Raw genomic sequence first — 562,157 nt, forward strand, 5'->3', positions numbered from 1 at the left:
ATATATATATATATATATATATATATATATATAATGTGTGTATATATATATATATGTATATATACACACAGATACATATGTATGCATGTATATACATATATGTGGTCATCATCTTTAAAGAATTCTGGTTTAATCAGGGATAAGAGGATAATTTATCCCCCCCCCCAAATTTTTAATTACCAAGTATTAAAATTAAGCATTTTTCCAAGGGAGGGCCTGAGAAAAACATGTGTGACTATATGAATTATACATAAATATGCTTAAAAATTTGGATGATAACAGGAATGCCAGACTCATAAATACAAATTCTTAAATTAATACAAAGTTAAGTGTTTCATGTTATATGTAAGTGCAAACAATTTTTACTGAGTACTTAATAGCAAAAAAAAAAAAAGAAAAAGAAAAAAAATGCTACTACAAAGAACAGAAATCACAGAAAAACAGAACATGTAGTCCCTCTCACTAGTGTATAAAAACGAAACAGGATTTGAATACCTGAAAAATACATTATACCTAACTAAGCAAACTTAAGAAATACTATCTCTTTAATTAGATATATATGCTAATTATACAAAGAAGAGAGAACTCTATATAAACAAAAATAGTAATTCTATATAACCAAAAATATAGAACTCTATATAACCCAAAATACACACACATATACACACACACACTTTTCAATGAGGAAAAAAAAAATCATCTGAGAAGAGAAAAAAATGTGAAAGCAAAGCAAAGGACTGAAATGTCAAATATTACCAATATAGAACTAAAGAGAAATAGAGAAGCACCACATAAAGTAGTGTTATAATAAGAAAGGGAAAAGTGGAATTGTGAAGCCTATGAATATGTACAGAATACCACAGAAATTTGTATTCCTTTTTATTTACTGGATTATTTTGGAAAGGAACAAGAAGACCCAAGTTGGCAAAAATAAAGCAAAATTCTAAGATAATTAATGAATGATTTCACTTGAGAAGTGTGACCATGATGGGCTATATGTTAGATACACAGGATTCAGTCAGATTATGGATTCAGATTAAATGTTCAAACCAAAGCATCATGACTCCATTCTAAAATTTGTACTAGAAGAAATTCAGATTCATTTAAAATGTATGAGACAAAAAAACTAAAAAGAAAACCTGTTTTTGGAAGATGCAACATTGCTGGACTGGGTTGTTATGAAGATGACATAAGACATTTACTTGGTATCTAGTTAGTGCACAATAACTATCAGATGTAATGATCATAATAATTAGAAGATCTGCATTTTTATCCGGGCTCCACTATTAAGTCACTATGAGCATGCACAACTGTACTTCTCTGAGACTCAGTTTCCTAACATGTAAATGAGATGAACCCAAGGAATCATTTCAGGTTAAAAATTCCAATTCATGTTGATTCAGGTACCAAGGAACTTACTTATGCAATGTTTTAGTCCCAAGCCCCCCCAAAGAATAAAACTAAATCCTTTTTTAAAATAATTCAGTTGCAATGTAATTATTTTGATACAGTTTTCATTTAAATCTTATAAATTACAAAACATAAAAAATCAAAATTTCCCCAAAGTTGTTCAATACAGAACACTAGGGATTTAAGCACATAATATACGTTAAGTACATTTGACAAATCAATTACAGATTGGCAAATGCAATGGAAAAATAGAAAACCTAAAGAGGATTTGAAGAGATTAAAATACACATTTTGCAACAATAAGCCACTGCATATTATTATATCACATTATAACATATTTGAAGTGTACTTCCCCCTCTTAAAATGGCAGTGATTATACATTAGTGCAACCACAGAGCACTTGTAAAATTGTTTCTGTCCAGCAACATCCAACATCATCCGTGTTCATCATAACAAATTCTATTCTCTTAGTTCCAGGGTCTTTCTTGGGCCTGAGCTTTTTCAGTTTTCCTATTTTAACAGTTACAGTCTTTTTCCATATGTGCAGCAATCCATCCAGAACTGTCCACTGTCTAAGGATGGGGGAGCATGTGGGATACTGATGAATCTGAAGAAATCTCCTACCTTTCTAAAATAAGAAAAGTGATGGGCGAGAAGTACCAGGGTTTGAACTCAGGGGCACTTGACCACTGAACCACATCCCCAGCCCTATTTTGTATTTTATTTAAAGGCACTGTCTCAAAGAGTTGCTTAGTGCCTTGATGTAGGCTGGCTTTAAACTCATGATCCTCCTGTCTCAGCCTCCTGAGCTGCTGGGATTACAGGCATGTACCACTGTGTCCGGTAAGAAAACTGATTTGGTTCAAAGACTGGATACATGACTATATACCATAGACTGTTTATACTTATGACATTTTAGGCAAGAAACTTTGTCAAACTGAGTAAGATTCAGTAGATTGTGATTTCTTTTTCTTCGTCTCTTCCCTCACTCCCTCTTTCCTTCCCTTAATGTTAGGAAAGCAGGGTAAGAAAGGACACACATCAGAGTTGGCTAACTTCATATCAGTCTTGTTTTTAAAATACCACTGAAAGGCGGATGGTAACAAAGGATGCTTTTTACAGAGGGACCTATGCAGCTGAATTTTAACCAAATCAACTGTGATTCTTTTATTTATTTTTTAGTAGATGGACACAATACCTTAATTTTATTTATTTTTATGTGGTGCTGAGGATGGAACCCAGGACCTCACATGTGCCAGGAAAGCCCTTTACCATTGAGCTGCAACCCCAGCCCCTCAACTGTGATTCATTATAACATTCTTGAAATCCAGTGATAAATCCGTGTTGAAATGGGACATGTAACAAGGCAAATGCTCTTTTCTTTTCTCATCTTGATTCAGAGTCTGTGGCTATCAGGGGAAGTTACTAGCAAGTGTGGTGGAATGCTAACCAATGAACACAGGGCGAAGGATGGGCACTGATAGCAAGCAGCTTTGCTTGACATCCAAACATCATCTCAACTTCACATTTATTTTTTAATCCTCTTTGCAAGAAAATGTACATCCATTTCCTTCAATAGTAGGGAAGCTCAAGATGTTTTTTTCATGAATTTTTACCTCCCTTTAATTTACAATATGTATACTTTACAACAACAGAAGAGTGAATTGTTAAACTTCAACTATAAACACTGACATAACAGGTTAAAAGTATTTCTTAAGCACTACGTATATATTCTTCCATATTCCTATTATCTTCTTCAGCTCTGAGATGCTGGCTCCCTCCTGCTGGCTCCCTCTAAGCAGTCTCTTCAGTACAAACAGCATCTCAAGGGCCAAACCATCTTGCCCAAGATGAAAGTCGTCAGGGTTCCGTTCTTCTTGAGAAAACAGTGTGCTGGGTCTCCTGGGATAGCCTTGTGAGATCCGACCAGATCACTTTTAGACAAAAAGAGGAGTCAAAGAGAACTTGGGTTTCCAAAGAAAAATAAAGTGCTGCCCCCTATAAATCACAGTCTCTGTGGAGTAAGGTGTCTTCCTAAAGAGGTAGAAATAATAGGGGGTGTGTGTTGCAGATGCCCGTATTTCAATAATACTGAACACTGTATCTTTAAGGGCTTAAAATGGACTGACTCCACTCATCTCTCTGATTTTTTCATAAGTAAGCCAGAACACCAATGACCAAGGGGTCTGAAAGATTAACCAAAGAGGTTAGTGCGCATTTCAAAGCAAATTATAAATATTCTACATATATGCATATACATCTTTTTTTTGAGTGACAAAGTAATTTTGAATCCATGTAGGCCAAAACCAAATATCTTGTCTTTCATCTTTGTATATCACTTTATAATTTCAAAAGCATTTTCATGTCTTATTTATCACCTATTTCTCTAGTATATGTATAATATGAAGGAAAAGTCATGATGTCCCCATTTAACAGATGAGGACACTGAGGTTTAGCAGTCAAATGCCTACTGACATGGTGCAGAGCTAGACCACAGGCTTCTGTTTTCCACTCCCAGGGTTCTTTGAAATAACCACTTCTGGCGATAGCGCTAGAACTCAGATGCCTGAAGTCCAGGCTGGGCCCCTTTACCCGTAGTTTGTATATGCAGCATAACAACTAGACTTAAAAACTTGAAAGAAAAATAAAAGATTATTCTTTAAGAGATAATATATAAACCCCCAAACCTGATGTCTCACAACATGTATATAAACATTCACATTAACTAGGGAAAACAGCTTCTATCTCAGAAAGGTTTGACTTTAACCTGAACAAAGGACTTCTAAAAGGAGACAAGTTAGAAGAAGATATAATATACACTAGTGTGTACACATTGAACACCAAAGGAAACCTTAGATCTAATTCCTGATTGTTTGGTTCTGATCAATACTGACTGGAGAGGAACTCCATCATACTAGAAGAGAGAGAGAAACTTAGGCAATTAGAATACAAATGTATTTGGTTAGGGAGTTTGTAAAGCTGTCATGTGTACTTGTCATATGTTCAGAAATACTGAACATGTTACATTGGTAACCTGAGAATTTACTAAATAGTAAATTTAGAAGAACACATTTTAGTTAATGTATGAAGACATAAAATAAATAATGATTATAAAGCTGTAAAGATACCATATTCTTGGGACAACCGAAGTGAAGTGAACCAAAGATCTAACTGTAGTCAGATCAAGGAGGGTGTGCACTTAGTTTAAAGAATGAAACATGCAATCACTCCTAATTGCTGTGGTGATTGGATTTCTTCTTCATGTTAAAGACAACACTATATTATCAAAATCATACTCAAACAAAGTAAAAATTAACTAGGACTGAGCCCAACAAGGTCATACCACCTCTACCTAGTGGAAGGGGTTGGAGAGAGCTTAGCTGGGTTTTGTATCGAGTTTAAAGAGGGAGATTACATAGCCCAAGAATGTGGTAGGTAAAAAATGAGTGAGGTTTTCCTGAGTCTCTGCACAGGAGTGCATGCAGACACTGTTTACTTATTGATTTCCTCGATGGCATAATTATGATCACTGTAAATAATCTAAGTGTAGATGAACCTATGCTGTTTCCTCTAGTCTGCCTTTTGCACAACTACTGGAATAAAAGCAGAATGCTTTGCCATGCCTGTTATTGTGCAGCTGGACACAGAAGAGCTCTCTTGAGTTGATATTCTGAAATATTAAGTCTATAAATAGGCTCTTCCTGTGGTGATTCTGTGGTAAGCCAGCAACCTTCTAATTATAACTTGGGCCACCATATAGCCTGAATTCCAGAGGAAGCCTGCTGGCCTGAGGTCATCAACACCTGGATGACTTGCTCTATGTGTAGTGCACTGAATATTCCAGGTGCTTTGGTCTAATCACCAGTTTCAATGAGTTCAGCTAGGTGAGTCTGTATTGTCAAGACCAATTTACTTGGAAGTGTTCATGAGTCAGGCTTCTGAGCTCAGACTCATGCACTGTGGAAAATCAACATTCAATGGTACCCTGGTGATCTTTGCTGGTTAGCCATCCTTTCTTTGCTAATACCTCTCCATCACTACATATTATTTCTATTGTGTTAGAATTTCTGTAAACTAACTGCAGGGTCTTGAGCAACTCAGTTTACTGCATTAGTAAGAAGCAGGAGGTTTTGAATTGAACAGACCTGCCAGCAATGTAGCTCTGCCATGTACTAGCTGTATGAATTTCAGTAAGTTTCTTAAACATTTAGCCATGTTTTCTTATCTGAAAAATGAGGATAACACTACCTGCTTTACTGGGTTCCTAAAAATAGAGTCTAACAATAATTAATGTATGCAAAGAGCTTTGAACATATTTAATACTCTTTTGTCATCTATATTTCCTAAATCTCACATATAAAGAGAATGCATCTACATTAAATGTACTTGTAAAATCTTCCTGCCCCTCATCCTGACTGATCCTAACTTAATGTTTTGGCAATGTATCACCTGAACTAGAAACATAAAAATCCCATTTTGTTTTTTCTGCCCCTTGCCTTCCATATATAATCAGTTACAAAGTCCTATGGCATTAACCATAAGTGTCCTTAGAATGTTTTCCTTCCGTTTTGTACAGTGATTTCTTGGTTAGACCACTATCAAAACTTTCTTATGCCCCAGTTTTACATATGTCATCTCTACTATGTTCACAGTAATCTTAGTGTGTTGTTCCCATGATTACACAGGTGCTTGCTGACTGCAGGATCACCCCTAGACCACTAAGCTTGGCCTTCAAGGTCTTTTCCATCTGGGTCCTTAGGGAGATCTTCAGCCTCATCTCCTGCTACCTCCCACTGAAGACCTTGTCTCCAGACACACTGAATTGCTGACAGTTCTTCACACTCACCGGGCACACACATAACATGGTGCCCAGGTTCACATTGCTTCCTCCTATTTCTCTTGACCAATATGTACTGAGGCTTCAAAAACAGCTCTGCGTAGAGTTTTGTTAGTTTCAGATTAGGTTACAGCCATTTCTATTATATAAGCCATGTTCCCACAGGGTATTGTTCATACCACTGACAGGTACTAATGCAACCCCTGATGCTACCTCCTCCAGAATCAGGCTGCCTGGATTTGACACTGGATTTGTCAGTGGTATGAATATTAGTTAACAGCCATTTTAGCCTTGCCAAGTTATTCAGACTACATTTTTATGTCCTCCTCTATAAATGGGGAACAGGAGACCAACTTACTGCAGAAATTGTGGGGCAAATTCAATAAGTTAAGTCATAAAAATAACTAGCACAGTTTTCATCATATACCAAGTGTTTCTGTGATATGTATTTAGAAATATATATCATTACTAGGATTTTAACTACTTACTTAACTTCTAAGTTTTGTTATAAGCTCCTCTAGCACAAAGATTCTTATTCCTTAGTATATTAGCTATGCCTGTGATAATGTCTGATTAATGTAAGTCAAAACAAAACCTACTTTTTCAGTTTTGAGATAATACCAAGGTACTTCATAATCAAGACTACCAAAATAATGTTTGTGCGTTTTTTAAACTCTAGTACATTTTTTAAATTTTTAAATTTTTTTTCTAGTACATTTTGTATCAGTTATTGCTTTGAGCTATTATTTTGGTTATTAATTCCATGTTAATAAACATCTACTGTCCCTTAATAATCATTTATTCCCAGAGCTTCAATTACCATCTATATGTTGGCCGTGCCCAAATCTAAATCTTCATCCCCAATTCTCTTGTAAGGTCCAGACCTATATATTAAATTATTCATCTAGACCTTTCCACTCAAATGTGCTATGTGTATCCAAACCTCCCAGATCTAAAACTAAACTCGTTTTACTCCCAAACTGTTTTCCTTGCAAATAATCCCTGTTTGGAGATATTTTATCAACCTTGATTGCTCAGGGCCTGACTTTTCTTATCTTCTCCTCCATTCCCCTATCCTTATCCCGTTGGTCACATTTCTACTTCCTAAATTCCACTTTATAACGCATCTTCTGTCCCATTACCAACTCTCATCTAAGCCACTATTATCCTCATTGATCACTACTCTAGACTTTTCTCAGCCCAGGAAATCTAGAAGAATCTTTCTAAAAATGCAGATTTAATCAAGCCAATGGCCACCACTGCAGGGTTCAGGTGGCCCTCCTGAATCAAGCCTTTCACTCTCTGCCTGGGGGCCCTGTGCCTTGGCCTGCTGGGCTTCCTTGTACTCATCATGCTGTCTTGTCTACTCCAACTATGGCTCTCTACAGAGTGCTCCTTTCTGTCCCTTTTACCTGGCCAAGTTGTACTCATTACTCCAATATCAGTTACAAAGCCTTCTAAGAACCAGAGGGTTTTTCTTAACTTCCCAGGGTAGGCCATACTTGTTCGTTACACATTTCTATAGCACAAGAGTTCTTCTTGTAACACTCATCACTTCCAGTCTCTTATTTAAGGCTAAGCCCTTAGTACAGGGCTTTGCATGAAGTAGGTGTTCAATTAAATATGTATACACATGTACATATATATAATTATTAATTTTGACTTTCTAAATCCATAATTCGTCCATTCTTTCAAATATTTTCTAGCTTACAAAAGTCATGAGTACCTTATGTTGTATTTATATTACTTAAACAAATCTAATCCTACATCTTAATTCACTTTAAAATATAAAATATATTATAAAAATATATAAATATATATATGTATAAAAATAACATTTAAACCAAATAAGGATGACATAATGGTTTCTCATGGAGCAGAATTTTAAGGTAATCAGCAGATGTAACATTTGCCATCAAAGTAACAAATTTTGTTTGAAACTGCAAACTTCTCATAGGAAAAATCCCTACTGAAATCAGTATACTTGTCCCAATCTACTGTATTTTAGCTAAATAGACTACTAAAGGTTCTATATTACCAAAAATCTATCCACTGATTTTATAACAGATTACCAATCTATTTGTTCTAGAGGTAACTAATTTAATCTACCAAGAAAGGCAATATGGCTCTGAGGAGAGGTGAAAGAAAACTGAACAAGATTTAAAACAGAAAGGATGGATCTTCAGTTGGGAGCAGGCCATTCCACAAACCAGAAGAGAAAAGGGAAAATGTTTATAGATTTAAATATAAAGAAAAGAAAAAGGAAGGAAGAAATAAAATGTCCAACTTTACCATTCGTAGCCAAGCCGGTAAAAAGCCTTTATATAGACTCATGAATCCTTCTCCTTGAACAGCCTGAATCAGGCAATCGCTTGATGATTTATACAGAAGTCCCCTAAAAGGGAACAAAAGACCTGTTAAATTTCCTCAGTATAAACAGACACATAAATAAAATTGTCTAAAAGAATATTATAAGTTAAATATTTTCTGCTCATCTTGAACAAATAATATTTGTGGTCTTAAAGATATAGATAGCTTCATTTGAGCTTAAAGAAATTTTCAAGGCTGACTTCTGATTCATCCACCCTTGATCTTATACTTAGAATTCACTTCATCTGATTTCTTCCAGAGAGGAGGGACTATTTCATATTGACTCAAATTCTCCATGTTACCTGAAAGTGAAAGGCTTTTGAAGAAAGTGCTGTGTAAATGCTCAGCAGAGAATGCTTTCAAAAACTCTTTGAAAAACAAGTCACAATTAATTCCTTGCCTTGAAATAATGGGATTGTTAATTAGCTCATTTCCACAAATACATAGTAGTTTTTCATCAGACAAAGAGGAAGTGATTACATAAAAACAATTTCCTCTTTGACCACAAAAACACATAAATACATTTCTATCAAGAATAATTACAAGCTGGGAGCAGTGGCACATGCCTGTAATCCCAGCGGCCCAGGAGGTTGAGGCAGGAGAATCATGAATTCAAAGTCAGCCTCAGCAATGGCAAGGCACTGAGCACTCAGTGAGACCCTCTCTCTAAATAAAATACAAAACAGGGCTGGAGATGTGGCTCAGTGGTCAAGTGCCCCAAGTTCAATCCCCAGTACCTCCCCCCCAAAAAAGGATAACTACATAAAACAGGCACAGTGTCACACGCCTGTAATCCCAGTGACTCAAGAAACTGAGGAAAAGAATCACGAGTTCAAGACAAATCTCAGCAACTTAGCAAGAGAGACCCCGTCTCAAAATAAAATATATATAAAGGGCTAGGGATATAGCTTAGTGGTAGAGCACCCCTGGGTTCTATCCCCACTATTGCAAAAAAAAAAAAGGAAAATATCTTCAAAAAATTGTATTCTTATAGACAATCACACAAATATAGAAGAATTTCTCATTACCTTCCTTGTTTATCTCGTGGTTGATTCATTATTCGACTTTTGATGACATCAGCTGGTGTTCCCAGAACAGAAGCTACCAGTCCAGAACATAAACTGTAGATACAAATTAATGAAATTGAAAGATAATATGCAAGACCTCCTATATTTTAAGGAAGGGGAATTGATACTTAAAAAGAATGGAATCCTAAATATATTATTATAATATTCTTTATGATGGTGCTCTTTTAGCTTAAGATCAGTGCAAAATTGATTCAGTAAAGAAGTAGAAAGAAAAAGATAATATCAAAAAGAATTTCAGGCAAGGGGCTGGGGTTATGGCTCAGTGGTAGAGTGCTCACCTAGCACATGCTAGGCGCTGGGTTAGATCCTCAGTACCACATACAAATAAACAAATAAAATAAAGGTTTTGTATCCAACTATATATATATATATATATATATATATATATATATATAAAAGAAAAAAAATGTCAGGCAACAGATCCATACTGAGCACCTCCTGGTACCAGACATCCTTTTAGACCATTAATGAGGCAGGTAGACCCTGACCTGGAAGAGCTTACACTCTACGTGGGGAGAGGCAAAGAAGAGATGAATAATTTCAGATGTTGATAATGCTATAAAAAATAAGATGGGGTAGATTGAGAGGGAAAAACTAGGTGACAGGCAGGCAGGGAAAAGTTCTAGAGGGTGACAGCATCACTGAGTCCCCTTTGTGAAGACCTGAAGGAAGGAACAGCAAAGGACCTGAGTCCAGAGTGCTCCTGGTGTGTGTTAGTAAATATATGTATCTCTAAATATCATTGGTTTGACACTATTTTATATTCTTTGGGGGTTATCTCAATAGCCTAGAGGGATCCAGAATTTGTAAACAAGAACAGAAGCTAAATGAAATGACTCCAATGTTAAGGATAGTAGACATCTAAAAACCAATTCATTCTCATGGGTAATTTGAACTTGTGATATGGAGAGATTGAGGAAATGCCCCTGCTTGGAGTGCTTTTCTTTCTGTTCATCTCTAGAAGAGTCACATTTCTTCAAATTCTTATCTAATTCTGCCTTTGTGGTTATTGTTTCTCCCTCCTCTGAACCCTCCAGTGACCATTTTGTTTCAGCATTTACTATGCAGTGTTTTTATACTTGTCTTGTTCTCCTGTTGGTCAGCTCCCTAGGCAGAGGCTGGATGCACTGTTTGTGTGTCAACACAGGGGCCTACACAGCAACTTTAACACAAATTGACCCTGGGATGGCCCCATCAAGTTGTAAATATTTTGGGAGGTTTAATCTGAAATAGCCTTGTAATTTTATCTCTCCTCCCTATTTTAACTGCAATAAAATTTAAAAATATTACTCTTAATGAGTGTACTATCATCCTTCTCTAAGGGTGATACCACTAGATTCCTGATCGAGTGTCCCCAAGTTGGAATTTATGCCACAAAAGCCAGAAAGGGTGATAATATAAAAAGAAAAAAAAACAGGGTCATACTAAAACAATCACTTACCTGGATAAACCATGAGTAATGATATTGTCCTCAAGGGGTGTATTCAATATCAAGTAGTGCTTCACTGTATCGTAAGTGGTTAAATCTGGCAATAGAAAAAGAAGGTTTAAATATTCATTTATGCAACAGTGAATGTCTTTTGCGTAAAGAGTATACTGGCTTGTGGCAGGAATGTGTACCGGAATGAAATATAGCATTCATTCAGGCAGAGGATGGAGGAAGAGGAAAAGAGGAAGAGGTGACACTTGGATGTATCATTTGAATACCTGAATCCAGCTATGACTAACCTGAGCTCAACCCCTGGAATTTTTAGCCAATTAATAAATTCATTTTGGGGTCAAAGTTAGGTTGAGTTGAAACTCCATCATTTATAAACAAGTGGCTCCATGGATGGAGAGAAGCATTTAAATTCGCACTGTATCTATAAGAATACATTGCCTAGACTTGGTGACTATTTAGAAATAAGAAACAAATGAAAGGAAGAGCCAAAAGTCATGCCTAGGTTTCTCACTTGTATAGCAGAAGGGATTGTTTTATATTTTGATATTATAAAGAATGGAAACAAAGATGGTTTTATATAGAGCCTGATTTTGACACATTCAAAGGAATATACTTAAGATACCCAAAAAAAGATTCTGAGTAAGTAACTAGAATTTGGAAGAGAAATCTGGGCAATAATCTTAGGCAACAAATTGATAAACTACAATCAGAAAGGTTCTCTGAAAACCAAAATATCCAGTAATAATGTGATATACTAGACACAAATGGATAGAATAGCAAAACAGAAAATAGATTTACTTCCTTTAAGTGATACACTACTGGAACCCTTGAAAGTGCTCCTTATAAATTTCTTAGAATCATATAATTGGACTTAGAAAGGATTCTTTCATTGACTAATTCATCAAATGTTTAATGACTAATTCATCAAATGTTTAATGCATGAAAGATGGGGAAAATAAAGATGAATAAAAACACAGTCCTTGCCTTCAAGAGGCTTGTATCTAGTGGAACAGGCTCGTATCTAGTGGAACATACAGACATTAGAAAGCAATGAAATGAGCTACAAGCAGCAGAAATAGGCACAGGGAACTATAGAAACACACAAAAGAGCATCTAAGATAACATGCTGTGGTTAAAGGGATTGTAGAAGGTTCTGGAACAATACATTGGTGGAGAAGAATTCTTTAGACAAGAATATTACTCTTAATAGAGGAACTGTGAAGGAAAACTAAACAGAAGAACAGGGAAGAGGACAGAAAGGAGAGGGGTGAAGAAGAGCTATGCATGTGCAGGAAGTGGAACCTTTTGGCTCATGACTTGTTGCTTCACTCTTTCCAACAGGATCAATGAACCGTTCAGTTCTCTGAAAGCACAAGGCAAATCCTACAGACCATCTACATCATGCACCAAAATTCCCACTTTGTTCTGTGGGTAATGAGAAGCCAGTGCCAGGTTTTAGGGGCATCATAACATGTGCATTTCCTTGCTTTGGATGACTCACTCTGGATGCTGGGTACAAATTTGGAGGGGGAGACCAGATGGATGGCTGTGGCAGTGGTCTAGTTGAGAGGTTCTGATGGTTGGCACTGTGGAAATGGTTACTTTAAGGATAATAGGTGCATTCTGGAGAGGGGGAAACTTTTAAGAACTCAGAAGATGGTAGTGGTGAGTGTGAAGGCTGCCTTCTCATGCACAAACGTGACTGACTGCTCTCAGAGATGAAACCAAGGAGGGCAGGAATGAGGCTTTCTTTTCTGCACCTCAAATTCTGTGCTCTTGTTTTTCGAAACAGGAAAGATCAGCAGCTTCCTTTTTTCACCGTTGCTGTGACCTTTCCTATATTTACTTCCTATGAAAGTTTTGTCTTCCTTTTGCTATATGTGCATCAGCATCCATGGTTCACATCTTTCTCTATTATCAGTTAACAACTGATTATCTCAGTCTGATGATGGCTGTGCTGTTAACCTCTTCTTACAAAATATTTTAACATGTTCTATATTTTGAAGTTAAAATTGCTCTCTTAGTGGAGTCACCTATCAACCTATAATTTATTTTTTTTTCAGTAATGTTGTGTTTATTTTTTTAAAATTTGTTCTTTTAGTTATACATGATAGTAGAATGCATTTTGACATATTATACCTACATAGAGTATAACTTCTCATTCTTCTGGTTGTACATGATGTGGAATTACACTGGTTATGTATTCATATATGAACATAGGAAAGTTATGTCTGATTCATTCTACTATCTTTCCTATTCCCATTCCCCTTCCCCTCCCTTCATTCCTCTTTGTCTAATCCAAAGTACTTCCATAATTTCTTTATTTAAAAAATACTTTTTCTCTCATATTTTCTCTAATGTTCAATGTAACTAAAAACTTCACCAGTAGTATATATTACTATTTTAATAGCATGTCTTAAATAAAAATAAATTAGTATTTTTCTGAGGTTTCTTTTTAAAAAATTTAATGTTCTTCCAGCTTTATTCAGGTCTAACTGACAAATAAAAATTGTTCATATTTAAGGCATAAGAAAAGAAACTGAGAACTGAAAATGAGAAGCGAAGGGTAGAAATGAATAAGAGATTGTTTACTTTCCTGGCCTGGGTGCCAGTCTGAACAAGGTGGATTATATAGGAATAGGAGGATTGCCAGGGGTAAGGATTTGGACATTGTGGATATAATGACCATCAATCTTAAAAGGAGGTAAGGATTAGAGAGAAGATTAGAAATAGTTTGGTCTTTTCTCCTTATTTCCATAATTGGTTTTTCTTAAGAAGAAAATCCTTGTCATACATTACTGTAGAATAAGGTAAAAATATTCCAGGAAATATATTCAATTATAATAAACATAAAACATATGGATCCTGTGGCTGATATATGTTATTATAAATAATGAAATAAAAATGTTCATATCCCTGATACAAGAGCATGCAAGAATTAAGTTGTTTGAACTTCTCAGAATTCAATAAAGTTTTCATTACCTCCCATATTCACCAGTGCTGCTCTTTGTATATTGGGGACCCAGCCTGCCCACAGCCCACGTATTCCTCCTTCAGCTAAGATTTTTGCAAAAGCATGATGCACACCACGGAATCTAAGGAGAATAATAATGAAATGTGAAAAGTTGGTGTACTCTTGAGAATGGAATGCAATCCAATAAGCTTCTCCTATAACTGTTATAGAGTAAAATAACATTTACTCAGAACTGTTAGAAATTAAAGGAATTCATGTAAGTCTAATATGCAGATAAACTTATTAATCCTTTAGAACACCAACATTTGATTTAAACATTTTTTAATACAAATCATGATAAGTTGTGTCACCTTCTCAGATTATTAAAAAAGATCAAAATATCTTTCTTGACATATCATTGGTAGGCATATTAAATATAGGAGGAAACAGTGACAGTCAGAACTTCTGGATGCCTCTTACTAATGTTGCAGGGGACATGCAAATTTTTAAAATTTGTCAAACAACATTAAAAAAAACATTGATTCTTAGGGCTAAAGATGTAGCTTAACAGTAAGGCCCTTGCCTAGCATGTGCAAGACCCTGGATTAGATGTCTAACATCACAGTAAAAAATAAAAAATAAAACAAACAATAATAATAAAAAAGAAAATCACTCTCCTATAACCTCATAAAAGAAAGAATATTTATAGATCAAAAGTAGAATGCGCAATATTCTAAGAATTTTTAAAATTAAATGATTTGAGTTTTATGAAAATTTGCTATCCTATCTTTATTTTGCTCACATTTCTGTAGACAGGTGAAAAATGGTGCTGAAGCATGAATCAAATCTGGGAGCCTCTGATGTAAAAGAAAAGTCTGGGCTTGATATGGACAGAAAAAAATCTGGAGTCAAACGTCACATTTACCACTTACCAGCTGTATGGATTTTACTAAGGTATTTTACTCTTTGAATCACATCAAAAATATGACATTCTTGAGATGCATAATTGCTATTATACTACAAGGAATCACAAATGATCACTGTAGCTAAAATGTATTGTACCTTTACTAAGTAGCAGTCACTTTATACATGAGATGCATTTTAATCTTGAAAGGTTTCTGAGGTATGTGTATTATTATTCCAATTTATATGTGAGGAAACTGAGGCTAGAATGGTTAAGGAATTTGACTACTATTACAGAGCTAAACTGTAGTAAAGCTTGAGGCTGGATTGGACCCTTGGGCTGATCCCAAGGATTATGCTCTTTACTACAACATTAAGTATAGTCAAACCCAAAATTTCCAGCGTTAGGGATAAAAAAGAGGATTAAAACCCTGGGGAATCAGTTTAAAACATAGCTTTTTATTTTGGTACCGGGGATTAAACTCAGGAGCATTTGACCACTGAGCCATATCCCCAACCCTATTTTGTATTTTACTTAAAGACAGGGTCTCACTGTGTTGCTTAGCGCCTCACTTTTGCTGAGGCTGGCTTTGAACTCCCAATCCTCCTGCCTCTGCCTTCCCAACACTTTTCTCTCCAGTCAAGGCTACATCACTTTTCTCTATTCAAAGTCATTAGAAGTTGTTACAAAATGACCAAATGGGGCTCTGTAAACTCCTCGTTTAAGTCAGAGTTGTGTCTTTTCTCCTCTGCTAGGCATCTACCCATTTTCTGAAGGCTGAAGGGGGGATGGGGCAATATCAGCCCAACCTCATCCTCCAGCATCTGCTAGAGAAGAAGTGAGTACAGAGAAGTGGTCAGGGGTGGCCTCCTAAAGATGGTTCCAAACCCTCCTCCTCCACCTCTGGCTTTGCTGCAGACCTGGAGGATTTAGACTCCACTCAGGTTATCCTGCACTTCCCTCTTTCCTGGAAATGATCTATCTATATGCAAAATTTGGCCCTTTCCCAGGGGAAACTGGCTAAGTGGCTCTTCTAATAAACTGCCCTTTGAGGAAAGGCTGACTTTGCTAATATAGGCTAATGTAATGGGAAGATTTTATATCACAGAGGCATAATTTAAAAAAAAAAAAATCTTCCTTAAAGGGCCTTAGAATGTAGGGGGAATTAGATTAGAGAAGACCATGGGAACATAAGATTGATCTTGTTAATTCCCTTCTTTCTGGAAGACAGCAAGAAAAGCAATGTTATGCAGCTAGGCATGTTTACCATCACGAAAACCTTTTGAGAGAACCCCTTTTAAAGATGAAAATAGACTGGAAATGTTAAGTGAATGACACCATACAAACCACAGTGGCAAAGCTGGGGTGCATAACAGGGCAAACCTTAATAATAAAATTCTTTATATCAACCTGCAATAGGAGACAAATCTAACAATGTTGGCTGGGATAGCAGCAAAGAGTTATGAACACATGACAGAGAAGATAGACACTTTGTCATGCAAAGAAAAGATATAGCTCAGCTCTCCTCTTCATAAATATAGCTTCCAAATTAAAAAAAAAAACAGTATTAATACCTTTACCGAATACTGGATTGGAAAAAATATAAATCCATTAAATAAATATTCAAAATATGATGATATCAAAGGGAAGCAAAAGCACCAATTAACTGGAAAACTTACCTCAATGGTTTTCCTTCAAGTTTCCTTTTTCCTTCCATTTGCATCTGAACCTTCACTAGGTCAGCTGGGTTGGCTAAAAATTGGCCGATAACACCAGCCATCATCCCTCCAATGACTGACTTCCTAATTGTAAAAAGAGACATTGTTTTTAAAGTTGCCATTAATTTCACAAATTTTACAGTGAACCAGTACTAAGCTGGGACAGGCCCTGGGTAATAAATTTAAGACAAAGTGAAAAAAAAGGATATACCCAGATGAACCACAGAGAAAAAAATAGATGGTTTGGTTGTTTAGTGACAGGAGGGTAAAGGACCAAAAGGAACTAAAATTAAGATTTGCACTTTCAGATCTTACATGGCCTGAAATCCAAAGGAAAGGGTGGATGCTTCTAAGATATAAACAATAACATAAAAAAAAGTTATTGCAGAGAAAAACTTGAATCATTTAGCTGTAGTTTAATTCTGACTACCAGATGAGAAAAACAGCAGAGATGTAATCAACCTCATAGAAATGGGTACACCAAATTTTTAAAACTACTACTTTAGTAGTTTTCCAAGTGAAGGGCTTTGAAAATATTGCTCTTTGTGAAGAAACTTTTCCCATTCCTAGTCTAGTCTTTTTCCTCCCCCATCAGCCAACAGTGAGCAAAACTAGACAAAATGACTATAATCATAAATAAGGAGCTGAGTCAACAGATTGCACATGTAGAATTTTTAACCAGTAGTTTACACTACAAAAAGTATAGTCTATAATAACTTATGTTTCCCTTAACTGCATAAAGATAGTTTTAATTGATTCCCCTTAAATTAATTACTGGGGAGGTTGCGTATGTTTACATGTTTAATGAACACTTGTATTTCTTCTTTTGGAAACTATTGACAATCCTGTCCTTATTCTTCCATTGCATTCTCTATATTTTTCATTGATTTGTAGGAGGTCTATTTGTATTATATATAGTAACCTATTTTTTATGGTTTCTGTTTTATATATTCTAAGTGACAGGACATAACATTCATTATCTTATCAACTCCTAAAAATTACAAAAGCTTAATGGTAGCTATTACTTGTATAGCTGAGGAACTGAAGATTTTAAAAAAAAGTGAAGCCCAGGTAACACAGTAGAAGAGTGGAAAATGGAGTTCATCTCTGTCTGATTCTAAATCACAATGTTCTAGGATATGCACTGGGAGGACTAAAGAAGGTACTCTGCTAAAAGACCAGCATAGGTTGGTCACTGGAAGTCACTATGGTTGTTAATAAGCAATGACATGATGACAATATGAGTCTTAGAAAGATTAATGGCATGAAAAAATATGTTATTGCAGAGAAAAACTTGAATCAGAGACAGCCTAGAAGTTGAGGGTCCGAACTATATGTGCTGATTTGGAACTGAGCAGCCTGCAGCTGTGGTTGAGATTGCAGGAGTGGAAGAGCACAGCAAACAGGAGGAGAGCAGAGATCCAGTTCAGTGGACACTAGGTGAATAGAAACTGTTCCCAGCATGGTGCTCTTCCCTTTCAAAACAGTGATGACCAAGACTGGTCTTTGACTTTCAAGGAGCCACCTCAGTCTTGCCAGCAGGGAACAGCAGCAAAGAGGCAAAGAAGAAACCAGAAGAGATACTGAAAGAGTCAAAGAGTACAATATCCAGAAAGTCAAAGATGGAGGTACTTACAGGAGTGTCAGAGGAACCTACATTTAAAGGGAAATGAGGATTTGGTAAAAAGTCAATCTGATACATTCTTCATTTTTACATTCTGAGAATGAAGTATATTAGTTTATGTCTTCAAATCCCTAAATTCTTATGCATTTTCCCAAGCTTCTAAATTTGCAATCTAAACATTAGGGAATGAGAATATTCTAATGGAAAATTGTTTGCTAAAACAGGCTTGTTTAAAAAAGACAAATGCTCACAGAATGTATGTTTATTACTATGCCTTCCTTATGCTCCAAAAATAATTAAAAGAGACCAAAACAAAATTACATAGGAAACTTGCCATTCTCTGTTAATTATAAGACTGCCAAATCTACTAACAGGTATTTTTAAAGAAATTTAAAATCATTCAAAAAGGAGGCTAAGTACTGACAGAAAACAAGCAAGCATTTTGCTTAAGTTTAGAGGACTAGATTTTACTATTCTTATTTTTACTTAATGAAACTTGTACAAAATGAGAATGATGGTTTACTTCCCCTTGACACAGCCTTAAAGAAATGGATCACACACTAACATCTAATAATATAAAAGCCATACACAGTGTGTGTGTGGGCGGAAGCATGCATTAACCACAGGTCAGCTTGCTGGAGGAAGAAAAGTTATTATTTTCATCTAAAATCCAAAGGGAAGAGTGGTTACTTCATTTTTGTGTGTCTTCTTTCTAAGATATATTTTTCATTTAGAAATTTGATTCTGGGATCAGTGATGTCTGAATAAAATATGTGTATACAGGTAACTCAAATGCACTAAACAAGAAAAATTTTAAGGATTTTATCAGATACGTAAAGCCTGACACTTACCAAATCATATCATCAAAAATAGCATTATTCTCAATTTCTAATATTGAGAATTCTAATATTAGAAATTGAGAATAATGTCTTTTGAGTGTTATAACCATAAAATATACATAATCCAATGGTTTAATGTGTTATATTTATAGTCACCAAACCAAGATGATGATAATAATAATAACAGTGCTCCCTTATAATTCTTTCATTATTAAAATATTAAATATTTCTACATATGCATATTATGTCTGTTTACAATTTTCAGTAAACACTATTATTTGGATTTATATTGCAATTATTTGTTTTTTAAGCCCAAGCAATTGTAATTGTAACAAATATACAGTTTTACATAAATAGATAAACAGATAGTCTTTGAAGCTATAGCATATTATTTTCAAAACAAAACTTACCAAAGGGGATAATGCTTATCTTCACTTTTGCCAAATACAACCTCCCGGAGATGTTCATATGTGACCATCCGACCTCCAGAGTATACTGTATAAAATAGATCATTAAAAAGGCCAAATTCAGCTCTATGCTGAAAAAATAAGAGAACAATCTACCCTGACCTAGACACTCTCTCTAGTTGCATCCTTCTCTTATGTAATTTATGTTCCTGAAACAGTCTTCTTGATATTTCTCAAAATGGGGTAGGACCCTCACTGATCTTTCTAGAATAGGTTCTTCCTTCTCTGTTTTGCTAACTCCTCCTAATCTTTCAGAATTCAACTCCAATATATTTTTTCAGGAAGTGCTCTCCAATCTTTCCCCCAGTATTCTAGGCAAGCATTGCACACTCTCACATAGCAACTATCATACTCATTAGTGATCAACTTGTTCTTCTTGTTGATCCTTCCATCAGAACACAAGCTTCAGGCAGGTTCTGTTTGTTTTTCTTATTATGTCAGATGCCCTCATATGTACCTTGGCACAGAACAGGTATTTACATTCGATTAACATATATAATTCACTGAATTTGTTATATTAACATAATGTTTTCAGTAACATTTCAAACTCAAAAAATGAATCTTATTGGTAAAGCAAAGATGGTGGTAAAAAAAATACAAATGAAAAGAGGTGAAACACAAAACACTAGCACACAAAGGAGAAAATATTTTAAAAGATGGAAAGTAAAATTATTAAAATCAGCACTTGGTATTCATACAGAGAGATTTTCTTGATATTTCAGCAAGTTTTAGCCCATATTTTAAGATAATTGTGAATATATGAAGTGTGAAAACCGTAATAGTCTATGCATGCTTGTGGTTATTTCTTGAGAAATATGCTCTTTCTCATCTGAAGAATTGCATCTTTAAAAATATGATGCCAGTAAATATTCAGTCTGGGCAATTTTCTGATCAAGGGTCTATCACCATATGCTTAAGGAAACATTATACATGTAAAAGAGAAAAATACTAAAATACCACACCTATCCTGCTTCCACTAAGTTGCTGAGGTTGGCCGAAAACTTGCCATCCTCCTGCCTCAGCCTCCCAAGCCATTGGAATTACAGGTGTGTACCACTATATATAGCCAGTTGCTACTATCTCACCACCTTTATCACTAATGGCCCACAGAGCTAGTTAGGCGCCCTGGGGAAGTAAGGCAGAAGTCACCTATGTTGCCTTTTCCCTGTGGCCAGAAGTGGATGAGGCAGGGATCTCTGCTCTCTTTTAGAGCAGCCTGGTCTCTGATGTATGGGACAGAGGAGATCTGGCATTACAGTAAATATATCTAAATTTTCAAAGAACATTAAAAAAAGGTAAATTTGTGTTTGAAGTTTCTGATGTGAAAGAAAGTAACCATTGTTCATGTTTCTTTTTTCTTAAACCATCAAAAAACTTTTTATTAGGAATATTTTCAAACAGCAAAGTAAATAATATATAACTTACCATTAAAATTTATCAACTGCAAAATGTACTTCATTCTTTTTCTTAATTATTTTGAAGTACTTCCCAGATATCATGATAGTTCATCCCTAAATACTTTGGTATGCATTTCTAAAAATTTAGGATAGTAACTCCTTAGTAACAATAGATAACTTTTTCTTCCTAAGAGATTGATTATATGTTCATTTATCATCAGTAGGGGAAAAAAATTTAGCTGGCTTTTGGATACAGCTAAAAGGAAACACAGAGGAGACAAACACAAGACTCATAACAAACTTACCAGCTAGAATCAAGATAAATACCTACGTGTCTGTAAATGGCGGGCGTCACTCCTTGCCAAAGCTTTAGAAAGCCTTCTTCCTGAATGATTCCTAGGGCGGTGCGCACCATGCCCCTATAGGGGGCAGATTCTCTTGCATTGTCTCCCAACCGAGCAAGAGCAGCTTCTCCTTGCATTTGGAGTCGAGTTTTTGTAAGATCGAGGGGAAAGGTTGCTAACAAAAAACAAACAAGCGAGGGGAAAAAACCCACAACATTCAGAGAAACAAGCAAAAATTCTAAAATCATAGGACTAATGTTTTCCCAAGATTATTGGTTGTCAAATTTTAGAATTACAGATTTTCTAGTCCCATGCCCATGTACTCTAATTTGGCAGACTTACAAGGGTTTCAAATTGATTCTCAGACACTCCCAAATTTAAGAATCAGGGCACCAGAGCAAACTGGATCACCAATCAAAAGTCAAAAAGTGAAAAAACCCTTGAGTTCTTTTTATTCCAAGATTTCAATCAATAATCTACTTTAGTAACTTTAGTTTTTTCCCTCTACAATGAAAATAAATATCCATATTCTGTGGTGTCCTCCTGATTGCAACCATGATTGTTTAACATCTGTTTTAACTTTAGAACACTGTACTATGTATTCTTATGTACTATCATAAATGCAAGATAAAGCAGAATTTTATAATTTCATGGGTGATTTTTCACATGCAAACGAATCATAGCCCTGATATTTGAGATACAGAAGATTCAATGGAGTTCATAATGTCTTCTTTTATATAGAAGGGTGGCATGCTCAATATTTCTTAAATTAAGACATATTAGTTGTTTTCCAGCACTGATAAGTTTAAGCGTGGCATATTTGTAGGCTCCTTACAAGTTATCAGCTATACTTGTAAAACCTTTTTCTGTTTACATATTGAAGTAGAGATGGATCTTTTACCTTGAAACAGAGTTAAGCTACCTGATCCATATAAGGAAAATCAAGCTTATAACTTGATTTTATTCACATTAGGACAGGTTCATGAACATTACTGACATAAGATTTCAATGATCACCACCTAATACAAATCTTCAGCATGCCTTTTCTTTCTCTCTCTCTCTTCTTCTTCTTTTTTTTTTTTTTTTTTTTTTTTTTGGTCCTGGAGATTGAATCCAGGGTTTACCACTCAACTATGTCCCTGGACCCTTTGAATCCAGGGTTTACCACTCAACTATGTCCCTGGACCCTTTTATTTTTTGAGACAGGACCTACGTAAGTTGCCCAGGCAGGCCTCAAATATGCAGTTCTGTGCCACAGCACCCAATTGAGCACGCCTTTTCTAAGAGGAGACGGAGTGGGGAGAAGGAAAATAATATTAAATATTACCACTTTGGAATATCTTGCCAATAGTTTCCCTGAATCAGAATTAGCTTGTATATGGAGAATTAAGCAATGTTGTATTGACATAAGAACCTGAAGAAAAGTCACAAGAAACAGGAGCCTCTAAGTACAAATTATGCCTCTCAAAATATTTTTTTTTCTTTCTGGTTACTAGATGTTTTGGGGTCTGATCCTGAATCAATTTGTAAAACCTTGAATCAATTTGTAAAATTTGTACTCAGAATCATCCAATATTGTGAATCCCTTGCTTCCCATCTCCATTCCGCACACAGTTCTCTCCCTGAATTTTTTACAATAGCAGTCTTCCTGCACAAAAAGCCATTGAGTCATAAGGAGAAACATCAGTTAAAAAACAAACTGGAAATACATCTAATTATTCAGCAATCTCACTTTAGATTTCTTTTAAAGTTGATGAATTTTATTTCAGGAAAAACAATGAAAAATAAAATCCCTCCATCAGCTTTGAGAGGAAAGGACAGGGTAGGGGCAAAGGGCAAGTGTGAGAGTACAAAAGACAAACAACAGCATGTGCTGGCTCTGCCAGAAATGCAAAATAAACTCATGTTAGAACAGGACTAACATTCACAAATGATTAATGCATCAGAGGTATTCCTCTTTTGTGTGTGTGTGTGTGTGTTTAATGGGCAAGAAAATGTAAGGGTAATCTTGAAATACACAGTTAAAGCTTCACAGGGAACACACAGGCACTCTACTCACAAAACCCTTGGAAGAAACACCACCTGATCATGCAAGGGCATCATAATTTCCCTCTGGGTGGTCTCTCAAAGTTTGCTCTGACTCACTTAGCAGATCAAACAGTTCTTCTAGGCTCTTATGATAACCTAAAAATAGCTTCATCATAATAAGTAGCACATTGTAATTGTCTTTCTCTGCATGTCTTCCCACCAGCCTTGTAAGAAGGTCAGAACAGGAACTGTTCAACTGTATATCCTCAGGCCCTACTACTGTAGTAATTACAATGATGTCGCAATTAATAGGTGCCCTGCCTTGAATTTAGTATTTACATATCATTGACTTCTCAGGATCCTTCCTGTAAAGTAAACACAATATAGATGAGTTCAACTCAAAGAGGTCAGGTAACTGGAAGATGTTAAATCCATGCTCAACAATGAATGGTTAATAATTGAAGTCCCACAAGGTAAATCCACAACTTGGATTTAAAAGACAATGAGACTAAGTGTGTAAATCTTGTCAGAGATGATCCCAATAAGAATGAAAAATGTATTTTTTTAAAAAGGCCATCCTTACCAAAAGGAAAATGATTCATTGAGAGGAATGACAGCTTATGAAGCTTCTAAAAGTATACATTCGGACACAACAGCACATCTCTAAGGGAGATTAGACGAAATTGGACCGAAAGCACCTCAGAGACCTTCAATTCCTTCTCCCAAAGCTGGCCTTGCCTCCACCCTGCTGCTTTGGCCAGGCAGGCGTGCAAGAAGAGGGCGCAACCTCTTGGGATGCACACAGCCTGGAGCGAAGCAGCGCGCCCATCCCTCCCCCAGCGCCACGGCGCGGCGACTTGCCGAGGAGGCCCAGGTGTGGGCGGCCGGGTACCTAGCTCGGCCACGGTAGCCGCGCAGCCGGACAGTACGAACTTGCTTGCTCGGGGCCATCTCTGGGCGAGTGGCAAAAGCCTCTCCTCATCCTCCGGGTTAGACATTCAGCAGCAGGTGTGGACGACAATGCACCCCTTCTCGCCGGTGCACCCGCTGCGCTGGCCTGCCAACTTGCCACGGCGGCCCCTTCTCAACCCGCAAGCGGTCGGGTAGAGACCATTTCCCCCAGAAAGGCTCGGTGAACCCGCGCCTTTCTAGCAGCCCCAAACTAGAGTGGTCCAGCGGCCCCAGTCAAGAGCCGAAAAACAAAGCGGAGCTATGAGGCTTCTGGGAAATGTAGTCCGCCGGACTCCGCGACTTCTCTGATTGGCGGGTAGAAAGACGCCGGTTAAGCAGTTGTCCCTAGGTCTCCATGGCAGCAACTCTTGCTCCCTCCCTCCAGCCCCGCCCCGCCCCGCCCCATCTAGCCCAGCCCAGCCCTTGCCTGGTTTTGGTGGTAGCCAGGATTTGAAATAGAAGAGGAGGTGGGAGGGAGCGATGATGCAAACATCACCTAAAAATTGGGGCGGGGAAAGGAAGTTACAATTACGAAAGAGAATTAGCTGCAAAAGTTGGAGCGGAAAGATTGGGAGACTCGGAGGGTCTTCCCTAGCCCACAGGGTACGAGAAAGTGCCAGGTCAGCAGGACTTTGTCAAACTTCTTTCATTTTGGAAAATGATGGAACAAAATACAGAATTGATTTCCCCAACAGTGATTATAGCCCTGGGTTGCGTTGCTCTTTTCTTATGCCTTCAACGAAAGAATTTGCGTAGACCTCCGTGCATCAAGGGATGGATTCCTTGGATTGGAGCTGGACTGGAGCTTGGGAAAGCCCCTCTAGAATTTATAGAGAAAGCACGAATCAAGGTATGTGGCGCGCGGGCGGGTTTTTCAGAGAAGTTAACATTTTCCTTTTTATTTATTTTTTCATTAGATTTCAGGTGCAATATTAGAACACCGGGAATATACCTCCTTCCCGCAATTAAACATTGTTAATAAAGCATTTTTAATCCCTCTACTAACAATCAACAACCATGTCCTACACAAGGTTTTGCGAAGGAGACGAAATACAATGCAGCTTGCATCTGCCTTACTGGAAGTAGAGATTAACTTTTAAGTGTTAGTTACTTCATCGAAGTTAATTTCGAAGTGAATACATTTTAACTAAATGCTTGCAATAGTTGTGAAAAACAGAAGTGTAATGTGATTTAAATTTGTGAAAATGAGTGATAAATTCGTATCCAAAATGGAGCTAATACCAGGATACTGTAAAAATTGCTTGCAAAATTGATCTTTACAAATGTAAGGGGTACTGTTTTTCTTGCTGGTATTGTTATTGATGATGGGTGGTTGTAATAGATGTTTTTGTTCTTAAAGTGTCTTTCAAATGTTTGAGCATTTTAGGGAAAAAACATTTGCCAGCCTTTTAATTTCTATTCAATTTCCAGCCACCAAGATTTTGTGGTGATGCTAACCATCATCATTATTGTGTATTGTATTACAATATTTTCTGTGCTTCCTCCATATAGGTTTCTATCTGGTTAGCCCAATTTACAAAATAATTCTATATATAGTAGTAGCATTATATATACTTTTGATGGTTTACCTTAAAAATTTCTGAGATTACAATTTGGTTTAAAATCTTGGGGAATAGTGAAGAGAACTAAGATGAAAATAAGAGTAACCAAAATATCACACCAGAAATGAAACATTAAAATTTTAGAGTATATTATTTTGCCTTTTTTTCTGTGCATTTATAAACTATCGAGTAAATAACAGCGGCATAATACTGTAATTCTATTCTGTGTCCCTTTGAATTTAAAATTTAATGTGAATAATTTCTCCATGTCAGTATTTCTCTGAATCTTTTTAATGGCTATATTTCATGATATAAAGATATGATAGCATACTTAAATCTCAGTAGTTGCATGTTGAAGTTGTTGCCACCCTTTTTCTTTATCTCAAACATTGTTTCTTAGCATGTGTGTATGTGGTCTTACATTTTGCACTTATCTGATTGTTTCCTCAGAATAAGTTTCTAAAACTAGAATTGCATATGAGAAAATGCACACTTAAATTGGGTATCATATTACCCTTGTCCAAAGATGTAACAATATATACTTTTTAACTCCCTTTGAGTGTATGGATTGCATGGCTTCTTATATCCTGGATCATACTGTATACCAATATTCTTCATAATTTTTGCTAGTCCAATAGATGAAAAAAGGTATCTCCTGAAAAAACACTCCTTTGTTCCCTACAGCCTTTTGTAGGCATCTGATTCTGATAATTTTTAAGGATTTTTTAATAAGCTTGATCAGATTAAATATTTGTAAGGAATCTGTAGTTTTCTTTCTTTCTTTCTCCCCCCACCCCCTTTTCTTTCTCTTTCTTTCTTCTACAGTGCTGGAGATGGAGCCCAGGGCCTCATGCATGTTAGCCAAGCACTCCACCACTGAACCACATCTCCAGCCCTCTGTAGCTTTTCTTAAATGAAACAAGTTGTGTGAGTCAACTATAATATTATGTGACACAGTACAAATTACCTTTTTCTAGTATTAAAATATAAAAGATGACTATATTGTTTTATATTTGATACTGAAAGTTATTATGCTTCACTCTTGCCTCTTCCCCTTGTACTGGTCATCTGGGCAGGATGCTAAGAAAGGGTGGGAACTCCCATCTTTGGTGCCAGGGGAGATTTAAACTGTAAAAAACACCAACTCTTACTAGGGGATGAAATTGATCAAATTGTGTTATATTGTGTGAGTGTATGAGTATGTAGCAACAAATCTCACTATTGTGTAAAAAATAAGCAACTATAAAGAAAAACAAATTCATTAAAAGGCTATTGGGAATACAAAAATCTTGGAGGTGAATAATATATTGATTATCTTGATTGTGGCAATTTTACAGGTATGTATATATATATATTATATATAATATATATTATATATATATTATATATAATATATATATAATATATATATGCCAATTTTAGCATACTGTATACTTTAATATGCAATTTATTGTATGTCAGTTATACTTAAATAAAACTTTTTTAAAAATAACCCTCAAGCAGAAATGTTCAGATCAGCATTTCTGACTATAATTAAACCCCCCAGGGGAGATTTGCTTTCTTAAGCCATTTTCAGATCATCTTGGGAGACAAGTGGTTTTCTTCCCAGAAAAGCCCATTGTGTAAGTAATAAACCTTTCCATACACCATTCTTGTGTGGGTGACATCATCAGTCTTGACATTGGAACCAGATTTTGAGTGGAGGGTGCATTCTGCTTTTTCATGGTAGCTGCAGTAATTTCTAATTGGTAGCCTTGACAGAAAACTGCATTTAAGTGGCTACTGTAGGAAACACTAACTGCATACTGAACCACTTAAAGTCTCAGCATGAGAGATTGCCCCCTCAGCTTCTTCTGCCCCTGGAGAAGGCAGAGAAGAGAAAGCTTTAGCGACTGTAAAAATCCTCCCTTTATTTTTATTTAGTAATTGAGTAGATGATGCATCAATATAGTTCAATTTTTTTTGAAAAAAATAAAAACTACAGTGAAACATCTCTCTGACCTCTGTTTCATTGCCACTCAGTTCTTTACCCATTATTCCCAGCCTTGGTAATACTAATTCATTTCTTATATATCCTTTCATAGTTTCTTTAACTGTGTACAAACAAATACAATTATAGATTCTTATTATCCATCTTTTATACGCAAAATGCATCATACTACCCACTGTTTTTTGGTTAAAAGATACTGAAATATTTACTTATCAGTACTATCTAGAACTTTCAATGTTTTTTTTTAAGATGTATGGATATACCTAACTTTATTTAACATGTTTCCACATTGATAATCATGTGGGGTATATTTCTAAAATAATTCATAATGATCCCCACCTTTTGCAACCCATTCCAATGTATAATTACCTCCTGTGAGGTGTCAGCAGAACTTAGTAACTCCCTTCTAATGAGTAAAATATGGCATACATGATGGGATGTGACTTGTGTCCTTAAGCCTTCCTTTGGATAACAGACTCTATTTTTTTCTCAACTCACACATTTTATGGAGAGACCCATAAGATAGGAAACAGAGGGAGGCCCTGGCCCACAGCCAGTTAAGAACTAAGGATTGTGGAAAACTGAATCCTGCTGCCCACCATGACCTTGACAGCAGGTCCTACCCTAATTGAGCACTAGATGGCTGATGCTCTATTTTTAGTTAGAAGCTCACAAAAGGAAAACAAAAACAAAAACAAAAAACATGTTGAAAACCCAATATTTGAAAATTTTGAGACAGGATTTTGTTTATATTTCAAACTGAGTCTGGTTATATCAGTCTTTAATTATGATTTACAATTTTTTAAGCATAAGACTTTGATAAAATCTCTAGTATTTTGACTATGAAAGTAATTTTAAAGGTCTAATAGTATGTGTCTCAGGCTGCCCATTGACAGCTAAGGTCATCTATTTGTTGACATGATGGAAACACTATTTGCAAACAATATCCCAAAATGCATTAGGACAAGTTTGGATATTTTGTAAAAATGATAGTGAATAATTCCATAAAACTCTTGGAAAGTTGTTGACACAATTAGCATCATTATTTTTTCAGACTTGATTGAATGAAATGGTATCTTCCTCCCACCACATTTATGGTGCTGAAATCCATAAATAAGAGTACAAGATACAGCTAGCAAACCAACTTCCCCCAAACACAGTTCTCTATATTAAAATGGCTTAACTAAGGACACTATTTTCCCATTGAAGAGCTATTTGATGGCCTTACATGTAGTAATGTATCATGAGTTAAAATCAACTTTCTCTAATATTATTAGAGCTATTCCAATTTTCACGATACATCCATTTTCTATTCCTTATTTTTCTACTGTTCTGAGTCTTTAACTTGTCTCATGCGAAATACAAAATACGTTGAGCTGAATGAAGAAAAAAGTAACATCAGAGTTTATATCACTAAGTACTTATATTAGAAAAAAACAAAAACCTGAAGTTAATAATCTGAGCTTTTGCCTCAAGACTCACCCAAAGCAGCCAGATAATCCCAAAGCAACAGAGGGAAAGAAATTTTAAAAAGCAGAAAACAAGGAAATTGAAAACAGAAAAAAAGCAATGGAGAAAATCAATGAAAGAAAAAGTTGGTCTTTTTAAAAGATCAATAACATTGCCAGACCTCATGTAAGAGTGACAGAAGACAGAAGTGACCAGTATTAGTAATGAAACAGGGGATATCACTGTAGACCCTGTAGACATCAAAAGAATGATGGAATACTATGAATAACCCTGCATACATAAATTTAACAACTTAGATGAAATGGACCAGCTCCCAGAAAAACACAAACTACCACTACTATTCAATAAGAAATAGATAATTTAAATAGGCTATACTACTATGAAAATTGAATTTGTAATTTTTAAATTCCCCTAATAGAATTCTTTAGGTCCAGATTGTTTCACTGGGAGATTATACCAAATGTTTAAAGAAGTAACAATCTATTATATGCAATCTCTTCAGAAAGTAGAAGAGAAGGGAATGCTTCTTGTTCTGATGTCAAACCAAAGAAAGTGCAAATGAAAAAAAAAAGATACGTATTCTATATGAATACACAGGCAAACCTATAAAAAAATCAACAAATAAAATTTAGCAATATATGGAAGGAATTACCAAGTAGGGGTAATTACCAGGGATTCAAGATCATTTTAATATTTGAAAATCAACCAATATAAAGCACCATATCAATAGGCTACAAGAGAAAAAAGTGTATGATTATATCACTTGGTATAGAAAAAGCATTTGACAAAATTCAGTATTTATTCATGATAAAAAAAATTCAGAAAATTAGGAATAGAGAGGAAGTTTTTCAACTTGATTAAGAATGTCAACACAAATTATATAGCTAACAGGATACTAAATGATGAAAGACTAATGTTACCCCTCCATGATTGGGAACAAAGCAAAGATTTCTGATTTCACTATTCTTAATAAACACAGTATTGGAACATTTACCAGTGCAACAAAGCAAGGAAATAAATTAAAGCCATATGCTTGGAAAGGAAGAAATAACATTGTCCCAGTTTTCAGATTCTAGAATTGTGTAGAAAATACCAAATAAAAATAAATAAATAAATAAATAAACCTCTTGAGAAGTTTTGTAAGGTCTTATTCAATTTTCAGTTGTATTTCTATATACTAACAATGAATATGTGGAAACCATTATTAAAATATAATGCCATTTATAACCATTTAGAAAAAAATATGTAGATATAAATTCACCAAATATGTACATGACTTACATGCTGAAATCTATAAACACTGATTTAAAAAGTCGTAAGTGGGAGATACATTGTATTCATGGATTGAGAAAGTCATCATAGTAAAGATATCAGTTCTCCCCAAATTGAAATCCAGTTTAATGCAAATACTATCAAATTCCCAGCAAGATTTGTTGTAAATATAAGCAAGATTATTCCAAAAATTATATGGAAAGGCAAAGGAACTAGAACACCTAAAACAATTCTGAAAAAGAAAAGTAGATGAAATCATTCCACTCAGTTTTAAAACTTATTATTTATCAAGATTGTGTGATATTGGCAAAGGGATAGAGAAAATGATCACTAGAACAGACTAGAGAATTTAGAAAGAGACCCATACCAATAGCTAACTCGTCTTTTGACAAAGGTGCAAAACTAATTCAACAGAGTAAAGATAGCCTTCTCAACCAATGGCGATGAAGTAGTTTGATACTCTTAACTGTCACTGGAGGAGTTCTCAGGACAAGTGGGATTTCAACTCAGGACAAGTGGGATCTTTGGCATACATAAAGGAAAATAATTTCAGCATACACCAGTTTCAACAATTTAGGAAAAAATGATACTGATATGGTCTATTGAAAGAGACAGAGAGCAAGAGACAGCAACCCCTTGGTTTGGGACATTAATATCTATAGAGGGACAGTACTAGGGCTGGGCTGGAGGTAGAGTCAGGGCAGAGTTACAGGGTTTCACACTAGTTTTCCTAGCCTTCTCCTCATATTACGTTGGGGGCAAGGTTGCCAGCCAAGGGCAGGAGCTGGGTTGCTCAGAAGTTGCTTGTTTTGCATTCCAGTGGTTCATGGTCATTTCCTGCATCCCAGTAGGCACTTTATTTATTTATTTTGGAGATTTAGTATATCTTTCTTTTTCTGTATCCTCAAATTCCTGTCTCAATAAACAAAACAAACTGACCTCCAAACACCAAAATGTGCCCATCAACCTAAGTCTTACATCTTAAACAAAAATGCATTCAAAATAGATCATGAACTTAATGTAAAACATAAAGCTATAAAACTTTTAGGAAAAAACCATAGAGACTATAATCTTAATCTAGGTCTAGGAAATAGTCCTTAGATTTTAGCCCCTACCCATCCATGTGGCAAAAGGCCACCTTCCATGTTATGGTTTAGATCTGGACTGTCTCCTTCCAGATCTCATGTGTTCAGAGTTAGGGCTTTGGGTAGTAATTGGATCATGAGGGCTCTGACCGATCCGGTGGACTGATCCAACTATGGATGAGGACTACTGGGACATGGGACCTGTTGGAGGAAGAAGCTCATGGGGATGTGCCCTGGAAGGGTTTATCTCCCTGCCACATTATGCTCTGCTTCCTGGCCACCATGAGGTGAGCAGCTGTCAAACAATGAAAAAGACTTGTCTTCTAAGTATTGATTAGTAAATAATTGAAATAATATTGGTAATATTGAAAAGCAATGCCGATGTCTGGGTCATCACTGTGGGAGGATGGGCTTCACTTTCTAGCAATGCAGTGATTCTTGGACCCACAGTTGCCTGGTAGCACCCACAAATGTATCATAGGAGTAATCATCTGCCATCTCATTATAGGTGTAGAAATGACTGTTATTGAAGTAGCAATGAGCATAAATGATGTTCTGAGACATCTATAATAACTGTAATGGGCTGTGAAAGTGTGGTTTCTTATGATGATAGAATCATGGGTAAGAGTATGGTTTTTTGCCTACATTCATCATTAAATCAAATACTCAATTATAGTTGGAATTCACCAAAATGACATCCCTATTTCCCAGCAAGATGATGGACTCCCTGAAGTGAAACTTCATGCTAGAGTATGTTTTATAGGCTGCTAGGAGTGTCTCAAGAGAGAGAGAGAGAGAGAAATAAAATGAGGTGGGAGATAAAGGCAAAATGTAGAACAAAGAGAAAGCAAGGGAGGAGAGGTTCCATAAGACAGGGAAGGAGTTGGTGATTCACAGGAGCGGGAACTTCTGTCCGTGTTAACAGGAGGGAAAGCTGGGGGAATGGGCACAAATTTGCTTGATTAGCCAGATGCAGTGCTCAGAAGATGAGGCTGCTCTCAGTTCATTGCCTGCATCTTTTCCAGTTAGTTATAAGGCAGGATCTTTTAACAGGGTCTCAGAAGGAGAGAGTTGAGTAAGAAGTACAGGTAAAATTGCTATTTTGGAAAATAAGAAAGTGGACAGGTTAATGGACAGAAAAGTGTTTGAGTTTGCAAGACATAGTTGAGTGACCATGGATTTCCTATAAAAGCAGCTGGTAATTTTGTGTCTTGTTCTTGAGTAATGTCAAGCTATTAGTTGCTTATAATCCTATTGATATCTTGACAACAATAGTTTATATCATAATGTTGATAAATTCTCTAGTTATTATTTATAATTATTGTTTTCTAATAATTATTTTATGATGCCAGGCAATGTTAGGATTACATGCCTGTAATCCCAGCGACTTGGGAGACTGAGGCAGGAGGATCTCATGTTTGAGGCTAGCCTCGGCAACTTAGTGTGACCTTTAGCAACTTCGCAAGACCCTATCTCAGAATAATAAAACGTGAAAGGGCTGAGGATGTGGCTGAGTGGTAAAGTTGGAGAAAGAAGGCATTGATTCCCTGGGATCAATCCCCAATACCAAATAAATAAATGAATAAATAATGATAATAATAATAATTATTATTTCATACTATAAGAAAGGAAGATATGAGTTAATAATAACTATCTTATTAGACATTATTAGGACAGAATAAATTTGGATTTATATAACAACATGGTTGAAACAGTCAAAATTTATAATTAATTATCAGATATAGTCCTAATAATTTTTATCATGACCATAATTTCAGTATTGGAGTTCTTGAGGAAAATGTAATCATTCTTAGAAATGCTTATTAATATAAAATGTGTTTCTATGTTTTATTTCAGTATGGACCAATATTTACTGTCTTTGCTATGGGAAACCGAATGACATTTGTTACTGAAGAAGAGGGAATTAACGTATTTCTAAAATCCAAAGAAGTAAATTTTGAGCTAGCAGTACAAACTCCTGTCTATCGTACAGGTAAATAATACATTCAGGTAGTTCATTTGAAGTACAATGTTGGAATTCAAGAGAAGTTGAAGGCAAAAATTACATCCTTACGCTTCCATCAAGAATGATGAGGGCCCATTACTTTATTCTCCAGGTAGAACTAGAAGGAGAAAATAGCATGGGATGAACTTTTCTGGTCATTGAAGGGCAAATTATTGGCAGGCTGATACTTTTAGACTTCAGTTAGACATGTTGAAAGAGATGGGGTTACCTCACTGAGTGTTTTTAAAGAGTATTTGGAGTGTGTATCAAGTTACAGTACCCAAAATGTTGGTAAAACTGTTCTGCAGCTGTGATGACAGCTCTTGGCTTGATTACATGTTGTTGCTCCACTTTCTGTTTAGGAAGCCCTTGAATGGCTTTTCCTGACATATCCAACAGGGCTAGTAAGGTAAGCTAGGGCCTGGCTTGCCTGTTCACAAATTCCCCATCTAATTTAGAGACTGCTGGCTTGTTGTGGGGGCGTGCTTCTACTGTGGCTGTTGGCCTTCCTTTCTTCCCAGGCTGTGGATTTGTGTGCTGAAGCTATTCGTCCTTCCCCAAATGCAAAGCTGGTTCACTCTGTGCCCATTTGTTTTCTCTGCTTTCACAATGTTTGCACTTGTTTCTACCATCTACGTCTTCTTTCTTTCTTTCTTTCTTCTTCATGTACTCTCATTCATTTCTTGCTCTTAAGACAAAAAGTTTTAAATTTCTCAGTGATCAATAACATAATTGTTTTTTTTCTTCTTGCTTGCATGAAAATCACATGTTGGTTAAACACTATTTGGTGCTTAGTGATATATGGGTTGTGGAATTTCTGATCAAGAAATATAAATATTTTGAAGGCTTTTAATCTGTATGGTAACATATCCTTTTAGGAAAAAAATATACTAACTTACCTATTGAGGATTATGGAAATTATCTTTTATTTTCATCTGAGCCTCTCCTGGGGCCTTTTATGTATAAATATTTCTGTTTAATAGATGAAATATGATAATAGGAGCAGGGGTTGTGGCTCAGTGGTAGAGCCCTTGCCTAACATGTAACATGGTTCGGTTCTCAGCACCGCATGTAAATAAATAAAATAAAGGTCCATTGACAACTAAAAAATATTTTAAAAAATAAATATGATAATATTTACTCTTAAGCCAGTTTCCCATTCCTTTTTAAAATTCTCATAGAGAAGATATATGCTCAGGAAATCTAGAGCTTATTTTTAATTAACTTACAAAATATAACCTACACATAATAAGATGACGAAATGTAAAATTATATTTTTATATTTGATAAAAGATACTTCAGAGACAATACAACAAGATAAAAGAAAAATCTAAGGAGATATGTTTTTAAAATACCTTATATTTCGACTACCCCTACCTAACTGGAAGTGTATATTGTGAAAAGAACATGAATATAAAGGAAATAGTGGAGTCAGTTATTCATGGGATTTGAAAAGGCTTTTTGGTATAAGTAACATTCAAGAAGATACTAGAAGGATAAATAGAAATTAGCAAGAGAAATGTGGATCTTATCAATGTGGGTAGGTAGGTGGGGGTAGATGCTAGGGTAGTAAAACAAAGAATGTTTTGAGCATTTTGAATAGCTTCTGAAAATGCTGGGATATGTAAAATATTATGTATTTTGAATATGCATGGAATATAGATTTAGAGAAGGAAGAAGCAGAAAACCAATCCTCTCCATCCCTTAAAGTGAGTCACCCTCTAGACTGGTGCTTTTTCACAGTATGGACTGAATCTTCACCTGCATTTACTTGCCAGATGTGATTTTATGTAAGAAAAGGATTTTGGTAATCGTCCCTACTGACCAAGAATTGGCAGAGGTATACTGTTCGTATGCTTTAAAGAGTGGTTGCTTGTTTTGAAAATAGTTTTCTCTGTTTATAGCATCAATTCCAAAGAATATCTTTTTAACACTGAATGAAAAGCTATATATTATGATGAAAGGGAAAATGGGGACCTTCAACATACATCAGTTTACTGGGCAACTGACTGAAGAGTTACATGAACAATTGGAAAATTTAGGCACTCAGGGGACAATGGAACTGACCAACTTTGTAAGGTAAATAGGTAAAATAGGTAAATAAGTAAATGTGTTTGTATGATTTAATCATGCTTTTTTGGAATTAAATTTTTTTTTTTAATATGATACATTGGACTTTGGAAATTACTTGGTATAATGAAGTAATTAGAAACAAATTGATTCAATACAGTTAATGAAGTCTACCAAATGAGGCTATTAAAAATTAAAAAAAAATCTTAAATTTTAATTAGTGTGCAATTTTAGTTTAGCACTTCAATTTTGTTGTAAGCAAATAAGCCAATACAGTCATTTTGATATATTTATAGTAATTTCAATAGCGTCCTTCTAGTAATTGTGTATATGTCACATGGATGTACCTCTCACAATTATCATACAGCCACCATTCAGAGCAGTCTGTGATGATCAGACACTGAGAGGACAGGAGAGAGAAGGGAATGGTGAAGTGGATCATGAGGATCCAGGAGGTACCTGTGAGACTTCAAAAGGTAGTCCAGACAAAACCAGGGTAGGTCTCAGAACTGTTTTAAGACTGTTATCTTAGAAGGTAGGTCCCAAGAGACAGGAGAGAGCTTGGGGTCGGGGATGGATCAGCTCTGTTCTAAAGCTTTCTGGAAAAGTTTAAGGCTGGGCATGGAAGCTATGAGGGCAAATTCCCTCCACACATAAAGAGATTTAAGAGATTTGGTAGATTAGAAAACCTGAAGCTCTTTTCCACCTCAGTGGAAGTCTGGAATGCTGAAGGCAAAATCCAGCAGTTCTGACTTAAAACAGAATGATGTATAGTGGTTTCTTAGAAGTTCAGAAAGACGGGGGCGCGGGGGAAGCAAACTCAACCAACCAAACTTAAAAATTTGCTAAAGCTTGCATAGTATCTGTAATAAAACAATGCAAATCCCTGGATGTTTTTGAAACTTTGGAGAAAAGTGATCCTAAAGGGGCATAAATATCTTTGATATTAGAATATCTTTTTTTAAATTTTTTTTTAGAGAGAGAGAGAGAGAGAATTTTTTTAATATTTATTTTTTAGTTTTTGGCGGACACAACATCATTGTTTGTATGTGGTGCTGAGGATCGAACCCAGGCCGCAGTCATGCCAGGCGAGCGCGTCACCGCTTGAGCCACATCCCCAGTCCTAGAATATCTTTGAATATTGAGTATTTGGGGATATTCTTTTCTTTTTTTAAAAAATATTTTGTTTTAGTTTTAGTTGGACACAATACCTTTATTTTATCTTTATATGGTGCTGAGGATCGAACCCAGTGCCCTGCCTGTGCTAGGTGAGCGCTCTAACCGTTGAGCAACAATCCCAGCCCCAGATATTCTTTTCTTAATTATGTCACATTAATCATTTTACTCACTTACAGTAAAAAAAATATTAAAGATCAGAGTGTATTTCAATATGCACTAGTTTGAATATGTGGGATCCTGTGAGGAATTATGAAATCTGGTAACTACTCCTGCCCTTGATTCTCTGGTTACTTGAAAGGCAAGGGCTGTACCTTAGACATTGTTATTATTTTCTTGTTGAACTGCATTGAATCAATTTGCTTCTGTTTTTTATCTCATATTTGTCAGGCTTTATCTAATGTGTCTGCTTAGAAAGGATTTTAGAATCTTTAGATAAATAAGACCACAATTTCAGCTATCCCCAAATCATCTTGACCACAGTTAGCAGATATTAAAAATTTTTAAGAGTGATTTTTCCAGTGGTTCCAGAGGCTGAGGCAGGAGGATTGCAAGTTTAAACTGGCCTCAGCAAAAAAGCAAGGTGCTAAGTAACTCAGTGAGACCTCATCTCTATATAAAATAGGGCTGGGGTGTGGCTCAGTGATCAAATACCCCTGGGTTCAATCCCCAGTAATTCCCCCACCTCAAAAAAAAAAAAGAGTGATTTTCCCCAAAAGAAATTGTCACATAGTATCTACTCCTAATAAATAAGTCACCTCTTTCGTATCTTGTACCTTTCTTCTCCTGTCATTGTGTCTGCTTACTGTGTATTTCTGTCTTTGTAGGCATCTCCTTTATCCTGTCACAGTGAATATACTCTTTAATAAAGGTTTGTTTCTTACACACGAGAGGAATATGAAGGAGTTTTACCAGCATTTTCAAGCTTATGATGAGGGTTTTGAGTATGGGTCCCAGATGCCAGAATGGCTCCTGAGGTAGGTCACTGATTCTTTGTACAAGCTCCTCTCAGCAATTTATACAGTCTTCTCATTTCTATTTTTCCAAGTATATATAACAGCAATTTAAGTGGGAGAGGAGTTATTCTATGACCTGTTTGTGTTTTAGTATGTAAATGTGAATTGAGGGAGGAATGAAGAAAAGAGATGCATTTCTTTCTTTGTCTTTTTTTTTTTTTTTTTTTTGATGAGCAAAATCCCGAGGGCTATGGAGTGAGAAAGAAGGGATGAAGAATTTATTTTGAGGCCTTTTATTTCACGTATAAGTTATTATTATGACACTGATTCAGTTTGGATCTATGCTAAGGCAGTGTGACCAGTCTCAGCCCCATTCTCTCTGAAGCAAAAGTAGGTATGGCCAAATGTTATTTCTTACAGTTGGTTCAGATAAATGTTTGTAAAATGGTTCAAATGCACAATAAGTGCCTAAGTTTTTAATTTCTTGGCAGTTGCTATATGCCTTCCTCCATTTGAGCTGTTTTTAGTACCATGGACTGAGTGGCTCATAAGCAATAGAAATTTATTTCTCACAGTTCTGGAGGCTGAGAAGTTGAAGATCAGGGTTGCAGCCAGACTCGGTTCTGATGAGGGCTCTCTTCCAGCTTGAAGTCTGTCCACTTCTCACTGTGTCCTTGTGTGGTAGAGGGGTGGACAAATTCTGTCCATGATCTTTTTCAAGGAAACTAGTTCCCTACATCAGGGGATCTTCTAGAAGGTCCCACCTCCTCATCCCATCACCTTGGAGTCTAGGATCTCAACATAGGATTTTGAAGAGGACACAAACATTTAGACTGTTGCAACGTATAATGGTGACTTGTTAAAAAGATTAACACAATGATAGCCAGTTTCTTTGCAGGCATAATTTAGCAATTGGTCTCGGTGCCAGGTTTTCCTCCTTTAAAACTTAGAACAGTCATAGCGAAAGTAATCCAAGCAAGTTGTACAATCTCATTTCTTCTTCAATGCCAATCCATTAGGAATCCAGATGTTCATTTTTCAAAAGTCTAAAATGTGTTTCCCTTTGTCCTCTCAGTTGTCCTTGTGAACATATGAGGTAGACCTCACATGAAATAGACCTCATATTAAAGCCTACCCCAAAATAAAGAAGAAATTAGAAGAAATAATTATAATTCCATGGACATTCTCTGTTTTATACTATGACCCATTACTCCTAACATGCTTTCAAATTAATTTCTACACACGTATTTTTTCCTCATGCAGAAACTGGTCAAAATCCAAAAGGTGGCTCCTAGCCCTATTTGAGAAAAGTATTCCAGATATAAAAGCATATAGATCTGCAAAAGATAATTCTGTGGTAAGTATTCTTTAGCTTCTTTTGCTAAAATACATGTGATGAAGATGGTAATAAACTATGATTTGTAAAAATATTTTTACTAAATATCATGTGTTTAATTAATGCTACTTTTATGCCAAGTGGATATACTGGACATGTTGACATATGTTATTATTATATCCTCACAACACTGAGGTTATCAATCCTATTCTACACAAGAAAAAACAGAGGCTACCAATGAAATAAAATTCTAATATTCTTTATATGTCATTATATAGTTGACTGTGTCAAAGGAAAAAAAATTAATCTAGTTTAAAGATCTTAATAGACCTTATTTTGCAATTCTAGAAAATAGAATAAATATTCTGATAGGCTGAGCAGAAAAGGTTGGTTCCATAGATAGAACCAAAACAAACTAATAACAACAACAAAAAAAAAAAAAAAAAAAAAAACAGAAACAAAGAGCAAAAATATAATCATTGGTTTCAAAGTCACTTCCCATAAAGATGAAGGACAGGGAGAACCATATAATGACTACCTGGGCATGGTGGCACACATCTGTAATCCCAGTGGCTTGGGAGGCTGGGTCAGGGAGTTTTCAGGTTTGAGGCCAGCCTCAGCAACTTAGTGAGGCTCTAAGGAACTTAGTAGGAGCTAAAAAAAAAAAAAAATGCTGAGGAAGTAGGGATGTGGCTCAGTGGTTAAGCACCCGTAGGTTCAATCCCTGGCACCCAAAACAAAACAAAACGAACACACAAAATAGAATGACTGATTGGTTAATATCAGATCACTTCTGGTTACTTTTTGTAAGGATTAATGGAGTTAAGGATTAAAGCAAAGGGAACTTCATGTTGTGCCTATTGGTCTGTTTGGGAAATTTGTCTGTCAGTCATTCTCCTGATTTCTTGGAAAGTCAGAGCACAACTTTATTATGGTTTGATGATGTATAACTTTAGCCTGGGTGACTCCGTTTGATTTTTAGTCTGGTCTCTAGGGGTCCAGTGCGGGAATTTAGTCCAAAACAATAGCCTTTGATAATTTTTATTTAACAGCTATGCCAATAGTGACAGGATGGACTAATAGCAAGTTTGGACAGATAATAAAGCTCTGTAAAGTAGACCGTGATGGTGAGGCCACGACCACCAGCTGTTCTTTCTTTAGAGAAGATAGAATAGTATGATTTAAGTGCCAAGTACTAGGACCAGTGCCCTCAATGTTAGTCTATGCCTGTGGTTCTTCCCTGAATCGAAAGCTCTGGGGTAGCTGGAGCCCAGCAATTCAGTTTCACAAGCCTTTCCAGGTGTTTCTGAGGCTTTCTAGTGCATGGTTTTCACCCTGACAGTAATTAGAATCACCTCTAGGAACTTTTGATAATGATCTGATCTGTTGCATGCCCCCCGCCCCCCAAGAACCTGGGTTTCTTTTGGTCTGGGCTGCTTGGACTCAAATGTGGTCACCAGTTGTGACCACGGGCAGTATCTGAACTCTTGGCCTCAGTTTCCTCACGTATCTCATAGAGTCATTGTGGGGATTAAATGAGTTAATTTTTAAGTGCTTAAAACATAGTAAGGACTAGTTAAGAGTTCAGCACTGTAATCATTTTAAAAATCACTTCAACTCTTTTCATACTTAAAGATGACATCACTTGTCATCTTTACTTGTCTTTAGTTGTACAATAAGAGTTGTTCCAAACAACTTAACTCTGGAGAAGAATAGAGGCTTAGAAGAACGAAATATGTGAATGCTCACACGTCTCCCTCCTAAAGAAAGAAACAGAATGCTATTCTGGAATGCTTCTCATTGACAGAAATGCTCAAGAAACATGTCCTTTTTACAGATACACATAGACAAACATACATTTTTGTTTGTAATGCTTTCCAGGGGTTAGGGACAGAGAAATGTATGGAAGGTAAACCCACATCTGTAATCTATGAGCCTAGAAAATAGGATTTTAAAATCTCAAGCTAAAATTCTTTATATCTGTAGAATAAAGTTTATTTTTCTTACTGTAAAGAAACGAGGCATTTTAAATCATAAGTACTTTGGTTCCCTATTTGAATAACAACAAAATCTGAACTTTGCATAAGTTAACCCAACATTTGAGACTTTGGGGAAAAAATATCTAGCTTCAACATTCATGGACTTCATTTTTTGTTGTATTGTTTCTCTGTTTTTCTTCAGCAGTGTTCATTCTGAGCTTGTCTCCCTCCACCCACCACTATCTTTTTTTCTTTAATGTGGGCTTGGAAAAAATAAAGAATTTTTTTTTAATATTCTACTATATAAGGACTGATTTGCAGAACACTAGATAGAAATTGTATTTAAACATATATATTTAAAAAATTATACATGGTATTTTAAAATACATGTATATATTTTAAAATATATATTTAAAAATTATACATATATTTAAAAATTATACATGTATTTTATTATAAAAGAAATGCAAATTTTGATGATCTTCCATGTTATTCTATATATATATTATACTGATTTTTTTATTTAAAATCATCACACCACAGAATAACATGTAAGAAGAATGAAATACACCTATAAGATTTTCATGAGATAGAACTTATATTTGTAACAACTTACAGTACAAAGAAGTAAATGAGATTTATACTTAAACCATTTTTATTTCTGTTAATCCATTATTATAGAAGTGATAATGAGATGGAAGCTTATATGTATGCAGTACTTATTCTGTACCAGTCACAATGTTACCTTTTACAAAGTAATTTCAAATTTATTTATTTATTGGTACTGGGAACTGAACCCAGGGCCACTTTACCACTGAGCTACTTTCCCAGCCCTTTTTAGTTTTTATTTTGAGACAGAGGCTTGCCACGTTGCTTAGGGCCTTGCTAAGTTGTTGAGACTGGCTTTGAACTTGTAATCCTTCTGACTCAGCTTCCTGAGTTGCTGGGATTACAAGTGTGCACCACCACACTGTCAAGGGGAAGCTTTTAAAGATGAAAATAAGAAGGATTACATTAGATATTTTTTAGTTATTTTTTCATTTATATATGACAGCGGAATGCATTACAATTCTTATTACACATATAGAGCACAATTTTTCATATCTCTGGTTGTATACAAAGTATATTCACACCAATTTGTGTCTTCATACATGTAATTTGGATAATAATGTCCATCACATTCCACCATCATTTCTAACCCCGTGTCCTCTCCCCTCCCCTCCCACTCCTCTGCCCTATCTAGAGTTCATCTATTCCTCCCACGCTCCCTCTCCCTACCCAACTATGAATCAGCCTCCTTATATCAGAGAAAACACTCGGCGTTTGGTTTTTTGGGTTTGGCTAACTTCACTTAGCATTATCTTTTCCAACTTCATCCATTTACCTGCAAATGCCATGATTTTACTCTCTTTTATTTCTGAGTAATTTCCATTGTGTATATATGCCACATTTTTTAATCCATTCACCTATTGAAGGGCATCTAGTTTGGTTCCACAGTTTAGCTATAGTTAATTGTGCTGCTATGAACATTGATGTGGCTGTGTTCCTGTAATATGCTGTTTTTAAGTCCTTTGGGTATAGACTGAGGAGTACATTAGATATTTTAAGCAATTAATCTTTGTTCCTGGATTGCTTACATTTTCCTAAGAGCAGAAATGTATTTTTTAAAAAGGTAACATTTATCGTAATATGAACCAGGTTTTGCTCCAGGCATTTTATGGGTAACTGCATAAATTAATTTAATTCTCACAACAATCTTTGAGGTAGATGCCATATTATGTGCATTTGACAGATGAGGAAACTGAGGTACTAAGAGCTTAAATTAGCTTGTCCAAGGTCACTCACCTCTTAAATAGCAGAACCAGGATTTGAAACAAGACAGAAATGCAATTGAACTCCACTGGAGTTGCTATTCCTAATTGATATACTACCAGCAAGTACATCAATCCCTTAGCATGCCTCAAATTGAAGTCTGGAAATGACAAGGATATTTTCTTTTGTATTAAATAAAAATGCATACTTTTATGCTTATTGTTATCTCTCTTTGTCACATAGCCATGGTTTGACAGTATTTATTTATTTTAAACAGACATTAATGCAGGCTGTGCTGGAGATTCTGGAGATGGAAACAAATAAACTAAATCCAAATTATGTGTTGCTAATGCTTTGGGCTTCTCTGTCAAATACTGTTCCTGTAAGTATGTAATAAAATGTGGGCTGCATTTCTGTCTACTGGACTTTTATTGCTCTTTTTCTCTCAACCCACCCTCCTTTAGTTCTTTCACTTATGGGGAAGACTACAATGGTTTCAGTTGTGAGATAAAAAACAAAATTGAATGCCCAATGAAATATGAGTAGGTCACAAAGGAGGCAGAGCAAAGATCCAAAGTGAATCCTCTGATAGGCAATGTGTACAGGCCAAAAGGAAAGCTTGCCCTTTGTAGCCACAGTGACAACCCCTGTTTATGGAGCACTTGTTACGTGCAAGCTATCTGCTCAGTATTGATGCCACACAAGGTTTGGCCCCAGCCTTTTATGGGGGAAAGAGTAGAGGAATGGAGAGTTTCAAATAGAAATGGTTTAAATCCAGACATCCTCAGTCATAGCTCTAGAATCTTAAGGTAGAACTCAAATTCTTTGTGGCTCCATTTCCTTATTGATAAAGAAATAAAGTCCCCAAAACTCTAGTACAGTCCTAGGTCTTGGGTACTCATTTCTCTATACACTTCCCTTTCTCTAAAAAGTTGCTGTGAGGATTCAGCAAGATGATCTCAGCTGGTACCCAGTAAATGTGGGCTCTTTCTCTCCCTCCATACCTATTCTGAGCACTATCACCACTTGCAAGACTTGGCCTCTCAGTCCTGCACACTTCCCTGACAATGGGGCTCATGACATTGGAACTCAAAATACATCTGAAGAGAACAGAGGATTTCAAAAACTATTTCCTTTTAAAGCTGTCATGAGTTAGGTTAGAGCCCTGAGATTTCTCTGCTACTTCCATTAGTTTCCTGATGAGGAGGCTTTCACATTAGCCTCACTGTTCCTGATGTTACCCAGAATTACAGGTGAGACCCTTTTACATATTAGTTTCCTACCAAACAGGCACATTCAACCCATTTCTAATGATAAGTGTCATTTTCTTTCTTTTTTCTTCTAACAAATAGAAATAAAGAAGATGTTTTCAGTATTATTTATTTTCCTCCTTCTTTCTAAAGTGGGTGGCTAATAGATTTCTTAAGTCCTGATATCCCAGTTTCTCTTTGGTTGGTGTAAAATTTTTTTTTTGGGGGGGGGAATAGAGACTGTAACTCTGTTCTCTCTGATCAAATACATGTCAGCCACGAGTATATATACATTTCATCTAAATGGCTAAGTAAAAATAGTGTAATCCCTTCTCCTGCTTTACAGACCTCTCTAATGTTATTCTCTATTTTTCCTTATGATTTTCTTGGATACTGTTAAGTTGCTACAAAATTTGAAAAGCAAACATCAAAACAATTCCCAAAGCACCAACCAAACAGCCTCTCCTGTCAGAGATTTAATTTTCAAGATCTAATTAGAAGGGTCCCCCGGAAGAAAGGCTCACAAAGGGCCATTGATCTGACACAGAGGAAGTCAGTTCTTTGGAATTTGTTCCTGGCACTGATCTGAAAGGATTTAAATCGTTCATTTCAGAAAGGATGTGTCTGATTAGCAAAAGTTCCATCTTGCTGGCTTTTAATGGCACTTTTAAGAGGCAGCCTGATGTGGGAGCAGAGTCTTGGGAAGGTTGTTGGGTCAGATACAAAGCTAGTTCCCAGCTCTGGGTGAGAGTGGGCCTCTTATTTAACCCCTCCAGTCCTCAGTGTCCACATCTGTAAAATGGGATTGAGGTGTCTACCTCAAAGGATAGTTGTGTGTGTTTTACTGGAAGAAATGGAAAGTGGCTACCAGCTGGCACAACGTAGGTGGCTCAATAAATGCCAATTTTCTTCCCTTGCAAAAATCATCACCTAAGTTTTAATTGATGATTAATTTCAATTAGTAATGAATATAGATTGCCCTGGCTTCCAAAATACTTGATTTCTCAAAGGTCCAGGATGGGAGTGACTCTGATGACCTTCTGTTGCTGCCAAGAGAGCTGCTGAAGCCCTGCCAGAGATGGTGGTGGGTGTGTCCTTTCTTGGAGCCTGGATTATTTCATTATCACCTGCTCCTACTTTGTACTCTGTCTGAAGGCCTCTGGGAATCAGACCTCACATTTCAAAAGGACTTGGTACCCGTGTACTAGGAGGCTTTGTGAACTGACTGCAAAGTGAGCTTTTTTAGAACATTTCTCCAAACTAGTCGCAAAGCTGACATTTTACCTTTTTATCTGCCTCTCTGAAATTCTTTCGAAGTGCTTTCAGTAGCAATCTCCATCTGGTCCCACTCACTCCCACAGTATTTGTTGTCTGTACCACATGGTGGCACTTTCAGTGTCTTGTACATTTAGCTCCTTTCCCCCCTGTTATGTGTGTCTCATATCCCCAATTTAGAAGACAAAGTTCTTCTAATTCTAAATATGCCTTATGCATATTTGTGGACTGTGATTGGTAGAAGACTATCTGGCCTGTTATGGAGACTTTATCAATATGTGTTAAATCATTTTTGGATGGACGAGTAAAAGATGCTGGGGGACATAATTCATCTTCTCTTGACCCAGCACAGGACAAAGCTTTCCTTCTTGTCTCTTCTCACTGTCGTTGTTAACCCTCCAAAACAATGGAGGGGCATTGTGGCAGCAGCTTCTGCTGTTCAGTGGGTCAGGTGGCCTTTCTTCTTTTTGCCTAGCTCTGACCATGGAATTGACCCCTTTGGCAAAATAGCAGTTGGTACTGTTGGGAACAACAGTTTTTGACTCTTTTTCCCCAAATGCAAGTGCACAGTGACCTCAGGGTCACCTGTTCTTGCTTATTGATTCAGTATTACCTATAAACTTGTATGAATTCCTTATTCTCTTTTGTATATCTTGTCTTACATTTTAAAGTGGAAAATAACAGAGTTTTGAAAAAGAAAAATTTGTTAAGAAAAAAGAGGCCTTAAAAATGGTAACTTAACACCATTGCACAGCCATCTGTAGTTTAGCTGGATTCCTTGTGTTTGTCCTAAAAATAAATATTAACCAATCTTAGTAAACCTCCAAAAGTACTATAGGCACATAAAATCTGAACTCTCTAGTATATCTAAAAAATGGTGTATCTGTGCGCCTATCACCAGAATTCCCCTCCCAAGTGAACTCTGACTCTTCAAATACAATAAATTGGACATGGAGTTGTTATATAATTTTTAATTATTGACATTAATTATACAAATTAATGTGATTTATTGTGGGATTTTCATAATGCATGCATTTTGCATTGATCATGCCCATCCACACTTCTTATATCCTTGCTGCCCACCCACCCACCCTTTCTAGGCTAGAGTAATAACTCTTCTACTTTCAGGTAAACATTTTTAAAACATTTTGACATAGGAGAGAGAACATGTGATTCTTGTCTTTCTGTGTCTGACTTGTTTTGCTTAACATGATAACCTCCACTTCTGTCCATTTTGCTGCAAATGACAGAATTTCATTCTTTATGGCTCAGTCCATTGTACTTATATACCACATTTTTTTTAAAAAATCCATTAATCAGTTGATGAGCAACTCAGATGATCCCATATCTAAGCTATTGTGAATAATGCTACATTAAAAATGGGTATGTAGATATCTCTTTGGTCTGCTAATTTCACTTTCTTTGTCTATATTCCCCAGGAGTGGAAGAGTTGGATCACATGGTAGACCTATTTTGGGTAATTTTTGTGAACCTCCATAATGGGTATATTAATTTACATTCTTACCAACAGTGTATAAAAAGTTCATTTTTTTTCCCACATTCTCATCAGCTTTTGTTATTTTGAGGGGTTTTGTTTGCTTGGTTTTGGTAACAGCAATTATAACTGAGGTGAGATGGTCTCTTCTTGTACTTTTGATTTGGGTTTACCTGATGGCTAATAATATTGAGCTTTTCTCCATAATTTAATTGGCCATTGTATTTCTTCTTTTGAGAAATTGTCTATTCGGATCAGTTGCCCAGTTTTAAATGGGATTACTTTTTTTGTTGTTAAGTTTTTCATGCTCTTATACATTCTATAAATTAACTCCTTTTCACACGTAGAGGTGGCATATTCTCCCCTTCTGTAGATTGTCTCGTCACTCTGTTGATTATGTCCTAAACTGCACAGAAGCTTTTTAGTTTATTTTAATCTTAGTTGTTATTTTTCGTTTTCGTTTCCAGTGCTCTTGGGGGGGCTATCCAGAAAATCATTGCCTGTACCAATGAAGAACATACCCTAAATTTTCTTGTAGTTTCATGTTGTATATTAGTCTTTGATCCATTTTGAGTTGACTTTTTGTACAGGGTGAGAGAAGGGGATCAAGTTTCAAACTTCTGTATGTGGATATTCAGTTTCCCCAGGACTACTTGTTAAAGAGACTGTCCTTTGACCAATCTGTTTTTGGTACCCTTATTAAGAATAACCTGGCTGTAGATGTGCGGATTTATGTCTGGGTTCTTTGTTCTGTTCCATTGATCTGTGTCTGTTCTTAAGCCAATACCATACTATTTTGGCTACAATGACTCTGCAATATGTCTTCAAATCAGGTATTATGATACCGCTCTTTTTTGTTCCTTTTGTTCAAGATTGCTTTGGCTCTTTGGAGTCTTTTATGCTTCTATAGGAATTTGAGAGTTGTTTTTCTAGTTCTGTAAGAATGTCATTATATTTTGATGGAGATTGCATTGAATTTATAGATCACTTGGGTATTATGGATATTTTCACAACATTAATTATTCTAATTCATGAGAATGGGAGATCTTTCCTTTCCTTTTATTTGTTTTTAAAATTAATTTTTGTATCATCAATCAATGTTTTACAGTTTTCATAGTTAAAAGTCCTGAATTCCTCTGGTTTATTCCTAGTTTGTTTATTTATGTAGCTATTGCAAGTGGATTGCTGTCATGATTTTTTTTCTTGGAAAATTCATTATTGGTGTCATTATTGGTGTATAGAAAAGCCACTGACTTTTAGCCTTGATTTTGTATCCTGCTACTTTACTGAATTCATTTATCAATTCTAATAGTCATTTGGTTAGGTTTTCTGATGTGTAGAATCATATCACCTGAAGAAAGGGATAATTTGACTTCCCCCTTTTCTATTTGTATGCCTTTTTTTCCCCTTTCTCTTATCTGATTGCTTTGGTTTAAATTTCTATACTCTCTTGAATAAGAGTTTAAATTTCTATGCTCTCTTGAATTAGAGGGTGATCTTGTCTTGTTCCTGATCTTAGAGTAAATGCTTTCAACGTTTCCACATTCAGTATAATGTTGGTTGTGTGTTTGTCATACATAGGCTTTATTATGTTGAGGTGTGATTCTTCCAGAGCTAATTTGTTCAGAACTTTTATCATGAAGAGCTGTTGAATTTTACCAAATGCTTTTTATGCATCTAATGAAGTGATCATGTGAATTTTTATTCTTCTATTTATGTAACATTTATTGATTTTCATATGTTGAACCATTCTTGCATTCCTGGAGTGAAACCAAATTGGTTATGGTGTATAATCTTTGTGATTTGCTGTTGAATTTGATTTGCTAGCATTTGTGAAAGTAGAGTACATCATGGTGAGAATGTTTTTCTGATCATGTCTATTTGAGGTTCTATAAACCCTCCATTATCTGGATGTCCACCTATTTCTCCAAATCAGGGAAGTTTTCTATTGTTTCATTAAATAGACTTTCAGTGCCATTAGCCTTTGTTTTCCCCCTTTGGTTATGCCGATGATATGGGGTGTTGATCTTATTTATTTATTTGTTTTTTGGTTCCAGGGATTGAACTCATGGGCACTCAACTACCCCAGCCCTATTATGTGTTTTATTTAGAGACAGGGTCTCACTGAGTTGCTTAGAGCCTCACTTTTGATGAGGCTGGCTTTAAACTCGTGATCCTCTTGCCTCAGCCTCCGGAGTCACTGGGATCATATAGGTATGTGCTACTGCACCCAGGTATTGATCTTTTGATGGTGCCCCCAAAATCTTGAAAGCTGTGTTTATTCTTTTATATATTTTTTTTTCTTATTTCTGTCTGTATGTGATATTTCAAAAGACCTATCTTTTGCTCTACAACTTTTATGGGTTGGTCTTCTTAGTAAGTGGTTTTCTTCTGTAGATGCTTCTTGAGATAATGGTTTATTATGTAATATTGATGGGACAAGAGCTGGAGCCTCAGCTATACTTGATCTGGTCTGTAGTTGAGGCTTTCAGTTGAATTTTTATTTTTTTGTTTTTAATTGTTATTATTACTACTGTTATTTTCTAGTTCTAGGATTTGAACCCAGTGTCTTGTGCCCACTAGGCAAGAGCTGTCATTCTGAACCTTCGTACTGAACTGTACCACCAGCCAGGCTCCTGGCTATGGCACTGTACCACCAAGCTCTTACCTGAATTTATCTTTAATCTGAATTATTATTGAGCTCTTCATTTCCAAGATTTGATTCTTTCTTTTTCAAAATATCTCTCTTTGTTGAATTTATCATTCATATACCAAATTTGTCTACCTAATTCCATTTAACTATTTATCTGTATTCTCTTGGATCTCATTGGGCTTTTAAAAATCATCATTTTTAATTACTTATCAGTCATTTCATCCACTTTGATATCTTTGAAATTTGTTTCTAGACAGTTATGATCTTTAGGAAGAATCATAAACTTTGTTTTTGCATATTTTCTGTGTCCCTAAGTTGAGATTTATGCATCTAGTGAAACTTATAGCTCTACAACTTTAATGGGTTGGTCTTCTTAATAAGTGGTTTTCTTCTGTAGATGCTTCTTGAGATAATGGTTTATTATGTAATATTGAACTTGGTTATGGGTGGCCATTATAGTATAATTTCCTGGAGCTTCTTTAGCTTTGTTTGGTTAGTTTAGGCATAGTGCATACTGTACTGGAGTTAGAGAGACTTACTGTCTTTACCACTCATACAAGCATGGAGACACTCTAGCAATTCAAGCAAGCGAGATGTCAATAGCAGAGTGGGTGGGGTTTGCCTTGTGGTTCTTCCTGTAGTGGTTTGGGTGGCCCTATCAGTTGCTGAGGATTTCCTCTGGGGCTGTTGATATTGGCTGAGTTGATTAAAAGGGTCTGGAGTACTGACTGCTTCAATAATAGTGAGGGGCCTGAACACTTTTCCTCTGGTAAGACACTAATACAGATTCAAATGCTGTACAGGGTGAGGTAGGGACAGGAATCATAGCTACCCCCCTGTGATATTCACACCCAGTCTTGTGAGCAGTGTGTGATCAAACAAGAAGGCGACCAGTTCATGGGACCTACATAGGTGTTGTGACAACAAAAGTTACATTGTTCCTTTCTGATGCTACTATGGGCATTTTGCTCAGGAGTGGAACCTCGGATTTCTCCGCTGTGCATGCCTGGGGATGGAGCCTTTTCTCTCCATGCCAGTGCTTTCAGCTATGGTATCTACCAGGGATCAAGTGAGATAGGTCAAGGCTGGAGCTGGACAGAATTCCTCTCAGATGAGATGCTCACAGGCGTCAAGTAAGATTTGAACGCAGCTAATGCTAGGCAAAATTTTTCTCCAGATCCTCTATGTTGTGTACCCTGAGGATGGGACAAGAGCTGGAGCCTCAGTGGTATTGCTTGAGACTGCCCAAGCATGCCTCTGTGGGAGGGGAGCAGTGAAACCAGAGGTTTGTTAGGAAAAGAAACCACATGTGACTAGCCACATCTGCAGTCTCAGAAGGCTGGTTCCCTAATCCCTGGGTTCTTGAGGGCAGAGTTCACTTGACCATCAGTGTTGCAACACCTGCCCCCTCCAGTGTAGTACTCTCAGTAGGTTTGTTCAGAGTCATTCTGTTGAGCCTAATTTGGTTTGTGAGGCATCTACCTGTGGAGCCAGTGCAGTGGAATGTCTGTGGCACGCCAGAGATGGAAAATAGAGTGGCTCCTGACCCTGGAGGTGTCCAGATTCAGACACTAGGTCCCGTCTCTAGATGGCTCCTGGCTATGGCACTCTAAGTGTTCACTAGTAGATAAAATGAATTCCTTTTCAAAAGCCTGGCTGCCTTGCAGATTTCAGGATTCTTTTCTATTCAGGCTATAAACCCATAAGGGTTATAAAACTCTCCAGTAGCTAGGATTTTCCAGTATCACCCTGATAGAGTTTGGTAGGAACTCTCTTTCATATTTACCCTATGGAGGGGAGACTCCCCCTCCCTTGGCCGTGTAGTGGGATCAACAAGTGCTGAGATATATTTTGCTTCTTTTGCTATGCTGCTATCTCAGATATATATATTTTATAAGGTTTCTGTTTTTCAACTGTTGAATTCCAATAATCTCCTCTGGTCACTCAGCTCAGTATGCAGCTATACACCTGTTACTTTGGTTCTTCTTCTATGTGGGGGACCAGGGGTTGCAGGGTGCCTCTTATTCATCTCTTGATGATCCTCTATGAGTGCTTATTAATTAAATTCAGGAGTTCATCACTTCTAGGAGAAAAGATCTGAGTGTAGAGACAGGAAAAGAGAACTCTGAGTACCTCTTTCTTCATCTGTGAGATTGAACTAGGTAAAGCTTTCCTAATCTGAACTGTGCCCCACGAAGATTGCAAGAGCAGAGTTCTCCTGTTTACCTTGTTTATGTAAACAGTACCATGGACACACACATAAAATCACTGCACTATTAATTTAATGTCACCAAGGGGAAACAGTGGGCAGTGTTGCACTTGGCTTGTTTGAGCATTTCCTGTCAGATGGTTGCTCTTCCTCTTTTGACCACACTGGGGAGTACTGGGATGATTTCAAGTACATAATGTTCCTTACAAAAGAGAAAGAAGGTTGAATTACACATAATTTTGCCTGAGTCTCTTCAGGACTGAGTTTCCTAGATGAAACTTATTTTACAACAATTATTTTTTTTATAGAAAAACTGAAAGGAAAACCTAATCTTCTTTTATGATTTTGTACAGATTTCCTTTATTGTATAACCTAAGAATAGAAACAAAAACATCTATTGGAGTAGGAAGTTAAATTTTAAGATGAATAGCAGTGTTAATCTTGTCTTATGATTTATTGAGTAAAGATATGAAAAAATTTCCATCAGCCAATAGATAACTTGAAAATATAAAAAGTGTTCCACTGCATTCAGGTGTGAAATGATTTGATTTTTCATGTAGAGCACTATCATCATTTAGTTTATAAGATTTTAGATATGGATTCCTGGGCTTATTTTAAATTACTGTTTTGTTTGCAAAAAGTAAAATTTACTAATTTGTTTGTATTTTAGGCTCATTTAATCTTTAAAATTGTTTTTGTTTTCTATTAACATTTTTAAATGTCATGATTTGTTGCTTCTGAATATTTAATGCATGCCTATATAATATTTTGTTGCTTATTAGTAAAAAGGAATTTCACTTTTTCTATTTTTAGTGAACATATTTGAATCTATATAAACAATATATAGATTAAACCATAAGGACAGAATAAATTGGTAAGTTTGACATCTAGAAGATATATGACACCTCTTCAGTTCATAAATTCTAGTCATCTTCAATGATGCTCTTTTCTAACATGCTTTTAAGGTTAATTTAGACATTATCCTAATTTCTTTTGTTCGTAGCTTTTGTTTGCTTTCAAAGAAGTCTAATTTTGACATATGTTTTTCTTTTTCAGGTTGCGTTTTGGACGCTTGCATTTGTCCTTTCTCATCCTGATGTCCACAAGACCATTATGGAAGGCATATCTACTGTGTTTGGCACAGCAAGTACTAAACCCAAGCTCATTTTCATACTTGAGAATGCATTTAATAATTCAAAAAACACGTTATTGGTCTATAGTTTGGATCTTGACTATTCCCCTGAGGTCCATGTTTTAAGAGCTTGATCCCAAGGTAGCAGTACTGGGAGGTGGTAGAACCATTAGGATATATATTATTAAAATAATAATAATAATAATAATAATAATTAATATTAATGGAGCCTAACTGGAGGTATGTCCCTGGAGGTATGCCCTGGAAGGAGATTGTGGGATCCTGGTCTTTTCCTTTTTCTTTTTTGCATCCTATGTATAAATGAACAAAGTTCCCCACCATTGCCTTCCTGCATGCCCACCTAAGGCCCAAAGCAATGGTGTCACCCAATCTTGAACTGAACCTTCAAGACTGAGCCAAAGTAAACCTTTTAATCAATCAGATAGACTCCTATAATTTAATTACAGTCAAGCATTTTGGAAAGCATCTTGTCCAACTCCATTTTTCCCAAATGATAAAAAAGTGCTAGAGATATTGTGATATACACAATTTTCTTTTTAAAACCATATTATTCGTGTATACTAATTATACATTATAGTAATATTCTTTATGCCATATGTATACAATCATATAACAAAATTTGATCAATCTTATTCCTCTTTACCTTCTCCTTCCTTCCCTTCCTCCCTCCCTCTGATCCACTTGCTGTACTCTACTGATCTCCACTCTATTGTTATTATTTTTCTTTTTAAAATGCTTTTTTAGTGCCTTATAGTTACACATAATAGTAGGGTTCAGGCTGGGCATGGTGGCACATCCCAGGGACTCAAGAGGCTGAACCAGGATGTGCCTATATCACTGCAAGTTTGAGGCCAGCCTGGGCAACTTAGCATGACTCTATCTCAAAATAAAAAAATAAAAAGGGCTGAGGATGTGACTAAGTGATAAAGTACCCTTGTATTCAGTCCCCAGGACCAAAAAAAAAAAAAGTATTGTTAAAAAATAATAGGGTTCATTTTAACATAATCATACATGCATGGAATTTAATTTGCTCCAATTCAGTCCCCAGTGCTTCCTCTTTCCTTCTGCAATTCCTCTTCCTTAGTCTACTGATCTTCTTTCTATTTATTGTTTTTTTAATTGGTGCTTTATAGATATCCCCAACGGTAGAATTCACTGTAGTGTATTTATATATGTACATAACTTAATTTTGTCAAATTCATTCTGCATTTCCTCCCCTTTCCATTCCTTCTCTTTCCTCCTCACTCTTTTTCCTCTACCCTACTGATCTTCCCTCTATTTTCATAAGATCTGCTGCACCCACATTTTTCCCCTTAATTTGCTCCAGTTTTCGCATGAGAGAACACATTCAACCCTTGGCTTTGTGAGTCTTGCTGATTTCACTTAGCATGATGTTTCTCAGTTCCACGTATTTACTGGAAAATGTCATAATTTCATCTTCTGTATGACTGAGTAAAACTCTGTTGTGTACATATACAATATTTTCTTAATTCATTTATCTAATGAGGGATAGCTAGGCACATTCCATAACTTGGATATATTGAATGTGTTGCTATGAACGTTGATGTGCCTGTATCACTCTAATATGCTGTTTTTAGTTCATTTGGATAAGTACCAAGGAGTGGGAAAGCTGAGTCATATGGTGATTCTATTCCTAGTTTTCTAAGGAATTTCCATACTGATTTCCAGAGTGGTGGTACTAATTTGCAGACCCACTGATAATGTTTGAGTGTACTTTTTCCTTCACATCCTTGCCAATATTTATATTTGTATTCTTAATAATTACATTCTGACTACAGTGAGATAAACTCTTAATGTAGTTTTGATTTTCATTTCCCTGATTGTCAGGGATGTTGAACATTTTTTCATATATTTGTTGACGATTGGTGTTTCTTCTTCCTTGAAATGTCTCGTTAGTTCTTTTGTACATTTATTTACTGGGTGATTTATTTTTGTGGTATTAAGTTTTTTTAGAGTTCTTTATATATTCTGGATATTAATCTCCAGTTAGAGGAATAGCTGGCAAAGATTTTTCTATCCCATTCTGTAGGCTCTCTCTTCACTCTTGAAATCATTTTCTTTGCTGTGCAGAGCTTTTTAATTTGATACCATTATTGATTCTTAGTTTTATTGCTTGAGTTTGAGCTTTAGGGGTCTTGTTAAGGGAGTTGGTGACTGTGCCAGTATGTTGGAATATCAACCTATGTTTTCTTATATAAGTTGCAGGGTTTCTGGTCTAATTACTAAGTCTTTGATCCACTTTTATTACATTTTGTTCAGGGTGAGAGATAGGGCTCTAGTTTCATTCTTCTACATATGGATATCTAGTTTTCCCGGAGCCATGTTAAAAAGGCTATCTTTTTCTCTGTCATGTTTTTGGCACCTTTGTCAAATATCAGATGACTATAACCATGTGGATTTGTCTTTGTGTCTTCCATTCTCTTCCATTGGTATTCATGTCTTTTTTAATGCCAATACCATGTTATTTTTGCTACTATAAATGTGTAGTATAATTTGAGATCAGGTATTGTGATGCTTCTAACATCATTCTTCTTGCTCAGAATTGGGTCTCTAATTCTTCCAAATAAATTTTAGGACTTTTTCCAGTTCTCTGAAGAATGCCATTGATATTTTGATGGGGAATACATTGAATCTCTATAATGCTTTTGATAATATAATAATTTTAACAATATTAATTCTGCCTATCCAAGAACATGGGAGATCTTTGGCCTTTTCATCTTCTAAGGAATTAAATTTCTTTCTTCAGTTTTCTGTGTAGAGACATTTCACTTCCTTGTTTAGATTTATTCAAGTTTTTTTTTCCAAAAGATATTGAGAACAGTATAGTTTACCTTATTTCTTTCTCTACAGATTTACTATTTGAGTGTAGGAAAGCTATTTGTTTATGAATGTTGATCTTGTATCCTATACTTTGCTGAATTAGTATATCAAGCTATAGAAGTCTTCTAATGGAGATTTTTGGGTCTTCTACATATAGGATCATGTCATAAGCAAACAGAAATAAATTGACTTCTTTTCTATTTGTATCCCTTTAATTTCTTTTTCTTGCCTAGTTGCTTTGCCTGATGCTTCAAGGACTATATTGAATGGAATTAGTGAGAGTGGTCATCTTTGTCTTATTCCTGCTTTTAAAGAAAATGCTTTCAGATTTTCTTCATTCAGTATGATGTTGGCTTTGGGCATCTCGTATTTATCCTCTATAATATTGAGGTAAGTTCCTTCTCTCCCTAGTTTATCCAGTGTTTTTTTTTTTATTGGTTGTTCAAAACATTACAAAGCTCATGATATATCATCCTTCATACATTTGACTCAATTGGGTTATGAACTCCCATTTTTACCCCAAATACAAATTGCAGAATCACATCGGTTACACACTCACATTTTTACATAATGGGATATTAGTGACTGTTGTATTCTGCTACCTTTCCTATCCCCTACTATCCCCCCTCCCCTCCCCTCCCATCTTCCCTCTCTACCTCATCTGCTGTTGTTCAATTCTCTCCCTTGTTTCCCCCACCCCTTTTCCCTCACAACCTCTTCTATGTAATTTTGTGTAACATTGAGGGTCTCCTACCATTTCCATATGCTTTCCCTTCTCTCTCCCTTTCTCTCCCCCCACTCGTCTTTGTTTAATGTTCATCTTTTCCTCATGCTCTTCCTCCCTGTTGTGTTCTTAGTTGTTCTCTTTATATCAAAGAAGACATTTGGCATTTGTTTTTTAAGGATTGGCTAGCTTCGCTTAGCATAATCTGCTCTAATGCCATCCATTTCCCAGCAAATTCTATGATTTTGTCATTTTTTAGTGCTGTGTGGTACTCCATTGTGTATAGATGCCACATTTTTTTAATCCATTCATCTATTGAAGGGCATCTAGGTTGGTTCCACAGTCTAGATATTGTGAATTGTGCCGCTATGATCATTGACGTGGCAGTATCCCTATAGTACGCTCTTTTAAGATCCTCAGGGAATAGTCCGAGGAGGGCGATAGCTGGGTCAAATGGTGGATCCATTCCCAGCCTTCCCAGGTATCTCCATACTGCTTTCCAAATTGTCCTTACCAATTTGCAGTCCCATCAGCAGTGTACAAGTGTACCCTTTTCCCCACATCCTCGCCAACACTTATTGTTGTTTGACTTCATAATGGCTGCCAATCTTACTGGAGTGAGATGGTATCTTAGGGTGGTTTTGATTTGCATTTCTCTGACTGCTAGTGATGGTGAGCATTTTTTCATGTACTTGTTGATTGATTGTATGTCCTCCTCTGTGAAGTGTCTGTTCAGGTCCTTGGCCCATTTGTTGATTGGGTTATTTGTTATCTTATTGTTTAATTTGTTGAGTTCTTTGTATACTCTGGATATTAGGGCTCTATCTGAAGTGTGAGGGGTAAAAATTTGTTCCCAGGATGTAGGCTCTCTATTTACCTCTCTTATTGTTTCTCTTACTGAGAAAAAACTTTTTAGTTTAAGTAAGTCCCATTTATTTATTCTTGTTATTAACTCTTGGGCTATGGGCGTCCTATTAAGGAATTTGGAGCCCAACCCCACAGTATGTAGATCGTAGCCAACTTTTTCTTCAAAATGGATCAAGGACCTAGATATCAAATCAGAGACACTGCGTCTGATAGAAGAAAAAGTTGGCTACGATCTATCCAATGTTTTTAACATGAATGGGTGCAGGATTTTGTTAAACGCCTTTGCTTTCATATATTGAGATGATCATAGGATTCTTATCCTTAATTCTATTTATGTGGTGAATTGTATTTATTGATTTGAGTATATTGAATCAACCTTGCATTCCCTGGGATGAAAACCACTTGATCATGGTATACTATCCTCTTAAGGTGTTTTTGAATGGGTTTGCAATATTTTACTAAGGATGTTTGCATTTATATTCATCGGGGATATTGGTCTGTAGTTCTCTTTCCTTGATGAGTCTTTGTCTTGTTTTGGTGGCAGAGTTAAACTGACTGCATTGAATATATTTGGAACTATTTAATCTTCCTGTATTTTGGGAGTGTTCTGTCCCCAAATTATTCCTGGAATAATTTGAGGAAGACTGGGGTGTGTGTTTGTCTTTTATGGTCTGGTAGAAATTGGCTGAGAAACCATCTGATCCTAGGCTTTTACTTCTTGGAAAGCTTTTAATTGCTTCTTCAATTGCATTGCTTGATATTAGTCTGTATAGATCTTCTATATCCTCCTTTATTCATTTTGGGCAGGTTATATGTGTGTAGAAATTTGTCAGTGTCTTCTCAATTTTCCAGTTTATCAAAGTATGAATTTTCAAAATAGTTTCTAGTGATCTCCTGGATTATAGAAGTGTCTGTGGTGATGTCTTCTTTTTCATCTCTAATTTTGTTGATTTGGATCTTTTCTGTCTTCTGGTTAGTTTGGCTAAGGATTTATCAATTTTGTTTATCTTTTTAAAGAACCAAGTCTGTTGAATTGATACTTTGTGTTTTTAAATGTCTAAATTTCATTAATTTTAACTCTTAATTACGTCATGTTTTCTATGGAATTTAGAATTAGTTTGTTCTTTTTCTAGGGCCCTGCAACATTAGCATATTTATTTGGTATCTTTATATATTTATTTTTTTCTTGTCAGCACTTGATGCCATAAATTTTCCTCTTAGAACTGCCTTCATGCTGTCCTAGAGAATTTGATATGTTGAATCTCTGTTCTTATTTGTTTCTAAGAATTCCTTGATTTCTTTTCTCATTTCTTCCATGATTTTTTCCTCAATTTAAAAGAATATTATTTAATCTTCATGTGTTAATGTGGTTTTTATAATTTTTCTTGCTATTAATTGATAATTTTATTCCATTATAATCTTATAAGATGCACAGGATTAAATCAGTAGTTTTCTTTTTTTGTGTGTGTGCATTTGATAAGGCTTACGCTGTTATCTAAAATATGGTCTATTTAGGAAAAGTTCCCATGAGCTGCTGATCTGAAAGTGAATTTAGCTGTTTGGGGGTAAAATATTCTGTGGATGTCTGTAAAATTCATTTGATTTACAGTATTATTTAGGTTGCAAATCTCCTTATTGATTTTATGTCTGGATTACCTGTCTATTAGTGAAAGGAGTGTCTTTATATTACCTAGTATTATTGTATTGGGGTCTATCTAGGATTTAATGCCAAGAAGCACGTTTTTAATGTAATTAGGTTTACCAACATGTGGGGAATAGATATTTACTATTATTTTATTTTCTTCCTGGACTCTTTCCTTTTCTACTACATAGTGATCTTCTTTATCCCTTCTGATTAGTTTTTGCTTGAAATATGCTTTGTCAGGTATGAGGCTAGATACTCCTGATTGTTTCTGGCCTTCACTTCCATGGATTTTTTTTCCCTATCCTTTTACTTTCAACCTGTGGGAGTCTTGTCTATATGTTTCTTGCAAACATCATACAGCTGGATCTTGTTTGTTTTTTGTTTTTTTAATCCATTTTGCCTATCTATGTCATTTAGTTTGGGAATTGAGAGCATTTTCACTCAGTGTTACTATAGGTAGATGTTTGTTATTTCCTGCCATTTGGGTTTGTTTCCTATGTTTAATTCATTCTTAATTTTAATATAATTAGTTACTCTTCTAAAGCACTTCCTCCATTTGTGAACTTTGAGATTTGTTTTTGAGTTCTGTGTGTAGTATATGTTAATTTTTGTAATGGTAGCTTAGTGGTCATGAATTCTTTTGGTTTATCCTTATCATGGAAATTTTTATGTCCTTTATCATTCTAAAACATAGCTTTGCTAGATATAGCAATCTTGATTGACAAGTGTTTTCTTTTAGGGCTTGGAATATCTTCTTTGTCTCTTCTCATTAATTTTTTGAGACTGATTTGAGACATCAGAAATGAGCCTTATTGGTTTATCTCTAAATGTGAGTTGATGTTTTTCTCTTGTAGCTTTTAATATTCTTTCCTTATTTCTACTTGATTATGATTTGCCTTGGAGAGGTATTTTTTTTTAAGTTGTCTATTTTGAGGGTTGTATCTCCTCTTATATGTGAATGTCCATCTCATTTTTAAGTTTTAGAACAGTGGGCTGACATTGCTGCCCCTGCTGCCACCAACCAAGTTAGTGTGTCTCCCTTAATCTATGTGTTGAAGTATTGTTAGAGCTTGAGGAGGGCTCCTTTGCATGTGGAGTGAGGTTTGTTATTACTTGGCTGAGTTGTGAGTGTAGCTCAGCAGCAGAATATCTACCCTATGAACTTGTGAAATTGTAGTGTCCTAATCACTTCCCTGCCCCACTTAGAGAAAGGGGGAGGAAGAAAAGCAATAATAGTAGCCAACAATGCACGACCTTAAAATAAATGTCCAGTTCTTATTGTGACATCTATAACACTAGTTACCATTCGAAGAGGAATGGGTCAGCATTTAGCATCAGTACCAACAATAAACTGCTATGAATTAGATCAGACATTGAAGAGAAAATGTCAACTACATTGTCCACTATATTAATAACCACAAGAACATGAGTGTGGTAGGAATTATAAGACTAAATAGTTTTATTAGATATTGAAATTACAGTTCCTTAGATGAAGAGAAAATATGGTGGGAAGGCAAGAGGAAGTTTGCAATGTTTAAAAAGTGAATAGAGCAGAATCAGGATAGTGGTAGAAGGTAATGGCTATAAATAAGGAGGAATAAAAAATACTTAAAGTAATAAAACAGAGGAAGAGGGAACAAGAAAACTTGGCTATTAGAGGGCGAAGACAGTGAAGAAGTCATAATAAGAGGAACAAAATCAAAGGTATAAGCAAACAAAAATCAAACCAAATCAAACTCAGACAAAATTTTATCCCATTAAAGATAAAACAAGACCATATAACAACCAGGTAAAAAAAAGACAATAAAAATTTTAAAAATTATAGGAAAAGTATATGTAAGTAATATTAAATCTGTCAGCACAGCAATAACATGCATGCCTGCATACACACACACAGAAACACACACAAACACAATCACACAGAATGGAAAAGAACTTAAAGAAAAACAAAATAAAATAAGAAAGGGAGTTAAATAAGAAAAAGTTCTTTTTTTTAAATTTATTTGTTCTTTTTAGTTACACATGACAGTAGAATGTATTTTGACATATCATGGAGTATAACTTCCCATTCTTGTGATTGTACATGAGTGGGGTTACACTGGTCATGTATTCATATATGAACACTGGAAAATTATATCTGATTCATTCTATTGTCTTTTCTTTCCCCATTCTCCTCCCTTCCCTTTATTCTTCTTTGTCTAATCCAATGAACTTCTGCTTCCCCCTCCTTATTGTGTGTTAGCATCTGCATATCAGAGAGAACATTTGACCTTTGTTTTTTTGGGATTGGCTTATTTCACTTAGCATGATGGCCTCCAATTCCATCCATTTATTGGCAAATGCCATGATTTCATTCTTTATGGCTGAGTCATATTCCCTTGCGTATGTGTACCACATTTTTTTAATCCATCCATCTGTTGAAGGGCACCTAGGTTAGTTCCATAGCTTATTTATAGTGAATTGGGTTGCTCTGACCATTGATATGGACATGTCTCTATAGTATGCTGATTTTAAATCCTTTTGTTGAGAGCCACAGCCAAGTCGGGATGGCGCCTGGCATTTTGCCAGAAGGAGTGGTTGGGAGGTGACGCCAGGGAGCCATTGGGATGATGGTGATTAAGTTAAGCTGTGTATAATTATTGGGATGGTGACTGATTGCTGTAACTGGATGATGCTGGATTGGGGCAAGCTGTGTATTCAGTTGTGTATGTGGACCTCTGCTGTCTGGCAGTGGGGTGGCTCCTGCTGCCTCAGGTACCTGCTACTTTTGAGTTTTCGCGGAGTTCCCTTTGGTTCTCGCGGAGTTTCCGTGGAGTTCTGGAGAGTTCCCGTTGGGTTCTGGCAATAAAGTAGTTCCTGTTTGAACTTACAAGTGGCTCGTGACCTCCCGGTGATTTTGTGCCCAGCCAGACTGCGGCACCTTTGGGTATAAGCTGAGGAATGGGATAACTGAGTCAAATGGTGGTTCCATTCCAAGTTTTCTGAGGATTTTCCATACTGTTTTACAGAGTGGTTGTACCAGTTTTCAGTCATACCAGCAATGTATGAGTGTACCTTTTTCACCCATCCTTGCCAACAATTATTGTTACTCATATTCTTTATTTAAAGTTTGTTCTATTTAGTTATACTTAATAGTAGAATGTACTTCGGCACATCATACAGAAATGGAATATAACTTCTCATTCTTCTGACTGTACATTATGTAGAATCATTCCGATCGTGTGATCATATATGCACATAGGGTAATAATGTCTTATTCATTCTTCTATCCTTCCTGCCCCTATTCCCCTTCCCCTCCTTTCACTCCCTCTGCCTAATACAAAGTAACTCTATTCTTCACTAGTACCTCCCTTATTAAAAATTAGCATTTGCACATCAGAGAAAACATTTGGCCTTAGTTTTGGGGGGGGATTGGCTTATTTCTCTTAGCATGATATTCTCTATTTCCATCCTTTTACCAGCAAATGCCATCATTTCATTCTTCTTTAAGGCTGAGTAATATTCTCTTCTGTACATATACCACATTTTCTTTATCCTTTCATCTGTTGAAGGATACCTAGGGTGGTTCCATAGTTTAGCTATTGTGAGTTGAGCTGCTTTAAGCATTAATGTGGCTGCATCACTGTAGTGTGCCAATTGTGATTCTGACTGGAGTGAGATGAAATCTCAACATGGTTTTATAATTTGCATTTCTCTGTTAGTGATGTTGAACATTTTTTTCATATATTTGTTGACCATTTGTATCTCTTCTTCTGTGAAGTGTCTGTTCAGTTCCTTTGCCCATTGATTGATTGGATTATTTATTTATTTATTTTGGATGTTAAGTTTTTTGAGTTCAGTATATATCCTAGAGACTAATGTTCTATCTGAGATACAGGTGGCAAAGATTTTCCCCCATTCTATAGGCTCTCTCTTTATGTCCTTGATTGTTTCCTTTGCTGTGAAGAAGCTTTTCAGTTTGAATCCATCCCATTTACTGATTCTTGATTTTATTTATTGAGCTATAGGAGTCTTGTTAAGGAAGTCAGGGCCTAATGCCACATGATGAAGATTAGTGCCTACTTTTTCTTCTACTAGGCGGAGGGTCTCTGGTCTAATTCCTAGGTCCTTGATCTACTTTGACTTTTGTGCATAGTGGGAGATAGGGGCTTACTTTCATTTTGCTGCATATATATTTCCAGTTCTCCCAGCACCATTTGTTGAAGAGGATATCTTTTCTCCAATGTATGTTTTTGGTACCTTGGTCTAGTATGAGATAACTGTATTTACATGGGTTTGTCTCTGTGTCTTCTATTCTGTACTTTTGGTCTTCATATCTCTTTTGGTGCCAATATCATGCGTTTTTTTAAAACTATAGCTCTGCAGTATAATTTAAGGTTTGGTATTGTGATGCCTCCTGCTTTACTTTTTTTTGCTGAGGATTGTGTTGGCCATTCTGGGCTTCTTATTTTTTCAAATGAATTTCATGACTGCTTTTTCAATTTCTCTGAAGAATGTCATCAAGCCTTAATATAAATTGAATTTCTATAAGAAATCTATTTCTAATAGAAATTGCATTTCTATTAAGAAATCTATTTCTAATAGAAATTGCATTTCTATTAAGAAATCTATTTCTAATAGAAATTGCATTTCTATTAATTGTTTGGCCATTTGGGGGAGGTGAGGACTGGGGATTGAACTCAGGGCCACTCAGATTCTGAGTCACATCTCCAGCCCTATTTTGTATTTTATTTAGAGACAGGGTCTCACTGAGTTGCTTAGTGCCTTGCTATTGCTGAGGCTGGCTTTGAACTTGTGATCCTCTGGCCTCATCCTCCTGAGCCACTGGGATTACAAGCATGTGCCACCATGCCCATCCAGGCCATTTTGACAATATTAATTCTGCCTATCCAAGAACATGGGAGTTCTTTCCATCTTCTAAGGTCTTCTTCAATTTCTTACTTTAATGTTTTTGTTTTCATTGTAGAGGTCTTTCACCTCTTTTGTTAGATTGATTCCCAAATATTTTATAGGAAAAAAAAAGTTCTTAATGAGAAATAAAGGCCTCATTTCCATTAAAGTGGTCAAAATTGTTGGGAAGGATGGATGTATATTGCTTATGCTGTGTGTCATTCTTTGCCTTTCTTTTTGGGCTCTGTAACCCTTTGATCAAGGACTGCATGTTGTTAAATCTGACTTTTTCGTGTCTCTCATCAAGTTTTAGCCAGTGTGACCTGAAGCCAAAGCTGGTTTTAGTAGCTCTCAGCTTTCTGTCTCACAGTACAGGATAGGATAAATTGTAGAGTATTGGCAATTGATATACTCCCAGAACAGGGCTGATGCAGAGTTCTAAATGGGAAGTTCCAGTGGCTGCAATTTAATACTGGCTATATTTTGGAACTTTCTTGGAAGACATTTGATATTAGATCCATGCCCCCCTCCCAACCCCATTGCTAGACCAATGCTGACCTCTGCTGGTTATCTGGGTGTCAGAGACATCTCCCAAATTCCAAATTCTTCACTAGTCATGCATATGAATTACCCAGGATCAGACCAGGGAATGTGCCTGTCTGGCCAGTTTCTGGTATCTTCTCAGCTGCTCATTTTGGTCACCACCAACAAAGGGATCTCTCTCCCTTCAGTATCCCCAGCCAAGATCATCTTAGGCACAATCCTCTCTGCATCTCTTTCAGTCATGCTGATCTAGGCACATTCTGGACCCCATAACAGGGAACTGCTGGATCAGGCTGGCAGTGCCCTTTCTGGGCTCCTGAATGTCCACCCTCTGCTCTCTGCTGCTATGCCACTTGCAGTTGGTTTCTGTCATGACTCTCTGCTTGTTGGCCAAGTGATTCTGATCACTCTCAGATCATCAACTTGCTCCCCCCCCTCTCTGAATCATTTAAGATTAGTCTCCTTCTCTATTCGACAGTTTTCCCCAAGCTGATTTTATTCAGGTGATTTCCTCTTGTTCTATACCCCTTGCCCTTCCTTCTTGCAGTGGGCTGACGCTGCTGCCCCTGCTGCTACCAACCCAGTTAGTGTGTCTCTTAATATATTATTTTTTGTTTTACGTTCAAATCTTCTGGCTTTGTGTCTCTATGATTATTTTACTGTCCAGTGTTGAATTTCAGTGAATTCCCCAGTCACCCAACTTACTGAGTTGTGGTACTCCTTCTGCTTGCATCTAGAACAGAGGAGCAGTAGGAGAGCATGGATTCCTCTAATCTGCTATCTTCCAAACCCCCCTAAATTTCTTACTTAAAAATATATGCAGGTTTTATTTACTTTTTTTTTCTAATCCCTCAACTGAACTATAAATCCATGGTTTTAGAATGCAGAATTTTCCCGATTTTTAAAAACTAACATGGTGCATATTCCATATATTATATTACAGCGCTAATGTATGTGTGGCAGTCAAGTATGGCTTGCACCTAAGAATTATAAAAAGAAAAAAAAACTTTCCTTATGGAGCTTGCATCTACAAGCAAATAGAAATGTACATGTCTACAAATGGAAAAAGGAATACATCCTTGTTGTTCACCCTTGTTGTTCTTTATAATTTCCTTACTAAAGTCTTTTCCTGACTTAGAGATCTACCAATTCCTGATCTTTAAAAATGAAAGAAAAGGGGTGGAGCTGGTAGGGAGTCTATCTGACCCAGAAGCCACCATATAGCTGTAACAATCTAAATTTCTATCATGCTCGTATCTGGAACTCTTGAACACAGTTCTATAGGGGAAAAACAAAATCTTTTTTTTCTTTTTCTATATTCTCTCCCTCTACTTGGATAACCGCTGTACTATATCAGTACTTCCAGTCTGTAAGTCACTGTAGCAGAATTGAAAGCCATTTATAAAAAAAATATGAACTGTTTTTTGCTGTGCCTATACAGAAGCAATTCCAGTCCATTCATATAGGTTATATAGCAACAGCTCAGGAGAATTCCAGAGAAAGAGCTTTCCCCTTATTTCACTCTTTGTTCCTTCAACAAATATATGAAGAAATGTTCAACATATCTAGTAATTAGAAAAATACAAATCAAAACTACTCTAAGATTTCATCTCATGCCAGTCAGAATGGCAGCTATGAAGAATACAGACAACATTATAGCCTTTTATCAGCTTTAAGACCCAGGATGTTTTGAAGGACCTGGGAATCATCTTTGAAATGTGATCATCAAGAGAGATATATTCCCTATATGTTTCTGTGTAGGATAGAAGCTTATTTTCACTGAATATCTGACTCTAACTTGCAAAACTATCTTCTGTCATAAAATACATATTTTATATTTCTTTTAATTAAAGCCAAATAAGCTAACACAGATGGCCACCCTAATCATCAAGCAAATTAGGATTAATAAAGTATAAAAGGTCATACTGTCAAATCCTCTCACTTGAGGCCTAATTATCAGTTATTTTCAGTGTTTGTCTGTACTACATTTTATAAAAGTGTGAGATTTCTTTCTGTCTGCAATCTCTTAGTGATTACCTGTAATGCACATACCACATTCAACTTAATTACTTATGCAGTGTTCAAATTGTTTTCTTTCTCCTCTAATTTTGTGGAGTAGTTTTTGGGAATTAGGAGACTTTAAAAATGTTATATATCCTCAAAAATTCTCAACTATGGTAAACTTTCTAATTTTAGTTTTTAGGTGTGCTTTAAGTAGACCGTGAATAACAGTTTAGAAACCACATATGTAGAACAAATGGGATATATAAAACATCTGAACATGTAGGACTTTATAAAACAATATCAAGCAATTTGTTGTCTACTTCTTACTTTTTTTCATGTTTTTTGATACAAGCATAATATTTTCATTAATCTTAATATAAAATATATTTATTTAAAATGTTAATTGGGCCTCCATGAGTTAATAATGTCTTATTACATACATATTGATATTATAATTTTATTATAATGGATATATCATTTATCAATTATATAGTTAATTTGAGTCTTAAAGCACTACTATAGGATATATAAAACTAAAGTTAGATAATATATAAAGTATTATGCATAATTCTTAATATATAATAACAACCTATAAATGTTGCCTATTACTGTCATTATTTCTATCCTTGCTTGATTTTATATGCTTTTATGAGATGGTCAGTCAAGTGTGGAGATACAGGAGAGACTCAGTTATGTAGGACAGACAGAGGAATGATGGCTCTGGATTGAATACTTTGCTTGTCAAAACTATGCATCTGGTTGGACTCTGCTGTCTCCAAGAGCCCTTTTTATCTCTGAGGTTTGTCTAGACTGGGTAGGGGCAGTCTCTCAACACCAAGAAAGGTTTTTTAAGATGTCAAAACATAATATACAGGAAAAAAAATAGTTGTAATATGTGCTTTGTTGTGGTTGCTTTTTTTCCCCCCACCGTATCTACAAAAATGTTCACACTCAGATTTAAAGAGGATATTAAGACATTACTGTCCCATTTCCATTTTCCTACTTCCCTGTCTATTTCCTGAGCTCTCTACCCTCTTGCCTGACTCTAAGCCTTCTACTAATAGTATGTCAACACGGTCTGTCAAATAGAATGCTTATAGGCAACCACATTTATATAAGCATTGGTTAATGGCTGTATAAGATAGTTCAAGATTTGCATCAACTACTAAAGAGTATAATGAAAATTATCATCTTATTGGAAAATTTGGACTAAAAATAAAGATTGATTGTCATGTTTTATAAGGTTTGTGTATATTCTTATATTCTTAATTTGATTTCCCCATTCTCTTTGAATTAGAGTTAAAATGCTTATATCATAATTAGTAAAGAACTAACATGCTAAAAAAATTGTATTGTTAAAGAGTTAATTCTAGGAGATCTCAGTGAAAATAGTTGTGATGGGAAAATTTTTTACTATCTTCGGACATAAAAATAGACTGAGCTAATATGAACAAAATCAACCCCTATTTTAAATGAACCTCTACTGTTTTACAACTTGTCATTCCTCGCTTATCTTTCAAATATGCAGTCTAGTCTATAAGTAGAAATTTCTCTGCATGATTATTTGGTTGTCCCGCAAAACAGTGAGATCTGAGCCAAGTGCTGCAACACACAAGCCCTAGCTACTCTGGAAACCAAAGCAGGAGGATCTCTTGATGCCAGGAATTTGGTGGCAGTCTGGGCAGCAAAGCAGGACACCATCTCTAAAAACAAAAGTGAGATTTATTAATGCTGACACTGGATTTGTTTTTTTTTTTATTAATTTTTTATTGTGGGTTGTTCAAAACATTACAAATTTGGATTTGTTTTGTTTCTTATTAACACCCCTGTTCTTAGTCAATAGCAAGCATTTTTGTAAACATTTCTGAGCAAATAAAAAAAATATGCTTCCATAGCCCCCATACTAAAGTCTATTCTTATTTTATTCAGTAGTATCAGTAATATTAAACTGTCAATGAGTCTGCAAAATGGACACAGGATAACTTATAGAAAAGTTTTAATTTATTTGCATAAGATTTACCACATAGACAAACTATAATTGCTTTTAATGAATGTTATTATTTAAAGCAGTCTTAAGTTCATGGTAAAATTGAAAAGAATTTATAGATAATTCCTGTTAACCGTTTTACACCCCTTGTGTATCCATTATAAAACCCTTCACCATAGTGATACCTTTCTTCCAAGTGATGAACTCACATTGCTACATCATCATCACCCAAAGTTTAGAGTTACATTAGGGTTCACTCTTGGAGGTGTAGGTTCTCTGTAGCTTGATGAATGTATGATGACATGTACCTACCAGTATGATCTCACATGTTACTTCCACTGGTATGACAACTCTCTGTGCTCCACCTATTCATTCCTTTCCCCTTCTAACTACTGGGAACCACAGATCTTTTTACCGCCTACCCAGATGGACTTCTTCAGAATGTCATATGGTTGGAAACATACAGTATTTGTAATTTTCAGATTGTCTTATTTTATTTAGCAACATGCTTTTATGTTTACATCATGTCTTTTCATAGCTTGATACCTTATTATTATTTTTTTAATGCTGGTAACATTTCATTGCCTGGATGCAATACACATAGTTACCTGTTCACCTGCTGAAGGACATCTTGGTTTATGATCAAAACTGCTGTAAACAACCATATGCAGGTATGCATATCAGTTTTCTCTTCTTTTAAGTAAGAGCCAAGGAACATGACTGTTGAGTACTAATATGCAAGAATGGCAGTTTTTTTTTTTTTTTTTTCGCATCTACCAATCTGTCTTCCAATACTTTTTGCATTCCCACCACCAACAAATAAGAGTTTCTATTTCTCTACCTCCTCACCAGCTTTTGGTGTTGTCAGTGTTCTGGATTTTGGCCATTGTAACTGGTGTGTAATGGTATTTGTTGTTTTGATTGGCACTTCCCTGATGACACATGGTATGGAGCATCTTTTCATGTACTTATTTGTCTATTTCTTCTGGTGAGGTGTCTGCTAAGATCTCTGGCTCATTTTTTAACAAGTTGTTTGTATCATCTATTGTGGGGTTTTAAGATTTTTTTTTATATTTTGTACAACCCTCCTTTGTCAGATATGTCTTTTGTGAATCTTTTCTCCCGTCTGTGCCTTTTCTTTTCATCCTTTTGAAACATTTTTAGTTTTAATATAATCCTGCTAATAAATTATTATCTCTCATGGATCATAGCCCTGTTGTTCCTCCTAAAAAGTTACCACCAAACTTTAGATGATCTGAGTTTTCTCCTGTTGTACCTTGTAGGAGTCACATGGCTTTGTCTCTTACACTTAGGTCTTTGACCCATTCTAATTTTTGAGAAGAGTGTGAGTTTTGTGTCTAGGTTTTTTCTTTTGCATGTTAATGTTCAGCTGTTTCAGCATCATTTGTTCTAAACATCTTTATTCCATTGCCTTTTCCCCTTTTCCAGCAATCTCCAACTAGATTTAGGTAGATGTTTCTGAGATCTCCATTGATCTATTTGGTTATTATTTATAATTATTTATATTTATAATAATTATATTATATATATATATTATATTATTATTTATAATAATTATATTATTATAATCAATCACACAGTATTGATTATTGTTGGTTTATAGTAAATCTTAGGGTCATAGTGTCAGACCTTCAACCTTGTTCTTCTATATTCTATACTATATTTTATTGGCTGTTATATCTCTCCATATAAACTTTGGAATCAGTTTGTTAATATTGTAGACACTTAAAAACATGCTAGGATTTTAACTGTGATTACATTGAATCTGTAACCCAATTTGGGAAAAACTGACATTTTGACTATATTAAGTTTTCCTGTTCATGAACATGAAGTATCTTTTCATTTACTTAATATTTTAATTCTTTTATCACAGTTTTATAGTTTTTATATTGATTTTGTGTGTATTTTATTAAGTATATATGTTATTTCATTTTATAGTGCTAAGGTAAATAGTATTGTATTTTTAATTTCAAATTCTACTTGTTCTTTACTGTTATACAGGAAAGTGATTGACCTTTGTATATTAACCTTGTATCCTGTAACTTTGCTATAACTGATTTTTAGTTTATTCTTGTTTGTGATTCTTCTGGTTTTTCTACAAAGACAATTCTATTTCTTCCCTGCTAATCAGTACCCCTTACAATTCCTGTTCTTATTCTGTTGCATCAAGTAAGACTTTTATTGTTCTTTTCTTTGTTCTTAGTGGAAAAGCTTTGAGTTTCCCACCAGTGAGTATAATTTAGCTGTAGGATTTTGGGTAGATATTCTTTATCAACTTAAGAAAGTTCCCCTCTATTTTCAGGTTACTGTTTTTATTATGAGAAAATATTGGATATTATTAAATGCTTTTTCTACATGTACTGACATGATCATGTGCTTTTTTCTTTGGTTAGAAAATCTCATTTCCTAAGAATAGCAGAAATTGAAATTCATTTTTTGATTAGCAGTCTCACAATATTGATAATGTACATGTGCAGTTTTATGAATTCAAGATAGGGATCCACATGTTTTCTTGCTTGAAACATTTCAGAGTTACATAGAGATAAAGTAATTTTGTTTTGGTTTCCATTGTTTTTTCCTATAAGAATAGCATTTTAGTTATCTTTCATGTCAAAGAAATACATATGTGACAATATATCTCTTCAGATACTGACTGTATGTGGAAGAGGTATAATTGAAAATTAAGTTAGAGCCTATAGAACATGTGGAGACACACACACACACACACTCACACACTTAATGGAAATGTATTTGAAACCCCAGTGTTTCCTATGGTGAATTTTTGATAAGTTACCTACACATATAATCTTATGGGAGAGTGGGGCTGCTGACCTTGATAAGGGAGGAGTCCTGCAAAAGCTGGGGAAGGTCAAGAGTAGCAGTGACAGTCAGCAAGGTATCCAGCTATATGTGCCATTTCATGTAGGAGACTAGTCTTCAATTATATTAAAAAAAAAACAACAGAAATTGTTAACTTACATTATGTAATTGCAATAATAAAATTGTTACTAGGGAAGACAAGACATATGAACAACTGAATTATTTTAGTGAAATGTCAGAAATCCCATAACACATATGCACTGAAAAATTTTAAAAATATAAGGTTAAACATCTGACACTGACATTGAACTATTATACAATATAAAAATGGCAATAGTAAATTTTTTTAATTTGGGGCATGAAATTATTTAAAGCATATGTAAGATGAAGGTATTAAGTGTGCTAAAAATCAAATTCAAATATAAATTAAATTTTAAAGAGCCTCGTTCAACTATTTTAAGTGGACTAGGTTTTGTTTTTCATAAAATGGATGAAATATGAAAAGTTGAAAAGTTTAAAAATAGGTTTTATTGGGGTTCATCTTAATCTCTCTGTATTTTTTTGCATGAATAATGAAAATATGCAAATATTTTAAGATTAAAAGGCAAATCATCCCACAATTCTTTCAATAGATACTAGGAACCCATCAAAACTAGAGTGTGAAATAGGGAATAAAGTTAGGAAAGATGTAAATAACATTGCAGGGTTGTGTTTAATGAGCTTCTGTCTGTGTGCCAAAATAATTTAGGAAAAAAAGAGGATACTATGGAAACTTGACTACCGGACCCAAGGTATAAAATCTAAGATGGTCTCATCTAAGTAAGAATGACCTAAAACTGAATCTTTCATGTAGTTAATTCCACTCCTTATCTCTGCTCAAATGCCTGAGATGGAACAGGTCCTAGATATGTGCCAAGTGGCTCCAACTGTCAGGGCAAGGGACTGAAAGAGGGATCGGAACTCGGGTTGCCTCTCTTATTGTTATGGGATATCATATCCTTGACACTATTACAGAGCTGAGGATTTGCATGGACATGTGGGAAGAAAAAATTTTGAAAAATCTAGTTTACCAGAAAAAAAAAAAAGAGTTACTGGTGATAGAACTTGGTAAAGAACTCAATGCAAGCAAAAACTCTACCATATTCAGTGAGGTAGAAAAAAAATCAGTGACTAAAGGTATTGGTAGAGCCATAAAAAGCAAAAATGTTTTCTTCTTTCTTCTTGCTTAAATGGTTAAATCTAATGTATATGACATTTGTATTTGAAAAATGGTAAATCAAAAAATGAATAAATAAAAATGGTAAACTATTGCAAATTTTAAAGTCACTGGGTAAATCCTGTTGTTTATTCATTTGACCACAATGCAGTATATTCATGGAACAATCATTTGCTGACTTAATTTGAAAATATGAAACACCTACAAAGTGCTAGGTTCTTTCAGATATCACTGGCCTTGAGTGTTTTTTTTTTTTTTTTTTAAACTTGTAACTACTAAGGAAAACTGATTTGTGGAAGAGTATGCCAAATTCTTATTGAATCCTTCTTAATAACCTGGTCATTTATTTCAGATAAATATAATATGCCTTTATGAAAAGTGCCTTACTGTATTAAAAATGATAGGATTCATTTACTGAAAAAATCTCTAGTTGGAAGAAAACTAATTAAAATATTAAACATTCCTTTTATCAGTAAGTCAACATATTTCAAATAACATTTTATGCCATAATCTTTTTTCCTATATTAGATAAACAAATGTGCCAAATAATCTAAAGAATTGCAAATTTAGTATAGATATTCGAGCTATGTTATGTTGCTGTGTTTTGCTGAACATAGAAATGAGTAAGAAAAGATATTAATTATTTGAAAAAATGCTGATAAGACAACCAAAGAGTGGATACCTTCAATAAGACATTTTGTTTTCAGAAACATTGTTTCACTTCTTCTAATAACTGTAGTGGGTTTGTTAATCAACACTTATATTTTCAAAGTTATTTTATGATTAGAAAAAACGTTGCTAATATTTTACCCAAAATTTGGGCACAATTTTTCATTTGAGAGTATACTAACATTTACTGATGTTGAAATTTAATGTAATTTTATTTTCCCAATGACATTTTCCCTTTTTATTTTTTATTTTAAGGCAAGGTGTCCCTAAATTGATGAGCCTGGCCCTAAATTTGCAATCCTCCTGCATTAACCTTCTGAGTTACTGGAATTACAGGTGTGTGCCACCACACCTGGAGATTGTCCCTTATTCAAAGCTATAGAAGATATTAGATTTCTCAAGTTATTATATCTCAACCATTAATACTAAAAGTCAACCTTGTCTCAGAATTCTTAAATTACATTTTAATAAATCCTCAAACTATGACAATTCTTACTTAATATCTGAAACTACCGGAGGGGGATATTTTGCTACCAGCCTATGAAACTGCGTTTCCTGATAGTAGCAGTTATCAAATGGAAAAAAAAAAAATCAATGAATGAGTTTGGTCTTCTACAAAATGTTGTAGAAATAGCATTCAGAACTAATTTTAAATAGATACACTTTCCTTCTGAGCACCAAAGATCCACATGTAGCAGAAAGATAACTGAGCCCATGATTTGCAGTGTTTGCAAGTGGAGCCAGTGGGTATCTGTCAGGTACACTGGCTGTGGATACATAGCGAAAGCACAGGCAAAAGAGATTCTTATCACACTCATATATTCTCTTGTTTGAAATCGGGCTTAAAATTAAATTTTCTCTACTTAAACACTCACTGGAGATTTGAGCTAATCTCTCAACCTCCCAAGGAACATACTACTTTGTGTTGGGGGTTCTTTCTTCTTTTTGATCAATAAATACTTATACCCATATTCATCCTCAGCTGGTAAAGCAGGGTTTAACCCACTTTAAAAATGTAATATTAGCACAGGCTAAGCAATTGCATATTCTGCTTAGTGAGTAGGAACTAAGGCAGAATTTCTGTTTTTCCGAGGACAATAACTTCTTCATCTGCACCTGATTAAAGAAAGTTAACCAAGGAGAAAGTTCTTTGAAATCATTAGCTAGTGCCCTTTCTCAATCTTTTAAAAACTACGTTTTTTTAAGGAAACTGTGGGGGGAAATTTGCCCTAATCGTTCCATATCTAGTTCTCCATCTGTTTCACAGAGAGATTACCAAAGAAGAAATCTGGACTTAATGCTGGCAACTGGACTGGGAGGTCAGAGGGGAAACCTGGAGAGAGTAATTGACCTAGAATTTGAAGACCAGGCATTTGGGAATTGAATTCAGCTTTGTAATCATCAATCAGCTTTATAACTCGATTCACTCACTATTATGTCTCTGGTTCCTTGTTGTATCATTTATAAGTGAAAATACTAAACCTACCTTTTAGAGTTGTGTTAATTGCAAGAACTAATATATGTATAAAGATCTAAACTCATTGACCTCTTTTGACTGCATTCTTCCATGAAATCAATGAGTTTATAGATTCATTAAAAATATTTTTGTATTAGATAATGACTTAAAGGAAATGAAATCATTAGAATTTATCTACAAAATATACAGAATTCATGTTAACCAATTATTGTCCCAATATAAAAAAATGCTTTAAATGAAAACTTTTCTGACTTTTGTTGTCCTCCCTCTGAAATCCTCAGGAACCCAGATAGGTAGAATGATGGCCAGCTCCCCAAAGAGTTTGTTAAAATAAAAATAATAGTCATCATATCACTAGGCATGTATTGAATATTTGATATATGCCTATATTTTCAACTGCTGTGTACCTTTTGTCTATTTCTATGGCTGAAGAGGGTTTGAGCCTGTTAGTCTCTCTTCTTGTCCATCCCTTCCTTGAAACTCATCTTAAGGCTGGTTAAAAATTAAGAATGCTTCACAGCTATTCCTATCAGCATCAGGGATACTCATTGGGTTAGGAATTATATTCCTCAGAAAATGTTTTTATGGTCTTTTAGTAGATACTCGAGGCATGGATCTTTTTTTCTTTCTTTCTTTTTCTTTTTTTATTTAATTGATTTTATTTTTTAAAATACACAACACCAGAATGCGTTACAATTCTTATTACACATATGGGCCACAATTTTTCATATCTTTGTATATAAAGTATGTTCATGCCAATTCATGTCTTTATACGTGTACTTTTTTTTGCATTACAATTCTTATTACACATATATACCACAATTTTTATATCTGTATAATATGAAAATTAGTGATAACTTTCTTATAAGGGGGCATTTAGGGAAGGATGAACCTTATTCTGCTTTCTGCAGTGACTTCATGTTTGTATATGAAGATGAAACATGAAAAACATGAAAAATTCATGTTTGTATATAAAGTATGTTGACAACCAATTCGTGTCTTCATACATGTACTTTGGATAATGATGGATCTTGATAGTATATATATATATATATATATATATATATATATATATATTGTAAAAAGTGATAGCTTCTAATTGGCAAGGCTAGAGTGAAATGTTATTTTTTTTCCATTACATGCATTCAAATATTTGTATTTTATGTATGTGTATGTTTACTCTATTTACTTGTTCATTAATTTAACTATTTATTTAACTCTATTTGTTTATTAATTTAAATGTTTATTAATTTATTAATTTGTTTATTAATTTAGCTCATTGATAAGTAAGTTAAAAGGAAAAAGGGATACCAAGCCTGGTGGCTTTATCATTGGTGATCTTTGGGAAACTAATAATCATTACACAGTGCTTAGCTGAGGCCTGAAGCCCTGGATGATTCCCTAGTATAGGGTAAATGCTCCTTCCCACTTGGTTCAGTGGTGGCACCGATGTCAGCAGGCAGAAGCCAGGATCTAGCCATAAGAACACCATGGACTAGTATGCTAAAGAAACATGGTAGCTGCAGAAGGTGGGCAACCTGTCATGTGCAAAATTAAGTCACAGTCTCCTTTCTTTTTCTTTTAATCTTAGGCTTGTGTGAAGTCATAAATATGGGCAACAGAAAAATTTGCCTGGGCACATGGCACATGCTTGTAATGCCCTCGCTATCTGAAGGCTGAGGCAGGAGAATCACAAGTTCAGGATCAGCTTGGGCAATTTAACCAGAAATAAGTATAAAAATAAGAAATAAAATGACTGGGGACATAACTCAGTGGTTAAGTGCCCCTGGGTTCAACCCTCAGTACCACTCATACACACAAAAAAATTCACGTCTCAGTTCACTATTTAAAAAAATTAACCGTAGAGATAACATGAGAGGGAATTTCAGAACCCTAAAATGCCTATCCTCCATGAAAAGAATGAGAATACTGGCAGGAAAAAAAAGTCAAAATAAACTTTTTCAGAATTATGAAATTAATTCTTACAATAATCTGGTGACCATTTAGACAACTCAATCCTGGTAAGAACAGTAAATATAATGGTATTTTAAATTGTTTTCTTCCCATCTCCCTTTTTACAACTATAGATTTGTTGGGAAAGCCAAGATAACTCCAATTACAGTTAAATTAATTAATTTAGTAAGTAAGTAAGTAAATAAGTCACCACAGAAAGCAGAATAAGGTTTATCCTTCCCTAAATGCCCCCTTATAAGAAAATTATCACTAAGCTGTGTGGCAATTCCCTGGGAAACTTCATTGCAAGACTTGTCTTCATTTCACCTGCTTCAGAGCTCATCCAGGAAGAATAGGCCTTTCTTCAAAGGTCTTTGTTGATTAATTCATGGGCAATTATTTAATATCACAGCATCCTGAGGCAGTGATAACAATTCAGGACAAACCATAGGATGACTCACAAAACAAAACAAAACCTTCAAAGGAAAGCAATGACTACTGGAATGTTTGAAAAGATTAGACATTCTGAGATTCTAGAAGTCAACATGAATTTCTAGGGCTGTGCGCATGCATACTGTATGCACGACCATGAAAGACTGGAGAAGTCCTTACCTTTCACATCTGGCTGACCTTGAACTTCTTTTGAAGAAGCAAGAGAAGGCTAAGGCAAATGTGTAAAAGTCCTACCAGAGCATTGCTAGTGTGCCTCAGTATACTCACAGAATCTATAAGAAAAGACTGGGAGACCTGTGAGCTCCAATCTTTTAAGGAAACTTTTAAACTTATCATTACCTGATCACTAACCCAGTCAATAGAGACTCCAGTGGCCACAAAAGACAAAAAAAAAATAATACACTTTCACAGTTAACCAGAAAAATAGCTAGCAAAACAATGAACAACAACAACTACAATCAGCTACAACAGTAAATCCTGTGGAGATGAAGAGAATCTGATTTCCAAATTTGCTACATTATTTTGCCCAAAATGATATTTAACAACAAAAAAATTTAACACAAAAAATAAGAAAAATATACATAGTAACAACAAAAAATTTTTTCAAAAAATTTTCAAAGAGCTAACAGAAATCATAGTATAAACAAATTAGTTCAAACAACTAAAAAAAAAGTATGAGAAGTTGTTGAGGGCCACAGCCGAGTTGGGATGACCCATGGCATTTTTGCCAGAAGGGAGTGGTTGAGAGGTGACTCCAGGGAGCCATTGAGATGATGATGGTTATGTTAAGCTGTGTATTCAATTGTATATAGACCCCTGCTGTCCACCTGGGGCGCCCACTACTTTGGAGTTCTCCAGGGGTCCAGAGAGGAGGCACAGAGCCCGGTGGAGAGCTGGGGGAGTTCCCTGGAGTGTGCGTGGAGTGCTGGTGGAGTTTGGGCAATAAAGTTTCCTGTTTGAACATACAAGTGCTTTGTGGTGGCTCGGTGAATTTTGCCCAGCCAGACTGCAGCAAGAAGTAGAATTTACCAAATGGGAAAATATCAATATAGCTTGAAAAATAACTGCACAGAGATTTTTTTATTTGAAAACTACAAGAGAAATAAGAATTCATTATATATTTTGATAGCAGATTTGAGTTCACAAAAGAATCAGTGAACTTGAAGATAGATTCAGATTGTTTAGTTTAAGGAACACAAAGATATTATACAAAAATAACAGAATCTCAGACATATGATCAATATCAATCTTACTAACAGACTCATAATTGAAGTCCTAGAAGGAGAGGAGAGAGAGCAAGGAGTGAAAATTACTTGAAGAAATAATTGATAAAAATTTCCAATTTTTAATGAAAAACAATCTGTAGATCTAAGAAACTCTAAAGAGATTCTCAAATACACAGCAAAATCAGAACTTCAAAAGCCAAAAACAAAAAGAAAATCTCCAAAGCATTAAGTGGCAGAATATATAAGGATTCGGCAACAGATTAAACAATTAATTTCTCATTGGAAGTCATCAAGTCCAGAAGGTTTTGACATGGTATATTCAATTGCTGAAAGAAAAGATTCTTAGTCAAAAATTGTATATCCAGGAAAACTAATAGTCATAAACGAAAGGAAAAATTAAGATATTTCTGGTAAAGCAGTAACTAAGAGAATTCATTGCTGGCAGGCCAGGCCTACAAATAATACTAAAGGGCATCTTTTAGGATGAAAAGAAAGGCCAATAGATATTAACTCTTCATGAAGAAATGAAAACAGTGAATTTAACAAAACAGGTTAATAAATAAGACATTGTAAATGTATTTTTTATTTCAAAATTCATTATATTGTTCCTTTCATTCTTTAGAAGAAGAACTAGCATATATTCAAAGTGAGCATACAAAATATATTTACTTTAATATTTTATTTAAAATATAAATGTCCCCAAATATTATTATACAGTGGTTTTTTGTTTTGTTTCATTTTGTTTTTACTAATTTTCCCTAAGTTTGTGGAAGAGATTGGAAAGTCTTTTTTTTCTATAATAATTTATTCTATTTTTTTATACATGACAGCAGAATGTATTTCAATTCATAGTATAATTCATATACAGCACAGTTTTTCATGTCTCGGGATATACACAAAGTAGAGTCACACCATTCATGTCTTTACACATGTACTTAGGATAATGATGACTATCTCTTTTCCACAACCCTCATGCCCTCTCTCTTCCTCTCCCTCCCCTTTGCCCTATCAAAAGTTCCTGCATTCATTCCATGTCCACCCCCTCCCCCCATTATGGATCAGCATCCACTTATCAGAGAAAACATTTGGCCTTTTGGTTTTGGGGATTGGCTTACTTCACTTAGCATGATATTCTCCAACTACATCCATTTACCTGCAAAAGCCATGATTTTATTCTCTTTTAATGCTGAGTAATATTCCCTTGTGTATATATACCACAGTTTCTTTATCCATTCATCTGTTGAAGGGCATCTAGTTTGCTTCCACATTTTAGCTATTGTGAATCGTGCTGCTATAAATATTGATGCGACTGTGTCACTGTAATATACTGTTTTTGGAATACCATTTTTAAGTCCTTTGGGTATAAACTGAGGAGTGGGATACCTGGGTCAAATGGTGGTTCCATTCCAAGTTTTTCAAGGAATTTCCATACTGTTTTCCAGATTGGTTGCACCAATTTGCAGTCCCACCAGGAATGTATGAGTGTGCCTTTTCCCCACATCCTCATTAACACTTATCATTGTTTGTATTCTTAATACCTGCCATTCTGACTGGAGTGAGATGAAATCTTAGAGTATTTCTGGTTTGCATTTCCTTAATTGCTAGAGATATTGACCATTTTTTCATATACTTGTTAATTGATTGTATGTCATCTTCTGAGAAGTGTCTGTTCATTTTCTTGGCCCATTTATTGATTGGATTATTTGTTTTTGGACTGTTAAGTTTTTTGAGTTCTTTATATATCTTGTAGATTAGTGCTCTATCTGATGTGCATATAGTGAAAAAAATTTGCTCCCATTCTGTAGGCTCTCTCTTCACCTCGTTGATTGTTTGTTTTGCTGAGAAGAAGCTTTTCAGTTTGAATACATCCCATTTATTGATTCTTGATTTTATTTCATGTGCTATAGGAGTCTTGTTAAGGAAGTCAGGGCCTAATCCAATACGATGAAGATTTGGACCTACTTTTTCCTCTATTAGGTGCAGGGTCTCTGGTATAATTCCTAGGTCCTTGACCCCTTTGAGTTGAATTTTGTGTATGGTGAGAAATAGGGGCTTACTTTCATTTTGCTGCATATGTATTTCCAGTTCTCCCAGCACCATTTGTTGAAGAGGCTATCTTTTCTTTAATATATGCTTTTGGTGCCTTTGTTTAATATGAGATAACTGTATTTACGTGGCTTTGTCTCTGTGTCCTCTATTCTGTACCATTGGTATACAGATCTATTTTGGTGCCAATATCATGCCGTTTTTGTTACTATTGCTCTGTAGTACAGTTTAAGATCTGGTATAGTTATGCTACCTGCTTCACTCTTTTTGCTAAGCTTTGGCTATTATGGGTCTCTTATTTTTCCAGATGAATTTCATTATTGCTTTTCCTGTTTCCATGGGATTCTGATTGGAATTGCATTAAATCTGTATACTGCTTTTGGTAATATGGTCATTTTGACAATATTAATTCTGTCTATCCAAGAACAAGGGAGATCTTTGCATCTTCTCAGGTCTTCTTTAATTTCTTTCTTAAGTGTTCTGTAGTTTTCATTGTAGAGGTCTTTCACCTCTTTTGTTAAGTTGATTCCCAAGTATTTTATTTTATTTTGAGGCTAGTGTAAATGGGGTAGTTTTTCTACTTTCTCTTTCAGAGGATTTGTCATTGATGTACAGAAATGCCTTTGATTTATGGGTGTTGATTTTATATCCTGTTACTTTGCTGAATTCATGTATTAGTTCTAAAAGTTTTCTTGTGTAATTTTTTTGGATCCTCTAAGTACAAAATCATGTCATTGGCAAATAGTGATAGTTTGAGTTAACTATCCGTATCCCTTTAATTTTTTCATCTATCTAATTGCCCTGGCTAGAATTTTACGAACTACGTTAAATAGAAGTGTGAAAGAGGGCATCTTTGTCTTGTTCCAATTTTTAGAGGGAATGCTTTCAATTTTTCTCCATTTATAATGATGTTGTCTTGGGCTTAGAATAGATAGCTTTTATCATGTTGAGGTATGTTCCTGTTATCCCTAGTTTTTCTAGTGTTTTGAACATGAATGGGTGCTATATTTCATCAAATGTTTTTTCTGCATCTATTGAGATGATCATATGATTCTTATCTTTAAGTCTATTGATCTGATGAATTACATTTATTGATTTCCATAAGTTGAACATTCCATCCCTGGGATGAACCCCATTTGATTGTATATGTTTTTGTATTCAATTTGCCAGAATTTCATTGAGAATTTTTGCATCTATGTTCATTAGAGATATTGGTCTGAAGTTTTCTTTCTCTGTTATGTCTTTGTCTGGTTTTTGGATCAGGGTGATATTGGCCTCATAGAATGAGTTTGGAAGTACTCCCTCTTTTTCTATTTCATGGAATAATTTGAGGACTATTGAAATTAGTTCTTCTTTAAAGGTCTTATAGAATTCAGCTGGTATCCATCTAGTCCTGGGCTTTTCTTGGCAGGCTTCAGATGGCATCTTCTATTTCATTGCTTGAAATTGATCTTTTAAGTTGTGTATATCATCCTGATTCAATTTGGGCAAATTATATGACTCTAGAGATTTGTTGATGCCTTTGATATTTTCTATTTTATTGGAGCACAAGTTTTCAAAATAATTTCTAATTATCTTCTGTATTTCTGTAGTTTCCATCATGATATTTCTTTATTCATCATGGATGTTAGTAATTTTTTTTCCTCTCTCCTTCTCTTCATTAGCATGGCTAAGGTTTTGTCAACTTTATTTTTTCAAAGAACCAACTTTTTGTTTTGTCAATTTTTTCAATTGTTTCTTTTATTTCAATTTCATTGATTTCATCTGTGATTTTAATTATTCCCTGTCTTCTACAGATTTGGGTGTTGATTTGTTCTTCTTTTTCTAGTGTTTTGAGATGTAATGTTAGGTCATTTATTTGTTGACTTTTTCTTCTTTTAAAGAATGAACTCCATGCAATGAGCTTTCCTCTTAGTACTGCCTGTGTCCCAGAGATTTTGATATGTTGTATCAAAATCTCATTTACCTCTAAGATTTTTTAATCTCCTTTTTAATGTCTTATGTAATTCATTGTTCATTCAATATCATATTATTAAGTCTCCAGGTGTTGGAGTAGCTTCAATTTTTTTAATTTTATCATTGATTTCTAATTTCATTTCATTATGATCTGACAGAATGCAGGGTAGCATCTCTGCTTTTTTGTATTTGTTAAGAGTTGCTTTTTTACTATATGGTCTATTTTAGAGAAAGATCCATGTGCTGCTGAGAAGAAAGTGTATTCACTGTTGATGGATGAAATATTTTGTATATGTCTGTTAAGCCTAAGTTATTGATTGTAATGTTGAGTTCTGTAGTTCCTTTGTTTAATTTTTGTTTGAAAGATCTATCCAGTGGTGAAAGAGGTGTGTTAAAGTAACCCAGAATTATTGTGTTGTGGTCTATTTGACTCTTGAACTTGAGAAGAGTTTGCTTGATGAACGTAGATGCTCCATTGTTTGGGGCACACCTATTTATAATTGTTATGTCTTGTTGATACATGGTGTTGATATTACATGCTTAAGTAGTATGTAATATCATTCTTTATCCCCTTCGATTAACTTTGGCTTGAAGTCTACTGTATTTGATATGAGGACAGAAACCTCAGCTTGTTTCTTCAGTCCATGTGAGTGGCATGTTTTTTCCCCAACCTTTCACCTTCAGTCTGTGGGTGTCTTTCCCTATGAGATGGGTCTCTTGAAGGCATCATACTTTTTTTTTTAATATAATTTGCCAGTCTCTGTCTTTTGATTCGTGAGTTTATTCCATTAACATTCAAGGTTATTATTGAGACATGATTTGTATTCCAGGTCATTTTGTCTATTTTTGGTAATTTAACTTGAGTTGTTTTCTTCTTTGATTGGTTTTTCCTTTAGTGTAATACCTCCCTTTGCTGATTTTCATTGTTGTTTTTCATTTCCTCCTCATGGAATGTTTTGCTGATGATGTTCTGTAGTGCAGGCTTACTAGTTGTAAATTCTTTTAACTTTTGTTTATCACAGAAGGTTTTAATTTCATCGTCAAATCTAAAGCTTAATTTTGCCTAATATATGATTTTTTGGTTGGCATCCATTTTCTTTCAGAGCTTGATATATGTTGTTCCAGGATCTTCTAGATTTCAGGGTCTGAGTTGAAAAATCTGCAGAAATTCTTACTGGTTTCCCCCTATATGTAATTGGATTCCTTTCTCTTGTGGCTTTTAAATTTTTCTCCTTGTTCTACATGCTAGGCATTTTCGTTATAATGTGTCTTGGTGTAGATCTGTTGTGATTTTATACATTTGGTGTACTGTAAGCCTCTTATATTTGATTTTCCAATTCATTCTTCAGGTTTGGAAAATTTTCTGATACTATTTCATTGAATAGGTAGTTCATTCCTTTGGTTTAGAACTCTTTGCCTTCCATTATCCCAATAATTCTTAAATTTGGTCTTTTTAAATTATCCCATTGTTGAGAGCCACAGCCGAAGGGGCCCCAGCAAACTTCCAGCTGCCAGCAATCCAGCTGCCGGCTGATGATTGGCTCACAGCGGCCCCAGCAACATCTAGCTGATTGGCTCCTCGGCGGTGATGCTCATTGGACTGTTTCCCTGCCCTTTCAGACCACGGAGCTGCTCATTGGGGGACTTTTTGGCTCTGCCCACGTGACCCAGCCAATCGGCCTCAAGAGCAGGAGGATTGTGGGAGGTGGAGAGAAGCTTGTGGGGGGAGAGAGAGGCTTGTGAAAAGCCGATGGTGGCAGTTGGGCTCTGAGGGGTTTTTCCTGAGAGGCTGTTTGTTTGGCGTGTTTGGTTCTAAAAATAAAGTTAGTTTCTTTTGACAAGTGGCTTCTGATTGTGCCCAGCCAGACTGCGGCATCTGGTGGCTCGCACGGGGAGCGACTGAGGGTAAGTGAACTGCTCGCCCCTGAGGGCAGGGCGAGAGGATGGGTAGCCATTTTAAGATTCTTCTTTTGTTATTTTGTTTCACTTTTGTTTTAAGTTGCCTGTCCCTGGAGATGAGTGAGACGGAAGAAAAACCGCTCACATCTGAGGAAAAACTATTTACGTCTGAGGAACAGATAGGGAGAAAGGACGGATGCACATGTCAGGAGGATAGAAAGGCTATAATGACTTTTTGTTGTTCCCTTTTTATTTCATTCTGTCTCGGTTTTGTTTGGCGTCATCTTGTTGGGTTGTATTATAGTAGAAATACGGGATCAGAAATTAGTAAAAAACAAACTGAAAGAGTGTTAAGTAAATTGTTAGAGGAAGGAGGCATCCCAGTAAAATCAATAGCAGTCAGGGCATACGTTGATACAATACAAAAATGTAGCCCATGGCTTTTTAAGGAGGAGTTGTTAAATATATCACAATGGAACCATCATGGTGAAGATTTAAAAAGAATAGAAAAGAAAAGCCCAGGGACTCTGCCAGTTGGCACATTGCCATTGTGGACGTTCGTATCTTGTTTGCTTAGTCCAAAGCCTTCAGTTCAGACAATGGTAGAGGAAGGAGAAGACATAATGATTCAAGTAAAAGAGAAGGTCTCTCAAGTTAGTCAGACAGAGGAAAAGATTCAAGTAAAAAAGAAGGTCTCTCAAGTTAGTCAGACAGAGGAAAAGATTCAAGTAAAAGAGAAGGCCTCTCAAGTTAGTCAGACAGAGAAAGAAAGTGTAAAACAGAAAAAGCCATCAGGGGGAAAGTTACAACAGGAGATTGCTACTAACACCTTTCTATCACGAGAGGGTGTAAGTGTCCAACCAACAGCACCACCTCTACAGGAGACTGCTACTAACACCTTTCTATCACCAGAGGACGTAAGTGTCCAACTAACAAGGCCACCTCCATATGCTGGGAGGTCCCCAACCCCCGCAGTTGATAGTTGGGATCCTGAGACAAGATCTCAAATATTAACATGCCCTGTATTTGAGGCAGGAGGGCAGCGATTTTACCAAGTTTTAAATTTCAAAACAGTGAAGCAGCTAAAAGAGGCTGTAACAACCTATGGTCCTCAAGCACCCTTCACTGTAAGCTTGGTCGAATCCATTAACAACTTGAACATGACGCCAGCAGATTGGGCTAATATGTGTAAAGCTGTGCTAAATGGAGGACAATACCTGTTATGGAAGGTTGCCAATGAGGAATTTTGCAAGGAGACGGCTAGGCGAAATGCAGCAGCTGGTTATCCTCAGAGAAATCTAGATATGTTGTTAGGAAAGGGACCTTATGAGGATCAGCAGCAACAAATTGCATATGATCCTGGCGTATACGCACAAATTGCTGCAGATGCAATTAAGGCATGGAAGACTTTACAAGGACATGGAGGTTTACAAGGTCAATTATCTAAGGTAATACAAGGAGCTAATGAACCTTATGCTGAATTTGTAGATAGGCTTATTCAAACAGCTACCAGAGTTTTTGGGAATACAGAACAAGCAATGCCATTACTAAAACACCTGGCTTATGAGCAAGCGAATCGTTGGTGCAGAGATATCATTAGACCATGGAAACATGAAGATTTAAACACATATATTAAATTATGTAGAGACATTAATGAACAAGAGCAAGTCGTGGCAGCTGCAGTAAAACAGGCTTTAGATGCCAGAGACATTAATGAACAAGGGCAAATTGTGGCAGCTGCAGTAAAACAGGCTTTAGATGCCAGGCCAAGAACATGCTACAATTGTGAACAAACAGGACATTTTAAAAGGAATTGCCCCATTGGAGGAGGGTTTAACAAAACTAGGTATCCAAGGAGTAGAATACCAGGTATTTGCCCACGATGCCGTAGAGGGAGACATTGGGCTAATGAATGCCGTTCTCAAACCACCATAGAGGGTACTCCATTATCAAAAAATGAACAAGGACCAGGTGTTTATCCACGATATCGTGGAGAAAGGCATCAGGCTCCATTGCCAAAAAATGGACAAGGGGGCCCAATGCTCCGGGGCCCAAAACCACAAATATACGGAGCACTGGAGGAACCCAGCAACCCCATCAGGGTAGTGCCCAGGACACATTGTCCATCAGATCCCTCATCAGACAAACCAGAGGGAGCGCAGGGTTGGACATCTGCGCCTCCGCCAGAGCAGTACTAACTCCAGAGATGGGAGTTCAAATCATTCCCACAGGGGTGAAAGGACCTCTTCCCAAAGGAACAGTAGGCTTATTATTGGGACGCAGCTCTTCTACTCTAAAAGGACTTATGATAAGTCCTGGGGTAATTGATCCCGATTATGAAGGTGAAATAAAAATTATAGCCAGTTCTCCAAAGGGTATATCAGTAATTTCACCAGGAGATAGAATAGCACAGTTGTTAATAATACCCAGCCTACATGATAAATTTTCCAGTCGTACTGTAGAAAGAGGTTCCAAGGGATTAGGTTCCACAGGTGTAGATTGGGCTATGCTTTCTTTAAATTTAGATTCTCGCCCCATGCTAAAACTAAATATTTAAGGACATGAATTTAATGGGCTACTGGATACAGGTGCAGACCTTAGCATCATCTCTCGTCAAGAATGGCCAAAACATTGGCCATTACAACAAGCCACTCAAACGCTTCGAGGCCTAGGAGTGGCGACTAATCCCCATAGAAGTGCAATGGTATTAGATTGGAAGGATCCTGAAGGATGTGAAGGAACTATACAGCCATATGTATTGGATCATCTTCCCGTAAATTTATGGGGACGAGATGTCCTAGATCAATTAGGTTTGACATTAACAAATAACATCAACCAAAATGCACCCACTATTATGACTAGACAAGGTTTTAGGAAAGGAAAAAGATTAGAAAAACAAGAACAAGGTATAGCAGCACCAATACAAATAGATCAAGGAACAGACAGACATGGGTTGGATTTTCAGAAAGGGCCACTGAGACAATAAAAATTACTTGGAAATCAGAAAGACCAGTGTGGGTTCCTCAGTGGCCCCTGACTAAAGAAAAGATACAAGCAGCCCATGACCTGGTCAAACAACAATTAGCAGAAGGACATATACAACCTTCTGTATCTCCCCATAATACTCCCATTTTTGTCATCAAAAAGAAATCTGGTAAATGGAGATTATTGCAAGATTTAAGAGCCATTAATAATGAGATGGTTATTATGGGACCTGCTCAATCAGGGATTCCTCAGTTGTCTGCTTTGCCAAAAACCTGGTATGTTTTAGTTATAGATATTAAAGATTGTTTTTTTTCAATTCCAATTCATCCTGAGGATAGTCCACGTTTTGCATTTACTATCCCTGCACTGAATCATGAAGGTCCTGATCAGAGATATGAATGGAAAGTACTCCCTCAAGGGATGGCTAACAGCCCAACTATGTGTCAAATTTATGTTAACAAAGCAATCCAGCCACTTAGAAATCAAAATTCTGAACTACAAATATTTCACTATATGGATGATGTATTATTAGCACACAAAGATAAAAACACATTGCTAGAATGTTATGCCACACTTACAAACTTATTAAAAAATTATAATCTAGAGATAGCAATAGATAAAGTACAATTAAATTTTCCAATTAATTATTTAGGAGTTCTATTATCCTCAACCATGGTCCGTCCACCAAAAATTCAAATACGAGTAGATCAACTCAAATCACTTAATGACTTTCAAAAGTTATTAGGAGACATAAATTGGATAAGGCCTTATTTAGGTATACCAACAGGAGAGTTGGGACCTTTATTTGATATCCTAAAAGGTCCATCAGATCCAAATTCACCCCGAATGTTAACGCCTGAAGCAAGAAAGGCATTAAAAATCATTGAAACATATATGGAAAATATGCATTTGGATAGAATTGATATAAGTTTGCCTTTATTATTTATTGTACTACCAACAAAAAATATTCCTACAGGAGTATTTTGGCAAGAAGGTCCATTATTATGGATACATTTATCTTATTCTCCTAATACTATTCTTACTAGGTATCCTGAGGCTGTAGGACAATTAATACTCAAAGGAATAAAAGCAGCAAAGGGAGTGTTTGGAATTTCTCCCAATAAAATTATTACTCCATACACTATGAATCAAATTGATGAGTTAGCTAATGAGTTAAATACTTGGGCAATAATCATGTGCAAATCTAATGTTTCATTTGATAACCACTTACCATCTAATCCTTTATTGTCTTTTTGGTCATTGCATCCTGTAATTTTTCCAAAAATGACAAGAAAAACACCTATCATGAATGCTCCAAATATATTCACTGATGGGTCAAATAATGGTACAGCAGCAGTAGTTACCCCTGATCAAACTTTTACATTTTTAGTACCCAAACAATCAGCTCAAAAGGTAGAGCTTAATGCAGTTTTACAAGCTTTTGTGATGTTTAAAGATTCTGTATTTAATTTATTTTCTGATAGTCAGTATGTAGTTAATGCTATAGTATCTCTTGAAGATGCTGGTAGGATTTCCCCTTCTTCTACTGTTTTCTCTTTGCTTTCCACTATACAAAGTCTAATCTGGGACAGAAAAGATCCATTCTTTATAGGACATATCAGGGCACATACAGGATTGCCTGGAGCCCTTAGTTTGGGCAATGATTTAGCAGATAAAACTACACATGACATACATATTTTCTCTACACTAGAAGAAGCTATAAATTTTCATAAAATGTTCCATGTCAATGCTAATACTTTACAAAAGCGTTTTAAAATAACTAAGGAACAAGCTAGACAAATAATAAAACAATGTCAAAATTTTGTGACCTTTTTACCACAAGTTAATCTTGGAGTCAATCCTAGAGGATTGATACCTAACCATATTTGGCAGATGGACGTCACACACTTGCCAGAATTTGGAAAATTAAAATATTTGCATGTTACAGTTGATACTTCTTCTGGATTTTTGATGGGCTCCCTTCATGCCGGAGAAAAAACTAAAGATGTTATAGCTCACTGCTTACAAAATTTTGCCACTGTGGGTGTTCCAAAACAGTTAAAAACAGATAATGCCCCTGGTTATACTTCTACCTCTTTTAAACAATTTTGCTCAACATTTGGCATTACTCATATAACAGGAATCCCATACAATCCACAGGGACAAGGCATAGTTGAAAGAGCTCATCAAACTATTAAAATGTACTTATTAAAGCAAAAAGAAGGAATTGGGAAGGGGTATATATTCCCCAAAGATAAACTTAAAATAACCCTTTTTACTCTAAACTTTTTAAATTTGGATTCATCAGGACTTAGTGCTGCGGAAAGGCATATGTGTCCAAAAAATGTACATAAGCCCAAGGTACTTTGGAAGGATATTCTAACAGGACAATGGAAAGGTCCTGACCCAGTAATTGTCTGGAGTCGGGGGTCTGTTTGTGTGTTTCCACAGGGAGAACAGCAGCCGATTTGGATTCCAGAGAGATTAACCAAGGTCCTGACCCAGTGATTGTCTGGAGTCGGGGGTCTGTTTATGTGTTTCCACAGGGAGAACAGCAGCCGATTTGGATTCCAGAAAGATTAACTAAAGCGATTTCTACAGACCAAAAAGAAGATGATTTGGCTCAAATCCATAACAACTGATATCCAAAACTCCAGTTTGGCTATTCTTACATCTGCAACAGAACCAGGATGCTTTTTTCAATATCTATTTTATTATTGCCCTTTGCCATATCATGAAGTTCTATTTTGTTTTTTGAGCTCATACAGACCTAGGTTAATGTTTTGCTGATCAGTTCTATTTTTTGACTATAGAGTTTTTAAACATTGCAATGGAGATTTCACCTGTAAAAAGTTATAAGGCCTTTACTATAATGTTATGTGTTGTATGTATTATGTTATGTGTGCACACTTGTGTTTTGTGTTATATGTTTGAATGTCCATATATCATATATGATGAGCGCTCATGATAAAATGGATCCAAATATTTTTTTTTCACGTGATTTATATGGTTTAATTTATATTGGGTAAACAACTGTTGAGGATTGTTTTAATATGTAAACAAAAAAGAAGGTTAACAGATCTGTTTGTTTACTTTCACCTTTCCTTTTCATTATATTTAATAATTCTCTTAAAGATAATGTAAATTGTTAAGAAAATTGTTTTCTTTTAGTGCCTTCTGTAATGTTACATAATTTTTTCTTTAGCCATTATTGCCAGAATTCCTATCTTCATCCCAGTGCCGGTGAAGACAATGTAAATTGTTAAGAAAATTGTTTTCTTTTAGTGCCTTCTGTAATGTTACATAATTTTTTCTTTAGCCATTATTGCCAGAATTCCTATCTTCATCCCAGTGCTGGTGAAGTCAAAGATAAAACCAATCTACACCTTCTACAATAGCCATCACTGAACTGCTTGCAGAACTTGCCTGGACACATTGTGAGCTCACCTGTATGCATTTTGAACTATCTGTTGGTGCAGCGACTTGTGGTAGTGTTGGGGTATTTTTGCTGATGATGTCACCGGTGGTACAATTTTTCAAAGGAGCCCTCAATTGGCTTTATGTCATGGCATTTTGCATCCTCCTCTACTAGTGATGGTCTAAAATTTGGGGGCCAACAGAGGTGAGGCAAAGAACCTCACCCCCCCACTGGTGCAAAGGCCTATCCACAAGTATGGCTGTATGCTGGACCGGTAGTCAGTGACGGGTATGATCCAATTGCAGTGGTACCAACCTAAGACAGGAGGCTGACGCCTAGAGGTCAGTTCATCCGATGACGGGTAAGGACCATATGTTGAATTGGACTGCCTAACAGGCACGGTCCCTAAGCCACATGCTTGTTGTTTAAACAGAGAGGGGGAGATGTTGAGAGCCACAGCCGAAGGGGCCCCAGCAAACTTCCAGCTGCCAGCAATCCAGCTGCCGGCTGATGATTGGCTCACAGCGGCCCCAGCAACATCTAGCTGATTGGCTCCTCGGCGGTGATGCTCATTGGACTGTTTCCCTGCCCTTTCAGACCACGGAGCTGCTCATTGGGGGACTTTTTGGCTCTGCCCACGTGACCCAGCCAATCGGCCTCAAGAGCAGGAGGATTGTGGGAGGTGGAGAGAAGCTTGTGGGGGGAGAGAGAGGCTTGTGAAAAGCCGATGGTGGCAGTTGGGCTCTGAGGGGTTTTTCCTGAGAGGCTGTTTGTTTGGCGTGTTTGGTTCTAAAAATAAAGTTAGTTTCTTTTGACAAGTGGCTTCTGATTGTGCCCAGCCAGACTGCGGCATCCCATAATTCTTGAGTATTCCGTCATGGTTTCTTACCATCTTCACTGTGTGGTCAGCTTTATTTTCAAGATCATATATTGTGTCTTCATTATCTTAGGTTCTGTCTTCCAAGTGATCTAATCTGTTGGTGATATTTTTTTGAGTTTTAAATTTAGTTTATTGTTTCCTTCATTTCAAGAATTTCTGGTTTTTTTTTTCCCACAACCTCTATCTCCTAATTGAAGTAATCTTTTGCTTCCTGTATTTGCTTATGTAGCTTTTTATCAAAATGATCTTTTGCTGTCTATATTTGCTCTCTTATATCATCCTTTAATTCACAGAACATTTAATTATGTACATCTTGAATTCCTTCTCTGTAATTTCCTCTGCTGTGGTGGCCATGGATTCTAATAATGTAGTATCTTGTTTTTTGGCGGGGGCACTTTCTTACCTTGCTTTTTCATGTTGTTCATGTGTCTTCCCTTCTAGCACTGTGGATCCGAGATGTTAAGAATATTTACCCTATAGGCTTATTGTGTCCCTGCAGGGTTCCAATACCTCTCCTTTAGAACAATTTAAACAGATCCTAATACAAACAATATACAGCCTAAACCAAATAGCTGCCATTAACAAAAATTACTACATATTTCTGCATCAAACCCAACATTCAGTTGATACAAGGCAAAATGAGGCACCTGAACCAAGAGCATCAGCATCATCCAAGGGCTGTTGAACAGGTGAGTTGTCAGGTCACATTCTATACCTTCTAATCAGAAATTCTGGGAGAACACAATCTGTGTTTTAACAAGACTTCTAGGTGATTCTGTAGTAAACCAAAGTTTGAGAACTGCTCTTATAGGACAACTGTCCCTCTTTCTCTCTAAAACCAACACCAACTTAAGCTTTCAATTTCTTCCCTTCTTATCTCCTCAGGAACTTTTCACTATTCTTTGTCTTAGATATTGAGCCCTTCAGTCCTTCTCATTGACATTATGCATATTCAAATATCTTCTGTGCAAATCTTCATCTTAGTGGAAACATTTTTATGATTGTCATTGTCCCCAGACCCTTCATACCCTTCACTGTCAAGATAGTCTGCTCTTTTGGTGTTTCTTCTGCCTCTCTGGCTAGTTTTTCTCTCTTTTGCTGGCTCATCCTCTGCTCTGCCATTAAATGTTGGTAATTTCCTTCTCCATTTCATGCTAGCAATTGCCCTAAGATTTTCGTCTTTCATTGCTTTTAAGGTCATCCATATACAAATTTACACCCATAGTCCAGACACCTGCCCTGGTGACATCATTTCTTAAACTTCCCTAAGAGTTTCAAATTCCTAGTGTTTGCAGTTCAGTTCCTGATCCTCCACCACCAAAACTAGGAGTTCCATAGTATTCGTTTTTACTAATAAAAAAATCACCATCTTTTTCTTCTTCCTGGCTGAGTCACTCTATCCCTTTTACCTAGTTAACTCCTAGCCTCCCTTGAAATGTCAATTCAAACACCTCTTCTTTGAAAGAGCCTTCCTAAACCAGCCTAATACTTATCACATTATAATTTTACATTTATTTGTATGACAATTTAATCTAATTGTGATTTTAATCATAATCTAAAATATAATTATATAGCTATAATCAAAGCTCCATGGAAACAAAAATTGTATCTGATATGCTAAACATGATATCCCCTGCACTTGCTATATAGTTCCTTGTTCTGTAGTAGGTACTCAATAAACATATTGAATGTAAAAAAAAAGATATTTATGGTTTTGTTACAATAGACAGAAATGATGAGTTCAATAATTATCTACAATATGAAAAGTATGTTTGCAAAAGGGGCTACAGTCTCTAATGGTAAACAAAGAGAAAATGAGGGGTGGGGTGTAGGATGAGATTCTTGGTAATATATTTGCATTCCCTCCCATATACTACTAGTATTCAGAAGAGAAACACATGTTCTTAGAGTATAGAAAAAACTGAAAAAGTGGAAAAACTACCTACAGAGAAAAATTTAAATATAAATTTAAGTAGAATAAAATATATGGGAGATTGGAGATACTAAATACTTCCCTCCAAGAGAGTCAATTCTATTTTGTGAAATCCAGCTGATTTCCCTTTAACTTGGTTATACTTTTGCTGACTTGGAGGAAGAAGATTTTACTACACAAAATCATGCAGTAAATGTATGATTCTCAAATTTCTCTGACTCCCAGATCATACTTTTAACCATTTTGCTGAGAGCTTTCAATATGCCAAGGTTGACCCTAGGCACTTTATATCATCTCACTAAATCTGCACTAGCAAAGTGGATATTATTACCCTGATTTTATAAATGAGAAACACTTACAGCCACTGAGTCATATGTCCCAAGGCAATTAGGTGTTTTTCTTTTTATATAATTTTTTATAACCTTTTTAGTTTCAGTGCAAAATTGAGAGGAAGGCTCAAGATTCCCCATGCACCCCTGGCAATACATACATTATCAGTGTCCTCCACAGGAGCTATACTTTTGTTGCAAATGGTGTGCATGCACTGACATCATCAGTACCAAAAGTTCACAGTTTATGTTAGGGTTCATTCCTGGTATACAATCTATGCATTTGGATAGGCAGTTAGGTTTTTGAGGCTGGTCTTTCTGAGGTAATTGTGTGCACGCATGCCTTTGCACACGTGTGTGTATGTGCATGTGTATATATAAGAGAGAAAGAAGGGGCAGGGATGGGGGTGGGAGGGCAGGCTGGCTTAATTCTAAATTAAGAAGCCTCCTGGGACTAAAGGTGTTCCTATGATGAAATACTTTCTTGTAGCTCAGTGCTCCTCAAATTCGGTGGCAGTTTAAAAAAATTCCCGATTCTCAGTCTATACCACAGAACAAAGAAAGCAGACTCCTGAGGAGGGAACCAGGCATCAGCATTTGGGAGGTATCCTGGGTGATGTTAGTGGCAGCAAAGTGAGGCACAATGCTACAAACTCCCCTTCCACTGTGCCATCGGGTTTCTGCTCCCACTTATGCATACTTAAAAATAAAAGGGTAACCTTAACTCCAGTGACTTCAAAATAGTGGAATGATCTTTTCTGTTAAATATTTTTTAGCTGTTTTGATGGACCTTTATTTATTTATATGTGGTGCTGAGAATCAAACCCAGTGCCTCACACATTGCTAGGCAAGAGCTCTACCACTGAGCTACAACCCCAGCCCTAGAATAACTTTAGAACTAAGAACCAGTACTTTTCTCCCTACCTCAGAATGACCTGATAGAAAGCAAAATGTCTGTGAACTGATGAGAATCAATAGCTATTTAATAATACCTACGGACCAGGGCTGGGGGGTGGGTCCTAAAGAGTGCTTGAAGGGTAATTGTTGACTTAACAAGATTGAGAGAAGTAGTAATACACAAAGATGAACTTGTCTCCAAATGGCTCTGCCAACTAAACTGGATGCTACACTCAGTGCAGAGTCATTTGTTTCCCGTGGGTTTTCCCACGTTGGAAGCATAGGAGTAGATGGCTGTACCACGTCTTGGGTACAGTAGGCACTCTGGTTCAAAGTCCATCCTCTGGTTACTGTCTCCCTCTTGCCAGTGTCCTTATAATTATGAGTTCCAATATCCTCTTCTCTAGTCTTTTCCTCTCCTAAGACATTTCAGGACAACTGCCCAGTGGAACCAAGTTACACAGCCCACTGCGCCCGAGCCAAATTTGTCTTTTGTTTTTTTGTTGTTGTTGTTATTGTTGTATGTTTTTTATATATTAGACTTTATTGTTAGAGCACTTTTAAAAATTGAGCAAAAATATACAGAGCTCCCATGTTCCCCTTCTTTAGCCCCCTCCCAGTTTTCCCTATTTTAAACATTTTGCATGAAGTATGACATGGTTATATTACATAGTTTACATTAGGATTTACTCCATGTTGTGCAGAAAATATAGTACCCGCTGACACACTAGTTAACAGTTTTCCCTGTGATTCTGGAGGCTGATCACTGAAATAAGATCTCATGATTAGCTCCTTATTTAACCTCACCTGAGATTATCTTCCACAATAATCAAATGAAATATGTCTTCTTGCATTCTGCTGAGTTTGGCAATCATCAAGAGGGCCTGGGGCAGCTACCTCTCTAACATGTCCATTGTGTAACATATGAGGAACTGCACATGGGCAAACTTGTTAGTGATAAGACATAGTCCCAGGAAATACTGATCTTTATTCTTGAGATTTGCAAAACTTCAGCATCTTGTGACTAGGCAAGTAGGATCAGTGTGTCATTTAGCCACAAGACTTCACCTGTGGTGCCCAACGGTCTGCAATCACACGTTTCCTATGTAAACCTAAATCAGTCTTCTGGCACGATGGACTATGGACAAGAGTCTTCCCTCTTTGCCTTTAGCCAGCTTTTAAAATAAAGTCGACTTCCTTGCCCCAACACCTTGTGTCTCAACCTAACTGGCCTGTGGTGAGATGGGGAGCTGGAAGCCTGGGAATGATTTTTGGTGAGCTAGCCAGGAGGACTGCTGCCTCTGGGAACCAACCCTACAACAAGGAAACTTTGGCCAGTCACTAGCAATAGCCAGGATCCTTTTATTCCTGAGACTCTCCCTTGCCTTCCTGAGGTGACATAGGCTTCCCAAAAGCATTTTATTGGCACAAGGAATTGATATTTGGGTGAACTGACATTGGGAGTTCCCTTTCTTTCCTGCTTACAGCTTTTGCCATTTGAAACTTGGTACCGTTAGGCTGATGAAATACTTGTTGGATTCTGTACCCAGTTGTTGTTGTTTTTTTTTTTTTTTGTCTGTGCTTTGGGCATACAGCAGAGTGGGAAGCTTGATGTTTGATCCAAACAGTAGCTCACTTGGGTACATTCTGGAAAAATGGTCTGAGTTTGGTTACCCTCCTGGAAAAAATGGTCTGAGTTTGGTTACCCTCCTGGTCCAAAAAAGAGATGACTGATTTGCTATTATAATTCTCTATGGCCACAACATAACTTAGAATCTAGAGAAAAAAAGTCTGGGAGACAACTTTAGGCAGAATTTCATTCACACTCACTAAGGTAAATTTCCCTTGGGATTCCTAGAAACAGCTTTGGCCAAGGTGGCTGCGGCTGCTCTTTTTTAACAAGGATTTTTAACATCGACCACATGGTATCATCTTACAGCCTTCCTCTGGTTCTGTGAGCCTACTGTAATATTTTTGTTTGATTGGCATGCCTAATTTAAAAATAGTTAAAGGATTTTTGGTTCTTTATTTTCCCTTCAGCTGACTTTCTTGCCTATACTCATCTGAAAATGAGAAAAGGACAGGAGGGGGTAAAAGAAGCTTAAAAAAAAAAAATCAAGCTGTTATGGGAACTGCTTGGCCTGAGAAATTTTGGCCCACAGATTTAAACATTATTTGAATTCAACTATCTTTCTATAAACTGGTATGTTTGAAATGATAAAAATCCCCTGAGGAATTCGAATCACAGGGGGTTACAGGTTAATAAGGGCACAAATGAGTTAACTTAAATTTATTGGTAAAATAAAAATAAAGATATCTTCAGGCTTCTTAGCATACTGGTTTTCCCGGTTTCTGGTCAGCCGGGATTATATTTTTCTCTGTCGTATGTTTAAGACCCTCCAAAAATATGTAATATTTGCAGTATCTATTGTTTTCTGTTTCAAGTATAGCAACTTTCAGGGCTTTGCTTTGGCACACAAATAACTTGAAATGATGGCGATTTTCATATGCTTACCAGTTTTTGTAAGTAAACTAGGCATGACTCTTAAAGGTAAATAAGTGCTTATAATTTTACTGTAAAGAAAAAGACATCTGAGTCATTTTTAAGTGAGTTGGAAAACACAAATAGCAATTGAAAAGTATAAATTTAAGTACTCTTGGAAGGAGGATGCATATATTTATGTCCCTTAATATGTTCTCACAAATTGTTGGTATATGGAAAAATTTTCATGTGTAATTCAATATGGAAAAGACAAAAAGAGATTAAGAGAAGAGGGCTGAAACAGCAAGTTGGGTTTCACCCTCGGGCACCAGACAGGGAACCCAATTTGGTTGGGGACCCTCCTCTAGGAAAGGGCAATGACAAGGACTAGAAGGCCAAGTCTGAATTCAAACTAATCAGTTTTTAAATTGATGCTTCTGTCACCTGAATGGGCAAACAGGATCCTGGAAGAGAAAAAAAAAAAAAAAAGCCCAAATTTTACAAATACCCCTAAAGCAAGACATCGTAAAACCTAACTTAAAGCAATATCTGCTAAAACAGGAAGCACAGAAGGCATACCACCTATTTTTAAATGATTCTTGGACATGTATTCCCCCTGTAAAAAAAAAAAAAAGTAAAAATTGAATGAATGCCACCATCTGTGGGAGAAGGGGAAGAAAAATAAAATAGTTTATTTTTGATTTGGTATTATTTCTTCCTTGAGGGTTTGATACAAATCATAATGGCCTGTATGGAGCTGTAGTTTTCTTTGTGGTAATGAATTTAACTGTGAATTCAATGCCTTAGTAAGCAGACAATGCTTCAGATTACCAAAGTTCACTCATGAAGAAACAGTTTGTGAATTTTAAGAAATTTGTCCATTTCATGTAAGTGGTTGAATTTTTTTGGCATAAAGCTATTTCACTATATTTCCTGTCCTTTTGGTATCTCTGTGGTAATGACCTCTGCCTTATTTGGATATTGATAATCTGTGTTGTTTTTTTCTAAACAGTTAACCTAAAGGGTATCCTTTTTTTTTAAATTTTAATTATCTCAGAGAAAATAGCTTTTTCTTTCATGGATTTTTCCCTATTTTTCTGTTTTCTTCTGTTTTGTTTTCCATTTAATTGATCTGATCTTTATTTCCTTCTATTTATTTCAGCTTGAATTTTCTATTTTTAAAAAATGGAATCTGAGGTTCTTGATTTGAGACTTCTTTATGCATAAAGTGTGCTTTTATAGACATCATGGAGTTAGTAGTTGGTTTTTTAATGTACTCCAACGTACGTGTCTCTTGACTGGTGTATTTAGAACACTCACATTTGAAATGATTAGTGATGTAGTTAGATTTTTGCCCACTACATTATTATAACTGTGTTTTAGTCATGATGCCTGTTTGTTTTACTTTCTTCCTCCTATCTTTCTGTTTCCCATTGATTTAATTGAGCATTTTATATGATTGCATTCCATCTCTTCCTTTAGCATTTCAGCTATGTTCTCCTTAAAAATATGTAAGTGGTTATCTCCAAGTTTAGATTATACAGTTACAACTTATCTAAGTCTGTCTTTACAGGACACAGTACCACCTCATGTGTAGTACAGGCATCTCATAACACATTCACCCTGATTCCTCACTGTTCCTTATAGCTGAGTTGTCACTCGTCTCATTTATGCATATGCTGTAATTTATCAATACATTCTTATCATAGTTACTTCAAACAAGCAGTTAGCTTTTAGATCAGTTAAGAATAAGAACGTTAAAACAGTTTTACTTAATGGATTCCTCCTCCTGCATTCTTCCTGTCTGACTCTTTCAACACTTTCTTTCCCTCCAATTTCTTCTTATTTAGCATGGTAACACTGTTTCTTACCAGAGATCCTAGGTACTGGATGCATTTTTCTCCCTCTTGATACTTGCAGTATTTCCTTCAGTATCTTTAGTTTGTAAAAAATCTGAAGATAACATTTGCTTTTTTGGTGTTTATCCTGCTTCCTGCAGGTTTGGTTTCTGTCATTAATTTTGGAAAAAAATCTCAGGCATTATTATAACAAATACTTCTTATCTATTATTTCTTCTTCTGGTATTCCAGTTCCATTTGTGCTGCAGATTTTACAACTCATCATACCATATTATGTCTATTCTGTTGTATTTTTCCATTCTTTTTTCTCCTTGTACTTCAACTTGCAGAGGTTCTTATGGACCTATCTTCAGACTCTGATTATTTCATTGTGAGTGTCCACCCTATGCCTGAGTTCATCAAAGCTGTTATTTATATTAGAATATTTAAAAGTTTTAACACTTAACTCTTGGAGTTTCCATCCTTCCTATAAAACCCATATGATCTTGAACTTTTCTGCTATTTTTCCATTAGGTCTTTTATATATTAATCATAGTTGTTTGATATTCCTTGTGTCTGTTTTTTGAATCTATATGCTATAGGAGGAGAAAGTTCTGTATCTGTTTATAAATATATAAAAACCAGCAAAGTATGAATGAAATTTGGTTCCTATGGTGATATTCTAAGCAAACTCTACATTTGAGTTATTTTAATTAGGTCATCAGTTTTGCTTCATTATATTTAAACATTTTCACTTATTCTTAAGATCTTATATATGGTTTTCACTTACCCATGTACCACCTGGTAGCTTTTCTCCACTTTGATGTATCTCAGTGCCATCTTGCCAACCAATGACAACATTCTTGGAGGATGCCATCATGGCCTGTCATTGATGTGAAGTCCTTTGGCTTACTTAACAAGCTCACTCATTACCACTCTCCACCCTGCCAGGAATCAATGGCCGATAGCCAAAGTTATGTCCATGGTAAATTTTTGGTCCTCTGTGTGGCAGATTGCCCAAAATATTGAAGAGATCAAGTAACAGAGCCAAGGGCATTCGGATGGAGTTTGGACAGAGGAAAGTAATTTTATTAAAATTCTTTCCACTCCCACTTGAAGCCTGACAATATGAATCTAGTATGGAGATTTCAAGGCTATTGCATTTTATACAGGAAATTTGTCACTTAGCCTCATTTTCCTTTGCGAGCCTGGCTTTTAAGATCTTGGATTGGACCCAGGAAACAGTAAATTATGCATAAGCTTCTCACAAAGCATTTCTGAGTCTTCACCCTGAAAGACCATATCTAGATTGCCTAAGGATGTATTTCTACATGGGGGAGATTTCATCTGAAACTCTTCTTTTTTATTGTTGCTGTTTTTAGATATGTGTGACAGAAGGGTGTACTTTGACATATTATCTTATATGGAGTGCAACCCATTCCAATTTGGATGCTATTCTGTGGGTATACATGATGTGGAGTTACACTGGTTGTGTATTCATGTGTAAGCCAAGGAAAGTTTGCTCCAATTCATTCTATCTTTCCTATTCCCATTCTCCCTTCCTTCCCTTCATTCCCATTTCTCTAGTCCAGTGAACTTTAATACTTCCCTTCCCCTCCTCCCTTATAATGGTTTAGCATCCATAGATCAGAGATAACATTCAGCCTTTGTGTTTTTTTTGGAGGGGGGGAAGGGGGGGTTGGCTTATTTTGCTTAGCATGATATTCTCCAGTTCCATCCATTTACTGGCAAATGCCATAATTTTATTATTCTTCTTTATGGCTAGGTAATATTCCATTGTGTATTTATACCATATTTTCTTTATCCATTCATCTGTTGACGGTTACCTAAGTTGGTTCTATAGCTTGGCTATTGTGAATTTAGCTGCTGTAAATATTGATGTGGCTGCATCACGGTAACATGCTGATTTTCAGTCCTTTGGGTATATTCCGAGGAGTGGCATAACTGGGTCAAATGATGTTTCCATTCCAAGTTTTCTGAGGAATCTCTATATTGCTTTCCAGAATGGTTGCACCAATTTGCAGTTCCACCAGCAATGTATGAGTGAACCTTTACCCCACATCCTCACCAACATTTCTTGTTATTTGTATTCTTGATGATTACCATTCTGAATGAAGTGAGACAGAAATTGCATTTCTCTAATTGCTAGAGATGTTGAACATTTTTTCATATATTTCTTGACAATTCCTATTTCTTCTTTTGTGAAGTGTTTGTTCAGTTCCTTTGCCCATTTGTTGATTGGGTTGTTTTTTTGGGTGTTAAGATTTTTGAGTTATTTATATATCCTGGAGATTAAAGTTCTATCTGAAGTGCAGCCTGGTACCCTTTAAAATTCTATCCTTATTCTGTCTGTTAGGCATTTTCATAATAATATGCCTTGGTGTGGGTCTGTTGTAATTTTGTATATTTGGGGTCTTACAAGCCTCCTCTATTTGGTTTTCCATTTCATTCCTAAGGTTTGGGAAATTTTCTGATGTTATTTCATTGAAAAGATTGTGCATTACTTTGGTTTGTATCTCTGAGCCTTCATCTATCCCAATAAATCTTAAGTTTGGTCTTTTTATGTTATCCTATATTTTTGGATGTTGTGTTCATGGTCTCTTAACATCTTTCTCCATGGTCACCTTTATTTTCTAGATTATATATTTTGTCTTCATTGCCTGAAATTTTTGTCTTTATGGTTTTCATGATTACATTTATTTATTTATTTTTTTTTTTTTAAATTTTTTATTGTGGGTTGTTCAAAACATTACAAATTTCTTGACATATCATATTCCACACTTTGATTCAAGTGGGTTATGAACTCCCACCTTCACCCCATACACAGATTGCAGAATCACATCAGTTACACATCCATTGATTTACAAATTGCCATACTAGTGTCTGTTGTGCTCCACTGCCTTTCCCATCCTCCACCCGCCCCCCTCCCCACCTCTCCCCTCCCCTCCCCTCCTCTCTCTCTACCTCCTCCACTGTATAACCCTGAGGGTCTCCTTCCATTACCATGCAATTTTCCTTCTCTCTCCCTTTCCCTCCCACCTCTCATCCCTGTTAAATGTTAATCTTCTTCTCCTGTTCTTCGTCCCTACACTGTTCTTAGGTACTCTCCTTATATCAAAGAAGACATTTGGCATTTGTTTTTTAGGGATTGGCTAGCTTCACTTAGAATAATCTGCTCTAATGCCATCCATTTCCCTGTAAATTCTATGATTTTGTCATTTTTTAATGCAGAGTAATACTCCATTGTGTATAAATGCCACATTTTTTTTATCCATTCGTCTATTGAAGGGCATCTAGGTTGGTTCCACAGTCTTGCTATTGTGAACTGTGCTGCTATGAACATCGATGTAGCAGTGTCCCTGTAGCATGCTCTTTTTAGGTCTTTAGGGAATAGACCAAGAAGGGGAATAGCTGGGTCAAATGGTGGCTCCATTCCCAGCTTTCCAAGAAATCTCCATACTGCTTTCCAAATTGGCTGCACCAATCTGCAGTCCCACCAGCAATGTACAAGTGTACCCTTTTCCCAACATCCTCGCCAGCACTTGTTGTTGTTTGACTTCCTAATGGCTGCCAATCTTACTGGAGTGAGATGGTATCTTAGGGTGGTTTTGATTTGCATTTCTCTGACAGCTAGAGATGTTGAGCATTTTTTCATGTACTTGTTGATTGACTGTATGTCCTCCTCTGAGAAGTGTCTGTTCAGGTCCTTGGCCCATTTGTTGATTGGGTTGTTTGTTTTCTTATTGTCTAATTTTTTGAGTTCTTTGTATACTCTGGATATTAGGGCTCTATCTGAAGTGTGAGGAGTAAAGATTTGTTCCCAGGGTGTAGGCTCCCTATTTACCTCTCTTATTGTTTCTTTTGCTGAGAAAAAACTTTTTAGTTTGAGTAAGTCCCATTTGTTGATTCTAGTTATTAACTTTTGTGCTATGGGTGTCCTATTGAGGAATTTGGAGCCCGACCCCACCGACTGTAGATCGTAGCCAACTTTTTCTTCTATCAGACGGCGCGTCTCTGATTTGATATCAAGCTCCTTGATCCATTTTGAATTCACTTTTGTGCATGGCGAGAGAAAGGGATTCAGTTTCATTTTGTTGCATATGGATTTCCAGTTTTCCCAGCACCATTTGTTGAAGATGCTATCCTTCCTCCATTGCATGCTTTTAGACCCTTTATCAAATATAAGATAGTTGTAGTTTTGTGGATTGGTTTCTGTGTCCTCTATTCTGTACCATTGGTCCACCCGCCTGTTTTGGTACCAGTACCATGCTGTTTTTGTTACTATTGCTCTGTAGTATAGTTTGAAGTCTGGTATCGCTATACCGCCTGATTCACACTTCCTGCTTAGCATTGTTTTTGCTATTCTGGGTCTTTTATTTTTCCATATGAATTTCATGATTGCTTTCTCTATTTCTACAAGAAATGCCGTTGGGATTTTGATTGGCATTGCATTGAACCTATAGAGAACTTTTGGTAATATCGCCATTTTGATGATGTTAGTTCTGCCTATCCATGAACAGGGTATATTTTTCCATCTTCTAAGATCTTCTTCTATTTCTCTCTTTAGGGTTCTGTAGTTTTCATTGTATAAGTCTTTCACCTCTTTTGTTAGGTTGATTCCCAAGTATTTTATTTTTTTTGAAGATATTTTGAATGGAGTGGTTGTCCTCATTTCCATTTCAGAGGATTTGTCGCTGATATACAGGAATGCCTTTGATTTATGCGTGTTGATTTTATATCCTGCCACTTTGCTGAATTCATTTATTAGCTCTAATAGTTTCTTTGTAGAGCCTTTTGGGTCTGCTAGGTATAGAATCATATCATCTGCAAATAATGATAATTTAAGTTCTTCTTTTCCTATTTTTATGCCTTTAATTTCTTTCGTCTGTCTAATTGCTCTGGCCAGTGTTTCGAGAACTATGTTGAACAGAAGTGGAGAGAGAGGGCATCCCTGTCTAGTTCCAGATTTTAGAGGGAATGCCTTCAGTTTTTCTCCATTCAGAATGATGCTAGCCTGAGGCTTAGCATAGATTGCTTTTACAATATTGAGGTATGTTCCTGTTATCCCTAGTTTTTCTAGAGTTTTGAACATAAAGGGATGCTGTACTTTGTCAAATGCTTTTTCCGCATCTATCGAGATGATCATATGGTTCTTATTTTTAAGTCTATTGATGTGGTGAATAACATTTATTGATTTCCGTATATTGAACCAGCCTTGCATCCCTGGGATGAATCCTACTTGATCATGGTGTACAATTTTTTTGATATGTTTTTGTATCCGATTCGCCAGAATTTTATTGAGGATTTTTGCATCTAGGTTCATTAGAGATATTGGTCTGTAGTTTTCTTTCTTTGAAGTGTCTTTGTCTGGTTTAGGTATCAGGGTGATGTTGGCCTCATAGAATGAATTTGGAAGTTCTCCCTCCTTTTCTATTTCCTGAAGTAGCTTGAAAAGTATTGGTATTAGTTCTTCTTTAAAGGTTTTGTAAAATTCTGCTGTATACCCATCTGGACCTGGGCTTTTCTTAGTTGGTAGTCTTTTTATGGTTTCTTCTATTTCCTCAATTGATATTGGTCTGTTTAGGTTTTCTATATCCTCCTGACTCAATCTGGGCAGATCATATGACTTAAGAAATTTATCTATGCCTTCATTATCTTCTAATTTGTTGGAGTATAAGGATTCAAAATAGTTTTTGATTATCTTCTGTATTTCTGAAGTGACTGTTGTGATATTGCCTTTTTCATCCCGTATGCTAGTAATTTGAGTTCTCTCTCTTCTTCTCTTCGCTAGCATCGCTAAGGGTCTGTCGATTTTGTTTATTTTTTCAAACAACCAACTTTTAGTTTTGTCAATTTTTTCAATTGTTTCTTTTGTTTCGATTTCATTAATTTCAGCTCTGATTTTAATTATTTCTTGCCTTCTACTTCTTTTGCTGTTGTATTGCTCTTCTTTTTCAAGGATTTTGAGATGAAGTATGAGATCATTTATTTGTTGGTTTTTTCTTTTTTTAAGGAATGAACTCCAAGCAATGAATTTTCCTCTTAGAACTGCTTTCAATGTGTCCCATAGATTCCGATATGTTGTGTCTGTGTTTTCATTTATCTCTAAGAATTTTTTAATTTCCTTCTTGATGTCTTCTATAACCCATTGATCATTCAGTAACCTATTGTTCATTCTCCAAGTGATGTATGCTTTTTCCTTCCTTCTTTTATCGTTGATTTTCAGTTTCATTCCATTATGATCAGATGAGATGCATGGTATTATCTCTACTCCTTTATATTGTCTAAGAGTTGTCCTGTGACATAATATATGATCTATTTTTGAGAAGGATCCATGTGCTGCTGAGAAAAAAGTGTAACTGCTTGATGTTGGGTGGTATATTCTATATATGTCAATTAGGTCTAGGTTATTAATAGTGTTATTGAGTTCTATAGTTTCCTTATTCAACTTTTGTTTGGAAGATCTGTCCAGTGGCGAGAGAGGTGTGTTGAAGTCTCCCATGATTATGGTATGGTGATCTATTAGACTCTTGAACTTGAGAAGAGTTTGTTTGACGAACAGAGCTGCACCATTGTTTGGGGCATAAATATTTATGATTGTTATGTCTTGTTGGTGTATGGTTCCCTTAAGCAGTATGTAGTGTCCCTCTTTATCTCTTTTGATTAACTTTGGCTTGAAATCTATTTTATTTGATATGAGTATGGACACTCCTGCTTGTTTCCGAAGTCCATATGAGTGATATGATTTTTCCCAACCTTTCACCTTCAGCCTATGTATGTCTTTTCCTATCAAATGTGTCTCCTGTAGGCAGCATATTGTTGGGTCTTGTTTTGTGATCCATTCTACTAGCCTGTGTCTCTTAATTGGTGAGTTTAAGCCATTAACATTTAGGGTTATTATTGAGATATGGGTTGTTCTTCCAGCCATATTTGTTTATTTCTGTTACTAAACATGGTTTGTTTTCCTCTTTGATTATTCCCCCCCCCCTTTACTGTCCTACCTCCCACTGTTGGTTTTCATTGTTATTTTCCATTTCCTCTTCCTGTAATGCTTTGGCGAGGATGTTTTGAAGAGATGGTTTTCTAGCTGCGAATTCTTTAAACTTTTGTTTATCGTGGAAGGTTTTAATTTCATCCTCCATCCTGAAGCTTAATTTCGCTGGATACACAATTCTTGGTTGGAACCCATTTTCTTTCAGTGTTTGAAATATGTTATTCCAGGATCTTCTAGCTTTCAGAGTCTGTGTTGACAGATCAGCTGTTATCCTGATTGGCTTACCCCTAAATGTAATCTGCTTCCTTTCTCTTGTAGCTTTTAAAATTCTCTCCTTTTTCTGTATGTTGGGCATCTTCATTATAATGTGTCTAGGTGTGGATCTCTTATGATTTTGCACATTCGGCGTCCTGTAGGCTTCTAGGATTTGGGGTTCTGTCTCATTCTTCAAGTCTGGGAAGTTTTCTTGTATTATTTCATTGAATAGACTTCTCATTCCTTTGGTTTGGAGCTCTGTACCTTCCTGTATCCCAATGACTCTTAAGTTTGGTCTCTTAATGTTATCCCATATTTCTTGGATGTTCTGCTCATGGTTTCTTAACAGTCTTGCTGAGCTGTCTATGTTCTTTTCCAGTTGAAATACTTTGTCTTCATTGTCTGATGTTCTATCTTCTAAGTGTTCTACTCTGCTGGTAGTATTCTCCATTGAGTTTTTAAGTTGGTTTATTGCTTCCTGCATTTCTAGGATTTCTGTTTGTTTGTTTTTTATAACCTCTATCTCCCTGTATAGTTGATCCTTTGCTTCCTGGATTTGTTTGCGTAATTCGTTGTCGAAGTGATCTTTCATTGTCTGATTTTGCTGTTTAATGTCTTCCTTGATACTCCAGATCATCTGAAGCATGTATATCCTGAATTCTTTATCTGACATTCCATCTGCTGCAGCTGTTACCTCTTCTAAAGTTGCGTTGACCTGCATTGCTTGTGGTCCTTTCTTTCCTTGTCTTTTCATACTGCTTGCGTATCTTTCCTGCAGGTGCGGGCGGCGGCTCTGCTCTCTCCTTATTCCAATTGGGGTGTCGTGGCTTCCACGCCGGCAGGTCACTGGGCCTGTTCTGGGAGCTGGCGGCGGCTCTGTTCTGCCCCTACTCCAATTGGGGTGACGAGTGTACCACGCCGGCAGGCCACCGGGCCTGATCCGCCGGTCGGTTGCAGGTTTGCCTACCCTGCAGGCGCGGGCGGCGGCTCTACTCTGCCCCTACTGCAAATGGGGTGACGTGTCTGTCGTACCGGCAGGCCACTGGGCCTGTCCCGCTGGTCGGTCGCAGATCTGCCCACCTTTCGGGCATGGGTGGAGGCTCTGCTCTGCCCCTACTCCAATTAGGGTGTCGTGGCTACCCCGCCTGCAGGACGCTGGACCTGTTCCTGGCACGGGCGGTGACTCTGCTCTGCCACTACTCCAATTAGGGTGGTGTTTGTACCACGCCGGCAGGCTCCTGGGCCTGATCCGCCGGTCTGTTGTAGGTCTGCCTACCTTGGAGGCGCGGGCGGCGGATCTGCCCTGCCCCTCCTACCATGCCTGCGGACCCCTTGGCCTGATCTGCAGGTTGATCACTGGTCTGCTCACCCTGCGGGCACGGGTGGCGGTTCCGCTCCGCCCCCACTCCAATTGGGGTCACGTGACCACCACACCGGCAGGGCCTGATCCGGGCGTGGGAGAAGGATCTGCTCTGCCCCTACTCCAGTTGGGGTGACGTGTGTACCACACTGGCAGGCCACTGGGCCTGACCCGCCAGGCTGACACAGGTCTGTTTACCTTGCAAGCGCGAACCGCGGCTCTGCCCTGCCCCTCCTACCACGCCCATGTACCACTGGGTCACGGGTCTGCCCACCTTGCGGTTGCGGGTGGCGGCTCCGCTCCGCCCCCTCTCCAATTGGGGTCACGCGGTCACCACGCTGGCAAGCCGCTGGGCCTGCTCCGGGCGCTGGCGGCGGCCCGGCTCCTTCCCTCTGGCTCGACGACAAATTGAGGAGACTCGGGTGACTGTGCCTCACCCCCCTTACCAGGAGACCAACTGCTTATGTCACCACTGGTATTGATGAAGTTCCCTCCTCCGCCGCTTTCTGCAGACGTCAGATCTCTGCCATGTTGGTATCCTATGCGAATGGCAGCATTTCGTTCCCCTTGCCGGGCAACCAAAGCACCGGGTGAGTCCTGACCGGCCCTCAGCAGGACCCGGACCGAGAAGCAGTTTCCGCGGGCTCCTAGCCCCGGGCCAGGGAAGTTCCGGGAGCCGGAACTCGGCCACTCCGTGCTCGGTGTAAGCTCCTATAAATGTAAGCTCCAAGAAGCAGTCCCCGCGGGCTCAGTTCCGGGAGCCGGAACTCGGCCGCCCCGCGCTCGGTATTCACTCTGATAAGATCAGGTTCTAAGAAGCACCCAGGCGCTGAGCCCTAGCAATCTGTCTGCAAGCCGCAGGCGAATTGCAGCCTGAAATTACCTGTTCTATGGCTGAATAAGCTGCGGTCAGTCAAAAACAGGGGTGGTGACGTCAGTTTACCAACATGGTGGCTGCTGGCCTCCTCTGTGGTCTGACCGGTGTGGAGAACCGAGATGGACCACTTCCTTCCCCCCGTCTCGAACCCAGAATTCAGCCCTGAGTACGGTGCTTGCGCGGCTGGCAGAAACTGCCGCGCTGTAACCCTGCGTCTCTATCCCAGCGCACGCTGCAGACTCTAGCCGCGGGGCGATTTGCTGAATAAGCAGTGTTACCCTCCATGCGACAAACCTCTCGCGTTTGAGTCCCCGTAGCTGATCCTCGTGCGATGGAAATCCTTCCTCCAGGTTCCGGAGCACCCCACTATTGCTGGAAATTCCTAACAAGATATCCTTTAGCCGTCCTGACTTGTCATACTCCCACACAGTGAAGCAGCACACGGGGGCAATGCACTCCCCTCGCCGCCATCTTCCTTCCCATTTCTTACCCCAAATCTGCTCCGACGACAGGCCGGTTGCCTCAGGTTCCGCAGGCTCCTGACGCACCGCGCACGGCCCGGCTAACTCCGCCCTCTTCTTCCGAAAGCCCTTCCGACACATTTATTTTTTTAATATTTATTTTTTAGGTGTAGCTGGACACAATGCCTTTATTTTATTTATTTATTTTTATGTGGTGCTGAGGATGGAACCCAGGACCTCCCATGTGTTAGGCAAGCGGTGCACCACTGAACTATAATCCCAGCACCACGAATTACATTTATTGATTTCCGTTTGTTAAAAACCATCAACATGTTAAGAAATTAAGGAGTCATGTCCACTATGATGGACAAAATCGTCAGTGTGTTCACTGTCTGTGCCCGGCTGATTTTCTTTTAATTTCATCTTCAGGTATGATCTAAGCCTAGTAGTATGGGCTGTGGGTTGTTGCAGCCTTCCTTCTTATTGTGTTGCTCACCAGGTTGAAGGTTGGGGTTTGAGACTTCCCAATTTCCCTTGCTGGGAGATTGGTGTGGGCAGGCTGGGCTGCAAGCCTGGAGGTGAAGTGGCATGCCAGGGAAGCTGGGTTGTAGGAGGCGAAGTAACAGGCCACACCTGGGAGGCAGGTGGATGAGGGCCAGGCACTGGGTCCTGTGGGCCCTAGGCAAAACTGTGTGTTGGAACAGGTGGGTCTGGTGGCTAAGCTGCAGGCCTAGTCACTGGAGCTGGGGTGATGGTGTGAGAGGCTGAGGGTGGGTGGGGACATTGGGAGACTGGGGACTGGGAGCCACAAGGCCCTTGAGTCAGGCTAGTACTGGAGCTGACCGTTCAGGACTGTGGATGCCAGACGGGAGTGAGCCAGGGATCAGGCTGGTGCCAGGACCTGGTGAGTTGCCAGCTGGTGGACCCTGGGAATATGGTGGGTCCTGTACCTCTGGCTAAGCAAGCTGAGAGCAAAATGCCCTCTCACCCACCCTTCCAACCTGCTGACCTGCTCTAGCCAGCCCCACCAGTCCCTGCTAGCTGCAGGACTCATGGGATTGAGGAGAGCTGGACTCTCTCAAGCTTCAAGACTTCAAGTCTCTTCAAGACTCTCTCAAACCTGTGTTTCCCTAGGGGGAAATGCTCCCAGGTTCTGACTTTCCACATGTCTGCTAGGTTCAGTCAGGTCCAGGCAGCCCTAGCTGCAAACTCATGGATCTGGGTTTCCAGTTTCCTTTGGCTCTGCCTTGCTTCAGTCCCAAGATGGCTCCGGGTCCGCCTCTCCATGGGTGATGGATGAACTCAGGGCCAGAGGGTGGTGGTTTTTTTTGTTTTTGTTTTTGTTTTTGTTTTCCCAGATCCAATGAATGAGTCAGCCACTGGTTCAACTAGGACAGACTGCCCCTCCAGTCTCAGGACTTTTCCCTCTGGTTGAGTTCTGGTAGCCAAGCTGGGAGAAACGCTGCCTCATGCCTGTCCGCCATCTTGCCCCCAAACTCTTATTTTCTACACCAAATATATAATTCTATCTCCTTTTCTCTTGACTTTAAAGACCAAGATGGTGTATTTTGGAACACTTTCATGTCTTTCCCATCCACCACCCAGCTATTAAGATCCAGGAAGGCTTCAGATGGGTGCTATCTGGCCCAGGGAAAGGTTCCTGGGAGGAGGATTGTTTTCCACTACTTTCTGCCTGAAATACCTGAAGTGAGTCTGGTAATGATCCAGCTCAAGAGATTTTATGTGGAATCCCTCTCTCCTCCATTCTTGCCCAGTTTCAACAGGCTGTAGGCCATTTGATAGCCCTCTTCAAATTTACAAGCTTGGCGAGCGGGTCTACTTGGGAGAATCTCATTTTATTAAGTCTTTCGCTCTGTCATTGCCATGAAGCACTGCTAATCTGCTTTGTTAATTCTCTACATTTTTCATATACACACCAGTCTTTTGTTTTTCCAGAGTATTCTTTGGGAGAATTAATCAGGCATTTAGATAATCTTTTTCTCCTATTCATAAAATACTAAAGTAAAAAGTCTTAAAGTCATGTCAACATCTCTTCAGGGACTGCAAGTCAAAAATTCAGAATCCATATGCTGATTTTATACATAAGAAGTATTTCTAGATTGATTTATTTTACCTTTTACTCACTGTTGCCTTGTTTGGGCAATATTTTCTCCATTTAGTTTATTATAAATTGGACTATGTCCTTTATTCCTTGAAAAAGTTGCCACACTGATTAAGCAGACCTCCATTTTATGGTCTAGTAAACAGAAAAATTGAAAATCTCTTTTAATATATGGGAGTAATACTTGTGAAAATAAAGAGATTTTTTTTTTCGAAGGTTATCTTATGTAGTGGACTAGGTATAGAGGCACTGAATTCCTTTTGAAATGACACAATAGGATTTGAGACATTTTCTGCATGCATTATGGATGAAATAAGGTGGGGAGGGTCCATCTGTCTATTCACCTCCCTCCTATCTGCTATAATATCTGTTCAAAGCCATGCTGCAGTCTTACTATCTTTCTCAATCTATTGGAATACTGTCTCTTTCATACTCATTCTGTTATGAGTGTGAAACTGAAACAGCCGAGCAAAGTCTACTTCCAAAAGCTTATTGCTTATAAATTTCCTATAGGAATGTGTAACTTTGATGATTAAATTTTTCCTACATCCTCCAGATGTAGGATTAAAAAAAAGTCCATATGCACCTCTAGAAAAGTTATATGAACTGGACCTGGGAGAACAGAAATTATTACTGTGCGTGTAAGAAGCTGGTGGCTGGAGAGGGGGTTGTAGGAGAATGGTCTGCCAGCCTCCTGTATGATCCCTGAGCCCCAGGGCCATATTCCCAGAGTGTATGGATAATCTCCAGGCTTAATTCTTCATATTCCCTGATCTGTTTTCACCACAAACACCTCAAGCTGCTTCTTGGGCCTTCTTTTGATTTTACACCTCTCCTTCCTATTCATTTAACTGGCTTATCTCTTAAAAATCAGATTCAGGCAGGAGATATATGAAGAAAAGCATAACATTTTACAAAAATATATGTTTTAAATAAAGAATCCAAATAAAGGAAAAAGCATACCAACCTTCCTGAATGGAAAGATTTAATATGGTGGAAACATCAACTCTTCCAATTACCATACATTTAATTAATTATGATGAGAATTCTAATGGGTTTCTAAAAAATTCCCTATATGATTTAAACTTTATATAGAAGACTAGCTGAGTATAAAGTTATTAGAAATAAAAATTAGCAAGACCAGATTTTAATAAGATATTAAAGCTTACTATGAAACTGCTATAACCAAAAAAAGTACACGATTGGTGCAAGAAAATGTATTGAGCTGCATGTCTGATCTTTACTGTTTGCCAACAAAAATCAAACTCATAATATTTATCTTACTAATCAAAAAAATATAGGAAAAAGTTATGTTTTTATTCTCTTACATTTTTGAGACAAAAGTTTCCAAAATATCTACATTTGCAACAAATTAATATTTTATATACCTACAGTGAGTGAATTCTACTTGAAAGAATTTGTAGGGGACAGCAGTGAACTATAAGGCTGTTAAATTTCTAGCTACAATCTATTCATAGTTTTTCACCTCCTCTTATCCATTCTCCCTTGATTTTTTTGTATAAATTTCACTTAATATCTTTCCCACAGATACTGTCTCATGTGTAAAAATGGATGTGTATAATGACAAAAAAGGTTAATGTTTTGTAAGGAAACAAAAACCCAAATCATACATATTTTTAAAATTAATTTATTTTAATTAGGTATATATGATAGCAGAATGCATTTTATTTCATTGTACACAGTTGCAGCACAACTTTTACATTTCTATGATTGTACACCATGTAGTGTCACACCATAAGTACAGTCATACATGTACCTAGGTAATTATGTCCATCTCATTCCACCATTTTTCATGCCCCCATGTACCCTCCCTACCCTCCCTACTCCCTTTTGCCCAATGAAAGTTTCTTCATTTTTCCCATGCCTCCCCACTCCCCATTATGTATCAGCATCCACTTATCAGAGAGAACATTCAGTCTTTGGTTTTTTGGAATCAGCTTACTTTACTTAGTATGATATTCTCCAATTTCATCCATTTACCAGCACATGCCATAATTTTATTCTCTTTTAATGCTGTGTAATATTCCATTGTGTATATATACCACAGTTTCTATATCCATTCATCTATTGAAGGGCATCTAGGTTGCTACCACATGTAGCTACTGTGAATTGAGCTGCTATGAACATTAATGTGGCTGCATTACTATAGTATGCTGATTTTTAAGTCCTTTGGGAATAGACTGAGGAGTGGGATAGCTGGGTCAAATGGTGGTTCTATTCCAAGTTTCCTAAGAAATCTTCATACTGCTTTCCAGATTGGTTACATGAATTTGCAATCCCACCAACAATGTATGAGTGTGCCTTTCCCCCCGACATCCTCGCCAACAATTATTGTTGTCTGTGTTCTTGATAGCTACCATTCTGACTGGTGTAAGATGAAATCTTAGGGTAGTTTTGATTTGCATTTCTCCAATTACTAGAGATGTTGAATATTTGTTCATATATTTGTTGATCAAATGATTGTATATCTTCTTCTGATAAATGTCTGTTCAGCTCCTTAGCTAATTTATTGATTGGGTTGTTTGTGTTTTTTTGGTGTTAAGTTTTATGAGTTTTTTATATATCCTGGAGATTAGTGCTCTATCTGATGTGTGTGTGGCAAAAATTTGCTCCCAAAATGTAGGCTCTCTGTTCACCTCTCTGAGAAGAAGCTTTTTAGTTTTTTGAGTCCATCCCATTTATTAATTCTTGATTTTATTTCTTGCACTTCAGGAGTCTTGTTAAGGAAGTTGGGGCCTAATCCAACATGATGAAGACTTGGGGTTACTTTTTCCTCTATTAGGCAGGGGGTCTATGGTCTAATTCCTAGGTGATTGGTCCACTTTGAGTTGAGTATTGCACATGCTGCATATATCTTTTTTTTTCTCTCTCTCTCTCTAAAAGAAATACTGGGGAGGTATCATAGAAATTTATTCCAATTTTTTCTTGGGGGTGGGTACTGGGGATTGAACTCAGAGGCACTTGGCTACTGAGCTACAACCCAAGCCCTGTTTTGTATTTTATTTAGAGACAGGGTCTCATTGAGTTGTTTAGCACCTTTCTTTTGCTGAGGCTGGCTTGGAACCAGGCTGGCTTTTGCTGAGGCTAACTTTTGATCCTCCTGCCTCAGCCTCCCAAGCTGCTGTCATTACAGGTATGTGCCACCACGCCCAGCATAGTCCAGTTTGTGAAAAGTCTCTCAATAGAGCAAACTTAAGAGTTTGTTAAAAATTATAACATAAGCCTTGTATTTTCAAGAAAGCTGGAAATCCCTATTCTTTCGCATCTGTATCCTCACCTCTAGAGCTTCTCTGAGTGGACCTCCTATTGTTGCTTTCTTCATATTAAAGAAGTTTCTGGGAGCTATCTAAAAGAGGCAGCAGGACATAAGTAACCTCTACAGAGCCAGTCTACTTTCTTTAATTTATCTCTCTCATTTTAGTATTAGGAAAATCATATTTGCTCCCTAATTATTTTAGGTGTCCCATGAATTCCTACACCATGTCTTTAGCTGACATAAGTCTAGTCACCTCTACTAACTTCAGAAGACCCTGTACATTCTGTAAGAGTGAGAAAGAAACAGGTAGGGAGGAAAGATAGAGGAGAGGGGAAAAGGACTAGATGGCTGTCAGACTGTCTTCTACAGCAGGCTGGATTTTGCTACACAAAGCAACCCACACTACTCCCTCCGGCCTCACTCCTCAGTGATCTCTGCATCACACCTTCCCTTCCTTCGCACAAGCAGAGCAGTCTCTCCCTTTCTTGATGCACTCTTCTGAAATAACTGTCTTTCTTTGGCATCTTCTCTGTACATTCACTTCAGCTTGCTTTTTCCTAACGAAAGGCATTTGGTTGTGGGTGCTCTGTGTCCCACAGCTACCACTGAGACCTGGTCTGCAGCTCACATGGCCTGGGGAAGGTCCCCCACAAGCACAGTGGCTACATTAGGAGAGACTGTCTTCATTGTGCTAGATATTTCAGTCCCTCCTAACCTGTCCCTTGCTTAGCCAAGTTAGCTTCATTACCTTGCTTACTAATTATCACTTCCTCCCAACTGCTGCCCCTCTGGGTTTCTCAGTTCAGATAGGACCCCCATTCTAGTGCATTTTTCTCATCATCCCTCTGCCCTCAGGAATAGATGGGGGAATAGGAGTTTGGAGAGGGAAAAGGTCATCAGGGTCCTTATTCATAGTTTAAAATTAACTTTCTGATAAACAAAAGACCAATTTTGCAATATTTCTTCTCAAAATTAAAACAACAGTTGTAAAAAAAAAAGTTTTATTGCTTTACCCAGGGGAGACAAGTTAGCACACAAATCTTTATCTCTGCAAATTCCCACAAATCTGTAACCAGACCATTCTTACTACCTATAAATAACAATTCTAGGAATTTTTTTTTAATATATAAGACTTATGGCAATGGTAGATGTACTCCAGGACATTTTTATCCAAAGTAATTCTCTCTGTATGTGATATGTTAATCTTTACAAGTGAACATAGATTTCTTTTGAAAAAAGAGAAGAAAACAGTCATTTCGTAAATATAACAGAATATTTATGAAACGAAGTAGTCATATAGTTATAAAAATGAAATTCTTGACTGTTACATATATTGGTTTTTAAATTCCTGAAATGAAAAGTGGGCTATAAATTTTCCTTTGCCCTCCCCAGCACCCCAAGTTCTAAATTCTTATTTATTGTTTCTTTTTATCTCTGTCTCTCTTCTTTAAAAACTAAATTTTTTAGGAGCTTATCTTGAAGTCTCCGGTTGAGAAAATAAGCCAGAAAACTAAATAGCTTCCTGCCCTGATTCTCTGAGAGCAATTGATGTCACTGCTTCATTATTTTTTTTTTGTAGAAGTCTTAGAAATGCTCTATTTTTTTCAAAGATATTACATAATTTTCTGAGATGACAGTCTAAAGTAAATACTGTCTTTTTATTTTTTGACTCTACTTTTTTCCAGAAATCACTGTTATAAAATTTAGAAAGTAGATTTCTTGACCAAATTTGGATAGGAGTCATTGCTGAAGGTTTTCACCTCAGTTCGTTTGGTTTTGAAAGGTTATCTCATGTATTTTCATCGGCAGCTCATTTTCCTTCATGTGTGCCATGACCTTTCGCATACACCTCAACTTTCAATATTTTAAGCAAGCTGTGCTATCTATGAATATGAAAAGGTGACCTCTGTGAGGGAAAACTCACCTCCAGACACAGAGCAAACAGAACTCAAGATCCTGGCTTTCAGGAGGAAACAAACGTCACGGCCTGTACAGAGATGCGCTCTTTAATGTTTAGGTTTTTTTTTTTTTTTTTTTTTTTTTTTGTAGTTCTTCAGGTAATAAACTCACCTGTTTATCATTGTGGGGAGGCACAAGGGTTTTCTCAGTATTCAACCCCGAATTCTGATTCATCTCCTCAGAATTCTCTCTCTAAAGGTCTGGATGACTCATCAAATGCCTACCAATCCTTTTTTTCCATCGGATCAGGGAATATTTCCCCACAGTTATTAGCAAAGTCATTATATAATGTTGTTATAAGTCTATAATAATAATTTTTATATATTAATTTATTTCCTACTATGATTGTGGTGTGCATACGGAAAAGTGGTTTAAAATACTACTAAACCAGAGGAGCCATCTCTCAAAAGAGGGACTTCCTGTAGCAATTCTATTTGACTCATGTTTCTTTCTTTCAAGTCCAAGAAATCTTATTTTTATGATGAATATTGGAATTTGTTCATGTTCTTTCTGCCTGGGTGACTCATATCCATCCTTCTAGGCTTAGTTTAAATTCCAGCCCCAGGTGAAAGGGAATGAACTCCACAGACTCCACTTGAATCCTCTCCTGTGAAACTTAGTTATTTATATACACATATTGTTCTCTGTCCTTGGGTCCAAGATCCTTTAAGGCCATGTGTGTACTGCTCTTTCCTTTCTCCTCTCTGGGGAAGTGCTGTGGCATATTAGCAAGCTCAAGGGCTTTCAGTATAAATGGCCATTGGTTTGAAGGTTGCTCTGATGCTTTTTGTCTCCTTGGACACATGAACCTCTCTGAGAGTGGATTAGCTGGTAGGTAGCTATGAGGAATAAATGCAGAGATCCAAAATATTTGTGAGATAAGACAGCCAATACATTACTGTTATTCTCAGCTTATCTCCCATAGCACCTATCCTTGAGCTAGTACCTAAGAGATAATGTAGCAAATTTCTATGGAGTGAACCAGTGATTGGAGTCCTGGAATTTCAATCTATTGCATATACTTAACAATTCATGGTTACACTGTTTTGCTTGTTATTATGACTTTAATGTCAAAGCTATATATAATATTTTAGAAACATTTTTTGCTATTTCTGAATACAAGAATCATCTTTTATTTGGTTTCAGATATCCTAAGGTTTGATTTTGTTGTATTTATGCCAAGAATTGAACAGATGACTTCTAAATTTTACCCTAGATCACCCATAGTTTCTTTCCTTGTCTGTCTTCTGTAGTGGTCCTGGTCTCAGTTAGGCTCCAGCCCTTCTGATGATTACCTTGGCATCCTTCCAAGGGGAGCCTTCTAATTTTAGAGGCACAAAGCTGGAGGAACAAACCGCAGATGTGCATTGAAATATTCACAGTATGGGTACAGAGCTATTTCTAAGAGTTTTAATGAAAAAAAGGTCTTTTATTCTAAAGATGTTTGAAAACTTAGTATATTTCATTTTTCTTTGCTTAGTCCAAGAATACTACTTTATTTTTCCACATCACACGGGGATTTGAGGAACTAAAAATATTTGATCAAAACACTTATTTTCCAAGTGTAGTCTACATCTCTCATACATTTATAGGTCATAGTTTGAAATATCTTCAACTCAAAACAAGCCTTTGTTTCTGTATTATATAATGCAATTTAAAATGTCTTTGTACTTAGTAATTCGGTCAAGTAAAATAATAATACTTAACACAGAACTTTTTTCTAAATGAGGTTAGAAACTTTACCATTACTAAAGCCCAAACTTTTGGGGGCCTAGAATTTTGCCTGCCTTAGGATAGGTGGGTCACTTTGGAATGTCACAGATCTGGTTTCAAATATAAAAACTTGACTGGTGATCACCCCCTATCCTTCCTCAAATAGAAAAACATTTCTTTTCCGTATCCTATAGCAGCAACAAAGTAAAACAGAAAAAACAATTAGAAGGAATGTTTGGTGAATTTGTCCAATGTAGATGTTCTCAATAGGTTTTTAGAGAACTTTTTTTTTAACACAAGTTACATTTTGAATCTGAATTGTAGGTTATTGCTCATTTTATATATATATATATATTTTTTTTTTTAAATTTATATATATTTTCTATATGTCAAGGGTCCTAGCTTCCTGGGGCCTCCTTGGTTTTCAGGATAAAGGTGAAATTGATCTGAACTCTGTCTCAGATTTCTAGGAACTTTTGAAGGGAAAAATGAGAGAGATAGAGTAAGGAGGTGGCTTCTAGTCTTCTCTGACCCTTGGTTCCTGCATTTGCTGAGTTTTCAAGGTCTGCTCTTTTCCATTTGCATAATCTGCCTCTTTCCCATATTGCATTGCCTCCCTGGACATACCCTAGATCTTCATTTCTCCAGTGTTAATTTAAAGTTAGGTGTTATCTGACATTTTAAAAATAACAAACATATGGGGCAAGAAAGGAAGAAAATATATTGCAGTCAGGAACAACTTAAAAGACCTGTCATTCAGCCCAACAGAATCTTTCTTGACCCTCTACTAGGTTATCAGTCACATGCCAAGTACTTGGGCCCCTGTCTCTTATTAGAAATCTCTACTATCCTTCTGTGGATATGGCTTAGTGGTTAAGCACCCCTAGGTTCAATCCCTAGTATGAAGAAGAAGGAGAAAAAGGAAGAAGAAGATGAATAAGAGGAGGAGCAGGAGGAGGAGGAAGAAGAGGAGAAGGAAAAATCTCCAGCCTGTGTCTTCTTCACCATGCACACTGCAACAATTCCAATACCCTGTTATTTCTGACTCATAACAGACATTCAGGGTTTCTACCAGGGCTTCGTGTCTTAATATATGCTGTTAGGCACTGTTTTCCTTCCTTCCCTCCTTCCCTCCCTCCCTCCCTCCCTTCCTTCCTCCCATCTTTCCTTTTCCTTGCAAGTACATTCTAAAAGAATTCTGTATCCCTTCATGCATTTAAATTGATGTCTTCTATTTGTAATCTTATTTTTAAACATTTCCTGATAAATTGTCTACATGCTTTTTGTGTATTTAAAATATTTATATGTCAAAAGTTGCAGATTTAATCCAGTCAGTTATGAAAAATGGCTGCCTTATAACCTAATTCACAAAGCCAGTCCTTAAGTATCTAACTAATCAACCAATCCAACTCAGTTTCCTCCCACACCCCCACATTTTCTATCAGCGCACTGTAATTATACACAACAGTGACTTTCTGTAGCATATTCAGACATGCACATGACCCCTCGTCCCTTCCCGGTTCCTTTCCTCTACTAGTCCTCCTTTGGTTCATGAGATTCCCCACACCTTTCTTTTTCTTTATCCTCTATAATGAGATAACACACACGACCTTTGACTTTCTGAGTTGGTCTGACTTATTTTCGAATGGAAAATATCTTAGTTTTTTTTTAATCAATCAAACACGTTAATATGTGTTGCTGTGACACTCACTTTTGAGTTGTCATTCTAAGATAGGTGGACATCATGGAAACAGATACATGGCTTATGAGCAAAGGCTTTTGGATACATATATAGAGTAAGACTGTCTGTGGACAGAATTTTTTTCCTATGCCTGTTTTACTTTGCTTTCAAGTACTTTTCCCTCAGGTGCATGGTGTTATCTAATTACCCTTTTGTCTGGTACCCAAGAGATGTTTGGACCTCAGGGAAAACAGAGCAGCTTTAGTGCAGCAGATATAAATCAGGATGGCTAAGAGGCAGGACATTCTGTTGGGAAGTGAGGAAAAGGTGACTGTATAAGGAAGTGGGAAAAAGAATTGCAACACAGTATTTTCTAAGATCTGTTTTAGAAAAAGAGCAAACCAAATGTTGAGAATCAGGAAATTGATCTTCTTAGCCTTATGTGTTCCCGTGTGCCCTCTGGGTACCTGAACATAATTTGAAGACCATTATAATAGCATATCTTTTACACAAAGATTTCTCCCCTTTAGTTATGGTCTATGTTTTCCTTATAAAATAACTGTATTTTACAGGGTTATACAGATACTATGCATTGTATACTGACAAGCTTATGTAAATAATAGGAACAGTAAAGACAACATAGAATTTATAGTGTTTGTAAAATCTAAATGCTGAAATAAAATCTGGACTTTTTAGCATTTGGAGGTACAATGAGGAGCAAATTGATAGCTTGCTCCCTTGAGGTCCCTTTTTCTATATAAGGCCAGAAAGTAAATATTTTAGGCTTTATGTGGCCTCTTTTAAAATTTGCCACAATGATGTAAAAGCAGCTACAGATGACATAGAAAAAGGTGAGAATTACTGCTTTTAGGGCCAGTTTATATGTGGCCACATGGCAAGCTCAGCCAGGGCCCCCAGAAGGTGTGTTGGCATTCCTTTTCTGATGAGGATAACACTTTTTGAGCTGCAAAAATGATATAATTGGGGCACATTTCTAAAATTCTGGCTAATTAAAAGTTTAGAATTAATCATCACATTATCTAATTTTATGGTTCATAAAAAGTAAAAGTCCTTTTCATCTTGTACGTTCATGCTGATAAAAGCCTTCAGTTGGCAACTTTGATACTCGGGGTTTCTGATTTAAATTGTCATTTTTATTCACTTAGTATGTTTGTCTCTATTTTCTTCAAATAGAAGAGATCATTTAAGAACTAGTAATAAGAACTGTTTTAAGTCCAGGATGTTTAAGAAATAAAATCCAGGGATATTTTCTACATCTTTTAATCTAGCACTGTGTTTCTTAATATATGATCCTGGGGACTGGGGCTGTAGCTCAGTGGTAAAGCACTTGCCTCACATATGTGAGGCACTGGGTTTGATCCTCAGCACCACATAAAAATAAATAAAGATATTGTGTGTTCATCTATAACTAAAAAAATATTTTAAAAAATATGATCCTGGGGCCTGCAGCATCAACATCACCTGAGAACTTGGAAGAATATTAAATTCTTGGGCCCCCTCAGGCCTACTGACTCTTGGGTCCTGCAATCTGTATTTCAACAACCCTTTCGCATGATGGTAATATACACTTAATGTTGGCGAACCACTGGTCCAGTATATACCAGGTTCTTACTGTATTCTTTTTAAAATATCCTCGTATTGTCCCTCAGAAATATCTTTCAAATTTGACTTTTCTAAATCTCTCCCATTGCCCTACACAAACTACAAGTGAGTTTGTTTGGGTTTTGGGGTATTAAACTCAGCCATGCTCTGTCACTGAGCTACATCCTCACTCCTTTTTATTTTTTTATTTTGAGACATGATCTCACTAAGTTACCCAAGTTGGCCTACAACTTGTAATCCTTCTGCCTCCACCTCCTGAAGAGCTGGGAGTACAGATGTGCACCACCTCACCCTGCTTTTTTAAAAATTCTTATTTAGTAATACATGACAGTAGAATGTATTTTGGCAAATTATACATACATAGAGTACAACTTTTTCTATTTAGGATCCCACTCTTATGGTTGTACATGGTGCAAATTTACCCTGTCATGTATTCAAATACAAGGCTAGGAAATTATGCCTGATTAATTCTGCTGTCTTTCCTCTTCCCCTCCTACTTCCTATCCTTCATTTCCTTTTATTTGATCCAATGGATTTCTATTATTCCCCTCCCCAACTTCCCTTGTTTTAGGTTAACATCCACAAAACAGAGAAAACATTCAGCCTTTGCTTTTGGGAGGTATTAGCTTATTTCACTTAGAATGATATTTTCCAGGTCATCCATATACTGGCAAATGCCATTATTTCATTCTTCTTTATGACTGAATAATACTCCATTGCGTATATATAACACATTTTCTTTATCTATTCATCTATTGAAGGGTATCTAGGTTATTTCCATAGCTTGGCTATTATGAATTGACCTGCTATAAATACTGATGTGGCTGCATCATTGTAGTATGCTAATTTTAAGTCATTTGGGTATATAACAAGGAATAGGATAACTGGGTCAAATGGTGGTTCCATTCTAAGTTTTCTAAGTAATCTCCATACTGCTTTCCATAGTGGTGGTAAAGATTTTCTCCCATTCTGCAAGATCTCTGTTCACATTCTTGATTTTTTTTTTTTTTTTTGCCACGAAGAAGCTTTTCAGTTTGATACCATCCCATTTATTGATTATTGATTTTACTTCTTATGCTTTAGGAATCTTATTGAAGTTGGTTCCTAAGCTAACATGTTAGAGGGCCTATTTTTTTCTTCTAGTAAGTGCAGGGTCTCTGGTCTAATGCCAAGGTCCTTGCTTCAAGTTTCTTAATTGATCCTACCACCATATTAAATATACATTCATTCATTCAATAAAAATATATGGAGTGCATAATATGTACCAGGCACTATGTCAGATACTGAGTGTAAGTCAGGGAATAGGAGAAACAAGATCCAAAACAAATGGAATCTTACCCTTTTTGGAGGAGCCCATCAAAACATAATTATCCAAATTATTTAATATATTAAAAAAGAGGTTTGTTTGGATTCCTCCAGGGAAATAAAGTAGGTAGAGAAGAGAGGAGAACCCAGAACTGATACCTGACAGTCCTGGGATACATTGAGAGTCTGGATAGATGAAAAGGAGCCATCTATCACAAACTCTGACTTCAGCTGCTGTGAGCATACTGGACTCAGTGGAGCACCTTGGGAAAGAGGGTAGACCCATTACAACCCCAGTGAACCAAGTGTGATGGCTTATTTGGACCTTCATCCACAGTTGATCGATCTAATTACCTTCTGCATTGGACTCTGCTCCAGACACATGAATTCTTGTTATCTGGACATGCCCTTTATCTTCAGGTAGCTGACTTTTTTTTTTTAAATTTTACTTCTAAGAAGCCTCTTCAACATCTCCTTTTCCTGTCTGGTCATTGTCACCACTGTTCACCCACAGGCAGTAGTACACTCTAATGTGGTAGCACTTATTACAAGTTAACTCCTTTTAGTTGTTTGTCACCTGTATCAGGCTATTAAGAGTCAGTGCCCTGACATTCATCTTTATACTTAGCACTTACAAACTTGCTAGAGGTGCTCAATAAATATCTATGGAGTGAGTATCATATTTGGTTTTGTGTTACTATAACAGAATATCCAAAGCTGGGAAAATTGAAAAGAAAATAGATTTATTTGTCTCACAATTCTGATGGCTAGAAAGTCTAAATAGCCTTGTGTGTTTAGAGAGAGTCCATGGCTATTTCACAACATGGAAGAGAATCAGAAAGGGAAACAGCTATGTGCAGGAGAGGTCAAGCACTGGGGGCATCCTCACTTTTTACCAACCCCATCTTTCAATAATTAATCCAGTCATGTAAGGCAAGCATTACCCCCTTCATCAGGTGAGCACAACCTGATTACCTCCCTCTAGGTTCCACCATGTACAGGTCCCACACCTTTTTATAGGTTGCATTCAGGACCAAGCTTACAGCACAGGAACAAACCATATCCAGACCAGAGCAGAGGAATTGAAATAGTTCCTCATACATGATGTCAAAATAGTATTAGGTGTGTTCCTCCAATCTATAGATTTTTCTCCCAATAAAGGATTCAGGAAAAAAAATGTATCAGCTATGGAATAAAACCATATTAGGAAGTATGGATCCTATAGAACCACGAAATTCATACTAACAGTAACGGTAGCAGTTATAAACAATGTTTTGTATTGAGCACTTACTACATGCTAGGCACTACTCTGTGTGTGTCACTCATAAACTAATCCACCAATTACAACCTTTAAATTTCTATTTAACTGTTCAAAGAAAGTACTTGTCCTTTCTTCAATTTTAATTTACAGTCTTTTTGATGGTAAAGACCTTCTGATACCTAAATTTCCTGGTTTCCTGAAATGACACATACTTTGTTCTCCATTAAGTTACCAACTGTGAAATGATATTTGTTACATATGCAGAATCTCAAGTCATTTTAAGAATTGCTAAGTTCAGCTATAGACTCTCTAAATTATTTTCCTGAACTGTCCCTTAAGAAACATAGAGATAGTTCAAGAAAAGTAGAAAGCAAGTAAAGATTGTGCTACCACTCTCTTTTCATGCCATATCAAGATGGTTTTCAGTTAGTATTATTTTTGTGGTTGCTCTTCAACAGCTATTTATGCATTAGGACACATGCATGTGCAGAGTCCAAGAGACACGGATGGAGATCCCTTACCTCACTCTCACCCGCCCTCTCCCCAAATGGCCAAGAAGTAGAAATGAAAAGAGGAATGGTTCAGCTTAATTATATTGACAATGTTGTTGACTTTTACTAAGCAAGTACTGTCCACACCAACTGAATGCTGTGTTGTCTTAAGTAATTTTCAAAAAGCAAATATTTTTCTTGAAATATCACTCTCTAAGCTGTCTAATTGGACTGAGAAGCCTGACCATACAAAGATTGACCTCTAATCCTTTTCCAGGTTCCTTCTTCTAAATATTAAAGTACACATGTACTTCAGGAAAGTCACAGCTCCCATCCTGAGAGGGCACACTCACAGTTCCAGATGAGGTCCCAGAGACCACTGTCCCTCTCTAAATGTTCTTTTTGGATCTTTTGAAATGAATGATTTAAAAAAAAATAATTGTCAGGGAAAAGACAGAAAAAGAAAGCCAGGTAGCTTTTTATGGCTTATTCGTTGTACATTTGATGCCACAATTTTATTGTTGTTACAATAGGAATTCTCAATTTGGATGAGAAAGGATGAGATGAGGGAAAACTGAACCCCTTCCTGATAAGGGCTATCTCTGTCATTTCATAATCATAAGACCGTGGGAGCCAAGGTGGATACCAACACATCCTGTCACAGAATAAGAGGCAGAAAGTAATAGCAACAGTAACACTTTACGTGCCAGAGATAGCATTTACCCTCTGTTAAGGTGCTTTACAGAAAATCACTTTCTAGTCTCTTGAGCTTATCTCTTTTTTTTTTTTCATTTTAAAGAAGTTCTCTTTGCAGGTAAAGACAAGATTAAAGTGACTGAGAAAGAATTGAAGAAGCTCCTTCTCATTAAATGGTGCATTTTGGAAACCATTCGGTTAAGAGCCCCTGGTATTATTACTAGAAAAGTAATGAAGCCAATTAAAATTTTGGTAAGCTTTGGGGTTTTTGTTTTAAAATGATCAACCTTCTAGGAAAAAAAAGTACCTATTTGCTTCTATATTTTATTTTTAATTGATATATTATTGATTAATTTTAACTTATTTTTAAAGGATGAATTAAATTTGAATATATATATTTGGATATATATGTGTGTGTGTGTATATATATATATATATATATATATATATATATATATATATATGATATACTTATCATATAGAACGTTTTGTAGTTTGCATACAGGTGGAATGCCTAAATCAAGCTAATTAACATATATATTGTCTCACATACTTATTATTTTTCAACATGTCTTTATTAGCAATTTTCAAGAATACAATACATTGTTATTAACTATAGTCAACATATTACACTATAGATATCTTGAACTCATTTTTACTATATAACTGAAATTTTGTATCACTTGACTAACATTTCTTCAGGTCCCTCTCGGTCCCTCAGCCCCAGTAACTCTCATTCTTTCCTCTATTCTGGTTCCAACGTCTTTAGATTCTACTTTATAAGTGTCACTGTGTGTGGTATTTGTTTGTCTGTTTCTGTGTATATCATTTGACATAATGTCATCCAGGCTCATTTGCGTTGTTGCAAATGACAGGATTTCCTTCTTTTAAAAGGCTGAATAGTATTTCTTGGTGTGTATGTGTGAATTTTTCTTTATCTGTTTATCTGCTGATGGACACAGGTTGATTCCATATCATGATACTATAAAGAATGCTGAAGTAAACATGGGAGTGCAGATATCTCTTTAGTGTACAGATTTCATATTCTTTGAAAATATGCTAAGTACTGAGGCAGCTGGATTATATGGTAGTTTTAAGTTTTTAAGAAATCTCCATACTGTTTTCCCATTATGGCTGTACTAATTTACATTACAAACCAGCAACAGTTTGCAAGGCTTCTCTTTACTCCACATCTTCACTAACACTTATCTTTTTGATAATAGAAATTCTGACAGGTATGAAGTGTTGTTATGGCTTTGATTTGCATTTTCCTGATTATTAGTAATGTTGACTATTTTTTTGTATACCTGTTGGCCACTAGTATGACTTCTTTTGAGACATGTCAATTTATATCCTTTGACATTTTTTAATCAGTTTTTTTTCTTTTTATTGAGTGCTTAATATATTTGTGATATTAACTCTTCTCAGTATGAAGTGTAAATATTTTCTCTCATTCTATAGTATCTCTTTACTTGGTAAAGATTGTTTCCTTGGATGTGCAGAAGCTTTTCAATTTAATGTAATTTCATTTGTCAGTTTTTGCTTTTGTTGCCCATGCTTTGGGGTTCATATGCAAAAAAATTATCAGGGAGATTTCCCCCTATGTTGTATTTTACTGGCTTTACAATTTTGGTCTTAAGTTCAATCCATTTTGAGTTGATTTTTGCAAATTTTGTGAGATAAGGATCTGATATGTTTCTTCTGCATACAGCACCATTTATTAAAGAGACTATCCTTTCTCCATTGTGTATTCTTGGCACCTCTATCAAAATCAGTTGACTTTAAATTCATGTATTTATTCCTGGGCCCTGTATTCTGTTCCATTGGTCTATGTGTCTCTTCCATTAGTCTGTGTGTCTGTTCTATTGGTCTGTGTGTCTGTTTTTCTGCCAGTACCATGATTTTAAAAAAAAATAGTTTTATTTTTAGTTGTTGATAGATCTTTATTTATTTATATGCAGTACTAAGAATCAAACCCAGTGCCTCACACATGGCAGGCAAGTGCACTACTGTTGAGCCCTAGCCCCAGCCCCAACCGTGAGGTTTTGATCATGGTTGTATGGTTGTATCACTTTGTAGTATATTTTGAAGTCACACAGCAAAATGCCTCCAGCTTGGTCAAGATAGATTTGGCTGTTTAGGGTCTTTTGTGATTCCATGTGAGTTTTAGGATTATTTTTTCTGTTTCTGTGGAAAATGTCATTGGAATTTTGATAGCACACATTATTATACAAGTCCTGAAATTCTAGTAAGCACTAAGTGACCCTGGGACAGGTTACTAATATAAGTTGTAGGCACCATTTCATTAATGTAGAATATAACCTTGTGCTCATCTTTTTGACCACGTGATCCTATGTTAGAATCAGTGTCATCCTGTTCAAATCAAGCAGATGGATCAGATGGTCTCTTCTCTGCCAATTCAACCAATTAGTTCCCAAGCCACAATGGGTTGAGGAGTTCAGAATGTGAAAAAAAATTCTTTTGGATAACTAGAAGATGATTTCAGGCCACAGATTGCAGATATGGTAAAAGATAGCAGGAAAGTCATGGATAATCTCAGTTGATACTAGGAGTCAACAGCTGAGTGAGGAAGAGAAGGGCTTTCTATGAAAAGCAGGGGAATATTCTCATGTGCACCATGAAAAGGTATGTGTACATTGGCAGACTTTCCATTACGTATTTGTGAATCAATCAGGCAGAATGAATTTATTTTAGAGTGGTTTGATTTACGGCCTGCATTTTCTCTAGAGATCACATTTACTCAGTCTTTCACCCTTGTTTACTTTTGTTAATACATAGCTTATGAGTGCTTGAATTCAAACCAAGAGAATTTTGGAGTAGAACACAAAAGAGATAAAAATTCAAATTTTATAATAGTTAATGAGTGTTTCTTCCAAAGGAGACAAAGTTTGTTTAACTGGTCTCACATAAATTATAGACTTTTGTTTTAGCAGGACAGTTCCATGTTTTTCATTAATCAAATTATTAATTGATTCAAGTTGTGACTATGCGTGAGAATATTCTTTGAAAGGAAATATTCTGCTTGGTTTTAGTTAAGTAGAGCAATATGTTAATCCCTGAATGGTACTACAACTTTATTGAACTTTTATTAAGACACATTTGTATTTTGATTAGTAAATAATTAGTAATTACAACTTAGTTATTCATCTGTCAGTAGGTATTCTTAATTGTTGCTTTAAGCAAACAGATCCTGTGGGTGTTTTTTTTTTTTAAATATTTATAACTTAAACATATCATTCATTTTGGAACTTTTATTTAATGATATTTTTTAAAGTTTGGTTTTCAGTTGTATATTAATTATAGAAATTACATTTGATTTTTGTGTGTTGACATTGTATCTGCAACTTTGCTAAACATAATTTATTGACTGTTTATTGACTCTAGGAGTATTTTTATAGATTATAGGAATTTTTTAATGTGGACAATATTTTTGTTTCTTTCTCTGTTATCTGTGTGCCTTTTATTTTATTTTCTTGCTTTATTACACTGGCACTAACTTCCAGCACTATGTTGACTACTAGTGGAAACATCAGATATTACTTTGTTCCTGTGTTCCTGATCTAGAGTGAAAAGCATGCATTTATTTATTTATTTATGCTGAGATTCAAACCCAGGGCCTTGTGCATGCAAGACAAGGACTCTACCAACTGAGCTATATCCCTGGCCTGAAAATGTTTTATCTTTTACCATTAATATAAAGTTGTGCTTAAGGTTTTTTTTTTTTTTTAGATGCTCTTTATCAAATTGAAGAAATTTTGCTTTTCTCTACTTTTCTGATAACTTTCATCATGGATTGAATTTTTTTTTTAAAGAGAGAGAGAGAGATTTTTTTAATATTTATTTTTTAGTTTTCGGTGGACACAACATCTTTATTTTATTCTTATGTGGTGCTGTGGATCGAACCCAGCGCCCCGCGCATGCCAGGCGAGCATGCTACCGCTTGAGCCACATCCCCAGCCCCATGGATTGAATTTTGTCCAGTACTTTTCTGCATCGATTGATTGTTGTATTTTCTTTTTATCCTATTGATATAGTGGATTAAACTTGCTGATATTTGAAAGTCAGACCAACCTTTCATACCTAGAGTAAATCTCATTTGATCATGGTATATAATTCCTTTTCTGCATTGTTGGATTTATTTTGTTAATATTTGTCTAAGGATTTCTGGTCAAATTTTGTGAGAAAGATTGATCTATAATTTGTTCTCCTCATTTTACTGGCTCATCTGTTTTCTCTCATGACAGTCTCTTTAAACATATTTTATGTTATTACTGCTCCCTTTTCATAAATTCTCAGATTCCCTTCCTTCTTTCCTTCCTTCCTTTCTTCCTTCCTCCCTCTCTCCCTTCCTCTTTCTTTCACCTTTACCTTTGTAGGACTACTCCTTTCTCTTCAGGACTCGACTTTGCTTACACCCACTTATACCCACTTAGCTCTTGATACCCTTTCTTAAGTTACAAGAGGAAGTCTTCCCTTCTCTTCCCTCTTCAAGCAAGGACTGCCTCCAGATTAGCAGATGAAACTCATTTGGCCTCACAGCATCCAGGTGAGGTGGGCTGGCCAGGTTCAATTCTGTGAGCCTGTGCCATGCAGTTATTGCGACACAGAGTGATGTTAACTTCCCTTTACTGGGGATCTACATTCTGGTCCTGCCAATGTTCTGTCTTCCTCTCCATCTTTCTCTTCATTTGTTATGTAAACAAAGATTGAGATTTGTTAGCCTTTTCAGAGGATTTCTATGATGCAACCAGCTAACATGTTCTTTTCTGCTATTCATCATCATACTGGAAGATTCTTTCTTGTGTCCTCCCTCTTGCTAATGTTAATTTTGTTCCTGGAGGCCTGTTTGAAGTCTCCTTTACTCCCTTTACTCTGTAGCCAGATTTGTGGGTGGCAGCAGTGAGCAGTCTCCAAGTGATAATCACAACAGTGGGGACCATGGGGTGAGGTGGGGAGGGACAGAATTTTTCCTGAGCTGCCCCCAGTTCCTCCCCCACATACACATTAGGTACCTGTAGAACTGATTTAGAAGTAATTATGACCCCTCTAGCCTTAATTCCAGCAGAAATAAAATGAACATTGAGGACTGGAATCTCAGAGTTCTCCTTTTCTTTTTAAAATGGTTAGAAGACCCCAGCTAAAGCCTTGCTCTTTCCAGTTTGGGAGCTGATTCTCCCCAGCTCTCCTCTTACTTGCCAAATCTCAACATATTCAACTCCCATAGGAGTTGACAGGGGTTCTGGCAACTCTCTGCTACAATAAAAAAGACCTATTTTAAATTGTGAGGTGTATCATTTGTATACACAAAGTATTTTTCAGATATTGTGAGAATATTTCAAAGTCATGCAGAGTTAAACAGACATGCTTAGGATGACTGAGCATTACCTCATAAAATACTTCATTACAGTAAAGTTGGTCACCTTCTAGTGATCACACAACTTGGGGATCTTGTCTTGTGGTTCCCGCAAATGGTGAGGAAAGGGAGATTCTATGAAATAGCTTTAGTTCTGGGTGTATAATCTATAGATCAGGAAAACTTATTAGCACATGAATTGGAAAGGATGACATCCACTCTTCTGCTTCAGAAAACGCTTGTTTATTCCCAGTCCCATGAGTACTGCAACCCCAAATATAAACCCCACCAAATAAATGCACAACACTTGACTTTTCCTGTGTTTTCCTAACCAGTTGTCCTTAACTTCTTCCCGCCCCAATAACTGCTGTTGGATCGAAATAATAATAATAATAATTAAAAAATAAAATAATCCACTGACCCCTGCCCTTACACTATCTTCAGTATTCTCAGGGACAGGACACAACTACTTCTGTCCTCAGTGCTACAGTGACCATGGTCCCTGTCTTAAGAGTTAGATTTTTTTTTTACCACAACCTAGAGATTCATTGTGGTTTCCATGAAGAACACTGGCTGCAAACCCCAACATCAAACATCAAAAGCTGCTTTGGAATGGATTAATACTCATTTCTAAAATTCTGACACTTACCTAATATTTTCCTCTATGTAATCAAATATATGTAGGTATAACTAATAATCAAAATAGAAGTCAGTCATTGCCAAGTTGTATAGTAGAAGGGAATTGTCCGGAAAAGATAGATTTTCTCACCATCAATTATGAAATGTTTGTTGTTGTTACAATATAGTTGTAGCATTATTTTTAAAGACCCAAATGCTCCTCAAAGGAAATTTTAAAAAATGATTTGGAACCGATTTTTTTTTTTTTATCATAGAATTTTACTATTCCTTCTGGTGACCTATTGATGTTGTCTCCATTTTGGCTACACAGAAACCCAAAGTATTTTCCTGAACCTGAACTGTTCAAACCTGTAAGTTCTCTTTCCATACACATTACTCTTTGATTTAAAAAAATATTTTTTGGGGGGTAGGAGTTGGAAGTTATAAACTTAAACTATATTTTTACATAGCTATATGTCTCTACTAACTATAAACATAAACAAAGTTGGCTTCAAAGTACAGATTATATTTGCAAAGTAGACAGTGTAGCACTTACAAATCAGATAGGAAAGTTTTAGGAAGAAGCATACCATACTTTAAAATATTTTTTTTAATCTGAAAACAGGAGGCATGTTAAAGTAAATACCCCCAGTTCTAATCGAATTGTTTCATACTTTTGGGGAAATTGCTTGTGTTATTGGTTTCCAAGGAATAAACAAAATAAAAAGCAAATTAAAACAGTGATCTGCTATTTCTTATAACTAGAGAGTTACAGGGCTGAACAGAATCTTAGGAGGCCATTCAGTTCATTCTCTGCCTTTAGGTAAAACTGTCAAAACTAGCCTCCAGATGTATTCATTCTGTGTCCTCAGCTTTCTCTAATAGGCAGGGTTGTTGGTGTCTTATTACTAAATTTATTACAAAGACCAATTTTATGATGGAGCCTAAGACCTTATTATAAATACACTTCTCCTTAGGTCCATTCTGTGGTTGATTTATGTTATCATTTATATTTACCACTTAACAGAATTCTTTTTCAACCTTTTTTATTTATAAGTTCCTGTTCCAAAACCACAATTGTGTCTGATATTAATAACAGGTTGGAAAAAATTACCAACAACCCTGCAACTTTATATGCAAGGATTAGCTGTACAAGGTCATTTTTAGCCTAGAGACATAAAGTTAAGCTTATTTATATAAGGCTGATTTGGAAAAAAAAAAAATGTTTTCTTCCCACAGGAACGCTGGAAAAAGGCAAATTTAGAGAAGCATGCTTTCTTGGACTGCTTCATGGCATTTGGAGGCGGGAAGTTCCAGTGTCCTGGAAGGTCAGTGAAACAGCTGGGCCACATTTATCTAGAAAGTCAGCAGAAAGATGGCGGCCCACAGGGGGACGCTTTGGCTTAACCTCTCCACTACAGGGAAATCCAGGAGAGGACAGTTTGTTTGGTTGGTCAGTGGTGTTTTGAGATGTCTTTGTAGGAATGTGTTGGCTTCTGTTGGGAGGCCTCCTGAGAACACATATTTCACTTGCAGATGCCAGAGAGACCCAGTACTTCTCTGGATCAAATGCTTGGCTTTCACAGAAGGATAATAACGAAGTGGTTTGAGTGCTATGTTTTTTAAAAAACAAAACAGAGTGATATTTCTTCAACTACAATGTCATTGTGGATGTTTGCTGGGATTATTGAACATCCTTACCTGGAGCACAGTAGCAGTTAGTTGTTTTTTCTTTACAGAGTTAGTTTCCTTCTGCAAAACCTTTCCCTGGGTATCTTCCATAGTTAAATGAATCTGCTACCCAGGATTCATCTTTAGTGTGATGCCCTGTTCTAGTACAAGTATGCATCATTTACTGAAATTTATACTATTTATCCAAACAGAAAAATTTTTTAAACGTATCTCCCCTTTGCCAGACCCTCTGCTAAGTATGGGAAATAGCACAGTCCCTGACTTCATAGAATTCAATCTACACTAAATAAGTCTCATTTCTTCCTTGAGGAAGATTCCATAGGTAAACACTGATATCTCGGTGTAACAAAATCTCACTCAGTGGTTGTACAAATCTTTTAAAAAAATTTACACCTAAAAAATTATAGTTTCTTGATTTAAAAAGTCAGTCATTGTTTGAATAGTAATTCTAGTTCATAATTATTACTTATTCTATAAGCATCCATTCTATCGCTTCTTTTTATGTATTTTAGAGTGTCAAATTACTTTTAGTAATTTATATCTCTTCCAAATGGTTTAATTAGTCTTAGCCAACCTTGAAAACTCAAACCTTCATTTTAGAAATTATTCTAGAAACCTAAGCGTCAGCAAATTGACGCCTGGTGTTTTCCTGGACATAATTATTTATCCTGGGCTAGACTGATGAACTAAACAGGCCAATAAGACTGAAAGGAGAGACTTTTCTTCTGTAATTAGAAGAGAAGCCTCCTTTGTTCTCTCCCATTAGATGTGAGTAGATTCGCTGTGTCTCCCATTGTTACTAGCAGTAAATTCAAAAGGGACAGCCTTGTGATAGGGTAGAATCTATGAATGGCAAAGCAGAAATATGGCAATATCCCGTGAGTCCACAGATAGCACTGTTACTTAAATCATCCGTTTTGAAGAGCTCATCTACTTCCCATGATTTTATACAATATATGTCCTTATTTGTTTAAAGCAGTTTAGTTGAGGGTTTCATTGTTTCAAATGGGAAACAAGATGACAGATCCATCAAAAAAAACTCCACAGGTTGAATATCAGAAGTGATTGTTCACCATTTTAGGGGCAATGAAATATGTAGTGTGGACCAATAGTCAAAAATTGCCTGATGACTGTTGTTTTTAACAGGGGCTGCTGCAGTCTTCAGTGATAGCTTCTGAGGCTAAAAGACATTTGCTTGGGTTTTCATGTAATGGGTACAATAAAGGATACCATGACATTTGTAGCTCCACCAATAGCATCTTTTTTATAGAGATGCTCTGTGTTTTGGGGATGTCCTAAGCCTTTTTCTGTGTGCAAGGTGCTGCAGGAACCTTGGGCATGAGTAAGACAAGTTCTCAACTCTCATGAAGTATCCACATAGTGGGGTGGAGGGGGACATAAAGTTCATAAATAACTACAGGGATTGCAGGATAAGAGACGCCCAAGTACCTCTGTGGAGACTCAAGAGAGAATGTAGATCTGGTCAGAGTGATTAGAGAAGATTTTGTGGGGAAAGTGGCTTTTGAAGGGCTACTTTTAGGTTGAGGAAACAGAATGAGAAAAGGGTCATTAAGAACAGAGGTGTGTGGCTTAAGAGTTTATGGTTTTAACTCTTATTGAAGCCAAATTATAGATAGTGATGAGAAGGAAGACTGAAAAAGTACATTGGCTCAATTAGGAAAGCAACTTAATACTTGCTTTAGGAGTTTGTATGCAGCTCACAAGGTACTAATAAAGCATTAAATGGATTTAGGTAGAATGGATTGGTGTGGGATATAACTTCAGTTATATGGTTATGTTAATATTCCATACAAGAGATATGGAATGGTGGAATTCACCAGATTTGGAAAATGATTAGAAACCATAATCCATTGAGAGTTGGAGGTAGACTTTGGCTTTGAATCTAAATGGCTGGAAGAGATGGTGGACATAGAAAAATCAAGAATAGGAGAGAATTGGGGGCCCGATTTAAAAGTTTGCCTTTGCATACTCGAGTCACCTGATGTATGGCAAAATATTAATCATATAGCTAACATCTACAGGTTAAATGCAAGAGTTGAATATATCTGATCTTTTTTAAAAAAAACCTACCAAATCCAAATCCAGTTTTCAATTAAGTTTCTGCTTCAAAATGTTCTTAATTTTTCTGTTACCTAGTTCAAATAACCAACTCATGAAGCATTTTGTTTTAAAGAGAGATAAAATAAAAATTGTTCGGGAAAGAGAATGACTTCATTTGGACAATGTATACCCAGACTGATCTTTCCACTAGAAATTTAATTCCACAAATCCTTAGTATAAACACCAGAAAATTGCACCCATTACTAATTGTTGTACCAGGAGCCAACTTATTTTCTCATGCACCAAAAACTCAGTGAATCAGAGAGCACTGCCTGTAACGCAGCTGACAATCTGAGTTCATCGTGAACACATACTCTTATGGCCTTGCAGCTGTCACTTCTTGGAGCTCAGTTCACTGAGGTGGTATGAGAGTCCCTCTCGAAAGTAAACACAGAAGACATTGGTAATTTACCTAAATAATACTTGGTGCTGCCATCAGTTGCCAACCAAAAACCAGAATAAAAGAACTGTTAGTCCCTCTTGATAATAATGGGAGTTCAGGAAAGAGGTTTGCAGGAGGAGTCCCTTGCTGGATATTTCCCTGCAGCATAGGAAGGAAACCTATCACAGGGCTTCTATTGCTAGAGAATTTTGATATTTTGTAGAAAAACAAACAGGAGAAAGCAAGGTAAACTATTAGACTTCACCAAATATAGAACAGGGCAAAATGAAGGGATTCATGATAGTGGGAAGTCTCACCTTAAATGATGAGATTTAAAAGGAGAAATATAAGACAAGGGGATTTTCAGAGCTGGGGAAAACTCCTTTGAGCAATCATCTGAGAGTGGATGATCTTGACACAAAGTGATGTGTTTACTATACCCCCAACCAGCATGTACCCTAAAGCCAATGAGCTGAATTTACCTTGGTCCTCACCACTGCTAGAGGAGGCCTGCTTGGCTGTACCACTGTGTGAACTGATAAAGATGGAATAAAACAACAATCCTGGTCTTTGGCAAGATTAACCATTTTATAGAGAAAGCCATGCTCAGATTAAAAGCAGGTGTAATAAAAGTAATTCTGCAAATATTGGGAAGTGGAGTATTTGGTAAAGCATGGATTCCTAGGGAATGTAAACTGATTCTAGTTCATGTTGGGGGCAGGGCAGGGAAGTTCTTCATGTATCTTAGGACAATGCTACAGAGTCATAGATTTGGGTCATTGATAAAAATCACACAGCTATTGAAAAATTAATCAAAAGCATAGTTATAGCTAAGATTATCTTAATAGTACTATTCAATTGAACAAATGTCTTTTAAACACACAGTATTAATATGATTATTCTTTCATTCAGTAATTGTTTATTGAGTATATGCTTTGTGTCAAAGCAGGATTCTAGGAGCTACCTTTAGAAAACAAACCAGATAAAGCCCCTACCATGAAGGGCTTATATTGTAACTCATGTTACTTTGTTTAAAATTGAGGGGGGATTCAGCAGGCACAGTGGCACATTCCTATCTAAGCTACTCAGGAGGCTGAAGCAGAGGATCACAAGTTTGAAGACAACCTGGGCAACTTAGCAAGACCCTGTCTCAAAAAAACAAAATAAAAAGATCTGGGGGTGTATAGCTCAGTGGTAGAGCACTTAATTAGTCTGTGTGAGGCCTTGGGTTCAATCTCCAGTACTGCAAATAAACACACAAACAACAACATTGGGGAGATTCAAAGACACAAAACATCCTGAATACCTTATATTGTGTTTGGGGAGATGAGACAGCAACACAAAGAGCAAGCCCCGCTTAACTTCATAAGATGGCATATAAGATGTGCCAGATGACTCTTCTGTATAGCTGTCATAGCAGTTTAGTAGAAGGGGGATTAGAAAAAGCTAAGCACCAAAGAAACAAATAACCCAATTAATAAATGGGTCAAGGACCTGAACAGACAGTTCTCAGAAGAGGAAATATAATAAATAAACAAATATATGAAAAAATGTTCATCATCTCTAGCAATTAGTGAAATGCAAATCAAAACTACTCTAAGATATCATCTCACTCCAGTCAGAATGGGAGCTATTATGAGTACAAACAACAATAAGTGTTGGCGAGGATGTGGAGGAAAAGGCACACTCATACATTGCTGGTGGGACTGCAAATTGATACAGCCAATATGGAAAGCAGTATGGAGATTCCTTGGAAAACTAGGGATGGAACCACCATTTGACTCAGCTATCCCTCTCCTTGGTCTATACCCAAAGGACTTAAAACAGCATACTACAGGGACACAGCCACATCAATGTTTATAGCAGCACAATTCAAAATAGCTAAACCGTGGAACCAACCTAGATGCCCTTCAGTAGATGAATGGATAAAAAAATGTGGCATATATATACACGATGGAATATTACTCAGCAATAAAGGAGAATAAAATCATGGCATTTGCAGGTAATTGGATGGAGTTGGAGAAGATAATGCTAAGTGAAATTAGCCAATCCCTAAAATGCAAATGCTGAATATTTTCTCTGATATAAGGTGACTGACTCATAGTGGGGTAGGGAGGGGGAGCATGGGATGAATAGACAAACTCTAGATAGGGCAGAGGGGTGGGAGGGGAAGAGAGGGGACATGGAGTTAGCTATGATAGTGGAATGTGAATGACATCATTATCCAAAGCACATGTATGAAGACATGAATTGTTGTGAACATACTTTATATACTAACAGAGATATAAAAAATTGTGTTCTATATTTGTAATAAGAATTGTAATGCATTCTACTATCATGTATTTAAAAAATAAAAACAATTTAAAAAAAAGAAAAGACTTTTGGATTAGAAGGGAATAATTAGTAAATAACACGGAAGAAAGCACATCTTCCTAAGGTAGAGTAGAATCAAACTGAGGAAATAAAAAAATAAATAAATAACTGCACATAGGAATGTCATATATGTGCATGTAAACATGAAGGCAACTATATGTTTAGGATTCATGGAGCTCTGGGCACATCTAATTCTATATACTTATGTTTAGAATAATGTAATTTCTCCAGGCATGGTGGTGCATACCTGTAATCCCAGCAACTGAGGGGGCTGTAGTAGGAGAATTACAGGTTCAAAGCCAGGCTCAGCAACTTAGCAAGGCCCTAAGCAACTTAGTGAGACCTTGTCTCAAAATAAAACAGTAAAAGGGCTGGGGATGTGGCTCAGTGGTAAAGCTCCCTGTGTTCAATCCCTGGTACCAAAAACCAACAGAAAGCATAATTTTAATGGTGGTTCCTTATTCAGTAAATTTTGTATTAGAGAAGTGCACAATTTTGTATTTGAGAAGTGTTATAAGTAGCTTTCTCCCTTTTATACTTAAAAATAAAAATAGATAATTGCTTTTGAGAAGTGAGCTAATTGAAACCACCACAGGTTTAATGACAAATTGAAAATTCATTTTATTCTGAGGAATGGGTTATATAAACAAATGTATCCCCTCAACTCCAGTTGTTAAATATAATTAAATGTTCATATTTACTTGTATAATCTAATGGTTTTACTAAGTGTGCACATGTCCTTGAGGGTGAATAAAAAGGGTTTAGGAACAAGGTTGGAATGAAGGGTGAATGTGGTTAATTCTAGTACTGAGCCAGGCTGTTAGGAGCCATTATAAATTTTTAGCCATGTTTTTTTTCCTCTTACTGCTTTGCAAAGGAGCAGTGACTCACTCCAAGGAACACAGAAACCATCGGCAAAATTGCAGTCATTATTTTCCTGGCCATTTCGTTCTGACACTTCATTAGGAGGCAAAGATTTAAGGCTGTCAAGAACAGAAGCAATCCGAGAGTGATTTTTAATACTTAGGCACAAGTGCTTCAAAAACAACACATCTTTTCCGAGCAAGAATTTCAGAAAGGGGCCCTTTTCTGTTTAACTTACAAAATATATCTTCAGCCCCTTCAGATTGGGTACCCTGTCCCTGCCCCCATGGATCTTCTTACCTCATCAGACCAAGTGACTCTTCTCTAATGAGTTAGGTATCTCTGCTGTTCAGAAAAAGGGCTCCATTCCTCAGAAAGGAAGACTGAAATTTAAAACGTACTATATCACAATATCACCTGTAGGTTATCATCTCCCCATCACCTAATGCCTTCTTCTCTTTTCCCAGTCATCATCCTTTTCATCTGGAGAACCATGAGATTGTAGGGTGCTGATTTTACCCTCCACTCTATCATAGGGGACCTCTGTTCCCGAAGCCAGTCAGCACATTCCAACCCTACTCCCTTTTGCCCTTTCCAGAGTGATTGGTTTAGTTGGGAATTGGCAGATGTCTTAAACAGGACAATTAATTACGAGGGTTTCTGTTGAGGCTTCTGGATCAAAAATAGTCACTTCCTCTGGGATGTGAAGAAAGAGGCATTTGGATCCAGAAACTCTTGACAGCTATTTTGAGACTATAAGAGCAGACACTGTTAGGATGAACTTGGCAGAGCAAAGCAACAGGGAAACTGGCTTCATGGTAATATCCCTGAGCTGTTGGAGATATCTCTGTCGAAGACCAGCACCTGCTCTAGGTTTTTTTTGTTGTTGTTGTTGTTGTTACATAGAGCAATACATTGTGCTCAATATGGAAACTGGTCTGTTGTGCATTTTATGTCATTTACATCAAGTAATACAGTTACCTTAAAAGTAAGTTTTCTTTCAAGAATTATTGAACTCTATGAACATATTCTAACCACATCAGTTAATTGTTTTTTTTAAAATAATTTGTGCTTTATAAAGAGGCTGAGTTTCATTTGCCATGGGGGTATCACAAAACAAAATTGATCACACTTGTGCCTCCAACACTGGCACCACCACCAATAGAAAAGTGCCTATGCCTCAAAGCCTAGTGTCACCATGGCCAGCAGCATTCCCACATGCCAGGATCAGTTCCACAAGGAAGTGCTTTGTCTAGGACTCCACTCCCCACCTCAGAAGCCAAGGGAAACCAGAGGAACACAGTAGCCTTTGCCACTAAGGGCCCCTAAGACCCTTGCCACCATTACTACTATCACAGACACTCACAGCCCAACCTGCCAAATACCCTCTCAGTCTTGGCCGATGTGGACCTTAGTGGCAGAGCTGGGCAGCAATTGTGCTACCACTCAGCATCTGGCGGTGCCCTCTAACCCTCAGGCTTTTCCCACTGAAGCCAGTCAGTAAATCTGGAAGAGAGAGGTCACTGCTCCCCGAAATGTGCAGGCATCATCAACAAGGCTACACAAAACTCGAAAAAGCAAGGAAACACAACACCATTAGAGAAACACAAATTTATGGAAGTTAGCACCCTCTTTAACAACCTGCTCATCTAAGAAGAAATCATGGGGAAAATGAAAAAAATAGAGAAAAATGAAAATACAGTGTACCAAAACTTATGGGATGTGGTGTAAGCAGTGCTAAAGGGAAAATTTGTAGCTATAAATGGTTATGTCAAAACCTAAGAAAGATCTCAAATCCACAACCTAAGAAAATAACTCAAGGGGTTAGAAAAAGAACACACTAAACCCAAAACTAGGAGAAGGGAGGAAATACAAAGATTAGAACAGAGATGAATGAAATAGAGAAAGGAAAATGGTAGAGAAAATCAATGAAAACTAATGTTGGTTCTTCGAAAAAATTAAAAACAAACTGATAAAATTTTAGCTAGATAGTCTAAAAGAAAAAGAGAGAAGACTTAAGTTACAAAACTGGAAATAGGACATTACCACTGATTCTATAGAAACAAAAAGGATTATCGGAGTGTTGTGACCAATCAAATGCCAGGAAATTAGCAAGACTTTCAACAAATTGAGTAACCTCAGTGAAACAAACAAACAAAAAATCCTAGAAATACAACTATCAAGGCCAAATCATGAGAAAGAGAAAATCATAATAGACCTGTTCAGCTAGAGATAAATCAGGATTCAGAAATCTTCCAGCCGAGAAAAGCACTTAACTGATAGTTTCTCAGTGAATTCTAGCAAATATTGAAAGAATAACTAATACCAGTCCTTCTCAAGCTTTTCTTTAAAAAAAAAAATGAAGAGAACATTCCTTAATTCATTCCATGAGGTCAGCCGTTACCCAACACCAAAGCTAGACGAAGGCACTACATTAAAGGAAAACTATAGAACAAATCTCCTATGAACATTGCTGCAAAAATTCTCAACAGAATACTAGAAAGCCAAACTCAGCAACATATTAGAAAGAGGCACCATGACCAAGTGGGATTTATTTCTGCAGGTAGGATGTTTCAACATATGAAAATTAATCAACATAGTACACCACATTAGCAGAATTAGCAGGGAGAAAAACTCATATGCTCATCATAATAGATGCAGAAAACACACTTGACAAATGTCAACATCTTTCATGGTAAAAACACTCACCAGTGTAGGAACAGAAGAAAACTGCCACAATATATGGTACTGATATAAAGACCGCCATAGAGACCAATGGAATTGAGATCCCAGAATGAAGTGACAAGAATGCTAAACCATCAATGGAGATCTTTTCAACAATGGTTCCAGGAAAATTAAATATCCATAAGCAAGGCATCGGGTAGTAGGTTAGACCCGCACCCAGCATCATGTACAAAAATTCACTTGGCCCTTTTTCCTGAATAAGGAGATTTAAAAAAAAGGTGCCCACATTTCTAGCAAATACTCAAACATATGAGAGTTTCCCTTCTAGGAGGAGTAGCTGTAGGACCATCATTGGCACCAGCCTTTCTATAGTCTGGAAAACTCCCCTCCTGGAAGCCAGTTCTGATCTTCTCAATGAAACAGAAAATAGTATCTTGAATCAAGAAGAGTCAAGGTTCTCCAATCCATTCCTCTGTGCTTAACCATCTGCTTTCTCCTTTTCTGCCTGCAAATAATTCCTAGTCTGTTTTCATGTTTCATTCTTTTCCTCCTCTTCCAAAATATGCCATTCTTGTCCTCACATCTTATTTTCTTTATTTAACATAAAGCATCTTCCTGATGCTCCACCCAGCCATAACGTTTTATGTATGATTGGGATGATCTTTGTAATTTGGATACTATGTATTAAAGTTAAGAGGTTTCATTATTACATATATTAACATACATTTTATTTTCTTTCTCTTTGTCAGTTTTCTCCAGATCAGCCGTTCTCAAAATGTGGTCTTCAGACCACCAGTAGTATCATTACCTGAAAAGTTGTAAAAAAATGCAAATTCTTGTGCCCTGTCCTAACCTGCTGAATCAGAAACTTTGGGGTGAAGTTCAGAGATCTGTGTATTAACAACACCTCCAAGGGGAGTCTGATATGTGCTGAAGTTTGAGGATCACGGATCTGGATGACTTTGTTTCTTGACACTAAATTGATCTTGTCTTCCTAAGAGCTCTTGTGGGACAAGGTTGTGGGAAAGTCCTTCTCCTTCCCCTTGAATAGCTATGCGTCAGGGCCTGGTGCCTGTGAAATTCTGTGCTGCTTTCTCCGGGTTCCAGCGCGAGATCATTCTATTTTCACAAAGCTGAATCTGGTGGCAACTAGGAATGCACTTCAGAGCTCCTGCTCCTGGCAACAGTAAGTTTTCCAGCTCATGCTGGACTTGCTGCAATGACTTCTAGAAGGAAAAGAGATTTTCTTTTTTAAAGTGAGAGAGGAACAGTCTCAAAATCAAAGCATCTGAAGTAAAAATCATTAATGCTCCCCCATGCCAGTACTGCTTCTCTTGATTTCTTTTGGATGTATCATTACTGCACTAGACACCTGGGTTTGGGCATAATCCTTCAGTCCTTCTTTCGGGGCTTCTGTGTCTATTCTGTCCTCCAAAGCCAGGTCTTTATCACCTCAGCATCCACTGATTGCTGTTGTCCAAGCCCTCTCCTGATTCTGTATCATTTTAAGTCTATCTTTACTTATTACATGCAGTTACTTTTCCTGAAATAATGATCTCTGATTGTCACTCTCTTATTAGGACTCTGGCACTACTGCCTGCCAGGCAGACTCCTCAACCCAGAACTCGCTGTCCACAATACGGCACCAGCTGTGCCTTCTACACTTCAGGGAGTGCAGTCCCCAGAGAGGTCACTTGCTGTTCCCCAACTTCAGAGCATCCATTCCTCCCCTGGCTGTGACATTTGCTGGCTCTGAAATGCCCTCTTTCAACATGTCCACTTATTTAAGCCTGTCCTTCCTGAAGGTCTAGCTCATGTTTCACCTCCAGGTACCTGGTTCTTGGCGCTCTCTCCAGACTCCCAATTTCTATAGTTCTTTTGTTTGCACCTGCACCTTTTCCCACTGCCTTAGGCTGTTACCTTATATTGTCACCTGTCTCATCTCTCCCTGTTCATTCCCAGCAGTGTGTTTTTGCAGGATTTTTTGTTCCCCATTCCTGTGTAGCATTCTGTGAACAAATATTTACAAACAGGAAAAATACGCACGTACTAACTATTTGAGGAATTTTCAACATGTTTATATCTTAATGAGTTTTATTTGTAGATGTGCAATATTGTTCCTGTAGATGTAAAAAATAAACCCGTTATAAATAACATGCCTCATTATTTTCATTGTTTTAGCATTAAGAGTATTAAGAAAACATTCCCAGCATGAACATAGTTCAGCTCATTTTTGAAAATGATCTTTAAAAATACAGATTTATGAATCTCTTTTCTTTGGCTTAAAGAGCTTTTTAAAGTTCACTTAAACGTTTCTGGTATTTTAGACATTGAACAACATTTAATAACATAGAAAAGGCTTAAAAACACAAAGCATTTTAATTTTTGCCATTGCCAGCAAAAATAACTTCAGTGGATAATTGAGATAATGCTATCAAAATATCAAGATATCTGGATTTGGAGAAAATAAGATTTTCAATATAGATTTTTATCACATTATTAATTTATCTTTTCCTTTCATTGAAATCTCAAAACATTTATAAATAATACAAATGGTCATGTTAATGTTAATACTATTTAAGTAACTATCAATGTAACCAAACAAGCAATACTAAAAATAAAGAAAAAAATATTAAAGCCTCACTAATTCAGAATGCACAAGCATGATTGGTCAGAAGCCTGAGTTATTGATTAATCTTTAAGGTGAAGGTAGTTTTATCATTTTTAAGAACATTATAGGGACTAAAATTAATTAAGGAAATGCTGCCTCACAGATTGTAGTGGGAAAGTATCTTAATGAATGGGTAAATATTATTCCTAATTATCTCCTTTGGGGGAAAATTTTCTATCATTCCTTTTTTATTATTCTACTTCCTCTATATATTCTTTTATATTTAATTTTTTTAATTTTAATTGACAAGAAAATGGTATACATTTATTGTGCACAATATATTACTTTGGTATAAATACATTTTGTGAAATCAAGGTATCTGACAAATGGACTATCTCACATACTTAAACATTTTTTGGGTGAGAACACTTAAAGTCTATTCTCTTAGCAATTTTTAAATATACAATATATTGTTATTAAATGTAGTCACCATGAGGTAAAATAGATCTCTTGAACTTTTTCCTCCTAACTGAAAATCTGTGTTTGCTTTGTTGTGGTTTTGGTTCCAGGGATTGAACCCAGGGGTGCTTAACCACTGAGCCACATCTCCAGCCCTTTTTATTTTTATTTTTTTATTTTGAGAAAGGGTCTTGCTAAGTTGCTAAGGGCCTCTTACTAAATTGCAGAGACTGGCCTTGAACTTGCAATCCTCCTTCCTGCCTCAGCCTCCTGAGTTTCTGGGATTACAGGAGTGCACCATCACAACTAGTTTTATCAAACCCTTTGAATGCTACTTGTGATGATACTTTAATGTTCTTGTGACAATGCTTAAAGAAACCTCATTTTCAAACTTAGATATAATTTTTCAATACATGCAGTCTGTTCACTGTCTCTAGCATGTTCAGTTCAGGATCAGAGTCCTAAGGTGTAACTCCTCTTCAGGAAATGCCCTACCCAAGATACTCACATGCCTCATTCTCTTTGATTGATTCCAGTGCCTATAGAAATGTCACCTCATCAGAGAAGACTTCCTAATCTGAAATGTTTTAGCACATACCTTCATCACTCACTTTTCCCTTGTCTTATTTATAATTTCTAATATATATTCTACTGGAATTTAAGCTCTATGAGAATATGAGTGTTGTTTTTGTTTACCTGGGATAATGTCAGTGCTTAGAAGCATACAGAGCACATAAAGGCATAATATGGAATGAATGAATGATCTTACTTTGTAAGAACTCTCAGAGAATAACCAGTTGTCAGTTCACTGTTACCATGGAGAAAAGACAGGCATGTTACATTGTGCCCTGGTAGTCTAATCAGAACTTGACATGTGGGTGCTCTGCGATCTTTGCTGTACTCCAGTCCTGTGTGTCACCACCACCTCAATAAAGATGGGCGCTACTGCTCCCATGCGGTCTCCATCAGAGGGGCATAAGCTGTTCATGCTTCTGCCATTTTATCCCTTTGTTCTCCACTGCACTATCATACAAAATAGTGTAAGTGCATCAGATTTTATTGAATTTTTGAAGTTAATTTAAAAAAAAAAGAAAGGAAAGTATAGGTAGGAAAATATTTCTGTCCATGAAATGTTTCTTTACTTATAGTCCAGGAGAAAAGTATTTAAGTGAAGCACTTAACAGAATGTCTCCCGTTCTGTCTATGCACTTCTTTACATGACGCTATGCTTGTCTCTCTGGCAAAATAGCCACAGAGCAGCTCCACCATATTTTTGGTTTCATCTCTACCCTGAGAAGTTGGTTCTGTTTCAGGATTCATCCCCCTTTCTCCATTAGTACATTTCAAAATATCTGAGTGTAGAATTACACTGGAGGTTTTCAGTAGGACTCTCCATGTTTTTTCTTGAAAATTAAGCTCCTCAAATGGCCCACAGCAGATACAGGCACACCATGTCCTTACAGTTTGTCCAAATGCTAATTCTCCAAATTCTCTACTGAGTGGTTATGTCAACCTCTTTCTTTTTCTTTCTCTCTCCCTCCTCCTTCTCTTTGTCTCCTTCATGCATTTCTAAAGACAATAATCTTTTTTCCTAATAATATATGGTATAATCTATTTCTTTAACAAGAAAATTAAGTATCACAAAATTATCAAGGCCGCTGGCCTCTTTCACAGTTCATTAGTGATAAAGAACTTCATTAGCTCCTTTTCTTGAGACACTGATGGTTTGTTTTTTCTATTAATACTTTAAGCCTATTGAGCCATTGTCTTCTGGTTTGCATAGTTTCAGATGAAAAGTCTATGTTGACTTCAATTTTTTTTTTTTTTTTTTTTTTTTTTTGTGGTGCTGGGGCTCAAACCCAGGGCAAGCACTCTACCAAATAAGCTATATCCCCACCCCTAATTTTGTTGCAAAAAAAGCTTATTTTTCTCTGGCTGCTTTAAAAAGTTTTTTTCTCTCTTGTCTTCAGCAATGTGATTATGATTTGCCTTAGCATTATTTTCTTTATATTTCTTCTGCTTGGGGTTTCCCGGGCTTCTTGGGTCAGTAAGCTGTAGTTTTCAAAAGTTTGAAAATATTTCAGCCATTATTTCTTAAAATATTATTCCTTCCTACCTTTAGCCATCTCTAATTACATGTATGTTAGACACTTTATATTATTTTGTAAGTCACTGATGTCCTCTTCATTTCTTCTTTTAGAGTCCTTTTATTCTAGGTACTTTATTTTAGATATTTTCCATTATTATGTTAAGTTCCATGCCATTTTATTTTGCAGTATCTTATCTTCTGTTACTCCCTTCCAGTTTATCTTTCCTTTTAAGATACTGTATTTTTTTTTCTTGAAGTTTGATTTGGATTTTTTTATATTTTCCATTTCTCTCCTCATTGTATGTTTTCTTCCTCGTTTTTGAATATATGGAGTATACTTAAATGCTTCCAATATTTATCATTGTTTCTTTTTTCTTTTTTGAAATTAAACTTTATTTATTTATTTATGGAGCTTTGTTTGTTTGTGGTACCAGGAATTGAACCAGGGACACTTAACCACTGAGCCACATTCCCAGCTTTTTTTATATTTTATTTTTTGAGACAGGGTGTTACTGAGTTGCTTAGGGCCTCACTAAGTTTCTGAGACTGGCTTTGAACCTCTGACCTCCTGCCCAAGCCTTCTGAGCTGCTGGATTACAGACATGTGTCACTGTACCTGTCTCATTGTTTCTTTATAAATGATTTTTCTCTTGCTTAGGTCATATGTTCTAATTTCCTTTAGTCAATTTTTTTCTTGTTAATTGATATATTAAACTTATATATATTTATGGAGTGATGTGTTGATACATATATACATTGTATAATGTTGAAATCAGGATAAAACACTCTCCCCAAACACTTATCATTTATTTATGGTAAATATATGCAAAATCTTTTCTTCTAATTTTTTAAAAAGAGTATGCAGTATATTATCATTATCTATAATCATCCTACCATGCAACAGAACACTAAAACTAGTACCCTTTAATCAACCATTTCCCTTCTCTCCATCTCCCCTTCCCTTCACAGCTTCTGGTAACCATCATTCTACTCTCAACTTCAATATGATAAACTTTTTAGTTTGAATGAGATCATATGAGACATGTCTTTCTATCAGGAGCCTGTTTTACTTCACATAATGACCTCAAGTTCCATCCATATTGTATGAAATGATATGATTTTATCCTTTTTATATGGTTGCCTAGCATTCTGTGTGTTTATCCACCACTTTCTCTTTATCACTTCATCGGTTGATGGACACTTTCTCTTTATCACTTCATTGGTTGTTTCCATTTCTTGGCTGTTGTGAATACTGCTGCAATAAACTTGCGTGTGCAAATGAGTCTTTGACAGACTGATGTTTTTCCTTTGGATATATAGTCAATAGTGGCATTGTTGGGTCATATGGTAGTTCTCTTTTTCATTTTTTAAGAAACTTCTGTACTGTTTTCACAATGGTTTTTCATTCCCACCAATGGTGTGGAATGCAAAGTTTCCCTTTTGCTCATGTCCTCACCAGCACCTATTGTCACTTTGACAATAGCCATCCTTACTGGAGCAAGGTTATATTTCATTGTGTTTTGATTTGCATTCCCCTGATGATGAGTGATGTTGAACACTTTTTCATATACCTGTTGGCCACTTCCTTAGGAAAAAAAATGGCAATTTTAGTCTGTTGCCTATTTTTTAATTCAATTATTTGTGGCTTTTTTTTTCTTTTTTTCTGTTGCTTTGAGTTCCTTGTCTATTTTGGTTGATAAGACTTTGTACAATGTGTGTTTTCCCATATTTTCTGCCATTCTGTATTTTGTCTCTTCACTCTGATAATTGTTTCCCCTGTTGGGCTGAAGCTTTCTCATTTGATAAAATCCATTTATCTCTTTTGGCTAGCTTCCTATGTTTTAAGGTCTTTTAAAAACAAACAACAGGGGCTGGGGTTGTGGCTCAGTGGTAGAACACTTGCCTAGCAAGTGTGAGGCCTAGATTTAATTTTTAGCACCACATAAAAATAATAAAATAATAAATAAACGTTATGTGTACATCTACAATGTCTTCAAACAATTTTGAGTTGATATTTATATATGGTGAGATATAGGAGTCTGGTTTGAGTCTTCTGCATGTGAATATCCATTTTTTCTAGTGCTAGTTATTGAAAAGACTGTCCTTTCTTCAGTACATGTTTATAGCATCTTTGCCAAAGATCAGCTGGCTATAGATATGTGGGTTTACTTCTAGAAACCCTGGAGTTTTTTAAATAGATATAATATAGGAAGTTTAATTTTCATGAATGCTGGGTTTTATTTTAGTTTAGTTTTAGACTTTATTATGGCATGTAGTTGCTTGAAAAACAAGTTTTCAAAGCTTAATTTTAAGCTTTAAGTTATATCCAGAGTGGCATTTAACATAGGATAATATAATCCCATTACTACCTAAGGCAATACTCTTTTAGGATTCCACCCAGTGGTCTGTGGGCTGCAATATCTCTCTTCTGTCTTTTGGGGGAAAAAAAATCCATGCTTTGTATAAGCTCTAGACCTTATTTAGCTTATTGAACTTTGACTGTATTTTCGCCATTCATCTCCTGCCTCAGTAGTTTCTTCTAACACATGCTGAGATCAGTACTGTGCCAAATACTCAAGGAGACCTCTGTCCAAACGTCCAAAGTGTTCTTATTCTCTCTCTATGAAACTCCCTCCTCTACATTCTTCCCTACAAATTTACTCTCTTTAGATTGCCTGAATCTTGATCTCTGTCTCTGGTAATTTAACAATACCCTCTGGCCTGCATGGGTTTTCCCGTGCTCATCCTGTGGCCTGAAAACTACCATAAGCTGCAAATGGAGGCAGCCAAAGCAGCTCACCTCATTTCTTTCTATTCTCTTAGGGATCTTTATCATGAATTTTGCCTAGTTTTTGAGTTATGTAAAGTAGAAGGCAACACTGACTTCTGTCACTCTATCATGAATAGGAGTAGAAGCTCTAACTTGTTAGAAGTTTGACAAAAACTTAGGTGTGAAACATTTTGTGCCTTCACACAAATTAGCAAGATTGCTTTTTCTTGGAGTCCCTGCCTAATTTGATCTGAATCAGCATGTCTTTTTTCATAGACACTGATACAGTTATGGAATAAATTATCTTCAACATTTGCAAGTAAGGAGGATTAAATTTGCATCATAAATATTCCTGAAAATTTGATATGTTGTCCAAGTTGGTTATAATAACACCTGCAGTACTCCAGATTTCATTTGAAATAAAATATCACCAAGATGTTTCAAGAACATCACTGGAGAAACAATCTAACTATCTGACATGAATATCAGATCATTCCTATTAATTCATTTCATTAACAAATATTGAAGATTCAAAGATGAATAAGGTGAATAAAACATGGTTTCTGCTTTTCATGGAAACTATATTCTATAAGAGGAAACAAATGCTAATGACTAAACTAGAGTAGGATATAGTAGAATTTTTGGACAAGGACATCAGTTGAGGGATATGTAAAGTGACACAGAAACACAGAGAAGGGTAGAAAGGATGTATTCTTTATGGAAGACACTACTGCCTATCATCTGTTCATGTATTTACTTAACACTATGTTAAGGCCCAACAATGCAATTACTCTAGAGGAGAGATGGCTCTTCAGTAATCACAGTTTAGTGCAGTAGAAGCTTTGGCTGAGAGGAAACGAAGAGGAAGTGGATGATCAGGGAATCCTTCTAGAGGAGACTGAACCTAACACAGAAAAAGGCTCACAGCAGAGAGCATCCTGTTCTGGGAATTCAGGTAATACAGTGTGACAAGAGCATGGATATCAAGTGGCAGCTCTGCGGGAAAGAAGGTTGCAGAGATAGGTAAGCAGGTAGATCATCAAGAACTGGCTGGGCTCTTCTATGATGTTTAGCTGGAAATAGGAAACATTGAAAGTGTGTGTGTGTGTGTGTGTGCGTGTATGTGTGTGTTAAATGAGGAAACAGTGACGATTTGTGTTTTAGAAACTTTATTCCAGTGATAGAGTGAAGGATGAGTAGAAGGAAATGAAAGAGACCAATAGGAAGCTAAACTGATTCAACAATCCAGGAAATAAATGATGAGGAACCACGCTGAGGGAGCAAAGGAAGAACTGGAGATGAGAGGTTCAGGGGAGGGCCTATGGAATTGTTTAGGAGATCAACAAAAGGACATGTCTACTTAGATGTGGAAGGTGATGGAGAGAACAGGGTTATGGTGACTTCCAGTTTTTAGGCCCAGTGGACTAAGTGTACCCAGTAAGGGCTGTTAATCCCAAAAGGGCTTTTATACTCATGAAATACAAGTAAAAGTAACAGGTTCCAGTCATACTTTTCTTGGTTTTTTGAATTTGTTTTTGTGTCTTATTGACAGTAAACTAATAGAGTAGTATATGTACATACTTAAAATAAGTGAACAGCAACATATTGCAGGGTATGCTTAAATACTTTCTACCAGGATTGTGTAATCCAAAACCTTGGAGACTCTTGAAACAAGGAAGAGTGGATTTGGAGTTTCTCGAGACCTTGAGGTGCTTGTAGGATGTTTGAGCAGTAATTTCTAAATGCAGGCAGGACTTTCCAATAGAGCCTTCTGCCCCCCAGATCACAGGAATGCTCTAAATATATCCAACATGGTAGCCTGCAGCCAGACATGGCTATTAAGCACTTAAAATATGGCCAGTGCAACTGAGAAACTGAATTTTTCATTCTGTTTAATTTAATGTATTTAAATTTAAATAGCCTCATGTAACTAATGGCTACAATATTAAAAAGCACAGACCTAAAACTTAGGGGAGAGACCTGAGGCTTTCATTTATTGAGTGCTTCCATTGGCAAAGCGTTTTTATATACATCTAAAATAACTTCATCATACTAGTTGCCCTAATGAGTATGTGGTGTTAAAAAAATAGTAAGTTCTTAGTTTACCCTTTTGTTAGTGAAAGATAAAAAGCACATTTGCTCTCCCATACATATACTTTCTCCATACTCTGATAATAGGTATTTATGTATCTTTCACAACCAAATAACAATTTTATATTTTTCTTTCAGGTGGTTTGCTCTGTTAGAGATTCAAATATGTATTATTTTAATACTTTATAAATATGACTGTACTCTTCTGGACCCATTACCAAAACAGGTAAATGTATTCAGAATCTTGACTATAATGACAGCTTTCAGATTTAATATAAGCTCTAGTCCTTGGTTTTAAATTCTAGAGATGAGCCGACTGATTTCCTCACTTTGGCCTGATCTAAACATGTACCTTAGGTGGAACCAGACTGAGAACACACTGGGTCCTTTTAATTCAAGATCTAATCGACACCAGGATCTAATAGTGTTTCTACTACTTCCAATTTTAGGGGGTCCTCAATAGATTTACCAACTTTTACCCTTTTCCCTAGGTTAAGTAAACATGGCCTTAAATTTGACCCCTTTTCCCTAGAAAGGAATGTTTTCTTTGGTACAAAAGTGAATCATCTATTTTGGATGCAAGTCATAGCCCTTGGTCCATGTGGAAAGCAATAGCTTGGAAAAAAGTCAGCTCCCTATAAAACTAAAGAGCAGAAATAAAAAGGTTGTGACTTTACACCTACCTCTGACCATTGAGTGTTCCAGTCATTTAACTCCTCTGTGCACCTTTTCTTCTCGACCTGTGGTTCCCAAATTGGCAGGAGCTTCAGAATCACTTAAAGGGCTTACAAAATAGACTGCTGCCCCATCTCTTGAGCTCCTTCTCAGTAGTTCTTGGGACGGGGTCTCTATTATTTCCATTTCTGATAGGTTCCAAGTGCTACTGCTGCTCTTGGTCTGGGTACCACACTTTGAAGATTCCTTCATAAGTAATAAAGGCAAGTTCAACTTAATTCCAGATGTTTGGAAGTCATTTAAAAAACTCTGGATAAAAGGTGCTGTCTAATCCATGCCAGGACCTAATAGTGTTTCTACTACTTCCAATGTTAGGGGCTTAAACAGAAATTAAGCAGCACAAGTTCATGGCTAGCCATATAACATTTTGTGCTTTCATTTACTCTTCATATAATAAGGCTAATATACCAAGGATAACTAAAACTCTTGATATTTCAGTAGAAATTATGTGGGTGTATAAGTGACATAAAATATGTTTCAAGCATGCACATTTCAGCATTTTCCTTAGACTTCTTTTGCACTTGTATTTTAAGTTCAAGTAACTACTAGTGATGAAGAGCTCTCAAAATTTACACTGAAAGGCAACTCTAAACCACCTCTCACAAAGTCCTCAGCTGCCTGCTGTATTGTTCAAAATGAAGATCAGAGGCAGGTTAGATTTCACAATTTTTTCCCAGGACTGACAATATCCAGCTATTTTTCTGCCAGCAAGAGGAAATAGGAATGCTTCACTGAGATGACATTTGTCAAAACCAGAGAGATCAATAATTTGTATCATCTACGTAGGCAAAATTTTCTCCTAGTACTTTCTTTCTACATAAGAATTCCATTAGCTACACTTTCCTAGACAAGTTTTTGTACATCTTATTTATATTCTGATGACACTAAGAACATTATTAAACAAATGTTATCTCAGTTTGAAATAAGTACAAGTTGAGGTGGATTTTTATAATCTCAAAGAGCAGTTCATTTCACAATCCTTATTCTAGGAAGAGAAAGATCAATGATTGGAGTTGCTTTAATAAATTGTAAAACCAGGTGATCAATACAAATGCAGGATATGACCTTCAAACTGCCAACCTCTTAGAAGGAGGAAGTGAGCTATCAGAAGTATCTGAACACTCTGTGGTCAGGTGCAGGGAGGTCAGTGGACTTGGAAATCTGCTTCCCCACAGGAGTCTACCTGCCCTAGTAGCAAAAATCAAACTGTAGATTCCCCAGTTTTAATTTTTAAAACATTTCAGTGTTTTATGTGTTGAGGTTCTAGGGATCCAATCAAGGGCTTCACGGGGTTCTAAGCAAATGCTCTACCCCTGAGCTACATCTCCAGCCCCCCAGTGTTTTATTTTATCTCAGAGGGTTGTGAGAGATTATTTTAGTTTCAATTCCCTCCCAATATGAACCAATCAATGAGGAAACACTATGAAGTAGAATCCGTGATTGGCAGCAGGTTCCTGATCCTGGAAGTGGGGGCTGTTCCATTTTGAACATTTTGCTACTGTAGTGGATTTTTACTGGTTTGACTGTTTTTGTTCCATTTTATCTTTTGGGGGGGGTCACAGATTCTAAAAATATTTTCACAACACTTATGGAACCCCTTCTAGAAAAGTACATATTTCTTTATACAAAATTGTGGGTACAATTTCAGTGAGCTTGTGGAACCCTGCTCCTCATTCTATCAACTCTCCTGAGAATTGCCTTGCTAAGGAGCCCATTCTGTGCCCTACCTCCTCTTTCCCAGCTCCCCATTACCACCCCCTAAACTCTCAAAGTCTATAGAACAGGCTGCTTTTCATTTTTAATTTCTTAAGTACCAAAAATCTTTATTGTATTCTTAATACGCTTACCTCCGTTCACCCCCACACATATTCATACTTTGTTCAGAACTCAGGGGAAAACAATTCACAATATTTGGAACCCGTCTTTTTGGAACATCATGGTTGTAAGTACACTGTAATCATGGTTTATACCAACTCTGGAAGCTTTTTAAATACCTTTAACACACACAGAGCTCTCAGCTAACAATTGTAAATGAGGTGGTATAGCTTTTGAACCAGAAACGTAGAAGGAGCCTTATTGATATCCTCTTTAGTCAGGGAAATTGAAGGGAAGATAGCAAGCAGGCCCATGAACTTGGGTGTGTGAATTTGAAGAGATTGTTATCAAAATAAGGTATTTTCTTTTTCTGCTTCTTCAATGAAGGCTAAAGTTGATGCTTGAGGAGAAACTCTCCAATGCAAACAGTTCCCAACCTTCACAACTGAAGTTCAGTTCCTTTTAGATAAAATTGCAATTGAATAAACTTTAAGTCACTAGCTTATGTCTCTTTTCTATTTCTTCTGTATTTTTGTTTGTAGAGTTATCTCCATTTGGTGGGTGTCCCCCAGCCAGATGATCAATGCCGAATAGAATATAAACAAAGAATATGACATCTGCGGGGGCTCAAGAGGACCAGAGCCTTCTGGAAGAGAGATGCCCCCCACTCCTGGCAGTATCCCTGACACTAACCTGGCAGCACCTCCACCTGAGCTCTGCTGAAACATCCTGCTTCACTTTATTTGGGGATTTAGTTCAAGAAAATATCCAGTGGTACACGTTTGATATCTTCAAAACTAGGAATCTGACATCATTTCCTGTGAATATATGATCTATAGCAAGTTTTTTTGCTTTAAATTTTTATTAGTGTATTATAGTTATTCACAATATTAGGGTTAATTTTGACATAATCATACAAACATGGAATATTATTTGTTCCAGTTCAATCCCCAGTACTCCTCTTTCCCTGCCACCCTCTCTCCGCCTGTTCCCTTTCCTCTACTCTACTGGTGTTTCTTCTATTTAGTCTCAGTTTATTTTAAATCAGTGCCTTATAGATATACGTAAAGCTGAAATGCACTGTGGTTTATTCATATATGTACTTAGGATAGTTAGGTCAGTTTCATTCCACTGTTCCTCCCTTTTCCCATCATTTCCCTCTTTCCTCATGAAAATAGAAGAAAGGTCAGTGGAAAATGTTGAAATAATTAGAAAAAGCATTTTGAAGAGTTGGAATTTAGTTTCTTATGCAACTGTATTATAACTTCAAATAGAAACAAAGTCATTCGAATGGAAATCTTAGCACATAAAATTCACTTTGAAGGCAGCACACAAATTTCTATTTTGAAAAAAATTAAAAATCTTAGATATTAAACAATTTAATGATTTCTAAAGTTTTTCTACTTTTTATATGATTCTTAGCTAGCAATTGGAATTCTTAGGCTCTATTAATATAATTCTTTATTATAAATGGATCTAATGCTAAAAGCATGAAGTGATAGTTTTCTAAGAGCAGTGAGGAGAGGGATCATGTCTTACACTCAACTTTGTACTCTGCTATGCCTAAGACAGCATCTTCTCTACAGGAAATATTTAATAAATGCATTTTGATTGATGTATTGATTTGTGTTTTAATAAAGGTGGAAGCACTCACTTTACTCAAGGTGTTTACAATTATAGTTCACAGAGATGACATTTTTGCTATGAGTGGAAATTCAAATATAATGGTATGTCAAGGCCAGATATGTAGAAGGAGATTTATTCATGGTATCCTCTTCAGCCAGAGAAAATGAAGGGTACACAGAGCATTTTCATTCAACTGCATTTGAATCTATTACTCAGTAGTTTCAAGTGTGAAATATTTGCCATGAAATCCAGAAAAGAAGCCCTATCATGTTCAGGGGAAACATAACAACAGAGAAAAAATGATGTCATGATGTATCCTCCATTATTCAAAGAAAATGCTGTTTGCCTCCTTTATTTCACAGTAAGCTTTGAAGTGCACATTGTCCTCTAGGTCTATTTGCTTGCCTGTGCTAGAATCATCTCAGGGGGTTGATAATTATTGCTTAGTCATTTATTTCCTACCAATAAACACATGATTCCTCAGGAGAAAATTAAGTACTTTGAGGGCATTAACTCTCCCAGACTAATGTCATGATTTTGAAGCCTAGCTACCAACTCACAGCTTTGCTTAGCAGTCTCAGGGTCTGGAGCTGGAAGGGGCTGAAGAAAGCAGGTTAGAGTCCTCAGCAGCTCTGAGAGTGCAGACTGCAACCTAGCAAGTTCTACTAAGTATGACAACTGTTCTGAGGGAAGGTGTGTCCTCCCCACAGCAAGGCCCACAAAGAAACGCTGTATTTGCAGAAATATCTACTTCAGCTAATTGCTTCAGTGCTAGTATTTATCTGCATATTCTTGCTGGGTAAGGAAGAATGTTAGCTGACCAATCTACACATTTTAAAACAGAATGCTGACACAAAGGTCAACATCTATTGACCTTTGGAATCATGAAGACCACTGCACTTGGAGGTCTCATATGTCTTTTAATCCCCTAGCCTGAGGTTTTATGTGACATATTCATAATTTCTGACTTGGGGTTTTAGATAATATCTTATATATACATGTATTCATAATATATAGTAATAATTTATTATTTATATATTTTGTATATGCATCATATATAATAATTTATTATGTAGAATATTAATTTATTAATACATCCTCATGTGTTAACTGGGATTTTCTGAAATCAGAGCCTGAGACAAAGATTTGTGTGCAGAATTTATTTGGGAGGTGCTCCCAGGCAGCAGAAGTGAGTGATCCAGTCAAAGAGTTGTGTAATTAAGGTATATTGTAGCATATACAATACCTCCTAGCTTTGTCCACCTGAAGTATAATAGGTAGGAGGGGCTCTTGACTGGCCCCTTTTCCCCACTGATTAATTATTAACTACTCCTGGGGATGTTAATCCTGCAGTGCATTTATGTATGTGTGTGGAAGGCAGGTGGTGGGTGGGTGAGATCCTATAGTGGGACTCTGCTTTTTTTACTTCTTCATTTTTGCATTGAGCATCTCATCTTTTTAGCTTTCAAATTGGGGGTTAACTTGCCCTGTGACAGAGCACATGATCATTGGAAGTTGTGACAGAACTGTACTGGTCCAGGATTGCACTGGACCTGATAATTAAGTACATTAGATCCACTCGGAGGCCACAGGTGCCTGACAGGGTTGGACTGAAAGCAGCAATAAATGGCAATTACTACAAAAGGTATGAACTCTGGCTTTAGGAAATTTGCAGGGACTTTATCTATCCTCTTGCTTTATTTTCTTGTTCACTGAAGTAAAAGAACACTGTTTAAAAACTGACAAATGAATAATCAATGAAAACTGTAAGATCCTGTCTGGGTGTGCATTACATGTATGTGATTTGTCATCAAAATACATGAAAAGGCTCTGACTTAGAGAAAACAAAACAAAACTTGAAGATTTGAATCAAGTCATTAATTACAATACATACATTTCTAAATGTAAGTTTACTAAATAAGTTTATCTCTTGGATATAAAAGGCCACGAAACCACGGGTCTAGAAGCCGAAATAAGCAATAAGAGTGGATTCCTTGATGCATATCAGCCATGAGAGTGAAAAGAGAGAAAAAGGGAAACATGTTTGACATTTTAATCTTTGCTTTTCGGTTTCTTTGCCTCTGTGATATTTGTGACTTTGGTTTGAGCCTCTCAGGTCTGGGGAGGTGGCCATGGTAAGACCTAGGTACATGTATGTCTCTGTGGCACCTGGGCTTCCAGCCACAGGGTGGGTCCAGGCCCAGCAGGGTCCCCTCTGTCTTCTCTGGCCCAGTTAGGCTTCCTTGCCTTGCTGGAAAGAATCAGATCCTCCAGATGAGCCCATACTCTGTCCTGGGCTCAGAATCTAGAGTGTGAACTAAGGACCCAGCTAGTCTTGCTCTTTGTAGCTATCATGGGAGTGCCACAAAGGTGCTAGGAACCCAAGACAACTGGGGTGGAGGTATTGATGAAGGACCTGTGGCTGGGCCACTCAGAAACCTTGGTTAGGTCAAGACTGCCTGGTGCAGTTTTAGCTTGGTGTTGCTATTTCAAAAGAAAAATAAAATTAAAGATGGCTATCTTTGTTTTTAATAAGCTATTCAAACATAATTATTTAAAAATGAATAAATTAGGTAAATATAAACAGCATAAATGTTTATAAATTAACTCTTCATGTTTCAAAAAATATATATTTTTTTGAAACTTGAAACCTTAAGATGAAATTAGGTAAGAGGCAACTCACTAGATGTCTGGGTCATTTCTGAATAAGTTAAAATACTAAAAATGTTAATTACTAAGCATAAGGTTATGTATTTTAGCATCTTGTTTTTATATGGCATAGAGTAGCTAGATATTTTTGGGTCTGTTAATTAAAAACATGTTTCTTAAAATTATAAAAAATGCTGAACAGTTCAAAATTTCTTACTATTTATGTTTTCACTAGAAATTAAGATTTCTAAGAATTAAAATTCTAATTAGTTTATAGTAATTAAAGCTAAAGATAATAAGGGAAACAAGGAAACTAAGATGTCTTTGGTGAGGAAAGGTATAAGGAAAGCACGAGAGTGTGTTTGTTTTGTCTAATTGGAGGTGATTCCAGAATGAAGGAAGGAAGGATTCTATACATCTCCAGTGGTTGTAATTCATAACTTGAAAGATTGATCCCTATGATTGATCCAAGTCAAATTATCTGTGATGACTTAGTAAACAAACCCAGTGGGCCATAATTAGGCCTGGTGAACAAATGAGAGAATTAAAGTTTAGAGAGCAAGGGACTTACCAAGGTCACACTGCTTGTGGCAGAAGCAAGGACTCTGAGGACAGACCCAGGAACTCTGGCTGTGAACTTGCCCTCATGCTATTAAACTGCATTCTTCTTAAACGGGAATACATCACCTACAAGAGACAGCAACTTGACCCTGCGGTGGTCATAATTTACACTGTGGTTCTCTCCTCACTCCTGCAGGAGAAGTGCTCAATCTGTTGAGTAGCCTATATTACAGAAGGGAGAGGGCAAGGAGCCCTGCAGTCTGCCCCATTTCCTCCCCCAGTTTTATTCCCTAGAACCTTCCCCCACCACCTTGTGGGAACTGTGCTACAGATTGTGGGAGGGGCCCTTCACCACTCGAAAAGAAAAACACTTTGGGAAAATGAATCTTCTGAGTGTGGGCATATATGTGTCAATATATGAACAAATGTTATATGTTCAGATGATATGTGATAGCAATGTGTTGATACATTGTTAATTGACAGCAATTGGATATGTGTGTGTGTGTGTGTATTTTTTTTAGTAGTATTCTACCTTGTTCCTTCACAAAAATACCACAGTCATGTCCCCCAACAGGCCATAGGGTAAGGAATCTTATGAATGTTCTCTTTTGGTGGAGACAGGAACTAGCTAAGTACAGAATAGCCTTAGTTGAAACCTTGTCTTCAGGTAACCTTGCTTTTAGTTATTTTGTAATTGTGGAAAGAATTATAAAGAAGAGACCTAGAAGGGGGATGTGCTTTCTGCTTCACAAAGCATATGAACTCTCCTCTGATTTTGATGTTGCTATTGTTGGAGATAAACATGCACAGAACCATAGAACATGGTCAGAGAACCAGCCTAACATCCTTTACTGCTTAAGAAGTTAAAATCTGAACAGAGAAACGTTGTGTTTGGAGCCCTGGTGGGATATTCAGTGACTGGTAAAGACAAAACCCTACATGAGACTGTGTAAATGAATGATTCTTGCAGGACAGAAAACCATGGAACACATGAGCAACGTTCCAACTTCTATTGGCAGCAAAACTTTTCATTCTACAACACATTAATTTACAGATCCCCTAATGAAAGCAAACTGGTAACATCCATCCAGTGGTCCTCATTTTCCTCATTTAGGTGACTATACATTATTGTTTGCAGAAGCCATTTCACACCTGCAAGGTCCTGGGTGTGGGAAAAGCACATTTTGAAAACACTGGACCTCTGAATGTCAGCCACTTTCCCACATTTCCCAGGACCTTGACAGCTACGCCGGGCTATGTGAATGGTTTGGGCAAGTGGGTTGTAAGTAGAGGTGGAGGGTGTCAATTTCAGGTGGAAACATGTAAGTAAATGGCCTCACCCCTACTTCCCTGATGCTGTGAAGGGGACTTTGCAGCAACAAGAAGGCAGAACCTCCCTCAGCTGGGGTCCCTGAAAGTCAGTGAGGAGGAAAAAGTCCCCTACCACAACCCACACTGGGCACAGCATAAGTGAGGGGCAGTGATGTTGGCTACCACAGCATTAACCAGCCTGCCTGAATAGTACTGCAACTCAAATTCTGATTCCTATTCTTTATGCCTTTGGTCCTCATTTAGAAGAGCAAAGTTTCAGCCTGCTGAATTCCAGATCAAGGGTGTCAATGTGATTGTACTAAATGTTTTATGGACGTACTATGCAATGATATTTCTTAAAGTTATAACACTAAAGTGGAAATTATATGTTGGTTATTGGACTTCATTTTCTGAACAATTGATTGGTTTATTAAATAGAAAAGAATTCCCACCCAAAATAGTCTCTGAATCACACAGATTGCTAGCCCATGTAGCAGACACTCATCAACACCTTTAGTGTGCACCTAATGAGGCACTGTGCTTATTATACTCAACAGGGAAAAGAACACAGGGGTTCAAAATGGGAACTTTAATATCCAATCATCTGGCCGGGCACAGTGGTGCACTCCTGTAATCCCAGCAACTTGGGAAGCTGAGTTAGGAGGTCCAAAATTCGAGGCCAGCCTGGGCAACTTAGTGTGATCCTGTCTCAAATAATGAATTAAAAATGCTGGGGTGTGGCTCAGTGGTAGAGACCTCAGTGCCAAAGGGAGGAAACATCCAGTCATTTGCTCTCAGAATCCAATTCTATCACTTTCTCAGTATGAGAGCTTTCACAAGTTACTCAACTCCCTAAGCCTGGGACTGTGTGGCGCTAACAAGACATTCTTATTTGCCTCAACTTGAACTAGTACTCTACAGAAAATCTAGCACATAGTAAGTTTAAAACAAATGTCAAATATTGTTGATGAATGGCTTTACCTACTCTATCTTCAAGTGGAAATTTGTTACTGTTTAATAAAAGTTTTGCTGGCATTAGGTCATTAATCATTGTCTTAAGCAAAAGAACAGGCAGAATTCTTAGCTCTATCACAACATGCTGCAGGATTGCAGTGCTCTTCTTGCACGACAAACAGGAATGTCATTTTAAATGTTTCTCTCTTCATCAAATCACCTCTTTGTGAAATAAGTTTGTCCAAAAACAAACTAAATGATTCATTCCTTCCCTTTCAACCTGCTAAGTGGCCACTGTGTGTTTTATTAATTTGATTCATAGATTGTGTGAAACAATTTCCATCATGTCTAATGCAATATTCCTTATCTGTTCATTAATACATAAAACTGTGTCAAAAAAATAACAGGGCTTATTTTCCTCTACTTTTGAAAGTAAAGAAAATAGACCAAAATAGGGAAAAATTCCACTTAATACCTAGGCTCTCTGCTGTTGGAAATAGGAGGTAGAAAGACAATTGTTGTATACAGGAAGATATCTGTTGTATTCTGGGAAGACTCAAGTTCAAGGTGGCCACATATCTCCATAAGTTAATGTACCAAGCAAATGAGGTCTCTGAGATTCAGTTTCTTTACATATTAAATATTATTTGACAATAAAAATCAATGAAGAAGGGCACAGGGCAATCTCTGTACCTTCCTTTCGATTTTTCTATGAATCTAAAACTAGTCTAAAAAATAAAATTATACTTAAAAAAAAGAAATGAAATACTGATCAAATCCTGCAACATGGATGAAACTTGAAAACATTATGCTAAGTGAAAGAAGCCAGACACAAGAAACCACATATCCCATGATTCCACTTATACAAAAGAAACAGAAAAGGGAAATTTACAAGGAGAGAAAGTTGATTTAGTGATTTCCTAGGGCTCTGCGAATGGGATGGTGGGTAACAGCTATGCATTGGCTTTCTTTGGGGCAATTAAATGTTTTTTTTATTTGTTATTTTGTTTGTTATTATTGTTGTGATACATTACCAAAATCAGTTTAGTTAATATATCCCTCACCTCACATAGTTTCCTGAAGTTTTGGAATTTTACAGGGAAAGGATTGGTGAAGGTGAGAATAACACCCCTCTCAGCAAACAATGGTGGTTGCCAGGGACCAGGGATTGGGAGAAATGAGGAGATGGCTGTCAAAAGGTACACATTTTCAGGTATATGATGTATAATATCTGGAGAATCTAATGTACAACATAGAGACTATAGTTAATAATACTGCATCATTTACTTGAAATTTGCAAAAAAAATATTTTAAATTGAGTTTGATGATGTTTGTACAACTCTAGAAACATTTAAAGCCATTGCATCTTACATTTTAAACATGTGAATTGTCTGGCATGTCAATTATATTTTAATAAAACTACTAAAAAAGGCTACTGTGGCTGGGTATAGTGATGCATGCAAATCTGAGATCAGCATCAGCATCTTAGCAAGACCTTGAATACAATAAGAAAGACTGCGGGTGTATCTCAGTGGTAGAGCACTCCAGGTTTAATCCACAGTCTCTCTCTCTCTCTCTCTCTCTCTCTCTCTCTCTCTCTCTCTCACACACACACACACACACACACACACACACACACCATATTGTGAAGAATAAAAATGTGGTATTAAAACACAAGGCAGTTTTGCAAAAAGTAACCAATTCCTGACTCTGAGATGCTGTTCTTTGGGGCCAGATGCAAATTCATCACAAGTAATTAATTCTGAGGACCCCTCTATCTTTCCAAGCATCACAATAAAATCAGGAATGTTACCTGGAGCCAAGAAAGTGCCTCTCTTCACCACTGCTTCAAGTCTGCCCCTGCCACCTTTGCTGTCCACTGCCATCCAATGGTTCCTGGGGTTTCTGGTCCTTGCCCCCATGACTGGCAACACTGGGGCCTATGTCCCCTTCTGCACAGACTCCCTGTGTCTCGCATCTCCACCAGACCCTCTAGGACTCAGGTCTCCAGAACTCAGCCATCTCATCCGTCGCCTGTCTTTCTAGTCTAGAGAGATACTGTCTTTGCCACCCACTTCTCCAACCTTCACTATGGTGTCCCTTAACCCCGATATTCCTTGTTCTCTAAGAGATGGTCTTGATGTGGGTCTCATAAACCTATAGCCCACCTCAATCATAAGGACAGAAATAGCTTAAACTTAAAATATTTCTGGGAAGTGGTAGGAATAGTTACATTCGACTCTTCTAGTGTAGCAAAGGAAAGAACAAACAGAACTATTGAAGGGCTCTATCTGAAAGTTTGCCTACGTGGATGCTGCAATTCCATGAGCCAAAGATGATGGTGATGACTTAATACTGAACAGAGCTTTGTGTTTGGCTTCCTGTAATCACTTTCCATGCTTTTCCTTTTTTCTTTCAGGAACAAATGAGAACCACACTCAATAAGGGATTACTGACTCTGGTTCACTTGCAAGAAATGTAGCAAACTACATTACAGAACAGGCATCCTGAGATTGTTGACCAGACTTGATTGAATGACTTTAGGTAAGAAACCAGGATTCTTGCTTTATAGTTGCCTCTGCTCATGGAAATAAGCAGTAGTGTGGAATTTTTCCATTTACTTCCCCATAAGAAGAAACAGAAGTGGAATTTTCACTAAAGAAAAACAGCTCAGGGCAAAGTTTTTCCTCAACAACATTTCAAGTTGCGCTGGTGTTGAGAGCCCCAGATGAAGAAGGGAGGCCCCTTCCCGACTGAGCGTGGGGCTCAGGGAAAGGGGCTACGCACAGTCCCTGCTACACACTTGAGACACACATCTGCTCTGGCTCCTTCCTCTGTAACTCCAGAAGGGCCAGACCAGACAAGAGGAGCTCTAAGCTCTCCACGCGTCTCCCGTCTTATGATGGCTACACACATGGTTGTGCAGTAAGCACTGCACGGGTAGGTAAGCATGGGAGGCAGAATTTGTGCAGTTATCAAGTCACAGCTATTAAACTTTCTGCATCTTTTGCCAGGAATGGGATGAAGGGCAAGGCAGCTCACAGCAGGGGCCCAAACACTGACTTTAGACTCTGACCTCTCTGTCCTAACTCTGGCTCACCTGTTTTCTAGCCTTGTTTCTACTTGACCTCTCAGCCACATTTCTTAGCTAAAGATACCTACCCCCTCACGCTATGTTGAGAGCAAATCACTTGGTGACCGGTGCTGCCTATGGAGTGCTAATAATGCACTTGGTACAACAATGGTTAAAAATCTTTTGGGACCAACTTTGCACTTCTGCATGCTCCTTGTAAACTGAAGTCAGTATTCAGCACAGCCCTCAGCACAATTGGCCCCAGGAAACTCATAGGTGCCGTGTTTTTGGAAACTCAGTTGTGTGTTTCTGCAGGAGTTGGAAGCACTGCCACTCTGCCTCTCGTGTCTGGGACATCCTGAATCTCACTTGCCACTTTTGATGAACGTGCCTCTTATCTGAGATCCAGGTATTTTACATTTGCCTCAGTCAGCTTGCTGTGAACATCTTTAGTTCTTTTCCAACTCAATTTTTAGAGGTCTCTACTTCCTCCACTTTCACCTGTGGAGGAGCCCCAGTGAATTGCAAAACTGTCTTTTCAGGAAAAAAAAATGTTCTTTTAGGGGAGTTCAAGATCAAAACTAAACACAACAGAAATGATGGTTTAGCCCCCAAGTTGCACCTTCAACATTCTTTCCCCGTGCTGTATTAATTTGTCATTTGCTCAAAGGGAAAACTAAGTGAACAATAAAATAAACACAAGACATTACCCCCATAAGTCAGGGTCTGAAATACAAATAGATTCAAGTATAAAAAAATCCATTCAGGTGGACCCCAAAACCACAATTCAATTTGTAGGACTCTACACATTGTTTACTTTCACTGAGCTCTTAGCAAATGAGCTCCGTATCATTGTGTCATTCAAGGTGGCTTCATGGAAAGCCAGAGACAGTATCAGCCACAGTTTTACACACACAAAGGTCTGGGGGATAGACAGAGAAACCCTGTCCTCCATGCTGTTCCTATTAGTGGAGGCTTTGGATTTATGTCCCTTCCAAGAATCCTAATACATACCTGATGCAACCAGGTTCCAACATCAACTCCATTTTTTAAAGAAGAAACGGAGGCACAGAGAGTTTGATGGCTTTGCTAAAGCCACACGGTAGTGGAGGAAGAGTCAGGATTTCATTCACACATTTTGCTTCCAGTCTCCATGCTCTTTGAATCTGCTTCCTCTTCTATAGCCACTGTCATCACTTTGCCCTCAAGGAAGAAGCCTCACAGATGTTTCAGAATGTTTCAGATACTTTGTTGAAACCTGTCAGATTCTCACATCACTAAACACTAAGTAGGCAATTGTCTCTTCCAGAGATTCATCAATTCAAACAGTTTCAAGATGTTCTCAGTATCATGGAGCAGCACTGTCCAGCAGAAGTGGGGTTAGTGCATTTTTAGTTTCCATGTTAAAAATTTGTTTCCCTACATTTTTTCTTACTTGGTATTCACTGCCATTATTGGGAGGAGAAACATACCAGAGACAAGAGATTAGTAATGAAAAGCATTTGCTTTGTTTAGTTTGTTAGTCTTGTTATCCAGAATTTTTCAGTGATTTCCACTCTGAAAATAACTACTGAATTCCATGAACATGCCACTGTCCCACAGGAATGATCTTCAGAATTGATGAGAGAGAGATGGCAAGGGCAGTTGTGCTACAGAATCTGATATATTTCCAACAAAACAGCCACCACTAGGCCATAACAGGCATTTATAGTGCTTGATAGTGTCATTTGGAGGGAAAATGTCCATTCAACCTTCTACAGATGCTCCCAGGCAATTCATTTCTATGAAATGTTACTCTCACAAGAATACTTCAGTCCACGGCTACCTTCTCAGCAACCAGCCGTTACTCCTCCAACATGCATGCACACAAATAAACACACACACAATGTGTTTCTGAGACTTTCTGAAAGATGGACACACATCCTAATCATAGGTTGTATGAATACAGTTAAAAATAGAAAATTACATAAAACAACAGATTATAAACATTGAAAATGTGTTGGATGCTGAAATAATGCTGCTGTCCACATCCAAGAGTAGCTGAAGAATTGTGTCACCCATCAGTTGTGGGTGTCACACACATACCTTCAGGAACCAAGAGGAGGTGCTATCATCTAAGAAACACCCTGTTCCCTTTACACAAGCTATTATATCTTTCAAGCAGGGGAGGTGAAAGTACAAACCGCAGCCACCTTGCCTTGGGCCCTTTTATACAGCACCACTTTGTTCTGTCTTTGGTCTTCTTTTGCTGAGCAAGGAGCTTTTTCTAATTTTTTGAGACCTCCAAAAATCTTTCTACAAGCTAAGTCAACTTAGCTTGGACACATGGCAGCTTTACATTTACCAAACTCCCTTGCCGTTCAAGTGTGGCCATGTGACTGGGTTTTGACCAAAGGAATGTTGATAAAAATGATGTGCATAACTTCCAGACCTGGCCCATAGAAAACCTGTACCCTACTCAGCCTCCTCCCCCCACCTGCCAGCAGGATTCAGGGATTCAGTGAATGGCCCTAGGGAATGGTGGAGCCCCAGGCTGAAAAGCTGGGATCCCTGAATGATTGTGTAGAAAAGGGTCACCTCCTCTCAGCACAAGCCACAATGATATAAAAAATAATAAATAATGCACTTTACAATGTGAAGCCTCCAAAGTTCAGGAGTAGTAGTGCCAACAGATAACTTATCCTGTACATTTATATAAGAATTGCACAATATAATTTAAATGCTGTGCTGTTTTTTGGATCAGATTGAAATAAGCTTCAGCTTTCACTTCAAAATTATTTCTGTTGCCATGCCATGAAGAAAACTAAACTGCACTTTCTTAGTTTAGAGTGCAAGTACCATAAAATGAAAAACAACATTAATTTAGACCAGATTAGAAATTTGTTCTATTTGATTTACTGGAGCTCATCCATTAATAAATGGAATGTGTTGAAATATCTGTATATATTTTTCAAATTTTTTATGTTCTATTTATATGGATCTTCAAGAGTTTTGTCTCAATAGCTTGCTTTGTGATCCTAAACTCCTCCAGAAAATAAGTTTTATGTTTAATACAGCATGTTTGGCCGTTGCTGAGCATAGATTTGGTGCAAATTAATAATAACACAAGCACTAGTTTCAAAAGCCAAAACCAGCATGGGGTTAGAGAAAGGGGCATTGGAGTTTCTGCCTTCTAGTTTGAAAAAGCAAGACGGTTTCATATGTAAAACTCCACAAAAGGTCTCCTTCTCCCTTTCCTCCTCCTCCTCCTCCTTCTCCTCCTTCTTTTTCCCCTTCATTTTGGCTTCTGCTCTAGAAGGAAGAGAGAGAAAATGCAAAATTGCGAGTAAGGACTCAGAGGTTGATTAACTTCTCTTTAATTCTTAAGCCAGAAAAAGAAGTTCATCTGCACAGTGGAAAATTCTGGTGGGTGTATGAAGATGGCAGATCTAGGAGGAAGGTGACTGAAAGCAAACCTGGCTGAAGAAAAGACCCAGGTTCAGTGGAAGATCACACCTACCAACTGATAAGCAAGCAACGTGCCGCTTAAAGAAAATCTCCATCCCATGCAGGCAGGTGGAAAAGCTAGTGTGGCACTGAGTACTTGAGGAGCATGGGGCTCACGGCGGGGGGGGGGGGGGGGGGGGGGGATGGGATCTAGGACAGGAAGTTGGGTGCTCTTTGGCATCTGGCTGTGGCTAGTGGAAGGTACTGATGAAGCAGAGGCTGGACCATCCTTGGACACTACTCTGGCTGTCCCAGTTCCCTTCAGATCAAGCTGCCACCTCTTTTGTCTTTCCCTTGCAACTTCCCTTGGTCATTTCCCCTTCATCTTTTCTCTCCTTCTGCCAGAGCATCTGTTCCCAATCTAAGTGTTGGAGTAAATAGAAGCTTTTTTGTTTTTCAGGTTTTATGATTCTCCCATCTCATGGACAAAGCAAGTCACACAGACTGAGGCAGTGTCACTAAGGTGAGCATCAAAGTCCTTCTTTTAGAGAACAGCCATTATCCCACCATGAGCTCTTTCTAATTGGTCCTCTGTGGACAGGATTGGACCTGTAGACTAGGGATAGGGCCAGCTTAGTCCAGAGGCAGAGACAAAGGAGTGTGACGTTGAAGCCAAACACAAGCCCCAGGAATATTTTGAGCTCACGGAGGGAAGTGGAATGAAGGCTTGTTTGCAAACCTTGGAAGAATACCAAAGTAAGTAAGCAGTAACTGATGAATTTATTCAATGAATGAGCTACAGGTTTGATCAAGTTTAAGAGAAAAATGTTATTGGTTCATAATATGCAAGGGGAACTTTGAACATTAGTCTTATGGATTTGGGTGGGAATGACAGTGGATTGTAACAATGAAATCACTGGGGAAAAATGTATTCGGCAAGTACGGAGACCTCCATAGCTACCTAGGTTCCAGCAAATACCATGTGGCTGTGAGTTCAGGAGGCTCCGTCAATGCTTAAGAGGAGTCTTCTCCTTGGTTCTTGCAGCTGATTGTTGGTTTGGTTGTTGTTGCCCTTCCTCCTCCTCTTCCTCAGCCCTTCCTCCCCCTCTTCCTCTTCTTCATCCCCTACTTCCTTTTTTCCTCTTCTTCCTTCTCTTCTGTCTTCTTCTTCTTCTTCTCATTCTTCCTCTACCTCTTCTTCCTCCTTTTCCTCCTCCTCTCACCCTCCCTCCTCCTTTCTTCATTCTTCCTCCTTCTGCTTCTTTCTCATTTTGACTGTTCACCCCTCCCCCTCTTTCTCTTTCTCTTCCTCGTCCTTCTTCCTCATCCTCATCATCTTTATCCCTCTCCTCTTCTTTCTCCTTCTCCCTCCTCCTCATTCCTTCTCTTCTTACCTATTATTCATCATACCACCACTTTCTGAATCCTTAAAGTGTTTGGTCAATTCTCAACATTTTTTTTCTTTCAAATGTACTTCTTAAAACTAAAAATAGACAAACTTTAAATACAAAATTAGGATTGTATTTTGCTACGTGTGATGAAAACTTCAAAGTAATACCCATGCAAACATACAAGGACACATTATTGCACATTATAGAAGTCAGGGTTTAGCAGTCCAGGACTGGTTCTACACTCCACAGAGCTATCAACCCGACACACAGAAAAGTGAAGACTCCTGATAAGGCACACACCATGTTCATTGGTGGACAGAACTCATTCTGCTGGAAAATAAGGCAGGTTTGTAACTTGAACAATGGGACCCCCAGTGATTTCTAAATTTAGCTTCTTTGGAATTTGCCTTTGTTCTTATCTTCTTCTTTTCTGATTTCCTTCGGCTCCTTTGTTGGCTTTATCTTCTCTTTGCAGTATCCTTGTAATAAAATTCACCACTTGAACTTATTCACCAGGAAGACAGTACAAGTCAGAAATACAGAAGTCACTGTTTTTAGGGGGCGCAGGCAGGTGCTCGTGGTCCCAAAAGAGTCTTTGGGAGGTGTAAGATGCACTGCCCTCAGTTTGCAAAGGAGGCATAGATGCAAGAATCAGAATTTACAGAATTGAAAAATCAAGAGAAAGGTCCCACCGACTTGAGTCAGTTTTTGGTGGTTTCTGTCTTTTTCCTTGATTAATAACGTTAGGCTTATATTAATATCATAAGTAGACAGTGAGTTCATAAAAAAGGATGTGAACTTCAATATCAGATCTACTGGACTTGTATTTAGAACTACCTAGGAACTAGTTAGGGTTTTTAGGTAAGATATTCTATAATCCCAATTTCTACATGTGCTAAATGGAGTCAATAGTCTCCACTCTACTGAGCAATTGTTAGGATGAAATGGGATTAAGTACACAAACTTTTTGGCCTTTCTATATTAAACAAAAACTGCAGACTACCCCAAAACAAGTCATGAAAATCCATGTGTACACAACAGGGTTGATAAATTATTGATCATTTAAAGCTGTAAATAATAAGTACAATGTTTTAAAATTGCTCATCCTCAAAGGAAATGTAAAGATCTTTTTAACTTATAAAAATAAAATCCAATATACAATTCAAGGAGAGAAGTGATGTCTATTTTATTCACTGTTGCATCCAGAAAGAGAATGATTCTGGGCACATGGTAACTGTTCAGTAAATACTTATTTAGTGAATAAAAATTTGAATGAATGAAACAACTTTTTATTCTATATGTACTTGATATTGTCACAACTGCTGGAAATATAAACATGAGCCAAACTTTCATGACTTCAGACTCTAAGTCTAGACAATCAAATAAAGTGATTTTACAAAACAAATGCTATGAGAGAAAATTTAAAGGGTTATATGGTAGAAATTGATTCAAGGAATGTGGAGAGGTCAAAAAGTGCTTTAGATTGTTTGTTAGGGAAATATTGAGAGTTAGAGAAGAGCCAGTTACAGAAAGATCTGGATCTGTTATTGCAGATTTCTTCAACAAGCACTCTACACACACACACACACACACACACACACACAACGTGATTGCATATATATAACTTAGTTTACATTTTGGAAATGTTTTTTTTCAGTTATTGTTTCGTCATAAGGTCCAGTTCCTATCCCAAATCCTACAGAACTTGAAAATTCTGAGACTGTAGGCTCTCCAAGAAACTAACTTTGAAATTCTTATATTGGGCAGTGTTTTCTAAAGAATGCCTCAAAAGACATAAGATGGTCATAGATGCACTCCTAAAACAAATAGAAGAAAGGAAGAAAAAAAAAAAATAAAGAAAAGAAATAAAAGAAAAAGAACAAAAAGGTGTAGTCCAATATACTTGGGAATCAGTCTATAATTGATAATCACATTATATGTATGTGATACTTTATGAATTTACTAAAAATTTTATTTTATATTTATTTTTTATCTCTCTATGTTTAATACCATCAAAACACAGTTTGGAAAATATTGTCATAGTGTAAAAGATAAAGCTTTAGTATAAAGGAAAAGGAGAAAAAGTAATGGTCATAAGCATTGTAATTTCAAAATATGATATTTATACAAACTTAGCAAAAACATCAAGTAAGCTCTAGATCTTATTTATATACATCACCACTTTCACTAAACACATTGAACAGATAAGAGAATCGCTCACATTTTGGTTTTTAGCCACTGGGAGTTTTGTATGTTGTCTGGTCTGACAATGGGATATATTTGGGTTTCCTCTATTCTTTTCTTCATGAGTGTGAACAACATTCAAGAAGATCTACTTTCTTGTTAGACTAGTGTAAGGCAAGAAGTAGAATATGGCAGAAATGTCATGAGCTTTGAATATGCAAGCATACCACTTAGCTCTATCACTGCATCACCTACTAGAAGTGATTTTAGGCTCCAAACTGCACATTTCTCATCTGCAATCAAGGACAGTCATCTCATTCTGGATTTTGGAGGAGTCAAGCTGATGCAGGAATGGAGGAGAAAGTCATTGTAGCACTTTCAAAAACATTTGCTTGGGGATTATATGCTTTTCCCTCTAAAGGTTTTTTTAATGCCCCTAGAGACTTGTAGAGAAAAACAGAATGATCACTGTTTGTTCCTATAATGATGACATGTAGTGCTGATTTATTGAATCAATTAGTGAAGAAGTAAACTTAGTGTCCTATTGTGTAAGTGTGAAATGAACTATTCCATCAATGCTGTGTAGTGTGTAGGATATACCACATTCTGAGCCAGACTTGTCTAGATACATTACTTTGTTATCTCATAACAGGAATCCATAGCCAATGAGAGAGTTTCCTAAGCTCCCAAACATGTCCGGAAGGTATAGAAAATTTTAACAAGTGATGATTGGATTCATCACATCAACTGAATAATGATAACTGTGGACTGTCTCCAACTGCTGCTTTCACCCCAGCATTATGGAGGAGAGTTGGTCTGCCTAGATCTTGGATGACTGTACTTTTTCCAGTGGACCACACACAACCAAATGCAACAACAATTTAACTTTGGTAATAACTGATTAAGTTAAGAACACCACTTTAGAAGATTGTTTAACAGAACATATTTTTAGTCTTTAAAGAATGTCCATGAAGCATTTTAAGTCCTCTTGAACAGAACACTCCCATATTGCACAGTGCTGTAAGTTCTCAGGAATTGCCTCGTGAGTCATTCTTAATGTTAACCCAAAGTTGAACTAATGGTATGTTCTTTTGGTTTGATTGTTTAGTTTTCATCTCAATGTTGCTTTTAGAGCTGTGGAATGTAAAAATGGAACCATACTACTGGCATGAAGAGAGGAAAGCAAGGCATCATGGGAATTAGGGTGCAGGGGCATTCCACTTCATAGCCTTCCTTCCTCTAGGATGCTTTGCCTCCTGATATGAAACAGGTATAAGTGTTTAATGCATTGTTTCATTAATTGTGTCAGTTTTTCATTGCTGTGACTGAAAGTCCTGACAAGAATAATTTAAAGAAACAGAAGTTCACTTTGGGTCATGATTTCAGAGGTTCAGTCTTTGGTCAACCAACTCCATAGCTCTAGGCCCAAGATGAGGCGGAACAACATGGTGGAAGGGCATGGCAGAGGAAAGTTGCTCAGTTCATGACAGCCAGGAAGCAAAGAGCTTAAGTGCAAGGAGCCAGGAATAATATCGTCCCCAAGAGCACGCCTCAAGTGACCTACTTCCTATAACCACACCCTATCTGCCTATGGTTAATACTCATTAAGCCATTCAAATGGATTAATCCAGCAATAAGGTTATAACTCTCATAATCTAATCATTTCATCTCTGAATATTCCTGCATTGTCTTACATATGAGCTTTGGGGGAATGCCTCCTATTCAAACCTTAACAATTAATATACAATAGGAGAAATAAATAATGATCTGAGTAGGAAGAATCTTGGATATAAGAGACAGATTCTCTTGTTGATTCTGCCTCTTACCTACAAGTGGCAACTCACTTTCAGAGTCTTACTTTGTTCTTTTGTAAAATGATGATTTCATAGGTTTTTTCTAAGGCATTTTCCAATTTTCTTATTCTTTAATAGAACCAAAGTCAATTTCTTACTTCCTTTCCTAATTTTTAAAGACATTCAGATTTCTTACTATTATTGTATTTCTTCACAGTTTTGCTTTCTATTAAAAGTCTTGAACAAGAATCCCAACTTATTCCAATCTCCCAGGCTCCTATTGGAGGGTCAGGAGAGAGGTTAGTTGGTGTTTGTAATGATGGAGGCAAAGCCTCCCTTTTTTCAATCACAAAATTCACAAGTTTGAATCTTTATTTCTAAGTGTTGACCTTTTTCAGTACCTCCTGCAAGCACTGTTCTGGATTCCAGCTCCTGGCAAAAGGAAATTTGATCAGAAATTGGGGACTCAGTAATTTTGACATCAATCAAATAGTGTCTTTTACTGGCTCTTGTGAACTGGACAAGATGCCAGGCCTTACTAGAAGAGTAAGAAAAAATGAAGATGAAAAGTTTGTCTTTATTATTGAGGTCTTAATAGTCTAGCTAGAGTGATAACGCTTGTGCAAAGAAGGAAATGATAACACAGACAAGAAGACAACATGGGAGCTCAGTGGTAGGTATTAGAAGTAAGGGCATGAAAATTCCTCTGAGAGAGTGGTCACTGTGGCCAGAATATTTTGGGTAATGTCTCATGGGGAAACTAAATGCTAAGCTTTATAGAGTGGAGAGGATTAAAATTGAAATGGCAGATAAAATAGTAATTGAGGAAAGTCATAGGAAAGAAATATGAAAACACTGTGGGAGAGGGACACTTGTTTCCTTCTCATCTTGTGAACTAAACCTTGGCAAACAGGGGCTCTAAGGACAAAGCCCAATCCTCTGGGCATACATCCAAAGACGAGGAACTTTCCTGAAACAAAAGGGAAATGGATTTCATGCAGGAAAGTATAATTCTGTCTGAGATTAGAGAATCCAGCAATTAACTTTTCCTTAACAACTGAAATAGATGAGTTTATCCCAGGATCCACGTAACTTCCCAGGTTATAAAAGAAATCCTACTGGCTTCTCTTGCATGGCTAAGGTTAAATCTCTTAGATAATGTGCTTTATCCTGGATGTTATGGTTTAGACGTAAGGTATCCCTCAAAAGCTCATTAAGAGAAAATGCAAAAAAGTTTAGAAGTGAAATGATTGGGTTATGAGAGCCTTAGCATAATCAGTGAATTAATCCACAGACAGGAATTAACGGAGTGGTAACTGTAGGCAAGTAGGGTTGGCTAAAGGAGGTGGGTCATTGCAGGTGCCTTTGGGATTTATATTTTGTTGTGATAAGGGGAGTTCACACACTCTCTCTGCTTCCTGGTGCAATGTCCTGAGCCACTTTCTTCCACCACAACACTTCTGCCACAACGCTCTGCCTCCCCTTGGGCCCAGAGAAATGGAGTCAACTTTCTATCAACTGAAACCTCGGAAGCTGTGAGCCACCAAATAAAATTTTCCTTCTCTAATTGTTCCAGTTGAGTCTTTTGGTCACAGTGGTGAAAAAGCTGACTAAACTTCTGGGCATTTAAATGAAGACTAGAACTTTCTTTGACAATGAGAAGAAAAGGTGGTGGAAATTAGTTCATCAAGTTCCATGGTCTTTCTCAAGATACCAGTCATCATAATTTTTTTTTTTCAGACTAGGAGGGATGCTAAGATTATCTAGGTCTTCATTTATATATGGAAAAATAAGGATGAAAATTTGTAGATGACTTACTCAGGTTTACACAACCACTTATACCTAAGAACAATTAGGCTGTAATTTTGCTGTCATCCTGCTTTTAATGAAAAATATTTTCCCTTCCCTCTGCCATAATGATAAGATCCTTTTCTGATCTTGTGCTAGACATAACCATTTTTTAGCATCTCGTGTGTATCCAAATTCTTATGTTCTTAGATATTAACTTGAACAAAAATTACACAAGGAATACATATTTCTTGTGGACACATTTATAAACACAGATAAGCACAAGAAGGGAAATTAAAGCCATCTGTAATCCTATCTCTGGAGAAAATTGTGGCTACATATTCCATACACCCTTCCTGTGCATTATAAACATATTTTTAATCTAACAATATGATTTGAATCTTTTAGGGTATGCTATTTTTACTTAATATGTGTAAGCAAATTTTCATGTGAATGCATATACTTCCAAAACCTCATTCTTGACTCTGCATAACAAAGAGTTGGAGTCATCCCAGGTGAACTGCTTCAACCTACTCGACAAAAAGCAAAGTTTCCCTAAAACTACTGACCTTGCTTGAAAAAAAATATGTATTTGGCTATGCATATACAGAAATGTGAAGCTCTTCTACTTTTAAAATCTGATGGTATTATCAACTCCTATTTTAAGCTTGTTTGTGGAACTAGAATAATACTAAACTTAGATATGTAAAGGTGATTACAGAGTGGAAGGTTGACCTTTGAAAAATCCTTCCCTGCATAAACAAAGTCTGAGATGTTTTAAAACTTATAAGCCAGTCAACTTTTTTTTAATCATAAACCTGAGTCAAGAAGAAATGTCTGTTTTCTTTGAAAAGTAGGAAATGCAAATGCCTCAGTTTCCTAGCCATATTACGAAGGAGGTATCTTTGGGCCCTGTGGGTTCAGGTTTGCATGGCTGGGCTGGGCTGTCAGGGCCCTGCACACTGGCCTTCCCTGACAGCCAGACCTGATGTCTCTGCTTTGGTGAGCCGATTCTTCACTGCCCCACACCCATGCTCATCTCATTCCCTTGTCTGCACTTTTATACCAGTTTCCTATGGAATGGCCACTGTCTCCTACTCCAACCCCATCCTGACTTCCAGGCCCAGCTAACCCACTTCAGTGCAGCCTTCTTGGTAATTCATCCCACACCTGAAACCTTTATCTGGAACTCGCTGGCTCTGAGCATAAGCCTTGGTAACAAAGCCACTCCTTTTCTGCTGCTCATTTTGTATCTCTACCTAAGCCTGTTGGCCCCTTTTGGTAGAGAGTATGTTTTAGCTTTCATTTATATGTTGTACAGCAACAAGAACATATTATACATGAAGTTACTCAGAACATGTTTACTAATTTATGAATGATTGGGAGAGGTGCTACGGTTTGGATAAGTGTGTCCCCCAAAGGTCCATGTGATAAAGACTTGACCCCTAGCCTGTGGTGCTATCAGGAGGTGGTGGAAGCTTTAAGTGATGGGGCCTAATGGGAGTCATGGGGTTGTCCTTGAAGGGGATAGTGTGACCCCTCTGTCTTCTCTCTCTGGCCATGAAGTAAGCTGTTTTGCTCAACCACACACTTCTGCCATGATATACTGCCTCATCGCAGGCCCAAAGCAACAAGATTGAAACCTCTAAAACTGTGTGCTAAACTTTTCTTACTGTAGGTTAATTACTGAAGTATTCATTATAGTGATGGAAAGCAGACTAACCCAGAAGGGTCTAGAATTCTATTTGGGTGTCTCTCTCTCTCTCTCTTTTTTCTCCCTGACTTGTTAGACCTTAGAAAAGTTTCTTAACTTCTTTCAGCTTGTTTCCACTCCTGGGGTTGGAGTAAAATACTGAGTCTATGAAGCTGTCATAAGGAAAAGGGGATTTGATGTGAAGAACAGGAAACCAACTCAACAAATGACTCCCACCATCGGAATGGACCTGTTCCTTTTAATTTCATTAAAGGCCATCAGATTAAAACATGGTCCAGACTCTACAGTTTATAATTATTCATTATAAATCATAATTGTTCATTATAAATTATAATTATTCATTATAAATTCTAACTCTTGGATATAGCTTTCTAGCATTCTCAAAAGTATGTGTATGTATGTGTAATTTTATATATTTATATTTATTTAGATAAAATAAACCCATCTTTTAACTTAAAGCTATCTTTTAATTGAATGTTGTTACTATAGACCACAGCCTGCTCCCAAGACTGGAAATAAGTATGTTCCTATATTCCTATTCTAGATCTCCTTCACCCCTAAAGTTTGGAAATACACACATACACACATTTGCATACTTTGTAAATGCTCTTATATTCTGCACAGTTTTGATGAATGTGATATGTGTATACACACAGATTAATATGCATATTTACATACCGCATTATGCAGCTTATATCTAACTCAGAGAGGACTTCTTAGTTGCAAGTGACATTAACAACACACTCAGATCAACTTTAAAAGAAAAGAGGAAATGTATGGCTCAGGTAGATATCTGTGTCAACTAGGATGAGATTTGGCTGCATATCATCTTAAGTTTTATTAAATAATTTCCTGAAATATAAATATATTTGTCCCTCAAATACAAGAATCCTGAAATGTGCAATCACAGCATCTTCAGGACATTGGGAACTGAGGTTCCTTGCCTGCTACACCATTGTTATCAGCCCATGGTGTGGGAGGCCATCCTCACATGTGGTTTGAGTTACCTCCCTGGCTGGGTGAGAGGCGCTTAGACACAGCTGTGTCAGAGCTATTCCCCATCCTTTCCCAGGTCCGAGGGCTTGTCCGTGCAGACGCATGTCTGGCCACTGCCCTGAAGACCCAATCGTCACCCCTGATCTTGGGATGCTGCCCCCCTTAACCTTCATTGGATGGGATTTTCCCTGGAATTTTTTGTTTCTCAATAAAAGCCCACTCTCTGGCGTGCTCTCTCTCTCACTAGTCTCTTCTGTGAACCTCGCTACCGCATTAGGTGGCTGGAGGCGGGAGCTAGGAGAAGCCATCCCAGAGCTGGTATTAAAGGTAATGAGAGTCTTGTCTCTTTAATTTAAAACTCCCTAGCAATTACTCATGAATCGAACCGTCTTTCATGAAGCCAGCGCTGGTCGCGTGGCAGACCATGGCTTCAATTGTATGGTTCAAGATGCCATCTGAATTCCAGCTGCCACAGTTTACCCGCTATATAGAGGAAAGCCTGGCCTCCTTCCTGCTCAGGGCCCTTCCCACAAGTAGCACCCAGCACTTGTACGCACTTCTCATGAGCCACAGTTACTGACCCCTATCTGTCACTGTTAGCTACACCACCTGTGGATGTGCCCCTTTAGCTGGATGGTAATTTGCACAGGTAAAAAATAAGAATTATTTTATTAAAGAAGAGGGGCTTGTATGTTGGCAATTCTACTGCAGTATATTTAATTAAATTATTTTTTGAAATATAAAGTATACTTCCTATGGCTTTGCTGTTTAGTTCAAATATATATGAAATGTTAAGAGAAATAAAGGTTTTGGAATTTTTAGAATGGAATTCTGGGTGGATTAGTTAATAGTGGTAGTAACAAACTTTAAAGTTGAACTTAAAATGCGGAATAGCTAGGAACACAAAAAGTAAAAATTAAAAACTTAAGAAGCTGAGAATTGAAGAAGCCTCAATACTTTCAAGCAGTAAAATTTCTTAAGTGTCAGATTCACTTTCACTTAAGAATGGAGTTTCATAGCAAGAAAGTCTATCGATGCTTTGGGATCTTATTTCCAAATTTAAAATATGGCATTGTAAATAGTTCCCCCTAGTTCTGAGTTAAATAGAAAAAGAAGGAAAAAAGGAATGAAGGGGAAAGGAAGGGAGAAAAGAAGAAAGAAAATAACTGAGACAGTGTCTACTTTCATCAAATTTGACTTTGGTTGTGTTTATCATGCCTCATCAGAGACTGAAATGTGGAAATGGAGCCTGAGAACATCAGGGAAATTTGCTTTACTGACATACAACTTTCTGGATTGAAAAGGTTATTACCTTTTACAGTATATGTTTTCAAAAGTGGAGGGATCATTTGCTATAAGTTGGAGGAAATTAATATATTTTGGGCTTGAAGTAAATGTTTGGAGGTGCCTTGGAGCCTTTGTTATAGCTCATTAAGGATCCCATATTTTCCATGCATCTTGACTAAGTCCCCCACAGAAAAGCAAAAGAAGACAATAAGCAAGGACATGACTGGTGAACAGACAGCCAGAAAGGTACTCAGGCTTTGGAATGCAATGGAAAGGCAAGGTTGGCCAATATGGCTGCTCTGTGTGGGGAGGGTGGGATGGGGGCAGTGCTGAGAAATGCAATGCAGCATGAACATGGCCATGGATTTTGGCACAGCTATTTCAGAAAGCTGAACAAGCCCTGAGAATTTTCTGAAACTCCTGTTGTTCCTTTAGACATTGCATTTTAGCCTAATGACAGGATTTAATTGTGGGCATTTAATTAGTGCAAAAATAGATCTTTGAACATGTAAAATATAAGGAGATAAAAAAATCTCAGATTGTGCTGGTACAAAATATTTGCAGTATACAGAGCAGACAAACAACTCATTGCTTCACTATTTAAATATCTTATACAAGTTAATAAGAAAACGATGAACACTTCATAAAAACTGCCTAATAAATGTGTATGAAAAGATATGAAAATAGCTAAAATAAAATAATAAATAAATGACATAAAATAATAAAATAGCTAAATAAATGACAGTAATGACTCAGCCTTAGTAATAAATAAATACCAATGAAGAAAATGAGATGCTACTTCCCACCTAAACAATTGGCAGTAGCTTTAAAAGCTGTGATTCCCAGTGTACCAAAAAGCATGTGCTCTCATGGACGACTAGGGAACATTGATTATTAAAGCATTTTGAGGGAACAATTTGGAAACATATATTAAAATCTACAAAATTTCGGTTCACAAATTCTACTTCTAGGGAATTTTTTAAAAACAAAATCCTAGCTATGTGAAAAGATTTATCCTCAAGATAGATTGTTCATTATCATATTGTTTATGTTAGAAAATTAAAAAAAAGAAAAAGAAAAACCAAACCAGAGGCAAATAAATATCCTACAAATTGGAGTTGGAAAAATAAATTATTTTTAGATCTAAATAATGAAATACCATGAAGCCACTAACATTTAGATTAAGTGGTTGAAAAAAATAAAAGCAGGAATCATGAATGTGAAAATTCTATACATTATCAAATCACATAACAATAGTATAAAACATAACTTATAATATGAACCCATTGTTTTTATAAGAGTGTCCTATTCTTACACAAATTTTCTGTAAGTTTGAAACATAGTCAAAAAGAATGAAATGCAAATCGAAACCAACTTCTATCACCTCACTCCTGTTAGGGTGACTGTTATCAAAAAGAGAAGAGGGAACTCTTGAATACTGTTGGTGGGAGTGTGAATAGGTACAGCTGTTACAGAAAACAGAATGGAGGCTCCTCAAAAAACTAAAAATACAACTACCATGTAATCCAGCTATCTCATTTTTGGGTATTATTTTAATCAGCTGTTTTGCTCCTGTGACTGAAAGATCTAACCAGAACACTGAAGAGAAGAAAAAGTTTATTTAGGGGCTCACAGTTTCAGAGATCTCACAATCCATAGCCATAGGCTCCATTCCTCAGGGCTCAAGGTGAGGCAGGACATCAAGAGTGTCACAGAGGGAATCAGCTCACATAATGATCAGAGAGCAGAGAGATAGACTCCACTCACCAGATACAAATATATACCTCATTTGAGAAATGACAGAATACTTTAGGAGATAATTCCACACCAGACCTCATGTGACAGGTCACAGTTAAAAATGCTGATGTTCTAAAAATATTATATAAAATTACCTTCAGGCTGTATGTATAAGGTACATATGAAACATAAATGACTCTCCTGTTTTAACTTAGGTCTCCTTTCTAAGTTATCTCATTATGTATATATATAACTATTCCAGAATCCCCAAATAACTGAAATCTGAAACAATTCTGGTGTCAAACATTTTGGATAGGAATACTCAACCTGTAATACATGTATTTTTAAAGTCAAGTTTCCATCAACAGCCACAAGATTCCATCTGACCTCTCTGGCTTCTGAGCCTAGCCTCAGAATCCTCCTGTTGAAGGCTCCAAGTGCTCAGCAGCTCTCTCTCTGCCTCCTCTGACCCCTGAATTACCCACCTTTGGAATTGGCATCTGCTGCCCTATAATGTGAGCTGCTTTTTATATTTGAAAGGACTTTGTATTAGTCAGTTTTCTGTTACTGTAACAAATACATGAGATACTCAGCTTATGATATGAAGAAAAATCTAAACTCACAGCTATGAAGTTTCCAGTACACAACTGATTAAACCTGTTGTTTTGGTCCTGTGGTGAGGCAGCACATCAAGGGAGGAGTGTGTGGCCAAGCAAAACTACACCTTATTGCCAGGAAGCCAAAGAGAGTGCGCGCATGGATGATTGGGCATAATTCCCTTCAAGGGCTCTCTAACAGTGATCTAAAGACCTCTCACTAGACTCCATTAGTTAAAGGTTCCCCAGGCTGCTCAAATTGCTACCCTAGGGACCAAGGCTTTAAGATATGGATTTAGGGAAAACTTTTCAGATGCAAATTATAGCAATAATTTAAGTAAAAAAATTGAAATAAGGAGCATAGGAGTTGACATCTTCCTACAGTGGTTCATGAAAGCAGAAGTGGCTAAATGGGAAACTTATTCTTACATTAAGTCCTGCCACTGAAGTGGCTCAGAGAACAGGTCTGAAACCCACCTGCCTGGCTCTGTAGAACCACCTTCTGCCTCAGTTTCCTCATATGTGAAATGGAGATAATAATGCTGTTCATGTCAAAGAGTTGATGTGAGAATTAAACAAAATAATATAGCTAAAGAACCTAGAAGAGTTAAAAATATTATATAAAATTACCTTCAGGGTATATGTATAAGGTACATATGAAACATAAGAAGAGCACCAGCACTCAATAAATGTTAGTTCTTATAAAGAATAGTAGGTTTCTTTTCTCATGGTAAAAATAGTTGAGAAAATTAACATGAGAAAAACTAAAAAATTAAAAGTCTCCCCTATTGTCAATGCTCAAATACAAAATCCTCAGTTATAATCACTGCTAACATTCTGATTTCTTTCAGTTTGCTTCTTTCTCTCTTCTCCTCTTTGTATTTATTCAGACATGTTTCAACATTTTTTTTTCATAAGGAAAATATCACACCAAAGATAACTTTCTAGCTTGTTTTGTGTACTTACAATATGATGAACATTCTAATGCAGTGACATATTTCTATGAACATTTATAAATGTTTCAGTATCATATGAAAAACAACTAAACCAATAAGGGCAGATTTGGCAGAAGTATCAAATGTCTTTCAGGTGAGTCCAAGAGAATGAAAACACTGAAAAAATGTAATTTCTTCTTCTAAATATTCAAATAGTAAAATTAGAAAATGTCAAGAGATTATGAACAAGGCTTTTAAAGTGCTAAAAATAGGATTAAGAACATTTAGAAACCTATGTTCTTTGACATGGAGGAATTTGATTACTTGATTTTATAAAATGAAGTATTAAATTATTTTCCTTCATTTTTCACTTCTCGTATATTTATAGAAAAAGAAACAGTCGTCCTTTATTCCAAGAACAAGGAGACTTTGAGCTAGTGCTTTGAATACCTTTGCCAATTTAGCCATCATTTGACAAAAGCAAGTGTGTCCAGCTCCTTGGGCCTGTCACCACAACGCCTGCTCAGGTGTGTTCTTGCTGGGATAGAGTGAAGGTCGTCCACCCAGAGGAAGTGCTTCCGAGTGGCTTTTGCTAGGGAAGAAGAGCATGGTGCAGACGACCCTGTAGGGGAGAGTGGCAGTTGGAGCACCAATTGGGTGGATTGGGGCTCAGTACATGGCTCAGGGACTGGATGTGTCAGGCACAATCCTGCCACTTCAGTAATTGTGTAGCTTCGGACAAAGTAAACTTTGGGTGCCTCAGTTTCTGTTGGATTGTACTCCCTCATAGAGTTCTTGTGCCCTCCATTGGACTTCATATGAAGTGCTCAGAACAGGGGCTGGCACACATGGGGTGTGCACTCATGATCCTCAATTATTGGTTATTGTTGCTATTGTGATCTTCCAAAGTTCAGCCTCCATACTCTGCTCTGGATATCCCTGGATGAAAAAGGAACTCATCAGGCAGGAAGCTCCCAGGCCTGCCCAGGTTTGTGTGTCTAGGCAGATCCCTGGGGGAGAGCTGCTGGCACTGGCCCTTCAGTGTCACTCGCCTCTCCGTCCTCTGACCAATGCTTAATGAAATCACATGGGAACTAAAATGAGAACACCTTATGTGGCACAAGAAGAATACAAATTGTCAGTGTCTGTTATGGAATGAACGTTTGGGTCCTCCCCATAATCAACATGCGAAGCTCTAATGCCCAATGTGGTGGCATTTGAGGGTGGGGCCTTAGTGACATAAGCAGGTTTAGATGAGGTCATGAAGATGAAGCTTCCAAAATGAGACTAGTATTCTTATAAGAAGGGGAAGAGACACCAGAGCTCTCTTGTGCTGTGTGTGTCCCCCCTCCCTCTCTCTGTCTTCCTCTCCCTCTCCCTCTCCACCCACCCCTACCCCTACCTACCCCTCTCCCCTCTCTCTCCCCTATGAAAATGCAGTAAGAAGGCTACCAGCTACCAGCCAGGAAGAAAGCCCTCACCAAAACTGACCTTGCTATCACCCTTCCCTTAGACTTCCCCTCCAAAACTATAAGAAATAAAGGTCCATTGTTCACCCCACCTCATCTATGGCATTCTGTTCTGGCAGCCCAAGATGACTAAGGGCCTACACATACTGGGGATTATAAGTCCAACATGATGTGTTTGGACACGGTGAAGGGCTGTGGGTTGACTCTTCGGCTGTTCAAGGAAAGCCAAGGTTTCTATTCACATCTGCTTCATGACCTTCTTCTCGACATTGCCTCCCTCAGTCACTGCCCAGCATCAGGAACCTTGGAAACATCCACATTTCTGTGGCCTGGGGTCAAAGGAGAGCAGAATTTTTGGCTGAGGTAGGGGATTAGGTGAAAGCCAAGAGTCCCAACACTACTTTTCTACTGAAAAAAAAAATATATTGAAGATACACACACACACACACACCATATATGTGTTACACTCACATATATATATATATATGACATATATGTATATAAAACATCAAAAATATGATAGAAATGACAAAAGTGCAATGGTTGCTTTCTCAGGCACTATTGATATACCTGTGCTACTAGAAAGGGCTTGTGGCACTGGCCCCAAAACAGTGGTTAGAGGCCTGATTGTCCTCCAGCCAGTCAGGATTGCAGGCCCAGACACTGCATAGGTATAGGTGGCATCAGGAACTACAGCACCCCTTTAGTGGCACTGACACTGAGTCCCGACAACAGTGTATGGGGACAGGGTTCTTTTGAGAACCAAGTAAGTGTGGTGCAGTAGGAATCATAGTGTTCCTCTCTATTGGCAGCAGTGCTCCACCCCAGGAGTGGGAAACCAGCTGGAACTAGGGCTTTTCTCCCCTGAACTGTTCTGCTGTAGTGTGCTCCCTCAGCAGGGCTAACAGCGGGAACCAGAGCCGCTCAAGGACCCCTCAGTACAACCTTGTTGTCAGAGGAGCACCAGAAACTGCAGTGTTCCTGTCACCATCCCCACCATTGGTGACAAGCTCCTGAGTGAGTTGCAAGGGAGGAGGAATGATGGGAACTATGTGGGTATCTGCCTTCAGTCCTGGCATTGGTGTGAATCCACATGCAGCTGGCCACGCCATTGGTCACAGAGGGCAAGGGCCCTAATCTGCTAGTTTTCCCTTTTCCTTCATGTCACAACATCCATCCCTTACACTGTGGGGCATCCACAGTCACCCTACTGGGCCTTGGGTTCATAAGGCAGATACCCCCAAATTCAGTGCTGTGGAATGCCTGTGGAATCTGACCCCTAGAACAGTCCAAACTCAGATGATAGCTTCCTTCTCAGGGTGGCTCCTGGCTATAGACTCCTGAGTATCGACTGGACAATGATGTGAGATCCTTTTCTAAAGTGAGGCTACTGTTCATATTTCAAGTGAGCTGAAGGCCTGTATAGATCATGGAGTTTTCCAATAGCTAGGTTTGCTGATATCTGCACCCATGGAGTTTGGTGGGAGTCTCACTTTTTTCCTTACCTTTGCAAAGGGAACACTCCACTTCCATAGACTGTGGAACTGAATGGGAGACACTGGGGTATTGTTTTTTTTCTATGCTATTGTCCCAGATCTTTGAATCTTACACTGATCCCAGTCTCTCCCTTGCTGATCCACAGTGATCTTCCACAGTCACTCACATCAAAATGCAACGACATACTTGTTACTTTGGTTCTTATTTTTGGAGAAGGAGGAGGAAGGAGAGGAGATAAGTTCTGGGTGTTTCTACTCTTCCATCTTGGATCCATCCATTAGTAATCTTGCTTCTTGCCTTCTTGGGATTTGACTTGCAAACTTTTCCTTTCTTCATCCTTTAGTTCTAAACCTGGACAGTTGTTAACAGTCTTGAACTAGTTTTAGGAAGAGGAGACCTGCATGGAGAGGGTACATTGAGATTGTCTGGCTCAAACTTCCTCCTGCAATAGGCTGCTGCAGTCTCTGTCAGAAGATTTCTCATAAACAGAACTTTCCGATGAATATAGCAACCCAGTGTTGAATAAATTAGTATTTTAAAATTCCTCTTTTACATCAAAGTGAAGTATTCTTTCCTCTCAGTGATACTTTTCCTCCCTTCTACATTGACACTGTATAGCCAGGTGCTGTCTTGACCAGATTTTATCTTTCCAAATGCAGAAGATATTTATTATATAACTGCTTTATCTAAGAAGTCCAAACTAAAAATATCTACTTTTTCCTAATTGTTCCTCACATAATGTAATTTCTAGATTTCTCTGTCTTGATTTCCCAGCAGCAGATACTTTCTAGCTTATTATTTTCTCCAATAAAATGTGGCTTATGTTCCAGATGAAGCCTGACCCACACAGAGTTTTGTGAGCCCATAGCTTCCAGTGATCTGTTAGGGTTTAGTTTTGTTTTGTTTTCTAGCTGCTGTGTCATGATCTTGGCTCACATTGAGGCTGACTTCAATAAAACCCCTGGATCTTTTCACAGGACTCCTGCCAAGCCACAGCTCCTCCTTCAATATTTGTGGAATTGATAGTTTTAAAAATAACTTTCACATTTTCTCATAAGTCATGCATAATAACTATGCAATTTCAAAGATGAAGTGAAGTAAACACTTTAAAAAAAATAAGCAAAAGTCCTACTATCCAGCATTATCTGCAGCTGATTCTTTGGTGATTATCAGGGGGAGGCAAACTCAAATTCCAACGGGGTCCAGGAAGTTGAGATAAAGGAAGGAAAAAGGTTGGGAGGGAATCAGTAGGGCAAGGGGCAGGGCTGATTGCCATCTGAGGATGACAATAATTATTCAGCTCTTGGTTACCTCCCATTGATCTGTAGAAGTGAGGGCTCCAAAGAACCAGAAACAAATACTCTAAATTCTTTCAAGAGACCTTGCAAATACAGAATTTCAGGAAGAATTTCCTTATTAAGCATTGGCATCTAATTTATGTTGACCAAAGAATTCATGGTTTTGGACCTTCTTGGGTCTTTGACCTGATACTACTGTGGTTCCTCTGGTGTTTATCCTTCTATCTTGCCTTCTTTCTTTTCTCCATCTTTCAGAAAAAAAAATGAGCCCATCTACTCTACATATTATACCAACTGACAGTGACTTGTGATCACCTACATTAACTCTAGATGTCTGCACAGCTAACTGCTTCTCGCTCTCATTGTTCCTCTCTGCCACTCGGCTCACTTCCTTCCTGTCCTTCACATGTTATTCTCATTCCTCCTGCAGGGCTAATGGTCACTGAGAGCGCTACCTGAGCTTCACACTTAGTCTAATCTGTCACTCCAAACCCAGCTTTTCCAGCATGATTTCGTTCAAGTTACCCTTCTTTTTTTTTTTTTTTTTGGTACCAGGGATTGAACTCAGGGGCACATCATGACCACTGAGCCACATTCCCAGCCCTATTTTGTATTTTATTTAGAGACAGGGTCTCACTAAGTTGCTTAGCACCTCCATATTGCTGAGGCTGGCTTTGAATTCATGATCCTCCTGTCTCAGCCTCCCGAGTTGCTGGGATTATAGGCATGCACCCGTGTGCCCGGCAAGATACTCATTCTTTTTGCTGTGCTCCCTACTCTCCTGCTGTGGAAAAGCTCAGTCTTTCAAGTCTAAATGACTCTTGTTCAAACCTAGCTATACAAGCCTGTGAAAAATTGCTTTGACCTGTCTGCACTTATTTTCAACAGTCATGATTTTGAAAATAATAAGCCTTCATTGGAAAATAGTTTCTAAGTTAATAATAAGACATATAAAGCATCTAAGTTTGAAATAATAGCTGTGTGATAATATCATATTTGGTTTTAATCATCACTGGGTGCTCATAAATGTTCTCCCCAATGTGTTTAGAAAATAGTAGCCACTTAGAAATGTTCAATAAGTGTTTTGGTCAGCTTTTCTTGCTGCTGTGATCTGACCAGAACAATTTTAGGAGAAAAAGTTTATTGGGGGGCGGGGGCGCTCCTTGTTTCAGAAGTATTAGTCCATAAAAGGCAGGCTCCATTCCTCGGGGCTCAAGGTAAGACAGAACATTATGGTGGAAGAGTTTAGCAAAGAGAAGCAGCTCAGATGGAGAGAGAGAGAGAGAGAGAGAGAGAGAGAGAGAGAGACTCCACTAGCCAGATACAAATATAACCCCAAAGCCACGTCCCAATTCCCACCTCCTCCAGCCATATACTACCACTTCAATTACCATTCCGTTAATCCCTATCAGGGTATTAATTCATTGATCATGTAAAGATTATCACCCAAACTTTCTTGCATTGTCTCATACATGAACTTTTAGGGGACACCACATCTGAACCATAACATTGAATAAGTGAATGAACAGAAGAATGAGTAAATGAATAAATGGGAGGTGATAAGCAGGCTGTTGGACCTAAGGTGTTCTTAAAGTAAAATACAAGACAACACTTCACTCTGAGAAAGGAAGGAACACACTTGCCCTGGGTGGCTGTTTCTTTCCTATCTGATTGTGTCTTGTTCCAAAAAATGTTGGCATTAAAAAAGTGTCTCCTTAGAGTGGTATTGGTTTTAATAATTAATTATTAAAAAGCTTCTGTACTCTGATTTTTTGATATATGTGGGAAACAGAATTTTCAACTCAGCCTTCTTGGCAATGTTTTTTTCTTCACTAGAGATTTGCCCCTAAGTAATCTAGTGGCCAGTCTTTCTCTGAGCACTTAGAAACACGGACTCTGGCCAGGAGCTCTCTCTGCCCTCCCCTTTGCATCTCTGTCCAAGCCCTGAAGCCAGGAAATGCCACAGGATCCAAAAGGGCTTTTTTTTTTTTTTAGGCCCAATGAATACTTTTTGAATAAACAAATAGACAAAAAAACAGTTCAATGAAAAGAGATAAAAATATCTTTTATTTACTCCCTTTTCACTCTCTGTACCTTGCTAGCTGTAAAACCTTATGGAAAATTAGTTTAATCTCTCTGAACCTTAAGTTTACTCATTTGTAATCCTGGGAATTAAACCTCTTATTCTCTGTGTCTTCCAATATTAGGTAGGTTGATTTTGGCTGCTAGTAAAAGAAAACTTGACTGAAAGTGGTTGAGCCAGTAAGGACATTTATTATCTCATAGAATAAGATGTCAGAGATGGTTCAGTAGCTTGTCCATGGCTGGGCTCTGAGTTGACCTCTCTGTGGTTCTCCTGGCTCTTTTGATGGTCATAAGATGGCATATGAACCCATCCTCTTACAACAGCATCAACACAGTGAGTTAAAAGCTCTTTGTTCGTGTGTGTGTGTGTGTGTGTGTGTGTGTGTGTGTGTGTGAGAGAGAGAGAGAGAGAGAGAGAGAGAGAGAAAGAGAGAGAATCTTAAGGAGGGGAGAAAAGCTTCCCTGGGGAAACTCCTCATAGGCCCCTCCCTTGGTCAAACTTCAGCTGCATACCTGTGCCTAGGCTGGGAGAGGAAGAGATTATTCTAATTGGGTTATACCAGTCGTGACTCATCCCCTGAGGTTGGAGGAAAGAGCCCCCCTTCCCTGAACACAATAGGGTGTTGAATATCTAGGAAAAAGAGAAAAAAATTTTTGAACAATATCTAATATTTATTTTCCGTGGTTGTGTGCCAAGCTCGGTTTTAGAGTTTACATGTGTCAGCAACTTGTAACATATCTCTATGATATGTTGTCATTCACATTTCACAGATAGAAAAACAGAGGCATTGAGAATGTAAGTCAATTATCCAGCGTCACACAGGTAGCAAGCAGGTGGGTAAGGGAGCTAGGATTTAAGTTCAGGCAGACCGGCTCCACAGTCTATGCCATTAATCTTCATCTATGTGAGCTTCCCCCATTGAAGTCTGCTACCCAAAGGTAGCCCTGGTCTCTCCAAAGTAAGGTCTTACAGTCGTGAGATGAATACCTGAAGACTTCATAAGCACTTGCTTGGTTGCTGGGGCACATGGCTAGTGGAAAATTTCTAATAACAATGGTAATAAAACCTGCCTATTGCAGGCCAGGCATCCTCATGACATCATCTCATTCAATGATCATAACAGTCAGCAAGTTCCATATTATTTCTTCCATTCAAAAATGAAAAAAATTAGGCTCAGTTACCTTGCCCAAGAGATAAGAACCTAGAATTGATTTTAGCTTTGCTTGAATCTGAGGTCTAGGCTCTTTCTCCTCCACCTCTCAGTCTGTAAAAAAGATAATAAGTCAAGGAAGTTTATATCTACATTACCCAGGAATCAGCAACTTCAACATGGAGAGAATTCCACCATTGAAACACCAATGGGGTAGAGTAACTGCTTGAGGAGACAGGAATCATGAAGCTGTGTTAATTAACCAATGATTTAATCATGGAGGAAAAAGCATACGTATTTATACTTGGCTGGTCCTCAATCTAAAGCTAACATGAGTTTCCACTTTTATTAAGATATTTATTAGATTATGTCCAGGTCATTTTAAGTATAATGGGTGTACTGATCTGACTTTGAGACTGGAAGCTCCCTGAAGACAGTCATGTTTTCCTTCCTTGTTTCTTTTTTTTTTTTTTTATAGCGTCTAGTGCAACTTTGTAGTTGCTACATGCTTAAGAACTATGTGTGGTATTTTTAAAAATAACATTTTACTTTGGGATAATTTTAGATTTACTGAAAAGTTGCAAAATGGTACATAGAGTTCCTACCTACTATTCATTCAAATTTCCCAGTGTTTGTATTTCATAACTTGTGTGCATTTGTCAAAGAACCTAACATTGGTTCTAAATTAACTAAACTGCAGGCTTTATTTAGCTGCCACCAATTTTCCCACTAACATTCTTCTCTTTCCCAGGATCCCATCTAGGATATTACACTGTACTAACTTAGTATGCATAACATTTTATTTTGAAGATTTTTCATTACTTATATGCCTAAATGTGATAGGAAAGGAATCATGTATGTACACATTGTTTCTGTGTATAATAAGAAGAAGAATATTAAAAATAGCTGGAACTTCACTGAGCTTTTACCGTATGCCAGACTCAATTCTAAGTGGTTTATGTACTATTTCATTTTTTGTCCTCACAAAACTCTACAAGGAAGCTAATATTATTATCTCCATTACATAGGAATTGAGACATGGGTTGTTCATGCCACCTAGTTAGTAAAGCCATGGTTGAAACCCAGAAAGTCAGTCTCTCATATTTTACATGTAAATGTGATATTTTAGAATAAGCTGCAAAGATGAGAAGGGATTATTAAATGGCTTATTTTACTAATGTGTTATGGTGTAAGGTAAGACTGGAATAGTTCCTTCTAGACTTATTTTTGGGGGCTTGTATTTTTCCATTCATCTGTTATAAATGGAAGGAGAGCAGCATGCCTGGGCTGTGTGTCTTTTGCTAAAACTGAACTGAAGTCCTGACACCTAGTCTCTAACTCCTTTCCCATCTCATGTGCTAGGATGTCATGTCCAAGCCTGGGATATAAATGAAAAATGAATGTGGTTACTCATCATTTGTCCCCATCATAAACCTCTGCCCAAGGGCTCTCATGCTGGAAGAGCAGAGGCGTTGAAAGAAGAATAAGGGTGAACTGGCAGAGTACCATGCAGAGGCTCGAATGGCAGTTCAACATCTCCATGACAGGGAACATTCTAAATGTGTCTCAGTCACAGCCATTGAGGCTCCAGTTAATTTGCAATGGGGAGATTAATAAAATATGAGCCATGAACAACAACAGAAGAAATACAAAATACCCCAAACTAAACTATTATACTTTTACTCACAAATTTTCTACTTCATCTTACTATTCAACACAATAGTCCATAGAATCATTCTCCCTTCAAAAACTCCTGTTGTGAACAAACATTCATTTTCATGGGTTTATAGTTAACATTAGGGACTACAAACTTATTACATAAACAAGCCCTCATAATTTTTAATTAATTATGGGAGTGGAGTCAAGGAGTTAAAGGGTAGAGAATGACAAGTTACAAAAAATAGCTCATAATAAGATCTATCCATCCATTTATCATTCACTGAGTGAATAGACTGAGTCCCTCTGTGGATCAAACACTGGGCCTTGTCCTCCATATCCAGGAGGGAAAATAGATATGAGACTAAGTCATCAATCTAGTGTTACACTTCCTCTGAAAAAAGTATGTCTGCTGTTGTCATTCATGACCCATTAGTGGTCTTTAAATGAATTCTACAGATTGTAGATAACAATACTCAAAATAAACCAGAGTGATGTTGGAAATATCTGAATCCATCTCATACACTAATTAAATATATTTTTTCACGAAACATTTAGCACTTTATAAGTTGTGTGTGTGTGTGTGTGTGTGTGTGTGTGTCTATAAAACATATTAGTATGTTTTTCAATCAAAGAAGTTGAACAGCATTGACGTGATCTTCAAGATCAACAGAGAACAAAGACGGGATTGGGAAACCCCTGCTTGTAATAGAATGAGGAAGACAGGAGAAGTCTCCATAATGCTGGAATTGAATCTCAAATAGTGGTCTTCTCCAGTTGGATTGTAAGACAAAGGACAGTTTGAACAAATGAACAGAATGGGAAAGGCTCAAAGAGACCCAACAGGCTCTACTTCCTGACTGCTTTCCTCCATCATGCCCTTCCACCATGATGGTCTGTCTCATCTGGGGCCTAGAGCAATGGAGTCAGATGTCTATGAATTGAACCTCTGAAACCATGAGCGAAAATAAACTACTCCACCTCTATGTTGTTCTTGTGAGGTCTTTTGATCCCAGCGACAATAAAGCTGACTAAAATAGAAATTGGTACAGAGAAGTAGAGTTGTTGCTGTGACTCACCTGACCAGGTGGTTCAGAAGACTTAGGAGCTGGTATGAAGGGGAGGAATTTTGAAAAATGTAGAGATGCAAGCTGGAAAAGCTTTAAACTGTTGTAAGCCGAGCTTAGTGGGTGTTTCTGGTGGCAGCTTAGAAGACCAGAATGTTGATGGGACTGTGGACAATAAAGACTGGGTTTGTTTCCGAGAAGAAAGACTCCATTGGAAATTGAACTAGAGATAATTTGTGTTATAACCTGACTAGGAAGTTGTCTACATTGTGTCCATGTCCTGAGATTTTTGTAAGGCTTTATTTAAAGGTGATGTACAAATTAATCTGGGGGAGAAAATTTCAAGGCAGCACAGCTTACTTAGTATGCGGTAACATGTATATTGTTGGTGGCTTTTAGCCAAGTTTACTGTGATAATCAGGAGTAGAAAACAGAGAAGAGAGATTTGAGAAACTTGGAGTTTGACCAGAAAAGTATGAGTGAAAAGAGCTAAGGAATTTGTGACTGTTAAAGACATTATAGCCTCTAATGATAAGTACTTTGAACACATAAAAGTAAAGATGGCTTGAGGGCTCTCAGGAATTTCCAAGACCACACTCATCCCAGGCTTAAGGATGTAAAGGTAAAGATTACTTCAAGATGAGGCCACGGGGTGCTGTTTGCAGAGAGGGGCCTTGGAAGTTTTTTTTTATTCATCATGCTCAGTCATACAGGGGCTCAGAGGCGTGGTCCCAGGAGACTTGGCTACTGCCTGAGATGGTGGCAGACCTGGGCATTGATCACATGGTGCTAGGTCTGGATAAATGCAGAATGCTAGAGTTAGGGGGTCATGGAGGCTTCCACCAAGTCTTCAAAAGAAGGCCTGGAAGACCAACCACAATTGTGGCAGGGTTGGAATCTCTGTGGGCTACTCCTGAGATGGTGATGTGTGTAGATGTGAGAAGGAAGCCAAAGTTGCAGTGGAGACCCCTGAGACTATGAGATGCCAGTAACATGGAATGTCTGCCAAGGAAAGCTGCAGGAATCAAGCAGAGACAAGCCAAGAGAGAGGCCATGTGAGCTGCAACCAGCAAGGCCATAGAGTTGGAGCTACCCAAGCCCACATGTTTCTATGCCCCTATTTCTTCCTTATGGAATGGAAGTGTTTACTCTGTGCCATTATGCATTTGATACATGTAATTTCCTTTTGATCTTTACAGGGAAACCATTCGTGAGTTTGCCTTGTATCTCAAATAAAATTTTGGACTTGGATTTTTGGGCAATACTCGAATGGTTAATACTATGGGGACTCTCAGAAGTGCACTAGATGTATTTTGCATTGTGAGATGGACATGAGTTTTGGGGGGACAGGGGTGATATGTTATGATTTAGACATGGGTATCCCTCAAAAGCTCATGTGTGAAACAACGCAAGAGTTTTCAGAGGTGAAATGATTTGCTTATTAGAGCCTTAACCTAATTAGTAAATTAATCCCAGGATAGGGATTAACTGAGTGATAATTGTAGACAGGTAGGGTGTGGCTGGAGGAGGTAGGTCACTGGGGGCATGCCTTTGGGGTTTGTATTTTGTCACTGGTGAGCAAAGTTCTCTCTCTGCTTCTTATTGCCATGTTCTGAGCTGCTTTCCTTTACCATGCTCTTCTATCATTGTGTTCTGCTTCATTTTGGGCTCAGAGTTATGGAATCAGCTATCTATGGACTCGACTTCTGAAACCAAGAGCAAAATAAAGTATTCTTCCTCTACATTGTTCTTGTCAGGTCTTTTGATCACAGAAAAAAAGAAAAGAAAAGAAGGAAGAAAAAAAACCTGACTAAAGCACATTTGGAGCCAAAGCTTTATTTCTTATTTCAAACATCACTGTATATCTGAGTCCTCCTCTGGAAAACTTATTGCTTTATAATACATACCCCCTTTAAGTCTACAGTACAATTCCACTTTCTTCTCTCATTTGAGGCAAGATTTAGGCAAATATTCCCACGTAGACACCACTTGCTCCAGCACTGGTCAGCACAGTGATCTCCTCTGCACTGTGGTTACAACTCCATTTAGGTCAGGACACCAGAGCACATGTTTGGTGTTCTGGGTTCTCTGCTGTATCCATTGCTCTACTGTTTATCTTTGCATCAATGCCATGGTCCATTAATCACTGCAGTCTTTACAGTTGTCTAAATCCTCCAGCCTTATACTTTTTGTTCAGTGAGGCCCTGTATTTGCATATGAAAGTTAAAGTGGCCTTGACAAGTTCCATATAAACCCTGCTGGGATTTTTACTGGAATGTGAATCAAATCCAAAATTTAACTTGAAAAGGTTTTGAAATAATGACACTGCCAAATCTTTAAGTTCATGAACTGGAATACCTTGCTGTTTTTTGTCATGTGCATTAGTTGCATTGCTCATCAATATTTTGTAGATTTCAATGTTGTTTTTGATGCTATTGCAAACAACTTTTATGTTTTCCAATTCTTGCTAATAGAAATATAATTGATTAAAAGAAGAAGAAGAAGAAGAAGAAGAAGAAGAAGAAGAAGAAGAAGAAGAAGAAGAAGAAGAAGAAGAACCCAACATCTGCTTTTCTCCTGCAATCTGAGGGCTACCAAGCCTCCAATATATACTTTCAGAGGCTAGAGAGAGTTGCTATCCTATGTGTGCCTGAGAGCAGAACTTCTCAACTCTTATATACACCCAAATCACAGGGAGGTCTTGTAAATTGCAGTGTGACTGGGGAGGTCAGGTGGTTTGGGTCCTAAAGCTCTGCATTCCTAACAACTTCCCAAGTGGCGCTGTCCAGGAGCTCCACTCTGACAGTCAAGATCTATTCCTAGAGAAGACAAATGAGTTGTTTCCAGCATTCTGACTTTGTTCTTGATCTGTATATGATCCCTGCAATCTGTCCAGATGTGGGCAGCCTTCTAGTATGTGGAACCACGAAGAGTTGCCAAACCAGATAAAAATACTAAAAGTTATTGAAACCCACTGTCTGATAAATGCTTTTTAAAATCGGTTATGGGCATATTCTTATTGGCAGTCCATAACAAGCCCGAAAGGTATAGCTATTATAATTCCCATTTTATATGTAAAGAAACTGTGTATCTTTTTTGAGGTCAGAGGAGGTTAGCAGAGGAGGATTCAAATCTCAGGCTCTTAATGGCCTGCCTGTACAGGGCTATTTGAGTGATTGGGGTGGAGGGCACACAGTTCTGTCTTTTGAGGGGACATTGGGACATCCTCTCCTTACTTTATTTTCTTCTATGAATGAAAGTATAAGTGGTTACTAAACAAAATGGAACTAACACTTTTTCCATTAGTTTGTCTAGAACAAACTCCCTCATTCTCTCCCCTCCAAACAATTCCCTAGATTTCTTATACAGCTGAAAAGAAAGATATTGGGGCTTGGGAGACTTTTGTTGTGCATTATTTGGGATAATGTTTGCTCAGGTTTTGCTTCTGGATTATTCTTTTGAAGGGGAGTAACTGAGTATTTCTGGCTAGAAAACTGAATCCTATTCAAGATATATGGCAGTGGAAGCTAACTGGACCTTCCTGAAGGTCCCAATGCCAGCTGTAGGCATAGCCCGGCATGTCACAGGGACACATTAGCCTCAGAGCTGAAAACGAGCACCTGGGCTTAAATTCTGTCAGCTGTCACCAGTCTAAAATTAAAATGAGTTGTTCGTATCCATACTTATCACTTTGGTTCTTCTAGAAAGTATTACCTTCAGAAGAGAGGAACTATCAAAAAAACAAATATAGTTGCTGTGAAATAAATTCAGGACTGTAATATGTTAAGATTAAGTGTATTGACTCCTTTGAGAGGTTCCTTCTGAAGTGACTTCAAATTCTCTTAGATAATTTGTTTCCTCTTTTTACCGCCCTTGTCAAAATTTTAATGAATTATTATTATTATTTTGCCATATCAATCCTCGACTTGCCGTGCCCCACTGATTACAGGGCTTAAATTCAATAACCTGTCGTCCAACTTTAGTTTGACTGTGGGCAAGTAAGCATTAAATGAAATAAAATTTAATTTCATAAGAATTAAATGAAACCGTGTCTTCTAAGCATAGGTTCTTCCTGGTGCCTCCCGGGGCCTGAGTTGAGATGAGGTTTCAGTCTTTCATTGCCAAGTATGGAAAAGGTTGGCGAGCAGTTAGCCAACTGACAATTCTTTGCACTAGGGAGTAGAGGGAATTATTTGTATTGAATTCTAGAATATCTGATCTAGAAAGGACTGCTGTAGATTATACAAACCACTCCCCTTCCCCAAAAGTTACAAATAGAGAAACTGAGGCCCAGAAAAATTAGCCTGATATCACACAGCTAATCAGTTAATGGCCATGGAAAACTAGATGTCTGATTCTTTTTTAATTTTATCAACAATTTTATTTATGCATTTATTTCCCATTCATGCCCAAACTGTTATCTAGGTGTACAAAGGGAAGGTGGTTGCAGTTGCTCTGAAGTGGAAACTATAGATTGTGTCATGTTCCAAAATTTGGGTAACAGGGTATCAGAGGTTAGGGTCCAAGCACTCCAGATTATCTATTTCCTATCTATGCATCTTCAAGCTAAAGGTCTGGTGCAGCTCCCAGCTATACAAGTTATACAAGAGTAAAGGATCCACTGGAACTCATCTTCCTTTAGTGCTGTTTTTCACTTTGTAACATGTGACCAATGGCCACCAATTATGTGGTGTGTGTGTGTGTGTGTGTGTATGTGTGTAGCCAAGGCATGTCCCTGAGGCTCGCACAGTCATTCTTGCCAAGAAGTCCCCATGTTTCCATAATCCTCAGCTCCAGGTTGGATGGGTTACAGTCACATTTCCAAGGACCTCCATGTCATCCATCTGAAATGCTATTTTAGAGTGTTCTAAATCAGGTTTTGTGCTTTAGCAGAGGAATGGAACCCTCTTTTCTAATATTACCTCTGTGGGAAAGTGTTTTCTGAGCTACAAACAACTCACAAACGCATTTTTGGAATACGACCCACTTATAGGCTGAGGTCTGCCTCTTCTCGGGGAAAAATACTTCTTCCCATGTACAACTTAGTAGAACCCACTGCAGGCATTCCTTATTGATTTTATTTTTAAAAATATCACATGAAGTGCCTGAAATCTGAAGCACATTCAGACTTTCTTCCAAGAAGAGTTGCTTAAGCAGTTCCCTTGTTGGGTAGGATCTAAGGATCAAAAGAGACCTTCTTGTCACATGGATGCTCTTAACTTGGTCTTATCAAGCTATCTGAAATTGTCAGTACCAGCTAAGACAGGGGTTTGCAAGTGTGTAGAAATAGTATGTTGGGCACAACTTTTTCTTAAACCAGGTTTTTAATTCTGTATTTGCTTTTTTAAAATACAGATTCCAAGACCCACTTCTGGAGACTCTCATTAAATATACATGAGGGATAGGATTCTGTAATCTGTATTGTTTAATTCCAGTCAAGTTACTTCTGAATCAAGGCCTTTATTGATTCACTGACTGATTCACTCAGTTATTCATTCTTTCATCATATACCAAACTTGTTCTTTGCAATACAGACACTGGGTCCTGAAGGCAAAAAGACAAAACTAAACAGATGTACCATAAGAGAGTGATATGGGAGGTACCAGTACCACGTAGTGAGATTAGAGAGCTAGAATCACAAAAGGCTTCACATAGCATTTATTATCAAGGTTAGCCACTGAGTGATAGCCTGGTAGCCTGGATTCAAAGCCCAATTCTACCACTTACCAGCTTAGGACCTCTGCCAAATTGCTCAAACTTTCTGCATCTCATTTTTTTTTTTCTCATCAATGAAACGGGGGCAATCAGAGTATCTATCTCTGAGGACTTTTACTGTGCAAAGTGCTTGGAACAGTGGTCTCAAACTCTAGCATGTATCAGAATCTCCTTGAAGTATTATTAAAATACAGGTTTCTGGATCCTACCCCAAGTTTCTGAGTCACTAGATCTGAGACGGGACCAAGATTTTGCATTTCTAACAATTCACCAGGCAACTGCCAGTGCTTAAGCATGGCAGCCTGAAAGCAGAGGGATGCTCCAGGAACAGGGGGAAGTGAAGAGACAGGATGGAGGGCCGCTGCCAGACGCTGGAGAGCCTGGGCCCATTCAAGTGTAGATGTTATCTGAGAGAAACCAGAGAACCTATTATCAGCGATTAGCACCTGAGCTCCAATTATTTTTTCAGAGTAGTCTGCTACTTTGTCAAATCTCTGAGGAATCTGATTCACGCATAGAAGATTTTGATAGCCCCAAAAGATTAGTGCTCACTTTTGGGGAAATCAATCCTTAGTGCTCCCTTTTTAGGAAATCAACCTGCACTAATGACTCATAGGCATAAGGGGGTGTTCAGTCATGTCATGTCATCCAGAACCCTGTGGTGGGACCCACCTCATCAGAGCACAGGTACTCCCTTCCCAAAGCTTTCTCCTCAAATAGTGCATCTCACTTTTATTTGCAGACTTATACCTATATGGTAACATTGGAAGGCTTTATTATATCCTATCCTATCCTATCCATCTATCTAACCTAATTTTTCCACTCTATGAATCTCAAAAAGTATATATGTGTATGTATATGTACATGTGTATGTGTGTGTATATATACATATATTTATATACGTGTGTGTATATATATATATATATATATATATATATATATATATATATATATATATATGATCACTCTAGAGACTGTCAAAAATCATTAATTTTTCCCCTTCTTGGGCAAACCAAATAATTCATGAGTTTGGACAGAAAATTCCTGTACTGTCACTCCTTGCATGTCCTATTTCTGTAAAAGATACACAAATCTACTCAGCTGCCCTGTGGCTGCTCCTGTGTGTGTGTGTGTCATCCTACTGACACTTAAATTGTGCAGTACATGTTCTAGACACTCCAAAGCCAAGCTAGATCCCAAGCAGTGGTGGTGACTTTCATCGTGGTGTGGTGAATGAGGGGCCACAGTGAACACAGACTGCACTGTTTGGGGCATGATACACTGTAGCAAATGGGAAAAGAGGAATCAGAGACACACAGTTTTCCTCTGCCATCTGAACAGTAACACAGATGTGTCATGATGAAAGGAAGAGGGAAAGTTATGTGGAGGAAACTGTTCTTGCTGCTACATCAACACAGAAGGAAGAGGTGGGGTTGGGAGTGCAGAGAACTACTGTGTTTTTTGTTTGTTTTTGCTTTTGCTTTTGTTTTGCCCAAAATAGCTTTGGTCTTGAATCGATCCTTTTGTCTTATAGATATGATTTATTAACAAACAAAGAATTGCCCTTGCTTTCTGCAGCATTGAATCTAGAGCAAAGCACTGCTTGAACTCTCCCCCAAATCACTGAAGACAAGTCCAAATCACCCAAGAACTCATGTCTTGTATCTTCTTACTGTGATGTCCCACATTTCTATGACGTTTGTTCTCTGTCGCTGCAGGGAGCAACAACCCCAACTCAATTGACTATAGTCGTTAGCTGGTGGACATTGACGCTGGGAATTCCTTAAGCTTTTAGGAACATACTCATTTTGATCTTTTTTTTTTTTTTTTCCAGAGAAAATGTGTGTTTTTATTTTTATTTTTAAGCCATTGTTGGAGAAACCAAAATTTTTCTCATAGGATCATTTACCCTGTTCCCTACATTGGTGGCCACTCCCTACCTCTCTGTCCCACTCAATGTTTTAGAGTTATTTTTTTCCCATTCATTTCCAGTCACAATTTGACATGAAATAGTTAAGACGTAGAATCAGTATACACAGTAGCCTGTACTTTCAGGTTAGAAATCTGACCAGCTCCAACTTATTTCAATTATAAATCCAGCTAATTTTTATTTTTGCCACTTAAGACACAGTAGACAGTATAAAGAAAAACACATATTTCTAATATGGCATTAAAACTTACCTAAATCTGAAAGGACTCTCCCAAAATTTAGTTAGGATACAAGGTATTTTTCTAGTAGTAAAAATGGTACCAGGTGGGTTAGTTTGATTCAAGAAAGAAAACAGTTCCTTGCTGAAAACTGAGAAGACTTGGATGTTTCCACAGATTTGTACTTTGACCTTGGGAGAGCCATATTCTATAAACCTAGATTCTTTATCCACAATTAAACATTTACTGAAAATCTATTCCATGCAGGTAGTAAGGTAAGTTACTAGATCCATCTCCCAAGTAGTTTGTAAATAATATAATGTAGCAAGCATTATGTAGGGGTACAAAAAATATTGCTACAGGAGCACTGAAGAAAGTCAAACTCACCCATCATGCTCATGGAAAGGAAAATCTACAATGAAAATATTCCACTCAAAATTATAAAAACCATAAGAGCAGGGGATTTCTCTATTCATTTATTTGATACCAGGGATTGAATCCAGGGGTACTTAACTACTCATCCACATCTCCAGCCCTTTTTATTTTTTATTTTGAGATAGTCTTACTAAGTTTTTTAGAGCCTCTCTAAGTTGTTGGAGGTTGGCTTTGTACTTTCAATCCTTCTGCCTCAGCCTTCTGAGTTGCTGGGATTACATTGCACCTGCAAGAAATTTCTCTTACACTTCATTGTATCCCTAGTACTTACAACACTATTTAGCACATGGTGAGTACTCACAGATATTTATTGAATGAATAATGAATAAATGAATGTTTGATACACAAAAGCAAATATATTTCAAGCTGTTTTTATTGCTTTGAATTATTTATAAAGAGTTCTGATTTAATAGAGTGGTAACTTCCAATCTACTTCTCATGGAACCAAGAGATGATGTGCTTTCATTAGTAATGTCAATTCCAAAAGCATTGAGATAAACTCAAAGTAAAAGGGTAAAGGAGTAGAAGCATGGATATCCTGGGAACATTCTAGAGTCACAGGAGCAAATATGTATTATGGGAAAGTCCTCAGAGATTCTGATCCACCCATGTGAGCAAGACGTCTACCTGCTCTTTGACAATCACTGACATTGATGGAAATCCTAGGCTTTCTTCTCACTCAACGTTATCAACAATTTGGATAGCATACTTAGAAAATTTGCCAATGACACAAATTTGCATGCTATAACAAATACTAAACACACTGAATGCAAAATTTAAGATCTGAATGATCTCAACTTGAAACATGGGATCATTCTAAAAAAAATTGTTACGTATGAACTCTACAGATTAAGAATGGGAAGTGAATTTGGGGAGAGGTATTTAGGGGGGAGGGTACTGGGTATTGAATTTAGGCCACATCCCCAACACTATTTTGTATTTTATTTAGAGACAGGGTCGCACTGAGTTGCTTAGCACCTTGCTGTTGCTGAGGTTGACTTTGAACTCCCAGTCTCCTGCTTCAGCCTCCCAAACTGCTGGAATTACAGGCATGTGCCACTACACCTAGCTTGGGAGAGGTATATGTTTAACAGAAAAATATCTGAAGAAGATTGAGGCTGTGGATATGGCTCAGTGGTAGAGTGCTTGCTTGGTACTGGACTTGCCTGGTATTGGACTATAATTGCAGGATACTGTAAACTCAATAGTTTCACTATATAGAGATAGATGTAGAAATAAAGATGTGAATTTGTGTATATATGTATGTAATTGCATGTGTGTATTTACAAACGTGTGTGTGTGTGTGTGTTTTCCCAGCTCTTTTATTGAGATTAAAAGCAACCACATGACAATAAGCCACACCTAGTACTTAGCTTTTAGGGTTCTAGTTACCATGCCCCATTCATGAATCTACACACACACACACACACAAAAAAAAAAAAAAAAAAAAAAACCCGCAGCCACCAAGGAGCTTCTTGAAGAAATGGCTGACTCTAAGGCTTGGACTGACCAAGGACAAGACAAGACAGGAATGTCTTGTGCCAGACAGTAGATGACACTCAGTTATGGGGAGGTGTCCATAGCCTCCAAAGAGATGAACAGGCTGATTAAGACATGGATGAAATCCAGAAATGTTAAACACTGAGACATCAAATAAAACAGGTTCAAAATCTATATGAAGAAAACTTCAACCCACAGCCAAAAAAAAAAAAAAAAAATGCTGTTGATACTAAAAGGATCAGCAAGAAAAACAAAACAAAACAAGTTGGATTTCATTCCGCTGTTATTTATTTTATTAAAAAATCAATTAAAAAATAAATAAAAACTTTTGTATTATTAGTGAGGACACTATCCAGAAAAAGATAACTCAGAGAATGTGAGAAAATATCTGAAAAGAAATTAATGTCCAGAATATTTTAAAAAAATTATTAAAATTCCACATAAAAAAAAAGACAAACATCCCAATTAAAACCTGGACAAAGGTTAAAAATGGGCATAAACCTAACAAAATCTGTATAGTATACATATGGAAAAAAACTATGAAACTATGAAAGAAATCAAAGAACTAAATAAATGGAGAGAGATTGGGTGTTCATGGATAGAAAGACTAAATATTGCCAATTTGTAAGTTCTTCCCAACTTGAAATATAGATTCAGTGTAATCCCAACAAAATTCCACTAGGTTACTTTGTGGTATTTGACAAGTCTCTTTTGTCTAATTGTTCTGGCCCCTCTCGGGTGCTCTAGGGGCTCCTGCACTTGGTGAAGTCTGGTGCCCTCTTGCTGGAGCCCTGCGCCAGGCCCGCGCATGCCATCGATTTTAATGCTGAATTTTACATCATGTGAACATTATCTTAATTTTAAAAAATGTAATGTTGAAACCAATGATATGACAATACATTTATTCATAAAGTTATCAAACACTGTCGGTATAGTGACCCAGGTTCATTAAAAATTAATTAACTACCTATAGAGAAATGTGACCATCTAAATTCGTCTTGAGAGCAGTTCTCAACAAAGTTTTATAAACAGCAGTGGCAAAAGAACAATAATCTAGTCTCAATATAAAGAAAGTTTTTTTTTTTTTTTTTTTTTTTTTTTTTTTTTTTGTATAGAGGACTGAACCCAGGGATTCTTAACCACTGAGCCACATCCACAGCCCTTTTTACATTTGTTGTTGTTTTGAGACAGGATCTGACTAAGTCACTTAGGGCCTTTCTAAGTTCCTAGGTTGGCTTTGAACTTGTGATCCTCCTGCTTCAGCCTCCTGAGACACTGGGATTACAGTGATGAGCTACTGCATCCGGCAAGGAAGGTATTTTTAATCTTGTTGTAATCCCTTCAAATGTCAAAAGAGGTTTACATGTATAATGTAATGTGCAAACACTGAGATGTAGCCTAGTCTAGTGGGGAGTCCAAAGCTAGAGTATCTGGGTTTGACTTTAGCTCTTCCATTGGCTAGCTTGGGCAAGTCATTTATTTAATCTTTGTGTTTTCTTTTCTATAGGGTAATTATAGTACCTACCTAATAGGGTTGTTGTGAGGGTTAAATGAATTAACATAAATGAAGTGCTTTGCAGGGAGCTTAGCATATAGTAAGTGCTTGATAAATGTTAACAAACAAAACTTCTACTCCTCTATTACCACTTTAACATTTGTCACCCAATAGCCTCATCCTGATCTCCAAACCCAACTCCAAACACAGACTCCGTGAACTCTTTCCTTCTCTTCTCCTTGCCATTATCATTTACTTTTTTGGCAATATCTCACTCTTTCCAAGATAAACCAGATGAGCTGGTTTGAACCCCACTTCCTTCTCTGTCTCATTTATTTTCATCCATTCTCCACACAAGATGACACAGAATTTCCCTTAGTAATAGAAGATGGCAGTGAAAACTCATAGAAAGCATCTAGAAAAGTAAAAATACCTCTTTCTGGATGGTAGGAAAATGGCCATGATCATTTTGTAACAGCTAATACATATTGAGCCACTTCAAAAAAGAGAACTAGAGTCAATGAGAGAAAAGTCTAGGGAAGCAAGATTTTGCTCAAATATGAATACCTTTTAAAAAATTTCTGTCCCAAATGATAATTCATATAAATAAACAGATTCTTCCGGATTTCTGCAATCAAAAGAGTGGAAGATAAATCTGCCATTTTCAATTCTAAAAATTTCATTTAAACTCTGTATTTATTTATATTAATGCAGATTAATTAGAAAAAAGGGACCAAGGCATACTGTCTGAGTAAGCAAAGAATAATTGTAGACTATGGATTGCTTCAATACAATTTTAATATTGTTATTAAGAAGCGATAATGCATAAGAAGCAAGAAGAAAAAGGCCTATTTATGTAGCAATTAGAAAGATGACAGAACACAGAATTAATTTGAATTTGTTATTCAATTCTTTCCCCATTCAGGTTAGTCTGCACCACCCCTTCCTTCAATTTCCCCACTTTCCCTATCTTTTGCGTTCTCTTGCCAACAAACTCAGTCCTGACCTGTGCTACAGGCAAGTCACAGACTTTCTCTTCCCTCTGAATTGCTTCCACGGGGTTAACTTTGTTTAGTAACAGATCTACGCTAGATTGCTTGTCTCTCAGTCCGTTTGCCTTAAGAACCAACCTCCTGCTCCTAGTGTCACGGGCTCTCACGCAATAGGAATTCTTAAAGCCAGAGACCTTCTGTCCGGGGGTCTGATGGCTGAGAATACCGGCACAGCTGTGTAGCCCGCGCAGGCCACCTTCAGCGGCATGGGCTGGGCTGGGTGCAGGGCTCCAGCAAGAGGGCGCCAGCGCTCACCGAGCGCAGAAGCCCTGAAGCACCCGAGAGGGGGCTTCTTGACATTTCCTCAGCCAGAGTCCGGGGCTCAGTCATCTTGTTAAGAGTCTCTCTGCCAGCATCCCTCACCCACACTTTGCTTTTCTACCAGCTTCATGTTGGTTGTGGCTGCCCACTCACCCCTAGCTTTAGAATCGACCCTTCAGCACCCCGAATGCCCCCATCCGGGGTGCGACCCCAGGAGTCCCTTCTCATTGAGGCAGCGCTCCTGTGGACAGGCTCCTACGCTAGGCTCCCAGAGGGTCCACACCGCCTTCTCTGCACCCAGAGAAGAAAGGAGGGGCTGTGGGGCTGAGGCAGGGTGAGAGCCCGGGAGGTGGAGTGGGTGGGGGACCTGGAAGGGCGCCGGGTCCGGAGAGAGGAGGGAAGAAGAGGCCAGACAGGGGCTTTTGGTTTCCCGGGGTCTGATTGGAGGTTGGCCCGATGAGTCGGAGCTAGGGGCGCGCCCATCTCCACTGGCTCCAGCGAGAGCCGCCCGCTCGGCCCCTCCCCGGAGCCGCTTTGTCCCGGGTGACGGCGGCGGAGGTTGCGGGGAGGAGCGGGCAGGAGGCACAGACCCACCGACCCAGGGACCCAGAGTCCGGGAGGCGGGGCGCCCGGCGCACAGCCCCACGCCCAGGCCCGCGCTCCGCGCGCCTCCACACGCTCCTGCACCGGTCCGCAGGTGAGCAGGCAGCTCCGCGCCCACAGTCGCCGGCCCCCGCGGACTGCCGGAGCCGCCGCCGCCGCCGTCGCCGCCGCTGCCGCTGCCTCTGCCTCTGCCTCCGCGGCGCATCGCGGACGCCCTGCAGGTCGGTTATGTAACCGCGCCGGCCGCTCTCCACTGTACCCCGTCCCGCCAGGGCTGACCGCGGTGGTACAGGGTGATCGCGGCAGGGGGCAGACAAGCGCGGCCGAATTTGGGGACTGGGAAGGGGCAGCAGGGGCCAGAGGCTCTCTATTCACCTATTGGTCAGTCCTTGAAGCGGCAATGGTGTAAGGTCTCCCAGGACCCCCTCTAGGAGGCGCATGTCAAGGAGCCCCTTCCCCATTCCTAGTGGCCCAAGGGTTCGCTTTCTCAAGGAGCAGCAGCAGGTGCATATGTGGAGGACGGAGAATGACTACTGTGATCCCCCAGATTGAGGCTTGGAAAAGGGGGTGAGGGAAGTCTGACCACCTAAAGATCAAAGGAGAAAAGAGACCACTTTCTTCCCAGGGCTTAACGAAACGTTCTGGGGACAAGGAAGGTGCTTTAAGGCACAGCAGGCTGGAATTTTGTCCTGCTTGGGATTAGCGGGCTTGGGTCATCTAAAAATAACTTCAAGTTTGAAAAGTGAAATGGACTGGAGCGTTGGGTGCTGGGTTCATCCTGCCTGTGGGATGCTTCGCTCCAGAAGTCATCAGAGGGAACTGGCAAATCCCAGCCGCCTGATCCCTCAGCTGCCTCTGGATCTCGCTGGTTTCCAGGGTGCCTCGGTTTGACTTTTAGTTAATGATTTATTCTCCAAGGCACTGCTGTCTTTTTCTTACCCCCAAGTGGATTATAGCAGAGTGTATGCTTTTGACACTTTCTTGTTTCTTCCATTGGGGTAGAGATGATCAATGGACATCTAATGAGTCCAATGCCAAAGCTATTTTTTAAAAATATTGTTTTAGTAAAAACAAAAGGTTTCTTATAAACTTCCACAATTTTCCACAAATGAAGATGAAAAGATTCTACAGCATTCCAGCTCTCCCTTCTCTTTAGCCAGCATGTCACCTATCATACAGTCTGGAGGCTTTAGGAGAAGTAGGACATTTTTCTTTTCAATGCAACTCAACTCTCACACCTTCATCATCCTTAATTCCACCAACTTCAAAACACAGCACAAGTCTATCACAGGCACAGGGTAACACTTGCTAATGAGCCCTCCATTCTGGGCCTTCAGTGAAGATGGACATGCCCAGAAATTGGAAAGGATCAAGAAGCAGGTCAGTATCAATAGCAGAAAAGGCAGGGGAATGAACACTTGGCTGCCTTTCAGTATCCTGATAGATTTTCTTTAGCTTTAGAGCTATTATATTAAGTATGATCATGATCAGTCATTGAGTTCAATTAGTCTAAAAGGTGTGTTGCACTTGATTTTCCAATCCACTGCAAAACAAATCGGCATTTATTGAGTCCTTACTATCTGAGTTCAGTCCTCAGGATTTTGTGAGTGGGAAGTGTTCTCAACTAAACTTACAGGATCTTAAGAGCTTTGAAAATGCCTAGTGTATGCAGTTCCTGAAGAACTTACCTAAATCTGGGAGCACGGGGCTCTCTCCAGAGAAGAATAATTTACAGACATAGATGCCAACTTGAGAGCTTTCTCATTTGCTTTCTCATTGCACACCCTTTAAAAAAACTACTTGCATAATTATTTTCAGATAGTCATATATAGTGCAGAAACTAGTGTTCACTTTGTTGAGATCAAATTTGACAGTACTGAGGCCCCCATTTTCCTATTCCTTTTACTTTCTATGCCATCCACTTGATTGATTCTAGCACCTACTGTGTCCTACGTAGGTCCTGTGCCAGGGACTAAAACAATGAGGCACATACTTCCCAGAAATCAATCTAGCAGGAAAGGAAAAGAAAATAAATGATAGTGATTCAGCATGGTGAATGTTTAATGCAGATAAGAACAAGTTCGGCAGCAGCTGAAGGAAGGAAGGGTACAGGGAGTCTGGAGGAGTTGGCAGGAGCATCCTCATTTGGACTGGATCTGAAAGGGTGGTTAGAGTGCTCTAGAGTAGGCACTAGGCATTTTATGTTGAAAGTGGTGGAAAGTTCCCTTTCAAAGAAAGATAGGTGTTCTGAGGTGAGGGGTTGGCAGGAGAGTTTGATGTTAGAGAACCTGGGTTGTGAATATACTTTGTGGAAGAGGAGAAATATACAATCTTTAATATGATTTATTTTAATGTATATTTTGCAAAATATAAATTTGGAGATGGTGAGGAGGTAGGATTGCAAAAATGAATGAGCTCAGAATTGAGAGCATTGGTCCAGCAAACACACACACACACACACACACACACACACAATTAAGTGTGCCTGAACCAGTTAGAATAGGGGAAAGTGATGGGAGATCTACAGAGAGCTATGTGAGAGGGAGAACAGGTGGCACTTGGTCACCAAATGGCAATTGGTATAGAAGGAGAAACTTATATGTTAGGTGGATATTCAGGCCTTTGACTGAGGTAAGAAGTCAATGAGAAACAGCAGGTTCAAAGAAAATAGTAATTTAAAAATTTTGAACATCCAAATGAAAATGCTCAGTAGGTACTTTAATTTTCAAATGTAACTTCTTCATTCCTGGCGCTAACCTTCTGCTGATCTTACTTACCTGAGACTGTCTAAGGCTGCCTTTAGCAAAGAAGGAGATGAACTTGATGGCAGGAACTTGTTTCTACCTCTGTCTCCAAGAGTGAAAGCATTAACTCAGTTATTTGAACTACTACCAGTGGCAATAATAATGATAATGAGAGCAATGCCTAACGTTCATTCAGTGCATATTATATGCTGAGCACAAAGAAGTTAGAACTGTACTTAGATGATCACATTCAGTCCTGCTGCTTACCCTGTGTGGCAGGCGCTATTGTTTCTCCGACATAATTGATAAGGAAAGCAAAGCCAAGAGAGGATGTCTTGTCTGGGCATACACTTAGTAAGATTTATATCTAGTGTTAAAGTCAAGGTTCTCAGCATTCTCAGTTACCATTGTGAATTGATAATAACTTTGAAATAATGCCTATTTATCCTATTTATCTCTGTGTGTTTGAATATTTGTGGCTGTAGCCATAAAAGAGAACTGGACTGAGTCAGAAGTCCTGGCTTTCAACTGGTTTCTGCACCTGATTTGTTGTATAGCTTCCTCTCAGGCTTCAGTTATTTTAAATCTGCATCACAATAGAAGAGGTTGGCTAGGTGCTCTTCAAGCAGCCTCAGTATTCTGAAATCCTGCCATCCTGTCTCAAATTCTACTACTAGAGCCTCTGTTTTTTGGTTAAGATTGTGCCTACCTGGCACTTTTAGAATACAAACACCTTTGCAGAAGATTAACTCAGATGTTGCCTTATCCTTAAGGGCCTGGTGTGAATGAAGCCATAGTGCAGAGCTAAAGGGACTATCTAATGTTGAGGGAGCCCAAATCTTTCATAGGCCCTAAAGTAGAGGAATCTTCATAGTGATTGATCACATTCTTTACTTTAGACGTTACTTAAGCTCTGTGAGCATTTCCTAACATACTTGTCATAATGTTGTGAGTATTGAAACAGATAATGATGTAAACTAGGCACCACACATCAGTCGACTTCATTGAAGGTGCTCAGGAAATGGGGGCCTCATCCCTTGCCTCCAGAGTAATGGACTTGGAGAAAGAAAATGTCAGGTGTTTTGGAAAACAAACTTTCATATTCCATAGTTTTGATAAGGGCTAACCCTAAGTTGGGTATCATCTATCTATCTGTTTGTCTTAGAAAGAATTATATGCTGGGAATATAAAAACACACAATACATTAAAACATTCCATAGTATGAATTGCTCACATGTGCATAGTTACCTGCTTAGATATAAAGAAGCTTCAACATTCTACCTCACAGAATTTTGAACTCTTCTTTTGCCAGTTTATGAGGTGGTCAAGTTGCTATAAAGAGATAGTATTGTCTAGGGTTGATGATCCTGGGTTCTAGGATTATGGTGAAGAATATCAAGGGGACAGAATGACTTCCTATTAATTCTGCATCTGTGCATGTTTGCATTTCCATCTTCCTCAAGTGCTTTCTGCCCTTGACTATAAAATAGACACTGTCCTTGTATCTTTGCTGTATTACTAACTGCGAGGTGTCATATATTATAGACTAAATTAATGAATGTAGTTGAGGAATGGAGGAGCCATAACCTTAGCTGAAGCTGGTTTTTTAAAATAATAATACATTGTATGATTATGAATGGTACTTTTTAGAAGTTAAAGAAATGTTTCCAAGAATAGCTCAAATATCCTGTAATTCAGAATGCCCACAGAAATATTTTCTATAGTGGGGTGGGAGAAGACTGTACTTTCATATTTCATCTCCTCATGCTCAACTCACTCTGAAACAAGGGCTGAAACAGAAATCCCGAGTTTTGGAATATCTGTATGAAAAGACATTTTAGTGGCCACTTTTGGACAAAAGAACTATATAATTTGTGAGCTAGATACTCATTTGTATGATAGTTGCTTTTGTGGGAATAACTGCTTTATTCTTTCATGTGATTGACATTTGCCTGCCACAAAATATTGTAAGTTCTTTAAGGCCATCAGCCATGCCTGAATACATCTCTTCCAGTGTTGGGGAGGAGGTATAAAAAGCAGGGACTTGGCATGAAAAGGCCAGGATTCCAATCCTGGTGCTGTCACTTTCCAGCTATGTGACCTTGAGCTTCCCATTGACCTAACAGTCATAGGAGCTGGCATTTGTTGAATGTGGCCCCTGTTCCAGACACTTTGCTCAGCAAGCTGCATATATTATCTCAGTTAATCCATATAACAACTCCTGGGGATAGTTATTATCATCACTATTCACAGGTGAGTACACTCTGAAGTCAGGGGAAATAAGCCACTCAGTGCCAAGTCTCTGAGTTGCAGTTATCTGCAAATTTGGAAAATAATTCTTGATTTCCCCATCTTACAGAGGTGTGGGGGTGACCTGCTGCATGTTTTTGCACTGAAAACTAGAATGCTCTGCACAGATGATAAGGTAACTGTTATAGTAGGGACCTCCCACAAGACTAGTTATGGTTGAGTCTGATACAGCACCATGTCTGTGAGGGGAGGGAGTTCTTCTATTTGGAAAAGGTATTATATAATATATTAAGAAAACTACATACCTTTGTTCTGTTCTTTTTTACAGAGAACTGGTTTCTTTCAAAGGTAACTTGTTTGTTGTCAATACCAAGAGTGGACTGATTAGGTCAAGGCTGATCAGGCCATGGAACTGGATCTATCTAGTGAAGGGGGAAGGAGAATCTGGTTTGCAAAGAAGAGTTGAGTGCCAGAGGGTGTTTCAGTATAAACAGAGAAGGCTGAATGTCAAATCCAAATTTAAGGGAGGAATAGGCATGATGTAGAGAGCAAGAAGAGGAAGTTATCACCAGATATACATCAAGGTGGGTTACAGGACATGAAGTCTGCTCGAAGAGACTAGAAATATTTCCCAGTGTCTACTGAGATCTCTCCACTCATCAGGAAAACTAGGGACCCTCGGCCCTGATTTATTTTAAAAATTGTTTTTGCTTGGACATATGTGCTTCCATTAAGTTTTTATAAAACAGAAAAAATGTATAAAAAGAGGAAATTAATTTTAACAGATTCCTGTGTGATTCCTACAGGCAGCCCGAACATATGACCTCTCAAGGAAATAAAACATCTCTAAATAGGCCACTGTGTCCAGGGTTGGTGTGTCCACTTCCTAAGTTGAGCTGATAGGTATATGGAAGTTTTGCTGTGATGCTTAGAATAATATTGAAAGGGGCATTTCTGCTCAGCATTCTCCCTGTCTGATTTTTCTGATTGGTGACAGCATTTTCCAAAGGAACCAGTAAGTCACTCTGGGTTGAGAGCAGAGTTTAGGACACAAGGACTGCTAGTGTATGGAGTGAGGGTGCTGCTCTCTAGAGAAGTGGAGCCCAGTTTCCAATGTTGTCTTAGAACCCAGACAGATAAGCAGAAGAATTGGAGGGAATAGATTCATTTTTCTGCAAACATCTCCTTTACTCAACACTACAGCAAGACAGCCTTTATAGCTCTGCTTGTTTTGCCCTCAAACCCAACTGAGAACATATACTTCATCTTGTTTGCAAGGAGGTATGAGAACTGCTGAACTTGGAAGATGAAGCTGGCAGTGTCTGCCATGCCAGGTAAGCAGAGTTGGACTCTCAGCTTTCAGGAAAGATTGGAAGGGCTCTAAATCAGAGTGAGGGGCTGGGTCTTCTCCTGCAGCCCTCTCCCATGGTACCCAACTTAGGGCTGAGATGTTACCCTTGGGAAGTGTGTTAGTCAGATTTCCATCACTGTGACAAAATACCTGAGAAAAACGATTTCAAAGGAGGAAATACTTATTTTGTCTCATAGAGTCAGAGGTTTCAATCTATGGTCACTTGTCCCTAGTGCTGTGGGCCTCTAGTAAGGCAGAACATCATGAAGGGGAGCATGTAGTGGAGCAAAGCTGCTCACCTCATGGTGTCTGGAAAGCAGAGAGAAAAGGGAATAGGGAAGGAAGCCAAGGACAAAATGACAAAATATACCCTTGAAGGTATGCTCCCAATGACCTACTTCCTTCAACTATGCCCCACCTCCTAAAATTTCTACACCTCCTGATAGGCCATTCAGTTTTAAATCCATATGAATCCTCATAATCTGCTTATAAAGTCAGAGTCCTTATGATCCAATCACCTGCCAAAGGCCCCACCTGAAAACTGCTGAACTAGAGATCCAACCTTTCACACATGAACTTTTGAGGGACACTTAAGATCTAAATCTTAACATTCTTCCCCAACCCTCCAAAGGTTGATGTCTGTCTGACAATGCAAGATGCACTTAATCCATTTCCAAGAGTTCCTGTGGTTTAATTCCAATATCACGTTAATGTCTAAGTTCAATGTCTTCTGAGACTCAAGGCAAACTCTTAGCTGTGAGCCCCTCTAAAAATAAGAAAAACAAAACCAAACAACCATAATAATAATAAAAATTGCATAGTCCTGAAATAAAATGACACAAAGTAAACATTCCCATTACAAAAGAAAGGAATGGGAAAATAGTAGGGAACAAGTTTGTGCAAAGCAAGACCTGAACATAGCAGGGCAAATATTAAATCCTAAAGCTCCATGTTGGCATCTGGTTTACACTGTGGCATAATATGAGCTCCAAAGGTCTTGGGAAGCTCCACCCCGTTATATCAGATTGTCTACATTCCTGGCATCTCTACCCTCCTGGGATCTCCATTGCAACTTCCACTTCACTCTCATAGCCTTTTGCATTGCCCTCTTAGGGGCTGCCAACAGGGATTCTGACCCTGATGCACTATCTGCACTCCCAAGGTTTCCTTTGAAATCCCCACGGAAGACTCTATGAACTTGCAGCTCTTACATCCTGCATGTCTGTAAGACCAGCACCACGTGGAAGATGCCAAGATCTGGCACCAGGGAGAGCAACAGCTGGGCCCATTGAAAAGCTGGCCGCAGTGAACTTTGAGTGCCTGCACTGCAGAACTAAGGGAAGGAATTGTGCTAGCAGGATACCCCAGAGCTCTCTTCTCAAAACAGTCTGAAATGATTTTACACTTTCGCACCCATGAGCCTGCCATGGGGTCTGGTCAATTTCTTAGTGCAAAGTACTTACTTTTTTTTTTTTTTATTGGCACTAATCTCTTAACTAACTGCACCCTCTTTGGCCTCATCTTTAAACCTTCTCATTTTCTGGCAAAATTGAAAGATTTTCAAATCTTTTGGCTCTGCTTTTTACTCCCAGTTCTCACTGTAAACCTGGCTAAAAGCAGCCAGCAATACTCACATCAGAGCCTGATCACTGTGCTATCTTGAAATAGGTAATTTCTGGGGAATTCTTGACTTTCAGAGTCTATGTTCCACTTTTCCGTCTTCTTTTCCATCTGGAGGTACCACCAGATCAATTGTCACCTTTAAAATGAGCCTCATGTGAGTCTCAGGGCATGGACAAAATATAAAAAGTTCTTTGCCAGAATATAACATGAATGACATCTTGTCTGGTTTTGAATAGATTCTTCATTTCCATCTGAAACTTCATCAGCGCAGTCTTTACTCTCACATTCCTGTAAGCACGCTGGTCTACTGTGCTACCATCAGCATCCCCTACTAAGCTCCATTTACAGTATTCTAAGCTTTTACCAGTCGTCTTCTCCAAAATTTTCCAATTTTTTCCTGGAAATTAATTCAAAAGGCTTTCAAACCCATGGTCAGATATAGTCAATAACCACGTTTCTTGGTACCAATTTTCTGTGTTAGCTTTCTGTCACTGTGACAAAATACCTGAGAAAAGCAACTTAAGTAGAAGGTTTATTTGGCTCACTATTAATTTTTAAGTCCTTTCTTATTATAAAAGTGGAAAAAGTCCTGGAGGCCAGAAAGTGAGAATGACCACTGTGAACTCTGCCCATCCCTGACTGGGCCCTTTCTTGCTTTGACTTTGTAAGGCCCCATTGTGAAGGAATTTCAAACACTGGTTATATAAGGCAGCTGGTTTTTTTATCCATACATACATGGAGCTCTTGGTGGTGTTTGGTCTGACTCATAGACACCTCATTTTGTGGTTTGATTGTTCTGGTTGGGGTCTTTGTATATTGTTTTTTTTTTTTTTTATTTGGGTTTTTTAAATTTTTTTATTTTATTTTATTTTGCTAGCATCCTTAGTTGGTGTTGCTGCTTAGGATGTTTAGTGAGACTAATTAAAGTAGCGAGATTATGACAGTATGGCAGGGCCTCTTGACCAGTTCCTCCCATGGGGATACCCTCATGGACCACTATAAGGTACTGAGGGGCATTGGGCGGGGCAGCTTTGCTCACTTAAAACAGACTTACCATCTCCACATCAAGACAAATGTGGCCATGAAAGTCCTGCCAAAGACAGAATGGAACTTGCCTATCATTATATGCAAAGTGGATATAATGAAGACAGTGCAACCCAAATGTGGTCAAGCTGTTTCAAGTTATTGAAACCATGGAAGAATCACAATGGAGCATGCAGGTAGAGGACACCTATGACACCACATTTTGAGGCCAGTGCCATGGAGGAGGAGGAGGCCCAAAGAGTTTTCAAGCACATCACTTATGCCATGCACTACTGCCACCAGAAGAGCATCATGCACAGATAACTAAAGCTTGAGAACATCCTAATGTGTGCTGGAGGAAACATCAAGGTCTGTGACTTTGGCCCGGACACCAGGTTCATAGCCAGAAAAAAGCTGAACAGGTTCAGGGGTACTCCACGATACTGTGCTCCAGAAATCTTCTGCCCAAAAGAATATGATCATCCTTCAGTGGATATCTGGGACTTGAGCATCCTCTGTACTTCATAGAGACAGGGTGCCACCCATTTAATGAGACCATCCCTTGGCTTTCCATGTGTTTGCCAAAGTACAATACCTCATCAATCAAATACTGACTGTGGACCCCACATGAAGGCCCATAATGGAGCAAATCATATAGCACCTGTGGCTAAATAATGAATATTCACTGAGTCATTCTAGTGAGCCACCAAGACCAAGCCATCAGACCCCACAATAATGACCATCATGTTTGATGTGGGTTATAATCCATACAATACCTGGGTATCTCTGAAAAACTGAAAATTTAATAAGGCCATGGCTGCATACATGATATTCCAGCACCAGATAACCCAAAGGCCAGGCTGCATCCAGAGGTTGGACCTCACCCAGAGAGGAGTGCCAATGAGTCTGCCCTTCACACCTCCTCCTTCTTTCCCACCTACCATCAGCGTCTGTGGATGCCAAGAAACCAGGGCAGGAGGATGGCAGAAGAGCCAGCCTGCCTGCCATTCCTCTCAGCAACCTGCTTGTGAGGATCCCCACTCCCAGCATAGCCCTCGGTGTGTTCCTGCGCCTCCTACATCCAGCTCCTGGGATACAGAGCAGCAGGTCCTCCCAGGGTACAGGGGCAGAAGAAACACTCCCTCTCCACTGGGAAACCCCATGGGGGGCCTGCAGCCTGTACCCATGACAACACCAAGGACTGGAAGAGGTTAGCCAGGAGGATTACCACCTGTATTTCTTAGACTATGTTGCTGCAGGCTGGCATGAACAACAGGCTCTGGATTCAAAAATAAGTAGTTCCAATGAAAACTGACAGCTGAGACAGAGACAAAGTAGGACAGTCCAGCATTTTATTTTTTATATGCTTTTTATCAATGTCAGTTTCAATAGATGAATCAAAACTATACATTTGTGGGGTACAACGTGAAGGTTAGATCACTAAGAGTCCATTTCACATGGCTCTTTAAATCTTAAGTGGACAGTGAGAGAACTTGAGCTCCGTGCCTTCTACCATCATGGCGTGAACATCAACCAGGTTTGACTCCAAAAGCTGCTGAAGGGAGTTGTGCAAATGGCTGAGGGCTTCTCCAGGTGGATTACAGGCGTGAGGGCTTCTGGAGCTGCCCACAGATGAGAGCACCCCTGTCTCAGCACCTGGGAGAGACATCAGAGGCTGGGATACTTCCCCCTGTCCTTTCTCCCATGTTTCTGAGATATGGCTTCTTGATAAATTTCTGTTTTTCACAAATCTTATAGTAAAATTGATTCTTTTGAACAGTGATCACAGGAAAAAAAAAAGAAAATTAAAATCACATGTACTACCGTGTGCAATTGCTAATTGCTACTAACATTTAGTATATTTCCCTACAGTCTTTTATAAGACTGTGTATTTATATAGAATCAGGACTCTAATATGTATAGAATTTTGCATCCTGTGCACTTCATCAAAAAAGTTTAAGTCACTTTTGATATTAGGCCAATGATCCTTGTGAACATTGTTTCTAGTGGCTGCAGAGAGTTATCCTGTGTCATTTCACCACAGTTCATTCAACTTCTCCCTTTTTGTGGAACATTCAGAGGATTCCCAGGGATCAGAGACATCATAATTCCTTGATGAACATCTTTGGGCACAATTTGAACACAAATCTATATTTTAGATTACTTTCTTGGGAATTATTAGGTTAAATAGGTGGAACTTCTTTAGGCTTTCCCTAAATATTGACATTGCTTTCCAGTTGTACCGATTGACATTGGTGCATTGTGGCTTTCATTTCTGTTCTGCTTGTATGTATTCTTTTTTGGTGATGTGAAGGGCTGCATGATCTTAGTGTTTTCCTACTCTGGAAACATCCATGCTACACAGTTGGTGCAGTTAGACTTTGGGGGAGTTAAGGATAGGTGGATGGGGTTCTAGTAGATTTAGCATGCATGAGTGTCTGCAGAAAAGTTTACTTCAGCAGATTAGCTTCTCTGATGGCCATCGGTGGCCTGGCATGTGGATATCGCTCCCTGTGTGAGGTCTGCCTCTAACATCTGTCACTGCAGCCTGCTGAGCTTGTGAGGCTGACAAATGGACTAAAGCGGCCTCTACTTAGATGAGAATTGGTGCACTTTGTTTCCATTGGCTTCTCAGGACAGCAAAAGAATTTTCAAATCCTGAAATGTACTAAGAGCAAGTCTGGGTGCTTTATATGTATCCTGTTCTGCTTTGGTCAGTTTGGACTGGCTTCGTGTCCCCCATTGGGGGCTATTCAGGCAAGCTTCAGAAGCACATGTCCTTTCTTTCTTTTCTTTTTTAACATTTTACTTACAGAGACACAGGGTATACCATTTTAAATAAATAACTAGGTCACTAGTTTGACTCTTCATAAAACTCACTTGAATATTCATTATTCCAGAATTTTAATTTGATGAATAATCAAATTAGTCTTTTCAAAGAAAAAGACTCTGCCTTAACTGTATCAACTATTTTGATTATATTGACCAAGTTATTGAGGTAAACCATCTATCTATTTGAATTATTTTCCTTCATAATATCATCTCAAATCAAGCTGAATTAGTGTAGTTTTTTGACTTCTTTAATTATTAAAGCTAAAAGATCAGTAACTATATCTGACCAAGAGAAATCAATGTCTGATTTATACTTCTCTTTGGAGGTTTAATAATTTTCATGAAATAAATTATTTTTTTGATTACAGGTATCAGCACATGCATTTTTGAAATAAAGAATGATAAGTTCAGATAAGTTAATGGGTAGTTCAAACAAAATCTTATTTGCTCAGGAGCAAAATCTCAGCCTTGATTAATTAAACCAAATACTAATCATGAGTATGTTAATTTTTCTTTCTGTAAGCATTAATGATATTCCTTTGATCTTTTATGATGTACAAACAACACTTATTAAAATAAAAGGTTCAATTTTTGGTCAGGAAAGAGATCCAGCAACTGGCATATCACCAAAGTGCTTATTTGGTATCCTTTATTATTTCTTTGTCCCTTCATGATTTCTGTTCCACAGCTGTTGTTTAGTATTAAACTTCAAAATTTGACAAGGTGACACTTAGGTGAAGTTCTGCATCAAAATATTTGCTGGGTTGAATTTTCAAAGGCTTGCCTCCTGGCCTCTGTCTGAGTTCCATGGTGCATGAAGACGTCCTGGGAATTCGTGGCTTGCATCTTGCATGTTGGTTTGGATTCAGCCTCCTGAGATAGGATGGGTGGGGAGAGCAGATGTCTTTCTGTTTGCAACCACACTATGAGGTCTGGAGTCTTCTATTCTGGAAGGTTAGGAAGACATTTCAGTCCACACACACCTGCAGACTGATTTGGAAAGGTCAGCATAGGAGAGGAGATGGAATGATCAACAGCTCCTTTGTTTCCCCTGGATCCACAGCACCTTGAATTGAGCCCATTGCCCCTTCCTTCGGGCCGTGTGAAAACTACTGAGATCATTAAAGTAGAAACTGGGCAGCACAATTCACTAAACTGTGGAGCCAACCTAGATGCCTTTCAGTGGATGAATGTATAAAAAAAAGTGTGGCATATATACACAATGGAATTTTATTCAGCAATAAAAGAGAATAAAATCATGGCATTTGCAGGTAAATGGATGGAGTTGGAGAAGATAATTCTAAGTGAAGTTAGCCAATCCCCAAAACACAAATGCTGAATGTTTTCTATGATATAAGGAGGCTGATTCATAGTCGGGTAGGGAGAGGGAGCATGGGAGGAATACATGAACTCTAGATAGAGCAGAGTGGTTGAAGAGGAAGGAAGGGGGCAGGGGATTAGCAAGGATTGTGGAATGTGATAGACATCATTATCCAAAGTACATGTATGAAGACGCGAATTGATGTCAACATACTTTATATACAACCAGAGATATGAAAAATTGTGCTCTATATGTGTAATAAGAATTGTAATGCCTTCCACTGTCATTTATTTTTTAAAAAAATCAATTAAAAATATCTTAATAAATATGTAATTACAAAATTACATAGGGATATTAAGAAATTCAGAATGGCTCTATATCGACTCAATTATGAACTAATGAATTAATAGCTTGCATGGGACTCGGGACAGTCCACAGTGGCCCCGTGGGGAAACCCAGGTACATGGCACATGGCTTTGCCTATGTGGCTCTTTGCTGCTTCATTCTTTTTTGTTGTTGTTGTTACCGGTGATTGAACTCCAGGGTGCTCAACAAATGAGCCACATCCCCAGCCATTTTTATTTTGAAACAGGGTCATTCTAAGGTGCTTAAGGCCTCACCAAGTTGCTGAGGCTGGTCTCCTACTTGTAATCCTCCTACCTCAGCCTCCTGAGTCACTGGTATTACAGGTGCGCAACACCATGTGTGGCTTGCTTCATTCTTTTTATTAACCTAGACAGTTCATAGGCAGTCCCAGTGGCAAGCACCAACAGGACTGAGTATGTATAATCCATGAAATGGCCTTCAGGATCTCCAAGTGTAGTGGCTCCTCATTATATAGTTTCATTATTTAAAACAATTTTTAAAATCTACCACATGACTACTTGTCTTGGGTGATAAGGACAAACACATGCCCTGCTTGTAGTGTTTCTTCTTAGCCTTTATTTTGCCTTTTTATCTCAGCTTAATCATTGTGATGTCCTCTCAGCTGTTCCTGCCTGTTTTGTTACAATTCAAACCAAGGTATGATGATATGAGAAGATGATTTAATCTGAATAATTGGAGCTTATCTTAATGGGTTTTCATGAAAACCAATCCTAGGTATTTTTATGACAGTATAAATTTCAACGGCATGCTTGATAGGAAAGCAAATCCAAAGAATACTACAGGTTTTACAGATGTTTACCTAACTGGTAATTTGGGGCTTACTTCTGTATATCTGGGAGCTTGATATGACCACAATGGCATCCTTCCTTCCCCATCCATCATCAGCCTTGAGCTGTCTGTCTTTGAATGAGTCCATTTGCAGGAGCAAGGATCCCATGTCAGGAAGGGTCTGGCTCTGTTCCGTGGCCTTGCCCTGACCTCCATTCCCATTTTCCTCACAGCCTTATCTTAGTCACCCTAATGCTTTGAAAGTTGAAATGATGCTTCCTCCTCACAAAAGAATGGGTAAAGATGAAGATATAGACATCCTTCCTCCTGTGAGAAAGAAGAGTGTGGTTCAGAATATAACTGCTCAAAGAATAATTTAAAATACTACTACTAATAATAAAGGGTATTCAACAGTGATGGTTGAGGAACACCTAACTTTTGTTTGTTATCTAGTTTGGTGAGAGATCATCTCTAAATTAACAGCTTTTTGGTTTTGATTTTTTGCTAGATTTTTTTTTAAATTAATGACACCTCCCATTTATTCTTCACAGTGAGTTTGTAGGGAAATGGAGAATTCTGCAAATATTGCAGTTAGGTGCTCCCTTTTCCCCCCTAAAATCAGCCTCAAATATTTTTTATGCATTACAATTCTTATTACACATATAGAGCACAATTTTCCATACCTTTGTATATAAAGTATGTTCATGCCAATTCATGAGATTTATAAAAAATATTTTAATCGTTCTTTTTTTTTTCATCAGGCCTGTTCTTTTAGTGATTTTCCAAAGTATCTATAAAATTATGCTCTTTTTGCTTTTGGGGTTTTATCATTGAGATATTCATGTGCAACCTTTGTAGTCACCTAATCTTTGTTTAAATAAACCATTCTCACACCTCTTTCCTCATCCTCAGACTGGTAATTTTCAAAAACAATATGTTAATACCATAATGAAGGTATTCTTCCTGCATTGTATGGTTCCTGTCAGTCATGTCTTTTGTCAATCATAGCAGTATAAATGCTGCCAAATATACACATTTCTTTTTCCTAATTGCAAATTGAATTTTTATGGCTTCTTATTAGAGAACCCCAGGAGACCAATAGTAATAATTGACACACAGCTGCTGGAGACCAGATATTATTTCTTCAGCTTCCTATCCTAATAAATAATGAACCGCCAAGTTATTTATAAATAAATCAAAAGTCCTTGTAATAAGTAACACCCTAAGAAGCAATTGCATACAATTTGTAGATAGAAAGTGTTATAGAAAGGCTAGATATAATAATAATTAGAATGAGAACTGTTTTACTAATAGGCACCATTTAGACACCTTGCAAATGTATATAATTTTAATTGAACATCTTTTCATTTCTGGTATTTGAAATTCTAGTCTTCTCCCATTCCATCTCTTTCAGATTTCCTCAATCCGTAATTCCTAATAAAAGCCATCGCTGTTTGTCAAACCCATATTTATGGCGCTTATATAATCTAACATATGTATCTCGCTCATTCACAAAGTTATTTATCTGTTTACCCTACTGTACACCAGATATCATCCTAGCCACTAGGGTATAATAAAACTGTTGGGCATAATCCCTGTTTTTAGTGAAATGAGACTCTGGTAGACTTGCAGCCTCTGTTTTGTCTGCCTGCACCTCTCCTTGGACATTAAGTGTGCTAAGGCTGAGGATGGAACCTGTATCTTGCCTGCACCTTTGTCCCTGTGGCCCCTGCACCACCCCTCATAATAGCTTATGAATAGTGGGCTCTCAGGGGCAAAATGAGCTGACTACACATTATACTTGTTCTGAATAATTCAGCAGCACAAAATTGAAGACATCCAACATCTTCATGTGTCTTTAGAGCCTTTGTTCTCCTTGCAAGGTTGTTATCTGTAAAAATAAGTAACTTCACAATTTGGTCTACTTTCACTTTGTGTATGTGAATAGGCATTATTACATAACAAAACAAAATATGATTGAGGGTAGTGTCTGAATTTCCCACAGCCAGATGTCTTAAAGGCTTCTGTCACAAACTCAAATTATTGTGAAATGCTTCTGTTTTGGTAAGGGCATGAATATTTTCCTCTTTTGTGAAATTTTAATGTGAAGTAATTGAACAGGAATATAATTTGGGGTATTTATTGAACACTTATTAAACACTAGGCACTAGGCTGAGGACTTTCCACACATATTGCTCACAGTCGTCTTAATGACTCTAGTAGGTACATTCTGATTTTATGCTGATGTTATTTAGATGAGGGATCTGAGGTCCAGGGGGTGCAGGTACCTGGCTTATGGTTTTACAGGTGATAGGTAGGAGGAGCTTGCACTCACCAGTGTCTCTGTCTACACAGCCCACTGCTCACTTTCAAAGTGGGGGTTGCAGAGGCTTTTATGGGGGAGTGATGTAAGGCTTCCATACCATAGAACTTCTGTGATTTTTTGTTTGTTTGTTTTGGTGTTAATCTAAAATAATATGAGCATATCTGGGTCATTTAACGATTACCTTAAGATGATTTGGGTGCCGGAATTTGTGTTTTTTTTTTTTTTTAAACAATCAAGTTGGTATCACAGCATAGTGGACCTCCTATGTAAAAGACTACGTGACTCTATGGCACACTGGTCCATGAAAGGTTTAGGTGTGTTATCAATGAAGAAATGTGGGAGGAGGCTCCTACTGCAAAGCACCATGAAGGAGCAGTCTAGACTCCAAAACACCCATGCTGTAGTTTTCAGAATCAGATTTATAGTGCAATGGAGGGGAACTTTTAGCAAAACATCATCATATGAGTATTAAGTTATTGTTGTTGATTTTCATTGAACTGATTGTATAGTTTCACTTATATTTGATTAGAATATTTAGTTGGAGTTTGATATGATTTTTGAGGAGTTTTAAGAACTTTGTTTTATGTTTCTATGTATTTAAATATAATTATAATAAAAAAATTAAGTCAAAAGAGGAGAGGAAGCAGTATACATTTTCCCCTAAAACCTTTTTTTCCCTAAATTCAAATTTGTGCATACTGAATTTCTCTGCACTACCTGGTAAAATCTTTATACTAAATACAAACACTCCCCCAGGGTATGGACTGCCCATTCTTTCTTGGGGGATAAAGCATTCATTCATTGACATCTCCTTTCAACCTATAAATATTATCTGGGGAGTTTAAGGTCTGACCTTGAGTGTACTTTTCCATTGGTGTGGTTCCCGAATGTACCTCTGACTAGCTCTGTCAATCAAATTGCTTTTGGATTTTTGTCACTCTTTATCCTGATTCTGATAACTGACAGTTGCATATACACTCCACCCATGGCATATCATTATTTTCTCCTCACCACTATAAAGATTTGTGAACATGGGCTAGGAAGTGGTACCACTTCACCTAGGTGGTGAAGATAATGACCATGTGTTGGAGTTTAAAAGGCTTCTGGTTTAAAAGGTCTCTGAGTCTATCTGAAATGACTGCATTAGTTACTCTTCTGAGTAATGAAAGGGGAAGCCCCTGTACATGCAGACACCTGGAGAGGAGCTCATACCTAACGGCATTATTTGTCCTCAGCTCTTTGCTATTGCTTATGACTGATTCTAGTAAGACCTTGGGTCACTGCAACAGAGGACAATAAGCGCTGATGGAAGGAGAGGAAAGGCTAGTTCTGTGGCATGTGGGCATGCCATGGGACTGAGTGCAGAGGGGTAGTAGGAAGCTGCCAAATAAAACTTGGTTTTAGGAAAGTGCCAACTTTGGATTGCCTAGGGCCATCCTGAAATAGAGGGGCCATTTTTTCCAGGTATAATTGATTATCCTTATTCAAAATATTAATAAAGCTTCCCTATTTTAATAAAATGTGAAGGATTCTATCTGGCACTATACAAGTGCAATAGTATTTGTTGCCATTTTAATTTCATCATTATTATTTCCCCAAAAGCTGCATGGGGCAGAGAGAATACTGCAGGGTGGGGCTAGTGGGGAAACTGAAAAGCTGAGCATGGGGTGGCTATGATTCCATCTGAGAGATGGGGCCTTCCCTTAGTATCCTTTGGCCTCTGTGTCCTAGTTTCCATCCTTGAGGGATTCGGTCAGCTCTTTCATCCTTCATATAGTCTGGCTTTTGCAAGAGATCATTATATGATCCTCAGAGCTCAAGGTTCCTGAAAACGACCATTGGTGGTTATTATTGCTATTTTTTAATGTTCATCTTTACATTTAGGTCTGTCCTTGGGAAAGGCCTGTGGGAATTCTTACTTCTGTCTTCTCTAATGATAGATGTATCCAAGAGCTTTTCAGGGCATCCTTAGGAAAAGTCCAAACCACAAGCTCATCAAACATTTCCACATGCTTAGTGTTAGCCATTTTATGGTAGGAGCTGGGCTCCTCCTCTCTCTCTGAAGTTATTTTTAGCTGTGCTACCTCCTGCAAGGGCACTTCTCCTAAGAATGGCAAGGTGAATGGGTCCCACGTTCCAGTCAGGTCTTCAACTGAGGGAGGGGAGAAAAGGTAGCATTGACTGTGTAGGAATTGTTAATTTTACTTTATTTTCATAATTTGTTACATTTCTGAGTGTATTGCCTGGGAAATTTCTGTTCAGGAGATACTATTTGAATTAATAGGTAGCACTTATCTATGATGATGGACTAGGTGTTGTTTTAAGCCTTTTACCCATAGCATAGTGTTTGGGCCTCCTGGTGTCCCTATCTACATTGGGCAGATGCAAAACTGAGGCACAAAAAGGTTAAATAACTTGTTCAGGTCCACTCATGTGATAAGTGGCACAGCTGGAATTCAATACAAGGCAGCAATGCCTGGCATCTATAATTGTAACAGTTTGGTACTAATTTTAAATATGTGTTACATTTAAAATGTAACAAAAATGTTACAGTCTCAATTTTATCATTTTCATAAATTGAACCTTGAAGAGGTCATCAAGAATTTTATCCTAAAAAAGGAATCAACTCATACTTTTTACTTTTGCTTTCCTGTTTTTGAATTTTTTTTTTTTTTTTTTTTTTTTTTGGCCTGGGAAGTAAGCTATTAGGAACCAGCAGATTTTACGTATCCTTGTGAACCAGAGATGGAGAAAGGAAGGGTTCTATAAAGGGCAGAGTTGCTGCTGCCCACAGTGCTGTGGCTAAGATGGCTTTTTCCTTTTTCCTGTGTCATACTTTTTCTTAATTTGCTCTTTTTAGATATACATGACACTAGAGTGCATTTGACATATTATACATACATGGAATATAACTTTCCATTCTTGTGGTTTTAGATGATGTGTAGTTTCACTGGTCACGTATTATATAAGAACACACGAAAGTTCTGTCCGATTCATTCTACTGTCTTTCCTATTCCCATTCCTTCTCCCTTCCCTTCAATCCCCTTTGTGGAATCCAATGACCTTTTATTCCCTCCCCACCCTTACTGTGTGTTAGCTAGCATCCACGTATCAGAGAGAACATTCAGCCTTTGGTTTTCGGGGACTGGCTTATTTTACTTAGCATGATAGTCTACAGTCCCATCCATTTATTGGCAAATGCCATAATTTCATTTTTCTCTAGGACTGAGTAATATTTCATTGTGTATATATACACTACATTTTCCTTATCCATTCTTCTGTTGAAGGGCACCTAGGTTGGTTCCATAGCTTGGCTATTGTGAATTGAGCTGCTGTAAACATTGATATGTGCCTGTGTCACTGTAGTATGCTGATTTAAATAAAGTCTTTTGGGTATATACTGAGGAATTGGATAACTGGGTCAAATGGTGGTTTCATTCCAAGTTTTCTGACAAATCTCCATACTGCTTTCCAGAGTGGTTGCACCAATTGCAGTCTCACCAGCAATGTATGAGTGTAACTCCACCCCACCCCATCCTTGCCAACATTTATTGTTGCTTATATTCTGTGTAATATTTTCATGCCTTCCTGAATACAAATGTCTGCGATGGTCACTGAGTCACCCCTAAGTCTCAAGCACCTATCCCGGGCAGGTGAAGGTGCATGTGTTAGACAGGAAAAAGAAAGCCATTTTTCCTACTTAGCACAGCCCAGGACACTGCTATGGCCAACCAAACGTGTGTGGCATTTTCCTCCCACACCAAACAATTCTTCAACAACAGCTGAATGTCCTATGATTTAATTCAATTCTAACCTTATCTCTCTGAAGTTAGTGTGAGATGCCACAAGTTGAACTGAAGATGTAGCTCAATGATAGAGCCTTTGCCTGACATGTATGAGGCCCTGGGTTCAAAAGCACCACACAAAACAAGATCCCAAGTTTCAGTTTCCAATTCCTTCAGATGCCAATAGCAGATCTTTTTCTCCTTCAACTTCTAACTCACCAACTATAAACTGGAGGGTTCCTACAACTCCTTTCTTGGTTTGGATCATTTGCTAGAGCAGCTCATGGAGCTCAGGGAAACTATTTCCTTACTACTGTCAACTAATTACAGAGGATATTTTAAGGGATAAAGATGAACAGCCGGATGAATATATTTGTAGGTGAGGTTCAAAAGGGTTCTGAGTTCATGTGCTTCTGCCCCCATGGGGTTGAGAAGCTCCTGTCTCCGAGTCCATGGATGTAGATGTGTTTAGCAACCTGGTAGAGCTCTAAATCATGTCCTTTCGGGGTTTTATGGAGGATTCAGCATTCAGGTATAATTGATTATATCATCATCAATTGGGGATCAGCTCTCCCCTCCCCTCCCTGGAGGTCAAGGGTTGGGCTGAAAGTTTCAACCTTCTGATCACAGGTTGGTTTCCCTGGCAACCAGACCCATCCTGTGGATATCTAGGGGCTTTTGAAAAGTCTTCTCTCTACTGCAAACCCACATGGGGTTGAAAGAGGGCTTGGTATGATAACAGAAGGTACTATTATCTATCCCACTGCAGCTGCCCCAAGCTGTTTTAGGACGTAGGACAAAAGGCCAAATTAACAAAAGATACTCCTATGACTCTAACTGCTCCAATTAGGAAATTACCAGGATTTCAGTGGCAGACAGCCAGGAACCTTGGATAAGACCAAAGTTTATATTTTTTATTATATCACAACATCACAGCATGATACACAGAACTAACACATTCAAGCTTCCCTCTATGAGGGCCAGAGCCATGGTTCATGATTCACCACCCTGTCCTCTGTAGTGAGCCCCTGTTGCATAACAAGCTCTCATGAAGTACTATTGCAAATTTTGGATAAATTAGGTGACTGTTGATAGCATTCCAATGAATTGTTGCTTTCTATGTAATTATCTAAATAATGTTTCATAGCTTTATTGGGGTTTTTTGTTTGTTTCACTTCATGCTTGTTAATGTACCAAAAAGATATTGGTGTTTTTTTTTCTCAGTATTTTCAACTGGTGAGGTGGAACAATCAAGATTCAGGGGATCCATACCCTGTTCATGGATAGGCAGAACTAACATCATCAAAATGGCGATATTACCAAAAGTTCTCTATAGGTTTAATGCAATCCCAATCAAAATCCCAATGGCATTTCTTGTAGAAATAGAGAAAGCAATCATGAAATTCATATGGAAATATAAACGACCCAGAATAGCAAAAACAATGCTAAGCAGGAAGTGTGAATCAGGCGGTATAGCGATACCAGACTTCAAACTATACTACAGAGCAATAGTAACAAAAACAGCATGGTACTGGTACCAAAACAGACGGGTGGACCAATGGTACAGAATAGAGGACACAGAAACCAATCCACAAAACTACAACTATCTTATATTTGATAAAGGGGCTAAAAGCATGCAATGGAGGAAGGATAGCATCTTCAACAAATGGTGCTGGGAAAACTGGAAATCCATATGCAACAAAATGAAACTGAATCCCTTTCTCTCGCCATGCACAAAAGTGAATTCAAAATGGATCAAGGAGCTTGATATCAAATCAGAGACGCGCCGTCTGATAGAAGAAAAAGTTGGCTACGATCTACTTACTGTGGGGTCGGGCTCCAAATTCCTCAATAGGACACCCATAGCACAAAAGTTAATAACTAGAATCAACAAATGGGACTTACTCAAACTAAAAAGTTTTTTCTCAGCAAAAGAAACAATAAGAGAGGTAAATAGGGAGCCTACATCCTGGGAACAAATATTTACTCCTCACACTTCAGATAGAGCCCTAATATCTAGAGTATACAAAGAACTAAAAAAATTAGACAATAAGATAACAAATAACCCAATCAACAAATGGGCCAAGGACCTGAACAGACACTTCTCAGAGGGGGACATACAATCAATCAACAAGTACATGAAAAATGCTCACCATCTCTAGCAGTCAGAGAAATGCAAATCAAAACCACCCTAAGATACCATCTCACTCCAGTAAGATTGGCAGCCATTATGAAGTCAAACAACAAGTGCTGGTGAGGATGTGGGGAAAAGGGTACACTTGTACATTGCTGGTGGGACTGCAAATTGGTGCAGCCAATTTGGAAAGCAGTATGGAGATTTCTTGGAAAGCTGGGAATGGAACCACCATTTGACCCAGCTAGTCCCCTTCTAGGTCTATTCCCTAAAGACCTAAAAAGAGCATGCTACAGGGACACTGCTACATCGATTTTCATAGCAGCACAATTCACAATAGCAAGACTGTGGAACCAACCTAGATGCCCTTCAATAGATGAATGGATAAAAAAAAATGTGGCATTTATACACAATGGAGTATTACTCTGCATTAAAAAAATGACAAAATCATAGAATTTGCAGGGAAATGGATGGCATTAGAGCAGATTATGCTAAGTGAAGCTAGCCAATCCCTACAAAACAAATGCCAAATGTCTTCTTTGATATAAGGAGTGTAACTAAGAACAGAGTAGGGACGAAGAGCATGAGAAGAAGATTAACATTAAACTGGGATGAGAGGTGGGAGGGAAAGGGAGAGAGAAGGGAAATTGCATGGAAATGGAAGGAGACCCTCAGGGTTATACAAAATTTCATACAAGAGGAAGTGAGGGGAAAGGGGAAAATAATACAAGGGGGAGAAATGAATGACAGTAGAGGGGGTAGAGAGAGAAGAGGGGAGGGGAGGGGAGGGGGGATAGTAGAGGATAGGAAAGGCAGCAGAATACAACAGACACTAGTATGGCAATATGTAAATCAATGGATGTGTAACTGATGTGATTCTGCAATTTGTATACGGGGTAAAAATGGGAGTTCATAACCCACTTGAATCAAAGTGTGAAATATGATATATCAAGAACTATGTAATGTTTTGAACAACCAACAATAAAAAATTTTAAAAAATTTAAAAAATAAATAATATCAAAAAAAAAAAAGATTCAGGGGATCTTTATTCTAGTCTTGATTCTGCTATTTTATCTGTGAGCAGCTGAGCCTCAGTTTTAATGAGCTATAATGACAGCCTGTGATCTTATAAGGTTGTGTGGAGGGTCAGATGGCAGAACAGTTTTGGTGACAGATGAAAGGCATCATTGTTTTCAGAATCGCCCTCCAGTGCTCTTCTATTATCTGTTCCCCATTTATACCAGTGTCCTCTTTGACTTCAGATTTTAAAAAGGCCCAGAACACTTGTCAGATGAGCACCAGAAAAGAGAAAGAAGAGCCATTCTGGGTGATTTCATGACACCTGCATCTCTTAAAGCTCTGAAGGGAAGAATCGTGGCTGTTCACTTTGCTCTATTTTTGTTCATCAACTACGTGGTAGACCCTTGCTAATTGTTTGTTGAATGAGTAAACATAACTCCCAACTCACAGAATTCTGTCACAAAGTCAAGCAGCTGAGCTGCTTTCCATAAGAGTAAAAGCAACAACCACCAAGAGATGCTGGAGATCCTGGTGTGGCAAGTACTCAGCTTTAATGCAATTACAGAAACCACCCTGAGTGGAGGGAGAGGTCTGAGTGAAATCAGTTTGAAGTTGAAATAACTAATGAATGTCAGAATTACAGTCATTTGACTTGTTTGGAGAGAAATAGAGCCCTGACAACCAACTTCTGCTTCCCTTCAAGTGAATCCACACTGGAAAATTCAGGAGAGGACTGGCTCATCTCCCTGTGACCTACTGGCTTCCCTGTCTATAAGAAGCACATCCCTCCCCATGTCCCCCCTGCAGTGGACAAACTCACTGCCTTCCTCAAGTTAAAAATAAAATCACCCGTAATGCCAGTGGCTCAGAAGGCTGAGGCAGGAGGATTGAGAGTTCAAAGTCAGCCTCAGCAACTTAGCAGGGCACTTAGCAACTCAGTGAGACCCTGTCTCTGGAAAAGAAAGAAGGAAAGGAAGGAAGGAAGGAAGGAAGGAAGGAAGGAAGGAAGGAAGGGAGGAAGGAAGGAAGAAAAGGTGGTGCTGGGGATGTGGCTTAGTGGTAAACACCCCTGGATTCAATCCCTGATACAAAAAAAAAAAATCCAAAACCCAAAAAACAAAACAAAACAAAAACCAGATCAGCTCTAGCAGAGTATAACTTCTAGTTACCAGAAACTTTACACAGTTGGCCATTTCTTGAAATCAGCCAAGATTTTTCCATGATGTGCCACCCATGGTTACTCTTGGCTTCTGCTATAGTAGTAGTGGAAGGCAATATACAGTGTAGGATTTTTCTCCTTAACTGAGAATCACAGATACCTGAGAAGAGTGGTTGGCCACATGTGGAAGGACCTCACCCTCAACCTGGTTTGGTTGTGATGGTGAGAATATGCGTAAGTGCTAGAGATCAAAGGTAAGGTGGGACCATGTTCATTCCAAGGTCAAAGGGGGTCCCTCCTGTTAGACATGTACTGAAGGAGAGGTAAAAGAAATACTTAGAATTAAACTGCTAGGGGATAATGATAGTAGGTACAGCGGAGGGGGTGGTGCTAATGCCAGGAGCTGCTCTGAACTCTAAAGCAGAGGGTTTGGGTTATTCAACATAATTGATCCTGATGCTTGGCAGGATCTCTGAGGATTTTTTGAATACAGACGTCTGCAATTTAGGATGATTTGACTCAGAACTGTTTGAATTTACAGTGATGTGAAAGTAATATGCATTAGTAGAAATGCAGTGGATTCCTCCCTTCCTGAAACCGTGCTTCTGCAAGGAGGATTCCCTGATTCTCCTCCCTTTGATGCCTACCTGTCTCTCCTTCCAGTCCTACTACCATTTGCTTCTTGTGGAACCCTGTGGATGGCTGCACAGGTGACCTTCCAGCCCATTCCCATCTTCAACTCTTAACTGTACTTCCAGAGGCCATTGTTAAATCCAATTTTTATGATAGCACTCTGATGCTTCAACAATATTCCTTACTCTGATCCATTGCCTATTGAGATGAAAGCAGATTTTATATCCATGAAAACTAAACAACAACCTGGTTTTGCTTTCCTTCTCTCCCGTGTGTCAGTCTAGACTTCTGCCATTTTCCTGGTTTGCTCTAACCCCTCCCTCCTCCATGTATTGCTCAAAAGTTTCTCTCAGCCTGGAATGTTCTGCCCCTCCCCTCCTGACCCCTTTACTGAACCTCTCCACTGCATTCCTATCTAGCCTCCAGTTCTGCCTGCTCCTGAGTCCTTTCCTGATTTACCCTCCAGTGATCCCTTCCTCCTTTGAATCCCCAAAGCACAACATGCCCCACCCTTCTTCTGATGTCCATTTCCACCCTGTTTCCCTGCAGAATCATGGTAACTCTCCTCTACCACCCACTCAGGAGTGGGTTCTTCTGAATCACCTAAGAGGTATCTTGGTAGTTTGTATATAGCTGATGCTCAATATATCATTGTAAAGGAGTAATATATGATATTATAGGTAATATTCAAATATTAGAATATTCTACCAGTTTTATAAAATCATCCACATTCCTTCCATGAGGGATTTTGTAAAGAATGACCTTAAAGAATAATATGATAGAAGAAGGTGGTTCTAGTATACGTGAATATTTACAATAAATTGTTTGAAATTGAATGGCTCCCAGCAATCTATCATTAGCCACTATAAAAATGTTAGTGACTTATTTGACAATTATCTTTTTTTAAAAAAAAAATAAAATCCCCAAAGCTTTAGGCCATGTGTGGTTTCATCTGTGAAAATATTATTGAAGACAAAAACTGACTGAACACATACTGTACCAGCACTGCCACTGATTTGTTTTATATGAGGTGGTGATTCACACTTGGTTCATGGTGGTGGTGGAAGACCCCAAACCATTATAATTCTAAGATTTTATTAGTGATTTATATATTAGACCTTATCATTAAAAAAAGTTGGGAGGACACAATAACTCAGAATATAATTTTAAAAATTCAGTTCACCAGGCATTTATTGAGTAACTACTGTATGCTGGATGTTGAGATACATAGAGATGTGTGTATGTGTGTGTGTGTGTGTGTGTGTGTGTGTGTAAGAGAGAGAGAGAGAGAGAGAGAGAGAGAGAGAGAGAGAGATCATGAGACAATCTGCAGTCTTTTAAATGTGAGCTTATATTACCTTGCTGGAATTTGAGATGTAATCTCCTAGAGAAACATCATACATTATGTCCATACCTCAGGATCACCCCAAAGCCCAGTATATACATGATGTACTTGATGTAAAGCACTGGATTCCTGTTTTGAGAAATTTAAAAGCTACATTACATTACTATGTTCATAAATTCAGGTTGGAATACAAGCATAATAGCTTTGATGATATAATCCATGTAAAGCATCTGAAGTACTACTGAGAACCCCCTTCCTTCCTTCCTTCCTTCCCTCCCTCCCTCCCTCCCTCCTTTCTTTCTTTCTTTCTCCCCCCCCCCTCCTCCTCCTCCTCTTCCTCCTCCTCCTTCTTCTTCTCTCTCTCTCTCTCTCTGGTATTAGGGATTGAACCTAGGGGTCCTTATCCACTGAACCACATCCCCACTCCTTTAATTTTTTTTTTTTTTAATTTTGAGACAGGGTCTCGCTAAGTTGCTTAGGGCCTCCATTAATTGCTGAGGCTAGCTCTGAACTTGTGATCCTCCTGCCTCAGCTTCCCAAGCTTCTGGGATTATAAACATATGCCACCATGCTCAGCTCTCTGAGTGTTCTTTATAGCAAGAACACATTTCCTTTTCACTGTCCCCTCTTTGTGAGTAATGTGAAGAAGAATTCTACCAGGTCCAGGGCCCTGGGTCCTGGGTTAGGAGCCCTAGTGGAGATAGGGGTGAACAAATGTTGAGGGATATGTGTGTGTGTCTTTGAGACTGGTTGAGTGCCAAAGGAGGTTCTCAATAGTACTTCAGATGCTTTACATGGATTATATCATCAAATTAACCCCCCCATGAGATGTTATTATTATCATTCCTCTAAAATGCTGTGTGTTCCAGGGCTCAGATCTTGGACCTTTTCTCTCACTAAACTCACTCATGTGGTCCCATGGCTTTTAGTATTGCTGGTCCTTGAATGCTGGACTCAGAATGGTTCATCACTGAGATGGATGCTAGGAGTCTTCAACTTCTCCCCTAAACCGAACTTCTGATTTTAGCCTGCTCCTACCACAAGCTTCTCTGTGGTCATAAATGGCAGCTTTTTTTTTTTTTTAAGATTCTTTTTAAAATGGACACAATATCTTTATTTATTTATTTATTTTTGTATGTGGTGCTCAGGATCGAACTCAGTGCCTTACACGTGTGAGGCAAGCACTCTACCCCTAAGATATAACCCCAGCCCGTAAATGGCAACTTTGAGTTTCTAGTTACTCAGGTCAGAACCTTGGCATTACCCTTCAATCCTCTCTGCCTCCATATTCAAACCATCAACAATCAACAAGTATTCTCAGTACATTAAAAATACCTGGACTCCTACTGCTTCTCATTATTTCTACTGCTACCTCCATGGTCTGAATCACCATCATCTCCAGTCTGGATTACAGAAATAGTTTCCTAATCGGACCCCTACTCTCATCCTTGTTCCACTGGCCTGTTATCCAAATAGTACCCATTATTTAAAAGTATAATTCAGTTCATGGGATTTCTCTACTCAGAACCATTCAGTATCTTCTCATCTCTTAGTAAAACCCAAGTCCTCTCTACAACCTGTAGTGCTCTGCATATCCTGGTCTTGTGGTTTCAATCTGAGCTTATTCCTTACCACTCTCACCCCCTTCCTTATGGGTCAGAGACACGTTCCTAACCACCCCTCCAGAAAACATAAGAAATAGCCAGCCGCCCTACACAGGTAGTATCTAAAGAGTACCTGTGCCTTCTGGTGGAGAGGTGAGTGAGGTGAGTGAAGAAAGGAGAATTCACCAGGAGAGAAGTGACGGAAAACTGACAACGGGGTTCACCCACGATGGACTTTGCCCTCCCCACATCCAGGCTAAAGAAAGACCATGTTTATGTGCTCAGTAAGACTTCCTTTCCCTTTCTCTTATGTTATATACTTCCCAAGTCATCTTTTTAAAGACCAATATCATTAGTACACTTTAAAGTGTTTGATATTTAGTATTTGAGGTAACGATACATTATAAGTGAAAAGAAAATGGTTCTATTTGGAAGAATGAAAATAATGGAAACAATTTTAAGAAATGTAACAAAATGAGAAAGTAAATTAGTGGAGAGAGGGTAGATAACAAATTTTCTTTCTTTCTTTCTTTCTTTCTTTTCTTTCTTAACCAGAGATTGAACTCAGGGGCACTTAACCACTGAGCCACATCCTAGCCTGCTTTTATATTTTATTTTGAGACAAGTTCTCACTAAGTTGCATAGAGCCTCACTAAGTTTCTGAGGCTGTTTTTAAACTTTTAATCCTCCTGCCTCAGCCTCCCAAGCTGCTGGGACTCTAGGCATGTATCACTGCATCGGCTGCAAATTTTCTTAATTTATATAATAAACATTTTCTAGCATTTGTTATGTGTAAGACAGTATCATTGGAAATGTAGAATTGTTAGGTTAGCTATATAAAAAGACAAATAGCAGTAGTCCCTCAAAAAGACCCCCAAATAATGTTTCTCATCTTTCAAACTGCTCCATTACTGACACTAAGTTAGGTTTTAGGATTCGGTGGTAAACATGAATCTGACACAGGAACCTCAAATTTCTTGGCTGTTTTCCATTTAAATACATGAGATGGTTCTAGGACTGGGTAGAAGAGCAGGAAGGTGAAGAGGCCCTACTTCTTTCGTCCAATGTCATGGTGGAATGTTGGGCAAGCATCTCCTATGTTCCATTTGTATTTTTTCAGGAATCTATAGACTTTCAAAGTACAGCCACCGTCTTGATTATCATGGTATCCATCATGGCGGATCCATCAGTTTATTAAAGTAACAAGTTGCCTTAATCCATCTGTGCTGGTATAACAAAAATACCTGGCTGGTAATTTATGAAGTACATATATTAATTTTCTCTCATTCTGGAGACTGGGAATTCCAAGATCAAGGGACAGGTAGGGTCAATTGTGAAGGCTACTCTTGGCTTTCAAGATGGTGCCTTGTTCCTGTGTCCTTCAGAGCAGAGGAATGCTGTGTCCCCACAGGGTAGAGTAGAAAGGCAACCAAGCCTTAAGCTGTGTGAAGCCCCTTTTATAGCAGTCTTAATTCCATTCATGAGGAGAAGAGCCCTTATGGCTTAATCACCCCTGAAAAGCCCCAGTTTTTAATACCATCATGTTGGCCATTAAGTTTTAACAACTGAATTTTGGAAGGGATACATTCAAGCCATAGCACAAATGTCCCATTTGTTCCTTGGACAAGTAGAAGGATGATAAACATCCTCTTCCCACCTCATTTCTAGTGTGGTCTTTGGTGGAATTCAGTTAGAGCCCAGGACATTTAAGTTACCATTCTCAAAAGGTGGGTTAGTGACTAAGCCCTCATGGCTGCGCCTTCTTGTTTCCTGCACAGGCTCAGTCTCTCCCAAAAGCCTCTGCAGGTGTTCCCCAGACCTTCTGCCAAGACATGTCCCATCCTCCATGAGTCCTGGCTGCTCATCAGTTGCTGGAGGAGGTGACAAATGTGATAAACTGGTCCCGATTGCAGCAGGCCAGAAGGGACTTTCACAAAGGTTTTGGTTTGTTTATTTCGAGGCTAGAATCTGGGTCAGCTTTTTCTTGTAAACAACACATGGCACCAGAAGTGGGGCACTAATGATGGATCATCCTGAATTGTGCATTGCTGACAATAGAGAGGGAAAACTGGAAGTCATTTATGCAATTGCCCAGCCTGTGTCAGTCTCTCAGTTGGGGCCCTTGATTGAAAAGGAAGGATAGAGAGCCGTTGAGATGGGAGCAGATGTGCTCTGGTTTGCAATGCCGATGTTCAATCTGCATTCGTTTCTGTAGAAACCTGAAGGATGTAGACTTGAGAGTGTGTGGTGTGATAGAAAAAGTGATCTGAAGGAGTCAGGGCAGAGCCTTATTTCAGACCAACCGTGAAGTGTGCAGGCAGGGAAAATTAAGGAAGAGAGGATGAGGATGCTCAAGTTTCTGGATTTGACACCTGGAGGCACTGATAATCTGTGACTCAGGAAATCACTATTGAGAAAGTGGTAATCAGCTGGTACAGTGGTGCAGAGCCAGGGACTCAGGAAACTAGGGCAGGAGGCAGGAGGATTGCAAGTCAGAGGCCAACCTGGGCAACTTAGCGAGATCCTATCTCAGTGGTAGACCATCCCTGGGTTTGATCCTCAATACCAAAAAAAAAAAAAAAAAAAAGGTGATAATGGAAGATGAGCAAGAATCCGTGATTGCTCTCTGTGGGAAAGAGAATTCACAGGATCACTCTGGGGAGAGTCCAGTGGTGTGATGCTCCATTTATCATGCCAGCTCCATGAATCCGAAACCGTGCTGGGTGCCAACCAATACAGGAAGGATCAAGAATGCTCAACATATGGGAGCAGATGTAAAAACGTCAATAAATGGTTTCTCTTTGCCCAATGTTGTAAATAATAGCACAAGTACAGAGAGGAGGGCGGAAAAGAGGAGCTGGGTGGCCCTCCCGGGGGGAGGATGATCGGCTGGTTGGTGGGCTTCGGTGGAGTGGGCCCCTGACTCTGAAGTCTGCTGGAGCCTCTGCTTAAGCCCTGACTGTATTTTTACTTAAGTGGAAAGTGGTGCTGAAAGGCAAGAGGGGTGAGGGACTCTGAAAGCCCGAAGCAGGGAACCTGGCTCCCTAAAGCTAAGTATCTTAAGCCACAATGGGGAATAAAACCCAAGCGTTCAGAACAGTGATCTTTCTTCGTGGCCTGCAATAATGTCAAGTCCTGGGCCTAACAAAATATGCCTTTCTTGGGCAGTAAAACATTTACCAGAGAGCAGATAAGTAAGTTCAGCTGTCAGATGAACGTGTGCAAGCAAATTGTCACAGTTGGGGTCTCAAATGTCCCCCAGAGGCCATGTGTTGAAGGCTGGTTACCAGCTTGTGTCACTGTTGGGAGGTGGTGGAATATTTAGGAGGTGGGGACTAGTGGAAAGTTACTGGAGGCATGCCATTGAGAGGGATATTGGGACTCTAGCCCCTTCTCTCTCTTTTTCCTGGCCACCATGAAGTGTGTGGCTCCCTTCTATCACATACTTTATGACATGATGAGTGGCCTCACCACATGCCCAAAGTGACAAGGCCATGCAACCATGAACCAAAACCTCTGAAACCATCAGCCAAAATAAACCTATCTCTTTTTAAGTTGCTTATCTCAGGTATTTTGTCACAGCAATGAAAATCTGACTAACATATAAGTGATTATAGTAAATGCTATAATAAAAGTTCACGAGGAGCTGGGGATGTGGCTCAAGCGGTAGCGCGCTCGCCTGGCATGTGTGCAGCCCGGGGTTCGATCCTCAGCACCACATACAAAAACAAAGATGTTGTGTCCGCCGAAAACTAAAAAATAAATATTAAAAAAATTCTCTCTCTCTCTCTCTCTTTAAAAAAAAAAAGTTCACAAATAGTTATTTCTGTGGGCTCTGGACTAAATTCTTTACCAGGATTATCTCATTTGGATCTCTCAGTGATCTCAATTTATAGCCGTGGAAACTGAGGCTAAGTGAGTAAAGAGAATTTGTTTAAAACCACAAACTTAAATGGTCGAAGGAGACTTCAGATCTGAAGTCCATGGTCAGCTTCAACTATCAGTCTATCTTCTTCCATCTGGCAAATAACAATGGACAGGGAGTTGGGATTTGAATCTGAGTCTATCTGACTTCAAAGTTCTTATATTTTTTACTGTGGAATATAGTTTTCTTTAAAGAACTTAAAACATAGATCTTGAAATTTTTGAGACTTTGGGGTGGGGTGAGGGAGAAGAATGCTATGGTATATGACATTTAATCCATGTAACTACCTTATGAGGACAGCACCACTGTGGCTCTACATTTCACACAGTTCCCAGAGATATTCAGCAACACGACTGAGTTCACACATCCAGAAAATGGCAAGGCCAGGATTCAGACCGGACAGACCAACTCCAAAGTCACATGCTACACTACACTCTATTCCTTCTACCTGTGTCTTGTGAGAGGTCCAGAGTTTCTCTGTTGAGAAGTAAGATGGTCGATCCTAACACGTACTGAGCAAGTGTAGTGTGTCCCAGTCATTGCTCTTAGTGCCTTATATGTATTAGCTATTAAATCCTCAAAGCAGCCCTATGAGGTGTGCATCCTTCTACCCATACTTCCCAGGTGAGGAAATTGAACACAGAGGTGAAGTCACTTGACTTGCCCGAGGCCATGCAGCTTATAAGTTTGAGAGTTGAGCGTCCAATTTGGAACTCCTTCAATTCCACCAAACTCAAGAAAGAAAAGAGTTCTGTTTTGTAACTATAGGGATTCTATACATGGATCAGGCCCAGCTCCTGTCCTCAACATTAGGTGAAAGGATAAGAATAAGCCAGGTGCAGAGAGGGGCAAGACAAAGTGAGATCTCCTGAGAGAAATAAGCACAGGACAGAGTGACCAATGAGAGGTGCTCTCATCTAATGCAGGCTGTGAAGCCTGTGACCCCAGAGTGGCACATGGGTGAGTGGGGTGGCTCAGGAGAAAGTCTTGGACTTGAGGGAAGCTGGAGGGAGGAGGTCAAGGTGCACCGCTGTCAGTCTGATGCAGATGAAGCCCTGATAAGAAAGCAAACCCTCATCCATTGTTGGCCACTACTGATATTATTATTGACAGCTGGAACTTGTGGCTGAACCCTGTTTGTGACTCTTTTCTCAGCACGGATGAGGCAGCAGATAAATCTAGATGGCAAGAATGTCATCTTGTGGGTGTCCTGGTTTGCTGGGCTAAAGAGCTGTTTTCATTAATTTGACGAATCCTTGAGAGTTAGGGGAGAATTTTAATGTGAAAGTGACGTGGACATTTAGCTGTGTTTGAAGGGGAAATCAGCATAGTGTTCAGAGAGAGTTCTCTGTCTCCTTCCTTTCCTCCTCACCTTCAAGCCCTTTGTATCTGCTCTTCTCATCAGAGGGAGTGTAACCTGCCTCCTAATGAGATCTGGCCAGCTCTCCACCCCCAGGCAGCCTGCTGGTCGGCTGGCTATTTCTTTATTCTATTGTAAGGCCTGAATAACTCAGACCTTCTTGGGTCCATTTCACTTAAAGCTGCAGCATCTCTCCCTCTTTGCTCTTTTCTTTTTACTCCATTTCTCCCCAGCACTCCATGCCCCCACAGAAAGCACAATGTGAAAGATGACAGGATGAATCTTACTTTGGCTGCCATAGCAACCTCTACCTGCTTCTTGCTCACCTTTGAAGTGTCTTCCTCCTGTGAAATGTTATTTTGCATATAATTATTTGGCTCACCCAGAGGCTTTGGCCTTTCCTTCTGCTTCTTCTAAGCAGTAAGGAAAGGATGGTTCTGGAGCTCCTGAACACTTACTCCACAGTGGCACAGGACTGACTTCTCTATGGCACACAGAGCCCCTCAGCCCTGCCTCCACTCTATTGTTCTCAAGAAAACTGTGGCTGGAGATGGTGAATCTTCTATATTACACAAGCCCTGGTTGGAACTGTTAAAAAATGAGTGCTTTCAATTTTTTTTTAAGATTTAAAGTTGTATTGATATTAACCTGTGAAATTTCTAGACTACTACCCATTTATAAAGACTGTTTGACATCTTCGTTGGGTCCCAGTGAGACTCTCTTCCCATTTCTCCACTGAGTGCCCTGGTGACTGACCCACATGCTCCCCATTGCTGTCTCCCTTGTCCTATGGTTTCCAGTTGGATTTGATTAATGGAAAGTTCCAGAAGGAGATCAGAGCAAGAGAGGAAGGTGGGGATATTGGTTCCTCTGATACTCTCTTTGTGGTGCAGCTGAGAATTAACTGACCCTCATTGGAAGACTTCTCAGTGGTCCTCTCCACCTGGCCTCTGACACTTTAGAAACTCCAGTCTGGAAGTCTCTCTCTCTCTTCTCACATTTTCAAGTCAAGAGGTGGTGACAGTCCAGGGTTTGCAGTCTCTGTTGTGGGTCCTCTGTAGCCTGCCCACATCTTGTGAACAGTTCCTTTATTAAACTCTTCTCAAACTATCCAATTTAAGCATACCATCTGTTTCCTGCTGGGACCTTGACCAACACAATGGCCATCCCTCTTCTGTTTGGGGTGAATGCTTCAGTACTGCTTGTTTTGCTTAATAACCTGGGATTCATTGCTGGACATTCTTGGTAGAAACAGATTTGTCTGTCTTTAAGTAGAACATTCTCACCCTCAAATTCCCCATTAAAGATGGTGCTTCCTCCATCTGACTCTCTGCTCTTGCAGCAAACCTGTTTGAAACACAATTTCTTGATGGGTTTTGGGAATGGAAAACAAATGCCCTCTCTGTTTGTCCCATCTGGTCCTGGGTAAGTTTGAGGTCATCTTTCCTTTTTTATCATGTCCATTGGAAGAACACACTGATCTGCAGATTCTCACCAGCATTAAACCCCAACAGGTGTAAAGACATTATTTGGGACAGGTTTGTCCATCCCACCATTATTGCAGAATCCAGTGCATGAGGAGAAGACGGAAGCAACTCGCTTTGTTTACATACTTCATAAAAATTCATAGAGTGCTGCTTCCTTGGGGAATTGAATTAATTAAATTATGGTCCAGTGGGAGCTTGAGGAGGGAGAGCTAATTCAGAAGGTGTCCTGAAGGGAGCCGTGAATGAGGAATAGGGATAATTTCCTTTGAAAAGCATGAGTTGAAAACGGCATGTTCCTGATTCTTTCAAGACTGATCCCAAATGGTATCAAGAATAGCATGAGGTTCACACAGCTCTGCAGGTGTGAAAATTCTGCAGCTGAATTAAATAGGTTCCATTATATTTCAGAAAGAGCTGTAATGGGTTTCTATGGAGCCTAAGAATATCATATCTCTCCTTTGTATTTCAGGATGGCGGGCATGGCTCGTCAATTCTAATATTACACTTCAGTCTGTAAGATGAACAAAAATGAGCAAGAGTCCTGTCTTCTCCCTAAGAGAATCTAGATATTAAAATATCAGAAGGGCAGTCAAAAGGACCTCACTTATGAGGCCAGTTCAAAACTGAATGCTGAGATAGGTATGATTTAATTAAAAAATTATTACTACTTATGTAAAAATTTTCTTCTGATGAGCTGATTTTGTCCCACATGCCATGAGAGAATTTAAAATTTTAATTCTAGAGCTGAAGGAATTGTAAACATTGCAAAACTTTGTTTAGGTTTCTATTCTTTAAAAATTTGAAATGGATTCATTTAATCTTATTTTCCACTTAAAATAGCTATGGGCATTTCTTACCTACTACTCATTAAAACAACATTACATTCCAAGTTTTTATCATTAATATTCAAGCTTTGTCATCTGTAAGTTCTTCCATACTAACAAAATCTCCATAATCCATTTACTTGTTTTTCAATAAAAACTGGACTTAGAGCCAGTACGAACTGTTCATTAACCATTTCTACTGATTTTCTTAGTTACCATTTTCAGTTGGCCATAGCATAGAATTGAGGCCTAATTTCTCCTTAGGCCACACTTACTGCAAAACAGTTTTATATTCCTGTTCTTAATTTTAAAAGACTTTTTTTTTTGTCTAAGAAAAAATAAATTCCAACTTAAGTTGCTTTTTTTGTATGCCTTGATAATTTCCCCTTTTTGAAGCATTTTCCTATTAAAAAAAAATTCTTGCTTTCAAGTACAAGTAACCTGGAAGAGGAAACAAACATGTAGGCAGTTATGAGCATCCAAATTAAAGGTTTGCACACTGGAGAAAGCTATTGTTAAAGGTTGTAAGTTCTCCTCTCTGGAGCATTTCATAGTATAAAGATATCCCTCTTCCTGTGTTTTGTTTTTCAGTTGTGGAAAGATAAGTGTTAAGGTGAGAGGGGACCTTTAAGACACTGTCAGCCAACACTTCCCTGTTCCTTGGAATCCCCTTTTGACATCCTGCTAGATGGGTGGCACCTGCTATGTGCAGCTTGCTGGATGGATACCACCAGTACAAATTGCTCACTAAGACCTGAGGCCGGGTATTCTGTTTCAACCTAGCTTGTTAACAGATCTGTGGATCCTTCTGTTGAATCGAACTCTTTCTCTCGGGTTGAACATCTCTGTTCCAAGGGCCAAACCCCAAAATTCTTTCCTCCTTTAGGATTGGGAGCAGCCATGATTTCATTCCAGACTTATTTCTCTTTGCTTCCTTATGCCTTTTCCTCCCAGGCCATTATCTCTCAGACAATGTGACTTTTGGCCCTGCTATCAAACTGAATAGTTTCCTTTGAAAGGATTCCAGTGTTTCTGTTGTGTGTGGCATCCAGAACTGGCCATGATGTTCTCTCTGTGTTAGGGGACTCAGGTAAATTATAGGCACCCCACACTTTCCCAGATGGCAGTGTTTTGTTGTTGTTGTTTTTTAAACAGGCCACAGACCACACTATTGTCTGATTTTATTTTATAGTTCAGCTAGTTTAAAGGTGTTTACAATTTCATTTGTCTTTCCATGGCTCCTCAGCTGTTCCCATAAACTTCTTTGTGATTGACCCCTCCTTTTATATCTTGTTTAGGGCTGAATTCCTATGGGACCATGTGTGGATCCCCCATTCTGATGAGATAGACCCCATTGCTAGAAAAGTAAAAATTTTTACAATACTGCAATTTGGAAATCAGAGTCTCATGCATATTAGTAAGTTTGCAATAATAATGAAATTTAACTGAACCAGAGGTCTTGCTTTTCCTCTTGGACTTGATTGTACCATATAAATGTTGGTCAGGAATGAAATTGGGGAGTGTTGGAAAGATTAATTCCTTGTGAAGAAATTCAGTACTCCTCCTATCTGCCAAGTTTATTTGGGATTCATCCACTTATTCAGATGGCAAAGATGTATTCAGTGGCCACCACATTTTCATTAAAAAGGTAGCTTTAAGTTTCAAGTGGCTAGACTCTAGAATAGGAAGTACACACTCTTCATTTTAGGCCTTTAATGTTTAATAAATGCTTTTGGGATATTTAAAAAGCTTGGATAAAAATTATTTTCATTGCTATTAGGATAGCAATGAAATGATTGCAAATCCTCCTGTCTACAGGCTTCATCCTTCATTAATGTGAATCTAATACAATCATTTATATTATTGTTGCTACTAACTTTGTAATTTTTTGTAAAAAAAAAAATCTTCATCTTGTCATTATTGGTTTTATGGGATACAGGCTTTATTATTATTATTATTATTATTATTATTATTATTATTATTATTGCCTTATAGAGATCTCTCCCTCCTTATGGGGTCTCCACTGGATACATTTCAAATCTTGAAGCCATACTGGTACTTGATTCTCATTGTAGTGTCATAGGTTTAACCATCATGGATGTGCACTGGAGTTTTAAACCCTTTGAGATTTTTTTTTCTGGCACTAGGGATTAAGTCCAGGACCTTGTGCATGTTAGGCAAGTGCTCTACTGCTGAGTTACACCACTAGCCCTTTATTTTAAGACAGATCCTTGCTAGGTTGCCAAGAATGGCCTCCAACTTGCAATCCTGTGCCACCATACCCAGCTCACTGACACACTTAAGAGTAGTAAATGATGGCCAACTTTCTTCTGCTGTTAGCTTGCCCTTGATGCGCCTAAAGATAATAATAAGTAGCTTTCATGCACATATTATTTGGGTAATTATTTGGGGGGCTTCAAAAGACCTTCACTTAGACTCATAAGGTGAATAAGGCCTTGGTAATTTTACATTTTACTGACAAGAAGACTACAGCCCCCAAAGCCCCCTACTTATAGGGAAGGACTGGCCCTAAGGAATTTCCCTGGGGCTCTGTTAGTACTTCATCAAGATGTAACCCCTCTTCATCTGAGGGAGTTTTGAGTTCTCCCACAGGAGGCTTTATATTTTAATAGCAGATAGTGGCTTTTCTTTTCCAGATCCATATGGTGGTGGAAATGTATGCTTTCCAAATATCAAACAAAAGAAGAATAGATAAAGAAATTATGACAGATCTATACTCTGGGAGGCAAAGTGACTATTAAAATCAATGTTTTCAAAGAATATATAATTATACAGGGAACTTCTCTGGATTATATCAATGTTGTCAGAAAGAAGTAGGATACTAAACAGTATGTTTCTAATTTTATTTAAAAAGCTCAGGAGGCTGAGGCAGGAGGATTGCAAATTTAAAGCCAGCCTCACCAACTTAGCAAGACCCTAAGCAACTTAGTGAGATGCTGTCTTAAAATTTAAAAACATAGGTTGGAGATTTAGCCCAGTGGTTAGGTGCCCCTGGGTTCAATCCCCAGTACCAAACAAACAAAAAACTATACATATAAAAAGTGCACTGGAGGTCAGGCATGGTGGCACACACCTGTAATCCCAGTGACTCAGGAGGCTGAGGCAGGAGGATGGCGAGTTCAAAACTAGCTTCAGCAGTGGCTTAGGCACTAAGCAACTCAGTGAGACCCTGTCTCTAAATATGTGTGTGTGTGTGTGTGTGTGTGTGTGTGTGTGTGGCTGGGGATGTGGATCAGTGGTGGAGTGTCCCTGAGTTCAATCCCCAGTACCAAAATAAATAAATAAGTGCACTAGAACTAAATGTATCTAACAATTAACTATTAGGAGGAGGTTTCTCTGGATAGTAAGATTATGGTTTATTTTTCTTTTCTTATTTTTATCTTTCTGAATTTTTCAGTTCTTTTTGTAGTAAACTCATATAATCAAAAAGTATGAACATTATTTTTGTCATGCTCCATAGATCTTCTTAAATTTTAGCTAGATGAATCTTTTGAGTGATTCTTGCTTTTTTTCATTTGTAAAGTTATATTTAATAAATCAAACCTTACATTTAAATGAGAGGATTATTTTCATGATTTATGTATACATTTGAAATAAACAACATATTTTAAGTTGGTCATTATAATCCAATTGCTGGTCTGTTACTTCCTGAAAATGACTCCTTTTCATGTCATTCATTCATTAATCTTAACATCTTTTTGAGGACTATCTATATGTATCTGAAGATGTAAGGAGGAAGACAGCCCAATCTCTGCTCTCAGGAAATACCAGAGATGTAGTTGAGAAGTGGGTCAAAGAAAGCACTAACTCTAAGAGAGGGGGTTTCATTGGAGAAGGCTGAGTAGTGCGGGGTTAGGGGGGAACATACCCATGGGTGGTGGGCATACCTCCAGTTTAAGGCAGCTCTTCCTTTTGGAGGGCCAACCTCAGACTTAGAAATAAAATACAACACATGCACATTTTTTTTTTGTTAGGCAAACAATGGTTGCCTCAAACGTTTTTTATTAGAGTTAAGACTTTTGAAATTAATTTTAAAAGATGAACCAGTTAGCTTGGTACTTGGGGCTTTCCATGTCCTTATTAGAAAGTTTTTCTCATCATCAAATTTTTCTCTTTTTCTTCTGTTTATTTGGGCTTCCTAAAGTTTAGTGATGATCCAAAAGCATAATTTCCTTGTTCTGAGATTATCCTAATGAAGTGTTTTATAGCACTTCATATTACATTCTCTTCTATTTAATGGTTAATGCTGATTCTGGTCACTTTGGTTCCTGCTTGATTCCTGTGCCTCCCCTTACTTTGCAGAGGGAGGCAGGGAGGTGATTTTATTCTTATGTTATGAGGATAAACTGAGTCATTGAATGATCATGTGACTCCTCCAGATTATGAAATAAGCCAGTGATGGGAAATGGAAAGAGAAATTAGGGTTCGGTTCGTTCATTGAAGCTCTGACTTCTAAAGTATTTCTCCATGTAAGTAGAGTGGGTTGTTTGCCAAAAATGCATTCACTCTTCAAATCTTTCCTGAAAGTAATGAGCTTAAAATAAAGTCTCATGAAGATAATCGTATTGTTACAGCTTAGAACAGAGGTTAAAGCTATTTGAGTAGATTAAAATGAGTCCTAAGTGAGGCTTAATATTTGGCCTATTTAATTTGTTCAGCATTGGATTTTAGTTTCTTTTTGGTGAAAGAATAATTGAAACATTCACAGAACATATGTAATAAAATTTGAGGACCAGTCTTTATTCACTCAAACTTTTATAAAGTAAAATGGACAAGCTTAAACATAAAACCAAAATTGACAATATCTATGGTTCATGCTACTGGATGATTATGAATGACTTCATGATCAAAATATTTTCCTATAATCTATTGATAGAAACATTGTTGTTTTGGTGTTCTTAGTAATTATTTTTACTAGTAAGGTAGCTGGATTCTAATAATACTCAATAATGACTGTTATTTATTTACACTAAAATATGAAGAACTATATAGATGAATAAAAATGAATGTATATGTGTTTTGAAGATGTCTAGCAGTTGAATTCCATTTATTTTAATTTTATTAGATCATTTTCCTTCTAATTGAAAATATTCATATAATTTAGGTGATTTATAGAATAAACCATACATCATATTTTAATGAAAATATTTATTTTATTATTATATACAGAAAATATTGCACTAGTTGGAGTTTTAAAAACTTCAGAATATAAGAATAGTTTTATCATATTTTATATAGAACAATTATTTTTTATTTACTACAATTACAGTGATTCCATTTACCATGATTACAGCACACTCCTAAATCCCAATGACTTGGGAGTCTGAGACATAAGCTCAAAGCCAGCCTCATCAACTTAGCAAGTCCCTGAGCAACTTAGTAAGACCTGTCTTAAAATAAAAATTAAAAATTAAACAAGTGGACTGGGAATGTGGCTCCATGGCTAAGTGCCACTGGATTCAATCCCCACTACTAAAACCAAAACCAAACAAAACAAACTGTGATTCAATTTTAGAATTATTACTCCAAATTATTGATTTTTTTTGCTTCTATCTCAACCAGAGATTTTATATGTAACTCATTATTGCTATGAGAAACTGCTTATCAAACTCTCATAGTGACTTTTCTAGGAAAAATTAAGAGGAAAAACAAAATCTCATCATCATGATTCAGAATTTGAAAGAGGTATAAGCAGAACCCATGTGTTGGCGGGGGTCCCAGAAGTTGTCTGACTGAGCATCCTGAAGGCAGAGTGATGTTAATGGTGCCCACATTTCTGCCTTTACCCTGTGATGCTGGGCATGAAGAAAATCAAGCTCGATGGAGATGACTCAGTGACCACCTCATAATTGTCAGTTAGTCCTGCCTGTGTAACCATTGGCAAGTGTTTTCACTGACTGGTCTCTATTGAACTTTGGGCAGAAGAGTATTATAGGCATGAAAATAAACATGAAAAAAAAAAAAGTTCATGCGATCCTTGAAATATGTGGGGAGACAAACCAAATCTCCTGAATTATGTACCCAATATTATAAAAGCGAAACCTCTGCATTTGGGTCAATTATGGAAGGTTTAGGAAATGATAGAAAGATTGAACACAGACAGCTAGGCAAAATGAATATCATAAGGCTTCATGGGGATAGGAGGGAGAGGGATCTACAAAGCATGACTTAGCCAGGGTATTCATCATTTTTCAAGATCTGGACAAGGCTTACAGTGACTTGCAGTAATTGTCCCATGCAGAAGAGGAAATAACAAGTATTGCATGTGTGTACATGTATTCTCATTGTGGACCAACAGTTAACTATTAGAGTCAATGGAATCAAGACTCAGGTGATTATGAGTTAGATCATATTTCTTTAAATTTCTGCTAATTTTGATAAGCTTCATTCCCATGGCAAAGGAGAGAGAGTTCTGGTGCCATATCTCTTGGGTTTGGATCCTAGCTTTGCCATTTTGTAATTAACCTTTTAAGGGCTACTTAATTGCTTTGTTCCTCTGTTTCCCATGTATAAAATGGGGATAATATTGGCGCCAACCTCATAGGTAATTGTGGAGATTAAATAGGTTTAATGCATGTAAATCATTTAGAATAATACCTGGAACTCAGCACATGACAGGCATCATTAGTATTAATAGTGGTGGTAGTCTCCAACTTTTTTGGGGAGTTGGGATTTACAAGTTTTTGTTTTAATGCATTATAGTTGTGCATACTGATGGGATTTGTTTTTACATACTCATACATGTACACAATATAACTTTTATCTTGGTTTTGGTTTTGACCATAGAACTGACTGGGCGATTGCTCAGAAACAGAGCTGCATGGGAAATTCTGAGTCAAAGAGAAATGGAATGATATGAACACTTCCCTATCCTGCCCCAAACTGTCCAGAACCTGAAAACTGAGTTTTAAGGAATTTGTTCAACTTTAATAAATATCTGTCTTTGTGTCTTCAGGAATGAGGGGAGAATCATACTTCATCGGAATGAGGAGCCTGGGGCAACAGGGGTACATCCCAGAAGATGGAGGGCTTCTCTTACTCTGCTGCATAGACAGGGACTGGGCCATCACTAGGTGTTTCGCAGAGGAAGCCTTTCAAGCAATCACTGACTTCAACGATCTCCCCAACTCGTTGTTTGCATGTAATGTTCACCAGTCTGTGTTTGAAGGAGAAGAGAGCAAGGTAAGAAATTTCCTGTTCCTGAAATACGGAGAGATGTGGCATTTACACAACATATTGCCTTGTTCATTGGGGCAGATGTTTTTGAAAATGCTTAGTTGGCTCTGTTTTTGGCATATGTAACAGGATGACAAAAGCCGATTATGAGCTAGTTTTGAAGGAACACCCGACAAGGTTGTTGATGAGACTAATGCTAGATCAAATCGAGCCCTCTTCAAGTACATGCTCTTCTTCACCCCTCTGCCTCCTACAGTTTGATGAATGCTCTCAAAGTGGCTTCTTACATTGTGATTCCTATTCCTCATCAGTTATTGGAAAAGAACAGTTCATTGACCATCTAACTTCTTCTTTATTCATTGATACTGAGAGGTATTGCTACATGTGTGTTGTAAGAACTGACTGACAGCAGTAATGCCTTGAACTGAAATGGTTAGGGAATGAGGTTGTCCAGGTATAAACACTTTCTAGTTTCCCATATTAAGACACAAACTTGATTTGGAGTAAATGCTTTTGGAAATCATTGTAGACATTCCATTTGGAGATCTTTCTAAAGTTTATTTCAGATTTCTTTGGCTTTTTAATATTTGAATGGATCCAACCTTTCATGTAGATATAGAAACCTACTTATAAATAGTTACTATTAGACCATGTTGTAAAACATGGGCAACAGTTTAGGGGAAAGGGCCTTCTCCCCTAAATTGAAGAGCGTGGCTCTGTGTGAGATATAAAAGTAGGATCGATGATTGCTGTTTTATAAAAGTTAGCTTTTCTTGCCAACTATTGAAGTTTGAACTTCGTTGACTGAGCACAATTTTCTGAAAGTCTGATTTTGGGGTTTTATTGATGATTCAAACAATCCTAAGAACAACAGAGAAAAACAATTCTAGAGGGTTAGGAATTATTTCAAGCCATTTGAATATTTTATAACAATATTATTTTGGAATTAAATGATGAACTGAAAGTTAGTTGAAATACAGCAAATTTGTGTGATTGGAATTTTCAGGACTGTGATAACCAAGACTATTTAAAGTAAGACAGTAGTGCATCCCAAGGAAATCTGGAAATTATAAAATTATAGTAAATTGCAATGATTTACTAAAGGCAATTGAAATTATTATTAATATTTAAATTATATTCATTTAAATAAATAATATTTAAATTATCATTATTTAACTATGAATGAAGGGTCCATATTTTCTCATTATACCTTCTATTTATCTAAATATCACAACTAGAAGGGTCTGCCTTAAAGATTTAATGGGGTTTAATTCTCTCCTGAGAAATACTTCTAATAGATTGGAATAATAAGGTGTATGAAGGCACTAGTCATTTTAGAAGTACTATTCCTAATGGCCAATCAACTGACCCAAATTGGGGCCATTAAAGGATGGAAACTTGGGGACAGTTCATGGGAGTCTGCCTACATCTGGGCAGACTTCATCTTCTGATTTGTGGTTGGATAATAGATTACTAAGTATTTTCAATTAATTTGTGTACAAAGTTGGAGCATAGCATCTCAAGAAGAAGCATTGGTTTTAAAACAAAATATTGAGTCAAAGTAAACAAGATCTAGTTTAGTTGAGCAAGTTTCAAATGACTGGGATCCCACTTTTGTAGTCAAGGAGGTGGGAATTTAATTGGCCAATGTCTACACACTGAAACTTAGGAAATCCAACAGATAGTCTTCTAACTTGTGTGATCACACAGCCTCCATGTTTAGAGCATTTCTAGGATGCCAAGTAATCTGGTAGATTCAGCTTTGATGTAATTACACATACATGGTTTAAGGGTATGTGCCAGATAATTAGACACCAGATGGGTTAAGAATAGCCAGGAGGCACAATCATTAGAACTCGAGGAAAAGTGTTCAGGCAGCTTGGTGGCACCTCCTTTTCCCTGCCATGTGCTTCTCTTCACAATTCAGAACCTCAGAGTCTTCCCAGTAATGTAGCTAGAATTTGATCTGGAAAGTCCTCCAAATGCCTTTGTTAAAGGCTTGTTCCCCAGAGTGGCACTATTGGGAGGCTGCGTAACTTTTAAGAAGTGGAGTCTAGTGGGAGCTCTTGCAAGTCATGGAGGCTGAGGTGCCATTAAAGGGGACAGTAGGACCCCAGGCTCTTCCTCTTGCATTTTCTGCCCATGAAGTGAATGGTTTAGTTCCACCATGTGCTTCTGCTCTTATGTGCTGCCTCATCACAAGCTCAAAGTGACAAGCCAATTGATTGTAGACAGAGCTGAAATAAGCCTCTTCTCTCCCAGGTATTCATTACATAATAATAGAAAGCTAACACAGACCCATCAGTTTTCACTATCTTAATAAATTCCTTTATTTTATACCTTGTTTTCTCAATATTCTTTCCACAAGGTTCAGATTTATGAATATGAGCCATGAAGTCATGATGGGTATCTTTCCCAAAGGATAGACATTTTTAAGCACTGTGCTAAGTTGGTGGGGAGATATTTTTAGGCAGAGGGAAAAGAAGCACGAAATGTCTCCAGCTCTTCTTGTATTTGCCTGTGGGCAAGGCTGGCCATGGTAATTGTCTTTATGTCTGGCTTTGGGGAGACGAGTTCAGCAGTCTGGGATTTTATCAGGGGGCTGATGCTTAGCATTCTTTTCGGATGTGCAGGTGCGTAGGTGGTCACATGCGTAACTTGCTTGAGCGAGTCCTTTATTTTTTGGCATAACCTCCTTTTGAATCATTGTGTCTTGACATTAATGAGTTTAGCCTACTTCTTGCAATTGTTCTGAAGTATTTGTTTTACATTTCTTACAAGGGTAAGAATTTAAGCTTTTGCTTTCTGGCTCTCATGAGTGAATCTGAGAGCAATCTCTTTTCTATTTTCTCACATGTCTGAGAAACCTTTCCTGGGGACTTCTCCTTTGTGAGGTAATTTGGAGAGTGCTCAATTAGACTGCTCATAATATAGGTAACACCATAGGATATGACATTCTGGTTATGTTTGTTTCTGCTTATCCATGTGATCAATATTTTTAATGTTTTTATTTCTGCTATCCTTTTCAAATTCTAAGTCCTGACACCTAACATTCATTTTTAAACAGCTTTTTGAGGTCCACAAAACACATTCCAATTTTCTGTTAAGCAGAATTCTGTGAGATTGTATTTTGATTTGATGCTTTTGCAATGAATGAGCGCATACTTCAGTGTGGCTTGTTGTGGTCCAGATGGTTGAGATTTGTTTATATAACACAAAGGAGAACTGGAGCTGGAGGAAATTGGCATCTGAAACCAATAAATGCAGATTGCTGTTTGCATGCTACAGCTTGAAGTATAAATATTTTTGCATGAAACACATTTAGAACTGGGATCTTCACAGCATCCAACTCATAAAAGCTACTAAGGTTCATTTCCCTTCAGCATGCCCCCTCCCTGGCTTTGCCTTTTTGGGCCCCCTGGACTGCAGAAGTCTCAAGACAGATGAGGCTAGAGGAAATGTCCTCCAAACTGCCCAGGATCTGTGCTGGACTAGAAAATGGTCTGAAGCATAGGACATTGGTGTCCACTGGTCTCTAAAGGAGAACAGGGAAACAACTGCTATGAAACATTTATCCAAATTCAACTGAATAAGGAGAAGTCTGAAAGGTGACTTCATAATGTCCTTCAAATGGATGAATGCATTTAGTTTAGATAAGAATAAACATGGCAGCAAACACCTGTGGAGGTAGCAAACACATGTGTTGAGGTGCCAGGTGCTTTCCAAGTGCTTTATAAACACTTGTACCTTCACAAATAGCCCTATGAGGACAGTGCCTTTCTGCCTTGTTACCTACTGGGCTCATGGCAGGGTGGTTAGCCCTGGACCTCACTGGCTAGTCCGCCCAGTATGCAAGCACAAGTAACTTGCGTTGTGTCTATGTCAAACATTTCACTTCTAATGCTGGGCCCTGAAGAATGTGCTTTTCACTCTGCTAGGGAAATTGACATTGTGCCAGCTAGTGCCTGTTAAGGCAGTTTGGGTCTCAGACTGAGGACAAGGACAATACAGGACAGAGTCCTAGCCAATCTATGACGAGCATGTAACTCATCAAGAACCAACAAATAAGCAAACAAAAAAACCATTGCTACTTTAGCCCATTGATATGTGGGGGCTTGTTTTTAGAGTATAACTGAGTCCATCTAGGTTGATACAATGAGTGTCATTGTCGTCAGTTTTCAGAGGAGGACACTGATTTGCACAGATAGTTTGCCACAGTCTCACAGCTGGCAATGACTGAGACAGGGTTCAGACCTAGGCTGCCACGTTAATGGCAGCCAAGCTCTTACACATTAATGGCAGCCAGGCTCTTACATATTAAGCTTACTACTACCTCTCAGCATACAAATATTTATTGCAAACAGGTATGATAATTGTCTCTGGTGATACAAGGGTGAACAAGATATACATAGCTCATTGAATTTATAATCTATCAAGAGATATCAATTAAAAATAAGCCCACAGATAATATACACTAAGTGTTCAAGATAATGCCAAATCAAAAGGGCATTCAAAAGGTCATTTAGCATACAGCTATATTTATTGCCTTTCTGTTTCTCCTCTACACACACAAAAAAAAAAAATTAAAAAAAAAATAAAGTGGCATTTCTGCCAACCACTGTTAAAGAGTATATTCTACCACAATGGGTATGAGGTTGGAATGAGGTTGGAAACCCCGGGTCTATATTCTCTCAGTCTTGTGCTTCTTGCAAATGGATCATCTCAATTCATTGAGAGTGGGTAGAGTGATTCCAATATTCAAAGGTATAAAATTCTCATTCAACATGGCCTCTAAATGTCAATACATTCCATCTTCAGGATCTTAGCCAAGGAAAGAATGGTCTAGTCTAATATTGTAGACATTATTAGGACACCCTAAAAAATTTTCAAAGCTAAATCTCCCCTATAAGCAGTTCCAGAATCTGAATATCTTTGAAAGTGAGACTTTTGTTTTCATAGTTCATTTTGAGGCAAAATCTCATTTGACCTAATTTATTTAAAATATGACCAGAAGAAAAATCCCCTCATGATGTGAATATTCTGTTTCTCTGCAGATTCCTGTTTTTAATTACACATAGCCCCAGACATTGGAGGGACATTACACAATAGGAGGCATGTGTGGTGTATTATATTTCTAGAACCCCAAATTCGAATCCCAAACATATCAGGCCTCAAGGGTGTCAGATTTGTAACATATTACAGATCTGAAGGAAGAAAGAAACTATAATATCTCAGGGAAATGCGAATTTAAACCATAAGTTGATATTACTTTGCATTATGTAGATATAAGTTGTAAATCTATAAGATATGAACATGAGGCTACATCCCTTGTTCAAAAAGAATGAGTTAATCACTGAAATATGAAATGCCATCAAGATAAGCGATTAAATGTTCCCATAATGTTGTTTTTAATTGAAAAATAGAAATTATATATATTTATTGTGTACAACATGATGTTTTGAAATATGTCCACATTGTAGAATGGCTAATTAGAATTAATTAACATGTGCATTAGTTCATATACTTTGAGTAATGAGAACATGGTTAAAACCTACCTTTTTGATCATTTTCAAAAATACAATACATTATTATTAACAGTAGTTATCATGTTGCACAACAAATCTCATGACCTTGTTCCTCCTTTCTAACTGAAATTTTGTATTCTTTGACAAACATCTTTCTAAACTATCCCCTTCTCCAGCACCTGGTAACCACCCTTCTATTCTCTGCTTCTGAGTTCAACTATCTTTCTTTCTTCCATATTTATTTTTGCAGTGCTGGGGATCAAACTCCCGGCCATGAGCATACTAGACAAGCATTCTACCACTGCCTGGCTTATTTACCTAACACGATGTTCTTCAGGTTTGTTTCTTGATTTTTGTTTTGTTTTGTTTTGTTTTTCAGTGCTGAGGATAGAACCCAGGGCTTAGCACCTTAGCATACACTAGGCAAGCACTCTGCTGCAGAGCTACAACCTGAACCCTGGTTTATTCATGTTATCACAATGACAGAATTTCCCACTTCTAATAGGCAGAATATTTTCTTTATCCATTCATCATTTGATGGACACTTAAATTGATTCCTTATCTTGATTACTGTGAATAATGCTACAATAAACACAGGGGCACAGATATCTCTTTGAGATATTCATTTTATATCCTTTGGGTATATACCCAGTAGTGGAATTGCTAGATGACATAGTAGTCTTATTTATTTATTTATTTACTTACATATTTATTGGAGCCTCTATACTGTTTTCCATAATGGCTGTACATTTACATTCCCACCAACTGTGTACAAGTGTTCCCTCTTCTCATAGCCTCTCCACCACTTGCTGACTCTTGTCTTTTGGATAATAGCCTTTCTAACAGGTGTGAAGTAATATCACATTATGGTTTAAATTTGCATTTCCCTGAGATATTATAGTTTCTTTTGTCCTTCAGATCTATAAATATTCATTTTATATATTTATATACTCTAATGTTGGTTGCATATATTGTGATATCTTCTTGTGGAACTGATTCCTTTGTCACCTTCTTTATCCCTTTTTATGGTCTTTGACTTCAAGTCTATTTGCTGAATTATTTCTATCTATTTTCTTGAATTTCAATGGCTTCCTTAAGACTATTCTGAATTCTTTGCCAGGCAGCTCATAAATCTATTTTTTTTTTTGGTACCAGGGATTGAACCCAGGGATACTCAACCACTGAGCCATATCCCCCGCCCGCCGCACCCCCACCCCCTGCCCTTTTTCTCAGGGTCTTTCTGAGTTGCTGGGGCAGTCTTTGAACTTGCAATTACAGGTGTTCACCACTGTGCCTGGTCAAATCTTCAATTCTTTAGGTTTAGTTACTAGTGGTTGATTTTGTTCCTTCAGTGGTGTTATGTTTCCCTGGTTTCTCTTGATCCCTGTGGCTGAGAATTAGTGTCTGTGCACTTGAAGAAGTAGGAATTGTTTCAGTCTTTGGGGAAGTCTTTTACCAGTCAGTCCATCATGACATTCTAGACAGCTCCCTGGTGTGGTCTATGGGTGGGCTTGTTTCTGGAATCCTCAGGCAGGCCAGCATTGTGCCTGGGTTGGAAAGTTAGCAGGCCCAGTGCTTCGTCTGTGGAGTTGGGTCTGGAGCCTGGATCTGCTGGGATGGACCAGTTGATTACATCTGTGGGAGTGGCTGGTGCATAGGTTTAAAAGCGCACAGCTGGAACAGAGGTGATTTTTGAATCTGAGTCTGCAGAAGCCAGCTAGGTGCTAGGATAGGCCTGGTGACCAGGTCCTTTGGGACATGCCTAGGGTCTGAATCTATGGGTACTGCTCTGAAACTGGAGTGGGACTTGAGCTTGTGTCAATAAGTTGGTCCTGGAACCTTTATCCATGGAGCTGGCCTGACACTGGTTCCACCGAGGTAGTCTAGGACTCTGGGTTTGCTGCAGTCTGGGGCCACTGACTTAGATACAGAGACAGGTTTGGGGCCTGGGTCTGAAGGGGCCTGTCTGGAGACAGAGATGGAAAGTTCTGGCCTGAAACCTGGGGGTTCAGGACTGGAACCTGATTTCACAGGGGTGTGTTGCTAGTGCCTGAGACTATAGAGGCCATCCAGAAATGGGATATAATGGTTCAGGCCTAGACCCTGGGTCTGCTGGAGCAGGCCTAGACTGTGATTCTGCTGGGAGTTAGAACTGTAAGAAATACATTGGAGCCTGAGGCTTCAGGGACTAACCTGGTGGCTGGGGCTTCAGGTGCTAACCTGATGACTAGGGTTGCAAAGGGCTCATATCTATTGGAAATAAAGGGTGTATTAAAACCAGAATGAACCTCGTGCATGAATACTACCTGAGTGGGCTTCCCTGAGTCAAATTCCGACACTTGCTGAGTCTACTTCTTTGAGTGCCTATAGTTTACAGCCTGGGCCTTGACCTGATGTCACTGCTCATGCTGCCCCAACCCTTCGTCCCAGCTCCTGACCATTGGTCTGATCTGTGTTCATAGGAGAGCATCCTGGCCCAATAACCAATAGGTGGTTATTCTTTTCTTCATTTCACTTTCTTCTCCAGACCCTGAAATCCTTAAAAGCAGGCAAAGTTTGGATTATTCTTCTTTGTAAAATTTCCAGCACCTCCCACTGGGTCTGACATGCAACAGATGCTCAATCAATATTGAATTGAACTGCCACTGAAACGGTGACCAAAGACATGGAAATATGCATTTTCCAGGAATATCTGATTATTTAGAGATATTGGAAAGAGTAGAGCAAGATTTCCTGATTTCTAAGTTAGTTCATGACTCTCCATGCCTTCCTATCTCTAAATCCTACTACAGAAAACAGGTGCTAGAAAGCTAGGAACAGAGTGGGCTCTCCATCAGCATGAACTTTCAAGTAAAAAAATTAAGGCAGGAAGAACTCGGGCAATTCACCTCCAACACCCATGCAAGTGTGAGTGCATAGAATCTAAGTCACTCCTATAGTTAGGACATGACAGTTACAGGATTAAAGAAAGCTGTTTTACATGTCGACTTATATTTTTGGGGATGCTTAAAACTCTTTTTCTTTTTTCACTTTTTAATTGCTGTGTTATAGTTGTGCATAATGGGATGTGTTGTTATATAGTTACACAAGCTCACAATATAACAACATATTTTAGCTATTATTCTCTGGTTATTTTCCATTTCCCTTCCCTCTTCCTTTACCCTGATCCCTTTCCTCTATTCTACTGATTTCTCTTCAGTTTTCATGAGACACCCTCATCCCACATTTCTTTTCCTTTTTCCTCTCCAGTTTCCACATATGAGAGAAAATACATGAGCCTTGACCTTCTGAGTTTGGCTTATTTTGCTTAACAAAATGTTTTCAAATGCCACTCACATTCCTGCAAATAACATAATTTCATTTTTCTTTATGGCTGAATAAAACTCCATCATGTATACATACCACATTTTCTTTATTCATTCACCCATTTATTGATGGACACCTCGGCTGATTACATAGTTTGGCTATTGTGAATTGTGCTGCCATAAACATGAGTATGCATGTGTGATAGTATGAAGTTTTAGAGGTGATTGACTCATTTATAGTAAGCCAACTGAGTAAACAATTAATTATAAGCATCTTAAGCAAATTTGTTTTTACAACTACCCCCAGAGAAGAAAACTTAGAGAAAAGAGAAAAAAAAAAAGGAGAGGAAAAATAGCAATGGAAACCAAACAAGTCTGGTGCTTTGGAAGACCCTACAAAACATGTAAAGGGAAGGATTTAAGTCTGGTTGAAAAATTTACACCAAGGATGTATAGCAAAGGTTGACATGAAGATGATAATTTATTGTAGTTTAAGTAAGCATTGGTTTACTTAAACTACAGTTTGCAAAATTAAAATGATCTATAGCAACTTGAGGGCACGAAATGATAACCATGCACGAATTTTAAACATTAAAGCAAGCAACAGTTAAACCAGACATCAAATCTTTAAGAAGTATTTAGGAGTTTAATTTTTTTTCTCTTGTTATTTTCCTTTGTAGGTAAAAATCACATTTATTTGTATTTGTTAGTTATTTTGAGAGCATTTCAATTGTAAAAGGACAGTGCTATCATAACATGCGGTATGTTGGTCCTGTATTTTTTTGCTTCTGGATGGTGACTGGGAACCACAATTAGTCACCTCTAATCACTCAGGGGCACCTGCCAAATGAGAGGCCCAGTGTGGGGCAGATTTGAAAGCTGCTGTAGGACATTCCCTGGAACTTAACCTTTCTCCAAGTGACTAAAATATTCCAGAGGCGTATTTAGTATCTTGCTTTTCCACAGTACTAAGTGGCTCCCCTAAGGCCCGAGAGCCTGGCAAGCCACTCTAAATGTCCCACTTAACTACCTGGAAATGATTGGAGCAATGGAAAGAACTGAACAGGGCTGAAAGTATTTGGTTTCTGTGCCCAAGAGTGAGTGAGCACAAATTCTTGGTGAGACCTGTGGGAAAAGGCTTCCATGTTCCATTTAACTTGTGATAATATTAAAGAGGGACACAGAGTCTTTACCTCTTTTGGGGGAAAAAAAAAATCAAAGGTACTTGGAATTCACTTCATGTGGTTTCCAAGCACTGGTTCTAAAAAAAAAATACTGGATGGTGACTTCGTGGATTATTAGAAGTTACCTCTATGGATAGAAGTAGTCTCAGGGCATACTGCCCAGGATAAGGAAGCTGACCTTGTAAACAGGGTGCTCTTTCCTCTGCAGGCTAGGTGCATTTCTGACCAGAGTGGATGGTTTGGTGCAGAGAGAAAAGACTTCATTTCATCCTCCACTCTTCCAGGACCAGGAGCCCTGACAGGTGCACAAAAGGCACAAGCATCTTGATGGCCCTGGTCAGAGTGAAATAATTTTGAATTATTCAAATTTAAAATAATCTATAAGTCCAATGATAACTACTGAAATATGTTACCTATGAACATTCCTTTTTCACGAGGCAGGTTCAGAGATGGAGCCCAGGGGAGGGATGAGCTTAATTATTTTATTTTCCTCACTTTCAACAGCTGAAGAGAGGATGGGCTTCAACCTGTCTTTCTTGGATTCCTTGATTCTGGTCTCAGTTTGGTGGTCAGGTACTTCTTGACTGACTCAGAAATGATCAGAGAAAGTCAGGAGGTTTTGATGTGAACTTTAGAACTCCACAGAGGTATCCATCTCAGCAGGCCTGGCATTTAGCTCCATGGAAGAGATCAGTGTTATATAGATGGGCCGAGTGCCAGGGCCATTAATACCAAGTGATATTTACTCTGTGAGAGTGAGGCCATTCACGTGTTATGTGTATTTACTTCTTATCTGCTCATTTATAATTTTTCCATATGGTGCTCAACTGTATTCCTCTACCTGTTTAGCAGAATGGATATATACAAACAGAACTAATTAAGTTTAATCAGTGTCTGGTAACATTTGGGTAATGTTCTATTTTACTCAGAATGTTGTATCATACAGAAGGACCATTGTTTTAACCATAAACATCAGAATCTCTCTCAGTATTTCGGGGGCGGGATGACTCACTGACCATGGTTATGATTTTTTATCAACATGTTGAAATGCTTTTCCTTTCACTTTGTTGAAAACCTATATCTTCTCCCTAAATTTGTAATTCTTATTAAATCCAAGTTGATATATAATGATGATATTTTATTTATTCATAGGATGCACTGCCTTCTAGGATGGTCTAGTCTTCCATTCCTGCAGGATGTGTTTTGAGGGCAGTAGAAGAGCTCCTCATTTTTCTGATCCCCAGACTTCCCCATGGTCCTTACACACCATGTGGGCCTCACAGGAGGCAGAAGAGCCCAGGGAAAGGGCTTTGGATCCAGAAGCTCTTGGTTCCAAATCCTGCTTCTATTACCTTCTACTTATGGGATCTTGTCCAACTTACCATCCTCAGTTCCTCAGTTCCCTTTCTGTAAAATGGGGTCAAGATATCTTCATTATAGGTTTGTTCTGTGATGGCAGAGGAGGAGGCACAATGGGTAGAGGAGGGAGCACAGTGGGAGCCTTGGTAAACTTCAGTTCCATTTCCCTCCCTTTTCATTCCCCTCCCCACTATCTAAATCTGTGACTGCCTTTCACTGGTTCAAAGGAGAAAGGAGCTTTTCTAAAGACCAAGTGCTTTTCTAGAAGCATGTGAGCTAGACAACTGGGGTGCTATGGAAGTTGAAAGGACGACTTAGGCTGCTTAGAGCAGGATCACAACCAAGTTGTGCTTTTATATCAGACCCTCTGGTATTAAGGAAGTTTAATCTTGGTCTTTGCCACTCTTTCTGCATTTGTTGTAGGATACCCCTTATTCACTGCTCCCCATGTCTTTTAAAACTACTGTCAGGAAAACTTAATTTATTCTTGGGAACTGATATTTTTTTCTTACTGGGACGGTTAGGTGGCTTTACATATTTTTCCTTTTCCCTGAATTGAATTAAAAATTAATAGAGCAACATTATTTTTACTGGTTTTGAAAATTCTCTTATAATAACTTAATTATGTTTAATTAAGTTGCTAAGAGCCACAGCCAAGTAATATGATGTATGTCATTTTTGGTTGAAAGGTGATGCCAGCAAGCCATTGAGATGATATGATTATGTTAAGATCTGCATTCATATGGATATTGGACTCCTGCTGTCCGCCTTGGCCTACTTCGGGACTCCTGGAGAGTTCCCATTGGTTGGGGAAATGCGGTAGGAGGGAATTCCGGAGGAGGGACTTCCTGTTGGGGTCCAGGAGACTACCGCGTGGGTCTGTTGGCAATCTTCCGGGGAGCATATGGGGCATTGGCGGCAGTACTTCAATGATCACCTCTCAACCTATGTAGAAGCTGGCTAGTGCTCATTAAGAATGTATTTGCAGATTTGCAAATAGGAAAAGAAAAATCACCTAAATTAGTAAAATATATGATGTTTTTAAAATAATATATACATGAAAAAAAATTTCTTGCTGTAATTCATTGTTGAAATAATTTTTAATCATCTTTAAGGAAAAATGAAACTATCAGTCACAGTCATGTCTTCCACACCTATGCACTGTCTTGATCTACATGTTTCTGGAACTATAACTATCTTAAATGACTCTTAAATCTAATTATTTTAATATTGACTTGTGAGAAAATGAACACATACAAGCCATTTGAGGGTATGAGTGTTTAAGTTTGTCTTTATAATAACTCATTTTTTGAACCCTGAACACCTAGAGATGAATTACTTTATGGAAAGTTACTGTAGTTCCAATGTCTGATGCTTTCCCTCAAAGGGACTGTTTTCTTCATTGGCATTATGTTCTATCAAGTTGCAGAACTTGGAATAGAAGTCCACTTAAACATTATCACCGAGTGGCAGGCTTTGCAAGGGGCACATGAGAGGAGAGGAGTTTGGCTTCTCATTAACCTCTTCAGACATTTCAGGGAAGGAGTCCTCAGTGGCAGAAGGTTGGCACTGATAACCTGTGTTCACTAAAATTGCTTCTTCTGGATACTCTTGCTCTAAATGTGGGGCCAGGGGCATCATGAGTTAGAAAGAGGAGACACGAGCAAGTACATGTTGGGTTTCCCAGCTCTGCTGTGTCCAGCTTCCTGTTGACAACAGGGCTCGCAGCCCCAGGGGTTGCGCCTCACCAAACCATCTGAGTTCATGTGTCTAAGTGAGTATGGTCCCTTTCAAAGGGACTCCTCTTCTAGCATCTCTGAGGGTGCATCCTACAACATTTTGAGTGGTGTAAAGCCTTTTTACTTAGGGTAGGTTTGAATTTGTGGAAACAAACATTATTTTGAATTATTTCTAGTAACCCTGATAGATAGCCAGCCTGAGTAAAATAATTTTCACTTAAAAACAGCATGCACATAAACATTATAATGAGAAATATCTACAAAATGGAGGAATGATTTTCCCTTGCAGCTTGAGAACTGGTTTTTGGGAATTCCAGAAAAGCACAGTGAAAACAGTGTGGTAACAAGGTCACCTTTTTGAAAAAGAAACACACTGTACATGTAAAACCCAGTGGGTTACATCAGATGCAGAGTTTTGTTTTAATTATACTCTTTTACAAGACTCCCATTCTGGACTTTCAGACATATTTCTTGCTTTGTTTCTTGCTAAAAAGAGTAAACTTGAAGAACAAATAGATGGGCACTGTGGTGTGAAGAGCATCCTGTCCCCAGGTGTTTTCTTGCAATGATCTAGAGTCTTTTGGAACTTGAAGGCTATTTGCTAAATGAACCCCTTTTCAATAAATATTCCCCTAGGAGATATTATAGCCTAAAATAGCCTAAAATACACAAGTACCCAGAGAAGAACAGTGACCCGTAAATATGCTAACAAGGAGAAAGAATACTGCAACAGTCAATTATACTGAACCATCAATTATTTAATAATTATTGAAAATATACACTACAAGGCCAAAAGCACTACACATCCCAAGTAGTGCTTTTGGCCTTGAAAGGTAAAGAAGATACAAGCCTTCATGAAACTTAATGTTCACTGGGGTCCAATAATTATAGCACAAGTTAGGTAAAGTGAAAGATCAAGACTGAAGAATGGTCACCCACAAGGAAATAGGGAAGGCACTAGGATTTTTTTTTTTTTTTAATTCTATTCAGAGCAAAGAAGGGGCTCAGTCTTTCCTGGCAGCCACTTTCCTTAGGGTGGTCAGGATGTTGCTCATCTCCTCTTGCTTCTTCTTAGCATAATTGTGTATGTTCACCTTTTTCTTGGTGACCTTGACAGCCATCTTGTCCCTGACCTTGGGCAGCTCAGATGGGATGAAGCCACACACTTCTCAGATCCCCTCCTGCTTGAACTTTCCTGGCAAGGTACCCACAGCAGCTACTGTGCCTTGATTTGCTCCTGTTCTTGATCACTTTGTGGCCCTTATTGGCCCATGGCCATGGAGCAGCCCAAAAACATGCTGCTGGACTTCAGTGGCTACTGTGGTGGAAGGGTAGAGTCTGTTTTTGTTCTTTGTTTTATGCTATACCTTGCATCTGTACAATAGTCTCTGAATGAACCCATCCTAGGCCTGAAATGTGCTGGCTGTGGTGACTTGAGAACATGATTTTTCAAGCCCTCTTCTTGTGTAATCAGCTTTGCTGTCCTTCCTCGTGGACTTGTTTTGAAAGGATGACTGATAAAAGTGGGTGGTAGAAGCAAGGAACTGTCTTTGATTTTGGCAGGAAACTCTTCTCCAAGTAAACCAAGCTATAGTGACCAGCAAGGGATGGATAGCACATTTTATATGCAAACCCACGTGTCCTAATTTTCTCCTTCAGTGTGTGAAATTTTTGCTTTCCTCAGAAGGTGAGCTGTGAGCTAGTTTATTTTAAAAACTGCGACCTGTGAGGGGAGAGGGTGTTCTTTGACAACATTACATCATCGAAGCCTCTAGGTGTTGAGTCATCATTATTTTTAGGCAGCTCTATGCTTTTTTTGGTTATTCTAAGAATAGCCCCTGTGCCTGGACTCCACAGAAAGTCACCTCAGTAAAGATACTGTCACTGCTCAGCAGTTGGAATGGAATGCCTCCTTAAATTTCAGGTCCCAAGCATGCTTTTTAGAATTCTACCTCCAAACATTCTGCCTTTTTGAGTTTTTGTAGTCAACACAATGACTATCAGGGGCTGTCATTCAAAATTGTTCAGCTCTTTGCTAACTGTACTTATTGCTGTGAAAAACAACAATATTTATAAGGACAACAAACTAAAATGCCCTCCTTATTCAAGGGCTTCTGACTGTCTATACTCAGAACCCATTGGGTTTTGTGAAAACCTTAATCAGTGATTTTTACCCAACTTGTAGGTTTGTCAAGATGGAATTCTTTGCCATGTGTTTTACAGATTAAGTGACTCTAGATGCCTCCATGTCAGGTTACGCAGGGGTGATACTTTGGAATCTATCAAGTAAAAACAGCCAACACAAATATCATTATAGCATAGGAAACTAAATAAGCACATAAACTGTAAACCAACTGCATTAGAATTTGATGACAGGGCAATAAAAGGGATTGAGCAAGTCCAGAAATGGAACTTCGTGGGTCAGCGTGGAGTCTGGTCTTCCCATTGCCTGGTTGGAGCATATGCCTAAATATGATCAATTTATTTTATGTGGCACTTCAAAGCTCATCAGAGTACTCATGCTTTGTGAGTGTAGCCAAATGCTTTTCCAACTGAAGCATAAATGGAAGCAGCTGCTTGAAATAAAACGAAACAGTTGTTTAACATTAAGTGATAGTGTGCCTTTTTGAGTCTTAAGGTGACAGATGAGCCATCAAGTCTAAATGTGACTGCAAGGACCAGAGCATGCTGGGAAGGCTGAGCTTTTTGTTGAGCCAAGGTTGCTCAGGGAGGGTTGATTCTGCTCTTGTAGTTTAAGAGTTCAGTCCTGTCTCCCATGGATCCTTCTGTCTCCAATTAGGGAAGTGGTATAGAATAGTGACTAAGAGAGAGGACTATAACATCTTCCAGTCAACAAACCAAATTCTGCTGCTTATTATTTGTGCCGCCATAGGCAGTTTAACCCTTTCAAACCTTAATTTCTGCATCTGTGTAACAATATCAAATAGCAGTATATACCTCACAGAGTTGCCGCAAGACAGAACTGATAAGGTCCGTGGTGCCTTGATCACAGGGACTGCAGTAATGATAATAATTTCTTCCCACCAGTCTGACCCTCTCCATCTCACATCATTTAAAACCCACAGGCTTGCCTTGCCTGTGGGTGCTACGTAACTCAGTGAAGAGCAGTGTGCTGGCTGGTCAGCTCCCACTGACTATTCTCACTACCCTCAGAACCTCCAAATCAAGGTGAATAGAGTAGGCTGTAAACCAAAGGACCACCATAGCAATCTAAACAAATACGCTTCTTCACAAGAACCAGCCCAGAAGAAAACCTATTCCCTACTCCCTTGCATGTTGAATCTTGAACAGTCCTTGTCCCTATACTCCTGATGCTCCCTAGAAAGCTTGATTTTCCTTTATGTTGGATGTACAATTGAAAAGACTAGATGTAGTCATTTGGCAATTCCATTTATGTTCTTCTATGTAAAACCTGATGTATATTAGACTTGTTATAATTGGAATGATTTTCTTCAAAATTTTCTGAAAAGACAAGTCAGTGTTGCCTTCCTGTTTTGCTTTGCATTATGTTTATCTTTTTTTGCTGGGGAAAATTGGATTGGTTGACCAAGCCTTTTTTGTGAGTAATTAAATTCATTTCAAATTTTAATTCCAGGAAACAAAAAGCTACTGAATACAAGATACTTCTCTCTGTTGGTATTTCATCCTTGCCAATGGCACATTTTGAGTGTGTGTTAATTGTGATTGGCAATTTAAGTAAGTCCAATTACTTTAGAAGAGATTAGCATTTACATTAGAAAGAGAAGGTAAATGAGAACAGAGCCTCTTAAAATCTGAATATGATATTTTTTATATTCATTAAGTACTTTTGGAGGAGTTTTACAAAGATGATTCTTCACTTAATCTAAGCACATTTTTTTTTCTGAAGAAAATAGTGTAGGGAAGCATCATAGCAAGATAGCTGAATGAAAAGTGACATTTCTGGAAAAGAAACGTTATTATAAAGAGGATTTGAAATTGCATGAATGACTTGAATACACTTAATGTTTCATACAAATGAAAAAGTGATTTTAAAAGATAATTCTTTAGAGAATATAATTAGTGTAGACAGAATGATAGCGAATGCCATATTTGGTAACCTTTAAAAATCTCCTTTGGCATAGGCTGTCATTTGTGTAATAATAATTATTACTTGGCACAAAGTGCAAGGATTTATATTCTGATCTGTATAGAAATGTCATCATTAATAAATAATGCATTGTAACAACCTATTTGTTGCAGACTCTGTTTCCAGGAATAGAAATACTAGGGGAGGCAGAGAACCTGTTATGGTTTGAGCTAGGTCAGTTTCTCTACTTTGGAGCTATTGACATTTTGGATTGATAATCCTTTGTGTGGGGGCTTCTCTGTACATTGTAGAATATCCTCTACCCACCAGATGCCAGTAGGGTGTATGTCTTTAAGCACTGCCAGATGTTCCTAGAAGGGGCAGAGTGGCTCTGGTTGAGAATCTCTGGCCATAGTGACAGTTCTGAACCACAGATTTAAGGAGCTTCCTGGGCATTTAAAAATACCTATTTTAGGACCTAATCCTATTGGAGGAGAATCTCAGGAGGCAGTACACACACATACACACAATGAATAAAGTTTTTATTATTTATTTATTTATTTATTTATTTATTTTTGTCTTTTTGGTACTGGGGATTGAAATCAGGGGCACTTAACCACTGAGCCACATCCCCAGCCCTTTTAAAAATTATTTTATTTAAAGCCAGGGTCTTGCTAAGTTGCTTGGGGACTCACTAAGTTGTTGAGGCTGGCTGCCTCATGATACTCCTGCCTCAGCCTCCCAAGCTGTTGACGAATGAAGTTTTAAACCAACTCTTTCCTTCTGAGTTATTTTCTTTCCTCCATTCCAAATGAGGAGGCTGAAATCCTCCAAATCCTTTCTTTATCGACTTCCTTAGGGCCGGCTCTAGTCAGTGACATAAATCTCCCATAGGCAAGGAGTTCTGAATGGTCCTTTCTCATTCAAAAATTGTCCCATAAGAGCTCCCAAGAGTGTTCTTCACTGGACACAGGAGACCTGCTCTTGAACTGATTTCACTAATGCCATCATCACCCACACTCAGGACACAGCTAAGTTAGGGACTCACTGAATTGAAGGTTTGCTCTGAGAGAATTTACGGTCTCTTGTTGGACCTCATACCCATGTGGTTAAGCTCAACACTTTCATAATTTTGGTAATATTCTGTATTCAAGGACGAGCCAGCATGTATGGCTGAGACTTGAAGAAAGGCAGTGCTGAGATAATGGCTGAGCAGCATGTTGGCCAGTTGGAGGAAGTTTTAAAGTACTGAAGATCATTGAAGGACCATATGAGAATCACATGAAAGTTTTGGGTCAGGTTTTTATAGAAAGTCTGCCTTACCAGTGCCACTTTGTAATTATACCCAGTGATATGTTGATGTGGGCTGTTACCAGCTCAGCCAGTTGTGTGTAGCACTTGACCATATGGCTTAAAATTGGCCATGGAGGGTTTTTACCATGGAAATGAGCAAACTGTATACATCAGGCTTGTTTTTCTACCACATCGATTTTCTACTTTTTCTGCAAGAAATTACCACAAGTGTAGTGGCTTCAAGCAACACAAATTTATTATTGTAACCTTCTGGAAATCAGAGGTCTGAAAATCAAGGTGTCGGTAGCATCAACTTCCTACTGGAGGCTCTTGAGAGACTCCATATCCTGCCTTTTCTAATTCTAGGAATTGGCCATGTTCCTTGATTCATAGTCCCTTCTTCCAACATCAAACAGTAATGTACCTCTTTAAATCTCTCTCTTTAGATGGAGATAGTGAAAAAAAAGTAAATGTAGAGCTAATCTTGTTTTGCTCTCAGACATCCGCTGCTGTCTTTGCACCACCTTTACTGATTCTGACCCTCCTATTGGGCCCACCTGGAGAGTCTGGCATAATCTCATTTTAAGGTCCTTAATACAACCAGTTCATCAGTGTCCTTTGTGCCCTGTCCGGAAACACATTAACAGTTTCAGGGATATCTTTTGGGGATGGAGATTGCATTTGTGTATGTACCACACCTAGAGAGCCAGAGTACACTACTGGCTCCACTATCCTGTATATTGGAGTTTCTCTGGATTTGGGAGTAATCTGAAGACCACATATGAACTGAAACATTTTTCTCTTCCACAGTGAACCTCCTACCCCATGATTTTTAGCACTATAAAAAGAAACACTGAAGTTTGATATTCTGTTCCTGATTCTTATTATTAATAACTTGATTTAAAAAAAATTTTATTAGCTACACATGACATTACAATGATCTTGGCAATTCATACATTTGAATCAATTGGGGTATAATTTCTCATTTTTCTGATTGTACAGATTGCAAAATCACACTGGTCATAGGATAACTTGATTTTTATGACATATAGAGGTGAGGAAATTACTCACCCAAAGCCATCAGAGCATGCTCTTAATTTAGACCTTTAATTGGTGAATGAGAGTGGAGTTTTTCCTCCCCAAAAATAAAATAACCAGGACATTTAAAGATTATTTTGTCCAGAATATTATATTGCAAAAAGCATTCCTGTGTTTTCAGGTCTATAGTGAATGAATGTCTTGACTATTGACTGAGCAGAATAACTTGTATATCCTATTCTATGATTAGATGGTAAAAATTCAAAGTCAGAGGAGCTCCCTAAGTTGGGAATGTTAACATCACAAATAAAGATTTTTGAATTGCCAACATGCCCAATTAAAATGCTAGCTGAGAGTTGGTTGGTAATTGGTTATTTTCATGTTTGGAAACAGCATTGCCTCTACAGACATTGTGAGTTTGATGAAGTCCACCAGATAAATAACATCATCTGGTAAAACTAGCACTGACACAATGTAGTTATGGTACATTAAACCTTCATAAATCCATACAAAGTGCAGGAGAGTTCAGAAGGACAGCTTATAAATTATCTTAAAGAACACTGTGTAATTCACTCCTAAGAAAATGGGGTAGCAGAGTAATTGAGGGAATTTACTCTAAGTCTTCTATTTCAGTTTTGATAATTTTGTTTCCATTTTTGTCTCCCAGTGTGTTTGGTTTTCCATATATTTAATTTTGAAAAGGATTTCCATAGTTTTGATATATAAGTAGGTAGATATTTTGTTCAAAATGTAGTCAATGAATATCAGAGTTCCCTCATCACCTTATCTGGAAATGAAATAAAATTCTGTGAAAGTAGAAAATTCCTTATAATGCTAATCCTGCATTTAATTGTTGGAATACTGGGCTGTGTAAACCAAAGCACATACTAGAGCATATTTTTTATTAAGTGTTGGTTAAAATTAAAGGAGTAAGTAGTTTGTTGTTTTATTTATGTGAGGACTTTAATATGTACACTTCTTGTGGATTTAGAGAATAGTTTTAATAAGGTCACATAATAACTTTAATAGTTTTAAAGATGTCACATGACACCTTTGCTTGACCCTAGGAATAAATATTAGTTGTTCTAAAACTGAATGAATCACCTCCATCATTTATTGCTACTGACCATTAACCAGGACTAGGAGTTGTCTTTCTTTGGTTGTTGTTGTTGTTGTTGTTTTTAATGAATTCATTGAGAATTATATACATATAATTATATTATATATGTCCTATATAACATTATTTTTATCTCTAGGGATTCTCATTAGCATTTAAAGGCAAGTTCTTAAAAAAAATAAAGACCTTCCATGATATGCAAAATTCAACAAGGAAAATAAATGTAAACACACACACACACACACACACATACACACATGTGTGTGCGTGCCTGCGCGTGCATTTATGTTGGGAAGATATTCAGCAAGAAGAAAATCACTTAGCTATTGCTTGAACTTTCTAGCAGACAGTTCCTCAAAGAGCCCCTCCTGCTTCCATATTCTGCTTCTGTCTTCATTTGTTAATTATTTATACCAGCCATACTCTTTTCTGCTGGAGATCATTTTCCTGATTGATGGCATCTGGGGCCCTCTACACAAAAGAATTTTAAAGGCTGTATCAGGGAGAATCGCTTCTTTTTTTTTCTCCCTCCCTCAATTTTTAATAAGCCTTAGAATCTACAGCTAATAGCCTCCCTTAGTTCCCTTCTCTGTTGTTTTCTATTTCATATTCTTGGTTAAAAAAATGTTGGGAATCTGCTATTGCAAATCTCTTGAAAAAAATAATTTATCACTCAGAAAAAGTAAAAGTGAAATCACACATACAAAGTGATGGGGGTTGCAAATCCAAACTTCATGAAAAGACAAATTTTAAAACAAATTGGGAGGCAGGGTAGGAGGATTGAGTTAAAGTATAAATGTTGAGTGCACTGCACCCAAATGTTCTTCTTGTCTTTCTCTTTATTCTTGGATAAGCAGTTTTAGCCAAGCCTTTAGTTGACACCTATACCCTCCTATGTATCTCCATTCTAATCCTAGACACTCGCTGAGCTGGGACTCAGACACCCCTTCCTGATGCCCAGGGTGCAGAAATCATGTTCAGAGCTGAACGCTTGCTCATTCTGTCTAGCCAGGCCTCCTTTCAGTGTTCCCGGTGTTCCTGAACCCATCCACCTACACCCAGTTCTTCAGATCAGAAACTCTCCCTCGCCCACACCCTTTGTTACCTAATCCCAGTGATGTCATCTCCTAAGTGTTTCTCTTGCTTGTTCACTTTTATCCCTGGTCCAAGTGTCTGGCATCTCTCCTCTGGTCTATTGCATTGCCTCTGTCCTGTTCTCCAACTGGTCTATTTTTTCTTTTCTTTTTTTTTTTTTTTGGCGGGGGTTCCGGGTCTGGGGGCAAGGTGGGGGAGATTGAACTCAGGGGCACTCATCACTGAGCCACATCCCCAGCCCTATTTTGTATTTTATTTAGAGACAGGGCCTCATTGAGTTGCTTAGCACCCTTGCCATTGCTGAGGCTGGCTTCGAACTTGTGATCCTCCTGCCTCAGCCTCCTGAGCCACTGGGATTACAGGCGCCTGGCTCCAATTAGTCTTTTCTTGCTGCTTGCAATTCATTTCATTTTGTAGATTGAAGTGCTTTGGGTTTGTTGTTATTGTTGTTTGGTTTTCTTTCTTTAGTGGGGAAGCCCACTAAGGGCTTTCCATTCCTTTTAGAATAAGGGTTAGTATTCTCAGCCAAGATTTCAATTCTCACCCACCTCAAAGCCTTTCCCTCTCATGGTAACCCCTGGGCCCTGTGCCTTCAGCCATGTTAACTTCTCTCTTTCTTTCCATTTACATGTATTGTCATGTTCCCAGGGCCTTTGTATGTTCTATTTCCTCTGCCAGCATCTGTCATTTATATCCTCATCCTTACTCCTTCTGTACCAGCCCTAGACTTTGTTAATTCCTTTGTTGTCCACATGCATAGGGCTTTCTTTCTTTTTTTTTTTTTTTCAGAGGCTCATCAATTATCCATTTTTTTACATGATTGCTAACCAAGATCCTAGCATAGAGTCCAGGAGAGCAGAAACACATCAGGCTTACTGACCATTCTCCAGTACCTAGCTCAAGGGCCTGGCACATACAGAAACTGAAAACAATACATGTATGATGCCTTTTCTTAGTTCCCCTAGATCCTGCTTGTGCTAATAAAGACCTTTCACATGGAACCCATCTGTTTCTTTCAGGAAATTAAAACTTTGATTGCTCTCAAGATGGTATTTTCCTTCTTTAATGTAATAACTAAGAAAAGTCTCAGGTGTGCTGAACCATCTGCTGAGACTTTATAGAAGTTATTTCATTTGACCCTTACAGCAACTGTATGAGTGACGATGGGGAGTTCTGCAGAAGTTTTTCGATACTAACACAGATCTGTTGTAATCAAGATCTGAAGTCACATCTACATCTTTTGGTTCTGAGTCCAGATGCCTCTGTTATTGTGTTAAGATGCCTGTTATGTGGTAAGTTCAGAGTGTACCCCGCAGAAGTGTTTTTTACAATTATATTTTTCATTTATAGTTAGCTTGCTATGTTCCCTCAAATTAAAAGGGATCACTTAGGTGCAGTTCTGTAGAAACCTCAGTTCCTATAATCCTGGATCACCCTATTTTCCCGATTACTCATACCGTGGTCTCCCTTTTAAAATAATTATACACATAATTTATATTCTATTGTAAGCTTTTACTTAGTTGATTGCCTGATATTTGTGAGGCTGGGATCATCTACTTTCACCTTCTAAATATTTTTGTTCTCATTGATTTAAAGATGGTGCATAGACCTCGTGAATTTATCTTCTCTTATCTGTAATAGTAAAGATGTTATGAGGGATAGTCTGCATGGTGGAAGAGAATGGAGAGAATCTGTCAGCTATCAAGAGATTTCCCCACACTTTGAGAAGAAAGCCAAGGGAGGAATGGTAACTGATTTAGTTACCATTAGAGCGGAGGGAGGAACATACAGAAATGCTAACATGATTTTCAGTGGGGATAAGCCTACAAGGGAATGCTGATGTGGTAGAGGTCTTGGGTCATTCTCAGCCATCCCTCATAATGGACCTCCACTTGTCTCTCATTGGCCTGAATGCCTAGATGCAAAAGAGGCTGGAAGAATTAAATACCCATCAAAGAGGAGCTGGACAGCCAGTCCCCACCCAGCCCCAGCAGATCCACCCTGCAGCTGGAGTGAGGTGCTGAATAAAGCAGGGTTCTTCTGTCAAAGGGTAAGAAAGGAATGGTACCACGGTGTTGGGCACACACCAACGCTGGATTGCTTGTACTTTTGAATTGTTGATTTCTACCATTTCTCTTGAAAATCAAGAGCCTACTGATGATCACGTTCAATACAGGATTATTGCAGCCAGGGCCATGTGACTCTGGAATCATTCTGAGTGTGCACTGTTGCGTTCACCAATGAGCATGGCATCCTTTATTTATTCGATAAGCATTTGTATATGGGGGGGGCACTGGGAATTGAACCCAGGGCCTTGTGTAGGCACTGGGGATTGAACCCAACTGAGCTATATCCTCAGCCCTCCATAAGCATTTCTACCTGATCCTGAGGTGCACCAAGCCTCTGGGGAAAACTTAATAAAAAATCGTTACTAATATTTATTGATTTTTTTTTTACTTTGTTACTCTCTGCCTGGTACTTTTAAAATTATTTTACACATATAAGTTCATTTAAGTTTAGTAACAATGCAGTAGGTAAGGTACTGCTATTTATGCCCAATTAACAATGAGAAAATTGAGGTTCGGTAACTAGTCCAAGATCAGGTAGGGAGGCAGATCCAAAGAGTTTGGTTGTAAAATACTGACTCCTGAAAGGAAGGAACAGAAAGCCTTACAGAATACCAAATGACTTAGAGTAATAGACAATAATATTTTTTTTAAAAAAGGTATTCACTATATTGTTTTTGAAATTGTTCATTTAATTTACCTGAAATTTTGGTTTGCAAAATTCATTTAGTCAGTCTTTAAATAAGGTTTAAGCATTAATCAAGGTTTTTTATTCATAGGGTTTCTAAATTCAGTTTATTCAAAACATTATAACTATTTCAGGAGCTCCAGAATCCATCCCTATAATACAGTCCCTGCTCACTCTCCTAATGAGACTATAATATTTTCAGTGATCCTCCATAGGAGGGACTATTGTTATCTGAGTTTTATTTAGAGACTTGAAATAATTTCCAAAGGTCACATAGATAATAAGTGGTAGCAAAAGAACTCACACACAGGTTTGCTGGCTCAGGCCCTGTGTTCTACTTGAAAATCTGCACAAGTTCAGATCCCAATTTTACTGCTTACTGTGTGACCTTGAGCAACTTAGTTAAGCTTCCTGTACTTCAGTTTCCACATTTGTAAAAAGTTATAAAAAAAAAAGGATGAATGAAATAATTTGCAAAAGTACATAGAAAATGACCTGTTTATACAGTAGGTGATTAATACAAAATATCTCCTTCTGCTATCCATAGATTTTTTTGTTTTTCTTTTCATTTATAGATGGATTTTTGTATTGAGGAGGCATTTCAGTTCTTTGCTCTAAGCCTTTGGGCTCCATCTTCTTCCTCTGATATATTTACACAGCCAGCTGCTGCTCTTGTTCAGGACTGGTCAGGAACTACAGTGTTTGACTGCCTGCTGTTTTCCCATGCAGATTAATTAAAGTGTTAGTACTAACGTAGCAAAAATGCCTACCTTCTTAGAAACTGCTGGATGATGAAAAGAATTCAGTTACAATTAAAAAGTGTTATCTTTAGAAACAATTATGGGAATACAAAATGAAATTTAGAGAAGGTCCTTCAAGCACTGTGAAATGCCATTATGAAATCATTTTATCTATGTTTAGAAACACTCTGAAGAACTTTTATTCATTTAAAGTAGCAATAAAATGACAATAAAATCTCTAAGGGAAGAAAAGGTGAGGTGCCTTTGGACGAAGTAATCAGTCTGCATCCAAACCAACTCTCAGAGTTAAAGCTATAGCTAAGTAAACCACTGAGAAATGTTTCATGCATAATTTTTAGTAGAGAAATGTTTTTTATTTCATAAGGGTGGCTGTGCTCCTGAAGATCAAAAATTAAGGATTTGATACATGCTTTTTTTTTTTTAAGGTGAGCAAGCACATAAGTGTATGACTCAAGAAACTAATCATGGGTAGACATTCAGACTTCATGTGATTCAAGATGCAATTTAACTTCCTTGAGTACCTGATTATAGAAAAATAACCAAGAAGACATCAGTGAAAATGGAAAATAAATAAAAATGTCTCTTTTAAAGCTGGCACTAGCCTAAATATATTTTTACTTGTTGCAAAAAGTGCAGTCTGAGGACCCTTTGGGGTTGCCAAGACCCACCTGGCATCCATCAAGTCAGCCACCATGGGAGATTTTTGCCCTTTTCACTCACATTCTCACACAAGTGTATACTGGAACTTTCTGGAAGCTTCACCAAGTCTGGTGATGTTGCTCTGAGGACTCATGGAGTGTGTTTTTGTATGTTCCTAAATTTTAATTTTTAATACCCTAACCATATACTAATAAACTCCACATTTTAAAAAAGTTCTTTGGTCTTCAGGAATTTTTCAAAGCATAATGGGTCCCTGAGACCAATGAGTTTGAAAACTGATGTTCTAGGAAAGATGGCTTCAGACAGATGAAGGGGACCCTCTTGCAAGTGCTGCTGCCATCCAGCCCGTTGAGGACTGGGCATCACTTACATGGTTGTATGAGTTTGATTTTGCCAATACCATTACTGGACATGCATCACTCAAGTTTTGCATTGCTCTCTTCAGCTAGAACAAAAGCTCCCTGGAGGTGAGGGCTTTTTGACTGCTTTATTCACTACCATATCCCAGTGCTTCCTGCAGCACTGAACTATTTATTAACCATTTACCATGTGCTAACCTTATTGTGTGCATTATCTAGAACACTCCCAACACCTCTGTATGGGAAGTACTGTTATTGTCTCCATTCTGTTCAGAGAAGTGAGGGAACTTGCTCCATGTTACATAGCAAATCCATGGCCCCAAAAGGGCTACCATCAGGTGCTGCTGGCCTCATTGCCCTGGCACACTCTCTATCTGAGAAACTCTACTATCTTGACTCCTGGTTAAGGCCAGGTGAGTAGGGGTGTGAGGCAGGTATCATGCATCTGAGGAGTCAGCACAGAGAGGTCGGCTCATCCAGGAAGGAAACAGCAATAAAATCCAGGCAGAGGTAGCAGATAGGACATATTGCCAAAGGTCAGGGTCAGAGAAGAGGCACTAGAGGGTGGGTTGGTAAAACAGTCAACAGGGCAGGTCACTTTTGGGCTCGTTTCATGCCTTTTGCTAGAGAGACAGAACATTCCAGTGATGAAGAAGGGGTCACTGGAGCTGTGGGCAGGGATCTGAGTCCTGGTTCTACTTGCTTGCTCTGGAGCCTTTGGTGAGTTGCTTAGGCTTCCTTGCTTTATTTTCTCACAGTGAGTGTAATAATATTCCTACCACCTTGTAAGCTTGTTTTGAGGTTAAATGAACTAATGATGTATAGAGAACCCTTAATATCATTCCTTGCACTTAGTAAATTTGAAATAAGTCTTTGAAAGTGTCAGCAATTTTTTCTTATTGGAGATTGTTGCAGGCTCATAAAGCTTCATTTTGTGCAGGAGGAATGATCCGAGATTCCAACAGAATGAGCGGAAGGGCTGTCGGGAGGGTGGTGCTGTGTGGTTAGCACACAGTTCTGCAGCCACACTTGTGCTATTTAATGGGTGTATGATCCCCAGTGCCTTAGCTTCCTCCTCTGTAAAATACAAGGAAAAAGAGTGTTCGCCTCGTTGAATCATGCAAAATAGTGAGTTAATGAATGTAAAATGTTCAGAGAAAGGCTGCGACCATCTTAAAACACTTGACATAGTTCATACTGCATAATCAAACTATTTCTTTAGCGATTAGAGAGCGGAAGTTTAGTCCAATCTCAAAAATCAAAGAGCCGGCAAAAAGTGTAGCCAAGACAATAGGATTTTAAATAGGATAATTCAATACAATGAAATAAGAGGGTGCCCACAATGAGTACCCAAGTGGATTACAAAATGTTTAAAGAAGACAAAACCCTGTGTGTGGACTTCAAAGAGGAGGGGTCAGTCTTTTCCTTTAGCTGATGGCTCCATAGTATACCGAGCTCCAGGAAAGGGCTCCGGCAGTGCAGTGGCTAAAAGGTTATCCTCAGTAGGAAGAGGGAAGGCCTGGTCTCATCTTCTCTTTTCTTTCTTTTTGGCCATTGTCCCCCCATCCCCCACCCCATCATCCATAATCTTGAACAGTGTCAACAGTGAAGACCTTAGGACTAGCAGTCTACAGACCTAGGCTTTTGTCTTGGTCTGGTCTGCTGTAACCCACAGTGTGACCCTTGGACAAGCCACTTGACCTTTTGGGATCCCAGGATCCTCATTTAGAAATAAGAAGGCCAAATGAAATTATTTTAAGTCTCTTCCTGGGCTGATTCTGGGAATTTGCTTCAGTTCTTCAGAAATACCAGGACTTCCTGGAATGAAAGTGTGATAGTAGGAGCAAATGTGACTCCATTTTGTTTTATGACTTCATCCTGTAAAACAACCATGCCAAGTAGAAGAGTCATGACTGGAGCAAGATGTTCTTTTCCTTTTGCTATAGAAACCTTTAAGAACACGGAACTACCTAATGGGGTATTGTTTCTGTAACTAGGGTAACGGGGCTCTGTTTCTGTAACTGGGGTGACTGGGCTAACTGTGATTGGTTAGGCTTCCCTCTGCTTGACTGCATTGTCCCGCTTCTGTAACCTGGCTTGCTTGCATTGGCTAGACCCCCTGAACATCCCTTTTGTGGTTTTCAGGCTTATAAGGAGTGCCCTTGCAATTGTTTGGGACTGATCAGGGGAACAGCTTTATGTTCTGGTCAGCCGCCACCTGTGTGCTTCAATAAAGGCTTGATTCGATTATACGTGAGTGGTCTGGAAGTCAGTTTTATGAAACCCTGGGACAAAGCTTTAATTATAACAAAAGTAGGAATCTAGATGGTTTTAGCGCTAATGCTTAGACTCACCCCTTCAGCAGGACACTGGAGATCCCAACTGGAACACCTGGACATCTTCAGGAGCAGATCCTTCTGATCACTAGGCCCTGGCACCATGGGGGGACAGCTGGAGGGGAGTCTGCGTGGTCCTGAAGGAGTGCATCCTTAACAAGGGGTTATTTTTCTTGACATGGTCATTCCTGCAAAGAATGCCCTTGACAGCTTCGTTTATCCGCCTCCCCTCCTCATCAGTAGTGCTGTGCCCGACGTGCCTGTTCAATTCATCATGATTTAAAATTAGCTTCTTAAGCCCTTTTAATATTTTCAACTTCTCTGCCTTGAGATATGCACCCAGCCTGAACTTGGTTTTGCGCAGCCTTTGTGCAGCACATAAATAACTAGAATAGATTGTTCTCACGTCCTTGGCTTCTCCCCTCAATTAAGTGCATCCACTCATTGCTCTTATTTTTGTTCTTGGTGGAATAAACCTGAATTTTCTCAGCGAAGTCTGGCTTTGGAACTCAGAGGTTCATTCTTTTAATTCCATTCACTTAGATGTCAGTAGCATTATAAATCCTTGCCTAGAGTATGTCCTCCTTCATTGGCAAAAGAATCCGTTTTCTGTAAGACTTTGGTTCATTTTCTTTTCCTTTTACTAGATTTTTTTCCTTCTTTATTCCCTAAGGAATATAATACCAAGGTCCTACCCTCTCTCTCTCTTCCTTTTAAAGAGTCCTCTTGCTTGGAGATGTTATTCAATAATAGCTTCATATGCCATTTAAGCAGATGACTTCCAAGTCTTTTATTTTGACACTTAGATTGTTTTTCACCACCTAGTTGCTTCTATCATTCATTAGCTACTTCAGGGCATCTATTATGAATGGTGTACTGTGCTGGTGCTAGGGAGATAGACACTTATGACTTTCTCTGCCTTCGAACAATTCTCCTGGAGTCTAATTGAAATGACACAGAGTCAGATAATGCCATTGCTAAGATGAAAGAGTATCAAGCATACTTCTTTGGTAATATAGATAAAAGGGTAACTCTCTGAGGCCATCAGAAACATCTTCCTGAAATAGAGGACATTGGCAGTGGGTCTTGAAGGGTGGGTAGGAGTTTGTGAGTTGCAACATCTCCCCTCTTCCTTGCTCTGTTCACTCTAATGTGCTGCTGTCCCCTCAACATGTTAAAAGTCAAATGCTTCTTATCTTTCTCTAAATTATTTTTCCCACCTGACTTTTCTATTTCATTACCTGCACAATCATCCAGGAAACACATTTTCAGCATTTTGGCTTTTGTTCTCCATTACCTGCGGTCAGAAATGCACTTGTCTGCGTTCTTCCTTCTCTTTTTGAGCAACTGTTCCCACAGCCCCAGTCACTTCATACTCTGCCACCTACTGTCTGAGTTACCATGGTGCACTCCTACTCCGTTGGTCTGTCTCAGTTTCCTTTCCCCATTTAATCTGTTTTGTGACCATTGCCATAGTAATCATCCTTGAACATCAGTTGGATTTCGTCACTCACCTATTTAGAAATAAAGGCAAAATTTGCTCCCTGCTTGAATGGTTCATGAAGGACTTTTCTTTACCTTAATCTCTCATGGTTATCAAAACAACCTTGTGAAATAAATACTGTATCTTTCTGAACATCCCTACCTTTACAATCCCCATAATCTGAGAACTCCTAGAAAGTGGAGATGGCAACTTGTTAATGACAGCATCCTCAGTGCGTAGTAAAGCACTGGTTTATAAATGATGCTCAATGAATACTGTATAGTGTATTTGTTCTCTACTAGTATCTGCATGTCTTTATGTGCCCAGTGAAAGGAACAGTCTGATCAGAAGACATTGAGATTGAGCTATAAAGGACAGGATAATATCCCCCACTCTTTCATGTGCCGGGACTGTTATTCCATTCCCTGCTCAGCAATCACAGAATCACCTCTTGGTGTGGATTGTTACTATTGCTGAACAGCTCTTGAGCCTCCAGATTCCTAATGAATTTGTAACATTCGATACTGTGCAGTCCCAGAGCTACTTCTTGTAAATGGCTTTCCTTAATTATGCAACCAAGGACCTATGTACAAGGCAGTCTGTATTATTCTTAAGTCAGTCTAAATTTAATTGTCTCACGTGGCTTTCACTGATGTTATGTGATAATTAAATTAGTTAAATGCTCTAGCCTTTCAGGATTTTTTTAAATGTGTGGGTTCTATGACTTATAAACTGTACCCTTTATTTATCTGCCTATTTAAACTCAGGAACTTATAAGAAAAAAATGTTGGTGAAAGAAATAATATAAAAACCCTTAAAATATTTTAAATAATTTAAATTGGGTCTGTGGAGATTTGAAAATTTTAAACCTGGCAAGACAGTAAAAGGATTTGCCTACTCTTGTCTGGCATGGATCAATTTGCACAAAAAGAGTAAAGAACTTTTCAGGTTATTGGTTTTTTGAAAGCGTAGAAAACAATATCTCCTGCATTTTAAAATGCAGTTTGCTGACTGGGAGCATATAATGAACAGCACACTACTCAGAAATATGCTTAATTTTTCACTAACAATTTATGTTCTTTCTCAGCCAAAATGGCTTGGAGTTAGGCTTTCTTCCCAAGCGTCCCTGCTGCCCTCTGCTGGCTTTGTTACTTAGCAGCAAATTTTTAAATGGAGAATAGAGGACATGATGATTTTCAGATTATAAAAAAAAAAAAAAAAAATTATGATTTCATTGCTTGTAAAATAGAAGTAATATACAACAATGAATTAACCACTTTGAAAATTTTTCTTTTATAGATTCTTGGACATAAATATATAAATTCGTAAATATAAATATATATCTGTAAATATATATAAATATATACATAATAAGATTATATATGAATGCATAAATAACAGTCATATCCTTCCAATTAGAAGACATATTTCATGGGTCAAGTCAGGTAGTTTGCAGCTGAGATAGATCTAAAATGAAGCCAGCACCAGACTCACGCATCTGCATGTGGATTCGGAAAAGCCCCATGGGAGAGTGCTAGGAGGAGGGCACTAGGTGATTGGGAATGGGTAGTTGAAATTTCTCAACCAGTGATTCTCAAACTCTAGCTTCATCACAAAAATTATTAGGCCCCATCCACTGATATATTGGTAAATGCTTAATGATTTGACTCATTGGGGGAAAAGGACACCTATTTGTACCATTTGCTGATTTCTATGTCTAATTTCAAGCTCTCAACACAACCTCACTACACGTGGCATTGACCAGAGATGTACTATAGTACACCACTGTGTAGCCTTTCCCCCATGCACCTGCAGGAGAGGCAGGTAGCCCCAAGAGCCTAAGACAATAAGATAAAAGTTATTTTATTAGGGAGGATAGAACTGAGAATATTTATGATTTCTCTTTTATTATACTTGAAAGTTCGTATCATTTAATTTTTAGCAATAGTCATGTTTAATAACCAGCTTATAAAATTCCTGGAAGCTTAACAATTGTGCTGAGTGGATAAGAGCTGGCCCACAGCATACCCCTTGATCCACCTGTAGAGAGTCTAGATGGATTGGATGGTTCTGGGGCACTGAGGCTGGTCAGATGAGCATGGTCCAGAGAGGAAGAAAGTGATCCATGAAATTAAGAGTGCTTGCCAGACGCTGATTGTAATGGTGGGACATGGAACCTGAATTTTGTAAGGAATAAATAATGTGGGGTTGCTTTTATTCTGGACATGGAAAAATAGAATCCTTCGTAACTTGAGAGCTGATTAAGTGAAATGGTTGTCAGAAAGACCAGAGAAAGAGATGTTTGAAGTGTCTGCTTTAAAAACCCAGATTATTTTCCTCTGATCTATTCATAATAGACATTAGTCAGTTAAGATATGAAGATTTTTTTGTTGAGACAAAGTCAAATTACCATATTATCATAACGGCACTTTCCTGCAGTTCAAATAAGGATAATGATAATGAATTATCTCAGAGACTATTAAAGTGCGTTGGTCTTAAAAAACAGGGTGGGATTGGTGTGAGAGAACACTGGCTTTAGCACCAGCCAACTGGATTCAAGTTTCAGGTCACTCATTCATTCATTTAGTAGCTATATGGCTCTGGGTCTAGCAAAACCTCTTTGTTTTTCTCATCAGTGAAATGGGTCTAATCGTCTCTGCAATGAAATATTGTTGTAAGAATTAATTTTGTATGTGAATCACCTGACACAGTGCCTGGCTCTTAGGACTTAGCCGTTTTATCCTTATCCTGATATCATTAGACCTTTAGTATGAATATTTAGGAAAGCATTTTAGCTTGCTTCTCTGACACACAGTGCACTCAAATGAAATTGAATATGTTGGATTATACCATGAGATGCATAGGACGAATCAGAGAAAAATGGAGCATCTGTATTGCATCCCAGCTCCTATAATTGTTTGGGGAACTGAGACTTCAGGAAGTAGCCAGGAGGATTAATGGAAGCTGGATGGGAAAGAGAATTTTCCCCTGTAGTTCTTGGTTATCGTATATGAACAGCTTCTTTCTCTTTGTCCAAATTGATATGTCCCTCTGCTGGTTTTATAGAACTGAATTTTAATCTGGGTTCAGTTTCATAATCTTTCTTCATCGATACGTTTTTCTCTTTTTCTTTTTTTAATCAGGAGGCTTAGAAACAAATTACAGCTCTTAAAGAAGAAATTTATGTGAGAGCTCTTTGAAGTAAGATATGCAAATTAAAACAACAGTGAGATATCATTTTATCTCTCAAATAGGTGAAGAGAATGAAATACCCAGTAGGGGAGAACCTGCAGTGAAGGCTTGCTTGAAGGAGTGGAAATTGGTGCAATCTTTCTGAAAACCCACTTGATAATACAGCTAGAGTCAGAAAACATGCCCATGTTTTTTTGACCAGAAATTGCCCGTATGAGCATATAAGGAAATGGTAAAGATTTAGGAACAAATATATTCATTACAGTGAAAACAGCAAAATAAAGAAAAGGGAGATAAACAAGTCTAGCGATATGAGGTCGGTTTCAAAATGACAGCACACCCATACAACGGTACGTGCTGAATAAGATTGAATTTTCTGCAACCAAAGAAGATACAAAGCTCATTTTTTTTCCTATTGTTCCAATTCTATAAATAATAAGCACCAAAAATCTATAGGCAGATCTATCAAAACCTCAACTGCTATTATTTTCATATGGTAGAAATAATAACTTTAGTTCATCCTTTTTTAAAAAAACAACTCCACATTTCAAATACTCTACAATGACAATGCCTTATTTTTTATATTAGAAATGAAATGCTGAACAATGTTAATCATATTGAGCAAAAGGCATGGTATTAGACCCTTCCATTTTTTGGCCTTCTTACTTCTTCATTCCAACACTTGGATTCCCACCCTCTCTTACTGGAATTGCTTCTTACAGGTCATTGCTGCCTTGTGAGGTCTGTTTCAAAGCTCTCTTCCCAGCCCTTTCTCCCTCCCTGTCTCTGTATCATCTTATAGTCAATCGCCTATTCATTCCTTTTTAATGACATCTCTACTAAAATATAAGTCCCATAAAGTTCACTATTTTAACAAGGACAATTCTTGGAATGCTCATCTTTTTAAATTTCTGTAACTGGACACTACCCTGATTTATTCATCCATTTTATAAAAAGTCACTGGGTGCCACCTGTGAGCTAGGTGCTAGTTCTCCTAATTCTCTTTTCTAGTCTTTGCTGAGTTCTCTTCTCCTGCCCAATCCTCAATAGCAACTTCCTTCAACTCTACTTCCTTGTACCCCTCACCCCAGTTTGACTATGCAGGTCTCAGTTTACCTAAGACTAGTACATCTCCTGAATGTACAATTAATATCTCAGAGCTCACAGGATTGCCCTTTTGCCCTGTGCCCAGGTTTATGCTTGTTCCCCCTTAGATATCTAAACTTATTTGTGGGGTATCCCAGTCCTGCAACTCAATCATGATACATATGTTGGGGAAGCATTTGATTCAGACCATTTTCTTTTAGCACCATGTCTATTCATTCGTCAATTTTTATCACTTTTAAGTATCTTAATTCAATACCTTTACCCATTCTGACTAACAATGACCTAGTTCTGCCCAAATCAGCTCAGCACCTCTCATCCACATGAGAACTTAGCTTACTGGTCTCGGAGCATCCTGAACATCCTTCACAGTAACCACAGACACCTTTCTAGTGGTAGTCTAATTATGAAAACCTTGAGCTAAAAGCCTTGGCTCAGTAATCAAAGAAATATGATCTGGTCCCAACCTACCTTTACAGGTGTGTGTACTACAGCCCTGTGATACTGGTACAGTGCAGCCACACTAGAGAATTCACGATCAGTGGACACATCCTGTTGTAGTTTAGATATGAGGTATCCCCTAAAAGCTCATGGATGAGACAATGCAAGAATGTTCAGAGGTGCAATGATTAGTTTATAAGAATCGTAAACTAATGAGTGGGTTGTAGAGTGGGGTTGGAGGAGGTAGGTCACTGGGAGCATGCCTTTGGGCACTTTTCCCATTTAAGTAAGGAAGCCTCATCTTTTAGTTTGCCCAGTTTGATGAGAAGATGTGGTTCAGAGCTGCATGATCTGTTCTGTAACCATACAGAGATTTTATTTTCTAGGACCTTCATATGTCATCACCCTTTGCAGGTAGCTAAGAGATTAGACAGGGGCATTTGTTACTTACTACTGGGGTCAGATCTCATCTAAGGGAGTCATCAACCCATAGTAAATCTTACATTTTCAGGATCATGTGTTCCTAAGAACTTTTTGTAATGCAGAATTTAAAAAAAAATAAAAATAAAGGACAAAACTCTAATGTCTGAAATGGCACTTACACTATTGTTTCAAACTAATGGTTCCTTCGATATCTTTCATATAAGCTGATTCCCACATGTCAAGTGTCATGACGACTTAACTGCATAACAGAACTGGAGGGAATCTTACATCAAAAATCTTAGCAGGAAATCTTTCAATAGAACTGCCTACAGTTCCCAATTTAATTAGCCTAATTAATAGATTTAAGTACCGACCAATTATCATCCTGTTTCCAGGATGTAATTTGTTCTTTAAAAGACACACAGTTGTGGTCTTATTTGCTCTCACATTCAGTTTGTCTCTGAGAACATTCCATCAAAGGCTGATGCTTCTAATAACTGCCTCTTTTCCTGGGTTGAATGTGTTAAAAAAGAAAACCAAGTTTTTATTTCTCTGTTTCTATTTATAAATTCCTACCAGTGTCCATGAAGCAGAAGTTAAATTCTCTGTGCTATTCCACTTATTCATTGCATCTTATTACAGCAACACTTTTGGTTAAAGAGAATCATTTTTAATATTAAAAAAAAGGAATTAAGAGTGAACCTAAGAACAAAGTTGAGAGAGATTGTTTCATAATTTATTCTGGCCTCACTTGGATCTAAGCTAATTAGAAATTTGAAAAGAATTGCACAAAATTAAGTGGAATGAATATCTTTATCAATTACTCTTAATAGCTGTGTGGGTTACATTTTGACTCAAGGGACTATTGCAGTGTCAGCTGGGGGTAGGGAGGGTTGACAATGAACTAGAAGAAATCTAAAGTTCTTTCCTATTCCATGAGCTAAGTGATTCATTGATAATATAATACTTGGCAAATCTTGAATTCCTCTATTTAATATTTAAGATAGATCTTTAATTCATCCTTTTTATGACCTTATCACCTTCCTTACCATCTTAGATTTTGTGATCCACCATTACAATTGCTTCCTTAAAAGTCTTCTCAAAATTTTTATTACACTCTCTTGGAAGTGACCTTGCTCTGGCTTAACCCAGTAATCTACCTGCATGGGTCTGCCCCTGGGCATCTGCTGGAGCAAAGTGTCCGTCTGGCTAATTTTTCTCATTTATTTTCTATACAACAAATCACAACTGGACATTGGATACTGTCTGATATTTCTACACAGATGTTCACATTTCATTCTCTAAATTGTTGCTTCACATTCTGTCATCTTTACTCCAAAGCTAGTCTCAGGTGATGATGTCACCTTCACTGAGATAAGTGGAGCTCTCTCCACCTGCTTCTTCTCGTCACACCTACCACCCCAGTCCATGTTAGCCAAAGCTGCTGCCTTCATGGCTCCTGCTGTCCTCCTAGCACAAGCCCAGCCCCTCCATTCTGCTCAGAGTCCCAGCCTTCCTGCCTCCCAAACTGTTTGTATCTACAATGGACCTGCTCTCCTACCTCCTCCTCTCGAGGACTTTTGACAAAATTGACAGATACTTCCTTCTCAAAACTCTGGCCTTTCATGACACTGTGGTCCCCATTTTCTGTGTCCTCACCAACCTCTTCTTCTCCATATCCCAGGCTCCTGCTTTTCTTCTGCTGAACTTGGAGTGTCCCCTGGGGAAGTTATTGTCCACCTGTGAACCCATCCTCCATAGCTGATCTCATTCTGCCCCAAAGCTTTTAATGCCACCTCGGTGTCAAAAGCCTCTCTCAATCTCTACCTCTCTTATTGACTGTATCCTAAAACTCCAGACACACACAGATTCAATTTATCTACTAGACATTCCCATTTAAGTTAGAACTTTTTCTTTTCACAATAAGGACAAAACAGACCCCTTGATACGCCACAGAAAGCTTGCTTCCCCTTCCTCTCCCTGCATGTCTCACTACCCATTCACATCAAAAGTCCAGGAGACATTCACTTTCCCTTCCTTTCCTCATCTGTACTATTTTCTTCTTCTTGACAGATGAATGAATAAACCAATATGTGGGAAAGAGAACCTCTTCACAAGTCTTACTAATGGATTATAAAAAAATAATGGTTTTGAACACAAAACATTGCCACCATGCTTGTTGCTTACAATGGTACCTCCCTTTCCACCACTGAGACATCTGTGATGACTTCTCCTCACAGCAGCCAGCAAGGCCTTTACAAAGCACACGTCTAATGATTATGTCAATTATTTAATTTAAAATCCTCCAGTCACCAACTGACCTTTATACCTGGAATATTCTCCCTCTTAGTCTTTAGAAGATTAGATATTTCTTTTCATTCAGCTCTCAACTGAAATAACTTATTCATGAAGATGAGACTTGACTCTCATTCTTTTTTTTCATTCTCTACTTGGCAATGATCTGATAAAATAACAGCTGGTTTAATAACTGGTTGGTTGTTTGATTCATTTCTCTCTCTCTCAAACACCTCCATGAGAAAAGATCCTGCCTTGTCTACTATTATTTTGCTCTCTACTCCCTGTACCTGCAACCATTTTGTTGATGGATGAATGAATACATCAATACATGGAAATGAGAATCTCTTCACAAGTCTTACCAATGGGCAATAAAATGAATGTTTTGGTACATGAAACAATGAAGCTATAATGAAGCTATACCTGTGTCTTACGTACATCTTCACACCTACAAGTCTGAAGAGCTTGAGATACATAAAATAACAGCAATCCCAACCCACTCTGAATTTCCAAGTAAGGTGGAGGAGGGTGTTGAAATAGTTGTTGTGTTCTGGTTGTTTAACTGCACCTTCATTTTGTTTCTTCTGTCATAGGTGAAGGGCCAAGAGCAATGAAATGTCCTACGCAGAAAAAATTTAAAAAGTAGCATTGATTCAAGTAATCTGCAAATGCTATTATCAGCGCTTCAGTATTTGAGAATTTAGTACAACTTCTAAAAATTGTGCCTGTTATTTCATTTGCTTCCTGTTGCATATGAACATCAACTGGTTGAAAACAGTAGGGTGGGCAGACACAGATACCTGAGCAGAGCTTTTTACCTAAATTGTCCTTCAGGGGTGCCCAGGAAGACACCTCTGTCCTGCAATGGTCTGCTGCTTCTTGCCCTTCCTGTCTTCCTAGGGCAGACTGCCATTGATCCCAGATTGGTTGATCCACGCACATACTCGCTGAACACTCAATGTGTGCCAGGAACTGTACTAGTCCCGTGGCCACTGGTGCTGACTTCACCCCCTTCCCAGTCACCTCCTCCCCTCAGATCTCTCTCATTTATCTCTCTCTCTCAAACTGTTGCCTTTCAGAACACTTGTCCCTAAGCAAGGGTTTCCATGCATAATATTTTCCTACATAAAAATATGCCTAAGACAAAGACTATAATTTTATTTTGTTTATGGAGGTGGCTGCTCATGATCTGTATCGATCGGTAAAATTTCTTTTAACAACCTTTTCATTTAGCTGTGTGAAGCCCATTGATGGATCAATTGGTTCCATCAACATTCTTGAATACATGCCAGACACTAAGCAAGCTACACAACTGCAGAAAGCAAAAGGACCCTGTCTTTGATTTCTTTATTTTTTATTTTTTAAATTATTTTAAGTTGCAGATGAGCACAATATTTTTATATGTTTATTTTACGTGGTGCTGAGAATTGAACCCAGTGCCTCCCACGTGCTAGGCAAGTCCCTCTACCACTGAGCTACAACCCCAGCCCCTCTGACTTTGCTTTGAAATTAAATCTAGTGAGGGAAACCATGTTTCCACTTAGCTTCTAGCCAGGTATTGAATGCTAGGGGATGAATTAACTCCTGCACCAAAGATCCAGAGAAGATCTGTGTGACCTTGCAATAATTTCTTAATATCTCTCACCCTTGTTCCTTCCTATGTCAAATGAATATACAGAATACAGGAAAAGTGCACAGAAGAAGTGACATTTCAACAGTAGCAAAGCTTCAAATAAGAAATAACTGTTATTTGATATTATTGAAATATCAGTAAGGCATCAAGAGTTTGTTAAACAGACAACATGATACAGGGGTCAAGAAAATTATAACAAACTCAGAGGAGTTCTTTTTATTTGTTGGGTTGTTGTGGGAGGGGCGACTGTTACTCCACTTTTGGCTTTCTGAGGGCTTACTTATCATAGGTAGAAGCTTAGAATCCTTCAGGTGAATAAGGGCCTTTACAGAATATTCTTTTCACACCCTGTTGATGCTGTGCTAGAGGGAGGTGGCCACCAGGAGTAAATGCTGTGGACATAGCTTCTCCACTTCCCTACAGGGTTTTCCACCCCCTTCCATCCCTTCCATCCCCAGCCTTGGCAGCAACCAACACAGCTTCCTCCAGGACAATATTAAATGCATTAATAAACATTAAATGCAAGTACACAGCTCAGTCCACTGGAAATGTTCTGGGGTCACCTTGGCCACAGATGTAAGTAGCCTTTGACTCATAGTTTAGAATCCCACCCTTAGTCTAATTATTTGTTAAATTACCACAGCAAGGATGTGGGAGAGAATGAGTTCCAGTTTCCAGCAGCTCCTATTCATCTGACATCTTCATGGACCAGGTTATCTCTCTGTGAATTTAATATTTTTGTGTGTCATAAAATATGCATCACATAAAATGTATCATTTTAGTCACTTGTAAGTACAGTGGCTTTGAATACATTCACATTGTTGGGCAATCGTCATGATCATCCATACGAATGATTTGAAATGGAAACATTGTATCCATTAAGGTAACTCCCCATTCCCTCATCCCTTTGGCTGCCTGTATATGTCACTGTATTTTCTCTCTGTGAATTTGATTACTGCAGATACCTCATACAAGAGGAGTCAGGCAACATTTAACCTTTTGTTTCTGGCTTATATCACTTATCATGTTGCAGCCTGAGTCAGAATTTCATTCCTTTTAAAGGCTGAATAATATTCTGCTGTTATGTACATACAACATTTTGCTCATCCATCCATCTAACAATAGACTCTGTACTTTTAAATAGGCTATTCTACAAAATCTTCCCAGGAACCATAAACTCTTCTTTCACTACTTGATGTTTGAAACAGATAAGTAGGTGAGGGCTTTGAGGGTTAAGATACTTGTTCAAGGTCACATAGGCCAAAATTATGGAGTTGCTCATGGGTAGATTTAGCTTTGTTCAAAGAATATTTGCTTTTATAAGATAGAATTTCCCACAAAAATGACCGATTTCATCTAGGCTTTGCCGGTGGGTCAGCTTCTTATTTGGAACCTCAGCCAGACTAGGCATTCTGTAAATATTTGAATACCGTAGTAACAGGCCAAAGCTTCCCACTGTAGAAGCTTGTCTAGTTCCAGAAGCGGTTACATAACCATTTCTGAGACGTGCCCTTCTTCGTTGTGGCCAGCAGGTGGAGACATACCATGTAAAATGCCTCTTATGTTGTTTCCTGCCTTGGGTTTTTCCTCAACAAATCCTATTCAGCGTTGTTTTTGTTTTGTTTTGTTTTCCTTTTGCATTTTGTATTGCCTATTGAGAATAGGGGCTGTTACTGATATGCAGTAGGGGTCTCCAGTGAGAGTAAACCCATAAAAGAGAGATGGATCATAGCTAAGAAGGGATATATTAGGAGAATCCATTTGTGTGATTATTTAGGTTGAGACATCCCACAATAGATGGGAGCTGGAGAAGAGGGCATCTGGAAGCATGGCTGGATCAGCAGGAGTCTGAAGCCTCCAGAGCCTGGGAAGCCCATGCTGTGACTCCATAGGGAGCTGAAGACCTGAGAATGGGGAGGGGCTGTGAACCCCAGGGTCCAAAGGCTGGAAAACTTGGAATTCTTTTGTACAGAGTATGCAAAGAGTATCCTAAATGAGAGTGAGACAGACAGACAACAGATAGACAGAGAGAAAGGGGTGGGGAAGGTGGGGGATGAAATCACCTCTTCTCTGCTTTCTGTTATATCTGGGACCCCAGCAGCAGATTGGATGGTGCCATCACATTTGGGTAAGAGCAGATCTTCCATACTCAGCCTGCTGATTTAAGTGCCAGTCTCTTCCAGGAACAGCCTCACAGATACCTGGAAATAATACCTGAGCAGCTCTCTAGTCACCTTGATACCTTCATACCTAATCCAGTCACCATGATACCTGAAATTGACCATTGTGTGACGTAGTTTCACATCAACTCGTATCTCAAAACTTTAGTAACCAGTATTATGAACTTTAACATAGAGAAAACAAATTGAAAAGAATTTTTGAGAGAGGCAATAGTAAAATACTTTTGAGAGAGGCAATAGTAAAATAGTTCCTGGCACAAAATGGGTTATGAATAGAATAGTAAAAGGAAGAATGAATGAATGCATTTAAGAGCCTGTTATAGATGAAGCAATATCAGAAAGAAAAAAAAAAAGATCTAGAACCTTCATGGATACAAAGCACAGTCCACTTTTCTTGACTTATGCTCTCTGGACAATGTGGAATAAACATGCAGTGCCTAATTGCATACTTTTCTAGTATGTATTAGAAATGTGACACACAGAATATATGAATTTAACTGCTGCTAAATTTGATTAAGTCATATTTAAAGTTCACAATGGAATTAATAGACTTTTGAAAGACAAATAATCATGCAAGAACAAAAATTCAGCATTATACTTCTGATTTCATTATATAAACCTTCTGTACTTTCTAAATGTGATTTTTTAATTATTGCCTTCATATATGTTTGTAAAATTGTACACAAAAGAAAAGTTAGTAGGATTCTGGCTTGCATGAAAACCTTGAGAAATTGTTTTACACTATTTCTTTATAGACAATTACTAAAATTTATATGTTCTGTTCTCAAAACTCCCCAGGGATAGATAATTTTTTTCTTCAAATAAATCAGCAGAGGGAATCTATTTTATTAATATAGTTTTTAAAAGATATATTAGTTAGTAGCAAATGATCTTGGTTTGGGTTTTGCACTTTGATAAATCTTTTTGTAATTTATGGACTCTGGAGTGTATCCCAGAACCCCAGATTTTATTCAGCAATTGATCCTTTTTAGCTGCGCTTATAAACGAATCCAACCAGAAAATTCTTAGAAGTTGTGTCATAAACAGATTTCCTCCTGAGAGAATAATCATGAATTTTGAAAATATCCGTCTTCACATACTGATGACTTTGAAAAATCAAAGCTATGGCTTTACAGATGGGCATGGTTTCAGAGCTGGATAGGATATTAACCTCTAATTTCTTGTTTTGTGCTTATCCTTTGGGATATACCAAGGATTTAATGTTTATTTAGTCCTCATTTTTTTTTCTTTTTGCTTTCTTTAAACATGTGCTTCCAAAGATTTGCCCCTCTATACAATTATGTAATATCATCTTTATTTCTTTTTTAAAAATTTTTTATTATTCTTTTCAGTTATACATGACAGTAGAATATATTTTGACATATTATATATACATGGAGTGTAACTTCCCATTCTTATGGTTGGACTTGATGTGGAGTTACACTGGTGGTATATTCATATATGAACATAGGAAAGTAATATTGAGTCATTCTACTGTCTTTCCTATTCCCATCCCTCCTCCCTTCCCTTCATTCCACTTTGTCTAATCCAAAGTACTTCTATTCTTCCCTACCTCCCCACCCCCTTATTATGTGTATATCCACATATTAGAGAGAACATTTATTTGGCCTTTGGTTTTTTGAGATTGGCTTATTTCACTTAGCACAACAGTCTCCAGCTCCATCTATTTACCGGTAAGTGCCATAATTTCATTCGTCTTTAAGGCTAATGAGTATACCATTGTGTTTATATGCCACATTTTCTTTATCCATTCATCTGTTGCAGGGCACCTAGTTTGGTTCCATAGTTTAGCTATTGTAAATTGAGCTGCTATAAACATTGATGTGGTCGTGTCACTATAGTATGCTGATTTTAAGTCTTTTTGATACCGTGGATTGAACATTACAGAAACAGTGGAGGCAAGCATATAAAGCAGGGTTTATGCAAAAAGGGGTAACATAGACTTCTCCTAGGAGGCAGAAGGGGGCCATAGCTGGTATCCCTGTATTCAAAGAAGCAAGGTGTTTTCATATGTCCTAGGCTTCCTTTGTTCTCCTACCCTCTTCCCCTTATCTTTCTCCTTCCTATATATGTGATTAGGTATTTGAATAGGCCTAGGAAATGCTGGGTGGGGTGGCCAAAATGTTGGAAACAAGTGGGCTGAAGTGCGGGGGTGGGGGTGGGGAGGCCAGGATGGAGCAGCCATGGACACATTAATTAACAACCTTATAGCTTCCTGTGGGGAGGGTCAATTCCTGGGACAGGTTACTTTAGCAACAGGTTGGAGCAGGGGCAGGTTCTTGATAAGGGTGGAGGAAGGGCTCTGAAGGAATTAACTCTTTCTTTCTTTCTTTCCTTCCTTCCAAATCATTTTCACTTTTATTTTCTTCATAAGTAAAATGCACAGATTAATATATGTTTTCCTACCTTGAAGGAGAAGTATTTTTTTTTGGTGGTGTTGTTCTCATTTTTTATTTATATATGACAGCGGAATGCATTACAATTCTTATTACGCATATAGAGCATAATTTTTCATATCTCTGGTTGTATACATAGTATATTCACACCAATTCGTATCTTCATACCTGTACTTTGATAATAATGATCATCACATTCCACCATCATTCATAACCCCATACTCCCCCTTCCCCCCAACCCCTCTGCCCTATCTAGAGTTCGTCTATTTCTCCCTTGCTCCCGATCCCTATCCCACTATGAATCAGCCTCCTTGTATCAAAGAAAACACACGGCATTTGGTTTTTTGGGAATGGCTAACTTCATTTAGCATTATCTTCTCTAACTTCATCCATTTACCTGCAAATGTCATGATTTAATTCTCTTTTATTGCTGAGTAATATTTCATAACATTTTAATCCCTCAGGGGACAGTCTCCAGTCTCTGACACACCCAACTCACTCAAAATCGGTCTCCTTGATCTAACCTGATTCTATTTACCTATCTATACTGACTCCCTGTCTAATTCTGGCTTCACGTTCGGTATATACTGAGGAGTGGGGAAACTGGGTCAAATGGTGGTTCCGTTCTAAGTTTTCTGAGGAATCTCCATACTGCTTTCCATAGAGATTCCACCACTTTACAGTTCCACCAGCAATGTGTGAGTGAACCACTTTCCCCACATCCTCTCCAACATTTATTTTTACTTGTATTCTTGATAATTACCATTCTGACTGGTGTGAGATTAAATCTCATCATAGTTTTAATTTGCATTTCTCTTATTGCTAGAGATGTTGAATATTTTTTCACATATTTGTTGACCATTCGTATATCTTCCGTGAAGTGCCACCCTTTGTTTCTATCCAGTACTGTTATCCATCCATCTGCAGTTCTCAGGAATCACCTGAGGGGGCGCTTTGGCCTCGCAGTAGGCCAGTGGTTCTAGATCTCAGAGACATCGCTTTCTAGAGGCAGATTGTGGGTCCTGATTGACGTCTGCCCAGAGCTTTGACTTGTCTAAAGAGCTTCCAGGGGATATGCTGCTGCTGTTGCTGGTCCAGGGATCACACTTTGAGAGTCACAGCTGTAGGCCCAGATATGGATTTCCAAACTTGAGTGGACATACAATCACCTAAATAACTTCCAACAAATACACATTCCCCAACCCTGTCACAAAATAGGATATATATATATGCATTGCAAGTTAAAAATGGTATGTAATTATCAATCTTGTAATGGATTCCCTGCCCTCAGTCTCACCTGTAATTTTTTATCCTTTTCATTGGAGATGTACTCACCCCAGAAAGCAGCTACCCAAACCAAGAAAAGGTCTTTCATTCTTCCGAACAAAGCATTGTATTTTCCTGCTTTTAATGCTATTTAAATATGAACTTTCTGAGTCCTCTTGGAACTCTCCTTGGCACTTATATCAAACAACTCTTTTAAAATGTTTACATCATCACTTTCTTTCTCATGAGAAATCAAGGCTTCATGCTGCTAAGATCTTTATATGCTTGGTTGCTACCTGGGATAGATGTAGTTTTAAAAGAGGGTGTGCTGCTATTGACTCTTGACTGCACGAACCTTGTACCTGTTTTCATCTATACTTGGTTATTCTGAAGATGATAAGCAGGGGCTGTCCCTGTGTTGGGTTTCTGTTTGCTGACCTTGGGTACCTCACTGTCTTCTGTACCCTGGCTCCAGTCTCTGGCTACTTTACCAAATAGCTCAGCCACAGGAATTGACTGGGAGAAAAGCAGCCACATGCCTTCCAGGCACAAGCCCCATGCCAGAGGGGGTAGATTCCAGGGGTTTTAGAGACCTCTGTCAGGTCCAGAGGGACCCAATTTGGGGATATTTGTTACTGAACCTTCCAGCATCTGATTGTGTACCCATTTTCCAACTAAAATACTGTCATTTTATTTTAGGGAAGCCTATCTAGATTTTTGTCACACACAGTAATGCGAATAAAGCATAACATGAAAGGGGTTAAGTGCTGTTGCTTGTCCTGTAAATTCTCTGATAATTTGTTGCCAAGCCATTCAAAGAAGATGCCTGTACAGTGGAAAATATCTTTCAATGTGTTTACAGCCAAATTATGTTCAAGTAAAGGGTTTGCTAAAATCAGGGCAATTAGACCTGTTTCTATGAGTCATTTGTAAGCAATTAAAAGAAAAAAAATCCTGGTAGAAACATTTACTTCAAATTGCCCTAAAACTCAAACAGCTGTCCTTGGTCTCACATCAGCCTCATGAATGCCATGAAAGTTGAGTGATCACTGAGAACTGAGCTCAGGGTTTGTTGCTTTGAGAAACATGTTTGCAGCCTAACGAAAAAAAAAATGAGGACAGATTAAGAAATAACTGCCAGAATTTAATGAAATTTGGGGGAGTGGCTGTATTTGGGAAAATTAGATAATATATCTATTTTTTAGAGGGAGTATGCATGGAGACCTCTCCTTCTAAGTTCCCCAATCTTTTTCTAAAATTGTAATGTAGTCTTTGCAGATTATAATTTATTGATATGCCATCTTTCACTGCAAAATGGTTTGCATTCAGCTAGTGTTTAATCTTCACAGTACCTATGAGAACATAATTGGTTTTCTGCAGAAGAAAAAATTGCTTAAAATTTGGGAAAGCACTTTTATCCCTGTATGTGGGAGAGGAAATAAAAACTGTCACATTCTTATAATGGGTTATTTGCTCTTTCTTACACATTTCCATGGGGAAGCTGATATAGTGATATGTTCATAAATCTGCTAAGTGTCATGTAATTCAGATTTCCTGGACTCTGACCTCCATGGAACTACCAAGTTAACTTTCTTCCATTTTAACAGCATTTTACATCCAACAATTTGTTTGTAGTTCATCTAAAAAGGAATTGGTAGATACATAATCAATATATTTGTTACAAACTGTGGAAATTCTTTTTAAAATGTATTAAAGGCAATCAGATTTTGTGGTGTCTATTAAATTTTTAGAATGATTTTTATTGCAATCCATATTTAAGAATTCACTAGCTAAAAAGATGCTAGAAACAGAACTTGGGGATAAATGTTAGCAAGAACAAAGCTTGCAGAACAATTTTAATAAAAAGATCCCCAATAACATGAATAAAAATATGCCTAGGTGCTTAACTTTACCCACAGCAAATTACTTTATGTAGCACCTTAGATGAAACTATTTGGTGATTATGAAATCATAAGGAGTAAACTATCCATCCAACATGGTCTGCATCAAAGGAGCAATCATTATTCTCTTCCAGGTCACCTCTTCGAAACTTGCACGCACACCTCTGCACCACCTCTCTGCAGAACAAAAAAGAAGCCAGTCTCACCTATAGGCCCAGGATGCCTGCTCTCTGTAGTAGCACTATACAATTATTCTGGGAGGTTTTTTGTTTTGTTTTGTTTTGTTTTTGTAAAAAAAGAAAAAACTTTATGGTATGATAAAAGTTTTATGGAAATTCATGTTAAAAAAATGGGAGCAGATAGGGAAGATCAGGATGATAAATACTTTTATAGATGATAAATTCTTTTCTAGAGTGTATCCATTTGCTGGCATATTCTGTTGACCTAAATCTAGCCAGCAGACTATCGAGAACCTAATGTCCAGGGTCAAGAACCACATGACAACCCTGGCATGCTTGCAGAACTATTTTTTAATGAAACACAGACTTGTAAATATATATATATATATATATATATATATATATATATATATATATATACACACACATATATATACACATACATATATATACACACACACAAATATATATATACATATTCATATATATACATATATACATACATATTTAATTATTAGTTACAATTTTATATATATACATATATATATGATATATATATATTTTCAGCCCTTTATTTTCCATGCGTTTCACATGGATGTAACCAAGTGCAGATAGAGATTTCCTGGGGATGGAGAATTGCATCTGAACATGCACAGTCTTTTTCTTTTTTCTTTTTGGTCACGATTCCCTAAACAACACAGCATGACAGCTCTTTATGTAGCAAATACTTTGTATTTGATGTTAGATGCTGGCGAGTGGGCAAGAAAAAGAAGCCACCCAAGACATCAACTGTCAGGATCGAACAGGGAGAGACTGGCTCCCAGGCAGGGGAGTGTGCCTTTATCTCTATAAACAATCAATGCTATGTCCCCAGTAATAGATCCGTAGTCCAAGAAAAATGGTAGTTTTTTTCTAGGAACTAGAGAAGGGGCTTGGGAAGGAACTTTCCAGGAAACCTGCCCAGAAGGCTTGAAGAGGTTTGAGAAGGGGAGATGACGTCAGAGATACTGGTGGAGGCCTGGCAGCCCACCCAGTGGAAGTGTTTGAACCAGGAAGGCAGAGTGGAAATCCCAGTTATAGGCAGAGACTAGAGGTGGAAACCAGAGGAGGGATCCAGAGGCTGGGGGAATTTGCAGATGCCTTGTGTCTGATCTTTCAGGGTCTTAGGCTGGGAGGTCTTTGGTGGGATACAGGGGTGCAGAGCCACCTCAGGGATTCCATGTCGGGGATGGTCTCACTGCAGTCACCTTGTGTAGTGATTTGAATCATGACCCTCTGAAAGACATGTCCACCCAGAAACTGTGAATGTGACCTTATTGGGGTGTAGGGGGGTTACAGATAAGTAATCAAATTAAAGATCTTAAGATGAAATTCACTCTGGATTAGGTGAACCCCAAACCCAATGACAAGTATAGTGTCCTGTGCCTAAAAGAGAAGTGAAGAAACACTGAAGAGAAGGTGATGTGAGGATGAACAGAGATTGGGTGATGCACCTACAAGCCAAGGAGCACCCAGCCCTGCAGCTGCCACCTTTTGAATGGATTCTCCCCTAGAGTCTGTAGTAGGGATCAAGCCTACTAGGCCCTGGTTCAGGCTCTGGCCTCCAGAACTCTGGGAGAATACATTGTTCTTGTCTCTAGCCATAAAGTTTGTGGAAATTGGTTCAGGTTGTCCAGAGAAACTTGCCTTTCAAAGCAACATTTACTCACTTAAAATATTTTTCCCTCCTAATGACATAGGAAATAGAAATAGTTGAAAATCTGGGGATTTGAGGGGGAAGATGAGGGAATTGGGGATCAAGTACTTCTGCTTCAGTCTCATTTTGTCCCTAGCTGTTTGACCTTGGGAAAGTCACTAAACCTCTCTGACACTTAGTTTAACATCTATAAGATGATCATTTTAATTCTTATTTACAGGCTCTTGTAATATGAGGATACATAAGGCAGGCTGTATGAAAGTGCTTTGTAAACTTTGGGGGATTGTATGAATATACGATTGCATTATTCTACAGCAGGAAAGATTTTTAGAGGTGAGATTTTTCTTAGATTTGGGGAAGAGCTGGTGCAGAATCAAGCAGAAGACCTTTGTAGGTGGCCCCAAAACTCTGTATTGAAATGTTTCCTAGTCTAATAACAGGGAGAAGAAAAAAATTGTGCTTTAAAAGGTCATCTTACCCTAGGACATGAAATTCTTCCTGGTCCAGGATATTTTTTTCCCCCTCTTTTTTTTTTAAATTTTTTATTGTTGGTTGTTCAAAACATTACAAATTTCTTGACATATCATATTCCACACTTTGATTCAAGTGGGTTATGAACTCCCACCTTCACCCCATACACAGATTGCAGAATCACATCAGTTACACATCCATTATTAAAAGAGCTTTGGTCAACTGATCTGGATGACTAAGAATTTTTAATATAATATGTGTGAGGGGAAAAATGTGTTTGGGGTTTCAGATAATCCATGTAGCAACAAACTTTGGGAACACAATCCACCGATCTGTTAGAAACGTGCTGTTCAGAGCATCAGCACATAAGATTACATGCCATCTGGGTGCCCTGAAAATGTTTCTGTACCTTCTTAATCAGGCTGCAGCTACAGTTTTGGTTCTCGAACATGTTTCCCTAACTCAAGAAATATGCAGACACTTTGAAAAGGATTCTGTAGACTCCAGTTGCCTTAATGAATTTTTAACTATGTGCTACTTAAATAAGCAGAACACAACACTAAACTCACAGTCCCTAGACATGTCACTTTTATGCATCTATGAGACAAAAACAAATCTACTAATGAAATACAATTAATAACTGAAAGCAACTACTATAAAACACTGGTTAACTTTAGGTGACCGGATGACACTGCGCTAATGTTAGAGTGCCACTCAGTGCAGGTTGGGCGCTGACTTTGGAGGATAAGGCAAGTTCAGCATGCTTGGTCTTCTCCCCAACTTCCTCTGTTGGAAATTCCACAGCCCTAAATTTGTGCAGTGGGCTGTGGCCTTTGTTAGTCAGGAATACATCGTCTGTTACTTTTGACTCTTGATTTTCTCATTAGTCTGTAAAATTAGAATAGCAGGCATAAAACCTTGCAAGCATAAAAATAAATGCAAATATAGGCTCTGATATACGTGATCATGCATGTGAGCCAGAGTGTCTCTAGGTTATTATGTTAAAGTTAGCATCCTAATGAAAACACTATATTAACAAGTCCCCTAACAGTGGTAATGAACCACTATGAAAGCATCTTTGAACCTAGAGGGTCCCACTCATCATAGTTCGAAAACACAGAGCTATGGGGAACTTGGTTATACTATATACATTGTTTTTTCATCTAACATTTATTACAGATGTAATAAATATTTACTCTAAACATTTAAGAAAATTAGGTAAGTAAAAAAAGAAATGTTGCTTGTCATACAGGAAAAGGCACTATTAACATTTAAATATCTGTTCTTCCCTGTGCAAATACATGTCATATATAATATTGTTATCTACCTTATTAAACATTTTTTTTGCTTAGCAGAACATTAAGAGCAGATTTCAAAAATTAGTATCTTTTACAATAATATTTTGATTGTCTTCATTTTAAGAAATCAAATATACTTAATGTGAAAATGTACTTAAACCTGAATAAAGGCTACAAACTCAAGGGCTAACCAATAGCCTTAACACTTTTTTAATACCTGTTTAACATAGACTTTGATATTGGCACTTTTTCAATACCTATTTGGCATGGATTTTTATCAATGCCCTTACACAGAAGCTATATAAGCCCTTAGACTAGTACATTTAAGTGGGAAAACTTGCTATCAGGTCCTCTCTTGTGGGAGTTCTCTTTTCTTCCTGCTTAAATAAATCCTACTCCTTTCACTCATACCAAAAAAAATGTATATACATGTATTCACAAATATATAATATTTATTTATATATGTAATAACTCACCTATTTGAATATTTAAATGATTTCCTGCCATCAATAAATTATGATGGGGGCTGGGGATGTGGCTCAAGCGGTAGCACGCTCGCCTGGCATGCGTGCGGCCCGGGTTCGATCCTCAGCACCACATACAAACAAAGTTGTTGTGTCCGTCAAAAACTAAAAAATTAAAATTAAAAAAAAATTCTCTCTCTCCCTCTCTCTCCTGTCTCTCTCTATCTTTAAAAATAAATAAATAAATAATGATGTAATGAATGTGTTATTTACCTGTGGGATATTTTCCAAGTGTTGGATTTCTGTGTCAAAGAGAATACGAAGTTAAAAAGATTTTTGCACATGTTAATTTTATGGATCAAGCATCTTAAAAAAATAAAATAAAGATTGGTGGCACATGTCTGTAATCCCAGCAACTCAGGCGGCTGAGGCAGAAGGATTGCAGGTTAGACACCAGTCTCAGTCACTTAACAAGACCCTGTCTCAAAATAGAAAATAAAAAGGACTGGGGATGAAGCCTGATGGTTAAACATTCCTGGGTTCAATCCCTAGTACTAAAATATATAAAGAAAGGAAGGAAGATAGCACCAATATGTTGGTGCTAAATTTTCAGCTGGTGAAGGTGCATGGCTGAGATCATCAAAATCTACTGGTTCATAATTGGCCACTTTAAGCCAGTCGCGGTGGCACACACCAAAATCCCAGAGACTTGGGAGGCTGAGAGAGGCATATCATGAGTTCAAAGCCAGCCTCAGCAAAAGTGAGGTGCTAAGCAACTCAGTGACCCTGTCTCTAAATAAAATACAAAATAGGGCTGGGGATGTGGCTCAGTGAACAAGTGCCTCTGAGTTCAAACCCTGTTATACCCCCCCGCCAAAAAAAATGGTTACTTTAGGATTATCAAAGTATAAAGTCTTTGATATTACAGGAATTTTTTTATTTAAAATGAATTAATATATAACTATTTCTTTCTTTAAAATTTTAAAATAATTATAGACTCATAAGAAATTGCAAAAATAATATAGAGAATTCCCATGCACCATTTACCCAGCTTCCTCCAAAGGGAACATCTTAACAATAGTACGTTATCAAAAACAGGAAGTTGACATTGAATAATATTATTAACTATACCTTACTGTGATTTCACCAGTTTTTACAATCATCCTGTGGGTGTGTCTGTCTGTGTGCATGTGTATTTATAGGTGTGCATGGAGTTCTATGTAATTTTATCATAGTGATTTGCATAGTTGCTACAGTCTTGGTAGAGAACTGTACCATCACCTCAAGGGAGCTCACTTGCAATACGCTGTGCATCTGCCTCTCCCCAGGCAACCACTGCTCTTTTCCATTTCTAGGCTTTTGTCAGCTTGGGAATGGTACAGAGTCATCCTGGAGTATTTATTGTTAAACATGGTAACTTCACCAGGCCTATATCTTAGGTTACTGTTCACTATTTAACTGTTGATATTGTTGTAATGAGGATGAGGAATATATGTCTCCTTGAACTCATCAAAACAAACCCTGGAAGTTAAAGTGTTTACTTTAACACCTTTAGCACTGTGAATAATACTTACAGTGTGCAGCATTCTATGAAGAAAAGTTCCTGAACAATCAGAATAGACACCAGCTACAACCTGCCAGTACCACCACACCAGGAGGCACAGCTGCATATCAACCCTGCCTAGTGCAGTACCAATGTGTGCGAAGTATCTTTGGAATGACTGAGGCACCTCAGCCCTCTTCCGTAGTTCCTCTCTGAGCCTGTGGCTCTACCATGTGCTAGTCTCACATAGAAGTAGTGCCAGGCTGTGGATCCTTCGCAGTTCTGAGCCCCATTCCAACAACCTCTAGAGCAGTAGTCCTTGGTGTTATGCATTGGAGTAAAGAAATCCAATCTGTGCTATTCCCCCTACATCCGCAGACATTAAATTCATTCTTCCTTGTTAATAAAAATGATTCTAGAATTGTGGTCAAGATGCATACAAGAAAAACATGGGAAATTGCAGAAATCAGTCAGTTATTAAAGACATTAGTTGTATCTCATTGAGGAGTGAAAGAAATAAGCTGTGACTTGATTCAAGCATAGAATTTTCTCTGTCTAAATTAGATGATAAAACATTGAGATGAGGGTGTGATACAAACCAAGTAAAAGGGAAACCTGAAAGATGTCCTAGGGAATATGTGATGTACAGAATTCTGCATCTGATCTCTAGCTGGAGAAAGTGGGAACAGTGTTCCCTGCAGACCTAGTGCAAAATCAAGAGTCCGAAAGGGATCTACTATTCACCTAGAATGGGTGCAGGATCAGCTTTGAGGTACAGTGCTCAGATCCCCTGACTTGACATTGAACTTGAACAGACATATGAGAGTACCAAATTGCTGAGCAGCATAGCATCATTGAGAGGGTAAATGTTCCCTCCTGCATTAGGAAAATGATTTTAGGACCCACAGAAGGTGCTAGGAAAAAATCAGAGATGACAAAATGAATCAACTCCCATAATCTTAATGCTTTCCTGCTAAGTTTGAGAGTCCATTTCATAATTATTGATTTTATTTGTGGTTATTTGTTATTAAATGTATTTGAAACAGTGTGACATATTAGAGTATCTAACAAATTAGCCTTGAAATTTCAATTTAAAATGTGGGGGCTGGGGATGTGGCTCAAGCAGTAGCGTGCTCATCTGGCATGCACGGGGCTCTGGGTTCGATCCTCAGCACTACATGAAAAAATAAATAAATAAAGATGTTGTGTCCACCGAAAACTAAAAAAAATAAATAAATAAATATTAAAAAGTTCTCTCTCTTTCTCTTTAAAATAAATAAATAAATAAAATGTGGAATTAATATTAGATGTGTTGTTTTATTTTGAAAGGAGTAAAATAATTTGATTGCATTTGTGAATTGGTTTCAACTTTTTAAGAGATCAGCCTTAGACATGACTGATCATTCCCTCCTGTTGAAACACTTTCTTCATCTGGGTCTCAGGACTCTCCTTACATCTTACTGATATCTCCTCTTTGCCGACCTTAAGATGAACTGTACGGGACTCAGCTTCGGCCCTTACCTTTCTCTCCTCTCTGATCCCATCCCATGTTGTGGCTTTAAACACCAGAGATGCACTGATGACTCCCTAAGGTGTATTTCTGGTCTGGATCACTCACCTCAACTCCAGCTTGGATACACATCTGCTCTGTGCTATGCTTACTTGTGGTCAAGGCATATCACACGTTGTGTGTCTGTCAAATTATTTTTCTTACATCTTCCCCGCAACAGGGAATAGCAAGTCTTCCTTCCAGTTGCCCAGGCCAAAAAAAAAAAAAAACTTTATGATTTCAGAGTACTCATATTTTTTTCCTACAATGTACATCCAGTCCACCAATAAATTTATTTAGTGCTTCCTTTGAAATAAGCCATCTGTGTTTCTCACTACCTCATTGCTACAACCCTGGTTGGACTAAACCACTAAACTTGGATTATTGCAATCACCTTTCAACTGTTCTTCCTTCTTTGTCCTGATCCCCACACAGCAGTGGGAAGGATCAATTAGGGATCCTGTTAAAAGGCAAGGCAGATCCTGCCTCCCCTTTCTCCAAACCTTCCAGTGACTCCCATCTCACAAAGGGTAAAAGCAAAAGGCCTCTTAGAGTAGCCCACAAGGACCCATGTGATCTACTTTTTATATAGAAAATTTAAGACAATGAATAATAGAGGGCATGAATAAAAATTATAACAATATATCAGTCATGGAAGGACTTCTATTTTGAGATCCCAAGAAGGCGCTTAGACATAACCCATGTCTATATTAAGATATGTCCAACATAAGCCCGAATGCCCTGCCTTTTGGACCAGCTCTTTATCCATTAACCATGTTCAGTAATTACAGAGTTCTATACTTTTATTCCTCTAGCATGCCCAGCCACATTTTAAACTACTGAGTCATAAATGTGGAACTGGCATAGGCAGAAATGAGAAGTAATTCAGGACTTATTCAGCAATCTTAGTTTACATATATCCCAAATCATGAGCATCCCACTGATGTCTCTAGGTCATGAACTTCACAGACATTATTTCAGCACCTTTTTCCCCCTAGATTTACTGCTGTGGAAGGAGAGAGTTGCTCAATTTCAGGATGCTCAGCACCTGTCTAGGACTTAACTCTGATCACTGTTAGTGAAATCACAACATCACTTCCTTACCAAACATGAGGAGCAGAGGCTGTGGTTAGAACAAGGCATTCTTTTGCTTCAGCGCTGTTGGGCACTGTCACAAAGGATGATCCATGGATGGCCGACTGATATCTCAGCTTTCAGACATCTCTCAGTCATCTTTAGTGTGGCTTGAGCTTTTGAAGTCACAGGACTAAAGATAGACGTTTTCATGGCATTTGGACATGTCCTGTTGCCTGGTAATGAATTGAGGCGGGGGATAGGGATATAGCTCAGTGACAGAGCACTGGCCCAGCCTACCCAAGGCCTGGGTCTAGTTCCTAACCCCCACACAAACATCAGCACTTGGTGTTAATGTGAAAGGTTCTCGCTTACTCAGAAGTTTGCTGAGTGTCAGTCACATTGGCTGTGGCGGGGGGGGCGGGGGGCGGCGAGGGGAGGTCAGGGGAATGAGGAGCACTAGTGGACAGACCAGCAGGCAAGCAGGTGGAAGGGAAATGAAGAAGCCTTTCTTTGAGAGGTAGGAGAGAAGCAATAAGTGGTTGGGCATTCTATGAAGAAGGAGGTCTTCTCAGACAGTGACAGAGTCAGAAGCAGGGACCTAGGAAAATGAATAATACAGAGGGGAGACAAAACATTCTTTTGGTAACTAGTTGTGACAGCTACTCTCTGTTGGCAAAAGGGCCAGGATATAAGTATTACACACTAAATAAGGCCATCTTTTCCTTTCTGTGAAATGAGACTATGTAGAAAATGGTGTGTGCTGATGCCATTATTCATAAGAAATGCCCCTTGCCTCACCTGTTCCTTTGGGGCAGAAGATCTGACAGGGAATGGTAGCTGCTGTCATTTTACAGAACACTTACTGCATGCCTCTCACTGCACCAAATTCTTCATTTGTGCTAATCAGTGAATTCTTACAACACCGCCAGTCAATAACACTGTTATCCCCGAATCACAAGAGCTTCAAGTTCTGAGGTTCAGAAAACTTAAATAACTTATCAGTCATTCGTTTGAATCTTGGCTATATATTCATGGAAACCGACTCCCAAACCTCACACTTGAACGGTATGCTCCACTTTAATACTACATAAACATTTCAAAAATTTTGGGAAGAACTTAAAGGTCGCCTGGTTCGGTTTTGAAATTCCCGTCTCTGGATTACTCCAGGCCCATAATAAAATTTTTGATGGTCTATTGCAAAATTTAAAAAGTAAGGCCCCAGTTATGAAATTTTCATAAAACTGAATTTACGTAACCCAAAGAACTTTTTATTCTGATTACTGTGTCCTTCTTTCTTTATAGTTCCCCACCCAAAATGGCCTTTTCTTAAGGAAAAGATGTTCACAGTAGTTAGTAGCCCATGAGCTATTAAATACTGGGCTTATCATCGTGTACTTAGAAATATAAAAATTCAGCAGCCCCATGTTGTATCTAACATTGTTAGTTGTATTGGTCTATGAAACCCAGAGTTTGATTCAATTTTATCCTTATGTCAGCAATCCCCCCACAATACCCCTGAAAGATGGCCAAATGGTGTTGTTTTTCACATTTCCAATGGCAGAGTTTGTTACTTTTTGTCAGAGCCCATACTCTGTTGGAGGAAGTTCTTCCTTTTACTGAATTATCATCTATAATTAATGGAACCATGAACACTAAGTGTATCCCACTGGGTTTTAAGGAAAATGTGTGAAGGCAGGCACTGTGGGCAGCACCCTCACCCAGAAGCTGTGCTCTTGCTTACCTATTATCAACTCTTTTCCCCATCCTTTATCAAGTGTCAGCTTCATGAGGGCAGTGACCTTGTCCCTGGCATATATGTACTGTGCCTGGCACAGTACAGGTGCCAATCAACATTTGTAAAATGAGGAAATGAGAACTTGTAAATAGCAGACATTCAGTATTTGCTCAGGGTAATGAGGCTAATCCATCGTCTACATGACTGACAGTGCTTCACAGATTCAAATATTTGAAGTCAGCTCCCATGCCCTCAATCTTCTTTCTTTTTCTAGACTAAGAATTATCAGTCCCTTGAATTGCTTCCTCCATAACAGAGTATGTGGACTCCTGCTGGTGCTCCTCCTCTGCATCCACTGCCTAAGGCTGAAGACAGGACATCATGGGCTCGCCATGGTCAACTCCAGAGGTCTGTGTCCTCTCAGAATCTAATAACATGGCTTAAGCCAACTTTTTGTTTTGTTTTTATCACATCACGTGGTTGCCTCTGAAGCCTGTAATTGACACCTCATACATTTTTGTTGCATTTATTTCTGTAAAGAATCTCCATCATTTGGCATAACTTGGCATTTAACCCCTTTTTACAGTTCATCTTGATTTTGACCTATCATTTTCACTATGCAGAGCTTTTTAAATCTCAGTTCTTTTCTCCTTCTCTCCTTCAGTCATTCACCCAGTTATTATTGAGCATCTATGATGTGCCAGGCTCCATCTTCAAAGCTTCCCCTCCACCTGTGTGTTGTTGGTGTACACAATGAACACACTCTCTATATGGTCACTCCCTCGGTATGCCAGAATCCCAAAGTTGATCTGTTAATCAATATTCTTGAGACTGGCAGTTTAATGAGCTATAAATCTTCCACCTTCCACTGCCCACCAGCCCTCAGAAGAACTTAGGATAGAATAAGAGCCTTGTTCATGGTTTTGTTGGCTCTTGCTGTCAAGACTTGAAGGGTAGCCCCTGGGGACACAGAGCACATGGTCCTCTAAGGAGGAAACCAAAGACAATATGCTCCACTACTCATGGCAGCCTCCTAAGCAAAGCCTCCTGCCTATGGACACACAGCTTCCAAGAAACCAAGTCAGGCACCATGACTCCTCCCCAAAATGCAGGCTGAGAATTGCTTCTGGACCCCCTTTCTTGCCCTGCCCTCCTGCCTGTCAGCTGCCGTTAAGCAACCATGCTTTTCAAGAGCTCATCACATGCCAGGTATTTCTTGATCTCAGTCAATCCTCATTACAGATGGATGAAGTTTACATACTATTATAATTCCCATTTCACAAACAAGGAAACTGAGGCCTGGGGCAGTCGTGTAAGTGCCCCAGATCCCAGAGTTAGATAAAGTGAAGCTGGGATACAAGGCAGGTGCCCGACTCCACAGAACCCTCCTCCCCTCTGATGGGGGACTGAGCTTTCCAGCATGGCTGGGCTCTGCCTCAACTTCCTTTGACTGCTCAGGGCTTTTGGGCCATACCCCTATCCCTCCTGCTATTCATTTGGCTGCTATAGCATCCAGAGAGTCAGCTGGACCATTTTCCTCACCCAATCTCATATAAGGGAGACATTGTCTTCATTTTATAGATCAGGAAACAGAGAAAGCAACTTTCTAAAGTTCAATATACTTCCCAAAACATTCCAGAAAAGACTCTCACTGTTCCAGGTCCCAACTTTACTCTCCTTTCATCTTACTACTTCATAGTTATTCTCAACACTCAGCTGAGGATATTTCCTTGGAGTCTAGTGATCCTGCAGAAACGAGGCTGATATAACTCAACTGGATTTGTGAAAAGCAATGAAAGTTTGTGGTGATCACAGGTTTTTGTTGGATTTTTAATGATAACAGGCCAATAGCTGAACAAAAAAATTATTGTGTCAAAAAATAATAGAGGAAAAGTGAACCTGTCTATAGTTACGTTTTATATTAGAACAAAGTACTAAGCACTAATGGTGCTGGAAATAGAGATGAATAGCACATGAAATAGCCCTGAAGGAGCTGGAAGGTCAATGGCGAGGCTGGTGCCCAAGCAGGTGATATCAGTATACACTAAAGCATTGTGGGAGGCAAATGGACAGGGGCTCTGGGGCCATCGAGCTGAGGCCTGAGCTCTGAGGAACCTCCCTGAGAGCTGAATCTGGAAGAATTAATGGAAAGAGGAGAAGGACATTCCAGCAAGAGGAAATAGCATGAAGAAAACCTTGGATGCCTGAAATAAGAACAAGTGCAGGTTGATATAAAAAGTTTGCTATCATCAGAACACAAAGGAGATAGGAGTGATGGAAGACTGAGCTGCCCCTCACTATGAACTTTGTCTTCGTCCTCTAGAATCTAGACTATCCTGTGGCCATGGGGACTTTGAAACTTTTGTTTACTTTTGAATAATTCGGATAGTATTAATTTGGTCTCAGTCTTCTGGCTCTTTTTCCCTCCAAAGTTGTCCCTGAAAATTTGATTGATTCATGTCTTCTTAGGTTTTGCATCTTGATCTCTTACCAATTATACTCTGCTCTTTTCTAACCTGAATGTTCTTTATGGTGTTAGGAAAGATGTGAATTTGGAGCCTGGTGATGATGCCTATTGTCTATGGCCTGCAGCTCCTTGGAGTTTTGGAGGATACTGCTTATTTTCTGGCCACCTAATTCCCCTTCCTGTCATTTTTGTGCCACACCTATGGTTTCTTTGGGTTGGAGTTGTTCTCTCGTGTTCATTATACTTTAAAATACTTTGAAGCCAATGGTTGGTGAAATGAGATTGAGCTTGGAAACCAGGCAGACCTAGAGGTTCTTTTCATGATTTAAAAAAACACTTTATGGTGGAAAATTTCAAACATATACAAAGTAAGCAGAATTAGTATAAGAAGCTTTTGTAGACATCACCCAGCTTGAACAATCCTCAGCATCTGCCATTCTTGTTTCATCCATAATTCCAACCCCCGCCCCGTCTTATTCCACTAGATGTTTTTACAGTGCTGCATTTTTCCATGTAAAATTAATATACCTTGTGATGCAAAAATCTTAACTGTACAGTTTTGACAAATACATCTGTGCTCCCCAGACCCTTTCACCATAAACTCCCATTTCTCCAGAAGGTTCCCTTATAATCACTTCCCAAGCAATCTGCTCATCCCCTAGATAGCAAATGCTCTTCTCGCTCTTTTCACCTTTGATAAGCTTTATCTATTCTAGAATTTCATACAAATGGGATCATACAGTTATGTACTATTGAAAAGTAAGAAAATTATCTTACAAACCAAAGGTTGCCACCTAGAAGCCATAGGAAGTGACTTCATACCAGACATTAAAGGAGAAAGGCTTATTTTTCTTCAGCTCTTTCCAGGAAGCAATTATAATTTTTAAAAATCTGCTTTCTATTTCTGTTCCCTATATAGAGTATTGCAGTCATCTATATTTAGAATTTGTCTTAGTCTAATACTCTTGAGTAATTTCTATATGATCTCATTTTTCTTAAAAGTCTCAGGAATCTTGTAAAGACACTAGATGGCTATAGCTGTATTTAAGCCAAATCATGCACTGGTCACTTTATTAATAGATATGCACTGCAGTTTTCTAAATTCACCTGGAACTTATTTTGCTGAGTATGTGCCATTATAATTGCTTGAGTTGAGCAGAATGTAAATTGAGTTGTCTTCATTCTCCTGAAAGTTGTGACTTTTCTACTATTAAGGAAGAATATATGTCCCAACATGACTTTCTGAAGGCTCCAGAGCTTAGATGACTGTAGTTTCTATTCCTTGAATTAGAGAATAGCTGGAAGATGAATATCACATTTTGATTGGGAGTTTTTACAGTGTGCAAGGTACTGATTTAGGTGGGTTTTCTCAGTACTTAACAAAGAAAAGTATTTAATATTCCCAATAACCCCTGTGAGGAAAGGGACTGTTAATTAGTTCCATTCCACAGATATGTGAATTCTAGCATACAGACTAATGAATTATTCAAGATGTGAATAACTGTGAAGATTAGATGGGGTTCCAGCTCCCAGGCAATCCTAGTAGTCTGGGTTTTTAACTGCCTCACTTTTTTTTTTTTTAAAGCATTATAAGAGTTGGAAATCCTGAAGGAAAAATGTGTTTGTTGTGCTGGGACCAGTTTCTCCATTCTCAGGCAACCCTTTGTACTGTGAATGTGAGGGTGCTTCTAAGAACTTTTGGCCTATCGACATAATGGAAGCTTCAGGGCGGATAAATCAAGTCAATAGTAGGGAAGTTACCCCATGGGACTTCCCATTTGTAACCAGGAAGCCCTTGAAGACCCAGCTTTGCTGGATAAGATATTAAGTGCTCAAAAGGGGCTGGGTAGGACAGCTCTATGCTGTTGTCTGTGATCCATGAGGAGCAGGTAGGAACAAGGAGCAGTGAAATTTAGTCACTGGACTGTGGCAAAGGCAGAGACGAGAATGCTTTTATAGACTGAGCCTTCCCTGGGGAAACACTTTTTTAAAAATAATAATAATAGCCATTATAGGAAACTGAAGAAAACTCTTTGCCTGGGGGAACCAGGTTGTGTGGTAGGATTACCAAGTGACGGTAGATACCCTGAAACACAATTCTGTGTTTCTGTTCCCTGCCTGGCTTTGTAAAAGGGGAGGCAGCTCATTTCACGTTCATGCTCACTGGATTCAGGCATTTCCACACGTGCCCTCCGTTTATAGAATCTAATTTCAGGAGCTGGAAAAACAAGCGGTGGTTAAGAAAACTGAGCCAGAAGAGCGATGCTCTGAGCTGGAAGCTGATGTCCAGATGTGCAGAGAAGCTCAAGTGCCTTGCCCAGGGTTGCACAGATAATTAGTGCTGGTGCTGAGACAGAATTCAGGTTTCCTGATTGTCCATTCCAGGATTTTTCCATTTTATTATCTGCCTCTATGGATTGTTCTCTCTGCTGTTCATAGCGCAGAAATCCAAACAGTACACCATGTCATCTACCTTTTAGCATTGTCTTGAATCTTTTCTGGAATGAGATGGGCTAGGGAACATAAAAATACACTCATATATAAACTTCACTGAATATGTCAATCTCTTTTTTGCATATTGTCATGTTTGAATGTGAGCTGATTGAGAACATGACTCTGAGTCTCCCAGAGACAGGAAACCCAATATAGTTGACATTGTGGTGTTGTTTTTTTGGTTTTTTTTAATCACCTTTCCAGGCACTGTTACCCTTTTGCACTTTTAATTTTTTTTTTTACTTTCTATTATTACATATCATTGATAAATCAATTAACTTTTGTTCCATTTAGTGGTATTATTTTATTCTTATATAAATTAACACAGTACCTTATCATGTACAAAGATTTTTACGTGTATTATCTCTTTAGACCTGCATAACAATCCTACCAAGGGAAAAGGGTAGGCACAACTCACCCCCATCGTGCAGGCTGAAAATTAAGTTACTGAAAATCACACCTGGTTAACCAGGACTCAGGTGTCTTTACTCCTAAACCAGTGTTTATTCCTGATTCGCTCCTGTGGTGGTTCTCAACCTCAGCAGGCTTCAGATTCCCATGGAGACCTTGTTAAGCACGGGTTTCTGGGCTTCATCTCAGGAGTTTCTGATTCAGGAAATCTGGGGAAGGCTTCAAGAATTTGCATTTCTAATATGTTCCCAGGTGATGATGATGATGCTGGTCTGGGGACTACACTATAATAACTGCTGATCTAGAGCTTTGGCCTAACATTTTGGAACACTGGGCTGGTAGTCGAGTCTTCATCTGCAATACTGAAATCCTGAAAGCTGAACTTTTTTTCCTCCTGAAAGGTGGCGTAAATCATTTGGCAGCAAATCCTGACCTGAACTAAGGTGAGACTATTTATAGTCTTAATATGTCAGGGTGATTGTTCATAGCGTTTGCTGTAAAAATGTTAATGTATTGAATTCCAGGGGTGTCCCAGACCTTTCTCGGGGTGTTCCATACAAACACATGGTACTACCTTTTAGATCTGAAGAACTCTGGTTCTGAAAATGTCTGATGCCAAAGCTTTGGAATAAGGGACTGTAAATTTGCATTCCCTTAACAAAAGGGACTGTGGTCTTTGCTTTTGATGTCATTCAACTGCAGAAACACTGCTGCAGGCTAAGCTGAGAGGAAAGGTGTTGAGAAGTCTTTCCCTGGTTACCTGGGTAAATCCCAAGGACACAGTGATCTGAAATGATCATTCCCTGAAGCTTAATTATATTTAGTAGGGGCATCATAGATAACAACATTCACACTCTTGACCACACTCCCTATGCAGCTTTGATTCTGTACCTGGAAATGAGATGACATTAAACCGGAAGATTAAGGTAAGGAGGAAGGGAGAGAAAAGCTTGGCATTTTTATGTAATAATGAGTCAGGCTTAAACCACAAAACAGTTGTTCAAATCTCTGAAACTCAATTTCATTTAAATGAGAATGCTGCTTAGAGCTATTACAAAACCATCAAAAGCATATTCATTAAGAAATAGTCACATATATTGTAACTGGATTACGTGAAATTGTCTGAGTTAAAATGAGTTACTGAGGGGGAGAAAAAAGTATTTAAAACATTCTCCAGTTCATTTTTCTGGAGCTTATCATTTTGTGTTCTACTCCTGGCATTACTGAGGTGACTGCCACTGAGATGGTATAGCTGTCTGCCCAAAGCTCCCTCTCTTGCAATTGGTGCTTGTGGGCCCCAGAGCAGTTGATTGTCTTCAGGTTGGTATCTCACATCCAGAAAGTGATTTGCCTGGGAGCCATTAGCATTTCCTTCCCTGAAGCAAGGAGACTGTTTCCTATGTGTGAGGGGCCCCAGGTTTTGTGGACCCCCATAATCCACAAACTCCCTTCAACTTTTTCTCCCAGATTTCAGTTCTCACTCACCTGCCTCCTATTTTCTAGATCCATGGACACTCCTCAAGTAGGACTACAACCAATTTGATTAATCATATCTCACTGCTGCAGTCTGGCTGGGCATGGCTATGGCTCTCAGCATCTCGCTTGTAAGGCATCATGTGTCTTCATTTGGCTACAGTACTCTGGGATTACTGTGCTATTTTGTATAAGGGGCCATCGTTCTGTTCAAACGATTTTATTCAATGTGCACGTTAGGTTCAGAACCCTCTAGATAGAACAATAGTAAAATCTGTCCAACTTTTCAAAGAGAATAATGTCCGAGACCACAAACTGACCAATTTGATGGCTGTCTCCTTGAAACTTATGTCAATGTTGCTCTGACCTGGGCTCATTGTCCGCAGTGAGGAGCTAGTAGCTTATAGATCTCTAGAACTGAATGCTGTTCGGTAGGACTACTGCGGTATCAACTTGCAACCTTGGAGCATTCTGATCCATGAGCCTAGTTCCCCTGAGGCTTGTGGCACAACCGAATGCGGTAGCTGTTTTTATTGTCTCACACATTAAAAATAAGTTTTCCAAAAACACAGGACTCATTGAACCATCATCAGGTCCATAAATCCCAGGAGGTATGTGATTTACATAAATCCCAGGCTGTTCCTAATGTGAAACCCTGCATTTCTATCTGGACAGAGTCCCTGCACCAGACCAGATCTAAAGCTCAAAGGTAGAGCAGTGATGATAATGGCACCTATGCCTTTTGAATGGCTTAGGCCCTGGGCCAGGCAGTCATTAACTCTGCTGAGCAGCTCTAGTTCGTATTGTGAGTGCTGAGTAGTTTGCTAAGCTGTTTTTCATGCATCCCATCCTGCTCTCCTGTTCAGTCCCTCATGAGAAGCCATTTATAAATAACAAGCTTTAACTATCATGAAACCTATAGGCCTCTGTGAGGCAAATTGCAGTGGCTCCAAACTGGCTCCAGGATTAACAAATAAATGGCTATCAGCTTAATTGCAAGAAATTAGCTAATCAATCAGCAAATAGTGCCTACTAGGTGCAGCTGCTAAAACATACTGTAGGGATATTAATAGTTATAGGAGTAGCTGACATTTTCTGTATGCTCATGGGTTGTACTTGTGGTGGTCTTTCAATCCTACAGCGATGTCACTGTCATTTCTGTTTTTTAGGTGAGCAAACTGAGGTGATAAAATAAACAAGTGGTTAGGTGTGGGTTTGAACTTGGGTCTTTGTGATTCCAAATATATTCTGAACTTGTACCCTTCTTTATTTCCCTCCTTGACCTCCGAGTCTGATTAGGACTTGGCTTCTATCTTTATAACTTGTACCTAAAGCACTGATATGATTTTAGATAAAGAAGATGCAAATTCTTTATAACAAGCAGGAAGTAAGATCCTCATTTGTGCCAATTTAAAAGCATTGATAGCACATATCAGGAGTGACCTCAAGAGGCACTCTTCTCTATTCACTAACATCTGCCAGAAAAAGACAGCTGCGCCCTTGGCTTTAATGGTGTTCTTCAGTTGGTCGATGATGAATAACTTTGTACGCCAAGTCCCTTGTTCTTTCACTTGGAGTTATGCTTCACGGTTGAGTCACCCTGGTAGATATACAAGGAATTAGGACTTGGATTCAGTCATGGAAGAAAGCCTTACAGATGTCTCCCTGCTGCCAAAATGGGACACTGCCCATGCCCACTCTTAACATTTTCCAAGCTAAAGTCATGTCCACCAGGCTCTCTGGAGAACATCTCTGAGGCCTTAAATTCTTGAACCAGAGCTTGAGAAACATGCAGGCGGCATTGCAGGTAGGTTCCCTGAGCATCCGACTGGCTCCAACCCAGCTCCTCTGGTTTCAGGAGAGAACATCAGCTTTGCCTCCCTTTGTTCAGGTGTCAGCCCTTCCCTGATACCTAGTCTAGATCTTCCTCATCTCCAACATGGGCTTGTGACCTTGGAGAGAGGAACATGAGGAAGATAGGTGGGATGTGGTCCCCTTCTGCCTGGGTTAACAGTTTTAAGTTCTGATTTTTCTTTCAGGTTAGGGCTTCAGAAGGCAGCATTTAAGTACCTTTCCTTATGGAAATGCCTTTCACATTTCCTGAGTTGTTCTTAAAGACAGCCATATATTAAAAAAAAAAAAAACACATTTTTATTGTATAAACTGTCATGGAAGACAGCATCCAATCTGTCACTAAATGTCCCACACAAATTTCCCCACAAGCAACTGCTTTGAAAACAATGCTAGGGAGGGAAAAAAATGAAACAAAACTTTAAGAAAAGGTGGTCGACTTCCCCCTTTCTAATTAGGGAGACCTGATCTAGGCAACTCATAAATAATGACAACCAAAGTTGACTGACCACATTAAGTACCTTTGGGAACCTCATGAAAAGTTTCTGGGTTATACAAAGAAGAGGTGCAGAATTGGTATATGTTCTAGGGAACACTGCATTTGAGTTGGACTTTGGAGATTGAAAAGGAATTCAGAGATGAGAAGAAAAGAAAGACATGGCCCAGGGAATGTGTACACGTCATAGAACGGGGATCAGCCCACCACCTCATTGTGTGCAGTCTAAGGACTAAGAATGGTTTTTATATTTTTAAATGATTGAAAAATGAAATCAAAGGAAGAGGTATATTTGTGATGTGTGAAAATTGTATAAAATCCAAATTTCTGTTTCTATGAAGTCTGATCAGAACAGGGCTGCATCTACTCTTCATCTATTATTGATGGCTGGTTGCTTCTGCACCAAAGCAGAATTGAGTAGTTTTGACAGAAACTGAGTGGCCTGAAAAGCTTAATATATTTACTCCTTGGCCCATTATAGAAAAAGTTGGCTGATACCTAAATAGGTGCATAAATATGGAGGGATGTTTTCCTGGAATGGTAAATTGACTGATGTGAAGTTGGTGCATGAGGCAGAGAATATGCCAGAAAGGTGAGTGGGGGCCACATACCAGAAAGTTTTGAAAGCCTTGTTACCCCTTTGGGCTTTAGTTTACAGATAATGGGTTGCTATTGAAGGATTCTGAACAGAAGAAGCCTGTGCTCATGGGGATACCATGATCATGTCTGTGTTTGGGGAGAAAAATTCTTGAGGCTGAGAGAAAGCAGGCTTGGAAGATGAGGCCAAGCATAAAAGCAGTGTGGGACAAGTATTTTTCCATTGGTTTTATTTCCTAAGTAACCACATGGGGTTTTCATGGAATCTCGTGAGTTGAACTTTAGACTGTGAGTTATTATAATAAGTGGATTTTTTCGCCTTGCCTACCATACATATCTTCTTTCATCTGTCTGCAACTGAACCATTTAAAAAAATATGCTTTGCATTTCTACGGCTTCAAAATTGTATGTTCACAATGGTAAATGCTAGGTTCTGTTGATCAAATGAACGGGTTTGATGAAATTACATTTAAAACAGGAAGGCTGAAAATTTCACCTTAGTTGTATCCTTATTGTCATAATTTAGGCTTCTTATGCATGAACTCTAGAAATCACTTCTTATCAAATTCTAGAGTCCTAAAAGTGCAAATGGTTGTAATAGTCTGTCAGCCTCATCTTTTAACCATTCATCTATACAAAAAAATCAAGCATCACTATATGTATACGCTTAATTATATCAGGCTCTGTGGAATAGGATACTGAAAAAATACAAAAGAATGATTTTTCTGCCCAAGATGCAGAGTAACATATATGAAATGTTAAAACAGTGTTACAATATGGAAGACAGTTGTGCACCATAGAAATTCAGAGGGGAGCTATTAGGAATGCCTGAGATGGATTCTAGGAAGATGGAAGGATTCCTAGCATGAAAATCCAGACTCAATACCCTGGTAGGAGGCGCTTCATATGAAAGAAAAAGGAGTTATGATGTAATAGTTCCTGGGGAGCCATAGCAGGCTTTGGAGTATTCACATAGCCACCCACTTAGCAAATGTGTTGCATATACTCAGAACTATGCTGTTCCATGGGGCGAGCATGAGGAATAAGACATGACCCCTACCTTCAGGGAATTGGATAGTAACAGTCTCTTGAAGGAAGGAAGTAATTAAATGTAATGTGTGGTCAGCTCTATGAAGCAGGCAGTGTCAGTGTTGGGTTGATGTGGTGGAAGCAGAGTGATAGGGATGTCATAGGGATGGTATCTGTTGGCTGGAAGGTCCCCCTTAGGACTCTGCCTGAGGTACCCAAAGCAAGACTGGGGCTGGTTCTAAGGGGATGGGCAAGGGAGACAGGAGGAGGGGTAGAGAAGGGGTTGGGGAGAAAGAGTCAGAGTCTGATTTCTCTTGTTTCATGAGCCTCTGACAAAAAAGTTCCACCTCAAGACTGTCCTGTTTGCTGCCATCCTCAGGTGCCCTGTCTTCCTTGGGTCATTGGGTCATTGCTAGGTAAGAAAGTACAGTAGAACAGCTCCATCTTTATTTAAAGATAAGGAAAAATGGAGACAAATTAGTGATAAAGTATCCCTTGCTTAAGGACTAATTTTTACCATGCGAAAAATAAAAAACCAATTTACTCAGAGTAAGGTTTTCTGTTCTTGACATGGTAGCTTAACTTTAGTTTAACTGCCAGCAATCAAACTGCATATCAAATAGCAAAAGTAAATTGACGGCCATTTCTCAGAAACTCGAAACAATCTTCATGAAATAACAGTAAATTGTCCTTTAACCTCACAGTAGCTGACTGCTAGGGTGTGTCTAACTCTGAGCAGAGTGAATACTGGTCTAACAGCATGCTGATCCCAGCTCCTCTATTTTACCAGGAATTCCGGGTCTCTGAGACTCATTTTCCTTTGACTTCATGATCTCTAATGCCCATTCCAGGTACAAATTTAAGTTTTTTTTCCTGAAAGCTTAGAACATTTATCTTGCTCAGAACACTTATACCTGGAAAATGTTAGCTTTTATAATTTTACACATGGAATCGGATTGCTTATAGTTAAGGGATCCAGTAGAATTTCAATAGAGGACCACAAGTGGTTCTTTTGATAACTCATAATAAATAAATATATCTTTGGGGAAATTTTTCTTTGGGAATGCCAGGGGCAGTTTTTGCTCCCAAACTAGGACTCCACCTACAGGTGTGACCAGACCCAGTCCATTGTCTATTTTGAAGATGGCAATATTCAAGCTCAGTTGACAAGAACACTTTCTGACTATCCTGTTTCAAATAAGTCTGAACACTTAGTAACTTATTTAACATGTGGAGCCAAGAGATCTTTCTTGGAAAAAGGAATAGTTGGGAATTGCTGGCTTATATCTACAGCCCTTGGTTATGGGGCTATGACAGGATATGTTTAAGAACATAGGCTGCCATGTCACATGCTTGGGTTTAAAGGTGCTCCTGGATGACATGCTTCACTTTTGAACTTCAGCTTCTAATTCTGTAAACTGCATAACTAATACCTACCTCTGATAATTTAATTTCTTAGATTATAGAATGAGTTTCAATGTCTAGCACAGAGCCTGGTACAAAGAGAGTACACAAAAAAATGATGATTTCCACTGATGTGGTGGGAACTACCTTATTCCATCCCATCTGTTTTGTGTTTTAGTTGACTCCTAGAAAATACAATTATTGCAATCATGTGCTAGTCTTCAGCATTATCTTTTCCATGGGTAATAGAAACACCCTGGGGCAGACTGCCTGGAAGATAATTCTTTCTTTGGTTACATTCCATGCAGTTCCTGCAAGTTAATTTTGAATTAGAGTTGGAAGGGGTGGTTCTGGGCCATGCATATGATGGTTCAGTACATTTGGTTTTTATTCAACACATGTTTATTGAACATCTGGGCTGTGTTCCCTGTTGATGAAATTTAAATTACCAAGACTAGGTCTGAATGATAGGACCATAATTCCTGAACAAATTTTGGTCTAAAAGGAGGAACAACTCAACGGTACTAGGCATGGTTTGTTGCCCACCATCCACTCGCCTTTTCTTCCTAAGAGCCTCATTTATTTTTCAAGTATAGCTCTTACCATGTTCAGTCCATGTGCCTCAGGAAGATTGACCCCATCTTGATCTTCACCTCAGCCTAATTAGTCCAAGAGTAATCCTGTCCCTTATTATTGACTGACTCTTGATAACAGGTTTCAAGTTATATAAACAAAATCCATGTTGTTCAAGTCAAGGTGGGTTTTCTGTTATTTGAAACCCAAAATATCCTGATACCTCCCCCAACTTGTTATTAATCAATTTTATTTATAAATGTTATTAAATTCTTCTAAATACCTCTCATAATTTGCCGTCAATATTGGGTGGTGAATGACTATCCAGTAGAACAGGCCAAGAGATGCCATGGTATATATTGGTTAAAGCTGATTATGGAGGCACTGGAACAGTCAATAGACCATTGTTTGTACTTCTAAAGTGTTATAGGACAGGTTATTAAGTGATTAAAACCTAAACTCAATGTAATTCAGAATAAGGAGTAGAAAAAAATGTTAATATTTGTTGTTTTGGAATTCTCCTTATTTCTACCTCACTTATTCACCACTGGGAAGGTGGAATGACACATCGGATTGGTAAATTTGGAGTTAAGATTGGATATATGGCAGTTAGTTCATGGTTTCCTTTTTCCTCTTAGGATTGAGCCTGACTGTGAGAAGCAGGGTTCCTTTCTGCCTACCACATCTACAATTGTCAAACCCACTATGGAAAGTCTACCCTAGCTCAGCTATGATTGGATGAGTAAATCTAGCAACCCACACATCTCTTTCCCCATTTGCTGTGTGTACACTAAACTCTGATTAATAAGAGTGACATTTTGACCACCATCTTTATTTGCTTATTCTCAAAATTGTTAGAACAAAGGTTATTTTTTTGGACACCCAACAGAGTTGATTCCCAATATAACTCAGGAACTGTCGGAATTATGGCCTACGATAAGAACACTATAATAATTATGCATCACTAAATGGAAAAATCAGTCCCAACTTGCACATCTTTTTTTCTATTTTTAATTAAAATTCTTAGCGATTTACATCACAAGGCCTTGAATCTGGTGAAAGCTTTAGGTCTCCTCTCCAGAAATAAGCATGTATATATTGTACAGTGTCAAAGTATTTGATACCTCTCCCCTAACCCCCAGATCTACCCATATAACCTTTATGGATCTATGTATCTCAGGTTAAGAACTCTGAGTTAAGTCCCTAGAAGATAGCTCATTGAGCAATGAATATAAATTGAAGAAGAGTCCTACAAAGGATAAGAATGTGATGCTAAGGGTGACTTCTAGTGGAACCCTGGGGAAGCACTGCCAATGATGAGAGTGAACTAAGCGTTGGACCTGGGGGTATGATAAAGGTGAAAGGTCAGTGCCTCTAAAAATCTAGATTCTAGCAGAAGACAAAAATTACTTAGATTGTGTAGAGACTTGAATGAAGAGACCACCTACTGAAGTACAAATGGGGCTGACAGAGCAGACCAGGATATGGAGGTATCTGAAAGCTGAACTCACTAAATTCCTGAGTAACCAGTGTAAAAGTATTACTTCACTTAGGGCCAAAGGAGGAAGACCAGTGTCACTAGACCTTGTAAGACCTTGGTTATTCTCCTAGGAGGAAACTGTAGTCACACTGGAATATGGAAATATCTCCATTTTCTCCTTGTCCATTGATCTCCTACTGGTACTTACCATTAACTGAATTTAAGTGGAATCCAAACATTAAGGCACCTAGAGGGCAGGGGGATGCATTCCATGGAGCCATCTTCCCAGGGTACGAAACAGGGCAGGGAAGGAAGGAAGCAACTGAGAATAACCAGTAGAGGGAATTCAGTGAAACTAAAGAAATGGACAAGGTTAGGTGTCTGAGTGTTACATGGGGTTGCTGAGGAGGCCTGGTGGGGGCTTAGTCAAGGTATGAAGACAAGAGATGTTCCCTGAGAATCGGGTCCAGAAGAAAAGTGACCTGAATGTCAAAGAACAAAACCTTAAGAGGGAAAAGTGTTCAGACTAGAACTCACTAAATTCCTGAGTAACCAGGTAGAAACCAAGATCCACTGTGGTGGGTTAACAGCTGTGAACACAGGTTGGAGATAGCCTGTCCCTGTGCGGTCACAGTGGTCTTCCAAGAATGGGTGGAACAGAGCTAAAGCAGTGCTTTCCAGACCCTCCCAATTGTTTGCTGTTGGACTGTGGGACACCCCACCTTTCTAAGTGTTGCTCATTCCTGTTGGTTTGGAAAGACAGCAGACGGGAGGAGGTGAAAAGAAAGGCCATTGGAAACATGATTAGCTGTTCTTGCCATTAGGAAACAAAAGGTTCATAGTTTTTGTTTTCTAATTTTAGTCTATGCAGCATGAATGATTAAAAACTATTTCTACCTAAGAGCTGGGTTTCATTTCAGTGACTTATTTTTATCACATCTGATTCATTGCTACCTTTAGAACCATTTCTTCTCTAAGCCTTAAATAAATATGTGAAATTGCAGATGTCCTACAATAGCAAATGCAGGAGATTAGTATGTTTAATGCTGGGGGAGTGGGGGTATTTTTGTAACTTGGCTGAGCAGAGTTTTAGTATGAGGCTTTAAGCATCCAGAGTCAAGTTGCTTAGACACATGACACAAGAAAGGTGGTACAGCCCATGGGAATCAGTTGAGCGCACTGAGCTATTATTACTGTAATTTTTTTTTCCAGAAAAGTATGTCTAAGTAGTCAATTCCCTGGTAACTCCTGTTTTTACACTTTTTTGGGAAGTTGGGGGGCGGGGGTTTACTGGGTATTGAACCTGGCCAGAGGTGCTTAACCATGAACCACATCCCCAGCCTTTTTAATATTTTATTTTGAGACAGTCTCACTAAGTTGCTGAGGCTGGCCTTGAATTTTCAATCCTGCTTCAGCCTCCTGAGTCACTGGGATTATAGGCATGTGCCATCACACCCAGCGATACATGAAGTTTTATGGGAACACAGATTTACCCATTCATTATTAGTTTCAGTGACTGCTTTCACTCTAAATGGCAAATTGAAGCAGTTTCCATAGAGACAACATACCCCAAACAGCCTTAACTAGATACTATTTGACCCTTTGCAGAAAAGTTTACCAGCCCCAGTCTAGACTGGAAGATAAACAGCTAAATTATATACCTGGCCATTACATGCAATTTAAAGCAGAGACTAGAAAAAAAGTTAGAGCAAGTTGAATTTGAAGAGGAACTTGGGAGAATGCAAGCCAAGATACTTTTGCTTTTAAATAGTATTTCTCATACTTGTGTTTCAAAATACCAGACTTAACCGGCATCTGTGTAAACCTAAGTTGGAAATTAATAGTGTTCAGAGAAAAGTAGGAAAGAAAAACACACTAACATGTGATTTATTTTATGATTTTATAATCTGAAATTCTGTGTATTTAATGAGTAGGAAAAAATAAATCGGCAAGAAAAATTCCTATACTCAATTTAAAAGATGATAGGAAAGTAGATCCTATTACCATTGAGATCCAACAACATGAAAAGAATGAAAGAATGATTGTCCACCTTGATGGAAAATAATGGGTCAGAATAATGAAGTGATCTAACTTGATCTTGTACTGACATTCCAAATTCATCTCAACCAGCCAAGCCTTTGAAGCTACACAGTGGCATAATTTTAATACTGTGGTTTTTAGAAGCTTTCTAAATGGGCTGGTATCTCATGTAATCTTCAGCCTGTCACTGGATATTTAGGATATTTTCTGGAAAGAGCAGGTGTTCTTTGAACCTTCGCCTGTGAAAAATAAAAACAAAAAACAAACAGTAATTCTACCTGGTGATGTGATTTTTTTTTTTTTTTTTTACAGGCCTAGAATTTTCAATGGTCAGTGAAGGAAAATAAACAAATAAAATGTACTCTTTATAGTATATTCAGTCAAGATTTTTCCATTTCTTAAACCATCCTTAAACCATGCCAACAGTAATTCACATGTTGATATGGTGGATTCTCTCCAACTTGGATTTCCCCATCCCTTGTGTTTTAAAGAGAAGTTCCCTTGCATTTTTCATTTTAAATTTTGTATTTCTGTAATTGTTGGACCATCAGCCGGGGTACATGGATGGAAGGACGAATATATAGATAACTAAAATATAAGGGGGAGGGAGATAAACTCTTATTGGATGAGTTGAGCTGGTGTTAAAGAAAAAATTGTTCATGTTATTTGTTAAAAATAGATTTTATTCAAGGGGAGCACCGATTATTGCAATAGGTCTGGGGACCATGCATTGGGATAAAGGGATTTGGCTCAATTGTTAATACAGCATCAAAAAGTAGGAATTTATAGTCAAGAAGCAGGTTGAAGATCAGTGGATGGACTATTGGAGATAAAGGGGGACTGTAGCTAAATGGGCCTAACAGGATTCTTGCAGAGATAAGACTAGGGAGATGAGATGTCATCTGGGGGATGGTGGAAGGATAAAAATTGAATTAGATATCAAGGGTGATCAATATGAAAGATGGGGTTCTAGCTAAACCAGCTTAGCAAGATTCTTGCTAATACTGGAAAATGCAGACATGAACACAGAAGTCCATAAGTCAAGGCCTAGTTAAAAAAGTTCAGGGGTCTGAAGAATTTGGTCAAGGAGAGAATCTGTCACTGGAAATACATACTGAATGGAGAAGTAAGAATGATAGGAGGAGGCCTGGGTCTCTTTGGGAATTTTGCCTGGAGGTGGTTCAGAGAAAAGGTGCTAGGCTGCTGGGGCTATCTGGATATCTTCCTGAGTTTTGCCTTGGGAACCATTTGGAAGGTCTTGAATTTCTCAGTGTTCAAAATATGTGATAGTGAGCGTATTTGAAGCTGGAAATAAAAGAAGGAAACTGGGCTTCTTGAGGCAACGGCCAAAGGAGTGAATTAGGAAGGAACCATGCTGTATTGATTCTTTGAGTGATTACGTTAGCCCTGGAAAATACTAACTACAGTCCCAGACTCTTGTCAACTGACCCAAGTTCAACTTCTGGCCCTGATACATTCCAATTGTATAATCCTGAGCAGGTCATATAAACCTCCCTTGTTTGTCTGTTTTAGTTAGCTTTTTCACTGCTGTGACCCAACAAGAACAATTTTAGAGGAGTAAAAGTTTATTTGGGGGCTTGAAATTTCAGAGGTCTTGGTCCATAGACAACTGGCTCCATTGCTTGGGGTTCAAGGTTAGGCAGAAAAACCTGGTGGAAGAGTATGGCAGATGGAAGCAGCTCATATGATCAGAAAGCAGACAGACATACTTCACTCCCAGATACAAAATATATACCCCAAAGCCACATCCCCAATGCCTACCTCCTCCAGTCACACCTTGTATGCCTTCAGTTGCCACTCAGTTAATCCCCATCAGGGGATTGATTCACTGATTGGATTAAGGCTCTCATGACCCACTCATTTCACCTCTGAAAGTTCTCGCATTGTCTCACACATGAGCTTTTGGGGAACACATCACATCTAAATCATAACAACTTCATTTCTTCACCCATAAACTAGGGACAATAATAGTACCTACCTGGAAATGTCATCCTACAGATTTTCAGTGGAGCACCTAGCTAGCATAATGCCCAACACAGGAATCACATTTAATATTGTCATCTAAGTGTGGAAATGTATGAGTCACCCTCTGGAGTTCCTTAAACTTTCACCAACCAGTTATTATTTATCAAATAGCTAGCTGAGTTGTAACTCTAAGGTTGCAGTTAAGGAAAGAAAATGAAGAATGATCACAAGTGTGGAGCCGGAAGTACAGAATTTGAGCCTGTAAAGCAAGGTCTTACATTTTTAGATAAAGAAATGGAGAGAGAACATTGGGAACAATCGCCAACTTCCTGTTTAGGATCACAAGTATTTTGTCCTGTGCTTTATAGTAAAAATGAAAAAAATTGCTCAAGATGCTTAACTATCTGCTGAGTCAGCAGTCTCCTAAGAGGAGACAGAAGGAGTAAGTAGCCTTTCGGCTGTGGCCATGGCCCACCAGCCCAATGCAGCAACTTGGCTCAAAACTGTTCAAAGGAAACTATAGACACTGAAGAGGCTGTTTTGTAGGACAGTGAGTGCTCCACCAAACACACACACACCAGTGAGAGGGATTGCACATTGCCTTCAGCCTCAGCTGGTGCTAAGCTCCTGTCACATATGCAGCACTGTGCAGGGCCCATGGCAGTGAATGGAACAGAAGAAACTTTCATTTGTGTAAAGTACAGAAGAATGGAGGAAGTCAGACAAGAAGAAGATAAATAGGTATTCCGTTAAGTTGTGATAAATGCCAAGAAGAATAAGCCTGGCAGAGAGATAGGAAATGTCAAGGTAGAATAAAGGCTGCCATATTGGGAAGGACGGCTTCACCTTGAAGCCTAAGTAAGACCTGAAAGAAATGAGGGGAGTGATGCATGTTGGTACTTGGAGAAGGAATATTCCAGGTAGAGGGAATGGAGGTGCTGGAGAGGGTTTGAAGAATAGCAAGGAAGCCAGTGCGGCCAGCAAAGTGAGCCCAAGGGAGGAGGGTATTGTGAGGTGAGGCTATTTCTACCTGGAACCTTTGCATAGTAAGGATTTCAGGGAACATGTACTCTTGCAACCTGAGAGTTATCTGTTTGGGAGCACTCAGTGATAGCCCCTGGCAGAAGCATCAGGGCTTCCAGGGTGGCACCAGTAGTGTGGACCTTTTAGATGGACCACGACATTATAAACAGCTCTAGCCATTGCTTCCCCTCGTGATCACGTGGCTGCCTGGGAGCTGTGGCTGCCTGTCACTGCTCAGAATAATGAGAGTCTTGTATGTAGCTAGTCATTCAAAATTCAAAGCGTGGTTTCTCCTCTTTATGATGGTACATTGAATTCATACCATCATAAAGTTGAGAAGTCCTAAGTTGAACCTTTGTATATTACTTTAAAAGATCAGTTTGCCTTTTCAAGCTTTTCCCCTTTCCTATGTGTACTTTTGGAAGTGATATTGAAAGGGACATGCCAGCTGTGAGTTCTTCTCTATCATTGGAATAAAATCAAGGAGGAAATTTACATTGTAAAGTGTGTCCCGCTTAATAAGCAGTCAGACCCCTCCCACCTTATTCTCTGTAAAGAAAACCAACATGAAGGTATTTATGCAATAAGTCTACATACTATAGGGAAAAGTGTGAAAGACTGAAAAGAACCAAAAGGATGACTTCAATGACCCCTAGGCATCGTCTGACATCAGATAACATCCCAGTCATCTGATTCCATGGAGTGTCTGGAGCTTTCGTTGTCTTTGAGCTGTAAAGACTTGGTAAACTTTTTCCAATGCAGATTCAACTTGGTTGCCCATCCTGCTTTGGAACAAGCCAGTTTTACATGTAGTAAATTTGTTTCAGTATTCTTAATGGCCTCTATATGTTTTTGCTCTTTGGAGTCTCCTTTAACCTGGCTTTAACATTACTGGCTCCCTTATTAATGAATCAAATAATCTTTTTTATTTTGTAATTTTACACATGAGAAGAATGAATGTACATTTTAGACATAATTGTCTTTTAACCATACTTTTCAGTTATACCTCTATATAGTTCTGTTATCCCCAAAGACAATAAGCAAACACCAAAATCAAATAGTCGTTTTCCCACTGCACTAAGTCATTTTTATCTGTGGTTTTGGGGGTGAGCTCCCAGAGAATTTAATAACTTAAAAGAGGACATAAATAATAAATTATAAGTGATACCCATCCTTTCAGTTAAATGTCTATTCATATTTCTTTAGAATTTTCTTTTGCTTCTCACTTCTTTTTTTTTTTTTAATTTACTATCCCTAATTTCTTATGGTGAGAATGGTTTAGCTATTTTTTTGTTTGTTTGTTTGTTTTGTTTTTTGTTGCAGGAAAAACTTGTTTCTGAATTGAAATTCATTTAATTGAAAAATTTGAAAGATAGAAATGATGTTTCTCTCCAAAATCCCTGAAGATGCCAGATGGCTCAAACATCATACATTATGCCATAGTTTTATGCTCAGCTAAATTATACTATGCACACATGACAGAGCCTAGAAAAATGATCTGAGACATAAGAAGTGAAGTCAAATGGAACAGCCTAGTCAGACACTGGTAGTGTTCTTCACCACTCTGAAAATAACCGAATTCTTCTTCACTTCTGCACCAGGAAAGCTGATGAGTCTCAGAAAACAATTTTAGCTTCTTACTCATTCTTACTGTGTGCCATTGGATTTCTTTTCTTCTTGAAGAACTAGTCTATTTTAAAAGGCATAATTCTTATCACATATCATCGAACAGGGGCCAGATCCTCCAAGAGTAACCAGTTTAAAAGTCTTCATAACTTCTGTGTCTCACGATCCAGGAACCAAGTAGGATAAAGATAGTTCAGCATCTGCCTATCTTCAGTGCTTCAGACCTTAATGGGAGGAATGTGCTAAAGCAGTCTCCACTGGGATTTCCATGGCCATACATGAGAAAGGGATGTCATGGATACATTTTGGCATGAAGAAATATATTTCTTCCATTAACAATGAAAAGACTGCAACATATCTGCTCTTCTTTTGTAATTACTAAGAAAAATACCTGCTGGGTCCTTGCATATTATCATTCTGCCTTTCCTTAGGTTATTCAGACTTTTTCCTCTAGAAGCCAAGTTACAGGTTAGGGGGGAAATATACAACTGAAAATATAGAACCATGATGTAATCCAATTGCTAGTGCAATGCAGGCTCTATTGCAGGAAATGGCTGTCTTCCTACATGATGAGTTAGTGATGATATGAGGGTGCTGCCTCTTTGAGGATTTATTTGGATTGTCATCCATTGGTTAGCATCTTACAGAGGGAGCATGGTTTACCTTGTAATGCAGGGGAAATTCTACAGTATTTACTAGGTACAAAAAAAAATCCTGATTGGTCTATTCATTCTCTCTAAAATAAACATCTGTGTTGTTTGGACTCACTTCTCTTGAGCAGGAAAAGAAAAATGATCATTTCCTTGTCCATGTAATTATAAAGCTAAGCATCACTTAGGTTCTGGAAATGCAGGACACACTATGGCATTTGTATCGTCACTACCCTAAGTTGGATCCATAGCAAACAGTACTTCTCAGTGTTGTTTGATGCTAGCTAGACCTCAGAATCCTTCCGAACACACAGTAAGAATTTATCGCTTTGTGAGATGAAACATTTCAAATTCTAAACCATGAATAGGATTTAAGTTCCAAATCCCTTGTTTATCAATGCTTTTCTGTCTCTTTAAACTTTATCTCTGATGAAATCCTCCAAATCAGGATGATAGGAGTTTGAAAAGTTCAGATAAAAATATATAAATTCTCAGTATCTAATCTAGCTACAGAAAAACGACCATGGTATTAACCATAAACTCTTTTTTAGGCACCAACAATGCCTCAAATCTTTCTAATCTCTGAAATAAAAGCTGGAGCAACAGGGACTGTGTAAAAGCCAACAACCTCCCGGCAACCTTTCTGCCAAGTAAATTCAAACTAATCCAAATATCAATGAGTCTAGCTGTCACTTGACTCCAAGAAAAATTGGCACCTCGTTCTTGAATAAGGCATGTTATAGAAAGTGTTTATTTACCAAACTTGGAGGAAAAAAAATCATTCCCATTCATTAAGCAGACATGTCATTTTGTTTAACTACAATCTAGATGTATTTATAGTTGCTATTTGTAAAGTCAGGAGCCAGCAAGGGCACCAATGTGACTTCTGAATACCTCAGCCAACTCATCATTTTAGATAGTAGCAATAGTTGAGCTAGTGTTTTCCTTGAAAACAAATGAACAGTCGGTGGATAGAAATGCGACCTTGAGCTGTATCAAGGAGGGGACCCCTTATGAACTGAAGGTCCAGGGAAGGCAGGCTAAAACCTGTATAACTCTCAATTTCTTACCTAAAAATCAAGCTCTGTCAAATCATACTCTTGCCCTTTATATAGAGAGCTTTTAAAGAGGTGATTCAAAGGCTACATTCCATGTGTTCTCCATTGGAATTATAATTTACTTATTAATTTCTGAGATCTTCTGGTGCCATCCCAACCTCTATGTTCTTGCAGATTCTGTCCATCTCTAATTCCTCCCTTTGGCCTCTTGTCCACAGAGATTGCAGTTTATTCCACTTTGATCTGGAGTCTGTTTACATGCAGCTCTCTCCTCCCTTGCCCTTCCCCCAGGATAGACTTCTCCCTGTCACTTAGACTCTGGGCCTGCTGGGCAGCCAAATTGATTTTTACTTTACCATGTCAGGGCTGCAATCCATGTGGAGATTCTGGAAGCACAGGGATGTTTGGAAAATACCAGCATTAGTTTAGAATGAGAGCTAACCTAAAATCACCTTGTGATTTAAGGAGCACCTTTGTGTTTTGATAGAAGACACTATTGCTCGATATAGTTGAGTATTTTTCTGAAATAAAAGTCATTTTCATACATAGCAGGATGGAAAGGCCTGTTATTACACTATCACTCTTCAACCACACTGGGCAAAGTTTGTCATCATTTTAAAACATACATAGGAACTAGATATAGAAGTTTACTTCTCTATCATCAATAAGCTACCTATCTGGATTCTTCCCTTGTATAGCAAAGTAAAAGTTCACTGGTTTGATCCAATACATATTTGGGTTCATTTGGCTATTTGGCATTAAAGATATGGTCAGTTGACCATTTAAAGCAAAATACGAGCACTGTATCCTAAAAGTTGAGCCTCTGTTCCATTTTAGCTTCAAGTTCTTAGACCAATGATGTTTTGTTCAAAGTAGTTTCTTGAGAAACTGTTATCTCCCTTATTCCTATCAAACTCTTTATACCCAGGCCTCCTAAAAACTTTTGTACAGAAAGTATGGCTCATGGACCAAGAATGTCTATATTACCTAGGCACTGAAAATGCAGAATCATAGGCCCCTACCTGGAAAATTTGCATTTTAACAAAATACCCTGGAAATCCTATTACATTAAAATTTAAGAAGCTCTAGATTAGGAAAGCAAGCAATTTTCCAGAGCCTATTAGTAGGCAAAACAAAGGAATAGAATTTGTATGGGGTGTAGAATAAGACCATTGTGGAAGGTACCTGGGCTTTGGAGTCTTACACACCTAGACTCAAAGCTTGGGCCTTGTTCCTTCTAGTTCTGGAAATGTAGGCAAGGATTGTGATATCTGAGATTGAACTCTGTACCTTGTAACTTATCAAATTATTTTTTTGGTGAGAATTAAACAGGATGTACTCATACAAGCAGGGTATACTCACCCATAGCTGATGCGTAATATGTGTTAAGCTTCTTATCCATTTCCTACCATGTCTTTTTCTCATTCTTGATGGTTCTGTCTTTTGAGTATCACAAATTCTTTGAAGCATGATTATGCACTTTTTATATATGCAGACATGGTTTAAATGTATCTAAATATAGATGGCCGGTAAAATAATATCATTTACAACCCAATTCACAAAATAGAGCTAAAAATAGAGTTAAAAGAGTACCGGTTGAATTAGACTGGAATTATTGATGGAATCGGCACATGCCCCAATATTTCTGTCTTCCTGTGATGTGACTGACAAACAGCTCTAGGCTCTGAGCCCAATGTTGACATATATGAAGTGTATCTCTGATCTCTTGTCACTTACCAGGTCATCATCATCTTTGCATTTTGGAGCTCATTGTCTGTCATACTTTATCCCCAAACTGCCTGCAGGTCTGATTCTGATAGCTCTCTATTATTATGTTTCTCCATTTGATTATTCCTCTCCTAAAAACATCTCTTGTTCTTAATTCTTTAGTCTCCAATGTCAAAGTCTGGTGCCCATTCTGCCCTGCAGCAATGGTGTCCAAAATGTGATCTTTGGACCACCACCATCAGCAGCAGCATTTGTAAGCTCATTAGAAATGCAAATTCCATGCCCTGCCCTAGACCTGATGAATTAGAACCTCTGAGTGGGGTCCAGAAGTTTGTATTTTAATGAGTCTTCCAGAAAATGCTGATGAGCTCAAGTTTGGAAACCAATGGCTTTTAGAGATAACACAGAACAGAAGAGACTGTGGGACTCCAATCACAGCAGAACTACCTGGTGGCTTTAAAAGTTATTGATGCTTAGGGTCCCATCCAAAAAATTAGGGTTAGCTAAATTCTAAGACCCAGGGTGTAGCCTGGGCATTGGGATTTTTTTTTTTCTTCCTCTTCCAGGTGATTCTGAAGTACAGAGCTGAGAACCACCAATCAAGTCTGCCCTTGGCAGCATGTTCACTCACCTGGGATCTCTAACTACCTGGGCCCATTGGAACCAAATCCCATGGGACTGGTATCCTCTTCCCTGATAAATGGGAAGGTTGTGAGTCACTTGTGAAGTTTAATGCCTTTCTAGATGAGGAAATGTGAAAATCTCCACCAAAAGTCTATGCTTGGGAGTCATTGCCTGCTGGTTTCCCATTCTTTGCATTTTAACTGGGAACAATCGAAGAAGAAGGTTGGGAATAAGAGAACCCCAGGTGTTTTAGTCAGCTTTTCTCAATGCTGGGACTAAAAGGACCCACCAGAGCAACTGTAGAGGATGAAATGTTTATTCAGGGGCTCATGGATTTTAGAGGTCTTAGTCCATAGAAGGCTGGCTCCATTTCTCAGGGCAGGACATCATGATGGAAGAGTATGGCAGAGGAAAACGGCCCACGTCATAGGGATTAGTAAGAAGAGAGTCTACTCACCAGATACCAATATGTAGCCAAAGCCTCTTCCAGGTGATTCTGTGCTTCATGCCCCAATTCCCACCACCTCCACCACTTCAATTACCCCTCAGTTAATCCCTATCAGGAGATTAAATCACTGATTGGGTGGAGACTCTTACCACCCAATCATTTCTCCTTTGAACCTTCTTGCACTGTCTCTCATGTGAGCTTTGGGGGGATACCTCACATGCAAACCATAAAACCAGGTCTTTCCACCAGTTCTTGGAGATACCTTGCGGGATGTCTTCCCTTCCTCTTCCACATCCCTTCCCAGAACAAGCTGCCACTGAACAAGAGCCCTTCTGCAGTCCACTGTGACAGTGGACAGGAGGCCCAGAGGCACAATGTAATCGGGACTAGAATGTCTTTTTCATTGATTTGATAAGTTTTGTTTTACCCTATAGGATTTACAGAAAAAAGGATTTCTGCAGCAGGGTCTAATGTAGCTTTAAAATGTCACAGCCGTCCTTCCTAGGACCACAAAAGTGCTTTTGCCTAGATAAATGTCATCCTAGACCTAGGGCATTGCCAGGATTATAACGTTATTGAATTTTCCATCTGTACTTTTAATTTGCATGTTATAAAATCTTTAGCTTATTTTTACACAAAAATTAATTCTGAGGTGACCAGATAGATTTTTCCAGTTCCCATTAAGTCAGTGCGTCCTCTGGTGAAGAAAAGGAAAGATAATACCTTGCCTGGGAACTGGAAGACAGACTCCAAGACATCACCTGAGTCTCTTCCTGTCCTGGACAAGGTTAAAGCAGAACTATTTTCAACATTTCCTTGTTCTCGCCTCATCTTACATCATCTGTGTTTCCCAAGAAATTTTGCAGTTTCTATTGCCAATTTCTTCCAGGGCTTTAGTACCCCAGGTAAATTCTTTTGAACAATTATAATCCCAACATCAACACTTACTAGCTGTGTGACCTTGAACATGTTCACCTCCCAGGGCTTCTGTTCCCACATCCCTAAAACAAGGAGAACATTAGTACCTCCATTGCAGGGTTCTTGAGACCATTAGAGGAGTGAACACAGGCTTCCAAGCACTTGCTGTTGGCATGCAATGAGCAATACACAGATGTCTGCAGTCTTATTAACAACAAGCACAGTTCCTCTTTTCATCTTCTCCAATCGAGGAAAATCCCAACCAATAGCTTCTTCATTCAAAATAAAACAAAAATCCTGCATACATTAAAATTATTCACCAAATGTCATTGTCTAGTAACCAATCCCATAACTAAGGCCTAGTTTCTATTCTATAAATTACTTCAGCAACTTTTTTTGGAAACATCGTCAAATTTCCACAGGAATTTTAATATTATAACTAAGAGTGGACACTTTCTTTAGGATCTGATGAATATCTGTTCTGGTGGGAAACCCAGATCTGGCCCTCTGAATTCCATGTAGTCTCCCTGAGGTTAATGTTCAGTTAGGACCGTCAACTGTGTTTCAATTGCCCTGAAATGAGGGACACGTTTTTCACCCAGTCTTCAGTCTAAGGCCAATTGTAACCTCAAATCTTGACAGGGGAAGCTTTATGTGGAAGCCACACTAAAAGTCCTTAATACCAGGGGACCCAACTGGCTGGCAGTGACCCGCTTGTCAAATTCATCTCAACAGAAATACAAGAAATGAATGGGTAAAGACTGATCTCAGACAGTAAACGTTGAGAAGGCTGGAGTGTTCTCTTGATTGAATTATGTAGCTGTTAAACATGAATAGTCTCTTAATCCCTCTGAGATCCAGTTCTATTATTTGGTAAAGTGGATGTAGTGTTATGTTACTGTCTCAGGGCAGTTGAAAAGACAGATTTGAGCAATGCACCCTCCGTGCTCCTCTTTAAGTATTCATTGCCCACAGGCCCTGAGTTGGAATCCTGTTTCTCCCATTGACTTTTGGCTAGTTTCCTTCCTTTCCTGATCCTCCCTTTTCTCACCAAGAAAGTTGGGAATCACAACATCTCCCTTTCAGAACTTTTCTAGCCTGCCTGGAGCACGGACCTCTATTTCTTCTAAGTTATCCAATTTATCGGCACATATTGTTCATGACAGTCCCTTAAGATCTTTTTTTCTTCCTGAAGCATCTGTTATAATGACTCCACTTATTTCCCCCTTTCTTAGTCTATGGGCATAAGGAGGGGATTTTCTGAGAGTATTTTAATAACTTACCATCACATTGGGTTGATTGCATTCAAGATCAGAGCTGTGGGATTTTAGGTTGAGCAAAGTGTCACAAACTCATTGGTGTCTCAGGTTGCTGTCCATGTCAGGTTCTTCATCATTATTATGGTGTTTGGGGAGGAGAACTCTGCTTGTATATTGATTACAGGAATTTTGAGATTCAAACCTACCTATTAAACTATAGGATTTTCTTTTATTTATGACGAGTTTTAATTGTATCAAGTGCTTACATTTTTTAAAGAGAGTAATTATTGAAGTCTTTATACCATAAGGTGTTATATTTCTACCACTACAAAAAATGTTAAATTCTTAAGGTTAGTTAATGCCCATTCAGATTACAATCTAGGAATTATTTATGAAGTTAACATTCTGGCTGATGCCTATATAATTTTTCTCCTGAGAAATCTCTGCAGGTTACTCAGAATATTAGAAAGCTCATAAAAATATTTTGTTCAGTAATTGAAATGTGCTTTACTACATTAATATAGTGAGCTATGTGCAAGGAGATTATAAAACGTGTACATTGGATGGCTATTTGAACCAAATCGGACTCCAAGACATCACCGTCTATCTACTTTGCTCTCACTTTGCTGTTGTCTGGGAGCTTTAAAAAGACAGTCTGACTTCTCAAAAGAAGCACCAATGGGGGGTGTGTGTGTGTGTGTGTGTGTGTGTGTGTGTGTGTATGTATGAATGATGTTGAATATAATATATATATATATATATATATATATATAATCTTTATATATAAACATCTTTATCCATCAGGGAAAAGCAAATCAAAAGTACATTGAGATTTCATGTTGCCCCAGTCAGAATGGCTATTAGCAAAAAAACAATAGCATGTTGGCAAGAATATGGAGAAAAGGAACTCTTATGCACGGTTGGTGGGAATGTAAATTAGTACAGCCATTATGGAAAGCAGTATGAAAGTTCCTCAGAAAACTAAAAATGGATCCACCATACAATCCATGTGCATACCCACTTTTGGGTATGTGCCTGAAGGAAATGACATCAGCATACAAAAGAGATACCTGCATACCTGTGTTCATTGTAGCATTATTCATAGTAGTTAAGCTATGGAATCAGCCTAGGGTACATCAAGAGATGAATGGATAAAGAAAATGTGTGTGTGTGTGTGTGTGTGTGTGTGTGTGATGAAATATATATAATACACATATGAAATCGAATATTATTAAGCCATAAAGAGTGAAATCATGTCATTTGCAGGAAAATGGATGGAACTAGAAATCATCATGTTAAGTAAAATAAGCCAGACACAGAAAGACAAGTACCTCATGTTTTCTTTCATATGTGGATTAGGAAAAAAAAATCTGAACATTGTAGAGGGACTGCTAAGAGGAGTAAGAAGACCTGGGTTAAGAGAGGGTGGCTGGGAAGGTAGATAGATCAAAGCATGATATATGCATGTATAGAAGTGTCAAAGTGAAACCCATTAATATATACAATTGATATACATTAATTGATATACAATAATAAACCATGGTATATCCAAAAAAATTAAGGACCATTCAATTATGACCAAGCATTTAAACAAAACACAAAAAGACTGAGCCTGAATTCCTATCTGTTTTATTAATCTAGATTATGGCCTATGCTTTAGCATTTTTAAAATTTATTTTGAAATAATTGTCTTTGCAACTTCTGTGACTTTCAGAGAGTCCCTTGGAGGTTCCACTGAGCTTCCCTCAGTAGTAAGAGCTCATGTGACCATAGCCCCACATCAAAGCCAAGAAATTAATATTGGAATAATAATCCTAATTAGAAAATAATAATTTATTTAGATTTTACCAGTTTAAGCATCAGGACTTTCTAAAACCCCTCAGATGATACTATAAAATAGCCAGTGTTGAAAATCTCTGTCCAAAATGACTATTCAAGGTTCCTTTTAACCACGAGTCAGTGATTCTGTGCATACACAAAATGAAACATAGAGCCAAAGACAAGTACTGTGGAACCCACAATCACACATACATGTCCTAAACACTTAGAACTCTTAATAACAGGTTGCAGAATTAAAGTGATCGATATTTAAAAACAAAGTGAACTGCTACAGAACCGTACTTCACAATGTTACAAAATATAGCCTTGTTTCAATCCTATGTCAAACAGAAGATGTCTGCCTTACCTGAAAAAATAAACTAAGGATTATGACTCCTTGAATTAAAGTCCACATCAATAAGGAGAAGAAACTTCCATGGGTTTTGAAAATGTTGTTTATATCCTCAACTCAGGCTTTAAAGTCCAATAACATGGTAAGATTCCTCTCGTGAGCATCATAAATATGAAATTCCCATTTATCATGCTCCAAATGCACGTCAGCATCTGCTGTTCTCTGTACATAAATCAGTGTTTTCTTCTCTGCACCCAGGAGATTAAACACTGTCCTGGGCAAGTTTCCATACCTTTTCTCTTTAAAAAGAGTTGAAATACGTATTAATGAGAAAAGCAGTGGGAGAGATGAGTAAACCTCACATCTCATCCTAGCATCTACTCCCAGGTATTAACCGTGAGGTTAAATAGGGACATCTGTAAGCAGAACAAGTTCCAAGCCAGACCTGTATCAGGGTACAAAAGCTTGTCCTCACCTTATATGGAGACGTCCCCTGATTTAGGGTGCGGCTTTCATGAAGATGTTGGTGAAACCTGGCCATAGTCTTCTGGGATTTATTTACTAAGGGTTGTCTGTGTAGAACCCATCAGATTTCCCCTGCTCCCACAGGACAGTCCTCTGCACTGTTCTGATATGCTGTTGCCCCCAATTCTTTCAGAATCTCCTAGACATAGAATTTGGCCAAAGGCTCTAGGTGTGGAAATGGTGGTTGGCTCTCTTTCTGCATCTGCCTTTTAGGCAGTGGAGCCTTCTTTTTCTCCAATCTCTCCAAGGTACTCGGTGTCCCCATGTTACCCTGACAACTTCCTGTTCCTGGCCTGTAGTCTGCATCTCTGGGAAGACACTTATTTGGATGAGTTCCATCAAGTTACAGAGCACAACAAATGCTTGAGTTTTTAGAATATTCTTTCTCCATAACATTTTGGGGAGAGGTTCAGGTCTGAAATGGCATTTCCAGGAGCACAGGGAGAGTTTCTAGTGACCCAGGAGAGACAGTAAGGGAGGCACATGTCCTTCAGCCAGTGTGGAGCGGGGGTCGGTGCGCCGATGAAGCCTCCTCATCCCTAATGCATCTCTTCCTGCTCAGACCCGTGGACATGAGTCCTGAGACAGACAGGAGGATGGGATAAGATGGAGGGAAAGGGGTCATTCTCAGAGATTTGGATATAAATAACCCTCCTTCCTTTTTACTCCATCTATTGATCCATCATGTTTTATTTAATTAGCTGCAAACTTGTAGCACCCTGAAAGTTACTTGAGCACGTTGACTGTTATGTTATAGACCAGCTGGATTAAGACAACAGTGTCTGGGATATTCCCCAGATCAAACCTTCCCCATGACCAGAAAAGATGATTGTCTCACTGCCATGATTTCAGAGATCCCAGGAAGTACCTCCCTGGAACTGCCTTCACCCACCAGGTCATGCCTTTACACTCACAGTTTACGCTCGGTGGGGGCTGTTTAAGTTCAATTATATTCTGAGAAAGATGATTTTAAAAGTAAGGATTGTTTATTTACAGTGGGAAGCATCTTAGCCTTTCTAGAAGCAAGCATTGAGTACAGGGAAGAGGTATCGAATGCTCTAAGTACGCAGAGCTCCTAGGACACAGAAGGGGAAGTCTAGGCTGCTGGGAGCCTCAGAAAAATGTGACCCTCTTCTCAATTTCCTGACTTCCCAACTGCCCCCCCTAATTATAAAAATAAACAAGGAACTGCACCATCAGCTCCCTGCCATCTGCAATTGCGTGGGGCATGCTTCGTTAAGTTCATCCATCATTGCCGGCGGTATTTATTATCTGGGTCTTGTTGGACCACTTATTTTCCTGTCTGAGCTGGCCTATTTTGCCAGCTTGGCGATGTGTGCTATTTACTAGAGGAGCTATTAAATTTCTCACCTGTGTATCTTGTGAGAGCTGCAGCTAGAAGATAAAGCTTCTTGGAGTGTGGAGCGTTGGTATGCGGGAGACTTTCAAGGACATGGATTCCTTCAAATCCAGGCTAAGGAATCTAGATTAGAATCAAAATGAAACCTCTACACCAGCTGCCCCTCCAGGTTCCCAAAGTCCCCCCTAACAAGTCAAGTTCCAGGCTTGAGATGTCTGGACTAGAACTTGCTTGTGACTGTTCACATGCATTGGAATAAAACTCGGATATCACTAAGAAGTGCCTGAAATGGAACAGAAAGCTTTGGTTGTGAGATGTGAAATTCTGGAAGGGTTCTGTACCTTGGAAACTGCTGATAGTACCTAGCAAGGGTATCAGGACAGAGTTGTAGAGCCATACATAGCTGGGCTGAAATCCTGGCCCCATTTTTTAGTGAGGTGACTCTTGGGAAGTTTTTTAACCTTTGCATTTTAAGTAGTAATCGCACTGCTAAGCACAGACCCAGATACAATGACTATGTTTACCATATAAGTCACACTCTCTTTTGGTCACTTTTGTATTAGCTCATTTGGGCCTCCCAAAAACCCTAGAAATAACACTGTTATTAACCACGGGACACTGAGGAAGAGAGAAGATGACTTGCCCAGGGTCTAGTTGTTGCCCCCCTTCTAAGAGGCATTGTAGTACCTGGATTCCAGGGCAAGATTCTTGGGTTTGACTCCTAGCTCTGCTGTTAACTATTAAAAGGCTCAGGATAATGTCTGCCACATAAAAGCTCCTGGGTAGTATTTTATTCAAGGGAGGCAGGATCTTCCCTCAGGATGCAGAGAGCATTGCTGATTTCAATGTAATTTCCAGCTGCAGAAACAATTTGGCTCAATTCCTTAAGCAGCATTCCTATGTGTCCTTTTCAGTGGCTTTGGTCTGCTCAGAGCTTGCTTCAGCATGCCAAGAATTAGATCAGTATGACCTTTTCTGTTCTTGGGATGTAGGCTCAAGAAATAACATAATTTACACCAGGCAGATCTCCTCAGATGCTGTGCCTCCAAAATCACCCACTCTCTGCTACCCTGCAGCTAGTGTTTTGCATTTCCCAGACCCCAGGGGACCTTCATCATGAAGCGGGCCCCCTTCCTCTTGCCTAATCTCCAGGAAGCTCTATTCAACCTACTTGGAAACCAAGCAAAATCTTGCATCATTGACTGTTGCTCTAGCAGAGAATCTGGAAACAGACACATGCAGTGTAATACAATATTCCTCAGTGTTATTCAATACAGGTTTTTTATTGGGGGGGGGGGGTCTGAGGATTGAACTCAAGGGCATTCAACCACTGAGCCACATCCCCAGCCCTATTTTGCATTTTATTTAGAGGCAGGGTCTCACTGAGCTTCTTGGCACCTTGCTGTTGCTGAGGCTGGCTTTGAACTTGCGATCCTCCTGCCTCAGCGTTCTGAGCCACTGGGATTACAGGCATATGCCACTGTACCTGGCTAATACAACTTCTACCTTTGTCATATTTGACTCATCAGATATTTGTTGAAGAGTTACTATGAACCATCTCCATTGTAGATGTTATAAAGAGAGCATTGATTGCAACCACCAGTGTTTCTGCCCTCTGGGATCTTACATTCTAATGGAGAAAAACAATAAAAAAAGAAAACACATGATATGATAGGTGGGAATAGGCACTACCAGGAAAAATAAAGCAAGATAAGGATTTAGAGGTCAATGGTATTAAATAATAGGAAGTCATTGGGAGATATTGAAAGCAGTAAATTATGTGAACTGATTTTTGAAAAGGTGGGTCATTCTGGCTTCTATGTAGAAATAGACTGTATTGGAAGGAGCAGGGAAGCTGGGAGAAGTCAGGAGGCTCTGGCATTAGTCAGGTAAGAAAAGATAAAAGTTTGCCCTAGGAGTAGAAAAGTGGGGAACAGTCAGATCTGAGACAGACTTTGTAGGTTCAGTCAACTAGTTTTTCAGATGGTCCAGAGAAGATGACTCCAGGGGCATGAACCCCAGGTGACCAATGCTACCCTTCCCTGTGCAAGATGGGCATTAGCTGACTTTTATCATCTATGAATGTCCTTCTTTCTTTCTAGATTTAAAATTATTTTAAGATCAGTAACTCTTATTCTGTTTTCCCTTAACCCTTTTCCTCCCTTTATCAGTGACCCTAATAGTGCTTTCCACATAGTAAATGCACAACAAAAGCTGTGAAAAAAGTAATTTTAATGTTTAACATGTCCATGAGTGAATAAGTATCCCCAAAGTTTAATCTTTGTTCTGGATTTGCTGTTTGGTTTTTGAGAAATGGCTTACTTTCTAACTCAAATTTCCTGATGTGAATTAGGATTCATCATGTCTACATTTATAATATAGATGTGGTGTCAATATACTTAATGCTGGGTAGCAAATAATTTGGGGAAATGGGAGAGGGAGTCCTCAGCAATCTGCAGTGGGAGAAAGAGTGGGAATTATTTGGGAAAATGTCTTACTGAGGCACATTTAGCATCAGCACTTCAGATTTGGAAGACCTGTTGTTGCCACTCCCCCCAGGACTTGGGCAGATACTGTTGATTGATCTTCTCTGGGTGGTCCAGAAATAGCCTCAGAATCTTTTCTTCCCCATTTAAAAAAAATTGGATTCTTATAGTTGTACGTAATGGTGGGATTTGTTATTACATGTTCATACTTGCACACAATATAGCAATATAAATTGGCCAGTATCATTTTACAGTATTTCCCCTTTCCTTCCCTTTCTCTCCTACCATCCCTTGTCTCTACTGTTCTCCCTTCCATTTTTAGGAGATTCCCCAACACACACACCTTTATTTTCCTTTTTTCTCTCTAACTCCCACATATAAGAGAAAATATATGACTCTTGACCTTCTGAGTTTGGCTTATTTTGCTTCATGTAATGTTCTCAAGTTTCATTCATTTTCCTGCAAATGACATAATTTCATTTTTCTTTATGGTCAAATAAAACACCATTGTGTATATAGAACACATTTTATTTATCCATTCATCCATTGATGGACACAGTCTGATTCCATAGTTTGGCCATAATGAATTGTACTGCTGTCAACATGGGTATTGCATGTATTGCCATAGATTATGACTTCAATTCTTTAGAATAAATACTGAGGAGTGGTATAGCTGAGTCATAAGATGGTTCTATGCCTAGACTTTGATGGCTTCAGAATCTTAACACAGCACTCTAAGGTTCCCTGCCTGACCCAATCCTTCCGTCTAATTTTGAAGGAAGTTAGAGCCCAGAAATGACTTTTGCCAAGTCATCAAGTCAACCAGACTGTTGGGGGGAAAACCAAAGCTTATATCTGAACCCTGATTCCCATTGGCAGGATGATAAGGGCTCCAGAGGCCAGGCCAGATGTGACAGGAGGAATCTGTAGAGACATGTAAAGGGGGAATGGGGCTCCAACTTTGTTGAGGAGCTTAGGAAGCCCCTCACAATGGAGTCGGAAGAGAATGCACTGTCTCACTAGATGTTACCACTGAGGAAAGGCTGGCTGTTGCCTAGGGTTCTTGTTTCACTTTAGAACTGTTTAAGGACAAAGGAGATGCTCATTAAGATCACTGAGGCTGAGATTTGACATGCTGATCCCACCATCAAATGTGGATTTTTTTTTTTTTATTTCTTTAAATACTTGCAGAGTTAAAGAGCATGTTCTCATTTCTTATTGAATCTGGATTCAGTTGTATTAGATACACCATAAAATAGCCATTTAATTTTCTCCAACACATAATGCGACACAAACATTATTTCAGTTGTTTCCCTAGATGTGCCATCGCTGGAAATCCAGCCTGTATCATTTAATCACAATGTGGTGTTCTGCTGAGGTCCTCCATAGAGCTACACTAATTTCTACAGGCTTTGAATAATAAGAGATCATACTTATTTATCCTCACATAGGCTTGGTTTACTCATTTAATCTTGCCAAGAATGAAATATGACTTTTGTTCTCTGAAAAGCTTTCTGTTAAACAGATGTCTGCTAGTGAGCCATTCCAAATGCAGGATGGGAGAACCACCCCTGAGCCGAACTTTCCTCTGTGGGGAAACGTAGACATTCTGAACAATGGCTGGCTTTCATTTTTTCGGTTTTATTTTTTTTCTCCTAGAATCCTTTGATATACCATTAAACTTTCTTATGCAGTTGATAATTCTAATTTTAATGGACTGTCTTTCTTTGAGATTTTACAGAATTGCAATGTTTTCAATGACATGGAAAATATAGTTAAAATTCACATAGGAAAAAAATCCATCTCCTTATAAAATATATAGAAGATATTTATTCCTTATGTTTTTATTGAATTGTTAATAGCACACTTATAAACATAATTTTAAATACTTTAAATTTGAATTTACAGTTTAAGCCAGAAAAATTCTTCTGAGCTCAGAGAACTCAGAGCAGTGATTAAAGATGTAGAATTTTCATGCACCTAACTCCAGTGCCATTTCCCAGACATTGTGCCCTAATCTGAAGGGTGTGTATTGGGAGGAGGGTGATGGAATGAAAGACCTTGGGGCAGGACCTGGTCTGCATTGCATGTGTCATCTAGGATGGGGAACTCAATTTCCTTATGTATAAAGCACAGCTTAATTTCAAAGGCTTTTCAGAGAAATACCATTATGCAAACTATAGGGTTGTATTTTTCCAATTTTTTCTTTAAACAACTGGTTGATCTCCCCCCACCCCTTGCTCCATTATTAAAGCAAGAAAATGCATTGCAGAAGACTCAGGAAATGCAGAAAAATAAAAATAGAAAAGCAATTCTTTCCATCCAGATTTAAGCACTACTAATGTTTTAGTACATTTTCATTTCAGGGTTTTTATATATATGTATCTAACATATAATGGCTCTAACTGTAAGCATATTTTACATCTTTTCCCATAGCATTAATCCCTCTAAAAATGTACTTTTAGTGAATTCATAATGTCTCATAACATATAGGTTTTACATAGAGGTCATTTAACCAGTCTTTAATGTTTTTATACATATGCTATTAGTACATTTTTTGCTATTATAACTATTACATATAAGAATCTATTGCCATTGATTTGTTTGAAGATATTCCTAAACACATTACCAATGAAAGATTAGGCATATTTATTTTAATGTTTTGACCAAATTTTGGCATTACCATTATGCTGTCCTCATGAAATAAAGAGGAAAATATTTCTTCCTTCTGTTTTCTTTCCTTTCTGTTTTGATTTATATAAAATTGGTGTGTAATCATTGGCAATTTCCTTCTTATTGACATGGATAGCTGTTGTGAGTGGACTATTAATAATTACTCAGAAGCAAATTATCTTTAAATGCAAGCATATATTCAGTCATGTCAATCATCAAATATAAACAATTAATGCAAAAAGTGTTGGGTGTGCTGGAGCACCCCAACTAGCATTCAATACACACTAAACACTATAAGCAAATTGCAGAATCCTAGGGCAACCATGAGCCCCAAAATACCTACAATGCCACATGACTTCTCTTAGCCAAAGAGCAGATGTTGTCCTTGTCCTGTGGTTCTCTCTAGCCAATGGCTGGACATCAGGGAATGCTGGAGTCTGTCCAGGGACAGATAGCAAGGTGGCCAGTCTCACCGATGTTCTCAGAGCAAAACTCTTCAATGTGTCAAGACAAGCAATTTAAATACAGTTCCAGGTTGGTGGTGTGTATTGGTGATTGGTTACACCCAGTGAAAGTCAATGTCCATTGGTTATGTCCAGTAAGGTGATATAATTGCAGCTGGGCATGTTCTTTGTGCATGTCCATGGAGCTGTGCTCCCTATTAATTGTAACCAGTCATTGCTAAGCATGCCTATGGCTAGTGCCCCTTATAGCTCTTTATCAATTGCAAGCAGACATGACTAAGCAATTCAATGGCTGCTGTCCTTTGGCCAGCAACTTAGTCCCAGTATGTTCTAGCATGTCTATGACAAAATGCTCCTTACAATACCAAAAACTTTAAATTTCCTTCTCAATACTGCTGTAGCTATATCCCAATTTTGGTATATTGTTTTATTGTCATTTGGCTTAAAATTTCATTATAGATTCTTTCTTTGACTAAAAGATTCTTCAGAAGAGTATTGTCTTATTTCAAATACCTGGCATTTCTAAATTTGATTTCTAACTTCAATCCACGTGATTAGAAACTTGTTAAAGTTATTGAAATGTTGATTTTACTATCTTCATACAAGTAATGTCAGTAATGTCAGCTGTTATTGAAAAGTTGATTTTACTATCTTCACACAAATAAGTTATTAAACTCCCCAAAGAGCTTTTGTTTATGTGAGTCCTGTTTATTTATATTTATTATATTAGAATTTAAAACTCAGAGGTTTTAAAAATAAACATTCATCAATTAATCTTAGAATGCTAACATGAATAAAATTTTAAAATATTTTTGATTTTTATTAGTTATACATAACATTAGGATTCATTTTTGATATAATTATAAAGCCATGAAATATAATTTGTTCTAATTCTGTTCCCAGTACTTCTCTTTTCCCTTCTCACTCCCCAGTTCTCTTTGCTCTACTCTCCTGATCTTTCTGCTATTTACTTTTTACTTACTTTTTTTAAAATGAGTATCTTGTGGATTTACATGATGGTGAGATTCACTATGATATATTCATGTGGGTACATAGGAAAGTTAGGTTAGATTCACTCCATTGTTCTTCCATTATTTTGTCCCTTCTCCCTCCTCCTCAATCTCCTTGTCTACTCCACTGATCTTTCACATGTGACCCAATTATCCCACTCCTCAGTATGTAACCAAAAGATCTAAAATCAGCAGAATATAGTTATACAGCCACATCAGTGTTTATAGAAGCACAATTCACAATATCCCATCTAGTTGCCCTCCAACAGATGAATGGATAAAGAAAATGTGGTGTATATATACAATGGAGCATTAGCCATAAAAAAGAATGAAATTATGGCATTTTCTGGTAAATGGATGGAACTAGAAACTATCATGTAAATGAAATAAGCCAGACCCCAAAATTAAAAGGCCAAACGTTTTCTCTGATATGTAGAAGTTAGCCCAAAAGAAGGGGAACACATTTGTTACTTGTATTTGATTGCCATTTAACTGGAATGAAATGAAATCTGGTTTTTTTAAAAATATTTCATTAGTTGTTGATGCACATTTATTTATATGAGGTGCTGAGTATCGAGCCCAGTGCCTCACACATGGCATACAAGCTGTCTACCACTGAATCACAACTCCAGCCCTCAGTGTAGTTTTGATTTGCATTTCCCTGATTGCTAAGGATGTTGAATATTATTTCATATATTTTTTGGCCATTTGCTTTTCTTCTTTTGAGAAAATAATTACTTAGTTCTTTTGCCATTTATTGATGGGGCTATTTGGTTAAGTTTTTGGAGCTCTCTCTATATTTTGGTTATTAATCTCCTATTGGAAGAGTAGCTCACAAAGATTTTCTATTCTGTAGACAGACTCTCTCTCCATGCTCTTACTTATTTCCTTTGCTGTGCAGAAACTTTCAAATTTGAAGCCATCCAACTTGTTGCTTCCTGGTTTTATTTCTTGAGTTTTAGGAGTCGTATCAAGGAAGTTGATGCTTTGCATCAATATGCTGGCATGTGAACCCTATGTTTTCTTCCAGCAGTTGAAGCATTTCTGGTCATTCCTAGATCTTTGTTTTTGTTTGTTTATGGTTTTGTTTTTTTAATAGGATGAGAGAGGATCTAGTTTCTTTTTTTTCTATCTATGGATATCCAGTTTTCCCAGCACCATTTGTTTAAAATGCTCTTTTCTCCAATGTATGGTTTTGACAGATAACAGTCAGCTGATCCTTGACAAAGCTGTCAGGATTTGTCTCCACGTCTGCTATTCCACTGGTCCTCATGTCTGTCTTTATGCTAGTACCTTGCTGTTCTGGTTCCTATAGTTCTGTAGTATAATTTGAGATCAGTGTTGCGATGCCACCAGTATCACTCTTCTTGCTCAGTATTGCTTTTATCTAGGTCCTTCATACTTCCATATGGACTTTAGTATTGTTTTTTCCTAGTTCTATGAAGAATGGCACTGGTTTTGATGAGGATCATGTTAAATCTGTATGTCTTTTTTGGTAATATGTCCATTTTGACAATATTAATTCTATCCAAGAACTTGGGAAGTCTTTTAAGGTCTTCAATTTCTTCATTGTTCTATAATTTTCACTGTAGAGATCTTTTACTTCCTTGGCTAGGTTTATTCCCATGTTTTTGTATTGTTTTGTTTTTTGGGTTTTTTTTTTTTTTTGAGGATATTGTGAATGGCATAGTTTTCCTGATTTCTTTCATACCAGATTCATTACCAGAGTGCAGGAGAGCTATTGATTTTTCTGTGTCGATCTTATATCCTGCTAATTTGCTGAATTTGTTTATCATCTCTAGATGCCTTTGGTGGAGTATTTTGGGTCTTCTAAGTATATAATCATGTGATCAGCAGATATAATTAGACTTCTTTTCCTATTTGTATCCCTTTAAATTCCTTCTCTTGCCTGATTGCTCTGGCTAGAGTTTCAAGAATCATATTGAATAGGAGTGGTCTGAACAAACAGACTGTTCCTGTTTTTAGAGGAAATGTTTTAAGTTTTTCTCCATTTGGTATAACATGAGTGGGTTTGTCATATATATAATCTTTATGATGTTGTGGAATATTTCTTCTATCCATAATTTTCCCAGTGTTTTCAATATAAATGAGTGTTGGATTTTGTCAAAGCCCTTTTTCCCCCCTGCATCTGTTGACACTATCAGGAGTTTTTTGTCCTTGATTCTATTTATGCAATAAATTACATTCATTGATTTGGATATGTTCAACCAGCCATGCATTCCTGGAATGAAACTCACTTGATCATGGTGTACAATCTTCTTAGTGTGATTTTAAATGCAAATTGCTAGTATTAAGAATTTTTCATGGTGGGATAAGGAGATAGGAGGAATAGATGAACTCTAGATAGGGCAGAGTTGTTGGAGGGGAAGGGAGGGAGCATGGGGTTACAAATGATGGTGGAATGTGATGATCATTATTATTCAAAGTACATGTATAACGACATGAATTGGTGTGAATATACTTTGTATACAACAAGAGATATGAAAAATTGTGCTCTTTATGTGTAATAAGAATTGTAATGTGTCCCACTGTCATATATAAGTTAAAAAAAGAATTTTTGCATCTGTGTGCATCAGGGGTATTGGTCTGTAGTTTTCTTAATGTGTTCTTATCTGATTTTGTTATCGGGACAATTCTGGCTTCATAGAATGATTCTGGAGTATTCCCTCCCTTTCTATTTCATGGAGTAATTTGGGGAAGACTGGCATTAGTTTTTCTTTGAATTTTTCATAATGGGATAGGGAGAAGGAGCATGAGAGGAATAGATGAACTCTAGTGGAACAGGTGGAACTCAACTGAGAATCCCTGTGGTCCCAGGCTTTTTTTTTGTTGGGAGACTTTTTATCATACTTCAGTCTCATTGCTTGAAATTGGTCTGTCTGGGTTTTCTATATCCTCTTGGCTCAATGTGGGTAAATCATGGGTCTAGAAATTTGCTGATATTGTCTAGATTTTCCACTTCGTTGGAATAAGAGTTTTCAAACTAGTTACTAATAAATCTTCTGCATGGTAATGTCTCGATCCTTTCTCATCTCTAATTTTGTTGATTTGTCAAAGGCCTTTTTTTTTTTCTTTGTTTTCATTAGTTTGGCTAAGGGTTTATCAATCTTGTTTATCTTTTCAAATAACCAACTTTCTGTTGCATTAATCGCAGTGTACTTTTTTATTTTCAATTTCATTATTTCCTGTCTCCTCCTAGTTTGGGAATTAGTTTATTCTTGCTTCTCTAGGGCATTGAGATGTAACATTAGGTTGTTTATTTGGGATTCTTCTGGGCTTTTTTTTTAATGTAGGCACTTGAATTTTCCTTAGAACTGCCTTCATAATGTCCAGAGATTTTAATGTTATCTGTTTTTTTGTTTCTAAAATTTGGGGCTTACATTTTTGTAAACATCTTTAATGTCCGGCTTAATCTGAAAATAACTAGATTTTCACATTTGCTTCTTCATTCAGATTTAAAATATGTATATTGTGGGGAAGGGGATGAGAAAGAGCCCAGATTTTAATTTTTTATTCAGTCTGATAATTTCTGCTTTTAATTAAAATGTTTACAGTCATTTACACTTAAAGTAATTGGGTCAAGTCTGTCATCTTAGCATTTGTTTTCTCTTTGTTTCATCTGATCTCTATTCTTAGTCCTCCTTTTCTTTAAATCAATTTATGTTTTGTTTGTTTTTTAGTATTCTACTTAATCTCTCCCGTGAGATTTTTAGCTAGTTCTTTTTGTTATTTTTCAAGTGTTGCTCTGGTCTAGAGACTATAATATACATCTTTAACATATCATAATTTAAAAACATACTATTTCATGAAGTAAGTTCGTCACAGCAGTATAATGGCATTCCTATAACCGTGACCTTTGTGTACTTGTCATCATATATCTTACTGCTATTTATGCTGTGAATCCAAGAATTCATTGTTATTTCGCCTTAATTAATGGCATTTTTAAATGAGTATAATGAGAAGGTCTTTTCTATTTACCCCTTCTGATGCTCTTCATTCCTTTCTTCCAAATTTGATTTCCTTTTAGACTAAAAGATTTTTAAAAACAATTTCTAATGTTGTAGATGTGCAGTGGTGAATCATCTCCGTCCTTTTTTTTCCCTGTTGCAAATATTTTTATTTTGTCATTACATGGTTTACCAGCCTTATCAAGGTATCACTTATATACCTTAAATCCCCTCATTTTAAGTGTACAATTGTGTGGTTACTAATTAACATTTAAGATTATACAACTAACATCACAATCCTGTTTTGGAATAATCCTCCCTTCCCCCTAAAAACATCCCTCATGCTCTTTTGCAAACATTTTTTTTTCAAGCAGCCATTTAATCTAGTTTTAGGGACATGATTCATATGAATGGAATCATGCACTGTATGTGACCTTTTGCTTCTTTTCGTTTAGCATGTGTTTGCCTTCATATTTGAAGGCTCTCTTTGTGTGTGTATGTAAATCTAGGTTGATAAATTATCTTTTGTCTTTCTTGACTTCAAGTATGTTGTTCAGTTGTGCTCTAGCCACCACTGTGCCTCATCAGTAGTTAGAGTTCTTATTGTTCACTATATGTAAGATCTTTTCCTTCTTTCTGCTTTTAAGAGTATATGATGCATCTGGGTGGGGTTATCTTGGGGTTAGTGAGCATCTTGGCTTTAGGCATTGATATCTTTTATCAGTTTGGGGGAAATCTTGGCTTTCATCCCTCAGGTGTCTTCTCTATCATTTTCTTTCTTGTATTCCTAGGACTCTAACTATATCCTTTATTTTGTCCCACATCTTTTTTTTTTTTTTCCATTTTATGTGTGATCTGGACAAAGTATTGGTTTTACAGACTCGTACTGTGGCTGAAACTCTGAGATTCTAGGCCATTATTCTAGTTCGTGTAAAATCTTAAAGTTTGCTATGAGATCATGTGGTTCCTTCTATCCTTTCTATGGTGGATTTTTCTTTCTCTCACAACCACTATTCCAAGGATGAAAGCAAATATGTGCCTTTTCCATGGGCTCATAACTATGGAATTTATTCCATGTTTCTTTGATAAGTTCTGTTTTTTTAAAATATACATTTGTATAGTTTGTGTAGCTTCTCTTTTAATATATTTTTTTTTTAGTTGTGGAAGAAACTTTATTTTTTATACAGTACTGAGAATTGAACCCAGCGCCTCACACATGCTAGGCAGGTGCTCTACCACTGAGCCACAACCTCAGCCCTATAGCTTATTCTTATTAAGAGAGTGGCACAATAGATTCCTGCAGTTTTCTAGATTTGATTGAAAAGGAACTTTTTCTCCACCCAATTCTCGTGTGTGTGTGTGTGTGTGTGTGTGTGCGCCCGCACGTGTATAAGTGTAAGGTTCTCATGTTTTAAAAAGATTGTCCAAGTTACATTTTTACCAACAAGGTATTAAAATGTACCCCTATACTCTACCAAAAATAATTCACTTACATATCCCAGAGCCATGCTTATTGAAAACTTCTTTAATAAGTTGATTTCTGATTACACTGCTGAGATTCTACATTTTCTCCACTTTGCCTTCCATAGTGTTATTGTTATGGCTTGAATATGAGCTGTCCCCTGATAGCTCCTGTTAATTCAGGAACATTCAAAGTTGAAGTGATTAGATTAAGAGATGGTAACCTAATCATTCCATTGTAGTTTGAATGGATTGACTCTAGGTAGGTGGGGCATGGCTAGAGGAGGTGGGTTACTGGGGGTTTGGACTGGAAGGATGTATCTCCCCTTTAGCCTCTTGTTCTCTCCCCATTCCTCTGCTTTTGGACTTTCCCGTGAGCTGTGCAACTTTCATCTGCTGGGTTCTCCCCCCATGTTGTGCTGCCTCACCTTGAGCCCAAAGCAGTGGAGTCAGCCATCTGTGGACTGAGACCTCTGAAACCATGAGCCCCAAATAAACTTCCCCTCCTTTAAGTTGTTCTTGTCAGATATTTTGGTCACAGTGACACAAAAGCTGTCTAAAACGCCCAGAAACACAACACAAAGTGAACTCCAATCATTTTCACAATAACTATTCTTTTATAGGGCATTTGCCCTGACACTGTTTCTTTGTTTATGAGCCAGGCTGACTCACCTGCAAAGAAACCCAAAAGTCTCTTTGTCACTTTTTTCCTTTGAGCAGAAAGCCAGCCTTTCATAGCCAGATTCTTGTTTTCTCTACTTTTGAATCCCCAATACTATGGAAGCACTCAAAATACCTACCTTTGTCAGAGAGGGAATATGATTTCTCCAAGTCCTCGAATTTCCAAAGCTCTCCTCACCACACACACCCAACAGGCTCCCCCAACCTAATCTCCACCTGGGTGATAGGAATGTGCACAGTCACCCTGCTGTCTTGCAGCAGAAACTGCCCTTTGTGCATTTCTATGTGGTTTCTGACCCCTCCCGCTTTACTGTCCTCTGTTCTAACATTTTATTTTATTTTTAAATTTTTTTAATATTTATTTTTTAGTTATCGGCGGACACAACATCTTTGTTTTGTATGTGGTGCTGAGGATTGAACCCGGGGCCGCACGCATGCCAGGCGAGTGTGCTACCGCTTGAGGCACATCCCCAGACCTGTTCTAACATTTTAGTTTACCACAGTGCCTCTCTGAAAAGGAAGAGTTAATAAAAGAAGATATGAACTGTCATTTACTTTTTTAGATGCCATTCTTCTTAGGATGGCCCTAGAGTGGTCAGAAATACAGAGCAAGTCATTTGATGTTCCCACCTGCCATTTGTAGGCAGATGGAATCTTCTTAAACCACAGGGTATTAACTCTCCAAAGCCTGACAAGATATACTGGCATAATATATTTCTAATTAATTCTGATTTATGTTTCTTACATATTCTGATTTATTTATTTAAAATTTTAGCAATCATAATCAGCGTCTACTACTAATTCCGATTTTTAAGGAATTAACTTCACAAGAAAAGTTCCTCAACCTTATTCATTTCACCTTTTTGGCTTTCCTGCTCTTTTTTACTTTTTTTCCCTCCTCTTCAAAGTTCCGTTTTCCCTCTTAGTTCCTGTTTTAATGTGTGCTAACCATTTTGTATCAAATAACATGGTTACCTGCTTATTTGCCAACTTAACATATTCCAATTATTCCTTAAGATGAAAGGATTTTTACATTCAAGGATCAAATTATCCTGTCACTAATTCTATCCCCATTTGGCTTTAATTCTATATAAAATAGGTTTTTTGCATTCACTTCAACACACTTCACACATGTATATGCACAGGAAATGCTCAATAACTGTACCATACAGATCCTCATGTAAAACCCCACTGTAGTGTGATAGGGAGAATGGAGACAGAAGTGTACTTGGGCTGAAAGAAGTTCTGCTTTGACACTTGACCCCCAAAGTCAGTCTGAAGAAGAAAACTGAGGATCCTAAAGGGATTTCTTGAGGAAAGGTCCTGGAAGTAGCTTACATCATCCCTGGTCCCACTCCTTTGGCCAGAAGTCATAGGATGACACTTGAGTTGGGCCCTAATTAAGAAACCACTTTCCAGGAACAGCTCTATACCATGGAGGTGAGCCCAAACCTTTCATGGACTTTTAGATATCTCTCTTCATACACATGAATACATCTGAGGCTCTATAGCTAATGTTTCTTAGTTCTTCCAGTATAAATCTCTAGGACACCCAAAGCTTGAGGAGTTAAGGAGAAGGGTAATGGGGTGGGAGACTTTATGCTAAGCATCGAAGACTGAAGGAAATGGAGCTGCTGGTAAGGTAGAAATCATCCAGACATGAAAGTAAGTGATGACGTTAGTGTGTCTTGCCATTCGCTCGTTGCATTTTTTTGTTCATTTTTCAGATATTATTTTCATTGTTTGCTTTATGCCAGGCAATGGGCTAACTGCTGAGGATGCATGGATAAATGAAACCACTAAACCATCTAGTTGGATCAGAGCTATAATGGATTCATTTGTATTATGTATATGGAAGTAACATACATTATTTTAGTGGAGGAGGATGCCCTTCCAATAGGGTAGCATGAGAAATACCCAGTACAAGGTCTCAGAAGCCTATTGACCCATTGGATTTCTAACATTCCCCTCTTAAAATTCCTAGAACATATGTAGTCCCTGGTTCCAACATTGCATTTTACTCTCATGGGCCATATTAATCTAGTACAAAGATCTCTCTGGCCATAGACTGTCTGCAGAATGGATTAAAATGGGGTGAAATTATAAGCAGGACAAGTCAAGAAGCTACTGTTGATAGCCTCCACTAAAATTCTCTCTTCTTATAAAACAGCATTTTAATTCCTTCAATCATTCACAAAGCTCTTTACAGTCCAGCTTGTAATGGACAGAGGCTCCCACCTCTAATCTGCAACTCCACCTGGATAGTTCTACATTATGAGCTACTCATCATTTCTCATACCTATGTATGTTATCCCTTGCCCCTTCTTACTTACAATGTCATCTCTCTGCTTTCTACCCATCTAAGAAACTAGAATACCGGTCACCTTCAAAGGTTCAGCAGAATGCTCCATCCTCAGGGAAATTTGTAACTTCATCCCAAAATTAGGTAGTCCTTCCCCTTTTCTAATACTACATGTTATACCCACATCATTTATAGAAAATATAATTTGTATCACATTATATCACATCATATTAATTTTAATTCCCTTCTACCAAGACTCTTTGAAGAAAGGAATAGGGACTTGTAATTTCTCTAGGTCCAGTGCCTAGTTTTTTACTGGACACGTAGCACATTCAAAAACTCATCCTTGAATGCATGAATGGATTCCAATTGTAGGAATTCCACAGCAGAGGATTTTATAAAATATGAAATGATTTTAGATGTTTAGTTTGTTTGGAGAACAGAATGAGTACATAGGAACAGTTAGAGAAATAGGGGCATATATAGAAAATTTAAATTCTTCCAGTAGTGGGAAAGCAGTGAAGGTGGTTGAGCCTTGGGAATGACAGGGCAGAACTAATTATCATAAAGATAGAGTGTAGCTGAATAAGAGATTGGCGGGGGTGGGGGGGGGCAGGGAGATGGAGTTGAGTAGAAGGCTGATAGTGGACTTTCATTATTTTTTTGAGCTTCCCAGAATCCTAACACATTTCCAAGTTGGAGTAGCTTCCCTTCCATGACCTATGGTGGGGCTTAACAAACTGGACACCACACCCATGATTTAGAGTCTAGAGAGAATGACACAAAGTCAAGGGGACAGTTAGAGATTACTCATATCAAATGCTTTCCTCTTTCATTGAAGGCTTTCTTGATTTTTGTCAGTGAACAGCACCTTTCATCTCTTTAATAAACCCACCCTTGTCAGACCTTAACCATGCAGCAGCTCCCTGTCTCCTTATCTCTAAGCTAGTGGTAGCTAAAAATATTCAGCCAAGTTGATTTCCACCCTCATGAAGTTACTTTGAGATGTTCATTTCTTTTCTGTCTGCCCTCATCGCTTCCCAATTCAGCCTTCACATCACTGTTGGAACTCTTTCCAAAGCAGAGATGTGTTCATATTCTTTCCTCTCCAACATCAAAGTCTGTGCACCAGAGTAATTAAGAGTTTACATTCTGGAGACAAATCATTTGGACTAGGTTTTAATCAGCTTTTTAATTTAATTTAATTTAATTTTTACTGCTGTGACCCAAAGGCCTGACAAGAACAACTAGAAGAAGAAAGTTTATTTGAGGGCTCAGTTTCAGAGGTCTCAATCCGTAGATGGATGACTCTCTCGCTGTGCGCCCAGGGTAAGGCAGAGCATCATGGCAGGAGAGCATGGCACCAACTTGGGACGTGGAACCAGGAAGCAGAGGGAACTAACTTCAATCACAGGGAAAAAAAAAATCCCCCAAGGCACACCTCCAATGACGCACCTCCTTCAGCTAAACCCTACCTACCTTCTGTTACCACCCTGTTAATCACTACCAGGTGGTTAATGTTCTGATTAGGTTAAAAACTCTAATAACTGAACCATTTCACCTCTAACCTTTCTTGCATTGTCTCCTATATGAGCTTTTGGGGGACACCTTACTCATATCTAACCATAACTGGTTCTATCCAGCTCTATCAGTTGATATTTGAACTTGGGAAAATTACTTTCTCATCAGTTGGGCCTATTGCGGAGTTTAAATAACATCCTGCCTATGAATGCAGAGATCCTGGAAAAAGTTACCCGGGAATACATGAGCACCACTGGACCTCAGAATCAGCTAGAAATGAGGACTCTGATGCTCCCTGGGCTTCCTTATTCCATGTCTTTTGAATTCTGTTTGAATTTTCCTTCATTTTAAGGCATGTGGTTAAAAAACAAACAAACCAAAAATCATGGCCACCAATAGTCCAGGGTTCTGGCACCTCAGAGGTTTGGTGCTCTTGACTCCATTTGTGTTTGGATAATTCTCAAGAGAAGTCTGCTATCTTGGCCTGATCAGATAAATCTGCTGTGGGATGGGGAGGAAGAGTTGTTCCCAAGAATTCAATGCCCAGAAGACTGTAAAGCTGAACAAATTCCCTATTTATTTTCATCCTTATAATTTTTCAAGAATACTGCACCATCTGATTCATATGTTGAGGATGGAAGAGGGAGATGTGTCTTCTTAAGGGATGGATCAGGGCAGGGATAAGACCCTTGAAACTAGGGAGGAGGGTAATGTGGAGAGGAAATGATGATGGCTTCTTCTGAGACTGCTTGGGTACTGGCTGTAAAGTATTTGTGGGACCTTATTCAAAAGTCAGTGCTTCCTGGGCAGTGGTGGAATAAGGACAGTCCTGAAGTCTGCCCAAGAGTATTTCAGTGGCCACTTAGTTGGACCTTCTTCAGAATGGGGGAGAGGAAACTGCATTCTGTGTCCTTCCTTCTCCCCTTTCAGTGTTCTTCTTCCTTCTCATGGGCTTCTCCTGCCCCCACCTCACCAACCTCATTGCCCAGAGACCAAAGACGCCTTCTTTTGCCTCAACCTCCCTTAGATTTACTTTTGTTTATTGGGTCCTATTTTATAGACTTATTTCTTGTCCCAGAAGTACACATTCTCCACTGCCTTTCAGAGCACAAGGATCCCAGTCATTCATTGATTCATTCATTCAACTCACCTTCACTGAGCTCTCGCTGTGCAGTTGACACCATTGTGGGCAATTGGAGATACAGTGGTGAATGAGGCATAGGAGCCCTTTCCTAGTGGAGTCTGCGATCCCATTGACAAGATTGATATGCAGATAGATACATAGCACCAATTAATGACAGGCTTGGAATGATAAAGTCCCCAAGGAGAGAATGTGTTTGGCATGTGACATCCATAGCCAAGTGAGGTATGGAAGAAATGCTGACAGCTCTTAACCACATGAACAAATGCTCCATCTTGCTCTTAAGAGCAATGCAAACTGGAACCAATCATGTAGTGCATGTTTAGGACTTTTTGCTGGCTAGTATCAGAAACAACCTGAATTAGCTGCACAGAAAGTAGGGGGACATCAGTTAGGACAATGCTGTATGGGTTCACAGAGAGAGGTACTCTTAGCTGTGCCTAGAGGGTGAAAAAAATGTGAATCAGAGCTTCGCTGAGATGATAACATCTTACTAGATGGGCAGGTGTCTAATTCATCAGTTGCTGGTAGGGAAGCAAAATGGTAGAGCCCCTACGGAGGATTTTTTTTTTTTTTAAGAGCTAGAAGGATTACATGTGCATTTGCACTTTAACCCAGTAATTCCGTTTCTACAGTGTTCTCCAAAGATGCAGTGACAAAATATCAAAAGACATGAGTAAAGTCTATCACAAAGAACTAGAAATGACCCTAATGTCCACCAATGGGTTATATAAGCTTTGGTACATCTACATAAGATACTACAAAGCTGTTTAAAAAAAGAAAAGAAAAGGACTAATTCCACATATACTTTGGAGTGATCTCTGTGGTCATTTCTTTAGTGATAAATAGCATTTTTTTTCTGTCACACTTTTATCTGAGAAATGAAAGAAACATGGTTGTATGTGTATTAGTAATTTTTAAAATGAGAGCAAGGCTAAATGATAAACCTGAGGGAGGGAGGAAAGGTGGTAGACACAGGGATAGAAACTGAATTTCTTTATAGATTTGTAGTTTATTTTCAACTTTGTAAATACTTTATATGATTATAAACCAAAATTAATTTTAAAGGGAAAAACCAATCCTTAGGAATCCAAATTAAAACAAAACAAATTAACCCAACTTGGCATCTAGTTGGTGGAATAAAGGAAGCATTCCAAATTACTTTAAAACATATTTTATGCATCCTTTATGGAGTATATTCTAAGGACAGAAAGAATCAGGGAAAATAAACCCTTCAACTCTTCCTTATGTGTATGCTGTGATTCTGAGGTTGTTGTTAATGTAGTGTGGGATAAGGCAAGTGACTAACGATCATGTTGGTAGATGCAAGATATGTGGTGTGGAAATTAAAGGGGATACAGATGTAAGACTGCTGAATTTCAGCAAAACCTGTAGTCCTGGTTTTGAATCAGAATTATCATTCTGAACATATGATGCGTGTTATCTTTAAAATGTATGTATATATTTCCCAGCTCTGTTCAGTGAAAAGACTTGTAAATGATTACCAACCCAATATAAAAAGCACCTCTAAGTATATAGATTGTGATCTTAAAATAGGTTAATGGAACTAAATGGAACTGGGACTCCTTGGAGAAATGTGACTCCTTATCTGGGGCAGGAAATGAACAAGATGAGATTGGAACGTCTTGTCAGACCAGAAGGCAAGGTACCCTCAAAGAAGACTGGGATCTTGCAAAAGAACCTGGGATCCAATCTTGTTAAACTCCCACCAGCCAAAGACCAGCAATTTGAGCATCAGTAAGAAAAAATTACAATGTCCTGAAATCCATTAAATGGTGTCCACTCTGAGTTTATAATGATAATTTTAAAAAGAAAAAAAAAAAAGAACTTCAATGTCCTTTGGGAGGCTAGTAGGAAAACAGGACATTGAATAAATCCAACTGCTAGTGAGTGAACATATCTCAGCACTATAGGGAAAGGCTGCTAATGTCACAAAAGAGGGGCATTCAGGCATTACTCGCTGCTAAAAGCAGCACACACCGTGAAGTGATCTTCCCAAACCTCAGTCTCTTATGCCTCTGGATCTAATACACAGGACCAATAAGCAATGGAGAAACAGGTTAAATGACACTATATGGAGTTGATCAAAGTCCAGACTGAGGGAAATCTTGAAGGGAAAATAATGTGATTTCATCAGTAACAACACACTATAAAAAGAGTAAAAAGGAAGATATAGAGGAGAACTCTGTAGATCAGAAGAGATAAGAGAGACACAGTAATCTGGATCCCAATTTAAACAAGCAAATTGTTAAATAGGAAAGTGGGAAGGGAGGGGACAGCAGGATGGGGCCAAGGAATGAGGAGATGAGGTGGGAGATAAAAGAACATTGTGGTATAGTTGGAGGAGGAAGAGGAAGCAAGAGCGGCTGCACATTTGTTACCCTGCACCCTGGGTGGTGGGTACATGAAGGTTTATTGTGTTCTATTTATGAATATGCTTGAAGTTCTTTAAAAAAAAATATGTGGTCCTGGACACACAGAAGGAGCTATGCTGTTGGCAACCTGTAGCTATAAGGGGAACGTCTGTGCTCATTAGCAAAACAGGTGTGATCACTGCCGCCACAGCCACCTCTGGGAAAGGAAGGTTTGCAGCTCCTCTTGCCCAGGTAGAGGTGAGTGCATGGGGTCAGCTGTCAGTCCTCTTAGAGAATGTCTGGCCTGAGAGCGGAGATGGCCACTAAGGTATCTGTGTCACACAGCATCCTGTCCCTCCATGTGGTTGGTCGTTGAAAGAGCAATAGTTTGGTTACATCCCAGGAGTTTCTCCCACTTCAGCTGGAAAGAGGGCACTGCCAATTAGAGGTGCCAGGGCCCAGCTGTTGGAGAGACAGGGTTCTCTCTGGATTCGCACGCAAATCCATCCTCCTGCAAGGGCCCACCTACCTACCCCTTAGATCAGGAGGCATCTCTATTGGTTTGAGTCCCTCTACTTGCCTTTAAGCTTCATCCATGTATTTATTCACTCATATTTCATGTATTTATTAGAATACCTCAGACATCAGGCATTTTAGCCCCTGCAAATATACAACAGGAATTGGAAACACCACAAGTCAGAATTTTTCTCTTCAGCTAGCTGATAGGCATTCATGAACAGGCCACTGCTGTGAAACCATACAAGGTAAATTTTAGGACATGACATGGTATAGGAAAAATATTTGTTTTGTTCCTCGAACAGATGCCAGTGGTATTCAAAGTCATATTCATCTTTTTTATGTACCTTACATTTTGGCTATGTTCACGTATGGCTAGGCCCCGTTTACCTTCTCACAAACTTGGCCTGGCACTTCATAGCTGGCCAGATAGAGGTCCTCCAGGTTTTGTTATCTGGCTCTTGCTTCCTTGTGTACTTCAGGCTTCAGTTAAATTTAACACTCAGTGTGCCTTGTTCCAAGTAAATTCTTTCTTTTCTGTGGTCATTTATAGTCTTCTCTTCTTAGCTGGAAGGCTCTCCTCATTTCTTTGTCTGCTAAATTCTTATCCAGGTCTCAAGGTCAAAGCAGAGGTCACATCCTCCTCCTACACTGCTAATCTGCCATCTGAACGTGGCTTCTAACTGCAGCATTCGTTGCTCTTTTCCAGTTGCTCCCACCAAATGTGCTCTGTACCTCTGTAACCACAGCCATCACTGCTTTGTCATTGTATAAGTGTTGTCTCCATGTCTCCCTGGATTTTAAGCCCCCTGAGGATGAAGTTTGCTTTTTCATCACTTACCCCTATGAGCATCTGTGCAGAACTTTGTACATAGTTATCATCCAGAAAGTGTTGAGTTACATATATATGAATATGACTTTTATTCCCTAGAGTTCCCTAGACAATATAGAAATCTCTCTCTCTCTCTCTCTCTCTCTCTCTCTCTCTCTCACACACACACACACTCACACACACACACACACACTCCATAGCATTTAGATTGTTTCATCAGTCTAAATTTCTGTATTTGTGGACTGATCACCTTTAGTATGGAAAATGCCTGGTTGAAGGTTGGTGCTCAAATGTAATACAGTGAGGACTAATCACAAAGCTTCACCCTCAGTATGCAATGTCTACTTACTCACAGCATGTAAAATTGAAAGCTCTGTCAAATCCTCTATGAGAAAGGTACCAACCTGTTATAAACTATGGTGCTCCTGCAGCTACTGAAGATGTTCTGGGGATAGATCCTGCTAGAATGTTAGTGAGTTCTATTGGAACTTGTATAACTCACGATGAGATTAAAACCAATCTGATGTCCTCCCTCTGCTCACTCTGAAAGGAGGCTATTCCTGTTTGATGGATTTAGACATTAAACACAAATTGCTGTCTTGTGCCAACCATTCTGCTAAAGTTTCAAGATGGGAAGGTGAGTTATCCATGACCCTGCCCTTCAGGAATTCACAATCAAGAAAAAGGCTGAGAAAGCAAAGGGACATACTCAAAAGTCCCAGGCAAAGTCGGGCCCGGAGGCTTTGACAATGACCCACATCAGTGAATTTGCCCATTATACCGGGCCATCTGTCCCCTGGGTGAGACGTTTGCTGTAAGTCCTTTTCACACACCGCCTGTGGTTTGAATGACCTTGGAGATGGCCTGAAATCCCGAGCTTGCAAGGGTGCTTTTCGTTACTGGTCTGCATTTATGTGCTTCAAATAGAATTTCCACAGACCTCTAATTATCTCCTCTAACCAGGCTGCCTGAATGACTAACGACCAGCTCTTTAGTCACTCCAAGAATGGATTTCTATTCAGTCCATGCCCGGGATGTATTAGGATGCCCAGAACATGTGTGTCTGCTCCGAGTGGCACAGAGCAATTAACAGAAGCCAAGCAATTTACAAAATGCCCCAACTTCCTGCTCCTCTCTGAGGCAGAAAACTGTCAAACCTTAACCTCAGGAGGTTCATCTGCAGAATTACCCTTACCCCTCCCACCAAAGCAGAACCTCTGGTGTCAGATTCTCCCCCACTGCTTTTTGCAGACATAAGCACTCGGCTGAAACAACAGCTATGACTCAGTTCCTAGCTAACGCTGCCTGAATTGATTTAGTCTGAGTTCAGATTTAGCACATAATCATGTTCAATTTGCTCCACTGCACTGCCTAGAGATAAAAGGCTTGGAGAGAGAGAGAGAGAGGAAAAAAAAAAAGCTTCAGCTTGTGTCAGTCTTTGTGGTGATGTCATTGCCATGAGAGAGCCGGGCCGTTCGTTACTCTGCCGTGCTGCCTCAGACGCGGAGGACTGCGTGCGTGCAGCAGGAGCAGGCTCCAGGTGCCCGAGCCTCCAGCCCATCCCCAAGCAAGGCAGCACCCAGCCTGGCCACAGCAATATCCACCTGGAGGCTCTTCCCTTCACTCGCTGCTCTGAGGTTGCCTAACTCTTTACTGAAAATTCAGAAGGGGGAATGCCAGCCCCTAGCATGGACTGTGATGTTTCCACTCTGGTTGCCTGTGTGGTGGATGTCGAGGTCTTCAGCAATCAGGAGGTTAAGGTATGCACCTGCAAGCTGGTTCTTCATTGTTGCTGTTTCTAAAGCTGCTTGGCAGAGCCTATTTTGCTTAAGGAAATAAGACTTTGGCTAATAGTTTTTAGCTCCTGGTCTGTGCTAGAAATGCATGTGGTAAGTGCACAGCTATATTAATCAGAATAAGTTAGAAGAGGGACCAGCCTGCTATTTTTGAGTGTGATAAGATTTGCCATTGTCCTTTTTTTTTTTTTTTTTTAATTTTTCCCCGCTTTTTTATTAGGTGACCCCTGGTCTTCTCTTTCCCAGGAGACATGTTTTCATATTCTCCGATTGTATCTTTGTCAATAAGGAAAAATTGTCAGTCTTTAATGTTGAGAGGGGTTTTGAATCAATGATTAACCAAAGAAAGCACCCATAATCACCACCACATTCAGGATACCCTGACAGTGGGACAATAGCCCCTTCATGGCGTGTCACTTAAATATCCTGTGCTGCGGTCTTTAAATTGAACAAAAGCTGTCCTACAGATGGCAGATTCAATCTCTAGCTCCCTGGAAATTGAAGTTGGGGAGCAGCCGCCTAAATTTTCTTTGTCAGGCAAAGGAAGCAAGTCATTTTCCTTGCCTAGTTGTTCACAAAGAAAGTTCAGGCAAAAATAAATTTTGCATCGTAAGGCTTAGCATTCCACACACTAGACCTCACCGAACGTCTGCAGCAGTTTTGAAATTTCGGTGGGTAACTGTCCTTTGATAGTCGTTCTCAGTTCTATTTTTCCATTCAGTCTTATGAACAAAATTCTATGCTTATAAAGTGTGAATTTTTGTCTTAGGTTTAGTAAATGAGCAAGGTGAAGCACTTTGAGTTCACTCATACACCATACACACACACACACACACACACACACACACGAACACACAAACAATCATTTGTTGTGTGTTATGAGGAAGAAAAGGGGAATTATATTGCATAATCATTTACTATCCATGCTTTAATCCCTACTGATAGGAAACGCCTGAATTTTTAATTATTGAGGATTCAGGTGACACCTTTGTACCTTCCAGGTGGGGATTTATGTGTTACCAGCATAACACACAGCTGTGTCATTCAAGTCTGTGGTTTTGAAATGAATTCAATAATCTGGTTTGTTGTTGTTGCATATTTGAAACATGTGGCTCTATATTTCCCAATTCTTATGCCAGTACTGTGGAAGTGTCCACCACCTGTCATTTGAAGGTTCACAAATTTGGAATATAAAGGTTTAGTGCTGCCTGTGTCTATCCAGAATGAAAAGGTGCATCCAGAGACCCACAGTCGTGACAGTTCTACTTGCCATGAACACTCCAGAAGGGAGGGCAGTCATCAAAGCCCCTCCAATTCAGAGTCAACATAAAGTCCAGTGTGGGCACCTGAGTAGGGACATCTTCCAGTAACTGCTGGAGTAACAGAGCAAAACTTCACAGTTCCCTTCCATCCTCCACAGTTCTGTTTACACACTTTCTCCAAGAACATCCTAAGATATTCTCAGCTCTTTTTGTTTCAAGAAACAATCGTGAGAAAATATTTACTAGAGACCTGGGATATACCAGGCATTGGGCTTATACAGAAAGGAGTTTAACATATGCTTAGATGATCTGTGTAGAGACATAAAATCACCACTGACCCAATATTTTTTTTTAAAGACAGAGAATGTTTTATAGAATTAAAGGGATACAAAGTTTTTACAGATGGTTGTATTTGAGTGATTGGGATGGCTTTGTGGGGGAAAAAAAAAAAAAAAAAACTACCTCTTGAACCTGAACATGGTGGATTTTATGCAGAGAGCAGGAAGGCAAACCATCCTGCAGTCGGGTGAGTCAACCCATTTGACTGCAGTATGTTTGCTGTGAGATCAGAGGGGAAGTGGGGAAAGGAGATGATCAGGGCCGGATAATGAGGCAGGTGATGCTGTTCTTCAGAAATTTATGGGGTTTTCTGGGAAGACTTCCTCCAGAAAGATGGATAACACGTTCCTTCTGCTGATAGCTCTGAATCATGAGGGACTTGTTACCTAATCTCTGTGCCTTAGTTTTCTCATCTGTAATGTGGGGATAATAGTAATCCCTACCTTATGGTTTAGTAGAACTAAATTATACATGTTAAAAAAGGAACACGCCCGGTGCCTGACTCCTATTCAGTGCTTAATAAATATCAGTTGTCACCATCATCAGCATTGTTATCTTTTTAGACACACTCCAAAAGTGATAGTTTACTTTTGTTGATTTGTTGGAATGTCCCAACTCCAGTTGAGTTTACAATAACTCTCCCTGACAAAGTGTTTTCGCTCCTACCCCACCCCTCACCACTCACACACTAGAAAACATGATCCTCTATTTTAGATACTTAATGATGTCATGGCTTTAACAATTATCGAGCAAGAATCCCTTCTGTGCTCATAAAAGAGGGAAAATGAACAAATTCATGTGGGCCAAAGAGGGGTGTTAAAAAACCTGTAAGCTCCTTGCTCAAAATTGACCATCCTTTATTATTGTGAAGAGATTCAAATGTAAAATTCTGGGCACCCAACAAATTTTCCCAAAGGTAACCTTTTTTTTTTTTTTTTTCAGTTGCTAGTTATAGAAAAGCAGTTGAACCAGGAGGTCTTTTCTTCAAAGTCTTTAATATTTGATGTTGGTGAAAAGGGAGGCCTGTGGTAAGAGTCTGCCTCACCTGCCTGTTTCTAGCTTACTTGATCTTGGGCTTGTTCATGGTGTTATAGATGTATAGCCCCCACAGGGGAGCAACCATACCAGGCAGATGCAACCAGAGGTACCTTCACAAGTGCATTGGTTTGCATGAAGTGGGTGGAGACGTGCAAATCCTAGAAAGTCGTCCTGTGGTAGGTTTGAGCTGGTTTCAATGGGGACCCCTTCAGTTCCAGTTTCCCAACTTTAATCAAAGCTGCTGTAACAATAATGCAAAACAAAGGAGGATATTGGGCCAATAGAGTTCCACCGTGTTCGTCTTTCTCTGGAAATTCCACTGGTATTGTGAACATAGCTGTCTATTTTATAGCATAAGAGTGATTGGAAATCTCTAGAAATTTGAATCACTAGAAGGAAATGATAATGAAGAGCTGCAGAGAGAGCGAATGAAAATATGAATGTGTGCAGGATTGATTTTTCTCCAGTATTCTCATATTTTTGAAATTAGTCTTTCGAATTCTCTTCCCAATTCAGAAGAAGCCAAACCATTGGAAACATGAAAGGGATCCAAAGATGGTTAATGAAATTTACATTTCACTTTATTCCAGTGGTTCTTAAACCAGATTTCACATTGGCATCCCTTGGAGAGCTTTTAACAATGTTGATGATGTATAGGCCCCATGCCCAGAACTTCTAACATAACTGATCTGAATGGAGCCCAGGCACAAATTATTATACCAAGCCAGGTACTTATCTCTTCTAATCACACGTGGGTATAGGTAAGGTCAGTCAAGAATTGCCAAGAGTAAACTCTATTTAAGCACTGTGATTCCCATCCCCCAAATTTAGATTTAATATATGCAGTTTTAGAAGCAATATCTCTGAGAGGTCAAAAGTGTTGGGACTCACCGAACACGGATCAGTTCACCACACCTGCAGTAGCTCTACCTGTTCTAAGCTGACACTCTGATCTACTGCTAGCTGCTGTGGCTACCTGGAACAGAGGACTCCCATTCCTCCAGAGGGCATCCAAACCTGGGTGTCCCCTCCCTGCCATGATGGTTTCCCATACAGAAGAAAATGTAAGTGCCTTCTCTGTGTTGGAGGGCTTTTGAGTGGTGTCCCAGGCATCCAGGCTCATCTCTGTGGATATCCATATCTCAGAAAGCTCCTTTACACTCACTAGAGCAGGCAGGAAACATAACAAGTCTTACAGGAAGTACAGCCATTCCAAAGATACTTTATGGTTGAGACATTTGCTCATTCATTCAGAAACTTATGTGGAGCACTAACTCCCAGGCAATGCTCTGGGCACTAGGAGCCGGACCAGACGGGCATCCCTTCCCACGTGGAATGCACATTCTCATGTGGGAGTCAGTGCCCATAAACAAATGTACACTGTGATTTCAGTTAGAGATGAAGGCTATAAAGAAAAATGAAGCACAATGAGGAATGTTGGTGAGAAAGGAGTAGCTACTTTTGAGGAGCTGGCTAGAGGAAGCATCTCCGAGGAGGTGACAGTTTATTAAATGTCATTGTTCCAGTGTCAGATATCTAAATGAAGTGAGTGACAAAGCCATGTATAGATCTGAGACAGAATCATTCTGTGTGGAGGGAATGGTAGGTGGGAAGGGACCATCTTATCGGCTATGTTCTTACCCAGCCCCCCATCTTATACTCATTGGGGGACCAACTGAGACTGTAACTGTCCCATGCCATCATTTTCAGAAAATTATGCTTAACATAATTATCTCATACTGCCACATTTTTAAACCTGTTGGATGTCTTGGTAAATGGAAAAATATTAGCAGAGGTTTGTTTTCAGGAAAACAAGTCATAATAATAATTCATATGCATGGAATCTCAGGGTTGTTATATAGACCAGGTCTTTCCTCTTCTGAAAGGCCAGGGCTTTTTTCCCCCCTTAGTTTTATTTTTAATTAACATAATAGTTGTGCATATTTGTGCACTATGGTGTTTGCATACTTATATTGTACAATGCTCAAATCAGGGTAACTTGCATATTCATCATCTCAAACATCCTTTCTTTGTGGTAAACATTCAAAATCTTCCTTTATAGCTATTTGGAAGCATAGATGCATTATAGTCCCAACTATGCCATAGAACACCAGAGCTAGCTCCTCTTATGTAACGGTAAGACTGTACCTGTTGACTAAGCACTCTCCATCCTTCCCTCCCCAGCCTCGGGTAACCATTTTTGTACTCTCAACTTCTGTGAGATTAGCATTTTTAGGTTCTACATGTGAGTGGGATCTTGTGGGATTTGTCTCCGTCTGGCTTTATGGTACTTAACATAATGTCCTCCATGATCATCTATGCTGTCACAAAGGACAAGATTTTTAAGGTCACTCATAAGTCCTACTTTCTCTCCTCTGTTTTTGAGCCTTTCCCGATATCCTCCCAATCCATGTGACCTTGGACAAGTCTCTTAACCTTTCTGGGCACACTATAATTATGCTGAGATAAATACTGTCTTGCATATTCTCTATTCTATTTTGCACAGCATTCCCGGTGACTGGCTCATGTTCTATCTGTGTCATGCCATTGTGTGAGTTAGTAAAAGAGCAGTGCATCATGTCTACTCGGCACAATGAAATATCTTTGTCATTTGAACCACTGGAAATTTCAAATCCCTTGCTTTGTTTGTTCAGAGCAGTAGGAGGAGTAGGAAGAGGAGAGAGAAGTGACCCAGGGGAATATGTGGGTGCTGGATATCAGGAATTGTCTTGAAATTTGTGGGTATCTTTCAGGCAAGCTGTTTGAGCTTCTCAAGCTTTTTGCAAGTGCTGAGTGAGGATCTGGGTGCAACCATGATCTTACATCTCTGCAGTTTGCTTCCAGGATCTGCAAAAACCATTTTGTCACACAATAACCTGATAAGTTTACGTTGAATATGATTTAATGCTCAGAAATGAAAAAACTTAAGAGTTATTCATGATAACCTAATGTTTTGATTATTGAAAGTTAACAAAACTCTCATCCCCTGTTCCATGGGTATAATATTAAATAATATTCTGTTATATAGCTCTAGATCTTCTTTAATTTATCAAGATCAGAAGAAAGTGTGCCAGTATGAGGAGGACAGTGTCATGTTTGCGGCAGATTCTAACCCTCTAGCAAAACAAAAGCTTGCTATTTCTTTGATAACAGGGACTAGAATTGAGGCCTTTTTTAAAAAAATAAATGAATTTATGTAATACTTATAAATATCCCCCCCAACCCTTACACATTCTCAAATGTGCAAACACTGAGCATTTATTTATTTGTGTCTGAAGGAGGCAACAAACGTCTTTCACAGAGTGGGAAGAAACGATTTTCTTCAAGTGACAGCTGCTCCCTAAGAAGGTAATCGGACAGATTTCTCAGCCACCTGTCACCTTAGGGAAAGGCAAGGTAGATTGTAGTCAACTAATGACATTGTTAAGTGGAAAAACAACTAAAAACTTGTTTCTCTGTTGAAAGACTCTTTTTAGCTGTTGGAAAGTAGGTAAGACAATGACGGTTGCTGCCTCTAACCTGAGTGTCAGATTGACTAAAAAAAAAAGCAAAACAGCTTCTTCACTAAAATTGTTCCATAAAGAAACAGATTTTAATAAAGTCAGAGTGCCATTTGTATCCTTATTTAAGTACAAATATTGGTAATTTGTAATGGGCTGTTATAGTATTTTCTGATGAAGTTTTGAATTGACACATAATAAAGGTTTCAGGTATCTTTTTCTTATCGCTTTATGTGCTTAGGTTGTAACAGGCATTACTACTTTGCAGTGAATGGCAGAGCTTTCCAAGGAGATCATGAACTTCCTAACCAATACCTGGCCTGGAATTTCTTTATGTAAAGGGAAAAAGTTATTTATCTTAGAGATGGCAAGAAATACAGTTCTTTAACTATAAGCTGATTACAAAATATTTCTAAAATCACATTGAGAAGCCAGTTGCAGTGGAACATGCCTGTAATCCTAGCAACTTGAGAGGCTGAGGCAGGAGGGTCACAAGTTTGAAACCAGCTCAGGGTCTCATCAGTTTGCTATCTCAAAAATAAAAAAGGGCTGTAGATGTTGCTCAGTGTTTAACCACTGGAAAGTAGGTAAGATAATGACAGTTGCTGCCTCTAACCTGAGTGTCAGGTTCAATCCCCAGTACCAGGAAAAAATGGCAAATAATTTCAAATGGGATTTCAAGCAATTACAAAGTTATATCCTATCTAGAATGGAGAATTTATATACATCTATGCAAATGTATACTTACTTATGCATATACCACATATATTTTATATATTATATATATAATACACGAATATATACATACACACAATAAACCTTCTATTACCAAGAAACATTTTTTTCTAGATGTTCTCACTGCTCTGCACTGGTCTAACATTATAAACTGCATGTTCTTAATCATGACAAAGGATTAGGAGATTAAAGAAGGTTCCTGTCCAGAAAGTGGAACAGATGCCTAAGTAAATGCTAAACAATTCTTTGGGGAGGGGTGTACTAAGAAATCCACTGTCTTTTCTCTTTATTTTTATACACCAAAGGATATTTATATCTTTAAACTCTAGTAGCACCACAATTACTCTCTCCCAGAATGTGATACACCAGTGCTAAACTAAGAACAGGTTTTAAAAGTTTTCATAAACTGGTTGTGGTGGTGCATGCCTCTTGTAAACCCAATGTCTCAGGAGACTGAGGCAGGAGGATCACAAGTTCAAAGCCATCCTCAGCAATTTAGCAAGGCCTTAAGCAACTTGGTAAGACCCTGTTTCAAAATTTAAAAAAGGACTGGGGATGTGGGTCAGTGGCTAAGCACACCTGAGTTCAATCCCTGGTACCAAAAATATAAAAAATAATAAAGTTAAAGTTTTCATAAAGGTCTTAGAACTTCACCTTCCAGAAAGATAACAGATCTACTCTTTTGTTAGATTGGACTATGGACTAACTTTTGTTCCTCAAAAGAGCATCTTCCTCAAACTATCAACAACAGAGAAGCTTGCTGCTTTGTTATGAGACACCCCACTCCAGCCAGTCTATGGTGATTCTATAGGAATAGGTAAATATGTGCCCCAAATGTTTGACCTTTGGAGACCGTTTCCTAAGTTTAGCATTAGACTATAACCGAATGGTGAAGAGTGTAAGTTCCAGACATATTCTCCTCCACGAATCAATACCATCTGTTATGTGATTTAATGAATTCTTACAACTCTTGCCAACCCCACAGCCGGTACTTCATGCAATGCTCATGAGAGCCCAAATCATGCATTTATCTTCCCATTGATAGCCTCTTGATATTCAGAGAGGCTTAATTTTTACACAAGATCACACAGCTGTAACTGGCAGAAGTGAGACTCAAACTCTTCTTTCCACTACTGAAATATCCCTAAGGATTTGTTAGTAAACCATTCATTAATTACTGGGGTATAATCGTAGAGGGTAAGAAGTTGAATTCATATATAATATCATCAAAATGCAGTTATTATCTTTATCAGAGTTGGTGCTGCTATATTTATATAGATCAAAGGTTGAGATAATTTTAGCTTTTTAATCTAATCTGTGGCAATTGTAACCATAGCATCTCTTTTGGACTTTTTTTAAAATAGAATCTGTTTCAGATCTAGTTTGACCATCTTGTTGGGGGGATGGAGAATTCACTGGGCTCACTAAGAGCCTAATAGGACTGGACCTGGTTTGGTAGTTCCTCCACCTCCTTGTTTATGTCACTGAGCATGTTCCATTGACGCTATGGGGTGCAAACTGTGAAGAACTGTAGAGCAAAGGAGGTGAAAGCAGTTGCAGTGATATTTTGCTTTTGGACAGGCTTGCCAAATTATACAAGAAAACCTCAGATTTCTCCAGGAAATATGCAAAGTACAAAGATCCCAAAACTCTTTAAGAGGAAAACTTGGACTGAAATATTGTTTATGACGCAAAACAAGATCTCTTGGTGTATTACTGTAGCCTGCATCAACAGAGCATCTAATAGAATTGATTTCATCTTCTAGGACTGCAGTGTGCCTTTCAGTACTGACTAAGAAAATCATCTTAGGCTACCTTTCCTAGAACAGGATTCATAAGCAATGAGCTAACTTAATAATAGCAACAATTATTGAACACTTAATATTTTTTAGGCACTATACAAACCACTTTGATTCATTCATTCATTTATCAAATATGTATTGAGTGCCTTCCATGGTCAAGGCCTCAGACGAGGCTCTGGAGAGATGGAGATGAACAGTCTCATTGGGTACAAAAGTCTATGTATTGCTGGCTTTTATTCCACTCTGCTACATTTTTCCCCAAAAAGGATAGTATTATTTTGACCTCTGAAGAAGCTTCTTTTGCTGACATGAAGAGTATGAGAAGGAAGCAAATCTTGTCTTCAGAATCAGATACCCTGGGGCAAGTTTTCTACTTGGCCACTTATCTGATGGTGTGACCTTGAGCAAGAAACCTTAAAGCTCTATGCCTCAATTTCTTCCAATACAAAATGACAAGAATACTAGTGCCTACCCTTATAGGTTGGTGGAAAAGATTAAATGCATTATAGTATGTGAAATACTCAACATAGTGGCTGACAGCACACATCAACATTATTCATTATCATCATTGTTCTTATTAGTCGACTTCTTAATGTGGAGTTTTGAGTTTTCTTTCTAGAGCCCTTAACCTCACTTGCCCCTCCCTCACTATATCAGACTTTTCCACCATAGTTGTCAGCTGATAGGGGCAGTGGTGTACTCACCTCAGACAACCTGAGGTCACAGAACTATGAAAAGGAAGCCACTGGCTTTCTTGTCACTTCCAAGCCTCCACGAGTAAGCAGCGCGCGCGCGCGCGCGCACACACACACACACACACACACACACACACACACATATACGTTTAGAGCACGAGGCTGCAGGAATTGAGGGGCCTCGATAAACAGGAAGCATCCCCACTCTGCAGCCACATGGGGTGTGGTAGAATGAAGCCTCAAGTTGCCTATGTCCATTGAGTTCATGGAAAGAGAAGCAGCCTGAACAGAAAAGTGGGTACACTGTCTCTAGCCCCAGTGGAATTCAGTGGCTCCCATCATACAGAATAAAGCCCTAATCCTTGCTGTAGTCCTCAAAACCTAGCAGACCTTGTCCCAAACTGCCTTGCATCAGTCTTCTGTGTGTCTCTTCCTCTCCCTGGGATCCAACCAGTCTCTCCCTCCCATGCCAAGCTTCTATCTGTACTTGCCCAGAGTGTTCTGCCTGCTAATGTCCACATAACTGGCCTCACTGATAACAGAACCCTTGTTCCTTGGCTACCAAATCTGAAACAGTGCAGCTTGCTGGTCACTCTCTGCCCCTTATCCTGCCTTGTCTTCAGCACAAGTGTGAGATGCCATTGTGTGTGTTTGAGTGTTGCTCACCGTCCATATCTGCCACCAGATTGCAAGCTTCAGGGGCTTTCCTCCTTGTGCCCCAAGAGATATTGACATGGAGAAAACACATCCACAAGCAAACAATAGGCTCTGGTTCTCAATACCCCAGGACATGCTGGTAGACTGACCACTTCTTTGAAAGGGACGGCCCAATGTTCTAGATCCCAGGCCAGTTTTAATCACCATTCAGAAAGGGGTGTGCACAGCACCGTGTAGAGGTTTTAGGGCAAGGTGCCCATTAGTGGGAAAAGTTCAGAGCCCATTTCTTCAAAATGTATTTAAACACTCTCTGAGCAGGAATTTTAAGACTGATAGTAATGCTAAATAATTTGAGAACAATTATTTGTAATTATAGTTTAGCATTACTATCAGTCTGTAATTCCTGATATGATGCTATATAAGAGAATTATAATGCTATACAATTTGAGAACTCTTGTAACCAGAATTTCTCATTGAGAAAATAATACTCTCTGGGCCACGAGGAAGCATTCATTGAAAGTTCAAGTCTTTTGAAGCTCAATAAATGTTAATTGTTAATATGCTGAGTTATTTAAATGGTGATATTTTGCTGAGCCCAACAAATGGAATACCTCAAATTATTCAGCATTACTTGAATCTAAATAATTAACATGATTTAATAAATAATATTCAATTAATATTTAATTAACAATTAACATTTACTGAGCCTCAGAAGACTTGAATTCTCAATGAATGTGTCCTCATGGCCTAGGAAGTATTATTCTCTCAATGAGACATTCTAGTTATAAGAGTTCTCAAATTATATGAAGATCTATGAAGGAGAGATTCAAGTTTGTTTAATTTCACATTCTTATTGCAATTTTTCTTACTGGCATGGTAGAAAGCAGCTTGGTTTTTAGAGACAGAAAGATCTAATTCCTCTTATTGATGACTCTTATGTGTTAAAAGAAGATACAGATTTCGATTATTCTTGGGACGTAGGGGATCAATAAATGGGAGCAACTATTTACTGAAGCCTTTGTACCACATTAGTGGGGCATCCGCTTTTGTAAGTATACTAGAATTTGGCATGTAGTAGGCATTGCTTTCATACACAGGAGTACTCTAAGGAGAGGCACAGCTCCTGCCCTCAGGGCATTCTTAGGCTGGCAGAGGAATGAAGGTAGCCAATATCCACCTAGCAATTAGAAAACGTCATGGTTTGGGTAAGTCCAGTACAGTATGAAAGGGAAATCTAGGATATTGGGGGGGGGGGGAAGTTTCCCAAAAGAAAAAATTCTTGATTAAGAGCTCTGTAGGTTAAGTAGGTATCCACCAGGTTAAGAAAGATGGGATTGAGGGAAAATACTGAAGGAGGAGCCTATATTGAGGCAGAACTCCCAGAAAGAGTGATTCAAGAAGGTAGAGCCCTGGGTGGACGTGGAACTCTGCAGAAGCTGGGGACACGTTATGGAGGAGTTTGAACCCTATGGTGGAGCCCAGTGGGGCCGGGACATGGGAAATGTTTTCAGCAGAGTAGGGATGAATCCGCCTGGTCTGGAAGTCCTCTCTGGTTATATTGTGAACTGTGGCTAATGCTGCCAAGAGGGAAGCAGAAAGCAGGTGTTGCAGCATCCCAGCTAGACAGGATAGGGGCCTGTGAGCCATAGAGCCCCAGCATTTTTGAATTATGTTGATTGCCTTCTAGTTATTCCTGTCTTTTTTCTTTTAAAGAGGAAAGAAGTCAAAATGGAAAAGCAATCATCTGGAGGGATATGATTACATTTCCATTCAACAAAGAGTTTTTTCAGGGGGCACATGTATTAACACTATACCTAAGATATTGAGGAAGGGCATTCTGCTGAGCAGGCATGTATTAACTGTCTTCTAGGGCCAGGACTCTAAAATCAGGAATCCAAACCCTGGTCCCTTGCTCTTCCTGTGGGCGAGGGAGACAGACTTGCAGTCAGATATCTTTTATTCAGCTATTCTGCCTTGATTCCTCTTGCAGTTTCTACCAAGTTTGAATTAGAAATTCAGTAATGTTGAATGCCACACCTAGAATATTCTGGGCTACTCCTGAGAGTGAATACACATGCACACAAGAAAATCTCAGATTATTTGGTGAAATGTTTTTGCAGGGGCTAAAATTCCTACAGTTTTATACAAAGCAAGGAGAAAGCAGAGTTCAGTGCCACGTCCCTGAACTTTAACTATTGCACCATGCCACCAGTCTTATCACTGCACTATGGTCTACCTTGAGTAGATGCTGAGCAAACTTTGGACCAGGGCAGCAGGATAGAGGAGGGGTAGGGGAGGAGAGTCCCTCTGCTTAGGAGGGCAGGCACACATCACTTCCTCTCAGAATCAACTGGACAGAACATGGGCATATGGACCCATCTGAATGCAAGAAAAGCTGAGAATATCACCTTGTTCCTAGGTGGCCCTGTGCCCAATTAAAAATCAGGATTCACTTAGAAAGGTGGGTATTCAATTTCTAGTGCAGGTGATGAATAAGCCCTTTAAGTAAATGATTTGATTTGACAAGTGAAGTCCCAGGATTCATACACGCTAAATAGCAGTCTAGAAGGACTTAATGAGTCTTCAAATCACACAGTCTCAGGAGAAGTTTGTCAAGACTTCATGAAACAGATATGCTTTGGTCTGAAGTTTAAAAGGCATAGCAAGAACAAAGCACTTTCAGTCTGGCCACTTCTTTCTAGGTCAGCTGGTAAGATTAGAGTCCAGTAGGCTGCCCCTCTCATTCCTTTTCCATACCTTGGCATTTATTATACTTTGTGCTGACTGAACATCTCATACTCCTATCCAGTTTTATTGACCTCCCATTGGTCATTCTGCCCACTTGTGAATAGATCTCTCTTTTTTTGGTACTGGGGATTAAACTCGGGTACATTCGATCACTGAGCCACATCCACAGCTCTATTTTGTATTTTATTTGGAGACAGGGTCTCACTGAGTTGTTTAGTGCTTTGCTGTTTTTTGAGACTGGCTTTGAACTTGCGATCCTCCTGTCTCAGCCTCCAGAGCCACTGGGATTACTTACAGGCATGCACCACCATGCCTGGCAGGATAGATCTCTTTTAACAGATATAGAGCAACAATACCATTTCTAATCAGATTCTGAGTGTCATCGGGAGTCTATGCAGCCATTGCATAGGGCTTGAATTATAGAGAATAAGCAAGTTTCTTCCCCTTGGGTACACTAATACATCTGTAGCTTTCCTCCAAGTTCACAGATGCAGGGGAGTCCATGACATAGCCCTGAGCCATAGGAAGATGGGAGGAGGGCAGAACCAGGAGGAGGAGTGCTAGGCGTAGTCTTCAGGCTGCTCACTCTGGGCAAGCAATTTAGTCTCTGGGATTCTACTAGAATGAAAGATCTCTATGTGGTCGGTGGGCAGCATGGTGAGGGGATGGACTTAGAGTCAGACCAGTCTGAGTGGAACCTGGCCCTGGTAATTATTAGTTTTGCAATCTTGGGAAGTTTTTTTTGTTTTTTTTTTTCTTTTTTATCATTGACTCAGTTTTCTCTTCTATGAAGTGATATAATTGTGCTACTCTTCAGAGTGTTGTAACTAGAATAAAAACATACTTAAAATATGTAGGAACTCAATGGCTGTTAATTTTCTCCTCTCTTCTCTAAATATGGTTGATATCTTATATTTTATGGAGCCTGTTCAAGCTCCCTTAACGACATAGCAGTTCTGTTGTATTAAAGATGACATGTTGGCTTCATCCATAAAACTGTCATTTTTCTGAAATCCACACAATTTCTTAGTCCCCTCCTGCAGAGAGCATCACTCATTTTATGAAGAAATAAAGCTCCATCAAGTCTTTCCATTCTTCAAAAAGATTGATAATTCTTAGAAAGCTCTCTCATAAGGTCATTAACATCCATATCATCAATTGCTAGCTTTGGGTCAATGCTGGCAAAACTCTAAAACTGTAAAGAGCAGCTGTTTATTTGCCATTACTAAGGAGAGTTGAGCAGGTAGTGGTCCTGCATCAGGTCAACTAGGAGATTTCTTTGGAGGAAATATGAATCAATATTTATAAATATTGAAAAACAAGTTTCTCCATTGAGCATGTTGGGTGCTTCTCATTCATTCTATTCTTCTCATTCTAATTTGTGTTACAGAAGATCTGAGCAGGAACATTTTATAATATGTGGCTTCCTGGTGGTATTCCATCTGCATATCCTTTCTTCTGGTAAACTCAAGAGTACATGGAGCTCTTGAATTCTGAATGAGCACAATGTAACACCCTGAATGCATCCACTTTCCTTGAACCTTTTGCTTGAGCCGCCTTACCTGATTATCTCGGGCAATTATTGCCATTACTTGGGCTTGGAATCTGGAACCTCCTTTACTGGCTAAGCCCCTTTACTGACTTCACATTTAAGCTGAACCAAATCTTTTCAGGTCTTTTTCTACCAAGTCAAAATTCAGAAAACATTTCTAAGATACTAATAGAAATGGTACACTGCGTAATCCCAAAGAGTGGGAAACTCCTTAGCTCTTCATCTTATGGTCGAGTAGGATTGAATACTATAAGCACTATGAAGAGTGTAAATTCATTAGCATGGGGCTTCCATGTTTCCCTGTGAGTTGAGAAAATGAACATTAGTTTCATCTAAAAGGTAACACTTTTAGAGCATAAGTTGCAAAATGGCTGCCAGTAAGCCAGATCCATAAGTGAGTTTTATTTAGCCTATACAGTGTTGTTTCATTAAGTTAAATTACTCGTTAACCTTTAAAAATCAGGGAGATTTTTACATTAAAATATACACCCCTGCTTCTCTTAAGAAATCCGTAGACCTGGCGTTAGTGTCACTCTATTTCCACAGGCTTGGGTCAATTTAAGCTGGATCTTCCCTTTTCAACAGAGCGAGCCCTCCCCAATCCCCACTAGTCCCTTTTGTTCTACACTTGTCCTCTCCACATATGCACAGGGAGTTGTGGAAGTTAACTCTGTAAAGTGAGGATACGTCATGCTATGGATGACCTTGAGCACCAACCAAAGCATTTGCAATTAGTTCTGTGAACCAGGAGAATAACCAGATTGTTAAGAAGCCATGACTTAGGCAGATCATGGTGCGCTAGGAGTCTAGTCTGATAGGAGAAAGGAAACGGAGAGGGAGCAGAAAAAATGAAGGAGGCTGTTAAAATTCTTTAAACATCCATGTTTCCATTTTTTTTTCTCTTTCTCTTAATTCTACATGAAAATTCTGTAGGGTGAACTGGCCAGAATATTGGAATGAAAGTCAGAAAACAATGTTCAGATTACAGGTCTGGCCTTGTTAGCAAAGTGCCAGCGAGACCTGAGGTTTCTGGGCCTCTTTGCTCATCTATGACCTTTAGGATAATGGTGACCTTCCTGGATTATGGTGAGGATCGTGTGGAACAGTTTGGGGGCTGTCACTGTGACTCTATTATCATTACCTCCTGACTTTATTTCTGAAAACTTCTCCCGAGCAACAGGCTCGCCCTATCTCTTTTCTGTTGATCAGTAATTTGGAGGGGGGGGGGGGGAAGGGCAGTACTAGGGATTGAACTCCGGGGCACTGGACCATTGAGCCACATCCCCAGCCCTATTGTATTTTATTTAGAGACAGTGTCTCACTGAGTTGCTTAGTGCTTCACCATCACTGAGACTGGCTTTGAATTTGCAATCCTGTCTCAGCCTCCTGAGCTGCTGGGATTACAGGCGTGCACCTGGTTTGTGATCAGTTTTGACTTGACTTGAATCATTTCAAAGTTTGGAGTTCTCCAGGGCTTCCCATCATACTGGGCACCTTGGTTGAGGTTTTAAGCCAGGCTTTCAGGGTTGGAAAAGACTTTAGAGACAACTATGGTCCACTTACTTAAGGTAGCCCTCTCCCCTCTGGCATTCCAGCCTTCCCTGGGGTTCCCCCCAGTGATGGGCCCTCACTCCTCATGGAGATCACTTTCATCATCATTCTGGTTTTTATTCCTGAAACCCTAGAATTTCAACCCACTGGTTCTGGTAGTACTGTTCTCTATAACAAGACAGCAAGTCGGCTTTTTCTTTGCTGGAGGGAGGAAAAACACAACTTTTTTTTTTTTTGAAGGCAGCTATTTGGTCCTCATTTTCTATTCCCAGACCTTCTTGTCCAGGCTAAATATGATACTTCTCCAGCTTATTTGTTCATAGGACACAATGGCAAGTCCCTTTGTCCCATCTTGCAGATCTGCCTGACTTTGACTGTCTTGTGTCATTGGGTTCTACCAGTCTTGTGCTTAGATACCCAGGTCTCCTTCCACCCAAGTCCATCCCCCTAAACCTCCCTAGCTCCAAACACCACATTTGCCTTTTGATGCAAAATGGGGCGATTTGCCTGAGAGTCCATATTCTTTGACTTCATTGATAAAAGATCTTAGTATTTATAGATCAAAGATCTACATTGGCTCCACTAATAATTCTTAACATCTCCTGAGTGTTTACTCCTTGCTGAATTAAGTGTTCTTTCTGGATCATCCCATCAACAGCGAGGGCTATTGTCTCTATCCCTGTTCCACAGATGGGAGAAAGGAGGCTTTGTGACATGAAGGAACTGTCTAGGTCAGACCGTGGCGGAGCTGAGATTCAAAACCAGGCTGCCTGGCGCTGGGCCTACACCCTAATCACAGCATCTTTGTCTGATGCCTGTTGCTGAGGGTCCTTTCATTTGTTTGTTTGTTGGATAATTACATTAGGGCTTTCACAGGATTTAATAGAAAGTATAATTACTGTTTTAATTACTGTAATACATGAAGGCTTCTTTCCTTTGTCCTGCTTGCTTTTTAAAGGTCTTTTAAAGTCATAAGCTGGCCAGGAAAATTTCTAACAGAGGATCAGGGGATGATCCATAAAGAGGTGGCCTCTCAAAGCCTAAGCAGTGCTGTGCATTTGGTCCTTGGTTCTCCTCGTCCTCCTTCTTTGCTCTATTTCCATCCACAGCACTTATCTTCTCATGTATAATTCACTTATCTGTTTTATTATGTGTTTCCTTTCACTACTGCAAGCTCCATGAAGACAGAAATTCTTGTCCGTTTGGTCTCTTGTTGAATCTCTAGATCAGCACAAAATAATAGAAGCACAAATAATGTGCTTAATGGATGAATGACAACCATAAAGCAGTTTGATCACTTTTTGAACGTAAGCATCTGAGCTTTGAGATTTATCTCAGCTCCCACTCTGACCTGCTGCCTCCCCTCCCCATGAACACACTCTAGCGAACGTTCACTTAGTCTTAATCAGGGCTTTGATTCCTGCGGGAGTCCTGGATGATCCTTGAGGCACATTTGCCTCTCCTGTGTTTTGCTAATATCTAAATTTTGTCCCTAACGCTGGCCTTCCTGCATTATATCACAGCAGCCCTTGCTTATGAACACCTCCTCCATTAACACCACACTCTTTGAAGGAAGGGACCTTGTCTTCACGTTTGCTTCCTTCACATTCAGCACAAGGCCTAGCACAGTGCAAAATAAATAGTTAATGAATTAAAAGTACTCTTTCTATAAATAGGGATTCAAAACCACAAGGGTAGGAACAAGCTAATGCTTAGTAGATTTGGAGATGGAAGTTCTTTATTCAGTTACTATGTACTAAGTGCCTATTATGTGCCAGCTCTTATTCTAGGTATAGGGAGATGTTAGCAAATAAAATATTCAAAAAGGCTTTCTACAGAACATTGTGGGGGGTTGAGAAAATGATAAGCAAAATCATAAAGTGAGAAATATGGGCTAGAAAGAGAAAGGAAAAAGTAGGGCAGGCCCAGGGGCATGGGAAATAGGGGTAGGAGATGGAATTTTTGCATGGGTGGCCAGGGTAGGCTTCAGAGAAGGTGGTGCTTGAACGAAGACTGAAGCCTTCCAGAAACCCTTATTATGTTCCTGCAGTGCATAAGGCAGTGTCTGAGACCTGAGAATTCAAAAATAGCGCTCACACTCCAGTGAGAAGACTGTCACGTCAACCGGAGTATGAAAAGTGCAAGAGCAGCCAAAATACAATGGTGGCATGAACAGAGAGCAGACTCTCAAAATGCTGTGTAAATGTCACCATCACCATCCGCTGTTTCTTCTCTTTCAGTCTTCTCCCTGCCCTTTCCTCACAGCCTTTAGAAGTGGCCAAGGTGAAGAAAGGACAGTAGCCCTGGAGCCAGTGTGTTTATTCAGAGTTGTTATAAAGTGTAGGTCTCTGGGGGTTGGGGAACTTTGCAGGTATTATGGGACAGCCAGAATTCTGGAAGGGTTGGAAGCATTTTCTTCGCTGAGTGTTATACACGGTAACTGCTGAGCTGGAAGTCCTCACATACTGGATTGGTTTAACCAAGTTCAATGCTTAGATTAACTCATGTGCCAACCTTAATTTTTATTATCTTGGCCCCTCTCCAGCAGCTAAGGAGAAATATTTTCAGCTCTGTGGCTACTAGAGAGCCATTGATTTATATATATGTGTGTGTGTGTGTGTATATATATATATACACACACACACACACACACACACACACGTGTATATATATAATCTTTTATTCTTCTTTAATTTTTTTTTTACTCTGTCTGCTATTTATTTATTTTATGTGGTGCTGAGGATCAAACCTGTGACTCATATGCTAGGCCAGCACTTTACCACTGAGCCACAACCCCAGCCCCAAGCTATTGGTTCTTGGATAAATGATCCATATAGCTGACTTGTATATATGATATTTAAATTTAATTCATAGTGATACTTTTCCAGGAAAAGAGGAGTCTTCCTTTGAAGTTGGAAAGGAGTAAAAGGGACCCACATTTGAAACCTGATGAAGTAAAATCAATCAAGCAGAACTCTTAGTCAATGTCATCTTAGCTTGAGTTTCCCAGGAAGCAGGGCTTGGGACAAAAATTTAACTGCCATAGTGGTGACCAGGAGCCAAAATGAAGGGATGGGACCAAGTGAAGTAGAGCAGGGAAGGAGGTGACATCAATACAAAGATGGGTAAGAGAGCAGTCCCCCATTATGGAAACTGGTTGCTGGATTCCATGGAAAGATTGAGAAGGTATAAAATGCAGTACAGGAACTTCTGTATGGGGAAAGAAAAGGGGAAGCATTTATCCACTGGCTTCCAGTCACCATGTGTCAAACATTGGTGATTAAATCCCCAGCCCTTTAGGGTTGTGCATGCATTAGTACTAAGTGGATTCTTGAGATCCCTGCCTCTGTCAGCAGAGAAGCCTGGAGATAAGAGACAGGCACTGAACTGAGGTGAAGCTCTTGGCTTGCAAATTACCTGAGGCTAATTAGAACCCACACAGAAATGGCTCCCCGAAGCAGTGACTGAATTGAGACAGGTGGAGACAAGCAACTAGGAAGCGACATCCTAGACGTATCCAAGGCAAGCACTGGACACTTCTGTTTTTAGTCCATTCTGCTGCAAGAAAGACAACAGTTTCATTTGCACCTCTACCCATTGTGCATTGCTCTCTTGGGGCCCACATTCTAAGTCTGATCAGGAAATTGTGCCAGTTGTCAGGTGTTGAATTCTGTCTTCACCAAAAGGGTGGAGATAGGATCGGTACAAGGCTTGAGGTAGGTGTGGCTAGTTTGATTGCTGTTGTCATTTTCTTTCAAGAAAAATTCTGCCACCAATTATGAGTCCTTAGTTATCACCTTCTCTTCCCTTACTTCCTTCTCCCAGTTCCCCAGGGTAGCCATAAGCTTCCACTTGCTTTGGGACCAGTCTATTTCTTCTTTTCTGATCTCTCCCCATCTTTCCTCTCCGGGAAAAGGAAGGGGGGGAAAAAAAGCTTAATTGTCAGGATCTTCTAACCCCGTCAATAAACACAACTTCTAAATGGCTCTGAGCTTCCTGAGTCAAAAGAGGCAAGATTTGAAGTAGGTAAAGATTTTTTAAACAAGACATGAAAAAAAAAAAGATATTTTTAAATTGATAAATTGTACTTTATTAAACATTAAAACTCCTATTCATCAAAAGACACCACTCAGGAAAGCCTCAGACTAGGATATTTACCATACATACAGCTAACAAAGGACTCACTTCCAGATTATACAAAGAAATCGTAAAACAAAACAAAGCAAAAAGACAACTCAATTAAAAATGAGCAAAATGCTTGAACAGACTTTTCATAAAAGAAGATATCCGAATGGCAAAAGACCTCAGTCATCATCGGGGAAATACAGACTGAAACCATATGAGATGCCATTGCACAGCCATCAGAGTGGCTAAAGGCAAGAAGACAGTCAATGCCAAGGGTTGGCAAGAACACAGAACAACTGAAACTCTTGTACATTGCTAGCAGGAGGGCAAATGATTACAACTGCTTTGGAAAACCGTGTGCCGTTTCTTCCAAAACTAAATATATGTATGTATGCCCATGATCCTGTAATTCTAATGCTTCAAGATAAATGAGTGCACATGTCCTGTACATGCACAGGAGTGTTTCTAGCAGCCTTATTCACAATAGCCCAAAGTAGGAAATACCCATTTGTCCCTGCCAAGAGAAGGGATGAAAAAGTGCTGGTGTATTCATACAATAGAATGGTACACTCTAAGTTACGATGTAGAACAAAAGAGGACAGATTTTTTTTTAAATTCCTTTACCACTTACAGTCTAGGAATAGGCAAGACATATTTGTAGTGACGGAAGTCAGGCTAGTGATCACACTAGGGCCCAGGGAAGGTGATTATTGACTGAAAGACGGGGGGCTTCCAAAGGTGCTGTTAACATTTTCCCTCTTTGGCTGGGTGGTTACACTGATGTTGATTATACTATATTATGAATATTCTTTGAGCTATCCACTTAATCTTGTGCATTTTATGTAAGTTTGGTAGACCTCAAGAAAAACAAAAAGGGGAAAAGTTAAGAACAGAAAAGTTGATCACCCATCCCACTACAAAGAAGTCCTTCCGGGATCTCAGTGTTAAACGAGAGAGAAGATGGTAATATAATGAGCTGGTAAATTATTGATTTCAACATTGTTATGGTTTAGATGTGAGGTGTCTCCCAGAAGCTCATGTGTGAAACAATGCAAGAAAGTTTAGAGGTAAAATGATTAAGTTAGGAGAGCCTTAACTTAATCAGGGTGTTGATCCCTGATAAGGACTAACTGGGTGTCTGGGTATTAACTGTAGGCTGGAGGTGGTGGGTTCCTGGGGGGGGGGGGGGTTGCCTTTGGGGTTGATATTATGTCATCCTTGAGCAGAGCTCTGTCCGTCCCTTCCTGGTGCCACATCCCCAGTGCTTTCTTCTGTCACACTTCTGCCCTGATGTGCTGTTTCACCTCAGGCCCCAAGGAATGGAGTCAGCCATCTATGGATGAAGACCTCTGAAACCATGAGCCTCCAGACAAACTTTTCCTCCTTGAAATTGTTCTTGTCAGGTCTTTCAGTCACAGCTGCCAAAAAATGCTGGTTAAAACAGACAGACTCAAACCTGACCTTCAAATTTTAACTCTAATATTTAGCCAAATAATCCTGGGAAGTAACCTGTTTAGGTCTCAGTTTCCCAATTTATAAAGTGGGTGATTGCTGAGGATAGCTCCTGTCTCCCAAGATCACATGATCCCAGTGCCTATCTTCCTACCCAATATGAAGACACACGTCTTGTGTTGGTTCTGCTCCGCTGAGTGACACTAAGGAACACAGGGCCCAATAACTAATGAGGGGTTAGAGATGGAACTCCACACATCCATTCAGAGCTCTGTGATGATGCCTCATTAAGGAATTGTGGGACACTCAGTTCGTACCACCACCACCACCACCAGTGGACCATGAATTTCTTTGAGGCCCTCACTGACTCATCTCCTGTCATATAAGGGAAAGCCTGCTTCCAACAGCGTTGTGGTTAACTGACGCAGTGGGTGTGTAAAACAGCTTTAAAACTAACTGTCACTGTGACCTTAGGTCATGTAAGCCCTCTGAGCCTCAACTTTCTCATCTGTCATATAGGGTAGTCCCCAGCACTTTAGAGCTGCTCTAAGGAGTCAATGGGAGGAACTGTGTAAAAGCCCTTGGTGCCTCCTTAACAGCTTGCTAAAGTACAGCCATTGTTCCTAGTGTGACCCATGCCTACCTTGCCCACCACCAATGCCTCAAGTTTTACTTGACACCATGTATAGTGATAAAAATAGCTTCCTACTTTCATAAAGTAGTAAAGGAAGAAATAATCTTAGAAATGATCATGTTAAATGCCAAGGATTTGTTAAGGTCTTTTGTATAGCAATGTATACAGGCTGAAAAGACAGCTTATGCAAAAAGGGAACTTTCTCAGAAGGATGCAGGAGTATTTTATGTATGCGACCACAGCAAAATATAACCAACAATCCTGCAGAATGGCAGAAATTGGGGCCACCCTGGTGCCCTGGGCAGCAGGGTTTGCAGATCTTCACCAGGCATTGCTATACATGTGACTAAACTCTGACTCTCCTGGTGCTGGGAATGAACATATCCCTTGATATCTAATACAGCATCCATACTTAACCTGGCTAAAACAGAGCTCTGTGTTTCCCTCTACAAAATCTGATTTTCCTATCATCTCCATTTTAGAAAAGTATACCATCACCAGCTTCAGCGTCATATGCTTGTAATCCCAGCAACTTTAGAGGCTGAAGCAGGAGGATGGCAAATTTGAGACTAGCCTCAGCCATTTATCAAGGACCTAAGGAACTTAGCAAGACTGTGTCTCAAAATAAAAAATTTAAAGGCCTGGGGGTGTGACTCTCAGGGGTAAAACACCCTGCCTGGGTTCAATCCCCAATAACAACAACAACAAAAAAAATACATCAACCACAGTCACTAGGCGACACACAGCAGTCATTACTGTTTTCTTTCCCTCACTCTACATAATCAGGTCCCACTGATTCACCTTCAAACCTATCACCTTTCTTCCAGACCCTGAAAAAGTTTCTAAAAGTTCCCTTGCTTTCACTTTTCCTCTCCTATAACCCAGTGTCAGCTGCCAAAGTGATCTTTTGAAAACACAAATCAGGTCATGCTATTCTATGCACAAAACCTTCTCCAGGCTCCCTGCTGCATGTAGAATAAAACACAAACACATTACCATGGCCCATGAGGCCCTCTCTGATTTGATCTGTTGTCCAAACTCATCTCTGCGCTCACTCCCTTATTTCTTATGCTTTGGGACACACTGGCCTTCTTTCTATTTCTGCCTGAAATGACCTTCCCTAAATTCTCTATGTGGTTGGCTCCTTTTCCTCACCTCCTTGGAGATGCCTCTCTCTGGCCCCAACCTGAAGTAGCTGCTGCCTGACTCGGGGGCTCCTCAACACCTCACGTAGTTTATGTTCAGCTTTCCTATAAGATCTAATGGATTATTTGTTTACTGTCTATCTATAAGAAGTCAAGCTCTAAGATACCATCTGTACCAGTCCTGATCAGTAAAGACTAGAACAGTGCTTTCAGGAGGTTCTCCGTAAATACGCATGGAATGAATGAATGAATGTGTGATATCAGTTATGAAATGACGAGTACCCATGAGGATCTGAATGTCCCAGCTTGCAGAGTAGGAAGTCTGCCAAGGTCCCAGGATGCCCAAACACAGCCATGACCGAGGGCCATACCTGTAGTTCTTTGCAGTTCTAAGAGCCATCCTTAGAGGGCTTAGTCCCTATTTTACAAATGCAGACACTGAATCCCAGAGCAAATAAGAGCCTCCCAATTATTGAATCCTGTTATTTTCTATGTTAGCCCAGGGTGCTTCATCTGTTCTTGTTGAAACATCTTTCACATCTCTGTGTTTTTAAAACCAGTGGTGTTAACTACATGTTGATAAATATTTTCCTTCATCTACACCTACACTCTTTTAACACTAGTGTTGAAATTCTCATTTCCTCCTACAAGAAAGAAATACGGCCCAGATTTTCATTGTGGGACAAGATGTCTCAGCCTTCCCACACAGATTTTTTTCTTTTTTTTTATTTTGTCCTTCTGATTTTAAAACATGACAATAGACCCTTTAGATCCTTGCTGTCCCTTTAGTTGCTAAACTTAATTTAGATAGTCTTTTTTCATTTTGCATTTTAATTAAGGCCTGGCACTTACTGGCAATTTCTGAAATTAGGATCCCATCTTAGCTTCTTTCTTTAAATAAAATCTTTAGAATGTGGCCATTGAACAGTGAAGCGTGCTTAACCAGTGATAAGAATTTATACTTATTTTCAGCCAGTTGGAATTTGTGTATAGCTTTCAGACTAACATTGCTGATCACGAATTCTGTTTTTTTTTTCCTTCCTAAAATTCATCTTAAGGAAATAAATGCCATACTGTGCTTTCAAATAAAATGAAAAGTTGTTGTAAATTTGATTTAGTAGCTATAGAGCATAAAAGACAAGATATAAAATAAGATTAATTCATTTCAGTTCCTAATCTTATTTCTCAGGGATCTGGGAGTTCTTTAGTAGGAAGATAGTTAGCAATAAAGATATTTAGATATAGAAGTAGTTATTGTGTATTTTAAAGTTTTATGTAGCATTTCTATAATAAAATTTTAAGGTAGTCCCTCCATCTTTTTTATTTTTTATTTTTTTTGATTAGTGTTTGCATGCTAAAGCTTTCCCTGGTTTTTTACTTTAAACCTGTAGATAACTTTGTATTTAACATGGATTTCTTGTATAGGCATATAATTTGGTGCTGCTTTTTAAATCAATTCAATCATCTTCTAATTGTTTAGATCACTTACGTTTAATGTAATTATTGGTACAGTTAAAGTCTGCCACATCTTTTCATCATTTTCTGTTTCCTCTGTTTATATTGCTTTTTCCTCATTTGACCAGAGCATTTGTAATTATTTAATTTTATCTTAACTGTCGGCTTCTTTTATCTCTTCTTAAAATTTTTACCAGTTGCCCTAGAATTTACAACATAAATATAATAGCTTAAATTAGTCTATCTTCATGAACATAACAAAAAATTATTTAGATTCTAGAACATCAATATGATGACCTTAGAACAGTTGAGTACTAAAGTTCTTTTATGACTATTTTTTCTTAATTGTATTTATGATTATAATAATTACAAGCATTTTGTGTGTGCCAGACATTGTAAGAAATGTTGCATTTAATAACTCATCAATCACACAACAACCCAGTGAGAGGAGGTCTCATGCCCTTGCCCCCATTTCACAGATGGGAACAATGAGGCAGAAAGAAGTCATACAATTTGATCCATGGTGTAAGGCAACAAGTGGCAATACCACATTCATTTTAGGAGAACAAAAACAGCATAGGATTTAATCAGTAAACAGGGTTTGGGGAGGAATAAAGGTTTCTTATTAGCTCAAGTTTTCATGAAAGAAAAGGAAGAAACACTGCTCTGGACCGGGTGTGAGTAGTGAGCCACATGGGAACAGCCCCATGTGAAGAGGCCTGTATCCAACCAGTGCTGTGAGCTGCTGCTAATTTGAAAGGGACTGGTTTTATTGTGTGCATCTAATTTGAACATTTATTTTTATTTTAAAATTTTATCATAGCTTTAAGAATAAGATGGTGAGACCAAGTTCTACACTCATGTTAAGTAACATTAAAATAAAAGTAATTTAGGGAAACATTAGGGGTTCTTGTGTGAGCAGTCTACAGACTCTGATTCAAAGATACACTGGCCTCCTGAACATGATACCTTTGTCACAGTTCTGATGTGACCCATCTCTCTGACTCATTCCTCCCATTGATTAGATGGGGATGGACCTACCCTTTAGAATTATTGTGTTATTGAATATAATGTAAATTATATGTTTGATACAGTAAATAAGTAAATAGTAACATTATTATTATTGCCATTGTTTCTGTTGTAGCTGCCATAATATCAATCACCTCTGCTGAGAGCAACCCCACACCAAGTTCTTGGTCATGAATCACGTGTCCTACAAATGTTTGCATTAGTGTGACCAGTACGGGTGCTCTTATATTATTGATGCTATATGTGATCTTGAGAAGCCACCCTTCAAAATGTCATTACCCTTATGTGCAGTGGACATTTTGGTTTCTACTCTTTTAAGTTGGGTAACTTTTTAAAGAGAGTGTTTTCCAACTGTGGTTATTTTGTACGGTATTCATCAAAGTGAGGAAGAGTCTTTGGCTCAAGAAACTAGGCTTATCAAAATCAGAAAAATTATTGATTTCAAGTGGGTTGTCACTTAAATAAATCCTGGTAATATTGCATTACAAAAATTTAGCCATTAGCAGAGAACAAAATTTGCATTCAGTAAACTTGTGCTAAACTTCTGAGATTCTGGCAACAGGTTTGCCTAATACTGCCCTGGCCACTGTTGCCACAGAAAATCTATCATTTTTCAGTAGTTGAACACTGACAAGATGCTATTGCCCTATTCAGAGTGACATCTATGACACTCACATAAAATCATCATTTTTGTAGCTAGGAATAAGTAGGGAAGGCAGATAAAAGATCCCACAATATTGAAGGAATGGTATTCTTGAAAATTATTTTTAGCATCCTTATTCCCTTTAAGCTGCTGAGAAGATAATTGCATTTTAGGCGCTACAGTATTAATGTTAGGCACTCTGTCACTAAGCAATAGAATAGCCCTTGTAATGCAATTTACATAAGTTAATGACTCCCTTCTGGTGCTTGTTGGACCTTCAGGACTTAACTAAAGCTTCAAGCCACTCTTTGACCTTGGGTGGAATTTGTTTCAAGGTGCTTTCCTTCTACCTTCACTCCGTTCCCCATTTGAGGGGAAATTCTCAACTCAGAGACAATGGGAAGAAAAAGAACAAATAGTCTAAAACGTTTTGGGCTTAAAGATTATATTAATTTATGTAAATCAATGGATGTGTAACTGATGTGATTCTGCAATCTGTATATGGGGTAAAAATGGGAGTTCATAACCCACTTGAATCAAAGTGTGAAATATGATATATCAAGAACTATGTAATGTTTTGAACAACCAACAATAAAAAATTAAAAATAAAAAAAAATTATATTGAAGTGATTTTTCAAAGAAAACTAAAATTTATATTTTTAATGAGTTTCAGCTTAATGAGTATCCTGAAAAAAAAAATTACCTCCTTCTCTTAGTAGTAGAAATGAAAAGAATGGAATTTTCTCAAAGAATTGGAGACTGTTACTCCTCATTTCCATCATAATGATTTGTCCTTAGTAATAGGGGTTCTAGGATGTATAGACACAATCAAATTGAATTTGGTTCTCCAGAGAATCTGGAAAAAAAAAAAAAAAATACATGTTCTGTGCTTTTGCTTATGGGAAATCCTAGGACTTCTTAAGCTTTCTCCCCCACAATCCTTTTGTTGTTTATTCTGCCTGTCTGTATGGTACAGAGGTTGCCGTCTCAGTAAGAACCTAGGTTTCAGGTGGGTTGTCACTTCTGCAGCCTCCAGGAGATGCAGGAAAGCCCTTGGTTGTAGAAGACCTTTCACCATACCAGGTCTAGGAAGTTGCACTCTGATTATTCCCTTTCTGATGCCTCACTTTACGCCATCTGAAGTGACAAGAGGCTGCATCTCATCTCCCTGGTCTGGTGGAACGCATGCTGAGCCAATCAGTATCTGCAGAACCTTTGCACTGGAATCCTTTCTTGCAAAATTGGATGTCCCAGCAGGTGCCTGCTGCAGTAAGGAGATCCAGTTCTGCAGAGTCGTGCAAGTTCAGCATCAGGCCCTTGAAACATAAGGAAAACTATCAGAGCTTTTATCACAGAATTCTCTTAAGAGTTCTGAAATGAGAAAAATGTTTTAGAAGAGGTTTGCAATGTAAGAAAAGAAAATGAAGAAAGTACTTAGAGTGTTTTTTTGAATGTATCAGGTATAATGAAAAGAGAATCTGACCTCTTCAGGGCCTGACTTTGACTTTTCTCTGTGCAATGTCTTACCTTTGTGACCACTTCATTCAAAGCAGAAGCTAGTTGCAGGAAAGGCTTAGAGTGTTTTTTTTTTTTTTTTTTTTTTTGTTGTTGTTGTTTTGTTTTTTAACAGAAGAAGATAGTTCAGTGTTGGAATGAATCTTGTCATAGGTGATTCGTACCATTTCCATGCCATTTATCTGTTCCTGGAGGTTCCAGAAGATCTTGTTCAGGAAATACTTATACATAATTAAAAGATTAAATGATAGGTCAGATGATCTCTGGGTATCATAACTTTATTCCATACTGCCATCCCTTCCTCCATTACAATTTATTTTTAATGATATAAGGAAGAGATAAGGATTTAAAAATTTTATAATAAAGTAAATTAGACAAAGAACTATATATTAAGTAAATGTAACCTCAGGAAATAAAAAAGAAACATCTATTTACTAAATATCTTTAAAGTCAAATGGGACAAACTGAGTATTAACCCCTCTGACTCACATAATTATTTTTAAATCAGAAAGGAATGCATGATGCCAAAAAATTGTCAACAGGGAAGCAGAAAGGGGTATCCTAGGGGATCCTGGGTTGGTGAAGTCTTTCAGTTCAGCCCCCTGTTTTATTTTACAGTTCACTCTTTTGAGAATATCGGCAGTACCAGGCTTCTGATTCAAAGTGGCTCAATTTTTCTGACTGCATGTATACTATACAAATGCAGAAGAAACTGGAGTATGTAGGCCATAGTAACATGCCATGAGAAATACAAATGCCAAAGTAACTGGGTGTTGACATGCTCTGACCAACTCTCCCTGTAGGGATATCAACAAGGGAGGCCAAAGATGATCCTTACACACACACATTCTCTCTCTCTCCCCACCCCCACCTTCTTCCCCATCTCCAAATAGAGATGCTGGGATACAAGCCTAGACAGTCTGACTCTTTAGCAGTCTTAACTGCACATGAGGTATGGATGTAGTCCATGAATACTGCTGGTTCAAACAAAACAAAACAACTCGCACCATTTCTTTCCCTTATTGTACTTTCTTCCTCTTTGGCTTAAGATAACACTTGTACCTGGACTCTCCCTCCTCCTGCTTTCCTGGGATCCATCAACACCCATCTGAGCCATGAGTTGTCAAGCCTCTGTCTCCTTGGCTCTCAGTTTTCAAACTTGCCCAGCTTTCTTCTCTCCTGTTAGCATCCTAACAGATGCTATGTCTCGCCTACCAAATTCTGACTTCAGGTTTCACACATGTGCTCTTGGCTTCCGCATCTATCTCCTGAAGCCCAGCACTGGAAAGGCCGCTGTTATTGGACATCTCCATTTGGACGTTATGAAGCTTCAGCAAACAGACCATGTCCAGGGTAGATATTTCCTATCTTCCTTACTGCTTGCTTATTAGCTGCTCCCCCAGATTCATCAAGAACCTCTGAGTCACCCAGCTCCTCCCTCATCCTGTGTTCCTTTACCAAGCAGGGATTATTCTGGGGACTTTTATTCCTAACATCCTCTTAAAGCCTTCTTTTCCACGTTCCTGCCAATAACTTGGCCCAGGCCTATACCTTTACTGTTTTGGATTCTGTGGTACCCCTCAGTTCAGCCTCCACATCACAGATAAATTTAAATTGTTCTTTTTAAAAATAACTATAAAACGCAAAAGGGATGCAGGCTCATGCTATTTTTCTTAAGCCTTAAAAAATGCTTTGGAAACATAATGGAAAAACTTTTATTGTCTTTATTATCTTAAAACTCAGCTATTACCATCATAACATTAATTCACTTTCTTCCATTGTAAAAAATTCAAGTATCATTTTTCTAATCCTGGCTGGACTCATGCTCTGTGAACTATATAAATGACCCCAAAAGCGTAGTTTAGTAGACTCTGCTCTATCTATGTACACACACACACCATTGCTCAATTCCTTCACGTAAGTCATTATCCCATATCATTAAAAAATGTCTTAAATATTTAAGGACTACCTCATACTAGAAAATGACATGAGTGAACTATTATTGACTCATCTTTGGTGAGCATTTGGTTGTAGTCATTTTAATTAACACTAAGTGAACATCTTTGTTATTTTTTTTTTTTACTCCTCTTTTGCAACATTTCCTCAGGATCATTTGCTAGAAGTGGGATTATTGGGTTAAAGAATGTGAGTACCATGGGTTTCAATAATGAAAAATGAAACATGTATTTTATACATTTTGAACATATCTTCATGTTTACTAGCTTTTTTTGTGAGTCGCCTATTGATATCTTTAGTTTGTCTTGATATTAAGGTTTTAGATATTCTATTAGTAGTTTGTATGAGTATTTTTTTATATAAAACTCGTGCCTTATTTAAAATTTCACTTTCTGTTACTATAACACTCAGGATAAGGTGGAAATCCCCTAGCATGACACTCAGTGCCCCCTATTATTGTGCCCTTGACCATCTGCCCTTGCTGTGACAAAATGCACACAAAAATGCTTCAGGCAATCCTGGACTGTTTCCAACTCTCAGAATAATGCATTTATCCTTTATGCCTCATGGCTTTGCAACATGCTGCTCCCCTCCCCCCCACCCGACCCCATTCTCCAGCTGCTACTCACCTTCAGACTCACTAGGGAGTCCAGGAAAGCCCCTCTCATGGCTCTTACTACCCTATCTTGACTTTCTGTTATGGTTTAGATATGAAATGTGCCCCCAATGCTCCTGTTAAAGCACGAATGTTCCAAGGTTAAAATGATTCAATTATGAGAGCTGTAACCTAATCAATTTATCCTAGTTTGAATGGGCTGGCTGACTACGTTGTAACTGTAGGTAGATGGGGTATGGTTGGAGGAGATGAGTCACCAAAGGTATGCCCTGGAAGGGTGCTTCTTCCCTGTGGCCCACCCATCTTGCTTCTTGATCCTGCCATGAATTGAGTAGCTTTGCTCCAATGGAGAACATCCCCACATGATGTTCTGCCTCATCTCAGCCCAGAGCAATGGGGTCATATTGTACATACCATCTATGAACTGGGACCTCTGAAACCACTAGTGCCAAATTTTTCTCCTCTTTGCTCACAAGTTGTTCTTTTGGTCAGCTCTTGCATCTGTTACCCAAACACTTTCCTCATAGGCAGGTCTTTTGCTGCTGTTTTCTAGGATCTAACAATAGTTAGACACTCAACAAATGTTGAGGCAATAGAAGGGACAGCGAATGAAGTGCTCAGTCTCCATCTCAAAAGAATTGTATTTGCCCTTGGAAGTTCATCCTAGTTTGAACTTTTTATTTGAGTATTATAATAATATGTTCTCATTCTACATCTGCCCAAGTAGGCAAAGCTTAGTATTTAGTTGCTGATCTATTAAAACCCTTGAATATAGAATGTATGGCCTCCATATTTCTAGTGTCTATACTCACCTATGAAATCTTAGAAAAATAATTCTTTGGTATGAATTTGATAGTTCCCTTTTTAATTTAATATATGCACAAAGAAGTAGAAATTATAAGTTAATGAGGTCAGTTATCTTAGCATTTGATTTATCAAATTAATTCTAAGAACCTTGAGAATGATTGGATGGAAGCATAATAAACTACAAGTTGACTTGTCAAGTAGAAAACATTTTAATTTTTCTGTTGTCTAAGAGTGCTTCTATATAATTTTACATCTAAGAATGTGTTGTAGTCAGCTTTGTGTCACTGGGACCAAAAGACCTGACAAGAACTTAGAGGAGGATAAGTTTATTTTTGCTCATAGTTTCAAAAGTTTAGTCCATGGTTGGCCAACTGCATAGCTCTGGGCCCAAGGTTAGGTAGAACATCATGGTGGAAGGGTGAGCAGGAGGAAGCAGTTCAGGACAGAGCCAGGAAACAAAGTGAGAACTCGGCTCACCAGGGACAAAATATAAATCCCAAGGACATGTATCCAGCCACATCCTAGCTGCCTACATTTATCACCCAGTTAATCCATATCTGTGGATTTATCCACTATTATGTTATAGCTCTATAATCTAGTCACTTAACCTCTGAACACTCTTGCATTCTCTCACACATGAACTTTTGGGGGATACCTCATATCTCAACCATAACAGAATGCTTCTGTATCATTTCCTCAGACCAGTTAAGGTTCTATTAAATTAAATGTTAAATTTTTTAAATTAAAGTTCTAAAAGGAGAACTGGAAAATTTTTCTATGCAATCAGGGCAACATAGAAGAAATACCAACTCACAGAACTGTCAAAAGGACTGCATAACAAGAATATCTCCAAATCTATAACATTAGGAAGCCAAGATTCACTTTTTGAACACATCTCTCTTGCAACAAGTTGGAGTAATAATTGCTTGCCTATAATTAACTTGGTAAATTTGCTTAACAGTTTGGGGGCAACCAATTTTTTAAGTATAGAGTCAGGCAAGTTTACCAATGTCTATTCCTTCTTGGTAGCTTTCTGAGTACTCTTTTCCTTCTTTCCTCTTTTTTCTTTTCTTTTTTTGTGGTACTTTGGATTGAACCTAAGGCCTAGGCAGGACTCTACCACTGAGTCACACCTCCAACCCAGCTCGGTATTTTATCTTCTTCCTATAAAGAAGAACTGAGGTTAGTGTTATTATAATTGCCACATTGGCTAATTACAACTTAATTTAGTAAGTTTGCTGATGAGGCATTTTCAGGGGATAACTGTATTTTAAGACTTTTAATTCTAAGTGGCACATGTAAAAAAAAAAAAAAAAAAAATTTTTTTAGGCACCTGGAAAGATCTGAGCTTTTCTACTAGTTGTTGGATACTGTCTGCTCACTCACGGCTCCATGCCTTTATCAGTGCTGATCTCTCTTTGTAAAACTCCATTCACCACTTCAAATGCCCAACCCATTGGCTGGTGATTCCTGGTGGATACAGAAAGTCACATGCCACTTTATAATAAATGGGTTCCTCCATAGATACACATTGGGCACCAAGAAACTGCATCCAGAGCCAGGTTTATGCTTAGAAGATATAGATAGAAGTCCTAGCAAAGCAAGCTGCAAAATCACAGAGCATTTGTGGTTATGAAATGTTTTTTTCTAAATTAAGATGCCCTTGTCTTTGGGGAAAAATAAAATAGTTGGGCAGATCTTAATAGTTACTAAGAAAATAACATTGGAATTCTCATGTGGCTTCCTTCCTGAAGCACTCTCAATTCTGAGCTTTTAGTCAGAGCACAGCAGTGCCTGGGGGCAGTCCCTGAAGCTGGCCCACCTGGGTTACCTTCCTGGGGCCCTGGTGGTGCTCCAGCAGCCTGCCTGCACACTGTGTCCTCCTGGGGATAAAAAAGATGCTCATTTCTTCTCACTGTCCCTCTCTCCCCTTCTTTTCCTCCCACCCTTCTTGCTTTTGTTTGGAAAGCAAAGATAATATCAGTGGAAAAAAACTAGCAAATTAGGTGCGATGTCTTTCAGTTGATCTAGACTTATTATTTTTTTTTTTTATTCCACTATTGAGTTTTCGGGACACAAATAAAAGATCTTTTAGAAACACAGTGATTGAATTTCTCCTCCTTCAATCACTAAAGCCCCCTTTGTCCTCTCCTCCCCTTTTCTTCACATCAGCAAACTGAGTTTCACTTCTCCCAAGCTGCTTCCTCCAGCTCAGACATCAGCTTGCACATTAGCGTAGGTGGTAACCAGGCCAGCTCTAGACAGTACATGGAGGCCAGCCAGGTTGTACTTACTCTTAGGCAGCTAAGTCAGGAATTCTGAGGATAGTATAATATCCATTTTACCATGCCCCATGGGACTCAAAAATCCCCCCAGAAATTCCACAACTTCCTCCAAGTAATTCCACTCAACCCTTATTGCCATCCCATTCTATTATATTCCTCATGTTTATGCAGGTGTATGAGATCGATTTCTTCCTTTCAGGCTTCAATCTCTGTTTTTAGCTGTATATCTTTAGCCAGGACCTGTTGACTTGGCAGAACCATAGCAATGATTCATTCCCCTCCAAACATTTCCTGAATTTTCAAGATAATTTTTTTCTTGCATTTTTATTACTTAAGGCACAGTGATTTACTGATATTTAAAATTGTTCTTGAAAAAGAATTCATAGGAAATATGAGGATGATTATTTATGAGAGGGGGAGAAAAGTCAAAGTTCAAATGTTGTAGGACTTCCACTTGTCCTTGAACAGAATAAATTCAGAAGGACAAAGAAGCCTCCTAGGAGCTTCCTTCAGACTAGTCTTTCTCTATTTCTCTTCCTCATCACTCACCTAGGTTTTTTATTGTGTTTATTGCATAAGATACCATGGTTTTGTATCCCATCTAATTCATAGATTAGTTCAGATTTTCTATATTTTCCCTGCATATTACAAGAGTGTTGAATGGGTAAGATTCGGTGTTAGAGTCTAGGGTGAGCCACTGTAGGAGGCCTCAAAATGCAACTTCTTGCTCGAGATGGAAGTATATTGCCTTGTATCAAAGTTCAAAGACAGCTAGAAGTCCATGGTGGGTCAGCAGCTTTGCTGCACAGTGTCCTCAGGAATCCGGGCAGCAATCTCTGCCATGTTCCATATAAGGTTCCACCTATGGGTTCAATGCTGCCCAGTTTTCTCCATGTAACATTCTTGCGGAAGGGAAAACATGACAGAAAGTGCAATTGGGTTCCTTCAAAAATGAGATAAAACAGTTTCATGCATCACATTGCTTGGATTCCAGTGGCTCAAACCATCATGCTCCGTATTCAGTTGGGGAGGAGGCTGGGAAATGTAGTCTCTAGGTGAGCAGCCATGTTCCTAGGTAGAACTTGAGATGGGGGTTCTGTGGCTCCAAGGAATGAATGCTGGGGATGGTGCATAATTAACAGGGCCTTACACAGATATCTTTTAAGTTAATACTTTGATATAGATTTCTAAGAATCATATTTGTATTTGACAATTGCCTTGGCATCTTCCTATATTTTTCTACTCTTCTTAAACACTGGGTGGGAATGAAGTTGCTTTCATTTTACACACTGTGTCTGTGGAGAAGTGTGTAATGTTCACTGTCCTCATATTCAGCCCACTTATTCTATGTTTCCTCTAATAACAGATCAATTTGTAAATTTAGATACTTCAGTATTTCTGAAGATCTGCAGTATAAAAGGGCATCTTGGGCTTCCTTATCCATATCAGACTTAAGAAGACACTCATAATCGCTCTTTGCACTAGTAAAAATAAATATTCCTTCCAGTTCACTGCAGTTTTCTGTAGGCTGTGTTCCAGCCCAGAGTCCAAGGCTCAGGGAAAAAAAATGTGAATGTTGGTTTTAATCTCCACTAGATAAGTATTTCAGGTCCACGTAGGAAAGAGAGGAAGTTGGTGTCAGACCCTGTCTTAGGATCTGAGAGGGGTCCAGGGCTCCCTGTTGGATTAGCTCCCCTCAGTAGTACTTGATACCTTCCATAGCCTCCCACGTATGTGACTCCATGATAGAAATAGTTCTGCTTTAAATAGGCAAGTCTCACATGTGTATTTTAATAAACTGTAGCATTGCGGCAGTAGAAGAAAGTTTGCCATTACACCCACTTCACACATCTCTATGGAGCATTTACTCCCTGCTGGCATTGAACTAGGCACTAAGAATACAGCGACACCAACTCTGCCCTCAAGTTTTCAGCCTAGCAAGCTGACAGGCATCAATCAGAGGACCGCGTGGATGTGTCATGTGAAATGGGATAAGGAAAGAGACTGAAGTGAGGCATCATGCCTAGAGCAATAGAAGGTCACTTTCCAGGTCAAAAGACGCACATTGGAGATGAAAGAGGAAATCTAGGAATAAATAACTGCAGCAGAATTTTGAGTAACTTTTCTTTACCTACAGTTCTGAATAAATAAGAAAAGTAGACATGAGGAGTAATTTTTCCAGAGCATTTAAACATGAGGGAAATCAGTATTTACCAGTCTATTCAATTCCTATTGATGCCTAGGTTGAAGATTCTAATCCCTATTAAAATCTTGAAAGGGGCCATTTGTGGAGGTAGAGGAGATGGGTGACCTCAAGACCTGCCTTACAGGTGGATTGGCCCCCAGAAATCTCCTTCTCCCATGGTAACCTGTTTCTGGAATTCCATAATGGGAAAGATTCCTCATGACAGGTAAAGCTTCAAAGCCAAGAAAAACAGCAGCTCTCCAAAGTCACTACCATGTTTGTATTTTTTTAACTATTTTATTTTTCCTTGTGTCTTCATAACGGACTTGTACAGTATGTGCAATTCCCCCCTGGCTCAGCTCCCTGCTGCTTCAATCTGAGAATGCAAGGCAGGGGCAGAGGGCTTCACTGCATTCTTAAGTTATTGAATATAAAGAACTTTAAGGAATATATTCATCTGATGAACAAGAGTAACAACCCACCTTCCTGGGAGGGAGGGAAAGGAGCAGGACTGGGGGCGGATAAACACTCATATCTTCAATTGTTATTGTGCTTTGCCAATTTACAGAGTGCTTTTATATTGAATAGCTTTTCTAATTAGTATAATAACCTACTGAAGGAAGAAAGCCAATAATATCTCCATTTTACAGATAAGGAGAGTGAAATTTAAGAACAGCCATTTGCTTATAGAATCCACAGTATCCTCCAGGAGTCCCCAACTCTTTCCAGAATGCTTATAAAAAGAGGCACCAGACCAGGCTCCCAAGAAAAATCTCACAATTTGGCCTCCCAAGGTGGCTTTCAGTCTTTCATAACGAGGTTGCATTTATGGCAGTGAAAGTCTGTTCTTTGTGTGTCTACTTAAGGATCACAGATTTTTCTCTTTTTATACTTCTGCATCAGGTTTCTAGTCTGAAACTCAATCAAAAGTTGTTAAATGAAAAGGGACCCAGAGGAATGTGTTTAGTGAAGTGTTTGTTCTTAGCTCAGAGTAGAAGATTTGTGTGGATTTGAGGGGAATAGGAGGGAACACATGGAAATGAAAAGATTTGTATAAATATCAACTGCTTCCAGGGCAGGGGCCTGTGTGATCCGTCTTCCTCCACAGTCCAGCACAGTATCCAGAACTGGGGCCCATGAGTGATTTTATAATGGGATAGAAAATGGAGAATGAGCCCTCCTTTGAAAAGCTAGATGAAGACCCACTTCTGCCATGGTGCCAGCAGAGGTGTGGTCACTCTGTGTAAAGTGGGAGTCCTCGATTCCACGTGGGCTTCTCTGTCAACCTCCCTTTCACAGAAAGTCTTGTGTCTTCACAGAGGGCCTCGGCTGGTCTCCATCCTGGCATGACAGAAGGTTCTGGTAGACAGGTCGTTCATGGTCACAAGGAGTAACTGTCCTTTGTCCAGTTGGGTACATAATAGTACCCTTTCTACTGCCCAGGAATGTCTATTCTTCTTCAGCCCTCACAGAGATGCTCTTGGAATGTTCTCTAGTTTCCCAAACCGTACATGTCTTCACCTTCTCAAGAATCATGTCAGTGCTACCTCACCAGCTTTGGAGGATCTGCCTTGGTTCTAGCCAAAATGGAACTTGAGGCTTTTTATTTCTCCCTTATTTTTTAAGGACTTGTTTTAGTTTTTCCTATCCTCCTTATTTGTACATTATAGTTGCACAAATATAGTTGCCCAGGGAAAAAGGAAATATTGGGGACATGTATTGGTCAAATTATATTGTTGTATTGTGTGCGTGGATGGATATGTAACAACAAATCCCACCATTATGTACAACCATAATGCAGCAGAACCATAATCCAGCTGATGAGCCAAGTCACTGGGGGGAACGCCTGCAAATTCCACATTTTGGTTCATGAAGGTGTTTTGTTTTGTTTTCTAATTATTCTTTCTTTTGTCAATTGTGGAGTTCAGGACATAATTTTTTTAAATGACATACAAGTCATTCCTAGAGGCTGAATTGACTATGGTGTGATCCTCAGTCGTTGGGTGTAATGCCTAAAATTAGGGCAGTTGCCCTGGTGCAGAAACAGAAGTGCAGCAAGGCAGAGATGGAAATTAGAGCAGGTTTACTCAAAGGCAAGAGAAAGTGAAATACACCCCAGAGAGAGGGGAGGCAGATCAGCAAGGGTCCAAAATGTGCCAAAATGATTAGGCTGTGGGCTTATTGTTAGAACAGAACAGGGGATGGAAATTTGCAGTGGTGTGAAACTGTTGATGGGCAGCTGGCCACACCTCTTTGGGTCTGGTGCTTGCCCTGCTGCTGCCTGCTCGGAGGAAGTCAAATGCCTGCACTGTGGGAAAACAGGGCATGCACCTGCATACCTGGGTCACTTTGCCCTTTCTGGCCTAGTGCCACATGCAAGAGGTTATATAGCAGTCACCTGACCCTTGAAGTAGCTTGTGGGTACATGCATGACCTTGAGTATATGACATATGCCTGTAAATCTATAAAGAAGTGTAATGGCCTCCCTTGGTGGCATTGTAGGAGGAGGGATACTGACGATATCATTGGGTGGCTGTGAGTCATCTCCCACCTTCCTTAGATGGATTTCTTCCCTAGCCCCACTGACACAAGGGGAGAGAGGTTATGTCTTTATGGCGTTGCATGATGGGTCAAGACCTCTGGGTCAGTTGCAGGTCAGGGTCCTTTTACAGGAAGCTCCTCTCTCATCTTCCCCTTCTTCTATTCCTGCTCATCTCTAGCTAACTACCTGTGCTAACTAAGTCACATTTACACCTTTTTCTAAATCATCTGGTATTTGCTGCATAACCAGATATCACCTGGAATCATCATATAGGTCTTTATAAAGGTTTGTGGCATGTGAAAGAAACAGTCAACAGTAGATCTGTGGTCATTACTTAAAAATATGCTATTTCTACCAGTATAGCAGTCTACCTTTCTTCTCTCCACTCTAAACCATGGTGATAAATTTGTAATATTAAAACTTACATTTAGTTGCAAAGGTATGTCTGTGCCTCTTGTTCAAAATATTGAAATATGTGTATGTTAGTAAAAATCCTTTGCCTATGTACCCCGAAAACTTGCCAGGGGGCCTTGGACCTTTTCCTGAGACTCCCTGGATTTCTCCATGATGCAATCCCCAAAGGCTTGTTTTCTGAACCCCCTGGTTGAACAGTGCCTAAGCAGAAAGATTCCTGTGTATTTTGAGAATCACCCTTGCTCTGGGCTTAAGATTTCTCACCTCTGAAATGAAGGGTTGGATTTTATTGTGTTTGCTTAATATTTAGAGGAAAAGATGGGCTTGACTAGGAAGTGGAACTCTGCCTTGGCCTCTGGAATTGGCTTTTGGGAAAGTGTGTGCAACTCCATCTGTGTTGAAGGCCAAGTGGGGCCTTAAAGTCGTCTCAAATTGATCTGTACACTAGGGCCCATCAATAACTTCAAGTGCAAGATTACTTATGGCACCATCATGGAATCATAAAAATGGATTGTCCTGCCTAAGTTCTAGCTCAGTGGTCCATAAGCAGGCTCTGATTTCACGGTTCAGAAAGTGAACACAACATTTTCAACAGCTGGAGACAAAGTCTTTTCAGTGGAACCCAAGTATTTAAGATGGCACCATCTTAACATCTGTGAAATATTTTCAGAGTTATTAGTAATCACAATAATTAAGGAGTAAACTAAGTTATGTATTAGCTACTTGAGTAGAGTTTTGAAAGCATATTTAAGTCACTAGGGGAAATATTAATTATTCTAAAATCCAGTTCATTAAATTTTTTATGAAATTAAGAAATTTGAATTGTGCATTCAGGACTGCAAGGCCCTGGGGCAATAGAAGTGAGAAAGATAGAAATGGACCCTGATTCTCAAGATGCTTCCACTATATTTGGTATTCAATGAAAGGAAGTAATCATTAATGACCATGATGGAAGGCAGATTAGCACAGTGGTAAATGATACAGGTTCTTGAGAAAAACTGCTGCATACTCATTAACTATGTGATCTTTGGCAAAGTAGTTCCTTACTGGCTCTGAGCCTTGGTCTCCTTATCTTTCAAATGGGGGCAACAATATTAACCTATGGACTATAAAAAAAAAACAATAAAGTACTAAACATTTGAAAAGCTTAGAGAAAGGATTTTGGAAGTCTTTTTTTCCTATCCCAGTCTTGTGGATATACATGATATTGGTGTATTCATCTATGTACATAGGAAAGTTTTGTCAGATTTATTCCACTCTTTCCTATCCCCAACCCCTTTCCTTCATTCCCTTGTATGTGATCCACTGAACTTTTCTTCTCCTCCCTAACTCGTTGTGTGTTAGCATTCACATATCAGAACATTCGATCTTTGGTTTGTGGGTAGGGGATTGGCTTATTTTATTTAGCATTATAGTTTCCAGATTTACCAGAAAATGTCAAAGTCATTCTTTATGACTAAGTAATATTCCATTTGTATATAAACCACGTTTTCTTTATCCATTCATCAATTGATGGGCATCTAGGTTGGTTCCATAGCTTAGCTATTGTGAATTGTGCTGCTCTAAACATTGATGATGCTGCATCACTATAATATGCTGAATTTAACTCTCTTGGATATATGCTGAGGAGTGGTATAACTGGGCCAAATGGTGGTTACATTTCTAAGTTTATGAGGAATCTACATACTTCTTTCCAGAGTAGTCACACCAATTTGCAGTCTCACCAGCAATGTATGAGTAAACCTTTTTCCTTACCAACATTTATTGTTACTTGTATTCCTAATAATTATCATTCTGGTTGGAGTGAAGTGAAATCTCAGTGTAGTTTTAATTTGCATTTCTCTAATCGCTAGAGATATTGAGCATTTTTTCATTTATTTGTTGACCATTCATACTTATTCTTTTGAGAAGTATCTGTTTAGTTTCTTTGCCTATGGGTTATTCTTTTTTTTGGTGTTAAGCTTTTTGAGTTTTTTGTATATCCTAGAATGAATGCCTTATATGAGGAGAGGGTGACAAAGGTTTTCACCCATTCTGTCAGCTCTGTCTTCACTATCTTGACTGTTTCCTTTGCTATTAAGAAGCTTTTTAGTTTGATACTGTCCCACTTATTGATTTTTTTTCCTTGTGCTTTAGGAGTCTTGTTAAGGAAGTCAGCTCCTAAGCTAACAACAATGTTGGGCCTACATTTTCTTCTAGTAGGTGCAGGGTTTCTGGTCTAATTCCTAGGTCCTTGATCCACTTTGAGTTGACTTTTGTGCGGGGTGAGATATAGGGGTTCAATTCATTCTACTACATATGGATTTCCAGTTTTCCCAGCACCATTTGTTGATGAGGCTTCTTTCCTCCGATGTATGTTTTTGGCAACTTTGTCTGGTGTGAGGTAATTGTACTCTTAGTCTTTAAAACTCTAACCAGAGCAGTTAGGCAAAAGAAGGTAATTAAAGGGATATTAATAGGAAAAGAGCTCAAACAATCTCTATTTGCCAATGACATGATTCTATATTTAGGAGACACACACACAAAAGCACTAGAAAACCTCTAGAACTCATAAATGAATTCAACAAAATAGCAGGATACAAAATTAACACCCATAAATCTATCGTGTTCCTAGACACCAATGATGAATCGGCTGAAAGAGTAATTAGTAAAACTATCCCATTCATAATATCCTTAAAAAAAAAAATACTTGGGAATCAATCTAACAAAAGAGGTGAAAGACCTCTACAATGTAAGTACAGAACACTGAAGAAATTGAGGGAGACCATAGAGATGGAAAGACCTCCCAGATTCTCAGAAAGGCAGAATTAATATTGTCAAAATGGCCATACTATCAAAAGTATGATACCGATTTAATGCAATTCCTATTAAGAGTTCAATGATATTCTTCATAGAAATAGAAAAGACAGTCATTTAATTATTTGGAAAAATAAGAGGCCTACAAGAGCCAAAGCCATCCTTGGCAAGAAAAGTGAAGCAGGAGGCACCACAATATCAGACCTTAAATTATACTATACAAAGGGCATGGTATTGACACCAGAACAGGCATAAAGACCAAAGGAATTGAAAGTCTTTGCCATAAAGAAATGGTTAATATTTAGGAGATAGATGTGTTTAACCTAGTTTAAACACTACACAGGTATCAAAACATCACATGGCACACCATTAATATGTGTAGCTTTTAATGTATCCGTTTTTAAAAGAAATTTACTTTATTCATAGACATTAGTTAGATGTTATTTTTAAACAAAGATGATGCTTTATAGTGCCTTCAGAATAATACCTGGCATTGTAATTACTCAATATGTGATATCTCTGATTATTCTTATTAGTGATTCTAATTTATTCATAAAGACAACTAATTAAAAAAAACCTTTTTTTTTTTTTTTTTAAATGGTCAGCTCAACTGTTTCCCTCTAGCTCCTTTTGGAGCACAGAGAAGACCATTTGGAAAGCTGTTTGAAAGCTGCGCTATCACTGCAGGGCCTTCTCCCTCTTGGACTAAATCAATCACCCTTTCCACTTGGTTTAGGGCCTCACTTTCTTTCTGAACCACCAGCAGCTTCTTATTCTTTGAATACACTTTTTAAAGAATAGATCAAAACCTACAGTTGCTTCTGCCTTGCTTGGGGAACTGGTTTTAAACACACATCACTGGTTGGGTGCTCTAGGAATCTGTGGTTCTGATAGTAAAACCAACAGATTTTTAGGCACAGACTGTGGATACAGCTTGAGACAAGGTTCTGCCCTTGAGAAACAACTCGACATCCCAGGCCTATAAAATAAAGGCACTATAAACTGGACGTATGTCAAGGGGTGGTATCAGCCCGCACACACCTGTTAAAACATCAAGCTAATTCCTTCCATTCCTAAATATCAACATCTACATCCTAGAGCCCATGAATGCCCCACTTCTGCTCCTCTCCCTCTTCCAAACCCCATTGTGCTAATGGCTGCTCTGGGGCTGTAGGGATTGGTATTTTTAACACCACCTTTGGGAAAGAGTGTAAGAAAAATATGACAGTTTCGTTCCTGGGTTTTACACACACACACAGTATGCACGTGCGTATGGACCCACACATCTCCCAGAGGCATCTGCAGCTTGTTAGCTTGCTTAGTCCCCGACTTCTTACTGAAGAGAAGGAACAAGATGGCAAAGGCTGCCAATCCCCTGGTTATGATAAATTAACTTCTCTGGCCTACTATTTCCATAAGAAGCTACAGCGTCTTGGCAGTAGAATTAATTCTCCAAGCTTCCTTTGGAACCAGTGGAATCCCATTTAAAATACAACTCTGTAGGGAGAAGCAGATCTCTCACTTCTTAACTTTATAACATGTTTACTAAATGCCTGGGGCTTGCTGTTGTTTGTTCTTAGGGGTTTAATTTGCCTTGTTGTGTGTGTGTGTTTAATCTTCTAACCTAGAGTGTTCATCTCTATGTTCTATGTCTTTAGCAAAAGCCTTTTTAACCATTCAGTGTAGTTCTGGTGTGCCAATTTTTTTTTTTTTTTTTTTTTGGTGTGGGGGGGTTGTTTTGTTTAAAGAGAGCAAAGTATTTCTAATGTTTCTTGCTCCCTTTTTTAAAAAAAAAAAATATTTCCAGAAGGATGGTACTTAAGGGATCCTGTGCCTTTAAATGCTGCCTTGAATAGTATAGTTCTGACTTCTTCAATTTAGAATGATTAATCACCTCACCTTCACTGCCAAGTCCTAGCTATTATAGCATTGCCCAGAGCTCCTCTATGGCCGAGAGTTCCATCTTCCCAGGAATAGTCCTTGATCTTTCCAGGCCCTGTGTGGGGTATGGAGCATTTCACTGGGAGTACTAAGGCATGGTTTCTGCTCCTACTTCTATTAACCAGCTGTGTGATCTTGACCAAGACTCTGAATCATTCTGTGCCATAATTCCTTCATTTATAAGGATGATAATAAATAGCCACTAGTGTCTGCAGAGTGCTTATTATATGCCAGGTGCTTATCACTATGCATGACCCATCTCATTCAGTGAGTTTTTTGTTGTTGTTGTTGTTGTTGTTTTTGAGCAGTTACTAGTCAGACACATTTGGAACATTATCTCATTGAATTCTCACAGCAACCCTTGAAGGAGCTGTTCTTAATGATTCCCATTTTACAGATAAGAAGACAGAGTTTCAAAAGCAAAGTCACTTGAGCAGGATTCTCCTATGGTAAAGGGGCAGAGCAAAACATTGAACCCAGTATGATGTGATAACCAAGTAATGTATAATCATACACATACTACTGTGTCCCTGATCCACCTGGTCTTAGAGGACAAGCAGACATAAGACAAGGAGGTGGGCGTGAAGAAGAGTTCACTCAAAGGTCTGGAGGCAGAAAAGTACAGAGCACTGCTTGTCAACAGGGGACGATCCCCCCAAGAGACACTCAGCAATGTCTAAAGACAGTGTCTGTTGTCACAATTGTGGATGTTACTTTTAGAGGATGGAGGCTGGGACTGGCACCAATATCCAAAGGACAGCTCGTCTGGTAAAGAATTACATGACTCAAATGTCAATAGTGCGAGGTCGAAACATCTCTCTAGAGCAAGACATGCTGCTGTTGTACCTCTGAAGGAGACAACTGGCAGTCCTTTGGTGTTGTCTAGTTGCTAAAGAACCCACATATGTCCATTAGGTAAGAAAGAATTGAAACTAAGGATATGGGGTGAAGATCAATAGCTCTCCTTGCCAGCAAACAAGACCTTAGTTTTTATTAATCAAAGTGAGTTTAGTGAAAAGGTCTGTGTGATTTCTCACATTCCACCAAGAAAACTTAGCAGCTAAATGGAGGAAAAACATACAAATTCCTGGCTGTGCATTAGAATCATCTAGGAAGCTTTTTAAAAATATCATTGCTCAGGTATCAACTCCAAAGATTCTGGTTAACTTAGTCTGGTGAGCCTTGATGGTTCCAATGCATGGCCAAGATTGAGAGTCACTGGCTTTGGGCAGTTGGGTAGAATTTAGATCAAATAGCAGCTTTAAAGGGGAGTTGAACATTAAAAACTAGCCATTCAGTATAGGGGACTTTAAAATGCTTCGGATGATTTATTACCTGAACCTAATCATGAGGGAACAGCAGACAAACCCAAATTGAGGGATTTGTCTCAAGTTTTATAAATATTTCTACAAAATATCTGACCTGTATGGTTCAAAAAATGTCAAGTCAGACTCGGGAATACTCCAGACTTCTTTAGGAACATCAAAACTGAACTGAATACATTATGTGCTATAAAGGATGATAATGGGATAATTAGCAAAAACTAAAAGTGGTTTGTAGATTATAGCATTGTGTCATTGTTAATTTCCAGATTTTGATAATGGTACAGTGGTTATGTACTTTGGAGAACAGTTACAGATATGCTATACATATGCCAATGAGTTTTAAAGAATTGTGTGTGAAAGAAAAAGAGTATGGGGTGGGTAGTGGAGAAGATTGAAAGAGCAAAACAAATGTAAGATGTTAGCATTTGGGGAATCTATGTGAAGAGTATATAGAATTTCTTTGTATTTTGGAATAATTTCAAAATTTACAGAAAAGTTGTATAAAAAGAATAATACAAAGTTAAATTCTTCAAAGGGTGATAGGATTCATGTCTCTAGAATTCTCCAAGACTACGATACATGTTTGCCTTTTGTGGATAATTTAGTTGACATCTTTTGTGCAAAGAGGGAATGGACGGAAATGGTCAAGCAGTGGTCTAAAGGTTACAGGTGTTCGTTTTTTATGCTCAAGGAAATTCAATTGTGACTTCTAATCTAAGAGATTCTCCTAAATGGGGTCTCCTGGTAGAAGTCAGTAGCCTCTTCAGGGAGTCTCCATCTTTGAACACCTAGTGTTCAATCAGGTTCATCTGAGTCAACACTTCTGGTCACTTCTGTTCTGCCATTTTTAGCACTGTCATGGAGGATACTGTCCTTTCTTTTTAAATCTTTTTACCATAAAGTGGGGCCAGGGATTGAGAAGAGTGGCAACTCAAGAAGAAAGAAAGAGTCAACTGAATATAATCCTCCAGTACATTTCCCTTCTCCACCCACCCACTCTGGAAAATATAAAAAATATTCAGGTGGAGAAGAGGGTTCATGGACTATTCCCATTTTATAGACAAAAAAAAAAAAAAAGAAAGAAAAATTGAAAGTTACTTTCTAGGAAGAAAGTGAAAAAAAATCAAGTGGGTGTTCATGGCTGTAAAAGTTTTTTTTTTTTTTTTCCTACTTTGGAGAAAATAATATAACTTTACTGCTTGCTTTCTGTAACCCACCGATGGGGCATCCACATCCTGACTTGCCCCAGACAGTCCTGGTAAAGCACCTGTCCTCTGGGCATAATTGTCAACACCATTTTACATTCAAAATGACCAAGTTTGAATATTAACCCATAGTCACCTATCTTTAGGGAAAGCTATTTTTCCTCCTGCAGGAGCCGAATTAATGCCAAATGTGGTATTTTACTCAGATCATTGGGCTTCATAAGATGACAATTGGCCAGAACGGGGTAAATGACCATGTGGAAATTTGCATCCATTTGAGATACAACAGAGAAAGATACATGAACAGAAAGCAAACCCATTCCACAAATGAAACAATAAAAGACTTAAGACAGAGTTGATTGGAAAAGGGCAATTTTGCTGACCTTTCCTTTTCTCCCTCAACCACTGTTCTAAATTACTTTTTTTTTCCTGATAGAACAAAGCCATGTTTTCTCCTTGTCCTTACAAGCAGAGCCTGCACTTATATTCCATTTTCACAAAAGAGCTGATAGTACTGACAGTATCTGCTAAGAACTTAATGAAACTCGCATCCTGCTTCAGAGGAAGCTAACCCAGGTAGGAGGCTGCCACAGGCCACCTCAGCAGCTTTCAACCCACGCCATCCTGGCCCAGCTCAGGATACATACCCCCACCTGCTGCTCCGTTAACTCATCTGGGAAGCGTGGGGCTCCATCAGGATGAGATCAGCTTTAGCTGCTGTAAGCCAAAGGGATGATTGAATGCAGTCCAGAGAGTTTCCAATGCAATTGCAACTTCCAGGCTTGAACATTCAAAAACTGCGGTTTTAATTCCTAATTTATGAGTGTGGGATGGCCCCTTTCAAACACAGACAGGTTTTTGTACTTAAAAGTGTTCCCCAAAGTAGCCGCTGACATGGGGGAGATTGACAATTCTCACAGCTGCCTCTTTCAATGGAGGAACACATAAATTCTGAAGTCACAGCACCCTGGCTGTGGCCACCAGTGCTGCTTCTCCTGTTGGCGGCTTGCCTCTCCTCGTGGGTTGTGTTTGTGGCAAAATATACTCAATAATTAGCACTCTTGATGTTCATAACTGCAAAGGGGTGTGAGGAGGAAATATTTTACAGTATATTAAGATATTCAGTAAAAATCAAACCTTGACCCCACTTTTCCCCCCCTCTCATTCTTCATTTGGGAAAAGAAACCAGTTCACTCAAATGGTTATGACCTCAGAATGGTTACTCTCCTTATGGAACATCTTCTATATTGTAGGTGATTTTCTATCCTTGCTGGCCACTCTGTAGATGTCATTTGCATTAGTGGAGCATGGGAACTAACCAGGCTTCTAAGACAGTGGCCAACAACCTGTCTGAGTCTCAATAGCTGAGCAGCCAAGTGAAGGTCCCAGTTGAGTGGACATCCCAGGAGCACTTTATTGTCACAGGCCTCTGACATCCAAGTAGCTTTTCTTTCTCAAGAATAACAAAGTGGACAATTTTAAGCCAAGCTACCAAAAAAGCATTTGTGATGTTTACTCACAACCTGCCCCAAAAGCAACAGTGATCCTATGTATATCTGAGTGGTTTGAGGAGGTCTCTTGGAGAAGATACAGAAACCAAGTCCAGTCACAGCGAACAGACTGCTGTCTTACATCCTCATGAGCTTTAGATAGACACAGGGGTACCAACTTCATCCCAGAGGCTCAGGGATACAAAAGCAGTAATGTCCTTTAAAACTATAACCTTCACTATTTCTTGCTTTTCTCTTACTACTATTTCACTCAATTCAGGCCAACCCCAAATGGATGTTGACTTAAAAACCTTTAGAAACTGTCAAAGCATTGAGAAGTGATTATTGGGAGTGAAGGTGGCCTTGTTAAAATTTAGCCAACTGAACATTCATCACTGTTTCTTCAGCTGCAGGGCCCCAGTTATCTGCATCCCTTCTGGTAGAGGATGCTCCTGCTTCCCTCTGCAAAGGCCCTGAGGTTCTTCCCTTTATACCTTGTCATGGCCACAAGTTCTCCTTGGGTCTTTTGCTTTGTTGGGCTGCATCTGTTCTTCTCTTGGAAGAATTCAAAAAGTAGTTGGTAGCTCTTGGTGACACTCTGAAACCATGGGACTGCACAGAGTGTATCTTGGGGCCTGTCTGCCTGGACAGCCACACTACCATCTCTACTCTACTGTTCCTAGACAAAAGGATTCTGGGAGGGAGTTACAAAGCTGGTTGCTTTCCCAGTCATCATCCTCTTCAGGAAGTAAGGCACAGGGACTATCTCAGATCTCTCAACTCACTTGGATCCAGAATCCTGCCTGTTCCTCACTCTTTGGAGGTTTTGACCAAGATTGGGGTGGGATGCAGAACCCATATTCAGAGACCCACCTCAGCATATAACATTATTGCTCCCCTTTCCATCTCTCTCTTTTATCCATAGTCTAGAGAACTTTCATTCTCTTTAATGGGAACAACTGACTTTGCAAGTCTGCCTCCAAATATTGCATACTGACTGCTGAGCCTCAGTTTGGGGACTCAAAAGCCAAGATTTTGCCCCTTTTGTTTTCTGTCTCCACAGTCAAAAGGTAGATGACCCACATTCAGCTTTCTGGATAATGGATTTCCATAAAAGGCACCATCGGTTGATATATCCCTCTGCAAATGCAACCCACGTCCTAAAAACATTCTGACTTTATCAAAGGTTTGCAGGTGAAACACTTCTTGTGTGTTTATCATTCTTCACAAGCCAAAAGGCAGCTGAAATTCTGCTGGAAAATAAATGCTAAATCATCATAGTCCATGTTTTTCTTCTTGCATGATCCACAGTAAACATCCACCTTCTATCCCATTCAACTGAAAATCTCATCATCATTATCGGCATCTTACCCTTTCACAGAGCCGACCACAGACCAACTTTGCCCTAAGAACCAGATGCTGGAGGTTAGGCTTGTTTCCAAAAGAAACACAAAATCATGGCTTTATTTTTCCATTGCTACATTCTTATAGCTCTCCGAAGAGGACATGATCACGATTAGCCCAAAGCCGCCTTTCCTTTTAGAGAAAATGTCCATGCCAACCAGTAAAGTTGATGTTGATTAGATCTCTTCTGCACTTTCTTAAAAAAAAAAAAAAAAAAAAAAAAATCTTCATGGTCCTGAGATATTTACATCTTTACATGCATATAATCTATGCATTTGTTAAATGCTGCACAAGATATTTTTCTCATGCAATCAAAGAGCTATGATGTTAACTTTCAGTTATTCTATCAAATGAAAAGACTAACTTTAGCAAAGGAGAAATCACTCCTTAGAACTTATTTTCTTTATCTGAAAAGTGGTAATAGTATTGCTTCCTCTGCACACCTCAGAAGGTTGTGAACATCAACATACAATCAATAGAAAAGGTAGACAGCATATATAAAAGCAATATATAAACCCTGAAATGATATAGAAATACCCTGATGTTATCATCATCATTGATAATATACCCAAAATGTTTTCATGGATAAAACAGATTTCAAAGATAAAAGAATATGGCCCCAATTGCTCCCGTGCCCCCCCCCCCAAAAAAAAACACAGCATAATGTTGATATCAGGTTCTGTTGTCAGACCAATCCTTCTCTGTCAAGGGTCTGCTGAGGCCTTTGTTGACCTTGTGTCAAGGTCAGCTCCTCCCTCTACCCAATCATGGGTCTCTAAACATGCACAGGTTTGATCTCAAGCACTCCCCAAAGAAGCTCCTTCCTCCACACAAAAGCCCTCTCAGATCCATCTGAAGGATCCTACCTACCAATACAGAAAGTCTGGTGATGGGACTGTATCCTCTGTGGCAGGTGACACTCTTTCACCAGCCATCTTGACCAATCAGCCTTATTTTAAATTTGTAAATGCACAGCCAAAGATCACCAGGTTCTTGAGAAAAAACAAAAGCAAGACACATAACTACTAAGATAACCAAGAGAGTAGTGACCCCAGAGGATTCAGAGACCTGGTAGAAAATAGACAAGAGCCTTTAAAAATTCTGCTCTATTTTACACCAAAAGGTGTAAGAGGATCTGAAAACTGCAAGACAAGAACAAGCCGCTATGAAAAAGAACAAGCTGCTATGAAAAAGGACCTATCTTAGAACAAAGGAAGAAGTACTGTGCTTGCAGAGCTTGGGGGGTAGCAGGGGGTTCAGTAGAAGAGGTGAATGGACACAACTAAGGAAGAGGTTGAGGATCTAAAAAATAACCTAATGAGAGCTCTGAGAGTCAAAAGAGAGATGAAAAATATGGAAGATAACTGATAAATGCAGGAAATCCATATCCAACTAGGAATTGGGGAAAAGCAGAAATAATAGAGGTCAAGAAATTATCAAAACATTAATGTGAATAGCTGTAAAGAAACTATGAAGAAAGATACAAGAAGAACCCCTGCATGCTCCACAGGAGGAGTTGGCAATATTTTTTCTATAAAGAACCAGATAGTAAATATTGTAGGCTGAGGGAGGGAGGGACACACATCTTGACTCCCTGTTGTACCCTAAACACTTCAGTATATAACAAAGGAAGTGATGAGACTGTATCCTCTGTGGCAGGTGACACTGTTTCATCAGCCATCTTGACCAATTCCCAAGGCTCATGGGGAGTGGCTCACAGAGGACTTTCTAATAAAGCATGGATGAAACATGAAATGGGCAACATAATGAATTTGGCCTATGGTTTGCTGACCTCTGCCTTCCATGAAAAACTGGGAAAAGCCAAACACCCAGACACAGGTGTCTCAGCTTCAGAACCCCAAAGAGTAGGGGAAAATCTGTAAAGTCTCTGAAGACAGAATCGGGCAAGGATCATACTTACATTTCTTGTGCATAGCAGAGTTGACCAAAAATCAGCGAGGCCATATTCTTGGAGAAACAAAAGCGATTCTTGACCTGGGTTCTTGTTGTCAGTCGAAAGTTTAGAGTGATGGCAAAATACATGCACATTTGGTGATGGAGTCACTCAGGACATGTACCACTTGTCAGCCTTGCAGGGCAGGGGTTACTCAAAGACATCCTCTCCCCCCATACACTTGGACACACCCACAGCAGAAAGCAGTGCTCCAAGAAAGATTTGAGAAGCAGTTGAAGTGATCCAAGGTTGAGATGAAAGACTGTCCTCCAACAGAACTAAAAGTTGATCAGTTGAAAGTTGGACAGGAATTCCCAAGGCTCATGGGGAGTGGCACACAGAGGACATTTGATACAGTAACTCAAATGATGCTGTTAGCAATCCTGAAAAGCAATTTTGTGGTGACACCAATGAGATAAAGCTATGTCTTTTCTCTTCAACGAAAATAGAAGGGCATTTAAAAGTTCTAGGAAGAATAAATGAGACAGATGTGAATCTTTCATCAAAGGAGTGGAAATGTGTGCCCTGGATGGAGTGAATAAAACTATCATAAATGTGTTTTTTGAAATAGAAAATCCAAATTCTCACAGGTCAAGAGAATTAGGGGTGTCACTAATAGTTCTGGTAATTTTTGTTTATTGCATGCAGTAGTTGGGGTTGCTCCCTTATGCTTCTGGTTTTGCCCTGACCACACTTCTGCTAATTTTTTCCAAAGAGTAGGGAAAATCTGTAAAGCCTCTGAAGACAGAATCAGAGAAGGATCACACTTTTTGTGCATAGCACAGTTGGTTAGAAAGCAGTGAGGCCACATTCTGGGAGAAATAAAAGTGATTCTTGGCCTGGGTTCTGTTATCAGTCAGAAGTCTAGAGTGATAGCAAAATATATACAAAATATTTTACAATTTTTCTGATTTAATTCCTAAGTAGCTTCAGATTTTTGGTTTTTTGTTTTGTTTTACATTAGATAATAGGTCTTAATATTTTATTCCAAAGTCAATATTACCTTTAGATTTTCATGAAACACGTGACACATTTTATACCTAGAAACATAAAATTTTTCTTAGGACGTTTTATTAAAGCTTTCAAAGATTCCTTTAGGAAACTGATATTTCTTGCCTTGAAGTCTTCTTTTTCTAAAAATCATAAATTTTATTCTTTCTTTCTGATATACTTAGGTAAAACATAATGCTTGTTTTTTTAATAGAAACTTTGACAGCAATTACTTTTGATGGATGGGGTCATTTTGTTCTTATATTTGTATATACTTTTTCAAGTGGTCTACTATGATCATGTTCTTTTCGAAAAAGAACACTGATCCTTTCAAGTTACACCATGGTTCATAGCTACAACTTGGCAAACTTGTGAATGAGAGACTTGGTATTTCCATCACTGGCCCACAACCTCTAATGAACCACTTACTCATTTTTGGCTTTGGTTTTATGAAATGAAAAATTGGGATGAAATGTATATTTGAGGCTTTCTTTAAAAGTTATCATCTCAGACATGCTTGGATGTGTGTGTGTTGCTTTTGGATTATTTGAAGTTTTGCATCATTCAAAAGGTTGAAATCTGCCAGAGAAGTTTCTTAACTTTAAATGTTGCTGTGAGGTCTGTAGGTTGTGTTGTATCTGTACCTCTGAGTCCCAAGTTCTGGTGCAGTTTTGCCTGCAACCAGTGACAAGGCCTTGGATGTGTTGCCTCCCTGCTCAACTTTTACATAATTGATTGAAATAGGTCATCGCTAATGTCCTCTCTAAGAATAGTGATACAGAGAGAAAACACAATTGCTAGGAATCTTTGGAAAAAGTAATTTGAGGGAGGTAAGGAAGTCTGAAGTTTATATTCATGCTGTAGAGTCCAAGAATGATGTCACTCTTATGAATATACTGCTTGGTCTCCAATGTACATGATTAAGAGACATGAAGCCAAGATAAATTATCTTGGGGTTCACCTTACTGACATTTCTGCATGGAGCTTGCACCATCTGAATCTCTTCTTCACTTGGTTTGCAGGTCCCTCCAACACAATGTCCCAACTACCCAACAGGTTCCCTCTCCCTAGAGGAAAGGAACCCAGTGAACACAAAGACTTTGTAGACAACAAGATAATGTAGTGACTGCAAGAACAAAGAAATCAACAGGAATAATTACCAAACATACTCTACAAATGTTAATTAACACAAAGAACTGAAAACCACTAACACCCAACGATGATATAATTGTACAATTAGGAATGACCAATATCAGTTTGTTTAGGGAGTGCTTAAATCTCAAATGGTGCAAACCATGTCTTCTAACCTAGTACTTCTCAAACTTAAATGGGATACTCATTATCTGAGGACTTTGTTGAATTGTAGACTCAGAATCAGTAGGTCTACAGGTGTGGGACCTCAGATAATGCTTCTGATAAGCGTCCAGGTGGTGTTGCTTACTGGTGGGGGCCTGCAGTCCACAGGTGGACTATAAGGATGTATAGCACTTGAACAGTGTCTGTATTCAGGAGGATCTGATAATTCTTAGTGATGATTATTTCTGAGAGGTGCAAGAATTTCAACTCCATGTTCATGTGCTATAGTACCAAGAGTTGACCAGCAGCCAAATATCTTTAATTGAATATTTAATAGAATCCTTCTTATAAACTCACTTTGGAATTTTAGGCACCCTTAAACATTATTTTAACTCTTTAGAATACAAATGCATAGCCTTTGTAGCGAGAACATCAATAGAATGTGTATGATTTGTTCCTGAGAACCGCAGAGAAGGATGTTTGGAAAGACAAGACAGCTCTATGCATGGAAAGAACCTTTTCAGAGGGCTGAGGGCCACAGTCTAGGAATCACTGATTCCGGGGAGCCAATTAGGACCACATAACCACTGTGCCAAGATAGTCTCAAGGTTGTAGCATAATGAACAGTAGCTCCCCTACTTCAAAAAGTGTTCATTATAGTATACATTATAGGGTCATCCTACTTATAGTGAACTCTGGGGTAAGTTACTAGCTTCACCCAGCTTCCCTGACTCTCCCCCAATTTTTCATTTCTACCATGTGGAGAAAAATAATTCTACATGGAATTCTCAGTCAAATCGCCTTGCAGGACTGGGGATGATTTTGGCCCTAAATCAGGCTAATGTTTAAAAAAAAAAATCTTGAGCTTCTGTATAGAAGCCCCCACTCCATACACACAAAATGTGTGTATTGTGAGGAAATACAGTTCCAATGCTATGATACAATTTACAGGTGCTTCTAGTCCAAACTGCCCATATGAAGCTCTCATCCTGTTGAGAGATGTAGCTTCTGGATTTCCCACCACTTTTCCTAGGACTATACAAGAATTATTCACAGTGCTGCTGGTCTTTGAAATATGTCTGGGCAAAACTAACTCAAGACGAAAATGTGTCCATCCCATTGGACGAGATGCATCAAAAGAGATAGTCACATTGACCAGCTTCCCTCTGCGGGAGGCAGGCTGGCCTGGAAGTTCAGAGCATAACTCCAGGTGGCAGGATCTGTGTTCCATCACTGACTAGCTAGCCACCTTAAGTGGCGTTTATTTTCTTTCAACCCATTTCTTCATTTGCCTTGTAAGTTTTATTGTGAGAATAAAATTATGAGGGCTTCAGGGAGGACTTGGAAAACAGAAAATATTTGAACCTTAGCCATTATTAACTGTACCTGCCACACTTATGTATTTGTTCATAAATACCCAAGTGGAAATTTAACCAGTGTGCAAAACTACAGTCTAAATTGTACTCAATGGTAGTATAGCCACAGAATACATTTGTTTTTAGTAAACTGACTTCAGTCTTGCTAGATGTTGACCATCATGTTCCAACCTGAAAGGCTTCCTTTTAGGTATCTTCTATCCAGACTTTGTGATGGGTTGATATAGTCAATATATTTTAAATAAGAAATTTAATTTTATGTAAGGTTATATCACCAACATGCATTCTCTTCTTATGTCATTAAACCAGAACAGAGAAAGCAGAACCGAAATAAGAGGGAAGAAAGGGGCCAGTAGAAAGATCATTAGGAGCATAAAAATTTCACTTTCTTTTTAGATTGACTGAGTCATAAAAAAAAATTGTTCATTTCTTAAAAGAATGCAAATGCCATTTCAATTTCATGGGGAAAATAAGTTAGAGTAATACCACGCTGCCTTTGAAAGGCTTACTTTGATCATATGCCAAATGGGAAAATGAATGGATTAAATTTTAAATTGCCTGTCTTCAGAAGGACATGACGTGGAACATATTTAGGATTTAGCCCTTTAATTTAACATTAAATTTCCTAAAAATGTCCTCGTCAATTATTGAAAGGCTGTTAATAAAACGGGCTTCATCTCAGTCTTGAGAAGCTAAAATGCCCCTGTTGTCAGAAGTTTGCTTTCTACGTCTTTCAGCTGCAATGCTGCATGGCATTCTGGAAAAAAGCTATTTCCCAAACCAGTCTGGGCTGGTAAGCAGTGTGTCATGTCCGCATCAGTAAGCCCCTGACCCAAAGTTTAGAATTCACAGGAGTTGTCTTCAATGAGGCATCTCATTATGAAAATGAACATAAGCACCATGTAAGTGCTGATTGTCGAAAAATCTTAGATTTCTTTTACATTTCCTATAATAAGGATGGTTCTTGTGCTTCAAAGCCATTCCTAGAGAAATATGGCTTTGGACCAAGTAATATTTTTTTATCCTCTTCCTCAACCACCTGGAATGCCCTCCTTCAGAGGAGAAATCAGATTAATGTGACTATAAATCCTATGATGACACTGCCTGCCTAGAGTGACAGGCTTCTCTGAAGTCATCTACCTCTAAGCATTTCCATGTGTCTAAATTCTACCTTTGCCCATCATTTCTTCTGACAACTTTAACAACCCCTCAAAACACACACACACACACACACACACACACACACACACACACACACCATTTAAATATGAAAAGAAAGTATTTGAAAGACCTAAAGAAGCAGAGATTAAGCTTAGGTGGAGGAAGAAAATGTGGTAGCAGAGTGGTCACCAAAGACTTCAGGAGTGAACTGTGCAGAATTTGCTTTTGGCTTCCACATGATAGTATAGAGGATCTTAAGACATGTGTTCAGAACATGTTTGTTAGAATTGATGGATAGCTTTGATAAGAATACAGTCATCAAAAGGTAGCATGTAGGGGTGGGGCTGGGGCTCAGTGGTAGTGCACTTGCCTGGCATGTGTGAAGCACACTGGGTTTGATTCTCAGCATCACTTATATAAATAAGTCTGTCAACAACTAATAAAAAGTAAAGAGGTAGCATGGAGAGGAGCACTGTTCTCTCAATACTGCATGGTTTATTTCATCACCGAGAGGGCCCTTTCTATAGTTGGCACTTAGTGAATGCATGAGCAAAACACAAAAATGACATCATTCTTGCCTTGAAGTCCAACTAATGGAGTAATTATTCTTACTAACTAGACAACTGTGTTATGGGAACACAGCCAAAGGATATCAGACCCTCAGAGGGATTCAGGAAGGATTTCTCATACTTGAGGTCTAAGCTGAGACAATGTGAAGCTAGCTGGTGAAAAAGAGCAAATGCCTGGCTCTAGGAATAAGTAGTGGAAGTTCAGCTAGAAACTTAGGAGATCAGGTAGGTCATAAGCAGCATATGAGGTTCATATGGGGGAGGGATGGCCATTTTTTGGATGGACTTTTAATGCTAAACTGAGCCTCATTCTGAAAGCTATGGGGAACCCCTGAAGAATTCTGCAAGGGATTGATATGATCAGAATATTCTCTTTTTGAAGGACCTCTCTCGGAACAAAGATTCAAGGCTGATTCTAGGCTAGCTAGACAGAAGACAGGGAGACCTAGTACAAGAATAGAGTAAGCTGCAGTGGCCCCAGAAATTGGTGGCAGAATGAAGAACAGGGAACTGATATCAGAGATAATGAGGGTCCAGAGAACACAGGATTTGTTAACTGGTAGGATGCCAGAGTGAGGGAGCAGATAGAGATGAGAACATTGAACTGCCTGGCTTGATAGGAGATAGATGAGATAGATCGAGATAGATGAGTGGCAGATTTATAGACCCTAGCAAAGAAAATTGGCTTTAGGCTCATTAAGTTTAAGGTACCTGGGGTGTATCTCACAGTCAATGTTCAGGAAACAAAATGGAGTATGGAATTCTGTGGATGCGTTTGTCTAAAAGATCCTTGAAGTGTGTTGAGGGGAGGGGGCAAGTAGGAAGGACAAAGCTAATCTGTGCATAAGCTTCTTTTCAAGCAGGCAGCTTTTCCTTTGCTGGCTCTTTCTCTGAGCTCCAATCCCTGCTTATAGTGCAGGGTTCACAAAGAGAAGGAGTAAAGGCAATTGCCCAGTTGATTTCCTCCTTAAAATTATTTGATTTACCATATTGTTTTGTAAAGGGCACTTTTAAAGCTTCACCAAAGCCAGAGCAGTGACTGTACACCTGCAATCCTAGCTATTCAGTGGACTGAAGAGGGAGGATTACTTGGATCCAGGTGTTCAAGGCCAGCATGGTTAACATACTGAGGTGACATCTCAAAAATAAAATAAAATAAAAAATGTTCTTTAAAGCTCCACAGAAGTTGATGGTTAATTTGGGTTCTATATTTTAAGTAGATAATAACATCAATAAAATCAAGTTAGTATAATTAGAGTTAATTTTATGAGATTATGCTAGCATTCGTATAATTGCTCTTTGCAATCTTTAAGTATTATATACAGGTGCAAGTATAGATACAAACAGACACCCATGTAATATCCTTGAATATAGGGAGATTTGTACAACTGGAGCTAATGGGTCAAATATAGATATAGAAGCAAAATATTGTTAACCTTCCAATCTGAGGTTAGTAATAGCTCACACAAAACATGATGCTCGGCACCTTTTCAAGTGATTTCACTAAACTCACTCACTTTATAAGACACTTCTATAAAGAGATACTGTTGTCCCTATTTTATAGGTTAAAGAAACCGTGGTGTCAGAGGGTCAATGCACAGCTGGGTCCAGAATTTGGTAGTGTAGTTCCAGAGTCTGTGCTAGTAACAATTTTATCTCCATATAATAAGTAAATCAACATTTCAATGAACATAAAATGTGATTCCCATTTTCTTAGAAGAGCAGGTAAGCTGTGAAGGAGACTCTGCATTTCATCAATTACACATGCACAATTAGAGCCTACATCTAATCAGGCTGATGACAGCCACGGATATTCTTACAGATTAATGATCAGAGAAGAGGAACTGACGGCCCGGAGAGGGATGAAGCTATCATTGGCCCACAGAACTGCCCTGAGCCAAGGCAGCCACTGATATTGTAAATTGAAATATGGCAGCTATAAAAAGAATGTCAGATCCTTCCTCTGCATAAAAAATATTTATTACCATGCAGAGAAGTCCAATTTTGTGGCATACAGCACAGATCAGTGTTCATAACTATTCTCCCGGAAGTTTGGTCTGGGTCCACCCTTCTTCCCATTCTCCTGTGGGAAAGATCCTCCTCCTCCCCTCCCCCCTTTTTTAAAGAGCCCTTGGGCTGACTAATATCCTGGGATAGACAGGAAGCTTTCACTTTCAAGCAGCCATAAACTGTATCTTACTTGACAAAAACAGGCTCCATTCCCCTGGGCAGTCAGGAGGGGGCAGGGCAACCTTCCAGAACAAGCCTTAAGTCCAGGTCCTGGGAGAGTCTCATTCACCCAAAGGGTGAGTAGCCACCACATGGAATTGACATGATAAGGGTCCTAGGCACATAAACAGTGCCACCTGTATGTTCCTCCCCTGGTTCACTCACCTGACACTTAGTATCCCTTATTGGACAATTGCAAGACAGGTGCCAAGCAATTCCCTGCTTGTTCTTGCTTCTCCATCATCCATCACTTTTGTCTTGTGTGTTTCCTGGCCCACAGCTCCTGGAACCCTTGTAGTATTGGGAAGTGATAACACTTTTTGTATGCTAATGAGATAGGTAGAGGCCCTGGGTAGCCTTAGGATGAGCTTGTTACCAAGGAAACTTTGGATTAAAAGGTGGAAACTTTCAGCCCCCATGCTGGGTCTCTGAGAGGGGGCAGAGGAGCCAATGGCATAAGCAATTCTGCCTTTATAATGAGGCCTCCCACAAAATCCCAAAAGGACCGTGTTCAGGGAATTTCACATAAAGGTGCTGAGAAGAGTGAGTATCCAGAGGCAGCATATGAACCTCCTCCACCTATTACTGAGTTGTATCTTTGTGTGTGTGGTGCTGGGGATTGAACCCAGAGCCTCGTGCATGAGAGGCAAGTACTCTACCAACTGAACTATATCCCCAGCCCCCAGATTGTATCCTTTATAATACATGGAACTCGGGGAGATGCTTTACTTGTATTCATCAGCCATTCTAGCAAATACTCAAACCCAAGGGGAAGGTTGTGGGTCATAGCTGGTGGGTCAAAAGCAGAGATGATACTTGGAATCTGAATTGGGGACAGCCTTATAGAACTGAGCCCTTAACCTGTAGGGTCCAACATTATGTCCAGGTAGGTAGTATCATAGTGAAAATGTAGGACACCCATTTGGTGTTCACACACCTGGGGAATTGCTTAGTGCTGGAGGAAACTCCCATTCTGGTGGCAGTCAGTGAAGTGTGAGTACACAAAGAAAACAGTGGCTTTTCCTCTACATGGTGGTGATGCAAACACAGCACTTTTTTTTTTAGCTGTCCTGAAAACCAGGTCTCCAGGCCACTTTGTATACAAAGTACACGTTTCCAGGAAAGGAAGCTTGGAGGCCTCTCATTTGCATTGACCTTTACCAAGCCCTTATAAAACCCTAACAATGTGGTCACATGGTTATACATTTTTTAAAAAATTGCAAAGGTTATTTTTTGTGATTTTTTTGTTCTCATTTTTAAAAAGAATAACTTTTATGCCTAACTTTGGGTTAAAGAGGGATCCCCAAGTTGTATTCACCTCCATTCAAAGATCATTTGAGCCCCTGTTTTGTTACTGTTGTTGTTTGGGGAGTTTGTTTGCTTGGATTTTTTTTTTCCTGATTCTAAATGCATCAGGTGATGCTCAGTGGGACAGGGGAAATGGAAACGTCCTTAAATAAAGGAAACTAAAAATGTACCCATGCAGGGTAACATCACCCAGCTATAGTGAACTTTGGGCCACCACTGCGACTGAAAGGAGAGAACACACACCATGGAAAGTGCTCTGCTAGGAGAAATGTGTGGTGAAGCTAAGAGGTTTTAGGACCAAGTGGCTCCTTTTCGAGTTTGGGGTTGGGTTTTAAATCATTGTCTCTCTGAAAGACTCCAGAGAGAAAGCATAGAAACTTCTATACCTTGACCAGCAAGTTATGTGACAGGAGGTCAGGCCATTTCCTTTATAAAGGAAGGAGGATTGTGAGCATCCTCTTCATAATGATGTTTTATTTAGGTAGCATCAAGACCAGTGGTGGAGCAAAGCATGATTTCATATAAACCTGGCTGGCCTAAGAAATCCTGATAGGTCCAACTCCAGAAGTGACAGCTGCCACATGCAGCTGGTCAGTCCCTTCACAGAAAGAGCCTGCATTATGAAAGGTTTGAAATAGCAGTCATTCTGAGAGGGGGACCTTCTGAGAGGCTCATCAAAGCCAGCATGATCCATAAAAATGGATTATGCACAAGATTGGTCCATGGAATCCATTGAGAGGTGATAAACATAAATTGTTTCATTATTCAGTTTCTAGGAGGTGCTAAATGGCAGATGAGAGCCTTATGATTTTGAGCAAAGCTGAATTCCTTAGTAAGATATTTACATCCACAGGGATCTATAAGTGTAAAAATTGAAAAATTAAGTCATAGTACATGGTTTGGAATGCAGATAAAGGTGCCATTGGACTTCTCTAGCAGCACTGCTCTTTAGGATTGTCAAGGAGGCTGGTTTCCTTGTTCCTGTTTTGGGGACTTCTCCTCTGCATTTTATCAATGACATTTAGGTAGTATAACTCACTGTGGTTTTGCTAACTGGCTAAGTTTGTGACTTTGGATAGGTGATTGAATTCCCTGGTTTTCAGTGGCTTCCCATGTTGCTCAGGGATAATAACTATCAACACTCCCTCTTGGACTTCCCAGAAGCATTCAGTACCACTGTCTTCACCCTCTTCAGCCATGTTCTGTGGTCATTTTGTTGTATCTTAAGGTTCTCTCTAGACCTCCTGTCTTTGCCTCAACCCAACTGAATCCTTTTTCAGAGATCCTATAGTACAGCAGTTTTCAAAGCTTATAGATTCATCTGGGTTCCCAAGACCACCTCCCATGAAGTCACATTATTTTCATAATAATACTAAGACAACCATGTTGACATTTACACCAGTGGTACCAAAGCAATGGTGATTAAAACTGCTGGTACTTGAGCATGATTCAGTGCAGAGGCACCAAATATTCTTCACGATCATACACCCACAGGACAAAATAAACAAAGAAAAACCCACAAGGAAAAATCAAGAAAGGTCAGTTTTAAAAATGTCCTAGATGAAGCAGAAAAATTATTAATTTCACTAACTCTTATCCTTGAGTGTGCTCCTTTTTAATATTCTAAATGACAAAATGGGAAGTACTTAGCTGCTTAGGCACTTAATTTGCTCATGGAACAACATATTTACTTGAAAGAAGAAATGGAAAATTACTGTTATGCAGAAAGGGATCTGGTAGACATTTTCCCAAAAAATGAAATGAGGTGAATCTGTTGATTCAAGGAAAAATCACTGACAGTGTTTGTTACCAGTGATAAATAATGAGTTAAGATTTGGAAAGCTTGTATCCACTCATGTGAATCTGTCAGCTTTCTAATATCTAAACATGTTTTAATAAAATAGGTGGTAATATTAATATCAGTTTTATATTGTATAATGAAACTGATTATTTTGGGAAAACTGCATGTATACTATTACAAAGTCATGCAGTAGTTAAAAAAAAGTCCAGAGTAAAAAATTACATAAATATATCCTAATATCATTAAATGAAAACTGTCATTTGATTATGGCTTTAAATTCAACATTGCGGTCCACTTTAAGAAACCACCACTTGTCGAGTTTTAATGAAGTATCAAGGAAGAAAATTCAATTACTTGAAAAGTTATTAATGTATTCATCACTTTTTCAACCACACATCAAGTTAGAAATTAAAGAGATTTGCAAAAGTGTAAAACAATGGCCAATCTTCGCACATTTCTTTTTTCTTGTTTTGGAAAACTGCTCTTAAAACAGTTAGGCTGACATAAATTTGTTTAAAAGCAACAATAAACCCATTATAAGAAATATTTCAAGATGTCCGTTTTAACTTCTAGTTCAATAAGCACTGACAGATTAAAAACCCACATTACAAGAGCTCTTTAGGATCTTCAATAATTTTTAAGAGCTTGGGAGGGCTGATAAAGAACATTTATCCAACTTGAGGCTACAAAGAGAACTGATGATCAAGGAAATGAGGAATTCATTGGGTTTCTGGGGTTCCCATCTGAAGAAAACTGTCAGAGGACAACAACATTTGACTATATGCATGGTGGAAACAGTATCAAAATAATAGATCTGCCATAATAGCAGGTGGAGGACCCCAGCCGCCAGCTCTTTCTACCAGTGTTTTGCCTCAGGACACGTCTGGCAAGCCGATTATGCTGGATCAACCTCTAACCAATTTCATCTGGTATCCTGTTGCCTCCACAAATGAAATGTTTGCAATGTCACCAGCAGAAACAGAAATAGAGATGGCTAGCAAGTCCCCAGTTCTTGGCCAGCTGTCACCCACTGCCACTATAAGTTCCCAAAAGACTCGGACAAAGAGGACCTGCCAAGTAAATGTCAGCTATTGATTATTATCAATAGAGACGTGAAGCCTCATATGGTATGGTGAGAACCCTGGCCCCCAAGTTCTGGGTTCTACCCAGATTGGGTACAAGAGCTCCATCTGCTCTTTGGTTTTGGCTTGAGATTAAAAAAAAAAAAAAAAGAATAAATGAGGTTTATGTCAATGGCCAATTCCATCTTGATGGTGGCAGCTGCCCCGAGTCCCCTCTGGAGGATCAGTGGAGAAAATAATGTGATCAGCTCCTGATGTCTGCCATGACCTCACAGCACAGTGAGCCCACTGCCACTTGCCTGAAGCCTAACCTTGGGCTACTTGATTTTTTTCTTCCTAATCAAGTTCCAGAGGTCAACAACTCTAAAAAAATAAGACCCATCTCAGTTTATTAAAAATATTATGAGCTGAAAATGAAAGGAAAAAAACAACCCCCCTCCCAAATGCCAGCCTTAACAAGATACCCTAGGCCTCAGAGAGGGGATGGGCAGGCAGAACCCCCAATCTGGGAACAGAGAAACCAACCAGCCACAAAGAAGACCCAAGGATCTTGTCCTAAAACATACTGGAAGTGACATAGAAATATGAGTTTTAATCTCTTAATCCTTCCCATTCCTAAAATTCCCCACATTAATCAAACCATTTGACCATCTCAAAGCACTTTCATTGCAGAAAAACAAAGTATTTTAATCACTGGAATTCCTGGTCAGGAAAACTTAGGACTTTAGTAAAGAATTCCTTAATGAGCCCCCAGGTGTGGGAGTTGGGGGATCCCAGGGCTAAACTACTGTCCTGGCTAAGATGAGGAAAGGTACGTGTCTTGCTCTTAATAGGCAAATGAATCGAACAGAACCTGAAAGGGGGGGGGGGGGGTAGAAGGAGGAAGAACCTCTAAAGTCCTTTTAAGTGTTAAGAAACAAAAAGTTTAAAGAATATTCTCTGGGTTTCTTGGACTGGATGGATCCGGTGGTGTAAAAGAGAAAGTGTGTAGGCAGATACTCTTCCGTCATATCCAAGGCGTATTCCTACAGCCTCAGGACAGAGATCTCACAACCTGGTGCCAATTCTTAGACATGGTCACACTTTAGCCTTGGGTCAGTTTATGGCTATCCATCTCTTGCTCTCGTTGACATGACCATCTCTTCCTATCAGTCCAACATATAATTCTTAATAGAGTTGAAAGCATCTCTGTAGTCGTGATACTGAAAGCTCAGTCCTTGTCCCCCATGCCAATCCAGTAATGAGGACAGGCTTTGAGATAAAGGAAAAAGGAGTTTTATTGTGTTTCTCCTTTGTTAGCAAAGCAAGGGAGTCCTGTCCCTCAAGCTGTGATTCTAACTGTCAGGGGGAACAGAGGACATTTAAAGAGGCATTTCACCTTTTTCGCCATAATTCATTTGTAGCCTTGAGAGCTTAGATACACAGGGGCCAACTCCAAAGTCTGGACTCCTTTATTCCTGTGGTCTGTGAGCCCAAGGACAGATAACTCTGCCTAGGATTGGAAGGTTAATCTATCTTCCCCCATGATTTGGGAGGGGGAAAGGGAGAAGAAAAAGGAAAAAAATATATGTCAGTTTTAAAATAAGTTGCAGTGGCAGAATAACAAGGGTTACATTAAAGCAGGAAGAGGAACCTGTCACAGTCAGGGTCACGGAATTTGGCTCTGCCACTGACTGGCCATGTGCCCTTGGGTGCCTCTTTATCTCTTCAGATTTCCGATTTGTAAAATGCTGAGGTGAGGAAGAAAAGGTCACGTTCATCATCTCTTAGGCCAATTTCAATTAAAATTCTATGAATCTTTAGTATTAATGGTTCATGAATCTCCTTCCTGATTGTACTCACTCTTATGGCAAAACAACTTTACTGTAGAAACCAAATAATCAGGTGGGTTTTTTTTTATTAGAAAAAAAGTTATTTCCATAGTGTTAATTTCTCCAGTTAAAACAGTTATTTAATATGCACTGATAGTCTTACTTATAATAAGGATTTTGTTTTAAGACTCAAAGGGATCAGAGAGAGGGCATTAATACACACACACATGGTTTTTCCTTTTCTGCCTTTCCCCAGTCTCTGGGTGTTCTCTTATGTGTGTCTGTGTCTGGCTCTCAATTGTTGGGTCATTAAAGGTCAGAACAATATGATCCTCATCTCTACAAGACTGTGCCTTGTACCAAGCGAGCATGTAATAGATATTTTTTCAGTTGAATTGAAATTGTGCATTGAATCAAAATTTTTATATTATTGCTTTGTATCAAGATAGACTTGGCTATGCTGCAGGAATAAAATTATTGCCAGTTCTCAGTGGTTTAATGCAAAAGAGGGATTTTTTCTTGCCAAGGCAAAGTTGGCTACAGGTTGGAGTGGGCATAGGAAGAAAGCTATTTCTGCTCCACACAGACATTCAGGGACCCAAGATGAGGAGAATCCTATTTCTGACAACTGTTCCTTAGACAAATCTTATTTTCCTCATCTGGAATGCATGACCTCTTCGAGAAAGACACTGAAAAATTATTCAAGGACTTTTTCCTGCCTTCTGCACACATTTTACTAGGACTAATCACAGCACTACCTGGCTAGAACATTTTGGGGAGGTGTGGGAATTCCACATCTTTAATCAATAAAAGTGCTCCAAAGATAAGAATAACGTTCACCACATACTTGGTACCTCTAATATCTCAGAGAATGGACTCCTTAGAGAATCTATGACAGCTATGATACTGCTTCCCAGAAGAAAGCACACAACATTTAGCCCAATATTCAACATGTTTCATGTGCTTTGAACCCTATTCATTAGTCCTCCACAGACCCCCAGATCCAGGTTATGAATCCTTGAACTGAATCCACAGACATGAATAGCATCTGGCAATAGACTCAAAACATACATTGTGGGTGTTCTGACTTCAGTAATAATGGCCTGTTTCCTCAGTTACTTGTTCTTGTCAGATCTGGCATCTCACAAGACACATGAACCGCTGGATCTTCCTCTGTGTTTGTTTTTATCAGGAAAAATTTGAGGGACTGTTCCGGACTTACGATGACTGCGTGACATTCCAGCTCTTCAAGAGTTTCAGACGTGTCCGAATAAACTTCAGCAATCCTAAATCTGCAGCCCGTGCCAGGATAGAGCTTCATGAAACCCAGTTCAGAGGGAAAAAATTAAAACTCTACTTTGCACAGGTAAGGTTATTCTTGATCAAAATTAATCCTTTTTTGCCTTAGCAAATTTTTTTTGCCTTTTAAAAATGTAAATGGAACTCTTTCTACTTTAAGATTGGTTTATAGTCTATAATTAGTTCACTGAGAAATAGTTTCAGATCATGATTCCCAGACAGGCACAGCTGAGTGGATGAGAAGCAGGTACCAGGAGCTACCAGCTGGGGCTCTAACCTGGGCAGCTCATATAACCTCTCAGGGGCTCAGTTCCCTCATTTGTAAACTGAGAATTATGATATATATATACACCCCCACTGTTGCCATGAAGATTAAATAAGTTTTTGTGTTTTCAATAGCTTGGTCAATGCACAGTAAATACCAGTTAGTAGTTATAATAAGAATGGTTTAATCATGACTCATTTATGTCAGGGTTAAAATTGAAACTTAGTTTTAGTGGACTATGTAACTTTTCTAATGATTCCTATTCATGGCAAAAGTTTACAAATATATGGAAATTAATTTTGTATTTTAATTCATGCAAAAATAAATTCTAGCTATTTCAAAATAGGATGAGTAGATCTTGGCAATGCTCATGAAGTCCACAGCAACAGAAAATCAGTACCCACAGTGTTCCATCAATGTTCCCACTGCCACTTTAGATAACCTTGATCCACCTCTTAAGTGACCTGCAAACTTTTTTTTTTCATTTGGACTCTTCAGAGAATGGCACAGTAAAAAGCACATGGACCTTGGTTACAGACCCATGTTCAAATCCCACATTTGCTACTAACTTGTGTTGCTTGATCAAACCTGTTTCATCATCTACTAAAATCTCACTTGGGCTAAATATGGTGGCACACATCTCTAATACCAGCAGCTCAGGAGGCAGAGGATCACGAGTTCAATGGAAAGGCACTAAGCAACTCAGTGAGACCCTGTCTCTAAATAAAATACAAAATAGGGCTGGGGATGTGGCTCAGTGGTTGAGTGCCCTTGAGTTCAATCCCTGGTACCCAAAAAACTTGGTTCCTTAAAATGATAAACAGCTACCAATTTCACTCCTACATTTTGAAAAGAGGAACTCAATACATGTCCAAATACATGTACCTGCATGCTCACTGTGACTCCATTCACATTAGACAAATGGTGGACACAACCCAAATGCCCATCAACAAATGAATGGATAGACATTGTAACGTACCCATACAATGTGATATTATTCAGCCATAAAAAGAAACAAAAACATACCACATTTTCTTTATCCATTCATCTGTTAAAGGACACCTAGGTTGGTTCCACAGTTTATCTATTGTGAGTTCATCTGCTCTAAATGCTGATGTGACTGTGTCACTGTAGTACGATTATTTTAAGTCCTTTGGGTAAAGACCAAGAAGTGGGATAGCTGAGTCAAAGGGTGGTTCCATTCCTCCAAGTTTTCAAAGAAAATGTGGTATATAGACACAATGGAATATCACTCAACCTTAAAGAAAAATGAAATTATGGCATTTGCCTGTAAATTGATGGAGCTAGAGAATATCATGCTAAGCAAAATAAGCCAATCCCCCAAATCCTAAGGCCAAATGTTTTCTCTCATATGTGGATGCTAATTCACAATAAGGGGGGATGGTAGGGAAGAATAGAGGTACTTTGGATTAGACAGGGAGGTAGAGGAGGGGTATGAAGGATAGTAGAATGAATCTGATATTATTACCTTATGTACATATGACATACAACCTGTGTGATTCTACATCATGTACAACCAGAAGAATGAGAAATCATAATTTATGTATGATGTGTCAAAATACATTCCACTGTCATTTATAACTAATTAGAACAAATTAAAAAAACAAAAATAATGGTTCATACTACAATGTGATGAACCCTGTAAACTTTAGACTAAGTGAAAGAAGCTAGACACAAAAGGTCAAATATTCTATGATTCTACTTATAGGAAATATAGGTAAATCCACAGAGGCAGAAAGCAGCCACCAGGGCCTGATAAGAGGCTGGAATGACAATCACTATTTAATGGGTGCGGAGTTACGGGCGACAGAAAGGGTTTAAAACTGGACAGAGGTGGTAGTCGCAAAGACACTGACCATGTACTAAATGCCACTAAACTGTTAACTTTAAAATGGTTAATTTTACATCAATAAGAAAAAGGGCAGGAATGGAGGGAGATAATAGAGAATGGCTAGGAGCGGTGATGCACGCCTGTCATCCCAGCGCCTTGGCGGGAGGCTAAGGCAGGAGAATCACAAGTTCAAAGCCAGCCTCAGAACTTACCAAGACCCTAAGCAACTCAGGGAGAACCTGTCTCTAAATAACACATAAAATAGAGCTGGGGGTGTGGCTCAGTTTAATCCCCACCACACACACACACACACACATACAAAAAAAAAAAAGCCAATTGGCTTAGCAGCTTTCTTGTAAGGGTGAACCAGCAGCATCAGCACCATCTGAGAACTTCAAAACTTAGGAGAAATGCAAATGCTCTGGCCCCCTCCCAGCCCTCCTGCATTAATGCCTTGGGTGAGGCCCAGCTGCCTGTTTTCCTAAGCCCTCCAGGTGACATGGATGCGAGTTAGAGGAGAGATCCTCTGTATTAAGGATTTATCAGATAGCTGAGCACAGGGCGTGTGGTTAGTAGTTATTATTATAGTCTGCTTCATTCGTCACAGGCTGAAAATGAAGATCCACATCTTAGTTTACCAACATGGCCCATCTGAAGCCACAATGAGTAAAGTGTCTCCCTCCTGCTCTGTTTGAAAGGTCCAGACTCCAGAGACAGATGGAGACAAACTGCACTTGGCTCCGCCACAACCTGCCAAGCAGTTTCTCATCTCGCCTCCCTCGTCGCCTCCTGTGGGCTGGCAGCCCATCAGCGATGCCACACCGGTCCTCAACTACGACCTCCTCTATGCCGTGGCCAAACTAGGACCAGGTAAGCTCTGCGGCCCTTTTTAAAAATGAACATTCCTCAGCAACCTAGAAGCGCCAAACAAGACAAACAACCTCGAAATCCTGGGTTCACAGTAACATCTGCACTTCTAAATGGATTTATTGCTCTGTGTGGACAGCGGGAGGGATGATGAATGAGGACCGCAGCCTCCAACTTTGCACCTCTTTAAAAGCAATTCCAGAACCTGCACAAAAATGACTGCAGTCCTCTTGACCTCTGGGTTACAATGCAGATATCTTAAGATCTGGCAGCACTACCTTATTCTTCAGGGATTTCTACCATGAGGAAGTTTTCTCAGAACAGGCAAAATGGCTCCTATCAGCTGGCAGAAGGTAACCCAGTTTTATTGCTGCCGCAGGTCATAGTACATACCCAGGAACTCTGCTACAAGACAATGCGCCTGCCAAAGGGAAGCCTCCAACTCCCCAAGAACTGAGAGTAAACCTCCAACTTTAGAATAATCTTAGGGTCACTTGGTTCCAGTGTTGGCATGTGTAGCTCTGAGTCATTCGTTTTCACTGCAGCATACTCTTCCAGTACATGAATATATTACCACGCCTAGACCACCTTAGGATTTTGTTATTACCATCAAAGCTACCATTGACATTTTTGTATCTTTCTATATGCACATCTCCAAATATTTCTTTAGGTTTTATACCTAAGTATAATACCATCTTCAACTTCAGGAGACAATACCACCTTATACGTCATGTTATTTTTCCCATATTATATACCAAAAGGGGAAATGGTCGAAATTGGAGGGGCTGAAACCACTGGCAGCCCAGTTTTCAATGCAGTGGAGCATATGAGGAATAACAGCCAGTGTGTCTGCTTCATCTATTGGGGGTTCTCCAAAAATATAATCCCAATGCTCTGCCTCCACCCCAAGAGCTTTTAGTTTAATTGATCCAAAGTAAGGTCCAGCCGTCAGTATTTTTTAAAGGCTCCCCAGCTGATTCTAACATCAGATGAGTTCAAGAACCATTGGTAGCCAATGCCAAATTTCAGGAATAATACTTAAATTCTCACTAGTATTTCTGGGTATGGTTGGCAAATCATTTGGCCCAAGAATCAACCACCCAGGAAATTTTTTTTTTTTTTTTTTTTTTTTTTTTAGTAATGGCACATAGTGCTTCTTGTATACATAAAGTTTCCAATGCTGGAAATTGGGGTGGCCAAGTATCCTGGTTTGCTGAGGCTTAGAGGGGACTCTGGGGTATGGGATTTCAGTGCCCAAACTAGGAAATTCCCAGGAAAACCAGGTGGAGCTGGTTACCCTGCTGGCTACTCAGATGGAGATGAGGCCATTGGATTCATAAACAAACCCTGCCTGAGAACTAGCAAGCTCCTTGGTGGGGAGTGGAGTATATGGGGAGTAACAGCCAGTATGTCTGCTTCATCTACTGGTGGTACACCCTTCTCACTTGAGTTCTCTCTCTGAGGCTTAGATTTGTCCCCTGAGGGGCAGGGAGTTCTTTGTAATCACCAGCAAGTCACTGAGCTCCTGGGGCCTGTGAAATGGCCATCATATTCACCCTTGAAGAGCCACTGGGAGAAGCAGTAGGTGTCCAAGATGGGCTGGACAGGGAAGGAATAGGGAGATGTTGTGGAATGTGATCTCCTTGAATGTCTAGTTCACAGACAGGAAGCGCCTGCTTCCTCAGCCCTCCTCCTAAGCGGGCCATGTTTGTGATGTGCTTTATTTGTGGTGAAGCCATTTCCCGCAGCAATTCAGGACATTTCAGAAGCAGACAAGCTTGTCAAATCCTGAGACCAGTTAGTGCCACAGTCATTGAAGCTGCCACTCTGACACCTGTGCCCAGGTATTAACAGGAATACATTTGAACACACTCTGTAGAGTTGTTTTGAAGGTCGTCAAATAGCATTCCTCATAGAATCACTAAGATCTTGGCCAGAGGACCCAGGAGTCACTGGCTGACTTAGCATTTTACAGGATAAGAAACTGAGGCCCGGGGCAGAGAGAGAACTTGCCCACAACAGAGCTGCTTCCAAGGCTGTGTCCTTCCCTCTTCTAAAGGAGGCCCCAAGTGGAGTCAGACTTGCTGGCCTTCAGTGTCCTGTGGTCTCTGGTCCACTCACTTAGAGCTAGTAAAAGTCAAGCCATCATCATCTTTTTTTAAAAATCAAGAATATGATAAAATAGTCATTCGTAGTCTGCGTTCACAGAGCTTGGTGCAGAGAGGAGATCAGGACAAGTGCCAGACACCCTCACTGACTGATGGAGCTCAGTTCAGGGTCTGGAAGGCGCCATCAGGGACAAGTGCAACCTGGGACCGATGGAGTGGGAAGTAGCACCCACAAGAGACGCTCACAGAGCCTGGCACAGAGGAAGGGAATGGTCTTAGAATAAAAAGGGAGAAGTTCTTTTAGAATTGTGAATAAGTGATCAACAAGGTTAAAATGCCTCTCTTTTACCTTACGACCTTCACCTTCCTTTATCACAACCAGTGAACTACCTACCATTTTGGAAGTGCCCTGCATGTGGTAAGGACAGAGCTAGGGACTGTTATTACCCCCATGTTACAGGAAATGGCTAGAGAGAAGAATGAGCTTTTCCAAGGTGACACGACTGGCTAATTTTCAATCCTGGCTCTTCTGATTCCCAAGGGTGATCTTCACCACCGGCCAGTTGGCTTTCTTTGAAGGACACTGGCTGCCTTGGCTGACCTTAGGCCTGTTCTGCTTTTACACTGGCAAAACATTTATCGTAACCCTGAGGCGACAGCTCTCTCTCCCACCACTTCCAGAAAGCCTAGCCCAGCATCTGCTAAGTGCACCCATGAAGGCCTATGCATTGTTGTGTGCAAAAATCAAAGGTCTCTTTATATTTTAAAGGATGACTTATATTGTTGTCCATGAAACAGCCACCCCTTGGATGTATTTTCCTGATGGCTTTCTCTCCATTCCTTGCCAGCGATTTGAAGCTGTTTCTCTCCACTTCCTCACCCCACAGAAAGAAATGATTTGTATTAAATAACTGAGTTGAAAATATCACAGAAGTTATACTGGAGATTGTGCCAATAGAACACCAGAGACTGAGTAATTTATAAAGGAAAAAGGTTGTTTGAGCTCACAGTCCTGAAGGCTGGAAGTCCAAGAGCATGGCACTAGTGTCTGCTCAGCAAGGGTGGCAGAGAGAACACGAGGGGTGGACTTGCCTTATAACAACCAGCTCTTGTGGGGACAAATCCAGTCCTCAGAGAACTCAAGCGAGAAGGGTGTACCTCCGTCTCTCCCTAGCTGCTCCTCCATGGCCCCAGCACCTCCCAACACTGCCTCACTGAGGAATTAGTGTTCCAGCCCATGAACTTCTAGGGGACAAACACTAACTGCAGCAGGCCCTGCTTCAGCTGCACCAAGGAAGGAACAGGCTCTACCCTGGATCTTGAATAGCGCATCTCTGCCCTCTCCCCCCAGCAAGGTGCCAAGGCAAGGAGCCTCTGTACTCCTGGTCTTTGCACAAGGTCTCACTTCTCCTGGGGTAGTTTTCTACTGTTCAGCTTGCTGCCTTTCCTACATTTCGGTCTTCCTAGCACCTGAGAGCACCTGGTACATGGTAGGTGCTCAATAAGCACTGAATGAATGAACCAAGGGACATATGAATTGAGGAGCCGCTGGCCTGCTTGGGGATAGTGTCTTCTCTAGGAAGGTATTGCCAGCTTAGGGCTTTAGCCAGACTGAGTCAGGCAGCACTGAGCTAATGTTTTCAATAGTGAAATGACTTCTAGCATTTCCATTTAAAAAATGATTTCATAAAATTCATTTTTAACCCTTTGGCAGAATCATTTCAGTAACAATGATAACTCGTTTCATTTTAAGAGATGACTATCTCAGCCCCAGAAGCTCAGAAACAAATTAGAATAAGAGCAAGAGGAAAGCCACTCAGATGATCAAAGGAATGGAGCTGTACCAGGGAGGATGGCTTAGCGGCGGAGTGACTGGGAAGGGACACAGAAACCTAAAGAGGCGGGGAAAGTCAGTGGAAGGTTTTCCTGGCCCTTTGAACTCTTTGCACAGGGTCTTTGTTTAAAAAGAAAAATCTCAAAACATGAGAACACTTTAAGACTTCCACATCAGCACTTCCAATTATTTTGTTTGCTTTCCATTTTAAAAATTAATCCCTACACTTGTTGCTTAGATATTTTGTTAATTATCATTTCTTTGCTTGAGTTCTGTGCAATATTCATACAGGACAGTGACAAAACTCATGAGTCAATACTTAATTTAGAAGCATTAACATTAATGCTCAGTAAATTCTCTGGGGGCGGGGGGCTGGGGAGCAGGAACATCTCGGAGCAGGGATCTAGGACAAGAAGGGCTCAGGGTCACGTCAGTGCACCCACTGGCTGGTGGGGGCTTCCCAGGGAGGCATGGACACAGATCCTGGCTCAGATTAGCCACAGCTAAATCAGCATCCCTGTCCTTTTAAAAAGGGACACTAGTGATCCTCTTTCAGAGAGGGCCAAGTCAGGTCAAAAGTTTCTAGAAAGATCCAGGCAGAGAACAAAAGAGCCCTGACAAAACCTGACCCTGTGGTTCATGAGGAAATCCTTTGAACTCATTAATAAGATGTTACAACTGGAGACAAGGGCCACAGAATATTGGAGAACTTTCGGTTCTGTGTCCCACAGCGAGAGCAAGTTTGATACTGTGCCTCTCATAATTTCTTAGAATACAAACACTCTTAACCATTGTCTCCATGACTGTATATTCTGTCTTTGACCCAGGAAGTAAAATAAAAAAAAAAAAATGAGTTAACATGTAGTGCTGACTTAACATGTAGTGCTTACTGTGTGTTAGGCACTGTTCTAAATACCTTACTATATCATCTCACTTAACAGTAGCACACAGTCACAAGCATTGTCAATATCATACAGTTGGAAAATGTGAGGCACAGAGTGGTTAAATAAATTGTCAAGGTGCACAGCTGGTAAGTCAAAATGTGTTCTTCCGCCACTGGAAAGAAGCAAAAACGTACTCTGCTTTTTCAAACTTTCAACCTCCCAGGGCGGAAAGGTCTCTTGAATAATAAAATTAATTTCTCCAGAAAAAAAAATTGTTGGGAAAGGAGAGTTTACGAACACAAAACAATTTAAACATTTTTTTTTTCCTTCTATATCTTGTTTGATTTTTATCCTCCCACCAAACCAGCCCAGTGCCTCAGATTTCGGGGCACAGCCCTTGCTTTCCTTTAATGTCCAAGGGGACACACAGATCAGAATTTGCTACCTTCTCTTCTGTTTAAGGGGAAGTTTATCCTATCAAAATAGGGGCTTTATGTTTCTATTCAACCTAGTGAATTTGTAGAGTCTCATCACCTAACAGAAAATTAGACAAACCAAGATGGTCTCTGACCTTGACATGGAAAATGAATTGAAAATTTTTATTTGTTTGATAATATCTATTGTCATAATACCCTAATTTCAGAAACGGTACAATGCTGTTTTTCTTTGTGTTTAAAAAAAAAAAAAAAACCAGCAAAACAGCTTATCCATACCAGTTAGCAAAAAATGGCAAAATCGAGATGCATGCCCCACCAAACAGGTAGCAAGTCAGGGGGCCCCTGGTATGAAATGCCAGCCTTGTTCTGTTGTCTGGATGGCTCTGGAAGGTCATGTTCATTGTCACTGAAAATGCCTGCAGGCAGCGATATGAAAAGTCATTGTCTACTCTGTTTTTTCCTGCTACTATTTTTAGCTCTTGTTAGGGAAATCAATTTTAGTTAACTACAGAGGAAGGTTTAAAATGGCGCTGGAGTTTCAAGTTGCCTACGTCTGCTATATTTAGATTTTTTTCCCCCTAAATTCTGCTCTATTGAAACATGCCATAGTAAAGCAATTTTGGTGTTTCAGCTTGGTACACATTGTTTCCCGAAATGGAAAATATACTTCCTTAATTAACGTAACTTACAAGGAAGAAACCTTTTCTATTCTAGGCTCTGACTCAGATGTAGAGAAAACTCAGTTTTTAAAATATAGATGAGCACCTATATTTGGGGTACGTGTAGGATGAAATATTATATAAAGACTCCGTCCATTCAACAATTTTGCTATATTCTGATCACCAGACATGAAAGGCAGAGAAAGAGTTAGCACCCACCTTGGCAATTAGTACCCTCTCCCCACATCATTCTCCACACAAGGACTCAGGCTTGTGATCCTGGAACACATTCCCAAGTTTCCATTTCCAAGAATTTTCTCTGGGAGAATTTTTTTTTAATAGAAAATTTTAAAGGGGTTTTTCTTCTGCTCACATAATTCTATAATTTTTTTATCTTTAATCACTACCAACTAGCAACATGAAGCTCTTCCTTTACTTATTTCACAGGGTAAAATGTACAGATGGTAGATAATCTGAAAAGATACATAGGCCAAAAAAATGAGAAAAGATGAATAATAAATTTTACCACCCTCAAATAAGTACTTTAAAATAGGATTCTTTTGGTGTTTCTCCTTCACTCTAGGTGTATGTGTGTTCTTAGAGCTACTGCCTTGGCCACACCTCTGATTCTAAGAAGGAAAAATAAGGCCACTCATGGAGGTGCATGCCTATAATCCCAGTGGTTTGGGAGGCTGAGGCAGGAGGATCAGGAGTTCAAAGCCAGCCTGAGCAACTCAGTGAGGCCCTAAGCAATTCAGCGAGACGCCATCTCCAAATAAAATATTAAAAAGGGCTGGGGATGTGGCTCAGTGGTTAAGTGCCCCTGAGTTCAATCCCTAGTACCAAGACAAAAAATAGGGTCCATTCCCAGAGAGGAAAACCTCCAGTCTCCAGGGAGTGCCCAAGAAGCTTGTGGTCTCTATCTCTGCTGCTCTCTTCTTGCCTGGGTGGAAAAGCCCCTTCCTCCAAGATTCAGAGAGGTTATTTGCTCGGCTCTTTCTCTCTGCCTCCCCACCTCTCTGGCCCTTTACCTTCCTTGAAAGTTTCTAGTTTTCATCTCAGTTACTAATTCAGATCCTCAATCACAGCACCCCATGAAGAACTTTGGGACCTACCTGTCTCAGGAGGGAATAAAGATAAGTGGTTACCCTAAACCTGTATGAAAAAGAAACCTCCAGAAGCAAATTTCCTTTTATGAAATATACCCCCTCCCCGCCTTATGACAGATGTAAAGTATTCGCCCTCTCCCTCCATCTTTTAACATCTAGCTAAATCCTTCTCATCTCCCACTTTGATACAGGTCAGGACTGGGGAGGAGCAAGGAAGGAGAATCCCCGTCATACATGTTGATAATACTTTTTTCCTGCAGTGAACCCATATGACCCTTACTGAGGTGGGGAAGCCATGCCATGCCATATCATGGCCACCTCACACCTGACCCCAGGAGGCAACACACTGGCTACACTGTGACACCTAGGAGAATCAATTGGAGCCTGCTGCCCATCTCCAGGGCTTACCACAATGAAACAGGAAATATGCACTCACAGAAATACAAAGAATCAGAGAGCCCAAGTTTACAGAAGACCAAACTCTGGAATATTTGTTTTAATCCTGAATCCTTTTCACTCTAAGAAATGCTTTCTCCTTAATAATCTTGTAAATAGGCAGCTACCAAATACCTGTGATTTTTAGTTTCCAATAAGCCCCTTTGCTCTTGAACACCACCTCTTCTATTTCGTAGCTATGGATGATGACCCAGCATGAAGAGAGGATTTTTCTCTTTAGGATGATGATTAAAACTCAGGATGTGTTTTTGATTCTAGGCTCCATCTTTTATGGGCTGTGTGAACTTCAGCAAGTTTTTTAGCCTCTCTGTCCTCAGTTTTCCAAACAGAAAATCAGGGTATATATCAAAAGAGACAAGCCATATAAATATCTATGTCCAGCCCTGGATATAGTAAATGCTCAATCTGTGTCAACTATTTATTATTAGTTGACTGTCAAACCACATCTTAGGCTCTGAGTTCAGTGTATGGCAATATGAATGCCATGATGTTTGGAGCTGATTGTCGTATGCAAGGCAGTACATTTAGCATTCCTGGGTCTCACCTGCTAAGTGCCAGTTTTCACCCTGACCCAGTCATTAAATCATGGTGATGGCAACAATATCCACTGATAGACCAGCACTTGTTTAAGAAGGACGCTATAAGCACACCAGTTGAAAAGTGACTAAGAGGTGTTGAGACAAGAGGCAAGGAGAGTCCAGTAAAGTGGAGGCACCAGTGTGTGCACAGAAAGAGGGGAGAGGGCGGGATACACAGGAGTAGCACCTGCTCACAACTTTGTACTTGATCCCCATATGTGCGTGCGTATGCATCTACACACACACACATTTTTCCTTCCCCTAGGAAAACTAGAAGAAAGCAAGATTGCCAAGAGGTGGCTTTAAAATACCATTAAAATATTTGGTCTTTGTCCTTCATTCCTAACACAAAGCTCCTAAAATTCATGATTTCCTGAGAGTTAGGAGTATCTTTTATTCTAATAATGTGACTCTTGGCAGGATGGGGGCTGGTCACTAGAAAGACAGCCCCTTGAATCCAAACCTAGTACTTTCAGTCCCATTTCCCCACCCCTGGGGAATAGAGGACAGGAGAAAAGCTAGAGATTAAGTTAATCAATAGCTGATGATACCTGAATGGTGGTGTTCTGAGAGCTTCTGGGTTCATGAATACATCCGCATGCCAAGAGGGTGGCACACCCCAACTCCCCAGGATAGAAGTGCTCCTTCCAGACTATCCTATGTATCTCTTCATCTGGATCTTCACTTTTGTATCCTTTATAATAAACTGGTAATCATTTTTAAAAATACACCTTTAAATAGCACATCTATCTGGGGGTTGGGGGGTGCAGCTTGGAAAATGTCCTATTTTTTTGGTTTAACTCTGTCCTTCTGTTGAAGAACACAGTCCCCAGCAGGAGTGAGTGAGGTCGGGGGTGACAGTTCAAATGCTGGTGGGTGCCCCAGATAGAGGGAGGCAGGGTACATTCCCCCCTAGTCTTGTCCCACTTCCTGGGGGAGTCCCTACCAAGTACCTGACAGTTTGGGACCCCTAGCCTGCCCAGTTGACAGGGAGCAGCAAACCAGGACTTGCAGCTTCGTGGAGCTTCCTTTCCTGCTGAATTCAAGTCATAAGCTTAACTCTTGGAAAAACCTACATATGAACACCTTTAAAGCACATCTAAACCATCCTGCACTGCTCACTGAACTCTGTATTCACCAACAGTTGGGCATGCGCAGAAAAGCCAGCATGCACCAAGTCCACTGTCACCATTCCACCCACAGGGGCTCCCTAGTCCCTCTTGCAGAGTAGGCAGGTCCTGTGCCCTTTAAGCCAAGCCACTGTTTTCCTGTAGTGATGCTAATATTGGAATTTGTATTCTCAACCAACTATAAAGGACTCAATCCAAATTGAAGCTTAGCACACAACCCTGACAGGGTTCTGTATTGGAGTTCTATTGGAAATGTTCTTAGGACTTGCTTTAATAAGCCACTATCCTGTTTTAAAATTCAGTGTAGACTGATTATTGACACTGATGTTTGAACCCTATTTGGTTCAGAAGACAGATGAGTAGCTGTTGCTGTTGTTAATTGCCAGCTTGGTTTTGGATGACAAGTTAAAGTTAAGAAATGGACATCCTGCACCACACAGGTGCACTCCACCAGCATGGAGCTAGAAAGCATCAGGCTGCCCAGCACTGGGCAGGGACTCTCCTGCCAAGCTCAGCACAGAGCCCAGAGCAGAGCACAGGCTTCTCAGAGGAAGAGAGCACTCAAAGTGAAAGGTGGGAGAGGGTGAGCCGAGCATTTCCAGTTCTTTTCCCCAAAATCACCTTAGTATTGTTCCTCTTCCACTGGGGAGGAATAGAAGAGGGGCCATAGAGATAGAGCAAGAGGTCCAAGATGTCCTCCACATGAAAGAACCACTGGACCTAGTCAAGTATCCACTAGGACACAGGGCCCCAGCAGGGGAAAAGGGAAGACTCTACAGGCGATAACTTCAACTCAACTCTAGTAGCTCCCCTAGCTCTTGAACAGAATTTGTGTGACCCAGGCCCACTTTTATATAACAAACTACTCCCAAACTGTAGGGCCTAAAAGAGCAACCATCATTTATTATGCTCACAACTCTACTTGGTCAAGGCTCAGTAATGTCTCATCTCTGTGCCACGCAGTGTTGTTGGGACAGCACACCTGGAGACTAGCAAATCAGCTTCAGGAGGGTTCATTCTGATGGCTGGCTGTGGCTTGGGCCCTGCTTCCTCTCCACAGGCTGATTTGACTTCCTTACAACATGGAGGTGGGGTTCCAAGAGTGGGCATCCTGAAAGAGTATGGCAGAAGTGTCTGGCATTTTTATAACCCAGAAGTCATATTGGTTCCTTCTGCCATATTCTATCAAGGCCATCATAAAAGCCTGTCCAAGTTTTCAAAGAGGGAATGGAGGGAACACTCCTGGATGGAGAATTGGCAAGGTCCTAGGAGAGTATATGGGAGGAGAGATATTATATCATCTTTGGAAAGCATGATGTGCTACAACATGTAACATCCCTATTGAGAATTCAACTTCCTTATGCGAGATGATGAAATTAAACAGGAGGGAAACAGGAAATTTTCCCAAGTCCACAGTTTCCATAGGAGATTAACTTAGTTTATAGAAGACAGGGTCTTGCTACGTTGCTTAGGGCCTCACTAATGTGCTGAGGCTGGCCTCAAACTTGCAATCCTTCTGCCTCAGCCTCCCAAGTCACTGGGATTACAGGCATACACCACTGTACCCAGCTATAATTTATAGGAGATTCATTGTCAAAGAGACCTTGCCTAGAATAACTAGCAAAGTTCAAAAAAAAAAAAAATGAGGCAAAGTTCAGGAGAAATAAATAGTCTAGCTAGAGAACAAATATACACTGAAAATATGTTGCCATGAAAATGTATTAGAAGTAAAAGTTAAAACGAGGCTCCTTTCCGGTAGAGTTTCCTGCAGAATATGAAACAGTGAGAATAATGAGAGGCAGAACCAGAGGGGATGGTTAATGTTGTTGGCGAAATCAAGTCAGTCTGAATTCTGGCTCTGCAGGGAGCTCAGTTTCCTTAGCATAACTGGACATGCTGAAACCCACTCCACAGAGCTAATGTCATCATTAGACACCTGTTTAGGGGAAGCACTTGGAGACTTAGACCTGTGCCTGGCATTTAGGAAGTATTCCCTAAACAGCTGTGTTCAAGGAACATGCCAAGTTTCTACAACACCTACTATGGCCCAGCACCAACAGAGTCCTAATAAATAGGGTAGATACCTGCATTAGTTTTCAGCTTAGTTGAAATGCTTAACATTTACACAAGATAAACCACAGGAGGAAAATTCATGCATGAGCACATACTGGACATTATACAATAACTGTGTCTGATGTCCTTCACAAATCTATCATTTATTGATCATTAGTGTGTACCCTGAGCTGCAGCAATCCCAAAAGCAGCTTTGGTGATTTGGAATATAAAACATCACTAGATGAAATAACTAATGAATAATACAAAAAGGGATATCATTAAGCATTATAAATACGTGGCTCGGACCAACCTGGGGAAAGAAAATCAGAAGTTTTCTTAGAACAGGAACTTATGGCTTTCCATTTCATGGAACAGAGGTATGTAAATGGGTAGGAAAAGAGGAAAATGGAGAGAAATTTCCCAAGAACAAGTCAGAGAAGGGGACACAGGGACTGGGGAGAAAGGAGAGATCCATTTGGGGAATTAGATTACAGGGTACCTGGCTATTCACTTGAACCTTGGGATTCAACATATCATTCACCTCTTCCTGTACTTCACAGCAGATTCTGGTGAGTGAAAGATCTTTACAATCGTTTGGCTGCTTGATTCTTTAACCCTTGTGTGATTAGTGCATCGTATTGGAAATGAAATTCTTTGCGGGGTGGGGGAGGGCAGCATTGATCAAACTAATATCACCCTGAATAATTACACCATGCATCATGGGAGGACTTGGTAAACTAGTTGATCCATATTTCTTTATTTCCTAGTCTCCTGGTGATGTGAGCATTGTCATTGCCTTGATGAGGGAAACTGAGGTACAAAAAACATATAGCTTTCTCAGAGTCCCACTACTAGTATGTGGAAGGTGGTGTCTCCAAATTTAGTTTTAGGATGTTGATTCTGGCTGGAGAGATTAGATTCTATGGGGAGGAAAGCGACAGGGATCCCCCTACTAAATGGCAGGAGGCAAGTCATGGGCAGGGTCAGCACAAGGTGGGTGAGTGGGGGAGCACACACAGAAATGCTTCAAAGCAGCATTCAGAGACTTAGTGACTGAGTAACGGCAAGTGGATGAGGAGAAAGAAAATTCAATAACTGACTCCAAGGATCTGCACCTAAAAGGCTGGAAAAAAGACAGCCTCCATGAGTAATGTGAGAGCCTGGAAGGAAATGTGTGTCCATGAGGCAAATGAATAATTCTACTTTAGATATGTGAATTTGGAGAGGAAGAGGAAACTTACATGGAGATGTCAGGAAATTGGGGTGCAGATATGAAGGCAGCCTGGAATAAGCTCCTCCTAGAGGGAGGACTGGGGAAGAGTCTTCCCAGACCCAGCAGCAAATGCTAAAGGGTAAAGCTCGTTGCACCTGTTGGACTTTGCTGTGTTTTGGAAGCCTCGAGCGCAGGGATCCTATCTATTTCCTAGTGGACCACATGATCTTCTTTCCATCACAAAAGTTTCCTAAGAATCTGAACAATCAGTCTCAACCCTGCTTTAGTACACACACATATGGCTCTGTATCATCCCCCTACTCTAACACACCTGAATTATATTGATTTGCACAAACTGCATCAGCACACTGATGATGTTAGCATCCAGGAAGGAGCCCATCATCGCCCATGAGCCAAAGGTCACAGTGTGATGGAGGTTTCCTGTGGCACTTGGACTGGCAGCCTCATCACACTTCCCTGTGACTGTGACAGAACTAGAGACTTCGCCCTCCTCCTCCTGAGGACAGGAAGCAGCCTGTGGGCACCCATGTTTCCTCCTCCAGATGTGTAGGAATTGGAATGTTGTCACCAACCTGCCCCACCCACTCAAAAAAAAAAAAAAAAAGGAAACAGAATTTGGGCATATGTTTTGAACCGTGGCCAAGCCTCAGGAAGTTCCAAATACCTCCATGAGAGTTTAACTTTTGGCCAGGTGCTAAAGGATTTTGTTTGGGTGTTTATTTCATGGGGGTAGATAGAAAACCCTGATCAATGCATTTTTATGACAGGTTCTGGCCTCCTTTCTCTGCACAGGGTAAAGGATAGTTTGAAAACAGACGGAGGAGTGAGCGCAGGATAGATGAATCCTCTCATCCTTTAAAAAGAGATGCTGATCCAGGGCCCCATTCTCCCTGCATTAGGATAGGACCTGTCCCCAGCCTGGGTGGATAAGGACTCCTTGTCCCCAGCTAAGCTTAGTTGGTCCCTTTGCATGGTGACAGCGTTGACGTCAGTCCTCACGGTAGAGGAATTAGTTGAAGCCCAAAGGGGAAAAAAAAAGGCCAAAAAAAGAAAAATTCAATCCAGCAAGGCTAAAGCCATTTCTTTTTAGTTTGCAGGCTCTCAGCAGCTGTTAAGCTTTGCTGGATTTTGATAGTAAGAAATTTTCTAAAAATAGAATAATGAAAGGTTGGAGTTAATGGGATCACCTAGTAAAATAGCTCCACTAGTAGCCAATCTGACTATAGCCACCTGATGTGAAAGTTGCCTCGCACTCCCCCACACACATAAAGAGGTGCCCCCTTGCTGGCCTCTTCCATCCCCCACAGCTACTTAGAGAAGAAGGCCACCTCCAATGTGATAATCACACTGCAACAATGGGTGACTTTAAGGAATGCTCTTTATCTAAGCCAGGGCCCACAAAAGGTATAATCAAAAGTCAACTTTGTTGTGTGTATTATTAGTGGGAAGACTAATATTTGCAAACAGAGGAGGAAAGGGACAGGGTATCTGGTCAGTCCTCTGGCCTGGGCCCTGCCATCACCACCACCTCAACCCCAGGGCCAGAAACTTCCACACTCAATCTGCTACGGCAGAGTCCTTTTTGTGGCCTCCCCCTCTGAGGATGGCAGATGCCATCCCCCTGCACCTCTGCAAGCCATGAGCAGGACTCCCACATCTGCTGTTTCTTCTAAGGGGCTTCTTCAAATACGAGAAAGAAACCCTACCCGCTAAAATGAGAACTATCATCTTATTCCAAGACTTAAAAATCACATCTTCCTCTTTTTATCTGAGAGTGTCTTTCATTCAGAATTGCAAAGAGTGTGTGAAAAGAAAAAGAAAGGAAATTTTTAGGCACTCTGGATGTTGTTGGACTTTGAGCAACTTGAGAATGCCAAAGATGAGCAAGTGCTGGTGGCCAGGAGGCCTGGGGGCCTGACCTGGAGTCCTGCGCCTCTTTTCCTTTGTGTGCCCTTCTTTCCCCTATCCTCTCTCTGAACTATTACCATTTTCCAATTAAAAACAAATGATGCAGAGTGGAGGAAGTAAGGGGGCACATTAGTGTGTGCCAGTACCCTCGTGGGACCACAGTCCCTTGCTATCCCACAAAGCCATGAAACTCTGGTCACTCAGACACAGAAACAACCAGAAGCAGCAGAGGGTGCTAAATACAAATGAAGATTCCACTAAATCAGAATTTGCAAGATTGCATCCCATCCTGGCAATCTGTTCTTAACAAACACCTTGAGTAAATTATCAGATGGTTGAGAACCACTGTTTCAAGCTGCCACCAACCAGGTCTGCCCACCCTCAGCCCAGAGCCTCTCCCACACCTGTCAGGTAAAGCTAGTTTCATGCAGGTTCCTCTCCGTAGCAATACCTGATATATTTCTTTTATCCTGGAACTTTGATAATAGAGTTCTTTTAAGATGGGACAAAATACTCTAGGGAGGAGGGGACCCACACTATTAAATGAACTTTCCATGTCATCCAGCGGTGTTCCATGCCTACACGTCTGCACAGTACAGTAACTGCCAAGTGGACTGCAGCCTGATTAGGTTAGCTCTCACTCTCCATTCCTGCTTTCCAAGTAGCCTGAGTGATTGGCATGCACCTGGGTTCTGCCACAGGCATCCTACTTCTGTCACTGTCCTCACCTGCATCCAAACTAGTCCACCTCAGCTCCCACATGTCAGAGACTTAACGCTCATTGATGAAATTTTCCCTGCCTACAATTTCACCACATCTAGACTGCAAGCCACAGATCTTCATAAGCCATAGTCCAATGGCTCTGCCTAATTCTATTCTTTTTTGCTACTACCAGTGTCCAGAGAAATGCTGGAGTTGTGAAACATTTACCGTCCCTCACCCAGAAAAGCCTTCCCTCAGCACAGCAGGATGTTGGGGGCGGACAGTGTCCAATAAAGACTTCTCTGACTCTGAACAGAAAGAGAACCCTCTTAGAAGGGTGTGGCTATATTAGTTTGCTAGGGCTGCCATAACAAAGTACCACGAACTGAGTGACTTTCACAACAAAAATTATTTGACTCGGTTTTAGAGGTCCAAAGTTCAAGATCAAGATGCACACACACGGGGCCATGCTCTCTCTCTGAAAGTGTTGTATGAGATCTGTTCCAACACCCTCTCCTCACTTCTGGTGGTTCTTGGCTATGACAGCATAACTCCATTCTTCAAATGGCATTCTCCCAGGGTGTGTGAGTATCCAACTTCTCCTTCCTATAAGGTACCAGTCTTGTTGTAGCAGGGCCCATTCTAATAACCTCTTATTAATTTAATCAACTGCAAAGTCCCTCTCTCCAAATAAGGTCACATTCATAGGACATGGATGTCAGGACTTCAACATCTTTTAGGGGGGTACAATTCAACCAATAACAAGGACGACTCTGGTGTGTCCATCCCTCCCCATATCACTTAGAAAAGCTCTGATACCTATTACATTATTAGTGCTCCTTATTCTCTGTCAGTACCAGAATTTTCAAAGGTCACTTGTAGAGTTTGCTGTTTTCACCACTGTTGCTTACCTAGATGGGCTGCCCAGCAGCATGTAAAGAGTGTCCTGCTCCCACAACTGACAATACTTGTTCAAGCTGTCCAGCAAAAGAACTTTCCACAAAAGACAGGAAAGTGGGCAAGACTGGATGGTGTCTGGTCTTGATCTGGGAAGAAGGGCAGGACATGGGGAGATCTCAGAAAGAGGGGAGACTATGCCAAGTATAAGTAGCTAGTTTTAGTGGGTAAATAATGTAGCTATTGTGATTAGGGGGGCAACAAGTAAACTGGTTTGACCAAGCAAAAAAGGGAATGGATGGAGGTAATGTTGATGAGAGATTATGCAGAGTCTTCTGTGATGTGCTAAGAAATGTAGACATGTTCTAATGAGTCCTGAAGAGCCACTAGCCACGAGGATATCTGGAAGACATCATTTTTAGACGATTTTTTTCTATTGATTTGTGAGGATTGGAAGTGAAGGATATGGGGCAAAGATAAAGATGTCAGTGGTTGAGAAGTTTTAAGCATGCAGACTGAGAATGATCCCCTGTTCTTGCTCTTCCACCTGGAGGTCTTCTACTTGTCAGACCCAGGTCAACTGTCACCTCTAATAAGAAGCATGTCAAAATTACTTGCTTCTTAAATTGGGTACCTTAGATCTTAACATATATTACCACCCTAACACTCTCCATCTTACATTCTGATTCCTTCTGTTTCCCCCTGGAGAGTGCTTTCATTGTACTTTGTGGTCTTTATGACCAGCAATGTCAAGACCATGAAACAGAAAGCCAGTTGTATCACAGTGATTCTAAAATGAGCCAGTCAAAAATGAGACATTTTTAAACTGGAAAGGGCTTTGATGGTCACCTAACCCAGTTATCCAGTAAACACAACAAATTCTGGACAAATGATAATCTCATCTTCTTCTTTCTGGGGGCAGCCATTGCTGTAAGAATTGAAGAGCTGGAGAGAAACTTAAAAGACTACCCTATCCAAAAGATGAAGAAGTAAAGTGATTAGCTTTTGGTTACTCAGCAATTAGTAGCAAGACTAGAAATAGAAATGATGGTCTAGGTTCATCAGCTTCCTGTACTATGATAAAGTACCTGAGATAATCAACTTCATAGGAGAAAAGATTCATTTTGACTCATGATTTCAGAGATTTCAGTGCATAGTCATTTGCCCCTGTTGCTCTGGGCTCATGACAGCCCAGTATATTACGTTTCCACCACATGCTCCCACCATAATCACCTCATGGTGGACTAAAAACAAGAAGGGACTGGGGTCTCCTTCAAGGGCCCAACCCTAATGACCTAATTTCTTCCCACTAAGACCCACCTCTTAAAGGTTTTACCAACTCCCAATAGCACTTAGGAAGGGGGCCATCCCTTCCATACTTGGGCTTTTGGGGAATATTTAGGATCCAAATAATGGCATGGCCAGACTCATTTGGTCCTCAAGGGGTTAAATGACTTGTTCAGGGTTGTACAGGGGCTAGGTGGTAGAGCTGGGGTACAATTCAGATTGATCGCATTCTGTTCACACCACGCTATCCCCACGTATGACCCCAGACTTTCTGAAACACTGCAACGTGCCCTTCTTACTTCCTGGGCAAACCTTGCCAGAGGATCTGCTGTGAAACCCTCCCTCCTTCTCACCCATGTCCCTTGCTTTCCAGGAGAGAAGTATGAGCTCCACGCGGGAACAGAGTCCACCCCAAGTGTGGTTGTGCACGTGTGCGACAGCGACATAGAGGGAGAGGAGGATCCAAAGACTTCCCCAAAGCCAAAAATCATCCAAACCCGGCGTCCCGGCCCGCCACCCTCTGTGTCCAACTGAGCTCACTGCTCCACCTTGAGGATAAAATCTGTCTCTTCTTTATCATGCTTTTTCCCCCTCCCTGTTGTTTGTCAGAGAAAAAAAAAATTTAATTGCCTTTAAATCCCTGGGTGTTTGGTTGTTTGAGATTCCTTCCTTGTAATCAAGCCTCTCGGACAAAAGGGCTAGGAAAAGGTGATATGTCTCCTGATCATATCATACCCATTAAGTATAATTCATTATTTAGAAGGTTCTAGAAAAAGTAGTATTTTCTTATTAAACAATCAGCACAGCCTATATCTTCATTCTCTCATGTTGATCCAAGCCAGACACATCGATAACAAGCAGTACCTGTGTTGTTTGTGAGCCTTTTCAGTCCCAGTCCTGATGTGCGTGTTGTTTTTTTTCCTGGCCACTCAAATAGGACCATAAGTAAACTTGACTTTGACTGCATGAGATATCCCTATCTGGTCTCTCTCAGTCCTCTGCATCCCGACATTCCCAGGACATGCATGATCACCAGCATTTGTTTTCATGATTTGAGGATATACTCTAACTCACAGGTTATCAGCATCCAGCCATGTCCTACCTAGAATAGGAAAAAAATAATCCGTATCATCCAGCTTGACAAGTCTGGGTATAGTCACTATTTTGAGTCAATATTTCATAGCTCTGTTAAAATTCCTGGAGGCAAAATTGAGCTTGGCCCCAAAGATATTCCTCAATAGAGTTTGAACATCATTTCCATGTAGAACTTCCCAGTCTCATTGGGGAGGCTTGTCCAGGGTGATAGAGACCGATTTCAGACGAACTATTTATTATCAAAGTCTCTCATGGTGTCTGAACCGATTGTTTTTTCTCTTTGTATATTTGTACAAATGTTTCAGCTGTGCTTTTAAAATCTGGATGTTTTTTATTTAGTGGTTGTTCAGCCATTAGCTGCTTAAAAACATGATATGTGCATTGCTTATGAATGCATTCATACACTATTGCAGATAATCTGATAATATCACACTATTATGGATAATACTGAATTTTAAGAGGGCACGACAACATCATATGCCAATACATGAATGATTAGCCAACATCTTTGCTATTCAGCTCACTTGTTTTTAAATAATGATGCAAGTGTCAGTTGTAGACGATTTAAAGTTAGCTAAATCTCCAGAATGTAGCAACAGCTGAGCATATTCAAACAGGTAAAGGGTGAGAGATAAATGTATGCCAATCCTGCTCACGCAATGCCCGTATGCTCAAAAAAGTTTTGTTTTCGTTACATGTGATTTTTCTATTTCTCCAGCCCAAAGTGCATTACAGAAGATACACCTAGAGAACCATTAACTTCTGCTGTATGTGCCAGGCCTCATCTACTCCTGTACATTAATAAATTACGTTAGATGCAATTACAAATTATGATGGAGTGAGGAAGTACTTTCATGACCTAAGCCTCAGAAAAAACACACAAGAACAATAATGCAGCCAACTGATTGAAGAGTTGTTGTGGTTTTTGCCTAGGGTGTATGTTAGTGTCCTCAGAAACTTAAAACATAGACAGATCACTCAGAAATTAAAAGTCCGTTCTACTGTGAATATAGCAATATAGTACTGGACACAGTACAGGGGAAACTGAGGAGAGCTTTGCTTGTAAAATCCTAAGTTTCTATAGGAAAAATGAAGACTCCTTGAAAATAAAATCTGAGGAGTATGTTATCAGCAAATGCTTTGACTTTCCTTTATTGTGGAGGTTTCTGGATTTTCATTGGCAAGATTATGTACTTCATGGTGGAGGAATGGCGCCCTCTAATGGAGGAATGTTGCATTTGGCTATTTAGATGACAGAACTACAGCCACCCACCTCTGGGGGCTGAATCTCAGCTGACTGCTGGTCATTGACTTTTTAAGATACCCTGATTTTTTTTCAGAATGCAGGTTCTGGAAAAAAAAAAAAAACTAGATGAAAGAAAGTTTTGGGAAATGATTTTTTTAAAAATGTTTTAAAACAGTCGTACCAGACTTTACTGACAATTTAGTAAAAGTTGAAATGACCATTCTGTGTAGTCATAAAAACTCGGTGGCATGTATGACCTAGGTGGTGAGTCTGGGTATTGCCACATGTCCATGTTAACCTGTCTCAGATCAAGCAACTCCTTCACTAGGTTGGACTTTGGGGGGAAGACAGAGGTGTTTTTCTCAGGGGAGCAGTAGGGAATGGGAAGCGCCTGCCATGTTTGTGTGGAACCTCCTCACGCTGTGAAAGTCTCAGTTGCCTCGGCATTTCCATGACGAACATTATGCAAACCTCTTTAGCACTATTTTAAGTTTGAAAAGTTTTAAAATGAAGGGGAAGGGGAAGATTTCCACCAACTGAATCATTTGTGCACGTGTATAGCTCCAAGAGCTTAGACTTCAAATATATCTGGTGAATGACTCTTGGTCCCTGTGGTGTCATTTCTTTGTTGTCTTCCTGATTTGAATATTCCTGATGGGTAACTATAAAGGAGGGCGACTCGGCTATGTTCTGTCCAAGAAGTTACCAACATATGGGATTAACCCATCTAGGTTCTCTCTGAAATGCAACATGGCGGGTGGGAGGGCAGTTGGAAGGAAGAATTGAGCAAGGCCAGGCAGGATGAGACAGGCTCCCACAAAGGGACAGAAGAGCTCTCAGCTTTAAAGCCAAGTTGCAAGCCTCTTGATTTCAAAAGCCATGTTAAGAGTGCTAGAAACCTCTTTCAACATCTCCCTACTCTGTTCTTTAATTAAAAACAGGACCTCTCTACAAGAGAAAGATTACACAGAACGCAAAAAGCAATGAGCATAATCTAAAAGATTGATACATTAGCTTTTATTAAAAGTAAGAGCCTCTGTTCATCAAATGACACCATCAGGAAAAAGAAAAGGAAAACTTCAGCCTGGGAGAAGACAGTTGAGACACATGGAGCAGTTAAATAACTCCTATCCAAAAATGTACAAAGAACTACAATCAGAAGATTTTTTTTTCTAAAAGTCAACCTCCAAAAAAAAAAAAAATAGTACTTGGCACATAAAGGCAATTCACATACACACACACAAATGAAATACCCTAGTGACCCATGAAACATCCAGGTGACCCATTAACATTTTAAAAGACGCTCAATATCATTTCGCATCAAAAGCAAATTAAACCCCCAAAAGAGATACATCACACTTTTATCAGCATGGCTAAAATTAACCATGAGGAAATATTAAGTGCTAGTAAGGATATAGAGGTAAGGGGTGTTCCAGGGCACTGCTGATGGGAGTACAATTGGTCCTGCCACTTTGGAACACTTTAGTTGTACCTAATAAGTCAAAATGCATGCCTGTCTGGAAGCTAGTCCACACTGGAGCCTGCACCCAGCAGGTCTGAGTGAGTACTCATAAAATACTTGTACAATAATTTCCCTAGCAGAGTTGCCAGTAGCCATTAACTGGACAAATCCACAGTTATTCCACTTATAATATTTACATAAACTGTGGAATATTTACACAAAGGAATTTATAGGGCAACAGAAAACACAAATTACTGATACAACAACACGCAGCTCAAAAGCAAGTATTAAGGGAGGTAAGAAATGGTCAAAACTGACCTATATTAATAGGCATTATAATAGTGGTTATCTTCAGTAAAGAATTAACCCAGAGGGAATAAATGGAAGCTTCCAGGATGCTATAGACATCCCATATTGATCTGGACCTCCATGAATAGACACAAAATTTCTTTAAAATTTATGTAATGTGCTGCAGAAGGTTACCTCTCAAATAAAACCTCAATGAGAATGGGGAGGGAGGATCTGCTCATCATCAAGGGGATTTGGAATGTTCTCATATATCTTACATCTATGAAAGATTTCCATATTCACAAAGTCTGGATTTAAAATCTGTAAATATTTTAAATAGAAGTCACAGGATTTAAGCACAGGGTGAAGCACTGTTCATCCATCTGTCTGGTGCCATCTGTCTGGTGACAACCAGCTATTGTCCCTGCCACCCAAGAGTAGAGTCCAGTATGGAAAGAGACAAGCACTTAAGTAGGCAAATAGTCCCAAATTCTGATGGTTGTGTACAGTGAAGAAAACCAAGAACTCGCTGTTTGAGAATCAAATCGGAGGAGTGTGGTCAGCAAGGCCTCCCGGAAAAGAAGCCAGCCATGGACGGTAGAAGAGCATCCCAGAGGAAGGCTATGGATGGGAAACCTTGTCATGTTGGGAGACTCTTAGGTTATCCTCAGGGTTGGAGGGTGAGCGTGACCTCACGTGAGGTTATAAGAGCAGGTAGGCCCCAGGCTCTGGAGCTGGGGAGCCAGGCTAGGAAATTGGGAATATGTTTGCAGTATAATGAGAATGATTTTCAACAGTGGGGTTATACAATCCCATTCATCTTGTGTATCCTAAAGCAAGAAGGTTCCCTCGCCAAAGCCAGAGTCCTAAAGGCTCTGGACAGTCCCTAGCACAAGGGCCTGACCCACCTCTTGCCTACTGCCAGCTTGCAGTTTTTAATCACCATACCCTTATCCACCAATAAGCTCTCAGCACTGATATCCTTAGGCAGTTTCTTATTGTGGATCTAGGATAAAATTTTAAAAATCCCTTCTCCTCCTCAGTCATTTAGAAAGCCTTGGTGCAGGAAAGGGGGACAGGGCAGGTGATAATGGATAATAAGTCCATGATTCAGGAAAGCATTCGTTTAGTTGCTGGTACAGAGTGTCCCTGCCAGAAGCCACGGTGCAGAGCATCACTGAACACTTGGCAGACTCACACTTTAAATTTATGCAATCTGAGGAAGGGAAAAATTCATGCAAAAAGTTCTCTTGTCAAACTTGTTCATCTCCTTTCAAAGATATTCTGGGGAAGGTTATTGGAATTGATGCAGAAGCTTATGTGTCTCTAGAAGGTATGCAGGATTAATTGTGAATACATGTGTGTGCACACACATGCATATTTTCTACAGATTGGAAATAGGAAACCCAAAATAGGCTGAATGGTGGAAAAGCTTTACGTTAAAAAAAACTCAGACATAATACCCCCTTTGCTTTCTGCATTATTTTCCATTCTCACCTGATAATTGAGTTTGACCATTTTTAGAGTTGACTAGTTGCAATTATTAGTCAAATCATTACTGTTTCCAAACAGTCTCATCTGCCAAGAGGTCTTTCACTTTCAAGGAAGGATTATATCCATCTCCCCAATGCTGCCAAGTTTTACATCCCCACAGTCCATGTAACGTGCTGCACTGGATGCTATGGTGCAAGTCCCAGCTTTCCTCTTCAGGGTAAATGTCCCCAGATAATGGGGATGTGTGCAGTTCACAACACCCCCACTGCCTGGCCAGATTGTAGCTGGAAAGATGACCCCACCCAAGAGGGAACCTGCATGGTGTGACCAGTCAAAGAGGGATGGCCATGCCTGGCCCCTCAATTCCAGAGCTACCTGTGGGTTCAGCTGAAGCCTCTGCATCTCAGTTCGATTCTTCCCTCTGCCAAAATCCGATCCCTTTGCTCCATCACCGTGTGGCCCCTAAAGGCTCCCACTATACTTCTTGTATGTACATCACCCTCTCAAGAGTCCGTGTCCTGCAGAACCTAGCCTAATGCACCCCAGTGCCTTCTCTCCATCACTTTGAGCTCTCTGGAATTGCTCTTTTCCCTTGATCATCACCTTTGCATGCCGACTTTGGATTGATTATACTAAGGCTTAGCAGCTTTACCAAAAGCAAACCAAGAGGGTGTTTTAGAACCACCTGTCCTCCAGATAGTGGCATCTGCACTTCCTTTGGGAATGCACTTCCCTCCTACTCTAAGACCTGGCTATTCAGCTAGAAACACACAGAACCTGATTCCAGTACATTCCCATGTCTGCCCAATCTCCAGGACCCAAGGAATGTTCTAGGGATGGTCATATGATCTAAACCAAGTCAATCAGAACGAACATCAGGATTGTTGCTAGTACTAAAGGGAAAGAGAACATATTTATACTTAGATTACTAAATTGAACAATATAAATCTGAAGAAACAAAAGCTACCATGTGGATCATAGGCTTCCTCTTAGAATGAGGACAATACAGAAAAATAAGGGTTAAAAGAACTAGTGCCAAATATTCCAAAGAATTGAAATACTTCCAAACTCATTCTACAAGGCCAGAATTACCCTGTTACCAAATCAGACGAGGATGCAATTTAAAAAAAGAAAACTATAGATCAACATCCCTGATGAACACATATCCAAAAACTGTTAAGAAAATACTAACAAATCAAATTCAATAGCACAGCAAAATATCATTCACCATAATCTAGTTCCTTTTATCCCAGGGATGTGAGGATGGCTTAATATACATACTATACTTTGGATCTTAACTATATCCCAAAAGGCCCATAAACTAAAGGCTTGGTCACCAGCTTGTGGCACTATTGGAAGGTGGTAGAACCCTGAAGAGGTGGGGCCTAGTGGAAGTGAAGGCTTTGGGGACTCAGCCCCACCCTGCATGCTCTCTATTTGCTCCCTAGCCGCCATGAAGTGACAGCATTGTCCTACCATGTACTCCCCTATGTTCTGCCTCAACACAGGCCTAAAAGCAATAGAACCAACCGACTGTAAACTGAAACCATGAGCCAAAATGAACTCTCCCCCTTTAAGTTGATTCTTTCAGATATTTTGTCATCCAAGGAATGCTGATCTATATAATGTGCAAATAAATAATCATAATATGTTTCATCAACAGAATGAAGGATTAAAATCATATGATTTTTTTATCTTATACAGAAAACAGTATTGAATAAAATTCAAAATCCCTTCATGATAAAAAACTTGGATAAATTAAATATAGAAGTATGGTACTTCAACATAATAAAGGCTACATATAACAAACCCACAGTCAACATCATATTCAATGGGGAAAAGCAGAAAGCATTTCCTCTAAGATCAGGAACAAGACAAGAATGTCAATTTTCATCACTTTTACTTAATATAGTTCTAGAAGTTTTAGCCAAAGTGATTGGGTGAGAGAAAGAAACCAAAGGCATGCAAATGGGAATGGTGGAAGTCAGACTATTCCTGAGTGATCATATCTGTCAACAGGAAAATCTAAAGAATTCTCCAAAAGAGTATGAGAACTGATAAATTCAGTAAAGCAGCAGGATACAAAAATTGGTAGCTTTTCTATACACCATTAACAAATTTACTGAGAAAGAAATCATGAAAGCAATCCAATTCACAATAGCTACCAAAACAACCACCAACAACTAGAAATAAATTTAACCTGAAAAGTTAAAGACCTCTACAACGAAAATTGCAAAACACTGATGAAAGACATTGAAAAAGGTACAAAAGGATAAAAAGACCTTCCAACTTTATGAATTGGAATAATTAGTGTCATTAAAATGTTCCTACTTCTCAAAGCAATATACAGATTCAATGCAATCCCCATCAAAATCGCTATGATATTTTTTGCAGAACTAGAGAAAAGAATCCTAAAATTCATATGGAAGCACAAAAGAACCTGAATAGCCAAAATAATATTGAGTAAAAAGAACAAAGCTGGAGGCATCACAATATTCCAAGACATACCAAAGGAGCTATGGAGGCCAAAACAGGATGGTATTAGCATAAAAACAGACACACAGAGCAATGGATCAGAATAGAGAAACCAGAAATACACCCACACATCTACATCCAACTGATTCTCAACAAAAGTGCCAAAATTACACCTTGGAAAAAGGAACTGCCTCTTCAAAAAACAGTGGTGAGAAAACTGGATATCCACATGTAGAAGACTGAAACTTGACCCCTGTCTCTCAACCAGTACAAAAATCAACTCAAGATGGATCAAAGACCTAAATATAAGATCTGAAACTACTAGAAAATATGAGGGAAAGATGCCCTTCAGTGGATGAATGGATAAAAAAAAATGTGGTATATATACATAATGGAATTTTACTCAGCAATAAAAAAGAATAAAATCATGGCATTTGCAGGTAAATGGATGGTGTTGGAGAAGATAATGCTAAGTTAGCTAATCTCAAAAAAAAAAAAAAAAATGTTGAATGTTTTCTCTGATATAAGGAGGCTGACTCAGTGGGGTAGGGAGGGGGAACATGGGAGGAATAGATGAATTCTAGATAGGGAAGAGGGGTGGGAAGGAAAGGGAGGGGGCAGGGGGTTAGCAAGGGCAGTGCAATGTGATGGACATCATTATCCAAAGTACATGTATAAAGACACGAATTGAGTGTCAACCTACTTTATATACAAACAGATAAGAAAAATTTTGGTATATATGTGTAATAAGAATGGTAATGCAAAAAAAAAAAACCAAAGTACATGTATAAAGACATGAATTGGTGTGATCATACTTTATATACAAATACGTGAAAAGTTGTGCTCTATATGTGTAATAAGAATCATAATGCACTCCGCTGTCGTGTATTTAAAAAAATAAAATCAATTAAGAAAAAGAAAACATGAGGGAAACACTTCAAGACATTGATAAAGAAAATGATTTCTTGGCTAGGACCCCCAAAGCATAGGAAATGAAAGCAAAAACTGAAAAATGAGATTACATCAAACTAAAAAGCTTCTGCACAACAAAGGAAATAATCAACACAATTACGAGATAACCTACAGAATGGGAGAAATACCTGCCAACTATTTATTTGACAGAGGTTTAATATTCAGAATATATAAGAGGCTCAATATATAAGGATCTCAATTATATTAACAAACAAACAACAACAACAACAACAAAAAAAAAAAAACAGGCACAGTGACACACACCTGTAATCCCAGTATCACCAGAAGTTGAGAGAGGAGGATTTACAAGTTTGAGGTCAACCCAGGTAATTTAGTGAGACACTCTCTCAAAAATCAAATTGTTAAAAAAGACTGGTAGAGCATTTGCCTAGCTTGCAAGAGGCACTGGGTTTGATCCGCAATACCCTCACCACCACCACCACTCACACAAAAAATGAACAAAACAATAAGTAATGCAATTTTTTAAATGGGCAAATGACCTGAGTTGATGTTTCTCAGAAGAAGAAATACAAATGGCCAACAAATATATGGGGAAAAAATCAATATCAGTAGCCATCAGAGAAATGCAAATCAAAACTACGAGAGATATCTCTTCACCAAAGTTAGAATTGCTATTAGCAAAAAACAAACAAAAAAGTAACAAGTAATAGAGAGGATGTGGAGAAAAAGGAACTCTTACATACTGTTGGTAGGAATGTAAATTGGTACAATGATTATGGAGAACAGTATGGAGATTCCTCAAAACACTAAAAATAGATATACCATATGACCCAGTAATCCCACTGCTCAGCATATATCCAAAGGGAATGAATAGCATACCAAAGGGACTGGAGAATGCCCATGTTTATTGTGGCGCAATTCACAATAGTTAAGGTATGGAATCAGCCTAGATGCCCATCAATACATGAATACATAAAGAGTGGTATATGTATATACACACACACATACTGAGTAGTGCTACACATATCATGATATGGATTATATCATGACTAAAATAAAATACTGCCATTTTGTCATTTGCAGCAAAATGGATAAAACTAGAGGAATTTATGTTAAGTGAAATAAACCAACAAAGAAAGATAACTACCACATATTCTTTCATACACAGAAGCTAAGAAAAGGTTACCAAAATGTAGAACAGGGATTATGTTGCCAAAATCTTGGCCCCAATGCCAATTAATGCCAATTTAGTAATGAGGACATGGTTTTGAGAAAAAAGGAAAAAGTTTCTTTATTGCATTGCTAGCAAAGGAGAAACACAGGGACTCCAGTCCCTGAGGATGTGATTCTGTCCATCAGGAGGAACAAGGGGGATTTTAAAGGAACTCTTCAAAGGCTACATTCCAGGTGTGCCCTGACAGGGGGTCCCAGGGCATCCTGGTGGTGTGATAGGATTCCCCTATTAATTTGAGAGAGATTTACTTTCCGGATCCTCTGCAGATATCTTCTTCCTATGGAGCACAGATAACTCAGGGTAATCTTGTTCCCTGCCCCCAGGTTAGGGAGAGGGAGAGGGAGAAAAGGAAAACATATCCCTTTTAAAAATAAGCCTCAGAACTATATTCAAAAGGTGAAGTGAACCACTAGAGATTGGAAAGGGTGTGAACAGAAGAGTTTGGAAAACAGTAGCATTTGATCATTATGCTATAGGCATAAATGGAACTCTCACACTGAACCCCATTAATATGACATGTTAATATTATTTTTAAATCCAAATTCTTTTGTATAACCTGTCTTTCCTCCCTGGAAACTTTCAGGATGTCTTTGTCCCAACTATTCTGAAATTTCATGTATAGGATTCCATATGGGTCATTTCAATCTAGAAATTTCTCTTTCAATTATGACATTTTTCTTGAACCTATTTTTAAAACTTTCTTTCCCTCCATCGCCTCTTTTCTCCCTTTTGGAATATTATTTGAATTTTTAGATCTTCCAAAAGTGTGTTCTTCCCCACCCACCACCCTCACCCCACTCTGCAATTTTCTCTGACTTTTTTGCTCTATTTTTCTGGGAAATTTATTCAACTTTATCTTCCACCCCTTCTATTTTACTTTCACCATTGATATGTATTTTATTTCTGATAAGATTTTCCATTCCTGGAATGTTTTTCTATTGCCTCCTGCTCCTCTTTTGTGAATATGAAGTTTTCTCCTATCACCAGAGATATTACTTTATTCTCTTTCCTATTTTCTACATATTCTTATTTCCTTTGGTTTTTGTTTTGGTTTGGTGGAGTATATAGGGGTTGAATCCATGTACCACTAAGCTACATTCCCAGACATTTTTTTATTTTTATTGTGAGGCCGGGTCTGTTTTTGAGGCTGACCTTAAACTTGTGACCTTCTCCTGCCTCACTCAGCCTCCCAAGTCACTGGGATTGTAGGTGTACACCACCATGACTGGCTTCTCCTATTTCCCTTATTTTGTTTAAAAAATCTCTGTGTGTGTGTTTGAAGAATGGTTCTTAGAGAGTTTGTCCCCGGGTCCTCAGGTTTGAGACATGAATTGTCACAACAGGGTTTTATACTACTGGTGGGTAGAGGCCTGGGGTGCTGCTAATCACCTTGAAATGAATAAGAAATCTCCAAAACAATTGTTGTTTAGCCTCAAATATCGTTAGTATTAAGATTGAAAACATTCTGTTAAGAGATTTTTGTCAAAAATCTTGACTCATATTTTAGATGAAAAAAAAATGTGATTGGATCGATTCTGAGGTTACAATTGTAGCTCACAAACTATGAACTGTGTGCTATCTGGAAATACAGTTTCACTGTGGAATTTCTAACTCTGTATCTTTACAGTGTTTCTCTTTGGCTAATGATTTTCCCAGAGAAGAGTCATCCAATCTCTGAAGACTACTCACTTCACCCAAAGATATTGCCGGTTAGCCACCCTGAGGACTCAGAGCCCACTTGAAAGGAACATTCTTCTTCATGGCCATTGATATCTTCTCATCTCAGCAGAGTAAATTCCTGAAAATGGACCTTGACAATCTTCTCTCACTTGGAATATGTTAAAGTGAGAAATGTGTCACAAAGTTACCTGGATATTATGGTTTAGATCAAATTGTGTCTCCAAAGAGCTTATGTGTCAAGCAATATAGCAATGTTCAGAGGTGAAAAGATTGGATTATAAGAGCTTTAACCTTGTCAGTGGATTAACCTTCATCCATTGGATGGATTAATAATTGAATGGACTACTTGTGGATAACTAGAGGCATGAGGGGAGGAAGCATGTCATTTGAGGTATGTCACTTTGGACTACATCCATCCTTGGCCCCTTCCCCTCATTCTGCTTCCTGGCTTTCATGAACGGAGCAGATTTCCTCTGCCACTGTCTTCTACCATGATATTCTGTTTCATGTCAGGCCCAGAGTAATGGAGCCAGCCAACCATCAACTGAGACCTCTCAAACTGTGAGCCCAAAATAAATTTTTCTTCATCTAAGTTGGCAGGTATTTTGCAGGTATTTTGGTCACAGCAATTGAAAACTGACTGACATGCTAGGTGAAGTCAAAGATGAGATAAGCAAATGAAGACTTCAAATCTCTCTCCATCTCTCACAAACAATAACAGAACTGGGGGGAAAAAAGTATTTTGTACTGGAAGAGTTTTCTAATGGCCTATGTTGTACTGTTTAATTCCTTCCATATTGTATCTTTTGGACCAATAATGTCTCTAAGTCTACAGAAGTACATTTGTCTATTTTGTTCTTTTGTTACAATTCCTAATCATTAGATGTGCCTCATTTGGGCCTTTAATTAGACCATTGAAATCCACTGATGGTGCTAAAAAATGATCTAGAAAGATATAATGAAAAAGAAACAAAAGAAAATCTAGCATTTAGCCCTGTTTGCTGATGAATAACATTTATTGAATACTTTGTGCCCAATGCTACCCCTTATGTGGATTTTTCTTATTGAAACCTCATGGTCATCTAATAAAGTTGATTCTTATTGTTCCTGTATTTTTCAGATGAGAAAGCCTAAATTAACAGAAGTTAAGAAGTCCAGAGTTTTGTGTTTTAAGCTCAGGCAGTCGGAGTCCGAAGCCTACAGTTTGAAAGATACACCCCCCTCATCCCACCCGGAGGATAAGTAGAGACAGTACAGGAGTCTAGCCCAGACCTGGCTATTGTGCCTCAGGGTTTATAGAGTACTGTCACACATATGATGTTGTTTGAACTCAATGCCCACAGGAAAAGAGCTGATGTCAAGGCAGAATGCCCTACACCAAACAGCTTGGTGGCCACAAAACAAGGTATAAGATCTCCAGGGAGAGTGACCGGAACGCTCAGGCACTCTCGTTCATCCTGTCCCCATAGACGCTCTTGCCTCGTGCTGTGTCTGTAAGTAGACATTGGCTTTCAGCTTAGCACACAACGTTGGTTCATGTCTGCCATATTTCTGCTATCCCTGGGAACTTTCCAGGAGTGACATGCTCAGGTGAGGAGAGCTCAGATCTTGTCCGATAACCTTGCCGTGTTTTGTTTCTGAATCAGGATAGTGGAATTTAGCAATGATCTATAGATCCATAGGCAGAAAGAAACATGAAAAAGACCAGGTCTTAGTCTCCTATGCTCAGACAGGATTTGATCTGTTCAGGGCCCATGGTTATCAATTCTTGGGTACAAAATAGGTGGGATACAAAAATGTGGAAAATGGAAGTGACATTGTGTTGAGATTAATGAGTAACCGGAGTAGCCCCAGCAACTGGCCAGCCTTGGGTTGCAGAGGTCTGGCTGTGATTTGATGCCACTTGGTGGTGGTGTTTGCCCTCTCCAGCTTAAATACCAAGAAGGACAATTCCAAGTCCTGTGGCTACCTGGGACAGCAGTGACAATTCTAGGAATCCCCTTGTAGTAGTCAGTCCAATTTGAAAAAAATCAGAAGAATTCTACAGACACAGGAACTTTCCCCTTCCTTGATTCTGGGGACAGGTTGCCTCACATTCCCACTGGGTGGTTCCTTCCTTTTCTCCCTATCCTGTTGTCTTGAAGGTAAAATTTGAGCCTGCTCCTGTTAGTGCAGGGAAGCTTGGAAGATATAGGATCCAGATACCAAATGTTCACTTTGTATTCTCTCAGGAGCCCCACAGTGGAATTTAAAATGCTTCTTCAGCTGGTACTTCCATCAACTCATACTGAAATCTCTGCTTTTAATGGATCAGGTATCCACTCTATTTTAGTAGGACTGCATTTTCTTATGAGTCCCCAGGGAAGGAATATATGATCTTCTCAATGATTCCTTTATATGCCTTACAATTGTGTAGTTACATAACTGCTTCTTGTATTGACCACATCCTTCCACAAACACATGGCAGATGCTTTGAGAACAAGAATTCCATCTCATCTTTCTCAGCTTGACCATAAGCACCTGGCCCTGTGCAGAGCATCTAGCAGGTCCTCAATAAATCTTTGATGGATAAAATGGGTAAATAAATCAGATGATTTATAGTCCCAGTGGCATTTACAAATCTCCTAATAAAACTGCAAATAAAACTGAATGAAAACTATTCATCTTTTATTTTTTTAAAAAAAGTTAAGACCTGATCTAGTCTCACAACTTCTTCAATATCAGAGTATCAGGGAGGAGGCCCTCTTCCATTCATTCAGAAACATTTACTGAAGACTTACTTATGTAAATGTATTTGTATTTTAAGCTCAGGCAGTCTGAGTCCGAAGCCTACAGTTTGAAAGATACCCCACCGCCACCCAAGACAGTCCAACATCCTGTTATAACTGAGCTGACTTTTTTGTAGGCACTTGGTAGCTGGAAAGTATTAAGAACCCATGTTCACCTTCCCCCCCAAATTCATATGTTTAAATCATAAACTGCAGTGTGAGGGTATTTGGAGACAAAACCTTTGAGGAGATAGTTAATGTTAAATAAGATAATAAGTGTGGGGGCCCTAACTCTATGGCAGCGGTGTCCTCATAAGAGGAGGAAGAAACTCCAGAGACTCCCCCACACCTGCACACAGAAGAAGGCAGCTTCCTGCCAACTAGAAAGGAAGGTCTCACCTGAAGGTGACTCTGATGGCAGCTTGATCTCAGACTTTCAGCCTGCAGAACTGTGAGATGATAAATCTCTGTTTAAGCCACCCAGGGTATAGCACTCTGTTAGGGAAGCCCAGGCTAATGAATATCATAGCCACTGATGCTTTCTATAAGAACATGGTGGGTAGAGAGGAAAGGAAATTGCTTACAGAACAAGCATACTGAGTGATTTCAGTCAACAACTGGATTTTTTTTTTCTTCCTCTCCATGCATTTCCAGTGGGAAAATCTACAAGTTTCCTTGATGCTCTGCTTGGTGACTTGGCCTCCTCAGTCCTGTCCAAAGCCCTTTGAGGTGGTTTTGTTTAGGGTTTATCCACCACCTGAGGCTCCAATACTCCTCCTGCAGAGAGGCTGGCCTACTTCCTGCACCAGCTGCTGCTGCTTAGAGTCTGATCTAAACATAGCTGCATCCCCTCAGGGTTTTCTCATTTCTCCGTGAGTTCAATGAGTTGATTCTCATTCCTGGTTTTAATTGGCCAAGCAGGTAATTTATTTCTATATCTAAGCAATCTCTCTTCACCTAAGACAGTCTGCCCGTCCCTTGGCTCTAGCAATCAAATAGGCATATAGCCTCTTACTGCCACAGGGCCTGGCCCTGCTCCCTCGGTAAACTCTGGGTATATTTGTCTTCTATTGCCATTTGATAAGTGATCACAAACTTCAAATGTGGTTTAATAACCCAAATTTATTATTCCCATATCTGTGGGTGGGGAATCCAGCTTGGCTGGGCCTTCTACTTCAGGACCTCTCACATGGCTACAATCAAGTCCTGGGCCAAAGCTAAGGTCTCATTGGAAAGCTTGATTGGGAAAGGATCCACTCCTAAAGCTCACTTGGTCCTGAGTGGAATTCTGTTCCTCAAGGACTATTGGACAGAGGGCCTCTGTACCCTGCTGACCACCCTAAATGCACGGCCACATGGACTTCTCCAACATGGTCACTTCCTTAACTAAGGCAATGAAAACCGAAAAGGTCGAGACTGCTAAGATGACACAGTTTATAGCCACTTATAAGTTCATCATGGAAACAACATCCCACCATGTTTGCTGCTATCCTAATAATCAGAAGCAAGTTAATAGGTACAAAGTCCTGAGGGGGCAAGGGTTAATCACACAAGGACCTGGTATCAGGAGGCAGCATCATCCGGGCCCATCTTAGAAGCTGCCTATGACAATGTTAGTATCTGTAGAAGAAGCCACTCAGATCCATCAGTCATCTCTGGATTTCTGCTGCATTTCCAGAAAAAAAATATATACATTGCTGAATCTTGGGATACTGATTTGGTTTGATCTCCAGTCTCTAAAAGTCAGTTCAATTCTATGAAATCTCTCCTGTACTCTAGACACCTACTACCATCAGCCACTTAAAAGACTGACAGGTGCCACCTACTAAATCCACTCAAGATGGAACTGACAAAACTATTCTTCCTCTATCAGAAAAATCATGCTCTCCCAATTTCTCAAGCCAGAAAAGAAGTTACTCTAAATCCTTTTTCCCCCCCACTCACTCTGCCTTCATGGATTAAAAAATGTCAAATATTTAAAAGAAAAAAAAGCACAAGTTATGTGGAAAGAGAGTTGCGTGGCAATAGGGGTAGCTATTTCATGCTGATGGAAGTAGGGAAGAAGAAATTCTGCGCCACTCAGGTAGATTATTTGATCTAAGGTCCAGTTTTCTCAAATGAAAAAGAGGATCCAATAATAGGATTCATACACCAGAGAGTTGTTGTGAGTCTCCAATGAAATGATCCTGTAAAGTACTTAGTGTGTCGTACATCCCACAAATCCTCAATCTGTGTTAGCTACTACACCAGCTGTTAGGTAACATGTGGCTATTGTCATTGCCCACACACTGAACAGTCTCTTCTCTTACAGCCTCCACTTTAGAGGCTAGGAAGCTAACAGCACATTTGCCCAGCCTCTCCTGTAGCTGTGGATGCATGGAAGACACAGTTCTTGGAAAACGTTGGTTTTTCTGATAAGAACTTCTTTCTTCCTTGAACAAAGATTCATTGTCTGCAATGCCAGCAGCCACTTGTGTCCATGAGGCAGCATTTAGTTGAGCACCAACACACTATGGAAAACACTCCTAAGTAGATACAGGGTTTGAAGGCCTGGAGGTCACATGTGTGGTTTTAAGCCAGAAATTTTGGCTAAGGTCATAAAAGCCCAAGATTTGAAATTCTTTTTTCCACACTAGTTAACTTCTTATAGATAGTATAAATGTAGAAAATTCTGTGACATTTATAATAAGCCCTATTTGTTCTTTTTATCAATTATATTTATTTAAAGACTATACTCCTGATGGTGAGATAAATTTCTCTTGGCTGCTTCTTCCAGTCCCTCCTATGACTCCCAGTGTGACAATGGATTTTAACACCCTGGGTCCAGTGCTATGGAATTCTGGTTTCAAGGGGACTAAATGCAACGAAAGTGATAAATGTTTTTCCATATAGCAGAGATCTAGACAGTTAACTCAGGCTCAGGACCACTGAACAGCTCTGGAAATAAGCTGCTTGCTGACAGCGACTCATATCCAACTGCTTAAAATCCTCAAGATTTCCACCCCCTGTGATATATTGTCAGTTTCCATTAAGAGCCTGAAATTCCATAACACTTGCTCTCTGGAAAGCATTGGCTACACTGGAGAAACCCATTAAATGAACAAGTCAGCAGAGTTTTAATAAGCAATCTGATTAATAGGCCAGCAGGAGAGTTACAATCTCATAAGTAATAGATTTTAAACACCACTAGTCCCCACTCGCAGGGTAGCAGAAGCAAATGTTTTTGGGCAAAGAGCCACTATGTTACCTGGTGGTCTCTGTGTGGGTTCCTCTTAAATTTAGTTCTATTTGAGAGCAGCAAAAAAGGCATTTTCCAGATGACAAGACTTTGTGTTTTATAGTGCTCTGTGAGCCAAACCCCAAACCTTCCACATTTTTAAAATTAATGAAGCAAAAAGGAGATACATTTACTTGGGTATGGTCAGAGTTAAAGGGATGTTTAACTTCAACAAATGGGGGTCTCGTGGCAAGGACTTCTTCCAATCTTTGCAGCAGAAGCCAAGTGATTCCAGTGCCTTCAGGCCTTCAGCCAGCTCAGTCGGTATGAAAGATGGGCAAACAGTCACACAAGCACTAAATTCTGAATGCAGGAAGAAAATTTCTCTCCTCCTGCAAATCAGTTTGTGAATAGTCACCACAAAGGTCATCAGGATGATGGATTCATGAATTAGCAATCTGGATTTTTTTTTTCCTTTTTGAGGGTGTAAAGGGGACAGGGTTTTGCTATGTTGCCCAGGCTGACCTTGAACTCCTGGTTTCAAGTGATCCTCCTGCTTCAGCCTCCTGAATAGTTAGGACTTGTTTTAGTCAGGGTTTTTTACTGCTGTGACTAAATGATCTGAACAGCACAACTGTAAAGGAGGAAAAGTTTATTTGGGCACTTATTGTTTCCAAGGTCTCAATCCATAGACAGCAGGCTCTACTCCTCAAGGCTTGAGGTGACACAGAACAATATGGGAAAATAGTGTGGCAGAGGGAGGCAGCTCACATGATGATCACATGGCAGAGACAGACTCCACTCCCCAGATACAAAATATATATCCCATAGCCATGTCCCCAGTGAGCCACATCCCACCTGCCTCCACTATCACTCAATCCCATCAGGGATTAATTCACTGATTAGGTTAAGGCTATAACCCAATCATTTCTCCTCTGAACCTTCTTACATTGTCTCAGGTGTGAGCTTTTGGGGGACACTACATCTAAACCCTAACAGGACTATAGCTGTGTACCACAGCACACAGCTTCAGCAATTTGGAATTGCAGGGAAGCCATCCACAGATTAGAAGCTGAGAGCATGCCTCCCTTGCATGCGGGCAGCACCCCGGAAGACAGAACAGAGAATTAGAAGATGGAATGCTGCAGCTGAACACTGCTAAGGAAGCTCACCTATCTCAGAAGGAAAGAGCTCCCTTGGGAAGGTCAGCCAAGTCCTGGCCAGGTAAGACCTTATCCCTGGGGAAGAGGCCTGTTCCTTGGCAGTGTTTCTATTTTCTTACAGAAGAACATGGAATCTGTTGACCTACAAGATAAGACAGCATGACACTCTGATGCAGGTGAAACTGTTGGCCTGAGAAGTGCAGGCAACCCTTGAATTCTTCAAGAACCTAGGCCTAACTTTGGCATTGGCCAGTTCTATTTTCTACTGTCTATAAATTGATCACTTTCCTACTATGACAGAATCTGTTGGTTGTTTTTCCCAAAACTCTCACATTGTTCCTTTTTCCTTGCTGGCTAAAACTTCCAGATAATTATTTTCTAAGCATCCTTGAAACTGTAACTTAGACCTGAGAGGAAGCTACAGTGTTCTTCTGGGAAATATTTTCTCTTTAAAAGGAAACATGTAGGGGCTGGGGCTCAGGGGTAGAGTGCTCACCTAGCACATCCAAGCCCCTGGGTTCAATCCTCAGCACCACATAAAAATAAATAAAATAAAGGTATTGTGTCCAACTACAACTAAAAAATATTTTTTTAAAAAAATAAGGAAACATGTAAGAAGAAATGCCCCTTTATTCTCTGTATTAGTTTCCAATGGGTGCTATAACAAATTACCACACACTTGATGGCTTAAAACAACAGAAATTTATTTTCTCTCACAGTTCTGGAGGACATAAGTCCAAGTCACCATCATGGGGTCAAAAGTGAGATATTGTCAAGGCCACATGTCCTCCAGGGTTTTTAGTGTAGAATTTGTTCTTTGTTTTTTTCCCAGCTTCTGGTAACCATTCCTTAGTTTTGTGTCTTTGATAACTTTCAATTTCTATCCCTGTAGTCAAATCTCCCTTTGCCTCCCACAATAGGGGCACTTGTGACTCCATTAGAGCCCACCTGGATAATCCAGGACAATCTCCCCACCTCAGAATCCTTAATCACAGCTGCAAGTCCTTTTCTTGCCATATAAAGTAACACACACAAGTTTCAAGAATGAGGATGTAGACCATCCCACCATACTCCCTATGGAAGTAGAGGAAGGACAAGTTGTCTAGAGCCATGGCAACCGACCAACAACCAGAAGAGTGCAAGTCTAAGGATACTGGAAGAGAAATAAGGCATAACTCTGGATGGCATGTTGTGTTCCTGGCATAATTAAATCTGGAATGATCCACCCTGTGTTTACTTTTAAGCAAGATAACAAATCCCATTTTTAAAGCTATCTTGAGTACAGTATTACTTCAATACTTCCTAAAGGATACAACCACTGATTTTTTTAACCTGATAAGGTGACAAGAAAAGCCATGTATAGCTAAAGGCAATGGGGTCCCTCTTGCTACTGTTCTTATAACATTTTCTGATTCAAAAAACTCACCTTTTCATTACAGTCCCCTTTGTAATGCCCCAAATTTTTCTGCATATGTTTAATTATTCTAACAAAATAGGGAGTTCTATGAGAACAGGAATACTGAATCAGAGAACTCTTACCTATGGGACACTACTAGGACAAAGAAACTACTCATTAAATTACCAGCTCCTTGATCAATTTGTTTATTAGATTATTATAATCCTTAATTAAAATGAATTACATTTGCATTACCTGTGGATTTTAAATGCAAATAAAAATAGAATTTCCTGTAAGAATAACCTTACTGTGTTTACATTTCTCATATGGAATGTAATTATCATTATTTTCTTGAGTGCTTATACTGCTCCAAGTACTATGCCAAGCAAATATCATATTCTCTCTCTCTATATATATATATATATACACACACACACACACACACACACACACACACACTTCTAATTCTTACAGAATTCTTCTGAAATATCATCACTACTTTACAAAACCAAAGCACATATTGGCTAAATAACTTACCCAGAACCACAAATCTAAGACCCAGGGCCTAGATTCACACCCACATCCATCTGTTTCCAAATTCTGCAAGCTAATTCTCCTCCAAACTGCCTCCCACCAAGCTGTACAGTTTATAGAAGATGACCCCAGATTGGTCTCAGAAAGATGTAGGAAAAATTAATTTAGTAAAAGGAAAATAAAAACAAAATAAAATGTCAATGGATTACTTTATCCCTCTGTCTAACTTAAAAAGAAAGGTAGAAAAGACAACTCTGGGAAGAACAGAGGGAATCAGGAGACAGGGAAAGAAACAGCACAGACATCTCAGACTCTCAGAACTGTTCATTTAAAATGAGAACCATGGGAACAATGACCTACCACTTTGGTGGAAATCAGTGTCCCTCTGCAGTAATTTATTTGTAACTGAACATCCCTTGGTCACCAACATTACAGAATTAAGACCTGATTTGCCATTTAAAGCAACCACAGAAATGTCAATTGCCTAAGAGCACCAAATTTTCATCCAGAAGAGGATAATCCCCTATGAGCAGGTTTAGAGGAGATAAGGATAAAGTCATATGTTGATTTCACTGCAGTCTTGCCTGTTCAAAATACTGATTGCATATATGGATACATATAGTTATATATTAAAATTTATATATATATATATATATATATATATATATATATATATATATATAAAATGTACATATACAATATGTATATACACACATATTATCCCAAAATATTTTAGCTGATAAAAAACAATTCACAAAATAGTGTAAATGATGTACCACTATTCTTTTATTTTTTTTCCATTTTTAAAATTTATTTATTTGTTTGTTTGTTTGTTTTGGTGGTGCTGGGTTTGAGTCCAGGGCCTGGTGCATGCAAGGCAAGCACTTAACCAACTGAACTATATTCCCAACACCTGTACCACTATTCTTAAAGAAAACTAGAATTTCTTTTAATTGCTCTATCTTGACTTTCCTTATTCTATTTAGAAATTTTTCAAATTACAATAAAATCTGAACCTAATCCCAATTGCAAGTGTTCTTTTGCTTTCACATTTTTCTTTCACTCCAGTTTTTAAACACCAGCAGTATCTGATAGCACATAACTAGTGACTTTAACAAAAACATTCCACAGGATAGAAAAACTTTAAAACAAATCTGAAGAATTTATGTGTAGGAAAACTGACTGTTTCAGCAACTTCTCAGTGACCAAGATAAGTAAACCCTTAGATTCATGAATCCATATGCTCAGGTAATTATTCCAGAAAGTTATTGCCAGGAAAACAAGGCTGTAGCCAATAACCACCTTGACTACTTATGTCAATTCCTGCAAACATATTTGTCTACACAAATTTTGCTCAAATGGAAATGGAGTTCTGTTGAGACAAGGGATTGCTCACTTGGGAACCAGCTTGTCAACCAAACCACAGTTTACTTACCAAAACTCATTTTAAGACCCATGCTTTTATACAAATATACCATAATGGATCCCATCTTTATGTGTAATTATGTTGCACAAAATAAAATCATTTATAATAGAAGTGAAACCAGGAGAACAAAGGGATCAGGAGATTAGGAGGGAAGGAGAAGGGGAGGTCCTGGGGAATGAGATTGATCAAATTATATTATGTGGATGTATATATTATATATAAAGTGGATTCCACTACTATCTATGATGATAATGCACCATTTTTTTAAAAAGACCCATGCCAATCCAAAATAAGTGTTGCCATTAACTCTGCCCAATTCTCAATCAGTTCTCTGTCTTGAAAGATCTTAAGCCACTTGGCCCCAAGTATCAAAACCCTGTAAATAACCTCTCTTGGGCCACTCCAAGATGGTCAGAGTCGTGTTCTCCTTCACCAAGCTGGTTTAGTAAACCTAGCTCTGCTTTGATTAATAGGAGAGTCAACACCTCCACCAGTTTGTGAGTTAAGTTCGTTTCCTTGAATAAGATTGATTTGGCTCCATATTCTGGCCTGGACCGTGAGGAAGGTGATGGCAGGACAGAGTTCATAAATGGTCGCTTGCTCTTGTCTGACACTTTTCTTCTTGCTTTCCCTGAAGCCACTCTGGGGGTTCCTGCTCCCACTTGTACTCCAGGAGACGGCCTTCCCACTGTGCAGAAAGCAGTTACTGGGAAGTTAGATCTGCCCCACCCACTCAGTGTCCCAAGTCTTTCTTTTGTACTTACTCCTGGTACCTGTCACAGGTCTTTTTTTCCATTATCTCAAAAATGCATCTAAGGCTCCAACTCTGAAAGTCACTGGAGAGAAGCACCCCTAGATCTAAAGCAAGGTACTAGGCATATTCCTCATGGGATTTAGCTACAAAATATCAGAAGAAGGTCCTTAACCTTTACCCCACCACCCAACACCAGATTATAAAAGTGGGCTCGGACAGTACCATCTGGTAAAGGGTTGTAGCCAAATGAGGACATCTTTTACATTTTCTTCCCTGACCCACCAATTTTTTAATAATATATTTCAAACCCATAACTGGAAATACATTTTACATTGCAATTCAGTGCACAAAAAGGAGAGCAGGCAACGCCTGCAGGAACCCAAGCACTGACTGAAACAAAGATTGCATAAAATACTCCTCCTTGCTAAATTTGAAAGTATGTACCCTGATACTTTCTGTTCTGACCCATTGTATTGTTTCATTGTTTTTAAAACATAGTTGCCAACCTCTAGATGAATTTAACAACACTGGTTGAAAATACTGAGAGATAGGCCTGTGGGAATTGGGGTATCTAACATAATGGCAGCTGTGTCCCAATCTGAGCTGGGTGTTTGGAATCTTAGCTTCCACTTTGGAATCCCAGTCCAAAAAAGTCACAAGGCCAAAGGAGATCAAACTAAATTGACTCTGGGACTCATTAATGAGTCACAACCCCCAGAATGAAGAACACTAACAAAACCCAGATTCATTCCTAGACTTCCTTTAGATTGCTAATTCCCAGGTAGGGCTGGGAGAAACAGGAGTCTCTGAAGCTCTCCCCAGCACAGCCACTTAATCCTTGTGACACAAATTTTCATAATGTGCTATTCCTTCCCTTCTCCTCTAAATGGTGACTCTAAAATACAGGATGTGCAAATAAAAAGAAATTTGTTCGAATCTTCTGGTAATGGCAGAAGAAATGGCTCAACTCCCACTTGAGGACAATGGCAATGAATGGTCTTTTGTGAAGAAAGACTCTTTCCTTGGGGAGAAGTAACTCCATTACATACTGGACATCCAGCTGACGAGACATGGTGTGACAGACGGGCCCAATATGTGCATGTGTGTGTGAATGCAAACACTTTTTATCATTATCACCCAGGAAAGAAAAACTCTTCCTCGTTTCTCCCAAGAAACTACCATGGAGAGAAAAAATATATACTTTTTTATTCTAAAAGTCTTAATAATAAGAGTTGAGCAATAGTTGCAAGTACATCCTTTGACTTCTGTTGAGAAAAACAGCAGTACATGTGAAATCAGAAAAAAAAAAAATCTTTCATCATTTCAGCATTACAGTTTGTTTCCCATCTGTTCACAAATAGATCTCTTAGTGGCCCATTTCCCCCACGACAAAATGTGTCACAGAGTCAGACAGGAACAGAAGTGGTAAAACCTCCTTTTAAACAACCACATTGACCCCTAGTTCTTGCTAAATGATTTAAGCCAGAGAGCAGAGACAGGATAAAGAAAATGAGGTTACTGTTCCTAGGTATGGCAGAACTAACCTTGCCCAGGCCAAAGTGATGGCTTAGGAATCAAGTTCATGGAGGAGTTCCCCCACAGGAGGGGCTAAAAACCCTGAAGGCACACCAGTGCACAGTGGGCACATAAACCACCAAGCTGTGCCACCCAAGCTGCCACAGCCAGCAAGATGGGCCTGCTCCACCTTCTCCCCATGAAGCTCTCTGCTTACATGCTTCATGGTCCCTTTAATCCCTCAAATCCAACAGCAACATTTCTTTTCATCTCAGAACAAGAGGGTACTGGGGACAGAAAAGAACACAGTGTAACTTCCCCTAGATAAATGTCCCCAACGCTGGTTCTGTGCCTTCCCTAGTGATACCTTTTCTTCTGGATGATGGTATCTGGGAGGGGGGAGTGACAAGTACAAATATAGAACTGCCCCCCAAAGAACACTGAGCTCACAGTGGCCCCAGCCAGTAGCCACCGCCAATCACCCAGCAGCTAAACTCTGATGATGGAGGGGAAAATATTTTAATTAAACACAACGAGACATTTATTATATATTCTCATGACAGCCCTAGGAGAAAAGCAAGACAAAGTTAGTAGAAATGTCTCCCATTTTACAGATGAAGAAACCAGCTCACGGAGATTGAGTTTTGACTAGTATAACTCATCTAGTGATGACAGCACCAAGCCTCATCCCAAGTATAACTCCTAAGTCAAGGTTCTTTCTTCAGACTAAATAGGTGGAGAGGAGGTAGATAGAGTCTTGGAAAGAAGTGGCAGATGGCGTGTGACAAGACATTTGGCAGGAAGCTTCCCTGGAGACCTGGAAACTGCTTCAGCATCCCTTTCTGATGGTTTAGATAACATTTTATTTCTGAGCAATAGGAAATTATATTACCTCCTGGTTGCATTTTATTAAACAACATTTGCCTGGAAAGCTTCATTTGGGATAAAGAAATTTTTGAAATAATTTGGGGATGCAGTGATTTAATCCTAAAGACCTACATGCTTTTTCATTTTGAAGAAGAATGTACAGTCTGTTCATGTCCTCTCTTGGGTCATTTCAATTAATTTTAAAGAGACACTTTTAAACAGAGAAACATTCAGACACACATTCCAAATCATTTTTAATGTTTTCCTAATGCAGAATAGTCTAACATGGGAGACCAGAGAGATCCTGTGGGGAAATTGTGTGTGGTTTTTACAGTCTTCCCTTTGGGGACTACTAGGTTTCAATCTATTCACTTGCTCAGGAAATATTCAGCTGAGTGTAGGTCATGTACCAGGCTGTGAGGTGGATATTAAGGACACTGTGATCTCTGCTCTCAAAGAGCTCATAGACAAGTGCAGAGGGCCTAGACATAACCAGGGACTGACATTATTAAATGGCAGACAGTTCAGAGCATGCACCTAGGAAAGCAGACAGACAGACCCAGGTGTGTCCTAGCTTCAGGGCTCCTGGATCTGTGACTTTGAACAAGATCTGGACCTTGCTGGGTTCATTTTCTTATTTGTAGAAGTAAGTAATAGGATCCACCACATAAGTTTCTTGTAAGGTTTAAACTAGCAAGTGTTTTGTGTTTTCCATGGCTATAATGGAACATAGAGGTTGGTTTAGATAGCACAGCCCGTATTGGCTGTGTCAGATGGCATCAAGGTGGGAGTACGAGGGCTGGGGGAGGGGGGAGGGGGGAGAGGGGAGGGAGAGGGGAGGGAGGGGGGAGGGAAGGGGAGGGGGGAGGGGGGACAGAGGGGAGAGGGGACAGAGGGGACAGAGGGGAGAAATCACATGGCAAAACAGGAAGCCAGAGAATAACTGAAGTCTCCTGAGAACTACATCAGTCCTTTCCAAGGTCAGTGCACACCCCAAGGACCTAGAAACCTCACAATAGGCCCCATTACCTCTTAATATTGCCATCAGGGACAGAGTTTCCAACACATGACCTTTGGGGAACATGCTCAGACTACATCTAAACCAGGTAAAAAGTAGCCATGACTCAGAACCTATGAAGAACTCAAGTCCTGTCGGTCGTCATCATCAATGTGAAGTGCTACAGAAGCCCACAGGAGGGGCATTTGACCCATCCTCAAGAGGATGACAAGGAAAGAAAAGAGGGCATCAGAGTGAGCACAGGCTGCCTAATGAGCAGTGGGTCTCCACCAGGGGCCAGATTTTGCTCCCCGGGGGACATTTGGCAATGTCATTTTAGCAGACACTTTTGGCTGTTTGCTTTCAGATTTTCACAACTTGGAGGGTGGGCATGACTGGCATCAGATGGGTAGAGACCAGTGACATAACCAACATCCACAATGCCCAAGATAGTCCCACCACTAAGAATTGTCCTGCCCAAGGTGAACAGTACCCAGGCTGAGAAACACTGGGTTAGATCATGAATTCTGTCATCAGAATGCCTGGATATTAATCCTGGATCTGTCACTTACTAGTTGTGTGACCTCAAGAAAGTTACTGAGTTTTTCTGTGCCTCAGTTAGCACATTTGCAAATGAGGAAGAAAACATTAAATGAATTAATACTGATAAATACCTAGAACACCATAAGCATCACATTACACTTATACAGATTCCAATGTTCAAGTCCCAAGGGACATTTCCACCCCAAAATCAAGAGTAATGGCCTATTTAAATCCCACTTCCTACAGAGCTTCCAGGATGTTCACTCTTGATTCCATGGCGTTTCTACACAATTTCAGCCAAGTCTCAGTTGGTTTCTTTAGCTCATGTAGTCCAGTGTAATTTAACATTCATATGTAAGAAATGCAAAATTGAAGCATAGCCCATTCTGAGTTGCTGCTGGAGACAGAGAAGATGGGGCAGAGGGGAGGCAGAGCTAAAAGGAAGCAGTCTCAGTATTCTCTTCTGAAACAACTTCTTTTATAGCTTCGGTTTTCTCTTGATTTCTCCTTATTCCAGGCTTATGTCTCCAACACTCCCCACGACAAACCCCTGCTATTTTCTCAAGAGCTATATAAGACTTCAGAGCTTCTAACTGCTCATGGACATTATAAAGTAATAGTTGGTGTTTGACCAGTTCAAGGATAGATGAGAAGTCAGATATTTCTGGAAATCCATACCTCTTCTCTAATTAGAAATGATATTCCCAACTGCTAAATCTAGCTATCGCCTCTTTAAAATTCCCAACACGGAACTTGGATTTCTTAAGGATCATCTCGGCACTGAAAGGAAAGACTATAATTACCAACCCCTATGACAAGTCTGTCTAGAATGGAGAATGTTCTAAGCAGGGGAATTTTTTTTCTTTGAATATTTCTCCTCCACTCTCTTATTCCACATTTCTTATGATAATCACAATCTGTTTGCTTTCAGAATTTCATCTGCACTCCTCTCAAGATGTTTTGAACTTAAGGATGCAGAGAAGGCCTGAAGCTGCATTCACTCATAGGTTCACAGGTACCGTTCCCTGTCCCCTTAAAAAGATGGATAATTTTCTTGCTTCTTCCAAATCATCCTGACATCCTGAGCCTCATTTGTCCCAGTAGTTGTTATAAGAAACTCAAAAAAAAAAAAAAAATCAATACCATTCAAAGGGGACCAAATTCAGAAATTGCAGACTATTCAAAATGGGATGAGAGGAAGAGACCAATTCCACGATGCATGTGAGAGACACACAACATCAAGTTGTTTATTATTCTCCCTCAACAGCCAGTCCATGCCAGGACAATGATGTCACCATCAAAAAAACATATCTTATCTCTTATCCACAGCATCCTCCAAAAAGTTGAGGTCAATGAATCCACTATATATAAACAAGGGATTATAAGAAATAGCTTGCTTTTTTCTACCTACTATTCTTATGAAGTAAGTTGTGGAGCTAGAATTGATTATTGGGACAGAGTTATACCTTCATTACAAGCTGATTTTATGAAATAAACTAAAAATATCACTGGGTTTCCCTGTGCAAATAGACTCCATGATTGGATGAAATGGAACTATTTGGGCAGTATCAGATAAAGAGTAATACTTATTAAATAAATCAAAAGTAAGCTCCCAGGGCTGGGGTTGTGGCTCAGTGGCAGAGTGCTTGCCTAGCATGCGTGAGGCACTGGGTTTGATTCTCAGCACAGCATAAAAATAAAATAAAATTAAAGGTCCATTGACAACTAAAAATAATTTTTTTTTTAAAAGTAAGCCCCCAACAATAATTCCCCATTTCCTGTAAGTGAACACTCAGGAGCCCCTAGTAAGAAGTGCTGGATGGGAATGGTTTTTATTTCTGTTGCTTTCTTTTCTTTTTCCTTCACTTCTCCATTTCCTCCTCCTCCTTCTCTTTACAAAGAAAACACCCAATATTTCTATTGCTTCTTTGTCTTCTATTTGGGATTCTGTCCCTGGGGTTAACTAATGTATTATATTTGCGTTTTAATAAAATTAAATAGTTACTATCAAAATTTGAAATCTACTATAATCCATAAAAAAAGATAACTATGTAAAAATAAATAAATAAGCTGGTACTTTGCTGAATTCATTTACTAGTTCTAGAAGTTTACTGGTAGAATTTTTTGGGTCCTGTAGGCATAGAATCATATCATCAGCACTTCTGTATATCAGTGACAAATCCTCTGGAAGGGAAACCAGGAAAACTACCCCGTTTACAATAGCCTCAAAAAAACAAAAAAAAGAAAAGAAAAGAAAATCAACTTAAAGAGGTGAAAGACCTCTAAAACAAACACTATAGATGCTAAAGAAAGAAATTAAATAAGACCTTAGAAGATGGAAAGACCTCCTTTGTTCTTGGATAGGCAGAATTAGTTATTGTCAAAATGACCATACCACCAAAGCACTATACAGATTTCAATCAAAATCCCAATGGCATTCCTCATAGAAATAGAACAAGCAGTCATGAAATTCATCTGGAAAAATAAGAGACCCAGAATAGATAAAGCAATCCTTAGCAAGAAGGGTGAAGCAGGTGGCATCACTATATCAGTTAAACTATACTACAGAGCAATGGTAACAAAAACAGCATGGTATTGACACCAAAGTTGATTTGTAGACCAATGGTACAGAATAAAGGACACAGAGACTAACCCACATAACTACAGTTATCTTATATTAGACAAAGGCACCAAAAATGTACATTGGAAAAAAAGATAGCCTCTTCAACAAATGGTGCTAGGAAAACTGGAAATCTGTGTGCAACAAAGTGAAATTAAATCCCTACCTCTCTATGCACAAAATTCAAAGCAAATCAAGGACCTAGAAATTAATCCAGAGTCACTGAATGTAATAGAAGAAAAAGTACGCCCAAATCTCCATCATGTCAGATTAAGCCCCAACTTCCTTAATAAGACTCCTATAGAGCAAGAATTAATATCAAGAATCAATAAATGGGATGGATTCAAACTAAAAAGCTTCTCAGCAAAAGAAACAATCAGTGAGGTGAATAGAGAGCCTACAATTTGGGAACAATTTTTCACAACATACATATCATATAGAGCACTAATCTCTAGGACATATATCAGATAAAGCACTAATCTCAAGGATATATAAATAACTCAAAAGCCCATTTGTTGATTGGGTTGTCATTAATACAAATACACACACAAAAAAAAACCCAATCAATAAATTGGCCAAGGAACCAAACAGAAAAAGATACACAATCAATCAACAAATATGTGAAAAAATGTCCAACATCTCTAGCAATTAGAAAAATGCAAATCAAAACTACTCTAAGATTTCATCTCACACCAGTCAGAATGGCAGCTATTAAGAATACAAACAACAATAAGTGTTGGCAAGGATGTGGGGAAAAATGTATGCACACTCATACATTGCTGGTGGGACTGCAAATTGGTACAGCCAATATGGAAAGCAGTATGGAGATTCCTTGAAAACTGGAAATGGAACCACCATTTGACCCAGCTATCCCACTCCTTGGTCTATACCCAAAGGACTTAAAAACAGCATACTACAGAGACACAGCCACATCAATGTTTATAGCAGCACAATTCACAATAGCTAAACTGTGGAACCAACCTAGATGCCCTTCAGTAGATGAATAGATAAAGAAAATGTGGCCTATATACACAATGGAATATTACTCAGCAATAAAAGAGAATAAAATCATGGCATTTGCAGGTTAATGGATAGAGTTGGAGAATATAATGCTAAGTGACATTAGCCAATCCCAAAAAAACAAATGCTGAATGTTTTCTCTGATTTAAGGATGCTGATTCATAATATGGTTGGGGGCGGGGCATGGGAGGACTAGATAAACTCTAGATAGGGCAAAGGAGTGGGAGGGGAAGGGAAGAGGCATGGGCATAGGAAAGATGGTGAAATGAGATGGATATCATTACCCTAAGTACATGTATGAAGACACAATGTGACTCTACTTTGTGTACCAGAGATATGAAAACTTGTGCTCTATATGTGTAATATGAATTGTAATACATTCTGCTGTCATGAAAAACAAATTAAAATTTAAAAAAAATAGACAGTACATAATAGAAGATAATAATAATAATAGATAAATAAAGTGGCCCAAAGCCAGATAATGGGCCAAATTCAGCAGGTAGTCTGTCTTTATAGAATTGTTGGGCAAAGAATGTTTTTACATTTTCAAGAATTGTGAAGAAAAAAAATAAAGAATTTGCAACAGAAAAAGTTTAAGATATTTACTGCTTAGTGCTTTACAGAAAATATTTTCCACCTTCTGCTCCATAATGACCTTTTCTTCTTTGGCCTGATAATATCACTAAGTTGCTCATCTTCCGGTTATCAAATCAAGCTTACATTTTCTATTTATCACTTTTGTCTTAAAAAAAAAAAAAAGCATTATTCCTTGGATTAATTGTTTTGTGGGGACTCATTTTTTATGTCATTCATGCATTCATATTTATTTAATTTCTACATTAAGACAAGCACTGAGATGCTGCCTAGGGCAAACTCAGCTGTGGTTACTAAAAGAGCCCCAAAGCTAGTGGCTTAAAGATACGTTTGAACAGATAATGAACTCATTTATGCTTCTTTTTAAAATATCTCTTTTATAGTAAATATGTATTCTTGTTATTTTACAACTTAACAACTCCCTATGATTCTCTTTTGCCTACAGGACAAATTACAAACTGAGTCAGTCTGATTAGCTATGAAAGCCATCCACAGTTGTCTTTTTAATTTCTTCTCCCACTACTTCCCCACATGGGACTCAATATAGGATCAACTGGCCTATTTATTATAATCCAAACATAAGTTGTTCTTTCCTAAATTTGTCTGTTAAACATGTCAATCTCACATCCTGGAAACACTCAAGATAGTTCCACTAAAAATAAAATGAGTCTGTAGAAAGCTTTTATGAACATTGGCTGCCAGATGTGGCCAACCATTTATATATAAGCCTTATTTAACTCGCTGAAAATGTCATCCTCAATGTTAAAAAGCATCGAGTTCAGGACATTGAACAAGTCTCAAGTACCAGGCCTGGTACTATGCAGCAAGCCTAGTCCTTGTCCTCAATAAACACCAAAATTTATAATCCAATGAGGTAACTTCACTTGGATCTTTCAACATTCCTCTCTTCCACATTCGTTCATCCATTCATCCAATTAAATTTATTAAGCAGGTATTGGACATGCTTAATTTATCATGTCCACCTTGGCTACCTGGCACATTTACCAATAGTTATGGTATAAGAGCAATGACTGAAGTCAGGGCACACCGTAGTGCCTCATGTCCAGGCAAGCTTGAGGGAAGAGCAGTTTGCTGGAGGAAGGAGAGTTTGGTCTTTAAAATTTTGACAAAGGAAGCCAGTCAAAGAGTCAACTGGGAAATATCTAGACTAGAATTCTCACCTAGTTTATTTCTTCTATAGCTGTGAAGATTATTGCTTTCTGGAAGCACTATATTTGCCCAAGAATGAGGGGAAGTGTTATAGGAAGGACTGGAGTTATATTTCTCAATTTTCTTCTCACTAGACTGCATAGCTTGACAAGAGAGAATGTATCTTATGAATCTTGCTTTTTTTTATAGTCTTTTATCATAAGTGGTAAGTCCAAGTAAAATATTTATCAATGGGACTATAGGAGTCCCAAATCACCCTGGGTGGTGGTATTAAATTGAGAACTAGTCATTTCCAAAAAAAAACAAAAAAGAAAGAAAGAAAGAAAAATTCATCTGTAAGCAGACATCAAGAAAATGTCATAATGGTGGCTTAAAAATGCAAGCCAATGAACTGCTTTACAATGTCCCTTTGTGGGCAGAGGATATAACTCAGTGGTAGAGCCCTATTCCATCATGCATAAGTCCCAAGTTCAATCCCCAGTACAGGGGGTGGAATTTCTTTGTGCTGTTAATGCCATAGGATATATAAAAGATGAGTGATAGTTTTAAAATGTGTACTTTAGAGCAAAACTTCCCAGGTCCAAGTTCTAGTTCTTATATCTCCCAGGTATGTGACCTGGGCAAATTGATCAACATCCCTCAGCCAGGTTCTTCATGCATACAATGGGCAATAATGATAGTGACCTCCTCACTGGGCCATGGTGAAAACTCTTTCATGTTTGATAGACTTTCTATCATTATTAAATCAATGAACAGCTCCTTCCAGTGAGATTTTGCCAAGTCCCATAGCATGTTACTTCTTTCACGTCCTGAATTGCTGTCAGCATAGGGGGTTAGGAATGGAATGCATTCAGCGGATCACATCCATGCTACTCTGAGAGTTGACAGGGACCCTTAGTGAGTTTATACCGCAGTTCTATTTTTTCATTAGAACAGACACTTTCACAACTTGTCCAACCAAGAGCTGAAGCAATAGGGAAGGTACAGCAGCAATTCACTCCTCCCCCAGCATGTCTAATTCCAATACCCACAACTACTTGGCCAGCTCCTGTACTCAGTCTTTGTCACATAATACCCATGAGTGTCCTATATTGTACTGAGCCAGTGACTTCCCTGGAACAACACCCCTCTTTTTTATGCATGGTTATTACATCCCCCCATTTCATTTCTGCCTTCCTCCAGGTGTACCTTCCTTCACATGCTCACTCCAGCGTGCTAGGTATTGACAGCGAGTGTAATATACAGCACCTAAAATTTCTCAGAAAAAAATGATGAACAGATGAATAGATGAGACTCCTGAGATAAGGTCAGTCCTGATTATTTTATTTTTCTGCCTGTCTTTATATAGAGGAAGATAATTCATCATTTGGGTGTGAACAGTGCTCCAATGGGGTCACCTAGCCATCATCTAGAATGCCAGAGGATTTATCTAGCATCATTTATTTAAAAAAAAAAACACATCTCTATGGCCAGCTCTAGGCTACAAAACACATCATTAGATGTTCTACCCAATGTTGTTAAGATCCCATAGAGGAAATTAAATGTCACAAAACGCCCTCAATCATAGGAGCTGGCAAAATTGTTCTTCACAGAATACACAGCAGCCTAAAGATGATCAGATGAGAGAGAAGAGCACACAAAGGCTTAGTGCAAGGTCAGAGATCTGGGAAGACTTTATAGGAGGGACGGTTAGTTTTATGTGTCAATTGATTAGACTAAGGGATGTCCAGAGGCTTGGTAAAACATCCTTTCTGAGTGTGTCTGTGAAAGTGTTTCTGGAAGAGATAAACATTTGAATCAGCAGGCAGAGTAAATATTTGTTCTCACTAGTAGACAGGCATCATCCAATCTGTTGAGAGCACAAGTAGAACAAAAATGTCAAGGAAGGGCTATTTCTCCCACTCTGTCATCTTGAGCTGGGACATCCACCTTTTCTTGCCCTTGAACATTGGTTCTCAAGTCTTTAGAATCTGGAACTTACACAAGAACACTGCAACCACTCCTGGTTCTCAGGCCTTTGAACTTGAACTGAATTACACCACTGACTCTCCTGGCTCTCTGGCCTGAAGACAATATATTGTGGGACCGTCCATCCTCCATAATCCATAATCACTTGATCCAATTCCCATAATAAAATCTGTAGGGTGTGCATGTATGTGTTATAGTTTGGATATGAGGTGAGTCCCCAAAAGCTCCTGTGTGAATGCAGAAATATTAAGAGATGAAATGATTGGATTGTGAGAGCTGTAACCTAATCAGTCCACCCTGGTTTAAATGAACTAACTGGGTAATAAGTAGACAGAGTATGGCTAGAAGAGGTGGGTCACTGGGGGCATTCTCCAGAAGGGTACATCTTCCCTGAGGTCCCCTCCCCTTTCTCTCTACTTCCCAGCATTCCTGAGCTGAGCAGCTTTCCTCCACTGCATAGTCAGGATGTTCTGCTTCATCTTGGGCCCAGAGCAATGGGACCAGTTGGCCATGATCTGAACCTCTGAAACAATGAGCCAAAATAATTTTTCCTCCTTTAAGTTGTTCTCATCAGGTATTTTGGTCACAGTAATAAAAAGTTCACCAACACACACACACACACACACACACACACACACACACACACACTTCTATTAGTTCTGTTTCTCTGGAGATCCCTAATAAAATAAGGTGACCTGACTCTGAAGTAATGAACTGTCCTGGGAGATGGCAAGGGAGCAATTTTATTTTGCCTGTCCATTTCAAATTAAGGAATCTCTCAAGAAAATATTATTTGCTTCAGAGTTTGTCACAGTCTGTCATGTTTTCCCTCGCCTGCCTTCCTGTGAGCATATCAGTGTGGAACACCATCTTGGGTGGTGCAGGTCATAAAGAGAGGTGTCCACTGTGAGGAGGACAGAACTGCCAGGAGACAAAGCCGCTAGGGGTGAAGGAGTGTAATGTCGTCATTTGTGTTTGAACCATCTTTTGCCACAAGGGTACTTTAAGAGAAGACTGGGGTGATTGTGGGAATATGCCCCTGGAAAACAAGAAAGATTATAGAAAACTAAACACAGAATAGTTGGAAGTCTGGGAATGTAAATACCAGGATTGATCGATCTATATATACAAATACATGAGTATATATATATATATATATATATATATATATATATTATATATATACATATTATATATATATATATATACACACACACATACACACACACACACACTATATCCAGTTTTTTCCTTAATATTATTTCATTAAAAGTTCCAATTATTAAACATTCTTTAAAACTGTGCTTTCTAATGGATGAGTGGTAGCCATCAAATAAAAATACCAAATGTTCATAATGATTTCTTTTTACAAGATACTTGAGTTGGTTCCTACTGGGGAGTACTAGTAGTAAACTACCATGAATACCATTATAGTAAAATGTTTGCCCCCATCTCTGACAGGATTAATTCCATAAATGCAATCTTTAGGTATGAATTTATATTCTTAACTTAAATTATTTAATCATAACAATGAGTACTACAAGAAAAAAATACTGGAAAAACACAACTGAGTCTAAATAAGCCTACAATTTACCTGAAAGAAGCAAAAATACCAGCTGGAAATAGAATAACCAAAGTTTGCAAAACCACGAGGTGGCAGTTAATAGGACTTGCAGAGGGAAAGAAGAACAAAGGGGGCCACTCTGGTTAGCCAAGGAAGTGTCATTAGAGTAGGAGCTTCTGCTACTTCCAGTTTATGACCCTAGCAAGGCTGTGTGCCTCTCTCAACCTCCCTCACGTATTCTAAGTACTGGGGGTACTTGAAATGCCCATGCTAAGGAATATTTAACCTTGTAAGGTTGGCTATTCATGAATTGGAAAGTCAGACATACAGAAAGTCTCTCACAAGGATAGAGAGAAAATAGAAAAGCTAAGTATCTTCCTCCCTGTCCTCATTATGAAGTATAGCCCTCTCCCCTTATAATAATCAGGGCTAACATTACTACCCCTCCCTTTGGATCCACTGACATGAAGAGTCCAAACTGAATTGCTTTGAATTCAATAGAACACTTCTTTTGTCTGCTGGTGGACATATATCCATTATTGGGACTAGAGTCACCATCTAACCTAACAGCATCTAAGGAAGAATACATTTTCTACAAATAGTTTACCCCTGGGGAGTGACAGTACAGGGACCACTCCTTGTCCTTGGTTCCCAGACCTGTGTACTCTAACTGCTGGTGAAACAGGACTACAAATAAATCCTTGTTATAGTGCATATGCTCCAAAATGGAGAATTAATGCTCTGACTTTCAAGGTCTGTTCTCTAAGCAGGCCACTTAGCTGAGCCATCACGGCTACTGTACCACTCAACTAGACCAGCTTTTATAAAAATAAAATAAAACTGGTGAATTCTGTGATTATTGCAATGTCTCCTTTGCAGCAAAATTGGTCCCTTGTCTGAAGAAATGTGGGATGGTATGTTGATACCTCAGGCATTCTAAAACCCTCTGATGGCAGTGACAATTCACAACCAGTACAGATGAAGTTTCTGGTAATGACAAATTCCTGCTGTTTTCCTCAGTTGAGGCTTAACATTGGCCTCTGATGGTAGCATTCAGCAGGGGCTAGATAAGCCTTGGTGAACTGAGTCTTATTCTGCGAGGTGCTTGCATATCTCTATCCTTGCCACCATGGCTGCTTGTGGACCCATTTCACTAGTACTGCAATGACCAAGAAGAAAGTCTGGCTGGCATCCACAGGTTTAGTCATCTTGTCCACCTGATGGCTAGGTCCACTTCTGCAGAAGAGGTTTGGTGGGTATCACCCTAATAAACACCTGCATGCTTGGTGCCCAAGCCTCTAGGTCCTACATCTCTCTCACCCCTACCTTCTCATTCTCACTCTGCAAATTTTGGTCCTTTAAGGGCCCTAACAAATTACCTAAATCATTCCCCACTGCTCTTTTTCCACCTAGGGCCACTTCTCCTTCCATACAAAATAGACAATGTGGTGCTCAAAGCTCTGTTCTTGTTATATAGAGATTAAATATCAGTGATGAAGACTGTGGGAGGTGGTCTAGAACCTCTCCCAAACCCGTTCTTGTAACTACCAGTAATCCACATTAAGGCTAGTTTTCCAAAGCATTCATTTCAATGGTGAAAACCCTTAGAAGAAAGAGCCTTTGGCAGCTAAATGGAAAAAGAGGCATGTGGGGCATCACCATAAGACAGAAAATTGCATGCAGTTTCTATGTGCAGGCTGTTGAAGAAAAATAGTGAGAGAGCTCCCCATCCCCATGGTACCTGCTAAGGGAAATTAATTATTTTTCTAGCTGCAAAAACTTCAAATCTTCCTTTCATGGATCCAGGACTGGGATTAGGCACTTCTCTATGTGTTCTCAACCCCTCAGGCTCACATTAAGGACCTCCAGGCCTAGGAAGAAATCCAGAATCCCCAACTCTGACCATGAAGTCCTTGGAATACTAGTCAGCCCATTGGTTGCTCTGGAGTTAGTTTTCTCAGAATGTCTCTTGTATCTATTCTGGGGTCTTACTAAAATTAACAGTCTGGTTCTGTCACTTACAAATTGATTGATCTTTAGTGAGTTACTCAATTTCTCTGAGATTTTCTTTTCTGAGCTGGCATAGGAAAGGATCCATTGGTATTCCACAGGGCTGTGGTAGGGACTAAGCCATAAGGCTATAAGTATTGGTGGACACAGTGCCTGGTATCTAGTTGCCACTGAATAATAACCATTGTTATGATAACTCTAATAATACTGTAATTTACCCTATCTCACCCCCATTTCCCACTTCACTTCCCATGCCTGAGTTATCATAATAGAGTTATGATAATCAAGGTTGTCCCTGTGTTACCTCTCTCTTCTATATTCCTCCTACTCCTAATACAGCTGCCTGGTGGAGTTGACTTGTTTTTTGTTTGTTTTTCTTCAGTGAGGTTATAGTACCCATTCTGGCAAGTTTTAAAATGCCCCTTCAACTTTCCTCTTTGTCTTGCATACCTTTTTCTATTGACTTTGTGATTAATAAAAAATTGCAAACAAACTTCTGGCATATGACTATTAGGTCACCTCCCTAAATGATCAGAAAATCTACACCTATTCCTACTGACACACCTATTTCTTCTTACTCACACGCTGCAATTTAATGATAGGTTCATATCCCAAACTTGGGGTGGCACTGAAAATGAATAATCTGACAACATGTGCCACATGTATAACCTTCAGCTTTCTTGTCAATATGCATTGCTTCTCAATATCCACTAAACAAAAGGTCAAGTACTTTCACCATTTTTAGTCAAGGGGATCACCAGAATGGGTTAGCCTGAGCTATGGCATGAGAACTGGCAGTCCCTGCCAAATGAGTTAGTCAAAGATACAATGTTAATTTCAGTATCAATTAAATATTCATAGTCATCAATGTCAAGGGGCTAGCACTACTGATCATTCAAAAATTATCTTCATGGTTCCAATCATGACATACATCCCCCCGAAAGTTTTCCACTGACCATCACTGCCCACAGGACCAAATCAAGTTCCCATCCCAGTTTTCAAGACTGTCCAGAAGGAAGGCAATCTGAAGAATGGTAATGCCCTTGAGGATTTTATATTTCATTTAAGTTTCTAGACCAAAAGCTACTCAAAATTTTATAAAGGACAAACCTTATTGTCTCCATAAGCCAAATGTCCTCTGTTGCCATGACTCCAAATCTCCCTGAAGTGGTCTGTGCGTAATGATGGCCACAGAACAGAAGTTGCCTGGAGCAGAATAGGAGGGATGCCAGCGCTGGGTTTGCTCGCCTTGCTTCCTTTTTCTGTTTCACCTTCCTCCTAAGGTGCTCCCTCTATGCACCTTCAAAGAACGATACCCATCTGCATTCCTCCCAGGAATTCTCTCCCCAGTAAATTATGCCAGTGGGAATGAATCAAATCGACTTAGTCACACACACGTGTGTATAAATGGCTAACAAAGGTGGATATGGCATCACCCCTGGGGGAAAAAAGTCTCAAAGCAAAGAGATTAATTTCCAGTTATGAAACCAAAGCCTTCCAGGAACAGAGTGAGAACTTCCCATGACTTCCCCTGTGCTTTGCATGCCAACAAAGCCATAAAGACAGAGCCAATACTGTCTACTTTGCCTATTCACAGATTTTAGCTAATCAAAGAAATCAGTGTGCCCTTAAGCTACAGAATAGTTGCCAAGGGTGTTTATATTTACATTTTAAATGCAAATGGCCAGAATGGAAAAATTATTTTTTTTTAATTTGAGAGGAAAATATTTGTAGATCCTCCACTCTGAGAGTCAGTTTGCAGAATAACAATACCCGTGATGAACCAATACTTTCAAAATAAAAGTGAGGTTAAACGATATCCAGGCATCTAAGGGACAAGAATGCGCTTTCCAAAGAACTGAGAATGTAGTCTGGAGTTAATGGCTTTACCCCCTGTACCACGAATACATGTGTAGTTTTGGATTTGGTTCCTTCTGAGAATAAGTCTTATAGAACAGGCCTCAAACCACATGCCAAAAGGCAATTGTCCCTTCTGCTTGTATAAAGCACATTCCAGACTGATTTAGTTGTTCAACAAATGGTATTCAGTTCTAACCTAGAAAACAATTGGGGTTTTGTTGTGTAGTTTCCAGATTTTACTTCTTGAGGTTAAAAAAACCTGAAAACCAGCAGAACAGGGGTCAAAAGGAATCCTGCACAGACATGTTTCTGTGTCCTGCTGACTGGACTAACAGGCTCTCATACCCACAGAAAAATGACATTGCAAGTCAAACACCACCAGTCCTAATTCATGAACTCTTGAAGGCTGTGGGGGTGATCACAAAGTGGAAATTAGTTCATGTTGATGTTATTTATGGAGGTATAATCTCCATACAATAAGACATTAGAATGTATAATTTAATAAATGAAAAACTTAATTATATAACTACCACCGCAAAGAAAATTCAATCCATAAGGTTCCCTGTGCCCCTTTGTAGCCAGTCCTCTCCCCTACACCCTAGCTCCTGGCAATCACTAATCTGATTTCTGTTTCCATCATTTTGCCTTTTCTAGAATGTCAGATAAATTGAATCATGGAGAATTTAATCATTTGCTTCTTTCATTCAGCAAGATGCTTTTGAGATTTATCCATGATGCTTATATCAGCTTCATCCTTTCTCTTTGATGAACAGTATTCCATTCATGACTATACCATGATTTGTTTATCAGTTCACCAATTATGAGACATCTGGGTTATTTCTAGCTTTTGGTGATCATGAGTAAAGCAGCTATAACAATTGTCTTTAGAGCCCCTGCAGGGAGCATGCCCTGCCGACAAAAGTTTTTCAGTAGACATCCATCTTCCTTTCTCTTGGATAAGTACCTAGGAGTGTGATTCCTGGGTTGCATACCAAATGCACATTTAATGTTATAAGTCACTTTCAAACTCTATCCATAGTGGCTGTATCATTCCCAATACAATAGTTCCTATTGCTTTGAATCCTAATGAGCACTAGATGTTGGTGTGCTGGTGTTGATGTTGATTTGAGCCATTTTAATAATTCATGAACTTGTGATCTAGGCTGAGCCATAAAATTAAACATTCTGCTAGCTATGGGTACTGGGTTGAATAACTTTTTTTTTTTTTTTTAAAGCCACATTCACCTAGAACCTCAGTGAACCATACTTGGAACTATGCTCTTTGCATGTGAAATTAAGTTTCAATGAAGTCATACTGGATTCAAGTGGGCCTTACTTCTAATAGCTGCTGTCTTATAAAAAGTCTGTATCACAGACACACACAGAATAGAACACTGTGTGATGAGGGAAAGACTCCTGCCATGCCTCAGCAAGCCAAGCAGCACCAAAAAATGCACAGCAGCTGAAGAGGCAAGGAAGGAATTGACTTTAGAGCCCCTGCAGAGAGCATGCCCTGCTGACATTTTGATTTCAGATTTTTAGCCTTCAAAAACTGTGAAAGAACCCATTTCTGTTCACAAGTCACCCAGTTGTGATAATTTATTATAGTCTCAGAACTAATAAGCTATGCCTATAATTTATAGAATACAATAATACAGTCTATAGTTATATTTGACTTATATAAAGCTTTCGGAGAATAAAAGCACAATAATTGCATGAAATTAGTTCAAATAAGGACAAATGTATCATTAGAAGCCTAAATTGCTACTATGAATAAGAATTCTTGGGCAAAGTCTTTGAATATTCTATAATTCAACTTTTCACTCACTGGGTTGAACTTTTGCTGAGTCTAAAGCAGTGGACACCCACTGTTTACCATAAATTAAGATCAGTTCAGATCCAGAGTCCTGAGGGATATTACCTATTGTAGTTGAATATGTGAGACCACATTTTGCAGAATATTCTATAAAGGATTAAGGGAGACTTTCTTTCAGTTATTTAGTCCAACTTTAAATATTTTTTATTAAATTATAAAATAATTTGTTTGTTTTCCCTATAATGGAGCCTAGTTCTAAAAATGAAATATGCATGGTAGAGCCAGCCTTGATTATTTCATGGAGAACAGATTTTATTACGTTTTTAGCACAAAACTCTTTTAGCCCCTGAAGAAGAAAATTCACCTTCTAAACCCTTATTAGACTTGTTTAGGATCTTCAAAAGGCAAAAGGTCCTCCCCACCCTGACCTTGACCCCAAACCTGGGGGAGGGATTGATTCTGGCGTTACTCCTTAATTTAGAAACATATCACTAGCTCAGTTAGGAGTCTACCAATTCAGTGGTATAGAATAAAAGAATAGTCATAGTGACGGGCTATGGCTTACTCTTCCATAACTTGCCAAGCAATAGTTGCAACTGTATAAAAATGGAGACAACAGACAAAGTACAGACGTGTAAGCAGGAATTCCATCAATGGATACTTAATATTATTCCTCTGTACTATTTAAACCAGATTTTTTCCCATTAGCAACATGAATTATATTTCAAGCCTATTAGTTGATCATCAGATGTTGTTATATGGAATCTAGGAGGTAACTCTGACATTTTCTGAGCCTACATGAGTGCTTTTCTGTGTTGTGAATTGTGGTTAACAGCTGTGCCATGCCTGTTTCACAGGGGTAGCTGGTAAACACAATCATGACTCCCATAAAAGTTGCAGAGCAAGACAGATTGTCAGCTGAACAGAGTCCTACAATATTCAATGACCCACATAAAGGCCTGTCTTCACTATCCTCTCTGAAAAGCGTAAGTTGTTCTTTCAATGTTTTGAGAGAACGAAGAATTTGTCTCTTTGAGGAAGGCAAAGCTTATAAGATTAGACCACTTCGTTCCAAGTATGAGCAATTTCAAAGGACAGGGCTTTGGGGACTTGGAACAACCTGTTCAGCTTCATTGTCTTTGGGTCTGGCTAAACACAAAACCAGCCTGCCTTTAATCCCCATCCCACATGTTGAAAACTGTAAACTCAAAAACAATAAAAGGTTGTGGCAGAGTGCCCAAATGCCCTTCAGGATGGTATGACCTAATTTGCAGGTAGCTCTGGCTGGAGTTGGGAATGCCCCTCTATTAGAAGATAAGAAAGAACAGGCAATGACTAAAAGGTTCACTTCATGTAATTAAATATCAGCAGCAATGTCTGTGCCCTTTACAGCTCCAGCACACCAGACAGGGCCTGTGAGCTGTAGACAAGAGGCCAAAGCCACTGTTGTTAGTATGCTCCCACCTTTATCAGCTACTTAAATTAGATGGTGACAGTCAAACAGATACTACTGCCCATTACAGATGAATTAGAATTCTATCTAATTAGGATTGGGACTTGAGTAGATGAAAGATCCTTCCAGAGTAGCTTGATGTCATTGGTATAATTCATGGTAAATACAGCTGGGGTCAAATTAGCAAATTATGCACCTCCCCATGACCTCTCAGACCTAAAAATATCATTGATTACTGAAAAATTGAGTCACTGCAATCCAGGAAAAGAAATAGGGCCGCTGTATTATTATTTTGTTATTGTTTTGGCACTGGGGATTGAATCCAGGGGCACTGTAACACTGAGCTACATCCCTATCCCTTCTTATTTTGAGACAGGGTCTTGCTAAGCTGCCCACAGTGGCCTCTAACTTGCAATGCTCCTGGATCAACCTCCCAAATTGCTGGGATTACAGGTATGCATGGGCCACCATGCCTGGCTACTCCAAAGGCTGAGGCAGAAAGGTCACAAAATCAAGGCCATTCTAAGCAACTCAGCAAGACCCTGTCTCAAAAAATAAAAGGGGCTGGAGATTTAGTGGTAGAGGGACCCTGGGTTCAATCCCCAGAAGCACAACAAAAAATAAATAAAACGAAGGAAGGAAATGAAAAGAAAAAAAAAAAAAAAAGGCAGGGCACTAACGAACCAAAAACATCTAAGACTTATGGTAAGAGAAATCACAGGCCTGAAATTTGTAATTTTAATGCATATTGGTAGAGTCTGGAGCCTAGATGCAACCATCAGAGCAATTGTTCTGCCTCTCTCCCGGTGCTTGGCCTGGTTTAATTTGAGTGTTTTCAGGTGTTACTGCTAGATCTATCTCCACAGAACCCCCGAGATCTCAAATGCAAAAACCAGGGCATCAAACAATGGGCTGCAGTAATGACTACTAAATCCCTTGAGGTAAGACATCGCAACAACTGAAGGGGAAAAGAAATTGAAGAAAATTGCAATGTCGGAGATGTGATGTAGGCGCGGGGGCGGGGCTTGGGATGAGAGATCAAAGGAGAGAACAAAAGTAGCTTATAACAAAAAACAGCCTTTGAGGACACCAACCGCCGCGGTAGCGCTTTAACTTCTCTCAGCATCACTGACATAAGTGGTTGTCTAGAACAGGCACAGTGCGGAACGTTGTGTGTGTGAACAGGGACAGGCCCCGAGGGAGCGCCAAGTGACATGCGTTTTAGCCTCTCCACCCGGTGGGGCCTACCAGTTGGGTCCTTGCAGGCTTTCTGGTCCCCCGGCTTCCCTCCCTCTCCATCCTCCAAACCCAGGCAGAGCCCGCCCCCGCTCCCACTGATTGACAGGCGGCGCAGCTACTCCTAGGAGCCTGGCTTCGGTGCTGCAGCCCCGCAGAGGTGACAATCCCGCAGCAGCCAATGGGAGCCAAGAAGCTGGGCGGTCGGCGGCGCGGGTCAGGTGCTTTGCGCGGAGGCTGCTGGCAGGTGAGCCGCTGCGGGTTCAGGGGGCTCCCCCTCGTTCCTCCCGCCACCTCCCGGCTGTGACTCGGTCTACCAGAGGGAGCCTCCTCCAGGCCCTCGCTCCTATTGTCCCCAACCGATGCGGACAGACCGAATCGCTGTGAGGGTAAGAGTCGGGGGTGGACGGCCTGCCCCCCGGGAGCCCACACGGCTTTATGGGCCCCAGAGCTATCACCCCGCCTTGGTAGCGCGCACCCAGACAGCCCCCGAGGGAACGTTCGCCCGCCTCGGGGGAGGGAGGTCTGGGAACAGGGAACGTACCTTCCAATGCGAACCTTCTCGATTGCTAGCATGGAGCCCAGGTGGAGAAGATGAGGCGATGCAACCCCCTCCCCTTGCTGCCTACCTGCTCTATATATACCCACTCCTCCTTCACCTTCCTCTTCTGCCCTTCGATTGGTGCCCCTTCCCTCCAGGTTTCCAAGGTTGTTTGCGGGGGAAGGATTGAAGGGGAGGAGGAACCCACATCTAGAAATCCCAGGGCTTCGTGCAGCATTTATGCCGTAGAAAAGAAATATGTGATTTCTTTCATCCCCACCCCCATCTCTGTTTTTTGCTTTATGTCATCGATGTGATAATGTTGGTTCTTTCTTCTTACCAAACATCCCTAATCTCTAGACCACACTTATATTTGCTGACTGATTGCCCAAGGAAAGCAGTTGTCTCTTGTTTACCGCAATTATTGAATTTGTTAAAATAGATTAAAGCCAGGTGTTCCACATAGTCGACTCTTTTGTTTAGCCTTTATTTGGTTGATAGGAGCCTTCTTTGTGTTAGGAAGGTGGGGGAGAAAATTGGTGAAGAAGGGAGAGGGAGGAACATATCCTCAGCCAGATACGTTAGTCAATAAATTCGCATTTTCCAATGTGCACTTTCCTGTTGCGGCTATTTTTAGCTTTCTTCCAGAAACTGAAAAATTAATAGTTTTTAATTTTTGAGCCATTTTCTTGAGACCAATACCTAAAACAATTTCAGTTAAAGTAACGTAAAACCAGTTTTTGAAATGAAGTAGAATTATCGCCCTCAGCTAATAATATACATCATTTACAGATTGTACTTCTGAAGGCAAAGCAAACATGCCAAGCAGGTTTATTTACCTTTCTCTCTAAGATGTTAAGGCAAGACAGAATCTGTTTTCCGGATTTCAGAATGTCTTCACCATGCTCAAATTAGGAAGATATCAAAAGCTGAATTCAATAAATTTCTTAGCCAACCTTTGGTTAAGTCAGGTTTTGATGGGCTTATAAGTACCTTCCTGCAAGATGGACCCGAGAGGGAGAGAGCAAGATCCTTGATTGACTTAATGAGAAACAACAAAACATACACATGAAATTGTTTCTCCATACTGCCTCTTATTAGCTTTCCTAAATAGAATTAAAAGGTTATTATTGGTTTTGTAGTAATATATGCAAATTAAAAACAGCAATTGTATTCCAAAGAAATCTAATCCTGGGAAATACTTTTTCTGTACATATCACTGATAAGATTAACTGTTGATTAATTGTAACATTAGGAAGGTCAACATCTAATTTAAAAATTATGTTTCTATTTATACTTAGTTTAAAATCTAATCATTTAGTATAGAAGGCTGTATTATTAAAGGAGTACAGAATACATTTGACAAATATATTTGGAAGTCATAAATTTTATTTCACTTCAAGAAACCAAGCTCAAGTACTTTCCTCTGTAGTGATACCTCTATGATGAACCAAACGGTTTGTACTTCTGAAAGCAAAGCAAGCATGCCAAGCAGGTTTATTTACCTCTCTCTATGATATATCAAGGCAAGACAGGATCTATTTTTAAATTTTCAGAATGACTTCACCATGTTCAAATTAGGAAGATGTCAAAAGCTGAATTCAAGAGATTTCTTAGCTAACCTAAGTGTTGGCTTTGAAAAGTATGTTTGTGGAGGGGTGGGTGCTCATGCATGTGTTTAAATAGCACCATTATTGGCTTTACTAATATATATCCTTGTTGCTAAGTTCCATCCATGATGAATATATTCTTAGGTATTTGACTATGTAAAAATTCCTGGTCAGAAGTCTGGATAAAACTGAAAATGTTTCTGAAAAAATTATGTAAATGATATCATATTTAAAAATGCTATTGGGGGCTGGGACTGGGGCTCAGTGGCGGAACACTTGCCTAGCATGTGTGTGGCACTGGGTTCCATCCTTAGCACTGCATACAAAAATTAATAAAAAGGCTTGCTGTCCATCTACAACTACAAAAAAAAAATTCATTTTAAATGCTACTGGGAGTTAATTTCAATAATTCCTTTGAGAAAATCCTTAGAAAATAAAATGCAATTAAACTTCTTAGCTTTCTTAAACATGTGGATCCAGGTCTCTTGTTGAAGATGGAGTTCTGTCACACGTCATTCTTCCAGGCTCTGAGCTATGATGTAATTGGAATGATTAAGCAGTATCGTGGGTTGGAGTAAAGCATACAAAACAAATTGCTGCCATTAACTTCTTTATGTTTATTTTACAGATTACCTTACACTGAACTGATCCAGTACCATGAAAATGACTTCAAAGCTTCTCTCAGCGTCTTTTGCACTCACTGCACTAACTCTTTCAACTACATTTTCTCTCCAACCAGACCAGCAAAAGGTCTTGCTAGTTTCATTTGATGGATTCCGTTGGGATTACTTATTTAAAGTTCCAACACCCCATTTTCATTATATTATGAAATACGGTGTTCATGTGAAGCAAGTTACTAATATTTTTATTACAAAGACCTACCCTAACCATTATACTTTGGTCACTGGCCTCTTTGCAGAGAATCATGGGATTGTTGCAAATGACATGTTTGATCCTATTCTGAACAAATCTTTCTCCTTGGATCACATGAATATCTATGATCCCAAGTTTTGGGAAGAAGCAACACCAATATGGATCACAAATCAGAGGGCGGGACATGCTAGTGGTGCAGCCATGTGGCCTGGAGCAGATGTAAAGATCCATAAGAGCTTTCCGACTTACTACATGCCTTACAATGAGTCCGTCTCATTTGAAGAGAGAGTTGCCAAAATTATTGAATGGTTTACATCAAAAGAGCCCATAAATCTTGGTCTTCTCTATTGGGAAGACCCAGATGACATGGGCCACCATTTGGGACCTGACAGTCCACTCATGGGGCCTGTCATTTCAGATATTGACCACAAGTTAGGATATCTCATACAGATGCTTAAAAAGGCAAAGTTGTGGAATGTTGTGAACCTAATCATCACAAGTGATCATGGAATGACCCAGTGTTCTAAGGAAAGGGTAATAGAACTTGACCAGTATCTGGATAAAGATCAGTATACCCTGGTTGACCAATCTCCAGTAGCTGCCATCTTGCCAAAAGAAGGTAAGTCTGACCTGAAAGCTGACCTGAAGCTAGATCTGCATTTGCCCAGTGTGTAATGAACAAGTGTTTTCCATTTCTGTGTCTATAGTTGCCTGTGTGATAGTGTTCTGGGATTTAATCCTGAAAGCTGAAAAGATTAAATTTCTTAGAGATTTTTTTCCTTTTTCATAAAATATTGAAATGTATGTTCTCTGTATGTTTATAGCAGTAGGTTTTTTAACTATTTTGGAATCACAGTGATAAAGCCATTACCTCCCTTCTCGAACTGAGAAAGACATACACAACAACTGAATACAATTATCTTGATTTCATGGAAGCTCTAAAGCCTCCTCTAGACCTTTAAATAGGACCTGCTTAACAGTGCAATAAAGAGAAAGGCTTTTGTTACTCCTAAGACTCATTTTCCTTACATATAAGCAGGGTAAGTAATAACAATACCTTGAACTTTTTATGAACCTCTGCTGGATCCTTGTACCAAACCTGTCACTTCAGCATTGGCTTCATTTTAAGATAGCCGAAGACTTAATATCCTGAGGTCACAAAATGATTGACAGAATATGACTTGGCCCACTCTTCTGATATATTTGCTCACCTTATAAGTTGGTGTTAGGTATCAAAGCTGAGAACAGATTTTTAAAATCTGCAATATCTCACAAAATGTGGATTCTGTCCTTCACAGAGGAATTAAAAGAATCATGGAGCAGTAAATGTTAAAGTATGCACAGATGCCTACACACAAAGTTTCCAACGAATAACAAGTATTATCTTGATATTTAATTGATTTTTAGCCCACCAATTTTCTTTATATAACTGGATTCATGTTCCCTTGTTGGGGTGTGGGAGACAGGGACAAAGCCCCCAAGAAATGGATTTTAAAAACAAGCATTGAAGTCAGTGCCCAAGGTGTAGTTCATGTGCAGGTCTGGGAGGACTTCTGCAACACCTCCAGGGTATTGGGACCTTTCTGTTTCACAAGCTGCTGTTTTCCATCATCTTTTCCCAGCCCCACCCTCTATATACCATGTTTTCTTGTCTGAAGATTCTGTCTCTGCACTCCTATACATCAGAACCTAGCTCTTTGTTCTTGTTTAGGGACTGTTGTACCCTGGACATTTTCCTTAGTGTCACAAATAAATACACATGTGTGCATGCATGTGTATACTCATAGTTAAGACTTTAGAGATTTTTTGGTTCTAGGAAAAATCCTCACAGTTCTGTAAGGCGACTTTATTTACAACACAAGAGTAATTATTTCTATTTGTCCCTCAGTATTCTTTTCTCCAAGGTGGTGTGGTTCTATGTCTGGCTGAATTCCGTGATGTTCATCAAGGAGTCTGCTGCTTGAGGTTGGCTGTTCATGGCGATGAGAGCCCTGTTCTGAGTGCCTTTCCTCCTCTCTCTTTAGGTAAATTTAATGAAGTCTATGAAACACTGGCTCATGCTCATCCGAATCTTACTGTTTACAAAAAAGAGGAGATTCCAGAGAGATGGCACTACAAATACAACGATCGAATTCAACCAATCATAGCAGTGGCTGACGAAGGGTGGTATATTTTACAGAATAAGTCAGATGACTTTCTGTGTGAGTATGTTATAGTATTTCTTCCCATTCTGCATCGTTTTTTGCTAACATGGAGGCTGTGGATAATACAGCAGTTTACTTGCTGATATTTTTACTCTGTTACCTTAAATGTTGAAGGACCCATGTTGTATCAGTATTTAACTATCTAGATATGTTTTTAGATATTGGTCCTTGATATACACATAAGAAATGTACAGAACTGTGGGTGTAGCTCAGTGGTAGACTTTTTGCCTAGCATGCGTGAAGTCCTGGGTTTCATCCCCTGCATCCCCCCCCCCAAAAAAAAGAAAAAAATGTACACAACTTTAGGTAGACTTGGGTTCTTATCCTATCATGTTAATTCACTGAAAGAAAAGCAGTTGCATGACAATGTCATTTGTAGTGTATTTGTGACTCATTATAGCAGATGTATACTGGTACCTGGTTTCTGGTTCCTAAAAGCTGTACATACAGATAACAGAACTGTACCCCGATATTTAATGATATCAGGGAAACTGTTTCAAGAAGGTGTTTAAAAATAATTTCCTTGCCATGAGAATAATTTCCACCTTGGTATGTTCTTTTTGTGTACTGTGCAGGTAGTGTTTGTGTTAAAGAGGACTGCTATCTTTGAGATATGTATTTTACAGTTTACATAAATTTAAGAGCATTCTAAAAATTTTGGTGTTGTGAACTACATATACACTAGATTGGTCACCTTTATTTTTGACAGAACACTTCAGTACTATTTCTATTATATTATGTTAATTTATTCAACAAATAGTTAAATATTGGCTACTGTAGTCCTTGTCAACCAGAGTACCACAAGATAATTAAGCGCTAAAGTCCAAAAGCAGTGGTTATCAAATTGTGTTTTCTGGCCCTGCAGTATCAAAAGTACCTGAGAATGACAGAAATGCACATTCTTGGGCCCAATCCAGATTTACTAAACTAGAAACCATGAGGGTAGAGCTTAACAATGTGTGTGTTCACATGTCTCATCTACAAAGTTTGAGAACCACTGCCCTTAGTCATCTCTTATTAAATTATTGCCTACTACCTGGGCATACACTGTAATCCCAGATACTCGGGAGGCTGAGACAGGAGGATTGCAAGTTCAAGGCCAGCCTGGGCAACATAGCAAGACGCCCATCTCAAAAGAAAGGTATTACATATTATGTACTGAGTCAAGCATTTATGATAGGTACTACCACTACAAAACAAACTCTAAAGAGAAAGGTCATATACAAGTCATACTGGTTTAATTTTAAATCTTATTTTCTAATAAGAAGTGTGATATGAGAGAATTCTCTTTATCTTCATGACAGAGAATCTAGATACCAACTTCTCATAGAAACAAACATAGCAACCATTTGGTCAATTGCAGATTATATAATTTGTCTTGTATCCTGATATGCTAGGCCTACATGCCTTTAAAAGGCAGCTTTTATCATGCAGTTTTCATCCTTCAATTTTCTATCACTTGATACAAATGTCAGAAGATCCTAAAGGTTTTACTGTATTTGTAACCACACTAAAGCACTCAATGTTAAATTGGATCCAGATCCAAGCCACCATAGTCAAGATTTTTTCCACTCTACTTACAAGTCCTGACCTATTTTTTAGTAGTGAATTGTAGCTTTAGCTAAAGATTAGATTTCTGTGGCATCTTTTGTTTTTCTTTATGTATTGTTTTTCCTTTTTACTGGTAATTATGAGTTTATTGTTTTCATAATCAAGTCTAAGAACACCCTTATCTTTATAATAAAAATTAGACATAGTAGGCACCCAATAAATATTTGCTGAATATTAGTTTGCCAGCCACAAAAAAGAAAGAAATTCACGTCTCCCTGACTTGGTTTGGCTTTGCCTATGTCTTGCCTCTGCTGCTTAAGGTAGTACTGGACTGTGAAAAACATTTGTGATCATTTGACCTTTCATTTCCCGAAGTAAATTATGGGGTTGACAACAGCAGAGATTGTAAAAGATTATTTTATTTTTAAAGTCAAATTAGATCAAATTTGCATTTTAAGTTCAGAACTTGACCATACAACAGTTATTTCCATTTTAATGCCATCTGGTTGGCTAACTTATTCATGCATTTTCTCTTTACAGTAGGCAACCATGGTTATGATAATGCATTAGCAGAAATGCATCCAATATTTTTAGCCCACGGTCCTGCCTTCAGAAAGAATTTCACAAAAGAAGCCATGAACTCCACAGATCTGTACCCACTGCTGTGCCATCTCCTCAATATCACCGCTATGCCACACAATGGATCATTCAGGAATGTCCAGGATCTGCTCAATTCAGCATCTCCAAAAGCAATTCCTTATACACAGAGTACCACACTCCTCTTTGGTAATGACCAACTAGGAGAATATGAGCAAGAGGAGTCATACCCTTATTTCATAGGGGTATCTCTTGGCAGCATGATAGTGATTGTATTTTTTGTAATTTTCTTTAAACATTTAATTCATAGTCAAGTACCTGCCTTACAAGATATGCAGGCTGAAATTGCTCAACCATTATTACAAGCTTAATGCTTCTTTGAAATGGAATTGCATATCGAAGTGGAGATTGCATAATTATGTCATTGTTTAAAAGTTTCAAATTCTAGGAAACCAGTTTCAGACATCTGCAAAGGCCATCAAGCAGTTAATACATGTTTATGCACAGTCACGTAGACATGCACACACACAAACCAAGATACTTACACCTGCAAAGGAGTAAAGATATGAGAGTACTTCTCCATTGTCCTCTTAGGGGTAGATGAGATCTGGCTTTATTTGGACTTGGCACATATAATGTAAATATTTAGCAACTTTGCACTATTTAAAGTACCTTGTACATTGCACTTTAAATTACTCTCCTAGTGGGTACTTTTCTTTGAAATGCACTTTACAGACAATTATGTCTTATAACTTGATTGACAATGACAACTTTTTCACCCATATGGCAGAATACATGCATTTCATGTTCAAAGTGAGATAAATTTCTAGTAATTCCTGAATAATGTAGAAATCTATAAATCTATCTTCTTAAATTGGGAAAACAAGAAGAAAGTTGAAAACTTGAAAATTAAATGTAACAAACTTTGTACCTTGAATTTTGGAGAGATACATTCCCAACAGCAGGTTGCATCTGTGGGCGTTTCTTGTTATGTTTCTTTCCAAAGGACATAGGTTTTGATTCTTTTTTTTTTTTCCATACAGATTCAAATACTGACATGCATTCTAAACATAATTGTTTCTGTCATAAATTATTGCTAGTTCCTGATTAGTCACAGTACTCTGACTTTATAATAACGAAAACACCATGAATATAGGTTTCTTTTCTATATAATCCAGCAGTGGCCTGAAGAGCAGAGATCAGGTACCATCTCTGCAGTGTTTTCTCTTGTCTGTAATTATTTGCTTTTTGGAAAACTAAATCACTATTAATCACATTAAAGATAAAATAAAACAGTGTGTGTGTTTGTGTGTTTGTTTTGGTAGCACATAGTAACATTACAAACATCTTTAGATTTGATCCATTGAAGATCCAGAGTTGCAAAAGAATACAAACCATATTAGATAAAATATAGGCCACTGGATCCCTGAAAAGAGCTGTGTGGAGTCTGGCAAAAGAATTAGGACCACATGTGGGCTGTTCTCACTGTATCCAGCACTGTGGCAAAGGTTACCTAATGGCACCAACTAGTGAAATAACTAGTGGTAACATTGAAACACAGGGGCTGAGATTTATTTAATCCAGTTTCAAGAAATATTTGAATACCCACCATGTGCCTGAAATAAAAGATGAAACCATAAATAGACTCTACTTCTCAGAATTTATTACCTGCCTGGTCATCTCACCCCTCTCATTCCAACAACCTAAAGCTGTGTTTTAGATCACTAGTTAAGCTAGGGATAGGCACAATATTACATATAACTTCTTAAATAAATGAAAATACCCAGAAAATAAAAGTTTTCCTGAAAAAAAAATTAGCAAAATAGACATATGGCCTATAGATATTACTGTGGCTTTATTTTATACCAGTTGGCTAATAAGCAGATGTCATAACCAATTCAAAAAGAAAGGACAAACTGAATATGAAGTGGAAAAAACAAGTGACATAGTTAAAAAGTATAACTGAATTTCAGTGCTTCCTAAAATTAGATGAATGATTTTCAAGTGAAAATGCCAATAAAGAATATTGGCACCTAGTTGGTTTTTTGTTTTGTTTTCATTAAAAACTACTTAATAGGATAGAATGGAATAACTGGACATAGCCAATATAGGGGGGAAAGGTTACATAACAAATTCCAGAAGTCTGGATTCTGGCTTGGGCTTCCCAGAATGTGTGAGCACTCGTTTGGCTTGCAGCTATGAACGTACCTGCATTATTGAGGGGTCAGTATAGTGACTTGAAGATGAAACTGGAACACTTTAAAGCATTACTATTCAAATGCTGTCTGTATATTTAAACTCTTTAAGTTTATTTTATAATATGCTATCACCTTAGAAGAAAGTATATTCTGTAACATTGATGAGAGCATTAAAATTGTGATGTGAAGATTATTGAATGGTTTATTTGTAGACACCTGTTTTCCTGGCAAACATCAGCAGGAGAGTTTACCTGAAGAAAAATCAATTTTAAACTTTTCTGGGAATGTCTTGTCACTCCTTACCCTTGGATAGCTTTTTAAAATTTTACCTGAAGGTCTGCATGATCAAATCAGCAAATGGCAACACAATTTAGACTTGGCTAAGCCTTCTAATTGTAAATAGAAATTTTTAAAATTGATTTAATTTTTTAAATACACGACAGTGGAATGCATTACAATTCTTATTAAACATATAGAGCATAATTTTTTATATCTTTGTATATAAAGTATGATCATGCCAGTTCATGTCTTTATGCATGTACTTTTTCTTTTTGCATTACAATTCTTATTTTATATATATATATACACACATATACATATGTATATGTATATATATATATATATATATATATATATATATATATATATAATATATATATATATATATATATATATATATATATATATATATACCACAATTTTTCATATCTCTGTTTGTATGTTGACACCCAATTCGTGTCTTCATACATGTACTTTGGATAATGATGTCCATCACATTCCACCATCATTGCTAACCCCCTGCCCCCTCCCCTTCCTTCCCACCCCTCTTCCCTATCTAGAATTCATCTGTTCCTCCCATGCTCCCTCTCCCTACCCCACTATGAGTCAGCCTCCTTATCAGAGAAAACATTCGGCATTTGTTTTTTTTTTTTTGGATTGGCTAACTTCACTTAGCATTATCTTCTCCAGCACCATCCATTTACCTGCAAATGCCATAATTTTATTCTCTTTTATTGCTGAGTAAAATTCCATTGTGTATATATGCCACATTTTTTTTAAAGACTGGAGCTCGCCCTCACATTTCTGCTCAACACCATCCCCCTTTATAGCCATTTTATTACATTTATTAATATGATTTTTTCCTATTCAGTGTATTTCTTCTCCCTCTGCTGTCATCTAAGTTTAAATTACTTCTCAAGTGGCCTCCCGGGGGCCAATGAATGCACAGAGCCACAGCCAGGGAGGCGGCTGTGTGCTTTCATTTCCCTCTGTTTGTTTTCTGTTTAGATCAACTGCTCATTTCTGGTGTGGGCCTCTGAGGGCGGATGGGGTTTGGCAGGTACAAAAAAGAAAACACATACAATCAATAACACAACAACAGAGAAGAGGAGCAGCCGCCTGCTGAGAGGCTGAGCCGCCCCCTCCCCCTGCGCCGGCATAGTAGAGGGAACTGGGACCAATCACAGAGCAGGCCCAGCGGCCTGCTGAGGGGCAGAGCCGCCCCCCACCCCCCTCGCCTGCCAGGTAGGGGAAGGGTGACCACAGACAGAAAAGGCCCAGTGGCCCAGGGCGGGACAGAGCTTCCAATCACTCCTGCAAGGTAGGCGGGCCTGCGACCCACCGGCAGAAGAGTTGCAGCCGCCTGCTGAGAGGCTGAGCCGCACCCTCCCCCTGCACCGGCATAGTAGAGGGAACTGGGACCAATCACAGTGCAGGCCCAGCGGCCTGCTGAGGGGCAGAGCCGCCCCCCACCACCCTCGCCTGCCAGGTAGGGGAAGGGTGACCACCGACAGAAAAGGCCCAGTGGCCCGCGGCGGGACAGAGCTTCCAATCACTCCTGCAAGGTAGGCGGGCCTGCGACCCACCGGCAGAAGAGGAGCAGCCGCCTGCTGAGAGGCTGAGCCGCCCCCTCCCCCTGCGCCGGCATAGTAGAGGGAACTGGGACCAATCACAGAGCAGGCCCAGCGGCCTGCTGAGGGGCAGAGCCGCCCCCCACCCCCCTCGCCTGCCAGGTAGGGGAAGGGTGACCACTGACAGAAAAGGCCCAGTGGCCCGCGGCGGGACAGAGCTTCCAATCACTCCTGCAAGGTAGGCGGGCCTGCGACCCACCGGCAGAAGAGGAGCAGCGGCCTGCTGAGAGGCAGAGCCGCCCCCTCCCCCCCGCGCCTGCAAGGTAGTCGGAACTGAGACCACCATCAGAACAGGTCAGACCTGCAACCGAGAGACAGAACAGTCCCAGTGGCCTGAGGAAGGGTAGAGCCGCCCCCCCCCCACGCCTGCAAAGTAGGCGGACCTGCGACCCACTGGCAGTACAGCCCCAGAGGCCTGCAGAGGGGCAGTGCCGCTGCCTGCGCCTGCAAAGTAGGCAGAACTGCGACCACCGACAGAACAAGCCTAGCGGCCCGCAGAGGGACAGAGCCGCCGCCCGCGCCTGCAAGGACGGCGGACCTGCTACCGACTGGCAGAGCAGGCCCAGCGGCCTGCCGGCGTGGTAGGCACATTGCCCCAATTGGCGGAGGGGCAGAGCCGCCACCCGCGCCTGCGAGGGAGACTTTGCAACTATACAAGACCAATATAAATATATAGGGGGAAAATTCAATAGCACAACAGTTTCACCAAGAAGAAAGGAACGCGAACAGTATGAAGAGACAAGGAAAGAAAGGACCACAAGCATTGCAGGTCAACTCAACTTTAGAAGAGGTAATAGCTGCAGCTGATGGAATGTCAGATAAAGAATTCAGGATATACATGCTTCAGATGATCTGGAGTCTCAAGGAAGACATCAGACAGCAAAATCAGACAATGAAAGATCACTTCGACAAGGAATTACATAAACAAATCCAAGAAGCAAAAGATCAACTATACAGGGAAATAGAGGTTATAAAAAACAAACAAACAGAAATCCTAGAAATGCAGGAAGCAATAAGCCAACTTAAAAACTCAATTGAGAATACTACCAGCAGAGTAGAACACTTAGAAGACAGAACATCAGACAATGAAGATAAAGTATTTCAACTTGAAAAGAACATAGACAGCTCAGCAAGACTGTTAAGAAACCATGAGCAGAACATCCAAGAAATATGGGATAACATCAAGAGACCAAATTTAAGAGTCATTGGGATACAGGAAGGAACAGAGTTTCAAACCAAAGGAATGAGCAATCTATTCAATGAAATAATTCGAGAAAACTTCCCAGACTTGAAGAATGAGACAGAACCCCAAATCCTAGAAGCCTACAGGACGCCGAATGTGCAAAATCATAAGAGACCCACACCTAGACACATTATAATGAAGATGCCCAACATACAGAATAAGGAGAGAATTTTAAAAGCTACAAGAGAAAGGAAGCAGATCACATTTAGGGGTAAGCCAATCAGGATAACAGCTGATCTTTCAACACAGACTCTGAAAGCTAGAAGATCCTGGAATAACATATTTCAAACACTGAAAGAAAATGGGTTCCAACCAAGAATTGTGTTTCCAGCGAAATTAAGCTTCAGGATGAAAGATGAAATTAAAACCTTCCACGATAAACAAAAGTTAAAAGAATTTGCAGCTAGAAAACCATCTCTTCAAAACATCCTTGGCAAAACATTACAGGAAGAGGAAATGGAAAATAACAATGAAAACCAACAGTGGGAGGTAGGACACTAAAGGGGGGAAAATAATCAAAGTGGAAAACAAACCATGTTTAGTAACATAAATAAACAAATATGGCTGGAAGAACAGCCCATATCTCAATAATAACCCTAAATGTTAATGGCTTAAACTCACCAATCAAGAGACACAGGCTAGTAGAATGGATCACAAAACAAGACCCAACAATATGCTGCCTACAGGAGACGCATTTGATAGGAAAAGACATACATAGGCTGAAGGTGAAAGGTTGGGAAAAATCATATCACTCATATGGACTTCGGAAACAAGCAGGAATATCCATACTCATATCAAATAAAATAGATTTTAAGCCAAAGTTAATCAAAAGGGATAAAGAGGGACACTATATACTGCTCAAGGGAACCATACACCAACAAGACATAACAATCATAAATATATATGCCCCAAACAATGGTGCAGCTATGTTCATCAAACAAACTCTTCTCAAGTTCAAGAGTCTAATAGACCACCATACAATAATCATGGGAGACTTCAACACACCTCTCTCACCACTGGACAGATCTTCCAAACAAAAGTTGAATAAGGAAACTATAGAACTCAATAACACAATTAATAACCTAGACTTAATTGACATATATAGAATATACCACCCAACATCAAACAGTTACACTTTTTTCTCAGCAGCACATGGATCCTTCTCAAAAATAGATCATATATTATGTCACAGGGAAACTCTTAGACAATACAAAGGAGTAGAGATAATACCATGCATCCTATCTGATCATAATGGAATGGAACTGAAAATCAACGATGAAAGAAGGAAGGAAAAAGAATATATCACTTGGAGAATGAACAATAGGTTACTGAATGATCAATGGGTTATAGAAGACATCAAGGAGGAAATTAAAAAATTCTTAGAGATTAATGAAAACACAGACACAACATATCGGAATCTATGGGACACATTGAAAGCAGTTCTAAGAGGAAAATTCATTGCTTGGAGTTCATTCCTTAAAAAAAGAAAAAAACAACAAATAAATGATCTCATACTTCACCTCAAAATCCTAGAAAAAGAAGAGCAAAACAACAGCAAAAGAAGTAGAAGGCAAGAAATAATTAAAATCAGAGCTGAAATCAATGAAATCGAAACAAAAGAAACAATTGAAAAAATTGACAAAACTAAAAGTTGGTTCTTTGAAAAAATAAACAAAATCGACAGACCCTTAGCCATGCTAGCGAAGAGAAGAAGAGAGAGAACTCAAATCACTAACATACGGGATGAAAGAGGCAATATCACAACAGACACTTCAGAAATACAGAAGATAATCAAAAATTATTTTGAATCCTTATACTCCAATAAATTAGAAGATAGTGAAGGCATCGATAAATTTCTTAAGTCATATGATCTGCCCAGATTGAGTCAGGAGGATATAGACAACCTAAACAGACCAATATCAATTGAGGAAATAGAAGAAACCATCAAAAGACTACCAACTAAGAAAAGCCCAGGACCGGATGGGTATACAGCAGAGTTTTACAAAACCTTTAAAGAGGAACTAATACCAATACTTTTCAAGCTACTTCGGGAAATAGAAAAAGAGGGAGAACTTCCAAATTCATTCTACGAGGCCAACATCACCCTGATACCTAAACCAGACAAAGACACTTCAAAGAAAGAAAACTACAGACCAATATCTCTAATGAACCTAGATGCAAAAATCCTCAATAAAATTCTGGCCACTCGGATACAAAGGCACATCAAAAAAATTGTGCACCATGATCAAGTAGGATTCATCCCTGGGATGCAAGGCTGGTTCAATATAAGGAAATCAATAAATGTTATTCACCACATCAATAGACTTAAAAATAAGAACCATATGATCATCTCGATAGATGCGGAAAAAGCATTCGACAAAGTACAGCATCCCTTTATGTTCAAAACTCTAGAAAAACTAGGGATAACAGGAACATACCTCAATATTGTAAAAGCAATCTATGCTAAGCCTCAGGCTAGCATCATTCTGAATGGAGAAAAATTGAAGGCATTCCCTCTAAAATCTGGAACAAGACAGGGATGCCCTCTCTCACCACTTCTGTTCAACATAGTTCTCGAAACACTGGCCAGAGCAATTAGACAGACGAAAGAAATTAAAGGCATCAAAATAGGAAAAGAAGAACTTAAATTATCACTATTTGCAGATGACATGATTCTATACCTAGCAGACCCAAAAGGGTCTACAAAGAAACTATTAGAGCTAATAAATGAATTCAGCAAAGTGGCAGGATATAAAATCAACACGCATAAATCAAAGGCATTCCTGTATATCAGCGACAAATCCTCTGAAATGGAAATGAGGACAACCACTCCATTCACAATATCTTCAAAAAAAATAAAATACTTGGGAATCAACCTAACAAAAGAGGTGAAAGACTTATACAATGAAAACTACAGAACCCTAAAGAGAGAAATAGAAGAAGATCTTAGAAGATGGAAAAATATACCCTGTTCATGGATAGGCAGAACTAACATCATCAAAATGGCGATATTACCAAAAGTTCTCTATAGGTTTAATGCAATGCCAATCAAAATCCCAACGGCATTTCTTGTAGAAATAGAGAAAGCAATCATGAAATTCATATGGAAAAATAAAAGACCCAGAATAGCAAAAACAATGCTAAGCAGGAAGTGTGAATCAGGCGGTATAGCGATACCAGACTTCAAACTATATTACAGAGCAATAGTAACAAAAACAGCATGGTACTGGTACCAAAACAGGCGGGTGGACCAATGGTACAGAATAGAGGACACAGAAACCAATCCACAAAACTACAACTATCTTATATTTGATAAAGGGTCTAAAAGCATGCAATGGAGGAAGGATAGCATCTTCAACAAATGGTGCTGGGAAAACTGGAAATCCATATGCAACAAAATGAAACTGAATCCCTTTCTCTCGCCATGCACAAAAGTTAATTCAAAATGGATCAAGGAGCTTGATATCAAATCAGAGACGCGCCGTCTGATAGAAGAAAAAGTTGGCTACGATCTACAGTCGGTGGGGTCGGGCTCCAAATTCCTCAATAGGACACCCATAGCACAAAAGTTAATAACTAGAATCAACAAATGGGAGTTACTCAAACTAAAAAGTTTTTTCTCAGCAAAAGATACAATAAGAGAGGTAAATAGAGAGCCTACATCCTGGGAACAAATCTTTACTCCTCACACTTCAGATAGAGCCCTAATATCCAGAGTATACAAAGAGCTCAAAAAATTAGACAATAAGAGAACAAACAACCCAATCAACAAATGGGCCAAGGACCTGAACAGACACTTCTCAGAGGAGGACATACAGTCAATCAACAAGTACATGAAAAAATGCTCACCATCTCTAGCAGTCAGAGAAATGCAAATCAAAACCACCCTAAGATACCATCTCACTCCAGTTAGATTGGCAGCCATTATGAAGTCAAACAACAACAAGTGCTGGCGAGGATGTGGGGAAAAGGGTACACTTGTACATTGCTGGTGGGACTGCAAATTGGTGCAGCCAATTTGGAAAGCAGTATGGAGATTTCTTGGAAAGCTGGGAATGGAGCCACCATTTGACCCAGCTATTCCCCTTCTCGGTCTATTCCCTAAAGACCTAAAAAGAGCATGCTACAGGGACACTGCTACATCGATGTTCATAGCAGCACAATTCACAATAGCTAGACTGTGGAACCAACCTAGATGCCCTTCAATGGATGAATGGATAAAAAAAATGTGGCATTTATACACAATGGAGTATTACTCTGCATTAAAAAATGACAAAATCATAGAATTTACAGGGAAATGGATGGCATTAGAGCAGATTATGCTAAGTGAAGCTAGCCAATCCCTAAAAAACAAATGTCAAATGTCTTCTTTGATATAAGGAGAGTAACTAAGAACAGAGTAGGGTCGAAGAGCATGAGAAGAAGATTAACATTAAACAGGGATGAGAGGTGGGAGGGAAAGGGAGAGAGAAGGGAAAATGCATGGAAATGGAAGGAGACCCTCAGAGTTATACAAAAGTACATACAAGAGGAAGTGAGGGGAAGGGGAAAAATAATACAAGGGGGACAAACGAATGTCAGTAAAGGGGGCAGAGAGAGAAGAGGGGAGGGGAGGGGAGGGGAGGGGAGGGGAGGGGGGATAGTAGAGGATAGGAAAGACAGCAGAATACAACAGACACTAGTATGGCAATATGTAAATCAATGGATGTGTAACTGATGTGATTCTGCAATCTGTATATGGGGTAAAAATGGGAGCTCATAACCCACTTGAATCAAATTGTGAAATATGATATATCAAGAACTATGTAATGTTTTGAACAGCCAACAATAAAAAATTAAAAAAAAAAAAAGAAAAAAAAAATAAATAAATTACTTCTCAAAATGCTTTTTGATGCTTTACTCTAAAGCCAGGATCCTACTGTTAGTTTCAGTTTCTTACAAGAGTCTATTCTTTCTAGGAAAGTCTAATGAAAGACCTAGCTCTGCTAATTGTCAAATGTTTCCAGTTACTTATTAGTTAAGAGGGACAAACTTAATAGAGCTGGAAAGGATCTAGGGCATCAGTCAACCTCTTGATTTAACAAGGGGCCCTGCAAGCTATGAAGTGATTAGCATGATACTAGTGCCAGGGCTGGAAGCAGGACCAGGTTCCCAGGTTCCCTTTAGACTCAGAGCCAAGCTCAGTACAAGTTGGTTTACTTCTGGTTCATCCTAGGAGGCCTCTTGGGGATCCTACCCCAAGCAGGAGGTATTTACCAAGGCTTCTGCCCTTGGCAGGCTCTGTACTACCGTTTTTGACCCTCAACTATGTGAGATTTGTAGCTTCCTTCCAGATAGACAGGCCAATGCTACAAGACGAAAATAGTCCTGAGTGTTGGACTCACTTCTCAGGATTTCATTCTTCACTGAACCTCACCCATAATTTCTCATTGCCTTGTGGGCAATCTGATGCCTTAAGACATTTAAAAAATATTTTAACTTCTGGTCAGAGCAAGATAAAATAGGCCCACTTTTCCTAGCTCCTTCATTTTAAATGGCCATAAACCTTGGAAATGGTGCAATAGACTCTGAAAGGTGACGAGAAGATGACAAGCTGGTTAGGGACTCAATAATTGAGGGAAGAGCACAGTGGCAGGGCTCCAACATATTCTCCACCCAAGAGAAGAAAGTCACAGTTGGCCTATAATCCAAATCCTCCATCAAGCAAGATGACAGCCCAAGTAGGCTTATATTTTGCCTGGATTGAAGAGTCTATCTGGCAACATCAGATAAGCCAAGTTCACCAGTCAGGGGAATCAATGTACAAATAATGGGTATTGATTAGGGCCCTGTCAAAAATGAGTCCTTCCCCACCACCAGGACTGCAACTCTCTTCCATGGGGAGGTCCATAGGTGGCAAGCAGAACCCACAAGAGAGGTCCAGCCACAGCAGTCAGTTCTGACAAACCATTTTGTCTCCATAGGCTTTGCCCTACCCAGAGACACCTAAAAATGCGACCCAGTTACAACAAGCATCTGGGCCTGGGAAGTCACTTTCCCTTCACTGCCTGAGACTCCTCCTTTGCCCCAAAATATCATGGGCATGGGGCAAGGGTTTGCAATAAGAGATTCTTATTGTGTAAGATAATCCCACCACACTACTCCCCCACCAAGAGATACTTGGCAGCTGGCCTAGAGAAAATCCTTCTGATCCTTCAGGCAAGAACAGCAAAAGCCAGCAGGAAACTCAGCAGCATCATATTATCCAATCATACCAACATGACACCACAAAGGCTATGTAAATTAAGCTGCTATCATGCAGCCCATACAAGTAAGCCAAGACCTACATGCTAACCCTAAATAAAATAAAGAATTTAAAGAAAACCACTGCGATACCAGGATATAACTGAAAATCCACCTGTTGCATCAAGAACCCAGAAAATCACTACTAGAATGAGAAAAGACAACTGATGGCAACACCAAGATTAACTAGATGTTGAGATTATACAAGAAGTTTTATATAGCTGTCACAAAAATATTTCAATAGTCAATAGCAAATTCCCTTTAAAATAAAAAATCCAGCCAAGTGTGGTAGTACATACCTGTAATCTCAGAGGCTCAGGAGACTGAGTCAGGAGGATCACAAGTTCAAAGCCAGCCTTGGCAACTTGGCGAGGCCCTAAGCAACTTCGTAAGACCCTGTCTCTATAAATAAAATATAAAAAGGGGTGGGGATGTGGCTCAGTGGCTAAGGACCCCTGGGTTTAATCCCCAGTACCAAGAGTAAAAAAAATAAATAATAAATTAAAAAGCTGGGCACAGTGGCACACAACTGTAATCTCAGCAATTTAGGCAGCTAAGGCAGGAGGACTGCAAGTTTGAAGCAAGTCTTGGCAACTTAGTAAGACCCTGCCTCAAAATAAAAAATAAAAAGGGCTGGAGTATAGCTGAGTAGTAGCGTACACCTGGGGCTCAATCCCTAGTACCACCAAAGAAATAAAAATGATAAAATGAAAAAGTAGCAGTAAAGAGAAGTTATTTTTAATAATGAAAAATATACCACTGAAAAATATGACAAAAACACCTTACTGGATGGGCTCAATAGTAGAATGGAGTTGGTGGAGGAAGACATTAGTGACCTTGAGTTTAGAATAACAGAATTAAAATACTTTTAACAACCCTTAAGGACCTGCAGAACAGTAAGAAAACATTCAACATTTACATCATTAAAGTTCCACAAGGAGAGGGGAAAGGACAGGGCTGAATGACTACTTGACAAAACAACAGCTAACAACATCACACACTTAACAAAGACACAAATCTATAGATCTAAGAAGTTGAGTGAATCCAAAGATACACACCCACGTACATTATAGGTAAACTTGTGAAAAGATAATGAAAGACTCCTGAAAACAGCCAGAGAGAAACAATGCATTTCCTATAGTGAAACCAAGTCTACTGACAGGAAATTTCCTATCCAAAACCATGGACACTAGAAGGCAGTGACACCATGCATCTCAATAAAATCATTTTCAAAAACTGGCTAATACAGTTAGACTCTCAAAATACCACAAATAAATCAATCATGAAACTGAAAAATGTTAACCCACAGGAAGGCAAAAGGAGACATAGAGAAATGAGAACCAGGAGAACACCTAGAAGTCACAAAATGGCAGAGATTAGAAGAATGGAGAAAAAAAGATGCTACAATGTTACTTACAAGAAACTCACTTCATATTTAAGACACAGGTATGTTGAAAACAAAAGGATGGAATTAGATACAATGTACAAACATTAAACAGCAAGAATAGGTATGTTAGTATCTGATAATGTAGCATTTGGATCCAGAAAATTACTATAAAGAAAGATACAGCATAATGATAAAAATGATAATTTCCTTTTATCATTATAAAATTATAAAACATTTATATAATGTAATATATAACCATTTATAATGATATTCATTCTGGTGGAGGACATAGAAATCCTAAATGTCATAAACTCTAAGCAGCAGAACCTCAAAATGAATGAAGAAAATACCAATAGAATTCAAAGGAAAAATAGGCAAATCACAATTACAGGCTAATACATCTCATTGAGTTAGATGCAAAAAGCCTCAAAAATATTAGCAATCTAACAATGAAAAAATACATTTATACAACATAGCTGAGTGGGATTTACGTCAGGTGGCAAGACTGGTTCAACATTAAAAATCAATGTCAGATTCATTCCACTGCAAATTTCCAATGTACATATATGAATATACTACAGTGAATCTCATCATTACGTAAATCTACAAGACACTATAAAAATAAAGATTAGTATAATAATAAGAAATGGAAGGCATACATATTTGAAAGGAAGAAACAAAATTGTCCCTTTTTTTAGGTAACACAATCATGTTTGTAGAAAATCCCAAAGAACATAAAGAACAAAACAAAAACTCTTAGAACTAATAAGTTCAGCAAACTTATGAGATACAAGATAAACACATCCAAATCAGTCATATTTCTATATACTATCAATGAATGTGTGGATAGTGAAATTTAAATGTAATCCCATGTATATCCACTCCCAAAGAAAATGAAATAGATATAAACATAACAAAACATACAGAATCTGCACCTTGAAAATTGACAAATACAGATGAAAGAAATCAAAGAAGATTGTAAAAAGTAAAGAAACATACTACATTCTCGGATTGGAAGACTCAAAATATTAAATATATCAAGTCTCCAAATTGATCTATAGATTTACTTGAATTCCTATTTCTCAAACTTTCAGCAAGGATTTTTATAGACATAGACAAGGTTTTTCTGATAATTGTATGGACAGCCACAGGCCCTATAACAGCTAAAATGAACTTGAAAAGAATATATTTAAGAATCACTTTACTGGATATTAAGTCCCAGATTATAGATCAAGACAGTGTAATAGACATAGATTAATGAGACAGAAGACAGAACCATAAATAAACCCACATAAATATTCTCAACTGATTTTTGACAAAAATTTGAAGGCAATGAAATGGAGAATGTGCAGCCTTTTCAACAAAGGGTGGGTGGAGAAACTGAACATGCACAGGTAAACAAAGAAACCCTCATGCCTTATATAAAACGTATCTCGAAATAGATCATAGACTTAAATTAAAAATAACAACTTTAAGGGAAAAAATAAGACAAAGTCTTCAGAACCCAGAGTGAGGCAAAAAAAAGGTACCATCCGTAAATTAAAAAATTGACAAGTTGGCCCTTATTGAAATGAATTCTCAAAACTCAAGAGTAAAGTACAAACAATTCAATTCAAAAAGAGAAAAAAACATGAATAGGCATTTCACCAAAGAAGTAGATGGCAAACAAATTCATGAAAATATGTGCAACATCATCAGCAATTGGGAAATGTAATTAAAACTACAATGAAATATCACAACATATCTAGCCAAACAGCTAAAATCAAAAAGTGATAATATTAAATACTGATGAGGATACACAGAAACTGGATCACTCATGCATTGTTCCTGGGAATATAAAATGGTACAGTCATGGTGGGAAATAATTTGACAATTTCTTATAAAACTATATGTGCATTCCAGCATTTGCAGTCTTGGGATTATTTGAGAAAAAATAAATACTTATGTCCATGAAAAACCTGCAGACAAATGTTCATAATAGTTTTATGTATACCTACCAAACACTAGAATTGGATACCCTTCATTTAACTGAACAAACTATGCTACAAAAATTCCATGAAAAATTTGTCAGCAATAAAAAAAGAACATATTATTGCTATGAACAACAATTTGGATGACTCTCCAGGGAATTATGCTGAGTGGAAAAACCAAAGCCGAAAATGCATTTTATTACCTGTATATGATTGTGTGTGGATTCTCCATAGATAGTGTGTATCCATCACAGTCAAGAATCTTGTTATGGACTAACATTAGTTTTATCATTATTAGATTTGATAAGTATCATATTCACTTCAAAAATTCATATTTCTGTTTCTAAAACTTAAGCTGTATGAGGCAAATAACACCATGACAAGAGGCATCGAAAAAAAATATTGTCTGTGGGGCCTGATTTTTTTTTCACAATAGCTTACAGTTTTCCCAATCTTTTGGGATATAGAAATTTGTATGGGTGACTGTGTGAGATGACGGATATATGTTAATTTTCTTCATATGGTAACTACCTTAATGTCTACATTTATAACATTTTTCGTAATTTATACAATAAGTTTTATTTTAAAAATAAAAATGATCAGTAGGTAAAAGAAGAAATTGGTCTGTTTTAATTTAATTTCTCTATGGGAGTGATTTCATTCAATATTTTCCTAGGAAATTATCTTTCATTTATATCTGCAAGTTATTTGTGCTAAAGAGTATAAAGTAGGCTCCTATGGTTTTTAAAATGTATTCTTTTTAAAACATCCACACCTTCTCTCCTTCTAACACTCTCTCTTTGATTAGTTTAGCTTCTCAGACTCTCAACTGCCTCTTCCAATGTTCACAGATGACATCAGGGACTCGTGTCTATAGTTTTCTTCTTTCTTTTGAATTTTGGCCTCTTGATTCACTTTCTTTGAAGTTCCTCAATGCTCAATCTTTTACATTTGTAATATAAATAGTAAGAGGACTCTTTCAATCACATAGTCTATCACATAGTTTGCCATTACTGGAAACACAATTACTACATATCCTTTTAAGAGTTTAAAAAAGAAAAAAAGTCCTGAGGAAGGTGCAGGATAAATCCTCACAGAAATTCTGAGTGTAAATCAACATTTGTTCTCTTCAGTGGATAATTCAAATACTTAAGTCTTATGGGTCAGATATGAGGTGTCCCCAAAAAGCTCATGTATATAGGTGACTGTATGACCAATGTGATTCTGCAACCTGTACAACCAGAAAAATGAGAAATTATACCCCATTTGATTCAAATGTATGAAAGGTCAAGATCATTGTACTGCCATGTGTAACTAATAAAAAAAAGACAATGCAAGAAAATTTAGAGGTGAAATGATTGGGTTATGAGAGTCTTATCCTAATCAGTGCACTAATCGCTGACATGGATTAATTAGTTGATAACTGTAGACAGATATGATATGGCTAGAGGAGGCAGGCCTCTGGCGGTGTGCCTTTGAAGTATATATTTTGTCCCTGGTGAGTGGAGCTCTGCTTCCTGATTGCTATGTCCTAGACTGCTTTTCTCCTCCATGACCTTCCACCATAATGTTCTGCCTCACCTAGGGCCAAGAGCAATGGAGTTGGCCATCTATGAACTGAGACCTTTGAAATTGTGATCACCAAATAATCTTTTCCTCCTCAAATATTGTTCTTGTCAGGTCTTTTGGTCATCAAGACCAAAAAGCTAGCTAAAACTCTAAGTGCATCAGCCACACTATGTCTAACTGCTAAGAACCCCTTTATAAAATGTGCATGTGCATAGTGCGGTTATCCAGGTTTGTTTGGCAGTTAATTTTGATTGATCCTTTCCATCACCCCTTGTCTATGAAAGTGAGGTTAAGCATGGCAGAAATGAAAAGAATGCTGATTAAATAACTAGCAATCCAGATCTTTCATATAGAAAGGAGGGCTGGAGACATGTATATATCTGTCTATAATTATCATAGAGCTGTCAGTAGAAGAGTTCAGTAAGTTCAATTTATTGATGGAGAAAATCAGATTTTAAAGGTCAAAAAGAAGATGTTTGGAAATGCAGAAAGTATGAGTGGCAGTTTGGCTTACTCTGTGGGTGAAGACTGCCTTTGCCTCCCAGGAAATTTTGACTTTGGGACATGAGTTATAAGACAAGTAGATTTGACACTAACAATCATCTATGCATGCATACATTAGGGTAGAAATTAGAATATTTGTATGCCCACATCCCAGGACCCAGTTGGAACATTTGGATTCTCACATACCCTCCCAAGCAACAGCTATGTGTGTTGGCGGGAAGAGAGAAAGCTGGTACAAGAAAGCACAGGGCTTAGAAAAATTACTCTTAATCCAAGGATCTCAGCGGCAAGAGTTAAGCCATAAGTAAGTTTAACTAATTTGTTGGTATAAAGTTTTCCCACTTTTTAAAGAACTCTCTTTCAAAGTAAAGAAAGTATCTTTTATGTTTTTCCCACAGTTCTTAGCAGCGTTCACTGAACATAAAAACATAAAATGAATTAATCTCTCTTCTCCTAAAGGGAACTGTGTTGAATCTACGTTCATCTGAATAAGTTATTAAGTACTTTTAGCCACAAATGAAACAAAGCTTAAATACTATAACCACTCCTCTACTGTTTGGCAATCAGCTTTTAAAACTTCTTCCCTTCTACTTTAAGTCAATAAATTACAGTTCTGGAGGCTCTGCAACTTCTTTCCAATGATGTTTTTGTGCTGGACTGTACATTTTATACACTGTTTTAAATTTCTAGTTAAATGTTACATTTTGGGTCCAGGGTTTAAAAAAAATAAAACCTGTAATGAATGACTGTAGAGGTTTTTGCAGAATCACTGAAGTCTTGACAACATATCTATCATAGTAGGTATATTTTGCAATTGGACAACAGATTTAAAACATAATGTTTTGGTAGATTTTATTCACATAAATTTTTTAATCATATGCAAAGTCATTAACTACAAATTCAAACAATACAGTAAAAATGTTTAACTTAAGGTAGTACATACAAATTTCCTTAATACTCATTTTATTTACACATTTTTTTAAGAATTGATAATAAATACTTTACATATAATCTTTGTCCTCCATGTCTAACTTTGCATTAACAATTAAGTAAAACCCTTCAAATGAGAGGAATTAAATGTAATAATCCTTAAAGATTACAAGATTTGGCGGGGGGGGGGGGGGGGAGATACAAAAACAATGTAAAGGCATTTTATTCCTTTAATATTCTAAAAATGTACCTGTAAATTTTTAAAGGAAGCCTAGTACAATAATATTTTTATTCTATTGCTGTTTACCAGACAAACTTGTACACTATCAACAGCAACACAATTGTCCCGATACTATAAATAAATATATTTATGTTGAACTCACACTGAATTAACAAAAGTTAATCCAAGGTTTTCCTATTACCTTTGAGAGTTGTCATTAATAGTTCTATATTTCCATATTGAAATGCTTTCTAATACCCAGAAAACAAAACGGCACATTAATCATTTACCAAAATACACATTAAAACCTTAATGTAAAAGGCTAATTTTACTAGACTTTTTCTCAGACTATTACAGGAATCATTGGTTTTAGCAGTGATAATTTTTGAAATATACAAGTGAATTACCACAAAGTTCAATTTAATGACATATAAACTTCTCTTGGATTAAACAATTACTATTCTTCTTATCTCATCAATATACATTAAAAATTTACCTAATATAGTATTTTGAGAATGGAATGAAAGACAAAAAAGTACATACCTCTTAGTGAAGGGATTAAAACATTGAGAGGACATCCCTTTCTATTTCATCCTATGTAAAATTCACACAAGGGTTGGACACCCTGTAGAGTTCTGAAACTCATAACCACCAATCAAGTTAATGCAATCACTAAAAATCATAACATTGATACTAGTCCATTCAACTAGTATCAAATATTCTGAAAATATTAGACTTTCCAAAAATATACACAATTTAGGGGAAAAAAGTTTTAAATGTGACAGTTATAGCCATTATTATTTTTTAAATGAGAATTAAGGTAGAAAGGAACTTTTAAATTACTTTATTGAGATCAATTAAAAAATCAAAAAATTTATCAAAAATCAAAATCAGGTCTATACTGTTCTTAATTCAATTTATAACCAACAGCATGGATTATCTATACAGGATGTAGAAATGCCTCTCAAAAATCCCAAATATAATGGGCACCAAATATTAGGATCAGGAAATTAGCAGAGACCCCACAGATACATTATATATAATGTTTTAAGAGTGACACCAGAGTTGTTCTTTATCATCACAGTCATCAACATTTAACTGAGCTGTATATTTACTACAGATTATCTCTGTTTCTGAAAACAGTTACCAAGTTTGTTTTATACTGCCAAAACATTAAAGACCACACACTATTAATTGTTTTTCTCAGGTCCTGATGAATGATCTTTAAATCCAATTTTTCCAATGGATATAATCTATACTGCCACAACTCAGTTTCTTCAAATTAATTTTAATTATTAGAAGGTGCTACTTAATAAAGGTAGGATGACAGTTATTCACATAAATTATTAGCTCTGAAGAAGCATATTTAAAGATATGAGATTGATTATTTCTGTGATTCCAAATACTAGAGGAAAAAACAGAGGCAGCACTAAAGCTATTCTGTCACTTCATATAGGAATGGTACAAAAATTAGAAGAAACTAAATTTATTTTCTTTAAAAAAAAAAAAAAAGTTTGTAGTACCGAGGACCGGACCCAGAGACTCCCACATGCCAGGCTAGCACTCTAAACACTGAGCTATGTCCATGGATGGTCCTTTTAAAAAAATTATTTTGAGAATGGGTCTTGCTAAGTTACCCAGGTTGGCCTTCAATTTATAATCCTCTTGTCTCAGCCTCCAAAGTAACTGGGATTACAGGTGTGTACCAATGCACCTAATCTCCAAATTCCATTTTATAAATTTCTTACCTACTCTACTATCAAAAAGTAAGATATAGAGTCACAAAGTAAATATAAAAATCTCCCTTCATCATTATGACCCAATCAAATTCAAATTTGTATTCAGGTCACAAATTCTCTATATTTGAATAGTTCAGGAAAAAAATTTAAAATGGAAACAAAAAATAACGAGTTTTTCTAAAGTTCTGGTTTTAAGTTGTGAGTCAGGTGAAAGTAAACCAAAATGAATTGCAAAAATAACATTCCCTTGAGAGCTGTGCTCTACAGGATCATGGAAACCTGACCACAGTCCAGTCCCTTCTAACCTCCTCCTATAATAACATCTACACACCTATACATGCAAACACACTTGTGCATACACACACATCAATAACTTATATAAAGCCAATAAACACAAATTGAGAAGAGGACTTTCCTCTATTTTCTTCTGAATTTCTCATTAGCAATAATCTTCTTCAAAAGATATACCTTTTGAGATTTCAACAGCTTAAGGGACTTAAACATACACCAGTGACAACTCAAGCTTTGTATCAAATGGTCTTAGTTAGTTTTTATGTGATTTTTAATAGCTTTCCTTAAGATGATTTCTTTGTATGATAGAACTTTTTTTCTGCCTGGCTAACCAATTTTATTAACCATCACAGAATTTCCTACCTCAAGGACTTACTTGGGATACAAATTGAATAAGGGTAAATATAAAAATATAGGAAATTTTTCCTTCCTGATACATAAAATTCATGAATTGCATAAAGATTTCTGTTTTTTTCATTTACAAATATATAAATTTATTAGAAAAACACATCTACTAAATTTGGTATATTTTCATTTTAAAGATGTATCATCTTCATTGCAAAGAGAAAAAGAAAGCAGAGTATTTTTCTCAAAAGCTATTTCTAATTAGAGAAATAGGTGGTGTTAACTGATTTACTAGCATTTTTACTATGAATAGGGTTATTTGTATTACTAATGAACCAAAACAAAACACAAGGGAAAAAAGTAATTTTAGCATGTTTGGTCTAAGTTGTCTTTCAAAGTATACTTTTTCAGGGTTAAAAGGTTAAAACATCATTCCTAGGATACATCCTTAGTTTTGAGATTATGCAAAGACACTTTGTATAAATCCCAGCACATGTTACCCAATTAAAGGATCATCATCATCTTCTTGTAGCTGAAGTCGGGAAAACGGATGGGGTACAGACAGTCTGTTCTGCATGATTATTATGAGGCATGTTAGAGTGGTTAATGCTAAGAGTGCACCAATAACAATTCCAATGGCTTCTGGGAGATTAATGCACCACTGGTCAACCAACAAGCACTTGGTATGACTAAAGGTTCCATTATTGGGATGTGGTTTTAATCCCAGGATGTGACACATCATTGGATAAATATCCACAATATTAATGGTGCTATACTTGTAGCCTTTGTGAAATGCAGGGCCGTGGGCAGCTAGGAACGGATGCATACTGGGCAAAGAATTATCATAACCATGGTCACCTACTGAAAAAGAACAAAATGATGTTAGTAAATATAATCAGTCATCTTATTATAAAAAAAAAACTCACTTCTAGTGTAAATATACTTCTTGATAGCCTAATTCTCTTCTATTAAGATTCTGGTTAGTTGAACCAGACAGGAGCCAGAATTAAAAATTTGTATTTTCAACTCAACCGTGTCCCCTATTTCACACACACACCCCTTAGCCCATTGCACCATGGCCTCAGACTTTAACACTACTTCTCAACCTAATGTACTTACCTTTTAGTACTAGTCCCACTTACTTAACCTCTCAATCTCCAGCTCTTTTTGTAAAAACTCACTTAAAAACAGCACCATTGATAAAAAAAAAAAGTGTGGTCAGGCTGAATAGGGCAGAAGACCAATGAATAGAAAAGTTAATTTGCAGCCTTACTCATCTCAATTGCTCCTGGAATTAAGAAATAGGATGACATAATGTACTGGCTTACTAAGAGTTAATAAATGCTTGAAAACAGGATGGTAAGATAGGTGAGAATTTTACAAGAGGGATTCTTGTATCAAATGTAAAATGCAACAAGATTTACTCCAACTTGTAATTCCAGTAAAAGTCTGACTCAAAGAAAAACAGGGAATGGTCCCTAATGGAACTCCAATACCAAATTCACAAGTGTTAACTTTGTTTTAACAAATATTGTCTTTTAATGTACATAAGTTACATTTAATAAATTCCCACTTTCAAATCAAGTATAGATGACTAAATGATACGTATCAATGTATGTTACATTATTAATTGTAAATTTAGAATATTTCAAAATAATGAATTTGATCAATATGACAAAAAGCAAAATATAGACATAGATAGATGTTACGATTTTAATAATATTAAAATCTGCCTACATATGTAATAGAAAAAAGAATAGGAGAGGAAAACTCCTACAATTAATATTTGTCTATATCTGTATGGAGGGATTATGGATAGTTTTGTTCTCTTTCCTATATTTTCCAAGTTTAAAATAATGAGTTTATAAAATAGCATAAATATAAATACACAGACCCCACTGACTCCAAGTCCGTGTTGTCCTTGCCTGATTCTCCTAGATTGCTATACATCAGAGATCTGATAAAACTGGCCCTCCACTTGTTTGTGTGAACCATGTTTCACTGCAGCACACCACTTCAATTGCTACATATTATTTGTAGCTGCTTTTGCATGATAAAAGCAGAGTTGAGTGGCTCAGACAGAGACCAATCAATGGTTCACAAAGCCTAATATATTTACAATCTGGCACTTTATAAAAAAAAAAATGTTTACTGACCCCTGCAATGGAGTATAATTTTTTTACTCTTTTTTTTACAGATTATTTTTTAAAGTATTAAAATTGAACATAAAATATGGACAAATGAACTTCAGTTGCAGCATGACCTAAAACTCACTCCTACATATTCTCTGTTTAAGGAGAGATTTTGATACACCTGTTTACTTGGTGGGTTTTTCTGTTTGTTTACTTTCTGATTCTTGTCTAGTATTCTAAATAGCTTATTATATTCAAGGAAATTATATCATCACTGGGGAAAGACTCAGGGTTATGAAAAGGTCTTCAATTCACACTATTAAAAGGAATTTGAGGGCTGGGATTGTGGCCAGCAGTACAGCGCTTGTCTAGCACGCGCGAGACCCGGGTTTGATTCTCAGCACCACATAAAAATAAAGGCATTGTGTATTATGTTATGTCCATCTACAAAAAAAAAAAATTCTCTCTCTCTCTTAAAAAAAAAGGAATTTGAAATAGCTAATCTCTCTCCTTTAAATTTGTTTCTTTAGCTTCCCTTCTTTTTTCTATAAATCAAGAGAACTATCTTGAAAATTGCTGACAGTAACTATACTTTTGATTTTTATTTTTAAGTAAATTGTGGGCTGGGGATATAGCTCCATTGGTAGAGTGCTTGCCTAGCATGCATAAGGTGCTGGGTTCAATCTCCAGAGCCATGGGGAAAAAAAAGGCAAATCTACAGCTTCATCCTTCTAATTGAAAAGTGAAATTATGGTTATTGTAAATTACTATTGAATGAAAACCTGACCATCATCTAATAGGAAAATGAACTAATAATACTGTGTGAATATATCTAAATCAAAGTACCCTTTTAACAGAACAGTGTCACAATGTGTGATATATTCCTAGGATACAACAGAAATACCCTAAATACTTACATTTTGATGATGATTTATTTAGTACAATTGTCCAGCCTTCATCAGCAACCAAAATAATTGGCTGAATTCGATCATTATGTTGGTAATAATATCTGTTAGGAATGTCTTTTTTGAGATAAACATTCATGTGAGGGCTACAGTTTTTCAGTTTCTCATAAACCTCTGTTATACCTATAAAAAAGAAATAGCAAAGGAAAAAAGTCATGGTTACCTGATAAGGAAAAAAATGTCTAACTAGATTAGCTGGAATTAGATTCTGGACAATGTCATCTATTAAATAACTGAATTATTAAAACAACAGAGCAGAATTATGTAACACTGTTGAGGATGAATGGACACACACACATACACACACACCCCTTTATCAAGCATTTACATACTCTTCTTCGTTTTGTGGATAATCCACAAAATGATTATCCACCTTTATAGAAAGAAACAATATTTATGTGGAGATTCCCAAGTAAACATAAGTTATGTATTACTACCAATTACTAATTTTATGATAAGTAGAATAAAGATATATCTCACACTAAAATCCAAGATTTCTTTAAAAACAAAAATATCCTTTTTCCCCCAGTGTGAATAATTTTAAAATAAATAAAAAGAAGAATCCAATCTCTCAAAACTTGTAAATTAGGAAGGAAAAAAAAATCCTACTCTATTTAGTATTCTGAGTATAATGCTGAACTACAAAAAGCCAGCATTTCATTTTTTAATACAACTCTCCCTCCTCAACCAAATGCTCCACTCAAATAATAGTATCCCTCAGCTAAAAGTCTACTTACTTATTTTGGGGAGCACTGCAGCAACTGGGCTCAAATCTATAAGACTGTAGTTTGAACGATCGATGCAGAGATCCAAGTTTATCCATCTGTTCTCAGAACACTGAGTCATCCCATGATCACTTGTAATAATCACATTAAGATTTTCCCACAATCCTAACATCTTGAGCTTTTGGACTAGGTAACCAATGAGGTCATCTATTTCTTTCAATACCCTGCGCATGTTTTCTTTATCTTCTGGTCCATATTTGTGTCCACTTGCATCTGGTTCTTCCCAATAGAGTGTTGCAAAGGTGACTGGTGGGTTCGAATTGCTGAGCCATGTCGTAATGTTATTTACTCTCTCCTCAAATGACACTGACATGCTATAATTCATAAAATAGGAAGGTGTGGTATTGTGAATGAGTACATCAGTACCAGGCCACATAGCAGCAGCACTCGATCTGTTTTCCTGAAGCTGATTAGTCACCCAAATAGGTACTGCCTCATTCCACCAAAAAGGATCCTTGTCATTAGAATCAGAAAAATGTTTTTTTGTGACTGCATCATACATGGAATTGGCTACAATGCCATGGCTTTCCTCATATAAGCCTGTCACAATGCTATAGTGGTTTGGAAATGTTTTTGTGATAAAAACATTTTTAACATGTTCTACCAAGACACCTTCTTTGATAAAATTCTGGAGATGAGGAAATTCATAGTTCTGCAGATAGTCAGCTCTAAAGCCATCAAAAGACACCAGCAGTAACTTGGGTGGCAAACTATATGAAGAGTTACCTCTACAACCAGTCATAAGTCCAGAAAACAAAAGTATTACTAATAACTTCATAATGAACACGTTGAAGGACAGCAATCAGGGTTCCTAAAATATAAAAACACAAATCATATGTAGTAATGCTATTTGATTTGGATTACGATTCATAAGTTCAACCAATAGGTGATGAGAATCAATATTCATATACCTTTTATATGCCAGCTTCACCTATATCAACTTAAAAATTACAAAATGTCATTTAAGGTTAATTTACTAAAGCTAAAGTTGGAAAAAAATTAAAATTGCCTTTACTTCTCCAATTTCCCATTATACATGTCCTGCTTCAGCCTTCACGCTGTGAAGGTAAGATGGGTCATTCTCTCCCCCCCCAGTAAACACTTGTGCTTGACAGCCCTGTTCTCTGTAGCAGTAGAAATTATTCTAAAGGCTTAACAGAAAGCGTAAAAATAAAAGCAATTCTTTTGTACAAAATACAAACAATATCAAGATTTCATTAGCTCCAGAGAAACATATTATTTTTCTAGTTTACCGAACAGTATCCTATAGTTCAATTCACAGAAATAACTAGTGGAAATTCTACCATTTTGGCTCACTGACCATTCTTATTAAAAAATACTGGCTTAAAAAAGGAGATTAAGAAATAAATGCTATTTAAGAAAAATATCTCCACTCAGTCTGTACTATCCCAATATTTACATGAAGTTGACTAACAAAGAACAAAGTCTACAGGGACTAACTTCTGAAGAAATTCAACAGCTGCTGAAATCAATTTCATCATCACATCCCTCTTAAACTTCCACTTTACTGTGGAAGACTTAACTATTTGTTATTTTTGAAAATAATTCATTGATATCAAAAACTCCTTTCATCTAATAAATATCCTTGCCTTCATTCTCCACCTTCTTTAGTCTCTAAGAAAATAGGATACATGGTTTAAGCAGAAAGATTTGCTTTAGATGGACAGGATACACCTTCCATCGTCAGGACAGAAGGAGCAAAAGCTAAGGGTGAAGGGAGTTGCCCTCTCTGCATTGCTGGAAATAGGGTCAATTATTGAAAGAGAGTAAGGTGGAAAAAGGTTCAGAGATTTGAGGACTACAGAAAATGTATGAAATGGTCAATGTGGAGAATGGGAGAGAAAACGAAGAAAGAGTAATATTGGTGGGTAATGCTAATAGCTGGTATCATGGATTTTCATAAGTGACATTGTTTTCCCTATCAACTCAGTGGCCCTGGCACAGGCATGAGCAAAAGGCAGCTGATCCAACCCAAGCTTCAGATTCTGGCTGAAACTGAAAGATGATTAGGCTGAAGATGTTGACTAAAGAATAGCTGAAGCCAGTAGGGTGGCACATATCTGTAATCTCAGGGACTTAAGAGGTTGAGATAGGAGGATCCCAAGTTCAACTTCAGCAACATAGCAAGACCCTAAGCAACATGGAAAGATCCTGTCTTAAAAAGAAGAAAAAAAAAGAGTGGCTGAAATTCAAGTTGCAGCATCTAGGCTGAAACTTGAGATATGCAGGAAGTAGAGAGGTTTTTGAACTAAAGATTCTGATGGAGTCAAAGAACAGATGTCTTAGGAATAACTTTCCATGAAAGTTGCAAAGATGCAAGATTGTGGTCAGAATGAGATATACAGTTCATTATTTCAGAGTAAGAAACCCTTGGGTCTGGCTACAGGAGCATGCAGCTTTAATAGCAGCAAGCTAACTAATAATGATTATTAAGTTCACAAGCCATTCATTGTGTACTCTTCTTTCTACAAACTAGACTGCAATTTCTTGAATGCAGAGACTTTCATCTTTCTTTCAAAGACACTACCAGGATGATCTGTATCCTGGTAGTCATTCAAATACTTAGGGATTGAAGCTGTGATTCCCTGAAAACCAATGACTTAAAGTTCTGGAATCAAAAGGTACAAAATCATATTTGTGAAGGTCTTTTGTCTGGAAGATCCTCTACCATATCAATATGAGATAGGTGGCAATCTGAATGTGGTACTTTGGACATCTGTTGCTGATGCCATCAAAGAAACCAGAAACAGTGCAGAATAACAAAATCAAACTACCTTTTAATAGGACAGAGTGACAATTCTAATGAGTAATAGATGAAGCACACTCCTACAGATACAGCCCCCATTGTACTGTGCCAGCAATTCCAGCTATCAAGAATCCATATATGTAGAACTTCCGTTTTCATTCAGTGTTTTGTGTTGTACTCTACCATAGAGTTTATGCATAACTCAACTCCTCTCTCAGAGGAGAATATTGTTCAGTCAGACAACACTATTATGTGAGCTGGTGCTGTAGGTTCCAGAAATTTGAGAACTTACGTCAAAGACACAAGATCTCCATGAAGTCTTGGATTCTGTAGATTCCTAGTTACTCTGAGTACAGGTACTTCCTGATACTCAAATATTTGTCCAATAAGAGTAAATTAAAATAGCAAAGATATGACACAGTATCTTTTCAAGGACAAAAGATAAATATACTTTTTAAAAAATGCATTATTTACAACCTGGCTTTATCCCTAAGTAATCATTCTATATTCCCAACCAATCCACTGCACAAACTATTCTGCTGAAATGTACAATCAGATATATATCAGAAGGAATGCATTCTCTACACTTCTAAATTTTTCCACTTCATTAGTGGAAATAACTTCACCATTCTCTCAGGCACACAGATATCTGAGTACCCTGTCAACCAGTCTAGTCAATCCTTACTTTTTATATCATCTAGTACAAGACTGTAGCAAGAATCACTGAAGAGAGCTGTTAAAAGTGCAGATGTCCAATCTACACTTAGAAAATTATGATTCAGTCAGTCTAGAGTTCAGGCCAAAAATCTGCACTTTTAACAGCTACCCACTCTTTCCTGTCTCCACTGCTGCTGTACTCCTTAAAGTCCTCAATACCTCTGTCTGTGGCTCTTCTGTCTTCTAACTCACCTTCTTACCTTAATCATCTTCCCCCTTGTCACCCAACATCTGCTGCCAACTTAATCTTCACAATATTTCACTTAAAAAAAAGTTCAAAGGATACTGAAGTCCAAACTCCTCCCATACCTAGGTCAAACATGCTTGTAAATTACTGTGAAATGGGTACTGAAATAACTACCAACCTTACCTCTCATCCATTATACTGCACTGTATTACAAAGACATGTAAAAGATAATTGTTACTTATCTTGGTAACTTGTAAGTGACCTGTAACCACTCTTCAGTAATAGTTTGTGCTTCCAGAACATTTTTAAGTTATTTTCTACACATGAAGCCTTGCTCAGACACTCTTTTAGATAATTTTTAAACAATCATTCAACAAATATCAAATATAACTAATTCTTTTTTTTAAAGAGAGAGAGAATTTTTTAATATTTATTTTTTAGTTTTCGGTGGACACAACATCTTTATTTTATTTTTATGTGGTGCTGAGGATCGCCAGGCGAGTGCATTACCGCTTGAATCACATCCCCAGCCCCCAAAATATAACTAATTCTTGAATGCAAATATATAAATATATACATATGCCATTTAAAATACATAATACTCAAAACAGGGGTACAAATAATCAAAATAATCAGGCTGTCATCTTGGAAAGATAGATAGGATTTATACTTAAATCAACTTTGTTTTACAACACCAAGACTTCTTTACAACACTGTTTGAGCTTCAACACAATAAAGTTTTATTTTTTAAAAACTAAGCCCTAGAGGAATGACTACAAATGGAATATCAGAGTATGTCCAAAATTTTTCCAATACAGTTACCTCTAAGAGTAGAGGGGTGCCACATCAATTCAGTAAATGGTATAAGGACAACTGCATATCCACATGCAAAAGAATGAATTTGGAGAATCCATCTTCTGCTGCATACAAAAATTAACTCAAAATTGACCATGAACCTAAGGTTAAGAACTAAAGTTGTAATGCTCTTAGGGGAAAATATAGGAATGAATCTTTATAATCTTGGATTAAGCAAAACCTTCTTAGATACCACACCAAAAGCACAAATAACAACAAAAGAACTGGACTTCATCAAAATTAAGTTTTGTGCTTCAAAGGATCATCTAGCAAGTGAAAGACAACCCACAGAATTGGAAGAAAATAGTTGCAAATCATATGTCTGGTAAGAGATTTGTACCTAGAATATATATAATAAAACTTATAACTCACTAACATAAAGTTAAATAATCCAATTTAAAAATGAGCATAGGAACTAAAAAGATATTTATCCAAAGAAGATACAGATAACAAACACATAAAAAGATGCTTAACATATTAGTCATTAAAGAAATGCAAATTAAAAAATCACACTGAGATACAACATCCACTAGGATGGTTAAATAGAAAAGATTAGTAACAAGTATTGGAGAGTATATAGAGAAATCTGCATTTTCATAAACTGCTAGTGGGAATGTAAAATGGTACAGCCACCCTGAAAAAATAAAAACATCCAGGCAATTCTTCAAAGAGGTTAAAGAATTACCATAAGACCCAACAATTCTAATATCAGCTATTTACCCAGGAGAAATGAAAACATATATCCACACAAAAACTTGCAAAGGTTCACGGCAGGATCATCATCAGAGTCAAGAAGTGGAAACTATTCCACCAAAAACTAAATAAAATGTGGTACACCCACATAATACGATATCTGGCAATAAAAAGGAATGAAGTACTAAAATGTGCTACAACTTGGATAAACCATGAAACATTAGGGTAAGTGAAACAGGCAGTCACAAAAGATCACCTATTACATGATTCCATTTAACTGAAATGCCTAGAACATGCAAATCTATAGAGAAGAAAGTATACCAGTAATTACCTAGGGCTAGACACTGGGAGAGAATGGGGAGCAAACGCTAGTGGGTATGAGGCTTTTTGGGGAGGTGATGAAAATGTTTTAAAATTGATTGTAGTGATGGTTGAATAATTCCATAAAGTTGCACACTTTAAATGAGCAAACTGAATGGCACCTGACTTATACCCCAATAAAAGTATTACATTTTTAAAAGTAGAGGGAAGTGAAATTATATTCTTAAATGCCCCACCACAGAACAGGAAATATCTTTTGTCATCTCATTTTTACCACAAAAAGCATGTGAACTGTGTATCCCATAATACAGATTTTTTTCTTAGCTATAGTTGGACACAATTCTTTTATTTTATTTTTTATTTTTATGTGGTGCTGAGGATCAAACCCAGCGCCTTGTATGTGGTAGGCGAGCGCTCTACCACTGAGCCACAACCTCAGCCCCCATAATACAGATTTGAGTGCTTAAATGTGAAAATACTGTACACCACTTCCCATATTCAAAACACCACCACAGTAAAAATCCTGTGTTTGTCCTTCTAAAAATACAAATCAAAATCCTTCCCCTAATCTTGAGTATAAAGGATGCTCAAAGAATTCTGGCTATTAACTCTAGGGTTCAGTAATCTCTCAGCACACACTGCTTGGACCCAAATGTGCCTGTCCTTATCATTAAGCTCAGTAACATGGACAAAGCAAAAAGACTATAGACTCTGAAGTCAGAAAGATCCCAGAATAATGAGCTTAGTAGACGGGTAATCTTTTTCAAATCTATTTTCTTTCAGTTTCAGTTTCCTTGTGTTTAAAATTGGGAATGCAGAAAAGTTACAGAACAGGCCCTCAAAATTAGTTTCTATTATCTACTCTAGTTACAAAGCTGTTATGTTAGGAAATGAATAATTTAGGTTAATCTCTCTTTAAATATGATAAAGTTGAAGTCCAGCAATTAGTAGCTTTATTGTGCTTTTACTAATTTCATGTTCTCAATAACTGTACAAGTCTAGTAGTAGCAAGTTAACAAATCCAGTAATATGCTCCAAACTGTTAACACAGCTTTACCTGCCTAGATTTATGTCTACCACATTCTGTTTCATTCTAACAGCAAATGTTAAGCTATAAGCAAATCACCAGTGAGAAGTTCTCAAGTAATTTTTTGGGGTGGGTGGGAGGAGGACCAGGACTTGAACTCAGGGAACACTCGACTACTGAGTCATAATCCCAGCTCTCTTTTGTATTTTATTTAGAGAAAGGGTCTCACTGAGTTGCTTAGCACCTTGCTTTTGCTGAGGCTGGCTTTGAACTCCACATCCTCCTGCCTCAGCCTCCCTAGCTGCTCAAGTAATTTTTAAGGAACGAAATTGTTACATTATAAATGACTGGGAGAAACTGTTATTTTTCATGACAAAATAAATAAATTTATATATATATATATATATATATATATATATATATATATATATATATATATATAATCAAAAGGAAAGGAAAAAAGAAGACCTATTTGCCCTATATCCCAACAGCAACTGGAAGTTCCTACAATGTGATATCCCAATTCAGGGGACTCCTACCTCCTCTGGGATGACTTTCTTGCCTGGATGGAAGGCCTGTCAGTCAACTCTCACTGGCATTCTTAGCCCTTGTGAAGTTGGGAAAGGATATCTGTCACCATGACCAGACCACCTGCCCTGCCGTACAATGAAACACCTATCAGCTTTAAAACAGCATTATTGTCTGTCGCAACACACAACTAAACCAGTCAGAGTCACTCCAGATGAACTGGGCTGGCATGAAATAATCACACAGAGACAGAGAAATACCTTTTTCTTTGGGTTCTGTGATGGCTTCTCTGATGCAGCTCTCACAAAGGAGGCAAGTCAGGCAAGAAAAAGAGAGCATGCCTCGAACCCAGGGTTTTATTGGGGGAGGCTGTTCCATGGAATAGTCTATCCCAAAAAGAGCAAAGGGGTAGGATTACCAAGGAACAGGTTAAGTGTAACTTAACTCCACAGATGACTGCCTACTCCTGGAGCCACACCTCATTATCCAAGCAGAGGTAAAGTTCAAGTTTTGCGGGGTGCAATAATTGTTCTGAACCCCCGGTGCACCAGGACTTTAAAACCTCTGCATCCAAGGCAGCTCCCAACAATTGTCTGTGTAGATAATATCAATGACTACCTTTAGATTATCTCTTCCCATATCTTTCACCCCGCCACACACACATTTTTTTTTTTTTTTTAATTTTGAGATAGTGTCTGGCTAAGTTGCTGAGGCTGGCTTTGAACTTGTGATCCTCCTGCCTCAGCCTCCCCAACCATAGGCATGCACCACCATGCCCAGCTATTATAAGTTAATTCATTAACAGTCTGAGGAAAAACTATAACAACTCCCTAAAAAACTTTCTCAGTCTTAAAAATCTAGGATTCTAAGTTATTCTCCAATTTTCTAGCATGCAAAATTTTCTACCATATTCAAATCAGTAACACTCATCTGACTTCTGACATTGCAAAATACCACTCTGAATGTACTCTTTGTTTTCATCAAAATTTCTTCCAAATTATATTTTGCAACTTGTGTAAGGTAGGAGAGAGAAGATGAGGGAGAGGGATAAAGGGGAAGGAAGGAGAGAATGAGTGTTTGCAAGCTCATTTCTGTAAAATAGACTGAAACAATCTCTGGGGAGTGGAGAGTGGGGAGAAAAACCATAATACAGAAATAGGCAGCTGATGTCCTACAGTATTTGTCAAGTCTTTACCCTTCTGGAGTCAGACCTCATGTAAACCTGCTTGTCATTAGTTGTACAATCCTGGACAGGTCCCTTCACTTCTCCGAGTCTGACTTTCCTCATCTGTAAAATAGGCCGCTATTATCTCAAGAAGTTGTAGCGTTGTTTGTAAAGTACTTAACACAGTACTCGGCCCATAAAAAGCACTTAAATGGTATCTTTTTACTGTCTGGTTTGCTTGTTTTCTAGAAAACTAAGTTTTAAACACAATTAAATAATCATAGGTAGTACCTAAACCTAATATGCAGACAGACGCACGTCCCTGGATAGTGTTCCCTTAAAAGCAAACGCCTTCCGTCCCCGAGCGCTGCACCTGGCCACCCCGCCCCGTCGCCCTCCACTTTCATCCCCGACCCAGCCTCGCCCCTTCCACTGCAGTTCAGCCAACTTCCCTCCCCGCACCCCAAGCACTACAGCTCCTCTTCCCCGATTCCGCGTCCACCTGCTGAGTTTTCTTTCCTCTTCCCTCACCGCTCCCCGCCTGCCTCTCGGCCCACTAGTTCCCTCCCTGCCTCTAGGGGTTCTTCGCCTAGCCCCCGCCGGCGTCCGGGAGTGCGTGTGCGCGTGCGTGCGTGTGGTCTCGATCGCGAGCGAGGAAAGAGTCTCGCCAGCTTTATTTTCAACCCCACTAGCCGACTCGGGAGGGAGCGAGTGGCATTTCCCACAGGACGCCAGGAGGACGAAGCTCAGACTCACCCGTCGCCGCCGCAGCTCCGCCGCTTCTTGCCACCGCACGGAACTCGGCGCTAGCGGAACCCGGCACTGGCGGAATCCGGTACTCGTGGGTACTTGCTAGCGACAGGAACCGCGAGGGAGAGGGGCGAGGCCGAGCTCTTCCTGAGACGCCTGCGCAGTAGCGGGCGGCCGCACCGCAGTTAACAGCCCGGACTGCCCCAGATCCGCGCTGCTGCCGGCGCAAGAGTGCGCAGCTGTCCTGCGAGCGACTGCGAACAAGCTTAGCGCTAGCTGGCCCCGCGGCGGAGTCCGAGACATTTTCTTGGATTGGATGCCGGAGCTAGTGTTCATTGTAACTCCCTTTCTGATTGGTTAGATTCACGTAGCACCTGGAGACAGGTGTTTTGATGGAGTTGAACCCGACCTAGGAGAACAGGTTTGTTCCTCTCTCCCACTTCGCGCTTTCCTTATCATCCTAACGAGTGCCTGAAAGTCCTTTGGCAGTTGCCAAATCCACCGCTTACCATTCCCCTAGTTACTCTGATCTGACTCTTTAGGTGGCCACAGGGAATATGGCTTTGGCTGTACCACACAGTTCTGCACAGGTATCGAGAAGCTTTAGCCAGTTCCAAGGTTAATAGCTAAATTCCCAAACTGAACAGTTTTAAAAGAAAGTCCCTCAGCTTTCAGCTTTACAAAGTAAAGAAATAATCCCCCCCCCCTTTGTACTGTTTCTACTTTCCTGCACCCTTTTCTTTGAAACCACTCTTCAGCTCAGCTTATCCGCACATTCATTCTGCTGAGAATAAGGTGTTGCCAGATTCAAGAAGTTCAAATAAAAGCCAATCAAAATCTTCACGTTAAATTTGTTATGGTTTGTCTTTTCACACAATTGGGAAATGAGCATTTTTTGTTAGATGTGTGTGTGTGTGTGTGTGTGTGTCGGGGGGTGGGGGGTGCTGCTGCCTTTAATAAGAAAGTAAGTCAAACTGTTAAATAATGTAACTTACAAGCAAAAAGAGAAATTAAAGAGGTAAATTTATTTGGGTTGCCTAGACACAAAGAGAAAATAGTATATTTTTTCTCTTATCTGCAGTGCCAAACACAGAACCTGGCATAGAAGTACTCACTAAATCATTGTTGGATCTAATGGGATATTTTAAGGTGCTCTAGATTTATTGCTCACACTCATTAAAATGCAAGTTCTAGGATAAATATTTTCATTCTGGTTCACAACTCTGTCTCCACCAGATGCCCCCAGCCAGAAGTACAATTCAATGAATTAAGAATATTAATCACATGCAATATCCTCAGGTGTTAAGGAATTAATAGTTATAAACCCAGTACCTGGATCGGTTCTTTGCAATAGTAACCCTAAATATCAAAGTCTGAGCTTGGCCCATTGGTCTGAGCTTGAAAGTAAGGTCATTACCAAGAATCTGGAAGCAAATGGGGATACAATTGGGACTAGATGTATTCTGTTGATTGTTAGTTTGTACCTTGATAAGTTATTTCCAGTTTCAAGCCTCAAGGCTAGCCGGTGCATTGGGGAATTGGGGTACCATACATAGGTCCATGGGCTGTCAGATCAAGCTAAATTCTTGCATCTGTTAGGCCTGAATTTGAATACTTACTCTGCCACTCAGTTACAGAAAAATATTGGGAAATTGTCTCAACCTGTTTGAGCATTTATTTCCTCATCTGCACAATAAAGTATTACAGTACCAACCTCTTAGATAAATGAGGTAAAGCAAGTAAGGTACTCAGCACAGTATTTGAACATTTTAAGTTTTAGAAATGATCATTATGACCTGAAAATAAATATTGCCCAATTTGAACAATAGGGTAAGCCTGAGTTCTAGGAGAATTTGTATCATATCCAATTCAGTAGAACTTATATTTTCTGGGCATTTGGGGGTATGATTATGCACATCATGTTTTTTCACTCACTAGGGACATAATTATTTAAATAGTAGACAAAATTGACTGCCATATAGATGACGTGTAGTCCATACCTTAAGCACAGCAGTAGAGAGGAACTTTGCAAACTGTACATTTGTTTGTTTGTTTCTGTTTCTTTGTTGTTTTTGTTTGTTTGGGTCAATGATAGATAATAACTGGCCAGTCATCAAAGAAAAGGGCTACCTTCAACCACTGATACTGCCTGTGTGGCTGGATCAGATCCGAGAGTCCCATGTAGTCTGGTCACTTCCTTTGTAAGAATCAGTGGTCAAGAACAGAGGGACAAAATGACACATAAGGACCTTCTGGCACCAGGCTTCTGTTATTCCCCCATATATTACTATTCAACCAAAAGAAAAATATGGTTTCAAATGGGATTAAATAATAAATACTTACCATGTTGTGGAACAAGGAATCCAAAGGAAGGGGAGACTTCAGGGCTGGTTGAATTAACAACCAGACAATGTTAATCATGTCCTAGATTATTATACAGTGACTTCTGGCTCCTGTACTGGTGAATATAACTACCAGTACCAACAGGAGCCAGATGATTCATTTTTCACCTCTACTGGGTGACAGAAGTGGCTTCTGGGATTTTTTTTTTATCTCAAAAACCTCTGGCAACATCTCCTTCAATCAGTTTGACTAGAATAGTGCCACATGCTCAAATCTAAGCTGGCAGAGAATATGCAGTTACCAGTAATTAGGTCCACACCTTGAGCACAGCAATGGACAGGATTTCCCGAACGCTATACTTTTTTCCTCAGTGGTAGGGAGGTGGAAAGGATGCTTAGAAGTCCACTATAAAGTTTACTATAAATTCATTGTAGGAATTTAATGATAAAATGTAGCAGCAATACAAATTCATTTCTAATGTGGGTTTTAGACATAGATGATGTATTTAAGAATATTCACTTGTGTTCTTTAGCTCAGCTTTTGAAAAGGGAATTTTACACATAAAGCCTTTGCACCCATTTTGTGTTATAGACTGAAATGAGTTAAAGGCAATAGTCTGAATTCATTATTTACAAATGAATGTTGCATTCCCAGAGAGCACTGACTTGGCTATATTTACACAAACTAACCCAACTAGAGTCTTTGTCTCCATTTGTAATGTCAGATTTGGAAGTAGTCAGAGTTAGTTTCTTTTTTAATCATGAACTAGACTCAAGATTTAGTGTTTATTAACACAAAATATGTTTTAAATCGAATCCTTTTTAGAGTTAAAGATAAAGCTCTTTATGCAATTATTTCTCCTTTAAATTCCTAATTGTGACGTATAACTCATTGTTGGCAGGAGTTAGGTCAGATGTTAGAAGTTACAGGAAAAAGGTTTCAGAGCAAAAGCCACACCCTGCCCAAGAAAAACAACTTCTGTCCACTGCTTAGCTCTAATTAAATAACCACAAAAATGAAACTAAAGAATCAAAGTTCAATCACTAGGAGCATATTTTAAGGTTCACTTTTAATAGATATTACTATAAAGAAAACAAAATGCAGGTTTTTAACTTAATATAAGAGAAGAAAGAACCTTAGGAAATCATCGCACATTAGTGACTTGGAAAGTTCATTTAAGTAAAACTCTTCACTTAGTCCTATTTTTAGCAATATTATATTTAAATAATCTCAGTTAAGATTGATACTACACTATGTTTTTTAATATTTTTTCTGATATTTAATAAAGTTGTGAAAAAAGCAGCAGAAATTCTTTTGAGGGTTTTCTATGTGGAAAGCATTGTGCTCAATTTTTCAAAGGATGCAAAAATAAGTAAAATTCAGCTCCTATTCTCAAGGGGCAACTCATCTAGAAAGGCAAATGAAGAGGACATTGCTGTGCTGCTCTTGCCTGTCCGGCATTTATTCCTCCATCTTCTGGTGGGTCCTCTGGGAAACCACTACCTTCATGCCAGTCTATGGGAGTCAAACTGGGCTGGCCTTAACTCCCCACATCTCTAAGCTGGACTCTGAAGGAGCCAACTGTCCTGGTTTGCCCTGAACTGAGGACTTTCCTGGGGCCTGAGACTTTTAATATAAAACCAGAAAAGTAACAAGCAAATTGGAATGAGCTGGTCACCTAACTCTGACCAAAGTCTGGCTTATTAGAGCTCATTCCACTCTATAGACCAAGGAATTGATTCAGTGCTAGGGACCTGCTGCAGACCAGTCCAAAAGACTCAATCCTAAAACTTTTTTAAACAATTGAGAAAAATTATTTCAGCATAATAGTTAAATATAAGCCTGGAGGTGCTGGTGATATCTGTTGTCACTGTAAAGGGAAAATCTACTGGGTAATGAAGCCAATGCAGAAGAAAGCAGAGCCAAAAGATGGAACCCAATATCTGACAACATTAAGCACTTGGATCCAAGTTTCCCTTAAGCTCCATCCCTGAACTTTTCAATTTACATGATGATAAATCCTCCTTTTGCTTAAATGAGGTTTAGTTGAGTTTCTATCACTTACATCTGAAAAAAGAATAAGAAAAGTAGTCTTGTGCCTATGTCATCAAGTAAGGTACATGCAAAAAGACAGGTGCAAAAGAGGAAGAGAATACAGGAGTGAGGAAACTGATTTAGGATGAGCTAGCATTTAACTTTCCATGTCAGATGGTGCAGTCATTTCCTATGATTGCTGTAAAAAAAAAAAAATACCACATACTTATCAGCTGAAGCAACAGAATTTCTTACTTTCAGTTCTAGGAGTTAGAAGTCTAGAAGATGTCAGTAGGGCTGTGTTCCTCTGGAGAACTTAGGAGGAATCTATTCCCTTGCCTTTGCCAGCTTCTAGAGTCCACCCATACTCCTTGGCTCATGGCTCCATCTTCAAAGCCAGAAATGAAGCATCTTCTGTTCATTCTCATTCATTCATTCATTCATTCTTTTCCCCCTCCCTCCCTCATCCCCCCCCCCAACACCTTCATGCCTCCCTCAACACATTCTGGGCAGAAGAATGTAGATCTCTTTGAGTAATTATTAATATCTGCCTGAGGAAAGAGCATCAACAAAGACATCAAGATTTTAAAAAGTGTATTAATCTTAGAAAATAATTCCATTTGCTTGCAAAATAATTGTATGTGGGGAGTCCTTGGGATTGAGGCTGAAAATTGAGGATTGAGGTTGATTAAAACCATTTCAGAGGGCTGAGGTTGTGGCTGAGAGGTAGAGCACTTACCTGGCATGTGTAGGGCACTGGGTTTGATCCTCAGCACTACATAAAAATAAAATAAAGGTATTGGGTCCACCTACAACTAAAAAATCAATATTTAAAAACAATATCAGTTTGGAGGGATGAAGTGGTACACACCTGTAATCCTAGTGGCTCAGGATGCTTTATTTTATTTCAGGATTTTATTATTTTGTTTCTAATCATTTAATATTCCTATAGCTTTCACCAAAGATACTCATATCTCTTTTAAACTATAGAACTACCAAAAAAGTGTATGTAGACTTTATTTAATAAGCATTCTTCCTAACAGTATGATTAAAGGAATTCTCTCTCTCTTTTTTTTTTGGGGGGGGGGCGGGGGAGATTGAACTTAGGGGCACTCAACCACTGAGCCACATCCCCAGCCATTTTTTGTATTTTTATTAAAGATAGGGTCTCACTGAGTTGCTTAGGGCCTTGCTTTTTGCTGAAGCTGGCTTTGAACTCATGATCCTCCCATCTCAGCCTCCTGAGCCTCTGGGATTACAGGCTTGCACCACATTGTCCAGCAGGAATTCTCTTTTCCCGTAAATCTCCTCTAGGGTCCTACCTGAAATCTCTAGAATTAAAATATCCCTTTAATATATTTAAAGAGCAGTACATTTTAATTGGGTTGAGTTCAGATAGAGTAATATGTTACTTAACTAACATATTTGCCTTCTTTAGTTTTCTGTTCCCCAAATTTGCTAAGCCACAAAGTCACTGGCGGCTTCTATTAAAAAATGTCCTGGTTCTCTTCCCTGAAGATTTACATCCAGGAAATCTTGTGTGGTATCAGAAAACTTCTATTTTTTACTGGAAATCTCATGATCAGGCACATTCAGCAGATACAAGCCTCAGCTTGGCTAGGGACTTGCTTAAATTAGGAAGGGAAGTCAAGGGCAGTAACTGGACTTTGAATTTGTTTAGTACCTTACAGTCCACATAGTGCTTTTACATAAGGATCTTATGTGGTTTTCTTAACCTCTGAGGTTCTGTGGGAATTTCAGAACTGAGACCTACAGTGCATGAGGTAGCAGCGGATGAAGGGAGCCCTTTCTCCCAATGACCTGCCAGCTGATCTCTTCACCATACATGCCAGCTGTATGGACATCAATTTTATCTACTCTTTACAGTCATGCACCTAGTGATTGAACAAACAGGATATGCATAATCATAACCTCCAAATGACAGAAAATGTAAGTTCTGCTGAATTGGATATGATATAAATTCTCTTGGGACTCCAGCTCACCCTGACTATTGTTCAAATTCAGCAAGATTTTTCAGGTTGTAATGACTATAATCTCTAACATCTATCATGGTCAAATACTGCACAGAGTACCTTACTTTCTTTACCTCACTTATCTGACAATAATCCTAAGAGGTTGATACTATAACAGGCCCCACTGTGCAGATGAGGAAATGAATGCTGAAACAGGTTGAGACAATTGCCCAAGATTGCTCAATAATTTAAGTGGCAGCTTAAGTAGTCAAATTCAGGCCTGGCAGATTCTAGGATTGAACTTGATGGCCTCTACCATTCCTTCAATTCTTAATAGCCCATAGATCTAAGTAGCCTGTTTTGGTTTGCACATGAGGTGTCCCACAAAACTCCCGTGTTAATGCAGGAGGTAAATGATTGGATTGGGAGAGCTGTCAATCATTCCATCCTAGTTTGAATGGACTTACTGGGTGGATAACTGCAGACAGGTGGGTGTGGCTAGAGGAGGAGTGCATGCCCTGGAAGAAAGCATCTTCCCCATGCCCCTTTCACCCTCCCTCTCTCTGCTTCCTTGCTGCTATGAGATCTATTTTCTTTGTCCTTATCTTCAGTCATGATGTCCTACATCACCTTGGGACCAGAGTAATAGAGTCAGCTGACTACCTATGAACTGAGACCTCTAAAACCAGGAACTGCAGATAAACTTTCCCTCCTCTAAGTCCTTGTCAGGTATTTTGGTCATAGCAATGCAAATCTGACTTGAAAAATGCTCCAATTCCCCAATGCACCTACTGGCCTTGAAGCTTGACACTGAAATTAAATTATCAAGGCACAAACATCATCAGCATCAACAGAATACATCCAGTCCCAATTGTCTTCCCCACTGTTTCCAGATTTGAGATCTTGGTGCTCCTTATGCACTAATGTTTTGGTAATGATTGTGCATCCCTAGGAATGGTTCTACCAATGGGGTCAGGGCCCAGCTCTCTTAAATGCTGAGGCCCACAATCCAACCATATAGCTATATTATGGAGGAAGATGAAAAAAAGCATAATTTTAAAATTATGCCCAAGATTTCCAAGTAATTTCACATTGGCTGACTGTCTTAAACTGTTTTAGCCAAACTTTCATCATTGAATACCTGTCCCTTCTTTACCATGAGCAAAACTGATGAATCCTGCCCTATTTTTCATCTGTCACAAATATGATGTGCATTTTTTATTTAATGTAAGTTCCTAAGTCAATTATATAACTGATTTTGTTAGACATATGTAAATATCTTTGCTCCAGATAGAGCAGCCTTGGGTATTGCAATTCCTTCTTCCATCCAATAAAGTAAAAGATACTTGCCCTGTTGGCATCATTTTTCAGAGATAAGGAGAAGGCTGCTTCCATTGACATCATTTTCCTAGTACAGAATTGGTTAGCAGTAATTTGATTGTGTCAATGTTTCCTGAAGATAAAAACATGCAAACAAAATGAAATGTTTTAATAACTGTAACTCCTTATAGTAAAACCCCAAAGTTAAAAAGCAATTATTGTTATAAAATGATTGGGCTAGAAAGGAACAGAGTTGGGAGCAATTCATCCATCCATCTGTACTAGGCTTAAACCACTTTCTAACAGATTCTGCAGACCTACAAGCAGATTAGGGAACAAGAAATTTGATAGAGCAGAATCTATACTCAGCCCCAAAGTACAGCCTCAGAGAAAAGGAGGTAGAGTCACCTGGTCCCTTTTTTCAGGAGCCAATCAAGTTCTGACTTTTCACAAATTCTGACTTTTTACAACTGCTATTTTGATGATAGTGGAATCATTATTAACCCCCAGGCCCAACTCCCCCCAATTACACCAGCATCATGGTTGCCAACCACCTTCCCATGCTTTCTTGGGGAGAGGCGTACTGGAGACTGAACTCAGGGGCATGCGACCACTGAGCCACATCCCCAGCCCTATTTTGTATTTTATTTATTGACAGGGTCTCACTGAGTTGCTTAGCACCACGCTTTTGCTAAGGTTGGCTTTGAACTCATGATTCTTCTGTCTCAGCCTCCCTAGTCGCTGAGACTACAGGCATGCGCCACTGCACCCAGCCTTCCCATGCTTTTAGCCATAGGTTCAGGTCTTTAAGTTTAGGAATGATTGAAGAACTTAAAGCCAAAAAGGAGCTCAGAGTCACTTGTTACAACTCCATGCTCCTTCTGCCTGGTCTCCAGCAGCCAGACACAACTTAGAAAATCACTTTCCAATAGAAAATCACTTCTTGTAGCTAAGCTGCTCAGCTCCCCCCGCCCAAATGATCACTCCTCATCTTCAGGATTACTCTAGACTCCCTATTTTTGATGCCTATATCATCTAACCCCTGAGTATTCCTCACATCTCAGTTCCCAACTCATTGCTTCACACACATTGTGGTGGACAAACTTTCCTCCTCCTTATTTTTTATTTCTCAAGATTTGAAGTTCTTTCCTGCATTAAAAACCTTCATCCTAAGCCCACTGCTGAATCACCTTCTCCACAAACTTTTGCATGTCTCATTCCCTATATTGCTTAAATGGAATTCATCTTGGTAAATGAGCCCTACAAGCTCTTCCGTTAACCTTTCCTTTTCAACCTATACTTTGAAGATGGCCAGAATCAATTTGCAAATGAAGAAGCAGAAAACATAAATAAAAAATAACTCAGGATATGAAAACTAAAATTTAATAAAAACAAAATTATGGGGATAGAATTTGTGCTAATTAATGCTTTTTTTCAGGAAGAAGTACATTTAAGGCACTCAAAGATAGATGCTTATTTAAATTTTTAAAGTCATGCAGGAAAAATTATAATTTTCAAAAGCCCATTTTTTTTTGTTTAAAGGTCCTAATTATGAACTCTGCTCAAACTATTTCATTATGGGAGAATTAGTGAATCCTTTCAAGTTTCTATCAATCCCCTTATAAAATGGAAAAATCTGTTTATCATCCTCAGAATGATGTGTGACGCTCACAAAGGACATGCTCAAATGACAGAATGCTTTGAGAAATTGTTGAGCAAACTGAAGGAGAGCGAAATCCTAAAGCTAGGCTGCATATTTCATGCTATACTTGAACACGTGGCTTCAGGACGGGGAACTTGCCAGTAATATTACTGATCTGTTACATGACATCTTTGTTGGAGTTTGTCCCAACTTTGCTTTTCTTGCTTCTTTGATTTTTACTTTCAGTTTATATCACCTAAATCTCTTCTGGAATAAGGTGAAGTTTCATATAAACACATTTTAAAATAGGACTCCTCCATTGTGTACTTAACATCATGCTGAAAAGACTGATTCAGATGTTCAACATCACTTTAAGCTCTTCTGTTAACCTTTTCTTTTCAATCTATACTTTGAAGATGGCCAGAATCAATTTGCAAATAAAGAAGCAGAAAACATTAAAATAACTCAGGATATGAGTTTCTCCTCCTATCACCTCTCTCCATCTCTTTCTCTTAGGGTGTACACAATGATTATTTCTTAGGGTCTTTAAGTTTACCATGACTGAAGAAAGTTAAAGCCAAAAAGGAGCTCAGAGGTGATTTAATTCAACGCTGCATTTCACATGGTAAAAGCTTTAATTGCCTACTTAATTCTGAATCTGAAGACATTATAAAGCTGTCAGGTTAGCTGGCTCCTTTGAATGGCTTTCTGAGGCTTGCTGTACTTGCCCCTTGGGTATTCTATAAACTTCCCAAGTGGTGGAAACCATCTCATAACCTACGTATCTTCCATCCAAACACATTTCTGTTCTCTTAGTAGCTAGGCACAGGCTCCATGTTAACCCTGAGTCAATTAGTTGAGCACAGAGATTTTTTTTTTTTCTTCTACGAGATGCATTTCTAACCTCTGAAGCTTCTACAGGGTATTCTTTGTTCCATGGTGAGTGATGTGGGAAAAGACAGGGAATTTGCATCCAAATCTGTTCATGGAGTATATTATCAAAAGTTTACTAAGTATACGAACTCTGCTCAACCACAAAAGAAGAACAATGTAAGGTTTATTCCCTGTGGACTTTGTATTAGCCAACTAGACAGTTATCACCATGTAAATGCCAGGATGGTGTGGAGAGAAGTATCATCTTGAGTAGGTGTATTAATAGATACTTTCCTGCTCTTAATAACATCGCAGAGTGGCTTGCGTGAAAATGAAAGTGGTTTCTCCTGTTTCAGTAGTGGAGGAAAACAGACTCTTCAAATGTTAAAGCTGGAAAGTACCTTAGAAAGTATGGAAATCCATCTCACTTAGGGATGTCCAGGTGAGTTGTGAGGCCTGGAGGGGGGGCTAGCTCATGATCACAGCTTGAGACTGTCAGACCTGGGACCTCTTCCCAGGTTTCCATTCCAAGTGCTGAGTTCCTTTCTCCTCCCTTTACTTGCCTCTGCCTCTGTTTAAGTAATAATAGTTCAGTGTTCTGTGACAATGGTGCTGAAATACCTAATGGTGAGGACCAGAAGGAAGACTTTAGGGATCCTCACCAATATTCAGGCATTCCAGGAGAGTATAGGGCAGGTTTTTTAATCTATTTCTATCCCCTGTCAGGGTAGTAGTATTCATCTTAAGGCAACTTTTAGGATTGAACCTCTCTGAAGTTGCTTCCCAGCTGGTAGCCCTCCTCTCTGGCCCCAAGGTACCACCCCGACTTGTCCTACAATAGCATACATGGAGCACACTGGAAAGATGGAGAAGAAAATACCACCAGCAACATGGGTGGTCAGCTGACACTCTTACCATGGCCAGTACCCAGGCTATAGGGTATGCACAGAAAGACCCAAGAGGTCACCAGTGACCTAAGCTCCTTTCCCAGCTCTCAAACAAATGTTCTGGACCATGGACGTCCACCACTGTGCCTATGATGTCAACTGATGTACACAGGTAACTGACAGCACGTGTCTTGGCCACACATTTCTTTCCTGCTGGTGTGGCCAGCCGTATTTTAGGACATAGCTAGTTAACTGGATCTGTTCACAATGGGACAAAGCACCAAAGAGATGAGTTTCAGATGGCAGAAGGAAGAGTCCTGTGCTAGGGAGGTCCACCACACACCCGGGTTCCAGTGCTTAGGCCAGGATGTAAGGACAGGGGACAGGAGGGCCAAGCAGGCCACCACCTCACAGGATCTGATAGGCTGGGCATTTTACCAGGAAAGTAACATGTGATGGGCCCAGGAGTCAGATTTAGGATTTAAAAATCATGTTTGGCTCCTGGAGATCCACTGTAAAAACCAGGATCAAGTTTAGACCTAGACCAAAAGCAAGGTTCACTTGACATTGAGATACAGAGTGCTATGAAAGAGCTTATCAAACCCCCCTTCTTCATGCCAGCTTTAGTTCTAGAGAACAAGGTAAAGGGTCTGTCTATGGTGAAAGATGGGTTGAGAGGTGGAGGACAAGACTGGTTGGGATGTGATCATAGACACCTGAGGCTTGATGAAGACTGTCCTAACAACCCGGCTGTTTCAATAGCCATTGTTGTCAAACCACATTGCCATTCCTCTGACCTTGAATTGTCCTCCTTATGAACTAGCCTAGCCCAGTCCCTGAGATTAGACCCACATATTTATGGAACATTAAACTGGAAAGAACTGGAAGAACAGGAGGCATTTAGCAGTCACTGGCCCATAGCAACCATTTGACAAATGTTTTGCCAGACAATGCCAGTGATGTTGGTGGTTTCCTACAGGAAGGCAAGTAAAACTTGTGTCTTGGGGAGGCACAGAGAGAAGTTTACATTCTTTCATATCACTATATTTCTTATATCGTGAATTCACTTATGTATTTCTTGATTAATTTATGTATTGATGTACTGCTGGGATGGAACCCAGGACCTTGTGCATGCTAGGCAGGCACTCTACCAGAGAACTACACCTTCAGCCCCGTTCTTGTATAATTTAAAATAAAAAGCCTTTAAAAATTATTTTTAAAAATCAATAAAGTAATTGTTCATGAGTGGCACCAGTTCACTTGTGTCCCCTGTAAACTGTTGCCGCTATGCGTTGGCAGGCCAGAATGGGTATAAATCTATAGCACAGGTAAGGGAGTTCTTGCAGCCTATGCCAATGCAGATGGTATCACCAGCCACCCTCTGCCACCACTATGGTGCAAGCAGCCTTAGGGCAAAGTCAGGGAACTGCAAAACTCAGAACAGGTTCCAGAAACTTTCCATATCTCAGTTTTCTCATCTTCAAAATGGAAGTAAGGACAATGATACCAGTCCCAACTAACTCACAGTTCTTGTTTGGTTTTGGTTTTGCTTTTTCCTGGTTACTTGATATTTCCATGCAGTGCAGCCCTAACCAAGTGACTGGAGATTGAAACAAGGTAAAAGTTCAAAGAGAGACAATGAATGACTGGAACCATTTGGGATGAGTTAACAAACTGATACATATCTCATGGCCTACTTCTGCCTGGCATCTTCAGAGAACGAAAAACAGGACCCAAATAAAATGATTTCCAGCAAAATAAAACTAGGGCCAAATTTTCAGAGCAGCAGAAGGGCGGTCTCAGCACTGTTTTGTATGGTCTTATGAATTTTAAATAGCCACAGGGAAATGTTGCATGTTTTTCTTGAGATATCAATCTCACCATCTTGTAGAAGACTCTGTGGACAAAATGTTAGGAAAAGGATTCCTATTCTGCCAGTCACGTTAAAGAGAGAATGTGCAGTTTAATAATTTCCCCCTTTCCCTCTTTCCATGGAGATAGGGCACAGAATGCCAGCTCAAAAGCCAGTGGATCCACACAGCCACCCCTAATTCATACTTTCCCTGAATTGTAAATACATGCATAAGGCAGAATGTGTAAAAAAGGAATTAAAATTCTTCCACCATTTTGCCACCACTCAGAAATCCTCTCTTGACAAAGCTATGTGTGTGTATTTGTAAAAAATCGTGCTTTCTTTTACATAGATTATCTTCATGGCTCCACCAGGAAACCAACAGCTATACAATGTTTCACCACAGCAGTGCATAGTGATAACCAAGCAGATTACTTTTCTTTCCCGAAAGTCCTGCTTCAAGGGAGGCTGCCTTCCGGAGGAGGCTTTCAGTCCTTCTCAGCTGCGGAGGCTCGGCTGATAAGATTGTTCCATGATATTCCTGAAAATATGTTCAGGTCATTTTCCCAGCCCTCCTCCTTGTTGGAGGTGAAACATCCTGAACTCCATGCAGAGTCGAACATTTCAGCAAGACTCCTCCTCCCGAGGAAAGTCTGTACATGTAGTGGGATGAATTCTCTACCTTCTTCACAAATTTTGTGTTTCAATTGGTTGCTGCCCTGACTTTTAGCGTTTCTCTAAATAAAATAAACTCGGTCACTTCCTCTACTGAAATAAATTCTAAAACCTAAAACATGGGGTAGAACCTGCTCAGTAAGTTCTCCCTGTTTCAAATCATCTGTTATGCACTTCCTTTGCTCCCATCTCCACCCACCCCGGAAGTAAGTAAAGAAAACAGCCCGTGGTGGTGCCCCACACTTGATCACTGGGATCTCAAAGATTCTTAGGGCCAGTCAGTCAGCTCTGCACTGGCACCAGGCCCCACTCAGCAAACAAAAAACAATCAGCACATTGTTCTCAATCAAATCCACAGTGCCCAGCCCTCTGGACCAGGCACAAGCCCCCTCCGATCCCAGCGTACTTTCTAATCATCTGGATACTGGGCAGGGACACCAGGCCTGGGGAGCAGAAGGGAGGGTGGGAAGTAAAGTTGATGTTCTCAGTGCAGAGACACCTCCCAGTCTCTGACCAGGCTGGTAAAGACCTTCCATGGCCCTAATACTTGCAAATGCTGTGGTTCCTACTACTTCCCACCACCAGAACAAGTGGAAGAAATGTCAACATAATTCTGATTTTTTTTCCTCATCCCATAATGACTTCTTCAGTGCTACTTTTGGAATATCAAATATGAAGCTTTTTCTAAGAAAATATTTTGGTGTCAACCCTAAGCCCATCCTTAGCCTTCCTATGAGGTAAGCCGGCCATGCTGACTGGACAGATATATTTGTCAGAATTTGGGAAGCTAGTAGTGTTTTCATTTACTAGTAGCATTTTTGTTTCAATTTGAATAAGATTCAATAAGATTAAAGTAACTCGTTCCAATGAGACTTACTGTTTCTGGAAATCTGAAACTGAAATTCATTTTAATTTTTTATGAATGTATTGACCCATCACACTTTGACAAGAACTTCTAAGAAGTGGAATAAAAAGATTCACACAAACCTGAAAAAACATTGCCTTAATATCATTTTTAAAGCAAAACAGTATTTTCTTCAGTTTCTTTGAAGATATTTTTTTAACTTTAGAAATTAGAGTTCTAGTTATGTGACATAACTAGATCAAATCACCAGGGGAGAATTTTAAAAATAGAGATGCCCAGGCCCCCTGTCTACTCACCCTCCAATGTTGACTGGTTGTCTTGAGGGTAGGCCATAATACTGGCACTTTAAAAGCTCCCAGGGGATTCTAAACAGCTAGCTTTGAGATCCCAGTAAGATGATCTATTATGAAATCATGCAATAACTTGTCTGTGGTTTTCACTTGAATTCAATTAACAGAAAAGTTTACATTTCAGATTAACCTAGCAGAAAAAAAATAGAAAAATCATGGGTTAAATTATTATGGTTTGGATATAAGGTGTCCCCCAAAAGTTCACGTGTGAAATAATGCAAGAATATTCAGAAGGGGAATGATCATATTATGAGAGCTAATATGGATTAATTGGGTGGTAACTATACAAAGGTAGGTTTGGGCTGGAGGAAGTAGGTCACTGGGGGCATGCCTTTGGGGTTTAGGTTTTGTTCCTGGTGAAAGCAGTTCTCTCTCTGCTTCCTGGATGTCATGAACTGAATAACTTTCCTCCACCACACTCTTCCGCCATGATGTTCTGCCTCATCTCAGGCTCCAGGTAATGGACTCGACCAACCTTGGACTGAAGCTCTAAAATGGTGAGCCAAAATAAACTTTTCCTCCTCCAAGTTGTTCTTGTCAGGTCTTGTGGTCACAGTGACACAAACTACTAAAATGCTATCAGAGAGTTAGATTTTATAAGAGAATTTCAGGCATTTCTAAGTAAAAGATGTCAACATGTGATGAATCTTACCATGAGGAGGTTTCATTAGGGTCCTCGGGAATCAAAGGACTGGATTGGAGAAATTCAGGTTTTGGAGTGTTTCCTTTGTACTTTTAACCACTCCAGATGCCATTGACAGCCTCAGTCCATGTTGATATGTGTTTTCAGCCAGCAAAAGCCATTATTCTCTGGCCTGTGCCATGATTGCTTTCAATCTGCCTAGAGCACTTGTTTTTTTTTTTTTTTTTCTTCTTTCTCAGCACAGGTGAAAGGCAGCATAGTGTCTCTGTTACCTCTCCAACTGTACATCAAAGGTACCTCCCCCAGGCCAGGGTCAGTGCTACCGATATAGGAAGAAATGTCCCCTCACTGTTATTTTTTTTCTTTTAAACATTATCTTATGAAATTTTTCAAGTCTACAGAAAATCGGATGAATACACCTATGCCCACCATCTAAATTCCACAATTAGCATTTACTCTGTTTTATCTATCTATCCAGCTCTCCATTCATCAGTTTACCTTATTTTCTTAGTACATTTTGATGTCCATTATAGAAATGAGTGTACTTCATCTCTAAATATTTTGGCAGCATGTCATTAATGACAGTTGAGAATTTGTTTAGGGTTCCTTTCTTGTTAAATAAAATTTGAAAAGAATGAAATATATGCATCTTAAAGGTTATATTCTTTGAGTAACCCATGAGCCTGTCAAGATAAACAATGTTCCATTCCCCTACAAGTTTCCCCCACGAACCTTCTAAGCAATCTTGTCTACCTGTGTCCCCACACAACTCGGTTAGGACTTCTCTGAAATTACAGATTTCTTTCACCTTCTATAGCTTCATATAAAAATATAATCACATAGTAAGTACTCTTTTGTGTCTGCTTGGTTCCCTCCACATAACACATTTGAGGTTTATCCATGTTGCCGTGTATCAGTAGTTCATACTTTTTATCAGGAGCCTTTGATCTTCAAGGTAGGACTGGAGACAGCTTGCAGTCAACCTGAGTCATAGTACTTCTCTCTCTCAGATCACTCATGTAATAGAAGTCAGCAGCCATGACATAAGAACACTCAAGCAGCACTGTGGAGATGATTACCTGGCAAGAATCTGAAGTCTTCTGCAAACAGAAATATGATTACATCATCCTGGAAGCAGATTCTGCAGCCCCAGGGGAACCTGGATGTAACCCTACCCTACATAACTGCAATCTCATGAGAGAACCTGAGCCAATCTTACAAGGTATAGAGCAGGAGCCAGCATTGTGTGCTATAGATAGACCACGGCTTATTTATGCATTTACCAGTAATAGACATCTGTGTTATTTTCATTTGGGAGCTCATATGAAGAAAGATGCTATGAACATTCTCATACAGGTTTTTCTATGGACTAGTGATTTTATTTTTGTTTGGTAAATAACTAGGGGAGGAACTGCTAGATCCTAGGGTAGGTATTTGTTAATTTAAAAAAAGAAAAAAAAAAAAAAAGGAAGACCAAAACCCTACCAGATCTTTTCACAAGGTAGTTCCACCATTTTACATCCCTATCAAAAGTTTATGAGAATCTAGGCACTCAAACATCCTTACCAACACTTGCTGCTATCAGTCCTAAATTTTAGCCCTATTGGGCTAAAATCTCACTGTCATTTTCATTTACATTTTACTTTATAATTTCTATTATATGAGAGTTAGCACCTGTGGTGGGCAAAATATCATACAAAGTATAAAAAGTTCTTGTTACTCAGAGTGTGGTTCATGGATCAGTAGTACCTTCAGGGCACATATGATAAATGCAGAGTCCCAGACCCCACCCCAGATTTGCTGGTGTTAAAGTTTAATGGGTATTTTTTTACTTTAGGAAATAAATGAAGCAGGGCAGGAAAATATATATATATTCAAAGCTAGTTTGTAGATTGACTTTAGGGGGAAATATCATTAAGGAGAGAAAAATAAAGAAACTCTAGATGGATTGTAAAAGATTTTTGAAATTGGCATTGTTAAAAAATACTTATCCTGATTGTTTTTGGTTTTTGAACAAGTCTAAGACGACATCATTAGAAGTTAATAATAGTTTCCCTAGGAAATCAAGTTATTAAAAAGTGAAAAATAAAAAGCTGTGGGTCTCCATTCAAATTTGAGTTCAGTGCTGGCTTTTTTGTTTACTGTCTGCCTGACCTTGGGCCACTGCCTGACCTTGGGCCACTTCCTTTATCTGAAACAACATTTCCTCAGGTATAAAATACAAAAACCGATTCCTTTAGACAGATCCTGTGATGACTGAATGTTCCTCATGAGCTACTTTCCATCACTTCCTCCCCCCTTTTTTCCCCCTTTTGTACCAGGGACTGAACTCAGGTGTGCTTAACAATTGAGCCCCATCACCAGCCTTTATATATTTTCTTTAGAGATACAGTTTCACTAAGCTGCTTAGGGCCTCCCTAAGTTGCTGAGGCTGACTTTGAACTTGCGATCCTCCTGCCTCATCCTACCAAGTCACTGGAACTAAAGGTGTGTACCTCCAGGTTCAGCTCCTTTTCCCTTTTATTTTTAAAATATAAGAGGTATAACCCAAGATCTGTTAAAATGCCTATTTTCAAAAATACAAAGATAAAAGTGCTGACAAGGATGTGGAGAAAAGAGAACCCCTTGAGCACCATTGGTAGAAATGTAAATTAGTATGGCCATCATGGAAAGCAGTATGGAGTTTCCTCAAAAAAAATTTAAAATTCTACTATATGATCCAGAAATCCCATTATTGGATGTGTATTCAAAGGTTATGAAATAAGTATGCCAAAGAAATATCTGCGCTCTCACAATCATTGCATCATCATTCACAGCAGCCAAGATATAAAATCTATCAGTTTCCATCAAGAGATGAATGAATTCAGAAACTGTGTATGTATACACAATGGAACACTACTCAGCTTTTAAAAAGGAAATCCTGCCTTTTGCAAAAACATGAATGAACCTGAAGAGCATTCGGCTAAGTGAAATAAGAGGGTCACAGAAAGTCAAATATCACCTGATCTCACTTTTATATGGAGTCTTAAAAAGTTGAATGGAAAACCATGGCTTGAAGAGATGCTGGTTAAAAGATAGAATTTCATTCGAAAGGAGATATAAGTTCAGAAAATCCATTGTACATCATGGTGACCATAGTTGATAATAATGATATGTTATGTATACAAAATTACCTAGAGAATAGATAGAATAGATATATAAGATAAGGAATGTGCTAAGTGGCTTGATTTGGCTATTCCATAATGGACACATGTATGAAAGTGCCATGTTGGACACCATAAATATATACAACTTTGCTTGTTAATCTTAAAAAAAATAAAAAATTAAATATAAGAGATGTTATATGAACCCCAAGGGGTAAAAAAAAAAAAGGGGGGGGGGAATAAGCCTTTCCCTTTAAGGAATTAAAGTGACAAAGACAAAATATTTTTAGTATATGTTTAGAATTCGAGGCACCTATCCTCGAAGCAAAATAATTGAGAAATGGCGGTGGCAGGGGAGGGGGAGGGAGGCCATCAGAACACCAAGAATCTGTGAATTTCAACATTTGAAGAAAAACAGCGCTGAGAATGGGCAACAGTGCCCCCTGGTGTTCCACGAATGCAGAAACATTCAGGTTTACAGTCCTGAAGATAATTTTGAATTTGATGGTATCTTGCATGCTGTAACTGTTTGCCTTTGATTTTAACAAAAGGTCATTATGATTCTTGCCTAATTACAGACATTTTTTATCTTCCTGATTCTACAGACCTATTTCTGCAAAGCAAAATTTAAGTTTTTTGAAAAACAATGGCAGCAAACCTTAACAGTCTAAGCCCAATGTCAGCTGTGAGGGGATCTGGGACTTAATATTAGTGCTTCAAGCATCATGAAAGCATTCTGATCCCTGGCTTTTATCTTAAGACGGATTCAATAATACCCAACTTACTGGGAGCACTCTGTGAAAATCATTTTAAAAATACTGTCAGTAAATGTTTTTTTGATTGAAACTACAGCAAAATGGAAATGCAATTATGATTTAGAATAGGTATTAGGGTTTTGGAAGAAAATAACTCCCCAAATGCATAATTGTAACATGAAATAGAACAAAGTTTCATTAACATGCTAATATGTTGTGACTACTTATATTACTTCTATATTGCTTTTTTTTTTTTCTCTCCAGAATCTCTGCACTCTGAACTCTCAAATGGATTAAGAAATAAGTTACCTATGAGAAACTAATACTGAACATGCCTATATAATCTGCCAGGCCTCAAGGCTTTACAGTTTTTCAATTACTCTTTTCACCAAAGCTTTGAGGAAGCTACCTCCTTTTTACAAATAAGGAAACCAAGACTTGGGAAGTTTAGAGGACCTTGCCCAAAATCCCCCAGGGAGGGACATGGCAGAGTCTACATGTAAGCCCAAGTTCCTTGGCACCAAAGTTTCCCCTACCCCATGTCTCATGTCACTAAAACAATATGAAGTTCATTCTCCTTCCATCCTCTTGATTTTTATTAAACAAGAAACATCTCAATAATCCTGGACCCTTTTTAATTATTCCATCCCATGATTTCATAATTTGTCCTCTCTGTCCCCTTGGTTTGTCTACTCCACTCCCAAATGTAAAGCAGAATCCAACCAGAAGTTCAGTATGTGCACATCAACTGAGTATGCTATCTGCTGAAAGGGGAATTTAGAAGGAAATCTTTCATCACCTGAAGACACCATGCAAAACATGAAGCAAGCTCCTCACCACTGTATTAATTACCTCTGTTCTCTTAAGAGCCACAGGTCACAACCTGGGCAATGCACAGAGGTAAGGACAATGAAAGAGTTTCCCATTTATTGCCAGATTTGTTGGACCAATCTCTTATGTAACTTTAAAGTTGAATTTTTAAAAATTTATTTTGCTCAACAATAAAGACTTTATGACTTCTAGATCTGCAATTATACCAGCTAATATTTAAGTATTTACTATTTGAAAAATATTTGCTGGCCTTGTAAAATATGCTTAAATTTCACAGATATCATGTCATCATTTTAAAAATATAGTGAAGTATACAATTCCAAATTAGCAATATGTATACTAAATATGTGCATATACATGTACATACAAATATTTAAAAAGAGTAAGGAAATGTTAACATAATTACCTTTGGAGAGTAGAATTGCAGACGGTTTTTCTTACCTTTTTTATATTGAGCATGAATTACCTGTATAGTCAGAAAAAAAATCTTAGTATAAGATTTGCTCTTAGCAGTCCCTGGCCAAATAAAGCTCTCTTTTGTTTGAAAAAAAAAAAAAAGATTCGGTCTTAGACTGTTAAATATAAAAATACATACACCTTAGATATACAACAGGAACCCAAGAAACTCAAAATGACATATAATCATGTATCAATAATGGGAATATGTTCCGAGAAATTCATCCATGCTTGACAGAAGAGGGTCCCATTTTTCTCCTCTACACTGTAATGTTCCCCTCTTTCTATTTCCTTTCTTCATCTTCTCTGAGTAATAAATTATTATTGATGGCTTCTACTGACTCCTCTAGGACCTTCCACACACGTATATATTGTACAACAGCACTGAGGTGGGCCCGTCGATAGAGGTATGGGTGACTGTTTGGAATCTGTGAAGAAAGAAAGTGTAGTTAAATTTGGGGGTCTTAGGCAAGAAAATATTTATGGAGAGATACCTATAATGGGTTATATTGGAGAGTCAGAATCATGAAGAATGATATTCAGAAGGTGGGAGCAGCTAATCTGGGTTGTGTAAGTGAAGAACACACAGCAAGTGGCTGGGAATGGAATTTTGATAGCACTAGAGGAGAGAGTGTAAGGGGGAATAGATGGAGAAAGACATGTGTAGTGACCACAGTGACCCAGCAGACCCATGGTGCTCAGAGGGCTCATACAAGTCCCCTCCCTGTGCACAAACTGAAATGTGGGTTTCAGTATTGCAATGGGCCAGTAGACCAACGCCAGCTACTGGAAATGGTTTTCTCCAAGCACCTGTCTCTGTCTTCAATCCAGCTGGAATTTAAATGATTGTGAAATTGAACTATTTCCTTCATTCTGTGTCTGCTCATCCTCAATGTTATCCTATGAGTATAAAATTCAACACCGAGAGGAAGGGTGACCACCGACAGAAAAGGCCCAGTGGCCCGCGGCGGGACAGAGCTTCCAATCACTCCTGCAAGGTAGGCGGGCCTGCGACCCACCGGCAGAAGAGGAGCAGCGGCCTGCTGAGAGGCAGAGCTGCCCCCTCCCCCCCGCGCCTGCAAGGTAGTCGGAACTGAGACCACCATCAGAACAGGTCAGACCTGCAACAGAGAGACAGAACAGGCCCAGTGGCCTGAGGAAGGGTAGAGCCGCCCCCCCCCCCACGCCTGCAAAGTAGGCGGACCTGCGACCCACTGGCAGTACAGCCCCAGAGGCCTGCAGAGGGGCAGTGCTGCTGCCCGCGCCTGCAAGGTCGGCAGACCTGCTACCGACTGGCAGAGCAGGCCCAGCGGCCTGCCGGCGTGGTAGGCACATTGCCCCAATTGGAGGAGGGGCAGAGCCGCCGCCCGCGCCTGCGAGGGAGACTTTGCAACTATACAAGACCAATATAAATATATAGGGGGAAAATTCAATAGCACAACAGTTTCACCAAGAAGAAAGGAACGCGAACAGTATGAAGAGACAAGGAAAGAAAGGACCACAAGCATTGCAGGTCAACTCAACGTTAGAAGAGGTAATAGCTGCAGCTGATGGAATGTCAGATAAAGAATTCAGGATATACATGCTTCAGATGATCTGGAGTCTCAAGGAAGACATCAGACAGCAAAATCAGACAATGAAAGATCACTTCAACAATGAATTACATAAACAAATCCAAGAAGCAAAAGATCAACTATACAGGGAAATAGAGGTTATAAAAAACAAACAAACAGAAATCCTAGAAATGCAGGAAGCAATAAGCCAACTTAAAAACTCAATTGAGAATACTACCAGCAGAGTAGAACACTTAGAAGACAGAACATCAGACAATGAAGATAAAGTATTTCAACTTGAAAAGAACATAGACAGCTCAGCAAGACTGTTAAGAAACCATGAGCAGAACATCCAAGAAATATGGGATAACATCAAGAGACCAAATTTAAGAGTCATTGGGATACAGGAAGGAACAGAGTTTCAAACCAAAGGAATGAGCAATCTATTCAATGAAATAATACGAGAAAACTTCCCAGACTTGAAGAATGAGACAGAACCCCAAATCCTAGAAGCCTACAGGACGCCGAATGTGCAAAATCATAAGAGACCCACACCTAGAAACATTATAATGAAGATGCCCAACATACAGAATAAGGAGAGAATTTTAAAAGCTACAAGAGAAAGGAAGCAGATCACATTTAGGGGCAAGCCAATCAGGATAACAGCTGATCTTTCAACACAGACTCTGAAAGCTAGAAGATCCTGGAATAACATATTTCAAACACTGAAAGAAAATGGGTTCCAACCAAGAATTGTGTTTCCAGCGAAATTAAGCTTCAGGATGGAAGATGAAATTAAAACCTTCCACGATAAACAAAAGTTAAAAGAATTTGCAGCTAGAAAACCATCTCTTCAAAACATCCTTGGCAAAACATTACAGGAAGAGGAAATGGAAAATAACAATGAAAACCAACAGTGGGAGGTAGGACACTAAAGGGGGGAAAATAATCAAAGTGGAAAACAAACCATGTTTAGTAACATAAATAAACAAATATGGCTGGAAGAACAACCCATATCTCAATAATAACCCTAAATGTTAATGGCTTAAACTCACCAATCAAGAGACACAGGCTAGTAGAATGGATCACAAAACAAGACCCAACAATATGCTGCCTACAGGAGACGCATTTGATAGGAAAAGACATACATAGGCTGAAGGTGAAAGGTTGGGAAAAATCATATCACTCATATGGACTTCGGAAACAAGCAGGAGTATCCATACTCATATCAAATAAAATAGATTTTAAGCCAAAGTTAATCAAAAGGGATAAAGAGGGACACTACATACTGCTCAAGGGAACCATACACCAACAAGACATAACAATCATAAATATATATGCCCCAAACAATGGTGCAGCTATGTTCATCAAACAAACTCTTCTCAAGTTCAAGAGTCTAATAGACCACCATACAATAATCATGGGAGACTTCAACACACCTCTATCACCACTGGACAGATCTTCCAAACAAAAGTTGAATAAGGAAGCTATAGAACTCAATAACACAATTAATAACCTAGACTTAATTGACATATATAGAATATACCACCCAACATCAAGCAGTTACACTTTTTTCTCAGCAGCACATGGATCCTTCTCAAAAATAGATCATATATTATGTCACAGGGAAACTCTTAGACAATACAAAGGAGTAGAGATAATACCATGCATCCTATCTGATCATAATGGAATGGAACTGAAAATCAACGATAAAAGAAGGAAGGAAAAAGAATACATCACTTGGAGAATGAACAATAGGTTACTGAATGATCAATGGGTTATAGAAGACATCAAGGAGGAAATTAAAAAATTCTTAGAGATTAATGAAAACACAGACACAACATATCGGAATCTATGGGACACATTGAAAGCAGTTCTAAGAGGAAAATTCATTGCTTGGAGTTCATTCCTTAAAAAAAGAAAAAACCAACAAATAAATGATCTCATACTTCATCTCAAAATCCTAGAAAAAGAAGAGCAAAACAACAGCAAAAGAAGTAGAAGGCAAGAAATAATTAAAATCAGAGCTGAAATTAATGAAATCGAAACAAAAGAAACAATTGAAAAAATTGACAAAACTAAAAGTTGGTTCTTTGAAAAAATAAACAAAATCGACAGACCCTTAGCCATGCTAGCGAAGAGAAGAAGAGAGAGAACTCAAATCACTAACATACGGGATGAAAGAGGCAATATCACAACAGACACTTCAGAAATACAGAAGATAATCAAAAATTATTTTGAATCCTTATACTCCAATAAATTAGAAGATAGTGAAGGCATCGATAAATTTCTTAAGTCATATGATCTGCCCAGATTGAGTCAGGAGGATATAGACAACCTAAACAGACCAATATCAATTGAGGAAATAGAAGAAACCATCAAAAGACTACCAACTAAGAAAAGCCCAGGACCGGATGGGTATACAGCAGAGTTTTACAAAACCTTTAAAGAGGAACTAATACCAATACTTTTCAAGCTACTTCGGGAAATAGAAAAAGAGGGAGAACTTCCAAATTCATTCTACGAGGCCAACATCTCCCTGATACCTAAACCAGACAAAGACACTTCAAAGAAAGAAAACTACAGACCAATATCTCTAATGAACCTAGATGCAAAAATCCTCAATAAAATTCTGGCCACTCGGATACAAAAACATATCAAAAAAATTGTGCACCATGATCAAGTAGGATTCATCCCTGGGATGCAAGGCTGGTTCAATATAAGGAAATCAATAAATGTTATTCACCACATCAATAGACTTAAAAATAAGAACCATATGATCATCTCGATAGATGCGGAAAAAGCATTCGACAAAGTACAGCATCCCTTTATGTTCAAAACTCTAGAAAAACTAGGGATAACAGGAACATACCTCAATATTGTAAAAGCAATCTATGCTAAGCCTCAGGCTAGCATCATTCTGAATGGAGAAAAATTGAAGGCATTCCCTCTAAAATCTGGAACAAGACAGGGATGCCCTCTCTCACCACTTCTGTTCAACATAGTTCTCGAAACACTGGCCAGAGCAATTAGACAGACGAAAGAAATTAAAGGCATCAAAATAGGAAAAGAAGAACTTAAATTATCACTATTTGCAGATGACATGATTCTATACCTAGCAGACCCAAAAGGGTCTACAAAGAAACTATTAGAGCTAATAAATGAATTCAGCAAAGTGGCAGGATATAAAATCAACACGCATAAATCAAAGGCATTCCTGTATATCAGCGACAAATCCTCTGAAATGGAAATGAGGACAACCACTCCATTCACAATATCTTCAAAAAAAATAAAATACTTGGGAATCAACCTAACAAAAGAGGTGAAAGACTTATACAATGAAAACTACAGAACCCTAAAGAGAGAAATAGAAGAAGATCTTAGAAGATGGAAAAATATACCCTGTTCATGGATAGGCAGAACTAACATCATCAAAATGGCGATATTACCAAAAGTTCTCTATAGGTTTAATGCAATGCCAATCAAAATCCCAACGGCATTTCTTGTAGAAATAGAGAAAGCAATCATGAAATTCATATGGAAAAATAAAAGACCCAGAATAGCAAAAACAATGCTAAGCAGGAAATGTGAATCAGGCGGTATAGCGATACCAGACTTCAAACTATATTACAGAGCAATAGTAACAAAAACAGCATGGTACTGGTACCAAAACAGGCGGGTGGACCAATGGTACAGAATAGAGGACACAGAAACCAATCCACAAAACTACAACTATCTTATATTTGATAAAGGGTCTAAAAGCATGCAATGGAGGAAAGATAGCATCTTCAACAAATGGTGCTGGGAAAACTGGAAATCCATATGCAACAAAATGAAACTGAATCCCTTTCTCTCGCCATGCACAAAAGTGAATTCAAAATGGATCAAGGAGCTTGATATCAAATCAGAGACACGCTGTCTGATAGAAGAAAAAGTTGGCTACGATCTACATACTGTGGGGTCGGGTTCCAAATTCCTCAATAGGACACCCATAGCACAAAAGTTAATAACTAGAATCAACAAATGGGACTTACTCAAACTAAAAAGTTTTTTCTCAGCAAAAGATACAATAAGAGAGGTAAATAGAGAGCCTACATCCTGGGAACAAATCTTTACTCCTCACACTTCAGATAGAGCCCTAATATCCAGAGTATACAAAGAACTCAAAAAATTAGACAATAAGAGAACAAACAACCCAATCAACAAATGGGCCAAGGACCTGAACAGACACTTCTCAGAGGAGGACATACAATCAATCAACAAGTACTTGAAAAAATGCTCACCATCTCTAGCAGTCAGAGAAATGCAAATCAAAACCACCCTAAGATACCATCTCACTCCAGTTAGATTGGCAGCCATTATGAAGTCAAACAACAACAAGTGCTGGCGAGGATGTGGGGAAAAGGGTACACTTGTACATTGCTGGTGGGACTGCAAATTGGTGCAGCCAATTTGGAAAGCAGTATGGAGATTTCTTGGAAAGCTGGGAATGGAGCCACCATTTGACCCAGCTATTCCCCTTCTCGGTCTATTCCCTAAAGACCTAAAAAGAGCATGCTACAGGGACACTGCTACATCGATGTTCATAGCAGCACAATTCACAATAGCTAGACTGTGGAACCAACCTAGATGCCCTTCAATGGATGAATGGATAAAAAAAATGTGGCATTTATACACAATGGAGTATTACTCTGCATTAAAAAATGACAAAATCATAGAATTTACAGGGAAATGGATGGCATTAGAGCAGATTATGCTAAGTGAAGCTAGCCAATCCCTAAAAAACAAATGCCAAATGTCTTCTTTGATATAAGGAGAGTAACTAAGAACAGAGTAGGGTCGAAGAGCATGAGAAGAAGATTAACATTAAACAGGGATGAGAGGTGGGAGGGAAAGGGAGAGAGAAGGGAAAATGCATGGAAACGGAAGGAGACCCTCAGAGTTATACAAAAGTACATACAAGAGGAAGTGAGGGGAAGGGGAAAAATAATACAAGGGGGACAAACGAATGTCAGTAGAGGGGGCAGAGAGAGAAGAGGGGAGGGGAGGGGAGGGGAGGGGTGATAGTAGAGGATAGGAAAGGCAGCAGAATACAACAGACACTAGTATGGCAATATGTAAATCAATGGATGTGTAACTGATGTGATTCTGCAATCTGTATATGGGGTAAAAATGGGAGCTCATAACCCACTTGAATCAAATTGTGAAATATGATATATCAAGAACTATGTAATGTTTTGAACAGCCAACAATAAAAAATTAAAAAAAAAAAAAGAAACAAACTGAAGTAAAAAAATCCTTTATGAAATGATGAGGTAAAATATTGGATCCCACTAGCACACTGTATAATTTTATTTTTGTTGAAAAGAGATCCACACCACTATAAAGCCAGATCATCATTTTGAGAGGGAGATTCAACGAGAGTTAATATTCATTCATTAAAATCAATCATCAAAAACATTGCCTCAATCTAAAGAAAATTGTAAATAGTAAGTAAGAGTATCTGAAGACATGGTTCCGAATTTTATCTGATGCTGTATATCATTTCTTTTTCATTACTAACTGAAATACTAGTGTACCATCCTCATTACAAATATGCAATTACATGCAAATGTATAAATAAAAACAAATTCAGAAATAAATATATTTCAATAGGAGATAAGTTATAGATATGTGCTTAAAAACCAATATGTTGCATAGTAAGAATATGTTCCTTTCAAATTCGTGGTGATGCAAGAAGACAATCCTTGGGGCTGGTAAACCTAATCATTCTTATAATTTGAGGTGGGCTTGAATTATCACATGACCTATTTGTGAAAAAAGAAAAAGAAAAAAACTTAATGAATCATGAGAAATAAAAACTTTACAAAAGTAAAAAAAAAAAAAAAATTCAACACCGTGGTCCTGGCATTCAAGGTCAGCCACAGTCTAACCCTGTACTGTCATCTTTTCTAATTCCTCCCACAATCTGCATCCTCCCTTCAAATTAGGTGACAGCCCGTATCACAGTGAATTCTCAATTCTGCTATTATCTTCTCCACTTATCCAGGTCTCACCTACCACCTAGGACACATCTGTCACTACTCCTCATCCTCAGCCTAGAGTGTCCTTTCCCTCTCTCAAAAAATTATGGTCCCAAGATTAGTCAACTTATTTGTCAATGAACATAATACTTCATTTTGTCAATTAACTTCTCTTGCTTGAGCATTGTATTTTATACAATTAGATTTTAAACTTTTGAGGTTTAGGGTGAATCTTACAGCTTTTATAATCTGTATATTCTCAGATATAACATATTTAGATGCATCTAGAATGTTTGATTATTCCTCAAAAGAAGACAACAGAAGGATTCATATTGCTATCTGAGGGATAAATTCTAATAGCAGTGGTGGCAGTACCAATCAAAAGCATCCAGGCATAGCAACAAGGTTGTTATCTGCATTGTTTAAGTAAATCCTCCAACATCACCAACTGTTACTATTACTTTACCTATAGGACAAGTGAGAATTAGTAGGGAAGACAGAGTTGAGAAATAGATCTTCTTTGGAGAATGGGAAATGAGTTTTGATCATTAACCATTCATTCCATTGATTAGATTTTGCATTCTTTAAAATGAAAATATTGCTAAGATGGTAACCCATTAGCCTCACAAACTTGTTGAAATTGAGTGGCTCCTGAGAGGGAAGAAGCATCCATGAGGAGAGGGCAGAAGTGGGGGTGAAGAAGTCAGGAAAACAAGGTCAGATATTGGCATTGGAACTTGTCCTTAAAATAACTTATGTTTACTGGCCTTCTGTCACCGTTTTCTTGCCCCTCTGAGGCCAACTGGTTGTGCTGATTTCCCTGAAGCTCACATGGCTAACCTAGCTACTTCAGGTCAGAATCATGCTTTAAGTCACAGGTAACCAAATTCACCTGGGTCCAATCAATCATGCCAGAACCTTTTGTTGGATATGACCTCACTGTCTCTTCTGATTCTAGGAGTCTGTGGTTTGATGCCTTTCAAATTGACTGGAATGAACTGATATTAAACTCAACTGGGCATTCCTAGTCAAAGTCAAATATTTGAACTCCAGTGCAAACTGAGGCCTAGAGCAATCCTCACCTTCTCTGCCTTGAATGATTCTAAGACCTTCTCATTTATTCTTTTTGACATATCCTCATCCTCCTTTCCCTGTCTCAGCAAACCACTGGTGCAATGACCTGAGGAGGGCCATCTAGACAGAGCAGCCCAGGGCTGCTCCCAGAGTCTGAGGTGCACTGGCTAGGCCCATTTCCTCTGTGAGTTGAGCTTAGATAAAACAGTTCAGAGATGCTTCCTTTGTTTGGAAGTTCATGATCACTGGTTCAACAGATTCCCCCAAATCTCATCAGAGTTGCCAAATCAAAACATAAATGCAACAAGATGGGGAGCGTGGTGTCCATCAGAATTCTCTTCAGAGAAGGTGACGTGTGTGTTCTGAAGACACTCATGGAGAACCCTGCGAGGGAGGGAGGTGAAGAGACCCCAAGTTCTAACCAAATGTGAGTGCACCTGTCCTGCAAAACAGTCGATAGGAGAAACTTGGAGAATGGATGGCTCTTCTGAGGGTGGAAGGAAAGAGGAACTGAGAAGAGAGGAGTAAAAAGGAGGGTGTGAGCAGGGAACAGGTGACATGACCTGTTTTATAGGTCATGTCATGACCTCCTAAAATGTCCATTGAAGCTACTTCCTTTGTGGAATTTTTGGATGTAAGTGAATTATTTAAATTAGAAACTGAAAAAAAAAAGAATGAAATTTTTGTGTTTGGGTGATATCTGGATGGACCCAGCTCCAGAGAAATAGGTGAGAAAGAAAGCCATGAAACTGACACTTAAGGCATACTTACCCAAGTATGTGAGGAATGGGGAGGGCAGATGGTGTCTGAGCTACATAGCTGGTGTGTGGTGCCCTGAACACTTAGTAATTATACTGTTGAAGGTAGGTACCTATTGGCATTGGAGGTCAGGACATTGCTGGCACTGTGAGCTCAGTGCAGGATCCTGGCTGCTTGGCTGGTCCAGCCTGCCAGTGCTCCAGGGAATATTGGGTTGGATTCAATTCCCATAACTTAGTGACAGTCTAGAGAAAGAGGTCTTAGGCAGCTGTTAAGTAGGACTTTCCTTGCCCATGGGCTCTAGAAGTGTTTCTTTTGCCCCACTACTAGAAAGAATTGTTAGAAACCACATACTTTTTGGTATAGTTTTGAGTGGACATAATTATTTGGAATAATTGCTATATGCTCTTTAATGTCTGTATGTCTGTCATCTTTCACACAGCATAATGTCCAAGATTCATCCATTTCATTACATATGTCAGGATTTCATTCTTTTGTTATTGTCAAATGATACTCATCATATGAATATATCACACTTTGTTTATCCATTCTTCTCTTCATGGAAGTTTCA

At 38.7% G+C, this 562,157-nt stretch overlaps 5 protein-coding genes across 10 annotated transcripts; 3 read left to right on the forward strand and 2 right to left on the reverse strand.

Annotated features, from left to right (window-relative positions):
• Positions 1-1,601: 1,601 nt before the first annotated feature.
• Slc25a27 (solute carrier family 25 member 27) lies at positions 1,602-21,597 on the reverse strand. 2 transcript variants are annotated; one of them, XM_027950517.2, is made up of 8 exons: positions 21,376-21,597; positions 19,595-19,679; positions 16,683-16,805; positions 14,129-14,241; positions 11,147-11,231; positions 9,646-9,738; positions 8,540-8,642; positions 1,602-3,344 (listed from the first exon to the last, which is right to left on the reverse strand). In XM_027950517.2, exons 1-8 carry the CDS (start codon positions 21,527-21,529, stop codon positions 3,342-3,344), a joined length of 759 nt encoding a protein of 252 aa, XP_027806318.2. In that variant the 5' UTR covers positions 21,530-21,597; the 3' UTR covers positions 1,602-3,341. The 2 variants fall into 2 exon arrangements, with proteins under 2 accessions (XP_027806318.2, XP_027806317.2); XM_027950516.2 differs by having other exon boundaries at positions 1,602-3,596.
• A 3,317-nt stretch (positions 21,598-24,914) lies between these two features.
• On the forward strand, positions 24,915-155,400 carry Cyp39a1 (cytochrome P450 family 39 subfamily A member 1). Its single transcript, XM_027950468.2, has 12 exons — positions 24,915-25,221; positions 33,608-33,743; positions 35,660-35,834; positions 37,829-37,978; positions 39,221-39,314; positions 43,362-43,466; positions 53,023-53,113; positions 125,333-125,466; positions 131,482-131,577; positions 132,446-132,534; positions 151,482-151,569; positions 154,436-155,400. The coding sequence occupies exons 1-12, from the start codon at positions 25,030-25,032 to the stop codon at positions 154,505-154,507; spliced, it is 1,422 nt and encodes a 473-aa protein (XP_027806269.2). The 5' UTR covers positions 24,915-25,029; the 3' UTR covers positions 154,508-155,400.
• A 49,890-nt stretch (positions 155,401-205,290) lies between these two features.
• On the forward strand, positions 205,291-449,208 carry Rcan2 (regulator of calcineurin 2). The gene is made up of 5 exons (XM_071613345.1): positions 205,291-205,567; positions 248,224-248,450; positions 425,913-426,086; positions 428,835-429,006; positions 446,655-449,208. The coding sequence occupies exons 2-5, from the start codon at positions 248,226-248,228 to the stop codon at positions 446,813-446,815; spliced, it is 732 nt and encodes a 243-aa protein (XP_071469446.1). The 5' UTR covers positions 205,291-205,567; positions 248,224-248,225; the 3' UTR covers positions 446,816-449,208.
• A 41,659-nt stretch (positions 449,209-490,867) lies between these two features.
• Enpp5 (ectonucleotide pyrophosphatase/phosphodiesterase family member 5) lies at positions 490,868-499,344 on the forward strand. Of its 2 annotated transcripts, none has more exons than XM_071613341.1 (4): positions 490,868-490,926; positions 493,459-494,322; positions 495,728-495,904; positions 497,999-499,344. In XM_071613341.1, exons 2-4 carry the CDS (start codon positions 493,488-493,490, stop codon positions 498,424-498,426), a joined length of 1,440 nt encoding a protein of 479 aa, XP_071469442.1. In that variant the 5' UTR covers positions 490,868-490,926; positions 493,459-493,487; the 3' UTR covers positions 498,427-499,344. The 2 variants fall into 2 exon arrangements, with proteins under 2 accessions (XP_071469442.1, XP_027806306.2); XM_027950505.3 differs by having other exon boundaries at positions 490,895-491,068.
• Positions 499,345-517,352: 18,008 nt separating this feature from the next.
• On the reverse strand, positions 517,353-531,696 carry Enpp4 (ectonucleotide pyrophosphatase/phosphodiesterase 4). Of its 4 annotated transcripts, none has more exons than XM_027950507.2 (4): positions 531,542-531,696; positions 522,478-523,336; positions 521,693-521,863; positions 517,353-519,504 (listed from the first exon to the last, which is right to left on the reverse strand). In XM_027950507.2, exons 2-4 carry the CDS (start codon positions 523,301-523,303, stop codon positions 519,140-519,142), a joined length of 1,362 nt encoding a protein of 453 aa, XP_027806308.2. In that variant the 5' UTR covers positions 523,304-523,336; positions 531,542-531,696; the 3' UTR covers positions 517,353-519,139. The 4 variants fall into 4 exon arrangements, with proteins under 4 accessions (XP_027806308.2, XP_071469445.1, XP_071469443.1 ...); XM_071613344.1 differs by having other exon boundaries at positions 522,478-522,839; positions 531,542-531,692; XM_071613342.1 differs by lacking the exon at positions 531,542-531,696 and adding an exon at positions 531,288-531,312.
• Positions 531,697-562,157: the final 30,461 nt, after the last annotated feature.

Source organism: Marmota flaviventris, chromosome 6 (assembly GCF_047511675.1).
Source record: "Marmota flaviventris isolate mMarFla1 chromosome 6, mMarFla1.hap1, whole genome shotgun sequence".
Taxonomy (NCBI): Eukaryota; Metazoa; Chordata; class Mammalia; order Rodentia; family Sciuridae; genus Marmota; species Marmota flaviventris.

What these genes read in the sequence shown, in the direction of transcription:
- Slc25a27 (XM_027950516.2), bottom strand. Translation starts at nt 21,529, where the DNA reads ATGCAAGGAGAAGCTGCTCTTGCTCGGTTGGGAGACAATGCAAGAGAA. An exon ending in GATAAGCATTATCCCCTTTG is followed by an intron (nt 16,806 to 19,594) that starts GTAAGTTTTGTT and finishes TTTTACAATTAG; the next exon opens with GAAGTCAGTCATTGGAGGGA. An exon ending in AGCACTGGTGAATATGGGAG is followed by an intron (nt 11,232 to 14,128) that starts GTAATGAAAACT and finishes TTCTATTGCCAG; the next exon opens with ATTTAACCACTTACGATACA.
- Cyp39a1 (XM_027950468.2), top strand. Translation starts at nt 25,030, where the DNA reads ATGATGGAACAAAATACAGAATTGATTTCCCCAACAGTGATTATAGCC. An exon ending in TACTGTGTTTGGCACAGCAA is followed by an intron (nt 53,114 to 125,332) that starts GTACTAAACCCA and finishes TTCTCTTTGCAG; the next exon opens with GTAAAGACAAGATTAAAGTG. An exon ending in TGAAGCCAATTAAAATTTTG is followed by an intron (nt 125,467 to 131,481) that starts GTAAGCTTTGGG and finishes TTTTTATCATAG; the next exon opens with AATTTTACTATTCCTTCTGG.
- Rcan2 (XM_071613345.1), top strand. Translation starts at nt 248,226, where the DNA reads ATGAGGGGAGAATCATACTTCATCGGAATGAGGAGCCTGGGGCAACAG. An exon ending in TTGAAGGAGAAGAGAGCAAG is followed by an intron (nt 248,451 to 425,912) that starts GTAAGAAATTTC and finishes TGTTTTTATCAG; the next exon opens with GAAAAATTTGAGGGACTGTT. An exon ending in CGTGGCCAAACTAGGACCAG is followed by an intron (nt 429,007 to 446,654) that starts GTAAGCTCTGCG and finishes CTTGCTTTCCAG; the next exon opens with GAGAGAAGTATGAGCTCCAC.
- Enpp5 (XM_071613341.1), top strand. Translation starts at nt 493,488, where the DNA reads ATGAAAATGACTTCAAAGCTTCTCTCAGCGTCTTTTGCACTCACTGCA. An exon ending in TGCCATCTTGCCAAAAGAAG is followed by an intron (nt 494,323 to 495,727) that starts GTAAGTCTGACC and finishes CTCTCTCTTTAG; the next exon opens with GTAAATTTAATGAAGTCTAT. An exon ending in TAAGTCAGATGACTTTCTGT is followed by an intron (nt 495,905 to 497,998) that starts GTGAGTATGTTA and finishes TTCTCTTTACAG; the next exon opens with TAGGCAACCATGGTTATGAT.
- Enpp4 (XM_027950507.2), bottom strand. Translation starts at nt 523,303, where the DNA reads ATGAAGTTATTAGTAATACTTTTGTTTTCTGGACTTATGACTGGTTGT. An exon ending in TGCAGTGCTCCCCAAAATAA is followed by an intron (nt 521,864 to 522,477) that starts GTAAGTAGACTT and finishes TCTTTTTTATAG; the next exon opens with GTATAACAGAGGTTTATGAG. An exon ending in AAATAAATCATCATCAAAAT is followed by an intron (nt 519,505 to 521,692) that starts GTAAGTATTTAG and finishes GTTCTTTTTCAG; the next exon opens with TAGGTGACCATGGTTATGAT.